The 576,716-nt window shown below is 43.9% G+C and overlaps 3 protein-coding genes, 1 long non-coding RNA gene and 1 pseudogene across 13 annotated transcripts in view; 2 read left to right on the top strand and 3 right to left on the bottom strand.

The window, feature by feature from the left end:
• Positions 1-20,832, bottom strand: part of Braf (B-Raf proto-oncogene, serine/threonine kinase) — a 137,919-nt gene extending 117,087 nt beyond the window's left edge. For 3 of the 9 annotated variants that reach the window (XM_076566489.1, XM_076566488.1, XM_076566490.1), the window contains exon 1: positions 20,471-20,830. In XM_076566489.1, the coding sequence (XP_076422604.1) occupies positions 20,471-20,662 (192 nt within the window). In that variant the 5' untranslated portion in view covers positions 20,663-20,830. Of the gene's footprint in view, positions 1-20,470 lie in introns of all 9 variants that reach the window. The other 6 variants (XM_042273090.2, XM_076566487.1, XM_076566486.1 and 3 more) reach the window with 3 other exon arrangements.
• Positions 20,833-80,449: 59,617 nt separating this feature from the next.
• Positions 80,450-85,970, bottom strand: LOC143272306 (uncharacterized). The gene is made up of 3 exons (XR_013049741.1): positions 82,307-85,970; positions 81,928-82,194; positions 80,450-81,049 (listed from the first exon to the last, which is right to left on the bottom strand). It is a non-coding gene; the product is annotated as an uncharacterized LOC143272306 (long non-coding RNA).
• Positions 85,971-96,125: 10,155 nt separating this feature from the next.
• On the bottom strand, positions 96,126-105,873 carry Mrps33 (mitochondrial ribosomal protein S33). Of its 2 annotated transcripts, none has more exons than XM_006990400.4 (3): positions 105,747-105,873; positions 100,043-100,284; positions 96,126-96,486 (listed from the first exon to the last, which is right to left on the bottom strand). In XM_006990400.4, the coding sequence occupies exons 2-3, from the start codon at positions 100,255-100,257 to the stop codon at positions 96,381-96,383; spliced, it is 321 nt and encodes a 106-aa protein (XP_006990462.1). In that variant the 5' UTR covers positions 100,258-100,284; positions 105,747-105,873; the 3' UTR covers positions 96,126-96,380. The 2 variants fall into 2 exon arrangements, with proteins under 2 accessions (XP_006990462.1, XP_042129036.1); XM_042273102.2 differs by lacking the exon at positions 105,747-105,873 and adding an exon at positions 105,364-105,612.
• A 45,618-nt stretch (positions 105,874-151,491) lies between these two features.
• On the top strand, positions 151,492-545,668 carry Tmem178b (transmembrane protein 178B). The gene is made up of 5 exons (XM_076566448.1): positions 151,492-151,806; positions 152,752-153,547; positions 284,388-284,501; positions 498,174-498,311; positions 535,920-545,668. The coding sequence occupies exons 2-5, from the start codon at positions 153,166-153,168 to the stop codon at positions 536,168-536,170; spliced, it is 885 nt and encodes a 294-aa protein (XP_076422563.1). The 5' UTR covers positions 151,492-151,806; positions 152,752-153,165; the 3' UTR covers positions 536,171-545,668.
• Positions 237,445-237,563, top strand: LOC143272580 (5S ribosomal RNA; annotated as a pseudogene).
• Positions 545,669-576,716: the final 31,048 nt, after the last annotated feature.

Raw genomic sequence — 576,716 nt, 5'->3', positions numbered from 1 at the left:
CTACTTAAATTTTTTTTTTCTAGTAGGTCAGCATACAAAGTAATTGCTTTCATTGAACCAGTGCCTGGCCCTAAATTCCTCAGGTAGCTAAAGATGACTTTGAACTCCTAAGTTTTTTGTTTGTTCTTGTTCTCAGTATCAAGGCCTCACGCATGTTAAGAAAGCACTCTACCACTAAGCATTAGATCCCAGTCTTTTTCACTATGGCATCTTCACACAACTGAGTCCTTATTTTGTTCCAATTCCCTAGCTTTCCTCATTGCTCTTCCCTATGCCCCTGATTCCCAATGGTTGATTCCCTTCCTCCCCACAAGCAGTCCCTGCCTTTGCTTTCATGTCACATGTATTCAATTACTATCTGGGGTTTGCTTCTTTTGTTTCACTCCCCCCCCCCATTTGCTATTCTATTTTAACCTTACGAATTCTTTTTGTATGTTTTTCATGTCAGTCCATTCATCAGGTTATGGTGGAATCTTCCAAAATGCCCCTAATGATCCCAATCCCCTGTACAATTTCCTCCCCTCGAGTGTAGGCTTAGAGTTATTAATCTGTTTCTAACAGAATGTAGCAGAAGTGATAGGATGTCATGTCCAAGATTAAGCCATAAAAAATCAGTGACTTTCATTTTAGGCAATCATTTTCACTCTCTTCTGAGAAAAGTCAGCTATCACGCCATGAAGAGGCACATCTGAGTAAATCTGAGCCATCTCTTCAGCCTCCTACCCTATTAATTTTGTAAAAGGTTTTATTTCAGCTTTGCCTTTTTATTTATTTAATCTGCTAGAAGCTGTTTTTAAGTATAGGAAAGGGGTAAGAAGGTTCTGAGATTGCTTGTTTGTTTATTTTGTGTGGAAGTCAGAAGACAACTCCCCAAAATTGGTCCTCTCCCAAAATGCCCTTACCTGCCGAGCCATCTCCTTAGTAAGCAACTGTCCCAGCAAGTCAGTATCCTTTCCCAACTAATTTACCATGGGGCATTTTCTGCCCACTTACTCCTCCCAAGCATATAAAATTCATCCGCAACCTCTTCCTGCTTACTATCTGCCCTTTTGCATTCACTTTCCCTCTTCCTTTTCTAAACCTCTCTCAGACACTCTACTAGCTACACTTTCAAATCAATGCCCAGAAGACCCTTTAGATCACCCTCCCTCTCTCCCCAAGGTCAGGTGACTCGGAGAAGCTTTCAGCAATAGATTCTCCTCTCCTTTGTAATGAATCCAAATGACACTCTATTAAAGATCGATTTTACACAAAATTACTCTACTTCTGATCTTCCATATGTTAAAAAAAAATTAGCCAAGACTAAAGAAATGTGGTGGTGGTGGACAACCACTCAAGTCCAGGGAACATCAAAAGATAAAAATCAGATAATAAAATTGGAGTGGTTAGTTTGTTGGCAGTCCTGGCACAACCTCTTATTTTAGCAAGAAGTCTATTAAAAACTCTAGGATACTGCTACAAATAGATTTGCTTATGAGAGTCTGGTAGGAGCAATCTCATATTAACCCAGGTAATAACTACAGCCCCAACAATATCTGGCACATAACATTCAAATTTTGTTGATTGAAAAGGTGAATTAAAGAATTCTTTCCATCTTATTTTCTTTAAGAATATTCTGGCTCAGTGTTGGTGGCGCATGCCTTTAAACCCATCACTCGGGAGGCAGAGGCAGGTGGATCTCTGTGAGTTCGAGGCCAGCCTGGTCTAGAGTAAGTTCCAGGACAGGCTCCAAAGCTACACAGAAAAATCCTGTCTAGAATAAAACAAACAAAAAGGAAAAAATAATAATATTCTGGCTGTTCTTGCCTTTTATATTTCCATAAAATCGTTGAACCATGTGTTGGCTAGTTTTATGTCAACCTTACACAAGCTAAAGTTATCTGAAAGGAGGGAACCTCAATTGAGAAAATGTCTCCAGAAGATCCAGTTGTAGAGCATTTTCCTAATTAGTGATTGATGGGGGAGGGCCTAGCCTATGGTGGGTGGTGCCACCCCTGGGCTGGTGGTCCTGGGTTCTACAAGAAATGGTGCTAAGCAAGCCACTGTCCCTGCCCTGTTTGAGTTCCTGTCCTGGTTTCCTTCTATGATGGACTACAATGTGTAAGGGTAAGCCAAATAAATCCTTTCCTCCTTTTGGTCATGGTATTTCATCATAGCAACAGTAACCCTAATTAAGACAAACCAGGTTGTCAACTTCCACAGAAAACTTTAGCTTTGCATTTAGATTTCAATAAGTGTATCAAATCAAAATTTTTAATATTTTTACTCTACTTGAGCTTCTAATTCATCTTAGTAAGTAGTATATCTCATTTTTAATGTCTCTAAACATTATTTAACTACTCTTCCTTATAAAGACCATATAAACACACCTTAAACACTTAATATTCACTTTATATGAGTCTCCCTTAGATTAGTGGTTGTTAGAAGCAGATGCTGGAGGAAGAAGGTGCAGCCCTAAAAGAAAAGCATGAGGAGTTTTTTCATAGTGATGGACAGTTTGTATTTTGATTGTAATCAACCAACCTACACAAGGTATCAATAGGTATCAAACACCATAGCATGTACAGCAAAATGGCTCAGAGGGTAAAGGCATTTGCTGCTAAGCCTGAAAACTTGAGTTTGATTCCTGGGACCTACATGGTGGAAGGAGAGAACCAATTCCCTCAAGTAGTCCTCTGGTTTTCCACACCCCCATAGGTTCTGCGGTACACCATGTGCCCTGCTCCAAACAAATAAATGTTAAAAAAAAAAAAAAAAAAAAGGGTTAGAAACATGCACACAAACACTAATGTGCATGGAAAAAGTGGTGAAAACGGAAAACATCTATAGTCTTATAAGCCGTTACTTTGCCTTTAGGAGGCAGTACCTGGTTGGCAGAAGTGGTCAGTGAGAGTGGATGGCTAAGGTTAAGGCAGCTCTGTACAAGTGCTCTCTGCTTCCTGTTCAATACCATGTGCGCTAGTGGTCACTACACGCTCCCGCCACCAGACTGAGTCACTCTACTATGGCTTCCCTGTTCTAGGATGGGCTGTAACTGTGAAGCTTACTTCCATTCATTTGTTCTGTCAGATCTTCTGTCACAGGGACACAAAAGGGACACAGAAAACAGTGAAACCTGAAGAGGTCTACAGTCTAATTAGCTATACTGTACAACAGTATCAATTCCCTGGGTTTATATTATAAAACACATAGATGTCATTAGTACAGGAGGTAAAGAAAGGGTACATAGGATTCTGTGCACTATTTCTACAGCTTTCTGTATGTCTACAATGATTTAAATAGGCTTTAAAAATGTAATAAATAGATAAGTAAAAGTATGTCTTTTCCTACAAAATCTTTTCTGTCTTCCATCCCCTTACACAACTGTATTATGTATTCATTCTCTAATTCTCCAATATCTGGGGTACACTTTCATCTGAGTATACTTGTTCTTAATTCTTGGTTTATTTATATACTCCTACTGCTAAAATGAGAATAAAAATTATCATTCACTGGTATAATACAGAACCTAGCATACAATCCAGTACAAGGATCTTAATATGTAATTTCTGTACTTTAAAGGAATGAATACATGTAACCAATAATTATATACAGTACAAAAGAAATGTCACTTAGAGAGTACCCACTGTGCTTGAGCACACTATGCTAAGTGCTTAGGTATATGTCATCCATTCTTTTGATACACTACTTTATAACAGTCTAAAAACAGTGTTACATGGTATTCTTGGTATGAGAAATAATGTATTGACAGTCCTTACTAACTATAGGCAGTCACAGTCTCATAATGATCAGTAAGAATACTAACCTCTGAAAAGGCAATCTCAACACCTTACATGCTAAGATGCTCAAATAGAAATTCAACTATGTCCCAAATCACAAACAATTCTTTCTACTCTACCAGCACATCTAAAAGGATTGGGCAAGCTTCATGGACAGAGAAGAACAAACTGCAGAGATAGGAGAAAGAGGAAACTCAAAATCGACTAAATAAATCACAGGAGAGCTCAGTGTGTCCAGAACCCTAAAGCTATTATAGGTTTGTCCCAGAATAAAACACAGGAAGAACAAAGAGAGACAGGACTGTGATTATTAGATCAAGAAGGTTTTGGAAGTGAAGGTGAATGAATTTTATTTAATTTATAACAACAGGGTGTTACTATGCTACTAATTATCTTAAGCGTTAATAGCTTCAGATTGACCAGAAAGTAGGCATAATGAATCAAAAATAGAAGTAAACTAAGGGCAGGACAAAAATAAAGGGGTCTCAGAGAGAAATAATCAGGGCTTACACTAGAGTAATCGAGAGGAATAAAACTGAAACGTCATGGCAGATGGTAAGTCAAAAGGATTTGGGTGCTTACTATATAGGGAAATCATGGAACACAAAACATACTACTATGGAAGGTAGTATCCAGCATAAATTCTAGTAAGTGAAGAGTTCGCCAGGACAAAGGGAGATTCAATTTAAAAGCAAAATTAACTAATTCAGTTTAGGACTGACTTGCCTACTTTGTGCTGTCAGTGAAATCCTCAGATAACAATGCCCAAGAGATAACAGAAAATGCAGGCACTCACTGCACTGCACAGGTAGCCTGATGTTTTGTTAAAAGACCAAAGTGGTTAGAAATGAAGAGACTGTCAGAAAGTAAGGTTTGGGTGAGTGCTTAGTAAGCGCAAGTAGTAAATCATCAGAAACAGAAATAAAAAGCAGCAGCAGAGACCCTGCCTGGCGTGTGGAACATCTTCAGTTCCATTTTCATGGTTTAAAACAAAAAAAACAAAACAAAACAAAGGCAGGAGCAAAGTCAAGCAGAGGTATTTTTAGTTTGGAGTTGGGGTGACCTGGATACATATACATAAAAGCAAACTACAAGTAACCAGTGTCAAAGAATATCTAAAGATGTGTGTGTGTGCCTACTTGTTAAATAATGAGGACAGAAATGTAAGAAGGAAAAAAAAAGATTGTTCTGTAACATTCCAGAAGACTAAATTAGGATATTAGCGCTAGAGACATAAAGGAGAAAGCATATTTGTGTTTCACGTTTGGAGGTATCTTGTATCAATAGTAAGGATACATAATAAAGAAACTGTCTTACTATTAGATATTTCACTTGATACAGATGCTATGGGAAAAAATGAGACTAGCTTCAATACTGATCTTCCACTAGGCAGAAACTCCCAAGTCTTCCTCTCCTCTAGGCTCTTCATCTCCTATAATCTTCTCTTTCCTCCCCCATCTTTTCTGATGCTAGGGCTGAACCCAGGACCTCACCCATGCTAAGTAAGTGCTTTGCCACCTTCCCAATGCTTATCTTTGTTTTTAATGTATCAGTTTTCTTGTCCTACAAAAGGACAAGACCCCCACTGTACAGTGCAACTCTGACTGGATAACCCGGTATCCTCTCCCAAATAAAGGTCTTAGAACACTGCTTTCATTGATCTCCATTAAGAGGTTGCTAGTCCTTTATGTAACTAACATTTATTTCAGTGCATGTTCCTATCTTGCCACTCTCTTTACTCTTTACCTTGCACCTCAGACTTTATCTATCTACTTAATAATTTCTTTTCAAAAGGCTGAAAATTGAATAAACTACATTTTTATTTAAGCCTCTAGAATTTGCCAATTCTAAATTGGCAATTTGTTGTCCATAGTTATTTCTTTTTAAAATTTTTTGACAGGTGGTGGTGGCGCATGCTTTTAATCCCAGTACTGGGAAGGCAGGTGGATCTCTGTGAGTTCGAGGCCAGCCTGGTCCGAGGTCCAGGATAGGCACCAAAACTACACAGAGAAATCCTGTCTTGAAAACAAAACAAAAACAAAAATTAAAGCTTTGGAATTAGAGTGTGGCATGCTTTTTTTTTTTTTTTTTTTTTTTTTTTTTTTTTTTTTTTTAAGATTTACTTATTTATTATGTATACAGTGTTCTGCCTGCATGTATGCCTGCAGGTCAGAAGAGGGTACCAGATCTCAGTACAGATGGTTGTGAGCCACCATGTGGTTGCTGGGAATTGAACTCAGTACCTCTGGAAGAACAGCCAGTGCTTTTAATCGCTGAGCCATCTCTCCATGCCCCCCACCCCACCCCAAAGCATGCTTTTTAAAGTAAAATCCAAAATCTCTGTCTCATGTCAAAGAGCCACCTGATATGGGATAGAAGAAAAACAAAAAATTAGGGACTCTTTTATTGCCACTGATTTCATAATCCTTTGGTTTTACTTTGACTCTTTAAAGCTTTTCTTGAGGTATAAATATCTTAAAATTTATAAGATTATGTGTGTGTGTGTGTGTGTGTGTGTGTGTGTGTGTGTGTGTGTGTATGTATTTTAAACTTTTTGTCATGATATTCATGGTCATATAGAGTACTAATTCTAGAAAAAGACTTCATCTAGCTTCCTGTACATGATTTTGGGTTTGAGTCTCTATCAAGTAACTAGGAATTAAGTGTTTGTACTCTGGATGTACATAACAAATACTGATCCTTTGAGATCTGCTGCATATGACATTTAAAAGGTTTAAGATTTTGGCAATGAGCCGGGCGTTGGTGGCGCACGCCTTTAATCCCAGCACTCGGGAGGCAGAGCCAGGCGGATCTCTGTGAGTTCGAGGCCAGCCTGGGCTACCAAGTGAGCTCTAGGAAAGGCGCAAAGCTACACAGAGAAACCCTGTCTCGAAAAACCAAAAAAAAAAAAAAAAAAAAAAAAAAAAAGATTTTGGCAATGAACCATGACCATACCTAACAGCAACCTTTGAAGTCTCCAAAAGGAGGACAGGGCCCCACAACGATGATTCCACATAGACAATGATAATGCAACCAAGCTGACAAACACCACCCAAAGATTGGCTTGGACAATTTTGAGGTGGATGGCTGAGATGATCCAGCCTCACAGACTATTCTAGCCAGGACTTCAAGATAAGCCCTGCACTTTCCCATTATGCAGAGACTGGACAACAGATGATACAGCTACCTCTCCCAGGACTTGACAATTAACCCAAATTTTTCTTTTCAGGATCCCCTAAAGATGCCATTGCCCCCAGACAACAGGAAGTAATTTTAAGAACACAATGCCCACATTCCCAAGAGGTGAGGTGGGTGGTTTTTGGTCATTCAGCAGGTTATGGCTATTTGTCATTGTTTAGGGTGGTTGGTTACAAGTTGTTATTGGTAATGGTCAGGAAAAAAGCTAAACAAAGGAAATTAGACTCAGAGCGCTTGTTTTGAAAAGAAAAAAGGAGGATATAGAAATGATAAAAGAGTAGATTATTGAATCTACTTTAAAAAGCAACTACTTGTTTTAAATGTTTTACATTGATATGGATCTTTGTATACTGATACAAAGTTGAGATTATTTGTTAGAACATACTGTTCATACATTTCTACTCTTATTCAATGTATTGTACCTATACAACTCATTTAACAATGTAATGCAAATTTCTAGTCCTTGAAAGTTATTATTACCAACTATATAGGATAATAAGGAAATGCCAGGAATTAGTCACCTATTACAATCAAACTTGTAGTCATATTAGGTATGTTTTCAAAGTCAAACAGAGATATATTTTAGATAGACAGGTCGTCTTCAAACACTTCAGAAATCTACAGAATATGGCATTTAAGATGTTTTAATAACATAGGTTCTTTTTCTATGACAATGAGACATGTCTGCTCCTGGCAGCACCAATCTACTTCAGTGAAGATGATAGGCATTAAAGAAATTCCATATGGAATTTATTTTCTTTGTGGCAAAAGTTAGTCACTGGGCAAGAAAATGCCCTTGCCTCAACTGCTGACAGTATTCTGTCCAAATAGGACAAGCAGGACACAAAAGAAAGGACTGCCAAACCTTGCCAAGACAAACTAGGACAGCTCCTTTAGAATAACCTGCTTCACAGATAAATCTGTCAGATATTCTATGCCTGTAGGCCAAAGATGGTTGCCCCAATGTTGCAAAAGAACCCTGAGTGACTGTTCAGGCAGCCAGCTGTTTCTGTCATTTCTCACATTTTTTGGAAGTCGCTTGCTTGCACTTCCTGCTTACTCAGGTAATATTATTTCCTTCTTGGGTCTCTGATGGAGTTTAAGACTTTATAGTTGTAGTTATAGTTTTCCTTGTTACCAGAGCCAGAAAAGAAATTCCCAAAAGAGGTGTAAAGTGTATAAGGTTAAAAGACATAAAAAGATAGTTTTGGGCTGGGCGGTGGTGGCGCAAGCCTTTAATCCCAGCACTCAGGAGGCAGAGCCAGGCAGATCTCTCTGAGTTCAAGGCCAGCCTGGTCTACAGAGTGAGATCCAGGACAGGCACCAAAAACTACACAGAGAACCCATCTCAAAAAAAAAAATAAAAATAAAAAAAAGTTTTGTTAATGCAAGTTAGAAGGAAAATGAATTAGGTACAACCTTTTGGATTCACCAAAAACAGAATACATAATGGAGTCTTTTCTCTGAATTTGTCAAATGTTTATGGACTAGACATTGTTGATGTATTTATTGCCTGTATATATTGTATAGTTATTGTACTTACTGTATATAGTTTTTCTTATATTAGTTATAACCTTTTTATTTTAGACAAAAAGGGGGAAATGTGGTGATAGTTTATTTGTGCTCTCACAAATAAAGCTTACATGGAGATCACAGTGTGGAGCTAGTCACTAGTTAACCATAAAGACTAAGCAGTGGTGGCACATACCTTTAATCCCAGCACTTGGGAGTAGGAAACAGTGATATGGCTGGGCAGAGAGAGGAAGTGATAAGACGGGTGGAGACAGGAACTTGGCCACTTTCAGGATGAGGAGTTGGCCAGGTAAGAAGTGGCTGTGGCTTGTTCCTTTGAATCTCTGATCTTTCAGCATCTACTCTGATATCTGGCTCTAGGGTTTTTATATTAAGACAAATTAGAATTCTTGATATAGGTAACTATTTGGATTAAGCACTGAGATCACTCGGTGGTTAAACATTTGGTATACAAGCCTAGCTAGTATCCTGAGTTAAACCCCTGGGACCCACATAAAGGTATAAGGAATCAACTCCATAAAATTGTCATCGAACCTCATTAGCCACACTGTGGCACACACACACACACACACACACACACACACACACACACACACACAGTTTAAAAGTCTAAACAATAAAACTGAAGTGAAATAAAATGGCCTAGCACAGCACTGACTGAACAGTTATTCATTAAATGAGACAGTTAAATCTGAAAATCTGATTTAGTATCTCAGTGCTTCCAGCCAAACTGAATGAACAATAGCCTACCACCAGGCAACAAAGGACACTTCCAACATTATAAAATATGACTGTGACTGACAAGTGCTAGTCTAGAGGAAGCTGATAACAGCAAGAAAACCCTGCAATATGGTGAGTAAAATAATACAGGATGCTAGCAAAGCACAAAACAAAGGCACCTAATTAGGCCTTAGAAAAAAAGGGATTAAGGATACTTTCTACAATAAATGATAGGTCAGTGAAGCATAGGAGGTTTGAAAAGCAAAGGGTGGTGAGGGGATTTGTATTTTAGGCAATAAGAAAAGTGTAAACAAAAACAAGTAAAATTTGAAATGTTAAAAAGTACCAAGTGGGAACTGTTTCACTGCAAAACGCAAAAGTCAAACTGCAATGAAAAGGATGTCATTCTACATCAATAAAATACAGGTTTGTTGGTTTGTTTGTTTGTTTGTTTTAAAGACACAGTCTATGTAGTCCAACTGTCCTGGAACTCACCATGCAGACCAGGCTGATCTAGAACAAAAGAACACTTGCCTCTGCCTCCTGAGTGCTGGGGTTAAAGGAATTTTCTTAAAAGGAAAAATCAGTCACTTAGGGCTCTCAAAATTTAGCTTAAATTGATGGCAAAAGAGTTACAGATACTTCATGCAGTAATAAATTCATGTTCTAGTTCCCAATAATTATTTGAATCAAAATGAGAGTGACTCATACCAAGTGTTGAAAACTGCCTTGTCAAGTTACATTTAACTGTGCAGATGTAGCACCAAAAGTTAGGAAATCCACAATGCTATCCCAGCTTCTCACACGTTAACACTGTCCATCAGTTTTACTGTTGTCTTCAATCTCTTCTCTCCTGTATGGTGCTGAACACTCACTTCTCTCCTGAAACATCATAATCCCAGTCTGGGAAGAAACTTGACTACACTAGAGAGAAAAAACTGAAAAAACAGATTTCAGCCGGGCGGTGGTGGCGCACACCTTTAATCCTAGCACTCGGGAGGCAGAGCCAGGCGGATCTCTGTGAGTTCAAGTCCATCCTGTGCCACCAAGTGAGTTCCAGGAAAGGCACAAAGCTACACAGAGAAACCCTGTCTTGAAAAACCAAAACAAAAAACAAAAAACAAAAACCAGATCTCAGCTGTCATCTTCACTGCACAGCAGCATTTACTGTCAGGTGCCCTGTGGTATTTTATCAAAAAGCATCATATTAAAAAGCCATCCTTCCTACTCATATACCAAACCTGCTTTCCTTTCGCCTTTCTACAAACACTGCTTCAGCAATTCCTTTCTTTCCTGAAATCATAGATGTTTTGCTCTAATGTTTCCTTTCTAGCATCATATGACCTTATAAGTCTCATCAAATTTTTTGCTTGTTTGTTTTGTTTTTTGAGACAGGGTTTCTTCTGTGCAGTTTTGGTGCCTGTCCTGGGTGTCGCTCTGTAGGAACTCACAGAGATCCGCCTGGCTCTGCCTCCTGAGTTCTGGGATTAAAGGCATGCACTACCACCGCCTGGCTTTTTTTTTTTTTTTTTTTTTTTTTTTTTTTTTTTGGCTTGAGGCTGGTATGGTATGAATCTGAGGTCACTTTGAACTATATAACTTCTCTCAAAAACCTTTGAAATTTAAATTAATTAAAATTAAAAATATAATTTCTCGGGTCTATTTTCCTCACTTGTCATGATCCACTTCTCTGGTCCCCTTTATAAGATTAATTCTTTGCTCTTTTAAGTCATTTTGTGCTGTAACAAAATACTCCAGACTGGGTGATTTATAAGGTAAAAAGGGTTACTGACAATTCTGAATGATGGAGGGTTCAAGTAGCATAGTACCAAAGTATGGTATGGTCCTCTGGTTATGTCACAACTGCTGTAATACCCAAAAGTGCAAGAAGGGCTATTTCTTTGTTTTTGACCAGTAGTAGGTAGTTCAACAGGTTATCAGAGTGTTCTATATTTCTACATTCATTCGGGAATTTAGGCTGATGGACAATCAATCATTTATAACATTGCTTGGAATGAAAGTATCATAGCTATCATTTCAGTTCCAGCCAGCCATAAAAACAAAACAGAATGGAGGATATTTTTATGTGCCAGATCTAGAACTGGTACAAATCATTTGTGTCCATATTCTACTAGCTGGAACTCAACCCTACAAACACACCTGCGTAACTACAAAGAAGAAATGTTACCTTTCTATGTATGAAAAAGAAAATAAAATATGGCTATCATGAACAGTAGTTTGCCCCGGGGCATCATTTCAACCTAAAGAGTCATGAATCCAATTACTTATTCAAAATCTTAGATAGCATTAGTTATCTGCCTCTAACTTAGCATCCCTTACAATGAATTCCTGACCTGGGTCTTCTCCCTTCTCTTTGGTACCTCTTTTTCTTCAGCACTTCACACTCACCTTCTATGACAAAGGCAAGGTTTTAGGATGTGGCTCACTATACAACACTGCTAGACTGTACAAAGCCTTGGGTTTAGTCACCAGCACTGCTGTTGGGGGCAGGGTGAGACACATCAGATTTGATCTACTTTCAAGTCATCCAAAAATCTGACCCCTTTTCTGCTCTCCTGCTACCATTCTGATAACTGCAGTACTTCCCCCAAGGTTTCCCTGCTTCTCCCTTGTCCCTTAGAGTCTATTCTTTACACTGTAACCAAAGTGTTTCCATTAAGATGTGAGAGGGACTGGGGAAATGCCATGCAAGCATGAAAACCTAAGTTCAGATTGCCAACACCCATGTAAAAGGCTGGGCATGATGGTATGCTCCTAGTAATAGAGACATGGACAGGAGGACCCCTGAAGCTTGCTGGCTAGACAGTCTAGACAAATGAGTAAGTTCCAGGTTCACTAAAAGACCTCGTCTCAAATAAATAAGGTGGACAGAAATTAAGGAAGATAGCTGACAGCAACCTCTAGCCTCCACATGCATACATGAGCATATGCACACACATACACATGTGCATACACACATGAACAAGTAACCACACACAAACTGTGTGAGATCAGGTCACTCAGCTCCGGCTACTGAAATCTTGAATAGGGCTTTCCCTTTCCTTTAAAGTCCTTTACAACGGCCTTTGGCCATGCCCCAAGCCCTCTGGAATTTCATCTCCTACCGACTTTCAATTCTTTCGAGTTACTCCAGCAACTCTGGCCTCTTGCTACTTCCTAAATAAGCAAGCTACATTCCTCACAGAAGTTTGTTAGTTCTACAAGGAACACATTTTCATTCTGTATTCTTCTGACCTCTTGAAGCTTTTGTTCAAAAGCCACCTTCTAAAACTGAGGTCTACCTTATTCTCCCTGTTTTAAATTTCAGCCTAACTCCCCCAGGCCTACTCTGCTTTCCTTGAAAATGTCCACAGTACTTACTATCTTCAAACATACTTGATAAGTTCCTGTTTAAAGCCAGGCACGATGGTGTGACAAGCCCCTGCACTCAAGAGGCTGAGGCAGGATGATCTTAAGTTCAAGGCCACCTTGGGTTACAAAGCACTTGTTCTAAGATACCCTTAATTACCTAGCAAGATTCCATCTTAAAAAAAAAAAAATTTAAATAAGGGCCTGGAGAGTTAGCTCATTCATTAAGAGCTTTTTTTGCTCTTGCAAAAACTCAGGTTTGGTTCCCACATGATGGCTCAGAACCATCCCTAATTCTAGTCCCTTCAAATCACTGCTAGAACCAGGCATATACAACTGCACAAATATACATGCAGGCAAAACATTCATACACATAAAATAGATCTAAAAAGTTTTTTAAGAAATAATTTCTTTTTTTTTTTTGCGTGGGGTTTTGTTTTGTTTCATTTTGTTTTTGACATGAGGTCTCATATAGTACCAGCTGGTCTCAAACTGCCTAAAGTTACCAAGGATAGTCTTGTACTCCTGATCTTCTGAACGCTTCCACCTCCTGAGCATCAGGATTGATCACAGGTGTGTGCTTCCATGGCCAACCTACAAATTTCCTTTTTGTCTCTTTATGGTTTATTTGTTCTCACACAACTTCCAACATGTACCTTTCTATCAGAACGTGGACTACAAAAATAGTACAGATTTTTGTTTTGAAATATGTTCCTAAACTCATAAATTACCACCTGACATATTGTAGGCACTCAAGTACTGACTGAATATATGAATACCTATTCTACTATGAACTAACTCAATGCAAAGCCAGCAATGTTTAGGTAGTGTTAGGTGCCAGCAAAGCTACTCGTGACCACAGTTTTAAAAATGCTAAAGCAAAGTCATGTTTATCACCTTCCCCACAAGACCACAAGATAGTCCTTGTACTATCACATAAATCCTCTTTTCCTTGTTTACCAAAAGTCAGCATGTTGCCACTTCATGTTTCTTGGATTCAAAGGTAGTTTCAAAATAACGTTAACAGAACTTAGTCAACATTCAGTTTTAGGTCAATCATAAGGACTGTCAAAATTTCATAACTAGAACCTTTGTTAAGTCTGTCACTGGATTTCTTTTAAAAAAAAGCAAATATACAACAAAAGTTTCTGGGAAAAAAGTCTTAAATATACTTACCTTTTATCTTGCAAATCACCAGAAAAATAATAGTACTAAAATTTTGTGACAGTGTTTATATATTCCTCACCTCATTTTATTCTCCTACCAGTCCTTTAAGCCTTTAACACATTTGGGCTAACAGAAGTTCAGTACACAGCATCAGGAGGCGTGGGGGAAAGATCAAGAGATGCCAGCAAAAAGCTTGCCGTGAATGAATTATGTATTAATATAATAAAATTTATTTGCAATTGCATAATTTCCTGCTAATATGAGAAACCATGAGTAGGAAGAATCTATGTATGGAATATAGGCAATCATGAAAAACTAAGAGAAATGAATACTTCCAAAGCTTTAGAATACCCTTGTACGGACTACTGAATTCCCGGAACTGTAATCTGTTCCTTATCTGGTGGCCTCTGGAAGTATAGTAGTATGATGGAGGAAGGAGGGTGTGGGTACAACTCACAGCTAATTGTGCACTTGACATGCACAAAGCCCCAGGTTCACCTCCTCCTCACCCCCCTCCCACCCTTGTAGAAAGAAACAAAAGCCAAAAACAATTCATTAAGTTATTTGAAAGTAATTAAAATAGTACTTTTGTTTTGTTGAGACACGGTCACTATATAGCCCTGGTGCTCCTGGAACTTACTGTGTAGTCCAGGATGGCCTCAAACTGAGAGATCTGTCTGCCCCTGCCTCATGAGGGTTGAGAGTAAAGGTATGCACCGTCATACACAGCAAAATAGTACTCCCACCCCACCCACCTCCTCGACAAGGTTTCTCTGTATAGCCCTGGCTGTCCAGGAATTCTCTTTGTAGACCAGGCTGGCCTTGAACTCAGAGATCTGCCTGCCTCTGCCTCCTCAGTGCTGGGATCATCATCATCCACAACACCAAAAAAGTTATAAAGACAACTATTTGGCATTCATAGAAAATAGGATTCCTATTTTTAATGGATATTAAAGTTTCTTTATACATCAATAGCTATACTATCAAGAACTCCTTAAAGTAACCCCGGGGCTGGGGACATGGTTCAACAGGTAAAAATCTTGCTGTTAAGCATGAAGGCATTAGTTTGCGTTCCCAGGCTCTGCCAGTGCTGGAAGGCAGAGACAATAGTATCCCAGGGGCTCGCTGTTCAGCCAGTATAGCTCTGGAGTAATTGGAAAACCATCGTCCTATGGTACATCTTCCCCCAAAGTGCTGTCAATAGCTACAGCTGCATAGTAAGAATGAAAATGAGGTTTTATTTGATATTACTGAGCTTCCAGAAGAAATAAAGCTAACTGAGTTTAAAACAATTTTTATATTCTGTATAACAGCATTCTCAGGGCTCAGGAAACAATGTTAAAATTACTGGGCATCAATTTCTTCATACTAGTCAACAGTCTTGATATTAGAACTAAAAATAGTATTATTTTTGGTCTTTGATTTTTTTTTTAAAGATCAAGAGAAAACATAGAAAGCAAGAATAACTGTAGAGGGAAGAAAGAAATGGCTGCTTAAAGTTTGGTGTGGACTCCTTAAAGTTAGATATAGACTCCTGACTATCATGGCTCATTAAGTCTGATAGTAAATTAGGTTAGTGATGTGCCCTCCAGAACACATCAATGCATCCACGAAATATTTAAAGCAGGAACATGTGAACCAATGAGAACGAATGTCTTGTTATACTAACATGAAGTTATCTCTAACACTAAGATAAAGAAAGCACAGCATGACCTCAAAAACCAGAAGAGCTCCCAAACAGGCCCACTCATTTTGAATCCAAAAGTTCTATAATTATTTATTCATAATTGAGGCTTTTCAGAAAAATCAACATAGGTGAACTAGGCAAGGGGAAAGAATAAAGAGCTGCAAACAATTTAACTTCTGAGGAAGACAAAATCTAGTAAGAGCTGCTGACAAAAAGGCTTATCTTAATAGGAACTTGGCAGAGGAATCCAGGAATAGGAGCAAACAAGATTTTTAAAAAGAAAGGGATTGTGACAAGAAGTTCACCAAGTACTCACTTAAATTAACATTAAGTTGTCAATGAAACAAAAATGCACTTCTGCAGCTCTAAAGGAGAAAGCAATGGTATGACTGGAGATAAAGGGGAAAAGAAGCAGCAGCAGCAGCGGCGGTTGCCCCACTGTGTGACTGGGCACCAAAGCACAGGGAGGACAACACTGGCTCTCTTCCTGTCACTCAGAACATGGCCTTCCAGCTGCTGTTAGACCTATTCGTCCTATCAGTAAAACGGGGCAGAGAACACCAAGAAAAGTCTGACTGCTCTCGTCTATTGTACTACTTTTCTTCTGGCCTCAAACACAATTAAATCAAATCTGCAATTATGTTTAAGACATTCCATAATTCACGTACCCAGTCCAACACCCCTTATGGTCAACTGGCAATAGATTGCCAGCATATATAAGCAACTGATACAAGATGTGTGTGTGTGTGTGTGTGTGTGTGTGTGTGTGTGTGTGTGTGTGTGTTGGTTTTTTCGAGACAGGGTTTCTCTGTGTATTTTTGGTGCCTGTCCTGGATCTCGCTCTGTAGATCAGGCTGGCCTCAAACTCACAGATATCCGCCTGGCTCTGCCTCCCAAGTGCTGGGATTAAAGGCGTGTGCCACCGACACCCAGAACAAGATAATTTTTTTAAATAAAAGGGTGAATGGATGCCTTAAGTAAAGTGTTAAGTCAGGAAAAGGGAGAGGGTTCAGAAAGGGAGCAACAGAGAAATACTGAAGACAAACAGCTACTTTATAGCTTCCCCCTTCAAACAAAATCTTTGCATATATCTAAACAAGTATTAATAACAACAGCTAAAACTTTCTGCACATACACCTTTCTACCGTAGTGAGAATATCACTTTTCAGAGGTATGACGCAACCTGCCCTGGCAGGGTTCACAAAGATGTATTTTAATACAGTGGACCTCATTATAAAGTAGATCCCATCCTAGAATATTCCCTAGCCAATACATTATTATAATTACACAGCTTAGCCAAGACTGGCTAAGAGATCCTGAAAACAGAAAATAATAAAATTCTAATTGTATTACCATTTTAAGAAACTCTCTTTCTCCAGAAACACACTATGAAAGGAACAGGTAGTAAATATCACACCCTGGTATCACACATTTAAGTAATAAATGCATTTATTATTAACCATCTGGTAATATTATACCATGTACCATGTTGTACCATATGGTCTCAGGAAGAAAGTATCATCAAGGAACTATAAATGGTCAGAAGTAAATGCTTAATAGCAAAATTATACATACACTTAATAAACATTTAGTAAGTTCTTGTCATTTATCAGAACATTTTATTTTGAGCACCTTTTTGAGTATAAAGTAATACAAATACAAGCCATCAAATCTGTTCATTCTCAAGCATAATTTTGCATACCACTGTCTACATTCTATGTTGAAGATGTATGACAACAGCAAAATAACTTAATGTCCAAAAAAATTATTAGTTAAATCATACTTTACCTAGGGACACATAAAGTTTGGCCAAACTATTATATTTTAAAAGCTACAAATCTATATATAAAATGTGTTACATAAGCATTAAATTAAAAAGACTATTTGTAATACATGCAAATATTTATAGCAATTATGTGGAAAGTTTGTACTTTTTAAAAAAATTTTCAATAATAGACAGGCTTTCCCCCTGTAATTAATTTTTGGTGCAGCTGAAATTTCTGACAAACTTTTATTAAACCCAGGTAAGATAAAAATTTAGAATAAAATATGTCATTACACACATGCACAATTTTTCATCTTTCCATGGTACTTATTAAAGATATTCCTCTAGTTCACATAAAGAAGTTTAATTAAAAGACCACAAGATATTTGTTTCCTCTGGATTAACGTCAACTCTAAAACTATCTCTTGCTGGGTGTAGGGACACATACCCAGTACTTAAGAGGTAGTGGCAGAAGGACCAGGAGTCCCACAGCCTCAGCTTACTGCTGAGTTCCTGAAAAGCCTGGGCTACATGATACTATTTCCTGGAAGAATCTATTTTGTTACATATAATATTTGTATCTGTAGTCAATAGAGGTCCACTTTTTATCTCCCCTGCCAAATATATTTATCATCTTCTACACAAGACAACTATTCAGCGCCAAACAAATCCTAGGAGGCGAGCAATAGGAAACATCTTTTAACTAAATAAATTAAGAATACAATTTCAGGAGATAGGACCATGCTTTCAGTGAGTTATTGGTGATTTAATTTAACTTCATGTAGCCTAGAGTTTCGCAAGCACTGGTACATGGGAAATGCCCAGAAAGTGCCAAACAGAAAGTTCTAGCCCTAACACTCACTATTCAGAAAGAAAGGGGGATGGGGGGGAGTAGATAAGAGGTCCAAGTAATCTAGTTCCCTCAAGAAAATAACAAAGTCTTCCATACAGAAATGTAAACTGTCCGAATAACTCTGAAACAAAGTTCTCAAATTAGTGTCCTATCAGAGAACTATCATTTTATAACTCCTATCCATTAATTTACCCATACTTCTTTCTATCACAGTCTTCAAGCATCTTTACAATTCAAGAAAACCATACACACACTGCAGCGTAAAGTGAAGCCCAGAGGCACCTGTGCCTAGTAAGAAGACAAAGGCATATCCGATTCCTGGAGAAAACAGACAGCAGATGTGACCCCTAGCATTTCTCCATTAAAACAATATATCCTAAAAATAAACTTCCATGTCAACGGAACAAAGTTGTTTATAAATAAGAAGGAATGTGGAGGTGTGGGGAAGACAAGAGGAAGCTTCAGCAAGTTAGTACCCAAAGCCAGGAAACGAGACAGAAGGAGTGGTAACGCGGGGTAAGGGAAACAGATTGAACTGGGAAATGGATGATGGGAAGAGCTTTATCCTTGGAATCTAAGAAGCTATGGGAAATACAGAAATTAAGTGGAAACTGTCCTGAACATAAATTCAAACTGGAAGTTGGAGTTATTTCCAATTAAGGAGCAAGAAAAAGCCAGGTGGTGGTAGTGCACGCCTTTAATCCCAGCTCTTGGGAGGCAGGGGCAGATGGAAATCTACGAGTTCGAGGCCAGCCTGGGCTACAGAGCAAGTTCCAGGACAGCCAGGCCTACCTACACAGAGACACTCTTGTCTCAAAAAGCCAAAAAGAATAAAAATAAAAAAAATGAAGAAAAACTGAGAGACAGAGAGAAAGAAGAAAAAAAATGTGAGAAACAGCCTAGCTCAAATGATGGTGCTGAGCACATTTTGGTCAGAGATAGCATAAAAGGGCGGAAAACAAACGTTGTGAACAGACTGCTAATGATATATCACGAGTAGAGGATGAATTTCCCAAGTAAATATAACGAAGCAGGAAAAAGAATATTGCAGAGATAAGAAAGCAGATAGTATGAGAATTGGGAAACCTAAGTAACAGGTTTATCTTTAAGCAAAACCAACAAAATTAAGTCACACTAATCAAGTGTTTGTAAAATATGGTATTGTTTATGTGATACAATGCTCAAATAGTAAATGTAGTAAGTTTTACATACAGAAAAAAAAAGAGAATAAATTAAGTAATTTGACAATGTAATAAGTTGAATGATGCAAGGACAGGTTAAGAGAAGCAAATACTAAAGACAAGTAAACATAAAAGAGAAAAAAACGGGAAGAAAATGGGAACGACACGGATCAATTAAACCCACTGAAAACAAAAAACACGAAGATGTCAATCAAGAGGTGTGGATCAACCCCAAAAGACTTAACCCAAATGGCCAGCCACGCAAGGGGAGCAAGGGGGCAGGTGAAACCTGATGGAATCTTGACAGCCCTGGGGTGCAGGGAGTGGGTCGCTTCCAAAGTGTCCAGGAGGATTTGTGAAGATAACAATAGATAACGATGCGAGGGAGCGGTGGAATGGGATCGAGGGCCTCAAAGGACCAGGGCAAGAGAAGCGCAAAAATGCTGCTCAGTGGAAGCTAAGGTTAGAAGCAAGCGGTACAACTGGGAAATGAGCGGGGTGGTGGATGAGGATGGGACGGCGGTTACGGGTCAGCATGGGAACACTGACAAACATTATTATTAGAATCTGGGGCTGAAAAAAAAAGTCAAGGCTACACCAAAACCATCCCCTGGGCAAATCCTGTCGAGAGAAATCCCCCAAACAAGTAGAAAAGTGGGAAAGCGACAAGGGCCTGCAAAGGGAAGATAGGAGGAGAGTGGCGAGAGATGCGCTCCGTCATGCCCACGGCCAGGGAGTCATCACACGCGCGGCAGTTTCTAGGGCTGGGGGATTCGGGGGTACTGCCCCGGCCGCCACTATGCTCCATCCTCGACGCCGTCCCTGCCGGCTAGCAAAAAGGGGGGTGGGGGGGGAAACGATCTCAGGGATGCCGGGCTGGAAACCTCAGCCAGGCGTGACCTTCTCCACCAGCCCAGAGTTTCGCCCCCTATGGAAAGGCTCCAGCTCTGCCCCCGCTGCCCAACCCCACCTGGGTGGGGGCCGGGGAACCCCCCTGGGCCACCGTGTGTGTTTACGTAGCTAGGAGCCGCAGGACGGAGGGGGGGACACTCGGTCGATAGCCACATCCCCGCCGGCTGCCCAGCCCAGCCGGAGCTCCCTCCGCCGCCTCGGTCCCTCGCATAAACACTGGCCGGCCGAGCCCCCGGCGCGAGAGCCCAGGGGGATGGCGCCGCCACCGCCACCGCCACCGCCGCCACCACCGCCGCCGCCGCTCACCTCTTCGGGAATGGCCGGGTCCGCAGCCGAAGAGGCCGCGGCGCCAGCGCCGGCCTCGGGCTCCATGTCTCCATTGAAGAGAGCCTGGCCCTGCTCGGCGCCGCCGCCGCCGCCACCGCCGCCGCCGCCGCCACCGCCGCCGCCACCGCCGCCGCCGCTGTTGCTGCCACCGCCGCCACTCAGCGCCGCCATCTTCGAAGCGCAAGCCGGGGCCGAGCGGCAGCCGCGGGGCGGGGAGGGGGAAGGGAGGCGCAGGGCGGGCGGAGGCGGGCGCGGAGGCGCGGGGGGCGTGGGCGGAGCGGCCGGGGCGGAGGCCACCTCAGGAACCCGCCGGCGGCCCCCGGCGCAGCCGAGCCTGAGGGGATTGGGGGTGGGGGTGGGGGGGGTGGAGGTGGGGGGGAAGGGGGAGGGGAAGGGGAGGGGCGGAGACGACGACGAGGAGTCGCCGCGGCAACGGCGTCACCCGCGAGTCACGGCCGTGACGTCACGGGGCGCGTGACGTCATCCGAGGAGCCCCCTCGCGCCGCCGCCGCCGCCGTCAGGGGAGTGTTCCCTCTCCTCCAACCACCCTCGCGCTCACACGTTCCCGTCCCCCCCCACACCCCCCTCCCCCGCTCAGTTTCCATGGCTCCGGTTTCCTACTTTTCCTCCGTCCTCAGCCTGTTCTTGTCGTGTGGGATTTTACTAGAAGAGCAGGGGTGGTGTTCTAAGAGAAGTTAAAATCCTTGAGGGAGGAAGTTGGCCGGGAAGCCTATACTACTTGTTACTTACTGCCATTACAAAGAGGCTCTGGGTGTCGGGGTGTGTGTGTGGGGGCACGGGACACAAACAAACAAACACACACACACACACACAAAAAAAAAACAAACCCTTAAATCCCAAGGTTGAAACATCAGCCAAGACAAATTCCATAAAAATACGTCGTGGAGCAGCTAAGTCCTCAGTATGGGGCTTGGATACTGTCCTTAAAGGACTTGATCAGTTGAAGTGAGTATAAATGAAAACCTAGAACCTGGTGTTCGGTGCATTGGTTGCCTAGTTTCATTCATTTAGTATCAACGGCTCCTTCCATGCACTAGGGCCTGAGAAAAGCACATAGCATTCTAGACATTATAAACATCAAAACTATTTTTCATTTCAAAGAAAACCATTCAAAATATTTTGTAGACTCTGGTTTAAGGTTTCTCCACAAACTATATATATATGAAAGAAAAGAAAATCTGGGAGAAGAGAGTTAAATTATCTTTGAGAAGCCCAAGCTACAGAACGAAATTAAATCCAATTTATTGTTTAAAGTACATTTAACCAAAAGAAGGGAATAATGGAGAGAGGATGTGATAAAGAGAGAAAACAGGAGTGAAAAACAGGTTACCAATAGTGTACAGTTAATTGCCACAGTAACAACATGGAGTCATGGAAACTTGAGTTGATTTGTCTGTGTGTGTGTGTGTGTGTGCGCGCGCGCGCCCGCACTTCTATTAGTGGAAAGGGGGGCAGTCACCACTAACCTTTTTATTGTGTTTAGGACGATTTGAGAGGTAGAAAGCTTCTGAAGCAGGATGTCTGCACTTTTTAATCTGGCCTCCATCAGCCTCGGAGCTGATGCTTCTTTTCAAGGGAAGAGGTGCATGTGTGGCTGCTTGCTGAATCAAAACATTAAGTTCTTGTATATTGAAAAAATAACACTCTGATTGAATAATCATTCTGTGTTTGCCAGTGTCATTGTACATCCTCTTCCAAGTAGGGAAGTTTCCTTGAGAACTACATTTAAATCAGAAGATGGTTTGACATATATGAGTAAAAGAAATTAAAAAAAAAAAAAAAGATTGGCGGTAGTGGCGCGTGCCTTTAGGTAGATCTCTGAGTTCAAGGCCAGCCTGGTCTACAGAGCAAGTTCCAGGACAGTCAGGACTACACAGAGAAACCCCGTCTTGAATAACAGGAGAGAGAGAGAGAAAGAGAGACAGAGAGAGAGACAGAGAGAGAGAGAGAGAGAGAGAGAGAGAGAGAGAGAGAGAGAGAGAGACACAGAGAGACACAGAGAGACACAGAGAGAACGAGAACTATAGGGATGATGTTATCAAAGCTGTGCTAGTTTAAGGCACCATTAAGAAAACCATCAACACATAATGCTAAGAGTACTAAAGCAGGGGCAGCAGCCAGGCAGGGTCCCCTTCCCCCTCGATTTTGTCGGAAACACAACTGTCGGGGTTTGGGTTGTTTGTTTTTAGTCCCTAACTGTCTTAGTTCACTTTTAAAAATTATTCCCAGGGATACATCATTATAACTTCTTTATAACATTAAAACTTCCAAATCATTTTCAACAATATCCTTATCAGCATCAATCTATCTACAGTGACCATGTCTTATATGATGATCTCGTCACAGGATGGCTGGCCTCATCCGTTTACTATAGATTCTTGTTAGTTTCCATTCACTCAACGTGTTGTTGTTGTTGTTGTTGTTGTTGTTGTTGTTGTTAGCCCCGTGTGCTGGTTAGTTTTCATTAACTGTGTGTCTGCTGTATGTGTGTGTTTCCTCACCCTCAATAAAAGCCTTTCTTCAGCTGCTGATTCGGTCTGCTCCTGTTTGCTGTGTTCCAGATTTCTCCACTGCTACCAATCACAGTCAAGCTCAAGATTTTTCCTGCCTTTTAATGCTTTAACTGGCAGAAAAAAAGTGAACCCAATCAAGACTCCTAGATGGTACCGTTTTTTTGAGACCAGGATTTCTTTGGAAGACCACCAACTCATCAAGGTTGTCACTTAGATGCTACTGTCTGGTTGTGACTTCAGCAAATAGAATCTGGATTTCTTTCACCCGGGTTATTGTCCACTTCACTGAACATTGCATCTGGTACAGACGGACAGAGGCATCTTTTGCTGACGCAACATCCCTCACAGCACACGTCAAGAATATACACTATCACCAAATGACTGTTTTATGTACTGGATCATTGCCGTTGGTTAAGTTTTATCGTGACCCCTTAGATTAACCTTTTTCTGAGGCACTCTGACTGTAGCCCCTCACTTCTCACCCCTTTTGTCAGCTCCAGTCAGGTAAGAGCAGTCTGTGCCCCAGGCCCCTAACAGCCCTTAGGGGTGACCTTTCCAGGGATGAGGGGAGGAGTCAGATTCCCTGGTAGGCAAGCAGAGAGGGAGAAGGGCCATGACTAGGTTATAAAGATGTTGAACTTTCAAGATGGCCAGCTTCTTCATCACCCTCCTGACCTGAGACCAAAGCATAGCAGCTTAAAATAAAGGCCTTGTGGGCTTTTCTGCTGCCAGTGGGCCTCAGCTAAGGGACTGGGTCGAGCTCAAGGCCACATCAGGATAGGTTTACACAGCAGCTGTGGGCCGATCAGCCACGAGTCTTTCTTCTGACCCACCAGCCCTAAATTAGAGAAGGAAGGCCTTTCAGAGACTGAACCCCAGGCCTGAAAAAGACACTAGGTTTTTCAACTTCCCGAGTCCCCCGTCAGGTTTGTGTGGGTTCTTTTTTTCCTGTGTGGCTGCTGTATGTCTGTGTCCTTGTCACCAATAAAAGCTGTTCTTCAACTGCGAAAATAAAGAAAACAAGCCGAGCAAGCCACGGGGAGCAAACCACTAAGTAGCACTTCTTCACGGCGGCCTCGGCTTCAGGTTTTACCCCCACGTTTACCCCGCTGGAGTACCTCCTGACTTAGTTTCCCTAGACGATGGACTAGAACCTGGGAACTGAAATAAACCCTTTCCTCCCCGAGTTGCTTTTGGTCATGGTATCTGTCACAACAATGAAAAGCAAAGTAGGACACTTTGCCTTCTAATCTAGATAGACGGGATTTCTTTGGGACATTTAAAAGCCCCACAGTTAAAAAAAAAAAAAAAAACTGGCATGATGACACTTACCTTTAATTCCAGTTCTTTGGAGGCAGAGACAGATGGATCTCTGAGTTTGAGGCTAGCCTAGGGTGAGTTCCAGGACAGCCAGGGCTACACAGAGAAACCCCTGTCTCAGAAAACTAAAAGAGGGGGGGAAAAAACCTACTAAAAGGAAAAAAAAGGGGAGGGGACTGAAAATTCTTTGACGCAACTTTCATCAAAAGGTGAGATCCACATACCCTCTCTTTAAATTTGAACAAGACTCAGTGACTTCCCTGTACCCCTCCCCGCCTCAGCCCCCCCCACACACACACACACCCACTAGAAGTGGTGCTCTGTGACTTTGGGAGCCAGACCACAAACTATGAAACAGCTTTCAGCTTGCTTACTGAAATAGAAGGCATTTGAGTCTTGCCTTGTAAGTCCGACTACCCTGAATTCAGTAGCCGTACTAAGAGAGGCTCCGAGTCCATGAAGAGCATGATTGGGTGTGGATGCTTAGCTGTAGTTCCAGTTTAACTATCAGCCGGGTGAGTAAACATGCCTCTGGAGCATTCCAGTCCTCAGCTGTGAAGACACCCCCAGGCACTGAGTCTTACTCTGCTGAAGGCCCAGACCTGGAGCAAAGAGATAAGCCACCTTTGTTTTGCTTTGTCTGAATTTTGAGGTAATTTCACACTTTGCAAAAGGCAAAAACTGTAATATTTGAGTCTCACAGTGCTATAATATAATGAACAGGCTTAAATCCTTGGTTGTGTTTGTTTGAAAAAGCTTATTTATATTGTTTTATTGTTGTTGTTAGGCCATCTTAGATTGGCATTATTATTATTTATTATTGTTAATTATAATTATTATTATTGGTTTTTTGAGACAGGGTTTCTCTGTGTAGCTTTGGGGCCTGTCCTGGAACTCACTCTGTAGACCAGGCTGGCCTCAAAACTCACAGAGATCTGCCTGGCTCTGCCTCCCGAATGCTAGGTTTAAAGGCATGCACCACCACTGTCTGGCCATTATTATTACTACTGCTACTATTAATTATTATTATTACTATTATTTTATAGATTGAAAAATAAGACAAAGCCAGGTATAATGGTATGTAATCCTGGCACCTCAGGAAGCTGAGGCAGGAGGATGATCAGTTGGAGGCCCTCAACCTGAGTTACAAAGTAAGAACCTATCTAAAAAACAGTAACAACAAAAACAATACAAATAAGCCATATAAAGAAACCCAATAAAGAGGAATTTAAACTTACCCATTATGAGATTATATAGTCAAAATGTTGATATACTGGCACGAAAATCCCGAGCTTTGGACACCAAAGTTTATGCTTTCTCTCTGTTGTTTCTCTTCTGGATACCATGGAACATTTTCGTTTGTTTCTTTTTAGAGGGTCTCACTTTGTGAGCATTGGCTGGCCGGGAACTCACTATGTGGACCAGGCCAGCCTCAAACTCTAGAGATCTGCTGAGATTAAAGGCATGTGCCACCACCCGATGCCTGGTTTAGACTTGTTTTAAGACTGCCATGGCTCTGTCTTAGACAGTGAACTGGCTGCTCTGCAGAACTGACTGTGTTCTCCTTGCCTCACTTAGTCCCGAAAAGATGCCATACAAGCCCCGCTCTCTCTGCCGTGTTGTGGGGAGTTCCCAAGATGTCTCTCCGTAGTCTGGTGAACAGACCCTCACTTTACCTTGACAACTTCTGAGGCCTCAGCACATGCAAAAGCAGGTGCAAGTCCTTTGTCACTGGACACAGCCTGTCTGTCCACCTCCTCCCCCAGCCCAGCGCTGCCACATGTGGGTGGACATGCTGCAAGCTCCTCCCCCAAAACAGTGTGTCCTGGAGTGTATGGTGAGCCAAGCCAGAAGGTGATCTAAGCAGAAACAGATCACCCTCCTTTCGAGCTGTAGTGTGCTGCGTGAACATGAGAACAATCCTATCTGTACATTCTTACAGACACTTTCGTCAACAGTTCGTGTAAGTTTGTCTCAACCCCCCTGGGCCCCTTGAGCACTCACACAGCCACAGGAAACCGGAAGGGAAATGTCGTCGGAAGTGCTAGAGTAGACCCTACCACTGCTTCAGCTAATGGCTGAAATGGGTGAGCTCTGCTGCGGCTCACCCCTTCTCCCTTTTTACATCTAGCCAGTATTTCCATCAGGAAATATCGAGTTCTGCATTCTGATGGACGCTGGATCATCCTACTGGTCAGCCAGATCTGATTCCACGTTAATGTGTTCAACTCTAAAAGAAGAAGAAGTAAGCAGCCTTTAAGCTTCTGGATTTCCAACTGGGTTCATTGATACATAGCTGATCACAGTTTGTTTTCTTTAGGAAATAATGTCATTTTTGTGGATAACACATTCTTTGTCACTTAATGGTCAGCAACTCTTAGAAGCTGAAAAGATGTGAATGGAAATAGTCATAGGACTGGATTCAGACCAACTTTCCTACAGAGGAGTACGTACGTGGAATTCCACTGAGGAATTCCCTCAGTGGAATTCCAGATTCAACCCAAATCCTTTAAGTATGAGGATCTTGATAATACCTTCAACTGGAATCTCCCATTTACCAGACTAACTTTTGCCTATGAAAACCTTGCTTCTAGATTAATGAAATGTATTAGGGTACTGTGTTCTTAACAGTTAATAAAAGATATTCATGCCATATTATTACTTTATCACAACATCTTGCTCACACTACCTTTGGGTATGTTAATGAGATACAGAATGTCTTATCAGTGTTCTATTGCTGTGAAGTGACACCATGACCATGGCAACTGTTGTGAGAAAAAACATTTAATTAGGAGCTTGCCTACATTTTCAGAGGCTTAGTCTGTTATCATCATGGCAGGGAACATGGCAGCAGGCATGGCAGGCATGTGCTGGAGAGATAGTTGAGAACTACACCCTGATCTGCAGTCAGAGAGAGAGCAAGACTGGACCTAACATGGGCTTTCAAAGTCTCAAAGCCCACCCCCAGTGACACACTTCCTCCAACAAGACCACACCTCCTCATCCTCCTAATCCTCTCAAACAGTTCCACTCCTTGGTGACTAAGCATTCAAATGCATGAACCTGTGGGAACAATTCATATTCAAGCCACCACACAGAGTTCTTGAAAATATTCTTTTTTTTTTTTTCCAGTTTTTCGAGACAGGGTTTCTCTGTGTAGCTTTGCACTTTTTCTGGAACTCACTCGGTAGCCCAGGCTGGCCTCGAACTCACAGAGATCAACCTGGCTCTGCCTCCCGAGTGCTGGGATTAAAGGCGTGCGCCACCACCGCCCGGCGAAAATATTCTTTGTGAATTTATTTTTGTGCTCAATTTTTATTTTTATTTATGTGTGTGTATGCCTGCTTGTCTATATGTGCACTGTGTATATGCAGTGTCTGAGGAGGCCAGAAGAGGGCATCAGATGCCCCGGAATAGGAGTTACAGGCAGTTGTGACCCACCTGACGTAGCTGCTGGAAACCAAACCTGGGTCTTTTGCAAGATCAGTACTGAAAGGACCAAGCAGAGGCCATAGCAGGCTGTCAGTCTTCTCTCAGAGGTCAGGTCTCAATTTCAGTTTCCCGAGACTTGAGCAAGCAGCTTCTGGGAGGGCCGTGAACAAAAGACATAGTCCTTGCGGTAGCTCCCTTTCTGCATGTACTCAAAGTGCAGCCATATGTTCACTGTCTGGGACCCCTCACCAACTTAGAGCTATGCACATGAGTCAAGGCCTGCACCACTGAGCCAGCCCCCACAGTCAGTATGTGCTAGGTCAGCCAGCCCCAACGGCAGCTCAAGGACAAAGCCTGGGACTTGTCCCCGGACAGCCCCCAAAATGATAATTGTAACCCCCAACCAGTAAATTCAAAGGTTACATACCCTCACCCAATTAAAAGAGAACAGAGATAAAAATAAACCAATTCAAGTTGCACCCATGCAACCCCCCCCCCCGCCCCCCAACCGCCCTGAAGGCCTTGTGGTTTTTGCCTTTAAATAGCTAGCCTCACAAAGAAAGAGCAACTCCTCCCTGCCTCACTCTATTGGGTGTAGGAATGAGTTCCCTGTCTAGACTTGTATCTATAGAATAAACTTTGCTGTTGCATTCTGGACATCCATGGTCTTCAGTGGTCTCTTTGGGGTTGTGATCTGGGCATAACAAGTAAGTGCTCTTAACTGCTGAGCCATCTGTCTAGTTCCCTGAATGAATTTTTTTGTTTGCTTTTATAGAAGGTGCGATATAATACATTATCTCTTGGCAAAGGAGGAAAGAGAACAACCTACTCTTGACCACCTTCAGAAATTTTGCTTTCTGTGATTTCAGCTACCTGTGGTCACCTGTCGTCTTAAATATTAGATGAAAAATCCAAGAAATAAAGAATTCATAAGGCCTGGGGTTTTGTTTTGCTTCCCCCACCCCTTTTTTGAGGCTCAGAGAGGTTGAGAAAAGGTTTCACTTCCTGTCTCTAGCTGATTTGGAACTCATTATGTCAACCTGGTAGACCAAAACTTGGATCCATCTTCCTGCCTCTGCCTTCTGAGAACTGGGATTACAGTTGTGCACCACTATCCTATAATTCATGCTTTAAATTCCATTCCATTGAATAGGGTTATAGCATTTTGCAGCATCCTACTCTGTCTTACCTGGAATGAGAGTCTCCCTTTGCACAGCTTATCCATGTAATATATGCTACCCATCTGTTAGTCAGTAGCTGTCTCAGTTACTAGATCAACTGTCAAAGTACTACAATTGTAGTGGGTAGCCATTCCAGCTTGGTTCTGGAAGTTCCAACCCCCATTGAGACTCTGGCAACTGTCACGCCTACGAGGCGGGGCGAGGGGAGGCGCCTGGGGACCTGAGAGCTGGATGGGCCAGCGCTCTCTCTGGGCGCTCTCTCGGTGCCGGGACGCTGACCGGTGGAGATTGACTGTGCAGAGCTCCGGAGAACACCGCTGGACTGCGTTACACCTTCCCCAGACCCTGCGACCTACCCATTACTTAATTTGTGAGTTACGCCATTAAATAAATATCCTTTTAACTACGTGGAGTGGCCAAAATAATTTCTCCAATATGCAATGTTTATGTTCAACTCACCCTTATTTTACTTAGTACTAGCCCCCAAATGAGACTGTCAAATTAACAACAATGCATTGTTACAACTGTTCTGTTATTTTAGTTATTGTTTTCCATCTCTTATTTTGCCTAAATGCTTAATGGAATTTTGTCACGGGTGTATATGTATTGTAAACAAAACAAAACAAATACAAAGTGTGGTTCTAGCTTCAGTTTCGGGCTTCTACTAGGAGTCTTGAACCATATTCTTCGCGGATAAGGGGAGACTACTTTGTCGGCAAATGTGTTTGAAAGATAACAACATCTAGAAGGCATGGATGGGTCGGAATGGAATGAAGGACCAGCAGGATGGCTGAGTAGACAAAGGGCTAGCTGTGCAAACCTGATGCCCTAAGTTCAAGACTCAGAACCCTGTAAGCTAGGAGGAAACTGATGCCAAAACAGACCCTCTGCCCTCCGTGTGGACATTGTGGCACTCGTGTGCTGACATTCCTATATCCTACACACATGCGCAGAATAGTAAAAACTAATTTTTAAAGGATAGAGTGAAGAGTATAGGGTGGAAATGAGAGTTCTCTAAGTAAATGAAGACGTGAAATCTTCCTAATCGAACCTAATTGTATACTAAATTGATAACTGTACAGAGGAAATTACTAATCCAAATATCTTTTGAATGTAAGGGTCTTAAATTCAGTGAGCTTTTGAATATAGGGTTTTGCTTCATTATTATTTGTAGTATTGGAGACTGAACTTAGGACCTTGGGCATGATAGACAAGTGCTCTACTACTAAACACGTGCTGTATCCCTAGTCCTTTTGTTACTATTCATTTTGAGGCAGGGTCTTGCTAAGTTGCCCAGGCTAGCCTTGAACTTGCCATCTTCTGAGATCACAGGCCTAACTTGAATATAGTTTTCTGAGTGCAGGTTTTTACTGTGGCAAAGTAAAGTGGCTAAGCAGCAACAGTTTCTCAGAGTTCTTTTCCATTGGGTAAGGCCTACTTAACTGTGTGTGTGTGTGTGTGTGTGTGTGTGTGTGTGTGTGTGTGTGTGTGATGTGAGATCCTTAGCATCACCAACAGGACTAAAGCTCTACATTATGTAAATGCTCATGTGGTCCATCATCTATTATTTGAGCCAAAAGTGGATCAGTGTAAGTGTCAGCGCAGGAAACAAATATAGAACGTGGGGTATTGTGCAGAATAGATAACATACCCCAAAAATCCAACCTCAGGGGGAGAAGTCAAGGGTAGGCAACTCTTGTTAGTTAAAAGACACGCCTTTAATCCCAGCACTCGGGAGGCAGAGGCAGGAGGATCTTTTTGAGTTCGAGGTCAGCCTGGTCTACAGAGTGAGTTCCAGGACAGCCAGGGCAACACAGAGAAACCTTGTCTCAAAAATAAAACCAAACCAAGGGGTGGGGGATTAACATTAGGGAATTTGATGAAGTCTTTATAATGCTGTTCTTTTTACCATTTCTGTACATTTGAAATATCTCAAAAGAAATTTTACAAAAAAATACACACTTACAGAGATAAAATGTGATGAGCTTCTAAGAAATGCTTCTGCCAGGCATGTCTGGTGCATGTGTTACTAATATTACTGCCTTAAATTATCTTCTTCAATTATCCGCCTAAGGTCTACTTCTTATCAATCTGTCTCCATCCCTATTGATTTTTCTGATTTTTTGAATGGACAAGGTTGGAAGTCAAAGTATTTTCTGATACTTTGGTACAGATTGTTTTGCATCATGGTTTATGGGTAATAAGAATCCATGAGAGACAGCAGAGAAAAACAATGAAAGCATGAAATTTGCAGGCAAATGGATGGAACTAGAAAATATCATCCTGAGTGAGGTAACCCAAACCCAGAAAGACAGTTATGGTATGTACTCACTCATTGGTGGATTCTAGATATAAAATGAACAATCAGACCACAACCCATAGAACCATAGAGGCTATATATATATAGCATGGAGGTCCGTAGGACGACTGTGGCATATAATAAATTTCAGTTTTACTCAATTATTGAAAAAAAATAGCCAAATGAATGGAAACACATGAACTATGAACCAAAGACTGAGGGGCTCCCAGCTGGATCAGGCCCTCTGAATAGGTGAGACAGTTGATTGGCTTGATCAGTTTGGGAGGCATTTAGGCAGTGGGACCAAGTCCTGTGCTCATTCCATGAGTTGGCTGTTTGAAACCAGGAACTTATGCAGGGACACTTGGCTCAGTCTGGGAGGAAGGGACTGGACCTCCCTGGACTGAGTCTACCAAGTCGATCACAGTCCTCGGGGGAGGACTTGTCCTGGAGGAGATGGGAATGGAGGGTGGGCTGGGGGTAAGGGGAGGGCGTGGGAGGGGGGAGAATAGGGGAACCCATGGCTGATATGTAGAACTGAATGGTATTGTAAAATAAAAAATATATATCACAAAAAAAAAGAAAAGAAAAGAAAAAAAAAAAAAAAAAAAAAAAAAAAAAGAATCCATGAGAGAAATTCTTTGCTAGGTCTTTCTCAGGTTTTAATAAGGCCCTGTATGTATGTCCATTTATCATATAAGAATTTTCTTGTTTGTTAAATTACCACACACATTTTTATTATACCTATTTGCAGTTAAAAGCTGTCTTACTGTCTCCTCAGAATATTTTGTGATACATCCTATTTCCATTTCTTCATTTCTTAAATCAAAAAATATTGATGGAATGCCTACTTTTTTGCGAAACTATTTGCCAGGTTTTTATGTAATCTGAATGGTAACGAGAGTCTTGGCTTGTGTTAGTTCTAATGCTTAACTGTTGCTGTGGATGAGCCTTATATACAGCTCACTGTTAGAAAGCAAATCTCTAATAGTACTCTGTTTCACGGGCAACAGACCTTCCTTGACTGTCTTTAACTTTTCTTATGCTAATTTTCAAATGTATGTTTTGCTTTTGTCTTTGATGTGAAGTATCGATACATTTCTAGGAGGCTTCACAACATGAATGGCTGCTGGTCGTGGTGGCACATGCCTTTAATCCCAGTCCTTGCACTAGGAGGCAGGAGCAGGTAGATCTTTGCAAGTTCAAGGCAAGATTGGTCTTCAAAGCAAGTTCCTGGACAGCCAGCGCTAGCAGCCTCAGCCCGCTCCTCCAAAACGCATGAATGCCAAGCTTCCAGCCCTCCCAAGTACAAACTATGCCGCTTTGTTCGTTCATGCCTCCTTTCCTAGCTCATGGCATAAAGCATCGCTCTTGGTTTCAGCGTTGTTTTGCATTACCGTCGGCTGTTTCCATCATCTCAAAATCTCTGTTACCTCAGACCTCACAACTGTACACACTCTTAAAGGCCAGTTCTTTCCGGGATTGTTCTTTGGGGTCGGTTTTCACCACTGGCAGTCTAATTTTCCTATAACCCAAAGCTTTCCTTATTTCATTTCTCAAGCACCTGTCTTAGTGTACTTAGGCCCTTTGAGCAAAGTGTCATAGGCTGGCTGATTTATAAACCAAAGAAGCGTGTTTCTCACCAGACGGTAGGCTAGAAATCTAAGGTCAGAGGCCCATGTACTGAAATTCTGATGAAGGTCCTTGTGTAGGTTACAGACTGCCATTTCCTCATCTGTCAGAAAGAAAATGTAGGCATTCTCAGAGTTCCCTTTTGATAAGGCCACGATAGTTCCATATGTGAGGACCCTGTACTTAGAACCCCCCAAAGGTCTCACATCTTAATGTTGCATATTAGGAGTCATGATTTCAGCATATAAACACAAGCAAAATGGCTATCCCTTTATCAATTCCATTGGTTCCATTCAAAATGATTATCTCTAAACCTGTGTCTTGTAGAGGGGCCCCAAAACAGCTTGACCACACAGCTGCCATGACAGGCTTAGAGGCTCAGACACAGCTTCTGTGACAGGCTTACTGGCAGGCAAAACCTAGACCCAGGAAAAGCCATAAACTGACCCCACCTAGGAAGGGCCTAGATCTAAGGGGAAGTACCTGCCATTCCAAACATTCCAACCATTAGATACGGTGGTCAGATGTCCCTGAGTCTAGCACACATCTATTTTTGTTTTACAGATACCCCTAGACAAATGTTAACCAATCAGGGTCCTGAACCCTATAAGTCCCCTCACCCCAACCTTTGCTATGATAAAATCTCTACCCCATCTGAGCTCAGGGCTCTCTGCTCTCTCCGCTGCATTGTCAGACAGACAGACTAAGCTCAGAGCTTGAAAAATACAGGCTCTTTGCTTTTACATATGGGATTCGGTCTCTGTGGTGGTCTTTTGAGGGTCCCCAAGATCTGGGTATAACATATCTCAGTCTAGACTTTGATAACTTCGAAGCCTCTGCACCCAGCCACCTAGGATATGCTTCCACCTGAATATTATAAACTAAGTCCAGTGATTCCCATTCTGTTGCTTGATTCTAACGGCTCCCTCAGGGGAGGGGGTGAGAAGGCATGGTGTCAACAGCATAGACACCAGGAATCAGTTGAAGGCAAACAGCAGACTTGATTATTCAATAACAGGAAAGGCCTTGTATACCCTCCTCCCAGCACCCAGACTGTGTCCCAATCTGGTGGCATTGCATGGTCACCCCTCATTGGCTGGGTATGATCAGGAGCTCTGACAGGGCCTGTTCCTAGGCCCTCAGGCAGACTTCAGGTTGGCTCATAAGGAAGTATGTTATGTACATGCCTTGGCAACTGGTTTGAGCCAGTTTCCTCAACTCTATGAGCCTGTCCTCCTTCACCATTCTACTAACAGCTCCTATGTAGGAATAGATCTTCTAACGAATCTCAATTTGTGGCACCACTTTTAATTTTCTTATGTAAAGATAATATTGATCTCATGTTATCTTTGCTGATATAACAAAAATCCCTGTGGTCTTTTAAGTAATTGAGTTCAGCCGCTTCAGAATTTCTTCAGTAGTGGACTGGCCCATGTCTGTCTCTTCATTGCCAGGGGCTTGCTGAAGGAAAATATGCATTTGTCCCTTTAGATCTTTTTCTTTTCTTTCTTTCTTTCTTTCTTTCTTTCTTTCTTTCTTTCTTTCTTTCTTTCTTTCTTTCTTTCTTTCTTTTTTTTTTTTGAAACAGGGTCTCTATGTGTAGTCTTGGCTGTCCTGGAACTCACTTTGTAGACCAGACTGGAGATCCACCTGCCTCTGCTTCCCGAGTGCTGGGATTAAAGTGCACCACCACTGCCTGGCTTAGATGTTTTTCTTTTACCACACATCATTACTTCTTCACCAGTCTCCTTTATTTCTGCACCTGGAATTCTGGTTTCAACATATGTCATGTTTATTTCTCTTCATTTTTATTAATAACTAGATATTAGATAACTAAGGCAAATGTTAATTTTGTATTTTATGACTATATTTGGTTTAGATTATTTGTATTTCTTCTACTGGCTTATAGGATATTGATACAGACATCAGCTTCAGGATATTACTCCACCTTTAGAAGGATTTGGATATAAAAATCAAAGTTGAAATGTCTAACCCTAAGCAGAAGAATTCTTAGAGAGATCTTCAACTGAAAATAACAAAGTTGCAAAATGCAAACTATAAAGCAATATAAAACCCTTTGTGTGAAGAATTTGAAATAGCCAGGTGAGGCTCATCCCACTCCTTAACCAGCTTATTTTACTAGTGATGACAACACCTGTTCATTGGATTGGTGTGCCTGCTGCACAGTATTGTGATCACTGAGCATTATTCAAACTTCTTTGATGATGTGGAGCTGAAATATTACATCAGAGCCATTATAGTTGTCCTTGAGATGCTTGCAGGATGCTAGATACATAAAGTTATATGAGGCATAAAACTAGTTTTCCTCTCTTTGAGAAGGTGTACTAACTTGTCATCAGAAAGTCATACATCTTTAGATGGAATTTATTCAGTCATCCTCTGTGCTGGCTAGTTTTATGTCAACTTGACACAAGCTAGAGTCATTGGAGAGGAGGGAACCTCAACTGAGAAAAGACTCCATAAGATTGGGCTGTAGGCAAACCTGTACGTAGGGCATTTTCTTAATTAGTGATTGATGGAGGAGGGCAACCCATGGTGGGTGGTGCCATCCCTGGGCTGGTGGTCCTGGGTTCTATAAGAAAGCAGGCTGAGCAAACCATGTGGCAAAAAGCCAGTAAGAACACTCCTCCGTGGCCTCTGCACCAGCTCCTGCCTCCAGTTTCCTGCCCTGTGTGAGTTCCTGTCCTGACTTCTTCAGTGATGAACAGTGTTGTGGGAAAAGTCAAGTAAACCCTGTCCTCCTCAGCTTGCCTTAGTCATGGGTGTTTCATTACAGCGATAGAAACCCTAACTGAGACACTCTCTTTGGGAGAATTGGTCCTAGGAAATTGTTTTCAGAAGATGAAATATACTTCAGCCCTAAAGATTTATAAAAATCAAAAGTTATGAAATTTTGTTCCTGGACATAGGCAAATGCCCATTTCTTTTCCCCCCTCAAAAACTAAAGTTGCTGGTAAAATTACCACAGATATTAAATTATGTAATTTAGACACGTGCTTATTTGTCTTTGTTAAGTAGAAAGATGGGGCACAGCATGTGGAGATGATGTTGTACTAGGTATTGAATCAGTATAGTAAGACCTTCGCAGACTGGACAGTGGAGGAAAAGTATTAAGAGATGCTGGCAGGAGAGGAAGAGTGAACAGGGAGAAGATGCTGACAGGGATGTTAGTGAGAGACTTTGTGAGCAATGGGCCTGAGAACCTGGGAAGCAGAGTGTCATGGATACTGGGACTAACATTTTCTCCACACCACAATGTGCAAACATGTGCTCTCGAGCATCCGGAAGCAGAATCTTTGGTACAAGTAGTGAAGAAGGCTGTGGAGTACCCACAGCATTAGCACCAGTATTTCTCCAGGTAGAGGTAGACAACGGCCAGGGCCAACTGAAATAGAAGAAAGAGAACATAGTGGATCCTAATGTGGGAACTGTTTGGTCTGAATACCTGCAAATCCTGGTGCCACAGTTAACACCATGCAGGGGTCACCTTTCACATTCTACACAGTGTGACTCTCAGCTGTGCTCTGGAACTGACATTCATCCCCAACGGTGTCAGTCCTGCCCCCCGGGATTGGGCAACGTGGCTGCCTGGTCTTGGGAACCATCTGCTTTGGAAACTCCCAGACATAATTACAGGCTGCATTTTATGAGCTGCTGAGGTTGGTTCAGACTATCAAACTGGGAGAAACTCAAGCTATTAGGATTTCTGCTTTTGGGTTACTATGCCCTAATTTATTCCTGTGGTCTGATAACATCTGAGAATCCTGGTTCCTCATTTCCAAGCACTCCTGTTAGGGCTTGCTGTCTTGTCTTAGAGTAGGGGCCCAGGTGGGGTTGAAGCAGTGTTCCAGATTCAAGTGTAATTTCAAACTCAGTTGGTGGGATGTGCTTGCCAACACCACACAGGCTGTGGTCCTGGATAGGTGGGTCAAGGACCACAAACTCGTGTTGAATGAGGTGATTTCCAGGATAGTCTCAGATCTTACCGTCAAACAGGTAGCTCTTTGTTTCTCTTCACCTCTGAGTTTTGAGGAAAACCTACGGGAAGATCACATTTTGTCTTAACTATGGTGCTTATGTCGGCCTCCAGTGGGAAAACTACAAAGTAAAATAGATCATTCTGGAATAACTCCATAACATCTGATAAACAGAATTGTATTCTCTTGAAAGACCCTTCCTGAAATAGTCTAAGTCTTGAGAGATAGAACACTTGTCCATGGATCCAGAAATGCTTGTTAGACTTGCCAAATCGTAAAGGCCATTGGGCCCAGCAGCAGCCATTAAAATATTTTTGAAATATTACATTCCAAATGAAATGATAAGGCCTAAGTCAACTGCAAGGAGAGCTGGGTCAAACTCTAGTTCTGTTGAGAGCTATATTAGTTACCTGTCTCATTGCCACAACAAAACACTTCACAAAAACAACTCAGAGAAGGTTTGTTTTGGCTCATAGTTCAAGAACACAGTCCATCCTGGCAGACAGGTCCCCAGTCATGAACTATACCTAGCATGGTATCTATCATGGTGGCAATCTTGAGGCAGCTGGCCACACTGTACCCACAATCAGGAAGCAGCGAGGGATAAGTATTCACACTCAGCTCACTTTCTCCTTTTTATTCAGTCCCGGACCACAGCTCATAGAAGGGTGGTACCTGTAGTTAAGGTGAGTCTTCCCACTTCATTTAACCTAATCAAGATAATCTCTCAGAGGCATACTCAAAGGTTACCTAAGCTAGATAATCCCTCAAAGGCATGCATAGTGGCTTGTCTCCTAGGCGATTCTAGGTTCTGTCAAACTGATCATATTAGCCATCACAGGGACATTCTTATAAACTAGCTAAAGCAGGAAGGAAAAGCCCAAACTTGGTGTCTAATTCAATAATAACAAGATTTTTCCCTGCACACAATTGTTCAAAGCCACCTTATATATAATGCAACCATAGTCATATTCAGTTTGGACCCTACACACACACACACACACACACACACACACACACACACACACACACACACACACCATACACACACTGGTCTCAAAGCCTATGGGGGTTTTGTTGTTTATTTTTTTAACAAAATAAAATATAATAGATAAGACAAAACTTAACACATCAGAATTGGACAAAACAAACAAATAGAAGGAAAAGAGCCCAAGAGAAGGCAGAAGAAGAAATAGAGATCTATATTTTCACACATTCAGGAATCTCATAAAAACACTAAACTGGAGGCCATAATATATATGTAAAGGGCCTGCTGCAGGTCCTGTGCATGCTGCCTCAGTCTCTGTGAGTTCCTATGAGCTTTGCTCATGTTGATCTAGAGAACCTGGTTTCCTTGGTGTCCTCATCTCCTCTGGCTCTTATACTCTTTCTGTTTCCTCTTCTGTAGGGTTCCCTGAGCCCTAAGGGGGACTTGATGGAGACATCCCACTTAGGTCTAGATGTTCCGAGGTCTCTCATTCTGCATAATGTCTTACTGTGGGTCTCTGTATTTGTTTCCATTAACTGCAAGAGGAAGCTTCTCTGATGAGGGCTGAGCAAGGCACACTGATCTATGAATATAGCAGAATGCCCTTAGGAGTCATTTTATTGTTTTTTTTTCTCAGAACAGTAATATTTTGTTTTACCCTAGGTCCCCGGGCTATCTAGTCTCAGGTTTTTGGTCACCCAAGCAGTGTTGGGTTTGAGTTCCATCTTGTGCAGTGGTCCTTAAGTCAAATTCAGTATTGTTGCTTACTCCCACAAGCTTTGTGCCATCATTGCCATAATATATCTTACAGGCAGGACAGCATTGTAGATCAAAGGGTTTATGCCTATGTTGGTGTTTATGTGCAGAGTACCTTCCTGTATCAAAGATGCTAGCATGTAGAGGTGAAGACCCTATGTAGGCGCCAAGTCAACTTCTTCATGTTCAATGAGGTGTATAGGCTTTGTCTTCAGCAATGGAGTCTTGCTGTCAGTTTGTGGAGAACAACCTATAGTTTTGGCAAGAGCCTGGGTTGTTTGGGGGTTCCTATCAGACCCTCTTGACCAATAGCTCAATTAGAAGTAACCCAATCCTGGTACTAGAAGTTTTTATTTGGTGGTAAGAGATGATCAAAAGGGGCTCTGTATTTTCATTATTTGGCTATTTCATTTATATCATCTTCATATATGTATATATTTTAGGAAGCTTTTATTGTATTAGGTTTTCATTCTACTTAAATGGTCCTTGATTTTAGCTGTCTTTCCCCATATTCTCTCCTTTGTCCTGTTCTCTCTTTCCCCTCCCCACTTAATCTTCCTGTTCCAGCCTTCCCATCAAATCCATAACTATTAATTAAATTTACCTTTCCTAGCAAGATCTGTCCCCCAAGTCCTTTGTACCTAACCTCCATGGTTCTACAGATTGTAGCTTGATTATCATTGACTTAACAGCTAATATCCATATATAAGTGGGTTCATACCATCTTTGTCTCTCTGGGTCTGGAATAACTCATTCAGGATGATATTCTCTCTCTCTCTCTCTCTCTCTCTCTCTCTCTCTCTCTCTCTCTCTCTCTCCCTCTCTCTCTCTCTCTCTCTCTGTGTGTGTGTGTGTGTGTGTGTGTGTGTGTGTGTGTGTGTGTGTTGACCCCCAAAGGGACTGACACTATTAGGAGGACTTGTTGGAGTAGGTATGGTCTTGTTGGAGGAAGTGTGTCACTGTGGAGGTGGGCTTTGAGGTCTAATATATGCTCAAGATACTGCCCAATGTCACAGACCACCTCCTGTTCCCTGCAAGATGTAGGACTCTCAACTACTTCTCCATTATCATGTCTGCCTGTACCTCCCACCATGATGATAATAGACAGAACCTCTGAACAGGATGACCTGTTCATTTGTGAAAGTGGGGTATTGAAGTCTTCCACTATCAGTGTGTGAGGGTCAATACGTGATTTAAGCTGTAGCAGTGTTTCTTATACAAACTTGGGTGCCCTTGTGTCTGGTGCATAGATGTTAAGATCTGCAGTGTTCTCTTGGTGGGTTTTTCCTTTGATGAGTGAGTAGTGTCCTTCCATATCTCTTCTGATTAGTTTGGTTTGAAGTCTGTTTTCATCAGATGTTAAAATGGCTTCATCAGCTTGCTTCTTAGGCCCAGTTGCTTGGAATATATTTTTTCATCCTTTTACTTGGAGGTGATATCTATCTTAAATGTTACAGTGTGTCTTAGATGCAGCAGAAGGATGGATCTTGTTTTTTAATCCATTCTTTGAATCTTTGTCCTTTTTTTTAGAGAATTAAGAACCATTGATGTTGAAAGATATCAATGAGAAATGTTTATTGATTTCTGTTATTTTGTTGTTGTTGTGTTTGTATGTTTCCCCTCTTTTGATTTCCTCATCTGGGATTTTTTAATTCCTTGTGTTTTCTTTGGTGTGTTAACCTCATTAGGTTGAGATTTTCCTTCTAGTGCCCTCTATAGTGCTATATTTGTAGATATTGCTTAAATTTGGCTTTATCGTGAAATGTCTTAATTTCTCCATCTATTGTAGTTGATAGTTTTGCTGGGTATAGTAGTCAGGCTTGGCATCTGTGGGGTTTTTTTAGTCTATAGAACATCTGTTCAGGCCCTCCTGGCTTTTAGAATCTCCATTGAGAAGTCAGATGTTATTCTAGTAAGTCTGCCTTTACATTTTACTTGGTCTTTTCCCTTTGCACCTTTTAATATTCTTTCTTTGTTCTGTATGTTTAGTGTTTTGATTATTGTGTGTTGAGGGGACTTCATTTTTTGGTCCAGTCTACTTGGTGTTCTATATGCTTCTTGTACCTTGATAAGCATGTGTTTCTTTAGGTTAGGGAAATTTTCTTCTATAATTTTGTTAAATTGCAGGCCTTTTCTGTGCCTTTGACCTAGATTTCTTCTCCTTTCTTTATTCCTATTATTCTTAGAATTTTTTCATGGTGTCCTGATTTCCTAGATGTTTTGTGCTAGAGGGTTTTTTTTTTCTTAAGATTTAACATTTTCTTTGACTAGGGTATTGATTTCTTTTATCGTGTCTTCAATGCCACAGATTCTGTCTTCCATCCTGTTGGCAAGGCTTGCCTCTGAGGTTCCTGTTCAAGTTCCTAAATTTTTCATTTCCAGATTTCCCTGAGTTTGGTTTTCTTTATTGATCTATTTACACTTTCAAGTATTGAACAGCTTTTTAAATTTCCTTCAAAAGTTTTTATTTTCATAGATTTCTTTAAGGGATTTGTTAATTTCTTCTTTAAGAACCTCTATTATATTCCAAAAGGGTATTTTAAGTTTTTTTTAATTTTAATTTTTAAAAAATTTTTTTCTTGTGCTTCAGCTATGTTAAAATACTCAGGGCCAGCCGGGTGGTGGTGGTGGGGGTGGCGGCGGCGGCGGCGGCGGCACACGCCTTGAATCCCAGCACTCGGGAGGCTGAGGCAGGCGGATCTCTGCGAGTTCGAGGCCAGCCTGGTCTACAGAGTGAGTTCCAGGAAAGGCGCAAAGCTACACAGAGAAACCCTGTCTCAAAAAACCAAAAAAAAAAAAAAAAAAAAATACTCAGGGCCTACTTATGTAGGGTTGCTGGGCTCTAGTGGAGATATATTGTCCTGGCAGTTAATGATTGTCTTTTCAGGCTGGCGGCTAGGCATCTGACTTTGGGGAGATTGTAATCCTAGGTGCTGATATCTGGTCTTGTCTTTGCTGGCTGAGTGTTTTATCCCTTGGTTTCTGTTTTCTGTCTGGTTCTTAGGAGAGTGTGGTGGCTGTGTGTTACCTGGTAGGAAATTCTTCTGGGGTCCTGATAGGTGTGGCCACTGGGGTTTCCTGTAAAATGTGGTTCCCGGTATTGGGAGCTGCCGCTTAGGAGTGGGGGTGGACGGGGGAGGGGGAGTTGCTGATAGGGCTCACAGGCCTGAGGAGAGCATGTGTTCTTCCAGGATCTGCCTAATTGCCTGGGAATTGGAGCAGAGAGTGAGAAGCAGGTGTTCTGCTACAGAGCTGGAGATGAGACTGGGGGATTGGACTTGGAGGAATGGGCAGAGAGATAAGGATCTGTAGTTAACCTACCTGCTTCACTGGCCAGAGTGGCCTGCAGGTTCCTCGGGAGTGTGTGTGTAAGAGTTGGGGGTCGGGGTAAAGCAATGAGTAGGATGAAGGAAGTTTGGAGGGGAAGATCTGAGTGAGCTGCTGGGGGGGGGGGCAGAAAGGGAGGGAGCCGCAGGTGGTATGATCCAGGCCGGGAATGAGACTTGGGCATTGGTTTAGGGATCTGAAGGAGAGGAGAAGATCTGCAGTTAGCTTCCCTGCTTCCCTGCCTGGAGTGGCTTTCGGCTTCACAGGAAGTGCCTGCTAGAGTTGAACCTGGGTAAAGCAATGAGCGAGGGATGGAAGTCAGGAGGGGAAGGTCTGTGTGATCCACAGACAGGGGTGCAGAGAGGAAGGGGAGGCCAGACTGGGCTAGATAGTAAGTTACAGGACAGCCAGATCCACATAGAGAGGCCTTGTCACAAAAAGCCCAAATAAGAAAGGAAGAAAAGAAGGAAGGAAGGAAGGAAGGAAAGAAGAAAGAAAGAAGGAAGGAAGGAAGGAAATTAAGAAAGAAAGAAGGAAATTAAGGAAGAAAGAAAGGTAGGGAGGGAGGAAGGAAGGAATAAAAAGAGAAAGAAAGAAGGAAGCAGGCAAGCAGCATTTACAATAGCATTGGTTAGATCCAGATGTAGGTGATGCATGACTGTAATCTTATCATTGAAAGGCTGAAGCAGCATGGTGACTTCAAGGCTGCCCGGCCTATAGTGAGTTCCAGGTAAATCTGAGCTACATGGCCAGAACCTGTTTCAAAATCACAACAAAACCTGGCTCAATGCACATATGCTGCATGTTATGACAGTAATAGCATGGAGGAGTGGGGAGGGATGGAAACAAGGTTACTGCTAATCCAGAACAGACTATGATGGATTAAATGATACTGTACTACATTAAGTCTTTCCTGTCTCTTAGCACTTCCCCCTCCTCTGTCTTCAGACTTGGAAAGACCATGCCTAGTTGAGTAGAGAGTAAATGAGAGGACAAAGTGGAGAAAATCAAAGTCAGCACAGGTCATCCAATGTCCCAGTGCAGGGCAAAGGGAATGTTTAATTTAAATATGCTCCATTTCCATTCACCCATTTGCTCTGTTACCATATGTACACGGTTTACATGGTTAAACATTATGGTAAATTTTAAGACTTTATATAAATATTCTACCAAATAAACAGGATTCTGTGAAGTAGAATTGGCACAGCAGTAATTTTCTTTTTTTAAAAAAAAAATTGTTGATTTAATGTGTGGGTATTTTGCCTAAATGTATGTCTTTGTATCATGTGATTGCTTGGTGCTCACAGAGGCCAGAAGAGGGTGTCAGATACCTTGAAACTGGAGTTACAGATGGTTGTGAGACTCCGTGTAGGGTCTGGGAATTGAATCTGGAGCCTCTGGAAAAGCAGCCAGTATTCTTAACCACTGAGCCATCTCTCCAGCCCCACATCAGTAGCTTCTTGTTTACAACAGGATAGGGTCCAGAACTCTTAGCACCAAACTGTGCTGGGCACATTGGAAGGTGGTTTAGAGCGCTGTCTTTGTAGGTCAAGTGCTCAGTTAGCATCCCAGCTCCACTGCTTACCCGCCTGCCACCAGCCTTGGTTTTCTCCTTGGTAAAATAAGAATAATAATGCTGTCTAGCTCGTGGGACTGTTGTGAAGGTGGACTGAAATAATCCTTACAAAGCTCTTGACACAGTGCCACACATGCTCACTATGAAGTAAGTGTGAGATAAACGTTGTTATTTGTTGACTAAAGAATTGCATCTAAGCACTTCCCTCTGGGCATGTTCATGCTTCAAGTACTCTGGGGCTTGAATAAAGTTTAGCATCAAAGGCTTTTATTCTTTTCTCTGATCTATCAAATGCAGAAAGAGACTGGCTTAATGAACTGGAAGGCAGACAGTGGCTTACAGCGCTTACAGCATTGAAGCCGTGGCATCTGATGCCTGTGCCGGCCATTTTTCTGGCCAATATGTCTTTTCCCTGTCTGACAGGCTTTGTGTTTCCTTTTCTTTTGAAGGTAGCCTGTTTCTGTTCTAGTATCTGCCTTGCATTTCTTTCTCGTTCTTTTTTTTTTTAACTGAAATATTTCCAGCACAAAAACTCAGCTGCTAATTTCCAAGGCAAACACCTCTCAACCATTGCCACCTTACCTATTTGCTTCAAATACATTTCTAAAAAGAAAACAAAGGACATGTTTGAAGCGCCCCTGCTGCTTTTCTCCTCCCCAGGTAAATCCCGTGGTTATTATTCCCTATGCACTTTTATGCATACAATTAGTGGATGCAAATACCCGTAAACAGGATAAAGAATGATTTTGCATGATCCAGAAGTGTCTATAAGTGCACAGACCGCTTTAAAGGAATGTAACATTTAATGTTTAGTGAGCGTAATGACGCTTAGCTATTTACCCTTCCACCGGTGGTCATTGTTTTCCTTCTTTCTTGTTTCTTCTTTTACAACAAGTCTTGTAATGAATATGTTTGTCTCCTTGAGTACCGGTATAAAGAATCTTGGGTTCCACAGACTACCACTACTTAATACCAAGGCTTGAGTTTGTGTCTCAAAGCCGAGCCTTTATGCCCATGCTTTACTTACCTTGTTCCCCAAAGATGGTACCAATTTTTGAGTAGCCTTTCTTTGAAAACCCTTGTTTCTCTGCTTGCTTGCTGACACTAGCTGTGAACAGTCCTAATCTGTCCAGCTGATGAGCAGCAAAGAGTATCTCCCTATTTTCTTGTACAGGACTGATTGTTAGTCAGGAACATATAGAGTCATAATAGTCACTGTGGTTTATAGAGACAGGGTTGTGTGATATAGGCCAAGTTGGCCTCAAGTTGGTGATCTCCCTGTCAACCTCTAAAGTGCCAAGATTATAGGCTTGCACTGCCACAATTCAGTTCCAGGAGGTTCCCTTATACCCAGGATTTTGGGACTAGCCTGGGTGTCATAGACTCAGTTTCTCTTTAAAAAGCAAAGTGACCTTATTCAAGTCCCTAGCTGATTTCTATGTATGCCTCAGTGAAGTCTTTGTCACCCAGTTACTCTTAGCATCGAAGAATGAGAAAGAAGATGATTCGCCTGAGGTTGTCTCTGTACCTGGAGCCGTCAGAGAAGCAAAGAGAACTCTTGGAGGCATTTCCTGTAACCTGATTAGAACAAACAACAACAAAAGAAAGAAAACCCTCTAACATTGAGCCTCAGCCAATCACAGTCAGCCAGCTGCTTAGGTAAGATAACTAGAGACAGCCCAACGGGACATTCCTACAGAAGGCAAGGGTCTAGCTGTAACCCATCGAGTGCTTTCTTGGTACTGTAGCAGTCAGCCGAGGAGAGCTTACTGCTCACTCTGACACTCTATCTGAGTCATGCCTGATTATCAATTACTCTTCGCCTATACAAGCTTCAAATTTACTTTGTTGAAAGCTTCGTTTCTAGTACAGATGACGTGTTCTATAGTAAAGCAGCAAGAGACCCTTTCCGAATCACATCCTTTTGGAGGTTTGTGTCTCTTGGTAGGAAGACAACCAAAAGGTCACCACAGATTACATCCAGTTTTACCTCTATGGTATGGGTACGTGCCATCCTCTTCTTCAAGAATAATCTTGGCTTATTGCAGTTCTATATCCCACAATCACAAAGACAATTTACAAGTGGTCAGGACACTTGACATATAATATAATGGTGGGGAAGACCCAGACAACTAAGGCAATATGGCTTGATCAGAGAAAGGGGGGAATGTTTCAGGGGTTACCAAGATTAAAATATCCTTGAGTGCTGCCAACAATCTCTGGTCCTGCTGGGCAGGAAGAGTGAAGAGGGCCCTGGTGAAGAGCTAATTTCCCTGATCAGCCAGTCTGGCAGCCTTGTCTTCTCTCTGCCTTCCCTCTGGGCCCATTTACCCCCCATTGCATTTCTCTACCTGGTGGCACTGTTCTGGGCCTCAGCTTTCCTTGTCATTTTTCTGAGACAGAGTCTCATGTAGTCCGGGCTGACCGGACTCCTGATCTTCCTGCCTCCTCTTCCCAAACGCTGGAATTCCAGGTATTTCATCAGGAGTCACAGACTGTAATCCCGTTTTGTGATTTGCTTTCTTGTTTTGTGGGCTTTAAAAGAAATTCACACTATTCTCTCTACACTTAGTAGATTTTTGGATTATCTACCTCTAATAAAATAATTCTAATATAAGAACCCCAGCCAAGATTCCCCCCCCCAGACTGCCTGAGCATTAGTTTTGGCTCTTAGGCTCCCCTTCCTGTTCTGCAGTCCCCAGTGTTGCCATAGTAAGGCGTCTTTAACAGTAGCCAGGAGACAACCAATCTCATCGTTAACTAGCATCCCTTGTTTAAGGCAAAGAATTCCTGGCATTCTGTGTGCCTAACCAGGTCTGCTGCCTCACATTTCCAGTGGCCTGATCTGAAAGAAGTAGTGGACATCTTCATTATTGAAAGTCTTCCAACCCCAGGACTGCAGGTTCCCTGCACAGAATGCATCTTCAAAAAATACCAATAAAAAAGAATTAACAAAAGTAAAAAAAAAAAATCAAGAAAAATAGGAAAGACACAAACAATAATAAGAATAAAAAAGGGGAATTACATTTATATATAGGACCAATTTTTGTTGTTGTTATTGTTTTGTTTTTTGAAACAGGGTTTCTCAGTGTAGCTCTAGCTGTCCTAGAATTCACTTATGTAGACAGGCTGGCCTTGAACTTGGAGATCCTCCTGCATCTGCCTCTCAAGAACTGGGATTAAAGGCATGTGCCACCACTGCTCTGCTAGGACCAATGTTTAATAATAAAATAATTATATAGCATCTTTGAGTTAACATGCATTGTAGCATGAATCTTAAAGGGTCTTATTAACAAAAACAAACCTGGAGCCAGGTATTGGGGTGAATGCTGGAAGATCAGAGAAGCAGAACAAACCACAGCTACCTCATCTTGCCAATTCCTCAGCTGATCCTGTTTCCTCAGACTGGAAGCCTCTGAGTCCTCATCCAGAATGAATCTCAACTAAAGGGTTGCTCAAAAGCCTAAAAGCTTAACCAGCTCTAGTTCCTGGTCCTCATGCCTTATATACCTTTCTGCTTCCTGCCATCACTTCCTGGGATTAAAGGCATGTATCACCATGCCTGGCTGTTTTCAGTGTGGCTTTGAACTCACAGAAATCCAGATGGATCTCTGCCTCTGGAATGCTAGGATTAAAGGTGTATGCTACCACTGCCTAACCTCTATGTTTAATATATAGGTTAATTATGGCTGTTCTGTTCTCTGGCTCCCAGGTAAGTTTATTGGGGTGCACAATATATCAACCACAATGCATGAATAACTTAAATTTTGAAATGTATTTTTGAGCTAAATACGATAGTACACATCTATAGTCCCAGCACTTAGAAAACTGAGATGGGGGATCATGAGTTTGAGGCCAACTTGGCAGAGAGACCCTGTCTCAAAACAAAAGGACACACACACAAGTACATATTACAATATTCGACGCAAGATAGTATAGAAAATATTTCCTATTACTAGATGTTGAAAGAAAGAAAGTTTTGTAGGATATTAAGGTCAATTGATCCAGGCTTTTAAAACTTCTCTGATAATTAAGAGAGAGAGAGAGGGAGAGAGGAAGAGGAGAGAGAGAGAGAGAGAGAGAGAGAGAGAGAGAGAGAGAGAGAGAGAGAGAGAGAATTTTTTTAAAAGCCTGTACACAAAGAATACACTACCAAATCTGGATTACCTTTATCACTCCAAAGATTTTAGGACTTAACACAAACAATCCTATATGCAGTAGCCACACTGGGGAATTTTTTTTTTTCCGAGACAGGGTTTCTCTGTGTAGTTTTGGTGCCTGTCCTAGATCTTGCTCTGTAGCCAAGGCTGGCCTAGAACTCACAGAGATCCACCTGGCTCTGCCTCCTGAATGCTGGGATTAAAATTAAAGGCGTGCACCACCGCCACCCAGTCTGGGGAAAATGTTTTAAACGGTCATATCACGTAGCTCACCTGTCTCCAGCCTTCAAGTGCTAATCCTAATTCTCAGCACTGCGCCACGGTGCTCATCTTAACACTGAAGTTTTTGAAGATGCCCAGCCTGGGATTAAAGCAGATGGGCCACTGATGACCTTTTATGTGGGTACTGGCAACCGAATTTAGGTCTTCATGCTTCTGAGGCAAGCACTTTACTGGCTGAGTCGTCTTTCCTGTTCCCCAGATCATGTTTTTAAAAACTGGATTTTAAACTGGCCGTGGTGGCGCACACCTTTGATCCCAGCGCTAGGGAGACAAAGGAAGACAGCTCTCTTGAGTTCAAGGCCAGCCTGGTCTACAAAGTGAGTTCCAGGACAACCAGGGCTACACAGAGTAACCCTGTCTCAACCCTCCACCCCAAAATTTGACTTCTTGTGCATTGAACAGTTTGCAAACTGGGAGTCCTCAGATTAAGTGATGAGACGCTCCATCCATGGCTGTTCCAGCAGTTTATAAAGCATAGCACAGTCAGTATTGTGACCTTTTAAGGGCTTTTCTGTTATTCATTAATGTTCTTTTTAAAGCAAGCAGGACTGGTTAAGCTTATTTCTCTATGGCTAATTGATTTAAATTTATTGAATTATACTGATAAGGACATAAAATATATGGTCTGTGTTTATAACTAGAACTAGTGTTTCAAGTCAATCAGGATGCCAAGCTTTGGTGAACGTGGTTGTGGGCTATTGGCCTTGGGTGAATATGAACTGTGGCTCTGCTTTAGTCTTTCTTTCCCAGTGCCCTACCCCATCTGATGGTCTTTCGGCTGAATGGAATGACCGTCATTTAGTGCTGTCCTCTGCCACCGTGTATTTTCTTTTTCGTAGACCTTCATCTGTCACAAACTACAATTTTAGTTGGTTTGTCATTGATTCTCCTTTCTGTGGTTCTTGCTCATTCTTCACAGAGGTCGTTGTCAAGTTGGTAGCTGCCAGCAAGACTTTTGAGAGATTGCATTACATGCGGAAGTTATCCATATGACTAATAAGATAGTCCAAGAGTTTAAAAAAATACCTCCCAAACAGTGTCCCTAACAGCCAAGATTTGATCAATTAAATCGATTGTGTTTTCCTAATCTAGCTGATTGCCTAGACCAGATGTTTCAGATCGCTAAAGTTCGGGTGACAATCCCTGACTTAACATAGGAATGCCATTTTCCCCCCAATACAATCGCTTTCTTAAACATTATATTTTCTAAGGTTCTAGAAATAGCTTAATGTAATAAAATATAGTATACCACCCCAGCCACTCATCTTGGTTATGATAGTATCAACTTCTATGTGAATCTGTTTAAACAAAACCCAAAAACCAACCAAACAAAAAACCCAACTTGTCTTTTCACATGATTACCATCTTGGTAAGTGTGTCATTAAGCACAGCGAGGAGCTTAGATACTGAGATAAAGGAGCTCACACGATAAACACTGTAGCTTGAAGAAAATTCATCTAAAAAACAACGTAACTGTCACTGGTGACATAAGAATGTCGCCACTAGCCAACCCTTAATAGAATAAAAGCTACATTTCAGACTCTTTGCTGTGAAGTGCAAAAACTGCTAGTGTCAACTTGAAGCTGTTCTTCTGGGAAGCCGAAGGGCAGCAAACACTAACACAGGAACATAACCCAGGATAATGCTCAACCACAGTTACTGAAGTGGAGGTAAATTCCAGAGCTTTGGGGTAGGGAGTATTCTCATATTTCATAGGCTGTTTATCTCTAGTTCACTCAAAGTGGGGTCCCACAGAATCGGAGGATGTAATGTAGCTCAGTCAAGGGCAAGATTGTTGTTACCCAGCCCCAAGCACCCCAGGAAGCAAAAGTAGGATGTATAGGTCTGGAGAGAGAGCTTAAGAGGGCTTGCTGTACCTGGACATGGAGGGCAGGATTTCAATCCCAAAGCTTGGGAGGCAGAGACAGCTGGATTTTTGAGTTTGAGGCTAGCCTGGTCTACAGAGCAAGTTCCAGAATGGCCAGGGCCACACAGACACCTTGTCTCCAAACAGTAATAATAGCAGCAGAGCTTGCTGTTCTTGCACAGGACTGGAGTTCAGTTCCCAGCACCCAGGCTGCGTGGCTGACAATTGCTTGCAACTCTAGTCCCAAGGCATCTGATGTCCTCTTTCTGGCCTCAGTGGACATCCATCTACATGTGAGCATGCATACACACATATACATTAAAAAATTAATTCAGTCGGGCAATGGTGGCGCATGCCTTGTTGAATCCTAGCACTCGGGAGGCAGAGACAGGCGATCTCTGTGACTTCAAGGCCAGCCTGGGCTACAAAGTGAGTTCCAGGACAGCCAGGGCTACACAGAGAAACGTTGTCTTGAAAAACAATAAATAAATAAATAAATAAATAAATAAATAAATAAATAAATAAAACAGCATGTATTGGAAAAGACTTAAAGTGGCTGTAAGAATTCCTCTTAATGCAACTGATAAGTGGATTTAGTTAGTTCTATAATAGCTGGAATTATAACTGATGTCATATGACAATAGGACATTGACAGATTTACATATATTATCGACATGTATTGATATGAGTATAACCTTAAAAAGTATTAAGGGGCTATGGAGGTGACTCAATGATTAAGTGTTTGCCATATAAACATGAGGACTTGGGTTTGGGTCCTCAGCACCCGTGTATGTGGGACATGGTGGAACACTAATTGATGAGCTCCAGGTTCAGTGAAGACACCCTCTCTCAAAAAATAAGGTGAATCTTCAAAGGTTTCTAGGTTGGGTTACTCCACCCCATGCTCCCTCCTCTTCCCTGCCCTCCTAAACCCACCTCATTGATCCTTTTCTGTTCCATCATTCCCATTTCCCTGTTCATACCACCCGTGTTCTATCTCATTAACAGGCTTCCACCAGGGCCCCGTAGGAGTTTCCTGATTTCTTGTAGGTACTCCAGTTTAGACACATATCCAAAATTTCAAATCTAGCATCCACATATGAGGAGAAAACATGTGGCATGTATCTTTCTGGGTCTGAGTTACCTCATTCAGTATAATTATTTACAGTTCCATCCATTTAACTGCAAATTTTATACTTTCAGTTTTCCTAACAGCTAACTAATATTCTGTGGTGTAAGCCTAACACAGTTTTGTTATCCATTCATCAGTTGATGGACATCTAGGCTCTTTCCACTTCCTAGCTCTTGTGAACAGAGCAGTGATAAACATGGATGAACATGTATTTCTATGGTAGGATCTGGGTCATTTGGTGTATTGTTACTAAAATTTCTTCCTAGGGGTATTACCTGGAGGTAAACAATATCTGCTCATCTTCCTAAGGTCCCAATGACAAACAGGGGCACAATTTCACCACAGTTCACTCTGGGGAACCATTGAGCTTATTGGGCTTCCTTACCCAGCACAGGTGAGGGGTCCTTACAGGGATGTGGGCACTCCTCTGCCAACTGACTATACCTTACCCAGCAGGGATGAGGGCTTCACAGTAGCTGCATAGAGGGAGCCCCTTTCTAGTCTTTTCCAGCCTTTATATACTTTAGCCCCTCCCCCAGGCCACACTCAGTTGGTTGCTAGGTGGTAGAGAGCAGCTGGAAACTCAGGGGAGAATCTCATGCTCAGAATGACTCCGCCTCTCTTTGTGGGGTTATAAACCATCAACGAGCCCAACTGGGCCAATCTTCTGTAAGGGAGCACCCCCGAATATCCCAAGATGGCAGTCATTCACAATAGGTATCTGTCCAAGAGTAGTACAACTGAAAAATGTGGCAGATCTCTTTCTAGTTTTTATGTTTATTCATTTTTGATAGGATCTCACCATTAACTCTGGCTGGCCTAGAACTTGATATATTGACCTTGAACTCAGAGATCTGCTTGCCTCTACCTACAAACTGCTGGGATTAAAGATGTGTGCTACCATGCCTAGCTCATTTCTAGCTTCTTCTTGTTTGTTTTTCAAGACAGGGTTTCTTTGTATAGCCCTGGCTATCCTGGAACTTGCTCTGTAGACCAGACTGGTCTGAAACTCATAGAGAGCCACCTGCCTTTGCCTCCCAAGTACTGGAATTAATTTAAAGGTGTGCGCCACCACTGCCTGGTCATTTCTTTTCTTTTCTTTTTTTAAAATTTGTATTTATGTTTTGGTGTCTGGAGAGACAGCCGTGGGTCCTGGGGTATTTCTAACTTTTTAAGGAATCTCCACACTGATTTTTAGCTTCATGCTGATCTTAATAACTGTGATAAAAGGGTCCTCTTCATAAAGTTCTTTCCTGTGCCTATAAATTGAAGCATATTCCCTACTTTATCAGATTTAAGGTATCATGTCTTATGTCAAGGTTCTTGATCCATTTAGAGTTGAGTTTTGTACAGGGTGAGAGATGAGGACCAAGTTTCATTCTTCTACATGTAGCTATCCAGTTTGACCACCATATCTATATGGAACTTAAATGGAGTTACCCTATAACGGGGAGAAAAATATCTCTCCCAGACACCATAGACTACCGAGTAAAAAGCCCAAGGCCAGGTATGGTTACTACTTTTCAGGTTTTTGGTCAATGGTTATTACAGGTGATTGACATTACTCTTGGTTACCCTTCAGAATTTGATAGTAAGACTCTTTTGCTGGAGATATTACATACTTGAATGACAGAACATGGAGAAATCAAGCCGGTACTGACCTGAACGCCTCATCTGTAGTGGCTAGCTTTTATAGTGCTGTAAGGTTCTATTTATGATACCAGGGAGAAAAGTATTCAGTAGTCTTACAAATTTGTGAACTCTGTGAGCTACAATAACGCCTGTCCTGTCAAGATGTACCCACTCATGCAGCAGTGGCACAAACATCATGGGGATAACCACTCTTTTCTGATTGAATTTAAGGCATGCTCCACCAGATGGAGTTCATTGCTGGTACTGTTAACTGGCCCCCCTAAGTAGCTAGTCCATACACCATAGACAAGAACCTAATACTACAATTCTGCTAAGTGGACAGAATATAAAACTGCTCCCCAGATTCTTATCTTCAGACCTTTAGATTAGCACAGCCCTCAAAGAGAAGCTTCTTTTTAGGCTGTAGATGGTGATCAATACGGCACCCCACAGCTGGTCACTGTGTGGGGTTTTAAAGATGGTGGGGGTCCACACCGAAGGCTCAGCAATCACTGTGGATGGAAAAGGAAGCAAAAAGATTCTAATAACCAGAAGTGGTGGGTATCTGCAGCAAAACATGGACTCTGTACAAGACCTGCACAAGATCAAACCAACCAAGGCCCAAGAGTGGCCAGGGAAAAGGTTCATGATGTCCCACCCAAACTGAGGTGCTCTTGGCAATTGGTGGGTGCTAGTGGAAGGAGAGTCAGTTTTCTTCAGGGATTCAGCCCCTGAAGAAAGGGAAGGCTACCCATGCTCCAGTGGAAGGTCCCACACCCAAGTCCATATGGGCAGCACTAAGTTGATTTTAGTGGATTTAAAAAAAAAAAAGAGCACATGAAGCTCGGGAAAATGGTGGGGATAGGAGAAGAATTGGAGGTGGATTTGACCAAAACATAATAGATGCGTGCATGACATTCTCAATTCATTCCAATTAAATGAAACTTAAAAAATGAAAAAGATAGGCTGGGCAGTGGTGGTACATGCCTTTAATCCCAGCACTCAGGAGGCAGAGCCAGGCGGATCTCTGTGAGTTCAAGGCCAGCGAGATCCAAGACAGGAACCAAAACTACACAGAGAAACTCTGTCTCAGAAAAAAGAAAAGAAAAGAAAAAGACAGAAATGAAGGTGGAAAGCAATAAAGGAAGACACTTGATGCTGACCTTTGGCCTCTACATGCATGTGCACACATGTGGGTGTATGTATGTATGCACCACACAATAGTGCACACAGCACACACACACACACACACACACACACACACACACACACACACACACACACACACACGCTAGTATTACTTTTACTTGGTATGTCCCCCTTGTATTTTGACATGTCAAACATTATCAACTTAACCCATAGTTCATTCTGTAAGGAGAAAAACAAAGTTTTGGGACTTTTCGGGGGCTCTCTGGAAAAACCCCACTTTGAGATTAAAAGACATTTTAGAATTGGAATTGGGGCAAATTGTCAAAAAGGTCAAAAGGCCAAGACGTTTAGACAGGATGACAGTCAAGTTGTGAAACAGTGAGTTATCTGTTTAATCAAAAGTGACAAAAGATTTCCAAAGCAACTACAGACATTTTCAGAGTTGTAAAAAAATAAGGTAAATAAAAGAGCCCTTTTAACAGAGAAGACAATATTTTAAAGTAACCAAAGATCTAATGAAACACAGAAAATTATTTTGAGAGAACAATTTTTGTTTCCTCTGTTTGTGGTGGTGGGGGCTGAAGGAAAAAAAAAACTTTTCATGATCTCGTGTGAAGAACATACCAGTAGCCCCAAAAAAAAAACTCTGTCATTTTAACAGAAGACAAAATTCTAGTTTCATTTATATCACTGTACTGTCGATAATAAGGCTGATTTTTCAACCCTTATATTAAATTCATTTGATTTAAACCTGCTTTAATAAATAAATAAAGGATGCTTGGTTTCATTGCTGGCTTTCTCTTGCCAGTGTGAGAATGCATATAAGAAGAATTCTAAGACAGAGTCAGAAGATGTACCAGTGTGCTCACGAATAATGCTAGTGTAAAAGTCCACAGCTTTATACTTCCTAGTATCCTCTGTAAAAGAAATGCTGCCAGTGGTTAAAAACCATCATCTCTAGGTGTAAGCAAGAGCAACTACACACAAAATTATTCTAAGAAGATGCTGGAGAGATGCTCAGCAGTTAAGAATCCTTGTTCTTGCAGAGGACCTGGGTTCAGTTACCAGCACCCACACAGTGGCTCCCAGCCATCTGTAACTCCAGTTCCAGGAGATCAGGTGCCTTCTGGAATCTACAAGCACCAAGCATCCATGTGGTCCACATTCATACATGCAGGCAAACACTTACACACAAAAATAAAATCAACCTGGGCAGTGGTGGTACAAGCCTTTAATCCCAGCACTCGGGAAGGAAAAGCCAGGTGGATCTCTGTGAGTTCGAGGCCAACCTGGGCTACAGAGTGAGTTCCAAGAAAGGCACAAAGCTACATAGAGAAACCCTGTCTCAAAAAACCAAAATAAATAAATAAATAAATAAATAAATAAAATAATAAATAAATTTTAAAAATTTAAATATTCAAAGAAAATGAGATGTGGTTTTAATCATTAAAACTACACAATGTATATAAAGTTCTTTTTAAATTTTAAAAGTTTTTAGTATGTGTGTGTATAGGTACATGTGTACCATAGCACACCCATAGATCCCTCACTGACCTGGCCTGGAACTCCATGTAGACCTGGCTGACCTCAAACTCAGAGATCTGCCTACTCTCTGCCTCTGCCTCTTCAGGGATCAGAGATGTTTATGCCACCACACCTGGCTCAGCAGCAACATTTTTATCTAAGTTTACCTAAGTCGTGTGAGCTTGCAAAGCATTTGGATCACTTTCTGTTTTTCAGGAAGTTTTACAAATATGCAATTTATGAAAGCACTTATTTTGTAAGCCCAATTAAGTAAAACTGTTCACAAATTAACTTGAGCAATATGATCCTGAAGGTAGAAAATATCACATATACGTAAGAGAGATGAAGACAAAGATATTATGGATTTTATTATAAAATCTTAGCCATGTACCAGGCACAGCGACACACAACTCATGTTTTTATTAAGGAATGACTGCCTTCAAATTGTTTTTGTCAGTTCAGATTACTTGCTGAGGTAGTAAAAGCTTTTTCTACTAATATTTGTGAAAAAGATTTAAAACTGTTTTTCTTTACTAGTTTATGTCTGCAAAGCTCTTTCCAGCCCTCAGGATGAGTCATCTTCCTGGAGTTTGCATTACAAAGAGATGACATTCTAGTCCTAGAGAAGCCAGGAACAAAAATCTGTCTTTCAGGTAAAGAGAAGGACTTCAAGTTTCCTTCAAAAAGCACTTTTTGTCTGGTCCTCCGCTTCTGTTTCCTCAGTGCCCAGCTAGCAGGTAATCCTAAGGAATCAGAGGGCTAGATTTTACCTGAGGGACCTCAGCGGTGTCCACAGCTGTCTGAATGTTCTCCAAACCCATCCAAGTGGATAAGATATTCAGTCTATTTCCAACTCATCTTTTTTATGTTTTCATATTTCCATTGGAGGGGGGTGTGCCTGAAGTTCAGGAGTCTGAGCTGTGTATGCTCATGCAGATATGCTGTACACACACATGTGAGAGCATTTGTGTGTGTGTGTGTGTGTGTGTGTGTGTGTGTGTATACAGACCAGAGGATAACCTCAAACATTGTCCAGGTGCCATCCACCTATTTGTTTGTTTGTTTTGTTTTGTCTTCCACAGGCCTGCAACTTGCCAAGCAAGGTAGGCTGGCCTTGTACAGCAAGCTCCTGGGATCTGCCTTTTTAACTTCCCTAGAATTGGGGTAACAAACTCACCACCATGCCCAGGTTTTTTTTCTTTTTTCATGGATTCTGGAGATCAGACCCAGTTCCTCCTGCTTGCAAGACTAGCTCTTTGCCAACTGAACCATCTCTCTCCAGCCCCGTATCTGAAGGTTTTTGTCATTGTTGGTAGCTGTGTGTGTGTGTGTGTGTGTGTGTGTGTGTGTGTGTGTGTGTGTGTGTGTGTGTAAGCCAGAGGTCTGGGCTAGTGTCTTTGTTGATCATTTTCCACCTAACTTTTTGAGTCAGGGTCTCTCATTGAACCGCTAGACTGGCCGGCCACACGCTCCAGGGGCTCTCCTGTCCGTCTCCATCCCCCAGTGCTTTGCATATACACATTGCTGCACTGGGCTTTGTGCATGGGTGCTGAGGATCTGAACTCAGGTCCTCTTGCTTGTGTGGCAAACATCTTACCAACTGAGCTATCGCCCCAACCCCCCAAGTCCAAGTTTTTAAATGTCTTGTTTACTTTTGTTGCCAGGATCTTCCATGGCCCAGATGGGCCTAGAACTCACTGTGTAGCTAAGTCAGCCCCGAATTCCTGGTCTTCTTATCTCTACCACCAAAGTGCTTGGAATACTGATGAATTCATAGCACTTGGCTCTTTCCTTTTTCTTTCTTTCTTTTTTCTTTCTTTCTTTCTTTTGTTTTTTCTTTCTTTTCTTCCTTTCTTTCTTTTTAAAGCATCAACCTTATTAAGACAAATTACATATAAAAAATGCACTCTGGGGCTGGAGAGATGGCTCAGTGGTTAAGAGCACTTAGTGCTCTTCCAGAGCACTGAGTTTGGTTCCCCAGCATCCATGTCAGACAGTTTAAAACCTCATGCGATCTGATGTCCTCTTCTGTTTTCCAAGGACAACTGAATATGTGGCATGCTCACACAGACATATACACATAAAAAATAAACCTTAACAACAACAGTAAACCATTTTCCTCACCCCAGTTGATTACCACCACTACCCCGCGGGGGGGGGGGGGCGCCCCCATTCTCCAGAGTCGGAGTCTCAGCCTAAAGCCCAGGATGTTGCACATGATGGTGGGCACTCTATCACTGAGTTACACCCAGATGGCCTGTAAATGTTTGTTAATGCGCTAGAAATGTTTGTTTTGTCTTTTTAAAAGACAGGCTACTTTTCAGTCCTTTTTCTGAGAAAACTGTATGCCAATCAAAGAATGCCTCACATTGGTTTTGAGATGTCCTCTTTCTTTCCACACAGTGACCACTGCAATTCCAAATGATTGCTGCAAAGCTTGCTCATTTTCCCAGAAAGGCACAAGACACTAGCCTGTTAGACCAAGTGAAACTCATCTCTGCCTTTGGTTTTCCTCAGATGCCAAGTCAGCCACAGGGCTTCTAGCTGATGGAGCTGTTTTTCTGGGGCTCAGGGGAATAGAGATTCCCCATCTTTCTTATTGAATAGGAAAGTATGACTAACAAGGAAGCTTCAACGAACAAACACAGAGAAGTATAATAAAGTTGGGGAGCTCAAAATTTGGGAACCAGTGCCTTGATCGGAGAGAGACCCTAGAGTCCACTGTATGGTCTGAGAGACGAGTACATGGGCCCTTGGTGCTGGCAGGGCCCGGACTTGTCAGGAGGTGTCTTTGGATTCTTCCCCCGATTTTTCTTTTTTAGGATAGAGTCTCAATATGTAGCCAAGCTTCCCAGAAACTCCGTATTCTCTTGCCAGTACGTCTTAAATGATAGGATTGTGGACATGCACCGCCACCCCTGGCTAGATCCCATGCTAACACTAAATACTATGAAGAATAAAGTCAGACACAGATAGAAAAAATTTAAAAGTTTTTGTGCATTGGATTGGAGATGTAGTTCAGTGGTAGAGTGCTTGCCTAGCATGGACTAGGTCCTTAGTTCAATCCCCATCACCACAGAAGAGAAGTTTAATATGCACAGAAAAGAAGCTTGCAAAATAGAAACTTCAACGGAAAATGGTGAAAACTCTTTCTCATAAAAGTTACACCACACTTTATTTATTTATTTATTTATTTTGTTTTTTTTTTTTTCAAGACAGGATTTCTCTGTGTAGTTTTGGTGCCTGTCCTGGATCTCGCTCTGTAGACCAGGCTGGCCTTGAACTCAAGAGAGATCCGCCTGGCTCTGCCTCCCGAGTGCTGGGATTAAAGGCGTGCGCCACCACCCCTCTACAGCACATTTTAAAGAGCATAAAAGAAAGGATATTTTTTGCCCTTTTCATGATTGTGTGTGTGTGTGTGTGTGTGTGTGTGTGTGTGTGTGACAGGATTTTCCCCGTGTAGCCCTGGGTGTCCTCCATCTCACTCTGTAGACCAGACTGGCCTCAAACTTGGAGATCCGCCTGCCTCTGCCTCTCAAGTGCTGGGATTAAAGGCGTGTGCCACCACTGCTTGGTGATTTTTTTCATTTTTGAAAGTTTATTTTTATCTTATTTGTATGATTGTTTGCCTTCATGTGTGTATGTGCATCGTATATATGCCAGGTGTCAGAAGAGGCCAAAAGAGGGTGTCAGGTCCCCTGGAACTGGATTACAGATGGTTGTGAGCTGCCGTGTGGATGCTGGGAACCAAACCAGGTCCTCTGCAAAGAGCAGCCAGTACTCTTAACTGCTGAGCTATCTCTCCAGGCTCTTACATTATTTGAAGAAAAGAATTGTTTAAGCTGACTTGGCTGTGGTTGATTAGTTTAATGCGAGTGAGTACTGATGTTGAGTATGTCCTGGGTTTGATTCTCAGTACCACCAAAAAAAAAAAGAGGTGAGTGGTACGTGAGACTTAGAGTTTATCTCCTTTTTTGTTATTGTTGTTAGATTTTTTTCTGTAACCTTGTTTAAAAAAAAAAACAACGTTGTATTTGGGGGCTCTATTGTTAAGAGCACTGACTGCTCTTGCAGAGGACCTGAGTTTTGTTCCCAGCACCCACATGGCAGCTCACAATTGTTCTGAACTCCTGTTGTAGGGGATCCAAGGCCGCCTTTGGCTGTCTAGGTGTCAGGCACACATGTGGTGCACAGACATATGTGCAGAGAAAATAAAAACAAATTATTTAGTGTTATTGTGTGTTTATGTACAAGGGTGGATTTGCCGGCCATGGTGTGTGTGTGTGTGTGTGTGTGTGAGAGAGAGAGAGAGAGAGAGAGAGAGAGAGAGAGAGAGAGAGAGAGAGAGAGAGAGAGAGAGAGGGAGAGGTAGCATGAATCTTAAAGAGTCTTATTAATAAAACCAAACTTGAGAGCCAGATATTGGGGTGAACGCTGAAAGATCAGAGAAGCAGAACAAGCCACAGCTTCCTCACCTCGCAGTTCCTCAGCTGATCCTGTTTTCCTCAGACTGGAAGCCTCTCAGTCCTCATCCAAATAGATCTCAGCTGAACTGCAGCTCAAAAGCCTAAAAGCTTAACCAGCCAAAAGCTTGTAGTTTCTGGTCTTCACCCCTATATACCTTTCTGCTTCCTGCCATCACTTCCTGAGATTAAAGGTGTGTGTCACCATGCCTGGCTGTTTCCAGTGTGGCTTTGAACTCACAGAGATCCAGGCAGATCTCTGCCTCTGGAATGCTAGGATTAAAGGTGTGAGTGCCACCATTTTCTGGCCTTTATGTCTGTCTGGTGGCCGTTCTGTTCTCTGACCCAGATAAATTTACTAGGGTGCATGATATATTGGGAAACACAATATCACCACAGAGAGAGAGAGAGAGCTTTCAGGAGCCAGTTCCCTGTCCATTGTGGTTCTGGGGTTGACTCAAGGCATCCGGGTCTGAGCTGCCAGTGCTTTGCTCACTGAACCCTCTCCCTGGCTTGTGATCAGTTTTTAAAAATGTGTTATTGCTATCTGCTCTGTACTGGGGAGGGCATTATCTCCATAGGATCATTTCTGATATTGTTCAATGTTCTTTATTTTAGAACAATTTTGCCTGATTAATGTAGTCATCTAATGGAAGTTAAATTTTCCTATCAATATTGTTGACAATTAAGATTTTCATTCTTTTAAAAAATTCTTTCAGTTTTTGTGTTTTGAAACTAATTTTTTTTAGTGGAGGCAAAGTGTGTAATCATTGAGTATTATTATTATTATTATTATTATTATTATTATTATTATTATTTTGAGATAAGCTTTATCTGTGAGCCCTGACCATCCTGGAACTCACTCGGTAGATCAGGCTGGCCTCAAACTCAGAGATTCTCCTGCACCTGCCTCCATTTGGCCTCATTGAGTATTCTTACTGAGATTTTTATTATTATGGATTATCTCTTTTTATCTCCATTAAAGCTTTTTTAAAAAATTCCATTATGAATGCCAGTATTAAGAATTTAATATATAGCTTTATGTGTGACGTTAGCCTTTCTTGTTATTTTGTTTAGGTTTTATCTCTTGTAGAAAGTATGTCTGGATTTGGACTTCGACTCCATTGTCAAAATTTCCATCTTTGTGTGTGAATGTGTGTGTGTGTGTGTGTGTGTGTGTGTGTGTGTGTGGTGTCTACATGTTAAAGTCTGTGTCTTCCTCTGTCATACCCTATTTTATCTTTTGAGACAGGGTCTTTCACTGAACGTGGAATTTAGGCTGATGGGCCAGCAGGCCTGAGGGATTCTCTTATTTTGGCCTCCCAGAGGTGGGACTGTAGAGGGCACATCTGCACATCTGGCCTTTTATGTGGTTTCTGGGTCACTTCTTCAATTTGTGTGGCAAGTCCTTTACCAATGAGCCATCGGCCAGCCCCAAATTTCTGTCTTTAGGATGTGCGCCTAGCCTTCAGTGATGTTTAGACTGGTCTTATTTCTCTCAGTTTCTTTGTGTTTTCTATTTAGAACTTTTGTCTTGCCTTCTTTTTAACTGATAACATTTCTATGTACTTCCTTTTTCTTCTGCTGCTTTGGATTCTGTTTTCATCAGTGTAGTGAATTTAAAAGCAGAGCTCGTGGTTGCCTGTCTTGTTCTTCTTAGTTCTGTTTAAACTGTGGTGAAATGCTATAGCATTTCATATTCTAAGTGTATGGTTTAGTTTTGTTGTGTAACCAAACTGTAGAGCTCTTTCCATTGTGTGAAACAAAAGTCTCCCAACCACCTTCTGAGAACCACCACTCTACATATTGATTTCATCTCTGTGAACTTAGCTACTTAAAATACCCTGCAGAAGTGGGACCATCGTGCATTTGTTGCTTGTGAGTGGCTTATTCACTGATTGTCATGTCTTCAAGCATTTTTATTTTTATGTTGCATGTCAATATGTCCTTCCTATATAATGTTGAAAATATTTCATTGCTGGGAGTGTTGTTGCACCTTGGTGGTCCCAGCTACTTGTGAGACTGTAGTGGGTGGGTGATTTGAACCAAGGAGTTTAAGGCTATATTGAGTAATGTATGAAGACCTCATTTCAATATACAAGTAAAACAAAGACTATATCATAAAAAAATACACCGTTGTCTTTGTTTTTCAAATTTTGTTTATCTGTTCATCATCAATAGACATGAGTTGTATCAGCCTTTTGTGGCATTTTCGAATACTGCTGCTATGATTGTGGGTATGCAAATTCCTGTTCAAATCCTTGCTTTTAATTCTTGAGGGAATAGATTCAAAAGTGGAATTGCTGTGTTCTGTGGTACTTTTTGAGCAAGCAGCTTGCTGCTTGTCATATGGGCTACGCCATTTTGTAGTTCCACCAATAGAACACAAAGGAACTAATTTCTCTGTATTCTTCTCATTATTTATATTTCTTTGCCTTTTTTTTTTTTTTTTTTAAATCAGTGGGCCTGGAACTTACTATCTATACCAGGCTGGCCTCAAACTTGCAGTGATTTGCCTGCCTCTGCCTCCTGCATGCTGGAATTAAATACATGGGCTACTATGCCTAGCTCACTATTTGTTTTTTGTTTTTGGTTTTTTTTGAGACAGGATTTCTTTGTGTAGCTTTGGTGCCTGTCCTGGAACTTGCTTTGTAGACCAGACTGGCCTTGAACTCACAGAGATCCACATGGCTCTGCCTCCAGAGTGCTGGGATTAAAGGCGTCCACCACCACCACCACCACCACCACCACCACCACCACCACCACCGCCCAGCACCATTTGTATTTTTGATAGCAGTTGGTTATCCTGATAAATGTGAGTGGTGGCAGATTGTTCTGAGTGGCATTTCCATAATCATCTTGTTATGTGCTCATTTGCAACCTATGAAACATTTATTCCTTCACTGGAGAACTGTCTGTTCATGGTATCTGTCCATTGTTAAATAATGAAGTTTCATTGTTGTTGCCAAGTTGTAGGAATGTTTTATTATCTTCTTTTTCCCATAGAATCTCACTATGATGTCCAGGCTGGTCTTGAGCTCAGGATCTTCCTGCTCAACATCTTGAGGGATCCATTTTTTTTTTTTTTTAGGAGAATATTGATGTCTCTCAGGGATGCGTGACCCTCCACTCCAGGAGGACTGGACTATTTCCTTGAAAGCTGTGTGGTCTCAAGTGTAGTTCCTCTTTTGCACACGCCCACCCGCCTTTCTACTTCCTATGCTGAATAGAAGCAGCATGAGGCCTTTCTGGAGAGAGAGAGTAGACACCAATGCCGTGCTCTTAGAATTCCTCACCTCCAGACCATCAGCCAAATAAGGGTTCAGAAAGAGTGGTTGTCTCCATGGAAGGTGACGTTCAAGAGGCTGGTCCACCAGACTGGACCAAAGTTTTGTTTTGTTTTGTTGTTCTGTTTTCCTTCTTGAGCTCAGTTTTGCTTCTAGACCATTGCATTTGGTGAGAGACATCTGGTGAGGATATAGTGACAAACGTTCTGTCCCCTGTGAATATACCGTCTGGGTTTGTGATCACCCTTCGGCAGGCCCTCTCCTGTCCTGTGGCAGCCAGTTTTTCAGGTTCTGGGAGACACTTAATGATGGACCCTGCCATCAGTATACTTAGTTATTATATGGGCTCAAGTGTGTTCACAGGAGAAAGACAAATCAAATGCTTCATGTTAATTATGTTTTTCACCCCCGGGTATAACCTCTCGTTACCTTAGTCGCTCCATGGCAATAGCAGCTTAGACTCTAAGAACTTAAGGTCCACGGCTTAGAGCTTGTGACTTCTGCTGGGAATGCAAGGCTCAAAGAGAACTTTAAGGTTATCCTCCTAAGATAGCCAGACCTGTGTATCTTACAGTTCTTAAAGGCACAGGACTTTTTAAGGCTTATTGATTATTCTTGAAATAGAACCTTGTCAGGGCTGCTCCCTTTAACCAGTCATTTCTACTTGCTGCCGTTCACAGGTGGAAAATGCTGGGCCTCGTGTGCAGAGCATCCAACACCAATGTCTTTCTTTGGTAGTTGAGTCTCGACCAGCAATGGAACAACAGTAGACACAGCGCAGGAAGCGGTCAGTCTTAACTCTTCTTAGGCACTTTTCTGTGCCTATCATATGTAACTACAGGGCCTCACTGAATTTGTTCACCAGACCAGTGAAGCTCCAGCTATTCTCTGTGCTTCCACACACACCCCCTTTTAGTAAAGCCTCGCTGACAAAAGTTGTGTGTATTTCAGGCGTGCAACTCAATGGAGTTTTTGTTGTATTATTGTGTTGTGTTTGGCTTTTTATTGTTGTTGTTACTTTTTGGTTTCTTGTGTTTCGTATTATGTTTTTTTTTTAATTTGTTTTCATTTGAGATGGGTTTTGCCATTTTACCCAGCATGTGCTCAAATGCCCTTCCTGCCCCAGCGTTCTAAGCAGCTACAGCTTGTTTTGATGCTGCACGTCCGTTGTGAAATAATTGCCACACTCCTCTTACCTCACACAGTTACTATTCTCCTGCGTGTATGCTGAGGACATCTAGAATAGCAAGTTTGCAGGATTTTGTACAGAAGTCGCATTGCTGTACTGTGAGGTTCTGGCCATTGCAAAAGTGTACCTTTGTAGCCCTTGATCAATACCCCCTCTTTTTCTCCTCCCTCCAGCTCCTTGGGATCTAGACTTCTGCTCTTTGCCTCTCTGAGTTTATCTTTTTTTTTTTTTTAAATCCCTTTCCCCACCATGCTTCTGCAGTTCTCTCTGGCTAAGACATTCTTGGGCAGTCGCACATAACCTATCTATTCCTAACCAGATTAGCTCAGTCCTCTTCTTCCTAAGCACGCTGGCTCGGTAGATGCTCTCCCATCAGGTTCTTCTCTATCATCTTGCTCTACTGCGGAGAGCATATATATGGCTTTTACCTGGTTACTTGTTCTCTCACAGAAGATTTGGCTCCTAGTATATTGAGAGTGCTCAAAAATATTCACTGAATGTGTGGAGAAAATATGAAGGTTTCTGACTTACAGGAACTAGAGAAGAGCCCTTTCCAGGTATTGAACAAGCAAATCATAAGGGATAGAATCAGAAAAATGCTTTATTTTTATAGCCCACTTGTCTTTGCGATGGCTATGATCATCACGGGTAGGAAAAAAACAAACTATAACAGCAACTTTCTTCACCTCCGTTCCTCACCCCACTCCTCCAGCTTGCTAACAGAGGTGCCTGGTTCTTTGATGTTGAAGGTGGAGGAGGAAGAGGGGAAGCAGAGCAAGGAAGCAGGCCTTGAAGAGAGTCACTCACTGTAGACACCAAATCTGAAGGGTCTTGAGAGTCAGGATCAACGGCGGAATACTTTGGAGGCCTAAATAAGGATGAACACATGGCAAAGATATAAATAAAGAATCCCGTCACTTCATTTTATTACATCACGCTATCATGCAGTGGCAGTCCAAGGTTCCTCGGGCATGGTGTCCCTTGATGGGTGAGTTCAGGATGTTTTACAATGGTGTGTGAACAGACTGGGTCACACAGGATGTCATCTGTATTTATATTTCTTGAATAGAGAGTCTTTATTATCTCTTCCACTTGGTTTAAAGTATGAGAAGATATTTAAAAAGTTTTAGGCTTATTTTACGAGTTTGAATGTTTTACCTGTGTGCATGTATGCACACCAGATGCCCGCCTGTTGGATCTCCTGGGACTGGGGTTCTGGATAGTTGTGAACCATCATATGGGTGCTGGGAATCGAACCAGGTCCTCTGCAAGAGCACAGGTGCTCTTGACCACTGAGCCCTTTCTCCAGCCCCATGGGAGGCTATTTTGATGTGTGTGCGTACACTGGCACACCTTTTTCCTGGTGGCCTCACCCTCAATGTCACATGACATGATAAACTTTCTAAATTTACTAGTAGTCTTGGAAGTGGGCTTTCTAAGTCTGGGTCTGTCAAGTGTTTACAACAGACATTCCTTCCATGGACTTCTCCTTGGTGTGGTCTCCAGAGGCTTCCCCTTGGGGTTCATCTGGTGTTTCCTGTGCTGTGTGAGACGTGTTTTCTACAGGCTGCCGCTCTAGCCATTCAGAGGGTTGCTTTACGTGATTCTTGCCTTCTGATGTCCCTTCCTTCTTTCACAGGTCCTCCGGGAAATATTTAATGCAACTCCAAGTTGTACACACATGTAACACCAGCAGCATCAAGGCTAACCTTGGCTGCATATTGAAGTCAAAGCTAGCTGATGCTCTAAGAGACCTTGTTTGCTTGGTTTTTGGGCAAAGTCTCATGTAGGCCTGGGTAACCTTGAGCTTCTGATGCCTCCATCTCCCCAGTGCTGGGCTTTCAGTGGGCTACGTTGGCTCTGTTGCTTTGACCCGATGGCAAGACAGAGCATCAAGATGGGACCATTTGGAGAGCTAAATCACTTACCTTATGTCCAGGAGCCAAAGAGAAAGGAGGAAAGAAGAAGGGTCCGCCATGCCTTCTGAGGTCATGACTCCAGGGTCTTGTGGTACTCCTAATCAGCCCACCTCTTCAAAGTTCTACTACTTCCCAATGGAGCCGCCCTGGGGACTGAGCCTATAATGCATGGACTTTTGAGAACAATCACCATCCAGACTTGAAGAAGGATGCAGCTTATCATACTGCACTTTTTTCAGAACATCCTACTGAACATGGCAAAAACTCACAGGGTCCTAAAGCTGACAGCAGTACAGTGTCTCTATCAACTGGAATCATGTGTATGAAAGGCTGGGGTTCGGGGTAGAATGCATGCTCAGCCTATGGAAGTCCCTGGATCTAATACTCAAGAACCCCCCAACTCCAATATATATATGGTTCACATACATATGAGAGACTTAAACGTTGAGGAGCTATTTAAGGGTTCATTGTTACTCATTTTCCCTGGAAACAAATACTCTACATGCAGTGTCAAAGTATAGAGTAGCTACTTCCAAGTAAGCAAATTCACAGATTTAAATCAACAGAATTCAATTCAATGCATTTTTGCAGTGTGGCTGTCTTTGTTCTAGCAGAAGAATATCATGCTGATCTTTTGGGCTATTTTCATGGAAGATTATCAGTCATTCTCCAGCCAACTATCTGTGCTGTCTGTGAGCATGTCTTAGAAAATCTAGCTTATCTAAGAGAATGCAAATCATATGAAGTATTCCTACTTAGGTCTGCTATGAATTGAAGTAGGACAATGCTGCAAAATAAGAATTTATTTATATAGTGTATATATCTGACTGAGCTGACATTCATCCGTCTTGTTAAACTGTAACTTCTTCAGAGAACATTTTGGAATGTCAAGAACCGTGAACAGAATACGTAACTCCTGAGGGCGAGGACCAGGTTTGCCCCTGCGGTGTGCTGAGTGAGTGGAATAGCAAGTGTAGTGCTCTCCTCCTGCCCCCTCTGTCGTCTCCTCTTTAAAAAACACACCAGCGTGGATAGAAACAATTCAGCTAAAGGGTATTGGCTTAACAGAAACGTAGCAGTGGGTGTGAGGTTAGCATCCTCCATACATGTTTTGATAATTGTACACTTGTAATTAGGCTCTGCATGAGAGAACTCGTTCTCACGGTACAGCCTGAGAACTCTCTTTGCAGCTTATTCCAGAGCTCAGGGGGGTCTCTGTGTCCTACCAGTCAGGGGTTGAGTTAGTTGCGAGGTCCTAAGCATTATAATACAGTGGATAGACAGTATCACCCATCTGACTTGTGGCTAAAACATGGTGGAAGTCAGTGAACTGTCTCTAAAGGAAAGAAAAGCACCAAGTCTGTTTATATTTAGATTGTCGAATATCTTCCCATCTAAAGGAGAGCTAATTACGCTGTTTTTCTTCAAGGGGGTAGTTGGTTCTGTGTTTCAGCTATTGTGTTTGCATGTATATGTGTGTGTGTGCCCGTCTCAAAGTAACAATTCCAGTTTAGCCACCCCTAATTGCAGGGATTGCTAAAAAGATTATTATGCATGTTATTGCAGAGAGCTCAGCACTCTATAAACTCATGTAGCAGGAACTAGGGCATGTCTCAATTTCCCATATTAGGATTGCAGTAAACCAACTCCTCTGTAAACAGCAGGCCGAGGACAGGGTGGCCCCACTGGGCTGTGGAGGCTTCCCTTTGCCTTCGGGTAATTCTTACCTTGTTTCTGGCTTTTCTTCTTTCTTTATGCCCTCTTTTATCTCTCTCTCCTTTCTCTTTTTTAACTAGAAAAATAATCCATGCCAGGTGTAAAGTAGATTAAAGTATGAAACTCAGAAATAAACACATTGAATTCTGCTTCCCAGTTATGACCAGCTTTTGGAAACTGCACCCTCTTCCAGATATCTTTCCATGCATGCAGAATGTATTTATGCGCTGCTCTCTGCACTGACCATTGTAAGGTGTTTAAGAATCACCTGTAACTATCATTTTACAAGGATAGTGAATGTTTCATTCAAGGAATTTATCTAGCTAGACCTCTGTTATTAAAGGTTAAGTTAATGTGTAATTTTTCACTAACATAAAATATTCTGCATTAATGCCAAAGTATTTTTAAATAGGTTAGGTCACTTTAGCACAGATATCCGGAAATGGGGGTGACAGGTAAGAAAGCAGACTATTTTGGAGCTTCTCTGAGTACACTGGAAAACTGCTGTTCATAAAGCCTCTGCCAAGCTTCGTTCCCACCACCAGCAGGATGTGAAAGAACACACTTTAGCCTCTGTGCTGGCTGAGAAATCCACATTTTAGTACATCTTTTGCTAATTTGGAAAGTAGGAAAAGTTGAATATATTGGCAGTTTTCATTTTTAGCTATATAATTATTAATAAACTTGTTCATGTTAACCAAATGTTTATTGTTTAATTGTATTCACATTCATATTCTGGTCTGTTGTCTAGTGAAAATTTAGAGTTGTCTATTGCTTGACTCATTTTGATGAGCTTACTTAATGTTTGTTTTTGTAGTTTCTCTCAAATGATTATGTATATTTCAAACTTAAATGTGTCTTTTTAGTGCATAGAAATCTAAATATTTATGCAGTTCAACCTCTTCCTTCCTAGTTCCCTTCCTCCATCCCTTTCTCTGTTCCTTTCCCCCTCTTTTCCTTATTCTCTCTTCCTTTCTCTTCTCTCTCTCTCTCTCTCTCTCTCTCTCTCTCTCTCTCTCTCTCTCCCTCCCTCCCTCCCTCCCTCCCTCCCTTCCTTCCTTCCTTCCTTCCTTCCTGTCTTTTTTCCTTTTCTTTCTTTCTTTTTTGGGTCTAACCCAGAGCCTTGCACACGCGGCTCAAGAACTCTACTATTGAATTGCATCCATAGCCCTTCTGTTCTATAGTCAGTCTCTCCCCCCCCCCGAGACAACAAATCTTCCTTTGAACCCACGATCCTCCTGTTTTACAAGCATATGCTGCCATGCTTGGCTTGATTTATTTATTTTTTTAGTTAACTTTTATTTTTTTTAATGGTGTTGCAGATTGAACTAAGGGTCCTCTGCATGCTAAGCACATGCTCTACCACTGAACTATAACCCCAGTTCCTTTTTATGTCTTATATTTATTTATTCATTATCTATTATTTATTTATTTATTTGTTTGTTATGTGTAGAAATGTTTCACCTGTGTGGTGTTTGTGTGTGCACTTTATATATGCCTGGTGCCCACAGAGGTCAGAAGAAGGCTTTGGATCCCTTGAAACTGGAGTTATAGATGGTTGTGAGCCACCAAGTGGGTCCTGGGAATCAAACCCAGGTCTACCAGAAGAACAGACAGTGTTTTCAAGCTAAGCCAACACTCCAGCTCTGTGTATAGTCTCCCTCCCGCCCCCCCCCCAATGGTTTCTCTGTGTAGCCCTGGCTGTCCTGGAACTCACTCTGTAAACCAGGCTGTCCTGGAACTCAAGAGATCCACCTGCCTCTGTTCCCTGAGTGCTGGGATTAAAGGCGTGCACCACCATGACCAGCTATCTTTTTATATTATTTTATTTATTTATTTTGGTTTTTCAAGACAGGGTTTCTCTGTGTAGTTTTGGTGACTATCCTGGATTTCACTCTGTAGACCAGGCTGGCCTTGAGTGCACAGAGATCCGCCTGGCTCTGCCTCCTGAGTGCTGGGAATAACCCCCCAACACACACCTTCCTGATTTATATTTTTTAAAAAGTTTATGTGTATGAGAGTTTTACCTGCATGTATGTTTATACACTATGTGTGTCTGGTCCCACAGAAGCTAGAAAAGGCTCCCAGGCTTCAGTCACAGATGCTCGTGAGCTGCCATGTATGTGGCCCTCTGCAAGAGCAGTGAGTACTTTTAATTGCTGAGCCATCTCTCCAGCCCCCACTACTCCCTTTTCAAAATTCATTTTCAGCAGGGTGGTGGTGACACCTAGGCAAATGGGTCTGTGAGTTCAAGGCCACCCTGGTCTACAGAGATCGGTCCAGGACAGCGAGGGCTACAGAGAAACCCTGTCTCTAGAAACTAAACAACAACAAACAAACCAAAGCAAACCAAAATTTATTTTTAACTTCAGGTCCAGTTGATAAGTTTAATAAAGCCTTCTATTTTCATTTTTTATGTATATGTAACCTTTGTTTTCTTTAGTTTTTTTGAGACAGGGGTTCTCTGTGTTGTTTTGGTGCCTGTCCTGGATCTTGCTCTGTAGACCAGGCTGGCCTCGAACTCACAGAGATCCTCCTGCCTTTGCCTCCTGAGTGCTGGGATTAAAGGCTTGCGCCACCACCGCCTGGCTGTCACCTTTTTTTTTTTTTTAAATGAAATTTTATAGACAGGGTCTCACACTTGAAGTGTGCAGCCTAGGCTGGACTCCAGTGCTCAGCTGTCTTCCTGCCTTAGTCTCTGGAATGCTGCAGTTACGGACACCTGGCTGTATAAACCGTCTTGAATGCAAAGCACGCAGACCTGCAGACCTGCCCCTTCCTGGGTCTGGAGATTTACCAGTGAAGGAAGGCAAAGGTAACGATGTGAAACTGTGGTCTGTGTGAGGAACCAGTCGGACTGCAAATCCCAACAGGAACACCTGGGCATTTGTCACGGGATGAGCAGCTGACCACAGACCCTGGGGAGAGGTCATTGGAGAAGCCTTCCTCTCGGGAGAAATGAACTTTGACACCCAGGTTCTCCATTCCCTCTCTTTCTTCTTCTGAGTTTGTAGCGGAAACGAATGGCATCCCTGGACTTAAGGAGTGATGATGTAAGGCAGCTTGGGGGTGTAGGATGTTCTGGGGTTCATTTTTTTGCAGATGCACCAACAGACACAAAGTATAAGAGGAGCATGTAAGTCAATGGTAGAGGCTCTGGCTTTGATCCTAACACCTCCACCCGCCCCCCCCTCCAACTCCTCCCCGCATAGAGAGGGAGAGAGGCTGGGCACACACACACACACACACACACACACACACACACACACACACACACACACACCCAGCTTAGGGGTGGGAGGGTGTGAGGACAGGGAACTGAGCTCTAGAGTGTTGCCTGGGAAGGGTTTTCCTGTCAGAAAACAGCTCCTGAAGTGGAAAAACATCAGCCTCAGGGTGCAGGAGGTGAGTCAGGTAGCTGTGAAGGAGACTGTCTTACTTTTATTTTACCACTTTTGGATTATTTAACTATTTGTGTCAGTGATACATTCAGCAAACACATTTGTTTTTCAGTTGCATTTATGCTATGTCTTTATCATCACCCTCTCTTGGAAAAGTCTAAATGACGGGTTCTGCAGCTCCCAGCAAAGCTTTGTTCTAGAACCTAGCTGTATCGCAGGCATGGTGACTAAGAGGAACTACTTGGTTTGTTAAGAACTAGCTTTGTGAGCCTGGCCTTATGAAGTGACCACAGATTTCACAAGTCCACACATGTGCCTGTTTGATCCTGTTTGTCAAGAGTCCCCTATAACTTGGTCTGATTGTGCGTCTTTGAGGGACTGAGGGCAGACCCTTAGCTCCTGCCCTGCCTGGCTCTTCAGCTGCAGTGTGGAGGCTTTAGCTAAGTCTCTAAGCTTTCTCCTGCTTTACAGCTTGGATTTTAGAAATGCTGCCGTTTCAAGGGACCTACCAGGCGGAGCACTTCTTTCTTTCTTCCTCCAGATGAAGATAGCCTCTCCAGACAGCCAAAGCTGCCCTGAAATTCCTAGGTGGTTAGGAGGACTGGAGAGACAGGAGCAATGGGACTTGGAAGTCTCTGATTTCTAATACAATTCCTTAAGAGTTTGACCTCTCACTTTTCGAGCCTGGGCCAAGGAACCGTGGACTTTACCTCCCAGCCAGCAGAATAGTCAGCCCGTCCCCCCCCCCCCCCCCCCCCGCCCCGACTCCCGCCGCCGTGGTGACACTGGCCTAGCGTGGTGGTCTCATTCTTCCAGCTCAAGCCTGCCAAAAGTCAGACTTGTTGTTCTGGGGTGCCCTCCAGTTAAGCTTTGATCTTGGCGTGTAGCTCAAGGGTGTGGTGCTCCTAAGGTACTGACAAAGAGCAGCATGTTGGTGACTGAGCCTTGGACACTGTCGAGAAAGAGCTTCTTTAAAAAAATATATATATACGTACCATATTTAATTAGGTTAAATTTTGCTTACACATTAATACACTTCAAAAAAAGAAAGGCATACATACTATATACAGCCCTGGCAGGTCTGGAACTTGCTTTGTAGATCAGACTGGCCTGGAACTTACAGAGAACTGCCTGCCTCTGCCTCCTGAGTGCTGAGATTAAAGGCATGCACCACCATGCCTGTCTATATTATCTTTTTTCTTTTGGTAGTTTTGGGAACCAAAACTAGGACCTCTGACATGACAGGTGATGTGAACCGCACCCATGCCCTGGAACACCCTTTTGTAAGTGAAAGCTTTGCTGGAGAAATTACTATGGCTAGAGCACTACTGCCACCTGGTGGAACATACCCTAATTACAGGAAAATAGATAAAAAGCTGAGTGAAGTAAAAAAATGACAACAAATGTTAGTTTTAAATAGTCCTTTGAAATTTATATTTAATAAGGAAGTTGCTACATGGGCCAATTAACATCTATTAATTAAAAATAGCTGTCATTAAGGGGGCTAGAGAGATGGCTCAGAGGTTAAGAGCACAGCTTGCTCTTCCAAAGGTTCTGAGTTCAATTCCCAGCAACCACATGGTGGGTCACAACCATCTGTAATGAGATCTGGCGCCCTCTTCTGGCCTGCAGGGATATGTGCAGACAGAATACTGTATACATAATAAATAAATAAATCTTAAAAAAAAAATAGCTGTCATTAAATCTGAAGTCTTGTGACACTGACCAGTTTTTTCACCCGTATCTTTGGGAAAGAAAAAAACCTACACCTTTAAAAACTGCTCCAGGGACTAGGTAGACGGCTCAGCGTTTAAGAGCACCGACTGCTCTTCCCAGCAGAGGACCCAGCTTCAATTCCCAGCACCCACGTGCCAGCTCACAACTGTCTGTAACTGTAACTCCAGTCCCAAGAAACCCGACTCCCTCTTCTGGCCTCTACTGGTACCAGGCACAAACATATACCGACATTAATGCTCATGCACATTAAAACGAGAACACTCATACACATTAAAAAAAAAAGTTTGTGCATCAAACTGAGTAATGGCAGCAAAGAAAACCCTGCAAGTCCGTAGTGATGAGTGAGTGATGGACAGAATAAGCATGGAAAAGGGAAATCGTTCTTAGACATAAAATCCTAAATAGGATGGTAGAAGTTACCACTTCAAAGGAGAAGTAGTAAGTGAACGGTAGGGAAGCCTGGAAAGCATGACCTGATCATCAGCTGGAACGGGACATCACACACTTCTGGGCGGGAAGCTTGGAGAGGAACAAGCTTTATTCCCGTGATTTGGCTGCACCCTAGGTAACTTGTTACCTAGGTAACAAGAGTCTCGAGGAAACACCAGACAAGCCTGAGAGAGAAGCCTGCTGCAGAAGAACGGGACTGCACTGGTCAGAAAGGATATCTTTCTCCTAAAGGATGGCATAGCCAGGCGTGGTGGTGCACGCCTCAGTCTCAGCACTCGGCGAAGGCAGAGGCAGCGCTCACGAAAAACAAGGAAAGCCTGAGGAGTGGGTTCAAAGTTAAGGAGACCAAAGAGATAGGACAACTGAGTTCGGTTCATCATTTGGGCTTTCCTTTCTGTAAAACTCATTATTGGCTGGGCATGGTGATGCAAACCTGTAATCCCAGGAATGGAGGGGGGAGGCGGTCTGAGGCTGGAGGATTGTGAATTGCAAGCTGGTTTGGGCTACATAGCCAGGCTCAGAATTACCAAAACAACAAATCATTATTGGGGCAATTGAAAAAGCTTAGATATGACTTTAAGATTAACTAACAGGATTTAATCAGTATCAATAATTTGATCACCACAGAGAGAGAGAGAGAGAGAGAGAGACAGACAGACAGACAGACAGACAGACAGACAGACAGAGACAGAGAGAAGAGGTAAGTGAGAGCAGGACTTAACTTTTTAACTTTTGGGATATCTAGGTGAAGATTATAAAGACATTTTTGTAGCATTTTTCCAAATAGCGGTGCATATCTAAAAGTTTGTTAAACAACATTTAATAACATCCAAGTAATTGTCCAGTAAAAGGAACGAAAGAGACTTGAGTCTTTTTTAAGCTGGCCTGGTGGTGATCCTGCACTTGGGGAGGAAGCTGGAGCAAGACATCGCTTAGGAACGCAGGACCGACCAATCTAGGCCACAGAATCAGTTGCTGGACCTGGGGCGAGCAGAAAGAGGGGGAGAAACTTGATATTGAGCTGGGTGGTGGAGGCACATGCCTTTACTCCCAGCGCAGAAAAACCCTGTCTCGAAAAACTGAAAAAAAAAAAAGAGATATTGTATGAAAAAAATTAATTAAAAATCTTCACTAACTGCTGTCCTTAGACATATCAGATTGAACATTTTAGTAAGCAGCCTTCTAATTTTTTCTATGCAAATGCAAATATATATATATTTGTATCTAAATATATGTTTATACACAGTCTTTATTTTTTTATTTTATTTTTTTGAGACAAGGTTTCTCTGTGTAACCCTGGCTGTCTTGGAACTAGCTCTATAGATCAGGCTGGCCTTGAACTCAGAGATCTGCCTGCCTCTGCCTCAGAGTGCTGGTATTAAAAGCTTGTCCCTCCATGGCTCGCTCTAGACAGAAATTTTAGTAGTGGATTGATGCTACCCTACAATAGACTATACATGTTACTTTATGTGAAATTTTATTACATCTGTTTTCCTTTTTGTGTCGAGGGACATATACATGCCAGGGTGCACATGTGGAGGTCACATGACAACTTAGTGGAGTTAGCTCTCTCTTCTTGTGGGGTTCAGGGAACCAACTCAGATCATCAGGATGGGGAAGTACTTTATCTGAGTCATCTGACCAGTCCCAGCTACTTGACTTTTTAAGTGTTGTCATAGACTTTTCTTATTTTAAAGAACATCTTGCTATATAGATGACCTCAAATCTGTGACTCCTCTGCCTCAGACTCCAGAATATTATAACTGATATTTTCTCATATGCATGTGTGTGCAGCACACATGCCTCCTTATTTTTTTTTAAAGCTTTCCCCCTTATATCTATGGTCTGATTGTAATACAACTTATTTAATAAGCTTCCTATTCGTTAACATGTAGATTGCTTCCTTTTTCTATTGAAAAAAAAAACACCTTCTTTGACTTTTTTTGTGTTTTTAATTATTTATATAGTTAGTTTAGGTGTGAAATCTCTGAGTCTAAGAGCATCCATCTTTAACTCACTGCTAAATATTTCAAGGGCCATTTTAGATAGCAAGACTCAACTGGAATGGCTTCTCTTAGTGACCGGGGCCATAGCCATCCATTCAGAAGTAGAGTTCATCTGTGCTCCATCTGAGTGCTCCTTATGGCCCAGGACCCGCTCACCGCTGTGCTTTGCTCACAGGCACAGTGATGCTGCCCTTGGGTCTTACCAGAGAACATCTCTGGCTGTGCTCTCTCATGCAAGTTGGTACATGACCACGGTCTCTCCAGAGTTCATTGTTAACCTGAAGGGTTATGGCAGCTCTTGCTAGGTGCTCTTAATTACCTGCATGTTTTCTGGTGTGTTTACTTTAGGAATAGAGCTACTAATTATTACGACTCTTGAATTACTTTTCCTGCTTCTTTTGCCCCTTTTCCTGTCTTTTACTCACTGCTGACTTAGGAACATGACTTGTGTATCTGCAGGAAAGCATTGGAAGTGCCAAGAAAGGCTTAATGGAAGTGAATAAATATCATAATCCTTCCTAAAATACATGCCTATAAGCTGGATTTGTATCTGCAGTGGGTTGTTATGCTGGGAGAAGGGTGTGTGTGCAAGGGGAGGGGCAGAAATAGTTATCCCAATGAAATGGAGGCTCAGAGATTATTGCCAGGCCAATGGAAGTGTTTGAGTCATCACTGAAAACTCGCCTATGGAAAATATAAGAGCAAGTAAGATGATTGTACATAACAACAATGTATTGTGTGCTTTAAAAACAGCTAAGGACTGGCTTTAGCCCAGTGAGTGGGTTCTTCAAAAATGCAGCAATTCAAAAAAAAGAAGAGATCAATCATGGTAGTCAGTGCCACATAGTGAGACCCTGTCTTAAAAAAAGAAAAAGCTAAAAGAATAAAGGATTTTGAAAGGTTTAGTCATATAAAAACGGCCAAAGTTTTGGAGGATAGATACACTTACTTACCCTGAAGCCAAGCTCAAGAGTCCCAGCACTCAGCAGCCTCCCTGGAGCCGGGGAGTTTGAGAGCAGTCTGGGCAAGATAGCAAGCTTCTTTGTCTCCGTCTCTCCAGTACTGATAATGGTAAATAGGTGTGCATATCCTAATCTGATCATTATATAATATATACTGTGTATCAAAACAACACATGGTCTGGAATATGTAAAACTTTTATGAATCAATTAAAGTTATATTAAAAGTATAAGAACAGCTTTAAAGGATAGGTTAAAATGTAAAAGTCTTCATATGGATAAGACTTGCCTCCCATGTTACTCTAAACCGTGGGAGAATGGAGCCAATTTTCTTGTAACATTTGTTGAGTCTCTTCTGAGTTAGTTGCTAGGGATGTAGAAAAATAAGACATGCTTTTGTCCTTGAACAACTAACTTTCGTGAGCACATTCTGTGATAGGAAAACTGTGAAATGTGAAGGATGTCAGGGAGGCTTCAGTGTGATATGGGCATAGTAGGATGAGTAGGAGTTGGCCGAGACATGAACGAAGATGTTTTCAGGAAGGGAGGGTAAGAAGCTTTAGTAGTAAAGTATTTGGACCCCTGGTGCTCTTGTGACCTTGGAGGACACTGGATGTTACTCTAAACCCTAGGGTAGTAGGTCTTCCATGGTATGCAGAGCATCTTAAGGTGTGGATTCTGATTCTGGAGGTCTGGAGGAGGCCTGCATTCCTAAAGAGCTCCCAGGGGCTCTGTGGACCACACTCAGAGTAGAAAGGCTCCAGGCACTGCAGACTGGGATTTCGGCTCCTCCTGTTAGTTGGCACAACTTCAGAGCAAAAGGCAGAGTGCACGTTTGCCTTTTGCTCCAAGCAAATGAATAAAAAGCACCTGGAGACTTTCGTTTGGAAAACATGGCATTGCAGGAAGAGGATCAGCAGCAGCAGCCCTGGTGCGAATAGAGACTGACCCAGCCTGCAGGTCACTTGCCCAGATGACATGGAAGGCAGCGCTCCAGGGAAGGTGAGGGCAAGGTTTAGACCGGCTCAGCCAGTTCCTGTTGATTAAAGTACTGCACAGGCGTGAAATCCTGTCTGAGTCCAGAGGGGCCTGTGGTGGAGGTTGGGAGGAAGGCAGGATCCGTGGAATTGTCTCAGGTTTTTAATTGGTTGGGACTCCTTCAGCATACTAATTAGGAAACACAAACCAGATCAGCGCTTTCAGCTGTTTTGACTCCGCCTTTTCAGATGTTTAGTTTGTAGGGAGGGAACAGCCACACCACTCCGGGATGCTTTGATTTGAATCCATGCCATTATTTTATCTAAAAATACTTGCTCTTTGTAGATCAGTTAAGAAGAAATGACATTTGGGGGTTGTCACAGTTGAATAAATAGTCTGAAATAAATCCTTCCTGTTCTGGTTTCCTAGTCCTCCTCTGGTTTCTCTGTTTCGGGGAAGCCAGGACCAGTGAGGGGTTGGTAATGTGGCAAAACAGAACCTGTGGTCAGAGCCAAGCTGGAGGGCCCGCCTGTGGTGTGACCTCCAGATGAGGTTGCTAAGTGTTCACATCTCCCCTGCTGCTGAGCGCTGGCTTTGAAATGCGGTGGGAAGACTTCTGACGAAGAAGGTAGACCAAGCCGTGATTTTCCAGGAGAACTCTGGCTCTGGCCATGCCTTCCTTAGTCTAATGAAATCTGCAGCTTATTAGATGATCTAGAGCAGACGGCACGGCTGGAATTCAGCATCAGGGATTGGGATGCTCTCATTAGCTTTATCTCCAAACATGTCCCACATCGAGACCCCTGTGCAAATAAGATTGGACTAGAATAAATGCAGTTAATGCTGAGGACTCGCTAGGAAGAAAACCTGACAGACACGTGAGCTTGTGGAAAAAAATGATAAGCTCGGAGGCTGAAGGAGCCTAGGTAGGAGGATACCACCCTGCAAAGTGGATTCCCGGCAGCTTTGATATGTCTCCAGCTCAAGGTCAGAACCCACATCATCTAGCACCTGTGTCTTGTCAACTTTACTTGGTTACAGGATGTCTAGATATTTTGCTAGACATTTCGAGTGTGCCTGTGTTTTTTCAGGATGATATTAACACCAGAATCATTCCCCTCCTCAATGTGGGTGGGCATCATCTAATTTGTTGAAGGCCCGAATAAAATACAAGGCAAGAGAAAGGAAGAATTTGCCCCCTTTCTGCATGACCGTTCAAGTTGGGACATCCTCTCTCATCTGTTCTTAAACTGAGATTTTTCACTAACCGCTTGGTTCCCAGCCAAACTGAATGATACCCCCAGCTTCCCCGGCTACCCTGCTCGCCGATGGCAGATTGAGGGGCAGCTGCTGGGGTGCCTCTGTAATTGCGAACTACTTCCTTCCGGTAAATAGTGAGTTGTGTAGAACACTCACAGGGTTTGCCCATCCTTCTGCAGTCTAGAGGAATCTGGTTTGGAGAACGATGCTTCGGAGGCACTGCCGTCTGGGGCAACTGTGTCTTGCTTGGGCCAGCCTCGGGGTTTTCTGTTTGTGCAGGAACCGTGATCCCTTTCGTGGAAGACTAGTATTTAGGAAGTGGGATTTAGGTCTAGTTGTATTACTAGGCCAGAGCGCATGGATGTTATGAATGGCTCAGTATATGTGTTGACAGGGTCTTCTAAATAAGATTACACTAAAGACCTTGCCATCAGTATTATCCAGCACCAATTTGAATTATCATTCATGTTTCCTCCTATTCCTTTATTTCTTGCATTGCCTTTCATTTGTATTCTTTTTTTTTTTTTTTTTTTTTTTTTTGGTTTTTCGAGACAGGGTTTCTCTGTGTAGCTTTGCGCCTTTCCTGGAGCTCACTTGGTAGCCCAGGCTGGCCTCGAACTCACAGAGATCTGCCTGGCTCTGCCTCCCGAGTGCTGGGATTAAAGGCATGCGCCACCAACGCCAGGCTTTTATTTGTATTCTTACTCCATAGTTTAATCTACTAAAAACCAAAACAAAGAAAACCAACTCACTTTGTTTATTCTTCAAAACAAGTGAGTTTGGACATGTCCATTCATTTAGCAGACTTTTAGTGATGCCAATATGAAGTCAGATTCTAGGCAGTCCAGTCATCTTTTGGTTTCTCTTTGAATGGAATAGCTTTTTCCACAGTTTCACTTTTAATGTATTGGCATCTTTGGATTGGAAATAATTGTACATAGCACATGGATATATTACTGTATATAATATATATGTATTATCGGAGTGTGTACAGGGGTAGGTACCATGGTGTCGAGGTTAGATAATTACTTCCTGGAGTCAGTCCTTTCCTTCCACCTTTATGTCCATTCCAGGTTGTCAGGCTTGCACAAGTGCCCTTATCCACTGAGCCATCTTGCTGGTCCCAGATCATATTCATATACATATATAAAATTCATTCTTCTGGTCTCTGTCTTTACCTAGAAAATTTGATCAGTTTACATCAAAGTAATTACTGATATAGAAGGATTTACTTTTGCCATTTTCTATTTGTTTTCTCTATGTCTTATGGCTAATCTGCTCCTTATTGTCTACATTCCACTATCCTGTGCATCTACTATCATCTTTTGTGTTTAGTGAATTTTTTTGGTAGTGAAATATTTAACTCTTTCTCTTATTTCCTTTTGAGCATATTACACAATTATTTCTTTGTGGTTGCCATGAGGATTACATTTAACATCCTAAAGTTATAACACTCTAAATTTAGAAGACCTGACTTTTTTCTTTTTTATTGCATTTTTTATTTTTTAAAACAATTTTAAAAATTAAATATATCTTGATCATATTCTTCTCCTCCTTCAGGTTCTTCCAGATCCTCTCCTCACCCCTATACACCCAACTTTTAGTTCTTTCTCAAAACAAACAAAAAGACACCCAATAAAGCAGCAAACCCCCCAAAACCAAGAAAACAAAGTAAAATAACACTCAAACACAAAAAAATCCCATCAAATTGTAACCAAATAAAAGAATTTCTTACACACACACACACACACACACACACACACACACACTCACACGCACGCACGCACACAAGCTGTGGACTCCATTGTATATTGCCCAACGACTCCTGAACGTGAGGCCTGGCCTGGAGTGGCTGGTCTACCCAGTGTCACCTCATTGGAGAAAACTGATTTTCCCTCCCAGCAGGTAGATGTGACAGCTCAGTCGTTAGCCTTTACCCTACTTTTCATTCATTCATTAAAAAAATGTCAATATAGAGTACAAGAAGATAAAAGAAACACTATCACATCGGAGTTGGACAAGACAAACCAACAGAGGGAGAAGGGGCTAAGAGCAGGCACAAGACTCAGACCCACTTGTTCGCACACTCGGGAGTCCCTGAAAACATGAAACCGGAAGCCACACTGTCTACACAGGGGACCTGTGCCTGCCGATTCAGTCTCTGAGTTCATGGGAGCTTGGCTCATGTGGATTTAGAGGGCCTTGTTCCCTTGGTGTCCTCCGTTTCTCCTGACTCTTATGCTCTTCCCGCCTCCTCTTCACAGGGTTCCCTGCTCTGAGGGGAGGGATTTGACTGCTCCAAGGTGTCTCACTCTCTTTGTCATGTGTGGCTGCGGGTCTCTGTGTTTGTTCCCATGTGCTGCAGGAGGAGGCTTCTCTGATGACGGCTGAGCAAGGCACGGATCTATGAGTATAGCAGAGTGTCATTAGCAGCTATCCTATCTGTCTGTGTGTCTGTCTAGCTATCTGTGGTTTCCTTTTTTTCAGCAGTATTTGTTTTCCCCCTGGGTCTCTGGGCCATCTAATCTTTGATTCTTGGTCACCCAAGCAGTGTTGGGTAGGAGTTCCACCTTGTGGAGTGGGCCGTAAGTCAAATCAATCATGGGCTGGATTCTCCCACAACCTTTGTATCACCTTGCACTAGCACATCTTGCAGGCAGTACCCCATTGTAGATCAGAGCGTTTGCAGCTGGCTTGGGGTTTACATTTAAAAGCTGACTTAATCACAAGGAAAATTGCTGGTTTTTGTTTTTTTTTTCTTGTTTGTTCTTTGTTTTTTGAGACAGGGTTTTTTTTGTGTTACTCTGGCTGCCCTGGAACTCACTCTGTAGACCAGGCTGGCCTTGAACTCAGAGATCTGCCTGCCTCTGCCTCCGAGTGCTAGGATTAGAGATAGGGTCTCAGTATGTAGCTTTAGCTGGCCTGGAGCTCTTTATGTAGACCATGTTAGCCTTGAATGTAGAGATCCATAGACCTCTGCTTTATAGCCTTGCCTATGTCTTTTTTTTTTTTTTTTTCCCGAGACAGGGTTTCTCTGTGTAGCTTTGCGCCTTTCCTGGAACTCACTTGGTAGCCCAGGCTGGCCTCGAACTCACAAAGATCCGCCTGCCTCTGCCTCCCGAGTACTGGGATTAAAGGTATGTGCCACCACCACCCGGCTGCCCACATCCTTTTTTGATTATTGATATCATAAAATTGTATCTATATATTATACAACCCGAACTATAGGCTAAGGTTCTTTGAAATGCCTAGGTCTCTTTGTACAGTAAATGAAATACTTACAAATTGAAGTTGTATTAATAGTAGCTTTTAGAATAAGTTTTGGTTTCCGTTTAAAGTTAGGTCTTAGTCTGAAGCCCAGCCTGGCCCGTGACTCCCTTGTAGTCCAGGGTGGCGGTTAGCTTGTGGTGGGCGAGCCTCCCTGAGCCACCACATCCTGTTTAATAATTGTTTGTTTTTCCCAAGTGCTGATGCTGTACGGATGGGGGAGGTAGGCCAATGGTGGAACACTTCTTAGCAGGTACAAAGCTCTGAGTTCAATCTCCAGCACTGCAAAAGAAAATAGAATAGAGGGGGGAAAAGTGTTAATTTTCTAAATCACATAGAAAACAAGAAGCAGGCTGGAAACCATTGTTTCGATAATACCAACTTTGGTGTTTACCTTCACTGACATGTTTATGTGGTTTAAGTCACTGTTTCATGTCTTTTCTTTTACTCTGCAGGGCTTCGTGGAGCGTTTTCTATGAGGCAGGTTTAGTGGTGACAAGATCTTTCAGCTTCTGTTGATCTGGAAATGTTTTAACGTCGTTCTCACTTAGAGGGACACTTTTTCCAGATGCAGGGTTCTCAGCCGACAGTTTTTCCTTTTGGCTCTCGGCCCATGCAGGCCGCTCCTTTCTGGCTGTCCTTTGGTGAGAGGCAGTGGATACTCGGGGGCCCTCGCTGTGAACCACGTCTCTCCTGCTGCCCTTAAGCTTAGCTTTTGTCTTATTGGATGACAAGGTTTCTTAGTGTGGGTCTCTGATTTTCTTTCCTTGGAATTTATTGAGTTTCCTGGACATATGTATTTATGACTTTTACCACATTTTAGCCATTATTTCTTCTCATGTCCTCTGTCTGATACCCTGTTCGTTTTCCTTTAGAATTCCTCTGTGTCTGTGCGAGTCTGCTTATGGTGTTCCACGGGTCTGGTAGGCTCTGATAGCTCATTAACCTTTCCTCATTCTCTTCCTCTGTGTGTCTTTGATCTGCTCAGCTCTGTCTTTCTCAGCTTGGCTGCTGGGGTCCCAGAAGACTCAGTGGCCACCAAAGCCCTCTTGAACCAGTGGCTTGCAGGCTTTTGTTTCTTTAATTTGAAAAATGAAATTCGTAGATCACAGAGGGTGAATTTAAGAGAGAAGTTTATTGTAGATTCATAGGTGGGCACTTAAGAGGGAGAGAGAGGCATGCTGTTTGACAGCATTAAGCATGCAGGTGGGCCATATGGTGAGAAGGTTAGCTTCAGAGAAAGCATAAAGAAAAAAGCCCCAATACTGGGAAGAGTATAATTAGGCTCTAGCCAGCATGTGAAAGACAGAGAGAAGAAAAAGAGAAAGGTGTGCCATTCTGGAGGCTTGTATGGACTGCACTAGGAGCAGGAATTCTGGGAAGGAAAAGTACATTATCACATTAAAGGACTAATTATTCCTCCCATCTCTTTAGCCTGGCTTAAGGTGAATCAGCCTTCCTGAGGGGTAGTCCCTTGGCCAGGTGATTGGCAAGTCCAACCAGAAGAGGCAGATTCCATTCTTTTGACAGTTGGTCAGTAATTGTTTTAATTAATGAGCCTTCAATGATACTGTAACACCAGGGTTACAATGGAAACTTTTTGGACTTAAAAAAATTTTTGATGTGGGTACCAGGGATCAAACTCAGGTTCCCATGCTCATGTGGGACTGAGTCATCTCCCTAGTCCCTCTTAGGGCGACTGTGTATTGAATGTTTCGAATGTTTCTATGTTTTAATACTTTTTCTTTCCTTCCTCTTTTTTTTTTTTTTTACTTTGTTCACATCTTCTTGTAGTTCTTTCAGAAATTTGTTTAAAAGTATTTGGTAGATTAATTATGTAGCTCTTTTTTTTTCTGGGTAAATTTCTATGGTTTTTCTTTGAGGCTACAGACTCCATGTCTTAGTTAGGGTTTTTATTGCTTCAAGGAAACACCATCACCAAAAATCAAGATGGGGAGGACAGGGTTTATTTGGCTTACATTTCCACATCACTGTTCATCATCAAAGGAAGTCAGGACAGGAACTCAAACAGGGCAGGAACCTGGAGACAGGAGCTGATGCAGAGGCCATGGAGGAATGCTGCTTACTGGCTTGCTTCCCCTGGCTTGCTCAGCCTACTTTTTTTCTTTTTTAAAATTATTATTATTTGTTCATTTTGTTTTTTGAGACAAGGTTTCTCTCGGTAGCCTTGGTTGTCCTGGATCTCACTCTGTAGACCAGGCTAACCTCCAATTCAGAGATCTACCTGCCTCTACTTCCCAAGTGCTGGGACTAAAGGTGTGTGCTAACACTGCTGACACACCCCTGCCTCAGCCTGCTTTCTTACAGAACCCAGGACCACCAGCCCAGGGTTGGCACCACCCACCATGGGCTGAGTTCTCAGTCATTGATCACTAATTAAGAAAATGTCTTATAGTTAGATCTTATGATTTTTTCAATTGAGACATTTTCTCAATTGAGGCTCCTTCCTCTCTGATGACTCTAGCTTGTGTCAAGTTGCAATAAAAACCAGCCAGGACACTCCAGCAGAAAGGAAAGACTATCCAGTCTCTGCATTTTGTTTTGTTTTCCTGGAGGATTGAACCCAGGGTCTTGCACATGCTAGATCAACACTCCACCACAGCCATCCTCTCTCCTTTTTTTTTTTTTGAATGGGCCAAATGTTTATCTGCATGCCTTGTAATTTTTGTTTTTGTTACTGTTGAAAATGACATTGGAATCTAATAATGTAGCAAGTGGAAAACTTCATTCTCTCTTCCCTCGGACTTTCGGTTTTAGGTCTGTTTGCTTTGTTTTATAATGTTTTCCCTCAGTTTTGTGTTTCTCTATTGTAGGCTATCTCTGTGACACAGATCAATAAATTATATACACTTAAGGCCTTTTTAGGTCTGTCTCTGTGCCCTTCTCTGGGCATGTATGGTCACATTCTTATTTTCCCTGGATATGCTTTGAATGCACCAATCTTTAATGTATAGCTCCCAAAAGATAAAAATCAGAAAAAAATGGAGAGGGAAGAAGGGTACTGGCCCTTTAAATAAATTGGAAATCACATCAGCCAGGACAACATTTGAAGGAAATGCAAAACCAATGTCTGCTTGTCTCTGTCTGCCCCTCCTGTGTTCAGAGCAACAGTTAGTAGTAAGCACAGTTGTTGGAAGACAGGGTTTATTCTTGCCCACTGTGTTTTTTGCAGGGAGTATGCAGGTGTTCCAGGAACATGTACAGCTGCCCACCAGGGGATTGCACTTGAGGAATGGTTAGTTGTTACAGTGCTAAGAGCTGGAATTTACCCAAATTAAGTGCAGTTTATCTCCCAAGCCTTCCATAGGAAGTTGTAAACCTTCGGTACATTCCAGTGTTCTAAAACAATTACACCTGATAGACAGAGCCAGGGCCATTGATGGCCAGGCAGAGACTGGTTTCTGATGCTTCTTCCTCTGCCTCCTTCCCAGAATCCTCTCCCTGGACACCCATTCTGAATCTTGTTGCCTTTTCTTTGGGGCTTCTGTAATGACTTCAACTTAGAGAAGAACCTATATATCCCCATTTAACTGTGGGGGTCCCTGTAGATGCTGAGGCCAGCAGAGGAATGATCTGTGTGAGGCAAGAAAGAAACTCAGTTCAACACAGCTTAGTGATGCTGGTTCAAACTCCTAGAGTCTGATACCAGGCAATTTTTTTTAGACATATTTAAGTACAGTACAATTTTGGAAAAAAGTTTTCTCCTAACAATTATCTCAATCCCATGTACACAATAAAGCTTAAGGTGTGACAACATTGAAACTCTTTTGCAAAGTACATGTGACCTCTACCATAAAGATGGATTCTACGGCTTAAGGGCCCAGGATCTGGTGTAGTCTCTGACTGAGATAGCATAGAGGTCACCTGGCTATGAAAAACATGTGACATCTCCCCTAAGGATGGGTTCTGTTGACTGAGAAACAGTGCTCAAGACAAAGGTGTAGCTAGAGTTTTCCTGCCTTGCCCACAGTCAGGACAAATCTTTGTCACCCGCCAGTCCCACAGCCGCTCAGACCCAACCAAGTAAACACAGAGACTTATTTTTTTTTTTTTTTTTTTTGGTTTTTCGAGACAGGGTTTCTCTGCGTAGCTTTGCGCCTTTCCTGGAGCTCACTTGGTAGCCCAGGCTGGCCTCGAACTCACAGAGATCCACCTGGCTCTGCCTCCCGAGTGCTGGGATTAAAGGCGTGCGCCACCACCGCCCGGCTAACACAGAGACTTATATTGCTTACAAACTGTATGGCCGTGGCAGGCTTCTTGCTAACTGTTCTTATAGCTTAAATTAACCCATTTCCATAAATCTATACCTTGCCACGTGGCTGGTGGCTTACCGGCATCTTCACATGCTGATGGTCATGGCGGCGTCTGGCAGTGTCTCTCTCCCTCAGCCTTCCGCTTCCCAGAATTCTCCTCTCTCCTTGTCCCACCTACTTCCTGCCTGGCCACTGGCCAATCAGTGTTTTATTTATTGACCAATCAGAGCAATTTGACATATAGACCATCCCACAGCACAAAGGCCTTGGGAGGAATACCTCGGATAAACACAATAGTCCTAGGGATTCAAGTGTGGCCAGGCCCTACAGATAGCACAGGTCATTGGGCCATTAACTACACCTGCTCCCAGCCTTCTGGCCAGAAACTAGGTTTACACACTTAACTGTTGAAGAGATAAGCCTTCTTGCTTGACATTTCTGGTTTCCCTAGTGCTTGTCTGTGAGCTCCAAGACCCCATGCCCTCTTCAAATTACTTCATTCTATTTACTTACAGCTTCTATTTTAATAGATTTCTGTTTGTTTGAGACAAAAACAAACTGTATAGCCCTGGCTGTCTGCTTTGTAGACCAGGCTCTCCTTGAACTCACAGAGATCCATCTGCCTCTGCCTCCTGAATGCTGGGATTAAAGGTCTATGTTAACACCATCCAGCCTTTTTTTTTTTTTTTTTGGTTTTTCGAGACAGGGTTTCTCTGTGTAGCTTTGCGCCTTTTCCTGGAACTCACTTGGTAGCCCAGGCTGGCCTCGAACTCACAGAGATCTGCCTGGCTCTGCCTCCCGAGTGCTGGGATTAAAGGCGTGCACCACCACCGCCCGGCACCATCCAGCCTTAATAGTTTTTTTTTTTTTTTAAAGATTTATTTATTTATTATGTATACAGCATGTATGACTGCAGGCCAGAAGAGGGCACCAGATCTCGTTATAGATGGTTGTGAGCCACCATGTGGTTGCTGGGAATTGAACTCAGGACCTCTGGAAGAGCAGTCAGTGCTCTTAACCTCTGAGCCATCTCTCCAGCCCAGGGTTTTTTTTTTTTTTTTTTTTTTTTAATAAATACATGCATTGGTATTTCACCTGCATGTATGTCTGTGTGAGGGTGTTGGATCCACTTGAACTAGAGATATAGACAGTTCTGAGCTGCCATATGGGTGCTAGGAATTGAACCTGGGTTCTCTGAAAGAGCAACCAGTGAGTGAGTACTCTTAACCTCTGAGCCATCTCTCTAGCCCTCCTTAATAGTCTTTTAAGGTTTAAAAATTTATGTGTATGTATAGGGGCATGCACACATGTATATGGGTGCCCTAGGAGACCAGAAGAGGGCATTCGATCTCCAGGAGCTGGAGTTATAGGTGCTGTGAGCACCCCCTCTCCCCCATGCCCCTGCATGAAGCTGGGGACCCAGCTTTGGTCCTCTGCAGAGCAGCAAACCTCTTAATTTCTGAGCTGCCTCTCTAGCCCCATATTTTCAATGTTTGACTATTGATCTCTCCAAAATGTTTTAAATGCATGGTATAAGATGATGACTGAAATAGCTCTTATACTAACAACCTAATTGCCAACAAATTGTCGTCACACATCATCTGTTAATCATTAAAAAAATCACAGTTTGTTTATTTGTGTTTGTGAGGGAGTACATGCCACGTCACCCAGGTAGGCCAGTGGACAACCTGCAGGAGTTAGTGCTCTCTTTCCATCACATGGCTCCTGGAGATAGGACCCGGGTCATCAGACTTGGTGGCAAGCACCCTCACCTGCTGAGCCATTTTGCTGGCTCCTGATAGATTAGTTCTTTTTTTTTTTTTAAATACAATCTATGTATTTTATATTATGTATGTGTCTGTCACATGTGTGCAGGTTCCCAAAGAGGCCAGCATGTGGGGAGGAGATCAGATCCTCTGGAGCTGGCGTTACAGGCAATTGTGATCTGCCTGATGTGGGTGATAAGAACCAAACTTAGGTCTTCTAGAAGAGCAGGAAGCACTCCTCCTCCTCCTCCTTCTTCTTCTTCCTTTTCTTCTTCTTCTCCTCCTCCTCCTCATCCTCTTCCTCCTCCTCTTCCTCCTCCTCCTTTTTCTCCTTCTTCTTTTCTTTTCCTTTTTGCTTTTTTTGAGACAGGGTTTTCTGTGTAGTTTTGGTGCCTGTCTTGGATCTCACTCTGTAGACCAGGCTGGCCTTGAACTCACAGAGATCCGACTGGCTCTGCCTCTCAAGTGCTGGGATTAGAGGTGTGTGCCACCATGGCCTGGCTGCAGGAAGCACTCTTAATCACTGAGCCACCTCTCTAGCCCCTTATACATTAATTCTCATACATTATAGAATATTTCTGAGTTATATATTTTCCCCAGTTATATATTCTTGCATTGATACTGTTTTTTTTTTCCCCCTTGGGTGGGGGTTGAGACAGGGTTTCTCTGCGTAGCCCTGGCTGTCCTGGAACTCAATTTGTAGATCAAGCTGGCCACAAACTCATAAGAGATCCATCAGCCACTGCCTCTCAAGTGCTGGGATTAAAGGTGTGTAACATCACCCACCACCCAGCAATATTTGTATCTTTTAAAAAATATGTTTTTATATATGTATATATGCACATCTATATCTTAATATAGCATTTTAACCTTTGTTCTTTTTTCTTAATCCCAGAATTACTGATCTCTTTTCCTCATTGTCTTAGATCTTAGTTTCTCCAAACCATCCTGAACTGACACACTGGCAAGGTCTGGCCCCTTCTCCTAGAGTTCAGTGTCTGGTGTCATGGGCGTCCTTTAGGAGACGCCGACGCTGACCCCCCCTTCTAGAGTTCAATGTCTGGTGTCACGGGCATCCTTCAGGAGACGCTGACGCTGACCCCCTTCTAGAGTTCAGTGTCTGGTGTCATGGGCGTCCTTTAGGAGACGCCGACTCAGAGCCACTGCTTCTACCCTTCAGTATGTTCCCTCTCACCACAGAAAACAGCTGTGGTGAGCAATCCAGTTCTTGAGGTTTTACATGATTCAAAAATGGCATAAAATTCAAATCGTGTTTCTCATAACTATTAATCTTTTATCACTATCTCACAGAGCAGAAAAACTTTTTTATTTTTATTTTTTTTCTTTTTAGTTTTCTGAGACAGGGTTTCTCTGTGTTGCTCTGGCTGTCCTGGAACTCTCTTTGTAGACCAGGCTGGCCTTGTGTTAATCCCATTAGTCAAGAATAAGACCACTACTACAGTTTAAAGCCAAATTTGTAGCAAGCTTTAATTAAATACTGGCCAGGTGGATGGGCTCTGGCCAGGTTCCTGGGAAATGGCCCCAAATCGTGGTTTGTAGAAGCTTAAGGAAAACCCATAATTTGTTGCATTTTCCATCAGGTCCAATCGGGACAAGCATATATTCTGACGTACCTCCAAGCCTACATCCAGTCAGGAACAAGAGTATATCCTGACGTATTTCCTGCCTGTGAACCTCTCACCCACATGTGATCAAGCACATCCAATGCAGTTGAGTCAAACAAACTTGTTCAGGGGAGTGTAAAACATTATTTATCTCCCATAAATAATAGCCTTCCGCATTTCAGGAACTATCTGTCCTTGGGCAAGAGGCTTGCAGATCAGAGACGTTTTTGTTTCATGGATCTCTTAGGCATGGTAATTAAAACTTAAAATGTTACTTTGGATCTTACACTTGAACTCACAGAGACTGATCCACCTGCCTCTGCCTCCCAAGTGCTGGGATTGTCACCAACACCTGACTTTTTTTTTTTTTTTTTCCTGAGGCAGAATCTTACCACGTAACTCTGGCTGGCCTGGAGCTTGCTAGGGAGATTAGACTGGCCTCAAAGTCAATGTGGTCCTGTATCCTTATTCTATTTGGATACTTATTTATCGTGCAGAGCAGGGATTGAAACTAGTGCCTTGAGTACAGTGGTCCCCACTGAGCATCATCCCAACTGCCATCCCCTGTCTTAAACCTTCTACAGCTCATCTAGCATTCTGGCTGCTAGATAGGATATTTACATTTGTTTCAGGAGTATGGTATTATTCTTTCTAATGTTTACAATACCTTTTATGTGTTGAATCATCATTTTATTCATTCCTTAGAGTCCAAAGCTGTTTAAGCTTTGGCCATGTGGATGTTTTTGGAGGAGGATAAGGACTGGCCTGTCATGGTCCTGATTGGTCCCTTCCTCATAGCAGCAAGCACATGGGTGCACACCCTGCTTCAGGGCCCAGGTGACTATAATGCTTAACCTTCCCCTTTGTGTATAGGGGATGTTTGTTTATCTGTTACAGGGTTCAGTAGTTTCACAAACTTTTTGCGTATCAATGAAAACTTTCTTAAGTGTGTGGAGTTTTGGATTTTCTGTCAGTTTCTAAAGGTTTGCTAAATTCTGATTAGGAAAAGGCCCCAGGGTACCTTGAGTTAGAGAATTCAATAATTTATCAGCTGGGGAAGTTTGGCCAAGTTACTTTAAACCATGGTTTTAAGTTCTAAAAGTAAGGTTCCCAGATGGGCAGCATCAGCAAGCCCTAGGAGCCCATTACATATTCAAATTCCTGGGCTTTATTAGAGACCTGAATAAGGCACACCAGTGGGACCATCCATCCCTCCCTTCCCTCTTCCCTCCCTCCATCCGTATCTAACAAGTTCTCAGTAGGATACTGAGGAATACTTGATCCGAGAAACATTAACTGACTGCAATATTTGTTTGTTTTTAAGACAGGGTCTTTGTAGCCTAGGCTGGCCTCAACAGCCCAGTGTGGTAGCAATCCTCCAGCCTCGGCTTCCTCACTGCTGGGATTTACAAGTCACACACCAAGGTTCAGTGGAATTTCTTAGCCTCTGATGCACAGCAGAGCTGCTTAAGGAGCTATTTAAAGTAACAGTGCAGGGCTCAGTGGACAGTGCTTGTCTGGCATGTGTGAGGTCTTTGATTCAATCCTTGGCTTTTCAAAGAAAAATAAGCACAAAAAACAAGGGACAAGACACAAAGCAAGCCATTTTTCAAACACCAATGCCTCAGCTAATGCCTCGTTCCCGCTTCAACTCTAACACTCTGGAATAGTACCAGAGACAGGATCTTTCAGCTTATCCCATATAGCCAGGGCTCAAAGCCGCAACTCCAAACTCAAGTTCTTGTATAAAACGGGACAATAATAGCCATAGGGCTGTTGTGGAGTTCAGTGACACAGTTCTGGAAAACTGCGGAGTACCTAGCAAATGGTAGAGCTTGGCAAATGATTGCTCTGACCTTCAAAGAGCAGAGTTACATCATCAGGCCATAAAAGAGCACAGGCTACAGATGTAGCTTGGCAGTAGAGCATTGGCCTAGTATCAAGACCCTGGCTACTAGCCCCAGCACTGCTGAATAACCAAATGCACACTGGGGACTTGACATCAGGCATTGAGTCATTGAGGTTGTGATTCTGAGTTTGGCAGACCACGCCCTCTATAGCACTTACTAATGTTTTATGGTTACGTCTAGATCTTGTGCATGCTGTTTATTTTACACTTTTCTTTATGCTTGTGAAAAATGGGTCTGGTGACGAAGGATTTAAAATTATCTAGGTGTTTGTAGATGTCTGATTTTGGGCATAAGATCTAAGCCTCAGGCTCTTCTAAAATGGGGATACTTATCACGGAACGAAGGAAGGAGTTAATGAGATATAGGATCTACAATATACAAGGTCCTGTATGTGATGACTGCTCTAAGAATGTTGGCATCCTTGCATTCATTGTTTTCAATGCTTAGGAACTCATTCCTATGCAAAGCAAAATTCTCTTTGGTCTCTATAACCCTTGATTAAATATTTGTATTACTGCATTTTTAACTAGTTAGGTGCTTAATGCATTGGCCAGTCCTCATGGATACTCAGGAGCCTTTTAGATTACTTTGTATCCTCTCCAAAACTTTCAATCTCTCTTTAGAATTGTTTTTATTCTATTCTATTTATTTTTATGTATTTTCTGAACATGTATGTCTGTGTACCATGTATGTGCCTGGTGCTTATAGAGGCCAGAAGGGGGTGTCAGATCCCCTGGAACTGGAGTTACAGAAGGTTGTGAGTCACTATTTGGGTTCTGGGAATTGAACTCAGGTCTTTGAGAACAGCCTGTGTTCTTAACCTCTAAGCTTTCTCCAGCCCCCTGGTTTTATTCTCAATGGGCCAGTCAGTAGTTTTCTGTTTTATTTTTAAAAAGATTTATTTATTTATTGTTTATTTATTTTAAATAGGGTCTTATGCAGCTGGCCTAGAATTCACTATGTAGACCAGGCTGGCCTCAAACTCACAGACTGTTTCTGCTTCCTGAGTGCTAGGATTAAAGAAAGACCTGTTATACTCACCTCTTAACTTAAACAAAAAAAGGAAGACAGGATTGGAAAGCTCCTTTCCTATTCTTGCTTGCTTGCTTCCTTGCTGGCCTTGAACTCAAGAGTTCTGCTTGCCTCTGCCTTCCAAGGGCTGGGAGTAAAGGCGAGGACCACCACCACCCAGCTAAAACATTTTCTTGTTATCTGTTGTTCCTGAAGTTTGTTCTTAGCTCCATCTCAGACTGAGCTTTAAATTTAGTAACTTCAGGAGCTTTAGTGACAATATGTGAAGAAAGATGAAAAGTGGAAAAAGTGGAATTGTAAGTTTGCTTTTTTTATCTTAGAAGATGCAATATAGCCGGGCGGTGGTGGTGCACGCATTTAATCCCAGCACTTGGGAGGCAGAGCCAGGTGGATCTCTGTGAATTCAAGGCCAGCCTGGACTACCAAGTGAGTTCCAGGAAAGGCGCAAAGCTACGCAGAGAAACCCTGTCTCAAAAACAAACAAACAAACAAACAAACAAACAAACAAACAAAAAAGATGCAATATAAGTAAAAGCATTAAGTACATTTATACAAATATACATATGTACGTGTGTGCGCACACATGCACGCAAGCTGTTTTTGAGACAGGGTCTCTGTATATAGCCTTGGTAGGCCTAGAATTCACTATGTAGACCAGGCTGGCCCAAACTCAGCGATCTGTCTCTGTTTCCCAAGTGCTGAGATTCAAGGCCTGTGCCAGTGCCCCCAGTGCTCTTCACTAGAGAACCTTCTTTCCAGACCCCTAATTTAGTACAATATCACCATGATTTTACAAAGAGGTTCAGTACCTGTACCAAAGGCTACAGTAAGCAAACTACATTATAATCTCTCAATTTTTGAATGCAAAACTCAGCCTTCTTACAATACTACACCCAAATCCATGGTAAAACCCCCTATGCACACTAAGTACCAAACATTAGAAGGAAAACACAATAGTTTAGGTTTTGGCAAGAAGTCTAATGATAGCAATGTAGTTAGTCTAAATGTAAAGTTGTTTTTTTCCCCTGGTTGTATTTATCCTCACTGGACCCTGGTGACTGGTGCCCGGAATCGCATTGCCTTCTAAGTAATTCTTCCTTCCCATTCTACCTCTCCACAGGTCTGCAGCAGTTCATTGTAGGCATCTTGAGTTGCAAGGGGTTTACTCCACCAGTTGGTTTTCGGGCAGTTTATGTGAAATAGATTCCAGCTTGTGTCTGGCTTTCAGCTTGCGGCAGTGGTACACTGATCTACTGTGGGGCTGTCTTAGTCACTGTCCTACTGCTGTGACAGACACCATGACCAAGACAACTCTTAGGAAAGAAAGCATTTAACTGGGGGCTTGCTTACAGTGTCAGGTTTAGTCCATCATCATGGTGGAGTGTACAGTGCTGGAGCAGTAGCTGAGAACTACATCCTGATTTGCAGTCCAAGGGAGAGAGAACTGGACCTAGCACTGGCTTTTGAAACCTCAAAGCAAACCCCCAGTGACACACTTCCTCCAACAAGGCCACACCTCCTAATCCTTGAAATCCTTTGTTTCATTCCTTGGTAACCAAGGATTCAAATATATGAGCCTATCAGGGCCATTATTCAAACCACCTCAGGGGTGACTGCCGCTTCAGTACCAGCCATTGCTAAGGCTCCCTGCAGCCTCCCTGCAGCCTGAGCTCTTGAAGCTCATCCCTCAGTTAGCCAGGAGAGATTCTGCTTTCTGCCTGAGGTCTGAGATCAACATCTACTGTAGTTACCTGCGCACACATCCTCTTAGGTCTTCTTAGTTCCTCGATTCAGGGCTTCTTTAAAATTTCTAAAAATAGCCGGGCGGTGGTGGCGCACGCCTTTAATCCCAGCACGCGGGAGGCAGAGCCAGGCGGATCTCTGTGAGTTCGAGGCCAGCCTGGGCTACCAAGTGAGTTCCAGGAAAAGGCGCAAAGCTACACAGAGAAACCCTGTCTCGAAAAACCAAAAAAAAAAAAAAAAAAAAAAAAAAAATTTCTAAAAATATTTTCTGTGTATGGGTGTTTTGCCTGCATGTATGTATGTGTACCACATGTGTATTTGATGATCCCCGAGGGCATCCAATGCCCCCAAAACTGGAGTTAACACGTGGGTGCCAAGAACCAAACCCAGGTCCTCTACAAACCAAGTACTCTTAACTGTTACACCAGCTCTTCAGCCCTGGGGCTTCTTAAAAAGTTGGAGAGTCATCACAGCTATCCCACGTTCAGGCTTCCCTGTTTTCCACGTCAGTGCCTACCCTGGTGCAGCTGTACGGCCGCCAGCTGCACTTTCTCTAAGCACATTCCCGAGCTCTTGCATTACTTTGTGACAGCAGCAGAACTCACACGATCGTGGAGACCATATCTATTCATTCTATCACCTCACAACTATTATGAGCCAGGCATATGGCAGGTACTCAGTAGAATGCGGTAAATGAATGGATTCTGAACCTTCTGTTTGAGTTCAATTCTATCAGACACAAATCACCCAATTTTAAGTACTCCCCTCCCTCCTCGCCAACAGGCTATATAAGCACTAGCCATCCCATCTGGATTATGCATGTTTAAAAATAACATTTGTCTAAACATATGCACTCCAGTTCTTACTAGTCCAGGACTCACTCCACGTTCAGGGAATGAAAATCCTATCTAAAGTAGCTGCTCTGTCTACTCTTGCCTCGGTACTTTGCTTTTTGACCAAGAGATTAAAAAGGACTTTACCATGACATATACCATCCTCTTTTTCCTATTTTGAGACAGGGTCTTGTTAAATTGTCCAGTCTGGCCTCAAACTTGCTGTCCTACTTAAGCTTCCCAAGTATTACCACATCATAGAACTTGCCTCGTCTGTCTATGTCCTTATGGTTCAACATGAGCCAGTCAGTGGTCTCTTTTCCATGTTTGGAACAAGAATTTCTTCTTCTTCTTCTTCTTCTTCTTTTTTTTTTTTTGTTCGAGACAGGGTTTCTCTGTGTAGACCAGGTTGGCCTTGAACTCAGATATCCACCTGCCTCTGCCTCCTAAGTGCTGGGATGAAAGGTGTGCACCACCACCACCACCACCACCACCGGGCCAAGAATTTCTTCTTACCTTAGGGCTTTTCAATCTTTCTTCACTTCCAACACTTTCCTCATTATTTTTCTCTTATTTATCCTTTGTCTCTAGTTTAAATATAATTTCTTTTTTCTTTAGGAAGGTCTCTACATTTCTTAATGTGGTTTTGCCAATATTTCCAGTTATCTACCCACTCACCATCTCAAAAAGTAGTTTTCTTCATAGCATTTAATACAATTATAGATAATTGTATTAAATATATGTATTTATATTAGACTCTTCTATAAGACTTCAAGTTCCATGAGCTAAAAACTACCACTCTATTTACCAAGGCTCCAGTACTTGTATACACTAGGCATTCAATACCCGCTTTCCCAGAAAGCTTTTAAGCTCCCTGAGGCACCTTCAAAAGAGTAAGCTTGAAGGTGAAGACAAAGGCTGAATGGTCAAAGGTTAGGGCTGGGTGGGGAAGCAATGGAGGAATAAAGAAAGTACAGGATGCTATTTAGGGGGGGTTCCCCCGCTCCAACCGCAATATTCCATTCCCCTCTTGAACAAACCGCTAAACAACAGTTTATTCATTCCATTAGAAAAGGAGGTAAACTTCAGGTTACAAAACCAATGTAAATATAATTTTGAAGAATTAGAATATCTTCAAGAAACCAGTTACAGCTTAACTGAAGTGCATGAAAACATGGGGTTGATGTCTACTGAGGAAGGTCACCTTCCTCTAATGTGTGAAAAGTTAATGAGATACACTTCCGTAGTCACTGAGGAAGGAATTTCCTTTCTTGGTGAGCTGATACTATTTCTTCTTCGTAGCTCTTTTCCCTTCTCCTTTCCTTGGTTTCCCCTTTCCACGGAGCTTCTTTAGACGTCTTTGCTCATCCATAAAATCCTGATGCTCATCTCTGGATGAAGAAGGAGAAAGAAAAAACAAAATCAACCAGCTATGTTTATCACGCAGGAGAAGTGCCAATCTCGAGCTGTCCTCTTAGGCTGTTGAGCGGGGTTTTCAGGGCATGTGCTTAGTTTGGTGAACAGAAAGTATACCCAACATATAGACTGGTTTGTTGCTAGAGTTTTCCGCCTTGCCCAGGACAAATCGTTGTCACCCGCCAGTCCCACAGCCGCTCAGACCCAACCAAGTAAACACAGAGACTTATATTGCTTACAAACTGTATGGCCGTGGCAGGCTTCTTGCTAACTGTTCTTATAGCTTAAATTAGTCCATTTCCATAAATCTATACCTTGCCACGTGGCTGGTGGCCCACCGGCATCTTCACATGCTGCTGGTCATGGCGGCATCTGGCAGTCTGGCCTTCTGCCTTCTTGTCCTTTTATTTCTCCTCTCTGTTAGTCCCGCCTATCCTTCCTGCCTAGCCACAGCCGATCAGGTTTTATTTATTGATCAATCAGAACAACTTGACATACAGACCATCCCCCAGCACAGCCAAGTGCAGACCATCTCAGACACCTGCACTCAGGCCCATGGTCCTAATCATCCTCTATGCGGACCTGCTGGGTAACGCCACAAAGAACCCAAGAAGGGCTCCCACAGGACATACAGAACATCCCACAGCACTGGTTAGGTTGTAAGAATTCAGATGTCAATTTTCCTTCACAGACACAATACCACAAAGAGTAGTAGACTTCCAGGGGAGCCCAGGTAAACCTACGGAACTATGAGATACACCACCCAACATTTCCCTATATTAAGGCTAAACACCTTGGGTTAGATCCCCAGTATTAAAAAAAACTAAAAAGACTAAACATCGAGGAGTAAAACTTGGACAATAGCAGGGAGGAGTAAAACTTGGACGATAGCAGGTGGATCTTTGTGAGTTCAAGGCCAGCCTGGTCTATAGAATGAGTTCCAGGTCAGCCAAGGCTACACAGAGAAACTCTGTCTCAAAAAACAAAACAAAACAAAACAAAACTTGAGTATTATTTTCGGTAGCTGCACAGAGATTCTGATTGCCCTAGGAATTAGTGTCTACTAAAACCGGGCAGTTCTCCAGAACAGTCTGCATGGCAGTGAATGTCCCACACAAGAAGACTGTTGGGAAAGGCTGAAGCAGATGGAAGGCAAATCAAGACAGGCCTTGTAGGAGTCAGAGCAGCCAGGACTAATTATACACGTGGACAGTGCAGAAGGTGGAGACAGCTACAACTGTATTAAAATGTCTAACTACCCAAAGAAAGTGCTTAAACATGGAAGCCACGGGGCCCATGGAAACCTGGCTTTAAAACACAGTCCATGAGACATGAGTGCTGAACTTTCCTCACCTGTAACAGGCGGCAATAATGGCGTATGGATTGAATATACATTATTTAATGGATTTCATAGAATAGACTAAATATATAAAAAAGGGATGCTTTGCTGGGTCTACTTAAGCTATTTTTTTTAAAAGATTGATTTTAAAGAATGTGATATCTCATTCCATGAACATGATGGACTATTATAGCACAGACCTCTTTGAGATTAGCTATGACTGACAAATAGTTTTCAACATAACCATAACAATTCATCTAAAATAGATGTCAGATCATGTTGTTGAAACTCTGTTGCCCAGGGTAAAAGCCCTGTTCTTTAGCACAGCACTCACAGACCCCTGTGTCCTGCCTCCTGTCTCCCAGTTGTTTTCTTGGCCCAGACTATTCCTGGGCTATTGCAGGTACACTCCGGCCCCAGGAAGAGTGGCCTTTGTTCACTCTTGCCTCTGTCCCACAAGCTCTACCCCAGGTCTCACCAGGGTCACTCACAACCTCAATCTCTTCTATGGGGCTGACCCTGACTGCCCTGTTTAAGGCTGTTAGCATGCCCGTCCCCAGCTCACCACAGGCCCTGTCAGCACTCTGGATCCTGCTTAGCTAGTTCTGCCTCCCCCCACCCCCAGCATGTTCGACATTGTCACCAAACATATCATATTATTTGTTACATCATTTTCCCATTCTTCATTCCCTCCCTGTTTCTGTCCATCATCAGACAGAAAACTCTACAAAGGCTGCTAGCACAACACAGCAGCTTGTTAACTGAGTGAATCAACTGTCTTGGTTGATTATATTTCCCTCCCTCTTTTGCAGGCCTTTACATCAGACTTTATTGAAGGGATGTCTACATTTATCCTCTCTGATTCTACAGATGGCCATGCATTGGCGGCATCATTTACCATAACTACTGAAAAAGCACATAAAAATAATTTTGCTTCTCAATGAACAACTAAGTGCTTAGTATTTTTTCCCTTGTCCCCACAGATAGCTAGGTCTTTGTTCTTCAAATAAATGGAAGACAATATCCAGCAGACATATTAAAATTGTTGAATGTAATTTTGTTAGGGGTTATAACCTTCCACGGGATCTGGCTTCTGATATTTTATTCTGGGTCATAATAAAATTAGGTTTTATTTTCTGCCAAGACTAATGGCAAAGGAGATAGTCCCTAGCAATTCCAGACACTCAAAAGTAGGCCATGCATTGTAATCTCTAATAATGTATTCACTTAGAATGTCCATTTGTTTTGTTCACTGCTGTTCCTTTAATGTCCATCTTAAATGCCCGTACATGGAAAGGACTTAGAAAATATGCTGGATGAATGAATGTACCAACCTTTAGCTCTCTGGAATGAGTATCATGCTGTGCTATTTATTTTATATTACAATGAATGGTCCCACGTTAATAGTTAGGTCCAATTAAAACATGTTATATTTTAAAGATGGTATGCAATTCAGTTTTATAAGATCTTATTGTTTTAATTCTTTGTAAGGGGCATTTATTAGCTTGGAAGTTTTCTTAAAATTTTTTTTTTGAAGAAAAATGGCCATCTTGGTATTTTATTTTTTTTTCTACAAGGAAAGCACTCGCTTCTTAGACCTATCAAACATACAAAACACAGTATTAAGAGTTATGTGATTTATAAATTACCATTAAAAGTAACCTACAGCTTATCCAATCAAAATTAATATACCAAAGACACAAAATAAAAATGCCAGAAGTGAGGGGGAGGAGTGAGAATGTCAACAAAACTGCCACCAGCAGAGAATGGAGGCCCCTACACACCCAGTAAGAGGCAGCTCAGGTGTGGGGCAGGCTTCTGTTCATCTGTCCCAAGAACTAGCTGCTCTAGCAATCATGCTGCTTTTGGGGGTTGATTCCTCATCATTCTGGCCCACTCCCTATCCCCATCCTTTTTAGAGCACTCTTAAATTAACGAACAATAGCTCAGTACAATTTGATGCAGGTTATACTTTAGACATAATTCCAACAAGCTATATTTTTGTTTGTTTGCTTGTTTATGAATCAAGGCAATTTTGAAAGAGCACCTATGCCTACACACTATACCTTTTGATGTACCTGGACTCTCTCATAAGAGCCACAAAACTGTAGGGAGAGACCGCTAATTGTTTTCCTTTGCTGATCTGTTAACACCACCTCGCACAAAGCCCTGTCTTTTTCCCCTCCCCTCACCTGTAAAGGCCAAGGAAACGGAGTGTGCCCATGAGCGCAAAATACGTGTTGTGATTTGGATACCAGTCATAAGTCTCTTTCTTTTTGGCCAAGGGCTGTTCACTGAACATATTCACCACTTTCCTGGACTTTGAATCAGTAGGCCTGGCCACTTCACCAAAGATCCGGGCACTCAGACGAGACATACGCAGTGCATATTCTGAAAGTGAAGCCATTTCTTAGGCAGCGAGGAACAAGATTCCCTACAGAAAAGGAGATTAATAGGTGAGCGTGAGAAATTCTGCACTTATCTAGTAAATATTGTAAAAAGTGAAATACAGCAAGCCACCCAAGAATTATTGTGTACCTTTGGCAAGATCTGCCCTGGAGTTGTGACATCTCCACTCTATAGCTACTTCTTTCCTCATACTTGTGGTTTTTATATTTTGTGTTATGGCACTATGTTTCTTTGGTGTATTACCTTTCTTACAATTTGTGATTCAATGGGTTATTTACTTGTCGTCAAGTTTACTTATTTGCAAGCTGGATGAAGGGGTCAGGGAAACAAGTTATTCTGCTATAGCATAGTTATTATACCTTTAGAAACAACCACCCAAGCAATCTGCAAATAAATATGCTGACTGCTTGCCATCTAAAGGTGTAATCATGGCAGAGAAGTAATTATGCTGTTGTCTTTATTATCAGTCCTTTGAACACTGTTCTCCTCAAGGGCACCAGATGGCTCGGAGAACTGCTAATGAGTTATGAGGTCATTTGGCCTCTAGGTTACTGGATTGAATTCTGCCTAGCAACTGAAAGCCATTTGGGAAAAACAGACAGTAGTTCTATAGAAACAAAATTCAACAGCTCAAATAAGGATCATCAGCTCAAATGATCTGTTATCCATGAACAAAAGTCACCTAGGAATTAGGATGCTATTTATCAGCCTTAATGCAAACCAGCTCAAAGTAACTTTTTCTTTAGAGGCACAGAATGTTGAAACAGGCATAATAATAATAACTAGGGTATTAAAAAATTATAGCTAATAGACAGAAAAAAAAACCCCACATAATGGACATGTGAAAATCAAGAATGCTTCTAGGGGCTGGAGAGATAGCTTGCTGCTCTTCCAGAGGATAGTTCAGTTCATAGCACCCACGATGGACTGCTCACAACTGCCTCAAACTCCAGCTCCATGGGAGCTGATGCTTTCATTTGGCCTCTGTGAGCACCACACTTAAATGGCATGGATTCACAGACACAGACATAATAAAAAGTAAAAAATATTTACCACCAACAATAAAAAGAATGCTCCTGGTAGAATAACTATGCCATCTCATTCTAGGTCAGATAAATGGGCTATTGGTGGCAGAATATGCCAATTTATGTGAAATTTTCATGCCAAGATGAAAATCTTTGCTGGCTAAAAGACTATTTGGGGAATAGTTTGGCTAAGAGGGAAAGGAGCTGGCTTTTAAACATAAAAAGGCATAAATCAATCTGAAAAAAAACTAATGGGAGAACTATACCAAAACCTCTCAAGAAGGGTGCTAAAATAAAACAGCTCTTCAGAGTTTTGCACATCACTTATGCAAAGCAAAGTCTGGTTCCAGCAAACTAATAGCTCAAAAATAAAAATGCCAGGAGAATGAGGGAAGAAATAAGAATGCCAATAAAACTGACTGCCACCTGCAAAGAGGTCCCACACACCTGCTAAAAGACAAGACAAGGTGTAGGACACCTGATAAAATTTCAAAACAGTATTCACAAGAAACAAACTCAGTTTTAATGCTATTTCAACATCCAGAAACAGAACAGAGGTTGACCTCAAACCAACTGTAGAATGTCAGCCTCAAACCATTTACCACCTTGAATGCCAACTAGATGATCTTGGGCCAGCAGTGCCCCCCAAAGGCTAGCAAGGGGAGAAGAGTCAGACTGGAAGTCTCATCCAACTGAATCTGGGGCTCACTTAGCTTTCCTTGCTCTTCCTTTTTCACACACTTCTCTGCCATCTCTTGCTGGGCCGTGTGGCTCCAGAGAGGTTTGGGCTGGTGCTATAGGAATGAGGTTTCATTTTGATCAGGGGAAAAATGTCATTACCGGTTTAACATCTACGTAGACAATAATGACCAGTGTCACAACCCTCCCTGGGCCTTGCAGATGTCCAGAAGTCTTCAGAAGCAGCCATGTTTCTATGTGTGCTTTTTTTCTTAAACACAACTTTGTAACAAACAAATTGTTTCTGCCCTCTTTTCATTTTGCTCTCTTAATTACCAGTATAGTATCAGAATAGGTTTCCACTGTACTTGCATAAAATTTCTGGAGATACTTTAAAGCAGGCTGGGAACTATCATTTCACTACAGCATTTAAAAGAAAATACATTCTGAATTCCCAATCACTTTATTTTTAAATAGAGGCTACAGGATGAGACCTGGCCTTGCACCCTGGCTCCGTCATGTAGTCTGTTCTGAACTTTGCCTGTCTAAATCTGGCTTCCCCTTTTCTCTGCAAAGAAAGGTTGGAGGAATGTTGTGAGAAGGAGGGCAGTGATACTCAGTAAATGGTAACTCAAAAAAGAACAGCCCTAAACCTCTTTGAAAGCTTGGCGTTTAGTGCTCACACAGACACACTTGTTGACTTCTTGTCCTCATCTGAGAGAGTGCACATGTCACACAGTTACACTTGATAAAATTTCAGGTGTAACTGTGTGTGTTTGTTACCTGAAAGGACACCTTCATTTACAAAGCCTGATGAGGGTGGTGGGGCAACCAGCACCCTGGTAACCCCACAGACAGGAAAGAGAGGAAGGGACGCTCTAGAAACAGCCAAAGCCATCACAGGATGCTAAGGTAATGCCATACTCACTTTGTATTGTAGCAGACAGGTGGGATATATAACCCGTAATAAGATCACATTCAAATCCATGGCAACACAGACAACAAAACCCAAGTCTTAAAATGACAAAGTCTTTATGACAAAGACCTGAGTCCCTGACTCAGCCGCACTTCCAGCACCATGGCTTTAGTTTCCTTCCACAGCACAGACACACATCATAGTAAATGACAGAGGAACCTGGTTAAAACAACTATTCAACAAAGGATGTGCTTTGTAAAGAAAGCTTTAAAAATTGCACCCATTGACTTTGTGCCGTGGTGTATGTATGCATGCATGTGGGCACGCATGCACTACAAGACACACGCGGAGGTAAGAGGACAATGCATGGGTCTCCGTCACATGGGCGCCTGCTATTTTACTCAGGCCATTAGGCTTGACGGCAGCGTCTTTATCCACCGAGCCATCTCACTTGTACTAGAAATGTACAAGTCCAGACAAACACACTAATGAACCAACACAGGTCAGGGGTGGCCTTGAAACCCAGCACTTGGAAGCACAGGCAGGCGAATCTGTGAGTTCAAGGCCAGCATGTTCTAAGTAGAGTTTTAGGTCAGCCAAGGCTACATGGTGAGACCTTGTATCAAAACAAAAAACACAGGCTAAAAAGGATTATTTTCTGTAACTACTGGTCCTAAGACTGACACATTGCTATTTTTTCCCCCTTTTCTAACTTTAAATAAGAAAGAAAGAAAGATTGGGCCCGTTCACGTGCTGGCCACTAGGCCTGCGCTGAGTTGGATCCCTGGAGCTTACATGGTAGAAAGAGAAAATTGACTCCCCCAAGATGTCTTCTCACCTCAGCATGCCTGTGCACACACAAATAGATGTAAAATAAAATTAAAAAATTAGGATTTCTCAAGATCTTAGCATGCTTTCTTTCTTTCTTCTTCTCCTTCTCCTTCTTCTTTTTTTTTTTTTTTTTTGAGCTAGGGTTTCTCTGTGTAGTTTTGATTTCTGTCCTGGATCTCACTCTGTAGCCCAGGCTGGCCTCGAACTCACAGAGATCCGCCTGCCTCTGCCTCCCGAGTGCTGGGATTAGAGGCGTGCGTCACTGCTGCCGGGCTAGCATGCTTTCTTAAAGGATTTCAATTTTATAACTTTAAAAAAATCACACTAAGTCAAATAATTTACATGTCAATTAATTTTAATTCATATAAAATTATCCTAGGAGTTGCATAATAGTGTAAAAAATTTTAATTTTTAAACATTTATGTGTGGGTGGATCTGTGTAAGTGCCTGAGGAGGCAAGATGGTGTTGGATTCCCTAGAACAGTGGTTCTCATCCTTCCTAATGCTTCTTCATGCTGTGGTGACCCCAAACCATAAAATTTAGCTGCTACTTCGTAACTAATTTTGCTACTGTTATGAATTGTAAGTATCTAATATGTGAACCCCAAGGAATCACAACTCACAGGTTGAGAACTACTGCCCTAGAACCGTGTTATAGGTGGTTGTGGGCCACCTGACATAGGAAAGTGGGTCCTCTGCTAGAGTAATATGCACTATTAACTGCTGAGCCATCTCTCCAGTCCCCCAAATTAGTCCCTTTGAATTGTTATGTTTCTTTAAGTGTGAATGAAATAAAAATACAATGTTATGGAGAAAATAATTGTTGAAAATGAGAAGCAAAACCAAATTACTAAAATATATCAAGCAAAACACATTAACTCCATGTCTTAAAATCCAGAATTCCTTTATCTTTTTCCTTTGGCGTAAAAAGGCAAGTTTCTTATCTTTCTGATGGATTTATATTTTTTCTAGAGTGTTGGCAGGTACATGTGCAGGTCAGTGGCTAACATCAGGTATCCAATTGCTCCCTACCTTATTTCCCCAGTAAATGAGTTTTTTTTTTTTTTTTTTTTTTAAACGTGGGTACTGGGGATCAAACTCAAGTACCCATGCTTGCTCGGTAAACACTTTACCCACAGAACCATTTCCCCAGCTTCTACATTTAATTGAAAAGATCAGTTCTAGTTCAGTAACTGGCTTTGGATTAGGTTTACTTTTATCTTTTTTATAGGTGAAGATGACGGTGGAGTTAATGTCGATTAAAGCTGCTGTCAATCACTTTGTAAATCACTTGTATGAGATGTGCATTGTGTATTTTCCCGGGAGGAAGCTTTCTTCAGTTCCTCAAAACTGAGTGCAGAGTGCACCGCGCTTGATGCAGAAAAGGGAGCTAGAATCCTTTCTATGCTTTCAAAGAAAAGGCCCTGTTGGCGTAGTCTACCTCTTTACTCTGACCAAGTAAGGGACAGTCAGATGGTCTCCCTGAATTGTGAGACTGAGGCAAAACCGCAGGCATGGTGCGTGCCCAGTCACGACCCAAGGAATGCACTCGTGTTGTTACTGGGAAGCAACCTAATCAGAACGAGCATTTACAAATCGGCACCAGTCATTTTACCGGGCCACAGGGCACGACCGCCACTGAACAGATACCAACTTTATTCCGTTCAGCGTGAACAACTCCTGTTCTCCGCTGTCGGATTCGGTCCCTCCTCAGGTGACGGAAGCTGCAGCGGTGTCATATATTTTCCCGACTATCATCTTGATTGCACTTTTAAAGACGAGTGACAACGGCCTGCACCTCCCCCGCGAAACCGAGGAGGGCGGGCCAACGGGGAGAGAGGAAGTGCATGCTTGGCTGGTTCAATTCCCCACCGCACGCAGGCGAAGGCCAAGGGTGTTTGTGGGGTACGCGTGGGACGTCCGGGCGGGGCCCTGACGGACTCGCCTGGATCCCGGCAACCCCACCGGGCGAGCGACCTGCGCGGCCCAGCACCGCCGCCGCCCTCGGCGGCGACCCCCGCCGTCCGCGCGCCTTACCTGCGCCTGACCTTGCTCGCGCGCGTCCCGGAAGGCCCGCCCCCCTGCCGGCTCCCAGCCCCGGAGAGCAGGAGAGAGGCGGAAGCTCGGTGGCTAGAGCGGAGCCGGCGGACATCCCGGAACCACTATTGTTCCCTGGGGGCGGGGCCGCGGGTGACACCTAGCGGTCGGGCTCGCTCGGAGCCGAGGGCCTCGGCCGGAGAGAAGAGCTGAGTGTGCCCGTGTGGTTCTGAGAGCCGGCGAGGCTTGGCTTTCTCAGAAGGTGCTGGAGGCTTCGCAATCTTCCTTGTGTTGAGAATGGCCACCGAGCTGCGTCCCTCATCTCTGAAGCTGCGTGCTCTTTGAATAAGTGCAGTATTTTTTCCTTTCTCCTTGTTTTCTTTTCATCGAGCTTATATGCCCTGTGCGCCCCAAAGATACTAGTTGATCCTGGGTCGGAGTCTTGTTGACCCTCTTAGGAAAATTCCTTTCTGTTAGGCCAGGGGTTATCTTTGGAGCTGTGCTTCTCTCGTCCGGGGGCAGTGATGGAGCTGTTGGGTGGAAGAGAGAACAGCCGCACCGAGAGAATTGTGTCTTGGAAGACAGCCCAAGTTCTGCTTCTCTTTGTACAGCTGGACAAGCTCTTGTAAAACTCTGCTCCCAACCTTTTTTTTTCTTTAAAATATTTTTATTAATTAAATTTATTCATTTATCTTGCATCCTGACCGCATTTTCCCCTCCCTACTCCCCTCCCATCGCCTCCCCCACACCTCCCCTCTGCCCCCACCTCCATCCCCTCCTCCTCTCTTTCTGTTCAGGAAGGGGCAGACCTTCCATGGGTGTCAACAAAGCATGGCATATCCAGTTGAGGTAGGACTAAGCTCCTCTCGTATTAAGGCTTCGTAAAGCAACCTAGTATGAGGAATAAGCTCCCATAAGCCAGCCAAAGCATCAGGGACAGGCCCCGCTCCCATTTTAGGAGTCCCACAAGTAGACCAAGCGATACAACGGTCAGATCTGCTTCCAACATTTATGATAAAGTCTCGATGTAAAAAAAGAAAAAAAAAAAAGCAAGATGTCTTAATTGTGGGGCAAGAAAAATGTCTTAACCAGTGGCTAGTTATGAGATCAGTCATGGAACCTTGGGCAATCTCAAAAGGAAATCAGATATGTGGACCAAGAATACTGCAGTTTTATCTGTGTCTGCTGACAGCCAGAGTGCCCTTTATAACCAACTGTCCTTGGAGCTGCCTATAGGTTTTTCACACCGTATCAAAAACTAAGGCACTGGCGTATTTGCCCATCTGTGTACCAGTGAAGGGTCTGTCTGCATGCTCCAAAGATCCTAACTTCACTGTAGTATCATTTTCATTGTGGCTTTGGCCTCCATTCATAAGCTTTTCTAGAGGATCTTGCAGAAGCCGGGTGGTGGTGGCACATGCCTTTAATCCAGCACTCGGAAGGCAGAGCCGAGTGGATCTCTGTGAGTTCAGGGCCAGCCTGGTCTACAGAGCAAGATTCAGACAGGCTCCAAAGCTACACAGAGAAACCCTGTCTCAACAAACAAACAAACAAAAATTACAATGCAGAACATACTGGACTGTCCCCCTTTTCTTTGGACGGCTCACTCCTTGGAATCTTTGCTTGCTTTGTTAAGTAAACCGCTACACTGTGTGTCTCCACTGAATTTTTCCATGAAAAGACAAGAACTGAGAGACCCCCTCCCATAAAAAAGGCATGTCTCCTCAGTAGTTAGCTAAACCTCTCATTGACAACAGAAACACTGTATTTCACTCCTTGCAAAATCTCCTTTCAATAGAGCCACGTTTTAGAGGGATTACCGTACAGCACTTATTGGAGGCTTGATAGTTCGATTGAGAAATGAGTACTTATTTTCCGAGCATTAATCAAGGCCTTACATAAATACACTAAAATAGATTTTAGAATTAAGGCAAGTCAGCAGTGAGTTCTATATCTAGAGGGTATTCGGTTGACATTGTCTTCATTCCTATAGAATTTGTGTTTGCCAATTTTAATACGTTATCAACCCGTGCTATCGTAAGCAATCTTATAAACATTTATAGCGAGGCTATTAAAATCCTATGCATAACTACAGTCACCTGCCCCACAGTGTCCTGGGCAGTAGCAGTCCTTGGGGAAATTCCACCTTGCGCTTTCTGTTCTTTGTAGGTTTGGGTTGTTTTTAACCAATGCCCTCTTAAGTTTTATGAACGAGAAGATTTCTATTCTAGTTTGCCTCTGTGTTGCTGTGACGAAATAATGACCAAAAACTACTCGAGGAGCAAAGTTTATTTGGCTTGCCACTTACAGTCCATCATCCAGGGAGACCAAAACAGGGACTCAGGGTGGGAACTGAAGCAGAGATTCTGGAGGAACACTGCTCACTGGCTTGCTCCCATGGCTTGCTCAGCCTGCTTTCTTCTACAACCCAGGACCACCTGCCCAGGAATGACACAAGCCTACAGGGGGCTGGGCCCTTTCCCATCAATTATTAATCAAGAAAACGTCCCACAGACATCCCCAGACCAGTCTGCTGGAGGCAATTACTCAATTAAAATGACCTCTTCCTGGGTAACTCTAGTTTATGTCAAGTTGATAAGAACTAACTGGTGCAAACTCCTTTTTGTATTGGCCGTTAGCTTTAAAGCCAAATTTGTAATTGACTCATGGCATGAAATATTCTAAGTGTATCCTCACTATACATAAGGAGTTGGTTCCAGGACATGTCATGGACATCACAATCTATGGGTACTCAACTCATAGATTGATATTTGCATATAATATATGCACAGCTTATAATATACTTTAAATTATTTCTAGATTAGTTATGATATCTCATACAATGTAAGAGATATGTGAATAGTTGTTATACTATATTGGTAAGGGAATATTGACAAGAAAAAAATCTGTCCACATTTACTACAGATACAAGTATTCTCCCCCCTCCTTAAACATTATTGATCTATGATTAAGTGAGTCTATGGATGGAAAACCCATGAACATGGAGGGCCTGCTGTAGTCATATAAAGCTCACTGTTGTTTCTACTTTGTATGTCTTTTTAAAAATCATTTTAACTGATTTGCTAGATTTTAAAAATATTTGTTTTTAATTGTGTGTGTATCTGTGTATGTGTCTGTGTAGCTATGTTCACATGAGGGCAGGTAACAGTGGAGGCCAGCAGAGGATGTCATAAAACCTGAGGCTGAAGTTATAGGTGGTTGTGGGCCACCTGACATGGGAGCTGGGAACTGAATTTGAGTCCTCTCCAAGAGTAGTGTGTTCACAACTGTTGAGCCATCTCTGCTGATTTATGTTGTTTGTATGTTTTGTGAACATTTATAAATCACAACAAATCTTCCTTCCTTCTGTCATTCCTTCTACCCTTTTTTCCTTCCTACATTTATTTATTTATTTATTTATTTATTTATTTTAAAGACCAAGTCTCCCAATGTAGACCTGGCTTACATGGAACTCACTCTGTAGACCAGGGTGGCCTTGGGATCACAGAGACCCACCTGCCTCTGCCTCCTGAGTGCTGGGATTAAAAGGTGAGCTCTATCATATCTGGAAAAAAATCTTTCTTAAGACACAGCAAGGGTTGGGGATTTAGCTCAGTGGTAGAGTGCTTGCCTAGCAAGTGCAAGGCCCTGGGTTCGGTCCTCAGCTCCAGAAAAAAAAAAAAAAAAAAAGAAAAGAAAAGAAAGAAAGACACAGCAAGGCGATTAGTGGTTCTTCCTGCTTTGCCCTGCATCTTTTCTGATATGTAGAAGAACCTCCCCTGCCCCTATCCCATGGAAGAGGATCAGGAGCTGGAGAGGAAAGCCTTAGAAGACTTGCTAAAGGAGGCAAAGCGTGGGAAATCCAGAGCAGGGACAATGGGACCGATGGGCTGAAGGATGAAGTCTCCTCTTGCTGGTGCCAATAACAGATTGCCGGTTAACACAGTTAAGAACACATGGCCCTCCCATAAAGAGCAAGACCATGAACAACAAGAGGACAGCGAGGAAGCTGGCCAAAGCCAAGACCAGAAAGAAACATGCCAAGAAGCACAGAAGCCACTCTTCTAAGTGCAGCCTGCACCCACCAGAGGCTCAGTGGCTGCTCTCCCAAGGCAGTGGGCCTCCCAGACAAGTGTGACCCACGAGCCCACAGGCTATGAGATGGACGGAGCAGCAGGGCCAGGCAGCCCAGCCCAGCACCGCCACCCTGCAGTGAGAGCCGGTATCTGAGAACCTCTTTCCCAGTAGCTCCTTTGCTTTTAAGGTGGCCCTTGTTGCTTTTGGTGTGTCTTTGCAGTTACCAGGCAAACAAAGAAACAAAAAACCTTGGTGGAACAAATCTTACCTACCTTGTCCTGAAGTGTCCTGACAAGAGCAAGCTGTTTTAGCATTGTCATGAACATCTATGATTTCTTAAATTCTTTCTTTATTTATCCTGTCTTGTTTGGAAATTAGTTTCAAAACAAGCAATTCTAGAATTTGAAATTTTCAGGTTGTTGAAAATTAGTCCCATTTTTTTTTGATGTACTGTACTTTTGTGGTCATTTCCCAGGATTTCTCAAAAGGAAAGAAAATACTTAGAAACGTCAAAAACAAACCAACAGAAAACAGTGCAGCAAGGTGTATTGGTTCTTTTTCTGTTAATAACCAATGCCACGGATTTGGTACGTTGGAAAGAGGTTTATTTCGGCTCCTGGTTCTGTTCTGAAGGAGGGGGCTCACATTAGGCAATAACTTTCTTTTCTGGGGTATGTGTATGATGTTGGCGTGCACATTCATGTGTGTGAGTGTGGGCATATGCGTGCATGGCAAAGGTCAGGGAACAACCTCAGGTGTTGGTCCTTGCCTTGCACCTTGTCTGAGACAGGGTCACTTGTTCACCGCTGAGTACAGCACGCTAGCTGGCCTGGGGGCCTCCGGGAGTGCTCCTTCTCTGCTCTCCTAGGGAGCCTGGTAGCCTCTGGGAGTGCTCCCTCTCTGCTCTCCCAGCAGGCCTGGGAGCTTCCCGGAGTGCTCCTTCTCTGCTCTCCCAGCGAGCCTGGGAGTCTCCAGGAGTGCTCCTTCTCTGGTCTTCCAGCAGGTCTGGGAGTGCCCCTTCTCTGCTCTGGTCTCCCAGTGGTGGTACTCTGGTGTTGCAGATATGCGCTACTGCACCCAGCTTTTGTGCAGGTTCTGGAGATTCAGGTGGACGGCTCGCACAGCAAGTGCTTTAATCACTGAGCTGCTCCCCATGCTCCTGGCGATAGTCCTCTGGCTCGGAGAATCTTAAGGTGGTACAGAGCCGCACACAGTATGATACAGGGAACATGTATGTATCTTCCCTGGTCTCTCTCTTAAATGAAACCACCAGCACTCATTCACAAGGGCTCCACCCCATGGCTTATTTAATACTAATTACCTTCTAAAGGGCCCTTCTCTAAATGCCATGTTGGATTAATTTTCTACCCTCTTTATACCTCACAGTGAGGGTTAAGCTTCAACCCATGGACCCTTGGATGATATTCCCAAGCCATATCCAAACCATAGCACAAGATATAGAGGGTTGTAGGTAGACACCATGACTGTCACTAAGTAGAACTCACGTGGCTCATGTTACTTTCTTGAAGCTGAGGTAATAAGATACCACACACAGTGGTTTACCACAATGAGTTTATTCATCACATTTCTGGAAGGCAGAGGTTGAAATTCAGTTTATTGGACTAAAATCAGGATATTGACTGGGCTATGCTCATTCTGGGGAAGCAAATGCTCCTTTTGGGGAGAATCAGTTCCTTGACTCTTCTAATACCCAGTGGTCAGGGCTTGTATGGTTTGTGGCCATATCGTTTCAATCTCCAAGGCCAGCATCTTCAAATATTACTCTGCTCCCTACTCTTCTTGCCTTTTCCTCTGTGTGTGACAGATTTCCCACCATTTTTTTTTTTCTTCAGACCGGGTTTCTCTGTAGCTCTGGCTTTCTTGGGACTCGCTTTGTAGACCAGGCTGACTTGGAACTCAGATATCCACCTGCTTTTGCCTCCCGAGTGCTGGGATTAAAGGCATGCACCACCACCAGCTGGCTCTCACTATCTTAAAAGAGACACATGATTATATTTATGACCCACCTGGCTAGTCCTAGACAATCTTTTTTATCTCAAGACCCTTAATTTAACTACATTTTTGAAGACTCTATTCCAATACAGGGTAGTACAAATAGGGATTGTTTGACTTCCTTTCCTATTTGTAGATATTTTATTATTTTTCTTGCCTTATTTCTCTAGTTAAGACCCAGAACACTGTATTGAGTAAGAGTGATCAGAGTGGACACTCTTGTCCGGTTTCTGATTTTAGAGGGAATGTTTTGAGTTGTTCTTCCGTTTAGAATAATGTTGCCATACATTTGTCATACATAGTCTTTATTATGTTGAGGTATGTTTTTTCTCTTGCTACTTTCTTCAGGGCTTTTATTATGAAAAGATATTGAACTTTGACAAAGGCCTGTTCTGCATGTATTGTGATTGTGTGACTGCTGATCTTGAACTTAAAAGTTATCCTATCTCAATCTCTAGGCTGTTGGAACTACAGACTTAAACCTCCATGCCCCACTATAGCAGTTTTATTTATAGAGCCCAGACTGAGATACAACTCAAAGTCCATCAGTGTGTAAATAGATAAGAGCACTGTGGTACCTCTATACAATGGAATTCTACTAAGGAACAAAAGAGAATAAATTGTGAATACTTATGTGCTGGATAGTTTTATGTCTACTTGACACAAGATAAAGTCATCAGAGGAGGGAGCCTCAATTAAGAAAATGCTTCCATAATATCTGTCTGTAGGCAAATCTGTAGGGCATTTTCTTTTCTTTTATAATTTGATTTAATTTTACATATCAGCCATGGATTCCCCTGTCCTCCCTCCTCCCACTCCCTCCCCTGCCCTCCCCCCAGCACACCCCCCATTCCCATCTCCTCCAAGGCAAGGACTCCCCTGAGGATTCAGCTCAACCTGGAAGATTTAGTCCAGGCAGGTCCAGTGTAGGGCATTTTCTTAATTAGTGATTGATGGGGGAGAGCCCAGCCCATCATGGATGGTGCCATCCCTGGGCACATGGTCCTGGGTTCTATAAGAAAGCAGGCTGAGCAAGTCATGGGAACAAGCCAGTAAGCAGCTACCCTCCATGGCCTCTGTATCAGCTCCTGCATCAAGGTTCCTGCCCTGCTTTAGTTCCTGTCTTGGCTTCCTTCAAGACAGACTACTGCTGTAGAATATTATTTTAAGGTATGTTACTCTTGTTTATGTCGTGTTTGTTTAACTCTGTGAAGCTGTGTTCCTGTGCCTGTTTAAAACACCTGATGGTTTAATAAAAGAGCTGAATGGCCAACAGCAAGGCAGAAGAAAGGATAGGCAGGTCTGTCAGGCAGAGAGAATATATAGAAGGAGAAATCTGGGAAAAAAAGAAGCAGCAGCCAGAGGAGGAGGAGGAGGACTCCATGGGCAGCCACCCAGCTACACAGCAAGCCATGGAGTAAGAATAAGATTTACAGAAATAAGAGAACAGGAAAAGCTCAGAGGCAAAAGGTAAACAGGATAATTTAAAGTTAAAGATAAGCCAAGCTAAGGCTGGGCATTCAGAATTTAGAATAAGCCTCTGTATAATTTATTTGGGAGCTAGGTAGCAGCCCCCCTAAAAGAGTAAAAGACAACAAATAACAGACTACAATATGGAAATATAAGCCAAATAATCCCTTTCCTCCTGTCTTAGGGTTTCTATTGCTGTGAAGAGGCACATGACCATAGCAACTCATCATTTAATTGGGGTTGGCTTACAGTTTCAGAGGTTTAGTCCATTATCATCATGGCAGGACATGGTGGTGTGCAGGCACACATGGTGCTGGAGAGGGAGCTGAGAGTTCTATATCTTGACCTGCAGGCAACAGGAAGTGGACTGAACTAGGCATAGCTTGAGCATAGGAACCCACAAAGCCCACTTCACGGTGACACACTTCCTTCAACAAGGCCATACTTACTAATAGTGCCATTCCCTATGAGCTTATGGGGGCCAATTACATTCAAACTACCACACCTCCCAACTTGTTTTTTGGTCATAGTGTTTCATCGGAGCAATAGAAACCCTGTCTAGGACAACAATGTGTCTCAGAAGCATTGTGCTAAGTAATATGTAAGAATAATAGGCTATATGCCATTAGTCCATTTAGGTGGCATTGTGGAGGTGTTTCACTGGGATTGGAAACTACCATAGAGGAGCGCTAGTGATAAGGAAGAGCGATTGGCCACAGAGGGACGTGAGGGAACCTCTCTGGGAGTAGACGTGCGTTTCCACTATACTAGTGGTTACACAACTGTGCTTGTTTGCTAACACTCATCAAACTGTATATGTAGAAAAGGCTGAATCTTGTGGTATGTAAATGATAACTCAGAAAACCGGCTTTAAAATGAGAGGTGTTCTTTTTATAGCTTGTCAAATGAATGCTTCCTCTACTTCTTCCTCTTTAAAATTTAGATTTTGCTGTGCAGATATGAACACAGAAGAGACGAAGCTCCATTCCTCCTACTTTTCTCTCTCACCCTCCATCTCTCAGGGATGATGATCATCTGAGATTGGTGTGCATTATTTCTCTGTGTGCGTTTGTCCTTTTGGACATCTGTATGCACCACAAATAGGATACAAACAGCCATACCTTTCATTTCCAAAGCACACAGTTGTGAATCTTCTGTATGTATCTTTTGCATCTCGCTTTAATCACTTGAAATTGTGTTTTTGAGAGTCACATATCTTGATATATACATATATAATTAATCTATTTTAATTTATGTAGAGTATTCCACTATATGAATATATTATGGTTATTTAACATTTTGCACCCAGGGAATGCTCGTCTCTATGTTTTTTTTTCCATCATCAGTAACATTCAGTGAACATCCTTCTGCAAGCTGCCTCTTAGCACATATATACACATCTCTTCAGGTGAGGCACCTGAAGTGTCATCTTTGTGTTTACAGACTTTCAAGTAGTCTTCCATAATTGCATTGATTATATCCCACCATCAGTGTATCATTAGATACATATAGCAGACTTGTTAAACATTGGGAAGCAATACCTAGCATGCATATTTTAGATTACAAGTAGTAACATTATAGCTCTTTTCAGTGTGTGTGTGTGTGTGTGTGTGTGTGTGTGTGTGTGTGTGTGTGTGATGTCAACCTCAGGTGTCATTCTTCAGGTTCTGTGCACCTTGCTTGTTGAGACAGGATGTCTCACTGGCCTGGAATTCATCAATGAGGTGAGGCCAGAGAGCCAGCGGGCTCCAGGGATACACATGTATGGTGGTTTGAATAAGAATGGCCCCCCACAGGCTCATATGTATGAATGCTTAGTCATCAGGGAGTTGGACTATTTGAAAAGGACTAGAAGATTACGAGGTGTGGCCTTGTGGGAGGAAGTGTGTTACTGGGGGTGGGCTTTAAGGTTTCAAAGGCCACGCCAGGCCTAGTCTCTCTGTTTCTGTGTGCCTTACAGATCAGGATGTAGGACTCTCAGCCACTTCTCCAGCACCATGTCTGCTTGCACACCACCATGCTCCCTCCCCACCATGAGGATAATGGACTAAACCTCTGAAATTGTCAGCAAACCTTCAGTTTCTTATAAAAGACATTCTTTGTTTTATAAGAGTTGCTTCGGCCATAGTGTCTCTTCACAGCAGCAGAACACTGGCTAAGACCCTGGCTCTCTGCCTCCCCAGCACTGGGAACACAGCGTGCCCCACCACACCGCCTGTTTTACTCACGTTCTGGGGTCAGACTCATATCCTTATGCTTTGACAGTCAGACTGTCTCTCCATCCCCAAGCTGTATCTTTAGTTTTATTATCCCCCAACCCTCCTTACCCATCATTGTTTCTCCTTCCACGTTATTCATTCTGATAAATAACATCACTGTTATCTAGATGTTCACACCAGAAATTCATATATTATCCTCGAACCCCCAACTCTCTTCTCCCATATTTACCCTCCAAGTCCCCTAGCCTTTATTTCTTGTCCACAGCATCACATTGGCCTGCTATCTAGTCTGCCCATCCGTAGACTCTCCTCATTGTCGCAGAGATCCTTTCTGAAGTACAGATCTGTGTCCTTCTCTCAACCTTTGCTAATGGCTTCCCACACTTCAAAGTCTCATCACTCCAGGTCTCTTTACAAGCTGCCTGTATGGTGTATGTGAGCATGTGTGTACACGAGTGTATATATACATGTTTGTGTGTGTGGCCTCATGTTGTGTGTGTACCCGTGAAAGGGAGAGGTTGAAGTTGGTGTCCTCCTTGGTCATCTCCACCTTACCTTTGAGAAAGTCTCTCTCGGCTGGGCAGTGGTAATGCATGCCTTTAATCCCAGCACTCAGGAGGCAGAGCCAGGTGGATCTCTGTGAGTTCGAGGCCAGCCTGGTCTACAGAGTGAGATCCAGGACAGGCACTAAAAATTACATAGAAAAACCCTGTCTTGAAAAACAAAACACAAAAACGAAAACAAAAAAGAGAGAGAAAGTCTTTCACTGAACTGTGTGCTCAGGGATTCAGCTAAACTGTCTGGCCAGTGAGCTTCCAGTGACCCACTGGTCCCTGTCTCTCCAGACCTGGGACTACAGGTTTGTACCATGGTCCCTGGGTTTTATGTGGGTCCTGGGAACTGAAACTCAGGTCCTTATGCTTGCACAACAAGCACTTCGCCTGTTCCCAGGCCCCTCTAGCCACTTCAGGTACTGGAGACTTGCTCCTTATTGCTGGTCTTTGCTCCTTTCTCTTAATTAGGCTCCTAGGATGATTGACATATCATAGATTCTCTCCAGGCACTTGCTTCCTGGTGGTATTTTCACCTTCCCTTTGTTAAGATACCATTACCAATTTAATTACCTCATCTCCTCTCTGTAACTCCTGGCTGTTTCTGCTCACAGGACTTCTAGAAGCTCCCATCTTCGTCTATATATCGACAGCATTGTCATCATCAGTGTTGAAACCCGTAGTCGGTAGCTGTTCCAGCTATGACCTTGAAGCACCGCCCCTAGAGAGGCAGCAGGTAACTGCTACACCTGCCTATGACCTGTACCTGCCCTGGGGTGGGGCTGCTCGGGACCCTTAAGACCTGGGATGCACAGCTCTCTTCAATCCCTCATGGTTTGGATGCTGAACAGACCGGGCAGATCTTGGACCAGGCAGAAGATCAGCGTGGGACATAGCTTGGCTTTCCTAGATCCTATGATAAATCTCCCATGCTGCACTGAGTCTTACCCCTACTCAATTCCTTGGCCCATTAAATAGACTCCATGGATTTCTTGCAATAGAAACCTATTACATGTATTTCTCTGTATTAATCGAAGTGACTGTATAACTAGAAAAAATCCTCTTCTGTATCACACTGATTGTTTTACCATTTAATTTTGGAATAAACTCAACTTGGTTGTGAAATTAAATTATTTTATGTTTTTCTCTGCTTAGCCTGCGAATATTTTGTTTGGGAATTTTGCATGTACACTGAGGGATGTGATTGGTGTATAATTAATTTTGCTTTCTCCAAGTATAGTCACCAGGCTTTAGTGTCAAAGTCACATTAATAGGTGAAAGCTTGGCCCCTGCTTTCTATTTCCTAGAAGAGTTGTGAAATTAGCCTTATTATTTCTAAAAATATTTCATAGAATTTGCTGGTATTTGAATTTATCTGTATTAAGTTTCTTTTTGTATGAAGGCCTTAAATTATAAATTCTTTAAGAGCGTTATTATTTCTTATTATTTTGGTAATTCTCACTGCCCATTTAAGATGTTTTTAGAAATTTCTGTCATTATGTCCATTTTGGCAAGATACATATTTTCTAGAAGGTTGTTGATATCACCAAAAATTTAATCTCTGCTTGCACAATATACTACAGGTTATCAATATTTGAAGAAACAATTTCAGATTGATATTGTAACAGCCCCCCAGACCTTAATAGGCCCCCAGACTTTAGCACAACTGTCTCCATGGTAAAAATACCATTCAGACCATAAAGCTCAGCACATAGACAGCACCACCTGCCAAAACAAAACCAAAGACCTAATCTATGAAAATCCATATCTTTAAAAAAGTCTCTAAATGTACATACAACCTTGCTTTTCCGCTTTTATTGTTCCACTTGTGGATAACTGTTCTTGTTAACTGAGCTGTCTCAACCCAGGATATGATTTGTGTGCTTAAAAGCTCACCCTGAGAGAGGCGTGGGGCTTCACCTGGTCTCCAAACACTCAGTTGTCAACTGGCTGGTAAGGACTTTCTATTGGGTTAAACCTCTACCTGAGTAGTCACAGATGGACACCCTACAACAATATAATATCTCTTTCTCTCTCCTCTCTCTCTCTCTCTCTCTCTCTCTCTCTCTCTCTCTCTCTCTCTCTCTCTCTCTCTCCCTGCTTTGTTTTGTATTTGCATTTATCTTTCTTGTCTTCTTTCAACTCTTATTTAGGCTAAAATTGCTGGATTTTTTTCCAATGTCCTAATGTAGAGACTGGTGTCAGTTGCAAATGGATGTGGAGATTCATCACCTTTATAGTTAAGTGTGTTTGGACTTCCCTGTATAAAATCATGTTAAAAGCATTCCTGCTGCCAGGTTTCCATTTGTAATACCCCTCTTACAACTCTTCCTCTAAGGCGCGAGTGCCACGCTCTGTGACCACTTCCTTAAATGCACACATGGAGAACTTGAAAATCAATGTGTATTTCCTTCTCCTGGTAAATCCTGAACAATGCCTCCTCCTCCTCCTCTTCATTATTAATGTTATTGACGTGCTGAAGATTGAACGCGGGGCCTCACTCATGTGAGGCAGTGTTCTACTGTGGAGCTACACTCCCATCCCAGTGATATTGTTTTGATATACAACCCCCCACCCCAGCCTGTTGGGGACCTTGTAATGTGATGATGGTTCATCTCAATTGAACTTGACTAAATCTAGAATCATCGGGAAGATAGGCCTTTGGGCATGCCTGGCCAGGATTATCTTGATTGAGTTAATTGATGTGGGAAGATCCATCCACTGTGGGCAGCAACCATTTCCTGAGATGGGAGGTTGGAATGGATAAAAAAAGGAGGAAGTGAGCTGAGCACAAGTGTGAATTGTGGTCTCCTTAGCTGTGGGTGCTGATGGGGTGTCTGACACAAACAACCGAAGAAAGGTTTGTTTTGGCTCACTGTTTTAAGGAGGTTCAGTTTCTGGTCACATGGCCCCCATGTGCTCTGGCAGAACATCACAGTATCACTGAGTGTGTGGCAGAAGATATTCTTCATCTCGTACTGGATAGAAAGTTGAGGAGGAAGGATTGGTGGCCAGCTATAACCTTCAAAGTCACACTTCCATTGATCTGCTTCCTCTGGTGGGGCCCCATCTCCTAAAGTTTCCAGAACCTCCTCAGATAATACCATCAGCTGGGGATCCAAAAGTGAGTCTACGTGGAACATTCCATATCTCAAACATAACAGAGGTAATCCTGAGATCAGCACAGCCTAGGGTAGCCAATGGCCATTCGGAAGGACTCTCGTTTCAGCGCTGTGATGCTGTGTGTTAATTACAGGCACAGTTTGGGGGGCAGATTGCTTCCTTTTCAGTCTGCAGCCTTTCAGAGTTTCCATGGTCAGGGTGAGTTCTGTGGCCTTGCAAGAGGTTCTCTCTGTTGCATGAATCCTAATTGGTCTTACAATAAAAACCTGGAGCCAGATACTGGGGTAAATGCTGAAAGATCAGAGAAACAAAAGAACAAGCCACTAGAGAAACTTCTCACCACTCCCGAATGCTCAGGCTGAAAGGGAGGTGAGACCCTGGCTCCACGAATCCTCAGACTGGATGCCTTTGAGTTCTCAGCTGAAAGCGATACCAAACTCTTGTTCCTCCTGCCTTATATTCCTTTTTCTGCCCAGCCATATCACTTCCTGTCTCAACTTTCCTAGTGCTGGGATTATTGGCGTGTGACTCCCAAGTACTAGTGTGAGCCATGACTGTCTGTCTCTGTTTCTCTTTAAGACTGGGTTAATTTCATGTAGTCCAGGGTGACTTTGAACTCCCAAGAGCTAGGAGTAAAGGTGTGTGCCACCACTGCCTGGCCTCTGTGTTTAATCTAGTGGCTGGCTCCTCTGATTTTCAGGAAAATTTTATTTGTTAGAGTACAAACAAAATATCACCACAGCTCTCTTCCTCTGCTTCAGAGGAGCAGCTTAATGGAACAGAATAAAAATGTGTGGAGTCAAAGAAAGGCATTTATTTTCCCTACCCCACACTATTTTTTTAAAAAAGCATTTTACTCATTAATGAAATAGTTTGATCATGGATATCTAAGGAGGCTATCTGGAGTAACAGCATATGAGGACTCTTTGGTCTGTGTTTGCTATCTGTGTTGATGTTCCTTTCAGTTAAAGTTGAACTTGCCCTCCTAGGAGTTACTTGAACCTTCACATCCCTGGACTCTGTCAACAAAAAGTCCATAAATTAAACTGTTTCCAGCATTTATTAATATTAAGTTGCCTGAATTCTAAAATACTCTCCATATATTTTAATGTTTTAAACCAAAAATTCTCTCAAAGTCCCAGTTTCTCCACAGTTTTGCTCTGGGTGGCAAAGAGTTCTTGTCCTTGAGTACACATTGGAATGTTAGAAATTCATATTTCACTGAAGCATTGCGCCTTTGAACTTTCTACCAACAGTATTAGCATTCTGAGACGTTCGCACTGATATTTCTATATTAACCCATTTTGAGTTCTTAATCGAGTCATAATCATTTGAAGAGGACATCTTCCTTTCCAATGGCACTGAGGGGAATCTTAAAGATGAGAGAAAGAGGTCGGAAAAGGAGTTTGGAGACCCCCGAGGAAACGTTAATCTGCTTCACACATTTACCTGCCATTTGCTTTTGCAGTGACTAGACTGCACTTCCTCCTAGCTTTCTAGGATTTCTTTAGCCTCTGTGGCTGTGCGTCACCATCTCTAATAGATTAGAGTGTCCGTGGTCAGTGTCCTCTCAGTGGAGTCTGAATAAATAGACACATGGTTTGTTAATAATAATAGCATCACTGTACTTACCCCACAGGTCAGGGAGTCAGGAGAGTGTCATGCTTAAATACAAGTGCCGGATGGCCAGAACTGAAGCCCAGCTTCACTATTCACCTCCCATGTGACCTTGGGGAATATTTTATATTTTTAAGCTTTATTTTCTTTATACTTGAAATGGCAGCAATAATAGCTTCTACTTCATAGGGCTGTTACATGATTAAATACAATAAGCTGCCGTTTAAGCTGCTCTTTAAAATTGTTTGTGACTTTTATTTACTCTTTGGTAACTTCGTATTTGAATACAACGTATTTAGATCATGTCCACTCCCTGTTCCCCACTGTCTAGCTCCTCCAGGGTCACCCCACCCACCTCCCTCTCAACTTCTCCTCTTCCTCCTCTTCTTGTCCCACTGGGTCTAATTATTGCTGCCAATATGCACACGAGTGTAGGTGCCTTCCCCCAGGGAAATCTATCACTACCAACTCCAGAAGTAACTCTCCCTACCCCAGCGGTCATCGGCTGCCAGTTGCCCTGCAGCTATGGATAGGGCCTTTGAGGCCCCGCCCTTTCCATGTTGTAGTGCTGACTGGCTTGATCCTGTGCATGACTGTGCTGGCAGCCACAGCTACTGTGAGATCATGAGTGCAATGGCCTTGTCATGCCCATGAGATAGCCTTTGGTATCAGGGTCTCCCAACCTACGGCCTTTCCCTCTGACCACTCTTCTGTGGTGTTCCCTGAGCCTTGGTGGGGAGGGGGTGGGATTTAGTGCTGAACACCCCACAGTTGCTTGCACCCCAAACTGCAAGCTTCTTTGACAAGGGCTGAGGTCTGCAGCAAAGGCTGCCGTGCAGTAGGTGTTTACAAACAAGCGATGGGGCTGGCGTCTATTTTCTCTGTCTTTTAACCCGTCCTTATTTGTCATCTTTGCTCTGAAGAGCAAATATATAAGGCAAATGGCATCTGGGTACAGCTGGGTGAGTCTGCAGTCCCCATCTCTTAAGATTCAAGAGTTAGAGATGAGCCTGGGCCACGCAACATAGTCAGATACCACCCATCCCTGCAAAGAAAAGATAAAGGAACAGGTTTGGATTCTGGAAGCAAATTCTCTGCGTTTAAACCCTCAATCTAATAATGTTTGCTAATTTTGTGACCTTCGATAGGTCACTTAATTTTTCTGGGGTTCATTTCCCTCATAAAGGAAGAATAATAGCAGAACCTACCTCCGAGGGTCAGTGCCAGAACTGAGAGTAAAGAATTTAGTTACAACATCAATACCCAGATTATACACACACATATGTGTATATATGTAATAACAGAAGCATATGTCCACATTGTGTAAATGTATATGGTAGATGATTGATATTTTTAGGTTGGGTGAACTATGGATTAATTATGTGGCAATAAAATAGGATTTGGGCTCACTTGGTAGAGTGCTTATTATGTGAGCATGAAGACCTGAGTTTAGACCCCTGGTGCCCATGTAAAAAGCCAGGTATGATGGTGCATACCCACAATTTCAGCACTGAGGATGCAAAGACAGGGGGATCCCTGGGACTTGCTGGCCAGCCAGTCTTGCCAATCAATGATCTCCAGGGTCAGTGAGAGACCTTTTCTCAAAAATTAGGAGGAGAGCAATATGAATGTTGGTCTATGGACTCCATATACCCATAAACACTCCCTATAAAACATACCCCATACAAAGATTTGAAATTTCAGAGTAAGAAGCATGAAAACTGACTATATGTAGTTATATTAATAATGAGCATTCATTCAGTGCCAATTACAGGTTAATTACTGATTTATAACAATTCATATCACTGTGGTTGGAGCCATTTCAACTTGATTTACAGGTCAGAAACGTGAGTCTCAGAGAGTCTAGATAACTTGCTTATGGTCATAGGACATGACTAGTGTTTAAACTGTGGGTCTGATTTCATGGCCCTTGCATGCCCCATGGCCTGTTTTAGATGGGCACAGTGGGGCTCTACAACTCTTAGGCCAGTGGCTCTGAACACTAGTTTAGTCAAGGCCTGCTTGAGGTAGGGATCCCTTTCAAGAGCGGTATTTGCTCCAGCCATCTCCCTAGACCTTTCCTGTTAGTTTTCAGTAAGACCAACCCTTTGCCTATGACTAACTGAGTTCCTGGCGCTCTCAGCAGGAAGAGTTGTAACTACTATTATACTTAACAATCAGACTATGAACCTTTTATTAGCTACAGTAACTTGTGCTTACTGGTCTTTTAAAATTTATTCTTCTTTTACAAATATTTTTATTTATTAAATTTCTTAAAAATATGGTGAGTCTTTGTGATTTTTTGGAGCACTTCCAGAGACCTTCATAAATCTTTAATTACCCATTAACATTATACCATCTAATTTTTTCCTAAGTGGACCTGCGGGTGAACATGTCCATTGAAATATATCAAGGACAAATAAAACTGTGGTGGAATTTGAATGCTGGGAGTCATGTACCAGCTACCTGGGGTAGAGGGTTCTAAAAATTAATGTTTTAGCAAAAATTTTCATTACTAGTGATGGGGACTTTAGGGTCATTAAAGATTGGACTAACTCTTCAATGTAAAACCCCAGGGCCTGGACCAGCTGTGTCTAGGACCATGCTAATTTGTCCATTTGCAATGCATTCCCTTTCCTTGTTATTTCAGGTTTTCCTGTCAAAAGGCTTTGTAGATGATGTCCATGCTCCTGCCTGAATTTAGGGTCCACGAATACTTAGTAGCCACCACAGCAAAATGGAAACACTGGAAACGGGGCTTTTCCTTGTTTTAGATTTAAAAACAAGACTGATCTTTCTCCAAGGTCCATGGTTTATTGACCTTTATAGTTTAGCTTTTTTGGGATACTCATTGATGTAGGAAAGCACGGCCGCTTAGCTGAGTCTCACTTTGCGCTGATACTTGTGAAGATTTATGAAATGTCGATTTGAAAGAATGGTCATTTACATTTAAAATAGTTTCCACTTCAAAGCTTATATGCTTCATCTGAATAGTCACTTTATTAAGTAAACTATGCAGCTGAGTGCATACATTTCACCATTTCCTTAGGAAGCCAAAGAAAGAGGTGAGTTAGACTAGTTTGCTCAGTTCGAGGTTGGCTGGTGAGTGGTAGTTGGTAATAGGTCGGTTATGCTGCTTTTCCTGAGTGTTCCCTTCTCCGCAACATGATGCTGTAACTTGCAGTTGTTTGACTGTATTCTCAAGGTTCTAGAAGACTGGTCCCAGGTGACCATGGAAGAGGTGATGGGTCCATAACAGGGAAGGTAGTGGAAGGTAATTAGGCTACTTGGAGCATCTCTCTCAGAAGGGATTGGCGCCTGTCTGAAAGGGTGAGTTATTTCTTGCCACAGTGAATTGTTATTGAAGGAGCAAGACTGGCTCTTCCCCTTGCTCTGGCTTCCTGTCACGCTGTGTGCTTGCTCTCCCTCACATGTTTTCATACTTTACCTAGCATGTGTGATGTGGCTGAGGGGGCATCATCAGAGGCTGAGTGGACAGGGATTTTTAGTCAAAGCTTCCTTTCTTTTCTTTTCTTTCTTTCTTTCCTTCCTTCCTTCCTTCCTTCCTTCCTTCCTTCCTTCCTTCCTTCCTTCTCTCTCTCTCTCTCTCTCTCTCTCTCTCTCTCTCTCTCTCTCTCTTTCTTTCTTTCTTTTTTTTTCTTTTTTTGGTTTTTCCAAGACAGGGTTTCTCTGTGTAGTTTTGGAGCCTGTCCTGGATCTCACCCTGTAGACCAGGCTGGCCTTGAACTCACAGAGATCTGCCTGGCTCTGCCTCCTGAGTGCTGGATTTAAAGGTATGCGCCACCACCGCCCGGCTAGCTCCGTTTCTTGCAGTATGCCTTGTGGTGCTTCCATATGGGAGGGCATTTTATTCCCAGCCCAGTTTCAGATTTGGAAGTCCTAGAAGCCAAGTCAACTTGAATTCAAGCCTTCTTTCAAATACTCTCGCCATCAATAATCCTGAATCAGGAATTTAATCTGGCTCTTAGTGGGTAGTGCTGGCAAAAGATGATCTACCCAGGCCAGTTTTGTGGTACAGAAGCCAAACTTTGACTTTCTCTAGCTATACAAATGATTCTGTGAACTATTAATACCATTTGATAAGTCTGATAAGTCTGTTTTCTGCCTAAAGTAACTGATGAAGTTTTTTAAAAAATTTTTATTTATTTATTTATTTAGAAAAGACATATACTCTCTCAATGTATACATATTTCCAAAAGCATTTTGGAGGTTTGGGTCTTATTCTCAGCACCAAAAAGAAGAGCAAGAAGAGGAGGAGGAAGAAGAAGAGGAAGAGGAGAAGGGGAGAAAGGAGGAGGAGGAGGAGAAGGAGGAAGATTAAAAAGACATTTTACTGAGTGAGAACTGTCCCCCATTTGAACACTTGGTCCCTAGTTGGTAGCATTGTTTGGAGAGACTATGGTGAAGTCCAGCCTTCTTGGAGGAAGTACGTCACTGGGGGTGTGGGCTTTGAGGGTTTGACCCCGCCCCCATTTCCAGTTTGCTCTCCCTGCTTTGTACTTGCAGTTGACGGGGATGTAGTCTCTCAGCTTCCTGCTCCTGTGGCCGTGGTGGCCATGCTGTAAGTATGTTACGTCCATTTGGTTTATTTGGTCATTTAGCTCCAGCATTTCTCTGTTTAGCTTTTGTCTAGATGATCTGTCTATTGGTGAGAATAGGGTATTGAACTGACCCGTTATTACTGTGTGAGGGTCAATATGTGATTTTAGCTGTAGTAGTGTTTCTGTTTTAAACTTTGGTGCCCTTGTGTTTGGTGCGTAGTTATTTAGAATTGCAATATCTTCTCCGTGGATTTTTCCTTTGATGAGTATATATGTTCTTCCCTATTCTGTTTCTTTTTGGTCTGAAGTCTATTTTGTCAGATATTAAAATGACTACACTGACTTATTACTTGGTTCTATTCGCTTGAAATAATTTTTCTATCCTTTTACCTTGAGATGATCTCTATCCTTGATGTTAAGGTGTGTTTCTTGGGTGCTAGAGAAGGATAGATCATGTTTTTTATATCCAATCTCTTGTCTGTTTCTTTTTATTGGGGAACTGAGATCATTTATGTTGAGAATTATCAGTGGAAGGTGTTTGTTGATTCCTATTATTTTGTTGTTTTGTGGATTCCCCTACTTTGATTTCTGGTCTGAGATTATTTATTGCTTGTGTTTTCTTGGGTGGGATTAGCTTCTTCCAGTTCAAGTTTTCCTTCTAGTGCCTTCTGTAGAGCTGTGTTTGGAGATCGATACTGCTTAAATTTGGATTTATTGTAGAATGTTTTTCTTTTTCCATCTATTGTGATTGAACGTTTTGCTGGGTATAGTAGTCTGGGCTGGCATCCATGGTCTCTTAGAGTTCTTGGAACGTCTGTTCAGGCCCTCCTGGCTTTTAGAGTCCATCGAGAAGTCAGATGTTATTCTAATAGGTCTGCCTTTATATGATACTTGGTCTTTTCCCCTTCCAGCTTTTAATATTCTTCTTTGTCCTATATGTTTAGTGTTTTGATTATTATGTTTTATGGGTAATTTTTTTTCTGGTCCAGTCTACTTGGTGTTCTGTATGCTTGTACTTTTATAGGCATTTCCTTCTGTAGGTTAGGGAAATTTACTTCTATGATTTTGTTGAAAATATTTTCTGTGCCTTTGACTGGCTTTCTGTTCTTTCCTCTATTCTTATTATTCTTAGATTTGGTCTTTTCATAGTGTCCCAGATTTCCTGGATGTTTTGTGCCAGAAACTATTATTATATTATTTAGATTTATTGTTTTCTTTAACTGAGGTGTCCATTTCTTTTATCATGTCTTCAATTCCTGAGATTTTTCTCTTCCATTTTTTTTGTATTCTGTTGGTGAGGTTTGCCTCTGAGGTTGCTGGTTGAGTTCCTAAATTTTTTCATTTCCAGTTTTCCCTGTTTGAGTTTTCTTTATTGGTTTTATTTCCACTTTCATGTCTTGAAAAGTTTTCTTTATTTCTTTCTACTGTTTGTGTTTTATTCATATCCCATTTAGAGTCCTTGATTGTATCCACAATAGCTATTTTGAAATCCTTGTTTGTGCCTCAGCTATATTACATTCCTCAGGGCCTAATGTAGTAGGGTTGCTGGGTTCTGGGGGAGACATGTTGTCTTAGATGTTATTTATTTGTTTATTTTTATTTCTGGCATCTAGGCATCTGGGTTTGAGATGATCGTAATTCCAGGTTTTAATATTTGGTCTTTGTTGGGTGGTTTTTTCATTCCTTGGATTCTATTGCTCTCTCTGGATCTTAGGAGCATGTGTTGTCTGTGGGTTGCCTGGTGAGTCCCTGCCGGGTGTGACCACTGGAGAACTTGGGTAGAACTTGTTTCTAGGTCCTGGGGACTGGCAGGCAGGAATAGGACTGTGCTAGAAGGGCATGGGCTGAGAGGGCCCATAGAAGAGAGAAAAACTGGGTCTGCCATGAGAATCTGATTCTTCATTAGTGGGCTTACTCTTATTCTCTACAGCCTCTGGGATGGTGCTGACCATAATGTTCAGGGTGGATGTTTTCACTTCCATGGTCCTCTTTGGAAACGATTCATAGACATACCCGAGTGTGAGTGTGGGTCACTAATTGCCTAGGTGCTTCTTCATCTCATAAAAAATGAACATCTGTAAAGTTGAAAAAAAAAACTGTAAAGTATTTTTGTAATCATTATAAAAATGCTCATGGTAGTAGTTAAGCAAAATGTATACAAATTAGAATTCTGGCTTTCAGTTTCAGGTTTGACATGTAAGGAGCTTGGGTGATATGATTTTTATCCGCATAAGTAAGAAAGTAAAACAAACTGAAAACCAACCACTCTTCTGAGATCCATCAGTCCTCCAGGATTGGCAAATCATTTGCTTACTAAGTATCATACTAGAGCAGGAGCCCAGGATGAGAAGTCTGCTTCCAGAGCTGACATCTGGGTAGGAGATGTTGAGCGATACTAATGAACATGTGGGTAATGTGTGGGCAAGATGGAAGTCAAGAACCAGGAGTGGAAGCGTTTCGGGGACTCTACTTTTAGAAATGTTGCCTCCAAGAGCTTTGCTAGGTTCTCAGGCATAGTTCAGAGAAAAATATCCTTTAGCTTCAGGCAGATGGAAGAGAAAACCAACCATTCTGAACCATGCACAGAGCATTCTGTTTTCCTCAAGGCTTCCCTGAAATCATCCTTAAGGGGAATTAAGTTCCAGTGCATAAAACACCTAGGACTTTACCAGAGCCTAACTGATGTCAGAGAAGAGAAATGCCCAACTGCATCTGCCTCTAGCCTTTCTGTCTCACTTTGTGGGCAGTGTTGAGAGACACTAGTGAAGGATGCAACTGGAAGGCATAAGCTCACCAAGATACTGAGCCCTAAACATAGGACTATAGGAGATATCTGCTTTTCCTATACTGTAGGCAGACTTTTCTTTCTAGCCTACCAGTTCTCAAATAATCAACATGGAAACTTAATATTAATTATAAATGCTTAGCCAATAGCTCAGGTTTATTACTAGCTAACTCTTACATTTTAAATTAACCCATTTATATTAATCTACATTCTGCCACGTGGTGTTGGCTCTCTTTCATCTTGCACCTCCTATTTCCTCTCCATGTCTGGCTGGTGACTCCTCTGACTCCGCTCTTCTTCCCAGTGTCCTTAATCTGGTTCTCCTGCCTGACTTTATCCTGTCCAGCTATTGGCCAGTCAGCTCCCTTATTAAACCAATCATAGCTGGGCCATAGTGATGCACGGCTTTAATCCCAGCACTTGGGAGGCAGAGGCAGGAGGATCTCTGTGTGTTCGAGGCCAGCACGGACTACAGAGTGAGGTCCAGAAAAGGCGCAAAGCTACACAGAGAAACCCTGTCTCGAAAAACCAAAAAAACCAAACCAAACCAAACCAAAACAACAACAACAGCAAAAAAATCACAGTGACATATATTTACACAGTCTAAAGGAATATTCCACATTTCCCCCTTTTTGTCTAATTAAAAAGGGAAGTTTTAACTTTAACACAGTAAAATTATATACAACAAAACAGTTATCAAGTAAGAATTACAGTTATAATATCTAGTCAATTGGTATTTGGCAAAATTTAGAGAAAATATTTTATTATTTATCTTATCTTTGTGAGTCTAAAGTTTTATACCTAATTTACCTTTTATCATAACTAAAGAAAACTTTAAGTTTAATTATTTAGTCTTTAACTCCAACAGGCACCTCAGAAGGGTGCAATGTTATGTAACAACAGAGACATCTGGCTGCCTGGATAGTCACCCGAAGTTCTTCTGTAATGTTGGGGCATTCATCTTTGCCCTAAAGGTCTAGTTTATCTGACAGACATTTTTGAGAAGCAGGGAATTTTGAAGGACTGTCCTACCTTGTCTTGGCAAAGTTTGGCAGTCGCTTTTTTTTTTTTTGACATTCTGCTGGTTCAGGTTGGACAATATACTGTCAGCAATTGAGGCAAGGGAAGTTTCTTTCCCCAGTGGCTAGCTAGCTTTTGCCACTGAAAGCAAACTCCATATGAAGTTTCTTCAGTGCTCATCATATTCTCTCAAGTAAATTGGTGCTGCCAGGAGCAGATGTGTCTCACTGTCATGAATGGCCATAGGTTATTAAACCTATTCTGTAGGTTTTTGAGGTGTTTGAAGATCACCTGTCTATCTAAAATATATCTCTATATGACCTTGAAAACATAACTAACATGACTATAAGTTTGATAGTTATGGGTGACTATGAATCTGTATTTCTCTATTATACTAAATAGCTTTCAAGGACTAAAATTTCACATTGCATAATTAAATGAGATGTATATATACAAGCTCACAGTATAACAAAAATAACTTTAAATTTGTATCAATATACAAAAATATCTTAAACAAGAGTAGAAGTAAGCTCACAGTATAACAAAAATAACTTTAAATTTGTATCATTATACCAAAATCCATACCAATGTAAAGTATTTTGAGATTAATAGTTGTTTTTTGGATTAAGGTAGATTCAATAATCTACCCCTTTTCCTTATCACTTCTATATCATATCCCCCCATATTCCCTTTAGACAGAGAGCTTTGAATTTAACTCATTTGTTTAGTTTTTTTTTTAATAACAACTTGTAGCCAACCCCCTTTAAATGATAACAAACATCCATAATCCATCTTTTGGGAATGTAGGTGTTGCTTTCTCTAGACTGCTATTTGTTGTCTGGGGACATTGACATCTTTGGGAGAACCTTGAGAAAATCAGGATAATTGTTAAGTCTTGCCTGGAGTATTTTTTGAGGCTAGTTCATCTCATCCAGCAGCCTTGAAGTTGTTCTGGATGTTGGATCACCTGGGCCATCTTCAGGAGAGGACAGCTAATGGAGTAATTGCTCTAAATTTGCCAATTACATATAAACTGGACATTGGAGAATGCATTTCTTACTTGATAATTGTTCTTGTATGTAGTTTCATTTTTGTTAAGGTTATTACCTTTCCTTTCTATTTGGAAAATACTTCATAATTATTCTTATTGTATATTGTTTTACTATGTTAGAGTTAGAACCTTTCCTTTTTAATTATGCAAAAACAGGGAAATGTTATGGGAATTCTATTTATGTTGTGGTCTGTTATCCAGTTGAATAGAACATTTGGTCTGAGAGGTAGAGTTCATATTCAGCTGGCCACAATGGATCAATGAGTCCTTGGCAGACCCAGGACAAGAGAAAGAGTGGCCCTGGGGAGAATAGGTGGGGCCAGAAGATTGCCAGGTCCTTTTGGAGCTGGAAGACAAATGGTGGCGGGTGTGTTTTGGCTGTGGTGACTGTCCCAGTTTCTTATCTTATATTTGTCCCTGAGTTTTATAACTAAAAAATGGTAAAAGAAATCCCTTACTATACCCTACTTGCCTTGCAACAAATGTTAAGAGAAGTTCCCCAGATAGGGAAGGAATGTTGTAGGCCAGAAGCGTGGATCTCCATAAAGGAAGGAAGCACATTTGAGAGGGAACAGTAAAGATGGGAGTCCTCCTCCCTCCTTCTTCCTCTTCATGTGTGGGGTTGTTTTGTCTGCACGTATGTCTGTAAGCCATGTTTGTCCCTGGTGCCCGTGGATGCCCGAAGACAGCATCAGATCCTCTGGAGCTGGAGTCACACATAGTTGTTACTTGCCATGTGGGTGATGGGAATTGAACCCAGGTCTTCTAGAAGAGCACTAATTACTCTTAACCACTAGGCAGTCTCTCCAGGCCACTCTTCTTATTCTTAATTGATCTAACAAAAAGCAGTTTACCTGAAGTAACAAAAGGAGCAATGTATTTGCCCATAGCTGTAGTTAGTGGAAATTATTCTATAGCGCATGGGAGGAAGAATTTGGAATACTGTGTTATAAGACACATCTATTATCAATGAAAAAGTGCAGTTATTTGAAAGTGAACTTGGGTCAGTCATAAATGAATATTGCAAAGTTTAGAGCAAAACTAAAACATAAAAGTTAAAAATAGAAGTGTAATCAATATGTTAAGATAATAGATAAAAAGAATCCTATAAAATGCTCAGTCAAAACCTGAGAAGCTGGAAAAAGCATAAAAGAACAGCAAAACCCCACTTGAACAAATAAAATTAAGGACAATGAATATAAAACAGTACCAGACATATTAGATATTGATATTAATCAAATCATATCAGTAATCACTTCAAATGTTAATGTTCCAAATACACCAGTTTAGGACAAAGACCGCATGAGTGGATTTAAAAAAAAAAAAGACTATATTTTGCCCTCAAGAGACTCATCTTAAATATAGCATATAAGTAGATTAAAGGTAGGAGGATGGAGAAAGATCTAACACTGAACTGAATGGCTTCATCAATCAACTGGACTTAATTGACATTTATAGAGTATTTCAATATTTCATCTTTCAACAGCACAATGCACTTTGTTGTCAAGCTCATACAGAATGTTCATCTAGTCATGCTGAGGGTGGCATGTGTCACATGCTGGGGGTGGCATAGTGTCACATGCTTCTACCACCAGCACTTGTTGGTAGAGGGACAATCAGGAACTCAAGATTATCCTTGGCTGCACAGGTCATCAGCCTGAGGTGTGTGATACTCTGCAAAACAAACAAACAAACAAACAAACAAACAAACAAACAAAACAAAAGCAGCCTCTCCAGCACAAAACAAAACCAGAAAAAAAAAAGACTCCTGAGTCACAAAACAACCCTAAAAACTTTAAAAGAACAGAATCATACAATGTATGGTCTTAGGCCACAAAAGATTAAGTAAAAAATAAAAAACAGAAAGATAGCTAGAATATGCCTAAATACTTGAAGACTGCTTAATAACATGAGCCAAAGAAGAATTAGGAGGGATAAAAACCTAAAGGTAAAACATATATATATATATATATATATATATGCTAAAACATAAATGTGATACCTCAGTAAACCCCCCCCCCCCACTCTATCCCCTACAGACAAAGAGAAGCTTAAACCAGGATTCCTAAGTGTAGATAAGAACTTAGACTCCTTTTCCCCAGGTGGCTGTATCTGCTACAGGGACTTTGGAAAACACAGTCAGGATATTCGACCAAAAGACTAAAAAGGGAGGCAGGTTAAAATAAATTATATGGTCTGTGCCTTTAAGAACTAGCCTCACAAAGAAAGGGGAGTGCTCCTTCCAATCTCCCTGCTGTGAGTGAGAGATTTGGAAGAGCCTCCCTGGAGGCTTGTAAACTTAGAAAACACCTTACTTTTGCCTTCTGTACCTAAAGTCTCCAGTGGCAGCTTTGGGGACGCGATCTAGGCACAATAAGACCCTCACTCTATTGTCTCAAAAAGGGGGCCTTAGACAAAGATATCTCAATATAGATAGACCCAGGCCAGTTTCAAGTCCCCAGAAATGATGGCGCCAGCCCCAGGAACAAAAGAACAGAGTCAGGATGTCTGATGGTAACCAGTTAACCACGAGATGCTCCTCTAGGGAGATAACATGACCAGACCCCAGAGAGGAGTTGTAAAACTCCTGACAGGGCAAACAGATAAGCTAGAATAAGATAAAGTCCAGGCCCAGGAAAAACTGGACCAATCAAGGATGGACCCGTACTAACCCCCTCCCCTCTAAGAAATTTTATGGGTTTTGCCTATAAAAACTAACTTCCCCAAGAAAGAGTAACTCTTCCCTACCTCACTTGAGATGGCTTGAGTTGAGTTCCCTGTCATGACTTGTAACAGATAAATCTTGCTTTTGCATTCTGGTATGCTCCTCCTTGGTCTCTCTGGGGGTTATGATCTGGGCACAACAATAAAGACACAAATATAATTTATTAAAATAGTAGGAGGCAGTAAAAGCCGCTGTTTTAGTTTTTTTCCCCATTGGTGTTGTAAAATATCCCAGCAAAAGACACTCAGGGAAAAGGCGTTTGTTCTGGCTCATGGTTCAAGACTTCTCTATCATAGTGAAGAGGCTCAAAGCATCGGGGAGTTTGGAGCAGCTGTTCACATCACAATCACAATTGGGAATCAGAAATTGATGGATTCATGCTGCTGCTCAGCCCCTCTCCATTTATATAATCTAGGGAATGCTGCTGCCCACACTGGGTGCGATTTCCCCCTCAGTTAAAACTGTTAAGATAACCCTGAAAGGCATGCCTGTCCCCTAGATAATTCTCCATTCTATTTAGTTGACAGTTATCACTAAACATCACAGCCACAATTAGAGGAGAGGTTATAGCACTGAGTGTATATGTTAGGAAATGAAAATCATCTAGTATCATAAGCTTCTATTTTAGGCAATAATAAAAGAACAAATTAAGTCCAAACCACAAGAAAAGAAATGATTAAAAAAAAATTAGTGCAGAAATCTGTGAGATAGAAAACAGGAAATCAGTAGAGAAAAATCAATGTAATCAAATTACTGGTACTTTGTAGAGATTAAAAAAAACCCCAAACCAAACCAAACCAAACCAAACCAAACAAACAAAAACTGAATAAATTTCCCCCAGGCTAACTAAGGAAAAAAATGATGGCAGCCAATTGTTAATTCCATAACCGAAAGAGGGAGCATGTATATTCAAACAATGACCACGGAAGGCTGAGGTGACTCACTCGTAAAGTGCTTGTTATGCAAGCATGAGGCCTGAGTTGGTCTCCAGGCAGGAAGGTGGCCTGTGCCTGTAATCCCGGAGCTGGGCAAGTGGAGGCTCTCTGGGCAAGCCAGTCCAGGTTCAGTGAGAGAATTGAGGAAGACACCTGATGTTAATATCTGGCCTCCCTGTGCTAATGCACATGCATGTATGTGCACCCATGCCCACGTGTGTGAGTACCCACACAGACACACACACACACACAGACACACAAATGAACATGTACACACACACAAAAAAAGGAAGAAAGAAAAGAAAAGAAAAAGAAAAAAGAACGAATGGTAAAGGAATATTGCGAGCATCTCTGTGCTCATCAACTTGATAACCAGGATGATATTGAATAATTTCTTAAAAGATACAAGCTATTAAAACATACAGTAAGAAATAGTTACTTAGAATAGGCATATTTCTATTAAATCTGAGTCAACAGTTAATCTCTCCGCTAGGTCTGGATATGTTCACCAGTAAATTCTACTAGATATTTAAAAAAGAAATAAAACCAATTCCCTACAACTCTATGAGAGAGTAAAAGCAGAGAGAATATTTCCCAATACTCTATGAGGCCACTATTTTCCTCATTCCAAACCAGGCAGCAATTTACAAGAAATCAAAACTAAAAACCAGCAGCCCTCATGAAAAACAGATGCAAAAATCCTCAACAAAATGTTATCAAGTCAAATCCAACAATGTATAAAATAACTGTGCACCACAATCCCCTGGGATTTATTCTCACTATGCACGGACATCTCACATCAACACAATAAAGGAGAAAAAGCATACAGTTATATCAATAGATTCAGAGAAAGCACTGGGTAAAATTGTGCCTTGAGACTGATTTTTATAGATTTATAAGTACCTATTTTTATTTCTATTCAAATCCCATACAGAAATTTTGTGTGATGGATAAGTTCTGTTTTCCTCTTCTTGCTTCTTTTAATTTTCCGAGTTTTCTATACATTTTTCTACATAAAAACACTTATCCATGGTTTTCAAAGCCTGCTTTAGAGTGACAGTGGACAAGAGCACTTACTAAAAGGTGGCGGCTGAGTTGGGTGCAGTGGCATGCACCTGTGGCCACTATACCTGTGGTCTCTGCACCTGTGGTCTCTGCACCTGTGGTCACTGCACCTGTGGTCACTGCACCTGTGGTCTCTGCACCTGTGGCCACTGCACCTGTGGCCACTGCACCTGTGGCCACTGCACCTGTGGTCACTGCACCTGTGGTCTCTGCACCAGTGGCCTCTGCACCTGTGGCCACTGCACCTGTGGTCTCTGCACCTGTGGTCTCTGCACCTGTGGTCTCTGCACCTGTGGCCTCTGCACCTGTGGTCACTGCACCTGTGGTCACTGCACCTGTGGTCTCTACACCTGTGGTCACTGAACTTGTGGTCTCTGCACCTGTGGTCTCTGCACCTGTGGTCTCTGCACCTGTGGTCTCTGCACCTGTGGTCACTGCACCTGTGGCCTCTGCACCTGTGGTCACTGCACCTGTGGTCACTGCACCTGTGGTCTCTATACCTGTGGTCACTGAACTTGTGGTCTCTGCACCTGTGGTCTCTGCACCTGTGGTCTGTGCACCTGTGGTCACTGCACCTGTGGCCACTGCACCTGTGGCCTCTACACCTGTGGCCACTGCACCTGTGGCCACTGCACCTGTGGTCTCTGCACCTGTGGCCACTGCACCTGTGGCCACTGCACCTGTGGTCTCTGCACCAATGACCTCTGCACCTGTGACCACTGCACCTGTGGTCACTGCACCTGTGGCCTCTGCACCTGTGGTCTCTGCACCTGTGGCCATTGCACCTGTGGTCTCTGCACCTGTGGCCACTGCACCTGTGGTCTCTGCACCTGTGCTCACTGCACCTGTGGCCACTGCACCTGTGGCCTCTGCACCTGTGGTCTCTGCACCTGCGGCCTCTGCACCTGCGGTCTCTGCACCTGTGGTCTCTGCACCTGCGGTCTCTGCGCCTGTGGCCTCTGCACCTGTGGCCTCTGCACCTGCGGTCTCTGCACCTGTGGCCATTGGACCTGTGGCCTCTGCACCTGTGGTCTTTGCACCTGTGGGCATTGCACCTGTGGCCTCTGCACCTATGGTCTCTGCACCTGTGGCCTCTGCACCTGTGATCTCTGCACCTGTGGCCATTGTACCAGTGGCCATTGCACCTGTGGCCTCTGCACCTGCAGTCTCTGTTGCTCAGAAGGTTCAGGTAGGAGATTGTTTGAGTCCATGGGTTTGAGGCTAGCCTAGGCAACATGAGACCCTATTCCAAAGTAGAAAATAAGCAAATAAGTAAAATAAGGGGGTCAAATGAGGGGCTGAAGAAAGTGTCCCTTAGTAGGGTGTCCAGGTGACTTGGAATTTTCATGTAGACCCATCTGTCTGCAGGCAAAATACAGAATAAGAAAGCAATAGAGATCTATGTGCCCACATCATTCCCAGTGACTCAAATTTTCTCTAAACTCTGATAATTGCTGTCATCGAGGGAGAGGAGCCTCTCTTGAGATCACTAACATCACATATTAGTTACTTTTCTCCTTGCTGCAACAAAATATACCACAAAAGCAACTTAAGGGGGGCTTATTCTGCCTCACAATTCCAGGGTGCCGTCCATCATGGTGGTAGGAGGTTGAGGTCACTTGGTCATATTCCATCCATGGTTAATAAGCAGAGAGAGAGAGAGAGAGAGAGAGAGAGAGAGAGAGAGAGAGAGAGAGAGAGAGAGAGAGAGAGAGATGCATGCTGGTGCTCAGCTCTCTATTTCCTTTTTATTAAATACCCTTAGCCCATGGGAATGGTTCTGCCTGCAGTTGGGTGGGTCTTCCCAGCTATATTAACCTGATCTAGAAACTTCCTCACAGACATGCCCAGAGGTTTGTCTCCTAGACCATTCTAGATCCTATCAAGTTGATTTTCAATACTAACCATCATACACTAGCCAAAAGTGGAACTCAGGGAAGCCTTGGAAATGGAGGATTAATCATAAGCATAAAAATTTGAATATAAGTACCTTTACTGTCTTATGATGAGCATTGTTTCAGGTAGTTCAATAACACATGTTAATTATAAGAAAGCTAGAAAATGTGGACAATTTGGAGAAAGTAAACCAGAAATATTTGCAGCATTTTGGTGTATTTGTTAATTTTCTTCACGAATTTAAAGTACATTTTGTTTGCAGTTTTATATTGTACTTTAACCAATGTCAGTTGTTACACACACATACACCTGTGTTCATGTCTTAGGGTGTGATACGAAACATTCCCCAGCCAATGTATGGAAAGCCTTGGCCTCTGGCTGCTGGCAGTTATTTGGGAGGTTGTAGGAACTTCAGTAGATGGACCTCTCTGGAAGCCCTAAGTCTTGCCACAGACTCAAAGTAATGGGGCCAGCTGATCAGGGACTGGCCCCCTGATCGTGAGCCTGTATCTGTGAGCCAAATGATAATTACTCCCTTAAGGTGGTTTGCTCAAGTACTAGACAGAAACGATAAAACTGACTATGTCTCCCCATCGCTGCTTGTCTCTTGGCAGGTCTCAAATTTACAACCTTCCTGCATTAGCTCAGGAACTACAGTCACCTCTCTGGCTTTTACTATGTCTTTAAACCAGCTGTTCTCAACTTGTGAGGGTCGCATATCAGATAGCCTGCGCATCAGATACTTACATTACGAGTCATAACAGTAACAAAATTACAGTTATGAAGTAGCGATGGAATAATTTTATGTTTGGGGGTCACCACAACACCAGGGACTGTATTAAAGGGTCGCAGCATTAGGAAGGTGGAGAACCACTGCCTTAAACAGTCCTTCAAAACACTATTTTTAATGCTTCCATTCCACTGACTGGTTATATTATGATTTAAGCAGCTGACCCTTATGGTTGAATATGCGTGAATCTTATTGTACTGTGACTATTTGATCCTCCTTTTTTGAGAATGTGTCTAATTCTGCCCTTAAGATAGATTCACTGTACACTTCTGAGGGGCCCTGAATGTCTCTGGAGCCTTGGCTGCTGTTTCTCCAACACTGTGAAGGTCACAGTCTGTGGGGCTCAATGATGATGGTTTGTGTGAGGATTCTCTATGGCAGGACCGTTTTTATTACCTTCTGGGAGAAGGTCCTTCCAGGGCACATATGAGGTGGTAAAGTGGACAAAGACAGCCTGTTGGCCGCTTATGAATGTGCTGCTTTCTGAGTCTGTTGCAGGTTGAAGTCATGTAAGCACTAACAGTCCTGACAACGCTTGACAAATACTCTCTTCTCCTTCATGGAATGCTTCTTCGGAAGCCCGGCATCTACAGAGAGAGATGGTGGAAAAGAAATCCTTGGTAAGAATGACCTCCTGCCACACCAGAGTCAGCTTGGCTGGGTGAGAACCAGCCACGTGTAGCCAGGGTGTATTTGCAGGTCTGTGCCTGTGTGTGAGAGAGGGTAGGTACACAGTCTTCTGCCACCAAGGTTCTCAGGCCTTCTCCAAGGGTGGTGTGAGCTCTCTCTTTTCCTTGGTGATTGTGTTGGGTCCTGTGTTCAGGTTGCCATAGTAAAATACTATAGGATGAATGCTTAAACAACGTTTATTTTTCATAGTTCTGAAGCCTACAAGGCCCAAAGCAAATACTAGATGGGTCCGCTTTCTAGGGAGGGCTCTTCTTTTGGCTTTTGGACTGACACCTTCTTCCTGTGTCTTCACATGGCCTTTCCTTTGAAATCACATGGAGAGAAGAGCAGGAAGAAAGAGACCACTTCTTCATTTAAGGCCACTAATCTTAGTGGGTTAAGGCATCAATCTTCTTATTTTAAGATTTATGTAAAAATTTTTATTTATGTGTGTATGTATATGCTTTTTTTAAAAAATATTTATACCTTATGTGTGCAGGTGCCCTCAGAGGCTGATAAATGGTGTCAGGTTCCCTGGAGCTGGAGTTGTAGGTGTTGTGAACTGCCTATCATCGGTGCTTGGAACCAAACCCAGGTCCTCTGGAAGATCAGCAAGCATTTTTAACTGCTGAGCCATTTCCTCACACTGCTCAAAGCCTTTTGGAGAGGCTTATCCACTCCTCCTGTTTCTTGTTCTTGTGGAAATGGTCACTAAGAGGTCTAAATTATGTTCTCTATGGTTTTTTTACTGAATGACTAAGCTGGATTTCTTTCTTTCTTCCTTTCTTTTCTTTCTTTCTTTTGTGTTTTTTTTCGAGACTGGGTTTTATTGTGTAGCCCTGGCTATCCTGGAACTCACTCTGTAGACCAGGTTGGCCTTGAACTTGGAGATCCACCTGCCTCTGCCTCCTGAGTACTGGGATTAAAGGCATGCACCACCACTGCCTGACTTCATTCGTGTGTGTGTGTGTGTGTGTGTGTGTGTGTGTGTGTGTGTGTGTGTAAAATATTGTATTTAATGTATAAAATAGTGAGTTTTCTGTGGAGGAAGTGTAGGGTCTTAGAGGTAGGTAACAAACTACTTAAAATATTGTGCCTTTTAGAAATATCTAAATGTCTATAAGAAATGATTTCTTCATATCTTAGCTGTTTTCATGAATATATTTTTTCAGGTGAACTTTTGAATTATTTTCTTATGTTTCAAATAAACATTGAAATTCCACTGGGGACTGTGTAAATCCACAGAGAATTTTGTATTGCACTGCCATTTTTATTTTTATTTACCTGTGTGCACAGGCATGTGGGAGCCAGACAACAGGTTCAGAAATGCCGTGTCTTTTGAGACAGGGTCTCTCATTGGCCTGGAGCTCACCCATTAGGCTAGACTGGCTGGCAGTGAGTCCAAAGGATTTTTCCATCTCTGCCTCCCTAGTTCTGGGATTACAAGCGTGTGCCACAATGCCTGGCAATTTCACATGGATTCGGGGATCTAACTCAGGTCCTCATCCATGCTTGCAAGACGAGCCTTTTACTGACTGAACCATCTCCCCAGCCCAATATTTCCATTTTTATTATACTAAGTAGTTTCATTCAGAAACATGGTTAAGTTTCTACTTTGTCTTTCAAGTCATTTACCTCTCTTAATAAAGTTTTATTGTTTTTTTTCATGCACTTCCCTATCTTTGTAATGATTATATTACAGTTTTTGTTGGCATTGTGAATGAAAGAACTTTCTAGTATATTTTCTACTGGTTGCTATTGGAAAGTATTGGTATTTGCATCTTTTAATACTAAGCCACTTTATTGACTCTTATGCTACTGTTTAGTTCTTTTTGGTCATGTCATCTATATATAACCATAGCTTTCATTCTATAAATCTTATTTCTGCTTCCTGTCATATTCTTCGCTTCCAAGCATTAGAGAGTAGATTTGTCCTGGTCCCAGTTTTGCAGAAGTGTTTCTAGGTTTCTCGGTGAGCCAACCCATCCCGGCCTGCTCGTCCTCAGAACTGCTCCTTGCTTCCCACTCTGCTGTTCTGCAGGGGACTGAATGGACGTACGTCCCAAGGCTCCCAGCTTAGCGGGTTTCTGGAGGAGGCAGCTAATGAGCAATCCTAGCAAGAGCTGGTAAGCAGGAGAGAGGAAGAAGCCAGGGTGTTCCTCCCCTGTTCTCTGTATCAGAGAGCAATCTTAGCATCAGCAGTTGCATGCTGTTCAAGGCTCCAGCCTTGGCCGCACTAGTGTCTCTGTGGTTTCAGCTTCTACTGGGTGAACCTGGTCCCTAGGCTCAGGAATTACTCTTTTGTTTTTGCTTCTCCAGGTAAGCCATCCCAGCAAGAGGGCCTCTGTCTTATGATCCACACTTTAGAGGGCCCCAAATATCACAAATACACTAAATAACTCTTTCACTGGTGTTGGTTTTAATGCAGCGGCGTAATGCTATCCATTAAGTGGTGCTGTTACCGTGTGAGAGAGGCCATGAGGTACAACAAAACCCAGCACCAGATGTGGTGGTATTCTAATTGTACTGAAATGTGATTTTGATTATATGTTAATAAATAAAGTTACCTGGGGGTCAGAGCTATTAGAGCCATAGCAAGAGTGTGGCGGTGGTGGCACACGCCTTTAATCCCATAGATCTCTGTGTGTTCAGGGATACAGCCAGCATTGGAGACATACGCCTTTAAGACCTGGGGGGCTGTACATACAGACAGTGACGAGGCAGTCACGTGTTTGGGTTTACAACCAATGAGAAGGCAGAACAAAATACTATAAAAACACGGACAGACAGGATATAGCTCTCTTTCGGGAAGCTGGGACACCACAGGAGGAAGGGTGAGATTTTAGCTCTGAGCTCTGACCTCTCGGCTTTCTCTTTTACATTGGTTCTGTGTTTCTTATTTAATAAGACTGTTGGTTACATCTACAACCAGAGCTTTATTAGGAGAAGAGAGGGAAAGAAGAGAGTGAAACCAGGCCTGTGGAAGACACGTGTGGAAGACACATGCAGAGAGGAGAAGGAGGAGGGGGGGAGGGAGAGGAGGAGGAGAAGAAGAAGGGGGAGGGGTCTGTATCCTGCTTATTATGGATTCCCCTGCACATGCACATATGGGCTTACAGAGCTAAGCCACGCATGTGTAATTATGCAATCATGCTGCCCACGGATTAAGTAGGATGTAAGGCCCCTTACTTGGCTACTGAACTGCGCATGTGCGGTCATGTAGCTGGAGGAGTGGCCAGGAATTCCAACAACTGGAGAACTAGGTCTTAAAATTCTTCACGCCCTTGGCTAATACAGTACAGGCTCCAGGGAAACACTGTGTAGCACTTCCTGCTCTGTGTCCTCAAAACAAGACTATTGCCTCAAGGTTGTGTTGTGTTCGTGTTCGGGACTGTGTCTGTTTTGGAGTGCCAAGAGGATCTGAGGGCAGAAACACTCCCATACAGGAGAAGACACATGTGTTTGTCAGCCTTGCCTTCTAGACAGTTTGCTGTAGCTTGAGTTTTCCTGCCTTGCCCACAGTCAGGACAAACCTCTGTCACCCGCCAGTCCCACAGCCGCTCAGACCCAACCAAGTAAACACAGACACTTATATTGCTTTCAAACCGTATGGCCGTGGCAGGCTTCTTGCTAACTGTTCCTTTATCTTAAATTAACCATTTCCTTTTATCTTAAATTAACCATTTCCATAAATCTATTCCTTAAAGTAATCCATTTCTACAAATCTATACCTCGCCACGTGGCTGGTGGCTTATCAGCGTCTTCACATGCTGCTGGTCATGGCGGCGGCTGCAGCGTCTCCTTCTGCCTTTCTGTCCTTTTATTTCTCCTCTCTGTTAGTCCCGCCTATCTTTCCTGCCTAGCCACGGCCGATCAGGTTTTATTTATTAACCAATCAGAGCAACTTGACATACAGACCATCCCCCAGCACAGCCAAGTGCAGACCATCTCAAACACCTGCACTCAGGCCCATGGTCCTAATCATCCTCTATACGGACCTGCTGGGTAACGCCACAAAGAACCCAAGAAGGGCTCCCACAGGACATACAGAACATCCCACAGCAGTTTGCACGCAGGAGATTTTGAACAAGAACTATCATTTCCCACAGCCCGTGAACACTCATCTCCCCTTCTTCTGGTGTCCCAGTTCAAGTCTCTGGAGTGAGTGGCTCTGAGCTGAGCAACTGCCATCTTGTGGCATTCAGCTTGGCCTCCTGATGAAAAGATCACCCCAGCTGGGCTTGTTGACATTTACACCCCTGACCCCCAGCACTGAAGGGCCAAGAAGGGTATGAGATTCTCACCTGAGTGCCCAATGGCTCCCTACTGCCTGTTGTTTGCTATTCGGCCTTAATTGTATATGGATGGAGGAGGGTCTAGACTCTAGAGCCTCTGGGGGCGGGGAAGGGGGGCTCCATTTCTAAGCGGAAGCCCTTATCCCTGCTGGGTAAAGGCTTTCCTGTTGTAGGGAGCACCCTAACCCCTCTAAGTAACCCCTCACCTGTGTTCTGGAAGGAAGTCCAATAACTCAGTGGTTCCCCAGGGTGAACCTGCCAGAATCTGACCTGGTTTGCTGCGAGAGGGGGTAGAGGTGGTTTAAGTGCCCCTGGGAAGGAATTTTAGCTTCCGTTCCTATCATGCTCTGTAATAGTTGGATATGGTAACCAAGGTTTTGTAATACTAAGCACTTCATGTTGTTCTTATCTAAAACTGTTTTTAGACTTAGCCTGAATTTTGGCTTTAGGTTAGAAAACACGCTAACAATATGTACGGCACATAGTTTGGATGTGTTATGAAGATGTAACCTCAACTTAAGCCAGTACTCATGATATTCTTCGGAGAAACTAAAAGGTTTTTAATATCTCAAATCTATCCATAGAAGAATTGCATTTAAGTAAAAAAAAAATCATAGTTACTTTGACAGTGACAGAAATACTGATTAAATGCTGCTAAAGCCTTTGATTTTCAGGAGATGATCTTACTTATATTAAACTCTTCCTAGTTAAAGGAGAGCTTTTATATATCAAGCAACTTTTTTTTTGTTTAATTTTTCCCCCAGCTTCCAGTGAGATGATCAAATAGTATTTATTTGGCCTATTGATATGAGATGCCTGTAATTGCAAGAACTTTAAAAAAGCAGAGCAGTTAAATATTTATGGGTGGAGGAATGATGTGAGGCTTTTGGGAACGTGTACAGAGTGTGTGTCTGAAAGTGGAAGTCCCTTAGAAAACAGGCAGGAGCCGTGTGTAGGGTCTACTAGGGTCCTGGGATGGAGCTTTTCGGTACAGGCAGGGTGCAACTGATGCAGAATTTTGAATAAAGGCTAATTTGAGAAGATTAGTGTGGTAGTGTAGTAGAGGGAGAAGAAGAGAGCCAAGGGAGGATTTAGATGCCAGAAATGTGTTTATTTTTTTACTGTAATGACCCCAAGGAAGAAGAAAAGAGAGAAGCTATACAAACCAGGATGCTTCTGTGATGAGCTGATACTTAGAGAAAGTCTTTGGAAGGATGAATACCTGTTCAAGCATGATATTAGCATTCCCCAGGCTTGGGAAATTGCTTTGGAAGATGTAGCAAGTCTTTCTTTGTCCTGCCAGCTAGTTCCCAAATCACAACAGTAGATTTATTATTAATTATGAAAGTTTGGCCTTAGCTTAGGCTTGTTTTTATCTAGCTCTTATAACTTAAATGAACCCATTTTTATTAATATGTGTGTGTCCCTGAGAAAGTAGTATCTACATACTGTCCATTCTACTTTCCTGCTTCTTCTGTGTCTTTTCCTGTCTCTGCCCTTCTTCTTCCCAGCATCCTTTGTGCTTGGAAATCCTGCCTATCTGTTGACTGTTCAGCTTTTTGTTGTTGTTGCTTTTTTTTATTTGTTTTTTTCTTTGTTTTGTTTTTGTTTTTTCCAGACAGAGTTTCTCTGTGTAACATTCCTGGCTGTCCTGGAACTTGATTTGTAGACTAGGCTGGCCTCAAACTCACTGAGATCCACCTGCCTCTGCTTCCCAAGTGCTGGGATTAAAGGCATGCTCCACCCACCTGACTGGCCATTCAGATTTTTATTAAACCAGAATGACACTTCTTCACAGTGTACAAAAAATTATTCCACATGTTTCCCCCTTTTTGTTTAAATAAAAAGGATAGATTTGAACTCTAACACAGTGAAATTATATACAATAAGAATAATTATCAGGTAAGAATTACATTCACAATGTCCAGTCCATTTTATTTGGCAAATTCAGAGAAAATACTCCATTAAGTATCATCTTCTGATGAGTCCAGAGTTTTGTATCTAATTTACTTTCTATCATGACTAAGGGAAATGGTAACTATAACTATCTAGTCTTCAACTCCACAGAGACCCAAGAAGGCTATACTATTACCTGAGTAAACAGGAAGTGCAGAGCAAGTAACTTCCAAAACTATAAAATGACAGAGTCATCTTGCTGCCCGGATAGTCACCCCAGGGTTCCTTTGTAATGTCGGGACATCCATATTTGGCCTATGGACTTAGAATATTTGACAGACTTTTCTGTGAAGCAAGAATTTTTGCAGGACTGTCCTACCCTGTCTTGGCAAACTTTGGCAATCACTTTCTTTTGTGTCCTACTCATCCAGTTTGGACAACATACTGTCAGCAGTTGAGGCCAGTGCAGTTTCTTGCCCAAATAGCTAGCTTTTGTGACAAAGAAAGCAAACTCCAGGAGGTTCTTTGATGTTCATCATCTTTTTATGAAGTAGATTGGTGCTGCCAGGAGCAGGTGTGTCTCACTGTCATGAAAAGCCCTATGTTATTAAAACATCTTAAATGACATATTCTATAAGTTTTTGAAGTGTTTGAAGATTACCTGTCTATCTAAAATATGTCTCTGTATGTCCTTGAAAACATAACTAACATGACTATAAGTTTGTTAGTTATAGCTAACTATTAACCTGTATTTCTTTATTATCCTAAATAGCTTTAAAGAACAAAACTTTACATATAGTTTTAAATGAGCTGCATAGGTACAATATTTTAAACAAGAATAGAAATATATATATAGTATAACAATAATTTTAAATTTGTATCGATATACAAAAATCCATACCAATGTGAAATATTTGAGATTAGTGGTTGTTCAAAAGTAGACTCAAGAATCCACCTTTTTATCCCATCATTTTCATACTTTTTCTTTTCAGAAAGAGATCCCTGAATCTAATCTCCTTTGTTCAGTTTTTTTTCTGACCATGATCAAAACAATTTGTAACCAATCTCCCTAAACAATGACAAACATCCATAACCTAACTGAATGACCAAAAACCACCCACCCCACCTCTTGGGAATGTGGCTGTTTTGTTTTCCAGACTGCTTCCTGTTGTCTGGGGGTACTGGCGTCTTTGGGGGACCCTGAGAAAATTAGGATAATGGTCAAGTCCTAGCTAGAGTAGTCTGTAAGGCTAGATCATCTTCAAGCTGGCAGCCTTGAAGCTGTTCTGGATGCAGAACTCTGAGGAAACTGTAACAGAGGCATTCTGAGAGGTTAAATCACCTGGGCCACCCATTTTCCTTGGTGTCTGGTCCCCTTGCTCTGAAAACACATAAGCTTCCAAAGGTAACATACATATCTGGATTAATACAAGTATGGACTGCATGTTGTACACAAGCCAGCCAAAGATGATTTTTTTTTGTTTTATGTTTGAGCAGGTAAAAATATATCACTTGTCTTCTAGTTTTTCTAGGTTTATTTCTTTATATCTGCAGCCAGGATTTTCAGGGGGGTCTTCCCTGATCAAATCTGATCTCTATCAATCTTGAATGAATCCACAGTCTTTCATTTTCTGTGGAAACAAATGCATAACCTCTTCCCCAACATAACATTTTTTGAGTTCCATTTTGAATGTAAGACATTTTAAAAGTATATAGTTTGGTTTAATTTAGTAGTTTTAGTAGTTTTTATAATCCAATGTCTCTCAGCAGCTATTGTTTGCTCATTAGCAATCAAAAAATTTAAAGTCAATATAACATCATACAGAATCCAGACTCCCTGTGTATTTCCCATCTTTATGTGGCTTATTTTTTTTTATTATTTATAAACAATTTGCTTTTTTTCTAGGACTCTTTATACCCATTTTCTTTTCTTTCTTAAGCCTATGCACATTTTTAAACACACCCTGCAAACAGAGCCTTTTCTCTGTCCCACCCCGTTCCACAGCCACTTCCAAATAATCACTCAGAGGCTTATATATTTAAATTAACCCATTTCTTTTTTTCCTCCTTTCTTTCTTTTTTTTTTTTGGTCTTTTGAGACAGGGTTTCTCTATGTAGTGTTGGTGCCTGGATTTCACTCTGTAGACCAGGCTGGCCTCGAACTCACAGAGAGCCAACTGGCTCTGTCTCCTGAGTGCTGGGATTAAAGGCGTGCACCACTTCTGCCTGGCTAAATTAATCCATTTATATTTATCTATTCATCACCATGTGGCCTGTGGCTTACCAGTCCTTTGGCATCTTGCTCCTTGGATGGCTGGCTTGCATCTGCCTCGATTCTGCCCCTCTTTCTCTGAGTCCTCAGTTTGATTATTCCACCTAACCTTATCCTGTCTTGCCATAGGCCAAAACAACTTTATTATCAACCAATGAGAGAAACACATATTCATATCATACAGAAGGACCATCCCACAGCATACTGTAACCTGTTTAGAGTTTTTTTCCCCATCTGCATCTGAAATGCTTTACTGTGTATCTGTAACCTTTTCTGTCCGCATGAACAAAATTTTAAACCACTGTACAGTTTAGATCACAGGAGATGCATGTTTCTGTACATGCATGAGAGACTGCAAGATTAGGAAGTCGTGTTTGGAACCTTTTTTTTTTTTAAAGCTTTCTTAGGTCTTATGTGTACTGTGCCCCACATTGGGCACAATTAGCAAGGAGTCTTTCTTTGTTTTGCCAGCCTGCTCCCAAAATCATGACAGGAAGAGTTATTATTAATTGTGAAATCTCAGCTGATAGTGTAGGCTTGTTTTTAGCTATTTCTTATAACTTAAATTAACCAATTTCTATTAATCTATGTCCTGCCCTGAGGCTCATTTACCTCATCTACATACATACTGTCCATCCTGATTTCCTGGTTCCTCTATGTCTCTTCTTAACTCCATCCTTTCTCTTCCTAGCATCTTCTGTGCCTGGAAATCCTGCCTAGCTATTGGCAATTCAGCTTCTTATTAAACCAATTGGAGTGACACTTCTTCACAGTGTATAAAAAGATTATTCTACAACAGGAAGGGCCAAAGCTCAAAATCACTTTGGGGTTATGCACAGTGTCCAAATTGTGCAAAGCTAATTATGGAAACAGAACTACATCTTTAACTCCAGTACATGGGGGGCAAAGGCAGGTGTATCTCTAAAAGTTTGAGGCTAATCTGGTTTACATAATGAGTTAGTGAGTTCCAGGACAGCCAGAGCTACATAGTGAGACTACACACACACACACACACACACACACACACACACACACACACACACGCCTTTCCATGGATGAATACTGATATATATTTACCAGCTTTTGTTTTGTTTGGCTTGTAGTTGACAATGTGAAGGAGAGAATTTATAGATTGAGGAGGTGTGTGGGTGGAACAAACATGGCAGCTGAAGATTTGTGGAAGGTGTTGTCTTAGTTAACTTTCTATTGCTGTGATAAAATGCCATGACCAAAAGCAACTTGGGGAGAAAAGGGTTTAGTTTATCTTACAAGTCTCAGGTCACACTCCATTACTGGGAGAAGTTGGGGCAGGAACTCAAGGCAGGAACCTGGAGGCAGGAATTGAAGCAGAGGCCATGGTGGAATGCTTCGTACTGGCTGTTTCACCCTTCTTTCTTCTAGCACCCAGGATCACCTGCCCAGGGCTTGTACCACTCACAATGTACTTTGCTCTCCCACATCAATCAAGAAAATGGTTTATAGACTTTCCTATATTCCAATCCTATAGACATAGTTCCTTGATTACAGTTTCTTCTTCCCAAATGACCCTAACTTCTGTCAAGTTGACATGAAAATTAACCAGAACAGGTGTGAGGCAAGTGTAGAAAAGTATCTCTGCTCTAGGTGTACCGTGTTCCAGGAAATGAAGAGAGCATCTGATGATGTCTCAATCTCTGTTGCTGACTTAGAAAAAGCTGGCAGAGTATGAACAGTGCTTCAATCAAAGCTATGTGTCTAAGTAAAGAGTTCTTAATTAAAAAAAAATGTGGATTCCACAAACTGAAAATCAGTGATCCTATACCTTCCCTGGGCTTCTGAAGGCAAACATAAGAGTCAATGGCTGGAAGTTGGAGGGATATGGAGTCTGACTCAGTATAAAGAACTATTTGACCGGCCAGATTACCCAGTAATGGAGTGGGCTGCTTGCCCAGAGATGGACTTCTTTGCTGTGTCAAATGTGTGAGCAGAAGCTGGCCATTCACTTTCTGGGAAACTTTCCCAAGAATTTCACATCATTTTGTGTTTGACTCTGGAGTTGCTTCTGATTTTGAGGTCTTATGACTTTAGGACAGTGTTGGTATGAGCAGGAAGAAACACAAAGAAGAGATGCTATAGCTAACAGGGTAGAGGAATTCGAAGCTAGGTCATAGAGTTAAAAAGAGGAAATCGTAGTGGGCTGTGGTAGCTAACAGCTGCAATCTCAGCACCTAGAAGGTTGGGCAGGAAGACTGCAAGTTCAAGACCAGCTTGGGTAATTTAGTGACATATTTTCTCAAGAAATAAAATTGAAAAAAAAGTTGTGTGTGTGTGTGTGTGTGTGTGTGTGTGTGTGTGTGTGTTTGTGTGTCTGGTCATTTGAATATTTGAATAAGGATGGTCCCAGAGACTCATATATTTGAATGCTTAATCAACAGGAAATGGCACTACTTGAGAAGGATTAGGAGGTGTGGCCTTGTTAGAGTACATAGAAATATTATTGGGGCTGGGCATTGAGGTTTCAAGTCCAAGCCAGTCCCAGTGGCCTAGACTATACAACAGTTTGGTTCCCAGCAGAACACACACACAAAGACAACAACAACTAAAAGATAATGCTGTCTAAGTCAGGTGGTGGTGGGGCATGCCTTTAATCCGAGTGCTTGGGAGGCAGAGACAGGCGGATCTCTGAGTTTGAGGCCAGCCTGGTCTACAGAATGAGTTTCAGGACAGCCAGGCTACACAGAGAAAAACCTATCTAAAAAACAAAACAAAACAAAACAACAAAAAAAAAATTCCAAACCCCACAAAACCAAAAACAACAATAACAAAAAAGGTATGCTGTTTAGATGAAGACCCCCATCAACCTCTTAGCCCCAGGCATCAGTGTCATCCCCATAATATATGGCTATACAGCAGCTCAAAACAATTACACTGAAAAGGAGGGTACCAATCAACGTCATCTGTAGGATGTTTGTGTTTTCACAAAGAACGACAACTTCAAAATGGAACGTTAGTTCAGGAAAGGGGAGGGCAGTATCCCGCATAGGTCCCCTTTCTAAGCTGGGCCTCAGACACTGAGGACCATGGGATGATGGACAAAGCACATCCTTGAAAACAGACCGAAAGCTAGGGGAGAGGCTAAGAAGTGGAGCAAGACTGAGGGTGGGATGGGGTGGGGTGGGGGAGTGGCTGGAAAGAAGAACCCCTGTGCTTTTGTGCATGCCCACGGCCAAAGATCCTGAGCTGGTGCTGAAGACTGGAGAGGGACCCAAGAGACCTGGGCTACAATGCTAACTGTGCTCTGACTTCCTACTGACCTTGTAGGTTCAGCTCCCTTCTATTGTCACATGCAGGAGCCCTCTTAGTTGAGAAGCACTTCTGCTCTGCCTTCGGGAAGAAAGAGCTTTAGAAATTTCAGGTGTCTGCATGTATGCCAAATGTATCCCTGTTTTCAAGGGCATACGTAGGAGAATGGATGAGAGAGGAAGGTGAGAGGACACCGTGGGCAAAGGTTGCTCAGCCCTCCCAGGGCATCCCAGGTAACTCTGAGGGTGATGGGGACTAGAGCACGTGCCTGCAACTTCTAGACCAGCCAAGCACCCAAGAAACCAAACGGGCATCCTAAGGACTTTCTCTTCATGAAGTAAATCCCTTCACAGAATTCAAGGCTCAAAAAACGAGGCACGCCCCTCCCCCACTAGAGGGCACTGAAACGCCTTGTTCGCGATTTTCAAAATGCAGGCAGGAAAAAAAAAAAGACAAAAAGAATATGGTGGAGGTGCGTTCATTTCGACTCACAGGTCCTGCTGTGCAAGGCTGGGTGCCTAGGGCACTCTCTTTCCCCTAGGGCGGCCCTTTAGCCCGCAATGGGGGACCTCGACTTTGGAGAGAGGGTGAAAACGAAGGGTGAGCTTTAGAATGAAAACCCTAGTGTGTGGAGCTGGGTGGGAGGCTCCCAGCCTTTGCGGCGCTGTCTCCTGTGAGAGAAGCAGGGGGCGGGGTAGGGTGGGGATGGATCCGCTGCCTGGGGCCCACCCCTTCAAGGTCTGGAGTCCGGTTCCACCTCAAAGAGGCCCCGCAGAGGCCAAATCCAGCGGTCTCAGATAGTGATCATGACAAACACTACACCGAGGTTGCTTTAACTCTCCCTCTCCTCCAACGCATCTACAACTGCCCTCTCCACCCCATTGCGATTCTCTTCTGGTCTTGAACGGATCAGTCAGTTGTCTCCTTTTCTTGATGAAGAGTCAGCGCAGGTGTGCGTGTGTGCGTGCGTGCGTGTGTGTGTGTGTGTGTGTGTGTGTGTGTGTGTGTGTTGTTGTTGTTGTTGTTGTGTCAGGCGCTGGCTTAGAGCTGGCCGAGAGCCTTGCGGCTGCTCTCTGCTCAGCTCCAGGTGGAAATGCCAGTAGCTAGCAAGGTAGTGCTTATGGCTTTGGGGGGGGGGGGGGCGACAAAGATCAAACGAACAGAAGACACTAGCGGCTGAAACACGGGGCGCAGGGGTTCACTCAGCGCTGGTTAAAGATGGTTCTCTAAGCTTTCTTTTCTTTAAAGAACTGTGGCGAATTTAAGGGAATTTTCCACGGTCAAAAGAGAAACAGGAGACGTGGGCACCAAGCCTAAATTTATAATACACGTAAACACGCTACATGCCACATGTATGTATATGTGCATAAATATGGATGTGATGGAGTGCATACCTACCTAGACACCATTGACTTGCCTGGCCAAAGAATAAGGCTCAGACATTTCGTGCCTGGGAAATGGTGCGGTTCAACTTTAAGAAGGCTAGAAAAATAAGAGATGAGGCTCACGTTGCACGGATGACATCACTAGCTTTTGGCTGCGCGCTCCGTGTTCTCGACTGTGGGTTTTAGCCAAGGCTGCAGCGCCTAGAGGCCGAGCGAGTGACAGCGGCTTCCTCGGGCGCCCACACCCGGGCAATGCGATTTCTGGAGCCCCTGGGGCGCAGGCTAGGCTCTCGCTCCTCGCGGGCGTCGGCTAAGCCTGAGAGGCCCGGAAGCCTCCGCGGCTGGAGGAGGAGATAGGGAGGGTAAGCCGAGGCACTCAGGCTCCCTACCCCCCACCCTCGCCCCATTCACCACAGTGCGGGGAGCCGGATCGCGGGACGCCGAGGCCGGGACGGGATCCTCCGCACGAGGCCGAGGGACCCCGCGCCTCGTCGCCTGGGTGGGCTGCGAAGAAAATGGTGCAATCTGAGAGCGGCTGACCCCAGCTGGCCAGAGCAAGCGGGTGCTGGACTGCTCGGGCTCAGGTGGCGGAGAAGGGGGCGGGTTGCTTCCAGCAGCCTGGTCCTGGGTTTTCTTGGTGCCCGCAGCATTTGATTAGCACCTGGGCAGCTCCCACGCGGGGCTGCGGGAGGCCAGGTGAAGAGAGGCAGAGGGGATCTTGGAGGAGGCTGGGTGTACACACTCCAGGAAGAAGGCGCTGGAAAGAGCGGAATGACGCCGAGGAGGTTGGCGGCTGGGCCGGCTGTACGCCATCCCTGAGCGACCTGTCCATGGTATTGAAGGAGCTCCGAGAGCCCGGGGTGCGCCCTCCTCTGTGCAGCCCGCCCCTAGCGCTCGTCAGCTGCCGCCCAGTCTCTGCAAACCCCGGGCCGGGAATAGTCGCCTAACGCCGCCTGGGTGTCCCCGCTGCCCAAAAGCTAGGCAGTCTGAATGGCGAGGCCAGAGGCAGGCCACCCGGGAGCTCGCGGGGAAAGGCTGTCAGAGACCGTGCGTCCTCGGGCAGCTCACCTCTGAGAGCACGCGTGGGCCGGCAGGAGCCGAGGACCTACTGGTGATCAGAGGACCGAGGCTTTGAAAAGACCCGGCGGGGAGAGGAAGAACAGTTTTGGGAGCGCATCCCCGGCCTTCGGCTTCAGATCGAAAAGGGGAGAGTCCGGGAGAACGAGATCCAGGGCAGCCGGGTGCGGGCTCGATCCATTCCTTCGGCGGAGTGCCGCGTCCTCACACGCCCTCTCTATCATTCCCAGGAAGCCAGGACAGTCACTCCGGTCAGCACAGAGAACCCCAACATATCCCACCGCGGTCGAGAGCACTTGGTATTTAGTTTGCGGTTGTCGGGCCGCGCGCCGACTGTCCTAACCCTCCTGAGCGGTGGGAAGTAGCGGTGTTGAGTTCGCCACCGCCGGAGGAGGCTGCACCAGCCCGGAGGATGCCCAGGACCTCGCGGGAGCCTCTCCGGATCAGAACTTTTTAGGCTGCCCGCCCCGATCCCCGCAGTCTCCCGGCTCCGTACCCGCAGGTGGGGGCCAAGGGGTCGTCGCGGCGCAGATTCCTTCCAGTCCCCACCCCCAGCTCGGCCGCCCGCCGCTTTGTTCCGGGCGCGCAGAGGGAAGGCGAGGCTGCGGCGGATCATGCCCATGGTGTAGCCGCCAAGCGGAGGCATGGCTGCCGGAAGGTTACTGCTCTACACTGGGCTATCGCTAGCGCTCTGCGCCCTCGGCATGCTGGCTGTGGCCATCTGCTCCGACCACTGGTACGAGACGGACGCCAGGAAGCACAGGGACAGGTGCAAGGCCTTCAACACCCGCCGGGTCGACCCCGGCTTCATTTACAACAACAACAACAACTTGCCTCTGCGCGCGAGCCGCTCGCGCCTGGACCGCTGGGAGGGCAAACTCCTCCGGGCCCGGAATCGCCGGCAGCTGTTCGCCATGAGCCCGGCGGACGAGTGCAGCCGGCAGTACAACTCCACCAACATGGGCCTCTGGAGGAAGTGCCACCGGCAGGGCTTCGACCCGGAGATCGCCGCCCTCATCCGGAAAGGTAAGCTCGAGGCGCGAGGCGTGGCGCTGCGGAGAGCCAGGCGCCTCTAGGTAGGCCCTGCAGCCCCTCGCCCCTCCTGGTGGCCACAGGCGATGGCATCTCCTGGTTCTGAGTGGTTCAGTTCGCCAGGCCCGACTGAGCCTTGGCGTGGGCAGAACTTGCCTTTCCATAGCGGTACTAGATTGTGGTAAAGGCTTCACTCTCTTTTGCTCACCTGCTGTCTTGCTCTGGTCTATCCAGATTCACATGGAATCTCCTGGGCCATTTTTTTTTTTTTTTAAATCCAGACTAATGCTTCATCAGCCCCTGAGAAGGAAGGGAGTCTCCAATGTTGTTTCTGGAGGAAGCCCTTTAAGGGTGATGTGTCAGGGGTAACTGGCTCCGAATTTTAACCTTTGTTTTAGATATTGAACTGATTCCATCAAGGGAAACTCGGGGTGGGGGATGACTCCCGCAGAAGGCCGTATGAACCCCAGAAACATTTACTTAGAAATACACCGTAGAAGTCATGGTGTAGGTATCGGTCATATAGACATCAATCAATAAATTACAGCCCCTGCCTTATAGTAGCCCAAAGCGGCTATCCAGTAGCATTCCTCTACAGTCCTTTATTTCTTCTTCTTCTTCTGGAAAAGTGGTTGACAGAAGTGACCGTTTGCAGTGAATATCACCAGTCTAATAAGCACAAAAAGTGACACCAGAGCGGGTCCATCAGAAGGAAAAAAAAATACTATTTTCAGGTTTATATAAAAACACTCAAGGTTTTTATATATAAAACAGACAATAGGCAAATATTTGCTCTAACACTTGATATTTGAATATGATCACATGTATAGAAAAGCCTGCTTCTCTGATGCAGTTTGTAAGCCCTGAGTGACTTATATGTCGGAAACCATCCTGTCTTATCAGTCCACTAGAAATACTGTTTGATATGATGTGCTCTCATGTCGCTCTGAGGAGGGGACTGTATTCTTTTCTATGATGGCTGCTCCCTGGGAAGCTGTGTAGGTTTTAGACCTTGCTTCTCTCCTCATATGTCACTCTCTTCAACTCGTGAGTAGTTGACAACCGTGCTAATGTTTGCAAATATGCTTTGAAGCCGAGACATAAAGCGATTCTTAATGTCTCACATCACCATGAAGTTCACTGGTGTTTTAAAATAATATCTGAGACAAGAGATGCACTTTGATTTACAAAAGTGTCGAGGCTGTTCAAAAGAAATTGTTAATTTGAGAACACACACGAATGTACACACCCATCCACACGCACCACCACCACCACCACCACCACCACCACCACCACCACCACCACCACCACCACTAACAACAACAACCAACCGTGTAAGAATGACAAGTAGTGGGTATGTTCCAGGAGGCCATTTCACAGTTAGGAGGTGAGCAGGAGAGGTAGGAAAGAGAGAGTTAGTGTCCATCTTGACGTTTGTTGTGTAGCTTCTTGGGAATGACTAGGGATTCCAGTTTTAGGCATGGGCATGTTGGTGTTTACAGGCATCCCACCCACTTCCTGACAAGGCTCTTAGTGTGGCCTGACCTAGGTGGAACTCTGCAACTTTGTAAGGATGCACAAGATGTTATGGGGCTTGGCTGAGAAGCAGGAAAACAAGAGGAAGCATAATTATTTTTCACAAGGGGGACTTTATAACCGTTTTCAGATTAATGGTGTTATTTTATCTATGTTCTGCTTTCTTTAAAATGGAAATGACAGCTGAAGTATTAGGGAGAACTGCTAATAATGACTGGTGAGCGCTGACAAGATTTGTTGAAGGACATTTTTCAATTTCCTTCCTTAAACCTTTTAGAACAAGACTGGTATCCTATGTCTGGTATTGGCTGACCCTATTTAGAGAGAGAGGGGAATGGGATTTGTGGCTTCTGGTGGCTCCATCCAGGTCTCTGATTCCATTTTGCCTGCTTGGCAATCTGACTAGAGAGGTTGACTTGGTCTGTGCATCAGAGGGACTGGTTACCATAGTGACTTGTTCTTCCGGTGAAGCTGGAAACATAGTGGCAGGGCAAGGGATAGGGGAAGAATGAACAACATTTTGACTTTGTATCGACTGATTTTTAATTGCAGCAACAGAAAATGGACACGCACAGCAGGGGGATTGAATATACTGATACCCAGAGTTGGCAGGGCATTGTATTTCACTTGAACTAATGGAAATGCTGTTCCCCATCACCTCAAATACAGCAATCACTGTCAGCTGCAAGCGCTTGCTCACCATGGCTGTTTCTGTCCTGTTGGCACTCTTGTTAGGCATTATTGAGACGGATGGCATGCTGGGCTTACAAATCTTGAGAGACCTAAGGTCACCATCTTCATTTTTTAACCTCATAACATCATCTTTGAAAACCAGCTCTTCCCTTTCCAAGCATCAATAGACATTTCGTAAACAAGTGCATTTTATATTAATAGAATTTATGGGCAATTCTAATAACATAGAGAAAGCAACTTCTAGAATTAACCAGCATTTATTCTAGATGGGTGGATTTTATAAGGAAGCTAAAATTGATACTTCTATATTTAAATTTAAGATATCTTAAGGAAAGAGGTTTATCTCATATTATTCATTAGAAGCCCCAAAGAGAACTTAGATCTTTATCTCTTTTTTTTTTTTTAGAACATATTCTATTACAATTGTGTGAGATATATTTTGGGCAAAGGAAAGGGAAAACTAAAGAAAAGGTTGTTTAAAGTCTATTTAAAATGTTGTGGGAAAATGTGAGTTGTGTCTTTTTTTTTTTTGGCTTTTCGAGACAGGATTTCTTTGTGTAACAGCCATGGCTGTGCTGGAACTTGCTCTGTAGACCAGGGTGGCCTTGAACCCACAGAGATCCATCTGCCTTTTCCTCCCAGGTGCTGGGATTAAAGGTGTGCGCCACCACCACCTGGCAAGAGTTGTATCTTAATGATCCTATTGTCCTAAAGGGTTTGGTGACTTGTTAAGTCAGCCATTGCATTGAAAAGTGCTGCTTGCTCTTTTGAAAGAAAACAAAACCACCAAAAGAATAAGAAAGCAGAATCAAATTCTATCATACACAAAGATGAAGCATCTCGGATTCATGTTCTTTCTGCACACGGCTGTGCACAGCAGAATGTGTCTCTGGCAGTGACAATTGTTTCATTATTGAACTAGAAGTTCCTGGATGGCAGGCAAAACACACATTTGTAACACACATCCACCAGAGCCTTGGTTCCTGGGAAATACCTCATACAAACTGGGCTTATAAATGTATCTATCCAGAGCCAATTCTAGTTATGGGGATACTTGTGTGGGAATACAAATAATAGATTAGTTGGGAAATCATGATGAAAAAAGAAAAAAAAAGAAACTACTGTGACTATGAGTCTAGGTTAATATTGTAACAGATGCTGAATGAGACATCAAAGAAGGATTTCTTGCACAAAAGCTTTGGCAAGGAATAAGGGAAACTCCCAATTCTTTTTGGGTAGCATATGCCACTGAATAGTCACACATCATCCAAAGTCATTATTTTCCATGTTAGATAAGATTTCAATTATTCTTTTCTTGGAGGCTGGATTGAGTATAGGGAGTGGCAAGAACTGATTACTCCAAATACTAATATGACTTTGTCAACGAGGAGTCTTAAATCATGTCCTCTATCTTCTAAACCTCGTTCTGGTCTTTCAGAAAAGTCAACACAGGTACTGGGAGCAGATTAATGGCAAGACCAATTTCTGAAGTTCGAGAGATATCCAGAGAGCTCTAAGTAAGGCTTGTTCCAGGGAACATTTTATTTCTTTGGTTTGTACTGAAGTCCTTCCTTCCTTCCTTCCTTCCTTCCTTCCTTCCTTCCTTCCTTCCTTCCTTCCTTCCTTCCTTCCTTCCTTCCTTCCTTCCTTCCTTCTTTCCTTCCTTCCTTCCTTCCTTCCTTCCTTCCTTCCTTCCTTCCTTCCTTCCTTCCTTTTAAATACAGGGTCTCACTATGTAGCTCCGACTGGCCTCCAGATCACTATGTAGACCAGGCTAGTTTCAAACTCACAGATATCTGCCTGCCTTTCTTCTGAAGTACTGGGAGCAAAGGTGTACGTCATTGTGCTCAGCCTTTAACTGATCAAGAACTTTTTATTGTTTTCAAATTTGCTTTATAATAGACTTTGGTCCCAGTAGTTTTCATGGTCATGAAGTGGTTGTGCTTTAAAAATTATTTTAATGGAACATTGTGCATATTTAAATTTTAATGTTGTAATCAGAAAATACTTAGAATAAACACATGTATTATATGATGCCTTGGCATACAGGACTAGCATGAGAGATGAGTAAGACCTGGCCCTCAAAGTTCATAAAGATGTTAGTGCCACAGGTGACACATTACAACTACATAGTGACAGAGCAGCCACAGACCCAGAGGTTGGGCGGTGGTGGCAGCGTACGCCTTTACTCTCAGCACTTGGGTGGCAGAAGCAGGGGAATCTCTGTGAGTTCAAGACCAGCCTGGTCTACAGAGCGTGTTCCAGGACAGGCTCCAAAATTACACAAAGAAACCCTGTCTCGGGGGTGGGGGTGGGGGAAAGAAGTAGACCCAGAGGAATGTGAAGGAGATGAAGGTAGCTCTTCCCGGTGGGTAAGATGGGGTGGGGGTGGGGGGAGTAGAGAAAATTGTCCCTAGGAAATGAAATCTGAACAAAGGTTACAAAGTGTGGATGAGGAATGCCATTTCAGCAAGGGGGCTGACACTGGCAGAGCCCTGGAGGTGTGAGAAAGCAGTATGGCCTCCTGAGAGCTGGTTTCTGGGGTGAGGGAGGAGCAGCATAGGAGCTGGGATGCAGGCAGGGACCAAATCCAGGAGCTTGATCACCAAACTCCCCAGAGCTACACCCCCGTTTGTGCCTGCTTGCATAGAGAAGAACCACAGGTAAGTAAATCCAACGCTTCATGTCCTTAGCTGCATGGACCACACTGCAGATACTCAGCAGCCACACTTGGCTGCTGGCTATTGTTTTGGACCATGTAGACTATGGTGAAGGTTCCCAAGTTTAGGGAAAGTTCTGTTGGACAGCGCCGCACAGAGCTCAGGGCCTCCAAAAAGAACAAGCTGTGTTTCCGATGAGGACAATCACATGGTCATTTGGGTGGAAAGGCAGGAGTATCACTTTACAGCTTAGGAAACCTTTTGCTTTTTGAATATTTTGGGTTTTAGTTCATGGTCGTTTCTGCTGTTTTGTTAATTTTCTGGCATCAGTTCACAGAATTTTGTAAATGTTTCACTCTTTCCCCAATTTTGTAAAAAAGCCAATCTGTGAAGCAGGCATGGTGGTTCCTTCCTTTAGTCCCAACCCTTGAGAGGCTGAGGCAGAAGAATTGCAGTGAGTTTAAGGCCAGCCTGGGCTACATAGAGAGAGTTTGAAGCAAGCATGGGCTATTGAGTGAGGCTCTATCTAAATTAAAAAAAATAAAATAAAATCAAAGTTCCCACTCAAATAACAGCTAAACTTGACACCAGGTATTCACCTTAAAGCTTTATATATACTTACTAGTTTATTGTTCACAATAACTCTATGTAGTTGATATTCCTATTATTATATATTTTTTTGAGAATTTCATATGTGAGTACCGTATGGACACAATTTCCTCCACTCTTCCTCTCCCCACTCCAACTGCTCCCATGACACCCCACTTGGACTCATGACCTCATCTTTAATTTTTGTTACACACACACACACACACACACTGATGAGTCTCTTTAGTGGTGCTCATATATACATGCATTTAGGACTGACCACTTGTGATTGAATAACCTATCGGGGGCTAGTCCCTGGAGAAACTGATTCTCCCTTTCTCAGTAGCCATTGACTGCCTGTAGCTCTTTATCAGGGGGTGTCACTCTGTACAGTTTCCCCCATCCATGTGGCATATTAACTGCTGGGGCTACTATTTGGGTCTTGTTTATGTAACTGAATTGTTGAGATTTCATGGGTGGATATTACTATTATTGTTTTAAATTCCCATTTTATAGTAGAGGGGCTCAAGGCTCACAAAACTCATATAATTTGTTAAATTTCTTGGGCAGTGAATAAGGGATTCGAATTCTGGCTCCAGATTTGAGAACTCACCCACACGCATTGTCTCCATGGAATCTGTTGGGACAGGTGGAAAAAAGACAATATATTGATTCCCCAAATTAAAAAAAAAAGAAAGAAAGTAATACCTCTAGAGCAGTGGTTCTCAACCTGTGGGTTATGACCCTTTTGGGGGTTGAACTACCTTTTCACAGGGGTCACTTAAGATGATTGGAAAACACAGATATTTCCATTATGATTTATACCAGTAGTAAAATTACACTTATGAAGTAGCAACAAAAATAATGTTATGGTTGGTGGTCACTGTAACATGAGGAACTGTATTAAAGGGTATCAGCATTAGGAAGGTTGAGAACCACTGCTCTAGAATCTCCATTCTACATTAAAGAAATTAAGGTGGCCCACACATTTTACATATTTTGCTGTGTTTTTGGTCTTTGTTTTGCACAATGTTGTAGATACTGAAGTTTTAGAGACACAAAGGACATGACCATACATCAATCTCTTGTGAGAGCCCATAGGCTGGACATCAGGAACAATGTTGGACAAAGTGGAGAATCTTACATTCTGGGTAGAGAAAAAATAAATACATAATAATATATATTAATAAGCAAACAAGTCGTCAATTTAGCAAAAAGTAGTAAGTATCATAAAGATGAAGTCTGTCCCTAGGAAGCAAAAAGAGAAGAATGAGTTGTCCTAAAAGCGAAGTAGTTCTTTGATTTTATTCTATTATTATTATTATTATTATTATTATTATTTGGTTTTTCAAGATGGGTTTTCTCTGTGTAACAGCTCTGGATGTCCTGGAACTCCTTTGTAGACCAGGCTCGCCTCAAACTCACAGATCCATTTGCCTTGGCCTCCTGAGTGCTGGGATTAAAGGTGTGTGCCACCACTGCCTGGCTAGTTCCATTGGTTTTAATCTTACAACATGGGCAGTGCTCTGGAAAAAAAGGGGGGGGGCAACCCTTAGTAGACAGGAGAAGGTCCCACATTCCTGCAGGGCAGAGATTATTTAATTTCTAAGATACATATAGACCTCTGTTTACCAGTTGATTAAAAAATTTAAACTTAAGATAGTCCTGTTTATAGACAAACCCATGGAGGCATGCATGGTCTTTTGTGTCTATGTGCACAGATCATAGGCTAACCATGTCCACCATAGATTCCTTCCTCAGGAGCCATCCATCTTCTCTTTTTAACATTTATTTGCTTGTGGGGAATGCTTGCACATGCCACACTGTAAGTGTGGAGGTAGGAGCACAACTCCATGGAATCAGTTTTCTCAGTCCACCTTGATGTGGGTCCCAGGAATTGAACTCAGGTCATCAGGCTTGAGTAGCAATTGCCTTTACTAGCTGAACCATCTTGCTGGTCTTGCTTTTGAGACAGGACCTCCCTGCGGGACTTGGGGCTCACTAACTAGGTTAGGCTAGCTGGCCAGCAAGCCCCAGGGACCTTCCTGTCCCTGCTTCTCCAGTGCTGGAATTACAAGCACATGTCACTGTGCCTGGCTTTTAATGTGAGTACTAGGGATAGAAGTCAGGTCTTGTTGCTTGGAAAGCACTTGACTGCTTGGTAAGTCTTCCTAGGCCCCGTGTGTTTTTTTTTTTTTTTTTTGGTTTTTTTGAGACAGGGTTTCTCTTGTGTAGCTTTGCGCCTTTCCTGGAACTCACTTGGTAGCCCAGGCTGGCCTCGAACTCACAGAGATCCGCCTGCCTCTGCCTCCCAAGTGCTGGGATTAAAGGCGTGCGCCACCACCGCCCGGCAACCCGTGTGGTTTTTATATGTAGTGTAAATCACTATGCATATGTGTTAAATGTATGTCTACATGCAATAAGTAAACACAGTCTCAGTGAGGCCCTCCCTTCTCACTAGTTCCCAAACATAAGTAACCAGGGAGAGATGAAGATTAGGCAAGGCGCTTTGTGATTTGGGTGCAACATTTGTGGGTTCATGTGCAAGGCAAAGAAATGTATTTGAACTCCACTGTGTTCAGAAAAATTTGCTAGAAGTTTGTAGCAAAAGAGGTAGTTTGGGATGGGATAAAGATACAGTGGTCCTTGTCCCAAGGGAGCTCATCCATTGACTCAGTTTCTCAAGATGATTGTCACATGTCACATGGATTAGGCTCTCCCTTTGGAGCTCACATTAGCATCAACTGGATCAGGACTCAGTTGGTCAGGGAATGCTGGGCTGCGCTCTTTTCATTGAGTCAACAAAGTCAAGAGCCTTATTTCTGTTCTAGAATGTCAGTTTACTTGTTCTTTTACTGGTGGATTGGTAAAGATCAACTAGAAGATTGAGCCTGTATGTCTCATTTGAATTGCCAGTTAAAAATATTTTCTTCATGCTGGGCAGTGATGGTGCACATTTTTAATCTCAGTACTCGGGAGGCAGAGGCAGGTGGATCTCTGCAAGTTCCAGGATGGCCAGGATACACAAAGACCCCCCCCAAAGAAAAACACAAAACAAAACAAAACAAACAAAAAAACTCAAGAAACAAAACCCAACAAACCAACCAACCAAAAGTATTTTCCTGTTTTTTGCTATGAGTAAGCAACCCCAGGCTTGCAGGCAGAATGTTGTATAGTCCAGGTTGCTTTGACCACACACACACACACAACACACACATGCACACACATGCACACACACTCACACACACACACACTCCATCACTCACATCTAAGTATTAGACATTAGAGCCACAAATAGTCTAGATGCAAGTATTTCTGCAATTAATTGCTCCAAATAATGTGCTTAGAGAGGAAGAAGAGCATGGCTTGATGGGCGCTTTCCAGATGAAATGAAAGAAAAAAGTATTCTGCCTTATTTACTGGATTGTGCAGTTTTTAATGGTGCAAATATTCTCTTACTTTCATTCTCTCTGTGTACACACAAGTGTTAATACAAGTGTTAATATGTATGCAGGTATGTGTGTATGTAAGTCAGTGGTCAACTTCAGATGTCATTCTTCAGGAGCTAGGCACTTTTTTTTTTTTTTTTTTTTTTTTGAGGCAGGGTCTAGCTGGGCAGTGGTGACACATACCTTTAATCCCAGTACTAACTAGGGAGACAGAGGCAGGCGGATCTCTGTGAGTTCAAGGCCAGCCTGGTCTACAGAGTGAGTTCCAGGACAGCCAGGGCTGTTACACAGAGAAACCCTGTCTCGACACCTCCCACCCCCAAAAAAGACAAGGAAAGAAAAGAAAAGGAAAAAAAAAAAGGAGACAGGGTCCCTCATTGGGACCTGGAGCTCTCTGATAGGCTAGGCTGTCTGGCCAGTGAGAGTCAAAGATCCTCTTGTCTCTGGCCCTGCCCCCAGTGCTAGGATTATAAACACACCACTACACCCAGCTTTTGAATGGGGGCTGAGGAACTCAAATCCACATGCTTGTACAGCAAGGATTTTAGTAACCGAACCGTCCTCAGCCCTGAGAGTCCTTGCATTCTCAGGAGACCATCTCTCTGTCAGAATTAAAAGAATGGGTTTGGATTCTAGAAACTCCAGCCCCTTCCACACTAATGATAAGAAAGTTAAATTTAGATGGAGAGTAGATGATAGATGCATGACTGAAAGAAAGTATAAAGAGAGGGGTAGGAAAGTGGGGGTGGGGAAGAGAGAGCTAGAAATCAAAGCCCGGAGAGGGGGAGCGAGTGTCTCTGAAGGGGTCCAGTGCAGGTGCTAGCCTGTATTAGGAGGAGGGGGACACCAACCTGCTCTCTCCTTACTGCTGCAAACAAGACTCTTTTGTCTTTTACTCAAATACTATTTTGCAGATTGGGGCTAAAATTTGAGCCCCTCCTCCAAGTAGAGATAGATGGGAATGGATGTATATTCATGTCAGCACTACTGAACTGTACACTTAAAACTGATTAAAACGGTAAATTTTATGTCACATATTTTCTGCTGTGTTAGTTACCTTGCCCATGACAACCAATTTCAAAGAGGAAAGGCTTGTCTTGGCTTGCAGTTTTGGAGATTCTGATGCACAGTTCATTGGCCCTGTTGTGTCGGGATCTGTGGTGAGGACGTGCCTCGAGGTGGTGGAGTGTGGGAAGAGGATGGTGCTCTCCTCACAGCAGCCAGGAAGCAAAGGCAAGGTAAAGGAGGAGACGGTCACATCCTAATATCTCTTTAAGGACATGCTCCCAATTGACCAAACTTTCTTCTAGTAGCTTCCATGTCCTGAAGGTTCTACCTTCTCCCTGTAGTGTCCTAGGCTGCGACCAACCAACCTTCAACACTTGGGCCTTTGAGGGACATTCATCTCTCAACTGAAGCACAGAGAGAAAGAAATGCAAACGTTTAGTAAAGGAGCTATTTAGTACAGAGAATACTAAAGGATTCTCTTTAGTACAGAGAATACTTCCTAGCAAAGACCCCCTCATCCATTCAGCATGTTTATTAAGCACCTACTGTGTGCCAGGCAAGTATGCTTAGCACATATTATAGATGCTAATCAAATGTATAAAATTCATATCCTTATAAAATTTGTTTAACTATTTTTTTAGTATTTAAGTATTTTCTTTTCTAAGTAAAACAGATTTTTGATGGGTTCTTACCTTTCCCGATTCCTTGGGAGATCAATCCCAGGGCCTTATACATGCGAGGCAAGTGTTCTACTACCGAGCTATTCCATCATCTCTCTAAACATCAATATATAAAACGAGTGGAAGTAATGAATAAATTCCTTGGTTCATTTAAAAATTACGGAATGAGGAAAATTTCATTGTACTTGTTGGAAAAGCACTATTGAACAGTGACTATGCTAGGTACATATCTGGGGTGGAGGCTCTTGAGTAAAATCCAATGCTTGCATGTTCTTTTCTTCAAGAAGTGAAAGATGAAAAGGTATAGGAGTGGATTAATGAGCTACATGATTGGATCTGTGAGGGGTTTCGGGTGCTGGGGTCCATTTCAAAGTAGCCAGGCTAGGCTTTATAGAAAAGCAGACATGATATCCTAAGACATTTTTAGAGAGGTGCCTGGGGGCAAAAGGGGGACATTTTAGCTTCACTTAAAAATTATTAATTCTGCCGGGCGGTGGTGGCGCACGCCTTTAATCCCAGCACTCGGGAGGCAGAGGCAGGTGGATCTTTGTGAGTTCGAGGCCAGCCTGGGCTACCAAGTGAGTTCCAGGAAAGGCGCAAAGCTACACAGAGAAACCCTGTCTCGAAAAACCAAAAAAAAAAAAAAAAAAAAAAAAATTATTAATTCTGACTAGACAATACCTGTCCGTCTTCAACTATTCCTTTTGTACCTCAGACTCCCTGCTCTTCTAGGAGGCAGCCATAGTGAGTAGTTTCCATAAATCGTATCAGAGATACCGCGTTCCAATACTTAAAGACAACAGCACTGATACATATAAGCAAGACAGTGGGCAGGTGATTCAAGGACAAAAATGTTTCTCTTTTATGAATTTGTGTGCTTAGAGATGGTGTTTAAGGACCCTCCCAGGAGTCACTGGGAATTGTCTGAAGGTGATGTTGAGTCAGGGTACAAGCTGATGTTGCATTCATAGGAGTTTGACAGGTTGGTTGCTTTTATGGCAAAGTACAGTATCTGAATTATTTCAATTGATTTTTTTCTGGCGTCAAAGTATTTTGCCAAGAAAAGGCAATTTACTTTATATTAGGTCATCCTCTTACATTTCTATCATTTCCTGCTTTTTAGAATGTCCCACTCGTTCATATTCAGGGCCTCACTCTAGGACACTTTATTTGCTTTAGAGCATCTCATTCAGTTTTGCCCCGAGCTCCCTTTCAATTTATAATAGTGATTCTATTTATGCAATTTGAACCCTTTTCCCCAAGGTGTTGGGTATTTCCCAGGCCTGGGTGGAGTAGGGTTGTATCTGCCTGAAAGAGGTTCTGGGCTGAGTGCTGGTGTGGATTAACTGTCTCAACACTGGAGAAGAGGGGACTGTGTTATAAGGCTGAAGACATGCACATGCCTATGTACCTGTGAGTACATGAAACCACCAAGAAAACCCATGATATTTCCTGTTTGTAATAGCAAAATAAAAATAACGTACAAAAATGGAAAAACCTAATTGTCTACTAATAGGGAATGGATAATAAATTATAGTATATTTATACAATGGAAACTAGCACATTATATTTAAAATATACATACCCACTTTTGGGCATATACCCTAAAGACTCTGAGTCAGCATATCACATAAACAGCTGCATATCCATGCTTATTACAGCACTGTTCACAATAGCCAGTTTAAGGACCCAGGCTCAGTGTCTGCCAACAGATAAATGAAGAAAGAAAAAAATGGAATATATGCACAATGGAAATTTATTCAGTCATAAAGAGGAGTGAATTTATGTCATTTGTTGGGAAATGGATACAGCTGGAGTTTATCACATGAAGTGAACTAGGTCAGATGCAGAAAGACAAAACTTCATGTTTTCTTTCCGTTTTGACTCTTAGAATTCTTTGTTGACACATATAACACGAGAGCTGAAAGAGATGATGGGGAAGAGGAGCAGGCCTAAAGAGAGGGGGCATGAGGAGGTAAATATGGTCAAAGCACATAATATACTTGAAAGGAATTGTCTACATGAAACCCAACACCATGTTCAATGAATATCCACCAATAAAAAAATTAAGAAAAATGCCATCCGTATTTCCAAATGGATAAACATTGTAAAACATGGTTTGCAGAGTAGGGTGACATTTACATGATGTTCAAAACCAATGAAAGAGAGCTAGGGACACAGCTCAATGGCAGAGTTCTTGTCTAGCATGTGCAAGGCTCCAAGTTCAAGCACTCCTAGTGCAGAAAATGGCAAACCAATATTAGCTGTTGTTTACAGAAGCACATTGACATTGTCCATGTAAAACTATGCATTGGGGTAATTAACATAGAATGAAGCATAGCCTTAACCTTTTCCGAGAAATGGTGAGAGACAGAGGGAGAGAGAGAAAGGAAAGCAAGAGGGGAGGGAGGGAGAGAGAGAGAGAGAGAGAGAGAGAGAGAGAGAGAGAGAGAGAGAGAGAGAGAGAGAGAAAGGAGAGAGGGAAAAAGAGAGGGAGAAAGAGAGGGAGAAAGAGAGGGAGAAAGAGAGAGGCGAGGGGTACCAGGAACTTCATATGCATCTAGGATGTTTTGAAGCAAACAGGACTTCTTGGAGGATTGTTACTATTCAACCTACAGATTCCAGCTTTTTTTTCAAGTCAACTTCTTGGCAAACTTTGTGTCCGATGCTGTCTGCCAGTGACCTTTTATAAAACAAGTCATTAGTGACAAGAAGTATTTAGAGAAGAGACTCAGGTAACTGGTAACAGTTTGCACTTAACCATGTTTCTGTCGAGAAAGAAACAGTTTAAGTTGTATTCCTTTCTGCTGTGGCTTAAGAAGACTCAGGCTTTCTATGGTTCCTTGCTGAAATAGGCACTAATGTACAAGTCACTAGGCTCTGGTTCAATTTCCAGTTGCTGGGTGGAGAAAAGAATATCAAGGATTCCGAGGTCTAGACTGAAAACTAAAGTAGTCTCTTTAGCTCTCTTGACCAACAGTAGGCTTTAAGTAGACAGGACACTGAGACAGTGTAACTAACTATTGAGTACCAAGACAAACCAGGGACTGAATATAAGTTCCTCAGAGGGTATTTTAACCCCAAGGGAAACACTTCAATGTGAGCCAGTAAAGAAAAAGGTTAAAAGGTTAAGAACTGGGTTTAAAGGGGTCAGAATTGTACTTTTCTTCTTTAGAAGTTTTGTGTCATTTTTGAAACTGGATCAAAAACTATTAGTAGGACTTTAAATAGTTTTATTATTGATGAACAATATATATATATGATTATTTTTAAAATATGAGGGTAGCTTTAGCCAAGAATCTCCACTTTATGGTGACCTGTTCCTGCCCGTTCTATTTATAGAAACTGTAGCGGGAACAGAAAAATCCCATCAGAATTTTAACAAGGATTCCATTTTCACCTGAATGCTATAAAAAGCCAAAACTGAGCCCTACCTTACCAAGGATCATGGCCGTCCCTGGGGATTTTAGGAGTGTGAAGTAGAAGAACTCTGGTGCTTGTATTTTGATAACCGGGAGACTGGAAGCAATGGATGCTTAGAGGCAGGCAGCCGGATCGGCCAGGCTGCTTTGAGCCACCGGGTTCCTGTGGCCTGCAGGGGAAAAGGCACATTGTGCTTCTGGGTGAATGACCTCCACTTTGGAGAGTGTTTACCTGTGTCTTCAGCCAACACCCCTCCCTTTCTCCTCCCTCAGTGCCATTAACATTAACAAACCAGCTGGCTCATTCTGACTTGAGAGGTGATTTCGCTCTTGCCTGGCTCAGGGAGGTTCCCTCTATCCACGTCTGGGACTGCTCTTTCTCTTTAAGAACCTTATTTCCTGCCTTTAATCCCAGGATTTGGGAGACAGAGGCAGGAGGATCTCTGTAGCTCGAGCTTTAAGACAGCCAGGACTGTTACCCTGTCTCAAAAAACCAAACCAAACCAAACCAAACCAAACCAAACCAAACCAAACCAAACCAAACCAAACCAAACCAAACCAAATCAAACGAAAAAACCCAAGAACCTTACTTTCCTTGACTTTCCAAGTACCATTCTCTCCTGCTCCATCTTTATTATTTTTGAATTGTTTTTATTTTCATACATTCATAAACTTATAGAATAGTTGTAGATGAAGTACAAAGAATATGTGAAACACAAGGTTGACTGTAGATAGGACAAGATATCTCACCAGTCTAGAGCATGTCATTGTTTCCTACCCACAATGGACCAGAGTTTTCACATCCTACTTTACATCTTGAATGTAATGAAAGACCACCGTCATCCTTCAGTGGGATCACCCCAATTGACAGAGGGACCGACTCAGAGTCCCATATTCCAGCTCCATTCTCATTCTCTCTCCTTATCCTTTTTCTTTCTCAGTCTCAGTGTGTATTGTATAGGGTTCTACACTTTTCTTTCTCCTTCTCCTCTTAAAAAAAAAATCAGTTTCCCCTCCCTCCATCCTCCCCTTCCAGTCCCTCACCCCAACCCCCCTCCCATCCACTCCTCCTTCTTTCTCTTCAGAAAAGGGCAGGCCTCCCATTCATGTCAGTCAGCCACGGCATACCAAGTTGCAGTAAGACTAGGCACCTCCTCTCCTATTGAGGCTGGACTAGGCAATCCAGTAGGAGGAAAGGGTCCCAAAAGCAGGTAACAGAGTCGGAGACAGCCCCTACTCCCTCTGTTAGGAGTCCCACAAGAAGACCAAGCCACATAACTGTAACATATGTGCCTAGGTCAGTCCCACACAAACTTTCTGGTTGGCAGTTCAATTGCTATGAGCTCCAATAAGCCCAGGTTAGTTGATTCTTTGGTTTTCTTATGGGGTCTTTGGTCTCTTTGGCTCCCACAATCCTTCTCCCTCTTCCACAGGATTTCCCGAGGTCCACCTAAGGTTTGGCTGTGGGTCTCTGCATCTGTTTTTATCTGTTGCTGAGTGAAGCCTCTCTGATAGGTAACCAGATAGGCAACAATCTATGAGTGTAGCAGAATAGCACTAGAATCATTTCATTGACTATTTTATTTTATTTTATTTTTGCCAGTCATGTTTGGTTATATCCTAGGTCTCTGGGCTGTCCGGCCTCTAGGTCCTGGCCCTCCAGGCAGCGTCAGGGGTGGGCTCCCTCTCATGGTGTGGGTCTTAAGCTGGACCAGTCATTAGTTGGCCACTCCCATAATTTCTGTGCCACTTTTACCCCAGCACATCTTGTAGGCAGGGCAAACTGTAGGTCAAAGATGATGTGGCTGGGTTGGGGTCCTGATCCCTCCACTCTAAGTCTTGTCTGGTTATACCTCTTCCTCTTCCTCCTCCTCCTCATCATCAATTTCATTCATGTCTAAGGCCATTTTCATCCCTCCTCTTGTCTAGTTGTTCTGGGCATCTCCAGATCTAAAACTCCCCGTATAAACATCTTGCTGATTGGATTTCTCCACTGGCCTCATCCTTAGGTCTCAAAGTATGTAGTGCATATTTTGATCCCCCCGACCCATTACTTCTTCATTTTTTACAGACTGGGGAATGGCTTCACCACCTTTCTACTTGGCCCATCCAGAAACTAGATGATCATTTCAAAAACTCTCTCCTCTCTTGTCATTGTTGCCCAAACAGTGACTTACCTCAGTCACTCTCACTGCTAATTTCTTGCTCATCTCTTCATCTGGTCCCTTTAAATTTGCTGCTATCTCCTGGACTCCTGCATCATTCTCTGGCTTCCCCATTCTGTAATTCTACCTATTGTCAGTGTTTTCCTTTTAGAACAATCTTTCTTAAATGCATTTTTAAGTTATCTCCATCTTTAAAACCCTCCAGTGGCTTCCCATGGGTATCATAATCAGAATAAAGATCAAGATCCTCGCTGTGGGACATCAAGCTTCCCAGGCCTGAGAATAAGCCTGCTCTCCCCCACCTCATGATCCTTTTCTTTTCATCCCTTTTTCAACAGCAGATACTGTTCCTATCAGGTCAGGCCCACTTATGTTTTTTGGGGGGCATTTCCTCATGAAGGTCCATTTGCCCAGAAACAACTTCTTCTTGGTCCTGCTTGCAAATTAGCCTGGCCAAATGCTTGCCAAGCCCAGAGCAGGCAGCATACATCTCCTCCTGCTGGTCTTACTTGGTGTCCCCTGGTCCCCACCTGCAAGGCAGGATTGCCTTATTTTTCTCTTAGGCTTTTACTACACACTAGCATCCTTCCTCCTCACCAACAGTGCCACTTGCTTGTATTTATTTGCTTACTTGCATGTTTTTCTATTTTTGAGACCATTGAAGTATTTTTAAAGATCTTTTTGTCTGTTTTACATAAGGCAAAGATGTAATTCATTGGACCATCGTAGGAATGTAATAAATATTTGTGGACTGAACAAAGGCCTGCTAGCTCAGTTAATACAGTAGACCTGGAGATCTCATTTTAAAAAGACTTACAACTTCACTGGACTAGAGGGATTCGCTGTTAACAGGCTCCTGCTGTGAGCTGTTTTTGTAATGCATATGATAAAGTTCAAATTGCTTCCTTTTTAAAAGGTTGGTAGTTTCTTTTTTAATTAAAATTTAAAAATAGTTTTGTTTTATTTTATTTGTATGAGTGTTTTGCTTGTGTGTGTGCTGTGGTGTTTTGAACGAGAATGTCCCCCACAGACCCAGATGTTTGAATCGTGGTTTAGGAGGTATGTGTGTCAATGGGGGTGGACTTTGAGGTTTCAAAAGATGTGTACCATTCCGAGTTTGTTCTCTGCCTCCTGCTTGTGGTTAAAATGTAATCTCTGAGCTTCCAGTGCAGCCTCCATGCTTGACTCCGGCCTCCTTTCCCCTCTGGAACCACAGAAGTCAAATCAGCTCTTCCTTTTATAAGTTGCCTTGGTTATAGTGTTTCATCACAGCAATAGAAAAGAATTAATACATATATCTATGTGCCACTTATTTGCCCGGTGGCCACAGAGATCAGAAGAGGGCACTGGGTTCCCTAGAACTGGAGTTATAGGTGGTTGTGAGCTGCCACGTGGGTGCTGGGAATTGAACAAGGTCATCTGCAGGAGCAGCCAGTGTTCTCAACTGTTGAGTCATCTCCTTAGTCTCTGTGGTTGGTAGTGCCTTACTTACATCACCCATTTTGTTAGAGGAGAATTTGAAGTTTGGACTATTCCCATTTTCCTGGATCAAAAACTCTTCATTTGGATCTTGGTCACTTTTTAATTTTCCTTTCCTCCCTAGGCCTGTCCTTCCATCCAGAATATCAGTAGAGGTCCATCTCCATTTCTGTTCCTGCCATGGACCCAAACTTACACGCACGTCTTTTCCTGGTGTATCCAGCCACTGTTCCAGGACCCAGTTACAAATTTTTGAATAGTTATCACCAGACTTGTCTTCACTAAAACCTTCACCTTAAATGTCCACTTAAATCAGCCTTCTTCAGTCTCTTGTATTAGTTACTTTTCTGTAGCTGTGACCAAAACACCCGAGAAAGCACTGTAAAGGGAGAACTTCTTTATTTTTGCTCACACTTTCAGAGATTTCAAACCATAGTCCTTGGCTCATGGTGAGAGGGAACCTCATGGTGGTAGGAGCATGGGGCACCAATACCTCATGATGGAAATAACACAGACAGAAAGGAAGACTAGGCCCAGCAGAACCTTCAAAGGCACACCGCCAGTGATCCACTTCCTCCAACTAGGCCTCACCTCATAAAGTTTCTAGAACCACCCAAAATAGTGCCACTAGCTGGGGGCCAAGTATTTATGGGACACATTTAATATTCAAACCACAATGCCTTTCATAATGATTTTTGAATCACCAACAGCCAGAAAAATAGACAGTGCCTACTGTAATTGCCCCATCTGGCTCATACCTCAGCTCTTCTTTCACGACTTTCCAAAGGGGTGTGTTAGCAGCGGTGGGGAAGCATGGCCAGCGCCCGCTCTTGGTTCTCTCTCTGCTGCACCCCGTGAAGCTCTTGCTGCGGCTCTGCGTCTTGAGCTCCTGGACTCTTGCGGCACTCACGGTTTGACTCCCTGACTTCTAATCTCATCTTTTGTCCGTGCTGTCTAATCAGCATGACTTTTCTTAAATGTAGCTCTAATAATCTTACTTATTCATCATTTGCTTAAAAAAACAAAAACAAAAACCAAAACAAAACAAAACAAAAAACCAACCTGTCAGAGGCTCTCTATCATGTCCTAATCTAAAGCAGGTCTGTGATCCTCACCATGCTACCATTGTGGTTGGTGAACATTACAGAAGCATTCATTCACTGAAAGAGGACTCAGGGAGAAAAAGGTGTCCTGGTATAGCTAACACATCCATGCTCACGAAGACCACAAAGTTCTAGCTCAACCATGCATCTGAAGGCCATTCTTTCCTCAGACTGTTCTAGAGGAGCGGCTTCTCTTTGGAAACGATAGTAACCATTTTCTGTTTTAATAATGGCTATCTCATAGTCAAGGTTTTAAAGACTTCTTTAGATCTGCTAACAGCATAGCTCATTGCCATCTAATTTAGATAAGTAGAGTAATTCTTTGGCTGTCAACAGATAAATATAGACACAGCTGCAGTGCTTGGCTCCTTTGCCTGGGTCGAATAAATGATTCATATCAAGGGAACATTTTCTGTGACCAATATAATTCCTGGATTTATATTAGTTAAGTCTATGATAGGTTAAGCTGGGAAACAATTTCCAGCACTTTCTGCTCATGTTACGTAAAGTGCTATAGACCAAAATTAAGGCTGCACATTAATTGACATACTTCAATTAAACTTGTGCTTTGAAAAGCTGAGGTTAGTGGTAAAAATTAATTATAAAAACTCTTTAAGAGTTATGTAGTAATGTAAATCTTGTAAAATGGTAGGTTACCTTTGCTCTGGAAAGCTCTTTTGTGTATGTTTATTTTAAAGCCTGTAGGAACCCCGCAGCTTTTTACCAAGTGAAGAAGGCATTTTTCCCCCTCTTTAGGTCAGGAGAGTTGTTACATTTCAGAGGACATGTATGCTCTTACACCAACAGCATGCCTGTATGGACTTTTATTACACATATCCATATTGGTATGGTGGCTGCTGGGCACTTGTAGATCAGTAAGCTGCTAAAAAGAGAGATGCACCAGAGACCGTCATGGCTTCTTCACAGAAGAAGATAGCTCATCTCTGAGGTGGTGAAGTGCATTAAGGAATAACAACAATGATGCTCCTGTCTCAGGATCCTTATTATTCATAAGAAAGAGGCAGACTCTCTGTAGATGATGAGACCTGCCATAGAGACTCCAACATGTTAGGCATACATTCTAGGAGGGCTCATGTGCACTGTGATAGCTGAAAACCAAGGCACACCTAATTTGCTTTCATAGAATCATTCCCTGACATAGACAAAATCAGTTTCCTTGACATCAAACATTATTTGATTAGAGTTATTTTCTGTTGTTCTTTTAATCAAAAACTTTCTTGTAATCTGAACACTGATTTTGAAGAGACTTGGAAGAGCTTGCATTAACCATCAGTGAAGAAAATGGAAATGACAATGAAGTCACATAGATAGAGTTGGAGTATGATGGAAATGCACAGGAGGGCATACAACACTCCTTGGTCAAGGTTCTTGGATTGAAGGCTGGGGACACACAGATCTTCCTGTGATGAATATATGTATGTGTAAGTGAGGTCTGAGGTCCATGTGGAATAAAAGTACAGTGGTTTTCTTCAATGGAGCAGGTATTTCTATTCTGTTCCTCCTCTTCATGATGCATGTAAAAATCACAAAGGTTATATAGTAAGTTATTCAGCGTTTGGTGAACACCGTAAACACCAGGATTTGTATTAGGAGTTTAGAGTACAGTCAAGCACCCAATAGTCCAAATGCTGTCTATGTGGAGCCTATATTCCAGTGAGAGACATCAGAAAATAAGAACACACACACACACACACACACACACACACACACACACACACACACACACACACACACACACATACACACACAATGTATAGCACCTTAGAGAGGATTGGTGTTGAGAAAGAGCAAAGTGTGGAGGAGGAATGGGAAATACAAGATAGATTTTTAGATCATATAAATCTTTCAACTTTTACTAAAGATTTTTGTGGGAGAAGTAAAGTTGTGGATAGAGTGGTCCCTCACTGGAAAAATAACCTTTCAATAAAGACCTGAAGGGCACAAGGAACTATATTTGGGAAATATCTGAGGAGAAAATTTAAGGAATGATAAGGATAGTGGCTTCGATATGATGTTATGGCTAGCATATTGGAAAAAAAACCAAAGAGACCAGAATGGGGTGTGTGTGTGTGACAAATGAAGAGGCTTGCAGTCTCCTGATGTTGGAAAAGAGCTACCCTACATAACATCTGAAATACAGAGGAATGAGATGGAATCTCTTATAGGATTTGAAGACAGGAGTGGCATGATTGCATTTTGGCTCAAAAGATTTGCGATATTGGCTCAGTTGGTAATAGATTACAGCAGGGGCAAGTTTAGAAGCAAGAACAGCCAACATAGATGATAGCCAGCATCCAAATGATAGGAGAAGACAGGATTCCAGAAGCAGTTTGAATAGAAAGTTGTCAGGGTTGGTTCATGGGTCAGATGTAGGGGAGGTATGAGAAAGAGAGATCAAAGATGATGCTTTTTAAAGGAGCTTTATTCTAAGTTTAAAGAAGGGTGTGGCAGCTGGGCTGAGGCAGTTAGGTCAAGAGAGACTAAGTGTTTACATTCGAGTGATAAAGGCATCCCTGAAGAAGACGAAGATGACGATTCCTAGGTAGAGATAAAATTGATGATGCAGAAAAGATAGATGGAAAGGAATGGCCAGAACAGCAACTGGAGAGGCTGAAGCAGGAAGGAAGACAGGAAAGGAAGGGTCAGGAACAGAGTCAAACAGGAAGCAATGCTTTAGGCAAGGCAGCAGGTAAGAATCAGAGGCTACCTCGATGAAAGTTACCAGTCATCTTGCTTAGGCTGCAAGGTTATAGCATGGTTTGGGCAGAGAGCTTTACATTTCTATCACTAATTACAGAGGGGCTCCGAATGGCAGCCCTGAAAGTCGAAGGAATGCGGAACGAAGCTTGTTTACTGTTTTCTTGACACACGGTCGGTGGCTTGCTTTCCGCTTTATTACAGAGACTGATGGTCCCTGCGGCCTGGCTCTCCTAAGCACCTGCTGAATGTTTGCACATTCTGAGAGGTTTGGCCCTTAGGTGTTGGCTGGGATGGGACATGTAATGGTCTGAAGTAGGGCACCCAGAAAAGTTTAAAAGAGAGGACAGGGCTGGGGAGATGGCTCAGTAGATAAAGCGTGTAGAAGCAGGGGTGGATGGGGTCGTACTACATGGCATTCATTTGTGAAATTCTCAAAGCATACATGAAAACATTCTAAAAAGAATTTCTGTCGTCCTAGCACTCTCATGGTGGGGACAGGATCTCTGGGGGCAAGCTGCTGGCTAGGTTGTGGAATTCATGGGTTCTGGGTTCAGCGAGAGGCCCTGCCTTAGTAAACAAAGTGACTGAGTGTGAAAAACAGTTTAGAAGATACCCGATGTCAGTCTCTGGCCTCTATATGTACACATAGGCACTAGCATCTGCAGACATGTGTAACCCCCACCCATAAACATGCAAACCACATGCACACACACACACACACACAAGAAAAAAGTAAGAAAAAAATGGAGAGTTAAGATAGTTTGTCTGGAACCCTGAGCCTTTCTTGCCGACTGCTTCTCCGGTAGGAAGCTGTAACCAGCGGCCTCTGCAGCTTCTCATTTAATAGCTTCATTTTAATTAGAATTTTAGGGTGCTTTGGCTCTGATGACATTGGCTCTCCCCTCTTGTTTTTTTTTTTGTGATAAAGCGGCTTTATTTTCAGGCTGAATAGCCACATTCTTGCCTTGTCATCCTTAAAATGCTGCACCGTGTGTGTCTGCAGTTTAGTCTCCGATTGAATGACAGGGACCCACAGTGCGGCAGACATCATCTCCTTTGTCTGTTACACTGTAAATTTCAGGGGGAAACAAAGCCCAAGGATTTCTAGTAACCTCTCGGCAACAAATATATTCCACAATTAGTATAGGAACTAAAGGCACAATACCTTTCCTTCTTGGAAAAAGAGAGTCTGGCGATAGTGCACAAATTATGAGCTACATTTATAGGTAATCACTTTGCAGGCTCTTTGAAAAGGTGTAGATGACATTAGTCTCTTTTATTTCTTCTCTGGGGATTCAAGGACTCAGAATTCCAAGAGAAACTCTGAATGCTAAAGACAAGCAATAGGTGCTGGCAGGACAGAGTTTCATCTTTGCCTACACACTCAGACATGGTAGGGAGTGTCCTGAGTTAGAAACCATTTGAGAAACATCATTCACTGAGCCTGTGATTTCACCGAACTTTTTTTTTTCCTTGTTTTTTTTTTTTTTTTTTTTTTCAAGGCAGGGTTTCTCTGTGTAGTTTTGGTGCCTATCCTGGATCTCACACTGTAGACCAGGCTGGCCTTGAACTCACAGAGATCTGCCTGGCTCTGCCTCCCGAGTGCTGGGATTAAAGGCGTGTGTCACTACCACCTGGCTTCACCTAACTCTTGACTCTCCTCTCTTTATCGTTTTGGTTTGAGTCTGAGACAGCTTGATTCTATCCTATAAGCAAGTAGGTCCTACGGGAATGTCCATAAAATGTCTTTCAGGGTGGATGCCATGAGCAGTTCTTCCCTCTCAAGCTCTTGGGAACATTCGACATATGACTTTCCCCCTTAGGCTGTTGCTGCTTCCTCCTCGGCTGTCTCAGTGCAGAGCTTTATTTAATCTGCTATCAAGTAGGTGTACTTGCCGTCTCTCAGTAGCTGCTTATTTTCTCAACTTTCTGTTGTCTCTCTTTCTCTCTCTCATGGGTGGGCATGCATGTTCAGGGTTTGTACATGCATGTGGAGGCCAGGAGTTGATGTCTGGTGTTCTCTCTCTCTCCTCCTTCCCCCTCCCCCGCTTCACCTTACTTCATGAGACATGATCTTACCTGGGGCTCATCAATTCAGCTAGACTGGCTGGCCAATGAGCTCCAGAGATCTGCCACCCTCTCTTTGCCCCGTGCTGGGTTACAGATCAGCACTGCTGTGCCTGGCTTTTTATGTGGGTGCTGGGGATCTGAACTCAGGTCCTCATACTTGGGCAGCAACTGGCTGAGTCATTTTGCCCTTTCCCAATCATATCCCTTCATCAATACTTTTTTAAACAATCAAGTGATGAATCACTTCAGTAATATGTATGGCATGTGAAGATTTGTGTATTCCCAAGAATTAAGAAGGTTTGACAGTTTTTTTTTTTGGCTCTTGCAGAGTGGAACCACCTCTGGGTTATTGTCTTTTCCAGTGTTCTTCAGCCACCACATTCTAGAATGCTGCCTCATGGTGCTGGGTTACATTGGGAAATACCCGTGTGTCTTCCCTCTTTATATTCATGACTGTTGCTATGCTTTGGATCTTGGATGCCCTCTTAAAGGACATGTATGAAAAATCTTGGTCCCCAGGGCAGCACTATGGGAAGCGGTAGAACCTTCAGGAAGAGGGGCTTGAGGAAGTTTTTAGGTCACTGGGGCATGCTCTCAAATGGGATTATGTACCACAGGCCCCTTCTCTTTGTCTTTGTCTCGATGGCCAGGATCTGAGCAGTTTTCTCTGCCATGCATTTCTGACATTGTCATCCAGCATGCTCACTAGAGACTCGGAGCACCGAGTCTTCCTGATCTTGGACGCGGATCTCCAAAGCCATAAGCCCAAATAAATGTTTTCTTTTCTAAGTTAATATTATTGCATGTATTTTGTTATCCTGATGGAATACAGACTAACACACCTGTTTGTCTGTAATTGTATCCACAGAAGTCTCCACATGACTGAACAGAGACATAGGTGCTGGTGATTGCTTGACACAAGCAATCTGTGTCTCTCCTTGGACATGGATGGCCTGAGGCATGGTGTCTGGAGGGGAAGATGTGGCATGATTAGTGGCTAAGTCAGACAGACATGTTCCCCTTTTCTCCATAATTGGCATTCCCCTAGATGTGAGGGAGAACAAGCTTGACAGGTAATAGTCCTCTGGAAGTATTTTGCTATGCCATACTTTAAATCGGATGTCAAATAGCTGCACACGGGACAGAGAGTGGCTATCTGTTCACCCAAACCCTCTTCTTTTACCTAGGTTCAAAGCCAGACTATTTTAACCAGAAGTACCTGAAGTTAGGCATGGCCATGTGACTGGCCAGTGAGCTCTCTGCCCCATGAAGTCCTTCTGTGTTCTAGTTTCTTCTTCTACCTACTGCTTGGATACTGATGTTCTGGGAGACTTTGGAAGCCATGGATTTAGGATGGCAAACCCTTGGAATGATAAATCCTGAATAATAATAATAATAATAATAATAATAATAATAATAATAATAATAAATCAGTGACTTTCCTGTTTGGGTATCTAACTGGACTTCAGTAAGAAATATACTTGTCAGTTAAACCAGTGAGAGTGTAGAGTGTAAGGTTATAGTAATTAAGATGTTATTTTTACTAAAGCACAGAACAATTTAGTGACCCCAGTTTCAACATGGTGTTGGAGCTACCATTAAGACTATGTGGAAACCCTCCATCCAACAAATGCTTGTTTTTGTTCTTCCTATTACAACATTGTAACAAGCTTCAGCCATTTGTGTATTCATCTGTATGCATTTGTAACAAAATTTGAAGAAAAGATAACTTTAGTCATTTTCCTAAATTTTTAACTGTTGTCAAGGATTGCTTGGCCTAATTTTGGTTATTATTTCAGTGAATGGATCAATCTACCTTGAATCTCTGTGGACAGTGGGATCCCAGGGCTCTCTCCATGGTCCTGAAAAGTGTTATGTTTTGGGAAAAAAATCCAGTAAATTTCTAATTCTCTTCTCCAAACCTTATGCCTTGGGATTCATCGAAGTCCATTCTACAGGCTGTATCTACCAGGTCATTATTTCTTCCTTAAACAAGCATCCTTTCCTTAGGTTTGATTATGCCAAAGTTATCTATTTATGATGTTTTGTAGCTGTTTTTTTTCCCTCTTTATCTTTGGAGGCCACCAACAAGCTCCCAAATAAATACATGACGACTTATTTTTACTAATGAATGCCTGGCCAGCTTTTCTTAACAAATTATCCCATCTACCTTTTGCCGCTGGGCTTTTACCTTTCTCTATTCTATATGCTTCTTTCCTTCTTACTCCATGGCTGGTTGTATGGCTGGGGTAGCTGGCCCCTGGCATCCTCTCCTCATCTTTTCTTGCTCCTCCCTCATCCTCCTCTTCTTATTCTATTTATTCTCTCTGCCTGGCAGCCCCGCCTGTCCTTTCTCCTGCCCTAGCTGTTGGCCATTCAGCTCTTTTTAGACCAGCCAGGTGCTTTAGACAGGTACAGTAACACAGCTTTACAGAGTTAAACAAATGCAACATAAAAGAATACAACACAACTTTGCATCATTAAACAAATATTCCACAACATAAATGAATGTAACACATCTTAAGTTAATATTCCACAACAATGTTCTGTTCTGACTCAGGTTGTTATAAAAAATACAAGCCACGCTTCAACTTCCAAGTTCCTTTATTGACAATGTGAATCCCTATGAGTTTTTCCCAGTTAAAAGGGTCTTCCCTGTTCTCTCTCTCTCTCTCTCTCTCTCTCTCTCTCTCTCTCTCTCTCTCCTCTCTTCTTTACTCACTCACTTGAAGATAGCATCTGTGCTAATTGAAACTTGGCCATTGAAAAAATATCTCAGTATTGTGAGGAAATTTTCCTGTAGTCCTGGTTACTCACATCAGATTATAAACATGGACTTCTTATATGAGGGTTACCAGGTTTTAAAGGGCACAATTAACATTTTTTTTTAGTTCAGTAAAAGATGTCATTGCTATTTTGAGATTGCATTAAATCTTTTTGGATGGTATGGACATTTAAACAATATTAATTCTTCCAATCTATAATCATAAAAGGTCTTTCCATTATTTGTGTCCTCTTTAATTTTTTGTTTTTTAAAAATTATATGTTTATGGGTATTTTGCTTGAACATGCATGCCTGTGGCCTGAGGAGGCCAGAATAGGGTACCAGATTCCCTGGAACTGGAGTTTCAGGTAGTTGTGAGCCACCATGTGGATTCTGGGAACTGAACTCTGGTTCTCGGCAAGAACACCAAGTTCTCTTAATTGCCGAACCATTTCTCCAGCTACTCACTTGAATTTTAAAACTTTTTTTTTTTTTGGTGGCGTAAGGTGGTTGGTCTAGCCTCTCATTTAAAAATATGTTCTGTAGAGCAGTAGTTCTCAACCTTTCTGATGCTGCGACCCTTTAATACAGTCCCTCATGTTGTGGTGACCCCCAACCATAAAAGTTATTTTCATTGCTACTTCATAACTGTAATTTTGCTCTTGTTATGAATCACAATGTAAATATCTGGTATGCAGGACATCTGATATGTAACTTCTGTGAAAGGGTCATTTGACCCCTCAAAGGATTGTGACTCACAGGTTGGGAAACACTCCTATGGAGGGTGAGTAATTACCAATGTAGCTATTGAGTTCCTAGTTTCGCCGGCCACTGTCTTTATGCACTCGAGTGGTTTCTGAGCTTTTAGTGCCTTAGTCTCTTTATCTGTAAAAAGGAAATTGTATTTCCAACCTACTTACAGATTTATTATGATAATTGAATGAATGAGTTGATACAAATAAAAATCTTAGGATAGTTCCTGGCAAATAGTAAGTGCCACAAAAACAGTCTTCATTCTGCACATCCTTCATCACCTCCAGGGCAGGACTGGATCCAGGTACCAAAGCCAGCCTGAGCATCTCTCATCACAGTTCATGGCAGAACTCAATCCAGGGGCAACTGGGAAGTTTGTTTTCAGAGATCCTGACCTCTATCAGAAATTTCCCATCTCCCTTCCTTGATCCCCTCCCCTCCTGTGTGTGTGTGTGTGTGTGTGTGTGTGTGTGTGTGTGTGTGTGTGTGTGTGAGACAGGTCAAACTTAAGTGTCATTCTTCAAGATCTACCCACTTTTTTTTTTTTTAAAGTAGCATCTGCCACTTGTACCTGGGTGTCACTGGTTAGGTTAGGCTGGTTGGCCAGGAAGCTGCAGGCACATCGTGTCTCCCGCTCCAGTGCTGGGAGTCCATGTGTACCACTTGTTTTTTTATGTAGGTGCTTGGGATTGAACTCTGGTCCTTGTGCTTGTGTGTGTGTGGTAACATTCTACTGACTGGGCCATCTCTGCAGCTCCTTATTTCTTGGTGATGAATTAAAGTACTTTTCAGCTTTCCTTCCTTTATAGTCCTTCATGTCACAGGTAATCTGAGAAGACCCTTTATTTCTAGTGGCAAATGACCCATAAGGTTCAATGCCTGGTCCTCCCCAGGAAGATTTGTATAGAGGTGAGGACTAAAATTTAAGGTAAAGAAATACATTTGTGGGATAAATATCTTGCATCTATCTCTACACTTCTTCCCAGCATTGTTATACACAGCTACTCTTTTCACTTTCTTACAGGTCTGCCTCTGATTAAGGGTTTGCATATAAATTTATTCTAAATTGAATTGTCACCTTTCTGGGTGGGACGTCCATGCAGCCAGCAAACTGTTGTTAAAGAACCATAACCAGGATCCCTTGGAGAGGGGTGTTTGTCAGAGCAGCGTGCCATGCTCAGCGATTGTCCTGTCTCTTGGTTGGGCATAGGAGTTTGGTTTGCACTGCTGTAGATCTACAAGTCACAATTTCATATGCAGCAGCCCAATGAACACACTATTGTCCTTAATTGCAGGTTTGATGACATTTAATTGAAAACTGATTGTGCTGGTTTGAGGCAAAGCACTGACTCCTGCTTTCATTTCCCCCTGAAGCTTAGATCTGGGAAGTGAAGATGGTATCTCTCACTCCAGCCTGTGGTCATAGTCACCTGCATCTTAAGAAGATGCGGATTTTAAGACATCAACTTTACATCTTCTCAAACTAGTTTCTAATTCAGTGTGTAAGTCACCTTTCTGTCGTTATAAAAATACCAGACATCACTAACTTACAAAGAGGGGCACTTTATCTCTTCATTGTTTGGGGGGTTTTGGTCCTTGATTGTTTGATTATTGATTGGTCCTTATTGATTTTAGGCCCGTGTGATGAAGGTACCTGCTCATTTCATGGAGGCTAGGAAACAGAGAACAGGAAGGGGACAGGGTTCTAATATCTCATTCAGATTAAAATTACAGTATCAAGTTTGGTTGGTTGGGCCAAATGTTCTGTAACAAGGTGTCTTAGTTACTTTTCTATTGCTGTGACAAAACACCATGGCCAAAGCAACTTCTAAAAGGAAACATTTAACTGTGCTTATGGTGCCAGGGTGTTAGAGTCCCAGATGGTGGAGCCAAGGCACAGTTGAGAGCTTTCATCTTGATCCCCAAGCAGGAGGCAGAGAGGGCACACTGATAATGACATGAGTCTTTTGAAACCTCAAAGTTCCCTCCTGCCAGGTGACACACTTCCTCCAACAAGGCCGCACCTTCTGATCCTTGTTTCATCAACTGGGGACCAAGTATTCAAACATCTGAACCTATGGGAGCCATTCTTGTTCAAACCACCACACAAGGGTTGATTGGGAATTATCAGTTTGATCCATGTTTAAGTTCTGTTAGAGCTTTTGATTAAGTGATCATTTTCTCCCATAAAGCACTAACTCTGTGCTCTATATAAGTGCAAACACTGATGCTTGGAAGGATGGGAGATGCTAACACTTTCTATAACCAGCTTGGAGGAGACAGTAAGGCTGGACTTTGTGGCTAGAGACACAGGACAACTGGTCAGCCTCCGAGATGTTCCTGATCCAATCTGGCACTCTCGTCAGCATGTGGTTTTGTTATTTTAGCTTATATAAATTTATAGAAGTCCCAAAATACTCATATTCTTACATAAACACAAAAGCATGCTCAACCAAACAGAAGTTACTTTTAGCCTCTCTGAAGCATCTCTGTATATTTAAATACGTAGCGTGTATAACATTAGGCTGATTTTGTGTACTTTATAAACCAATTCTAAAATTGTTCCCCAAGAAGAATTCTAAATGCTTTTTGAACAATGGAATAATTATAATATAGGCCTCAGATTTAAAGCATTTAAATGTCCCCAGGGAACACCCCACTGAATCCATGCATCCTAGCATTTGTTTAAAGCAAACAGATGTCTTCATGTACTCTGTCTATTTTATAAGTTGACATTCTTTGACTAAAGAATTCTCAAGGCTCTTACTTTATTCCAGGGACCTCTGGATAGGAGAAAAATTAATTTCTAAAACTCTTATTTGAATTCTGCCTTCTGTTATTACAATAACCCAATGAGACAGAGCCTCTGGAATACTAGGTAGCTCACCAAATTCTAAATCTGTCACCTACAAATGTGGGCAAAAATATTTTGGCTCTTTTGAACCTAATTTGGATTTGGCAAAATTACACTAAATCTGTTGCCTGTTGTCTAACTTTTAATTAATTAGTTAATGAATGACAATAAAATATTTTATTTAGTCTTTGCTTTTCCCTTTAACCTTTAAAAATAAGAATAATAGATTTTTACCTCTTTTGTGTCTCTGTTTCGGTCAGTGTTGATACGGTAACACTAATTTCTTCAGATCCATGCCTCACTGTGGGTTAGAGTCTTAGATGGGAGAGTTGAAGGATCAGCTCTTGTCTTCTCTGGTGCGGGAGAAGATGCCCCTGTAGCTGAGGGGAAGGTCTGGGGTTTGCTAGCTGTTCCTTGGTGTTTCTGGTGGCTTGGAAGGCGCCATCAGTGTCGCAGTCCAGAATCACATCCTATGCTGCCTTAGTGGTCTCTTCTATTGTATTTGATGATGGCAAACAAAATAGAATTGTAGAGCCTGGTAGATAGCAGTTCGTTATGAAGCATATACATACATTCCTTAATATCCGCTCTATTTGAAGGTAGCAAACATTTTCTTTGTGTTGGGACTTGGTTTTACTGACTGTATTATTAAAAATCACATTCCCATTGTATAAAATTAGCTGGAGAGAAGCAGCAGTCTGGCCCAGGTGTCCTCTCTCAGCCTTGCCATCATCTGTCTGTCTGTCTGTCTTCTTCAAGCTGAGGATTAGTATTTTAGTTTGCATGTGTCTGGGTGCACTCTGTGCTTACTTCCGTGGCACAGAGGATTTAAATCTTTTTTAGTAGGTTTGATGGGGATGTTTGAGGTGAGAATCAGCGAAAAAGAGGGAGGGCCATGGCAGAGTAATTGCTACTTGATGGCAGAATGAGGCACTGTAAAGAGGGTAGCAACCCTTTTTTTATTGCCTGCAATGCAGAGATTTTGTAATTAGTAGTTTCATTAGAGAGTGTGGATGACTATTAAATGGTTCAGCCAAACAAAGCATTCATTGTATTGGAAAATTTACTGTAATCAGATAGAAAAAGTATTGGTTTTGCAAATCATTTGTCAGGATGGGGAGAGTTTCCCTATTTGGAACCCTTCTCTTATTCAAAGAGTCCCACTTCGGGCTTTAAATGTCTAGGTCGTGGTAGTCTGGAGGCTCCACTGGCCTCCACCCGGCGAGTATCACCTGCTGCATGGCTTCCCCTGTCTAGTAGCAGGAGGCACGTTCCTTTCCATTGATGGAGATTGGCGTTCTGCAGGTTTTTGGGAGTTGGGACAGTTGTGCTTGGCAGTGGTCCTGCCACTACAGATTTCGTTTCGTAGCTCTCCTACACTGCTGCTATAAGGCCAACAGAAACGTGCTAGCTTCTAAGCATATGCAAGTTTCCTGGCGTAGAGAATGCTTATGGGGCTTTGCCCACACACCAACTGTCTCTGTTTAGGAGTAGCTGTCCCTATTTTTTAACCATATTCACACTTTGTCGATCTAGAGGGGTACAGTGTATTTTAATCGCGCCCCGAGGCGGCTTTGTGGCTCGGTTAATTATAGTCCTCTCTTATATTTGCACAGTGTTTTTCAGGCTTAGCACTTTTTCCACTTACCACAGATCCTTTGATTTCTCAGGCTTCCTTGAGGTAGGCAGGGCATTTCTATTTCACAGAGGGGGAAGGTTGATGCTTATTGGATTAAATCCAGTTGTCCAGTTAAGCAGTTAGGGTAGATGGGACCAGGTTTCAGGAGTGCCTGTCTGGGCATCTCTCCATCACAAGCTACCAGTTCCACTGCTCTCCAAGGCCCATTGTCCTGGTTAGTTCTTTGTCAACTTGACACAAGCTACAGCCATCTGGGAAGAGGAAATTCGATTAGGAAAATGCCTCCATGAGATTGCCTATAAGCAAGTGTGTGTGTGTGTGTGTGGGGGGGGGCATTTTCTTGATTAATGGTTGATGTGGGAGTGCCCAGCATTCCCCGGAGTGGTGCTGCCTGTTAACAGGTCATCCTGAGTGTATAAAAAGGAGTGCTGAGCAAGCCATAGAGAGCAAGCTAGTAAGCAGCATTCCTCTGTAGCCTCTGTTTCAATTCCTGCCTCCCTGTTCCTGCCTTGAGTTTCTTCTCTGACTTCTCTGGAAGATGAAATAAACCCTTTTCTCCCCAAGTTGATTTTGGTCGTGGTGTTTATCACAATAGAAATAGAATATAGCAATAGAAAGCAAAAGTAAGATGCTCATGCCCCAAATGCTTTTCTCAATCCTTCACATGGATCCCAAGGACCAAAGTCAGGTTGTTAGTCTTTGTGACAAGTGCCTTTAGCTGCTGAGCCGTCCTTTCAGCTGTGGGAGGCCATTTTCAGGGTCCTAGTGGCTTTACCCAGCAGGTCTGCATAGAGAGGATGATTGGACCTCGGGCTTGAGTGCAGGTGTCTGAGATGGTCTGCACTTGGCTGTGCTGGGGGGAGATCTTTTGCCCCACCCCTTGGCATTTCTACAAATACCTTAGGGCGGAGACAGTCAGGGCTCGTTCCTGGAATAGGTTCCGGGCCCTCTTGAGGCTATCCTGTATTTCCTATCTGTTTATCTCTACACTGTAACTCCTTTTTTCTAATATTTCCTGCTGCTCGCACTCAAGAAAACTCTGGGGAACTGTGGGGTTGATGGGTAAACGCCCCGCGGTCGGCCCCTTTAGGACGCTCTCTGCTGCTGTTTTCTATCCTCTTTCCATCGCCCAGTTTTCTATCAAGTGTGGGTTGAAAAACATATCGCCTTCCCATGGTGTCAGCCCACCTCTTATATGACCTTCCAGAGGCAGAAGCCGGTCTAGGCCTGCTGAGTCACAGCTGGGGTGTAGACTGTGGGGGCAGGAATGAGAGGTGCAGTTGATCCTGGGCTTGGACAGCCAGACTGAGGCTGTCATGCATCATGGGCAGCTGCTTTGTGGCCTGTGTCTTCTTTGATACAAAGTTAAAATTCAGGTGCTTTCAGCTTCTCAGGTACAAGCTTCACTCACGTCAGTCTCCGTCTCTTCTTACACTTTGCCTCAATTAGAGTATGTGTCATAATGCTTTACAACCTACTGTGATCTGTGTGTGTGCCTGCCCTCTTGGTAAGGAGTTATTTGAAGGAAGGAATCGTATCTCATTTGTCTGTTTGTTCCTTTATCTGTCACCCTGGCTGGAAAGTAGAAGGTGCTCAGTTAATGCTGGTGGACTGAGTTAAACCTTTTATTTATTTATTTATTTTGAAGTCAGTATTTTGGTATGTGTCTTAGTTAGAACTTCTATTGCTATGAAGAGACACCATGACCCCACCAACTCTTATAAAGGAAAAACATTTAGTTGGGGTGGCTTACGTTTTCAGCGGTTTAGTCCATTATGGTCATGGTGCGACACAGTGGTGTTCAGGCAGACATGGTGCTGGAGAAGTAACCAAGTGTCGTACATCATAACTTGCAGGCAACAGGAAGTGGTTTGTCTCACTGGGCGTGGCTTAAACATATTTAAGATCTCAAAGCCCACCTCCACAGTGATGCACTTCCTCCAACAAGGCCACACCTCCTAACAGTGCCACTCCTTTTGGGGGCCATTTTCCTTCAAACCACCACACTCTGTATCCCAGGCTGAACTTATTATATTCCTCTGGTTGGCTTTGAACTCTTGGCAATCCTTTTGCTTCAGCCTCCCCAGTGCTGGGATTAGAGGCATTCTCCGTTACTCTGTGTGACTGAGTGAGTGGAAAGCTCAGAGGGAGGACTAGGACTGTCGTTTATCTCCCAGTCAGCTTTTATGGAGGCCGTCTGAGTTTGTGCAGTAATGAGGTGCCTTGCTTGAAGTCGTACCATGAATGTTTTTCCATCTCTTAAATAAGTGTTGCTGACACATTTTCCTTTTAAGATTTATTTATTGGCAGATTTTACTAAGACTGTATTAGTGCCGGGATTATGGATTTCCCCCAGTAAGCCCTTATCAGTGCAAAGAAGAGAGAGTTGACCGGCTTCTGGATCTTTGCAGGAACCAGCTCCCCTGCACTGTCACTGTTGAGAGATGCATCTCTTGGGGCAGCTGGGTACAGCACAGCAAATTGGAAACAACTTTCTTTCTTTCTTTCTTTCTTTCTTTCTTTCTTTCTTTCTTTCTTTCTTTCTTTCTTTCTTTCTTTCTTTCTTTCTTTCTTTCTTTCTTTCTTTCTTTCTTTCTTCCCCACCTACCTAACACATATAGCCAAGACCAACAAATCGACGGAGCTCACGTTCACTGGTTCTTAATTGAATCGAGGCAGATCGGAGCCTCTACAGGTTGAGTGAGCAAGCAACAGGGTGTGTTTTTTCTGGGCCTGCCGAGAAGCAGGGCTGCAGGCACATGGGGTTTGGCTGAGCTGGGTCCTGCTGCAGGGGTGAAGCACTCTCGGTTTCAGCCATGTAGGCCTTGCAGTGGCGGGCTGATGTGGGCCACCTGGGGAGCTCTGGAAAGCCTACTGTGAGCATGAGGTGTGAGGTCTGTACAGCTGACAGCGATACATTAGCAGGCTGCAAAGGGACAAAGCCAGTGCCCTTTGTGGGTCTGAAGATGCAATCGAACTTTCAGGATTCTTGTCTCCTTTACCTGTTTTGTTTCTTTATCTGGGCACAGTCATCAGCTACCTTCACCCCTCCCAGTACCTCTTCGTTTTAGGGGTAGAAGCACAAGCCCAAGGTATCTGTGGGACTGGATTCATCTGAGGTCTGCCTTCTTGACTTGTTGATGGCTGTCATTGCCCAGCATCTTCAAAGGTCCTCTTTCTATTCCTCTATGTGCCCGGATCTCAGAAGAACAGCAGTTACATTGGCTTAGGCTCCTTTTAATGACCTCATTATCTCTGTAAAAACAGTTTTAAAATGGAGTCCTGTTCTGATGCACTGGGGATTTGGATTTCAAGAAATGAGTCCGGCCATAACATGGGTTGAATGTCTGGACTCTGTGTGGACAGAGTCAGAGGTTTTATTTAAATCCACTATAGGAAAGGATTACTGTTAACCCCAGTGTGGATTTTCACCCCCAATCCATTCCTTACGGAGGAGGAGAAGGAAGGAGAGAAGGGGCTATGAGTTGTAAGAGGATCGGGGAAGGAATGGCCAGCTGGCTAACCTGTGGTTGTCGGAGCTTAACTTCACTGCAAACTTTGTTCTGAAATATGAAACACTTTCTTTCTTTTATCTAGTTAGGAATGGAAATGCACACGAGTGTAATTGTCTTCTTCCTAAATTCTCTCAGTTGTAACGACTTCTTCCCTGTTAGAACTGCCACGGACTTGAAAGGGAAAACACACAATGTAACCTCAACTGCTCTGCCTAACTCCGCAACAAAGTGTCTGGTCTTTAGAGGCCTTTGAAAGTCCAGCCAGAAATAGACCCAGGGTTCACTTAATTCACAGGAACTTTTAAATAAAACCCTTAGAAAATGTCACTCGGGCCAGTCAAGGGAGGATGCTAGTTTGTATCTGTGCCTCAACTCATCGTTGTGCTCTGAATAGTTACTGTTTGGTTTCAAGTTATGCATGGAGTCTCAAAACGAGATCTGTTTTCTTGGTGAGTGATGGCCAGGGCCAACACTGCACTCCTTTTTTGTCTTGTGCATTTTACTGTAAGACTAGGAAATCAAGGAGCTAAGCTGCTAAAGAGTTTAATGTTACTCTTTTATGAAAATACATACATCAGGGAGAGGACTACAAAATGCATATGACTGAAAGTGAGAGCCTGCTTCTTTATGTGTGTGTACATGTTCATGTGTGCATGCGTGTGGGTATGGGGGTAAGCATGCATATGTGTGACTATGGATGGGGAAGCCAGAGAGAGGTTCACAATCAGGTGTCTTCCTCAGTTGCTCTCCGAGTCGTTCACTGAGGGGACAGGCCCTCTCACTGAACCTGGAGCTCACTGTTTTGACTAGATGGACTGGCTAGCAAGCCCCGGGGGTTCTTGTGTTTCTCCCCAGCACTGGGAACCCAGATGCACACCACCATGCTTGGCCTTTCTATGGAAGCTCTGAGGAATCAAATACAGTCCTCAAGCTTGTGTGGAAAACACGTAACCAGCTGAGCCATCCTCCCAGCCCCCAAGCCTGAATTTTAAAGGGAATTTAGGGTGTGATGGGCCATGTACTCTTTTCATTTACCCTAGGAGTACAAGTTCATAGTCATTTACTCTTTAGAGTTTGATGGATTGTAGGAAAATTTAGAAGTACTTAAACTCTCCCAGAAACACCAGGTGTTTGGAGCCTTCTTTCTGCCTCAGGCTACTTTCCAAAGTAGCAAGCAGATAATTTGATGAACACATTTGTGTAAGTGTGCGAACGAATGCTAACCTATTAATGGGAATGCAGTGGTCCTTTCCCTGCATCTCTGCGTTCACTCCTGGATACACTGTGCATATTTTAATTCTGACTTTTAGTTTTGACATTACAGCCTCTCATCAAATATATTTGCTTAACACAGATTCATTGGCTGCTTACAGTATGCCAAGCTGATCTAGGCATCTGAAAAGTGAACAAAATCTGTGCCTGCCGGAGCCTGTATTCTAATGGGGAGATAATAATCAGAATACATGAATAATATACTATGTTGGAAGCTAATGAGCATTTCATAAAAATGGAATGAAGTAAGGGTACGGGGAGTAAAGAGTTCTAGTACTGACTTGGGCAGAGAAGGACCCAGTGTGAAGTGACGGACACTGAAGGAAATAAGAGGGTGAGAAATAGATTTGTGGGAAAGAGAGAGAACAACGAGGAAGAAGTCCATGCAAAGTCCCCGAGCCATTGGTCTGTTTGAAAAACAGCTGGAAGGATGGGTGGGAATGGCAAAGAGGGAGTAGGGCCTAGAGAAGCAGGTGATGTGTTCCTGTGGGAGCTGGGTAAGGCTTTTGTCCTGAGATGGAAAGGAAAGCATGTTGAGCCAACCCGTGATGCAGTCTGCTTTATGTTTTCAAAGGACCATTCTGGTTGCTGTGCTGATAACAGACGTCAGGATAGTTGTCAGGGAGATCAGTTAGGAGGCCGTTTTCGCAGTGGAAGGGGGTTGGTGGGGGCTTTGGCTGGGCTTTGGCAGTGGAAGTGCTGAGAAGAGGTTGGATTCTGGACATGTTTTATTTTTATTGTGCAGGTGGCACTGGGGTTTGAATCTATGCCCTTGTGCATGTTCACCAAGCATTCCACCATTGCGCTATACCCCAGCCCTAAAGATATTTCAAAGGTAGAGTGAACAAAATTCACAAATGCATGGGATGTGAGGGATTCTAGAGAAAAAAAAAACAGCAAAGGATTCACAGTTTTGCTTGAATGGAGTGGCCATGAACCAAGATGAGCCATGATAGTTAAAGTGGGTTTGAGGGTCGGAGCAAGGATTTTGGGTTTAGGGATGCTAATAAGTTGTGGATGCCTGTTGTACATGGCACTTCGATATGTTTTGGAATTAAGCAGAGTGAACTGGACCAGGGATAATAGACTTGGGAATTTTCAGCACAGGTGGCATTCCTAGGTGGCTCTAACTAGAGGACTTCATCAAGGGAATAGATGGGAGGCAATTAAAGGACTAAGGTTTGGGGCACTACAGCATCTTGGAGAAGAAAGGGGATAGCGAAGAAAGCCGGCAAGGAGAGCTTGGCGATGGGCCAGAATTCATGGTGCTCTGGAAGCCCAGAGGAGAGCATGTACAAGGGGAAGAACTGGTCTGTGTTGGATGCTGCCGTTTGAATGAATTAGGACTGAGAATTGATCAGTGGGTGTGGCAGTTTGGATGCCACTGGTGGTGGTGGTAGGGAATACAAGTCTTAACAGAAGCAGGTAAGAAGGAGCCGTGGAAGATACACTGAGGCAGTAATGGAGAGAATGCTGCAAAGGTGAATTGTTATGAGGGTCACAGGGAAATGGAATATTAGTCGGAATGAGAGGGGCCATCCAGGAGAGTGATTTCTAGAGATGGGAGACTTAAGAGCATGTTTAAGTGATAATGGGAATGCTCCATGGAATAGGAAATTAGCCAATGTGAGAGAAAAGGAGACTCCCTAGTGTGATGTCATTGAGTAGACATAAAGAGGTGAGCTCCAGTGCACAAGTTTGCATTGGAAAAGTGCACAGGCAGTCAATTCACAGGAGACACAAGTTTGTGTTAGACATATGCTAGTGGACAGACAGATTCAGTAGTGGGAATGTGTGGGGACTTTATCTATTGCATGAATTCTCAGTATTGTAGGGTAGATCATCACCCTAAAATGAGGAGGGGCAAGACTGGAGTAGGATATTGTTTTAAGGTGTGTTACTTTTGCTTATGTTGCATTTGTTTAACTCTGTGAAGCTGTGCTACTGTGCCTGTGTAACAAACCTGATGGACGCAGAGGTTAAGAGTGCTCCCTGGCCTTCCAGAGGACCCAGCACCCACATCAGGCAGTTCACAATCATCTGATAACTCCTGATCCAGAGGATCTGATGCCCTCTTCTAACCTCCTCAGGCATCTGCATACATGTGAGTTTTACACACACACACACACACACACACACACACACACACACACACACACACTTGCTCAAAAACAAATCTAAAAAAAAAGATTCTTAAGCAAAACCCAAACAGGATTTTTATGATTCAGATTTGTTGATTAAAGGATTAAATCCTATATTGTTTTAAACTGCTGACTTATGGGGAAAGGTGGTTCATAATAGAAAAAATGATAACTAGGTTTTAGGAGCTTATTTCTTTAGTGATTTTATCTAAAATAAATTTTAATAGTTGGCCGTGGTGACATATGCCTTTAATTCCAGCACTTGTGAGGCAGATCTCTGTAAGCTTGAGGTCAGCCTGGTCTACGTAGTGAGTTCCAGGCTAGCTAGTGCTACATAACAAAACTCTGTCTCAAAACTACCTTGAAATTTTGGACTTAAATGGCAAAATATCACCAGGGGTACAACTGTGGCACTTACATCATGGGAGCAACCGACAGCTGTCTAATTGGACTTAAGGTCCACTGAGTACAAGGTAATTCATTCCTAGTTCTGTAAACTTAGCCAAATATGAGTGGCTGATGAGGTCCTGGATCCTAGAAGAGAAACTACTCCTGTAATTTTCCTAAAGCAATGTAATTCCTAACTGCATCCTAGACAATTATTCCTGCACCCCCAGGCAAGTGCAGCTCTTACCTCTCATCAGGAAACCTTCTTTTTGCCCCACTTGGGGACCATCACAGAAATCTACAGCTGGTTAAAATGCACAGAATAACTGACTGTGGGTGCCCAACCACACTTGATAATCTATATCCCGACCTCTACATTGAAGGCCCAGGAAACACAGGGGGTTGGAGGAATTTAAGTGCCAGAGGAACAGGACTCCAGCTGCAAGATTGTGTCTTTTATATGGGGTAGGGAAGCTGCACCCATGAAATTGCAGAAATATGGTCATCTAAACAAGATCTGCACAGTGACAACACCAGCGGACATACCAACAGGGGTGGAGGCCATCTCACAAGCCCCTACCCGTAGATGAAGAGCTATAGGCAATTAATAACAGCTGAGGGAGAAGGAGCAGCCATCTTTTTCAAGGATAAATCCTCATAGGTTATCAAGTCCAAGCAGTCATCCCCAAATACACAAACATGAGAGCAACACTCAGTTTTTTTATACATGGTTATTTTTGATCTTTTATTCATGTGACAGTTTTATGAAGGCCCATTATGTATCAGACCCAGTGTACCTGGGGGTTTCAGAATGAGACAATGCTCCCACACTTAAGGACTTAAGAATTTCAATAGCTGATTCAGAGGAAGAGCTCTTATGATAAACAAGTAAGTGATGAAAATTCAACAATACAATTTAGAATACACAACTACATCCAAACTTGGGAGGAACAAATAAATACTGATTTGAATTATCCTGGTTTCACCTGAAGTGCTGTGCTCCAGGTGAGGAGGTAGCATTTTGAGAGTTTATGAATATGTACTCAAAAGTTTATCCATAAAATATGTGAAAAGAACAGGTAGTTGTTAGAATATGAGTGTTTATCCATGCATGTTCTTTCTCTGAATATGTCTTTTCCTCTTTAGTCTCTGTACTTTCCCCATCAGGGAAATGCTTGGCACACAGTAGGAGCTTGTGAATAAATGATAACTAACTGATTAAATTATGTACTCAAGTTCCTGAGGATGACAATTTCTCCATAGGCACCATCGTGGACCCAGTGTGGGTCACCCTGATGCTCGAATGTTGATGCTCCACCCCCACAGTGCATGTGTTTGGATCAAGGAAGTGATTGAGGTTAAATGAGATTCTGTGGGTGGGGATCTCATCAGATAGAATAAGTGTTCTTATTAGAAGGGGCACCAGACAGCTCACAGCCTCTCACTCTCCAAACAAGCTGAAGAAAGATCAGTTGAGTACTTAGCAAGAAGGCAGAAGAGCCTTCATCAGAAGCCAGATCAGACTGGGTGCTTTTCAGCCTCCAGAGCTGAACATCCATTGCTGAATAGACCCACTACTAATGTAGCCTCCATGAGACCATCACCTGCCATTTTAAGAATATCCAGCTGTTACCTCTGTTTATCTAATATGCTAATTTCCCATTTATAGTATATGAGATTGCTTCAGTAACTGACATCCTTGCTGTCAGTTATTGGCCCAGGGAATGCTCCTTAAATATGGTTTGTTTCTTGCTTCGGCTGTGGAGATGCCAGCTTGCATAGATCAGAGTAGACACATGTTATAAGGGTGGAGGGATTTGCTGATGTTAATTCTAGATTGCAAAAAAAAAAAAAAAAATAGAAAGAAGAAGGGTCAGAACTAAAAAGATTGGCCATCTTGTCCTCAGATACAATGGTGCTGTAGCATGGTACGAGGAGGATGATGGTGGTGGTGGTGGTGGTGATGATGATGATGTAATAATCTTGGAAGAAAAAAGCAGGATGAACCAATGCTGTTAGGAATCATGTTTGTATTTACTTTTCTATTGCCAGAAATGAGTGTTTGCTTATGTCAATATTTTCATTCTGATTATCCCCCCCAATAAACTAAAGTGTGTGTACTAATTTATAGAAGCAGTTGAAGGTAACAGGCTTGGCATTTCTTGACAAAGCCAGAAACATTAGTCCCTGGATTAGAAGTATTAAGGATGCACCATTTACAAAGTCAATAATTGCCTTTCCTGTTATTTGCTTATGTCTGATCTTTAGTTTTTGCACACACATATATTAGTACATAAGAAGAATCAGTTTATAGGGACATTTTCATATGCTTTTTGGGCTAATTCTAATCTGAAAGATTTAAATAACTCGAAGCAGCGTTTTTCATAATCCACCTCACTGACTCCATTGTTTATGGGTGAGGATTTAACTGCCTATTAAGAGTTGCAGGCCAAATGACCAGCCCCTATTCCTCTCCCTGATCTGTCATTCCTGCATGTTGAGCGAGGCATATTGTCATTCTCTATAACCACGCAGCTCTAGGAATCCGGGGGATCAGTGCGGCAGGAACAGTACAGAGCAGTGTTTCCTCTCATTTATCCCAGAAGAGAACTCATTTGGACACTCCCAAAGCCACCAGTTCCCTTCTGCAAATAGCTATTCACCTCCCTTGGCCAAGGTGATAAATGGCTTTTGCTGGGCTAGTAGACAAGAAGTGTGTTTCATTTGTCTTACAGCTCAAGCCCCTCGTGTGGGAAGAGGAGTAAAGGGAGGGACATATATTGTGACTTAGAACTTCCTTTGTATTTTAGCCGGAGGGGGACCATGAGGTGTCAGTAAGTCCTCAGCCAGGTGTCCAGACATTAGGCAGCTTCCCCTAAAGCTGACCAACAGTTCACAGATGGCAGGAAGTCTTGGAGACATTTGAGAATGGCTTCGGGATGAGAGGGAGGAAGCTAGGCTTGGCGAGGCTGCCAGGCTTTGCCAGCCGTTGAGGGGCTGCTTGGGAGCAGGGCTCTTCTCTCATTTCCTGACCAATGCTTTGAAGCATTTTTTACTTACGTTGTTTGTGTGTGTGTTATATGCATGTAGTGTATGAATGCGTGCTCCTGTGCAGATGCATATGGAGACCAGAGAGAGGCAGTGGGTGTCTTTCTCTATCACTCTGCCTTATTTTCTTATTTCTTAAGATAGGGTCTCTGACTGAACCAGAAGCTTGCCGTTTCAGCTGGACTGGCCAGTGAGCCATCTTCACCCCCAATACTGGGGCCAAAGGCAGGTGTAGCCATGCGAAGCTTTTTTTTTTTTTAATGTGGGTCTTGAATTCATTCCTACCCAATGAGCCATCTCTAGCCCTAGTTCTGACTTCTTGAATGTTTGCTTGGCGTTGTTCATTTTGTTCTGACTCAGTTGCTTGAATTGAAGGGGGAGGGGACTGGCCAAATCTTATGCTCCATTTCCTCCATGCCCATCTGTGCCTTGAGATCCTGGAACTGAGCCGGACACAGCTTGAAGCCATTAGACTTGAAAACTACCAGACTAGAAAGGCATGGAAAGCTTGGGACTGCCTGGGACAAGACCACTGTGGGGACCTTTCTTCTTGTTTTCTGTCTCTTTCTGAAGGGATCCTTCCAGACAGCCAGAGCCCACCCCAACATTTGCTCCTCGGCAAGCCACTCCCTGCCTCCCAGCAGAATGGGAGCACCTAGTCTCTATTTCTCCAAGGCACATTTCCATCATCAGGATGAGGAAAAGACTGAGCCCAGGGACACGACATATCATGGTGATCTTGTCTCCACTCCTATGACACATTGCTTATCACTGGGACTTGGCAAATGTTTGTGGAATTTAGTAGAAGCTACTATCTGATTTGGACACCGCTTAATTACCTTTATAGCATTAGCTCTCTGGGTATGGCCACGTGCAACTTCAAGCAGGGGAAGAAGGTTATTTAGATAACATGGTTAGTATATGGAAATGCTATATAAAAATTGAAAGCCATGGCCATATAGCCTTGTCATTTCCACAGGTGAGGGATTTCAGTATGGGATCAAGGACAGTGCATGAGTAGTGTGAAGAGGAAGCCTAGAATCTTTGGGTCTGAAGCTGGATGACCATAGTGGATTACAGTTGTGTACTCGGACATTGAGGAAGTATGGGATGAATCCCATCAGAAAGTCTAGCATTTCTCCTTCAAGAAGTGTTATGCTAGTTGCTGAGGATGCCAGGCATCTCTGTCTGTGTCCTGTCTTACATGCTCTCTGCCTATGTTTTGCTCTTGCTGTTGCTGGGCAGCTAGGGTCTCAAGGATTCAGATGAATAGCATTTACCTTCAGCTAAACCACGCCTTTGTCTTTTTCTGCACTCAAGTTTCTGGGAACCAACCTGGGACTCCCATAGAATGTCATTTATGAGTCACCTACATGAAGATACAGAGAGGAAAATAGCCCATAGGTTGACCCTTGACTCAAGAAGGCTTGGAGCTTGTGGCAAAATGTCCCCTTCTGTTCTTGGCTGGGTGGTTTTGAGACATGTTTTGTTCATTTCTTTTAAGAGTCTCAGAAGGGCTGAGCCACACTGAACAACCCAGTGATGCCATCAGTTGTGAAAATCACAGAGCATCAGACAAGAGCAAGGTCTGTGAGGACCACACAGGAGAGAGCTGCCTTCACCAGGGTTGGGGAAGATGACATGTCTTAGGGTTAGTGTTGAAATGGAAAAGACTTGTGTGGACCCTAGAATAGTCTTAGATTTTTTTTTTTTTTTTTTCGAGACAGGGTTTCTTTGTGTAGCTTTGCGCCTTTCCTGGAACTCACTTGGTAGACCAGGCTGGCCTCCAACTCACCTGCCTCTGCCTCCTGAGTGCTGGGATTAAAGGCGTGCGCCACCACCGCCCAGCCGATCTTTTTTTTTTTTTTTTTTAATTATAATCTTATTTAACTATGTGTAAATTAAAGCTAGGTGTACACTCCTAGCACGTAAAACTCTCATATAATCACAAAACCACCAGAGATTCACGCATTAAAAGCAAATAAAATGACAAAATCCAATAAAATTCAAATTAACAACATTAATTTAATGTGATGGATGGCGGATTTTGCACAAATGAAATTGCTGTTGGCAAACGAGTGTGTCACTGACAGCTTGAGCTGATCCTCTGGGTTCAGGGTGTCATGTGTCCCACAACGACACCCTTCTGCTGCCTCTTTTTCTCTTTGAGTCACCGAGAAACCTTTGTCTGGCTGGGACTGAATATATTATTTACATATTGAAGCTGCCTGCATTCTGTTCTCCCGGGTAGAGACTATGGAAGGGCTGTCAGTCGTGCTGACGGGAGCAGAGCAAAGGTAGATGCTGACATTGCTTCACAGAGCAGACAGAGGTGCTGGGAGGACACTCAGGGATGGTGGGGGGAGGAAGGAAGAAGCTTGGGAGTCTGAATCTTTGCTTACACTTAGCTTAATTCGCAGCATCTTACTTACAGAGGAGGATGCTGGAGTCAAACATTTACTTCTGGGAAGCTAAAGGGAGCTTGCTTGACTATTCAATTCCAATGAAGTGAGGGCTGAGGTAGTTTTCTGGATCTAGGTACCCCCCATTGGCATCCTGGGGTGGAGTGGAATATTGGAGAGCTATTATGTTATGTACTCTCTCTCCTACCCTTTGGTGAAACCATTGTGTTGTGAGAAACTCTTAGGCAAAGGAAGCTTGGTTGCAAAGTTTGGATACAAGCTCCTGACAAATGCTGGGGGGTCTCATTGCTACATTCACACTGGTTCTAGCCCACAAAGGGCGTCTTTTCTGAGGCTGCTTCATAGGCTTAAGGAGGCTTCTGGCACTGACTGGACTCTACTTGGCAGCCTTCCCCATGTCTCTGCTTTCTGAATAAAGGCTAGAGGTGAAAGCCAGTAAGGCTAACTCAGGCAACCTGGGTTTCTATCTTGGACAAGTTACTTAACCTGTGCCTCAGTCTCTGCATGTGTTCACTGGGGAGGATAGTCATGTCTGCTTCTTTGGATGAAACATGTCACTGTATGTGACATGTCCAGAATGCAGGCTCTGAAGGAGAAACAAATGGTCTATCATTCAGAAGACTCAGGTAAAGAGATAACACCAGGATAGAAAATATCTAAATGATCAAGGATCCTACCTCATCATTTTAGAGCTTGTCAATTTGCTTCTTTGGATGAAAAAAATATCGATTCCTTGAGAATTTTATACATCATGTCTATCCCTCATCTCATCTTAGACTCATGCCTATCTTTCTATAGCCATTCAATTTTGTGTGGGTGCTAAAACAAAAATATGGGGAGCAAAGTTGGGTGGTAGGGGGATGGGCCAAGGAGGGTGGAGGAGGGATGAATATGATCAAAACCCATTGTAGGAAATTCTCAAAGGACTAAAAATAAAGGGGCGGGAAGAACACCCCATCAAGCTCACTAGGTGTGGGACCCTTCTCTGGAGTGTGTTAGACTTACCAGGGGGACACCCTTAAAGAAATCTAACTTTTGCTCTCTCAGCAGCCATCAGTTATCAACAGCTCATCAGCTAGGCATGGGACAGTGTCCCATCCCCCCTCACGATGGGATTGTCTTGAGCTTGCTCTGGCCTTGTGCATGCTGTCACAACCACTGGGTTCACAGGTCCTGCTGTGTCCCTTGTACTCAGCCACCACCTTTGGCTCTCATCCCTTTGCTGCAATGATCCCGAGCCCTGGGCACAGGGAGGTCAGAAATTTGCCTTTGTGAAGAAGAAAAAGTAATGGAGAAACGAAGGAGCCAGGCATGGTAGCACACCCCTGTAACCCAGCCCTCCGGAGACAGAGACAGGCACACCTACATAGTGGGATCCTCTTTTAGAACGTGTGCGTGCGTGCGTGCGTGTAAAGGAAACACTGGAAGGAAAAGCAGTGCAAACACATTTGAACGGGCTTTGTCTAAAGCATGTTAGAAAGTCTTACTTTTTTTCTGACATTTATTTTGCATTAAAAACCAGAGGTGCTAATTACGAGGCAGTCCTGTCTGTTTATCATGGCTTGTTCCCATAGACATTATTTGGCACACTTGATTCTCTCAAGGCGTTTCGCTGAGTCAGACAAGCCTTGTAGTAACTCAAGTTCCTCCAGAAGCCCCAAGACAGGAGGGAGGAGGAAGTTGGAGGAGAGGTTGCTGTGTCTTGGGTGCTCTGGGAAGGAATGGTGAGAACTCACTGTTCCAGCAGGCCTGAGAGGGTTTTGGTCATCCTCCCATCCAATGATTCTCCTCAGCCATTTGTTGGGGCCCGCGGCAGGTGGAGATGCAACTGTTTGATGCATCCTGTCGTCTGTCTGCTTTTTCTGGGTGGGCTATGGTGGCCAGAGGGAGTTGTTAGGCCTTGGTTGTCAGGCAATGGGAGCTGGCATAGCTAAATTTGTGTGGTGATATATTGTGTCTCCCAATATATTGTGCATCCTAATAAACTTATCTGGGGACAGAGGACAGAACAGCCACTAGATAGACATAGAGGCTAGAAAATGGTAGCATACACACCTTTAATCCTAGCATTCTGGAGGCAGAGATCCATCTGGATCTCTGTGAGTTCAAAGCCACACTGGAAACAGCCAGGCATGGTGACTCACACCTTTAATCCCAGGAAGTGATAACAGGAAGCAGAAAGGTATTTAAGGCATGAAAACTAGGAACTAGAGCTGGTTAAGCTTTTAGGCTTTTAGTAGCAGTTCAGCTGAGATCTTTCAGGTGAGGACTCAGAGGCTTCCAGTCTGAGGAAACAGGATCAGCTGAGAAGTTGCGAGGTGAGGTGGCTGTGGCTTGTTCTCTCTCTCTGATCTTTCAGCCTTCACCCCAATCCCTGGCTCCAGGTTTGTTTTTTTATTAATAAGACCTTCTAACAATTCATGCCACAAAGATGGGTCTGAAGGGCCTGGGGAGGTCTCGGGGGTATGGGCTGAGCAGACTATGGGAGTGGCACTAATGGAGGCTTTAGGCCTCATCTAGTGTAGAAGGATCTAGTGTGACTTTACCTTGGTATACTCTGTCTGATATCAATTGCTGATTGTATAAATTTTATTAAACCCTCTGCTCTCTGTGACACCTACACCTTTGAGTGATTCTTGGCAGACATTTTTATGAACCTGCTTTGATGCATTTTGAAGATCCATTTGCTGAAAGTCTTCAACGATGAATCTCTGACTTCTTGGTTTGACTCAGCCTTGCAAATGAGTGCATGTGAAGGGAACATGGGGAGATGAAGGAGGGGTAGAGAGGAAAGACAGGGCCATGCAGGTTGAAAGAGGCTGATGAGATACCTGGAATGAGAGGGGCCTCAGGTTAGATCTCATCTCACTGAGATGTAGCAATGGATGAGATGGGATGAGGCCATAGAGGGCCCTGTGGTCTCTCTTTGCCTTCTGGTGTTGGGGTGGATTAGGGTCAGTCATCACCATGCCATTTAAAGGGCTGCTGGGGTACATGGTCTACTTTTACTAGGCTCTCTGGTTGTCATGGTCAAGTGCTCACACTTTAGACATGAGTGGAAGGTAAGGCAAGCAGAGATGGATCCTTTAGGTTTGGGAAGGACCCTGGCGTTGAAGAATCTGGATCAGAACAGAGAGGCAGCCATCAGGGGTGTGCTGGGTTTGCCTGGAGTCAGAAGCCCAGGATGGAGTCTTGCCTCTGCTTTTACATCTGGTGCTTTAGACAAATTCAACTTTTGCTGTGGTTTGAATGTGAACTATCCCCCATAGACTCACATGTTTAAAGATTTGGTCCCCAGCTGGTGATGCTGTTTGGGAGGTTGCAGAATCTTTAGGTGGTAGAGCCTTGATGGAGGATGTGGCTCACTGGGGGCACATCTTGAGGTTTTATAACCTAACCTCTCTTCCTGCTTTTTCTCTGCTTCCTGAGGGGAGAGGGAGATTCGACGTGAGCGGCTGCCTCCTGCCCCTGCCACCACACCTTCCCTATGTGACACATGTCTTCCCTGCCACCATAGATGCTATCTCCCCAGGACCAAAAGAAACCCATTCTTTCTTAAGGTATTTTTGTCAGGGTATTTTATCACAGCAACAGAAAAGCAACTAAGGCAACCATCCTTCCTTCACACGATGGAGGAAGACAGTGGTACTACACCACTTAGAATAGTGTGGAGATAAAATGAGCAAATGTATCTATTTATAAAGCACTTATTTCTGTTAGTTCGTTTAAATGGTGAAATACTTTAAATGTTTACATTCAATGAAATGCTTTTAATAAAATAATATAATGCAATACAGTTATGGTCCTCACAAAGATAATTACAGGTTTTCTAAAATGTTAATTCATAGTATATATTACGGGGACACAGGTTTTTCAATTTAGTTTTGTTTTTATTAATACTTTTTAATCAAAGTAAAATAGTGGTGGTAAAATGCAACTAAAAGTCCCCTGAAGAACAAAGCTGTCCCTTATCTCCAATTCCCAGGCTAGCTCTTTAGGGGCAGCTACTCTGGATTTTTAGTTGTTTTCTCACACATTATATATTTAAAAATAATATAGTCATGCTGCTATTTCTTGGATAGCTTTAGATAATTGATTTAGAGGTTAGTCTTTGTAGTCTAGCCTTTACCCATGTCTTTCTGATTTTTCTTAATGTAATCAGGTCACAGTTTGGGGTCAAAATGCCTGTCAGTATTTATGCAACTCTGACTGTGTAAATAACATTTGCTTCTGAGACAAATTGTGACCTCTGATTGTGCTAGCTTCTTGTACACAGTTTTATTTATTACCCTTATTTATTACCCTGTGGTGTACACATGGAGGTCAGAAAACAACTTATGGGAGTCAGTTCTCTCCTTCCACCGTGGGGGTCCGAGGGCTCACACGAAGGCTTGGTATCAAGCGCTTTTACTTCTGAGTCCCTCCCTGGTCCTTGCTTAACTTTTCATTTATTGATTGGCAACTTTCCCAAAGATTCAGTAGGTCTTCCAAGTAAGTACCTGTCAAGATAGGGTCTCCAACACCCCAACATATCAGATACTTTGTGGGTCCCCTTTTTCTTATAGAACCCTCTTTCTTCCCGCTTGAGTTGGTTTTTCTTTGGTGTTAGTACATACAAGCTCATCATCCTAGACTAGTGTTGATCACCTCCTGGTTAGATCTCCTGTTTCTGTTTCTTTCACGGATGCCATGCCTGATGTCCACCCCACCCCCAATGCTGTCACTCATCCCCGTTGTAGCCTCTTTAAAAAGAGTGTGCATCTTTGCGTTCTCATCTGCATGAAAAAAATGCTATTGTTCTTGTAGTCCTGGCGGATAGTTTGATTGGGAAGAGAATTCTAAATTGGAATTGTGTATTTTGAAAGCATGAATCAGTTGTTTTCTAGATAATGACAGACACAATATCTCTTAACTTCTTTGTATGGGCCCTGCTAATTCCATCTCCTAAACTCAGCGCCGTCAGTTCAGAGCCGCTCTTTTCTGGGTTCTGGGGGGTAGGGCTCTCCCTTCTTTTTGACGCCCTCTTCCTACTTGCTGAAGTTATAGACTCCTTCTCTCTCTTCAGTCAGAAACCCCTCTGCCTTCTCTGCCACAAAAATGTCAAAAATCTGTCCTCTTGATGTCTCCCCTCCTATTCTCTTTGTCTTTACGGGGCACAGACTTTCACATTTGCTTTTCTTTTTTTTTTTTTTTTGGTTTTCCGAGACAGGGTTTCTCTTGTGTAGCTTTGCGCCTTTCCTGGATCTCACTTGGTAGCCCAGGCTGGCCTCGAACTCACAGAGATCCGCCTGCCTCTGCCTCCCGAGTGCTGGGATTAAAGGCGTGCGCCACCACCGCCCGGCCACATTTGCTTTTCTTAAAAAAGGCTTATTTATTATTTGAGTGTATGTGTGTGTGTTTGTGTGTCACCAGGGTGCCTGAGGAGGCACAATAAAGATGTCGGAACCCCTGGAATTACAAGTGGATATAAGCTGTCTAAGGTGGGTTTTTGGAACTGAATCTGGATCTTTTGGAATTGGAATGGTTTTAAATATTGAGTCATCTCTCCATTTTGTCCTTTATTGATTCCTTAATACACTTAGGTCTTTTACTTAATAACCAAATCTCTTGTTGGGTAAAAAAGAGAGACAGAGCAGGGCCAAGTGTAAAAAGAAATGGAAGAATAAAGGAAGAGGATTCAATATGGAAATTATATATCAATGGGGCCCTATTATTTTACTGTTTGTGGTGCCACGTGGTACTATGGATCAAACCCAGAGCTTTCTGTGAACTAGGTAAGCACTCTGCCATTGATTCATACACTGAGTTCCAATGAAGGACATTGTGACAACAAAGGACTTTATCAAGAAGGAAAAAGAAATCACACTGAAGTCCAGGCTGTCTCTGGGTAATGTGATTTGTGTGGACACTGTACTAGGGACTTGGAATTTCATTGTAAATCCATTATTGATGATAGAGATTTGTCAATGAGTCATTATTGTAGCCTGTTTTTAAAGTGCTGCAACATACAAGAATTTTATGCTTCACGGTACCTAGGGTGTCACCTAAGAACACAAGATTGTAAAAGAAAGGACACTGATTATGCAAAACAAGTTCCATCCTGTGCTAGGAGGCATGGCAGGGGCTCACCGACAGTGTCTTAGAGGACGACAGGCAATGCCCAGTGCAGAGCCTGTGAAAGGTGTGAGACTGCGTCTAAACATGACTATGTGGGCATAATATAGCACGACGGAAGAGAGGAAATTATGGATAAAGACTTTTCCCTTTTCATCTTGTCCATTTTTTTTTCTTCCTTGCCACCTTTCTTCTTTGTAAATCCGAAAGCTTTGAATGAAAGGTAATAATAGCTTGTTTGTTTGTGCTCTGAAGACAGCCATCACAGTGGGTTTGCTCTCACAGCCAGGGCTGCTGCCTCTTGCCCCCTTGCAAGTGGGGGTCAGGGCGGCAGATCATAAAAAGGACAGGCTAAGCCATGACATGCCAGCTTTCGTCAGCCAAGAACCTCAGTCCAGACTGTAAGGAAATAGCATTTTCTAGACACAGCAGGGCAGATGAACATATGAACTTACAGAGACGGTCACTGCAGGCACAGGACCTGCATGAGGCTCCAGCCAGACAGAATCCCAGCATGGAGGAGAGGAAGTGAGCACAAAGTCTCACCCCTACCCACGGAACTGTCTGAAAATGATAGCTGCGGGGAGAGGGAAAACCCGGTGTGTCAACCACACAAAATGAATTCCACTTTTTTTAAAGTAGATTTTTCTTTCTTTCTTTGTTTTTTGTTATTCTTTAAGAGAAAGATAAGAGAAAGAACATGAAGTTAGGTGAATGGGGAGGGAGGATCTAGGAGGAATTAGAGGATAAAGGGGGATGGTAAAAAATGATAAAAAACATACTGTCTGAAATCTTCAAAAACAAGCAAGCAAGCAAACAAACAAAAACAAAAAAACAAAATCAACCAACCAACCAACCAACCAACTAACCAACCAACCAACAACTCTGTCCAAACCCACACCAGCTGTGGAGGTTGCTCTGTCCCTAGCACACCAGTGCTGCCCCGGATGCTTTGGCTTTAATTGGCTTTATAGTTACTCTTCCTTTGTTTTAAAGTTCTCTTGAGCGCACTTTATACCTGTACCATCTGTCTCAGTGGGTCTGTTCTCTCTTTTTCTCATGCTTTATCATGGACATGTAGAAATATAGAACATATACCTAAGTATTGGGGAGAGAGACTTCTAGAAGCGTAAGACATCTAGGAAGGCAGAACTGAGCTTGGCCAGGCTGAGTGCCAGGTGGCCTGGCCACTTCCACCCTGCTTGCCTTATGATGCCCGTGGGACATTGCCAGTTACACAGACAATTTCCTGAGGACTATCCTGCTCTTGGTGACCTTCAGTAGTGGATGGAGGAGGCATTAGGCATGAGAGCAGATTTTCCTCTCTGTTTATTTCCTGTCAGCATTGAGCTCCTGGAGTCCATGGGAAGGAAGTGCATGGCACCCTACAGAAGAGTGGGCAGCGGTCTGTCCAGCCTTATTTTCCATATTGATGACTTCATGAGCTCAGACAGACCTTGACTTTGGTGGGTCTCAGCTTTCTTTGCTGCACAATGGGAAAGCTAAAGACTGCCACTGGCCTTTGCAATAGACTGTCCTGAAGTTTAGGGACAGATGTGTGTGCTAAGACTGCATCCTGATTTCTTCTTCAGAATGAAGTTAAACACTCAGCTTCTAAATGAACGTCTGTCTCAGTGGACACAGATGGGTGTAGCTGAGAGCAAGCAGCACACACTAAGGAGCCATGAGCATCCTCCTAGTCCTCTTTCGATACCGAGGGGCATTGTCCACTAGACCCTTGACCTCCTTGAAGGCAGGACTCCTGTTTGTATTGTTCTAGAGAGTTCTTAGAGCTGCTCACAGTTGTTAAAGAGAAAGCTGGTTAAATTTTGTTTGTTTTCTCCCCCTAGCATCTAGCACAGTGCCAAGAAAATAATAAATATTTGTTGAATTGAATGCTGAACATATGGTATTGTAAGTATTGTGAATGTTTGAAATTGCAACATAAGCAAGGTAAGGTTGTAAGTATTGTATTTTTATTTTCCCTAAGGGGGAAAATACTACGTGAAATAAAAACCTTTCAGAGAAGATTGCAAAGCTGTTTTCACTGCTCATCACTTTCTTCATCCTCAGAATTTCAATTCCTGTTCTCAGTGGTCAGAAGAGAAATAGGTTTTACCAGAGCTTCCAGGATTACAGAGACTACCTGCCCCCTCTCTCTTTTTCTATCCTTTCTATATGAGGTCATGTTGGAAGTTAACCAAGGATAAAAGAAATATCTGAAGCCCCCTACTGGGATGCTAATTAGTTATTTCTTGTCCAAGAAATAATTAAAAAAGACTTCTGAGAGAATGTCTGTGTTTGATTTAGAAGATAATCTCTCTCCCGCCTCAACCTCAGTTTTGATAGCTGACATTCTCAGGTGTCTCCAATTAGCTCAAGAGGGGTTAAGACATTTAAAATAATTCTCAAAGAAAAATTAATTTTTATTTGCTCTGACTTAAACAGATACTCCTACAACTCTTCAGAAGGAAGAAGGCTGTTATAGAATCTGGCAAAAAGAAAAGAAAAGAAAAAAACAAAACAAAACCAACTCAGTTTCCTGACTGCTTGGAAGGAATCAACATCCAGTGCCACCTCATCCAACACTTACTAGAAAATTAAGTTGCTGTTTTAATTACAGTTGGCATCTGCAGTTTCCTGGGTGAGGGAAGTCAGCTTGCTAGAACACTTCTGTTGGCACCAGAAGATCAGGAAGGTAGCAAGAACGCACCAAAGGCAAAGTTGTACTTTCCCATGAGAGCCCAGCTTGGCAATTTTTCCCAGACCCTCTTCTAATCTCATTTTTTGTCAGTAGATATTATTGAGGGCGCAGTCACAAGGAGACTACTGCTCTGGGTACTCAGGGCTCCCTTCTCTACAGGGTTTTGGGGGAGGGGAGGTTAGAAGCAGGCAGGAAGCAAGCAAGTCACATATCTTTAGGTGATGAGATTGTGTGGAACACAATATGTGTGGAATGTGTGGAATCACATAGATCACTGACATGCGAATGCTCAGAGAAAGAGGAGGGGGCTGTGGGTCAGGATGGAGAAAGAGGACACCAGGGAGGAGGGCTGCAGTGCGGGACATCTGGCTTGCAGGAACATGTTAAGGGAAAAACACGGGTCAAAGCTGGGCAGGGAGGGGTGGGATGGGGCCGGGTAAAGAGTTGCTAGAGGCTAGGGGTGTGGAGCGGCTAGGGCATTAGTGAGAATTGAGGTAAGCTGAGTGAGAGGGAGTAGGAGTCTTGTGCTTGGGGCTGAGGTCTTGATGCCTTAGATTAGTGCTTTCTCTGTTATTTTTGGAATGTGTCCTCAGAACCTTACACGGGAGGCTATTGCATAAAATGGGTGGAAGAGGAGGCGTACTGTCGGCGCCGACAGCATCTCCCCCCAGCGCCGTTTCCCTCTATTCTGTACCTTGTTCTGGAAGTCAGTGGATAACCACTTTAATCCCTGCACTCAGGAGACAGAGGCAGGCTGGTCTCTGTGACTTGGAGGCCAGCCTGGTCAACAGAGTGAGTTCCAGGACAGTCAAGACTGTACAGAGAAACCCTGACTTAAAAAAAAAAAAAAAAAAAAAAAAAAAAAAAAAAAAAAAAAAAAAAAAAAAGGAGGCAGAATTTAGGATGCTGAGGATTCTGTCAGGTTAACAGAAACCAGGAATGAGCATGAGCAGATTCTCCTTGGGGCCTTAGAAGGTGCCAGAATGCTGACATCTTGCTTTTAGATGCCTTGCCCCAGAATGCTGGGTACCTAATTTGCAATAATTTGCAATGTCAGGCCTGGGAAAATATAAAACCATGGGCACAGATTCCCCTCCCATCTATTACTGAGCTCTGTCAGCCATCCGAGTAGTTTTTTTTTTTTTAATTTAATTTTGTTATGTGCATGGGTGTTTTGTCTGCATGTATGTCTGTGTACCTCCTTTGTTCCTGGTGCCCAGGGAGGCCAGAATCAGATGTCAGAGTCCCTGGAACTTGAGTTATAGACACTTTGGAGCTGGCAAGAGGGTGCTGGAAGTTGAACCTGGATCCTCCAAAGAACAACCCGTACTCTTAATTGCCAAGCTGTCTCTCTAGCCCCTCTTTGGGGGCTTCCATTGTTTCTTTCCTGGAAGGATTTTCATGCCTACAGAGCAAAAGCTTCATGTTTTAAGCTCAATTTCTTTTACACTTTATACCTTCTCAGTGTCTGGGGTTGGCCTGGGGTCTGTACTTAACCAGAGCGGGCCGGGAGTGACTCTCAGGACATAAGCAGATTTAGTCTCTGTTCCTTAAAGGCTCTGTCAATAACTTCTCACCAGCTGTGTTTCCCTACTGAGGAATGGATATATAGCTTACTTTTCAAACTGAGACCACCATGTTCGTGACAGGTGTTTTATAGACATTGTTGCAGGCAACTGGACATCTGGTCACCCTTCTTCCTGGTTGTATCTAGATGTTGAATACTAACCCCATTAGCTTCTTTTCTGTTCTTGCTCATATGAAAGTCATGTCTTAGGAGGAGTGGGCCTTGTAGCAATGTTCAGAATCACGGGTCTTCCTGGACCCCTCCTCTCGCTTGCTTGTTCTCTGCAGTGGGCGACTGTTTCCTTTCAGTCCAGTAGTCATCTTCAGATTTCTTTGGCATAGCACAGATACTTGTCCCCATCCCTGCCACTCAGCATTGTAAATATGCTTCTCTAGAGAGAACAAGAAAATCGGGCTAGTTTGGCTCCAACATCAGTTGACTTGGGAACCTGGGAAAAGGACAAAACCCAAAAGGCATTAAACGAATGATTACTTTATACTGGAAACAGAAGCAAAGAGCGCATGCCATGTTTCGTATAGGGATGCCACATCTGGAGGTGTCTTCAGGGCAGCATCTTAGAGCCCATGATGTGGTGATGAGATTTGTAGGCAGCAAACATCATCTCTTGAGTTCTGCATCACTGCTGCTGCCAGGAGGACAGAGACTCGTCCATTGGATGCTCTTTGCGGGGCAGAGGCTGGCTGTAGTCTCTAAAATTAGCCTCCATTCCTCTGCTGTTGTCATAAACAAGAAGCCTTCCAGAAGGATGTTTGCCTTCACCTCCAGGGACCTAGCAATGTCAATTGCAATTAAACAGCAGGATCTGAGATGTGGTCACCATATTGTTCCTCACGAGGAGAGGATGACCATGCATGATATTTTCATTACTGAATTAGAACTTGAGAATTTCTTGGTGGCTGGCAGTGAACCCATAGTTACATTTAAAGAAGCCCTCAGTGGTCCCAGGGTGGTAAGTTAGGTACAAGGCTGACTGCCCTATCAGGGATTCCCTGAGGGCAGGGATTCTGCTGTGTTTCATGTGTCCTGGACACTTGGCGTGATCTTGGTAGATCAGAGATGTTCAGGATCTATTGCTGTGAAGAGACCATGACCACAGCAACTTTTTTTTTTCTGAGACAGGGTCTCTGTGTAGCTTTGGAGTCTATCCTGGAACTCACTCTGTTGACCAGGCTGGCCTTGAACTCACAGAGATTTACCTGCCTCTGCCTCCTGAGTGCTGGGATTAAAGGCGTGCGCTGCTGCTGCCGCCGCCGCCGCCGCCGCCGCCGCCGCCGCCGCCGCCGCCGCCGCCGCCGCCGCCGCCGCCGCCGCCACCACCACCACCACCTGGCTAGACCACAGCAACTCATAAAAGAAAGCCCTTAACTGGGGCTTGCTTACAGTTTCAGAGGTTTAGTCCATTATTGCCATGGCAGGAAGCATGGTAGCGTGCAGGCAGACATGGTGCTGGAGAGGTAGCTGGAAGTTCTATATTCATATCCAAAGGCAGCAGGAAGAGAGCCTGGAATGAGCTTTTTGAAAACTCAAGTCCTCTGCCAGTGACACTCTTTCTCCAAGGCCACACCTCCTAATCCTTTCAAATAGTGCCACTTCCTAGTGATCAAGTATTCACTCTATAAGCTTATGGGGTCATTCTCATTTAAACCACCACACTGATGAATGAGCTGTTTTTGTCCTGGAGGACCAACATTCCCATTCACTGAAGATAGCAGTGGTGTGGATACCTGAGACACATCACCGTAAGTTTTCATATTCCCAAATGTGCTTCTCTATCTTGCTTAGTTCTACTTACATTAAATATATTTTTTTAAATTGAGGTATAAGATGCATACAATGGAGAGCTCAAGCTGTGGCATACAGATCACTTAATTATTTTATTTCCTGTTGCTCAATGGAGGTCTTATGTGCACTGTGGCCCAAGAAGCTGGTTAGAGGATTTGACAGAGTTTGTATATTATGCATCTTTTATCCATCACAGATTTTTTTTTTTTGTTTTTTGTTTTGTTTTTCGAGACAGGGTTTCTCTGTGTAGCTTTGCGCCTTTCCTGGAACTCGCTTTGGAGACCAGGCTGGCCTCGAACTCACAGAGATCCGCCTGTCTCTGCCTCCCGAGTGCTGGGATTAAAGGCGTGCACCACCACCACCGCTGGGCACACATATTGTTTTTTATCAGCACACATTCTCTATTGTTCAGTGTGGGCTTATGAGCACTGTGGGGGCAAAAAACTCATGAGGTTATCTATAAAACACAATCATGGAGTAAGTGAGAATGGGGCACGTTCTTCCACTCCACAAAGCTCAGTTTTTACCCATTGTACACTGGAATCATTGGTACTTGAATCAAGATGACAAATATTTCTAATGTCCAAGGAAGTCCCCCTGTGCCCCCTTCCCATCAGCAACTTCTGCCAAATGTAACCTCTATCCTGACCTCTATCAGCATAGGCTGGTTTTGTTTGTTCTTGAACCTTATATAAATGAAATTCCATAGTATGTGGTCTGGCTTCTTTCACTCAATATTATGTTTGTAAGAATCATCCAAGTTGCTAATTGCTAGTCAGCAGCAGTTTGTTCTTTTTATTGCAGGGAGGTATCCCATTATATGAACATACCACAATTTATTTATCCATTCTACTGTTTGGATAGTTTCCAGTTTTGGCTATTATGAATGAAATTATTATGAATATTTTTGTTCATGTCTTTAATTGCACATCTATTCTCAAAGTTCATGTTTTTCTTATAAGAAGAAAGAGAGCAGAGAGAAATAATAATGATCATAATAACTGAACCTTATTGAAAACTTACTGTACGTCAGGAATTATAGTACACTATTAGCTGAGTGCTCTACAGCCATAGCTTGAGCACCCTTTTTTAATTGCTCCATCATTCTGCCTTCCAGCTTCTTACCTTAATTAGGAAAAACTTAAAAGCACAATGACCTTTAAGTATAAACTGAGTACATAATCATGCTCTAATTTTACACTTTGGTTATTGGCCCTCTAATTTTCTAAGTTCACATCGTCTGATGTAAACTTTTTGATTATTGGCTCTCTTCCTCTGCTGCCATCCCATCTTTTATAGAATAGGAACCTAATAATGTTGGGGCTGGATTCTCAGCACTCAGTGTCAGATGTGCCTCTGCTAGGCCTTCAGTAGATATTCTTACTTATGATAGAGCAGCCATTACGAAAGGAGACTAAACGGGGGTTTATTTTGACTCTTAGTTTGAGGGTAAAGTCTACCATGACTGAGAAGTCTACGAGGCAGGAGCCTGAGGCATCTGGACGTATTACATCTGTAGTCAGCAGGCTGAGAGTGATGAATGCTGGCACTGGCTTTCTCCTGTTCCTTCACTCTGGGAGCCCAGCCCATGGGATGGTACCACCTGCAGCTAGGGTGGATTTTCCTACCTTGATTAACCTAATCTAAAATGGTCTTAACAGACATGCCCAGGCTTTTGTCTCCCAGGCAATTGCAGATCCTGTGAAGTTGACAACTAGTCTTAATCACCACAGAACTATTTATCTAAAAGATTATTTACCAGCCAATTGCTTGTAAAAACCAGAAGGTATTTGCTTCAGAATTCTCCTGGATCAGGCTATCCAACCTGGCATCCTTGACCCAGAATATCACGGGAAGCCATCCAGACTTCCTTTACTCCCAACTTAGTTCTTGCTGGCATGTTGTAGCTCCTTATTATTCGCCTTTTATTAAGTTGACTTGCTTTTATCCGTTTAGTCTTCATTAGCATGCAATAGAATCCCCAGATTTTAAGTTTCCTGTTTGGTGTGTGTTGACAGTTGGGTGGAACTGTCATCTCAAACACGATGCAGAGCATTTCTGTCACCTGCCTCTTCCTTTTGCACGTCTCCAAATTCCCAAATCCATGTGCTAAGTTCGTGATTCCCTTCAGTAGGGTTAATTTTGCCTATTCTTTTTTTTTTTTTTTTTTTTTTTGGTTTTTCGAGACAGGGTTTCTCTGTGTAGCTTTGCGCCTTTCCTGGAACTCACTTGGTAGCCCAGGCTGGCCTCGAACTCACAGAGATCCGCCTGCCTCTGCCTCCCGAGTGCTGGGATTAAAGGCGTGCGCCACCACCGCCCGGCTAATTTTGCCTATTCTTGGTCTACATGTAAGTGGAAACATTTAGCATTATTTTGTGACTAAATTCTTTTCTTTCTGTGATGCTTGAGATCCTTTACACTTGTGTGTTATTTAATTGCTGAGCCATATTCCATTGTATAAATAGTTTGCAATTTGCTTACTTGAATAAGTATCATTGATAGACATTTGGGTAATTTCTAGTTTTTGACAAATTGAATAATTTGTTATGAATATTGTTATTATTTTTGATATGGGGGTCTCATTGCATTGGCTAGTTTAGTCTTCAATCCCTGGGCTCAAATGATCCTCCTGCCTCAGCCTCCTGAGTTAGTGGGACTACAGGGATGTGCCACTATGCTAGGCCTTGCTGTAAGACATTTTTATGCAAGTCTCTTTTAGACACAGATTCTCACTTCTCCCTAGAAATGCCTAGGGAAGGAATTATTTGATAAGTATGTTTAATAAGAAGTCAGATGTTCTCAAAAGCAGCTGAACTATTTTGCATTCTCACCAACCACCTGTCAAGAGTTTAGCTGCTTCAAACCTTGACCCACATTCGGTTTTGGCGTGTAGCTTTGTTTTAACTACCTCTGATTTCTCCCCAGTTCATTTTCTTTGTTTTCAACACAGATCTGGGGCCTCTCTTCCCACTCAAGGCCTTTGTTTGAGTGGTGGGCAAGGCAGAGAATTTCTTTCCCTTTTCCTACCCTCTGCCTTCACTGCAGGGTCAGTTTTTCTGCTTGAGAAAATTAGGACTTTTAACTTTTCCCAGATGTTGTTATCCTGGATTAGAAGATCAAAAGTTCCTACTGGGTCTCTTAAGGCCATACTGCTATTTTCTACTGGGTTCTTAGCCTTTTAAAAAAGATTTCTTTACTTTTTTGTAGATGAGTGTTTTCATGAATGTCTGTGCACCACATGTGTGTGCCTGGTGCCTGTAGAGACTAGAAGAGGTCACCATGTCTGCTGAAATTGGGGTTACAGATGGCTGAGGGTCACCATGTGGCTTCTGGGAACTGAATCCAGGACTCTGTAAGAGCACCCAGTGCTCCCAAACAGAGCCACCTCTCCAACCTCTAGACTTTTGGCTTTAACCAAACTTAACTAGGAAATAGGTTCTGTGAGAATAGGGACATTGTGGGATTCCAACATTGTTTCCATGTAACTTCAGCTTCCAGAACAGTATTGAAGTGTCGTGGTATTTGTGTAATGAGAATATCTTAAAACTAGCATGTTATTCTCTAGTCAACATTTAGCAGGTTATTTATTAGGAGTCTCTGGTAATGCCACCACTAATATTTTAGATTTTTTTGCTCCTGAAAAACAAAATAGTGTGTGGTTTTGTGAAATGAGGATGGGAATAGCCAAAGCAGTTGGGCTGAAGTTGTTACTGATCGGACGGAACTCCTGCGTTGGCAGGCTGCTCAGCCGTCCACGTGGTGTGATGGAAAGGGCCGTTCATTTCCTCTGCAGAACGTCTCTCCCACCAACTGGAAGAACTCCTAAAATGCATATTAGTAAAGGCTTGTTTCTTGGCATAAGGTATTCTTATTTTTATGAGTTCTCTTTTAAAAAATTGTGATTTTTTGAAAGGAAAAGCCATATGTATCCGTATAGAGAATTAGTTTAACAGATTACATTGCCAGCTCCTTTCTAGAGTCTGAGAAAAGAAGACACAGGAAGTAAGAAGGTGGCCAAGGTAGGTTCAGCTGAGGGAGGGCCTTGCTTTATGAAAAAGCAAAGGTGTGTGTGTGTGTGTGTGTGTGTGGTGTATGATATGTATGTGTGTGTGTGGTGTGTGTATGTGGTGTGTGTGTGTGTATATGTGTGTGTGTGTGTGTGTGTGTGTGTGTGTGTGTGTGTGTGTGTGTGGTGTGGCTGCGGTGTGTGTGTTGGGGAGGACAATGCACCTGTATGGACTGGGAGGTCAATGCAGATGTCTACTGGACTTGAGGCAGAGAGCAGTAGGGAAGGCTCTGACAAAAATGACCTTATTTCAAAATTCAGTCAAGGTGTCTAGGAGGAGACCTAAGAGTGGGTCTCCACCCCTCTGTCTCCCAGATGCCATCTTCCATGGAGCTCTCTGAGCATGTTCTCAGTGCTCTTTAATTCCTTCTTTCCCATTGTATCACTGTCCATTTAGATCTATGGCAGTCTGAGGTTGAGTCTGGCTTTACCCCTCCAGTAAACCTGCTGGTTTCTACCTGGGCTCATACATGTTCATGGAAACTCAATTCTCTCTCCAGCGATTGCATCCACTTGCTCTTATCCAATGGGTGACTCTAAGGTTGTCCATCACTGAACTGCTCAATATCACGGTCCTGATGAGACTGTGCCCTTCAGTGACTTCTCATTGCACTTGAGTGGGATTTTCATCCTATGGTAGCCCTAAGGTTTTCAGTGGTCTGGTTCTTATGTATGCCTTCTGTCTCGTCTCCCTCCGCTTTCTCAGTCAGTCTGACTTCAGCCCTTTTCCCTGCTCAGCCTTATTTTCTTGGGCTCTTTTGCTTGTTCATGGCTCTCCAGGCATATTAACATTCTCTAAGCTCCTCAGATCAACCACCCCTTTTCCTGCTGCAGGGCCTTTGCATACACTATTTCTAAGCTCCCAACGTTCTTCCTCTTCTCCTCATAAGACAGCCTTCAAGTCCGGACTAATAGCTAACTCTTCAGTGAGGCTTTCATAGCCTACTAGATTCAAGTCAGATTCCTCTCCCCATTTACTTACTTACTTTTATTAATAAAATTTTATCTAATAACTGTTATCTAATAACAGTTTTAGAGTTATTGAGAAATCAAGCAGCTATCCAGAGATTGTCTAGGTAAGCCCTGCCTGTGATTTCTTATTAACACCTTGCATGAGCATGCTGCCTGTGTTTCAGTTAATGAACCAACGATACATTAATGTTTTAAAGCCCATAGTTTATTCGGATTTCCTTAAGTTCTCCCCGGAGTCCTTTTGTTTTGTTTGAGGACGGCATCCAGAGCACCGCACTGCCTTAGTTCTTGTATCTCATTGGCCTCCTCTTGGCTGCCACGGTTTCTAAGACTTTCCTTCTCTTCGCTGACCTTGGCAGTTTAGAGAGGCATTGCTCAGAAATATTATTGGATGCTCTGTTGGGACCTGCCCAGTGTTTTTCTCATGATGAGGTCAGATTATGTGTGCTGTCTGGAAGACCACAGAGGTCTGTTTCAACACATCATATTAAAAGTCCAGCCTGTCACCACGATGCATACATTCACTTTGGTCACCTGGCTGTAGTATGTGACTTTTTTTTTTTCATTAACAGTCACCCTCTCCCTACTTTTCAGACTGTATTCTTTAGAGGGAAGTCACTCAGCGTAGCCCACTCTTTGGAGCTATACTTTCCTGGCCTTTAGGATAAAGGTCTAAACACATTCCCCAGAAATTTCCTGCATTCCAGTTTTGTCTCCTCTCCATTTATCAATGCATCAAGAATGCATTCATGTCAGTGTGAACACACACGTTTGTTTATCCTTTGGGCTGTGATCCGATATGAGTTGGTTTTCCTCCTTCTTTTCTTTCACCTTTGGCTGTGGGGGGAGGGAACCCTTTCAGTTCTATTCCATGATGCTTTGGCCTTGCCCCACCCATAATTCTTTTTAAAAGTTTTTTTTTTCCTTTAATTACTTTAAAAAGTGAGCTTTCCCTTTCTGTCACTACACGAGGCTCCAGAATCATCTTGTTCTTTCCTGTCCTGGTCTTAGAATCATCCAAGGGCCCCCTGCTCCTTTAGAGAATGGCATTGAAAACAAAGCCTAGCATTAGGGGCATCATAGAACTGGGTCACTGTCCCTTCGCTTTTATCATCCCTTTTATTGCTCTTTCATTCACAGCTCACAGCTCACAGCTCACAGCTCACAGCGCACAGCTCACAGCTCACAGCTCACAGCGCAGCTCACAGCTCACAGCTCACAGCTCACAGTGCACAACTCACAGCTCACAGCTCACAGCTCACAGTGCAGCTCACAGCTCACAGCTCACAGTGCAGCTCACAGCTCACAGCTCACAGCTCACAGCTCACAGCTCACAGCTCACAGCTCACAGCGCAGCTCACAGCTCACAGCTCACAGCTCACAGTGCAGCTCACAGCTCACAGCTCACAGCTCATAGCTCACAGTGCAGCTCACAGCTCACAGCTCACAGCTCACAGTGCAGCTCACAGCTCACAGCTCACAGCTCATAGCTCACAGTGCAGCTCACAGCTCACAGCTCACAGCTCACAGTGCAGCTCACAGCTCACAGCTCATAGCTCACAGTGCAGCTCACAGCTCACAGCTCACAGCTCACAGTGCAGCTCACAGCTCATAGCTCACAGTGCAGCTCACAGCTCACAGCTCACAGCTCACAGTGCAGCTCACAGCTCACAGCTCACAGCTCACAGTGCAGCTCACAGCTCACAGCTCACAGCTCACAGTGCAGCTCACAGCTCACAGCTCACAGCTCACAGTGCAGCTCACAGCTCACAGCTCACAGTGCAGCTCACAGCTCACAGCTCACAGTGCAGCTCACAGCTCACAGCTCACAGCTCACAGCTCACAGCTCACAGTGCAGCTCACAGCTCACAGCTCACAGCTCACAGCTCACAGCTCACAGCTCACAGCTCACAGCTCACAGCTCACAGCTCAGAGTGCACAGCACGCATGGTGCTGTTTACTTGCTTTCTTACTGTCTGTTTCTCTACCTGACTCCATAGCTCCCTCCATGAGGTCAGATGTAATGTTGCTCCCACGGTGCTTGCCACACAGTGAACTTCCCAGAAGTGTATATTGGAGGAAAGAATGAATGAGAAGCTGGGCTTTTATGAGAGAAATTCCGTGGTTCATTCAATATTTGGTAAATTAAAGATAAAATTTAATATATGAACAGTGGTTCATACTTTAAAAATATTTAGATTTATTTTTATTTTACATGTATGACTTTTGTTTGCAGATATGTATGAGCACCGTGTGTGTTGGTGCATGAAGACGGCATTGGATCCCCTGAAACTGGAGTTATGGATAGTTGTGAGCTACTATGTAGGTGCTGGGAACAGAACCTGGCTCTATAAAAGCAGCAAGTGCTCTTAACCACTGGGCCATCTCTTTAGCCTCTAGTTCATGCTTTAAAAAAATTAGGGCTTTTTAGGTAGGATTGTGCTATGCTGCCCAGGTGAGTCAGAAACTGTAACTCAGGCTGGCCTTCGGCTCACAATCCTTCTGCCCTAATCTCCAGAATGCTGGAATCCCAGTAATGCACTACCACACCCAACACCTCTGCAGATATCTATGTGCAAATATTAGAGGTTATGCTGGGCAAAGGTAGAAAATATGAAATTGAGACACACGTATACCCGGATTGCTTATTAATTGTGCTGGCACTTATACTTTAATTCTAATTCAAATTTGTGGTCAGAAAAGGTATACAGGAAGTCTCGGTGAGTATTGCTTTTTGCATGTGAGATAGCTTAGTGGTGGAGACCCATTTTTGTGTGCTGGTAGGTGTGACGATGCTATCAGTGTTGTTGTTGTTTTTAAACACTAAAGTAAGGGGGCCATGTGCAAAGTACAACAGGAGCAGCAGAATGTGCTGGTTATAGTCTGTCTGTTGAAGGTATTATTTTAGAACAAAGGTAGACAAGGGATATGGAAAGACACCCGTCAGGCTGGCTGGGCTGGGGGCTTTCTGCAGGCTGTCTGAGTGGAGGGCCTAGATTGGAAGTCTCTAGCATCTGGAAGTTAGCGCAAGCAAGAACACCCAAGAAAGCAGCCCATTCCTACTGTAGAGAACCTGCACAGAGTGATGCTGTGGATACAGTCGGGTTGGAAGTCCGGTCTGCCTGCAGAGAGCAAGGCTTCCAACTCAGTCAAGGGGCTCGGGCATAGCCATTTGCTTACAGACAGAGGCAGAAGAAGAGCTGCCATGACTTTGGAGACGTGGGCAAAAGGGAAGTAAGGCTCATTTATCATCAGTGGAGTCCAGGGAAGGAGCCAGGGTGAAGGGCATGATGCCAAGACTAGATTCTACAGAGCAGACTCCAGGCTTCACTGTCCTGTTGTCTGAGATGCTGTAGCGACGTCACTGACTGGACTTAGAAAAGCCTGAGACTTCAAGGACTTTGGGGTCAGGTGGACAAGGTTAGTCACATGACTCTGACCCTTGGTAAGAGGGGAAATGAGCCTGATGCGATGGGGTCATTATTTGTTATTTGACCTTTAACTCCGGCATAATTACTTTTCTGAGGAAATCATTTAAGGTCACTTTAGATAGCTTGCTGAGTCAGTCGGCAAGCCTCATTGCAGGCCTGTGACTCAAAGCTTTGTCCCCATGCAACAGAAATACTGATGTTTCCCCAGCCCCCAGAAGACCCTTGGCCTGCCCCTTAGCTTCACCCCTTCTAGCTTGGGCCATCAGAGCTCTCTTCCCAGCTCCTGAGGGAAGGGTGAATGAGGACTGCTTCCCCCGCCCCCAACTCCTCTGGGCATTCAGGCCTCAGGGTAATTCTCAGATCTACCTTTCCCTCCAGGGCCATGCCAGGCAGAGTTAGCTCTTCCTGCCCGGCTGTGCATTAACTTTCCTGGCTTCTGGAACCTGCATAAAGACAGCCCAGTAGCTTCCCTTGGCTATATTTTTTAATGCCTCATTCTGTATGTGTACTTGTGTGTGGGCGGCTATGCATGTGTGGAAGCAGAAGACAATTTCAGGTATCATCCTCAGGGAGGCCATGGCGTCCCTTGGATGCAGGTTTCTCACTGGCCTGAAGCTTATCATTTACGCCAGGCTGTCTGACCAGTGAGTTCCAAGGGTGCTTCGTGTCTCTGCCTCCCCATGCTTACGAGCGAGCAACACCATGTCAATCACCCTTGTGTGGGTGCTGGGTATTGAACTCAGGTCTTTGTGCCTGCAAGGCAAGAACTTTGTGACTGAGCCACCCCCCAACACCTTAGTTCTATCTTTCCAGGAAGAGAAGGGGGGCACTGTTTACCTTTTGTTGCTTGCAGAAGAATCACTCGGAGTTGGCAGTTGTGCAGGTATGCTCATGCCTCCCCAAGTTGTGCTTCTGGTTGGGAAACATGGAGTAGCTTCTGCTCTTTAAGTCAGTGGTTCTCCAAGGTGTGTGTGTGTGTGTGTGTGTGTGTGTGTGTGTGTGTGTGTGTGTGTGTGTGAATTTAAATAGTGCAGCCAGGGCCTCTGCCTCGAGCAGCCTTTGTCTTTTTATTGTTTTGCAGCATATATTTGACCTTACAGGGCTCAGGAGATGCTGATGAGTGGATACATCCCGGGTGACTCTTCCGTGGTCGTTCTTCTTTTGTTTTCCCTTCTACCCACTCACCTATTTGTTCCTCTTCTCGCCAAGCCCTTGATATATTTTGCTTCCCCTACTTTGGAGGCTTGTGGCTCCAGGCTGTGTCTGTGCAAGGGGATTTGAAGGGGGGTTCTGGGAAGGCGTTTGCAGTTGGAAGAGCATCTGTCTGTAGCTCCTGCACTTGTGTTTCTGGGGGTGGGCATTGCTATAAGGGGACGGATGTTGCCTGGATTTGCATTTTGGAGTGTGATTTTCCTTTTGTTCAGTGTATCTTGAGGAGAAATGAGGGCTGATTTATATGTGTGCAATTGTCTGATCTGGAATGGGTGTTTTCTTATTCCCCTGAATCAAGAGTCAGCCAAATCGGGGTTCCAAAGAGGGGACAGTCAATGAAGGAAAAATTTGATGGAGATAAACAACCTTTCTTCCCTATCTTCCACAAGAAGGTTGCATTTAGGGTAGTGGGAAGCAGGGGTATGGTGCAGAGGAGGTGAGGCTGGAGCGATGGGGGTGGGAGGCAGACGGAGGAAAGCCGTGTAAGCCATGTTTAGCAACTTGACTTTTATCTCAGAGGAGTCTGCGGGCAGGGAGATGTGATGAGCTATTTGCATTTTAGAAAGAAAAGTGTAACACAGAGATGGATTTGAGGGGCTCACTGATAGAGGCCAGAAGACTAGGTAGGAATCCTTAAAAGATCGAGAGGGCTGTGGTGGAAGCTGTGGAGGGGAGAGGGCAAGTTGAAAAGATTAAAGAGCCTAGAGATCTATTGGGTACTGGGGTAACGCAGTATCCAATAGATAGGAGCCCTGCTTGGGAGGGTGTATATGGTGCTGCTTTTAGCTTAGACAAAGAAGATGGCTAAGTACCACACTGGGGTAGACAGGGAAAATCACTGAGCTGAGGATGGATTTGATTTGGGGTACTCATAGGACATCTAGTTATGGATGGCCAATAAGCTGTTGGGTATAAATGTCTGGATTTTGGAGAAGAAACATTCATCCATTTACAGATGGTCTCTAGAGCCATAGATAAAGATGAAGTTATCCAAAGAACATGTTGAAAATGAAGAAAAGAGAGCAATACTAGTTCCCCATGGCTTCCATAACAAATAATTACAAAATTAGTCACATAAAACAGACAATTTTCTTCCAGTACTGAAATGGCTTCTATGGTGGTGGTGAAACCAAATCCCTTCTGGACATGCTGGGTGAGAGCCTATTCCTAGCCTTTTCTAGTGGCTGTCGCACACTCCTGGGCTTGTGGCCTTCACTTTGATCACCATATTCTTTGGTCTGCTCCTGACTTTTATACCTTCCTTTTGTAAGGATCCTTGTGATAAAATTATCTTCCTAATATGAATCTTTCACCATGTAAGATATCATAGTCTCAGGGGCAAAGGATTAATACAGTGGACAACTTTTGAAAGGCATTGTTCTATCTATGATAAGGACTAAAACAGAATTCCAGGACCAGATGACATTAAAGGCAGATAGAGGAACAGGAGTGAGCAAGGGAGGCAGCTGAATTATAGCAGAGGAAACCCGGAGACTGCGGCTTGAGCGTGGAGATATCTTTGGGTAGAAAGACGTAGTCAGGAATTTTAAGTAGCGGGAATGTTTGGGATTATTAAAGTCGGTAGAATCTACAAGATAAAGAGTGAAACTGTCCATTTGATCATCAAGGAACAGTCCTTTCCTTCAGCAAGTCTTCGTATAACACTTACTTTGTGCCAGCCACTGATCTGGGAAAGGGGAGCGCAACAGTGACGCAGGTAAAGTCATTGCTCACATTCTGGTTGGAGAATACAGGCAATATACCGGAAATAAAGAAAAAAATACTTAGAGTGATTGGTAAGGAACTAAGCTAACACGTGTGAAAGTAAAGGTTTGAGAGGATCTCTGAAGGGGTGGCATCTACGCTTAGCTGTCCTTGAGGGACAAGAAGACTGAATGATTAGAATTCTGGGGTTGGCAGTCCAGGGGGTATCTAGGGAAAAGGCTTCCCCTTGGGTAAGCCCATCTTGTTGGGCATAGAGAGGAGCTTGGTGTGGCTGTCCCGAGGGTAAGGAAGGTGGAAGGGGATGCGTTGGGCGAAGCTATGTAGGTCAGGGTTTTGTGATTTGAATTCTGTTTAAGGAGTCTAGAGTCTGTCCTGAGCTCTGTTGTAGAGAGCAAGAATGAAGCAAAGAGTCAAATAAAAGAGTTGGTTGCAAAGACAGCGGATACTGGCTTGGACTAAGATTATCGTATAACAGAATATTGCTAGATTTCATTACGTTGACTTTTTCTTTCTTCAGTTGTGTTTGGAGGCCTGCTTTTTCTAAATAGAAATGGAGGAGATGTGTATGGGGGCAGAGAGGCAGAGGGAAGGTGGGGGTAGGGTCTGGGAGAAGAGGAGGAGGAAAACTGGTTGGGATGTAAAATAAATAATCTAAGTAAAATGAAACAAAGAGATTATAGTAGCTTTAATGGGTTGTATTGTGTTTCCAAAGATATGTTAAAGTCCTAACTAACCCCTGGTGCCTGTAAATGTTCTTATAAGATCTTTACAAATGTATTAAAAAATGAGACTACATTGGATTAGGGCATGCCTTATCCATCGTGACTGGGATGTAGATTCCCCACTCCCCAGGGTGATGACTATTGAGGCAGAGGATAGACTGATGTGGATGCAAGCCAAGGTCACTACCAGAAGCTAGGAGGAGCAAAGACCCCTGTGGGTCACAGTGGGGCCGTGGCTCTACTTACACCTTGATTTTGGACTTGTATTAGATAATACAGTTCTGTCATGCCAAGCCATTTATTTTAAGGAAGGCTTTTTTTTTTTTTTTTTTTTAAGGTCAGTCTTGAAAAACTGGGAAGAAGCTGGGCGGTGGTGGCACACGCCTTTAATCCCAGCACTTGGGAGGCAGAGCCAGGTGAATCTCTGTGAGTTCGAGGCCAGCCTGGGCTACCAAGTGAGTCCCAGGAAAGGCGCAAAGGCACAAAGCTACACAGAGAAACCCTGTCTCAAAAAACAAAAAACAAACAAAAAAAAAAAAAAAAGAAAGAAAAAAAGAAAAACTGGGAAGAGATGGCTTGGAGGTAGAACTGACATGGTTTCTGGATAGATTGAAGGTAGGAGGTGAAGGAGAGAGCGAGCAGCTGAGGACAAACTTGATTGGTTGCTGATGAGTCTCCTTTCTAAGACTGGAAGGCTGTTGATGGGGCAACTTTGGGGACAACTCAAAAGGTGACTCTGTGAGTCAGCAGCTGAGCTGGAGGTAATATGCGAAGGTCATTAGCATATAGATGACACTCAAGTAATGAGAGTAAATGAAGTCACCCAGGAAGAGGAAGTTTCTGACTGGCCTTAAAAAGCCCAGGATGGAAGAAAGAGCTCTTCCAGTTTCAGATACTCTTGACTGGTTCTGGATCCTAGTGGAACGTGTACTCTTCCCCTGCAGCCTCCACGAGCTGAGGTCAGTGTGCATTCCCTTTCCTGCCTAAGTTTAGCCTTCATTTCTGTTATTTGAACATGTTTGAAAACATGTCCAAAGTTTTCTGAAACATCAAGAGGGAGAGAGTCTGGACACTCACAGTGGCATCCACTTTTACTCCCAGCACTCTGGAGGCAGAGACAGGCAGATCTCTGTGAGCTGGAGGCCAGCCTGGCCTATAAAATGAAGTTTTGTTTCAAACAACCAAAGATAGTGAGTTAGGGTCTGCTCTTCCATTGAGCCCCATTCTTCCCCTCTTCCATATTGTATTATCTTGGGACTCACGTTGGCCAATGAGTGTTATTGAAGCGATGCTCAGCTAGTTTCAGAACCTAGTTTCCAGCTAATGATTTTGCCTTCTTCTATGTATGGAAACTTGGGCTCAGGTGCTGGAGTTGGAGAGAGAGCTGGGTGGAGGCCATCTTGGATTAATGCTGTCTAACTGCAATCAAATGAGTGACTGCATGTAGGGCAAGGAGAAGAATGGGCTGGCCCACAGAGTTAGGAAAATGATCAATTGCTGTTCAAAGGTAAGAAGTTTCAGGGTGGCTGGTTATACAAAGGGTACTCTTGGCTTAGAGTTTATGATCTGTGTGGGCCCGATAATGTGGAGTAAGAGATGTGTGCTGCTCAGAACTGTAGGGATGAATAAGAAACCCAGTTGCATGATTAGATGGAAATTCAAAAGGTCACAAGATAATACATCATTCACAAAATGATAAAATACAGAAGGCACATTTCAGAGACAAATCGGCATTCATTAAGTCATTCCTTCAACAAATATTTAAGACCTTGTGCTCTACAGTATGCCTTGCAGGGTGAGGGACACAGAGGAGACTCAGATGAACACTCTGAATATTGTCATGGGCTCATGGTGTTTGCTGTCGGGTGAGCAGCATTCCTGTGGGTAGGATGGCCATGGAGGTTCCTTATGATATTCACTGTCTTTGACTGACCTCTAACTACGTCCCATGCACTCACTATTCATTATCTTATTTAGGTCTTACCACAAATCTGTGTGGTGGGGACTATTCTCCATCCCACAGATGAGGAAGTTGGGCCTTGATAACAGTTAAGTGCCTGGGCCAGGATTGTACAGCTGGAAAGAGGATGAAGTACCAGCTGCTTGGCTGTTAGGCTTAAAGTTTTCTACCACGGTATCTGGTGATGATTAGTCCCGCATCTGACTCCAAGGCAGTTTGTAGGTTCAGACTGGGCATGGTGGATCCTTAGGTTAGATGGAGTCCCTCTACTGGGCTGGTGGCTGGTCCTGGGAGCCTTGGTGCTGAGTGTGATCATCATCATGGAGGTGTCATCTCTACCTTGTGTTCTATACAAGCAGAACGAAGGCCTTAGTAGGAATGAAAAGGCCCAGTGAATCCAGATCACCACAGCTTCCTGTTGAAAACTTGGTTTTGCCAAATAACCTTCTCTATATAGAAATGCCCCCTCTAACACGATTTTCTGACTGTGTTAGGTTCACCACACAGTGGGTGGTAGTATAAGGGATAAGAGTCTGGTAGTGTTCTTTGCCTTTGGGGACTCTTTTTGGACTGCACATTTGGACCTGCTGTGTGCTGTTCCAGCCCTGGAGCAGTATCCAACAACAGGGCATAGGAGTTAAGAAGGCTCGTGTATCACTGTGTCTCTTAGGGAATGAGGTCAGGGAGCCATTGTGGATTGAAGGGATGGCACTGTGCAGGTGGAAGAAGCCAGTGGTAGCTGCTGTCCTGAGAGTGGGAACAAGAAGGAAGAAGAGAGAAGATTCCAGCCAGGGGGACAAGACTCAGCATTCAGGATGGGATGCAGGCACACAAGGACATGTGCCCAGAGGGCCTGGGATGACTCTTAGTCCTGCAATGGCCTAGATGTTCTTCCCAAAGTGGAAAATTTCAGCCTCTACCTAGGCAAACACTCTATCAACTTAGTGACAGCTCCATCCCTCAGCCTCCACCTGATGTGAGATGTTCCCTGCAGGGAGGCCATTCTTACTGGTTTGGGAACAGTGTCAATGTTGGCCACCATTTCTGAGAGGGAGGGACACAGGGTTCTGACAAGTCATGCTGACTTGCCTTCCGGACTTCACAAAGTAGGGGTCACTTCAAAGATAATTCCTGTGTCTCTCTTGCATCCTGGTATACATTTACAGAGACTACATTTCCCTATATCCTAAGACGGAAGGCTGCTGTGTGACTCTAGGTCATTTCTACATCAACAAACCAACCTTTGGCCTGACTGGGATTCCTAGAGGGTCCTGATGTTAACAATTGTTGCTCTTTTATACTTTCCTGAGGTAGCCTTAGTTTTGTTATGGATGTAATAACATTGTAGACTGAAGAGTGAGAACATTAGCAGGGGTGAGTTGGTAGGAAGTGAAGAGCCCCTCCAGTCCAGGGCTCAGGGGGGCTTAGGGAGCTTCCAACAAGAGGGATTCTTTTCCTCCTTGGACACAGCTGACCTTCCAACTGGATAAACATTTAGGTGGCATTTGATAGACCCCTAACAGGGCCCAAAACCAAATCTCAAAAATGTCCTTTTCTCTTTGTAAGTAATAGTTGCTTTTCATTTTCTGATAGTGGTAGCCAGCACTGACTAGGTATCCACACATTCCAGAGACTGTTAAGTGCTTCCCAGGGATTATCTGGTGGTGGAACCAGGGGCTAATCCAAGGCCTGAGCATGCGTGCTGCCTCCAATGGAGACAGAAAAGACAGAAAAACATGCTCTTAGAAGAAAGCTTTTTTTTTTTTGGTTTTTCGAGACAGGGTTTCTCTGTGTAGCTTTGCGCCTTTCCTGGAACTCACTTTGTAGACCAGGCTGGCCTCGAACTTACAGAGATTTGCCTGCCTCTGCCTCCCGAGTGCTGGGATTAAAGGCATGCGCCACCACTGCCCAGCAGAAGAAAGCTTTTGAAACATCGGAAAAGTCAACTTGTATATCCTAAAAACAAAAACAAACAAAAAAAATGCAAGTGGAAAAAAAAAAAGCTAGATAATCAATCTATAGTCTTCTACAGAGAACCATGGTTAGTATTTTTCCAGTTGCATATTTGTGTAAATTTTAAGAAAGTGACTCAAGGCATTAATTTATAGACTGTTTTCCCCCCTTTGCATTATGTTTTGAACATATTTTCTAACACCTTGATATTTAGTGGCTGCAAAGTACTGCATTATATAGGAATCCATAATTTACTTTAAAAAACTCCTCCTGTTATTGGAACGTTAGGTTGCTTATGAATTTTGTTGTTATAAATAACACCATGACTAGCAACTGTGTGCATGCATCTTTGCAGCTCAGAGGCCTGCCCAGGGAATAAATGTTTGGAAGTGCTGTTTCTGCATCAAAAGGCATGCACACTGGAAGGGTTTTGGTGGGACTGCAAAAACACCTCCCAGAAGGTTTGCACTAATTTATTTTCCCACTAGCAGGGGTTGAGAGTCTCCATTTCTTTACAACTTTGTTAACATTGTCCAACCTATTCATTATTTTAAAAACTTTGATATTTCCTCTGGTGAAAGGTATCTTTTTGGATTACTATTGATATTTGGTACTTTATGTTTACTGAGCATTTGTTCTTTTGCCAATTGCTTTTACTTTCGCTAGAATGCTCATCTTTTTCTTATTGACTTGGATTTGCTTTTTATACATTAAACTATGATATGACCTTTTGTCATATATGTTGACATACACCATATATTCTTTTCATCATTTTTTAGCATATCAAAATTTAAAATTTTGATGTAATCAAAAGTTCTACGTTTTTTTTTTCTTTACTGTTTTTCCTTTTAATACTGCACAGGATTGCCTCCACTTGGCCAAACTGGAGAACACTGAAAGTCTGCATTGCTCTGATACTGGGACTCTGGGGTTATGGAATTCTGAGAGACCACTTTGGGTAGACGTGAATCAGGCATTCATTGCACAGGGACAAAGCTCATGGGACCTTGTTGACAGGGACCTGGGTGGAAGCTCTTTTATTCCTGGTAATTCTCTCCCTATCCCCTCTCTTTGAATAGTTCTGTCTGTATGGATGTTGCTGGTTTGTTTGTTTTACAGACAGTATTATGTAGCTCAGGCTGGCCTTGAACTGTGAATTTCTCACATATATCTTCCAAGTTCTGGCATGACGGGTGTGCGCCATACCAAGTTAAGGGGTATCAGGACTTTGTCTCTGCTAGGAAAACACTCTGCTAACTGAGCTATATCCCTAGTCCAGGAAGGTCTTTTTAGCTTGAAGGCTTTCAGTCTCAGGAAGAGAAACAGCCCAAGGTATGCCAATAACTGGCTCTTGGAAGTAGCAATAACTGTAATATCTTTAAATTGTAGCATTTACCAATTTCTGTGGTGTAAATTCTCTCTCTATGCCTGACTCTGCACCATGCCCACAACAATTAACAAGTAGATCATACAGTGAGGCTCTCATTACTCAGGGGCTGGCTTCAGCACACTGTCAGTGACACCTTCCAAGGCTGCCAGCATCTCCATCAAAAGGAAATCTCTGTCTGCTCCGTGGAACCAGGCACAGCTCAAGGCATCAGGAGGAGGACTCTACTTCTTCCCAATCAGGGTCATTTTCTTTGTGTTATTCAGCCACTTTAAAGCTAAGTGCAGGCAAGATTCTGGCACTGGGCATCTTAACAGATATAGAGTGACCCACTTTCAAAGACTCCCTGAAGCAGTAGAGATTATTGCTTGTTTCTAGAATGGTTCTGCTAATCTCTCCCATGGCACTGATTGCTCTGCTCCTAACTAGCTATGTGACCTCCAGCAGACGAACTACCCTCCACAGGCCTCCACATTCTTATCTGTGAAATGACGTGGTTATAACTGATGTTCCCTGAGTTCTACTCTAGCCCAAGCGTCCTGTAATTATATGGACCTTAGGATGACAGTGGTATTTATAGGAATGATATTGCTGAGGCACCGTTCAGCCTGGCTCATCATCTGTGCAAAGCAGAGAACATGTGAAGTCACTGGGGGGAAAGAACTGTTATTTTTAAGTAACACAGAACTTAGTAATAAAACACAAATTCCAAAAGGAGGAAAAAAAATACTGAGCCACATGTCTTCATTACAGGAGTGACACCTTGGAAGATGACGGGGTTAACAGATTGCACTCCGATGCTACCTGGGGTGCCTGGGGGAGCATCTAAAGGTCCACTCGGGAAATCAACAGGAACTCGTTTAGATAGATGACTCTGAACTATGGAGGGATTATCCAGGTCCAATCTTGCCTTCATGCTTTTGATGCCTAATTACTTAGCTGGTCGGCACCTCAGATTTCCTCCATTTTCTTGCAGCCTGCAGGGAATCCCTTTGAGGAGATCAGGTAGTACAGTGAACAGCAGTGGATTGGAAACTAGGAGCTTGATTTCCTCCCGTTATAAGGCTCCAGTAGACTTTTTCTCTGGCCCAGGTCTCAGATGTATCTGCTGGGACAGAAAAGTGATGCACAGTTGGGGCATTACCAATACCGTGGATCCAAATTGGACTTGGCTGCTGGTGCCATTGTGGCAGATCTTCATGTGGCTCATGATATTTGTTTTCTGGGGTCATTGCATGGCCCTCACCACGTTCTCCTAACAATGGCAAAAAGACACATGATGCTTCCAGAGGGGACGGTGGAGTTGCGGCTCTCTCTTACTTCTGTTCATTTTCTATTGACCATGGCAAGTCACTTGGCCAAGCTACACATCCCTGGGCTTGTTTGTTCCCCGCAGATGGCAACATCATAACAAGGACAGGAGGCCTGAAGATCTCAGACTAGCCATGCCATCTATGAGAAGTGAATGGCATACTTCCTCCTGTCTTAGGAGACAAGTATTCTTCACTTAGGCCAAAAATAATGCATAGAACAGGTTTTCTCTACTTTGCCTTGCACATATACCAACCATTTAAGAAGCAAGCAACACCAAAAGATCCCGGAATAGTAACAGCCATAATATCCCAGGGAGGAGCGCTGTGGGCATGTGCAGAAAATGCTGCTGCTTACTTGCTCAGTGGTTGGTGGCCAGGTCCTACAGCTGAGCATGTGTATGTGTATGTTTGCATCTCTCTCTCTCTCTCTCTCTCTCTCTCTCTCTCTCTCTCTCTCTCTCTCTCTCTCTCTCTCTCGCGTGTGCGTGCCGTGCGCAGTGTATGTGGAGGTCAGAAGACTACCACAGGTGTTCCTCAGGTACTGTCTACTTTTGTATGAGGTAGGTTCTCACTGCCCTAGAACTTGCTAATAAGTAGGATAGTGTGGGAGCCCGTTCTGGGGTTCCTCGTGGCTTTACCCAGCAGGTCCGCATAGAGGATGATCAGGACCACGGGCCTGAGTGCAGGTGTCTGAGATGGCCTGCACTTGGCTGTGCTGGGGGAGGAGGTCTTTTGCTCCACCCCTTGGCATCTCTATAAAAACCCTGGACCAGAGACAGTCCGGGCCCGTTGGAATAGGTTCCAGGCCCTCTCGAGGCTATCCTTTATTTTCTATCTGTTTATCTCCGCAAGATTCTCCGCTATAAATCCTTCTATCTAATATTTCCTGCTGATCGCACTCAAGAAAACTCTGGGAAGCTGTGGGGGTGGTGGGTAAACGCCCCACAGGATAGGCTGGCAAACAGTGAGGCTCAGGGATCTGCTTATCTCTATGCCCCACCTGCTAAATTACGAGTGTGTGCCGCTACACCCAGCTTTTTAAAATATGAGTTCTGGGGGTCACACTAAGTCCTCATACTTGTAAGGCAAGTCTTTACCAACTGAGCCATCTCCCTAGACCCTCAGAACTGTTTGTGTACAGGTGAAATAGGGGTAAGAACCCCAGTCTCATCCCCCACAGGTGGCTGTGGCCACTGAGTCAGGTAACAGCCATGAAGCATCAAGCCTGATGCTCAGCACAGAGTCCTTGTGCATCTCTGACCTGTATCTCTAATGGACGGATGCTGTAGCAACAACCTTCTTGCTTCCTTTCCACCCCGTCTTTTGCTGTCTTTCCCAAGCTCCCTGCCTTTTCATATTTCTGGCCTTGAATGAAGGTCTTTCCCCTCCTTGTTGCATTCTCTAGTCCTCCCTCCCCTCAGTTCCCTCCCCCTCCCCTCCCTTCTCTGCCGAAGATGTGTTTTTCCTTGAAGAAAGTCCCAGTCTATTTTGCTAAAAGCCATCAGTCCACACCATCTTCCTTTCTTTACCATTCGGTGTGTAACCTCATGTGCCCTCACATTGTCAGTGTGCCAAAAGCTCTTCAAAGGCACCATCTAGGTGTGATGTTTCTCTGTCCCTGCCATCAGCACTTCCTTAAGAACATGCTAGGTATTTAGTAAGTACTTGCTGGATGACTTTTAAAAAATGAATCCCAGCCTCCTCAAAGTGTTCCTTTATCTATGAAATATGACAGGACAAGAAGACTAGCAGGAAAAACATGACTCTAGGGGACTCTGAGATAAGAGGCCAGGCCCATGGACAAGGTCACTCTCTGTTGGAGCCTGGCCCCAGTGATGTGGTCTCAGGTGACCCTCCAGAGCCTGTGGAGCTGCTGATAAGCTGCTGGACCACTGATTGGCCAGTTCTCAGGCCTCTAGAGATGCATGTGGTCCTACTTCCTGGCAGCCTGCGTGCCAGTGGATCAACTTTTTTGGACTGGTAGAGCCGCCAGTAGAACCAGCATCCCGGCCAGCATCTCTGGTACCTAGTGATGCTTTCCTAGAGCTTGAGCCTGAAGGTGACCTCGCAAGGAGTCAGAGGTCTGAGGCTAAATGGAAATCGTGGCTTATAAAAAATATGAGGGTGGAGGGCACAAGCAAAGGAGGGAAGAGCTTTGGCACATCTGGGTGCCCTTTGTAAACTGTTTCAAGACACCCCTGGCTCTGCTCCATCTCTGTGGTTGACATCACCATGCACCCATGGGCTCAGACCTCAGACAAAAGAATGCCCTTCAGTGCCCCCTTCCAAAACCTCCCTTTACCTCTCCTTTTTTTTGCACCATTGTCCTTCTCCTGATGATCTCCCATGTCCACTCTTCCTCCCATTCTCTCTTTTCAAAGTTTTCAAAATGACCTTCTAACCTCAGCAGTCTCCCTGAAGCCCTCTTTTTTCCTGTGACCCATACTGTGTGTTATCAAAGTCAGAGTGATATTTTAAAAATATAAATAAAATCATGTCACTCTTTCATTCAAAACCCTCAGAGGGCCTCCACTGTTTCCTCACTCTAGAAAGAATCTGATGCTTCCTCAAAAAACTAAATATAAAGCTGTCATATGATGATGAGATTCCACTTCTGAGTACAAAACCCAAAGAATAGAAGGCAGGGTCTTACATACCTCAAAGAAATAGAAGGCAAGGTCTCACACATCCTGAAGAATAGAAGGCAGGGTCTCATACACCCCAAAGAACAGGATACTGGGTCTTATGGATGCACTCCAAAGAATAGAACTGCAGTGTCTTATGCACCCAAAGAATGGAAGGCAGGGTCTTCAAGAGATGCACATATTCATGGGCACAGCTGCATAGCCACATCTTTCAAATGCTGATTGATAGATGAATGGATAAATACACGTGGTGTATATACATGATGGTATAAAAAGGAAGAAAATTCTGACAAGTTACAGCATAGAAGAAGTGTGGATACTGTGTTAAGTATAATTAACCAGTAACAAAAAGTCAAATACTTTAATTTTGAGACAGGGACTCACTCTGTGGCTCAGGTTGGCCTTGGAGTCACTATGTAGCCCAGTCTGGCTTCTAACTCTTGGTCGTCTTTCCTTAGCATCTTAAATGCTGGAATTACAGGAATGTACTACCATGCCTGTCTGCCTACATACTATGGTGTACTAGGAGTCTACTTATGTGAGTTGAACTATTTGTTCTGCTTAGAGAAGACAGATTCACAGAGACAGAAAGTAGAATGGCTGCAGGAGTTGGGGTTGGGGAGTTGTTGGTTTTTCAAAATATAAATAACTTGGGACCCAATTTCGCTACAATGTGAATGAACTTACCACTACCAAATTGTATATTTAAAAATGGTTAAGATGGTAAATGTTAGTTATGTTTTCCTTACCACAATTTACAACCCCCCAACTTTGCATTGCCTACAGTTCTCCTCCGGATCTGGTGATACAGTTCCCCCCTGATTCTTGAAGGCCCCCATGTTCATTTTCATTTGCTGTTTCACTAGCCTACTCATCTCTTTTCCTGGAAGAAAATTTGCAAGGCTGGTACATTTTAGGGGTCAGGTCTTACTTCGTATTGACCCTCCAGTTCCTCTTACTTTTTTATAACTCCTACCTTTGGCTTTTATGACCTCATCAGTCTTGAGGACAGTGATATTGTCTGCATCTCTGACCTGTAACTTGACCGCACTGTGTGGCTGGGAGAGTCCTTGCCATGTGACGGTGTTATGTAGCTGAGTCATGCTATTGTTCTGGGCAGGCTTTTGATTGTGAGAAAAGCATGTGCACCTAACCATTTCCCTCATACAATGTGTCTGAGTTAGGCCAGGCCAGCTTTGATGGACTCGGTTTGATGGAAACTGGCCTGATATGGGACAAATTGGATTAATCTTCATAGGGATTAAATTACTGATTTGGAGTCCAACACATTTTTCCATTGGATTTCTTTCATGCTTAAAGCATCAGAGAAGGGAGAGATTTCACAGTGATCAGACACGTGACTCGTCCTGCAGCTCTCGTGTTCTGACATGATGAAGATGTGAGTGGCCAGGCCATGGGGGACGGGAGAAGTGGAGAGTGGCCTGAGAGGCCTTGTGGAAAGTGTCTGTGTGTTGGCCAGAGAGATCTAGAAAGATAACCTGTTTCACTTTGCTTTCTGTTGCTATGATAAACACCATGACCAAAAAGCAACTTGGAGAGGAAAGGGTCTATTTTAGCTTATAGACTCCAGTCCATCACTGAGGAAGGTTGAGGCAGGAACGGAAGTCAGGAGCCAATGGAGAAACATTGCTCACTGACTCGTTCCCATGGTTCGCTTTTACCTTCTTTCTTCCCCCCCCCCCTTTTTTTGAGACAGGGTCACACTTTGTATCACTGGCTGTCCTGGAACTAACTATGTAGACCAGACTTGCCCCTAACTCACAGAGATCCTCCTGCCTCTGCCTCTCAAGTGCTGGGATTAAAGATGTGTATCACTAGAGGGGATCACTTAGCTGCCTTTCCTAAACATCCCAGGCCCACCTGTCCAGGGATGGCACTGCTCATAGTGGGCTACATCCTCTTACATCAATTAGCAAAAAATGCCCCACAGAAATGCTCACAGTCCCGTCTGAGGGAAGCCACATTTTAAATTCTGCAATCAATATTCATTCTTCTCAGGTATGCTTATATTTGTGTTAAGTTGACAGAAACTAACAGTACAATCCACCCATTGATATGACATACAAACTCATTACTATTAGACCATAATCTTTTCCTTGTTTGACCCCAAGATCACATGTTGATACCATGATATAAAATACAGCATCACTGTAGATTTGGGGGGTTTCTCTTGTATCCGGTTTCTACCTGACCCTGAAAAATTCCCCTTCCCAGTCATCTTTTCTATTTCCTTTTCCCAGGGAGATCTTGGTGTCCCCGCCCATGAACTTCCCTTGTTACTTAGCTTCTCTGGGTCTGTGGATTGTAGCATGGTTATCTTTTACTTGGCGGTTAATATCTACTTATGAGTGAGTACATACCATGTTTATCTTTCTAGATCTGGGTTACCTCACCCAGGATGATTTTTTTTCTAGTTCCATCTATTTACCTTCAGATTTTCTAGATGTCATTGTTTTTAACAGCTGAGTAACACTTCATTGTGCAAAAGTACCACATTTTCTTTATCCATTTGTCGATTGAGGGGCATCTAGGTTGTTTCCAGTTTCTGACCAGTTTGCAAATAAAGCTGCTATCAACATAGTTGAGCAAGTGTCCTTGTGATATGATTGAGCATCCTTTGGGTATATGCCCAAGAGTGGTATCATTGGGTTTTGAGGTAGACTGATCGATTCCCAATTTTCTGAGAACCAGCCATATTGATTTCCAAAGTGGTTGTACAAGTTTGCACTCTCACAAGCCATGGAGGAGTGTTCCCCTCTCTCCACATCCTCTCCAGCATAAGCTGTCATTTGTATTTTTGATCTCAGCCATTCTGACAGGCATAAGATGGAATCTCAGAGTTTTTTGATTTGCATTTCCCTATAGCTAAGGATGACGAACATTTCTTTAAGTGTTTCTCAGCCATTTGAGATTCTTGGAATAGGAGACCATGGTAAACGAAGACCACATGAGAAAAGGAAGAAACAAAGTGCTAAAGAGGCCCACAGAAATCCACAAAGATACCCCCACAAAAGACTGCTGGCAACGGTCGAGAGACAGCCGGGACTGACCTACTCTGGTGATGGGATGGCCAAACACCCTAATAGTTGTGCCAGAAACCCCATGCAAGGACTGAGGAATCTGGATGCAGACATCCATGGCTAGGCCCTGGGTGGAGCGCTGGGAGTCTAATTAGCGAGAAAGGGTGGAGCGCTGGGAGTCTAATTAGTGAGAAAGAGGAGGGTTTATATGAGTGAGAATTGTTGAAACCAAGGTTGGATAAAGCACAGGGACAAATAGCTAAATGAATGGAAACACATGAACTATGAACCAAAGGCTGAGGGGCCCCCAACTGGATCAGGCCCTCTGAATAGGTGAGACAGTTGATTGGCTTGATCTGTTTGGGAGGCATCTAGGCAGTGGTACCAGGTCCTGTGCTCATTGCATGAGTTAGCTGTTTGAAACCTGGGACTTATGCAGGGACGCTTGGCTCAATCTGGGAGGAGGGGACTGGACCTGCCTGGACTGAGTCTACCAGGTCAATCTCAGTCCTCGGGGGAGGCTTTGCCCTGGAGGAGGTGGGAATAGTGGGTGGGCTGGGGGGAATGGGAGGGGGGCAGGAAGGGGGAGAACAAGGGAATCCGTGGCTGTTATGTAGAACTGAATGGTATTGTAAAATAAAAGGAAAAAAAAGAGAATTCTCTATTTAGATCTGTACTGCATCTTTTAGTTGGGTTATTTTTTTGGTGTTTAGTTTCCTGAATTCTTTATATACTTTGGAGATCAGCCCTCTGTCAGATATGGAGTTGGTAAAGATCTTTTTTTCCATTCTGTAGGCTGCTGTTTTGTCTCTCATGAATCTACAAGGATGATTCTAGCTAAGATTCCTAGCAATAGTAGATACGTAGCCTGAACTGGCCATCCCCAGTGATCAGATTTATGACTACCCGAATTGTCATCAGAGAGCCTTCATCCAGTAACTGATGGAAACAGATGCAGAGACACACAGCCAAACATTAGCCCAAGTTCAGGGAATCCTGCTGAAGAGAGGGAGGAAGGATTGTAGGAACCAGAGGGATCAAGAACATCACAAGAAACTCCACAGAAACAACTAACCTGGCTCATAGGAACTCATAGAGACTGAACCAACAATCAGGCACCCTGCATGGGACTGACCTAAGCCCTCTACATATATGTGACAGTTATATAGCTTGGTCTGTATGTGGGACTCCTAACAATGGAAGCAATGACCATTGTCCCCAGTGCTTTGGCTGGCTCCTGGCAACCTACTCCTCAAAACTGGATTGCCTTACTCAGCCTAAATACAAGAGCAGGTGTTTAATCCTACCTCAACTTGATATGCCATGCTTTGTTGATACCTATGGGAAGCCTGCCTCTTTTTGAACAGAAACAGAGGAGGAGTAGATTGGGGAGGGGGCAGAGGGGAGGTGGGGGGGGGACAGAATGGAAGGAGAGGAGGGAGGGGGAAACTTTGGTCATGATGTAAAACAAATGAATAAATTAAAAAAAATACAGCATCACTATAGAAGTTCAACAGTTTTAAAAATTCCATTGCTTTAAAAGTCCAGTGTCTCTTAAAAAATCCAGTCTCTTAACTGTGGGCTCCTGCAAAGTAAAACAAACAAACAAACAAACAAACAAACACAAAACAATACAAAACAAAACCCAAGTTAAATGCTTTCTTATTTTAAAAGGGAAGAACTGATGTATAAAAACACACTTAAGCAAAACTGAGGTCCATCAGTGTAGCTCAAATCCTGTAGCTTGGAATCTGACTTTTAGGACTCATTCATGGTCTTCTGGCTCCAAGAGGCCTAGACAGCTCCAGGTCTGTGGCTCTGCCATCCAGAGCACTCACAGCATGTGTCATAGGCTCAAGCCAGCACGACTCCATACCTGTTGCTGCCACTGGCAGATGTTCTATCCTCCTGACATCTTCAAAATACTGGGGCCTCCACTGCAACTGAAGCTGCACCCTCACCAAAGGCCTCTTCTAGACTCTTCAGGGAGATGCTGAACCCATCCCTCAGTGCCATCTCAGCTGCTCTCCACTGCCCCTTCATGCCATCAAAACTAGTACCACGTGGGAGACTCTTAGTCATTACTTTTCAAGTTCTGCTGTGAGCTGGATGTGCAGCCTTGGCTCCCCTGGACCGTTGCTGCTGCTTCTTCTTCTTCTTCTTCTTCTTCTTCTTCTTCTTCTTCTTCTTCTTCTTCTTCTTCTTCTTCTTCTTCTTCTTCTTCCTCCTCCTCCTCCTCCTCCTCCTCCTCCTCCTCCTCCTCCTCCTTCCTCCTTCCTCCTTCCTTCTCCTCCTTCTTTTCTTCTTGGTTTTTTGAGACAGGATTTCTTAGGGTAGCCTTAGCTGTCCTGGAACTAGCTCTGTAGACCAGTTTGACCTCAAACTCACAGAGACGCACCTGCCTCTGCCTGGATCAAAGTTGTGCACCACCACCATGCCCAGCTAGGACCACAGCTTCTTTGTGCTCACCTGAGGAAATATTTCCCATAAAAATTTGCCCCAAAGATACTGATCTCTTATTAATCACAGCTGATTTTTCAGCTTCAGCTAACCAGCATCCCTTGCCCCAGTAAAGTCAAGGTTTTCCTTCCACAGATTCTTTTTTTTTTTTTTTTTTTTGGTTTTTCGAGACAGGGTTTCTCTGCGTAGCTTTGCACTTTTCCTGGGACTCACTTGGTAGCCCAGGCTGGCCTCGAACTCACAGAGATCCGCCTGGCTCTGCCTCCCGAGTGCTGGGATTAAAGGCGTGCGCCACCACTGCCCGGCTAGATTCTTAATTCAAATATATCACATGACCCTGGTGGAACCTCAAACTTCCCTCTGAAATTTCACAAGCTAGGCCTTCATTGTTTGCATTTCTTTCAGCATTCTTAATCTCCAACCCCCCACTGAACAGCTGATTCAAAGTCTATGGCCATACCACCCTGAACGCGCCCAATCTAGTCTGATCTCGGAAGCTAAGCAGGGTCGGGCCTGGTTAGTACTTGGATGGGAGACCGCCTGGGAATACTGGGTGGTGTAGGCTTAAAATAAAATAAAATAAAATATTTTAAAAAAAATCAAATCAAAACAACCACAACAAAAATCAAACAATTGTCGTGTTTAAAAAACAAAACAAAACAAAACAAAACAAAACAAAACAAAACAAAAACCAGCTGATTCAATTCTGAGCATTCAGTGGCTTTTCCAGTTCAAAGTTTCAAATGCTTCTACAGTCCACCGAAACCTTACAAAGTCAGACCAGTCACACCAAGATCCCACTCTCTGGTACCAATTTCTGTCTTATTTTGCTTTCTGTTTGCTGTGATAAACACCATAACTGAAAGCAACTTGGGGAGGAAAGGATTTATTTTAGCTTCAGGTCATAGTTCATTATCGAGGGAAGCCAGGGCCAGAACTCAAGGCAGGACTTTGGAGCAGAGACCAACAGATGAATGCTGCTTCCTGGCTTGCTTAGCTACCTTTCTTAAACATCCTGGGATTACCTGCCCAAGGATAGCACTGTCCACAGTATCATTGATTAACAATCAAGAAAATGCCTTATATACAGACCTATAGGCCTATTTGACAGAGGCAACTATTCAGTTGACATTCTGTCTTTTGGGGTATGTCTAGTTTATATCAAGTTGACAAGAAGTAACCAGCTGTGCTACACAAAGGCTCTGATGAAGACAGGTGGAAGGTTCTTACAGGTGGAGGAGGTCCAGCTGATAACTCAGAGCTGAGTCAGAGATGTGGATGTTGGGGGGTGGAGCAGGCTATGGTGGATGTGGGATGGTTATTCAGGACCAGTCTGGAGGTCTAAAGCAGGGGACCTAGTGTGTATATTCATGACATGGCACATTTTCTGTCACCCTGCGGGGAGTCAGGGTCTTCTTAGCAGAGGAATGCTGAAATGGAAGCTGAGCTGTATGATTGCGACATGGTGGCCTGGAGATGGGGTTGGAGGCTGACAACAATTAGACCCTGATGATGTCTTTCCATTGGTGGCAGTCTGGGCTTTGGACAGGAACTGACAGCTGTGTGTGAGAGAGTGCTGAGGGCAAGCAAGAGAGGGTGTGTTGTGTGTGAGTTTTGTATTTGATATGAAACAGTGTTTTGTATGCTTGATGTGTAAATGTATGAGAATGTATGAATGTGTATGGAATATTATGAAAATGTGTTTATAAGTATATTATAAGAGTGTATGTGTGCTATGTATGTGATATGTGACACACACATATGAGAATATGTGGCATGTGTATGATGTGTGTGTGAATGTCAGAGTCTATGAGAGAATTTGTGATGGTGAGTATATGATAATAAATGTGTGCGCTCATATGAGTATATTGGAGTATATATCGAGGGGATGGAGAGTTGGCTAAGAGTGTGTACTGCTTTTGCAGAGGACCTAAGCTTAATTAATTCCCAGCACCCATATCAGGTGGCTCACAACTGTCTGTAGCCCCAGCTCCAGAGGGTCTGAAGCATTCTTCTGAATGCGTCGAATACCCACATTCACACGTGCAGCTCCCCCACAAACATATAATTGAAAATAAAATAAATATCATTAAAGAGATTATTGCTGAATATAGAGAGCGTGTGAATATATTTGTGTATATGAGTGTGCTGGTGTCTGCAAGTCTGTATGTTAGAATATATGTTTGTATTTTTAATAGTAATGTGCATCTAATAGAGACCATCTATGAAGGAGTGTGAGCCTGAGAGTGAATATGTCTGTGTTTATGTGGGATGAGTGAGTATTAGTTACTGTCAAGTCATAGTGACTTAAGTACCCAATAGAACAACTTAAGGGAGAGAGGAGATTATTTTAGCTCACAGGTTCAGAAGTTCCAGTCCATCATAGCTGGAAGGGTGTGTAAGGCAAATGAAGCACTTCACACCATATTGAGAGGATGCAGAGAGCAAGGCAGGAAGCAGCCAGGAATAATGTACCTCCAAGGACTGGCCCCCAGTCACCTGTTTCCTCCAGCTAGGGATCACTTTCTGAAGTTTCTACCATCTCCCAGATAGTGGCCCCAGCTAGGGACCAAGCATTCAAAACGTGAGCTTGTGAGAACATTTCATTTTCAGTTCACAGTATTGTATGAGGGTGTGTCAGTCTATATGCATGAGGATGAATGTGTGTGTGTGTGTGTGTGTGTGTGTGTGTGTGTGTGTGTGTGTGTGAGAGAGAGAGAGAGAGAGAGAGAGAGAGAGAGAGAGAGAGAGAGAGAGAGAGAATTTCTGTGTGTGAGAAGATGAGTGTTGAGTGTGAGGGTGTCTGTGTGAAAATGAGTGTTGAATGCTTATGACTTTGAGAGAGCGTATGGATGTGCCTGTGTATAAGAGAATGATTTTGTGTTGTGTTGAATGTGACTAAATGTTGAGTGTGTAAGATGGATGATTTGTGTGTGTGTGTGTGAGTGTCTTTGTGTGTGTGGATTTGTGTGTGTGTGTGTGAGTGTCTTTGTGTGTGTGGATTTGTGTGTGTGGATTTGTGTGTGTGTGTGTGTGTGTGTGTGTGTGTGTGTGTGTGTGTGTGTGTTTATGTTTCTTTGCACGTGCATACAGACAGGCAGGAATCTGTCCTCTACCCAGCATCCAGAAATCCCTTGCCAGGAGCTGACTCACCAGCTGCCCAGCAGTCAGGTGCCAGGATTGCCTTTGTTCACCTGCAGGGCTTGGCCAGCTCTCCAAGGATTCCCCTTTCCCACAGCAACCACAGAGAAGCCTGGAACAGGGGCAGGAAGCTGTGTCCTCTTGGAGCTTGCCACGTGATACTTTGAGTTCTGTAGCCGTGCACACACTGTTGTCCTGCCCTTTCTCTCTAGCCGTGTGTCTCTTACCTTGTTCTGCTCATGTTTAACATCCCTCAGCTGTCCCTGGGCTCTGTGGCCTGACCGTCCTTTTGGCCCCTGCTGGGACTTCTAGTACCTTGGATGCTCCATTGCTGGCATGAGCTACACCCAGGGCTTTTCTGGGTCGGCCTTTGCCTATGCTCACGCCCGGCGCCTGAACATCGTTTGCATAGAGCAATCACTGCTTAATGAGTATTTGTGGAATATTTTAAAAGGAAGCAAAACGAGCCCAACTCATACATTTTCTTCTCACCACCATTGCCTCTGGGGATAAAGGAATATCTAACCCACTGTAGATGTTGACATGCAATTTAGGTTTTTCACCAGTGCACAGTTTGAAAAGGATCTTATCATTCTCATGGTACCAAAATTCACATTTCATTTCATTAATCAAAATGGGCAACATTTTCTTGAAATCAGTCACTTCAGAAGATGGGAACTAGTATAAATGGTTTTCAAATCATGATCTGAAAAAGGGGCTATTGTGTAGGTCACCAGCTTTCAGCTTTCACAGAGTGGAGACTGCAGCTCAAGAGAGTGCGTATAAATGGAGGCAGACTTCCTTTCCGTTGGAGAGCCAAGGATTGATGGTGAGTGGTGCTAAGCCTGCATGCAAATCCATCACTTTACTAGGAAAGCAAGCCTGTTTCCTACAGAACATTTTATACCAAAGGCTGATAGCAAGTTTCACCTCAAACAGATCTCAATCCAAAGTTGAGATTCTAAGGCGGCATATGGCCAGTTTGGGCTGCATAATGACCAACAACAAAATATCAAGGGCATAAATGCTATTTTTTCCCCTCATGTCTTCAGGGTGAATCTCTTCTGGTCCTCGCGATGCTCTGCTAGCTGGGTGGTCCCGTTCCTGCACCTGTGGGCTGACAGGGGCTGCTAGAGTGCCTCTGTTGAGAACATTTTTCATCTTCTTTAATCCCTTTCCCCACAGGACCAGCAAGCCAGCTGCAGCATGTGTGGAGGGAATCCTGGTTAGTCTCGGAGTCCGAGTTTGGGGCTGGTGTTCTATCACTCCTATTATACTGATTACTTTTCTTGTCACTGTGACCAAGTGCCTGACAAAAAGCAGTTTGCAGGAGGAAGGACTTATTTTGGCTCACAGCTCAGAGCAATGTGGCCCATCATAAGGGAGAAGGCATGGTGGCAGGGTCCACAGTGTTGAGACATCCTCATAGATACTCCAAAGGGTGGTCCTCATTAGTACCTTAAACCCAACCAAACTGACAATTGAAATTAACCATATGCTGTTGGCTCAAACCACTCACACAGTTCTGAGTCCAGATTCAATAGATGAGGAAATAGGACCTACTCAGTAGTAAGATGGACTCCAGAGTGACAATGATGTATCAGGCAATGACAGGCTGCAGATATGACAATATTTCCTTAAGATTATACTGGAGCTGCAAAGTCCTATTGCCCAGTGATGTCATTGACCTCATAGTGATGCTGTTGGTGTTGGTGTACACAGACCTACTGCCTTGTAGGTGTTTGCCAGTACAGAACTTGCCATTATGGGGAGCACAAAGAACTTGGTAATGACAAGAGAAAAGACTGTGTTATTGGTTCATGGTTATTATACTTTTACTTGCTATTTTAGACTATGCCTTCTGTTTATGAAAAAAGCTAACTGAAAGGCAGTGTGCTGTGCTATACCAACAGCAGCCTTGCCCATCCTGTGTTTGTCCTTTCTCAGATGAATGTGAAGGTCAATCATATGGCTTCAGGGGGGTGGCTCAGTGGATAAAATTCTTGCTGTGTAAGAGTGAGGGCTGGCGTTTGGGCCCTCTAGCACCCACATGAAAAATGGGTGGGTTTGGCAGCTCACTGTGAGAGCTTGAGAAACTGAGACAGGATCTCTAGGGATAGCTGAATAGCTACACTAGCTGAATCAGAGAGCTCCTGGTTCAGTGAGATACCATGCCTCAGCAAATAAAGTGGAGAGCAATCAAGGAGGATGCTCAGCATCAACCTCTGGCCTTCAAACACATGCACACATGTGTGCACCTACATACACAGGTACCCATACGTATGACACCCATACATACACAGATGCATCACATCACAAATGTATCCCCACCTCACTCCCCCAAAGCCAGGTCTAGATAAGTAACCACCACCCCATTCCAATTTAGTTTTATGTAAAGATACTCCAGGATGCTTGCATGATCGTGAAATGCTCAGTGACATGCATACCTCTCAGAATGGGTGCCTATTGTCAAGTGACATAGAATGTATCCGAACCATTCATGCACTCTGCTATAGATCAGATTTGTATTCTGTGTAATAAGTGGTATACTCCATAGATACTTAGAAGGATTATTTTTGTGTAAGTGGAAAGTGAGCAATAGTTTGATGCTTGTAATGATTAGAAGGAAACTTAGAGGCAACCAAATTCCAGCAAAACCTTTAATTTTATAGAATAAGATATTTAGATAACCAGTGACCATACCTATGGAAATCTTATTTATTTTTTCCTCCAAATGTAATTCTCCTTAACACATTTTCCAATGTGCGTTTTCCATTTAATAAAACTAGGTAGACATAACAATGACATTCTTTTTTTTTTTAGACACGGTAGTCTTCTGTTCATGGAATTTATCATATGACATATACAGAATTAGAGTGTAATTTGTAGATGTGCTGCTGAGTTCAGTAATTAATTAGAATGTAAAATGTGAGAATCCTATCAAGTCCTATCATTAGGGGAGTCTGGCAGTGGGCTGTGACGGGACTGAACCTGTACTTCAGATTCCATCCTGCCTGCGTGTGAGTCAGTACCGCAGTGCTGATGTGTGGGGTTCTCACCTAACAGTGGGGTACACTTGGGGAAGTAGAGCTAGGCCAGGACTGGTGGGTCTGTGGCTCTTTCCTGATTGTGATGGGCCCTGAGGGGTCACTTCATTTCTCTGGTTCTTCCACTCATGCCAAAGATGATGGGCTGGGCTGGGTGGAAAGCCAGTTCCAAGGCTGAGAGTCCAATTTTAAATCAGTGATAGGAATTACATGACATTTGTTTGACTGATAACAACAATTCCTCTGAGTGCCAGGGAGTACGGTAAAGTGCTTGCTGTACAAGTATGAGGACCAGAGTTCGATCTCGGGCACCCTTATAAAGAGAGCTGGATGCAATGGCACACGTTTGTAATCCCAGCACTGAGGAGGCAGAGACACATGGATCCATAGAGCTTGCTGGCTAGGCAGCCCAGCTCAAACCAGTGACCTTCAGGTCTCAGAATACAAGGTGGATGGCTTGAGTAATACCTGAGGTTCCCCATTGCCTTCTACACATATGTGCACACAAGTGTACCCTGCCCAAACAAGCACAGAGAGACATACATAAATATCACACACACACACACACACACACACACACACACACACACACACACACACACACACAGATGGTTATCATCTGGGCTCCAGTGTACAGGATAATCCCAGATTAGTGACTACATAAAATAGAGGTTAATTTTTTTTCTTAGAAGAAGAGGTTGATAAGATGGCTGTGAATATTATCAAAGATCCAGGCTTCCAGCTTTCTCTTTTGCCATTTTCAGAACACGAGTTAAACCCGAGTTAACCTCAGTGTTGAATCATCTATCAAAATGGGTTGCTGGAACATCACAAATCACCATCATTGAATAAGCAGAGAGAGAAAAAAACCTTTTGGAAAAACTTGCTTTGAAATACACAGAGATTTTAGCATAGTGGCAAAAATACTATAGAATTCCCACATAGCCTTCATTTTCATATTACATAACCATGGCACGTTGATCAAAGCAGAAGCATTAGCAATGGTACTGTAGTGTGGCCTAGCTGTGGTCTTTGTTAGAATTTTTGTGCTCATGTCCCTTTTTGGCTTCAGATCTCATCCTGGATCCCACTTTGCATTTTGTATTCACAGTTCTTCAGTCTTCCTTGGCCTATGGCAATTTATTTTTCCTTAGCTTTCATGAGTTTGATAGAGTACTGGGCAGATATTGTGTAGAAAACTCCTCAAAGTGGATCATGTGGTGTTCTCTCCTGATTAGACTGAGTTATGGGCTATGAGCAAGAACTTCACAGTAGGGTTTGTAATGTTATGGCTTGTTCCCTGGAAACCTTTATCACTTGGTTAAGATGGCATCTTAACCATCAGATAACCCTACTTCCCTTCCTAGACTCTTGATTAGTCATTATGTTTGGCTTGCATACAGGGAAGGGGAATGAAGCGCCTCTTGCAGGACCTTCTTTGTAGGGCTCAATCCTGGAAGTTCCACTTCAGCTTTTATGGCTGGGATTTGCTGCCATGTAGTAAGTGATGGAGGGCTTCAACTGACGCAGGCTACCTGAGTTCAGACTCTAGACATGAGCTCTCATCTATGTTAATGGTATGGGTCAGGCAAACTGCTTCACTTGTCTGGGTCTTAGTTTGCCCTATACAGAAGGAATGGCCACGCCTCTTCCAACATTCTTATGAGTGTATACATATAAAATGCTTAGCCCTGTATGTGACACATAGTGAGGACTCACACCTGTTAGTCATTGGCAATGCTATGTGTCCACACTTAGCTACAAATGAGAATGAGAAATTTAGGCTCCCACCTCACCCTGTGGAAGCAACAAATCTAGCTAGCTAAATATTAGGATGTTGTTACTAAGGAAGAAAAGGCAGGCTGGGTATTTAAAGATAGCCAGCAGCATCTGCCATGACTGCTGTGCTCAGGCTCTGGGCTGCTAGATCTGTAGTAGACAGGGCTGTGATGTGGTGATCCTCTTTCCTAATGTAATGTCTCCACAGACAGACTCCATGCTGATTTCTAAGGGGTCATGCTGGACCTCAGGACAATGAGAAACATGGATGGTGGCCAGAAGAGCTAAGAGGTCATCAGGGGAAAAGGGTCTTGCTGGGTGTACTTGATCATCAGGGAGCAATCAGCTTTCCTCCCTGCCTCCAAATCCCAGGGGAAGGACACCACTGGAGGGCTCACACCAGCACACACTGCTGGAAGCAACACGTGCTCATTGGAAAGTGTTTGAGATATTTTCTTTCTTTTAAACACCGAATCTATAAAGAGAAGGCAATGCTTTTGGAGACCGCCGTGAGAGGTGGGTGGGTTAGAGGCTTTGCAAAGATCAGAGCTACCCTGGAATATCTGTCAACAGGAATGGCCGAGAAAGAGCATCCCTGCAGATGTGGAGGTCTGACCTCCAAATGACGTGCAGGAAGGGCCTACAACCTGTCTAGCCTGATCTGTCATGTGCTGCATGTTCCTTCCCAGGACAAAGAGTAGCTCCAGGAGTCAAAGGTTAGATCGCTTCCAGCCTTCAGTTTTGAAAAGCGAACCCAAAGGAAAAGGACTCGGAGGGGCTTGTGTGCCTCCAGGTGGAAACCAAGTCCTGTCACTGTAGCTGCAGCACTGTGCCCAGGTCTCCACACGACTTCACTTCCCGAAGCTTGGCTCCGACAAGTGCCTGCCTCTTAATAAGCACTCACTCCCCTTCCTTGGAACAGACAAATTTTCTTTTAGTCCAGTGCTAACTGTGCCAGATCCATACATATCACATCACGCTATGTTTGGAGAATCCTGGTGTTCAAGGTCATAGCCAGAAGCTTGTCCTGTAGCCAAGAGTTGTCTCAAGCCTCTTTGGGCTCCCGTCTCATCTCATCTGTAAACGAGGGTGTTGACCTCTATGATCTGAAGTCCCAGGCAGCAAAGGCTACTCTAGACTCTGCCTTTCAACGCTGGGTTTGAGGGAGCACATCTTTGCCCACAGTGTCTCTCAGCACCATTATTTCTCTTCAAGCAGTTCCGATGCAAGGCACTCTTCTTCCCATCTCTGCACCCCGCAGCCTCAACAGCCGGCCCACATGAGGAGGTGCTGTGAGTGTGGGGGACTCTCATGGCGTCCCTGGTGGTTCCTTGCTTTTCCCTCTGGTCACGTTCTAATAGGAACAATTCCACAGCAGATTTGGGCCTTTAATCATGTCATCATATACAAGGGACCTCAGTCAGTGTCATTGATTTCCCTCACTCATTTTCATCACTTTGCTGGCAGAAGGAGCCTGACATGTGCTCTCACAATGGACTGCCTTCTGTCCCTCAAACTGTAAGCACTTAAGAAAATGCCTGTGCCTGTGCCGTTCCCAAATGCATTGTTAATGAATACAGTATAGCCCTGTTTCTCATTTGAGGCTGCTCCCCCTTAAAGGCCCTGACAAAGAGCTGCAGTTGTGCCAGGGCTGGCTACACTGAGTCTGGTCGCCTCTGGAGGCCAATTTGTGGCCAATCTGGGAGCTCCTTCCCATCATGTAATAGCTATGTTCTGTTGCTCTGAGCATAGACCAGCACCCACCTCCTGTTTGCCTCTACATTTCGGAGAAAAATCACTTATCATTTGGCTCCCTTTCACCCTCTTATTCAGCCACTTACTCTGAGAACTTGCTGTGGCTAAGCTCTTCTAGAGCACTTTAACATTATCATCTTTTTCTAACATGTTTTATTTCATACCATTCCTATGAGATGGCCAGGACAGAACTCCGAGGCTCAGAAAAGGTGAATGATTTATGTCGGAGATGGATTACTTACCTACCTAGACCAACTCTATCATTCTCTCTCTCTCTCTCTCTCTCTCTCTCTCTCTCTCTCTCTCTCTCTCTCTCTCTCTCTCTCTCTCTGTATGTGTGTGTGTAGGCCGGGGTCCATGCTGGATGTCTTCCTCAATTGCTTTCTACCTTGTTTCTCGAGATAGGGTTTTTCTCTGAACATGGACAAGCCCCTTGGATCCCTCTGTTTCCCTTTCCTCAGCACCACTACTCCGGGCATTTGCATTGATGCTGGGATCTACCACAGGCCCTCATGTGTATATAGCAAGCACTTTATTGACTGAGTTAGCTCTTCAGACTCCATCTTCTCATCTAGAACCTCTGATGCTTCATGTTGTGACTTGGTGTAGTTTGGTTCCTGGTTTCCAGTCATCCTTGTAGTGACCTTCAATTTTTTTTGTGTGTGTATTTATGTGTTCTGGTGTATATGTCTGTGTCTGGGCCCAGAGAAGCCAGGGGTCCATGTTAGATGTCTTCTTCTATTCCCCTCCACCTTATGTTTGAGATAGGGTTTCTCATTGCATATAGAGTGTATAAACTGGCTGGCCATTGAATCACTGGCATCCTCTCATCTCTGCCACCCAGTGCTGTCAGGACAGTGTGCCGCCATGCCCAGCGGTCTATGTGAGCACTGGGGATCTGAAAGTAGTTTCTCATCCTTGCTTAGCAAGCTCTTTATACACAGAGCCACCTTCCCAGTCCTGGAGACCTTGCATTTAATGTAAACTTCATGGTCCCTCCTTGTAGAGATGAGTTCTGATTTGGGGAAGGCCTCCAGACTTCACAGATTGGGAACTAAGGTTGCTCTGTGCTCATGAACTTGGCTTTGGGAACTATAATGTGTAGAATTAGTTGCATTAAAGACACAAAAGAAGAAATTTATTTGAAACTATCTCTTCCTCAGATTTGCTCTGATCTCCTGCTTTGAAAATTGTTCCTCTGAGGTTTTTCCTTAAAATTCTAATTCATCTAATTAATATCTAGACACATGGCCCTTAGGGTGATTCAGGCTCTGTTGGATCTAGTGGCCCCAGGACCAGCAAAGAGCAACCTCTATGGTTGTTTGTTGTATCCCTTAACTATTTATTGGAGTCCTGACACTTGTAGAAAACCCTGAGGATACCGGAATGGACATGGTACCCCCTTGGCTTTCAAGTCTCATGGAGCATATTAGAAACTTGAGAGATCACAGTACCATTTCCTTTGATTTTTTTAAAGATTTTATTTTACTTTTAATTATGTGTAGAGTCATATGCTTATGAATTCAGGTGCCCACAGAGGCCAGAGGCGTTAGATCAGCCTGGAGCTGGAGATCCAGGTAGTTGTGAGCTGCCTGATGGGCATGCTGGGAACTAAACTCAGACTCTGTACAGAAGTATGGTATGAGATCTTAACCGCTACACCATCTCTGGAACCCTCATTTTGGGTTTTTATCTTTGCAAGGCATGCCAATAATGTTTAGCAATATTTGTACAGCTCCGAAATAAAGAAGGAATGTAAAAGTCACCCACAAGCCCTGCCAACTCGAGCTGTTTTCAGTAGCCCGTGTTCCCGTTTACTGTGTGGCCGCATGAATACAGAATTTCTTTTGCATAAATTATGAGTTTTCTCCAACAGTATGCAAATATTTTGTCATATCATCACTCAGCTACAATCGAGTGTGTATTTCTCTGCTTTGGCTTTCCTTTACCATGTTTTCTTTCAACATTTTTGTCATTGTGCATTTTTTTTTTCATATACAACTTTAAAATTCCATTGGGATATCCTTAGTCCAAGGGCCCTTGGCTGCAGCTCCTATGTGAAAGATTTTGTGGTTCTTGATAGGTATGACCACATCATTCCTGAAATATGGCTGTATTACTTAATCGTTGTTAGTTAATTCTCATAACCTGAGTTATCCACAGATGAGTCCCGCCCATCTAGAACAAATAATTCTTGGGGTCCTTACGATAATTCTCAGGGTTGGCTGAACTTTATTTCTCTTACTGTAGAGTTCTTCTCAAGGTGATATGATCAGCGATGAGTTCAGAGATGAGTGACAGCCCAAGTGTGCCTCTTACTGCGGTCTGTCACCGGGTTCACCGCTTGCTTCTGGGTTATTGTAAGGATCCCACAGCAGCATTTGTCTCATGGCTTTGTAGATGATACAAGAGCAGGCAGCCCCTGATGGTGTGAACTGGCTGCTTTTCAAGCTCCCTGATACTCGTTTTGACCCACAGTCCCCAGAAAGTCTGCCGTCCACTTGCTACCAACTGACAGAGACTCTGTGCTGTGTGTCACGCTACAGGGGTGGAGATTATTGGGTGGAGGCAGATGTACATTTTATGGGGGGAGGCCTGGAAGTGGCTGAGCTGAAACTAATTCCAGACCAGCCCTTGGTAAACAGCTGTGGCTCCCGTAGTAGCTATACCTTGATGGGGCCTGTGTTGGCCTCAATATACTAAGTCACAAAGGTGATAACATCATGTGCCTTGCTTTTTTCTAGTCCACTCTCTGAGTGGTTAATCTACAAGTTGTGGATGGGCCACTGGCTATAATAGGTTCAGTTTACACACACACACACACACACACACACACACACACACACACACTATAAAATCCAGTCTTAAATTTTGGTGTCTACTCTTATCTCTGTAAGAGGCCTATTTCTGTTTTAAAATCCTGATGTTTTTGAGCTTTTGCTATGTGATTGACTAGACAGTGTTTTCAGTATTTTGCATGCATTCCCGTATTTTATCACGTGGCAGTACTGTGATGTAGATACGGCTGTGCACTTGCTGTACTGATTGGGAACTAGTCCAGGAGCTCAAGTAAGCTGCTCATAGTTACCTAGAAGGTAAGTGGTGGAGACAGAATTAGGACTCATATCTTTGTTCGGATTTTTTGACTTTCTGGCTTGGCCAGATGCACACTGGCTATGTGAAGCAGGGCTATATGAACACATTAGTCAGGCCCCCTTTTTCCTCATGTTACTACCTCTGAGAGATATTTTCAAATCCATACAAAGTGTGTGGTGTCAGAGATGAGCCAGTTGATGGGGACAGTTGAGTGATGCTGTGTGAATCTTGGCAGCAGGGTGAGAGCAGGGGAGTGTGTGCCTATAGATCTCAGAGTCTTCATGCATTTTTTTAAAAACAAACATTTCTCGAAGCACCTGCTTTGGCCAGGTGCTGGGATGGCAGCCCTTTGCTGTGTGCTCACTGTGTGCCAAGGATCATGGTGGGTGATCTGTGTGTATTTTCTCCATTCTACCAACTAACGCTGTAGGGCAACATTCTGCTCTTTCACACCTGAGGAAACTGAGGCACAGAGAGATCGAACACCTTCCCTAACAGTGCAGAATTGGAAACAGGATTCTGGATAACAGGACAATGAGCATGAAATAGTTGATTTAATTTTATCCATTAATTTACCACTTCTTTCATTTGTCAGTTCATAAATATTATTTGAGAGCCATTAGAGGCCAGTCACTACTGTGTGAAAGAGTGAGATCTGCATGGTGAACAATGTTGACGAGGGTTAATAAATGAGACTCTCAGTGCCCGCACAGCATACCTCTCTGAGTTATTGGTCAGGGAGGCTCATAAGACACAGAAACCAGTGCAGGCTGGTGCGATTGCCCTTCTTTGTCCACCATAAACACGGTAAAAGTCTATTGCTGCAGACAACATATACTTTGGTTTCAGGACATAGAGAAAACCATCCTGAGCTGACCAGGAAATGCTACCTGCTGGCTAGCTTTCGTGATGCTGGAAGGTGCTATGCAATCTGCGGAGGGAGAAAAGACATCAGTGGTCTGATCCAGTAATGGACCCTGCATGCTACAATGTTGATCTGCCAGGAAAGATGCACCCATTGTTACAATAGCGGCATGATGGCTCTGAGAATACCCACCCGATTTCTGGCTGGAATCTGAGGCCTGCCCCATAGGAGGGGTTTCAAACCTGTTACTGCAAACCTGGTCAAAAGCCCCTGTCTGGAGAGGTCATAGGCACTTCTAGATGGAACCCACTTTTGTATTGTTAAATGGTCATATTGTCAAACTGTCTTCTATATATTTATGTTTATACCCATAGATTTATGTTGCTGTCAGTCTTGGTCAAAGAAATTTCTTTATGCAATAGGCAATGGTTAATGCAGAGATCCATGGCTGGTCAAAGTGCTAAGCATAGGTAATGCTGAGTGTTCAACCGTAGAAGGGTTTTTGGTATCAGCATCCTCCTACCCAGGGACCATCATGAAAGATAGAGCAGAAAGAATGGTAGAGCCAGAGGATGGAGAGGGGAGCTGTAAAGTGCTGCCCTCTGGACATGACATGACATTGTCCCCATGCACTTGCAGTGGCTGTGATTACCTGTACAAGACAAGCTGTTCAAAATTTCTTTCTTTTTTTTTTCTATTTTTTAATTGATTCTTTGAGAATTTCACACCATGCACCCCAATCCCACCCATCTCCCAGTCCTTCCACATCTGCCCCTCACCCTTATAGTGTCCCCACAAAGGAAAACTAGCAACAAAATAGTAAAAAATAAAGATAAAAAGAAGAGAATAATAAATACAATAAATTTAAAAATACAAATAAGAATATCAATTTCAATTAAAAAACAAGTAAACAAATCAATGGAAAACAAGCAAACAAGCATAACAAAACAAAAGAAAAAAACAAACAAACAAACGAACATCACTACCCCCAAACCCCAAACACTTCTTTGCCTCTCCATCACCTCTTCAATTATCTTAGTGGTATTGGGAGCTGCTGTGTATCATGCAGTATCCTCTTTTGTCCAAACAGCTTTCCTTGAAAATGTTCATTGTGTAGTATGTTGTTGGTCAGGTTCAAGGCCTCTGGCCTCCAGCACACTATCAGCACTGGGACCCCCACAGAAACTCCCTGGGCATCTCACTGTTACCCCAGTCATGTAGACCATGTAACCATAGCTCTGCAGGACCAGTCCCTTCACACAGTCTGGCAGGTCATAGATGGGGTAGATGTTGGGGTGTGCCAGCTGAAAGCCCTGGATGTATACCTGGGTGACTGCTGAGTTGGTCAGTCCAGGCCACTGGGACCACTCCCTTCAGGTGAGGGGCGGGACCAGCTTTCCTACACCAGTGGTGAGGAAAAAGTGGGGGCCATCTTTCCCAGGTGTGTGGAGGGGCAACTCTCCTATTAAGGGGGGGGCACTTTTGCCATGCCAGGGTCATCTGGGTCCATTTTCCCTGGGCTGGTGAGGGATAGAATGAGCTCTCTGGTGAGGCAGTGGATAGGAGGCTGGCTCCTGAGGCCCCCACCCCAAGCTGAGGAGTTGGTGACGACTATGCCTACTGAGAGAAGGAGAGCCACTTTTCTTTAGGAGTGTGGCTCCCAGTAGGCTGCCCATGCCCTAGTGAATAGCTGAACCTTTATGCTCGTATGGACAACTGTACTGGTTAGTTTATGTCCTGGTAGAATTATTTGGGAAGAGGAATCTCAGTTGAGAAAATGCCCCCATGAGATTGCCTGTAGGAAGTCTATGGGGCATTTTCTCGATTAATGATTTGATGTGGGCAGGCCCAGCTCACAAGGGGGTGGTGGTCCCGGGCAGGTGGTTCTGAGTTGTATAAGCAAGTAGGTTGAGCAGGCCATGTGGAGCCAAACCAGAGAGAAGCATTCCTCCATGGCTTCTACTTCAGTTCCTGTTTCTGGGTTCCTACCTTAACTTCCCTCCATGGACTGTGACCTGGGTATGTAAGCCAAATAAACAGTTTCCTCCACAACAATGGATATGAGGCACAAGAAAGAAACAAGGGTGTGTTTCAGAATGACTTAGATTGCTCAACTAATCTAATTCTCTCTGGCTCGCTCTGTCTCTGTCTCTGTCTCTGTCTCTGTCTCTGTCTCTGTCTCTCTCTCAACTCTTAAAGTCTAGGGAGCAGTGGGATGACTCAGGTAGGAAGAGCTTCTTTCTGCCATGTCTGATGCTTTTGGTCATGGCATTTTATCACAGAAATACAAATCTTAACTAGGGCAACAACAATAATTTGACTCAGTAGGTCATTAATATGAAAAAAGAGCATGAAGTTGGGAGGCAGATGTGTTGGGGGCCCTAGGGGGAGATCTGGAGGGAGGTAGTGGGGATAGATGTGATTAAAATACATTGTATAGACATATGAGATTTTCAAGTAACTTAAAAAACAAAAAAAAGAGTGAAAACTTATTTGCTGCTACTCCTGGGGGTGGGTATGAATAACACCACACAGAAAGTTCCAGACTCCATGTTTCTGCTTATGATAGGAGTGTCAGGGGATGTTTTTTCAGCTTGAACTTGAACTAGAAGTTGTGCTAATAAGACTGTGGCAGACACTGCAAAGAAGCAGAGACCACAGGGCAGAGAAGGGGTCCCAGCATAGGAACAAGAATGAATGTCAGGATTCTTTGTCCTTAAGAAGTAGAGCTTGTTCAGGGCCCATTGGAGGAGAAAAGGCAACTTCTAAGCCTCTTCAGAAGTCACTGGCGAGGCGAGGCGAGGACTCCGTTGTCTCCAGGCTAGAGCACGATCAGAACAAGGCACACCAGGAATACAGGAACTATCACCTGCTGCCTGCATGCGGGGAGTGATGGCTGGGATGCAGAGATGGAGACCGAGTGATGATGCTAGTGTGCTGCACATAATTATGTGTAAGTTCCATCCCAAAGCAAAACTAGTCATTCTCAATTAATTCTTTTGTTCTCCTCATTAAATCCTAGTTAAACTATTCCTTGTGGTATTGTTACAGAAGAGATCTTCGCAGATGTATTGTGGTGTGTGTGTATTAGATTAGATTGAGAGAGACCTAAGAGACGGAAAAAGCAGGCTGCTGAGAGCATGTCGAGGTGTTTCTGGAGATGCTGATTGGCATGTGGACCAGTAACTGATAGGGTAAGACCCATCCTGAATGTCACTGGCACAATTCAACAGCCTGGAGGCTCAGATGGAGCAAAAGCTGAAGCAGGGGGTAGCCTACCAGTGTGAGCTCACTCTCCTTCCCTCCACATTCTGCCAGGTTCCTCTGCCATGATCCCATGCCATGATATTCTGCCTCACCTCAGGCCCAAAGCAGTGGAGCCAAACAAACGGAAATGATGAACCAAAAATAATCCCTTGTTTCTTGAGCATTTTGTTATAGTGATGAAAGGTGGCTAACAGTGGAACTGAGATGTAAGAAATGAGCAGGGCTGTGTTTAAGGGTCAGAGACTTATCCTGGAAATAGCTGTGTGTGATGGAGATGTTGCTAGTGCCCTTCCCACAGTGTGACAAACATGGCCAAGAAGTTCAGCAGAGCACAAGCCTTCAGAATCCTTTCCTGAGCAGAAACTCTGGCAACTCTTATGAATTGACTAACATTGGCACTCAGGAAATTATTCCAGACATAAGTCATTCTTAAGTGACCTCAAATTAGATTCATATTTTGTAAGGGTTTCAAGTTTTTCATGAGAGACAAGCTACCTTTTTTTTGACATTGCCATATCTTCAATCATGACTACAGACTAGTTTTTACAAACTGACCAAATACTACCCCCCTGCCCACTTCAGTGAAGTCTTCCCTAGACACCACATGGGGATGGATGGAGACAGGTAACAACAGAGTGACTGGTTCCATTCCGTCCACACACATTGCATATTTTATTCATCCAACCCAACCAGGAAACGTTCATTATCAATTTTGTGTCAGGCATAGCCTTAGGTGCTGGGAATACAAGTCCAACCAGGACATGGTTGTTGGTTCCCAGAATATTGCAGTCGAGCTGACATCATTGTCTCAGTTTTGAGCTGCTTGAGGGGAAGGATGTGCAGTATCCACCCCTGGATCTACTAGGTCAAGTATAATGTGCAGCAGTCTTTGGGAAACTTAGCTGTCCACTATTCTAGAGCTTCAATGTCATACTGAATCTAGACTTCAGTAGTCTTAATTTTTTTATTCAGTGTGTGTGTGTGTGTGTGTGTGTGTGTGTGTGTGTGTGTGTGTGTGTGTTTAAGAGATAGAGAGGTTGGGAGAAGTGAGGGCACACATGTAGAAGAAGGGAAATAGGACAACTGATAGGAGTCAGTGGGGCTTGGGGATGAAACTCAGCTCCTCATTGGTGGGAGGAAGCTCTGTCCGATGAGCTATTTCGCTGGTTCCTAGACTTTAGTAGTCTTATTAGTGTGGGTATATGTGTTAGATTGGTGGACAATCTAAGTCAGGATAAGTCTCTGACCCTTAAACACAGCCCTGCTCGTTTCTTACATCTCAGTTCCACTGTTAGCCACCTTTCATCACTATAACAAAATGCTCAAGAAACAAGGGATTATTTTTGGCTCATCATTTCCGTTTGTTTGTTTGGCTCCACTGCTTTGGGCCAGAGGAGAGGCAGAACATCATGGCATGGGATCATGGCAGAGGAACCTGGCAGGATGTGGAGGGAAGGAGAGTGAGCTCACACTGGTAGGCTACCCCCTGCTTCAGCTTTTACTCCATCTGAGCCTCTGGGCTGTTGAATTGTGCCAGAGACATTCAGGATCGGTCAGTTGTGGATCCCCATGCCAGTCATCTCTAGAGATACCTCGACATGCTCTCAGCAGCCTGCTTTTCCCATCTCTTAGGTCTCTCTCAGTCAAGAAAACCATCAAGCACACATGCAGAGCAAAGCAGAGTTCTTCTGGTGGAGAGGACCTGCCATGTGTCTGGCACCCACTCATACAAGGGGAAGAGAGCACGCAACGGGATGTAGTGGACTGAGTCTTCATCAGTCACATCTGCCACAAAGCATTTAATCAGACTGAATAGATAGAGCAGGCTCTGAGGAGATCCTAGGAGAGGCTCTCTCTTACCACATGACCGGAAAGGAATTCTCCACTGGAGAAGGCAGGAGCATAGACATTTTATGGTCATCCACATCAATGTAATAATACCTGACCATGTACTCTAGAAGCGTTGAGACAAGAACTGAACTGTGAAGTTTGTTTCCAGGTTACCTAAGCTTTCCGTTGAAACTGACACCAAGTGGAAATGCCTCTAGAAGGAATTGTGGAATCCTCTACTTTATCAAATGGCTTGTTTTTGTCATCACTGAGAGTGGTATTGGCGACATGTTACTACCCTCATAAAGGCAAATGCTGGGTGTTGCTGTAGAGCAGATGTCCTCAGTGTTGAGTTGGTTTCTTCTTCCTGCGCTAACTGGCCCAAGTTGTTCTGGCTCCCAAACTCCTAAGTCTTCACCCTGAGTCCTTTGATGGAAGCTGACAACTTCCAGGCGACTGCCAGTTTGCCAGCTTTTAGTGGTAGTTCTAGGTAATTGAAAGTTTCTGTTTATGACTTCCTGTGAACTCCAAATTAACATAGTTTATATTTGCTTGAGTTTGGCCCAGGAAGGAACAGTGGGCTCTAGCTGCAGGCAGAGGGACAGGGATTTGACAGAGAACACACATTTCCTTGGTGTGGCTGTTACCCTTGCTCCACAGCCTCCTGCCACTAGATTTGGGGTTCTCACCTCGCTTTTGTTTAGTGAAGTTACTAATGAGTGACTTTCAGATAATGGAGGTACAATTGTGCTTCAAGAGATTTACTCATTTCCTGAATGTGCCCTCCTGTTCAAACTGGAAACTACTAGTTCAGAGGCTGCGGATGCTAATATGAAGCTCGAGACATTCTTTCTAAATATGCTTTCCTAGAAATTTGCAAGAAAAGACCCTTTTCCTAATAATTTAAGAATTGATTTTTCTTCAACTAGGCTATATTAATACCAATATCAGAAAATTGCATGAGTTAGTATCTATGCTCAAGGGTCAATAATTCAGGGAATGTATTGGCAGAATATGCCAAATGGAAAAGTTATATTAATACCAATATCAGAAAATTGCATGAGTTAGTATCTATGCTCAAGGGTCAATAATTCAGGGAATGTATTGGCAGAATATGCCAAATGGAAAAGTGGATAAAGTTTGGCAAAAAAAAAAAAAAAAAAAAAAAAAACAACCTTTTTTTTTTAATTAAAATTTTATAAATTTTCTTCCATCTGAGGGACAGAAGGTAAAGACAGACTTTCTGGTAAAAAGCCGTCATCTGAAACGCTGTGTAACCTTAGCCAGCCAGCCAGCCAGCCCTTCGGTGTTCCTACGACACACCATGGCTGTAATACGCTGTGTCACTTGCAGCTAATCCCTTTATTGATTTCCCCCAACCCTGAACTCGCTGACAGCCTGAGATTAGGTCTCAAGAAGCACTTGCAGTCCAGGTTCTGTTTAGCCATATTTAGAACTCAAAATGACCTTACAAAGAGGCGAGGCTGTGGGGAGTAAGACTTAAATGGTTAGGGGCAAGGTGAGGCGGGAAAGGTAAGGCTGAGAGCAATAAGGTTTCCATGCTGGTGTCAGGGCAGGTCATGCAGAACAAGTGTCCTTTGTCCCCTGGGCCATGTAGGAACCAAGGTCAACTGACCCCTGGCCAAGTTGCAGAAGGGTCTGTTGATGAAGTCTAGTTTCGTGCCATTTTGTCCTTTAGGCACCTTCTCTCTCTACCGTAGCCTTCTCCCAATATTCTTTCAGTTTCCTTCGACCCCTCTGGTTTGTCCAAACTACCACTGTCTATCCATCCCATGTTCTGTGCTCTCAGTACCCCTTGCTATTGGCTGACCTCCATCACCCCTCATCTGGGCCCATTTTTAAAGAGGAAAGCAACCTAGTTAAGCTAACTACAGATGTAGACAGCAGGTGGTCCTTAGCTCTTCATGGAGTAAAAGCCTTTGAAACAGAATGGCAAGAGGCAGGTTTCTCCCTTGTGCTTATTAATATGTCAAGGTGGTAGAGTGGGTGATCGTCCTCTAAAGACTAACAAGTATGAGTAAAGTAAAGATACCCACGAAAGCCTAAGATTCACTGTTGTTCCATCCTGTACTTGCATCCTGCCTCTGGGACCTCTTTGTCTTTGCTCCTTTAGTCTTTCCTAGGGAAACATTGGTACTGTGCAGGTAGATTTCCTATGCCAATATGAGCTTATAGGAGGCATGGCTACACATAGGAAGTTATTGTAACTCAGCATATCCAAATCAATATGATGAGTTCTATTCTAAGTACTATCTTTATGTTTTTAATACTTCCGGTATCACCTTGCAAAGGACAATGGTATCGCCATCAGTTCACAGGTTTTATAATTGCCAGTTACTAATGATGTGGCAGTTATTGCCACCTAGTTCCTCTGGTCCTCAGTTTCTTTGTTGTGGAATGAGAAATCAGACCAAAGGCAACTTTGAACTGTAAAATTCTAGGTTCCATGGTGTCCTGTGTTCTGGTACGTCTAAATCCCATTTAAGGACTGTTTTACCTAAGAAAAATTTCACTAACACCAGTCCATTCATTTGGCCACTAATCCACCCAATCCACCCAATCTACTCATCCATCATTTCTTCTATCCATCCATCCATCCATCCATCCATCCATCCCCCATCTATCTACAATTCATCCATTCCATACATACCAAGAATGATATTGGATGTCACAAGGTATGATAATGAGAATTCGAAAGCAATAGAAGGTATTATCTTTTCTCTGAGAAAGTCACATTTCAGTATTGAAGGTAAAAATTAAATAGCTAGACACAAGAAAATAATGCAACTTTATATCACAACATGCCTGTAAATATATCTTTAAATGTATGATAAGAATATATATCTTTTGAGACCCTAAAACACAGTGAGTTTTTTAGTATTTGTTTGTTGAAACTTAAGTAGAAATATGTATTTCAGGGTGGCCTGATAGCCTAGCCAACTAGGGAAGGGTTGGTAATAACTGGCTGGCTTAAGTAGGGGCTCGCTGTAGACTGGTTTTCAACACATTTTTGAGTGGGCTGGGAAGTTGTATCCTGTCCTCCAGTTCTGGAAGGATGCTACTCATTAACACTGCTTTTTTTTTTTTTTTTTGTAAATGAATGTATATCTGTCACTTAAAAATCCATAATTAGTCTTAGCTGTCAGTGCCAAGCTTATGACTGACAGTAGGTTCAGATTCACAGCCAGGATCTGGGACCAGGATGCCAGTTACATGCATCTCTCTTCTGTCCCTGGGCCTTGGACTTGTCTACTAAACTGCCTCCTTATTTCCTAAAACTTCCTGGCGAGTCATCTTTCCTGGGCCCTGCTCCTATCCAGTTTCTCATCTCCTCTAGAATCAGAGCTCCCAACTGCCAATCTAGGAGGTGCTTCTCAGTCTGAAGAGCCCTATGGTTGAAGTCCACCATTTGGCTCCCTAGACTGTGACCTATCTGGTTGACCCTAGGGCAGTGTTTGGACTGCTGGTCATTCTCTCAGGCTTGACCTTGAGTTGGTTGTCTTTCTGTCTAGGCTTGCTTCTGCTACTTGCACATCCTTCCCTCTTAGTTTTAAAAATCAATTGACTTCAAAGCAGGGCTTAGAAGAATTGTGGTCCACATGGAAGAAGCTAGGAGACACAGGCCTGGTCACTGGTCAATGGTCTCAGGACGTTATCACTGAGAAGACCTACTATGCGTCCAGGGAGGTGTTCAGGCTCCTCCTATTTAATTTAAGTCAATTCTAGGACATGTTTCAGCAGAAATCAGGCCAGTAGAGAAAAGAAGAGCATTGGGTCACCTGGCTGAAAAAAGTGAAAAGAGATAGACACTTGTATCCAGGGGCCACTATGTTGAAATGAGGTTCATCAAGGCATTGGTGTAAGTCAGTGAAGTAATAGGATCAGAGGATATCAAATGCCTAAATTTTATCTCTTGGTCAGAACTTTCTACCTGAGAAATACACGCTATTGAATGAAAGAATTTGAATAGTATTCTAAATGGCTAAAACTTCTAATTATAAAGACAGTGTTGACTATGAATCATCATTACATAGAGGCAAAACTCTGTTAAAATTATCCTTCTTCAGATGGAAAGCATTCAGCAGCCTGCGCTGAAACAGACTAAGGGTGGTAGGGGAGCAGCTCTGACCCTTTAGCACCTTCCCAGACCCTCCTGTCATCAGAATATTTGCTCTTAAATTCCAGATCTGTTGTTTGTCTTTAATTCCTAAAAGTGCTGAGAGAATTAACTTGATAAATGATAAAAATTAGTATTCAATTAACTCATACCTTTTCATTCTTCTAAAAGGGACTGTGATTGGGAGTTTCTTTGTTATTTAGGAAAAAAAGTTAAGTACAATAGAAATATACAAAGCCAGTATTATCTTTTTTTTAATTTAATGTAATTTTATTTTACAATACCATTCAGTTCTACATATCCAGTATTATCTTGATACCAAAACCAAAAAAACCAAGTAAAAGAGAAAATTATAGATCTATATATTTAATGAACATGGATACAGAAGTTCTCAATAAAATACTTTCAAACCAAATTCAAGAACACATCAAAAAGATTATCCACCATCATCAAGTTGACTTCATCCCAAAGATACAGCGAGGGTCAACATTTGTAAATCAATAAACATAACCCACCATATAAACAGACTCAAGGACACAAACCACACAATTGTCTAATTAACTGCAGGAAAGTCTTCACAAAATTCAACATTCCCTTACAATGAAAGTCCTGGAGAAACTCAGAACATAGCAGCACACCCCAACAGAATATAGGCAATATACAACAAGCCCACAGCCAGCATCATGCTAAACAGAATAAAACTCAAAATCAGGGACAATATAAAGTTGTCCACTCTTCTACTATATATCATTTTCTGATCTAGATAACTTATAAACAAGATTTTTCCTGTCTACTAATATGTGTGAATCACCAAATAGTTCTTTGTATTTGTTCAAAAATTTTTTCCTTAGACATGATTTTTCTTCTTCATCTTCTTCCTTTCTGTTCCCTATAAGACAAATGGCAATATGCATTGTTTAAAGTTGGGAATATATCACTAGACAATTTCATTTTATGTGAGCATCTTAGGGTGTACTTAATATAAGCTAAGATACAGTCTTTTACTGACCAAAAGTTTTTATGTGGTTGGCAACTATACATTATAAATTATAGAGGCTGAGATTGTCTTTTATTCAGTTTTCTTCTCAGAACCTCATACCGTGCCTAGCAATTAACAACACAAATGAGTAATAACTCTAAATACATATGAAGTTAGAATGTTTGAGTAAACAAGAACATTTTGGGCAGTGGGTCCTGACCTAATGAGTGGGTTTTATGGTAGAGTTAGCCCTCTACACAGAGGAGCCACTTTTAGCCCCAGTATATGAATGTCACCTTCAGACATCATAGAACTAGTCTCATCTGAGGTCAGCCAGTGCCACACGTCTTCCCCAGCATCACTTCCTGGAAACACGTTCCCTCACCTGAAGGGTTTTTCACAAAGGCGAGACATTCTTGTGGGTTTGTTGGTATTCCCCCTCACTGGAGCCGCTGGAGAAGATCAGATCATTAGCTATTACTCATGAGAACAGTGATTAATTTCAAAGTTTGAGGAAATGTTAGGACATTCATTACATCCTAATTCTTCAGGGCATTTCTCCTCAATCATACTGTGAAGTGTTTTACACAGTTGATAGGAGTGTGTTGGCTGAACTTGATCTGACTGGCATGAGTGATGGGCAGATCTGCAGCTGCTCTATTGTCTTGGTTCAAGTTGAAGCATGGACTCTGTGTCCTCATTTTTATTGTCCTTCCTCTCTGCGATTGTTCTTTAGGATGCTTGTGTAGGCTTGAGGAGATACTTTGAACTGTTTCAGAGCTCTCCAAATGCTCTTGGCTGGAGAGGACTCTGCCATCTCTTTCCGGAAAGTGTCAGGGCACTTCTCCCTCTGGCCTCACTATCAGACTCTCCTGCTCTACACTATATCTGCTCTCCTAGCTCTTCCAGACATCGTGGATTCTGGCTGCAGACTGGCCTCCAGGTCCCTCGGTTCTCAGTTCATTAGAGAGGAATCACACCTCTTGCTGTGCTGCTTTGGGTATGTGGCAATGTCTTACAAAGACTTCTGGCAGTTGGCTCTCTATTTTATTCAATCTCTCTTCCCTAGGGCTCTGGCACAATGCCCTAGAGCCACAAGCCTGGATACTCAAAGCAATACATCCCTCTGCATTTGGAACGACCAACTACTCACTCTGACTTATTATCCTTGGCCCGAGCTTGTGCAATGACCTTTTTGTCAGGATGAATATTTTTTCAGGCACTCTTTTTGGTTCCATATAAACTTCTGGAAGGCCTGGAGAGGAACAGAGGCAGGTAAGTCTGGAAGTACACTGAACATACTCTGAATTCTAATCAGCATTTTCCCAGTTCTAAACTGCAGCTATCCTGTTGACTCTCTGGATATGCCAGACAAGTCTAGGGCCCAGGCAGTGCTGGTCTGGGCAGCTGGTGTGTTTACAGGATGCTTTCTCTGTGTTTCCAGGGAGCCACTATTTAGGGCCTGATTCAGATTCCTGTACAGACCAGGACTCTAAAGACCATCCTAATTATGATGTCAATGTGGGCTTTGGTCTGTAATGAGCTTGTTCTAAGAATCCTTTCCCTTAAAAATGTCAATTTCTAAGCCCGGCGGTGGTGGCGCACGCCTTTAATCCCAGCACTCGGGAGGCAGAGCCAAGCGGATCTCTGTGAGTTCGAGGCCAGACTGGGCTACCAAGTGAGTCCCAGGAAAGGCGCAAAGCTACACAGAGAAACCCTGTCTCGAAAAAACCAAAAAAAAAAAAAAAAAGTCAATTTCTGAAAACCTTTTAGGTCCCTAAAATCTTGTTTTCTTTCCTGGCCATGGAGACTTAACAATATAAAAGGAAAGGGAATGGTTTGGGTTGGGGTGTATATGTGGTGGCAGAGAAGGAAAACATCGTCTATATAGGAGGGAGACCAGTTCTTTTTATTTCAAAATTTTTTTCTATTAATTTTTTAAATTTATTTTACATCTCAACCACCACGATCTCCCCTCCCTTCTCTCCAACCATTCCCTCCCCATCACCTCTCCTCTACCCCCCCTACCCCCACCTCCTTTGTTTCTGTTCAGAAAGGCTTAGGTGTCAACAAAGCATGGCATATCAAGTTGGGGCAGGACTAAGCTCCTCCCTTTGTATTAAGGCTGGGGCAGGAAACCCAGCATGGGGAATAGGTTCCCACAAGCTAGCTTGAGCGTTAGGGACAGGCCCGGAATCCACTGCTAGGAGTCCCACAAAGAGACCAAGCTATACAACTGTCACACATATGTAGAGGACCTAGGTGGGTCCCATGCAGGCTCCCTAGCTGCCAAGACCAGTTCATTTTATGACCAAAGAGTGGAAGGCATGAGTAGGGAACGGGGACTCGTTTTATGGTGTGGGGAAGTGCCCGGGACTGAGAGGGTAGTGCCAGTAGCCATAACCTCAGGACTGTAACTCTATCTGCTTGGTGTTGGGGAATCCACAAGATTATGTCTGGTGAGCAGAGCTGATTGGAGGTGGCACCTGACAAGGCTGTGACTGTGAAGCTGAGGTGTGGGGCCACTGGTCCTGCCTTCCCTCGCAGGGTTCCTGCCTCTCTTTCCTCATCAGCCCCTTTGACCTAGAGTGTTCTCCGCCTGTGTTCTTGATTGGTTGGCACATAGTGTACATACCTTGATTAGTTTCTTTGGTATCAGCCAATCTTCGGACACGCTGTCTATGCTGACAGAATGCCCCGTCAGTGCCTTTGGTATCTTGTTCATCCATGTAGCTCAAAATCCTTTGCTAAGTCCCAGCTCATGGCTAAGCGAGGCTTGGTTGCTGAGAAGATGGAGCTGTGGTGAAGGTGGTTGTCTCCATCGCCCTGCACAGTGAGCACCTTTAGCAGGGCTGTGCGTGGTATTGGCCACTCTAACACTGGTCCCTATGGCAACTCTCAGGAGAGGCAGTGGCCAGCACGGCAGAGCATTCCAAATCCATGTGGCAGGCAAGAGCTCTTGTCTCTAGAGAGCTTCCTCTAGGAGAGGTTTATGAAATGACTTTCGGTACACTTATTTATTTTCCCTTTTATTGACAATAGGATTTTCTTTCCTCACAAAATACATCCTGATTACAGTTTCCCCTCCCTCTACTCCTTCCAGTTCCTCCCCACCTCTCCTCCCATCTGGATCTGTGCCTTTCTGTCTCTCATTAGGAAACAAACAGGCTTCTAAGGAATAAAATAAAATAAAATATATTAACCCTTGCAGCTCCTGGATTGTATCAGATGGCTAAAACTGACTTTTTTGGAGACAAATTCTCATATAGCTAATGCTGGCTTCAGATTTTCTGTGTCGCTGATGGTGACCTTGAACTCCTGATCCTCCTGCTTCCATCTCCCCAGTGCTGGGATGTTAGCCTTACACTACCACACTTGGGGGACTGAATGTAGGACTTCATGCATGCCAGGCAGGCACTCTGCCAACTGGACCACATCTCCAGCCTCCTGAACCCTCAGGTACCTGAACATGTGGACTTTTGCAGCTACCCTTCAAAACAGGTATTCATGCTCTCTATCTGCGTATGAGGAAACTGAGTCAGAGAAAAATTGAGAGGCTTGCCGGTGACTTAAATCCATGCCTTCTGACCTTCAGCCCTGGGCCTCTCCTTCCCTTACATCATACATCTGTATGCACAGCATTATTCTTCCCTAGGTGTTATGAGGAGATAAAACAGAAATAAGCTTACATTCTAGTTGGGATACGCTGCAAACAACATCCATTAAGACAGTCATTTGAGAGCTGATTGCTCCGTGCTGGTGATTGTGACCTTGAAGTACTCACATGAGAGGACACAGAAATTACAGGCTGCTTTGCAAAGTCTGGGATGCACTGTGGATTGAAGATAAGCCTGGAGAGAATCAAGGTCACGTACTTGCCCAAATTCTGGAAGCCCTGCAAACAGCCAGAGTTATTTGTTGGTAATACTGAGCTGGAAGAGATCCTTGAGCCCTGCTGCCTGAGGAAGGTCCAGGGCTGCAGTACCTGATGTGGAATTAGCTGATAATGAATAGCCATCCCAAACTGAGGAGGTCACTGTGTCTTTTGAAAAGACAGGAGTGATGAAGACAGCATAGCTCTGAAGGTGTACTCTGAAGGCGCATTTCATCTTCCCAACAGTGGTGATGCGAGCTTGCTGAGGACATCATGAGAGGTTTTCTGAGCCCTTTTAAACATAACCTAGAAGGAACATCAAATGATAAGAGTGAATCTCTCACTACAATGTAGTAGCACATAGCCAGAGGCAGGACTTGAAGAGCTCTTTCTAAGAGCAATGCTCCGATGGGTTGCCTGGGAGAGGCACATGTATGAAGACAGTTCTTCTAAGCAGTGGCCAACAGGGCTCCCAGAAGACAGCCAGTAATGAATGCAAGGAGGATCAGCAAGGCAGAATGGGGCTAGTTCAGCCTATGAAGACATCCCAACAGGGAGACAGTGAATGGCCATAGCCCGAGGGCTCTGGAAGCCAAGAGCTTCCACTGGTTCAGTGGGGCCAGGTATCCAATCACCTTTGATGGCATCTGGGGAGGGGAAAGCCAGGTCCTCAGTTTTGAGGAGAAGGTGACTTACAGGGTCATCACAGTCTGCTTCCAGGCAGGGGACAGTAAGACAGGGCCCAGTTTATCAGGACTGTGCTCAGTCAGCACAGTTAGTGTGAGGATCCTGGTGCTGGCTCCACCTAGGGTGCACTTGACCGTGTATTGTATCTGACTGTCACCTGAGCCAAGCAGCTGCCTTCCTGGGGAATTCACTTGCTCCCCTTTGCAAGAGGATTAACCAAGCTGGGCTTACAGGACCATGGGCAACTTATGGGCACCAACACTACTGAGAAGTAGATTCTCTCTCCTCAACAGTGGATAACCATTTATGTATCTTCTTAGGTATCTTCAGGTAGGAACAGGTTTTGTGTATCCACCTATGTGCCTGCCTCATGATTTGCTACCTCATAAGCCCTCCCCTGCAGTAGGGAATGTTAACAGGCCCAGTCTTGTGAGGAATGTGTGGTAATCAACAGCTGCTTTGGTATCAAGATGACAGTGGCCCTGGAGGACAGAGTTCCAAAACATTCCCAGATCTCTAACCACAAATGACCACTGATGCCAGTGTGTCCTTATGTTTCTGCATAGAGATGCATGCCTATGCATATGCAAACAGACCCCTGCACATTGACTTGTGTATGTATACCTAGCATATCTTGCCCCCTTTAACACCATAAACGTGGCATATTTTACATGCTGTTCTATACCTTGCCCATGTTTCACTTAATCTATCTTGTAAGGCTTTCCAGGTCATTTTATGAAGAGTTCTGTCTCTTTGAAATTGGCCGCACAGCCTTCCCTTGTGTGGATATTCCATAATCTATTTAATCAGTCTTCTATTGATGGAAACTCAGCTTATTCTTTTAAGCAGAGTGGCGATGAATAACCTTCACATATGTCATCTCACACCTGCGAGATCGCATCCCTTAGATAAATTGCTAAAAGTGGAATTTCTGGGTCAAGTTGAGCCTTTGTAATTCTGAGAGATGTTGATGAATTGCTCCCCAGAGAGGTTGAACAAATTTACAAAATTTATACTGCAACAGCGGCAGCCTGTGACAGTCTTGTTTTTCCCACACCGAGACCATTCAGGGTGCTATCAAGGCTTTGGTCCAAATGATACTTTCAAATGACATCTCATTGTAGATTTAATATATGATTCCCTTATACTGAGTGTTTGTGAACATCTCCTCATGCGCTTAAGAGACAGTTCCATTTCCATGAATGATCCATTCATCTCTTTGGCTCATTTTAATATAGGACCAGTTTGTGTTTTTTTTTTTTTCTATAAAATTGCAGGTGCTTCATGTGTGAGGCAAGTTGGTCTTTTTTCTATGACATACACTGCAAATATTTCCCTCTATTTCTATCTTCATTTGCTTATGTCAGCCAATTTTGTATTTTTCTGTAATCAACTTTTAAAACCTTTTCTCTTATAGGTAATGGAGTGTAAGTGACAAAGGCTTTCTTCTCACTGCTGGTTGGTTTTTTGTTGACTCCACACAAACCTATACATACCCAGGAAGAAGGAATGTCAATTGAAGAATTGCCTCCACCAAACTGGCCTGTGGACATGTCTAGGGGGCATTTTCTTAATTGCTAATTGATGATAGAGGGTCAAGCCCACTGAGAGTGGCGCCATCCCTAGGCTGGTGGGCCTGGGCTGTTTAAGAAAAGTAACTGGCCTGGTGGCAGTGTTGCACACCTTTAATCCCAGCACTTGAGAGGCAGAACCAGGCCGATCTCTGAGTTTGAGGCCAGCCTGGTCTATAAAGCAAGTTCTAGGACAGCCTGTGCTACACAGATAAACCCTGTCTTGAAAAACAACAACAAAAGGAAAGAAATAAAGAAAGAAAAGTAACTAAGTCAGTAAGCAGCATTCCTTTGTGGTTTGTGCTCCAGGCCCCTGCCTTGAATTATTGCCTCAGTTATCCTGTAAGCCAAATAAACCCTTTCCTCCCCAAATAGCTTTTGGTTGGTGTTTATCATAGTAGTAGAAAGCCAACCAGAACATTCTCCAAGGCTCATAAAGATTTTTCTCATTGCTTCTTCTAGTACTTTTTGGCTTGATTTTTTTCCCTCTAAGAAATATTTGATGCATTTGAAGTTTATTTTGGTTTGAGTTACATAGTGTGCAATCAGTTTTATTTATTCCCAGAGGGTTGCCCAGTTTTCTGAATACCATTAATTGAAGAATCCATCTTTTCCCCCTATTAAGAATGCTGCTGTTAGTATAAATCCCCACGTGGTGTGGGCTGAGCTGGATTATATGAACTCTGTATTCCCATCTAACTATGTTGCTTACCTCCTGGGCAGGAGGGAGGGTCAGGGTTCTGTTGGAGAGGGGAGAGACAGAGGGATCCAGATGAGCAGGGTGGTGAGTGGAGGACTGTTCTCTTGGAAAGGGGACTTAGATGCTGTTGCTTGGTGCAGAAGAGAGAGAGATAGACACACACACAGAGACAGAGACAGAGAGACACACAGAAAGAGAGACAGACATAGAGACACAGGGAGACAGAAAGAGAGACAGGGAGAGAGACAGATATAGAGAACAGAGGAAGACAAAGAGATATCTCATAGAGCAAAAGGAAACCAAAAATATTCACATATTCTATCTTTTGAGCAGTAAAATATAACCACCCAAACCTTCTTCCATTTCATCACCCCATCCCTGCCACGGTCTCTTTTCCCTTCAATGTGTCCTCTACCTTCCAACCTGCTCTGTTCCTGCTTCCAGCCTCTGCATGGAACCATTTCTGCTCTTGGCTCTGCTTCCTAGGGCCCGAGTCCCTTGAGGAAGCTTCCTTGCCAGGCTGTATGGCACCAGTTCTGTTTATCCCAGTGCCTGGAGTGGCTCCCCGAGGTCTTGCAAAAGGAGATTAGAGACAGCTGTCTACCTTACTGCCCTGTTTCTGTGTGCTGGCTGCTGATCGCAGCGAAGCCCGGAGGAAGCTAAGGAGCCCAAGGAGCCGGGGGAATGGTGCTCCTAGGGAAGTGTCGAGCTGTCTTTTGATGAACAGTTAGTGAGCTACCTAACCATGGTAAACTGGTCCTCTCCACTCACCTAGCCTGGATGTCTGGGGGTATGTTTCATTAGGTTAAGGGTTTGGGGATCCATTAGTAATTGGGGGTTTGGGGACCCAAGTTCAACCACCAAATATTATTATGATAGGTCAAAGCTGAGTTCTACATCTTACTTTTCTAGGTTTGCCAAGCATCAAACTATATTTGATATTGTGTTCTGCCTTTATGTTTAGGAGCATCTCAGGCAGAGGTCAGGAGGTAGGTTCAAGATCACTGGTGTAATTGATATTTAAGGGACTGGAAACTGGGGGCAGTGAGTTTGGTCTTTAGGCCAAGACTAGATTGTAGGATGCAACCAGGATTAGGAAATAAGGAAAGGGGGTAGGACTGGGGGTGAGGAAGGATGCCAGAGACATGGCTGAGAAGAAACTGAGCATCTGCACACCAGGGAAGAAGACAGATTGACAGGAGAGGCTGTGTCGTGGGTTAGTTATCTCTAGTTAAACCAGTCCAGGTAGGTACTTGATGCATGGCATATCTTAGAGGACGTTCTTGCATCTGACTTATTAGCCAAACCTATGTCCTCTGCGGGGTCGTGGGGTAATGGTGGCAGCAATCATCATGAAATGCCTGCCACATGCCAGGCACTACGCACTTTACCGGGATTAATTCATTCATAGCATAGCTCAAGGGGTAGGTGATACTCATGTCCCACTCCCTTCAAGTGAAGACACTGAGGCATAGAGGATTTCATTAATTTCACCCAAATCACACACTCAGAAAGTCTCAAGGCCAGAGTCTCAGCCCAGGCAAGCTGGTCTGTGTATCAGGCTCTTGTCTGTGTACCACTGCTATTGCCATCATAGAGAATGAGTGGATTAATCACTATCCCTATTGATACTTCTGTTTCTTAATACAACTGGGCAACCAGGATAAATGACCACTTTAGGACTTTTAATCTAGCCACTTAAACATGAAAATAGTTAATTTTGTGAGTAGTGACATAAAGAAAAACATCATTTATCTATTCAGTCTTCTCCTATTCTTATCATGGCATTTAGCTTCTATTCAGTTTTAGACCAAGGCATATAGTGAGTGAGAAGGAAAATAATCACCTGGGTTTGGTCTCTCACGTGCAGCCGAGCTCCTCCCAATTCTGTCCCAAACAGACAAGATGCCCCTGCATACATAGGCCTTCCCTCACTGAATTAGTTAGTAGAAAGGTAAATCAGTATCGCATAACTCAACTCCCTTTTCAAACAATAGTGAAAAACTCAGTCATCTGGACTCCCCCACACTCCCATAGTGGAAAGCAAGTATTCATTCAGCTATTTGGAAACACCCAATTTTCATTTGGCTTCCCCTGGCTTTCTTATGGAGGTGTACACCAGAAGGAGGCAGATCCCTGGTGGACAAAGCTGGTCCAAGCTTTTCTCATCAGATCTTGACCTCACATCCGGAGGTGGCAGCTGGAGGGAACAGTGGAGTGGTCCCTCTCCTGGCATCTGTGGTTCTGGTGACTCATGAACAACCATTTCACTTTTGTCTGAAGAAGCCAGGATGACAAATCCCCAGCTCTGTTTATCTTCTCATGTCCCTCCCCTTTAGGATGACCACTTCATGTGGAATTCTTAATGTAAAGGAAATGGATGCTTCCCTCTGGCCCAGGAGCTGGGGATTCTTATCAAAAGTGACATGGAAAAAGTATCAGACTCGCCTCCCCCCTCTTACAGGCCCATCTTTCTTACTGCCACCTGCCTCCATCACTGTCTCTCCGTCTCCCGATCTGTCTCCACTTCCTAGCCCCTGGAGAGAAAGCATGAGCTCATTGTTTTCCATGAAAAACCAGATCTGGTCTCCTTCTTGCCTCGTTTGTCTGTCAGAGCCCTGAGATGGATGATCCTTCCACCAGCCAAAAGTGTTCATGGGGGAGCTGCAGACTCCGAGCTGGGTGTCTGTGTGCTGCTGGGGAGGGCACCATGGTTAGGGCAGTGGCAGCTTGCAGTTCTGAACTTTCTGGAAGGTTATTAGGGGTGTGATGGGAATGCAGAAAGAGATTATTTACTACACCCCAAGTGGCAATTTAAAGCCATACCTCACCTTCTCATTCTTTCCCATGAAGTGTGTCTCAGGCTAGAAAATACACGAACCAAATAGAGAACAGGAGGCCAGAAGCTAGCAGGGTTGAAGGGGCAATCACAGTGGCAGATCATCCTTTATTTCCTTTTGTGAAGAAGTGACTATAAATGACATTAAAAATGTCTCATTTAAAACCCACAAAAGGACTCAGAAGATGGGAAAAAGACACCCAGTGTCAAGGAATGAAGAAATAGTATTAAAAAGGTCACAGTTTGCACTAAAAATGAGGCGACCTTTAGCACAGAAGGTTGCAGAATGTTAGATGCTGTGATCTTTACTCAAGGCAGAGTGTCTTTAGAAAGTAATGAAAAGACCGTGCTGAGCAATGGAGGGAGATGCTGGAGGAATGGAAACCACAGACTGTGGTGGCATCTGCTGCCACGAGAGAGGTAGAATTGGTCACCTTCCTTTTTGTGTACTAGTTGGAATGTTGGTGACTAGATGAAGTGGAGGCACAGTAGAGGTCATGTAATTCAGTGTAGTCATCCCTGTTTAAGGAGTAGCTAGGATGGCTCAAGGGGAGCAATGGAGTCCAAGGTGCTAGGACCCATGCTCAGCTTCAAGACTAACAGATCCCAGGAACTCAGATCAGAAGCCATGGGGGAAGGAGCTCTGGAAAGTCATCCAAAGGGGTTATTAAGCATATGGTGGAGGAGCAACTCAGCCAGGAGCCAAGATGCTGAGATGTCAAACGAGATGTTCCATGTTGCCTTTGTCTCCTTTGGGGGTCTAGCTCTTACATATGTTGATCAGGGTGAGAATTTTATAAGGCAAGGTCTCTCATGATGGTGGCTAAGGTGAGGAAATAGGCTGGGCCTAGGCAAGTCAAGAGGCAGACTCACAGAAGGCTGAACAATCACATGCAGAGAGCTTTCTATAATGGATTGCTTTCTGCTCACATGGGGATTCTGTGTATGCTTGGGCAGAGTTCCCTTCAACTCTACTGTGTGGGGAGATTTTAGCAATGACTTGGATGAGAATGGGGATGGCCTGCTGATAGAGCATGTGGGAGTAATTGCTAATTTGTAGAATGACAAGATCATGATCCAAAAGTTCCTCTAGGGGCTGGAACAAATAGAAGATTCTACACTGAGCTAATAAACAGAAGAAGAAGAAGACGAAAAAAAAAGAACCACCACCAAAAAAACCCAAAGACTTTTGCATGAGCATAGGTGGGATTTGAGTCAGTTTAGCTCATTGTAGAAAACTGCCTGGCATATGCCTTGGGATGATCAGCTCTGAGGTAAGACTATTCCCAAGGCCAAGAAGAAACCAAACCAAACCCTTTCCTCACCCAGTTACGTTTGGTCATGGTCTTTATCAAAAAAATAGAGAGCAACCAGGACACCCTCCAAGGCTCAACAACGACCTTCTCATTGCTTCTTCTTGTGTATTTTGGCTAGATCTTTGGTTTTTCTCAAAGAAATATTTGATCAACTTTGCAGTGAGAGCACCTAGAATGGGGAGCCCATGGCTTACACAAACCTGACTATATGTGGGGATGACTGCCAGTGATCTATGGCACTGGGGGAGATTCTCACCCATAGGCTGGGATTTCACAGTGACCAGTGTGGTGATGGGTTTTACATGTGTTTGGGAGAACTTGGGGTTCTTCAGGTGGAATGAATGGAGATTCAGAGGTGGGGTGGGGCATGAGAGTTGTTTTTAATTATTTATAGGCTGTTGTAAGAGCAGGATGCATGTCTCCAGAGGCATAACTAATAAATGATGAGAGCTTTTATTGAATGCTCACTGTGGGGCAGGTTTTACATAGGCTATCTCATTTATTCCTCATCCATCTTATGAGCAGAGCACCATTAATATCAGCATTCTGCAGATGAAGAAATGAAAGCTCTAAGAGATTGACCAGTTGTCCTAAAGGTTCCTGCTGTCCTGCAAGTGGAGACTGGAATGTGGCTGAGGTTCTGGCATGGAGTTGATGCTTTCAACATCTTGTCTTCTGTAACCATGTTATGGTTTCAGTGCTAGCCTCTCTGCAGCCTGTGAAGGGAACTATGGAAGCAAACATTTCATCTTTCTCTAATACAAGAGCCGTTGAGTCTGTATATGCTGCAAATCTACACAAATGGAAATACCTTGCTTTATATAAAAAGCACCATGGAACCTTGGAAGGTCCCCACTCCCCTTCAGAAGATCTTGATTTCCCCCATTTCTTTTCATGTGTGAGTGCTGTGTGGTGCTCAGTAATGTTCCTGGTAGGTTTGAATTCCACTTTGTGTGTTGAGCAGGGTGTCTCTCTCTAAGGTTTTGATTCTTCATCTATGAAATGGGGGGAATGACAGTTCCTGACTTTTTTTGCTTTATACAGTACCAAACACAGAAAGCATTTAGTAAGCAACCGTTGATAGAAAATAAGTGTAAATATGCCAAACACCATTTTTACCATCAATATCAATAAAAAAGTGGCTGCTCACTGTGGATGGAGGATATACACTCCTCTATCTTAAAGCTTTTACTAGAGCTAGAAACACGTGATTCTTATACAAATAGCTGTTCAATATTGCTTCCTCATAGTCAGGAGTAGACCAGGCTAAGGGAAGGTGTATGCATGGCCTGGAATTTGGCAGCAGGAGGAATGGGACGTGATGATTTTGGAAAATGAAATTCCACATGTGCAATCAGAAGGGATCCTGAACACTACTCATAACCAACACTAATGTAACACAGGATGGAAAGGAATTAAATATTTAGGGTTCAGTCTATATAGTGCACACAAAACAACATTAAAAGGCCATACTGACATCACAAGTTTAAAACTAAAGCATGTAAAAATGGAATGCTTTGATAAGCATCAAAAGTAAAGATGCAGCAAACACTTTTCCTTGATAAGAAGAGATCAGTCAGGCTGGGTTGGCAGCAGCTGGAAGCCATGCAAATCTTTCATTTCAGAACATCTGGGTGGAGCAGAAGGTGCTGAAGAGAAGACATGGGAGAGGTGGCAGGAATGTTTCCTGTGATGAGCTTCTGTGGAGAGTTGCTTCTTAAGTAGAGTTCTTGCCAACATTGCTAGCTGGTTGTCAAAGGTGGGTCCTGCCTACTTCCTCCATCAGCTTCTTTGGGGCTGGGCTGATGGAGGTGTGGGATCTGCCGGCTCAGCCTGTCTTCCTGATTCCTCAGAATTACCCAGCTTTGCTTTCTGCCCTTTCATCATCTCCACTCTCAAATCTCTAACCTCCTGAACCATGCTGCCTTTTGGGCTTCTAAAGGATCCAACAGAATACTCATGTATCTAAGAAATGGCTTTCCTAATCTGTCAGAGAAAATCCCACTACTTCCTCGCCCCAGTAAAATGTAAAGTAATTTTTTCCTTTGAGAAAATACTCTTTAAAGAAGAGCTGAAGGCTGAATCTTAAGTTCTGATTGGTACTCCTTCTCCTACTCCTTCTTCTGCTACTGCTTCTCCTTCCTCCTCCTCCTTCTCTCCTCCTTCTCCTCTTCCTTCTGCTGCTGCTTTTCTTTCTGCTTCTCCTCATCCATCTCCTTTTTTTTTGTTGGTGTTGGCTTTTCATCTTTTCCATATGCTCTTTCTACTTTCTATTTATTCTGTCTTTATTAAGTGCAGGGTACTATCCAGGCCCTGAGCTAAGAAACTGACTAAGAACTGTCAGCCCAGTATGAGAGATGAGAGAGTGTGCTTCATGGGGTTGTCATGGCCAATGACAAGCCTGGCCTCTGGGAAGCCCAGATGTCCTGGGCTCCATGGAAACATGGAAGACAGGCTGCTACCCTTCCCTCCTCTGTCCATTTCCCACTTTCTTCCTTTATCAGTTGATGTAATGAGTCCCTTCCACTTGTAAAATGGTGACTGTCTTAACAACCCTTGTTTGTAGGCAACCTTCTACCAAGCAGGAGTAAGTAGAGCTGTGGTGTCTGGAGACTTGGAATGGGGGCCACCCTTTACATCCTGGCAACCTCCTGGATGCTAGAGGGGTCTTGGGGATGGAAATTCATCTATTTAAGTCCCCACTTTGTTCTTCAGAAAAACAGGGAATGTATAGTCATGTTCCCCTCATGGAGTTACTGTGATGATGTGGGATGTCAACATGGGATAACAGTAGAGTAACTAACCTATGCTAAGTATGGAATACATCCTTTTTTTTGTTACTAACAAAGAAGGACTTTGGGGGGCTGGGGATGTAGCTCAGTTAGTAAATAGCTTTCTTTGCATTGTGTTTGATTTCCAGAATCCATGTAAAATCTGCCAAGGGCAGTGGTGTGCACTTGTAATCATGATTGTTGGGGAGGTGGAGACAGGAGAATCCATGAGCCTTGGTGACCAGTGATATAGCTGGATTGGTGAGCTCCAGGTTGAGACCTGGAGAGACCCTGTCTCAAAAAATAAGATGGAAAGTGATTAAGGCAGACACCCAACATTGACCTCTGGCCTCTACATGCACACATGTGCACCTACACAATGCTTCCCATATGTTACCCTTCATTGGAGGACCCCTTTGATGAACACACAGACTCACTCTCATTATAGCTGAGGTGCCACTCTTTCATCCCTCCCTTTCTGTCCCTGGTTTTCATGTGTTCATTGCCTCTCAGAGCTCCTGCTCTGCCAGCTTCCTAGGTCATAGTGTGACAGTTGATAACATAGATCTCTAAATGCTGTTCTGTGTCTTGGTAGTACCATATCTGACTAGTCTGACCTTGTCTCCTTTCATCAGTCTTTGGGCCACCACTGATAATACTTTCTTCTTTATTGAGTTCTTGCTATGTGCAGGGGTGACACTCAGGACTGGTATGAGTTTTGACATTCATGCCTTAGGTCTTACAGGAAGGATTGGCGGTAGAGAGTGAATAGCACTGCCTTATTCCATTCCCAGTTTCCAGTACTCCCTTTGCCATTGAAGACTTAGAGGTAGACTTAGGGAGGGTGTGGAGGTTCATGCTAATCGGAAGGAGAGGGGTGTGTCTGGAAGAGGCTAGAGCAAGGGATGTGCTTGTGGAAGAGAGGGAAGAGGAAGAGGTGTGAGCTCCCTTTGCTCCTCCCAGTTAGCCTGAACCTTCAGCCTTCACTCCTCCCCAGCTGTTTAAGCCCCCCAGGCTGAACTGCTCCCCCCTCACATCCGGTTGAGTTCCCACACCTGGAGGTGCTGTCAGGAGCCTGCAGGCAGGAGCAGTGGGAGGATGGGTTTTCTTTCGCCTCAGCCTGGCTAGGACTCTTTCTCCACATGGCCACCTTCTGCAGGTTCTGGTTGCAGTGGCCTCCTCTGCCTCTCAAGGCCCAGGTTCTGCTGGCTCTTTCGTTGCCAGTCATGGACCTCTTCTATCCTCCTCCTCTGGTCTCTGAACTGATCTTTGAGTGCAGTACAGTGATTGCTGTTTCTTGCAGACGTGACGTTGTAAGCAGATCTCTAGAGCTTATTCATTTTTACGAAGCTGAAGTTTCACACCTTTTGAGCGATGTTTCGTTCCCCTCTCCATTTGTGTGAGTTTGACTATTTCAGATCCTTCATGTGAGTTGGATCGTGCAGTGTTTGGTTCTTCCGTGTAGCCATACATACTGACATCTCTTTTTAAAGACTGAATAGCATTTTTTAAAAAATGAATATACCACAGTTTTTTCATCATTCATCCATCCATGGGCCTTTAGGTCAATTCCTTCTTTGGCTGTTGTGAATGATGTTGTAGCAATTACAGGAGAACAGATGTCTCTTTGAGATACAGACTTTGATTCTTTTGGATATTGATTAGTTGGTTCTGTGGTAGCTCCATTTTAAAGTTTAAAGGCCCTCCATACTGCGTTCCATAGTGATTGTGCCAATTTATGGTCCTAGTATGCAAGGGTTTCAGTTTCCATTCCTCTCTGAGGCAGGATCTCACTACATAGCCCTGGCTTATTGGGGACTCACAGAGATCCACCTGCCTCTACCTCCTGAGTACTAGAATTAAATGCATGGTCCACCACACCTAGACAACTCTCTCTCTTCCCTAACATTTACTTTTATTTTTTTGGTAGTAGCCATTTTAACAGGTGTAAGGTGATATTTTATTGTGGTTTTGATGTGCATTTCTCCTGATGATTAGTGATATTGAGTCTTTTTCTTGCACCTGTTGATTATTTAAATGACTTCTTAATAAAATGTCACTCAAGTCTTTGCCTATTTTAGAATAAGTTTTCTGTTTTGGTGTATGTGTATTTGAGTTACATTGTCCATTAAAAAATTCTCTTCAGTTTTCTGTTGGAGTATTTTGTGTCTTGTTGGGACTCTGGCCTATAGGTAGGAAGACCATGAGAGAGGTCACAGGGGTGGGGTCGGGGGGGAAGGGGGCTGCACTTTGGGCCTCACTGGCCAGGCCTCCCTCAGTTGCGACTTCCTAAGGGCCTTGGGGAGTCTCCGGGATGGAACTCAAGTGGTGGAAGGCATCTTTGCCCTCTTTTCCGATGAGGCTCTCAGCCACCCTCTTGCCTTGCAGGTCGCCCCTCTGCAGCACTCCCCGCAGGGAAATCTGCCTGTGGCCAGAAGCTCACGCTCGGGGCACGCATATCGGATACCCAGATGGCGCCTGCATTTATGAAAGCCCAGCACACTGACGGGACCTGCAGACACATGGATAAATATTTTGCCTTTCTTCTTAGGCAATATTTGAATCTTTCCGATTTAATTGCTGTCAAAGGCAAGAAGCTTACCATCCCTGAGGCAAAGCCAACAGCAAGGGCTCCTGGGGGGCTTTTCCTGCTCTTCCAGCCTGGCTCTTTGGCTACCACCTGCATGGCCTGGACCTTGATTTCTTGCTCTTGCTGAGTGTCATGAGGCCTTTCCTCCCATTGGCTAAGTGAGCTGCAGGGGAGAGGTCACGGGGGCAACAGCTCATTTCAGCTCTCCTGCAACCTATAGCGATTTGTTGGGTTTGCGTTGAGGCTAAGAGAATCTGACCTCAGCTAAGGAATGAGGCACTTTTCTCAGACATGAGTGACAGGAACCAGTCTGCTCATCTCGAATGGCATCTGGTTTTGTGCTCCCGAGGCTGGGTCCAGAGAACATTTTGTTTGATTTTTAAATTGTTGCATGCAGGGCTGCAGTTAGATCACACAGCATTTTTTTTGTTGTTGTTGTGCAAATTAGATCAGGGGAGCTCCCCAGCCTTGCCCCGTCAGAGTGCAGGGTTTGACAAACAGCAGCAGCTGGCTTTAAGCACCCAGGTACTCCAGGAGGTTCCCTTAGGCAGACCACCACCTACCCCACTGTAACCACTTAACCCATTGCTGGGAATTCTCATTTTAACCTGCTGCTCTTTATATCTGCTTCTGGTCTTTCTTTCCTACATCCTCACCTCAGCAAAAAGAGAGCCCCATTGACCTACATTTGCCAAGTATATCGAGGCATGGATCTGTGATCAGTGTGGTTAGCTTCTGCCTCATGGTGATCAACAAGCCTCTCCTTGAGTGCTGCATAGTCTCTCAGAGTTCTGCAACAATCATGTCCTTTTAACCATCACACTTTAAATTTGCCCCAATTATTTTAATTGCGTGTAATAAATTCAGCTGGACTCTCTGTACATTGTGACCTTCCAAAGGGTTCCTTGTGGTAGTCATGCCTGTCTCCAAAGTGCATGGTATTGGGGTGTGCCCTGCGCTAGAGGCAGGAGAGGTAAAGGCGGATGGATAAGACAGCATCCCTGCCCTTGAAAAACACAAATGGAAGAGTGAGGCGTGGAAACAGACAAGTCACAGCCAGTGGTGTCTTCCCATCCTGAGAAGGTGGAGAGGAGGGGATGCGAGCCCAGCACCTAGTGGCACTGCTCCCCTGACGGTAGGGAAGGCTTTGCCTGGACGTCACCACCTAAGTGTCCAGGACCAGTCAGTGTCATCAGACCCCTCTGATGGAGTACATGATCACATTTTCTTTGTATGATGTGTGTGTGTGGGGGGGGTAGCTGAGGGGAGGGAGATTCCGGTAGACAACCTGGAGTTCTTGTCCTGGCCAAGTCACTTGATTGTCTTATCTCACCACTTCCTCGCCATTTGTGAAATAGGGAGACAACGGTAACAGTAAGACCCACTCGATGAGGTCACACAGTGGATTAAATGAAATACTATCTCTATCAGAGTTGTTGGGATGGGTACAGGCAAAGACTCTAGGTGTGTTTGAAATGCTGGTTCCTCCAGCTTTCAGGGAGCCTGGAGAGGGCGTCTCAGTTGTTTATCCCAGGGTGTTCTGTACACATCTCCAGGTGCGCTGTGACATATACAAGTTTGGAAACCACGCCACTGTGCTGTTAGCTGAGCTAGGTTATTTTCTTTTCTTTTTGTCATATATCATCTAACAATGGGGACACGTTCTGAAAAATCTGTCCATAGGAGGTTTTGTTCACTTTGTGAATTTTATAGAGTGTGTTTACATGAATTAAGATTGCCATGACATCGGACATTAGCAGATGCTGTTATCTTAAGGGACCTCTTTCCTGTTTGTGGCCTGGCTTTGCTTGAAGTGATGTTGCATATGACTTTATTAGGACAACTGCCATGGAGAAAATGGGTATAGAGAAGAAAGGTAAGATCCCAGGGACATTTCTGAAGTAAGGTAGATAGAATTTGAAGACCATTAAAGAAGGGTCTCCCAGGGCAGAGGTGGCTTTAGGGATGATGTTATAGATAGAGGGGAGATGATGCTTTTAATAGACATTATGTAACTTGAGTGCAGGCTTGTGGGGTGGATTTGAGTTGAGACAGTGGAAATTGTCTGGTAGGTATGCTTTCTAGACCAGTCAAGAGAGGAGGGCAGGACAAGGTGTAAGGAGGTGTGTTGGGGAGGTGGTGAGGAATACCAGGGCATGTGAAAAGCCACAGGGGCTTTGTAGGTTGAGCCAGAGGTAGAGGGCCTGAAAACCGAAGATACAGGGGAAGAGTGTATAGCGGTCTCCAGAACTTTGTCTCCAGATAGAGGCTGTCCTGTTAGAGGGATGTCCGACAATAACTGGCAACTGGGCAGTTGTCCAAATATGATTTACAAGAAGGCATCAGTTTCACAAGGCTTTCTGTAAATTATTGTACTCCACCAATTGCCAGGTTCCCTGCTGACAGGGGGCCAGGGGGTCAAACAATTCAATCAGGTGCCACCAGTTATAAATTGAAAATCAGTGGGGTGCAAAATGGATTACCATCAAAATCCATTCAGGTGAAAAACCAAATTTCAAAACCCCTAACCTTGAAAAACCACCCCCTTCCTGATTCTTCACAATGCTCCGACACTAAGTTTTTAATATCCCCCAGATAAGCAAACGTCAATAGAAACCTCAGGAGGTTGGAAGTGAGGAGCAAAGCCATCCTATCCAGCCTCCCTTCGGGAACTTGCAAGTGTGGTGGGTTCTTGAATTAATGCCTTAGAAATTCTGTTAGATTCTAAAAGAGCAGCCCTCACACTTAGACAAGAACCACCTGGAAGGCTTTAGTGTTTAGCCAGATTCTAGCTTGGAGTTTCTGTGTATCCGGGGTTAGGTGTAAGATCCCTTTATAACAAGTTCCTATGGGATGCTCATGCTCCTGGGGCGACCTCTATGGATCTCTGCCCTAAGATGTAGGAACAGTTTGGCAACTTGACTATATAGTAAGCTGATTAATAGTGACTTTAAAATTTTTCTTTTCTTTTTTGAGATTATAATTACATCATTTCCCCCTTGCCTTCCCTTCCTCCCAACTCTTTCATATATCCTTCTTTACTCTCTTTAAAATCATGACCTCTTGTCTCATTAATTGTTGTTACACGCATGCATGTATATACATATGTATTCCTAAATATAACTGCTCAGTCTGTATAATGCTATTTGTGTGCATGTTTAGGGCCAACCATTTGGTATGGGATAGTTAATTCATGTGCTCTTCCATGGGTGAGACTATTTCTCCCATGCTTAGCACACCTTAGTTGTCTATAGTTCTTTGTGTAGGTTGAGACTTTGTGGTCTTTCCCCCATCCATTTTTGTGTATTTGTTGTTGTCCTTGTTTATTCAGCTCATGTTTAGGTAGTCATGTTGGTGAAACTATATGGGTGTAGCTTCTGACATTACTAGGAGACATGGTCTCACAGCATGAGAGTCCTGGTCCTTTGGCTCTGACGATATTTCTTCCTCCTCTTCACCAATATTCCCTGAGCCTTAGATGTGGAGATGTTTTATAGATGTATCTATTTGGACTGGGATCTACAAATCGGCACTTTGATCGATTGTAGTTTTCTATAATGGCCTCTGTTTCAAAGAGAAGTTTACTTGATCGGGGCAAGGACTACACTTATCTGTGGGAATAAGGACAATATTTGGAATGCTATTAGGGAGTATGCTGGACCAGGTAGTGAGGCCAGGGTTGTAATGTTCTTTAGTTCAAGAAACTGAGAAGAGAATGGTCCAAAGAAAACCTGGTTGATTTGAAAACCATGTGTTCAGAAATGAAGTTAGGAGGATGGGAAAAAAAGGGAAGATAGCCTTCCATCCTTATCACATTCTAGAAGACTGGGTGCTGAAAGTATACACAGTATCATTAGGGCTGTAGTAAGCTCTCTGGCCTGTGTGGAAACTTAAATTTATTTGGTTGCAAATTCTTTTTTTTTCTTAATTAAATTTTTAAAATTTATTTTACATCCCGACTGCAGCTTCCTCTCTGCCCTCCTTCCCTCCCCTCTCCCACCACCCTTTTGCCCCCCTCCCCAATATACCCCTCCTCCACCTCGGTTCAGAAAGGGGCAGGCCTCCCACAGGTGCCAACAAAGCATGGCATATCAAGTTGAGGTAGGACTAAGCACCTCCCCTTGTATTAAGACTGGGCAAGGCAAACCAGTATGAGGAATAGGTTCCCAAGAGCCAGCCAAAGCATTAGGGACAGGCCCCCCTCCCACTGCCAGGAGCCTCACTAGTAGACCAAGCCACACAACCATCACACATATGCAGCGGGTCTAGGCTAGGCCCATGCAGGCAGGCTCCCTAGCCATCTGTCCATAGTCTGTGAGCTCCCATGAGCTAACTAGTTGCTTCTATGAGTTCCCTTGTGATGATCCTAACTCTCCTGGCTTGGACAATCCTTCTTCCCTCTCTTCTAAAGGATTCCCCGGGTTTGGCCCAGTGCTTGACTGTAGATCTCGGCATCCACTTCCATCAGTCACTGGATGAAGGCTCTCTGTTGACAATTGGGGTAGTCACCAATCTGATTACAGGAGATGGCTAGTTTGGGCCACTATTGCTAGCTGGGGTCATACTTGTAGATTCGTGGGAGGTCCTTGTTGTGGCATGAAGCTTAAAAAGTCTTATTAATAAAAACAAACCCAGAGCCAGATATTGGGGTGAACACTGGAAGATCAGAGAGACAAAACAGGCCACAGATAACCTCACCTGGCTAACTTCTCAGCTGATCCTGTTTCCTCAAACTGGAAGCCTCTGAGTCTTCATCCAGAATTGATCTCAGCTGAACTGCTGCTCAAAAACCTAAAAGCTTAACCGACCTAGTTCCTGGTCCCCACACCTTATATACCTTTCTGTTTCCTTTCATCACTTCCTGGGATTAAAGGTGTGTGCCACCATGCCTGGCTGTTTCCAGTGTGGCTTTGAACTCAGAGATCTGTCTGGATCTCTGCCTTTGGAATGCTAGGATTAAAGGTGTGTGTGCCACCATTTTATGGCCTCTATATCTAATGGCTGTTCTATTCTCTGACCCCAGATAAATTTATTAGGGTGCACAATATTTTGGGGGACACAATATCACCACACCTTGTATTAGGTTTCTATCTAACCCTGAAATGCCAACCCCCACCTCATATCAAGACATTTCTTTCATTACTCTCTTCCTCCATCCACCCCTCAACCTGATCCCTCATGTTCCCATCCCCACCTGGCCCAAATCTACCCAAGAGATCTCCTCTATTTCCCCTTCCCAGGGAAATCCATGCATCCCCCTTTGGGCCCTCCTTGTTACTTACCCTTTCTGAGATATTCTTTATTTTACAGCTACTATTCACTTATGACTGAGTACATACCATGTTTGTCTTCCTGGGTCTGGGTTACTTCACTCAAGCTGATTTTTTTTCTAGTTCCATCAATTTACCTTCAAATTTCTGGATGTCATTGTTTTCAATAGCTGAGTAATACTCCATTGTGAAAATGTACCACATTTTCTTTACCCATTCTTCAGTTGAGGGGCATCTAGGTTGTTTCCAGGTTCTGGCTATTATGAATAATGCTGCTATGAACATAGTTGAGCAAGTGTCCTTGTGGTATGATTGAGCATCCTTTAGGTATACGCCCAAGAGTGGTATAGCTGGGTCTTGAAATAGATTAATTCCCAATTTTCCGAGAAACCACCATATCAATTTCCAAAAGTGGTGGTACAAGTTTGCACTCCCACCAGCAGTGGAGGAGTGTTCCCCTTGTTCCACATCCTCTCCAGCATAAGCTGTCACTTAGCCATTCTGATGTAAGTTGGACTCTCAGAGTCATTTTGATTTACATTTTCCAGATGGCTTAGAATGATGAACATTTCTTTAAGTGTTTCTCAGCCATTTGAGATTCTTCTGTTAAGAATTTTCTGTTTAGGTTTGTACCCCATTTTTAAATTGGATTATTTGTTTTTTTTTTTTTTTGATATCTAGTTTCTTGACTTCTTTATATATTTTGAAGATCAGCCCTCTGTCAGATGTGGGGTTGGTGAAGACCTTTTTTCCATTCTGTAGGCTGGTGTTTTGTCTTATTGACAGTGTCCCTTACCTTACAGAAGCTTTTCAGTTTCAGAAGGTCCCATTTATTAATTGTTGCTCTCATTGTCTGTGATATTGATGTTCTATTCAGGAAGTTGTTTCCTGTGCCAACACATTCAAGGTTATTTCCCCTTTTTTATTCTATCAGGTCCAGTGTAACTGGATTTATGTTGAGGTCTTTGATCTACTTGGACTTGAGTTTTGTGCATAGTGATAGATATGGATCTATTTGCATTCTTCTACATTGCCAACATTCAGTTATGCCAGCACCATTGTTGAAGATGCTTTTGTTCCCCATTGTATAATTTTGGCTTCTTTGTCAAAAATCAGGTGTTCATAGGTGTGTAGATTTATGTCAGGGTCTTCAATTTGATTCCATTGATCCACCTGTCTGTTTTATGCCAATATGAGGCTGTTTTTTATTACTATAGCTCTGTAGTAGAGCTTGAACTCAGAGATGGTGATACCTCCAGAAGTTCCTTTATTATACAGGATTGTTTTAGCTACCCTGGGTTTTTTGTTTTTCCATATGAAGTTGAATATTGTTCTTTCAAGGCCTGTAAAGAGCAAATTCATCTTTTAACTTGAAGGTGGTATATACATGTGTGTGTGCGCGTGCGTGCGTGCGTGCGTGCGTGCGTGTGTGTGTGTGTGTGTGTGTGTGTGTGTGTGTGTGTGTAGTTGTGTGTTAATGTGCATAGGTAGGCAAGAGGACACCCTCAGTGTTGTTGGTAAATATTGTTCCTCAGGTATAATCAACCTTTTTAAACTTTGAAAGTTGGTTTTCTTAAGATGAGGCAAATGTGGGCACCACTTTTTAAAAAAGCTTCTAGTAGTCCCAATTTTGATTCTTTCACTCTATGCATGACCCTAGAGATGTATTTTCCTATTTAAGGCAGTGCAATCTGACTGTAGTTTTACTTTCTTGTTCTTTTTGAGTCAAGCTTATTGCCCAGTATAAACTGTAGCTATCATCAGGCTCAACATGAAACATGTCTCTTTCTTCAGGATGGATGTGTGGATCCCCAGGATTCAGAAGAGGTGGTTACTGCCTCATTCACACTTGGTTTTCTATTTCTTTCTTCTAGGAGAAATTGAGAGATGCACGTACATCAAGTACCACTACTCCTCAGCAACCATCCCCAGGAACCTCACATTCAACATCACGAAGACCATTCGTCAGGATGAGTGGCATGCCCTACGTAAGTGCAACTGCATCTCTTTGGCTGTGACTGTGCTGTGATGTCACTTGGAGGGCTTTGGGGAGGGGACTGGACAACCTTCTGTGTTCCATGGATGGTCTCAGAACACTGGATCTACTATCTATGATGACCACATCTGTGGGGCAGAATTGCCTAAGTTGGTTCTGATTGCATTGTAGATTCATGGAGTTTGTTTTAGATTTAAAAAAGACCAAACCAACCAAACAAAACTCAAGCCATTATCGGTTAGACAGTGATCTTAATTCATTCTTATGGTAGGCATCTGAAATTTTACCTACCCCATGGGATCTGCTTTTGGGACTTAACTCCAGCGCATCTCCAAGTTGCTTGTAATACTATTGTGGCAACCTGCTAGTCCCCTGTGTTGTTATTTGTAAAGGGTGAGGTTTGCTTATGGATTCAGGCTGTACCTAGGGGATCTGCACCTAGATGCAGGTCATTAAGCAGGAGGGCTGGCTCTGCTTAAAGCTTCTGGGTGCCTTCAAATGATAGCAGCTGGCTTATGTGTGTTCACTCAGCAAAGGGCCAAATATCTATGCCCATTGGTTTGAGTATTTCTAGTCTAGGGATCCTTAGAGACTTGCATTATGATGAGAGAGTGACTTAATGAGCAAGCAGAGATGGTTAGCTATTTTTACACTTCTTCTCCATGGGAATCCACTGCCTGTCTGTGGCAAGAGAGCTCTCACTCACTGCTGGCCCCATTCTTCATGTTGATCTATCCATCCTGTGAAGAAGCATGATGCACGTCTATTGGGTTTGCCAGGTGTTTTTTCTACATCATTTTTTCCACCCAACATCCAAAGGAGTAGGCTCAATTTATAGTTGCATAAACATGAGCATTTCTTTATCTCCCCCTGCCCTGCCCCCGATAGCTAGACTCCCTTACTTGATGGACTCTGAAGAAGACAGTTCTTTAGGCTAGAGCATTCTTCTTCATTGTTATCTTCTTGCCTGGTTATCATTGCATTCATGGAGCCCACAGGGTGTAGTAGACTTTGGGGCTTGATTTTAGGCCTCCACAGCTTGGAGTGGGGAATGCAGAGTAAAATTAAGAAGTAAAATTAAAACATAACATTCACTGGTTTCAGTGGGGGGGGGGGGTGGGGGGGAACACAAAAATGGGTGTCCAGATGATGGCCCCTCAATGCCCCTGGTCTGCAATGACAGAGCAGGTGCCAGGAGATGGCCCTGCAAGCCATAGGGCTGTCACTTTAGAGGCCCTAAGTAGTATGCAGGGACAGAGAGCTAATGTTCAAAGAGTGTTCCCATGTGCTAGCCATCGAGTTAAGTATATCACATACATATTTAATTTCAATGTGAGATTGGCCTTAGAGACTCTAGTAACCAGGGTTATTAATTTCTTTTGGATGGTAGGCATGGAAGACGCCAAATATAGAAATATATGGTGATAATTTCTGATTTCTCACAATACGCCAGTCTAGTATAGTCACTTGAAGGGATGTTCAAGGTGCATAAGTCTTGTTGATTAGCCATACAAGTATAATAGATTCTGGGATTCATAATAAGATTCAGAATCTAAGAGGGAAAAATTACTGACATTTCCAATTCAAATGGACTCCGTCTGTCTGAAGTTCCCGAGTTTCTCTACATACCAGCCATGTACTGGATATCAAGGCCGTGGGGAGCTCTTTTAAGGAGCTAGAGTCTGGGGGTGGGGAAGGGTGGGGTTGGAGAGAGACACTCACAAAGCAAATAATTACAAGGCAATGTGATAATTACAACATAGTAGAATTGCTTTGAGCAATTAAAAGAGTTTGTGGGTTTTTTTTTTTTTCAGCCAGAAGGAGAATGATTTCAGTGTAAATTGCAGATACTTCAAGGGAAGCCTGGTGAACTCTATTGGCTGTGGCCAGGGTAGATGTCTAGAGTTGCAAGAGATTTTCCATCATGCCATCCTTGGAAGTATGCCACATGGCATCATCCAAGAGAGAGAGAGAGAGCTTTGTGGGGGTCCTCTTTGAGCTCTGTGTGTCTCCAGGGTGCTCATTCTCCAACTGTAGTGCTGTTGGGCTCTGAAAAAAAATCTAGCAGGCAGCTTCTGTAGCCAAGCAGTGTGCTGACTTCTATTTTTAACAAATCAAAGCCATTTCAACAATTGATACAAGCAAGGTCTCTAGCCCATGGTAGTGGGTGAAGTTGATGCTCCCCTTTGGTGACGGATTCATTTGCCTCTTTCATGAAGTCGCCTAATGGGCTATTAAGCTGGCAGAGAGCATTTGCCTGGCCTGACATCCATGACAGCTATTTTAAGCCAGAGGGCGAGTGAGCATCTGTCACAATTGAAGTTGGTCCTAAGCATAACCGGCAATGCCAGCATGATGGGAAGGCATGGTCTGTGTCCATGTTAATTTTCAGAGGTCGGATTTCGATGGCATGAGATAGGAAATAGGAACAAAAACCTCTTTTGGAATATAGTGGAAGAAATTAAACATTAGAAAACTCGTGTGATCAGCTCTGTAAAATGTGGGAAGACCCCACCCCCAACTTGATTTCTTGGTCTGGGGATGGAGCTCGGTGATGGAGCACTTACCTAACCAACATATTCAAGCCCCAGAATTTATCCCTATAACTGGAAAAATAAAAGCCACACCAATTTCTTAATACCATTGTGTGCTTTAGTAATCTAAAGGCTACAAAATAAATTAATCTGGTTATCATTTTGTAATTTGATCTTAATATCTGATGTTTCATAATTTTTCTCAGATAATTTTTTTTTTAGAGGAAGAAATAGGATGGGGGGGTTGTAACTTGTTTGTTATGAAATAACTTAAGACAAATATTTGCACTTTGGTTCACTTTGAGTCATACACTTTCCATTGGGAATTTGCATGTGACCTGATCACTGACCCCTGTTATAGGAAAAAAAAAAAAAAAGCTTTCAAGTAGGAAAAGGACAATTTGGCTTAAAGCTACATTACACATTTTGAAAAGTTAGCCCCACCAATGTGAAGCTTAACTTTGGGCTCTAGGCTCTCCCATCTCATGGTCATATGAATGGCAGATGAAAGGATAAAATGACCTGTAGGGTACTATGTTTCCAGATGCCAGTGTGTAAAATGCTTGCCCCATGGGTTAAAGGCTGGGGGGCGGTATTTGTACATATTTGCATGTGCACAAGTGAGGGCAACAGAGGCATGCTCTTTATGTTCCAGTGCTCTGAGCGAGTTGTGACAAGGTTCCGACCCTGGCTTGGATGGCAAGGGTTAGTGAGGTCTCACAGGCATCTTTTTCTCTCCCTTACCATGGGGGATGACAGAACTCCTTTTAGAGCTGCAATTGTGTCCTTGATCCACTCAAGCCTGGCTGTCCCTAAGCGTTGTCAACTTGCTTTAGTCCCAGATCAGGTGGGTGGCAGGGTTGAGGCAGCTGCCTCTGTGGGCTGTAGGTGTTCTGTTCCCCTCAGTCAGATCTCCTGCCATTTCCAGGGCTGGAGCAGGACAGGACAGCGTCAGTGGCCATCAAGGAGTAGACAGAGGCCTCAGGAGATAAACTTAGCCAGTGCCACTATTTGGATGAGTTGTCTGGTTTAATAGTCTACACATGATAGAATCTGATTACCAGTGGCCAGGGGAAGCTGGCTGGCCCTGCTCTGTCATTTCAATGGCTCTTCTCCCTCCTAGAATATACCCCTGTGGGCTTTTCACAACCTGTAATTCAGTCTGAGGGGGCAGCACTTGTTTAGTGAATCTGTGTCGTCAAGCACCCCACCCCCACCCATAACCCTGGTGGCTACCCCTAATGGCTCCACCTTTGTCCTTCCTCTTGTTATATCCTCTGACCTGTCTTGTCTGCATCACCAGGATCCTGCACACTTGCTCAAGGGATAGCAAGGGCAGATGGGTGGGTGGAGGGTGTCTCTGAGGGCCCTGAAACAGGGACCCAGCAACTGTGTTGGACTAGCGGCGACACCATGACAGACGCTGCTGGGGCAGACACTTGCCTGAGAGGTGGGAAGGTTGACCCTTCTGGTTCTGACTCCCTGATCTGCCTGGCAGGGACTCAGTGGGCAGTTGTGGCTGAGGTCCCCTGGTGAGAGCCCCGAGAGAACTCAGTCAGTGTGTTTTGCCATTCTTCTCGGTGTGGACATTTTGGCATGGCAAAAACTCATGGTTTTGCCATTCTGCTCGGTGTGGACATCTAAGGGGCTTCAACTCGGAGTTGGTTGCCTCCAGCAGTGAAGATCAAGGCGCTGGGACTCAGATCTTTTTCATTATCTTTTAAGAGGCTGAGAGCCAAGGAAACTAGGCTTTTTTTTCTTGAAGCCTCCTTCTGTGAGAACTGAGGGTTTAACTAATTAGATTGGATGGCCACATTGCACATTTCCAGCTGGTTGGGAGGGAACTGAAGGTGGGGGAAAGGGGAGGGAAGTAAGGAAGAAGGAATGGGAAGGGGAGGGAAGACATTCTTCTCTTGACTTTCTGGCCTCACCCAACACGGGCTCACACACATTGGCCTTGAAGCTCTGCCCCAGGTACTCAGAACATGACACAAGACCCAGGCAGGCCTGTGTTCACCTCTAGTGTGGGCATCCTGCACCCTTATCCTGTGCTGCAGCCGGCCACCTTATCAGTGTGATTGAGAACATTTGTGCCACAATGATCCATGCTGCAGCTAGCTGGGGGCTGCAGAGAAAGTCCAGCCTGTCTCAGAGAGGGAGAAGAGAGAGGAGAGGAGGGAGGGAAGAGAGGGAGACAGAGATGGGGAACTAGACTCTGTGCAGGAGACAAGGCATTGTAATCAACTGTTGGATAGTTAATTCTTGGGAATTGAAACATCCATCCTGGAAGGAGGAGAGAAACTCATGCAACTTAACAGGCTTAGGGAGTTCAGGAAGTTACAAGATTTACCCAGTATATGTATATGTATATGTATATGTATATGTATATGTATATGTATATGTATATGTATATGTATATGTATATGTATATGTATATGTATATGTATATGTATATGATGTATATGTGTGTGTATATGATGTATATGTATGTGTATGTGTATATGTATGTGTATGTGTATATGATGTATATGTATATGTATGTGTATGTGTGTATGATGTATATGTATATATGTACCTATTTATATAGCAGCACCAATGGCTGTGGAAAGGAACTACTCCCATCATCAGAGATGCCTGCAAGCTGTGTGGGGAGGGAACTGTAGGGATGCAGTTTTGTGAGCTGTCACCTCTGCTGGAGTGGACTTTTCAGTGATGCAGCCACCTTCGAGTTACCTATGTTCCACTCAATAACTCCTTGTCTATGCTGCTTTAAGTAACCCCAGTAATCATATGGGTACCCTAAGCTTGACTCGGGTGGAACGGTTTCTCTGTTGTCGGTGCCCCATTTGGGCTGAATGGGTGTTTGTTCATGTTCCCCCAACAAATAGCCAGACAGCATGGGCCCACTGCAGAGAGGGTCAAGAAATCACAGCTCAGAGCTGTCGTCCTTGCAGCGGACACCAAATGGCTGCTTAGTTCCTCAAAGCCCCGTCTTGGGGGACCAGCCCTGCCCAGGCTCCCGTGAGGGAAGCTGCTGCAACTGTGTAGACCAGACCTGGTCCGCCTCACCTGACCTGGCCTATGCTCTCTTCCTCACTATGTGCTCTTCCTAGAATTAAAGGACCTGTCTGCAACCTTAGCCTTCTTTCAGCTGTCCCCAGTCTTGCACCACAGGGGGTTTGTCACCTCTCTCTGTGACATTGCATTATGGCCTCAGACTTAGTTAGTTCCTTTCCTTTCTATGGCAACTCAAGCCAGTCCGTTCATCCGTAAACGGCTCTTCTCCAGTCTTTCTTCCTACCCGGACTTTGCAGACTTCCATATCTCAGAACAGGCTGGATTTCTGGCCCGTTCTTCCTCAGCCAACCGTGAGTGGTAAGATAGATGCTGTGGATCCGGGGGCTTGGGATAGAACCACCAATTGTGATGAGACACTAACCACCCCTTTGCTCACATGGGCTGTAGTGTTAGGCTGTTTCCTCAGTGGAATCCAGTCTGTTGCTGTAGCTCCTTTGTAGATAATGTAGGCAGGCCAGGGAGTGAGGAGCCACCTGGAGATCCATTTAGACTCAAAGGAGCCTCAGAGTAAAGACTCAGAATCCATGCCTGAACTTTGGCCCTCTAGCAAATTTTTCCCACCATTCCTGTTTTTGTCTTATATTATGTAAAGCAGCCTAATGAGGTAAACATCCCAGACATTAGGATCTTCGGTCCCCCGTGGTGCCTCAGCCATTTTCCTTCTTCTGCTTCCGTTTTCTGTGCCCAGCCAGTGCTAGCCTCTGACTGTGTGCAATCTGTTGTGAGCTGTCTCTTGCTTGCAAGAGTGGCATCCGGAGGGGCCTTTAGGAGCAAGAAACCATCTCTGGATTTGGGAAAGCTCCATAGCACAGAAATCCAACCAACAGAGCCTTGCTATATGTTGCCTGGTAACGAAAGAGCCTTGCTTTTTGCAAACCATTGCATGTCTCTCTGCCCTAGCTCCTGCAGGGAACATTGTAAACCTTTTGGGACATCCAAACAGCCTGCAGCCCAGAGCCTGCCCTGAGTCTGCTCTCCTCGCACCCCTGTGGTGTTACTGCAGCAAGCCAGGCAGAGAGCACAAACCCTTTAATAGGACATTGCACTTAGACCCCTCCTTTCGGCGGAGACTCAAGCAGGGACAGCTCTCCTGCCAGCACAGATGTACCTCTTTATTCCACTCTCAGGATTTTGCCATAACTCAGGCCCCTTAGTTTGATGAACCATTTGACCTTCCCTGGATAGCATTTTCTAAATTTACTTTTTCCGGGGTCTTACTCCACACTAAGGAGATGATTGCAGTAGCATACAGGTACTTTGAAATCATTATCACACATGTAAATGCCGATTCACCTGCTTAGCTAGTTGGTCTGGTAAGAGACAATGCTGAAAATGGGTGGGCGAGAAAGAGAGAGAGAGAGAGAGAGAGAGAGAGAGAGAGAGAGAGAGAGAGAGAGAGAGAGAGTTGGTTTTTGAGGGGAAGAGAAGGACATAGATCTGGAGTAGGAGTGGAGAGAGGTTTGGTACAGTCTTCTGTGTGAAAGACACCCATGCACTGAAACAACACCTGAGATCTATTGTGCTGGCACAGCCATGGCCTTCAAGCCACAATTCATCTGAATGTGCAGGTCCAATTTTGTGCTGGGAATTAGTCAGAAGTCTGGCCTGGAGGCATTCTCGCAGCTTCTACAGATTGGAAGTTGTTTTCTGCTGGCTGAGTAGACTGCTCTGGATGCCACCCGGGGGGGGGGGACGACTGGGCACAGCCCATTGGCCTCCTTTATCCGTTTGTTCGTTTACTCGTACATTATCCGTAGGGTGCTTTTGCTGTGAGAGTCCCCATGTTTGTTTGGTGCTAGAGGGGATATTAAAGGTATTCTGCTTCCCAAATTGGATGATATATTTTGAGGTGCTGGCCAGGCAAGGGACCAAACTGCTTGTTGTTTGGTGTTTATTGACTACAAAGAGTGTACAGGACAGTGTTGCCAATTTATATATATCATGAGTCCCAACTTCCATACTTAAATCAGGAAGAATTCATTGTGGGGAAAATAGAAGCACAATTTAACACCAGACTACCGGATCACAGAGGCAGGGTGTGGTTTTTATAGCAGGAACTGTGTTGGAGCTGCTGGTCTTGTCGCTTTTATGGGAGCTGTCCAAGCTCTAGGTGCTGACAAGGAAGCTCAGTGTTGTAGGTCAATCTGCCCAACAGTTAAGCCAATCAGAGCTCAGCATCTAGCATGGGTTGATACAGTGAAGAGGGGTGCTGTCCTTGGTGCTGGCATGCTGACCTGGCACCAAGGACAGCTCAGAAATGGCATGCTGAAGCAAGGCATGGGTCTAGGCATGCAGACTTCTGGCATCAAGGCCAGGGCAAAGAGTATGAAATCGTAGGTGTGGCTGTGGGATTCTGGACACCATGATACAGGAGGAGGCCTAGCCAAGGGGAATACAATCCTAGTTTTCCAAGAAACCTGAAGTGTTAGAGAAGAAAACTATGCAAGAGAAAACAGAGGCTAAGAGAAATCTGGGGCACATGGAAAAATGCTATGCCCACAATAAGATGTAAGGACACTTTAGTCAGAGCCACAGTTCCAACTCCCACTGGATTTAGTGATGGGATTAGGGAAAGAGGTTCTGAATATGGGTGGGACTGCAGACAGGTGTCTGGGAGTGGAAGATGACGAGGCATAACAGAAAGAGTCTCAATGTTCTAACTGTGGAGTCAGCCAAAGTCTTGCCCAGTCTTTTTTTTTTGGACAGGATTTCTCCGTGTAGCTTTGGAGCCTTTTCTGGAACTCACTCTGTAGCCCAGGCTGGACTCAAACTCACAGAGATCCACCTGCCTCTGCCTCCCGAGTGCTGGGATTAAAGGTGTGTACCATCACCATCCAGCTTCTTACCCAGTCTTATAGTTTTGGATCTAGGCAGTCAGCATCATCTGGAAATAGAAATGCAAATTCCTAGGTCCAAGTCCAGACACTGAATTGGAAGTTCCAGGGATGGGTCCCAGGATCCTGTATGATCCTGTTACCCATTCAATGTGGAGAACTTTTGGACTGGAGGGCATGCTGTGGGGTGTTCTGGCCAGAGATGGTGCAGGGAAGAAGAGAACATGGGTCCTGGGGGCTGGGAGATGGAGCTTACTTTAGCATGTCCTCTCACAGGGGCTGTCTTGGTATGGGGATATAACTTTGGGGATTTAGTTCCCATTCATCCATGTTGTGCTTTGAATAAAGAAGCATGGGTGAGGTGAAGTGAACTCTTCCCTGCTTTTTTTGCCTTATGTGTTTAAATACCTGGCCTCAAATCTCTGTCTTGGATCTACAAAGCACTAAATTACTCAGAAGCAGGCTTCATACTGGGACACTGGGTTGAATTCAGGCTCTGCTGCATCTTCAGATATTTGACCCCAGGCAAACAGTTTCAAGTTTTTGAACCCAGTACATGTCATCTGAAAAACCGAGGTAGTAATTCCTGCCTGGAGACTTATTATAAGGTTTAAACAGAATAAAATGATTCATGAAAGATCTCTTGGTAACTGCATAAAGTCTGATGCCAACCAATATTAGATGCTTTAATGTCGGAACCAAGGCGGTATCCTAGGCACTGAGGTCCCGATGGGACCCAGGGGAAATGCCTCTGCAATGGCATTTTCACTGATGATCAGGCTCTTCCGTTATACTCAGGGAAGCCTGTGTGCATGGGCCTGGCTTGAAAGGGGCTGTGAGTCGTCTGTTGTGGGTTTGCTGTCTACACAGGTGTGTATACTGGGAGCTCACATCAGGTGTGTATAGCGTAGGAGTGGGAAATGGCTAAGAGTGTTATTTTGTGACAGTGGCGTATTGTGAAAAGAGTTTTAGAGCAGAAAATCCCCGAGTGTTTGAGATCCTCAGTGGGATAGCAGCAGCCCTTAATTTATGAGTTGTATCCAATAAGAATGCTGTTTAGACAGTAACATGCTTCTAAGAGAAGATTTATGTACTCAGTGTCTAAAAAGCAACATTTCTGAGCTCTGAAGACAAAACAATGTTAGTGCATTTGTAGTGAAATCATCTAGGCTCTTCAGAAAGCGTCCGTCTTCCTGCTGCAGCTCAGCCCCGCCTTCCAGGAGGATATATGTATTTTTCATAGGTACTAGGAAAGTGTAAAAGTGTGTTGCAGAGGAGGATCCCGTGAGAATGTTGACTGCTTAGAGAGGGCCTGCTGGAAGGATGCAGATGCGTAGGTGGGGCAGCAGTCTGGGGAGGATGCTCTTTATTTGCAGACACTCCCCTAGTGGTCCACAGGGCTAGCCTTGGCTGTGAGTGTGGTTCTGCACGTTTGAATTGCTTAGTAAGAAGGACCAAAACTGCAGGGTTCTGGGTTGCCTTGCAGATTGCCTCTGAGCTACAGATGGTTTTGGGAGCTGCTCCCTTCCTGCCTCAGGTTATTCCCTGTTTTCCCCTCTTCTGTCCCTAGTATTTAATTCTAGTTTGAACTTGGAGGTCATAGTGAGCCAGGAGGCCTGCACGGTTCCTGGTCATTGCGGCTTCCGTGAAGTAGTTGTTCATGCATTCTGGCCTAGAGGTCTTGAGAGAGAAAATACAGACTTAATGACATCTGGCTTGCTTCTCTATCCTTGCACATATGTCTCAGGTTATACTCCACAGAAGTTAGTATATAATGAGACATTCTTCAATCCCTTCAAACTCAGTATTCTAGTTAACACCATCTAAAGGAACTTCCTGTTGTGATAAGTGTTTGCACTGCCCAACATGGTAGCCACAACCACATATGGCTAGTGAGTGCTTGAGACATGACTACTTCACAAAAAGAGATGAGAGAAGGAGGGTCACTCACTGGGAAGAATGGGAAGAGGCCGGGGGATGAGAGAGAGAGGATACTCTGTGTGTGTGTCAGGGGTGGGGGGGAGATAACCAAAATTTATTATGTACTAGTATGAAATTGTCAAAGAATTAACAAAGAAAAGAGATATGTCTAGTTTAACCAAGAAGCTGAGTTTTAAATTTTATTTGATCTGAGTTCATTTAAATTTAAATAGTCACAGATGGCCAGTGGCTATTGTATTAAACACAGCTATTCCAAATGAGCAATCCTTCCATTTCTTATATAGATGTTACTTCCAAGTTCTAACTTGATCATGCACATATTAAAAGCACATCTTTGTAGGTTACCTAGACACTCTGGCCCTTTTCATGGAGGAGGGAAGAGTGCATATTTCTTTAGGTCCATCAGATCTTGTTTCTGCACTGTACCCTTGGGCTCTTAGTACCCACAACTTCAGAACTCTCTGAGACATTGCTGGTCTTTTCTGACTCCATGAAAGAAAGGAGGAGAGGGAAGAAAAGTCTTGGCATCTATCCATGCCTGATCTAGGCCAGGCTGTCACAAGAAGGTTCTCTGGGAAGTAGTTGCAGAGAGGAGGAGAGTCAGCGTTTTGCAATCTAGGCTGGGATGCATGTGTGATAGCATCCCTTGGGGAGCCCTAGCCTAGGAGTGGCCCTGCACAGTCTCTTGATTCAGGCCGAAATGGCTGGGTCTTGATCCTCCCACACTGGTCACTTCTTAAATATGGGCCATTGAGGGGGGATGATCTGGAGCGTGTGGCTCTCTACGTCTGAGTGACCCACAAAGAGGTTACTACTGGAGGCTGATATGACCCTCCCAGAACCTGGGTAATAGGTCCTGGGGTGAACTGGGCCTGCTCTGTGTCCCAGTGTCCACCGAGGAAGCATTCCTCTGAAGCAATCTGCTGAGCTTTCTAGGAAGGTGACTGAAATGGAAGAGGTAAGGAGCTCCCCAAAGCTTTGGAGAGAGAGGTACTTGGACATGGAGTCCAGGATGCTGTGACTGCAGTCCATGCTCCTCTGCCCACCCACCCTTGAGAGCTCCCCACACCTCACCGGGCAGGCCCATTGTCCTTCTCTTCTCCCAGTGGACCACTCCCCTCCATCTTCAGGCCTTCCCCACCATGCCTGTCCCTCTAAGCCGTTGCCGAGTGTAAATGAGGAAGTGGGCAGGCAGGCAGCACCCCTCCATCTGAGAGCTGGAACATTCCAAAGAAATGGAAGAAAGCTATTTATTTTCCACTCCTCTGTTTTTCTTTTTCATTTAATTACTGGTATCACAACAGGATTTTTTCTATTGCCTTTCATTGCAAATGTATAGTATTTCATCTACATTATGAGCTAAAGAGGCTTTTGTGGACTACCCTAAAAACCCAATCATCATTTATAATAGACAGGACTTCTTTGGAAATGAGTTCTGAATTCTAACTAAGTGACTCACAAATGAGGTTTTTAGAATAGAAAGCTAGAGTTTATGCATCTTTCTACTTTCTAGGCAATTTTGCCTCTGAATGAACTTGCCATCCCCACTCTGCCTACACCTGCCATTCTTAGGAATGGCAGGATTCCCCTTCCCCCAAGGCTGACATGCCCAGCCCCCTTGGCAAAGCTGACTCCCCATTCCCTGTTCTCAGCCCACAACTAGCTGCTGATACAAAATTAATGCATGTCCCTTGATGTGCCCTTTGTGGGCTTATATGAATGAAATACAGAAAGCCAACCAAGGAACATCAAGTGTCCTTGGTGCTAGGGATTTTTCAGTCTCCGCCTCCAGTCTTAGTTCACATTGGTAAAATGAAGCTAATTAATATACATTTCCCTGAGGCTCTTTGCTTGGGCACCTGACACCAAATTAGAAATGAGCAGTTAGAGGTGTGTGTGTGTGTAACCTCTGAAGCCGAGAGGCTGCTAAACACGATATGGAGGTGACACATTTGACTGACATCAACATCTCTATTCCATCCATCACCCCATCACACTGCCTCACTCCCAGAACTTTCAGAGCCTGCCTGGTTGCCATGGAAACTAGGAACTGCAATTGTACACAAGTTACCTCCTCCTCAAAGCTCAGGGGTGCACATCCTCTCAGGAGAATGAGTAGAGGGGAAGGGATGGGTCCCTTCGGGCAGTTGTCCAAAAGTGTGAGAGCAGTGTAATGCTGATGCCAAGTTCCATGCCAGCCCCCTACTCCCACCAGTGTAGTTCCTCCCCACCCCCGCCAGCATAGGCTTGTTAGAGTGTCACACGAGAATTACCACCCTCCTAGCCTGTGTTGCTTTTAGTTTCTACCATTAGAAGCTAAAGGAAAGCTTTTCCTTTCTAGGAAGTTAAATTATTCCACATTGGAAAGAGTAGAGATGTCTGGCTTATGGGTAAGGGTTGAAATCCAGCTACTTGTTTAGCAGAGCTGGGAAATGTACAGTTTAATAAAAACCACTAACCCTGCTCTGTTCCCTCTTGAAATGGGGGTAGAGTGTTTACAAGTTCCAATCAGAGCTGTGTAAAAGGAGCTCTCTTTGGTGGTTCTTAGAATGACCTTGCAGGTCTGGCCTTCACTGCCAGTGACAACTGATGGCATGTGGTGTAGACAGCTTTGGAGGTAGGAGTGGGAGTGACCAGTGAGCATAGAGTCCCTGAGAGACTGAAAGAACAGGGACATGAAATGAGGATGGTGAAGGCCAGAGGATGACAAGCAAAATGCCATCATCACACTCAGAGGAGGAAAAGATAACAGGTCATAACAGCGGCATTTAAAATGGACCCAAATGCATCAATCATTTATTTAAATAAGATGTATTGTGTTTCTACCATTCACCAGGAACTCTTCTAGGCTTTGGATGGAAGAGGCCACAATCCCTACACACATGGAGTTTTCCATCTTGTGCAATAATAATGACCAAATACTGAGTGTTTAGCACAGCTGTGCCAGGAACATGCTATCATAGAAACACCAACTACTATGAGGCACATGCTATATCTGTTTGACAGTCTTTATGATACCTTAGTACAGAGGGGATGGAGGAGACACAACCTGGACTCTGTGAGAAGCCACGGATGGTATTCTAAGTCTCAGACAATGTTTCTGACATAGACTTTTAACAGTGAAATGTGAGACTCCTAGGATAAGGGGTTAAGGCCACTTGCTAAGGAAATGGGTGTACTGATGTGTGAGTAATTAATGTGGGGAGAGCTGGACAAGGTCCACACAAGCTCCTGTGGCGGTTTTGTAACCCTCTTGCAGGTGTACAGTTCCTGGTTCTTACATCTGAGAACCATATTTATCAGTAATGCCTATGGGCAAAGGAGCACTGGAAACTTCTAGAATATAAGCAGTTCTTGATGTATAGGAACTAATTAGATATTTTTGCTGAGCTGATACTTCTTTTCTCATATCCAAAACTAATATTACACTCAAAAGTTAATTGAACCTAGGTGTTTGATATGGCTTGTTGGTTCCAAAATTTTATGTTGACATTTGATTGCAGTTATGCTAACGTTGGAAGGGTGGTGCTGCTAAGAGATATTAGATTATGACCTGATGAAGGGATTTGCCTTTCTCATGGGACTGGATTAGTCTGGTGGTTTGAATAGGTATGGCCCCCATAGACTCACGGGTTTTAATGCTTGGCCTGTAGGGAGTGGCACTGGTTAGGAGGTGTAGCCTTGTTAGTGCAGGTGTGACCTTGCTGGAGGTGGTATGTCATGAGGGGCAGGCTTTGAGGTCTCAAATGTGCTCAAGCTATACCCACTGTGGGACAGTTCACTTCCTAATACCTGTGGATCAAGTTGTAGAACTCTCAGCTCCTTCTCCAGCACCATGTCTGCATGCGTGCCACCCACGATGATGCTAATGGACTAAACCTCTGAAACTGTAAGCCAGCCTCAATTAAACACTTTCATTTATATGCGTTACTGTGGTCATGGTGTCTCTTTACAGCAATAGAAACCTAAACTAAGACAATTAGTTACCACGGGGTGGGTTGTTACCTGCATATGGTGATGCACACCTGTAATTACTGTACTTGGGAGGCTGGAGCAGGAGAATCATAAGGTTCAGGTCAGCTTGGGCTACACAGTGAGACCCTACCTCACCCCCCAAAAATAAATAAAAAGTGCAGGTTATTCCAAAGTAAGGGTGACCCCTGACTCTTGCCTCCTTTGCACATTCGCTTTGACTGTGAATTGAAGTAGCATGAGACCCTCACTGGCACCATGATCTTGGACTAGAATCATAGGATAGGCAAATCATTTTTCTTTACAAATTACTCTATCAGGCATTCCATTATAGCAACAGAAAACGGACTAAGACAAGTCTCTAAGAAATTCATGAAGCATGTAATTTTTGGCTTAGGAGTCTCAAGGATGACCCTTAAGAAATGAAGCAAGTCCACTTTTATCATAGCTATTAGCTGATAAAATTAGTTTTCATATGTGTTTTATTTATATAAATGTAGATACACCAAGACCAAGCCCTTGGTGTTTTTTTCCCTTTCTAGTCAACTGAAAAATATTAAAATTATTTGTGAAAAATAAAAGTTAACTGAAACAATTCCTAAATTCACTCGTTGTTTATGAACTCAGATTTAAGAAATCTTTCCTCTCCTGTTTTTAAAGTGTAATTCTCATCTAGGAGTCATGAGTGGGGAAAGTCAATGATGGCTATCACTCTCGGAAGAAGGGTGCTGCTGTCTTCCTGGGTTGGAGCTGTGAATAATTGAACACAGTTCCAGACTCTCTTTTTCTTTCTTGAGGTTGGGCTTTATAAAAATTGCATGGCAAAGGAATCATAAAGGAGTGGTCCATGTCTTCTATATCAGCTAAAGATCCTCCAGTGTTGTCTCTTAACAACCTCCACAGGCCTCAGGGATTCGGAGTCTCCCTCAGCTGGGGATGACCAACGGGTGGGCAAGACAAGCAAGGGAGGAGCATCCAGGTCTCCCCTGGCTGTGTGGTTTCCCTCGGTCCCTGGGCATCCTTCAGGAAGTGCATGGACGGAGCACTGTCTCCACATTCATTACCCATCAACTTAGTCATCATTGTTGGCCTCATCATTAAGTATTTATGGGTTGCTGAGTGAAAGGCAACGGTTGAACAGATGGGGCACCCCTTTCAGAAGCCTCCCAAGACTATCTAATGCACCTCCTTCTCTGGGATGGAGTCTCCCGAGACAGAAGCTCTAAGCATGAGTTAATTGGTTACAATTGGCATTGTTTGTTTTGAGGGGAGGAGAATACCTGATTGCACTTTAAGAATTTGTGAATGTAGTTTGAAAGATGCTATGGTTCTTTCCCCCCTCACGTGTCTGTGTATAAAGTACATATAGTTTCTGGCTAGAATTCAACTTGGGGGACCAAAAAAAAGAGTGTGTGTGGGTGAAGCAAATAAGACTTGAAAGCCTATGGACTAAGGCTGAGTTAATTGAAGAGGTGTCAAGGAGTTTGCAATGTAACAGTAAATCCAATTAATTTTGGGAAGAAGAAGAGCATTTGAGACAGATGTCATCCTTCAGTGCCACTCTGGAAAGCAAGCATTTAGCCATAATCTGACTCCTTCGGATCTCTGGGTTCAATCCTTCCCTTCAAACTTTTACCCCAGTCCACTGAGTAGTGAGAGAACCTTCCTCTCTTCCTCGTTGTCTTCATGTCTCTGTGCCTCTTATATCATCACCTTCTTCCTCCATCATCTTGCTTTTCCTGATTATCAACTAAGACATGATTATTATAGAAAATTATAATAGAAAAATAGAAAAGAAGAGGAAAAGAATCACTCAACTTGTCACCATCAACAAATGAATAACTGTGCATGGAGTAAATCCATTTCTTCTATAGTAAAAATAATATTTCATATTTAATTTTGTGTCCCATATTTTATTTATAAGAAGAATTATATGATTGATAAATATTTCCCTGTGTCACCAAGACTTTTCATAAACATAACTTTAATGGCTTCACAATATTCTACCATATGGATGCATATAACTTGTTTAGCCTTTCCTATAAAGTTAAATATTTACATTAGCTACTTCTGAGTGACTATAATGTTATAGTGAATAATACTTGTGAATGAATGGTTATAATTCTGATAATTTGTTTAGGATAAATGCTGAGAATAAGAACCATTGCATCAAATTATAGAAGTATTTATGTTAGGTTCATTAAAATTTTTTTATATTTATTTTATGCATGTGAGTGTTTTGCCTGCATGCATGTGTGCACCACATGTATGCTTTATGTCCACAGAGGCCAGAAGAGAGCATGGATCCCCTGGAACTGGAGTTATAGATGACTGTCAGCCATCATGTGGGTACTGGGAATGGAACATGGGCCCTCTGCATAAGCAACAAGTGTTCTTAACCACTAAGATCTCTCTCCAGCCTCATTTTTTTGATTTTTGATAGATAATGCCAAATTGCTTTTTAGAGAGGTTGAGTCAGTTTATGGTCTTATCTAGTTTATCTACATTGAAAATCCCTTTTCTACCTTGACCTATGCTTATTCAATTGATGTAGAGTAATTGAGTTTTGAAAGTTTCATTCCTATGATTATGACAAGAGTTGAATTTGAGGCATTACAACCATGTGCAGGTCTCTGCTCTCTTGTCAACATCTCCGAGTAAGCCAGGCACACTCAGTTAAGCACCTTAAGCTTCTTTGCTATTGTCTGGGTCTGTTGACCCAGGACCACATTTCTGAGTTCAAGGAATGAACAACAGGACTGCCAAGGAACTTAGAAATGAATCTACATTTTGCAATTTGTGCAAAAATGTAATTAGATTCATTCTCCAGAGGTAATCCATTAATGTAATCAATGATTGTAGTTACTCAGAATGTAACCCTAAGAAAAATTGTAGATGCCTCGTAAAAATAAACACTTGCTTAGTAAAACAATCCCACACCCAGTGCCAGCCATTTCTGTATTTTCTTTTTATGTTTGATGTGGCGTCTCCTCTGTAACATTATTTTCTAGGGATAGAAGCAAGGTCTGATCCTTGGATGGCAGAAGTTCTCTTTAGATGCCTCCTTACATGATGGGGAGCTGCTAATGGCTGATGGGCCTACAGAGTGTCATGGCCCTTATCCTGCACAGTTCGCCTACAGCTGGCTGGCAAGTGCGTCACATGATTGACTATAGCAATTAGTCAGCATTGCTTTGTTCATACAGCTCAGCTCTTTGTGTGTGTGTGTGTGTGTGTGTGTGTGTGTGTGTGTGTGTGAGAGAGAGAGACAGAGAGAGACAGAGAGACAGAGAGAGACAGAGAGACAGAGAGAGACAGAGAGACAGAGACAGAGAGACACAGAGAGACACAGAGAGAGAGACAGAGATAGAGACAGACAGACAGACAGACAGACAGACAGAAACAGACAGAGACACAGAGAGGCATGTGCGGAGGTCAGGGGATACCCCGTGGGCATTGGTCCTTACCTTTTCATCTTGTTGAGACATTGTATTTTTGCTGCTTTGCACATAGGCCTGTGAGCGTCTGGCCCTTTTCCTGTCTCCACCTCTCATTTCTCTGTAGGAATGTGTCTGGCTTTTACAGGGGATCTGAATTTAGGTTGTCAGGTTTGCACCACAACTGCCTTTACCCACTGAGCCACCTCCCCAGCTCCCACAGCTCGACTTTAAAACAGAAGTGACAGGCTAGGGAGATGTGCCAGTGGGCAAAATGTCTACCACGCAAGTGTAAGGACCTGAGTTTGAATCTCCAGAACCTACTTTGGGCCAGGCATGACAGTCCATGTCTGGAGTCCTAGTGCTCTCAAGGTAATATGGGAGACTCTCTGAAGCTCAAGGGCTAGCCTGAGCTATGCAGTGGTGGACAACAAAGAGATCCTGCTTCAAACTGAAAAGTGAGGATCAACACCCATGTGTGGCAGCACGAACATACCCACATTCACACACACACACACACACACACACACACACACACACACACACACACACACGTCATATACATGCACACATTGTTCACACAGAAAGGGACAAAAGGATCAAGTAGCAGTTTAAGTGTGAATGAAGCACACCTAATAACTGGCTCATTGTAAACTTAGGGGCTCAGCTGCTTTGCTTCTTCCTTCTCTAGCTTGAGTTTTTCTTTTTCCAGAAGGTTTCCTCTCACTGTGTGGTGTTCATGGCTCTTCAGCCATTCTGCCCGTGGCAGCAGGCAGGCCCATGCCTCATTAGGGGCCTGGCTCCCTGCTACAAGGCCTGTTGGGGCCCAGCAGCCCTGAGCAGAGGACTAGTAATGAAGGCGTAATATAGCTCAGCTGAGGAAGCCCGAGGTTACTGACTGGGCCCTGCTGAGAGCTGCCCTCTATAAATAACAGCCAGAGGGCACTAGATGATGTCAGTTCCTTGAGTTGGAAAAGTCTTCTGCGAATTGGAGCAGATGGAGGGAGAACATATTGATTCAGATATGGCCATCCTGGAGGAGCCTACCCATTCTGAGGTGGGATCCCTGTCCCATCTCATTTCCATCCTCCTCTCTCCCAGGTGAGTTATAGACACCACTTGTGTGCATGCAGTAAGCATACTTTCTGTTTACATCGTCATTATGTTTGGCTTTGCTTTCTTACCCTAGGAAAAGGACATGTTTTATTCATCTTTCAAATCCAATGTCTTGCATGATATGGTATCAACACACAATAGGAAGGAGAGACTTGTGAAAATCCCAGATTCTTGATCTGCCAGTCCCAATGACTGGATCAAAATCCATTCATTTGTCTAGTTGTTTTTCATTAATTAGTTTATCCCTGGACACGCTTACACACGTGTGTAATACATTCTGGTTACACTGGCCACCCTTCCCACCCTTATTCCCTTTCTCCCCACCAAGCTGACCTTCTTCCAACAAATCCCCTCCCACTATTACATCTTGCTATGTGTTTTGGTTCTGTTTGCTACCCGCTAAGTTAACCAGTCCTCACGCCTCACCCCTCCACACGAGCAGGGGTGTGAGCTGTTCCCCGGAGCCCAGATGGGTAACTCATTAGTGGTTACATCACTGAAGACAAGGACTCCTCTCCCGAAAGTCAGTCAGGGATGGTGGGATGGCTAAACAGGTGAGGGCACTTGATGTTAAGCTTGACAACCTGAGTTCAATCCCCAGACCCCACATGGTAGAAGAGCCAACTTCTGCAAGTTGTACTCTGACCTCCATTTATATGTCCCAAATACCCACATAAAAATGTTTTTTCAAAAAAGCAACACAAAATCTTTTTTTTAATTATTATTGATTTATGTATATGAGTGCTTTATCTACATGTACAACTTTATGCCAGGAGAGGGCATCAGATCCCACTAGAGATGGTTGTGAGTCACCATGTGGTTGCTAGGAGTTGAACTCAGGACCTCTGGAAGAGCAGGCAGTGCTCTTAACCACTGAGCCATCTCTTCAGCCCCATGCAACACAAAATCTTAACCAGACTTAGTAATTTGTATTTTAACAAGTCTTGAAGATTCTGTGCACTAGCTTAAGTTGTATGGGTCCCAACCTAGGGATGGGATATTGACCTCCTTTGGAGCAATGGTCCTTTACTATTCTCCTAAAGGTGGTTTGGCCAGCTGACACTAAGAGAAGGTGTGTAGTTATATTTTAAGACCGTGATAGGAGTTGTTGGGCATAAAATATGAATAGTGCATAACATCTGTCCTTTTTTGCTTAAAATCCAAAAGTATGTATATTCACATACAAGTCACTTCATAAAGGATATCTCAGGGCAAACCAAAGGCCAAAGATGGGCATAAGGAGAGATCATTTTATTGAGGTTAGGATGATCCAGTGAGCATTTTTTTGGGAGGCAGATTCAGACTGGGTGGGCTTTGAAGAGTGGATGACGTTGACAGGTCTGGGTGGGAAGTAACGACTTCTGAGACGAAACAAGAACTTGAGCAAAGCTCTGAGGGTGATGGCGCTGGAAGTCTGAGCTGGGAGGGAGGCGCCTCGTAAGACTAGAATGGAGGGTGGAGGAGCTTTACCGTGGGAGAAGAGGTCAACACAGGATTGAAATTTAGACACCTCAGGATTTTGTTGGTCAGCACTTGCTAGTAGGATTAGACCTTGTCACATTTTCTGATCCAGAATCGGGCCCAGGAGTTTGACCCTCACATTTTCTTGTACCTGGTTAATAATTCCCATGTGATTCTCAGACCCGAATCTCCCCCAAATAGCTCTGTGCCACTGCAATATTCTGTGTGGCTGCTTTGATGCCAGAGAGGGCTAACCAAGAAAGAAACGGTTTACCCAGTTCTTATTGTCCGTGCAGACATGGAGGGTGAGTATCCACGCCAGTGGGCGACACAAAAGGCATCTATATTTGGCTTCAAAACACATGATGTGATTGCTGGCAGCAGGAGCAGCAGCACATTTAACTTCCTAATTAGGCAAATATTCAAATGAGCTGGCACTCTCTGAACGCATGCCACCCAACCCTAAGGCTGTGTAAAAAGAAACCCAATGATCAGTTTTCATTATTTCTTATTACTGACATTAATACTAGTTAGAACACTCAGGGTTAGCATTAGGAAGTTCCCATTACAGTGGCTTCTGCAGCAAATGAGTTTCTGTCTTCACGTCTTTGTCACTGGCTTTTCACTAAGCCGGTGACAACTGCCAACTGCTACCACATGTCAGAATCATTGAATAAAGACTTTTATTTATTGCAGTCAGGGGAATGTTATTATATTAGTAATGGTTTCCTGGTTGCTGTAGAATATTTGTTCAAAGCATGGCTTCTTTTCTTTTTTTTTAAGATTAAAAAAATTAGACACTATTTTTTTTATTATTTTATTTTATTTATTTTATTTTACAATACCATCCAGTTATACATATCAGCCATGGGTTCCCCTATTCTCCCCCTCCCACCCCCTCCCCTTACCCCCAGCCCACCCCCCATCCCCACCTCCTCCAGGGCAAAGCCTCCCCCGAGGACTGAGATCAACCTGGTAGACTCAGTCCAGGCAGGTCCAGTCCCTTCCTCCCAGACTGAGCCAAGCATCCCTGCATAAGCCCCAGGTTTCAAACAGCCAACTCATGCAATGAACACAGGACCCGGTCCCACTGCCTAGTTGCCTCTCAAACTGATCAAGCCAATCAACTGTCTCACCTATTCAGAGGGCCTGATCCAGCTGGGATCCCCTCAGCCTTTGGTTCATAGTTCATGTGTTTCCATTCATTTGGCTATTTTTTTCAATCATTGAGTAAAACTGAAATTTATTATAAGCCACAGTCGTCCTAGAGACCTCCATGCTATATATATAGCCTCCATGGTTCTATGGGTTGTGGTCTGATTGTTCTTTGTTTTATATCTAGAATCCACTTATGAGTGAGTACATACCATGACTGTCTTTCTGGGTTTGGGTTACCTCACTCAGGATGATTTTTTCTAGTTCCATCCATTTTCCTGCAAATTTCATGCTTCCATTGTTTTTCTCTGCTGAGTAGTACTCCATTGTGTATATGGACCACATTTTTTTCATCCATTCTTCCATTGACAGGCATCTAGGTTGTTTCCAGGTTCTGGCTATTACAAATAGTGCTGCTATGAACATAGCTGAGCATGTATCTTTATGGTATGAATCAGCATTCCTTGGGTATATGCCCAAGAGTGGGATGGCTGGGTCTTGAGGTAGTTCGATTCCTAATTTTCTGAGAAACCGCCATACTGATTTCCACAGTGGTTGTACAAGTTTACATTCCCACCAACAGCGGAGGAGTGTTCCCTTTGCTCCATATCCTCTCCAACATTGACTTAGACACCATATATATATATATATATATATATATATATATATATATATATATATATATATATATATGGTTTTTTGAGACAGGGTTTCTCTGTGTAGCTTTGCGCCTGTCCTGGATCTCACTCTGTAGCCCAGGCTGGCCTCGAACTCACAGAGATCCGCCTGCCTCTGCCTCCCGAGTGCTGGGATTAAAGGCGTGCGCCACCACCGCCCGGCTAGACACTATTTTTTAATGTGTATTTTTGAACATATTCACAACCCTCCCTCCAACTCCTCCCATAATTATCCTCTCCATTCTCACCTTCCTTTTCATCCAACTTGAGATTTCTTCTATTCCCTAATGGAACCCAGTTTGTGTGCAACTAGTCTTGGGAGGCCTTGGCATGTGGTCGGCCTACAAGGGTCACATAGCTACACAAAACTGACTTTGACTCCCAGCAGCTAACAAATGCCAATAGTTTTTAAATTGTGTGTGCGTGTGCGTGTGCGTGTGCGTGTGTGTGTGTGCGTGTGTGTGTGTGTGTGTGTGTGTGTGTGTGTGTGTATGTGTGAAAGTGTGCACATGTGCATGTGGACTGCAGGAGCCCATGGAGGCCAGAGGCATTGGGTCCCTAGAGCTGGAGCTGGAGTTACAGTCAGTTGTGAGTCTCCTGACACGTATGCTTGGAATTGAACTCAGGTTCTCTGCCAGGGCAGTTCACACTCTTCCCACTGGGCCACCTCTCTAGCCCCTCAAAGCATGATTTTGTAGCTGTGTGGTGGTGTATGCAGCAGTCTAGCAAAAGGCACTCCTGGTTTTAATTCCATTTTGAACTTTAGTTTCCAGTAAAGAACAGTCGGATGTAAATTATGGCTTGTACTCTACACCAGAATGCAGGCAGAACAGAATTTATAACCATCAATAAAAGCATTCATCTTTAAGTTATTAATTTAATAATGGAATTTTATGGCTAGAAGTGACATTTGAGATCATCTAATCTAACTTTATCAATTTTTGTCATGAGGCCCAGAGGACATTAAGAAACTTCAAGGGAAAATGCTAAATGTGTTTCTATGGGGCACCAACTAGCTAAGGATAAAAAGAGTACATTTGTTATACAAACGGCAACCCCCCAGAAGCCCCCTGTGGTTAATTAAAAACAGGAGATTATTATATATATTTTAGTCACCATACTTCATAGGCATACATGATGGACTGAGTCCTAGGAAATTTCAAGGTACTCCTTAAGCCTTAGGATGCCGTGACTAAGAGCAGGCATGGCTCTGTCCCCACAGATCTTTTATGTGTTCTCAGCTATCAGCCTGTCTGCTGGTTTGGGGTCAGTCCTAGGTGTGTGATATGCCTTAAATGTGTGCACTTTATGTTTCTTCTCCCAGTGAGAACAAACGCAAGAACGCAAGAGGAAATTTCTTCTATCAAGAGATGTGAGAAAAAAGAACCAGCCCAGAGCTGCTATGTTGTTCCTTGATTCCAGTTTCTAAATATTCTGAGATGTAAACCCAACAAATGGTTCCCAGGAGTTCGATCCCTGTGAATGCTGGGAGATACAGGGTGGAGAAAGTCCAGGGTTCAAGGAGCATTGCTGTTACGAAGGAGGGAACTTGAACGGTTTTCCCAGCATTATTGACCAAACCATTCCCCAGTTCAAGATGTTGCAGAAGTTAGGCGAAGAAAATCAGAGAAAAGGAAAGTTGGGAATGGGAGAGGAGAAGGCAGATCTCTCTCTCTCTCTCTCTCTCTCTCTCTCTCTCTCTCTCTCTCTCCTTTCTTCCCTCCCTCCCTCCCTCCCTCCCTCCCTCCCTGCCTCCCTCCCTCCCTGCCTCCCTCCCTCCCTGCCTCCCTCCCTCTATCCCTCCCTCTCTCCCTCTCCTTGCATGTATGTGTATGTACTATAGGCTCCCAGACCCTCTGAGAAGGTCTCCAGAAGCCTTGAGTAGTTTCTGCCCTCTATTCTTGCTTACAGAACACAAACACATATAACCCACAGGAGTTGTAGACAGGAGAATACCAGGACACCACAGTTTTGGAAGTAGAGGACAGTCAAGCTAAGCCTACTTCCTGTAGCCACCATCCTCTGCAAAATATATGTGGTAGTTTAAGAGGATTGTCTGTGTTCCTTTTTAAAGAGGAATTGATGCACAGGGGATATGGAAGGAGCTTGGATGAAAAGAAAGAAGCTGATTAGAAATTCCTCAAGAATGAGAAGTCAGTGTGAAAACTATTAAACAAAATGAAACAATAGGTGTCTGACTCTGATAGGGGAAAGACTTTCTAAGTTTAAGGGTGGTTATAAAGGACGAGACTGATAAGCCAGTCCATTTACAGATAAAAAGAATCACGCATACCAAAAGTTAATAAAATTTGGGGCTGAAGAGATGACTCAACAGTCAGGAGCACTTGTTGCCCTTGCAGAGGACCCAGGTTTGATTCTCAGCACCCACACGGTAGCTCACAACCATCTGCCACCCCAGTTGCAAGACACCCAACAAGTACGCATGTGATACACATCCATGTATGCAGGCAAAACACTCATACACATAAAGTAAAATAATCCAAACATTTTTAATATTTATTAAAATAAAAGCAAAGAAACTGGAAAATATTTATAACAAACAAGATAGACCAAAGGTTGACTTCCTGGCTATGATAAGAGGGCATGTGTGGTGGTTCATTCTTCTGGCAATTTGACTGGATTTGGAATCACCTAGGAGACACACTGTAGGTGTGGGAGTTTCCAGAGAGTTTTAACTGAGAAGGGAAGACCCATCCCGAGCAGGGGGAGCATCTTCCACGAGTCTGGGACTCAGAGTGACTAAAAAGGAAGAAACCAGCTGAGCAGGCAGCATTCATCTCTCTCCTTCCTGACTGGAGATGCAATGTGACCAGCCACCTCATGCTCCCACCATGCCTTCCTGCCATGGTGGATGGTACCTTCCACCTGCAGACCAAAATAAGCGTTCTGTTCCTTAAGGTATTGTCAGGTGTTCTGCTACAGCATGAGAAAATTAATTAATACAACATACAGGTAGATATAAAGTCTGATGAATCAATGCCTAAGGGACACGAGCAGGTTGTAAGGAGAAGTTGACATTTCCAACAGACATGAAAAATGTTCCTATTTGCCAAGAGATCTGATGTGCAACTGATACATATATTAAGAGCATACTTTTTCCCCCTAATGAAATTTCACTCATTGTGGTATACTGGTATAACTTTATTTGAAATCAATTTGGCTATATCTGTTGAGTCTTAGAATGTTCGTACCCTTTCAGTAAGTAATTTCAGTTAAGGTTCTATCTGCTAAAGAGATAATCTGAAGCACACAGCAAGTTTTATATTTAAATTGTTCACCATAAAAATTGACAGCGATTTTAATGCTGAAAAATTAAGGCAATGGTTTAACAAAGTATGGCTCTTTTGTAAGTATACTGTAACCATTAATATGATAGAGGGTAGACAGGAAGTACCTATATACTGAATATTTGTTGAAAATAATGGAACATATACAGATTATCCATCTAACTATGATATAACTCTGTACACAAAAACATGGAAAGGAGCTGTAGGAGGGTTGGGGAGATGGTTCAGTGTATAAAGCACTTGCCACACAAGCCTAATGCATAAATTTGATTCTGAGAGCCCAACACAATAGAACACGTGTGTTGGAACCCTGGCGTGCCACTCCTGGGAGAAGGGAGTGTGAGACAGGAGAATGACTAGAAACTCACAGGCCAGTTAGCCTGGTTTATAGAGAAGTGAACAAGAGAGACCCTGTCTCAAATAAATTGGAAGATGAAGATTGGTACCCAAGGTTGTCCTCTGACCTCTGCATGTGTGCCTCAGTACATATGTGCCCACACTCACACATGTTCACACACACACACACACACACACACACACACACACACACACACACACACGCCTCACACACGCACATACACAGAAAAAAGAAGAAAGGAAAAGAAAAAGATTGCAAGGAAAGAAATAAAAATGTAAACAGTGGCTATTTCTAGGTGGTGTGATTATGAGTGGGTTTATTATAAAAAATTTTTAATGTACAGGACTTTGGACTACATGTATGCCTGTGTACCAAATACATCTTGGTGCCTTTGGTGGCCAGACGAAATTTCCTGGAACTGGTCACAGACTATTGTGAGCCACCACATAGATACTGGAAATCAAACTTGGGTCATCTGGAAAAGCAGCCTGTAATTTTGGTTGCTGAGCCATCTCTCCAAACCCATGAGTGGCTATAAAAAAGAATTTAAACAGTATTTATCCTTGTGTGTACAATTTGTTAAAGAACAATAACAACACTCTCAGAGACCTTATTTTAAAATCCAGGGCAGGAGGAAGTAAGTAGGGTTGTAGTCAGAACAGAGCTGGGGAGCAGGATGATTTGGGAGAATCTCATTCTGAGAACCGAAGTAACAAGCTGGACGGTGACGACAGAAGGTACCTTATGCCTCAGGCATTCGTTCTGTGTCCTGGTGGCTGATCTCCCTTCATTATAGTCTACAGAGCCAGCTCAGTGGGGGGCAGTGTTGAGATAAAGACTGGGGTCTCAAGGGCCTGGGAGAAGAGGCCACGGGGAGCCTCAGAATACTGTCTAAAGGCTGCACTCAGGGTCTCTATTGTCAATATGTCCTCCAGATGTTCTGGAAAATACCTGTGCTATGGAACTAAAGGGTCAGGGGGAAGTGAAGCAGGCAGGGAAGTGGAAGTCCGGAGAAGAATTAAACATGTGGAAAAAACAGGAGCCCAGAAGAACCATTGCTGAGAGAGAAATCACCCCCTTCCGTGGTGGGAGGGACGAGGGATGGGAGAGCTGAAGTAGGATTAGGATGCCTTTGCTGTTCTAGTTGGCGCCATGAACCTGGGAGAGCGGGGCCTAAATATGAGGCAGACTAAAGTCTCATGCAGTAGACCACTTTATTCAGGTTATCAGGCAATTTATGCTCTGAGGGTGAAGAAGAATCAAAAAAGTAAGGTGTTCCATCACAAGGACAAATCGCATGTGGCAAAAACATGTTTTTCCACTGAGGCACATGAGTAACAGCTGCTGAAGAGAACTCGCTCCTCTCTGCTACACCTGGGAGGAGCATGAAAACACATTCCAAGAACAGGTCTGTGTTTTGAAGAAACAGAGGTCACAAGACTCTTGTTGTTTTCTTGGAGTTTTCTCACAAGCACTCTGAGTTCTCACAGGACTCCATTCTCAGACTGTTCCGAACTGGGAAACAGAAAGGAAGCTGGGCAGCACCCTGTGGAGAGGCCTTTGAGAGTCATCTGACCTGGCCACAGTTTGTGTCAACAACATAAGCCTGCATCTTCTTATACAGCCTCCCTGTGCCCACATTGAGGGTGCTGTTGGGAGTCTGAGTGGTTAGGGGTGAAATCTGTGGTCAAGGAATGGAATGAAACTAATTGGCCCCTGTGGGATAGCCGAAGTTTCCATTTTTGGACGTACTAGTAAAAAACTCTAAATAGGCAAGCCAGCTAGAGCCAGCCAGAGCCAGCCAGAACCAGTACAGGGGTAGTTAGGACTTTTCCCTTCTGCTCATCACTGAAGGGATTGCTAAATATTTCACAATTGTCATCATAGCTAAGAGCCTGCCGCAGCCTCCCCCCGCCCCTCGTGTGTGTGTGTGTGTGTGTGTGTGTGTGTGTGTGTGTGTGTTGTGCATGTGCATACACATACTCATTTGCTCTAACCTGTTTTCCACATTGGTAGCGTTAGATTGACCCAGAAGCAGGTGTGGAATTGAGTTTCACATGCAGAGATTTTTTTTTGGCGTGTCCTGGAGAGGCCGTATTGGGCAGAGGGAACAATGAAGGGCAATGGAGCTTTAGTGAAGACCACAGCCAGACCCACAGCAAGCCCAGGAGCTGGACCTGGCCCCAGAGTTTCCCAGACTGGGGTACCTAGCTGGCCTTTGCCCCGTCGTGGAGTGTAGGCTGCTGTCTAGAATAGTCTAGGCAGCTGCTCTTAGTCAGGGATGATTCCTAGGGCTCCATGATGATTCTCAGCTAAACGACACCAGGACAACTGGGCTCAATGATGTTAGAATCAAAATCTCAAAACCCACGACATACTAAGATATCAGACTACACAGACAGAAGCCAATCTTCTCTGTCTCATGGTTGACAACGCGTTCTATTTTACTAAGTTTAAAATCTTAATGGTTTTCTCTTACAAACGATAAGACTTTTTGAAGTTACAAATTTTGCCTTATTCCTTGTTTGATTTTTCAATACAGTATCTCATTATGTGGCCCTAGTGTCTCTCATCTCTGCCTCCTGGGGATTGGATTGAGGACATTTATGGGCATGGCTACCATATCTGTCACATTTTACTTTTTTTTTGTTTGTTTGTTTTTCAAGACAGGGTTTCTCTGTGTAGCTTTGCACCTTTCCTGGAACTCACTTGGTAGCCCAGGCTGGCCTCGAACTCACAGAGATTCGTCTGCCTCTGCCTCCCGAGTGCTGGGATTAAAGGCGTGCACCACCACCGCCCGGCCACATTTTACTTTTAAGATTATTTAGTGTGTGTGTGTGTGTGTGTGTGTGTGTGTGTGTGTTGGTCTGTGTGTCGCGGCATGGGGATCAGAGGACAACATGCAGGAGTAGGTTCTCTCCTACCATGTGGGTCCTGGGAATTGAACTCAGGTTTTCAGGCTTGGCAGCCGGTGCCTTTACCCAGTGAGCTCCAGCTCCAGGTGTTTGTAAATTCCCTGGCAGGGGTGCTGGGTCCCACTTTCTGCCTCGATGGTTCTTCCCAGTGGGGAAGCCCGTGGAAGGCCCCTCCCTGAGCTGAGAATACTGACTTGTTCTTTGAGAGCCCCTTTGTGCTGAAGAAGGCTCCCGCCTTTCTGTTTCATCTCATCCTGGGAGAAGAAGTGTAGATTAATTACAGTCCATCCAGCTCCTCGACTGCCAAAGCTCTAGCAGGATTTGGGGGTGCACAGTGATAGAGGTTTCCACCAGACCTTTTAAAATAGCTTTGCCTTGTCTCCTCTGGGATAACACTGTCCAATAGAAACCCTTGAGCTACACTTATAATTTAAAATTTCCCTCTAGACATATTTTAAAAAAGAAATAAGCAAATTGAAAAATGTATTTTTACATCCTATATATCCCAAAATATCACTGTTTCCGTGACTAATGCAAAGCATTATTATTTCTGTGTGCATGTATGTACATGTTTGTATTGTGTTTGTGTATGTGTGTGTTACGTGTATGTGTATACTTGTGAAGTCTAGTGTTCTTTCTCCATTGCTCCTTCCTCTTGTCCTTTGAGGTAAGGTCTCTCACTGAACCCGAAGGTCACAGATTTGGCTAGACTGGCTGGCCCCAAGTTGTTGGACCCTCCTGTCTCTGCCTCCTCAGCACTAAGATTACAAGAGCTAATATGCCTAGTTCTTCCCCCTACTCCTGCTCTTTATCATCTTACACCCCAATCACAGTTTCCTCTCCCTCCTCTCCCCCACCTCCTCCTACTCCTCAGCCACTCCTCCTCTGTTTCTATTCAGAAAAGGATCAGACTTCCCATGAATATCAACAAAACATGACATATCAAGTTGCTATAAGACTATGCACCAGCTGGGTGGTGGTGGCGGCGGCGGCGGCGGCGGTGGCGGCGGCGGTAGTAATCCCAGCACTCGGGAGGCAGAGGCAGGTGGATCTCTGTGAGTTCGAGGCTAGCCTGGTCTACAGAACTAGTCCAAAGCTACAGTGAAACCCTGTCTCGAAAAACCAAAAAAAAAAAAAAAAAAAAAAAAAAAAAAAAAAAAAAGACTAAGCACCTTGCCTTGTATTAAGGCTGGGCAAGGCAACCCAGTATGAGGAATAGGGTCCCAAAAGCCAGTAAAAGAGTCAGAGACAGCCGGGCAGTGGTGGCGCACGCCTTTAATCCCAGCACTCGGGAGGCAGAGCCAGGCGGATCTCTGTGATTTCGAGGCCAGCCTGGGCTACCAAGTGAGTCCCAGGAAAGGCACAAAGCTACACAGAGAAACCCTGTCTCGAAAAACCAAAAAAAAAAAAAAAAAAAAAAAAAAAAAGAGTCAGAGACAGCCCCTGTTCCTATTATTAGGAGTGCCACTAAAGGACCAAACTATACAACTGTCACATATATGCAGGGGCCTAGGTCAGTCCCAGGCAGGCTCCCTGGTTGTTGGTTCTCTCTGTGAGCCCCTGTGAACCCAGGTTAGTCATTTCTGTGGATTTTCTTGTGGTGTCCTGACCCCTCTGGCTCCTATAATCCTTCCTCCCTCTCTTCAGGAGGATTCCCTGAGCTCAGCCTAATGTTTGACTGTGGGTCTCTGCATTTGTTTCCACCAGTTGCTGGGTGAAGGCATTATGACTTTGACATACTTTTCCCTACAGTTGTGTTTGGTTCTATCCTAGGTCTCTGTCATTCAGCCTCTGGGTCCTCCTGCTCCAGGCAGTATCAGGAGGGGGCTCACTCGCTCACTCTTGTGGCAGGGGTCTCAGGCTGGACCAGTCACTAGTTGGCCACTCCCACAATCTCTACACCACCTTTATTCCAGCACATCCCATAGGGAGGACAGAGTGTAGGTTGAAGGTTCTGGGGCTGGGTTGGTGTCCCAAACCCTCCTCTGTGCCTAGCTTTTCCTTGAGTGCTTCTGATTGAACTCAGGTTCTCAGACTTGCATGACAAACACTTAACCAGCTGAGTTAGTCCCTAGCCCTGGTGCCCAAAATTATTAATGAGATATTTTTCATTCTCTATTGGTGCTAAGTTTTTACAATCAAGTTACAATATATTTTATACTGGAAATGCCTCCAAATTTGTATACCAAGTTTTAACCCAAAATTCTTCATCCATATTTGGTTTGTAAAACTTAATAATTGAAAATGTGTATTCATATACGGTTGTACTTCTAAACATATTTAAAAGTTTTTAGGTAACTATTTTGAGTGCAGGAAAAGAAGTTTGTTCTGTTTAATATTCCTATCTGTATTATGATGTTGGTTTATTGTTGAAAGAACTGATTTGACATTGAAGCAGAATGAAAAGTGGTCCTGTCCAATGGAGTCATGCTTAGTGGAAAAAGACCTCACACAGCTTTGCTTTTTAAATTTAAATTTAAGTTTGATGAACATTTATAGGTTTACTTACTTTAAAAAAATCACAGTAGCCACAATTCAACTAATGAGTCACCACATGGGGCTTCTTTAGAGTCTTTTAAAGTATTGTTGAATCACAACGATCACAGTATACATGGGACAATAGAGACTTGATCACAGCATCTCTCTATGTGGCTGTCCTGGTGGTGGTGGTGGGGTGTGTATCTTCCTTAACAGCTTTCCCAAGTCTTCATCAGGCTTGATAACATTGTTTAGCTTTTAATTGCTCTGGCTTTTGTTGTTAGCCTTTCTGATGCCGTTTTTTTCCACTTCACTTTTTATTCAGACTTTTGGCTTTTCTTTTCATCTCTGGTTTTTCTAAAGAAGTCACCAAATGTTTGTATGTTTTCTAATTCTTTCTGATATCAGATAGCTTTGAGTTCCCAATAATTAAAATGGGAGAGAGTAAACTTTTCATATGAGGCTGGATTTACCTCTTTTTCTACAAGTTGCTGACTTACAAAGGGAAAGCTTTGCCCTTGCTACTGAGCTCACAGAGGTCCACGGGAACACTGGGCTTTTACTGGGAGGGATGCTGGGTGGACACTTACTTTGTCCTCTGACCCCAGCAATCAGATTCTTGTTCAAGAATAAACAGAAGAACCCAGGTGGCTCCACCCTCCTGTCACTCTGTCCTTTCTGCTTTATATGGTCATAGTTGCTATGGGGAGTAAGAAGGACATATCTTAGACAAGGAGGCGACATGTTTATGAGGCTGTAGGAACGCCACCAGAGGGTGCTGGATGATGTCACTGGATGAGGATGAAGGTGGGGGCAAGTTCCTTAGTTAACGAGGGTCGGAAAAAGTGTGACCTTGGCCAAGCTGCGGGCCTTGCAGGCCTCCGCTTTCCTTTCCACTGTTGAAATCAACTGCACCCGTTTGGTTTCCTCTACTGCGCTGGCCCCATTTCCACTGCCAGGCAGTTACCCAGGTACGACTCTGAGAAGTTAAACCAAGCATTTGTACTACTAACCGTCATCAGGGAAGGGAGGAAATGGCGTATTCTCGTGCTTCATTTACATTGCACAAATAAGATCTACGTGCCCTTCACGTGATCCATCAAGATCCAAATCTGTATTTGCTATTAAACACGTACAGGTGTTCATGTCCTCTGGAGCACGAACGCCAGCTATGAGTCAGTGCTCCGAGCCTTCCACTAAGGTGATAGGAGGGATCAACTCAGGCCCTGTGGCTATTTTAGGGGAGCATACTCTAGTCCTGTGCATTTTAGGGGAGCATACTCTAGTCCTATGCATTTTACTGAGGGCTTGTCATTTTTCCCCAGCCTGAATATTTAGGTTTTTGCTTTCCACAAGGTAATAAAGGTTTTTATAAAGATCAGGTCATTCACTATGTGTGAGGACAGGTATATTCTGAAGACTCCACGTATGTCAGGTCCCTAGAACTTGGGAGTGTGTGTATGTAAAATAGCCTAGGTCTACAGCTTGTCTTCATAAGTCAGAGTTCAAGGCTTTATTACACTCTCAGATAACAGTATGGCAAAGAAGTGATTGTTGTGACATCCAGAAAAGGAAGAAGAGAGAACTAACAGGTTAATGATCTAAGTTTGAAACAGGTAGAGATTGTGAGAGTGACATGTCCAGTTGGATGTTTGTGGGCACAGAAACTGAACTATGGATGGAAACTAAAGTTATAGAATAGAGATGATGGACGATGAAATCATAAAACAGGATCCTAACTGGAAGGTGAGCAGGAGTCCAGGATGGTGTGCAGTACACCAAGGCTGCAGTGATGGTGAAAAAGTGAGCAGGAGGTACAAGGGGATTGTCCAGAGAGGTGGGAGGAAGGAAGGAGCATTGTATGGAGGGCTTAGGGGTAGAAAGTGCTCCCCTCACCTCCAGTGTGGACTGCCACCCCACTGGCTAACGAAGGGAGGAGAATCAGAGCCACACAGAGGCCTGATCGTAGAGAACCTCTGTTGCTTCCAGGGGAGGACTGAGAAAGGACATTTGTGAATAGAGAGGTTTTTGTTTGTTTGTTTTTGTTTTCTTTCTTTCTTGTAGTTTCTTGAGACAAGGTCTCTCTGTGGAATCACTGTGGCTGTCCTAGAACTTGCACTGTAGACTGGGCTGGCCTTGAACTCATGGAGATCTGCCTGCCTCTGCCTCCTGAGAGCTGGGATTAAAGGTGTGCGACACCACCGCCTGGTCTTGTTCTTCATTTTACATCTACATTTGATTTTGCTCACTGTGTTGCACCTAGGCTACCGAGGAAGAGATTTATTTGAAACTGAAAACCACCGCAGTCTCTGAGGATCGGTTGAGTTTATAGCAAGGAAAGCCATTGCTGCGTCAGAACCGCTTCCTTTTTCTTTTGGGGAGCCTCTGCTGTGAACTGTCTCTGCAAACAGTGCTTTATGTGTCCACTTGTCTCCAAGCTCAAGCACAGCCACACTGTACACATGAGACAGCTCCCCCTGAGGAACTCAGCCTGATTTGGGAATGTCTGTATGATGGAAACAGAGACAAGAGAATCAGCATGCCGTAGGTGGGTCTCCTTCCAAATCTTTTGAAGATCCGCATTGCTTTTGCTGTGTAAATGGTCCCAAGAATGTCCTCAAGGTCCCGGATGGAAATGTTACCATGTGGGGTCCGACTCTACTTCTGTGCGGCAGAACCATTGCCAGACAGGGTGGTGGTGGGAACAGTAGAGTTTGAGAGAGAGTGTTTTTTTGTTGACATTTGTTTCTAGATTCCAATCAAACCTGTGACATGGTGATTTCTAGGGATGCAGGAAATGCTGAGGTCCAGCACAACTTAGAGTTTGTTCAGGATTGGTCTCTGAGGTGATGATCCGGATAAGAGTCAGATCTCTTTCAGATCCTGGACCACAACCAGAAATGGCAATGCTCTGAGTTGTCAATAGCTCATTCTGATAGAGCTGTTCTTATCCATTCAGACCAAATCACGTTATCAAATATTTACAATTCCTGAGTAAAATGGAATTGGAAAATTCTTTCAGGGTAATGACCTATTTCCCCACATTGAGCAAGTGGCATTTTTTTTCTTCACTATTTCAGGAATTTGTTAGGCCCAGTACAATTTGAAGTGTTTGTTTGAGACTAGAAAAGGGTATTTTGAGTAGCATGCATCCGCAAGGAAGGGCTAATCTATGTAGAAAGATGAAATTTATCCACTAAAAGCACTTTATAATTAACTAAGCTAAACGCGTAGGGCACTGCCCATCTTCTCTGCTTTGGGCTGGCTAGAGGGTTCAGTGGGGAGAGTATCACGCAGGCCTGATGACTCCCGTTCTATCCCTAGAGCCCACGTGAAGGGAGACGAAGACAACTGGCTCCACCAAGCTGTGCTCTGCCTTCCACGTGAGCTCTGTCATCTGTGTGCAACACACACACACACACACACACACACACACACACACACACACACACACACACCCTAATAAATAAAGATACTTTAAAAACAAAAGAGAATTTCCCCCAGAGTTCTATAGGCTAGAACTCCAATAGCATTGTGCTAGAGTCTAGTCAGAGCTACTGTGTTGTGTTGTTCTGTGGGGAGAAGGCAGAAGAAAAAAAGTAAGGGGGGGAGAAGAAAAGGGAGAGGAAGAGGGGGAAGAGTGGGAAGAGGGGGTAACAACATAAATGCATACACACACACACACACACACACACACACACACACACACACGCACGCACACACGTGGAGGGACACAACTTTGAAGGATGAGCCCCTCCCCAGGAGAATGGCATTCATCTATTCTCTCTGCTTTCATGACCTAATTACCCTTTAAAGGCTTCACCTCTTCCCTCTGTTGCCTTGGAGACTACATTTCTGACATATGAATGCTTCAGAAAAAATTCTCACTGCAGCACACTCCCTGGAGCCCGTCTCTAGACCTCTCAGAAATTACACAAGCTCAAATTCTGCCCAAGATGTTTGACTTTAGCTTCCTCTCTATCACATGGGAAAGAAATTTTCTCTAGGCTTTTCATGATGGTGATGAGGATGAGGATGATGGTGATGATGGTGGTGGTAATGATGATAGTGGTGATGATGATGGTGGTAATGATGATAGTGGTGATGATGATGGTGGTGGTGATGATAATGATGATGCCAATGGGGAAAGGGAACAATGATGGTGACATATTTTATTCATCTTGGACCCTCCGGTGGGGAATGTGGTGGAAAGTGAATGGGGGGAGACTTCTAGCAGCTTCTACAAGAGGTAGGAACAGTTAAGACCAGGATGCAACAGAAGTATACCTGCCAGGCTAGGTAGGATGTGGTGTGAAATCTGAATTTTAGATGACCACTGAATACTTTCTTTTTAGTATAAAGATGTCTCTCCTCAATACTTGGAACATACTGTGATAAAGACTTGCTTATATAAAATTTAAAGTTAATAGTTATCCCTCCCTGTCTACGATTTTTCAGTTTTATGTATATGGGTGTTTACCTGCATGGATGGGTGTGTAGCATGTGTGTGCCTAGTGCTCACTTAGCCTGGCAGAAGGCGCTGGATCATTTGGAACTGGAGGTGCAGGTGGAGATGCAGAGTGGCCACGTGGGTAGTGGGAACTGAACCTGAATCCTCTGGAAGAAAGAAGAGCCAGTGCTCTTAACTGCTGGGCCATCTCTCCCTCTCTCTGTCCCCCACTCTAAATCTGACAACCTTAGTCAGGGGCTTTCCAGACCCTTCCACAAGACTGTGTCTGGCCCCCTAAGCCACGAGCACTGATCAGTCCTTTGTTAATGTATATGTGCCGTTCTTCTGCGTTCCTTTTCCTTTGTGTCTGTTTCGTGGCCTCTGTGTCCTCTTTCTAAATTCACAAATTCTTCATTGTGTACACAGAGCTGGGATCTCTTATCTGTCTGTCTGTCTGTCTATCTATCTATCTATCTATCTGTCTGTCTGTCTGTCTGTCTGTCCGTCCGTCCGTCCGTCCGTCCGTCCGTCCATCCATCCATCCATCCATCCATCCATCCATTCATTTGAGTGTTGGAGATTCTGCTGAGACTCTCGAGCCACAAGTTACATGGTTACTGGATGTCACTGGCTCCACAGGAAAGAGTGGAGAGCAAGCCTAGCTAGACAAGACAAGGGTGGCTGAGGGTAGATGGGTAGGACAAAGCCCAATTCAGAGTGGGTTTAAGCTGGAGGCTGGCAACAAACCGTTCCATGGGTGACCACTCAGAAGTATGAGTCTCATGGTGATATCCCAGCCATTTGGAAAGTGGCAGGAGTCACCTCCCTGTTCTAAACGGGAAGTCATCCATCATCCAACAGTTGTTGACATGATTTTTTATCCTCTTCCTGGTGATGGATTTCAGAAACAGAATTTTGCAAAGAAATTGTATGCAGCTGTATTACATTTGAAACTTAACTTCCATCTAAGCTCATTATGATGATTTAGAGGCTAGCTCTAATGCAGGTTAACTCAACACAAGTAGTCCACTTTTGAAGGAAACAAACTTTAAACTTGCAGAAGCCGCCCAGTTCTTTTTCTGTTACTATAACAGAGTACCCCAAACCGGGTAATTTATAAAGAAACTAGGTTTATTTTGCCTCATGGTTCTGGAGGCTAGAGAGTGCAAAACCATGGGTCAGCACCTTCTCAGCTCTTTTGTCTCACACTCTATCTGTTCATTCTACAAGGGGAGGGGGCAAAAAGACGTGAGGAAAGGCAGAACATGAGGGGCAGGGCGCAGGAGCAACCGTCCCTCACAGCAACCTGCTCTTGTTTGAACTGTGAGAACAAGCCCTCACTCACAGGGCATCAGCCCACTCTAGAGGGCCCAGCCCCACGCATGCAGACATGCACACACGCACGCACGCATGCACGCACACGCACATGCACACGCACTAGATACCTTCTGTGAGGCTTCACCTCCCAACACCACCACATTTAGCATGTGTCTTGATGGGGACAAACCATAGCAAGAACTAATATGTGGAGGTTTTGTTCTTTTCTTGTCCTTTACCTCTCCTCCCCCCCCAGGACTCCCCTTCCCCTCCACTCTTCCTCCACACCCTGTACTGCTCCGACTCTTCATCCTCCACCCCGTCTCCTTTTTGTGGTTCTGGGGCTTGAACCTAGACTACATGCTAGGCAAGTGATCTACCACTAGCGATAGCCTCCCTCAGCCCAAGATTCCTTTTAAATAAATGAAAATTCCCAAATGAAAGTATTTACATATGAAAGGATTCTCCAGTTGTTGGTGGTAGTAGTAGTAATAATACTAATACTAATAATGATAATAAACAATGGCTCATATTTGTTGAACAATTATGCTTGATATTGTATATTGATTGTATTCAGTCCTCTTAATCACCTGCACAGGTGGCTATGTTGAACTACCCAGTTTGTACAGCTGTTGCAGATGTGGAAACTGAGTTTTTCAGTCTCATGGACAGTGAGCATCTAGGTCGATGCCACAACACTTGCATACTTGTCCTTGGTTTTTCATGTTACTATCATCATTGATAGTAAAAGTACAGAGAGGTTAAATAGTTGTTCAAAGTTGCATGGCTAGTGAATGGCAGAGCAGAGGTTCTAACTGAACACTGCAGTTCTGGAACCAGTGTCCTCTAGGACAGCATACCCTATCTATGTAACGGAGACAGGACTAGAAAAGAAATGAGTTGTTAAGGAGAGGAAGCATGATGGAACACAGAATCACCTTGTTCTCAGAGCTCAAAGGGAAACGTGCAGGGCAGGGTGTCTGATGCATTCCTGGGTAAGCAGGAGGTCCTCCCAGGTCTTCTTTAATCCCCTCCAGGCATCTTGACATTCACCACAATCAACTTATCTCAGCAAGAGGCTCCTGCTGAGCACCTGGCACCCAGGGCTCTTCCCTCATCCCCTCCCTAAGATGCACAGAACCATGTTCCCCTTTCCTGTTACTTTATACACTTCCCCCTGCCCCAACCCCATGTGGGGCCTGACCAACCAGTCCCATCCTTCCCTCTAGACCCTCTCACACCCTTCTGAATTTGATGTGTCTAATTTCACTGTGTCCTTTTTTTTCTGGAAGCATAGAACGTCAAAGCATTGCCAGCTTCTTCCCAGTTTGTACCAGAAGGCTGTTCTCTCAGAAAGCCTGGATGGGGGCCCAGGAGGCTTCGTCCCTGGTCCATCACTTATGTTTAGCCTTGTTTTTCATGTTTTGATAAGGGCCCCCTTTGTAGTGCTGGCTGGCCTGGAACTCACTATGCATCTTGGGATGGTGTTGAATTTGCAGGCATTGTCCTGCTTCAAGTACTATATCCAGCTTCGTATTTTTTTCCCCTGAAGACTCAGGCTGGAATACTCAGGACAAATTCACAAACTTTCCTGAGGCATCTTCTGTGGGTATGTTGCTGGGCTCTAAAGACACAGTGATGGATGAGCAATGTCTCCATCTCCAGAGACACAGCCTAACTTGTATGAGTCCCTCAATCCCTAAGGAAGATGTAGTCTCTGCCAGAAACTTCTATGACCATATGGTCTAGAGACCATAGCACCGCTCCACCCACCCCTAGGAGTCTGGTGCATTAGAAAGTGACAGGTTGAAAGGCCAGGGCAATACATGATAAGTCTACCTGGAAATTGGCCAGAGCTAACACAAGATGCTACCATGGAGGGATTAGGAGCATGAGGAGGCGTAGAAAAGGGCGGGGTCTACTCTCATGGCCCCTGTGACTTTGCAGCTGGAAATATTGCAATTAACATTTATTACCAGGACCTACTAGGTGTATGATATAGAATTCCCAGGTAACCACTTTAGCCAGTTACTGCCTAGGTATACATTATTAACACATCGAGCCACAATTATTAAGTAAAACATTGCATAATAACTCCATAGGAAACTTATAAAACAAAATTAGGATTTTTATTACCCCACTCATCTACCCTGTACTGCACTTAACTGTTTGTGACAGTGTGTTCCAGACAAGAGGCCTCCGTCCAAGGTTAGCAAGCTCTAGTTCACCAGTATCTTTGGCTTTAAAACTACATTTCTGAAGGGCTGGTGATGTAGCTCTTTGGTAGAGCACTTGCCTAGCATATGCAGGGCCCTGGATTCAATCCTCGGCACCAAGAACGAAGCAAAAACTACATTCTCTTAGACTGGATCCCTGCCCTCCCCTAATCCCCATCCTAAAGACCTTAGCTGGATCCTCGAAGATGAACTCCGTTCACTGTTCCTGGGCTCAAGGGACGTCTTGTCTCCAGCATTTGGTTCATCATCATGGTTTTTTGTTTTTGTTTTTTTATTTTTTAATATGGGCTGCTCATACTTGTTTCTACCTTGCTTAGCAATAACAGGAGGAAGATTTTCTAAAGCTGCAGGGATGAATGAAGTCATAGAAATATCGAGACAAGGAAGTGGTGGAAGGCCTTGCATTAGCGGTCCCAGAGAATAACCCTCCAGACCAGAGGCTCCTGGGCCCACTAGCTAGCAGGGGTCAGGTCAGTTGAGAAATAATGCAATGGAGTCTTGTGATAGAAAAGGTTGTCTGCAGCCCCTTTCCACCACACTGGTGTTTACACACTCTCCCATGTACAAAGCCTCTGAGGTTTGGGGGCCCAAGATGCCTCCTCTTCTAACAGCCAGGTTTGCTGCTCTGCAAGGAACAAGGCAACCAAATGAAACTATGAACTCTACAACAGCCTAGAGGGAAACCAGGTGGGATATGTGAGGCACTTTAGTGATAAAGTTGTTGAGATGTAAGGGACGAGAACTCCTTGGGCAGTGTATCAATGCCTATGGACTGGACATCTACCTGGATTTAGGAGTTAATAAAACGGCTGTTTCCCAGATCGAAGGGCTCTGAGTTAAAGCCTGATGGTAACTATAGTAGTTAACTTGTTCCTACTGGTTCTACATCTCTTAGATACAGATAATTCTCAGGTCTACATGACTCCTGGGGTAAGCTGTCATAGTGTGTTAAAACTGAGACACTGTCACAGAGACTCTGTAGTGTACTCTTTTCTAGAAGTATGTCTCGGATTTTCCCAAGTTGCGCAGGCTGTGGTGGCACAGCTAGATCCAGGCACCCTACTGTCCTGACCCTCGATCCCAAGTTATTTGCAGGTTCTGCTGAATTTGTATTAGGCTTAGCTCTTGGAGGCAGACCTTCGAGGACGGCTTGTCTGGGCTGCCTTGCTCCCTGTCTTATACTTGGGTTTGATCATTGACAGGCATCACCAGAAAGCCCTAAAAGTCATGATGGGCCAGGTGGCAATCTTACCTGTGCCAGCTCCACCCTCTCCTTCCTCTGCAGCTGCAGCCCTGTGCAAGGTGGCTCTTCTCTCACAGCCCTGGCTGTTGCCAGGCTCCACACTTATGATTCCTTCCTCTTGTGCCTTGGGCCCACAAGCAATAACAGATCCGCTTTGTTGCCAATCTCTGGGGCCTTCACCTGCTTTTCTAGGCTTCTTTAACTCTGCATGAGTCTTCTGTATACCATCTTTCACTGAACCACCTTGGGGGTGTCTTGTGCACCCTGAGGGTTCTGCCTGACCAGGCAATTGCCCTCTCCCTTCCCCATCCCTTCCCCCTCCTCCTCATCTTCTCTTCTCCTCACAGGGTCTCACTTGTGTAGCCCTGGCTGTCCTGACCTTACTATGTAGACCGGGCTGACCTCAAATTCACAGATAGTCACCTGCCTCTGCCTCCTGAGTGCTAGGATTAAAGTCGGGCACTGCCGCACCCAGCCTGCTTTGTTTCTTAAGAGGATTAAAACTCATTCTTTCTTGCTTGGTATCTGAGGATGGCATATAGAGAGTGTATGTGAGAAATGGTCTCTTAGAGATAAGTCCTGGATGGTATGTCACTGGGGCTTCCAGGGTCCTGGGCAGCTCGTTCACTGAGATGACTACCATTGCCCACGGATGCTGCCCAGAAGTCCCCAGGAGAGACAGCTCAATTCTCATCAGCTTCATTTTTAAGCGACTTTTATTTTATTTTATGTATGAGTGTTTTGCCTGTATGTTTGTCTGTGGACTACTTGCATGCCTGGTTCCTGTGGAGGTCAGAAGAGGGTGTGGGATCCCCTGGAACTGAAGGGTGGACAGTTGGGAACCATGTGGGTGTTGGGAATCAAATCTGGGTCCTTTGCAAAAACAAGTGCCTTTCAGCACAGAGCCGTCTCTCCGGTACTCTCCTCAGCTCCTTTTGAGATTGTTTACTGCAAAAGGAGTGATGTTTGAGTCAGGAAGTGATCTTCAGAATGCATATTCCTTAGATATCAGAACCCAAGTAAAGGTGACCCACTTTTAACAGCAGCAATAAATCATAAGATAGAGGATTCTGGAAGGGGTGCTCTTTCTCCATATAAAATGATTTTCACTTTATAATATGAAAAGTTTCTTATCTCTCTCAAGTATTTCAAATCACTGGTTCTCAAAAGAGGTGATAAAATGTAAAGTTCACATGTCATTGTCTTTCTGAAAGGCACCCACAAAAGGAGAGCAGTAACTGTAGGGGCAGCGGGAAGATATGGCGTAATACACAGGAGCGTATTTTATGTACAGTTTTCAGGAGCGTAATGTCAGGCTCTGCCTGATTCTCTTCCCTCCACTCTTTTCAAGGTGCCTACCAGTATGAGCACAATTTCAAAATAAAGCACACTTTAAAATGTTTGCCTCATGAGAAAGTTAACAGTCTCCTCTTATTTTTCCAATTTCGTCCCCTGGGGGGATTGAAAACTTCGTGTGCTAGGATGAGTGTACAGATTGATATCTGGAGCCTTTAACTAGAACAAAAGGTCAAGAAAAATCAGGTATGAAGTGAGCTGGAGTCTCTGCTGAGACTACTTACATTTCTCCTGCCTGGAATGAGATGGACCATTCATCTGTCCATTCATGAATTCATTCAGTCAATATTTAATAAGTGCCAACATGTGGTAGAGAGCCTCCTGAATGCTGGGATTTTAACTGGGAACACAGTAGACATTCATAGTTATTGTAAATTCCAGTGGAGATAAAATAACATAAATAATAAAATGGTTAAATTAAAGGGGTGATAGAGACCCAGAAAAAATAACCCAGGAGAATTTATTTAAAACAGAGAAGAAATGAGTTACTGAGGAACCTGAATGAATGTGGGGAAAACCCAAATGGGCAGTTGAGGAAAGAGCATTCCAGGTAGAATACAGAGCAAGTGCAGGGGGTACATGGGGTGCAGGGGAATGGTGTGGCTATGGCTGGAGTACAGGGGATTAAGGAGAGAGGGGTAATACACATGTTTGGTGGGATAGCCAAGGTCAAGTTCGTGTAACCTTATATACAGGCCAGTGTCTGGATGTTTTTCAAGTGTGCCAGGAAAGCAATGGAGAGTTTTACATATGTAGCTGACATCACAGGACCTGTGCTTAAAAGGCCCATGCTAGACACCGGGAGAATTGATTAAAGAGAGAAGGAAGGGAGCAGTGACCAGTTGGGAGGGTGTTATGCTTAACCAGATGAGGGATGATGACGGCATGGACCAGGCACTGCTGGAGGTGCTAAGAAGCAATTGGATCAGGGGCATATTTCCAGGGTGGTGCTGGCAGAATTGGATATGGGTTTTGGAGTGGGAGTTACTTTCTGGATGTGCAGAATGAAGACATACCTATCTGAAGTCCAAATCTGAATGACGGTATGTATGAGTTGAGTGACAAGAATAGTCACCAGTGAGGAGTGATTTTTTTACCCTCCCGGTGATGGTTGAGATGATCTAGGAAAAGAGGATGCAGAGGCCATCCAAGAATGGAGATGATGGGTCCTCCAACTTAGAGTTCTAGAAATTTCAGGAATTTGAGAGAGAAGACTAAGAAGAATCCAGTGATGTAGGAAGATAGCTAGGGCATTAATAACACAGAAGCCAGGTGAAAGAGATTTTTTTTTTCAAGAAAGATTGGGTACTCCATGCTTCAGATGGAGTAAGAGTTCAAGCCAGATAAAAATCAAGACCAGGAAAATCAGCCTGTTGTTAATGTTCTCTTTATGACAGAAAAAATAAATCCCATAATTTATAATTTCTCTGGTTCCCCTTCAAGTTCATCCCATGCTATACTCCATATGGTAATAACAGCACAAAGGGTGAGGGAAATCAAATATTATGATTATTTAATAAGTCTTATAGTTTTTAAGTCCACAAGATAAAGAAAAGGGGAAATACTGACTGTACTTACATTTATCACATGTTTACCTTTCTATGTTCTTTTTTTTAAAAATGTGGATTCAAGTTATAATCAATATCACTTCCATTATCCCAATCTTCCTTTCAGCCCAAAGGGCTTTTATTATTTCTTGTAAGGCAGGCCTGATGTAATGAAATCTCTCATTCTTTAATTACCTGGGAATATTTTTATTTTGATTTCACTATTGAAAAATAGTTGGCTGGAATATGTAATTCTTCATTAAGCTTTTCTCTCAGCACTTTGAATAGATAGTCTTCCCCCTGCCTGTGGCTTCCACTGATTTTGATAAGAAGCCCAGTAGGGAGAGGGTTTTTGTTCCCCTATATGTGATGAGTCATCTTTTCCTCTTGCTTTCAAGATTTTCTCTTTATCTTTGGCTTTCAGCACTTGTGATTACGAGCCTGAGCGGGCATGCTTGTGTCTTTCCTGCTTGGAATCCACTGACCTTCTTGAATATGTTTTTAGTGTTTTTCATCAAATTTGGGAAGCCTTAGTTTGGGGGTGTACAGTTATTTATTCTCTTTATTTCTCTTTTTGTCTTCTGGGACTCCCATTACAGGTGTGTTTGATGGTATAAGTAAGAATGGCCCCTAGGCTTATATATTTGAGTGCTTGGCCCCTAGTTAGTGGAACTGTTTGGGAAGGATTAGGAGGTGTGGCCTTGTTGTAGGAGATGTGCTATGGTGGTTGGGTTTTGAGGTTTCAAAACTCCATGCCATGCCGTTCCCAGTTAGTTTTCTCTGCCTCCCACTTGGCAGATAAGGTATAAACTCTCACTAGCACCATTCATGCCTACTTTCATGCTGCCATGCTCCCTGCCATGATGGTTATGGATTTACTCTCTGAAACTGTAAGCCCCAAAGTCTTTCTTCTAGAAATTGCCTTAGTTATGGTGTCTTCATAGTAACAGAAAAGTAACTAAGACAATGTCCCACTGGTTTCTGGGGCTTTACTAATTTATCTTTCTTTGTTCTAGACTTTAGATAATTTTCATTATCCTAATCTTTAAGTGTTCATGAGTCTCACTATGTAGCCCAGGTTGGTTTGGATTTATGACCCTCTTGCCTTGGCTTTCTTAGGGCTGGGATTATAGGCTACCATACCTGGCTTTCAAATATATTTTTAAGCCCTTCTGGTGAAAATTTAAATAATGTTATCTTCTATCTCTAGAAACATAATTTTAAAATATGTTATACTGCTGTCTGATGAATAATTGTCATACTTAGAAAAGTCCTTAGCCATGGTTTCCTTTGTAATAGTTACTTGGAAGTCTCTGTGCTAATTCTTGACTCTAGGACATCCCAGAGACACTTATATTGATGATTTTCCCCCAAGTCTGTGCCACATTTTCCAATTTTATTTTCACATGTCTCACACTTTTTAGTGAAATACATTGTAGCAACTCTGGGCCCTAACATTTCACTGAAGATTATTGTTGCTCTTGTTCACCTAATAACTTGTTTAGGCTCAGAAGAGACTCACTCCCTCAGAATATGGAACTGCTGGTATTTCCATTCTCTCTCTCTTTTTTAAACTTTGCTTTACATATTAATGGTTGAGTCTGGCTTCTAGGGTTGTCTCTGGGTGACATGGCTTAGTGGCTAGTCAGGGTGTGGCCAGGGGTTGTGTCTAACACTTGATGTGGCAAGTCTTCTGCCCTCTGTAGAGATCAGATAAACTGGAGTGCATATTCAAGTTCAGTCAGTTTACCAGTCTCTTCAGCATGGTTTCCTTTCCCTCAGACCAGTGCTTCTCAGCCTTCTTAACGCTGCAACCCTTTAATACAGTTGTGGTGACCCCAACCATAAGATTATTTCATTGCTACTTCGTAACTGTAATTTTGCTACTGTTAGGAATTGCAATGTAAATATCTCTGTTTTTCAGTGGTCTTAGGTGACCCCTGTGAAAGGGTCATTCAACTCCAATGAACCTCTGCCTTAGGCTCTCTGTGTCTCCTTTGTGCAGGCACAAGGCCTGTCACTCACCCAGAAGTGTGCAGATAGCTATAGTTAAGACCTGTATCTTTTGAGTGTGTGTCTACCTTGTAGTGCATGCAGTCTTGCAGACCCCTGAGGTTACATGGAGCATGCTTAGTTACATTGTAGATGCTTTATTTTTTGGATCTCTGTTGCTTATCTTCCATTTGGTTGTTTGCTTCAGTCAAGATAGCATTCTTGGTATACTTTAGATCTATAATTTCTTTATATATTTGCTACCAAGACTGCATGTAGGTGTGTACATGCATGCATTTTCACTGTTCTCACAATCAAGTCAGCTGCTCCCATCAGCAGGGCTGAGGACTTGGCGCATCCTCTTTTAATAGAGCGAGTGCATCTTTGGATCATGAGGTGTAGAAGGGAACAGTTCCAGACTAACTCTTGGATTTCTGCTGCTAACCTTGGATAAATGTTTCTTGATGTGCTGCATGTCTTCACTTGATGCCTGACATTCTCAGGTTGCTGTTTTTGACAGTTTTCCTCTCAAATCATTGTTGAGAGGATTTGCTGAAGTGAGTCCTCCTCCCCATGCTTGCATCCTTTTCACTATGATACAGCTGCATAAGCCCATATCCCTCCTTTAGCCATGAGAAGCAGGCAGGAAACTTAGGCTCCATCCAGGGCATGGCAAAAATAAATGTAATGTAATCCTCTAGAAATAACCATTGTCTTAAAGAGTTGGACCAAAGACTTAGGTAGGCAGTAAATAATCTTAACAAGGATTATTTTCAAATTAAATAGTTAAATAATAGAACATGAAATTCATAAAATGCTTAATTTTAAAAGAAAGATAAAACCATAATTCTTCCGAAAATTTTACACCTAAATGGAGCCACATTGTGGTAACCCTACAGATATAGCTTCATTCTCAGGAGAGACTTTTCATTGAAAAATTACAGAAATCTTGTAGATATTAAGCTTAAAACAGTTAATAAAAGATCACATAGGCTTTATGGTAAGAAAGCTTTTGGATTTATTAAACTTAAAAAGAGGGCCATTTTGCAATAATATAAATGCTAACCCCAGTTCAGCCTTAGTCATTGAAAAGAATTATGAATTCTCAACTCTAGTATATTCTTGAATTTAAAAAGAAATCCATATTTAATGATCAGATTGCTTGGAGTGATGAGTAGATAGATTGAGACCTAATTTTTTCATAATTATTTTGCTTATGGAATGGAGTTTTATTTTGTTTGTCAGGGCTAGAGACCAAGCCTAGGGCTTTGCATGTGCTAGGCTAGGCAAGTGTTCTACCGTTGACCTACAGCTCCCGCCCCAGTGGCGCACAGGTTTAAAATGTTTAATCTTTGTGCTTTGTTTCAGAGGGGAAGTTACTTCTCTTGCCGCTTTATTAATTATTGATTACTTCTCTCATTGCTCTGAAAAAATATCTGACAAAGCGATGGAAGGGAGGACTTATTTGGGCTCGTAGTTGAAGAAGTGACGTGACCCATCACGGCAGGGAGGGCATGGCAGCAGGAATGAGGCAGCTGGACACACTGGTCAGCAGACACAGTCAAGAAGCAGGGAGAAGATCCTGGCTCAGCTCACTTTCTCCCCACTCAGTTAGCCCAGTCTTCAAATGTCTTCACAAACATGCCTGGAATTGTCCCCTCCTAGGCGGTTCTAGATCCTGTCAAGTGACAGTCAGAATTGACACTTATGGGAGGGGAGGGAAGGTTATGTTGGGTCCGGAGGTCACAGTCCTGCTTTTTGCCGTTGCTGTAAACTGGACAACCTCACAGGTTTGGGCTCTTATTTGTATCCTATGACTCTGTTGGAATTCTAGGTGAGTGTTAGGACAAGACAGATAGAAGTCAGAGGGTTGTTGGCAGGGAAAGCAGCTGTTGGAACACAGGTGGTGGCAAACAGGGCAGCCTGGGCAAAGATTTATGGATGCCGACGAGAATCCCAAGTGCAGTGATGACCAACCATACGGGGCTCTCCAGCTAACACATTAGGATGGGGGACGGGTCTCAGACTCAAAGTGTTTGGGAGCTTTGAGTGAACGTGATTGTCGTGTGTCACAATGTTCACGGTGAGGTGGGCTCCTGCTTTGCCCCAGGCTCTCTGCCAGGTACTCCAGGTCCTACCATACCCTCTATGACTGGGTTTAGATCCTTCTCTCCCTGTCATCTTACCACAGGGCCTGTTTGGAGGCACAGCCTTCACAGACTCTTAGCTCTCAAACCGGGAGGAAACCTTACTATGGTTTTAGGTCCAGCCTCTGATTCCAACTTGAGGTGTTGTTATCTTCAGTCCCGCAGGCTGCAGAAGCCTGAGAAGAGCCCTAGGGACTCAGGCTGTTAGAACCACAAGGGAGCTCAGAGTGCATCCATTTCCCTTTTCTGCTGTTACAGACAAAGGAACCATTCCCAGCACAAGGGTCATCCAAGGAGAGAGGATGGCAATGCTCAAACTAGAACCAATTTGCAAGCCAAAGGTCTTTTGCACGTACACCAGAGCTCCCAGCCACCTTAAAACACACACACACACACACACACACACACACACACACACACCAAACAGTCTCACCTAGCGAATCCATTTGATTTGCGTACTTCTCTTGGAGCTCGGCAAATGCTCACATGCTCAGGCTCTGGTTTTAAGTGGAATCTGTAGAAAAATCAGTATTTGGTGCTCTGCTCTCTTTCTCCCTCTGCTGGCTCTTACTGCTGATTCTCTGAAACTGACACAGACATTTGGGCAAAGAAATGACTTCAGATAAAATGGAGGCATACATGTGGTTGCTTTAGAAATGGGGGGGGGGCATCTATAGCTTTTTCATCAAGAGGAAAATCAATCCAAGGGAAGCTTGGGAAAAAAAAGTATCCCTCCCTGTCTCTCTTGGTTTCTCTTGACTACACACAATGGTAAAGCGAAAAATGGAAAACTTGAAAAAAAAAGTTGACAGCATTTCTATGATTCAGCTAGCAATTTGCTGCGGTATCCAGGGAGACAGCTTCTCACATACATTAGCATAATGTGAAATGGCAGCTAGAACTGGAATTTACTGTCTAAGCAACTCAGCCTGAACAGCCGTGGACGACAATGCAATTCAAAGGAAATCCAAATATTAGGCTTAAGTGACTGATGCAGCCCTGAAACTTCTTCATTTTCAACATATGTGGTCCAGTGTGTTCCCTCCATCTGATTTGGCATTCTTGGGGCAGTTGTTTGGAATGCAGGGTTAACAAAGAAAGATGTGTGGCTAGTTCAGATTTAATTCAGCAACCCAGCTCTGCTCATTCCCATCCAAATACGTTTTCTTCTTGCTAATTTTTTGATTTTCTATTTCCATTGGTACCCAAAATGCTGACATTTCTTCTTCCTGTCCCCAGTTCCCCAAGTCTTGACTTAAGAATGTACCTGTCTTTTTGGAGCCCACTATCTATGATGGGACACCTTGCACAGCCTTGAGGCAAGGGGAGGGTCTTGGACCTGCCTCTACAAGGGAATGGAGGGTGGGTTGGAGGAGGAGGCTGGAGGGACAGGAGGAGGGAAGAAGGGGATCTTTGATTGGTATGTAAAATGAATAAAAATTTTTCTTAATAAAAATAGTAAAAAAGAATGTACCTCTTTGCTCTCCAGTTACTTGTATGTGCAACCACTGCAAATAGTAGTGCATTATGGGAAGGGTTGAAAAGAACTTTCTTTTTTATTCTTTTTCTCAGAGGGGGCTAATGATCCTGGGAAAGAATGACCTCAAAGGAACATATTTCCTAAAGTACCTGGGCACTACTGTGGCCCTCTTATTGACCTTTGGCCTTCGGATCCCCCTTTCCCTTCTCCTGTCTGCATAATGCTATTCCTAGCGTTGAGGCTCAGGCTGAACAGAATAGAGCTATAACATTTTCAGGCAGGTGAGACCCATGGACATAGTAGCAGTTTCCCAGAAACAGTTTCCCACATGATTCACCTTTCTTCTCTGTCACCCTAAGATGATGCCAGGCTTGGGAAGCCTGAGGGACATGGAGGCGGGGCCTCTCCTGTGTTGTGCTTAGAGGTGGGAGGATATTGAAAGGCTAGGGTGAGGGAAGATCCATCTGAATACACCCATCCAGGAGTGCAAGCTCTTGAGATCCCCACAAAGACTCACAGGTGGATGTGGGGAATGGTTAGGCTTTGGGGTTCACCTGTGGTGGTAGGAAATGTTCCAAGGATGTGGTAGTTCAGGTTTCTGGCCACTTTGTCAGTACACGGGGAAGGTGCATGCCTATCTGCAGTGTTTCCCAGTGGCTTCTGCAATGGGAGAGGAGCAGACCCAAGACTGCCTTCCTTTCTTACAGCAGCAAGTTCAAGCCTCCCCAAGAATCACTATTATTTTCCATAATTCACTTGAAAGGTTCACAGCATGACTTAAATCCAATATACTCACGGTTATAGTTTATTACAGTTAAAGAATATAGAAAAAAATTTCCCTAGGGTGAGTTGCATAGGGCAGAGCTCAGGAAATTCCAAATGCAGAGCCTCTGTTTTTTTCCCTTTTGGAGGAATGGAAAACCATACTTTCTCAGCATTGGTTTACCATGACAATATGTAGAGAATACTGCCAACCAGAGAGGCCCACATGTTCTCTCTCTCTCTCTCTCTCTCTCTCTCTCTCTCTCTCTCTCTCTCTCTCTCTCTCTATTTTGTGTCAGGAGGAAGGTTCTGTCTTGTAGGCAAGATTTATTCTAGTATCCAGCCCCTTCGGAGGTTGAGCTGATGTGGTGGTGGTTTGAATAGGAATGGCCCCCACAGACTCAGGTTTTTTGAATACTTGGTCCATAGGGAGTGGCACTATTAGAAGGTGTGGCCTTATTGGAGTGGGCGTGGCCTTGTTGGAGGAAGTGTGTCACTGTGGGGGTGGGCTTTGAGGTCTCCTATGCTCAAGCTAGGTCCAGTGTGGCACTCTCTTCTTCTGCTGCCTGTGGATCAAGATGTAGAACTCTCAGCTCCTTCTCCAGCACTGCCTGCCTGCATGCTGCCATGTTTTCCATCAGGACAATAATGGACTAAATGTCTGAAACTATAGGCCAGCCCCAATTAAATGTTTTCCTTTATAAGAGTTGCTGTGGTCATGGTGTCTCTTCACAGCGATAGAAACTCTAAGAAAGCTGACATGATAAGATCTAAATATAAATCACATTGATACACTATGTTGTATGACCCAAGGTCCTCAGGTAATAGAGGCATTCCCATGAGGGATTTCCTTGTTGGGCTTATAGGTGTCTTCTGAGAAGCCCAGGCAAGCTCGGTTCTTCACCACACAGCATCTCTCTCATAGTCTATGTCTCCCTTGGAACTTCTTTGCCAACTGCAGGCATCTTCAGTTAAGGCGAGGTGTTCTGGAGCTGTGTGAAACAGTTGGTTATGGTGGAGGTGAGACAACCACCGTGAGGGAGGCGGGGAGAGGTGAGGGAAAAGCTGTAGTTGGCAAAGGAAGGCGGCCTTCTGTGAGGAAGTAACTGGGAGATTGTGTATGAATGGAGCAGGAGACAGGAAACCCAAGGGATTTATGGGGAAATGAAATACTATTTTAGGTTGTAATTTATTCTTTCATTTTTGTCTGTCAGATGGGTATTAAACCAGGGATAAATATCTCTTAACCTTCGAGATTGAGAGCTGGTTTTGCCAAAAAGGCAGGATGTATTAGATTAGAAATAACTTTCTTTGGAGCCAATAAAGTTCTTTTTTTTTTTCTTTGCATATATACATTCAGGCAGTAGAGTTATCAAAGGACATGGGTTGAAGTGGATTATGTTTTTTGAACACGTCAATAGTAATGGTTATTATAATCTTAAATAATAATGACTACCATCTGTAGAGACCTTCCCTGTGCCAGACCGTCTTGAATTATTCACCACCATTATCACATTTAATTATATGAATATCACTAATGGGGTTGGTACTATTAGCTGAGTTCTATAAATTGAAAAATTGAGCCTGGGATCAGTCCATTGAAAACCTCAAAGGATTGCAGGTGGTAAAACCAGGATTCGCACCCAGGCCTCCTTGACTTCGGTATCTGTGTGTAACCTGCTTCAAGTCACCATGATGGACACGGTGGTGAACCTAAACTCCAGATGTGTTGTTTGGATGTTTTCTTTGTCGTTTAAAAGGTGACTTCAAAAACTTGTCCTTGGCTTCAGCCAGCATCTTCCAAGGCACAGGCCTCGAAGTGGGCAACCTGTAAATGTACTGACCTGGAGCATCCTGCTACGAGCCAAGCTCCCATGCAGAGCTGCTTGGAGCGGTTACAGAGCCTGTAGCTGGGCCTTCTGTGCTCCGGGTTTGGCTGGCACTTCCACTACAGCCTGGCTTTGGCATTTGGGAAATCCTCATATTTAATTCATGGTGTGTTCTTGACTGGATCAAGCTTCCCTGTCGGTGCTCTTCAAGGTCTTTATTGGTCTGATTCCTTATTCCCCACAATGTAATCTGGAGTAAAAGGTGCCAGGCTGACTCCCATCCCCTCCTCAGACCTAGCTGTCCCCCGAAATTAGCGAGTAATCAGCAAGGATTTTCCACATTCACCCTGAAAGCCAATGCTGCCCCTTATAAGGATGTATGATGTGTTTACCCCATTTCCACCCAGACTCCCAAGCCTCTCTGTTTATACAGAGCTTCAGAATTAAATGGCTCATCTTTCTCATTTGTCAACAATATGAAACACAGCAACTGGCTAGACATTTATGGCATTCCTAGACAGATTCCTCTAGCTACTGATGGCTTTATGCCTTTTGCCTAGAGTGTGCTGGTGCTTGAAATACTGTAAGAGTCACATGGTCTTCGAATTTACGGGAGTAAAGACATTCAGGAAGCCTTTGGTTCAGCCTCTGCTGTGTTAGGGACTATAGCTTGGGTAGCACCTGCTTCCAGCCCAGACACTCTTGTAGCAGGAATCTTAAAAGGTCTCATTAACAAAAACAAACCCAGGAGCCAGATATTGGGGTGAATGCTGGAAGATCAGAGAGACAGAACACAAGCCACAGCTAACCTCACCTCTCCAATCTTCTCAGCCATTCCTGTTTGCTCAAACCGGGAGTCTCTGTGTCCTCATCTAGAATGAATCTCAGCTGAACTGCTGCTCAAAAGCCTGAAAGCTTAACCAGGCTCTAGTTCCTGGTCCTCATGCCTTATATACCTTTCTGCTTCCTGCCATCACTTCCTGGGATTAAAGGCGTGAGTCACCATGCTTGGCTCTTTCCAATGTGGCTTTGAACTCACAGAGATCCAGAAGGATCTCTGCCTTTGGAATGCTAGGATTAAAGGGGTGTGTGTGTGTGTGTGTGTGCCACCATTTTCTGGCCTCTATATCTAGTGGCTATTCTGTTCTCTGACCCCAGATAAGTTTATTAAAGTGTACAATATATTGGGGGATAAATATCACCACACGCTCCTTGTGTCTAGAGATCCAGGACTTGATTCAAACCCCCATGCTCAGGCGGTCAGGCTAAGGGTTTAGAGAGCTGATCAGGACATTTCATTGGGTAGATTCTCCTTGGAGCCTAAAGACTCATGCAGTGTGGCAACAGTACCACTCAGTCATCTTTTAACACCGTTTTTGTTTGTCGAGTGTCCTCAGGAATTGCTCTACTATTTCGAACAATTTTTTTTTCTTGCTGAGATTGTTGCCAAACTCAATTGAAGTTTCATTTCTAGTTAAAATATGGAATTTTTCAAAAACACTGCACGATTCAAGTTGAAGCTTAATCAAGTGGTGCAAATGAGTAGAACTCATCTTGACAAGCCTTCTAGAAAGCACAGCCAGCGCTCATGTCGCCTCTGCCGCTGAGTGCCCCCAGGACCTCAGTGAGAATGTTGCTGTGTCTGTGTCAGAAGAGAAGGTGCTGGAGCTGGAGAGATGGCTCAGCAGCTTGAGCACCAACTTCTTTTTTAGGGGACCTGTGTTCAAGTCACTGCATCCACAAAGTAGTTCGTACCATCTAGAACTCCAATTCCAGGGGAGCAGTATTGCAATCTTCCGGCCTCTCCAAGTGCTCACAGCATTCAGGTCATGCACAGATATGCAGGCATAACACCCATGCACATAATTTTTTTTTTTTTTTTTTTTTTTAGAGAAAGACAGGATGGTGCCACCTCATTTTGGCTGTTTGGAGACCTTGCTAACCACGTGACCTGAGCTCCCATAGATTGCCACTGTAGTCTACAGCCCCACGCCTTCTGAGCTTTCTGGTTCTTTCTGTGCGTTTTTTACCACACTGTCTTCAGGATTATGGATGACCACTGTAGGCATGAGCAGCTGCACTGTAGGGTTCTTTGTTCCCTAAGACTCTGGTGTGGACTGAACATGAAATACCCCACAAACTCAACTTTTGAATGTTTAGGACTCAGTCAGTGGTGCTGTTTTAGGACACTTTTAGAGGACCTAGTGGGATAAAGTAGGTCATTGCGGGGAGAGAGTCCTCATGAGTGTATTATCCCTGGCAGTTTGCTGTCTCCATCTCAGCTTCCTGACCTGCCATGATGTAAACTGCCCTATTCCACCATCATGGACTGAACCATCTGAAACTGTGAACGAAAAAATATTTTTAGTTCCTTAAGTTGCTTCTATTATGTATTTTGGACACAGAAGCAGCTAATACTGTTTCTAAGCCAGACATATTAGTTATAAACCCTGGAAGTTTCTCCTGTGAGGGGATAGTAGATTGTGTCCTCTGTCCATCTATTGTGCCTCAGAACCCTTCCCATAATGCTCTTGGAGAAAAGTGGGTGCTTCCCTGACTTCTGTTGCTGTCTCCCCAGGTCTTTGCTAAGAGGGTGGGGCAATTACGGAGCACTCTGCCTAGACATTTCTCTATCTTCTCGCCTCCCAGCAACTTCTCAGTCTTATTTTTCCTTGAACAGTAGTGGTTCCTAGACCAGTGGAATGAAGTAGAGTGGGAAGGGGGTCCTAGGGCACCTTCCCTCAGTATTAACCTGGGTTGGCTCCCTTCTGACTTTGCTTTGATGACACGTACTGTGGCTTGGGGTCTGGAGAAGGGTGAGTAGAATCTTCATGCAGCCTTCACCATGAAGTGAGGCCCAGTGCTTGGGATAAGTCTCCCAGTGTCAGTTGTGACCTCTCTCCCCATCTCTCTTGTACATCCATTTTCATGATAGACACAATGGTTCTTTATGGCCCATTTCCTCTCCAGGCCAGAAGTTCACTGTAAAACAAGACCCTCTGTTGTTGACCACGTCTCTGGCATGAGCTCACCCTCAAGGGCTATGCTGGCTCTTCATAGCCTTGCAAAGGGAACAATAGTTAATGTCTACTAAGGTTTATGGGTAGTTCCAAGCATGGTGCTAGGTACCCTCCTAGCACCATCTCTTTTGATCATCGCAGCAGTATTGTGAGTGAGGCTCCTCTAGCACCCAAATTTTGCAGTGACAAAATGGAGAGAGGTCAAGTATTTTGACCAAGGTTGGACAGTTTGTAAGGATGAGCATGTGAGTCTGTTTTCCCACCGTGCAAACCGTCCCACACTTTCATGTCCTTGCACACGTTGTCTCCTTGCTTGAGGCTCCTCTCGGCTTTGATTGTTTAACTCAAATTCTCCCTTTCTGTGGACACCTTAGACAGAAGAGGGTGTAGCAGGCTTTCTTTTGGGCCACCAACCAGCTCCCCAATCATGACATGGAGACTTATTAATAACTATGAATGGTCGGCCTTAGCTTATGCTTGTCCCATTAGCTCTTATAACTTATTTTAACCTGTTTCTCTTCATCTACATTTTGCCTCGGGACTTTTTACCTTTCTTTAATTCTGTATGTCCTACTCTATGTCTGTCTGTTTGGCCCCAGGGTCTCCTTCTCTTTCTCTCTTGTTCTCTCCTCTCTTGTTCTCTCTCAAGCTTAGATTCCTCCTTCTCCTCCTCATTCTCTCTGCCCACTAGCCCTGCCTATCCTTCTACTGCCTAGCTATTGGCCATTGAGCTTTTTATTAGCCCAATCAGGTACTTTGGGCAGGTTAAAGCAACATATCTTTACATTGTTAAACAAATACAGCATAAATCAATGTAACCCTTCTTTGCCTAGTTAAAGTAATAGTCCACAACAAGAGGGCTCTTCTATTCTTAGCTTGTATAGCTCAGTGTACTTGTTTTTTACCACCTTGTGCTCTAGTTGATTTTCACATCTCTGTTTCGTAGTCAGATGGCATATTTGCACAGTACAATTCTTGATAGATTTTGAGTCTTCTTCAGTGATTAGCATACATTCCCACTTAGTATATGTTCATTGAATCCTGGCTGTTGATTATGCAAACATTGATACTGTTGTTGATATTATGAAGGCAGGGATGCATCTCTCTAAACTGTTGATGTGCAAAGCAATGTGAGGGTTGCACTAACATAATTCGCTTTTCCAATCCCATCTTACTCAATAAGTAACTTAGTTATAAAATAAAGAAGGAATGAGATGTGATTATTTCCATGACTGATACATTGGAAAGAAGAAAAATGGATTGAATCTGTCAAGTCAAAATTATGAATAACACTCATTTCCAGTTCTACTATTTCACTGGGGGAAAAATAGGCCCCCTTCTGAAATGTAACCTTTGGTTGCTTCATCAGAAGCCACAAGGGTCCCCAGTCTTTTTTCGGCTCGAAAGCCAGCAATTCCGAGAGCACACCTCCATCTCTGGCCAATGGTTCCTCTAGCCATCTTCCCTGAGCCACACAGGCACCTTTCCTCCTTTCTGACTTAAAACAATCATTTTTAGATAATAGCAGCTATATTTCAGCCAATATGGAAAGCAGCAGAAAGCCTCCTCAAAAAGCTAAAAAACCAGAACCATCATGTGACTCTGCAATCCTCCTCCTAGGAATAGATCCAAAAGGAATGAGATCTGTGTCTCAAGATTGAGATCCGTGTCTCAAGAGTTATCCACATTCCCGTGTTCATCACAGCCAAAATATGCAAGCAGAGTGTGCAATAAAAGTGCATATTAAAAAAAAAGAATGTAAAAAGAAGGATATAGAAAGAGAAAGTGTGGAACATTATTGGGCTATAAAAAGAAAACCCTGCCATTTACAACAATGTTGGGTTAACTGGGAGAGCATGCTGCAAAATGAGATTGTGTGGACAAAGAAAGGTAAATTCTATATTGCTTGGTTTGGAGGTGTCAAAGATCCACGTTTCAATGTCTCAGTTACCAGCCTGTGACACTACTGGGGAATGGTGAGACATTTAGAAGGTGGAGCTTAGGGCAAGGGCGTCAAGTCATTGAAGTATGCCTTTGAAGGTGATTCTGGGACCCTGATCCTTTCTTTGCTTCCTGAACTCCATTAGACAAACAGGCTTCCTTTGTCATGCACTGCTGGCTATGATTTATCTTGTCACCAGAGGTCCAAGCACAACAGGATCAATTGTCAGGAGACTGAAGTCTCTGAAACTTGGAGCCCAGATAACACATTCCTCTTTTTTAAAGCTTGATGAGCGCAGGTGTTTTGTTGCAAGACTGGAAAAATGACTTAAACATGTAAAATCTAATCTATTTGTGAAACTGAAAAGAAAAAGACTCCTCAAAGTGGAGAGTAGACTCATGGTTGCCAGAGACTATGGGTTGGGACAAATGTAGCGCTGTGGATACAAGGCTACAGACTCTTAGTATATAAGATGGACAGTTGCAGGGGAGCACGGGTGGTGATGGATATTTTAATTAGTTTACAGTGATCATCATTATACAATATATGTATTTACCAAACCTTCACATTACACACCTTGAATGGACTCAATATTTGTCAATTAAATATAAAAATACTATACAAACAACAGTTTTTTTCAAACCCTTGGGTTCTTGGGCTATAACAAGTAAGATATTGTAGTATTTTTTTCCTTTTATTTTATAATACCATTCAGTTCTACATAACAGCCACGGATTCCCTTGTTCTCCCCCTTCCTGCCCCTCTCTCCTTCCCCCCAGCCCACCCTCCATTCCCACCTCCTCCAGGGCAAAGCCTCCCCCGAGGACTGAGATCGACCTGGTAGACTCAGTCCAGACAGGTCTAGTCCCCTCCTCCCAGATTGAGCCAAGCATCCCTGCATAAGTCCCAGGTTTCAAACAGCTAACTCATGCAATGAGCACAGGACCTGGATCAGGCCCTCTGAATAGGTGAGATAGTTGATTGGCTTCATCTGTTTGGGAGGCATCTAGATATTGGAGTATTTTAAAAGATACATTAAGACAAAAATAAGAGACTGACCTAATATATCGTTAAAAAACCCAAACAGAGCATTCTATAAACAATAGGACAGTGATTATTAGCCATCTAAACAGACACCATGTCTGTAAATTGAGCAGTAATTATGACCACAGAGAGTGTGTGTTTGTTTTCACTTTCTCATCAGTTCTAAATTATAAGTATGCTAACAATATTGCCAAAATTATCCTTGTCCAGTGTTACCCTAGGGACCCTGAAGCATTCCCAAAATGCCCTGTCCCCAGCAAAGGGAACTTGAAATCAATATTTAAAGAAGTCAAGACAGGGCTGAAGTTTTTACTAATATGAGGCAACTGCGTTACTTTGCTGTAGAATGCTGAAAATTTGGGTACCTTGCCATGGAGCATCTCCAGAGATCTGCAGGAGATTCAGACAAGGGGTGCTGTCTACCTTCTCTTATGAAAAAGTACCTGTGATCATCTTTTGAGCCTGTAGAGGAAGGGTGGATACCACCTTCAGCTTCCACAAAGGGATGCTCATGGTTGGCTTTGCCGAACAGTGGAGATGAGACCTAGCTTTGAGTGACTCAATGTGATTTCTTCCAACTTTGTGATTGTGTGGAGTCATACCCACACAGCCATTCTGTTTTCCATGTGTAGCACAATATTCAATAAATTACATGAACTAGTCAACACTTGGTTATAAAATCATCCCTGTGTTAGATGATTGTGTCAGTTGTAGGCTAACAGACATGGTCTGAGCACATTTAAAGTGGTCTAGGTTAAGCTGTGATGTTTAGTGGCCAAGTATCTTAAATGCATTTTTAATTTAGAATGCTTTCAACATACAATGAGATTTTTGGAACTGACCCATTGTGAACTGAGGGACATCTGCAGTTGCAAGTCTCTCTGTTGAGTTTAATTCTCCTTGCCTGTGACATAAGTAACTCTGTCAAGGTCCCTTCTAGATACAAGACTAGAGGGTGTGGTTTCTTCAGTATAAGCTTCTCGGGAAAACTGATATACAGAGTCCAGAGAGAGCACTTCTCAGATAGTTCTTCGTTGTCTAGAGTTCATTGTCACTCAATCAATGGCAAAGCACTCCTGAACATTATTGTCTCATGTGTGCAGAGAGCATTGCTGCAAAACAGTTATTTTTGATGGTCAGAGGCTTCTCCTGCTAAAATGGACAGTTGAACATTGACCAATCAAACCATATTTCAAAGATACTAAGAGGATACTTAATAGACAGACATATATTCCCTGACAAGTCCTTTTGTGAAGGAATCCTATTTTAAAGCAACTATTCTTACTCTGTTTGGTTACATGGATATTCTCTGAGGTGCTCTGGTATTACCCTGTGTATGGAGTGTGCTTATAGTGCCGAGGAAACATGGTGTCGTGTAGTGGTCAGGCTCATGGAAGCAGTCCAGTTTGAGGAGGCAGAGATGACATGAGGGGAGGCTATATAGAGAGGTCAGGGGTTGCCTTGTGGACATCCAATAAACTTTATGGCAACAAGCAAGAGTCAGAGCTTCAGTTTATGGGCAGAAAAGACAGTGGGTGCAAGATTTCAGGTGCTAGCCCTGGGGATATCGATATGAGTGTTCAGCGGCTGTGCATCCTGAATAAAGGAATATTAGGATAAAAATGGAGCTTAATGAACCAATACGTGCTTCTTCAATATGCATGGAAAGTTACCCTGCTAAGCATTTACATTGATTTTTAATGCAGGAATCTGTACTATGTCACACAAAAGACCTTATAATCTAGTTGTAAAGACAAGGCAGGAAGATGGGATGGACCAGAGAGAGAAAACATAGACTTTGTAGACTAATAACATGTAATATGATAGGAGTAAAACATCAAAGAACTGTTCTTGGATTTAAGGGACCAATGAACAGAGAGAGAGTTGAGGGCATTTAAAAACTTCCTTTGACTTTGAGCAGGGAAGTTGACTGTGTAAAATGACATCCCCCAAATAAAACAAACACAACAATTTCAAGCTTTAGGATAAAGGCTGGGTGCCTAGGGCAGGAGGTCAAAGGTGCCTTGGCACCTGGTCCTTAGCACATAATTCTGGGTGTGACACTCTAGAAGGTGCTTTAAAAGATCTCAACACCTCTCAAGAGGCATAGCCAGTGGCTTAGTTAGGATTTCTGTTGATATGAAGAGACACCATGACCACGGCAATTCTTATAAAGGAAAACATTTAATTGGCTTATAGTTTCAGAGATTTAGTTTTAGTTTATTATCATGACAGGACATAGCAGCATGCAGGCAGACATGGTGCCGAAGAAGGAGCTGAGAGTTCTACATCTTGATCCATAGGCAGCAGAAGGAGTCTGTGTGTCTACACTGGATATAGCTTGAGCATAGGAGACCTCAAAGCCCACCCCGACAGTGACACACTTCCTTCAACAAGGTCACACCTACTCCAACAAGCCACACCTCCTAGTAGTGCCACTCCCTATGGAGGCCATTTTCTTTCAAACCATCACAGCCAGAGAAGTGCAGAATCTGGAAAGTATGTGGAACAAAGAACAGTTCATTCATTCATTAGCAAACATTTATTGAGATCTCTCAGGTTACAGGTACCGTGAAGTGTGTTAGGGTTTCAAACGATTGATGTCCTTGTAGAAACCTAATGAGATTGGAGAAGGGGATAGGGGTGGGATAGGGGATGAAATTTAGAAACAATCACACAGCAGGAAAGGGCTGAATGGTGGATGCTAACAAGAGGCTGATGTGGGATGGACCTTATCTACGTTTCATTTCTGTTGCTGTGATAAAATACCCTGACAAAAAGCAACTTAGGAGAGAAAAGGTTTGGTTTATAGTTCCAGGTTGCAGTCCATCATACAAGCAAAGTCACAATAGCTGGAGCTTGAAGCAGCTCGTCATATCCACCGTCAATAACAGGGAGAAAGGGATGCACACAAGCTTCCTTGCTTGCTTGTGCTTAGCTCTGAAGAAGGAAAACTTTAGACCAAGAGTGGTCCAGAACTTTAGCTTCCTCATCCACAGAACAGACTGCGGTGACGGTGACGTTGAAATCAATTCAAATGCAGGTAAAGCATGTACGGGCATGTCGTGGCCTTTCAAAGCTTGTACTGGGGGAAGGCTGTGATGCGCTCACAGCGAGGCCAGGCAGCCAGGCTGGCCCCTGCCTCATCATGGGCAGGCCACAGAATATCCAAGGTGTGGGTATCTCAGAACCATTCCATGACAAGTTTCCTATGCTCACTGCTCTCCTAGGAATTGTGGAGCATCCCAAGAGCATCCTCATCTAAGTACAAGACAATTTTCCATTGTGAGGCATGTTGAATATGCCTTGTAAAGAACTTTCCCCTGGTCCAAACAAAACAGATGAAAACAAAATAAGAGGAGAGGAGGAGACAGTACAATAGAACACTATTCTGTGATTACATCTTTCAGGTGGCTTTCATTGTTTGTTTGTTTTGTTTTTGTTTTTTTTCTTTATGAGAATGCTCTAGGATGTGATGGTGCCAATGGGTTGTATAGTATTTTTTCAAATGATGTTACTTGGGGGAAGAATCATTAGGTGTCTTTTATCAGAATTTGTAGGCCTGTTATAAACTTAAAACTTGGGAGACGATGTGAGATTGTCTTAGGCTGCTGTAGACTGTAGACAAGAGCCAGAGGAGTGGGAGGAGGAGAATGCTATGGAGGGTCATAGAAGAGAGCTGGCCACTGTCTTCCCGGACAAAAGGAAGTGCCTTGACAAAGGCAGTGTCTGCTGGGCTTGCCTCAGAGCTGTACCAGGGAAGGCAGGCGGGGATGCACTGGGCCTCCCTTTAGTGCTCATCGCGAGTGTAACCGCAACCAGCAACCTGCTGAAAATACCTGGGCTGCCTCAGGAGAAGCCAAATGAATAAGTAGTGTGGGGCCTCTTCTTGAACATCCTTTTCTGCAGTCATTGGGGCTCCATATTTAGCCTATCTGGCTCTGCTCTCACCTCATTCCTTTTTGGGATGCTCAAAGCCAAAACCTTCCGATAGGTTCCTTGCTCACTTGGGACAGGGCCTATTTAATGCCCAGGGTGGATGTGGCAGAGAGTCAACTCGGGTGAACTCAGTTTTCACACGTTCATTTCAGGAGTGAGGGTGGGGACCTGCTCACCACCTTTCCATAGTCCTCCCATCCCAGGGCCTGGCTCTGATCAGGTCCCCTCCTTTCTCCTCTGTCTCTGCTTCCATTCAGAGGGGACAATGCTGGCTGGCCTTTTGTAGTTGTGGTGTCTGTTTGGGAGGTACATGAGGAGAAAGTTTCCCCAAGCCACACGGAGGGGTCAACGCCCTTCTAAGAACTAGGAAGGGACCAAATGATGGATGCCAGTGTTCCATGTTGGGCAAGTTCTCTGTCTGGGCTGCACCAGTACTGTGGACTCCCTACTGGCTCAGGCCAGTAATTAAAGCACGACTTTGTTTCATTAATGAGTCGAAAGAAACGAGGCTGGCTCTTGCTGACACAAGCAGGTCAGGGGCGGCCTGTGCCTCTGGGCACCATAGTGCTCCATTTCCTGGGCAGTTTTCCCGAGCCTGGAGTCACTTTCCCACAAGCATGCTCTTAAAGGGCACTTTCTTCTTTCAGGCTCTGTGGGTCTAGATGGGACCTGGAACTTGCCTTTGCTCACAGTCCCCTCGGGCCTCAGGTGACTGTCATGCACTGTCAGCTGGCTGCTTTGGGGGAAAGCGTGTCTTGCTGGGTGGTTGCTGCTCCTCTGCCCAGCATTCCCATCCTTCCCTCCAGACTGCACATTTTGAAAGGGAACAGTTAAATGTACAAAGTGAACTATTTCAGGGCACGGACGACTGAATGCTTTTGCTTAGGGAGGCACAATCCTTTGATGATGGAGACCCTGTTTTGTTCGCTCTCCACCCTCTCCCGGGAAAGGGATACTGGGGTTTGTCAAAACTCTGTGTATGGCTTTTTCCCCACCTCCCTCCCTGAGATTCAAGGCGCACTGTTACTGCGGGAGCCTGTGATAACTCCAGCTATTAGTATTACTTTATTTTAAGTCTCAGGTTTAAAATAGCTGCAGGGCTGCACCTGGAATAAAAATGAATTAAAAAGAAAATCACGGAGTGGAATTTAAATAGTGCCTTGGGGACAGGCTTGTTCTTCTGATGCCATCAGTTAGACCCACAGGTTCTCTCTCAGCCTGAAAGCCTAGCAGAGTGGCACTCACGTGAGCAGACACGTGATTGTGTCATCTTTTCTTCTCCGGGGCTTAAAAATATCTTGGGGAAGGAATACTTGTCGATCTTCTCTAGTCATTTATCAAGTCTGTGGTTGAATATGGAGTGGCTAACAAGCACCAGTTGCCTTCATGAAACCCAGAACTGCAGGGCTCGACACTGGACTACAGGGTCCAGTAGGATGTCATCCTTGGGGCTCTATGGCCAAGAGCGCAAATGTGCCATGATGATGTGATGGCTCCTGTGACTGCTGTGTGCTTGGGAATGGCTATGGAGTTGAGGTTCCGAGAATGGGTCTGAATTCTTCAGCGGGTGATTCTTCAGTGGGTCTGAATTCTTCAGTGGGTGATTCTTCAGTGGGTGATTCTTCAATGGGTCTGAATTCTTCAGTGGGTGATTCTTCAGTGGGTGATTCTTCAGTGGGTGATTCTTCAATGGGTCTGAATTCTTCAGTGGGTAATTCTTCAGTGGGTGATTCTTCAGTGGATGCTTCTTCAGTGGGTGATTCTTCAGTGGGTCTGAATTCTTCAGTGGGTGATTCTTCAGTGGGTGATTCTTCAGGGATAGTGGTGCTCATGGCAGAGGAAACGACACGTGTGCAAAGAGTAGGCAAGCTGAATGAGAAGAGAGTGTGGGAAAGCTGTAGGAAGTGGAGTAGGGAAGCCTGATGGGGTCAAATCAAGAGAAGGCCTGCGTGTACATCAAATTGTTTCCATGTTCTTCAGTGGGTGAAAATGTACACGGTGCTGGGGGCAGTGGGGCTGGATCTGCTTTTTCAAATGACCATTTTGCTGGTTGAAGAACTGCCTTGGAAGCGGCTTGGAGTTGATAAGGAAACCTGTTTGATAATGATGATGGCAGTCTGGGTGAGCACCGGCAAAGGTCTGAATAAGGATGGAGTGCTGGGTATGAAGAGTGAATAGAAGAGTTCTTTAAGTTGGATTTGGTGGCATACATCAGCTACTCCAACACTCTGGAGGCAGAAGCAGCTGGCTTGTGAATTCAAGACCAATCTGGGCTACAAAAGAGATACTTAGAAGGTACAAGAAAACATGAGCCCTGGTGATAGACTTGAGTGGAGTAGCCAGAGAAACAGCAGGAGAAAATTTAAAGGAAATGGTTGGAAATCTTAAAAAGTAGCCCCAGATGTGGCAATTATGAGACCACCATAGCCCCACCCTTCAGTTTGAGTAGTTTGAAAAGTTCTGCTATGAATGGGAGAAATGGATGGCTTTGGTGGACACAGCCAGGAAGGAGCTGAGGCCTTATTCAACCTGAAGAACAAATTATAGAATTAAACAACTTGCCTATAATCCTCAGGGCTCTCCTTTTTTATCCGCTTTGCCCATTACTCTTATCCTCCACTCCTGAAGGTGAAAGACAACTCCGAAGATGCAATGGCTGATAAATGTGGAATAGAGGAGAATAATTAGGGAATTTGTTAATTATCACTCCATTAGCAATTCTGTTACGCAGTCCAAATGGTAGTTTACAACACCAATTTAGGCCTTATCGGATAAGAGGTATTGACTTAGCATGAGTCCCTGGAGAGCCATGCTAGGGAAATTCAAACTTACTTGTAAACGGAAACCCAAAGGCATATAGGATCGTAATCAAGGCGTAGCCTAGTAAGTCAGTGACCATCGGCAATGCAGGAACAGTAGACAGCAGATCATCTCAACAGCTCAGTGTCTGTTCTTCCTCCCGACCTGCGCCAAGGTGAAGAAGTAAAGGAAATAAAAAACGCACCACAATTATATGTGTGGCTATTGCACACTTGGATGCACCTGACCCTGTGGTAAGTATATTCCAAGAATGAGCTCATCTACTGCTCACAGTTTACAAGGGAGGGTCTGTCAGCATGCCCATTTTGATACTGAGGAGCTTGGAGGCTAACTGGTCAGGAAACTGGTTCAAGGGTATCCTAACAACTGGGCATGGGCAGACTTGGCATGATGCAAGAGCCAGGCTTGGATTTAGTTCATCCCTAAGTGCCTTGTCCCTTAGGTATTAAGCAGCAAAAGGGAGCTAATACCTAAGCATGTCTCCCAGGTGCTCTTCAGATATAAAATCCAATCAATTGATTCCTCTTGCTGCTTGCTTCTTTTGCCCTTATCCCCAGAAGTCCAGGCAGTGTGCTCCAGCCAGGGTGAGAGCTGGCTGCTTGGGCCTTCGAGATGCACCAGAAAGCTACAAAAATCTCAGCCTAGATTTCCCTCTCCTTAAAGTTTCCCACCCGGCCTCTTGTAATGAGAAGTGCCCTTTCTCTTGGACGGACTCTACATTGCTATTTGTTTTTCTTCTGTTTGGAAATAATTTTTTCTTATTTACTTTTTTTAACCTTCACTTTTGATATGTCATATAGTAAAGATAATTGTCTTACATGTTTCTATTCTTTCCAAAACATTTTCTGTGTTACCCTAATGGTCTTAACATTGGAATATATCTAGAGCCAGGGGCTGGAGAGATGTCTCAGCAGTTAAGAGCACTGGCTGCTCTCTCAGAAGACCTGGGTTCAATTCCCAACACCCACATGGCAGCTCACAAACCATCTGTAACTCCAGTTCCAGGATATCCAACATCCTCTCTGGCTTCTGCAGGAATGCATATGATGTACATACATGCAGGCAAAACATGCAAACACATAAAATAAAAATAAATAAATTTAAAAAAAGAAAATACAGAGCAGATCCTTTTTCTAAGCATGGAAGAGCTTAGAACATCCCAAGTGTTGAACCAAGAAGGGCCTGATGGCAAGATCTGGTTATTGAAAAATGGCAATTATCAGCTTATTGAAGACAAAACAGTGTGCAGAAGAACTGCTATGGTGAGCTAGCTCCAAATTCATTCAACTAAACTACACAATGATTTCCACTGGCTCTTACTGCTGCGGTTTAATGAGGCTGTGTGGATTAGGTACTGAATTAGGGACCTTTGCCTCGATGGTCTCCACAAAGAGGAGCCAGTTATAGGCTTAGGTAAGGAAGCAATGCCTCCCAGGCCCTACAGGTAGTTGCTCTCACTGTTGGTAGCCAGCACGTGAAATGACTTGGGAGTTTGATTGTCTCTAGGGCTGGAGACACTAAGTTTCCCTGTGGTCTGCTGACACTGAGCATTCCATGACTGTATTTGAAACCCCTTCAAACTTACATTTTTAAGATGGGTGTGATGATGCATGTCTGTAGTCCCCACACCCTGGAGCCTGGGCTACAAAGATCCAGACCAACCTAGGCTATGTGAGGAGATCCTGTCTCAAAAACCAAAACCACAATCCAAAAACAAACCTTCCAAATCAGCTTTTTTAGTTTTATTATTTCTCAAATTACCATTTTATTGTCATTATTATTGTTAGATATTCCTTTACAATTGGCTTAAATTTACATGTTTTAAGAGTCAGGAGAGAACATCTTATTTGGGAATTCTGAAGTTTGGTTGAATCTTCTGTTTTCTTTCCATGACTTCCTGAAGCTGTAAGATTGTCTCCTCCTAACATTGTTATTTGTCTTGCAGACTCCTAATTTCATTAAGTCATCTCTCAGAAGGAGCCCTTTCCCTCTTGTGATGATTTTAGCTGCCCTTCTTGAGACCTTTCTGATCCCATTATCTTTACCAAGAACCGAGCCCAAAGGGGCATTAATCATAGAATCCCACGGTCTTATTCCAACATTTCTTAGGGTAGAATGAGACAGGCCTAGTATGGGGTCAGTGTGCCTCGTTAGATAGGAGAATGTCTTCTATTCAGGGCTGGGATGAAGGATGACTCAGAAGGACCATTGACTAGAAGAAGCATCAAGATGGCCCAGAATTCTATCAAGGGGGTCAAGAGTGATTTGGGCTATGTGATTAGCTATATATAGAGAACAAGTTGGGAGCAAAGTGGATGGGAATAGTTTAGAGGGCTGCCTAAGGTCAATGAGAAAGGATGGATCACATTAGAGGTGAGGTTTCTTACCAGCTAGCTACATAAATATGTGCGTCTTTGGAGTCTTATTTTTTGGGTGCTCAATTTTCCTAGATTGACCTTGGACTTTGTTCTCTGAATGAGTCCCATCCCATGTTCTTTCTGATTAACCCCCTGCGTATAGTTATGTTCCCCTTTAATTGTGCAGTGAGACTGCCAGACTGAATAGTGCATATGAGACCTCATTCCCCCAAATTCTGAAAAACCATACACTTTTCAGGGATCAACATTTTTACACTGATTTCTTTTTTCCATACTAAGATTTAACGCACAATATCCATAATGCTCTTAGAATCACCTCATTTTGATGATTAGTCTGTACATTTTAATCCATTTCTTCCTGAGGACTTTTGTACAAATTGGATTTCTATAATGCAGATGGTTTATGTAATAAAATTTAGATAACCAATATTATCTATGTGACATTTTATAATTATAGAATACATTGAAACACATTTTTTCATCTCATATGCCTGAACATCAATGTTAGCACAGAAAGGCTGCCTAACAGTCATCTAAGTATATAACCCCTTTGTTTTATGGAGGATGGCTTCCAAAGGTGAAGTGGCTTGGATAAATTCATATCATGTAGGTGTATAGCCAGGACTCTACTTTTCTTTGCAATGGAATCTTTTCCTAGTATACTGTGCCATTTCCAACTGGAATAGTGTGAAGCCTCCTTCCTTGGTGGTGGCCCAGTAACTTACAAGAGCTACTGCTGGAGACTCTTTGGTGTGATAAGAGTGAGTTGCCCTCATTAGCACTGTCAGACAGGGAGGATAGCTTCCCATAATCCTTCCCAACGTGACCCACTGGCTGCCTAACACGACACCACCCAACCTCAGGGAGAAAACGGTGGTCTTTAATCCCCAGGGGGGACCTCCAGTTTTCTCAAAGCTGTGTTCTGGGTAGACCAGTACAGAGGATGTGCAACCCCAAGCTGCCATTCAGCAAGGAGGCAGAAAAGTCCTCTGTGGTGTATGGGATCACTACTTGGTTTGGCCCACAGTTGGTCTGAATTACATATTGGTGGAAATAATCAGGCCAACTCTGGAGACTGAGAGTACTTCGACAGTAACAGGATTTTAAATGAAACTTGCTTAAATCTAAATTACAAATAATCACAGGCAGAGAGGTAGAGGGCTCTGTGGAGGTTATATGTCACATCTGACTTCAAGAGAGTCCTTGAAATGTTTATTACAGTTATCGTTGTCTTTTTTCTGAGGGTTCTCTGAAGTTTCTTTTGGGTCTAACCTCAGGAAGAATTATACGTCTTTGTTTCTTTCTATCTTTCTGTCTTTCCTCTCCCTCTCTCTGCTCTGCCTCCTGGCCTCCCGAATCTCTCTCTCCTTTTTAAAGTTTCATGGATACTATAAAAGGAATACTCAATCAGGTTTCTCTGTTGTTGTTGCCTGAACACTTATGCTAAACTAGTTCACCATTAACCAGTGAGTGGAATCCACACACACAAGTGAATAGAAAGTCTATGCTGCATATCTTTTTTTTTTTTTCTTTTTCGGTTTTTTGAGACAGGGTTTCTCTGTGTAGTTTTGGTGCCTGCCCTGGTCCCTCTCTGTAGTTCAGGCTGGCCTTGAACTCACAGAGATCCACCTGGCTCTGCCTCCTGAGTGATGGGATTAAAGGTGTGGGCCACCACCGCCTGGCTTATGCTACACAAATTAGTGTTTGGTCTTTTTTGCTCCCTTTTATGCTTCTCCACTGCATGCATGAGTACACACACACACACACACACACACACACACACACACACACACACGCTTTCTCAACTATTTGTAGTTTGCAGTGTCTTGGTGATTTTTATTTTTGGGTATTCTTTTAATCAACCTTCAGTCCTTTTTGGAATGCGACAGGATGCAAATGAACACCTAGCAGTCTACTTCTCTCTGTCCTAAAATACAGAAATGAGGTGATGGAACACAATCCGTACGTCTCGGTAATCAACACATTCTCTTCTAAATGCTCACGAGCCGCTGGTTTGGTAATCTACTGCGCAGTGAAGAGCAGCTTGGAGCTCTGGAGGATGTGTCCTCCTTCTCCACCTGGCTTGAACAGCAGCCACTCCTCCGCAATGCACTGAAACCCTTTGAGAATGCCTCTCCCCCAACACACCTGTGACTCACTTCCCTGGGCCGCAGCTGCCCTTCGTGGGAGCCTGAAGAGTTGGATCATCTCAGGAAGCCAACTGTTCTGTTACTGTCTTTCCACTCTCTTGTGCTTCACTTACTCCTTCATGGTGTTTGCCTTGCAGCCTCTTAAGATCATTTTCCTAGGGAAAGGCAAACAGCGTTGGAACCTTGCCTCCTCATGGCCATCTGTGAGTGGTAAATTGTCTTCCCCGAGCAGCAGCGGATTCTTCTCTTCTTGTTTGTTTCTCCCTCAGACCTATCTACAAGTCCTTTTACACATTGGCCAACGTTGAGCCAGCCGCTGGCCCTTCTGACAGATCACCCAGCCTGCTTGGGGGGCTCTCCCCAGATGTGCACCTGCCTCTTCCATGCTCTTGTTCTGAGACAGCTCTTGGGGTGTCTGTGCGGCCTCCCCTTTCCCTTTTCTAGGATTACATCTGGTTAGTCTGCTGAAATGGTACTTTCCATGGTCTTTCTTACACACATATTTACTTTTAGACAGGACACTTTGTTTCTGTTCCTCACCAGTAACGGTTTCTGCTTGTTTTTCTAAGCCTAGGCGCCTAACCGGGATACAACACCCCCTTTTATTCTTTGTGTGTGCTTGCTGTCTCCTTACCCACTGCTTACACAGATAGGTGGTTTCTCTGTCCAAAAAGAAAAGAAAAAGAGATGTAAAATTAAGGAAGAAAGATCTAAAAAGAATCCCACTGTCTTGTCTCCCCCTCCCCCATCACACTTGTCTTCAGCCTTTCACATCTACACACACACACACACACACACACACACACACACCCTTGCTGGTCGTCTGTGGCCTTTGGAGATGGAGTTCTAGTCTGATGTCTTTGGAGCTGGGAGTTCCAGTCCGATTCTTCCAAAGAGCTGCTCCATCAGACTCCATATAAAGGGACATCTCTCTCTGTGCTGTCTGGTGCTGCTCTTTCCTTCCCTTGTTCAAGTGCCTGATCTCCCCTGGGTACTGATGCAGATGTTCACTCAGTGTCTTGACCCCACCCCCACCCTGCCCCTCCATCAGATTGACAGGTTCTTGTACCTCCTGGCCAAAGGCTTGGCTCCCCTCCCAGTTCAGTTTCTGCTTCTTTCCCAGTTAAACTTAGTGTGTCTGTAGATGACCTCCCTGTGGGTCCATGGCATTGGGAGAATAGCCATGGCTTTGATGGCAATAGGTGCTGAGTCAGGGGGCCTGGGTCTCAGACATGGCCCTGCCGTTGTGCTGGAGATTATGCAGGTTATCTAATTATTTGGCTTGTAGTTTGAAGGGATTCAGTCCACCATGGTGGCAAAAGCATGAAGTGGTTGGTTCTGCTGCTTCTGCAGGAGGGAAGCAGAGAACAGACAGGAAGTGGTGGAGAGTGCTCATGGCTATAAACGTCAAAGCCTACCCTCAGTGACCCCCTCTACCTCCTAGAAGTTCCACAACCTTCCAAGACAGTCAGACTACCTGGGAACGAAGTATTCAAACGCCTGAACCTGTAGGGGGCAGTTAACATCCAACCACACTACCAGGTGACTTGTATTAAAAGGAGAATACACTTAGCACTTGACCCAATTAGGCATTTTCTGTCGACGGCTGCCTACGACAAAGAGAAACTTCTCTGACGTCATTGAGAGTAGACTGAGCCAATGCATATAAACATAAACATTTAGAAGGCAATTTGACAGCATGAGCTTTTAACAAAATAACACTAACATGGTCTGCCCTAGGCACGTGACCTCCCTAGCCACTAATCCTAGGATTACAGTCCCTGGCATACAATTCCCTCCCATGGAACAGGCCCCAGATTTAATCAGAAAACAGTCACTCCATAACGGTCAAGTGGTACCAGTGGGGTACCTATATCAACTCCGTTCTCAACAAAGCTCAGGGAATACCATGGAAGAGGAGACAGCAACATACAAGAGAGGACAGGGATGAATGTTGTGAAATGCTTCCTTCTGGACATGAGATAGCTGTCACGGTCATGAACTTACAGCTGCTCCAGCTAACTGCACAAGATCAAGAGTAAGCCAGTCAAAATCCTATCACCGATGAGGTGGGTAACCTCTAGGCCCCATCCCTTATGGAGGAACCATTGGCAGTTCAGAGTTGCTGGGGGAGGGAGAATCCCCGGGTAGGATTGTCATGCTCCCACAGAAGACTTCATACCCATTCACATATGGACATCTCTAACCGGATTCTGTGGGTTATTAAACAAAGGATACATGAAATTAGGGGGGCTATGTTAGAAAATGAGGGGAGTTAAGAGGGAGAGCAGGGATGTAGATGTGATTTTGTTTCTTTGTTTATCTCTGTGAAATTCTTAAGAGTAAATAAAAATACATTTTTTTTTTTTTTTAGATAGGGAGGATACATCATGGTTCAGGGCTGCCATAAGAGTTCAGTGCAAGGAGAGAAGCCTGCCCTGCAAAGGGTGGGGGTCAGGATGGAAGAATGCAGTGAACTGTTCGGTCCCTTCATTTCCAAAGGCTCATTTCTACTCATTTCCTTGTTCCTTCCACACTGCAGGTGTCTTTTGCTTCCTTCTGTTTTTCAGAGCAGATGGTCTCCCAGAGCTCTTGATTTTCTCTACCCATCAAGCAGCTGACCAGCCTAGAATCCAGGTTTCAGATTTCTGGTAGAAAGCGAAGCTGTGTGGTTCAGCTTGTGCCGTGTGTGCACGTCAGTTTGAACAGCTGTGCCAGGGTCAGATGTAATGGCTGGTAGAACCAATGTGGTTGTCGGGGCTCTGAGAAGACAGGTGAGTCTAACTAAACACTGGCAAAACTCTCTTCAGTGTCGTCGTCGTCGTCGTCGTCGTGGTGTTTACTTTTTTCTCATAAGGGCTTCCCACTGGGTCAAACAACTGCCCTCCGTGTAGACTTTTACATCTTGATTCTCAAACCACTTCCTTGAATATCCACCATCCCATTCACACACACACACACACACACACACACACACACACACACACACACACACACACACGCACGCGCGCACACACACACACACACTCTCCATCCAGGCAACTCTGGTCAGATTTTTGTAGTTTCCCTCCTACTTCATCTAACCCACGGGATATACTCTTCCTCCAATACTAACCCCTCTGCCTTCCCTTTGTCACTGCTAAGGTGGCCTTGGACATTACTTACCAGCTGGGGAGCCTGTCAGCCCTTGGAAGGCAGGAGAAGTCACTGGGGTCACTTCATAGCTGATGGATGTGAATAATGACCATTCCCACCTGTATACACTGTTCATTCCCAAGCTGTTGTACTTTGGTCCAAGACAAAATGGTCACTTACTCAAGAGATTCCTAACACTTACATGTTGCCAGCTGGCTCTTCCTTGATGTCAGAATTGTGTCAAGAATAGCAGTTTCCCTAATTGCTTTCTCTATCTTCTGAGAGATAAAATTGTCAGCAGGACAGGTAAGGATCTGTTTGATGTTCTCCATGTAATAGAGTTGGGCTTCCAGGAGATAGCAGGAGCCTTCATATCACTGCTATAGCTGGATTCTGAGAACTTTTTACCGTCTATATAGGGAAAGTGTTATTTATCTCCTACAGTGGGAGGAGTGTTCTGGACTTGATTGACTTAGGCAAAATGAGTGGTTGCTTCTCCTATTTTAGGAGACCCTCTGGGAAATCTTTGTATGATCCTGAGGCCTCTGACATCACCATATAGCAGACTTCCTTTCTTATGAGAAGCCATTGGAATTAACAGACAGTGTCTATTGTCTGTTGTTCTTAAGCATGTTAAACCAAGACTCATGTTCCTGTTGGTGGAAGGAAAAGTGGGCAGAACCGCCCTGAGTGAGAACACATAATCACCACAAGGCTCCTTTGAAACTCCCTGTTGAGTAGTTATGCTGACTTCCTTTCTTTGTTGAGGGGAATGTACCACTCACTATCTAGAATGAGTAGAAAACTGAAAACTAGGGCTCATGATTCCTGCCCCAAGATGAGATTATAACAGAGGCAAGAATACCTTATTTATTCTTCCATCCTTCTTCTGGGTATTGAGGACAAGAACCTTGTGCTAAGAAATGTAGAGATCATGCAAGAATTCCACCTTCAGTTGGTGGGAAGTTTAGGTTCAGCAAATCCTCTGTTAGGTGGAGGATGCTGAAGTTTCCATCTAGTTATGAGGAGAAAAATGCAGTTTTGTTCAGTCTGATATAGGTAGCCAGTATTTTGACAACTCACCAGTTACCTGCCTCCTTTTGTCTTTACTTTTTTTGGTTTTTTGAGACAGGGTTTCACTGTGTATCTTCGGAGCCTGTCCTGGAACTCACTCTGTAGCCCAGGCTGGCCTGGAACTCACAGAGATCTACCTGCTTCTGCCTCCCGAGTGCTGGGATTAAAGGTGTATGCCATCACCTCCCGGCTGTCTTTACTTAAATGTGGACTCCCCTTGAGGTTCCATAGCCCCATTTGTTTATCTTGAAGACATGATTTTCAAATATCAAAGCCCTTCCTATTATTTTTATTTCCAGTTTTAGCACTGATATTTCATCTCAGATACACATTTGAAAAGGATACCACTTTCTTAGGTTACAAACAGCCACACTGTTCCTCCCCTAGCAGGTATACAAGCACCATGTCGATCTTGTCCCCTTTGGGTTGCCAATGAGCTTCCTTTACTGTACAAGGGTTTATCTAAATATTATATGGAACATGGAACTCTGCTATTATTGAACTGATCTAGAATTATGCATATTGAACAGAGCTGCAAAGATACCAAATTTCTCCCCCTTCTCTTGACCTACATCTTCTACAACATTTATTCTTTCTTATCATTGGTTTATTTTAATTTCTTGGAAAGATCTTTCTCCTGTCATCTTGCCTAATAAACCAAACTATAAAGAATCACCCCTCAAGCATTTTTCATCTGTGGGAACAGAGGAAAGAGTGAGATCTGGCAAGTTCATATCCTCAGGCAGAAAAACAGGAGGGCAGCCAGTGCACACCCTGAGAGTCAATGATGAGTGTCCATATGCTCACACCAGTAGTGAACCAATATTCTTCCTGGCTTGCCTATATTTCACCTTTAAATACTCCCAGGCCACTTTGTTTTCAGATCTTGCTGAGGTCTACCTGCTACTACTTTGGGTAAGGTTGGGGCCATGACATTAGCATTGGTGAGGCCATGCAAAAGGGTCCAGTGAAATAAAAATATTGTACAGACCTGCAAGTCTGCCTTTGTCTCAGAGATTGCTGGGGTATTTTTGGAGGCAAGACTTGGGAAGCTCCAAATTATTATTAACTGAGAAGGCAGACTCACTTGGGATTGAGGGGGTAAACAAACTTGAAATGGTTTCAATTATGTTAAACTGAAGGCCTATGGCTTCAAAAGACTTTATTTTTATCTGTCACCTAGTGGACTGCTATAAAAACTCCTGCCTAAGCATTCTTATAGTCTGTCCCAGTCATGACCAGACCTTGTGTTCTGTGTTTCCATCTCATATTCCCTCCCCAGGGTGCATAGACCACTGGGAGTCTGGTCTGGCAACCCTTTCATTTAGAAAAATATGTTTTGCTATTAAGACCCCTGACTGTGCCTTGTTGACTGTGATGATTGCTTTCTTTTTCTTTCCTGGGTTGAAAAAAAAATGCCCTTCACAAAGGGAAGTATAAGGAGCCTGGATGCAGTAGCTGTACCTGCAGCCCCCAGCCACAGTAGCAGGGTAAAGCAAGATGGTGGCAAAGAGAGGGATACAGGCAGTGAAGCTAGGAAGGAAGGAGGGCAGTTTGAAACCAAGGAGAGAGACAAACATGTCTGCTTTGCTGGATCACCACTCAGAGGAGTATCTGTCTGGAACTTTTTGCTATGGTATGTACAATGAACAATATGCACAATGTAGCTTTTCTTTCCTTCTCTCTGATTTGCTATTGAGAGGGCAGAGGAAGAAGTCTTATTCAACAGCAGGAAGGTCTTTTGTGCAGCTCTGGTCAAGGTTTTATGCTTGTATCTGGCAGTGTGTCTGGCATGCAGAATGCCAAAGGAAAGTCTTCATGAATCTGTAATAAGAGTTCCATCTTGTTGCCTGTCAGAGGTTTTGGTTTTAGGAAATTCAAGAGGGTGGGAAGTTGATTTGGCAGGTAGCAAAAGTTCTTAGCTTTAATTAATTTTTTCAAGTTAGCTTATAGAGATTTGCTTCATTATATCATCTTCACACATATGTTGTAATTGCATTGTGTTCTTTATCTCCTTCCCCACTCTCCCCACTCCCGTCCTCCTCCGTCTGCTCTCCTTTCTCCATCCAATAAGCAGCTCTCCTCCACGCTTCCACGACACATGTATTCCATTACCCTTTCTTACCCTTTCCTTCCTTCTAGCTTGATCTTTCTACCCCTGAAGGTCAGGGATCAGCAGACAGAGGCTTCATGCTAGGGACAGCTCCAGAGGACTTAGAGCAGCAAACCGGGCAGGCACCTTGCCTTGCCTTCCCAGCCATCTAGAGACCATAAGCAAGTTTGCTTCTCTCTCCGACCTGTGAGAGGGGTGATCCTGCCTTCCCTGGGGCGCTGGAAAGATAAGTCGCTATAGCTAGGAGGAATGAAGGAATTTCAAAAGTGGACTCCAAATCCAAGTGGCAGTGGGCACCAACACTAAAGGTACAGTTTAGGGTCCTTGAGATGACTTTCCCTCTCTTGCTGATCACAACGAATCCAGAGAACACAACTCTTTCTAAGGAACTCATGCCTTTTACTTTGAGGTCCAGGGTCTCAGACCCAAAGTAAGAAGCAACAGGGGACGCCTGGAGCTCACAGGCCTTGCTGGTCTACAGAGCGGTGGGTTAGGATGTTTAACAGAAAGAAGCAGAGATGATGGAAGGAGACACTTGGAGTTCAGGAAGAACCTCGCCACCCCACGTTACAGCTTTTGAAAGTAGGCCAATGAACCAAGACTCCTAATTAAGTTCTTCATAAGTAAGGACAGCAAGCTGAGCCAGGGTGTTCCTTGAGAGAGCCTGGGCTCCCTGCTTGACCTCACAGAAACCATCCGGGGACAACCACTTGAATACTCTGCCCGCCGAGATCACACTCCTCAAGGGTACCAAGAAAAGCATGGAAGAAAATCCTCCCTGAGTGTTTTTATTTGATTCCCACTTCTCATACAATGAGAATTATTGTCAATCTGCGTATTAGCCCCCCCCCTTTCACTCTCATTTGTTCTAAGGCATGGTGGGTGTGCCCTCACCAGGTGTAGAACATTTGCCAAGCCAACACAGGCTCCTTGTAATCCAACTCACAGTAGAACTCTTCTTGCTTGTATAGCCTTGCAGCTAAAAAAGTATTGGGTGCATGCATAGTATGTCTCTGGGGGAGGGCATGTGTGCCACCGTGCGTGTGTGGAGGCCAGAGGACAGCTATGGAGTTGCTTCTCTACTTCCACCTTGAACAGGAGTTTTGGGAATCGGGCTCAGGTTGCCAAGCTTATACTGCAAGTGCCTTTAACCTCCCCCTCCCCCCAACCCCCGCCCTCATACGGTCCCAGACATCTTATTGGCCTGGAATTTTGCAGTTTTACTATCACTAGACGGGGGAACTATTTGGGTCCTCCTTCCTTCAGGGATAATGTGATGAGAAATGTCTTTCCCTTTTGTGGAATCTCATGATCCGAAAGTATTGCCCGCCTGGGAGCCAGCGTGGAGGGTGATAGATGCCATACTTGTGCATGGCTCTGTGGTTTGCTGTCAGGCTGTGCACAGAAACAGTGAAAGCATCCAGATCCTGCCTTTGTGGGGGCAAGTCTTGGTTCCTTGAGTATAGTAAGGGCAATTCAAGTTAATATTTGGCTTAGGAGGATGCGCAAAGACAAAGAAAGAAAACTCCCAGGCAGGCTCAGAGGTTCAGAGGACACTTAGCCTGGAGCGCCCCCCCCCCCAACCCAGTGCCTTTCTTGATTTGTTTCTCTTGGCTTCTGCAGGTGTTAACTGTTTCTTAGCTTCTGTGCTCCTCTCCCTCCCAAGAGAACACGTGGCATCCTTCTTCCTGAGCATATTTAGCTCAGGGGCTGGTGGGTCCCAGATGCTTAAGGGTTATTATGAAACACTAAGAAGAGGCCAAAGCGGCAGCTACCTGCCGAGCTGTGGTTGGAGAACAGGGGAGTGTTTCCTTAGCAAACAGACTTGGCCTTGCCTTTGGTTTCTGCAGGGGGCCAATTCCTCTGCTCATTCACTTTATCTTGTGTCAAGAGAGACAATTCACAAAGCGCCCAGCCAAGAGCCTGGAATGAAATTAGAGTGGGTATTTTGGCTGCCAAACCAGAGGCAGGCAGGCAGGCGGAAGAGCAGAGAGGGAACAGGAGCTCAGGGAAGAGGCTGACCTTTGCTCCACATTTCCAGCAATCTGAAGACGGTCCAGCCGCAGCCTGTTACCATTAACCTCCAAATGCTAATGGTGCCTGGTTTGCCTTCCCGTTAACCTTTCCTGGCTTGGTGTCTGCCGCTGACAGAGGCACAGACGTGCTTCTTCTGGTTGATTTTTTTTTTTTAAATTAAATGCAGTGAACCCCCTAACATTTGCACTGCAGCCAAAGGTGAATGAATACTTTTGACTAGTCTTTAGGGGTGAGGGGTTTGGGAGAGAGGATTAATTCTTTTATGGGTTAATTTATCATTTCTCATGCATCTGCGGTAACCAAGCTCAGTGCCAGGCTGGCAATGCAGAGGTGGAAAGCTGGTCCTTGCTCTTGGGAAGGCTGTGGCAGAGAGTTAGGGTAGGGAAGCCAGCTACCTGAGGGCACACAGATTTATTTTAGTCTTAGCAGACTCTTAAAAATAATCTTACATTGTGGGTCGTTCCCACCCACCCCGCTTCACAGGTAGTACCAGAAAAAAACACAGAGAGATCCCTGTGTTCTCACTCAGTTTCCCATTTGTTTCCAGTGCTGACTGCACATCTGGCGGCTCCTGGGTGCGTTATCTCTGCGCTGTTTCCCATCATGTTTCCTTCTCTCCTTTGAAGTGAATCTTCATTACCACCACAGCCGTTCCATGCTGCAGGGTTTCTGCAGGCAGGAAAAGTCAGTGAAGGAGGCAACAGATTTTTATTACCTTGGTGTCTTGCACGATTGGAGCTGGATGGAGGCTGCGGACTCGGGTAGTCCTCAGTCCTATCTACGTCGTTACCTTGCCCACCCGGGCACATCCCCAGGGGATGGAGAGTTACCATCTGAGGAGGAATAATAATAATAACAACGGGTAGTGTGATAGTAGCAGTAATGTGACTGGGCCTTTGCTATGGGCAGGACCTTGTCCTTGGGTTCCCTATGGATTTCCAATGATAAGTATCTTTATGATGCGGATAGTCCGATGCCCATCTCCAAGGGGGCTGAGCGGTTGAGTGGCATACCCGCTGATGGCAGAGCCAAGATTGCCTAACTCGATAGCCTCTGCCCTTGACCCCCATATTGACAACTGAAGAAATTGACGATGTGGACTCTCGGGAACCCTGGCTGTATTGTGGGGGTAGTGTTCAGTATAGGACAGGGACTCTCAGGTGTCCCTCAAAGAATTCCACAGTCATATTTCCTCTTCTCCACCACCTTTAACCCAAATTTGGGTCTCTCTCTCTCTCTCTCTCTCTCTCTCTCTCTCTCTCTCTCTCTCTCTCTCTCTCTCTATTGGAAGCTAGAGGTGTCTTCTATCACTCACCTCTTTATTTGTTTGACAAGGTCGCATGGAACCTGACACTCACCAACTGGATCGACCGATTGGCCGGTGAGCATCAGGGATCCTCCTGTCTTCATCTCCTAGCAGGGAGACTAGAGGCACATGCAGACACGCCCAGCTTTTTATATGGGTGCTGAGGCTCCAAACTCAGACCCTCATGCTTGTGCAGCATACTTTTTATTCATTGAGGAATCTCCCCGGGCCCCTGGTTATCCCTTCAAGACCATTTTAATAGGAACTCTGAAAGGTCCCCGAGCAGTGGGAGAGAGCTAGGATCATAATATGTGCGTATTAATATTGGGGAGGCTTCACTGGGAGTTTATTCGTAAGCTTCTTGAATTTATATGAGTAAGACCCCCAGTAGTTCTTATCTCACAAATCTGGTGTTATGGTGACCAGAATCAGGGCTGGGATGATATGAGCTTTTCTAGAACTTATTAGAGGGGAAGGGCCAGCTCTTCGTAGGCACGTGGCCTCCTTCGCTTTCAGATGTACAATCCACACCCTGATTTCAGGTTTTATTTGCTTATTTATCCTAAGAAAGTCATTAGAGACTGAGTGAAGCTGAAAAGACATTGGAGGGATGACCTCACCCGTCAACAAGATACTGACCTGCCCCAGATCTCCTCCCAGCTCACTTGGCTCACACGCACACTTACATTAGCAGGAGCAGGTGGGCTTTCATCTGTAGGAGGTGGGAACAGGAGGTTGCTTCTAGGAGGAGTAGGTGAGAGGACCGTCACGGGGTGCGGGGGAGGATGTTGGGAGAAGCATCACTGCTCTTGGGTTGGTGGAGGAGCTGGGACGGTGCTTCAGAGCCCTCTCTCTGCACTGCCTCTTCTAGGTTCAAGAGCAAGCCAGTTCCTTCTGTTTGGAGTGTGGCCGTTGCTGTCCAATGTTATTAGCGGGTTCCCAGAGTGCGGCTGCTTGTTCCCCAGACCTCTTTGGTGGTGGGATGAAACACCATCTTCCAGACTCAGTTCTTTGGGGCATCTTTAGCATCATTTCCAGGGTTCCTTTGCCATGCCTGGCTCCTATCTTCTTTACTTCTTAGGTTCTTTGTCCTCAAGGTTTCCTCCTTCTTCACTCTAAACAGGAGAGGAACCCCTTTGGTTCTCTGCAGAATTTCCACCAAAGGCAGTGCGTGCGTGCGTGCGTGCGTGCGTGCATGCATGCATGCGTGTAAACCTTGAACTCTGGGACTAGTTCTATGAAGTGCACACAGTGGTTTCTTTGATTTGTTTTACATTCAGCATCAACGTTGGACAAGTTTCACATAAAATCCACCATCTCTGATTCTTGGTGGAGCAATGAGGAGGTGGTAAGAAGCAAGGCCATGCTTGCTCACTGGGATGCGTCTGCTCTTCTCAGCCAGAGCTCCATGACCTGTGCTCCTGATGCTGACACTTGCTGCACCTGCCAAGCATCTAAACCAAAGGAAAGGCCGGTGGTCCAGCTGGGTTCTACCCAGCTACCCTTGGAGCACAGCCTCATTCTTGGTCAAACACTGATGGCCCTCGAGTAGAAAGATAATTTTTATTTGATGGGTTCTTAGTGTTGGCTAGATGAGAGGAAACAGTGAGGGAAAAGAGAGCATACACTTGGTTCACCAGAACAACAACTGGCATGTCTCAGTTGACTGCACTCTGGTGAAATAGTGGATAAACATGAGAACCCTTGTTCTTCCTCTCCATGGGCTTGGATGCTTATGTATGCATCTTCTTCCACTGCATCCCTGATGCTCAGTGGCATCCTGGAGATGGAGATGGGGAGCTGTGATCTCTATTGTGGACCAAAGTTGCTACCTTGTATGGCCCAGCACAGAGGCCCAACCTGCTCCAAACTACCTCACATACTCACTGTCTCTACTTCTTCCCAGACCCACTCTTCTCATTTCCCTTTCTCTGTCCATCTCAGTATACTCTTATTTCCAAACCACATATGTCGTCTTTATTACATTTCCTTTTTCTAGAAGATTCCTTGGCCAGCCCAATTCACTTCTTCATACCCTCTATTTTTCATTGGCTTCCATTTTACTTTCCTAGCCTGGGTGGGGTATGTTCATACTGGGAGGGAACACATACTATGATCATGAACACTCTACTCTGTGCATGAAGTGCTTTAACCTGACTCTTCTGAATTCTGCAGCACCAACTCTGAAATCTGGGCACATTTGAGAGAGTGTTCTACAGCCCAGGAGGCGAGCTGGTACCTGAAAGATCTGGCAATATTTGGAGGAAATTGGGATTTAATTAGCATTTCCTTTCATGCCACTGTCAATATACTTCTGTTACATTTATGGGGTTGTGTGGGTATCCTCTGGTGACTAATTACATGAAATTTCTCTTCTTTGTAAAGCTCTGATAAATACACACAGTAGATAAAGTTGAAACTAACTGTGCCTCCAAAAGTGGGATTCTTAATTTGAACAGGGACATTTTTATTTTCTTTTTAAGAAAATAATGATTTTGTATGTTTGAGGTTTGATATTGGGTGGGTGATATTTGTCAAAAATGTATTTTTTTTTCTTTTCTAAGATATGGGTACTGAAAACACATTTATTTTGAGAGGAAGGGTTGGGTCCAGTAAGGTTGAATTGAAAAAACAAAACAAAACAAACAACAACAACAACAGTGAAATCAAAATGGTAAAATGAGAAGTTATGCTCAGATTGTTCCCGTTGTGCCCAGTATTTCAACCTTTAGCTAAGTATGTCTACTTAGCTCAAGATCATTGTTTTGTAGGTGTGTGTAAAGGTCAGGCGCTCCTCCACTCCGCCATACATGGGAAGTATTGGCCTCCTTCCCTGTGGTGTGAAGGACCTGTATGCTGCATTATTGGATGTTTTCCAAATCTGTCATCAAGGCAGCTTGGGAGCACCAACCTAGAAAAAAGAATTCAGAAGAACACTTTGGAACCTGTTCCACTGAGAAATGAACCCACGCTGAGTGAAAAATGCCCTGGCTGGCACTCAACAGTAAACGTTTTGACAGAGACCCGAGGGAAAGCACAGTAAGTTCATGTTTAATGGGCAGAGAGCTTCAGCTTGGGAAGAGTAAAGATCTGGAAGGATGATGGTGATGGTTGTATGGCAAAGAGAGAACATGATACCCCTGACTTGTGTGCTTCAAAATGACTAAAGGTTACAGATAGCCAAGCCCAATGAAGATGGTTTCATTGCATCTAGTCATTAGCTTAAAGGGGCAAAACCTTAAATGGCTGTCTGTTGTGCCTGTGATGAAGTTTTCCCCCACAGGCGATTTGAATGCTCGGTCCCCAGCTCTTGATTTTGGAAATGTTAAGGGGGTGGAAGGAGTAGATTGTAGCAGATTTGTCTCTTTCATATCTTGCATTTGGTTCTTGACTGCTTTCTGTTCTTTGTCTATCTAGAGGTGAATAGAGAGGCCTCACATGTCTCCATTGCTGGGGGTTCTGCCCAACTGTGAGGGACCCAGCTAGCACAGGCAAACCCTCTGAAACCATAACAAATCTTCTCGAGTCGTTTATGCTGAGCATTTTGGCCACACTGCGCAAAAATAACTGATACAGCATGTGTATGAAGAATATCATCCAGCCTTAAATAGAAGGAAGTTATGCTACATTTCCCAATATGAGTGAACTTTGATGATGCAACTCTAAGTGAAATAAACCAGCCATAAAAGGGAAAATATTGCATGACTCCTCTTCAATGACATTCCTAGAGGAGGCAAATTCGTGGAGCCAGAAAAGAGAATGGTGCTTGGGGAAGGGAGGGTGGAGAGTTCTTCTCTAACCCGGACAGTTTTATCTATCATGAGAATTTGCTTAATGCCACTGAATTGTATGCTTAAAAATGGTTAAAATGGTAAATTCCACATAACATATACTTTACCACAATAGAGAACAAAACCCTGGCAGTCTACAAGGTACCAACAAAGCCTATCCCAGCCTGGTGCTCTTCTGATTAGTGTTAACTACTCCCTGGGAATGTGGCGTACATAAGAACTAGGAAAGACTCTGTCCTGACAGATGCCCACCATTACGGCATGCCAGAGAGCAAAAGGCAGTCTGATAGAGACTTGACCTCTGGGCACAGAAGACGCAAACACAAATGCCAGCTTGGAAAAGGGATTAATGATTTAAATGGTCTGAGGGAAAGAAAATGCTATTAGTGCTAGCTTGGCTTACTGAGAAGGGTCCATTAATTCACATATAGGAGTTCCAGGGGGAGAGATGCTGTCCTAATTATGTCTTGGGTAATTTGGTCATTTAAATGGCTAGCCAATTTGCAACCAGGCTCTTCCTCGAGGTATTACATCTTTATGCAGTGCCGTTCCCTCCTGCCAGGAGCCAGGCTGCTCTTTGGATGTGCACATCATTGTGGGGACTTTAGCTTGTCTTTGCCAATTGCTGTATCTCCTGCTCTTCAATCATGTGACCTTGTAGCTTTTCTGTGGGATTGGAAATGTGTCTAGCTGGAGTAATTACCTGTGTTAGGAGGATTGTGTAGCCTCTAGAAGGTACAAGGCTAAGCACCATGTTTGAAGTGTCTTCCATGAATAGTTGTGATGAGTAAAGATTAGACATTTATTCTTCAATATAGGAGACAAAACTTTCCAGATCCCGTCCTTGTGGAGTACTGCTCTGGGAACTTGGTTCACACAGTGTCTTGCTATCTAGGTAGGACCTGTCCCCTGACCCCAGAGAGTGTTCTCCATATCCCAGTAGCTCTGAACTGATCACACTTTACTGTGGAGGGAGGGGAACTCATGGACTCAGAGATAAGGTCTAAGCTGCCCTTGCCATTATTTACTTCAGTCATAGGACCTGTGCCGTGAGCCTTTGGTGGACAGAGATCTTTCAGTCCATGGCTCCTACCCTCACCTCTTTCCAGTTCTCATTGCCTGATGGGAGCAAAGGCCCCAGGAAAGTCTTGGGATTAGGAAAATGTGATATATTCCCTAAAGCAAGGAGAAAAAGGAACAATGAATTGTGATAGCCAGGGTCTCCCTCAGCACTAATAATAGACTAAAGCTACAGTTTAGTATGTTGTAGGCACTATGCTAAACCCACAGAACATATTCCTTCACTTAATCTTTGTGGTAACCCCATGAATGCAGGATTTACATTTTACAAATGAGAAAAATGAGAAGTTTGTTGATGTCTTTCAGGTTACACAGTCAGGAAATCATGGATGAAGATCCCAGTAAGGCCTTTGTATGTGAATTTCCATACTTTCCACCAGTGCACAGCCCCTCAGGGCCTGCAGCTTATTAGAAATGCTAAATACCTACGGCTGAAGACTGTTAGTCCAAAGTAGCAGAAAGCCAGATTGTGTTGTTCTTATAAATAGCTGCAAATTTTCTTCTTCAGCTACCCATCTAGGTGATCTTCTACAGTGTAATGTATTGGCGATTAAAAATGGCAGCATAAAGGAATGGAAAGAATAGATGATTGGCAGGGAGAGGTGAGCAAGTCACTCCAGGAAGGCAGGGCTCTTTTCTGCGGAACCTGGTCTAGGCCCTCTAGAAACAAGGGCCGTGGATTCATCCACTGACTCCACATACTTCCTAGACCTCCATCCTACTTCTTCCTGCAGGCATAGGACACGCTCCTGGGGTTGAGTACTGCTTTGTGGATTTTATTTTATTTTATTTTTTTTTGATATATATTTTTTATTTTACAATACCATTCAGTTCTACATATCAGCCATGGGTTCCCCTATTCTCCCCCCTCCCACGCCCTCCCCTTACCCCCAGCCCACCCTCCATTCCCACCTCCTCCAGGACAAGTCCTCCCCCGAGGACTGTGATCGACTTGGTAGACTCAGTCCAGGGAGGTCCAGTCCCTTCCTCCCAGACTGAGCCAAGTGTCCCTGCATAAGTTCCTGGTTTCAAACAGCCAACTCATGGAATGAGCACAGGACTTGGTCCCACTGCCTAGATGCCTCCCAAACTGATCAAGCCAATCAACTGTCTCACCTATTCAGAGGGCCTGATCCAGCTGGGAGCCCCTCAGTCTTTGGTTCATAGTTCATGTGTTTCCATTCATTTGGCTATTTTTTTTCAATAATTGAGTAAAACTGAAATTTATTATATGCCACAGTCGTCCTAGGGACCTCCATGCTATATATATAGCCTCTATGGTTCTATGGGTTGTGGTCTGATTGTTCATTTTATATCTAGAATCCACCAATGAGTGAGTACATACCATAACTGTCTTTCTGGGTTTGGGTTACCTCACTCAGGATGATTTTTTCTAGTTCCATCCATTTGCCTGCAAATTTCATGCTTTCATTGTTTTTCTCTGCTGAGTAGTACTCCATTGTGTATATGTACCACATTTTTTTCATCCATTCTTCCGTTGATGGGCATCTAGGTTGTTTCCAGGTTCTGGCTATTACAAATAGTGCTGCTATGAACATAGCTGAGCATGTATCTTTATGGTATGTATCAGCATTCTTTGGGTATATGCCCAAGAGTGGGATGGCTGGGTCTTGAGGTAGTTTGATTCCTAATTTTCTGAGAAACCGCCATACTGATTTCCATAGTGGTTGTACAAGTTTACATTCCCACCAACAGTGGAGGAGTGTTCCCTTTGCTCCACATCCTCTCCAACATTGGTTGTCATTGGTGTTTTTGATCTTAGCCATTCTAACAGGTGTAAGGTGGTATCTCAGAGTCGTTTTGATTTGCATTTCTCTGATGATTAAGGATGTTGAGCATTTCTTTAAATGTCTTTCAGCCATTTGTAGTTCTTGTTTTGTGAATTCTCTGTTTAGCTCTTTAGCCCATTTGCTTTGTGGATTTTAGATGCATGAAGTCAACCCTCACAAGCACTGAGTCGGTAGGCACTGTTGTTTTATCAATGCATTTCCTGCTGGCGCTGGCCATACCCTGTGCTTCCTTCTTGTGGGTCTTTTCTCATGGGCTTGCTCCCATCCAGACTGTTCTGACACTGTCTCTTTCCGTGTCTAAATCTTACTGTTAGAGTTTTCATAGACCCTGTTTGCCTGCTGTCTTCTGTGATGCCCCCCCCCCTTAGGTGGACATCTCCCTCATTGTCTCTTCATGTTCTGTCAGATGTAAGCATGTATGCCCTTGGGCTATTTGGACTAGTTTTTAAGAATCTCAAGGGCATTGTATTAATTACTTTTTGCCACTGTGATAAGATGCCACAACCAAAAGCAACTTACAGAAGAAAGAGTTTATTTTGGTTTACAGTTCCAGGGGGTAACAGTCTATCATGGTGGGGGCAGCATGGAGCTCAGAGAGCACACCTCAACCAACAGAAAATAAAATAGAGCCAACTGGTGGTGGGGTGAGACTGTGAACACTCAAGGTCCATTCCTGGTGATGTTCTTCCTCCAGCAAGGCTGTGCCTTCTCGAGGTTCCACAACTTCCCCCAAACAGCATTCCCGATTGTGGACCATGAGTTCAAATAGCCGAACCTTTGGGACTATTTCTCATCTTAATCACTATGTCCTTTGGATCTGTAACTCTGGCAGCATCACAAAAGTAATTTAAAATATTGGGTGCTAACTATGTTTGGTCAATTAAATGGAGGTTAATAGGACTGAATTCATATTCCAGGATCTTTGGCTGTGCTGGATATCATTCATGTTGCGTGGTGCCTTCTAGCTGTAAGTCTGGATAAACCAAATCAAATCGGGGAAAAAATGAAGATCCCAAGCTGTGACAGACACAAAACCCTTTTTAACTTGCTCATCAGTATTCAGCAATTATCTGTGCTCTTTAAAGGATGTACATGGGAGGGGCCTTGGTGGAGGATGCCCTTTGTCTGAATGAAGGAGAGGATGGATGTGTTTTTGTGGCTGGGTTAATAATGCACAGGGGACTTGAAGGGGCAAATCCACGCTATGAGCAGTAGGAAGGAAATTCTGAATCTCAAAAAGGAGCCCTCCACGCAAGTGTGTCTTGCTTGGGTCATGTTTAGTTTTGAGGAATCGGGTATTATTAGCAGAAGTCATTGTTGCAAGCCAACAATGGTGCAGCGTCCCTTCCAACTAAGTAGAAGAAGGAAATTAGAGACAACAGTGTATGGTGCCTGGGACTCCCAGAGCCTCCCCTCCCTTTTGGTTTTGTTTTTCTGATCTCTCTGATCCCCTTAAGTCAGCCTGATCTAGTTCCCTCCATTTTTGTTGTACTCCGCTGCCTCTGTGTAATCTCTCTTTTAAAACGGCCACGGTGACTCCAAGTTCCGGTTCCCTCATGTCTGTGCCATACGGATCGGCTCCAAACCATACACCAGACTCTGAGATCCGTGGTGACAGAGTCCTTCCTTGACTTCAGCCCACTCTGGGTCACTTCCTCTTTCCCAGACTTCTGCCCCAAATGTGGTCTGGACTGTTCAACTCACCCTCCCATTGTCTTTTCCTGTTATTATTGATTGCATGTTGGGAATTGATCTTGTTTCCCAGAGGGGTTGGGATTTTCACAGGGCAGTGGCATTTGTTGCTTTTTCCACTCTGGCTCAGAGTCCTTTGGACCATGTTGAACAAATACAACAGACTTTTTCTTCCTTTTAGATACTGATTGATTGATTAATAGTAGAGTTTCTATTTTTATAACTTTGTTCTGAACAATAATGTTTGGACTGCAGCCAGCTTTGTCCTGATTGCTAAAGTCATCTTCTGCATTTTTAAGAGAGTGATATTTTTGTTTTTTGAAAGGAATGTTAAAGAAGAAACCTAAAAATGAATTAATTTAGCAAGCACATCACTTGAATAACAAGGAGTTCCTATAAGGTCATCTTGTGGAAGATGTCAGTGGCCCGGGTACCTCAGGTTTTCACTGGATCACACAGGTCATTTCTTCAGCAGTTTCCCTTTACAGCTCCAGCCCCTGCCCAACAAGAGACTCTCAATGCGCCTACCCTCTCATAGCTTTTGTGACCAAATCAAGCGTTTCCAAGGCAATGCTGGGTCATACACAGCATCTTAAACTAATGTGTGTGCTTGGCCAAGGTGTCGGGTGTCTTAGTGTTCTTCATTGATGTTCCTCAGAAGTCCCAGATTTGCTTCTGCCAAACAGGACAAATGGGAAATAAGGGAGCACCACACATACTTCTTCATGATCTTTAAAGCCGCCTGTGGTGGTTAAACCCAACTGTCACTTGATGGGATTTAGTATCTCCATGGAAACAAATCTCTGGGCCTGACTAGAAGGAGTCTGTAGATTAGGTCTATCTTAGCGGGCAGACTCACCCTGCATGTGGGCGGCACTATAATATGGGCTGGGATCCTGGAACGAATACAAAGATGACAGGGGTCTATGCAGTGATTTCTCAGCTTCTGCTTCCTGACTGAAGACTCACTGTGACTAGCTGGCTCATGCTCCTGTCACTGGTTCCATTGCCATGATGGACCACACCCTAAAGCTGTGGGTCAACCTAAGTGCTTCCTTAAGTTTCCTTTGTCAGGGCATCTTACACAGGAACAGTAGAAGTAACTATTCCATCACCCCATTTTCAGGACCTGGTAGAATTGGGGAAGATAACTTCCTATATTTTAGGCAGTGGCCTGAGGACTGTCTGTGGATTATTCACTCAATCCACATATTGAACGTTAGTGAATAGGTCTTAAAGTTTGGTCATATTGATGGAAGTAGGAGACCTACCTCTGACAGATGATCAGTAAATATTTGTTGACACAAATAAATTCCGTTTTGGAGGTATTGGTTCCTGTGGCTAGTGTAACTGTGTCCGCAGATTTTTATATAAAGATCCTGGTTTTTATGGTTTCTTATTCTTGGTGATATTCTATGATAGAGATCCAATTTGTATCCCCATTTGAAGATGAAGAATCTGGGGTTATAGGCCTTCATGATTTTCCCCAAATTATGCATAAGATAAATGTTAGGGGCAAAACTAAGACTTGCAATCAGATTCTCCAATTTTAAAATTATTCTCCATCCACCTTCCTCTTATGAATAGAACTCCAGTTAAAAGCAGGAATTCTGAAACCTCAGGCTTGCAGACTGTCAGATGTGACAAATCCAGTTTCCCGGGCAGGCCAAGAGGAGGTCGAGCAATGCTGGAAATGTGTTGAATTTCCATCCAGACTTTCCAGACTTGCTTTTTTTTAAGTGATCAGGGCCCATTCTTAACAACTTTATCTCTTACATGGAGTCCCAATATAAAGCTGATGAACAGGAAGTGGCTTTGGTTGAGGATGGGCCTTGAGCCTTGAACTTGAGCCATCCCACTCACCCTCCCCATCATTCATAGCTGCTCCCTTCCAAGTAACCCCTGGACCATACCTCCAGTTCATCATCCCTATTTTAAAGATGACAACAATTAGTTCCAATGAGGCTCTCTGACCTGTCCCAAGCTAGATGGAGAGCTTGTGGGAGAGGGGTGAGGACCCAGTCTGCCAGGCTCCTTTAAAACCGACCAATTTTGTTCTATCTGTGCCCTGCAACAGAACATTCTAGACCAAATAAAAAGTGAAAGTAAAACACACATGGTGTAGAAAATGGGTCAGGTGACTATTCTGGAGGAAAAGTAGCCAAAGCTTCAGCTTGTGTGTGTGTGTGTGTGTGTGTGTGTGTGTGTGTGTGTGTGTGTGTGTGTGTGTTTCCTGGTGACACTCACACATGTCATGTTTTTTTTCTTTTTCTTTTTTTGGTTTTTCGAGACAGGGTTTCTCTGTGTAGCTTTGCACTTTTCCTGGAACTCACTTTGGAGACCAGGCTGGCCTTGAACTCACAGAGATCTGCCTGCCTCTGCCTCCCAAGTGCTGAGATTAAAGGCGTGCACCGCTGCTGCTGCCGCTGCCGCTGCTGCCGCCGCCGCCGCCATCACCACCACCACCACCCGGCCACATGTCATGTTTTAATGATATGACTATACTATATTACATCACATATTAAACAACCCCCAAAACATAAGAAAAAAATTTAAAAAAGATGAGAAAAAATTGTCTAGATCCTTCCAAACAATATATACCCTCTCAGTGCCTGGAGTGTGCATATCTTTCCATTATTTTTCCTGTTCATAGTGCAAACATACCTAAGTGAACTTAGCTCGTTTTATGTGTTTTCTCATTTTATGTATTTTGCTCCATACTATGTGCATTTTCTATACTCACTGTAGAAAATGTACCACATCCCCCTTACTACAAAAAGCAGTGTGTATTCATTGGAGAATATTGTGGTGGGGCTTGCCCCCACCTTTCCCAGGGTACTCTTGAGGAGAGAGGGATGAGAAACTTGTAGCTAGAATGATAGGCCTAGCCAACGAGAGGAAAGACAGAAACACAGGATAGCTTTGGGAGGGCCTGGGTCAATACCCAATGGCCTAGAATTTTAGTCAAAAGGTTTTTTTATAACAATGCCAAGGGGAGAAGCAAAGCCCCCTCTCCCGCCGTAGATACAGCCAAGTGGAACACCTGGTATAAGGTCCAATCTTCCTCTTATACAATCCTGCTGGGTAAAGCAAGCTCAGATCTCACTAGGAAACCTCTGTGGGCTCCCACAGAATATAGTTTCAAAATAGAGACTAGTACTAAGAAGAATACAAAAATTACTGACTCAGAAATAACTACTGTGGTATTTTGGTGAACATTCCTTATGTCTTTTGTTTTATTATATGTATTCATGTATTTATATTCTTAATGTAATTATATTTTATATACTTCAGTATTGTCCAGTGTGATAGGTTAGGGATGTATACTAATTTTATCTTCTTTATTCCTCAGGGATTTGTTAAAATACTTTACCATCTATTTATTATTCTGTGAATTTCTTGTCTCCATCTGATCATTTCCTACAGGTTTCTTGTTAACTTGTGTGTTCATTATATACTAAACTTGTATATCTCCCCTCTTCTCTTGTCTACTTGAAAATATCAAATACCTAATTTGAGATTGTATAATCATTCTACTGTAGTGTCTTTAAGTTACCCACAAGTTTATACTGTTATGAAGGATGATATTCATAACATATTTGCGCATTGATTTTTGTCTGCATCACTTCTTTGGAATCAATTCATAGAAATGGGATTTATTGAGTTACTTTGTGCCAGGAGCTGATACAAGTAGATATTTCTCTAAATTACTGGCATAACAGTGTTACCTTTAAAATAGTCTAATTGAATAGGTAAAATAATCTTCTCTTATTTTTTCATATGGACTCTGTATGTGTTCATTTGTGCATGCACATGGAAGCCAGATGTCAGCATTCAGTATCTTCCTCAATTGCCTTCCACCTGAGCTTTTTTTTTTTTTTGACAGGATCCCTAACTAAACCTGGAGCTCATCAGTTACATCAGATTGGCTAGCCAAAGAACTCCAGGAATCCACCTGTCTCCATTTCCTTAGTACCGGGGTTACAGCCAGGCTGAGAGAGTGAAACACACGTGTTTCCATGTTTGGCTTTCACATGGGTGCTGGGGATCTGAACTCCTTATGCTTGCATAGCAGACATTTGATCAGCTGAGCCACACCTCTGGCCTCTTAATTTTCAGTTATTCTGATAACTAGAAAGATGGACTTTTCTCATATTCTAAGTTGTGTTTTTGTATCTGAGTGCTTTGCCCATTGACTGTTATTGTTCATTTGTGCAGTTCTCAATTGTTTGGTGGCTGGCATTCTCATTAGTTTATTAAAATCTTAAAAATATAAAGTCAGGATGTTAACAATGTAATATTTGTTATGAATTATTTCTGACCTTATACCATGAATATTACCTTTACATTTAATTTAGTTTTATTTGCTATTTTAGACTGTGTGATTAAATATACATATTTGTGATTTGTATGCATTGTGAAGTATTTTCTCCTTTTTTATTACATTTATTTATGTATGAGTGTAGATGTGTGTGCATGTCACAGTGCCCATGTAGGTCAGTAGACAACTAGTGGGACTCAGTTGGTTCTTTACCCTGTGTGGGTCCTGGGGATTGAACTTGGGTCAGGTTTGGCCACTGAACCTTTACCAGCCGAGCCCACCAGCCCTAGTATTTTCTCTTAATTATTTTTTTTCTGGCTTGATTTTGTTGGTTTAAGTTCCATTGGTATTTTCTTGTGTCATCTGATTGAGGAAAGACTGTCTGAAATCAGGTTAGAACTGTTTTCAGAAGGAATCTTGAACTGACAGATGCTGAGTAGAGGTTAGCAAGGGAGAAGAACGAAGCTAGGGTGAGTGTTTGGTTCCCACATGGACAGAAGGGAGAGGCTTGAGATACCTGGACGTTCGGGGTCAAGTGAGGAACACTGAAAGGTGCCAGTTTGCACAGATAAAACACAATTGGAAACTAGTGGAGGGGAGAGGGCGAGAGAGAAAGAGAAAGAGGCAGAGAGAGACACACAGAGAGAGACAGAGAGAGGAGGGAGGGAGAGAGAACATGCTCTGTTCTGCTATTTCCACCTCTAAGTTGGGCCCTACACCCTCTTAGGCTTACCTGCAAATGCTCTTCTCCCTGTGAAGCATTTATTTTTCCATACCTCAGTAGTGAGGACTCCTTCCATGATGCACATTTTAAACCTGAATCTTTCCTCTGGGATTGAAGGTGATGGGTATTCTTCCTGACTGTTGGATATCTCACCCCATATTCTGCATGATCTAAATTAGACACCACATCTTCCTCACACCCCTAAGTTGAGCTATCTGCTTTTCCAGGGCTCCTTAGCTTAGTGAATTTGCTGACAAACTACAAATAAACTCACATACAGAAGGGCAAGGTCAGGAGGAATGGACCTATACCTCAGAGAGAATCTTTAACATGAAGGTGCTCCGTGGCTGAGAAAGAGGAAGTGCTAGGGGAACTTCCCAGGAATCCTGAGGATGAGGAACTGCGTTTATTGAGCTGGGAAATAAAGTCTCAGATATTTTAATGACCCAGAGAGGTCATTTGGGAGAAAAGTTCCTGAGAATCCCGCAAAAAGTCTGGAAATACTCCCAGCCCCCTAAGTCCTTAGCTGGCAACTCAGTCTCCAAAGGTCACAGCTTCCAAAACAGGGTCTAAATTTGCTTCTAAGATTTGCATTTTTAAGGAGATGCACCTGCAGATCATGTAGGGCAACAAACGAAGAGTAGAATTTTAATCCTCTCTCGGTGGTCTACAGAGGTACCCCATCCCACTTCTCATGCAGGTGGATGTCTCTTGCAGGCAGTTTCTAATGCAGGTGGATGCTCTTAAAGAGAAACTTCTCAGACACCCCAATTGAATGGAATTGGCTTTTAATTGCATTTTTTTTTTATTAACAAAAGACACAACTGGTTGATCAGAATGGGGCCGTTCCTTTTTAGATAAGCACCATAAAGCTTCAAGTTAGTTTTAACTAGGTGGGGCTAGTTAAGCATTTGAAGAAGAAGGCAAATAAAGGAAGCAAGGCTTTCTCCCATGTGGCGGGATTGGAGTCATTAAAAAAAACTATCTATCTATCTATCTATCTATCTATCTATCTATCTATCTATCTATCTATCTATCTATCTATGTATCTATCTATCTCTGTATCTGTATCTATATACATATCTATCTATCTCATCTATCTATCATCTATCTATCTATCTATCTATCTATCTATCTATCTATCTATCTATCTATCTACCTATCTATTTCAGGAGCACCACAGCACCTCTCTCTAGCTGGTCCTGATGCGAGTGGCTGCTGAAGGGCCCAGCACAAGGCTTAGTGCTCTCTTCTTGCCCATCCTTTCCATGCTCTCTTTGGCAACCTCCAAGTCATCAGAGAAGCTGCCCCTTGACTTCCAGGTCCCCTTGGACATCAGGCTTGCTTTTGCTCATGTGCTCAGAATTATCCCCTTGAATTCTGTCAATGATGCTTTTCTCTCAGCTTCTAATCTAAGTGTTTTCCTTTAGTCCCCTTATACTTCTTGCTAACTTGTGGAAATGACAGGGAAACATTTTCTTTCTTTCTTTTTTTTGAAACATTTTATTTCAAAGGAACTTTATGGACTTTTGGACTCAAGAACATCAATTCTTTTTTTTAAAAAAATGATTATTTATTTTAATTTATTGCTTTTAGTTGTTTTGCCTACTATGTGTATACAGTGCTAGCACGGGCCAGAAGAGGGTTGGGATCCCTTGGAACTGGAGTTGTAGATGTTTGTGAGGCAACCTGAGGGTGCTTGGACTTGAACCTAGGCTTTCTGGAAGAACAGCCAGTGCTTTTAACCACTGAGTCATTTCTCCAGCCCCAAGAGCAACAACTTTTATATACACACTAGAGAAAGTTTTGCCCAAGAGGAGTTTGACTCCGTGTGTGAATAGCCTTGGCTACAATGCTTTGCTACCTTCTGCTGTTCTCTACAGGTAACGTTGCTGTTACCAAATTCATTCTACAAGTTGACAGGCACACATACATGCACAATGCAACTGTGTTTCATGGGACAGAGGCAGCCATTCTAGCAGATTTTTATGCTTTGGAAAAAAGATCTGCATTTGTATTTCTATGTTACCAATGTGTGACTTTGGGGAGGGGAAGTCTTATTTCAGATAGACATAAAGATACACTTGGCTAGACCCTAGGTCCTAGACCCCCAGGATGAGAGAAAGGCATTGCTAAGTGCAAAAACCACCGACTCAAATCCAGTTCCTGATAGGGAGCAGACAGGAGCCAGATAGAGCTTCCCTGAAACGATGCCAGTGAGATCTGCAGGCAATGAGCTGAAAACAAACAAAGCCAAAAGCCTTCTGGCCGCCTGTGGAGCAGCCACTTCAGCCTCAGCTTCCACTGAGCATCGCAGCCACCTGACCTCCTTTTCATTTAGCTGCGACAGCCTTCGTTTCTCTGCCTGGAAACCCTGGAGATTTCCTTTTCTCATCTCTCCCCGTCTCAGAACCTTTTGATTCCAACCTGCCAGTTGGAATCAGCATTGGATGGGGCTTGGGGAACAAGGCATATGGTTCAGCTCTCAGAATGACAGATTTTAGGCCCTACACATAGTTGGTTCGGAAGGATATTTATTTATTTATTTATTTATTTGGTTTGTTTGTTTGTTTAATAAATTGATTGTTCATTCATTTGCAAAATCTAAGATTGGCTTCGCAGGGAAGAGTGGAGTCAAGCTTTGTGTGTAGAGTGTTGAAACTCCACTGGGGATAGGGAAGTGTTTATTCTGAAGGGGCAGGAGTAAGATCCTTGTATTCATTGCGCTGTCAGTGGCCATATAAGCACAACTATGTCTGCTCATGCTCCTGGTCTCCTATTGCACAGCTCATTCTCATGCCCCATCTCTCCTGTCTTTAGTGGCATCCTGGGATGAAACACTCTGAGGACCCCAATGGCTCAGGATCCTTTTATTGAGTATCTTTGTTCGTCTTATCGCTCAGCAATGTTTGATGCTTCCTTTGTTTTTGTTTTTAGAGACAGGGTTTCTCTGTGTAGCTTTGCTGCCTTTCCTGGAACTCACTCAGTAGCCCAGGCTGGCCTCGAACTCACAGAGATTCACCTGCCTCTGCCTCCTGAGTGCTGGGATTAGAGGCGTGCGCCACCACTGCCCAGCTGCTTGATGCTTCCTTAATGGCCATCATGTCATCACCTGATCATGCTTTCCTCCACTCTGTCTCCACTCTTGGCTCTCAAGTCTCTCCTCCTTTATTATATCCTTATGCTGCCCTTCAGTTCTGTGTTCCTTCTGAGATGTCCATCACCCAAATGGCCATGCTGTCAGCTCTCTTCAGGTATTCTCAGCCCGTGTTCTAGGATCATGAAGGTCCAGCAGACTATGGAATTATTTCTTTATGGTCACATCTATCCAGGTCCACTAGAGCTATCTCAGATCCAGTCTGCCTAACACTGACAATCAGTTTCCATCCACAGTCTAGTCTCCTTCTAGATGGTCAGCCTTGAGTACTAAGGCTCCTTTTCCTCTTGGCTGTGTTTTGGACATGTATCTTATCAGTGGTCCAGGCTTGATTTTTTTTTCTAAATGTCTCTCCCCATCGGTCCCCATGTCCCTTACCTGTCTCAATCTGTTCACACCTGAGGTTTTGTTGTAGCCTGTGAGCTGATCTTGCCACCAGGTTTGAATCAGCTCCTCAGTTCTGTGCACCTCTACCAGATTAATCTTCTGGAAACACCTCTTTCCTTCGCCAGATGTTGTGCAAATACTTCCTGCTGCCAGCAGCCTGAAGTCTACAAGTTCCAGCCTGTCTTTAAAGAATTCCCAATCCAGGCCAACGTGAATCTATACCACCAGTCAAGGTGGCACACGTATATGAATGCACATGAGCGTGAACCTGTGTTGGCTTCTCTATCTGAAGACCTTCTCATTCTCTTCTCTTCATGTCCAGAACTCAGCCTCTTCCTCAAAGTCCACATCAGGTTCTACTTTCTTCTTGAACATTTCTATAAATACTCAAGTTGTAGGAATCCAGCATTGCCATCTGTGTACTGATAGTCTACCTTCCCATTCAATTACATACTTCTGAAATTGATGTCTCTTACAGTGTTTTCTCTGATTGATATTTCAATATTTACCCTGGATTCAGAAGATTTTTTTTCATTTGCATAGGTCATAACCATGTGCTTCTTGAAGGTCAAAAATGCTTATGTTCTTCTTGGGTCCTCCATTGTCTAGCACAAGGCTCAGTGTGTACGAGCCACCCAGCAACAGCATGCAGAATGATATTTAAGGTTACCTGGGACTTGGAGTTTAATCAAGGAATCCTATTTTTAAAATGCCCATTTTTTTCTCTACAAATTATTTATTAACCTATTCAACCCTCCCAACTTACCATATGCATGTAAAAGTAAAATTTTACTCATCAAAAAGTGTTCTGTTTATTATTTGTGAGCTTGATTGTAGATGATTGACAGCTGAGACATACTAATATGATCCTTGTTTTTAAGGGTACATTTTCTGCTCTTGTTCTCTAATGAGCCTGGAGAGTGGTGCCCAGAGTTGACTATTCTTGAGGTCACATGTTTGAAACCCAGAGAAGGAAAGGATAACAGTCCTGTAGACTGCAGACAGGAAACCTAATTTAAGCACAGATCGGACCTGCTGACTCCTATGTGAGAGGATAATAGAGAGAATGGCTGGCGGCTGAGCCTGGGCCTGGTTCTCAGCTTGGCAAATCCAGAAACTTGATTTCATGATTCACCTTCTTCTGAGGGAGAGATTGGTATTGGTATTAACCAAATCTCAAACCTGTAAAGAAAGCATTCTATTGTAACAATTCATCAATACTGTATACATTTTGAGAGTAGGTAGGGTCACATCTACTCCAGACAGCCTAATTATCATTCAGAATTGATTGATGATCCAAAGAAAATCAGCCCAGAAGGTCTGGGGAGGTGTGGTAGTTTTAATGTTAAATGCCACCCTTGCTCCCCCCCCCCGACCCCAGGCTCATTTGTATGAATGCTTGCTCACCAGTTGGTAGCGCTGTTCTAGAAGGTAAAGAAGCCTTTAGGAGATAGAATCCAACCAGGAGAAATGGATCACTGGGGGGTGGACCTTGAGGCTGAAGAGCCTGACACCACTTCCTGTCTGCCCTCTGCTTCCTGACTATGGACATGGTATGTTACCCCTTATTGCTATCCTTTCCCTGACATGATGAACCATATCACTTCTTACTCTGTCTCAAAGATAATCTTTCTCACTCATGTTACTTCCCCCAGGCATTTGGTCACAGCCAGGAGAAAAGCAACAGATACAGGGAGTCTGTTTGTCTGTTTGTTTGTTTTTTAAATTCAGGGAGTGTCTGGAAAATGGGTTCTGACACGGATGCTATGTGAACACATTGGATGTGCATATCAGCACAACATACGTTTTCTCACACCTGCCTATTTATGCATATGTATGTTTGTACATACATACACACACACATACATACACACACATACATACACACACATACATACATACATACATACATACATACTGTGATTTACAAACATTTATTGAGTATCTGTTAGTTCGGAGGGCACAGGCACTGTTCCCACTCATGAATTCACAGACAGGTGTTTGTCTTTTGGAGAGTATTGAATAAATCCCAATAAACTGATGCACCAGCTCTCTTTTCCCCCAGCTCTTTGCAGATGGTCACTTCCTTTGTGTCTCAAAAATCATTAAAGTTAATCTGTTTATGAAACCAGCTGATGACATCAACTCTGTACCATCTTGTTTTTGAAAGTCCCATTTCTAATTGTCAGTGACATCAGTTTTGTGCCCTCTTGTTTTGGAGGTGACATTCCAGTTCTGGACAGCACTCTTCCTGTACACAAGTAACAGCAACAGCATGGGGAAGGCTGTGACCAGGGGTGTTGGCCACTGTTCCTCTATTTTGGTTTTGATACGGTTATTCTTATTCATTGTAGGTGTGTGAAGGAAGGTCTACAAGACTGTCAAATCCAAATATTTCCATTTCCCCTCTTTTAGCTTAAGTGCTACAGATAATAAGACTGGAGCCTCCCTGTTCTGTGTACGACGGTGGAAGAAGAAGACACAGAGACAGAAACAGGTTCTTAGCAGCTCTTGCTTAAGCTATCTGTGGCCAAGGCAGAAGCTTTCATCTCCTTGATTCTTGTCAGCACTGAGATGTGCCACTGTGTTTGAAAGTTTCACAGCCATCCCTGAACATGCTGGAGGGAGGGACTCTTTTGTTTATCTTCTGGGGATATTAGGAGCATGGCTTCTTAGGAGGAGGTAGTAAGACGAGATGGCTGGGTTTCAGGCTGGAGCACAGAAAGGTCCTAGGTGGGGATAATCCTACTGTTTCTGCTTTGCCCACCTAGGAGCAGGGGTGTCAGTGAGACGTGCAAAGAGACAGGCCTTTTCTCACTGACGTGGAAACAAGGACATAAACTTGGGCTGGTTCCTTGATTAGTGTAAGCAACTTAACCCAGGAGGCAAGGTCACCAGAACTGGAAGAAGACTACTGGTGTCTGGCAATCACAGCGAGGACTTTGACTGCCAAGATGACCCTAATTCCTAGAGCTGAGCTCCTAGAATGTCTGTCCAGGAATGATCAATGCCAAGATGAAGAGTTGGACAGGAGTAGGAAATTGTCCCACACTAAGACAGGCACAAAACTGATTGGAAACACGATCCAGTCCTCATAGTTCTTTCCTCTCAAAGACATGATTCCAGTAAAACAGAGCATTTCACTAGAGTCTGGATAAGACAACAAGGGATCTGGATCTGCCAACAATGTAGGATTAGTGAGTAACGTATCAGATTACATTTGCTGCAGTTAGAGCAACTGAAAATCAGTAACTGTGATGGCTAAGTAGGGTTGCCAAAGCTGAATTCTTGCAAGCATCTCTAAGACAAATGTCAGCAGTATTTATCTACACCTTATGGTTATTTATTTTTTATCCTATTAGATTTTTAACTTTAAGGAAGAGAGTGGGTTCAGATGAGGGAGCTACAGACTTATTTTAATGATCTCTTATTGAACAAGCTTTCTTTTCAGATGCTGCAAGGTGCTCACAGTCAGGGGTGATATGTGATGATCCATCCATGTATCCATCATTCATCCACCCACTTACCTAGTTCATCAGGTCATCCATACATAACAATTCCTTGAACCTACAACATGGCCGTTCCCATGCCACAAGTTTTCTAAACACTGAGTCTAGGAACACATTGTGATAATGGCTGGTGTCCATCTTACAGCTCATTCCAAGGGTGTGAATGGGGACAGAAAATAATCTTGTGTCTATACTAAACAGCTTGGGTGTGTGCACGTCTTCCAGTTAGCTTGAGTTCATTTATAATGGGAAAAGTCTAAGTATGTAGACTCAGAAAACCAAGTTTTTCCTTAGTTATTATTTCTTTAGATGTAGTTTAATGTTAAATTTTTTTAATTTTAATTTTTCACTCATGCTTAGGGCAGACAAGACTTGTTGCTTAATGAGAAATCCATATGTGTAGGGCATGAAAACTTTTCTTCAAACTTGTACTAAGTTGCCTGTTTGTTTGATGGCTAACCCTGCCCCTCACTTCAGGAGCCCGGACAGGGACCCAGAGCTTTTCCAGCCTGTCTGATCTTTCACTGTGTTGCCTTCTGGAGAGCAACACAACAGCTGCACTACATCTGCCAAGAATAAAACACTGTCAGGTACTGCTTAACAGCTACAAATCAACTTTTGGAGAAGGGATAAAAGGTGTGTTTTCCATGCTTTCTTAGTTCAGCTAAACACATTTTTAAAAACCGTGTCAGAAATACTTACCATGGATCCAAGCTTGAATCTGAGACACTTCATTGCCCCAAATGAACAATGTTACCAAGTTTTAAGCAATTAAGGGAAAAAAAAGTATCTGGGATGATTAGAAAGAATCTTCAAATTCTGCAAACTGTGATTGACTGGAGTTGATTTTCCTAAAAACAGAAGGCTTAGGAATGACACAAAATTAAGAGGGTTGGTGATCGTAGTGGACCACTGCATTTAGAACAAGAAAACAGGGGAATGACTCTAGAGATATCAGCCTTTGGCAATACGTCCCAAAGAGCAATGGTTACATTAGATTTTCTCAAGACTCTGCCCAGACAGTCCAGTTCTCACTCTGGAAGCTGTCAGCTTGTAGCATGAACTTGGATGAGGGGCAGAGTACTCAAATGTTCTTGTAGCCTCCAGAGGCTGGAGGAACTAGTCAGTTGTAATGTGTTCAGCCATTTGATAAGACTTCAGTTACCCAGCTGAATTTGAACTCATTTGCCCAATCTTCGAAGGCATGTTAGGCATTTTTTGATGTTGAGATTATCTAATACAGAGGCTCACTTCAGAAAGATAGAAGCAAAGCATTGTGGTTTTGGTTATGTTGGAGCGTTTGTCTTTTTGCCATCTGGGTGATGACCAATGGGCTCAGGAGCAAGATGACTCAGTTTGGAATCTCCACCTGGGTGTCCTTAGGGTATGTTCCTCACTGTCCACTGCCTCTGATTTTGCTCATCTGTAACTCAAGGGTTTAATATTTCTAATTGCTAGGGTTTGATAAGATGTATCAAGGGGCTTAGTGTTCAATATGCATTTATCACATATTGGCCATTATGTTTATCAAGGGAACATTACCCAGCATGTATTGCTCAGCTGGAAAAGTTGAGTGAGGAACATGACTCAGAGTCTCCCAGCCTCAGTGGCTGGCTTGTCTTACTGTGGTCTGTTTTATTTCCATCTCCTGCAGCCCAGTAAGTGCCACATACTTGGAAGCTCAGCCTCATTCTATATCCGAAGATAACTGAGAGGTGCCTGACTTATTAATTCACTAATTCACTCATTCATTCGGTGCAGTGCTACCATAACATTTGTGAAATAATTGGAGTGCTATTCTGTATTTAATCTCCAAAAGACCTGAGGATAGAACTGATGATAATTGCCTTCCATTCTTTTTCACAAAGAGGGAAACTGAGGCATGGAGAGCTTAAACAGTGTGCTGTTGTTACACAGCTAATCAGCAGTCTGGAAGTCAGACATTGGCTCTTAGTCATGGCTGCTCTCAACCTCTAAGCCTTAGCACCTTCATTGAAAGTCAGCTGGACCTTGACTTGCTAACCCCATGAGAGAGCCTACCAGAGATGAGGATACTTTTCAACTTGCTTCCTGTCCTAACCCATCTGGGGCTGCTCTGATTGAGACAACACCCTATTCAAGGCTGTTGGTGGGGCTTTGTCCCTTATACTTGCTTCTCTGGTTTCGCATCCAAGCATCTAGAGGTGGTTAAGGCTGAATACACAGCCCTGGTGAACTCCCAACTATCGGAGATGCTCCAGTGGCCATCACCATTGCCATCACTATCCTTTAGTGGTTTAACATCCTGTGAAATTACGCATGTGTTCCCAAGATGCTGATAGCCTTTCAAAGCAACCTGACTTTTATGGTGTGGACATCTCTTCTTTATGTATCAGCACTGCACACACAGTGAAATGACAAGGGACTGTTGGTGGATAAGTTCATGCCCCCATACAGTGCTAGTCACTGAGTCCAGGTGAAAGAGACCAGACTCCGGAAGAGACTTTGTCAATGAAGAGAGTACAGGCAGTCTCACCACTGCTCCTGTCCTGCTACAACTTGAGTGTGGTTTCTAGGACTCCACCCTGTTCTTATTGCCTGTTTGTCTTGCAGACAGTACAAGGACCTCACAGAGCCCAATGAAAGAAGGCAGTTGCTCATACCAGCTTCTTGATAAAATGGCCTTGAGTCCGAGCAGTGATTTTCAGCCCAAGCTCAAACCCCTATTAAAATCAACTCTTACAAAACCACCAGTTCCACGCTCTAACCTTGGGTTTTTGGTCTATTCGCCTAGCAGTTTAAAAATGACAGTGCTTTCTGGGTGACTCTCATGTGCAGCCAGGGATGGAGATACCCTGGGAATGGTCTCATCCCTTGGGAACTGCAGGATCCAGGGGTCACAGATGAGAACAGAGGCAGAAGTGCTTCCCCTGACCACAGGGACCTGGTGCTCATCCTCCTCATGGCCAGCATGTTTTCCGGAGCTCCTCATTTGTACACAGTGCTCTGTTTTGTGTTGAGAAACAGCTGGTGGAAATCAATTTAGAAGCTTACAGACTGGCTGGGCATCTGAAATGATCCAGGTTGCAGGGCCAGACTATTCACTTTGTATGTTTCCCTACCTGCCCTGTCACTGAAGCTCAATAAATGTCACCTGTTATTTATGTTGTTATTAACAATGATGAGAATAACAAACGGCCATGCTGAGGATCGTATTTTCAGCATCAATTGGAGCAGCTATGAGAGCACAGTTTGGGAATCCGGGGTCAAAAGCTTTGCTGAGGGCTGGGGAGGTGGCTCAGTGGGTAAAAAATACTTGTACAAGCACGAGAATCTGAATTTGAATTCACGACATTCATGTGAAAAGCCAGGAATGACTGACAGCACATGTGTGGGGAGGTGTGGGGGAGACACAGGGGTAGTGAAGCCAGCCTAGCTGAACAACGGTGAGCTCCAGGTTTCCTGATTCCAGGAAATAAGATGGAAAGCTATAGAGGAGGATACCTGATACCTTCCTCTGGCCTCCACATGTACACATGGTATGCACATACATAAACATACATGTACAACACAACACACACACAGAGCATTTTGTGGAGGAAGAGCAAGTCTAGTCAAATAGGAACATTTAAAGCAGAGACAGGATGAGAATAAGACTTAGAATGACAATATGGAGGGGTATTCAGGAAGCAGTTACTTCAGTTTGCCTGGGCCAGGGCCTGCAACTAAGGTTGAGTAGCCTGGTGAGAGAGAGAGACTGAGGACTTGGGGTGTAGCTCGGTGGTGAAACACTTGCACACGACATTGTGAGACATTGTTCTCAGTGTGCAAAAGTCAACTAACCAACCAACCAACTATCTAACCAACCAACTAACCAACCCATCAATCGATCAGTCAATCAATCATCTGTTGCTAGATTTTTCTGCCTTGCCCACAGTCAGGACAAATCTCTGTCACCCGCCAGTCCCACAGTCGCTCAGACCCAACCAAGTAAACACAGAGACTTATTTTGCTTACAAACTGCATGGCCGTGGCAGGCTTCCTGCTAACTGTCCTTATCTTGCTAACTGTGCTTTTATCTTAAATTGATCCATTTCCATACATCTATACCTTGCCATGTGGCTGGTGGCTTACTGGCGTCTTCACATGCTGCTGGTCATGGCGGCGGCTGCAGCGTCTCCTTCTGCCTTTCTGTCCTTTTATTTCTCCTGTTAGTCCCGCCTATCTTTCCTGCCTAGCCACGGCCGATCAGGTTTTATTTATTAACCAATCAGAGCAACTTGACATACAGACCATCCCCCAGCACAGCCAAGTGCAGACCATCTCAAACACCTGCACTCAGGCCCATGGTCCTAATCATCCTCTATACGGACCTGCTGGGTAACGCCACAAGGAACCCAAGAAGGGCTCCCACAGGACATACAGAACATCCCACAGCAATCATCAGTCAGTCACTCAATTCTGAAGAGGGGAGCCAGTGTGTGTCACATGGTGAGAAGAGAAGGCTGTTTTATGTGAAGACATCCTTTCTCCTATCTTTAGTAGAACATTGCCCTCACAGTACTGTGTGGTCTGGGCTAAGAAAATTTGAATTAGCAGATTAGCCTTCTGGCTCTTTCTTTTCCTGGTCCTGAATTTAAAAATTCTTCCCTGTACTTTGCCATCTCTCTCTGCACCCGCCCCTTGTTGTTAAGGGAGGAGGCGAGTCTTCATTTGGAATTCTGAAGAACAAGCTGCCAAATCGCTTCTGGAAGGCTGACCTGCGATGGTTTGAATGTTGCCTTCTATGTGGTGTTAAGTTTAGTCAGGCACTCTGCAGGTAGCTAACCACCGGTAAATGTTAAAGAGAACGCTCTCGAAGAAAATCCAGTGCAGAATGAATAAAGGAAGCTAACATCTTTGAAAATCCTCCTACTAAGATCGAATGATCCATCTTATTCCTTTCTTTTTCCCATCTCTATCCCCACAACAGCTGACCATTCACACACTATGCATAGCAACAGGAAGTTCTGTAGGAAACATATGAGATGAATTCATAGAACCCTGCAACATTTCATACTGAGGTAATATTATGCAGACTCTTTTTTCAACCTTCTTATTTGATTATGTTGATCCTTTCATAAAACCAATTAAATTCTACATATTTTAAGTCAGTAGTGTTCAACCTTCCTAATATTGTGACCTTTAATACAGTTCCTCATGTTGTGATGACTCCCCAACCATAAAATTATTTTTGTTGCTACTTTATAACTGTAATTTTGCTACTGTTATGAATCATAATGTAAATATCTGTGTTTTCTGATGTTCTTAGGTAACTCCAGTGAAGGGATCATGATCGACAAGTTGAGAACCACTGTTTTAAGGGCTGCATAGTGTTTCTATTTATTTATTTATTTATTTATTTGTTTGTTTGTTTGACCTGTGTGTGAAGGCCAGTGTACAGCCTTATGTTAGCATCAGAAATGTTTTTGAGACAGGAACTTACAATTGACCTGGAGTTCACTAATTAGATTGGCCTGGTTTGCCAGCAAGACCCAGGGATCCTCCCATCTCTGCCCCCCTGTTCTAGGATGACAGGTGCATGCCACACTGGGCATTTCTACATGGGTTTGAAGAGTCAAAATGAGTCTTCATACTTGTGAGGCAGGCTCTTTACTGACTGACTGGGCCATCTCCCTCCTCCACACAGTGCATTTTTTTAGTGGTGGCATCATTCTTTATCCAAGTAATTTCTGGTTCATGGACCTTTAAGTAGTTTACATTTTTCCAAATGATTTTTGATATTTCCAGGTAATTAACAACTGGAGTACTGGATAGTATACTCTCAGTGTTCATATATTCAATGAATGTTCACTGAATGCTGAACACTGGGCTAGATGTGATAGCAGTTACTAATTCAGGAATAAGTGATGAAAATCACAAATCCAAATTCTGTTATGACATAGAAAATCAACAAGATAACTAAATAAATAAAAGACAGAGCATGCTGAGTTTTGATAAATGTGTTAAATAGGAAAAAAGGCAAGGCAAAAAGAAGTATGGGGCTAGATGAAAATTAATATTTGTAAGGAGGAGTGTCAGGATAGTCCTCAGCAGAGAGGGCAGGAGGGAGTCATCCAGGGAATGTCAGAACCAGAAGAACCAGCAAGGGCAAAGACCCTGAGGTGTGAGTGTGTGTGTATGTATATGTGCATGTGTGGTGTGTGTGTGTGTGTGTGTGTGTGTGTGTGTGTGTGTGTGTGTCTGAGAGAGAGACAGAGACAGAGACACAGAGAGAGAGAAAGAGAGAGAAATGTCAGAAGTTAACTGAAGTAGACTGGCAGAGGGAGATTATGGGGGATGATGGGAAGAGTGAGATGACTGGGTGCTTGATTCCTGGGGTGTGTGTGGGGAAAGGTATGGAAGATTTTTGTCCAGAAGAATGCTATGTTTTAATGAAGTCCTGGTCTGAAGGCAAACTGGGACAGAAGGACAGGAGACTTCATTTTTACTTAAAGTTTTTCTTTTTTTTTAATTATTTATGTGCATGAATGTTTTGCTAGCTTGTTATATCTTTGCACAACATGCATGCCTGGAGCCCACGGAGAGCACAGAATCCTCCAGAATTCAAATTATGGATGATTGTGAACCACCATGCTGGAGCTGAGAATCAAACCTGGGGCCTGTGGAAGAGCAGCCAATACCTTTAGCCACTAAGCTATCTCTCCAGCCCCTTAAAGTTCTTCTTAATACATTGTATTTTGATCATATTCTTTTCCCTCCCCCAACTCCTCCCAGCTCCTCCCAACTTTCTAACCACCCAACATTTGTCCACTTGTTCTCTCTCTAACAAATAAACAAAAGGCCAACCCCTTCAAAAAATTTAAACAAATACTCAATAAGGCAAAAAATATCAAAACAGAACAAAAAGTGCACATTATAAAAACACGGAGTCCATTTCATGTTGACCAACTGTTCTAGGGCCTGCCTAGAGTGTAGTTGATAGACCCAGTGACATTCAATTGGAGAAAACAGATTTTCTTCTTCCCAGCAGGTATCAATGATGAATTTCTGGTTTGGGCTGGGACTTTGTGTTTGCTTCCCCCTCTCAGCACTGGGATTGTGTCTGGTATGAATCCGTTCAGGTCTTGTGTGTGCTATCACAGTCTCTGTGAGTTTATACATGTATCAGTGAACAGAGACTATCTATGTAAATATTCTAGATAGCAGGAGGTCATGGCTTGGGTCAGAAGATGTCAGAGAGAAGGTAAGAAGTGTAGGACTTGCTGTACTTAGAACCAGCTGGAGTTATTAAAAGAGTGAACGGGGAGTGGGAGTCTGAGGGAGGACACACAGTTCTCAGGGAGAACAACAGAGATCGCTGCTGTGAGAGACAGGCATAATTCCTCTCACGGTGAGCATAGTGGGTTGGGGGGTATGATGCATTCATTCGTGTCCTGCTGATGACAACACAATACCACAGAGCTGGTGATTTATAAAGAAAAAGGGCTTATTTTGTCACAGTTCTGTTTGGAGTTGAGTGGCTGCATCTGCTGATGACCATGTTGCTGGCAGTGTCCTGGGGTGGTGCTGGACACCACATGGTGAGAGACAGGGGAATGTGTGTGCACACTTGTGTGTGAGTATGGTCTCTACTTTCTATCTCTCTGTATCAACAGATCTGCCTTGGTAATGACTTCATATAGTTATAATTACTTTCTGAAGGCCTCATTGCTGAACACCGTAATCATATGACTTTTCTGTTGGTCATCTGAATCCTTTCCAGTGGGAATTGAACACGAACATGAGATGTGGGTAGACAAGCCATGTTAAAGGTGTGCCTGCAGAAGCTGGGTTTCAGATCTAAAGATGAGACACAGCATGTCTTCAAAAGATTGCTCTCGACAGCTATGCTCCGTTTAAGGCACAGATTGGCTCCCAGTTTTGAGATATGCAACTGTTTGATTTTAGGGGAGTTCCTCATCATAGTTTTAAATCAGAATATATATCATCTCTTTCAAGAATCATTTGCTACTTTTTTGGTGTGTGCACATATCTTGTTTTAGCCATAAATCTGTTTACCATAGATTACATTTTTGGTTGGCTGTCTCAGAAGATTCTTCATAGCTACGTACTCCAGATGAAAACAGGGCCTTTTGTTTCTGAAATGACAGTTACCTTTTAGCCGCACTCTCCCATTGAAGTAATAATCTGCTCTTTGTGACAGCATAGTGGTTGCTCTGGGAAATGATTAGGATGTCACAATTAGGATTAGGATGCCAGGTGGAGAACAAGTGTGAGAGACAGATGGTCATTCTCTCAGAAGCAAGGAAAAAAGAATCCTTGCCTCCTCTCTATGCTCACAGAGATAAGAGAAGGAGGCCAGGCATGTTAGGATCTATAAATAGAACTGTTTCTGAGGAGGCCGCTTTCCTCAAGATTTCATTAGGCATCAGAAAGCCCTTTGCACTTAGCAATTAAAAGCACTGATTTGCCTATGCTGTATTATGAGCTTGAGGAGAGAAAGCCAAACTCGCATTCTTATTGAACAGATGCAGGTAGAATGCCTGAGAAAACTCTAAATGGGCTCTATAAATCTCAAGTGGTTCCACCCCCTCCAGACTAGAAAAGCATCTTGAGGATGAAATATCCCCAGCACTTCTGTGTTAACTCCTTCTTGTAATGATAGTGCTGCCATTTTTTGTCTGTCATCTGGGCATTGCCTGTCTACAGGAGGGGCATCCCTAGGACCGCAGAGAAGGCTTTGCTCATCTTCCCACCATCCATGGGGATCAGAGGCCAGGGTCTGCTGTTTAGTCCTTGGGCAAGCTAACAATGGCATCTCTGTTTGCTGGTCCCTGTAGAGACTGGGCTCTGGTCTGGCTTTGTTAGTGTCACATCCAAGCCTGCTGAACCTACAGAACCCAAAGAACGTGAAACCAGGGATCTGACTTCTACAAACCACATCAGAAGTGCCTTCCTCCATCTTTCCCCTGGGAACCATGGTCAAACCGAGCTGCTTTTCCACCTGGGGTGGTTTGGATGCAGGTACATGCCTTTGATTAGTCATGGAAGACTGCCCAGGAAAATAATGTTGACCTCTCTGGGAACTCAGTTGTAAATAAACCTAATGTCTTGTAGTTCAGTCCTAAGGATGGCCAACAAATTCTTCATTTTATGTTCCAGACACCTTTGCTTGCCCACAGAAACTGTAGGCAGAAGTTCACATACCCCTGGCATTGCCAGCACAGTCAGAAAATTTACACCATGCTTGAAGCCCATCCATGAACGCTCCTATTTTTTGTAATACCCAGTTTGGAGGTTTTGTTGTTGTTTTTCTTTTTCATTTGCTGAATTTGTCTTGAATACATTCATCACTGCTCTGGGTACTAAGTCTATAGCAGTAAACAAAGGAACTATATATTTATATTTACATATCAATACAATGGATAAAAATCTCCTAAGTAGCAACTCAGATAATTTGCTTTCTTTTTCATTTTCAATCTTGCTTTCTCATGTTCCTAAATCAAACATGCATTACTTGTACTAGAGAAGCATAAGAAAAGAGACAAAATCCATGGTTCATTTCTTGAGAGTAATAAACAGTGACAAATGCTCCTTGTCCTGCAATATGGTTTGAAAATGAATTTGTATTTTAGCAGTCATGGTATTATTCCACAGGTATTTGGATGGATGTGCTGGGTGTGTTACCTACTCCAGCTTTGACTGTTTGTCAAAGTGCCCATGAGCAGATAGATGCTTTGAGATAATTCAGACCTCCTGGGACTCGGTTGTCCTTAGTTGAAGAATACTGTCTCTAAACCAGAGCTCCGTAACCGTGGCTCGCAAACCACATGTTGTTTGTGTGAACAGTTGTGTCAGGACACAACCATGTTCATTTCCATATAGCCCATGGTGGTTTGCACACAATAGCAGAGTCCACTGGGAATAATATGAATGGTTTGGACCTCAAAGCTTAAAGAAGTTACTGCCCAACCCTTCACAAACAGACTGAGCCTTGGGTGCCATTTCCGAAGAAGCTCCATCCAGTAGCACTTTGTGGAACAATGGGAAGTTCCCTGTGCTGATGGCCAGTGAGTAACAGGCGCTTTCAGCTCTTTCCTTAGAGACAAATTTGGATCACCACACTTTGCAGCAAGCAGTTCACCTATTCAGTCATCTCCTCAGGCCACAAACCTTGTTTTGTTTTGTTTTTTTAGAGGTATTGGGTTCACAACAACACTGTGCGGAGGGTTTCTGTATCTCCACTGTGCTGACACATCCACAGCCTCCCCCACTACTGGCATCCCTCACACCAGAAGTACATTTGTTAAAACAAATGGACGTCATTGGCATCTAGTTAGCGCTCAACATTCATAGTTCACTATGTGATGCTGGACAGGCTATAGATAAGACAAATCCACGTTACATTCTAATCTCTTTTCGAGAGGTGAAAAGATAAGATGTATGCTACAGTTTGGATGTGTTCCCCCAAAGTTTCTGCATTGGAATCGTGATTCCCCAATGAGGAAATGTTGCGATGTGGACCTTTCAGAGCTGTCTAGGTCATGAGAGTTTTGTCATCATGAACGTGTTAATGTTATTTTCTCAGGAGCTAGTCCTTATAGGAGGCCACATTCAATCCCCTCCTCTCTCCCTCGCCTCCTGTTTGCCCTTTTCCCATGGGTGATGCAAGCAGGAAGCCTTACACATGCTAGCCCCTTGACTTTGGACTTCACATGTCAATGTATTTCTGGCTTTGTTTATTTTTATTTACTTAGTTTTACAAATTACCCAGTCAGTAGTGTTTTGTTATATTGGGACAGAAGAGACATAGACAATGTGTAATCCAGCCATTAGCCTTTGATTTCTAGATAAAGCTCACTGTGACACGTGAGGTTCCAAATGAAGGTAGAGTTTAGAGGCTAGAGGTGGATAGACAGGTTGCAGGCTGGGGGTGACGGTGGAGGGAAGTGGGAGGGGAAGGGAGAGTGCAGAGATACATTTACTTGCTGAACAATTTTGTGACCCTCTTTTTCCTCTTCTGAAAGCTGGAGATGGGCAGGTGAGCATATGCGGAGGAGAGCTCCATCCTCACTGGCTGTCTTCTACCTACCTCTGGCGGCTGGGCTTGTAAAAGATGAGATATGGGTGTCTCCTGCATATCTCAGGCGCTTTCAATAACTACCAGAGAACAGTGTTGGCGATGCCAACAGCCAGCCTGCTTTTCCTAGGAAGGCATGCCACCCCAGAGATGATTCCTGCTCCATTGGGAGCTCACCGACCTCTGTTTCCAAACCAAATGTGTGTTCAATACTGTTCACCCTAAACATTATAATATAATATAAGTGCCATAATCTCTGTGGCATTTGTCCTTCGGGTTTATCCTCTCACAGGTAGTCCTTGCATAGCCCTGGATTGAGTTAGGGTTTGCAGTTTACCATAAGATCACCATTTTGGGAGACCTGCTGTAATACATTTTATCTTTAAAAGGAAGTCATGTTTACTTTATTCAGAGCTTCAGATGTGGGTGATGACCTAGTGCCCTGTTCCCCCACCCACGCCTTCCCTTCTGATGTCTGGTTATTAGTGCATTGTGCTAGGACATTGTAAGAGTCTCAGTATCCTTCAGGAATGTCTCAGTGTCTTTCAGGAATGATACTAGGCTTTATTTTTGTTACTACCAGAGATTCTGGGGCTTTGTTTCTCATGTCTCTAAAGCATTTCCAAGAAATGAGGTGGGGGCAAAATAAGACTTCCATAGGAGGTATGAGACGTGGTCTGTAAACCCTGGTAGCTCAACTTACACCAAGCCATTTTTTTCTAATGAAGCCTATTCATCTGAAACTATGAAAATGAGTGATCCTTAATGTTGCTAAGTCAAAGTAGCTCTAGTTGAGGCAATTCCTGAACCAGCACTACATCTATATGCTATAAAGCATGAGTAATTTAACCAAAACTCTGAGTGAGTGGTGCTAATGCTTTGGAGAGGCATAAAGTTGAGCCATCCCATCCTTGGCTTCCTCATGAGTTCTGGGGCGCAGACCTGAAGGACTTTCTACTTCAGACCTGCAATCAGCTTTCCTCGAATACTAAACCCTTCAAGGATGCAGAGGTACAAACGAAAAGACAGCTTTGTATCCCCACTGGACCGCACATCGTTCAAAAGTGTGTTCTAAGACCTTAAACTGTTTACCCATTTCCATTTCCCAGATGGAGAAGGAAAGATTGAGGTCACTTTTGTGTTAGAAGACACAATATTGATCTTTTCTCTGGGAACCATATTTCCTGCAGAGGTACAAGCACCATGACTATTTTGATGGGGAGGAATTCCTGCTATGTTTTTTTTTGTTTTGTTGTTGTTGTTCTTCTTCTAAACTTCACTCTAGTGTATCTTGTGTCTGCCATTCTATTTTTTGGGTGGAAGTCCCTATTAGAAGGGACTGTGAGACACAGCCTAGAAGTGAGAAGAAAAACAAATGGGTTTCTTTCTCTTCCTGCTGGGGAGGCTGGAAGCTCAGGGGATAGGGAGTTTTAAATCTATAGATGCTGATAGAGTGACAGAAAAAGCTCTGGCCTGAGACAAGACACCTGGACCCTTAAAAGTGTGATTAGGCCCTTTGGTTTCTCTGGCTCTAAAGCAGGAACCAAAAGGGAATTGTGCCTGAGTTTGTGTGAGTCCTCCCACTCTTGTTGGTAGACTGCCCTGGCTTCACCTCTGCCGAATCCTGCTGCAGCTCAAGGCTTGTAGTCTACTCAGGAGAAGAGGTTGAATGTTGTCATGTTTCTTCTCTGACATGGGCCCAAGAGCCTTGTCCCTTGTCACTGACCATCTCCAGGTTAAGCGATCCAGGGCAAAGATGCTTTCATTTTCTTTTTCTATAAGAAGTCTAAGCTCATTGGCCTGCAGAGGTCTTTGGAGGCCAGAATATGATCAGTTACACTTCCATATTCTCTGCACACACAGTATTCAGAGAGGTCCTGTGCCTAGTGACTAGGGAATTGATTAAGAGAATCATAACGTAGGGCTTGCACGGCACTCTGATATCCATGTTCCTTCACAGATTGGTCCTCTGTATTTAACGTGTTACCCCCAAATCTCTGTCTTTGAGTTTCTATGCCTTGTTCCCTTGGAATGAGAAGGCAGAATGAGCGTTTGAGGCATTGGCACTGAATATATAATTCCTCAAGATGGAAGCCATATACCACTCCCCTTCAGCCAGTTCAGCTTCATATATGCCAAGAGGTCTCATGAAGTTTTACTCAAATGCACCATGAGCAAATGAGTGAAGTGGCAGCACCCCCACACCCAGGATGCTGGTAGACAGCAGTGTCTCTCTGGACAGAGCCTCAGGCACCCTCCCATGGAAGACAAGGGCAAGAGCCTAGACCCTGGTTACCTGGTTGACACTCTGGGTGCCGTCATTGTTACCAATTCCTCCTCTTACCACTCAGAAAGCTCTAGAAGCCACCAGACATGCTATTGAGCCACCATATCAAACCATCCCCCTTGTCAAGTCAGCAGCACTGCCCTTTAGTCTATTTCAGGGGATGAGCCTTTTCTGACGTCACAGCATATTCAAGTAAAGTCATTTCCCCCTCCTTGGTGCCTTTGCTCAAAGGGATTGAAAAGCCAGTTGGATTAAATATATCAACCATCAACCATTTCCATCCTATTTTGTAATAGCCACTGTAGATGTGCTGGTGGAAGAAAATCCACTCCTGGCCCAGAAACCCTTGGCAAGTATCCTTTCTACAAGGTGCTCAGTCTGTTCTGCCCCATTAATCTGACAAGCATCGAGTGAACTGCCTTAATCAGGGAGCTGATAAAGGTACAGAGGAGAAAAGAGGGGATGCAATCCCAGCTCATAAGAGCTTAAAACACTGTTTGGGGAGAGCAAATTCACCCAAACAGGGAAACTCATCAGAAAGCATTATCATACAGACTAATAGAGCACACATAGAACCAGTATTTGCGAAGGCGCTCATGAGCCCTGCTGCTAGTGAGGTGCATGTGGCCTTCACTGCACAGGGCGGGGAGGTGGGCTGAGCTCACCAAGAAAGCCAAGGAGCTTAGACCCTACAGGCAGGCTTTAGATTTGATGGAAACATGATCGTATTTTTTAGAAAGATCACATTGGACGATGGATGGAGATTGACCTGGGAGTGTGTGTAGGGGAGTAGTCTTAACACAGAGTGAGAAAGGAAAGATTGGAGTAAAGTACGTGTAGAAAGAAAGGAATGGTGTTGAGGGAACGTCTCCAATGGGAAACCATAAGAGGCTTTGAAAGAAAGAACGATAACTTATGGTCTCACAGGATCGCCCAAGGCCCCAGTTTTGGTTACATACCAGAGGCAGAAGGAGGAGCTAGTGCATTAATCTAGGGAGCGGATGGCGGCCTTGACTAGGGAAGCAGTTGGTGGAGGTTTCCGAGAGGTGATGAAATTCTGATTTTAGTTTGAAGATTCAGCCAATAGGATTTGCTCACACACTGGATGGGAGGAGTGAATGGAAAGCCAAGGCTGACTCCAAGGCCACAGGCACTGAGATGACGACAGTGGAGCAGACTGGATTTATAGCGGAAGGGTTGGACGTGCTAAGTCTGGGATGTCTGTTAGGTAGCCCCGTGGAGACGTTAAGTAGGCAAAAGGATTGCAAGTGTGGTGTTCAATGTGAAGCGGAGACTAGAGGTATAACTCTGGGAGTCTCTGACATACAGCCAGTTTTTAAGACCACAGACTAGATGCTCTCACCAAGGGAGCAAACGTATGTAGAAAAGCCGAGAACCGCACTGAGTTTTGGGGCACGTCAGTGCTAGGAGGTCAAGGGATTGAGGAAACAAGAGCAAAGCAGAGGAAAACCCAGCAGTGTGGTGCTTGGAAGCCGTGTGAGTAAAGCAGTTTAACGTGCAGAAATGGACTGTGATGAGCGATGTTGATGGGGTGGGAGGGGAAGAGAGACAGCTGAGGTTCTGTGGGCTTAGTGACTTGAATGCAGTGTCAGTTTGGTAAGAACAGCTCTGGAGAAGTAGAGGACACAAAGACATGAGTGTGCTGGTTTCAGGAGGAAGCTGATGAGACACTGGATGTCATGACAACCATGAAAAACTGTCATAAGCAGAGGAGAGGAACAGGTAGGGATATTTGGAAGCAGGAAGGGGTCAAGGAAATCATTGACATTTGATGGACACAGTTTCAGTCCATTTCTCTGGCTTAACCCATGTGTGTTGTCATTGAGGACCTCCTCATTTCCTCTTCTCCCTGAGGCTGTGTCCTCTGGATCAGCTTTCCCCTGTGTTCTCAGGATGCTTAACTGTGCCCTTCCAGGGAGCAGGGGCATGGCCACCTTGCTATGACTTCCCACGTATACAGCTCTGGCCTTCAGACATGTCATTCCAAAGTGTGGCCTGACTTGTGATCCTGAGTGATGAGTATTGAATACCAAGACCTAAAACCTTGCAAATCTCCATGGGGCTTTGTTCATTAATACAGGGTTTAGGTGTTGATTGCTCATCTTCTCTTCCAAATATTTTCAAGTTCATGCTTCTAATTACCAAACTATACATTATATTATTAAGGCTGAGAGGGGGTTAGGGAAATGGCTCAGTTGTTAGAGTGTCTGCTATACAAGCTCCTCTCAAAGAAGCATCATCAATTTAGAGACGTGGTGATGTTGCATAAATATCCACAAAGGTTTTCAAGCATTTCTTCTCAACACTGTTTTCAAATGGTAGAAAACACCAGCCTGTGTGCAGGAGTGTTAACAGTTGCATTTGCCCAGAGACTAGCAGTGTGAAATGCAGATCAGCTTGTCAGCTGCCTCCAGCTCCACCCTTCTTCACAAAGCCACACCCATTGCCCATCTCACCTGCAGTATATACAGTGTCAGGGTTCCTCAGTGTGTCCCTCTGGACCTTGTGCTGTGTGCTGATTCAGTCCCATGTTGACTAGCCCATTCGGCATTTTGGAGCTAAATGTGTCTTGTCACTCTCTTTCTGCCTCTCCCAGCATGCATGCTTCTTCTGCACATCAAGAATGCTTGGCTGAAGAGTAGTCCCCAGCCAGTTTGAATCCAGCAGTTTTGGAAAGTGTGCAAGCTTCTTTACTTTCATAGCCTCCCTACTCGCTTTCTTTTCTGCTTCTGATAGGTCAGCATCTGCTAGAGGAGGCTCAGAGCAACACGTTGTCCTCCAGCCCATAGCCCAGTGGCTTTCCAGTTAAATATCCAGCTTTGTGATTGTACGCTGTTGCAAACAGCATTAGACATGAACATGCCTAGGGCTCAATTGACTATTAGCTGGTGGGCCTTGGCCAGTCTGGGATTACTCGGGATTCATGTAGGTGTTGAGGTTTCCTTTTTCCGCCTTCACTACTTCCCCAGCTCAGCCTTTTGTCATAGCCAAGCACAGCTACTTTAGGCTCATAATTCTCTTCCTGGTTTTAGCAATCTCTTACTTGGCTTTTCTACAGATGAAACCAAATGTGCCCACACAATCATTAGCAAGTGTGGGGATTGTGAGGAGCTGAATATTTATTGTACACCCACAAATTTTTAGATGCTATGCAGAGCACGATTGCCAGGGGATTGCTTTTGTCTAAGATGCCAAAGGAAGTTAATTAGCAGTCGAGAGAAATATTGTTACACTGTGACCTCCCGATCATGCTGGACAGAGCAGAAAGGGTGAATGGTGCTGGAGAGGAGGCTGTGGAGATGCCTCATACTGATCAGAATGGGCTGCAGTGAGATATGGAAATAGACATTCATCATTGCACTGGACAGAAGTCTTCTCAGGGTCCCAGAAAGACAGTACTCAAGAAAGAGCCAAGTTCATGTGGAAGAGGCCTGAGGAGACTGAAACCATCCTACATTCTCAGCCACACCCCACACGGCCATGAGATAGGCACTAGGGATTGATTTCTATAGATCCCTGGGAGTGGATAGGATTTCTTCCGAATGAGCTTGGGGTACAGAACAAACCTTCACTCAAGCTGAATATGTGTGCAAGACCAGTACTAATTAGTAATTGTGACAGAATGTCCAGCAGAGGCCACTAGGGGAAGAAGGAGCTGTTTTAGCTCATGGTTTCAAGGCAGCAAAGGCTTGGCAGCCAGGACTCCATCCATGGTGGCAGGAGGATGACCTATTACATATTGGTCAATAAGCAAGAAGAAACATTGGGATGGGACCAGGCAGGATACAACCATCTGGCCCCATCCCTGCAGTTCTATGTCTGCCAATTAGACCTCAGTCGGAAATGTTCCACAGCCTCCCCACCCAGGCCCATCGGGGAATGAATATTCAGACACATGGGCCTGGGGGGTATGTGACCTTGGGAAGAATCACCTAACATCTCAGAACCTTGATTTTCTCATCTGAAAAATAGGTGTATTATCATGCCCACGCAGCTTAGAAGCGGAGTATATTGAAAGGCTGGGACTCTATTTGACACACAGGAGGTGTGGCTCTTGCTGATCCTGTCTCTTTGTGTGTTGACTGCTCAGGTGTACATCTTCAGGATGTAAAGAGGATGGATCTTAGGGGTCATCCACTATAGACAAAGTCCAAAGTCATGGGGAATAGATGGTAGAAAAAAATAATATGCCTGGTATTTAGATATGTGAAGATCTAAAGGGGAATAGAAGAAAATTATAAGGTGTGTGTGTGGGGGGGGAGTTTTCACAGGAAAGAAAGCCATTAGGACATGCCTCCCTCTTCCCCCATTGCCTGGAGGTCACCATCACATGGAGCCTTCTTTTCTTTCCAAGTCAGTGGCAAAGCCCTAAGAAATGCATGTACTTGGCATTCAGAGGCACGTGCACGCCAGGTCCTATAGGAGAGCACTCAAAGCAGGTAATTAGAAGTGTCAGCTCCTTATCCAGGAGAGGGTCCTATTAAATTATGTACAGTAAATATTTTTGCAAGTTGGAACTCTGAAGAAGACTTATTGATCTATGGCAAGCTGCCAGACAGCTGGTAAAGATTTGGAAACTGGTTCTCAGTCCAGGGCAGGTCCTAGGAGGGGTGGGAAACAAAACCATCTGAAAGATCTTTTGTTCCATCTGACTCGGCCTCCTCCGACATGCCTGCCGTTTCTCCCAGGGCTGCTGAATCAGTAGCAAACGGTGACAAAAAAAAAAAAAAAAGACTTGGTTTGCACTGTCTAGGTGATACTGATCCAAGCCATCTGAACACAGTTGATATTGTGGGTGGCCCAGATGGAGTTCCACACAAAGGAGGGGGAATTGATGTCAGGAGACTAAGTAGGTCCAGCCATCCTGGAAGGGACAGATGCCTCTGTTAAGGGGCAGGTAGAAAGGATGATACTGTCCTAACTTCAAGCTCTGTTCCTGCTTCAAAAGCTCACAGCCTGTATACTGAGGTCACTATATTACCTCCATCAGCCTCACCCCAGTGGCCAGGACACATGGCTGCCCATCTTTTCTTGTGCTTTTGATTGTGTCCTACTTGACAGGTCTCTACAAGGGAGCCATGAAGAATAGCCGAGAGGCTCCACCAAAGCCTCGTCCCTGAAGTCCTAGCTGAAGTTGCTTGTTCATGGTCTAGATCCCTCCATGGCCATGTTCCTAGTGTCAAGAACACATCCTGGAACAAGATGGGGCTCAACAAATATTCGTGGAATTAACAACACTCCTTCCTTCTGTGCCTTGATTAGTTCTTCTAAGAGTCCCAGGGCTAAAGCAGAGGGGACAATGGAAAAAAAAGACCATCTTGGTCCTGGGAACTTCCAGAACCTTCTGTACTGAGGCATGCAGGGCATTGCCTCAGGACCTGGCATCCAGGGGACTCTTGTCATTTTGAAACTCCTGACAGCTGGGCTATGAGACAGAAGGAGCCCCAAACAGGCACAGATGGTCCTAAAGGAGCCTGAAGTCTCAAAAATCAATGCCTGCAGCTGACCCTTCTCCTCTTTCCTTCCTGGTCTCCTGTCCCATGTGCCTGGAAGCTCCCACCCCTTCTATCTCCTCCTCTCTTCTCCCCTGGGGTCTTAGCCTGACCATGGGGAGCTGGCATGGACTGAGGCAGGTCCTCGGTCTCCTCTCACTCTCTTTCTTCCTGCTCCGTGACACTTTGCAGATTGGTGGCTTATTTGCACCTTCAGTGGTTATGAAAGAGCAAAAGAAAGGAACCCACATTTTGCTGCTTGTCAATATCTCTGTCTGGCAAGAGAAGCTCCTGAATGCAGTGTTAACACAACACATGGCTAGGAGTTGCTGGTTTTCCCCCTCTAAACTTCCCATGGTCTCACCTCTCCCCATCAGCACCGGAGGACGACGTCTTGTCTGCATTCTTGAAGCGTGTGTGGTAGATAGATTCATGGCTGTGTCAAGCCGTCTTGGCATTTTAAGTGAGCATCCTAGGTGAATTAGAGAGAGAGAAGTACAACCTTTGTGTGTGTGTGTGTGTGTGTGTGTGTGTGTGTGTGTGTGTGTGTGTGGCATGACATGTGTATGTGGGGTTTGTGTATGTACATGTGTGCAGTGTGTGTTTATGTGGTATATACTTCTTTCTCTGTGGTGTGTGTGCTTGTGTGCTCGCTCTCTCTCTTTCTCTCTCTTTGTGTATGGTGTGTGCATTGTATGTATATGTAGAATATGCATATATGTGGTATGTGTCTTCTCCCTCTCTGTGCCTGTGTACATGGTATATGTATCTATGTATATGTGCATGCATGTGTATGGTATGTGTATCTCCCTTCTCTGTGTCTGTGTATGTGAGGAGTGTGTAAATGGTACACATCTCCCCTCTCTGCGTGTCTATGTGTGTGTGGACTTGTTCCAACACCAAATCCTCTCTCCCTTTCTCCCTCTTCGTGCTGGGGGAAACTTGCTGCTTTCCTCCCACTGTCTCTGGGAGAAGGGAGGCTGCTCTGTGCTCGAGGTTTAGCTCTCTGCAGGGAGCCGTTCCCTGGCTGTTTAAAGAAGGCTTTATGCTTTGCAGCTTTACATCATTTCACATGATGAAACATCGTCTCACTGCTGACAATTGTAATTTAAAATGTTTGACGGTCTCTTCAACTGAAAAAGAGTAATCATCTCCTGCCATTGGCAGACTTGGAGAACTGCTGTTACCGAGGAGAGCTGACTGGGTCCGGCTGGCCTTGCTCTGGGTCTTCTTCTTGGTCCATGTGCACCATTGGTGGTTCCTCCTTTCACTTATTCCCACTCTCCTCAGATTGTGTCCCTCACATCACGGGCACCATCTTTGTTTCTCAGCCTTTGGCCTGGCCCTGTATTCGACAGGAGAAAGAGAATACAACTTTGGTTAGAATGCTGTTAAACCTTCACCAACAAGTCTATTTTGTTTAAAATTGCTTATATCAGGAAGAACCTTAATAGACATTAGCCAATTATATAATCAAATTTTCAACATTTTCTTTTATTCATGCTCAACTTTGTTTTCTTCCCTGGGAATCAAAGAAACACATAAAAATAATCTTTGAGAAGCCAGGCAGTGGTGGCGCACGCCTTTAATCCTAGTACTTGGGAGGCAGAGCCAGGTGGATCTCTGTGAGTTCGAGGCCAGCCTGATCTACAGAGCGAGATCCAGAACAGGCACCAAAAATACACAGTGAGACCTTGTCTTGAAAAAAACAAAAAGAAAAAAAAATAAACTTCAGGTTCAGATTGTAAGCACACTTATTCTGGCCAGAAGCATCTCATTAAGATGGTTAGTGATGAAAACACCCAGGACCCCAGAGTGCCTCTCTTCTGCTTGACATTGGATAGGAAGGAAGGAGAAAGGGAGACAGGGTAATGTCTCTTTTTTTACCTTGTTTAGAACAAAAGAAAGGAAAGTCCCGGCTGAGTGGTTCCAGGCATCAGTCCCACACTGCCTGTCAGGTCTGGACTGCTTGGCTCACTTGAAAAAGTGAGTTCATGATGTTTGACGTACTGTGAAGTTGCAGGGGAAACAGTGGTCCAAGTATCCGAGTGGCCAATGACTGGGCTACATGGTTGTATGGAAGATGGGGTGCTGGGGGTGATGAGAGGTGACCCCATCATCCCACCTCTCATGGCTGTCAGAACCACTGCCGGCTGGTCGGTGAGGACACGGCTCTGTAAAAAGTCAGATTATTTCCAATGTCAGAACTTAGGATATGGGCCAAGTGTTGCCTCTGAGTGTCATTCTCCTCCCATTTCCAAACCGCAGTAAGGAGCTACCTCTGACCCCGAAACAGGAGCAACCATTTAAAAATGCAAATTCTCTATTTCAGAAATGGGATGATTCCCATGGGAGGTGTTGGGAGGTGTGTGTGTGTGTGTGTGTGTGTGTGTGTGTGTGACCAAAAATCGACTTGGGAAGGAAAGGATTTATTTCAGTTTATAGTTGTACTGCACAGTCCATCATGGAGGGTAGTCAGGGCAGGAACCTGGAGACAGGAACTAATACAGAAGCCATGGAGAAGTGCTGCTTACTGGCTTGCTCCTCGTGAATTGCTCAGTCTGCCTTCTCATAGCACCCAGGACCCCATCCCTGGGGTGGCACCGCCCACAGTGAGCCGAGCCCTCTCCCATCAGTCATCAGTCAAGAGAATGCTCTAGAAACTTGCCTACAGTCTGTCCAATGAAATCACTTTCCTGATTAAGATTCTTTCTTCCCAGGTGACCCTTGCTTGTATCAAGTTGACATAAAACTATCCAGTACAGTGTGTGTGTGTGTGTGTCTAAAGCCAGGACCGGAACATTTAAATAGTAGTTAGCTCACACAGACAGGATGGGAAAGGTAGCAGGAACAACTACCCAGCTGCTGGAATAAGTTCAGATTTCAGAAGTCTGGCTATGCAGAAGTCCAGAAAAACCAAGACTATGCTTGAGCAAGATCTAGTAAAGGGGATTACAATGTGCAAAGGAGATTAAAAACACAGGGAACTCAAAATGTTGCAGGTTCAGGTGTCAAAACAAATGGAAAAGCAAGGTGTTCTTGTGCTTGAGGAGAGAAATGCTAGAGTAACTTCTTACCCTAGCTCCAAAGCTTTACCGTCTTTGTGCACCCACCTGGGATCATGGCAGACCTAGACAGAGAGAGACTAGCAAGGGGAAACTGCCCAGCTGCGGGCTGCCGTCTGAGCGGACCGACTCATGCTGGGCAACAATCGCAAAACCTTTGCTGTCACCCTGGCCGGAAGCCAGAGAACGGCACAGTTACTGACTGTCAGCAGGATTCAGGGCAAGTTGGAAAAGATTATGTTCTACTGGATTAAGACCAGGATCAAATTAAAACATAAGTAGCATTAGGTATGATTTGATGAAAGGGGTTAAGGGGTCTTGTGGTAAAAAAGAATAATAGCCCCCTCTTTGTTTCTATATCTCAATGCCTGGAACCTGTGAGCATGAACCTAACAGCTAAAGGCCTTTGCAGATGTGATTAAGAGCGATTTCAAGATGCTACCCTAGACTTTGAGGATGGAAGAAGGGGCATGAACCAGGGAATGTAGACAGCTTCTTGGAGTGGTAGCAAGGCAGAGGAACAGAGACAGACTCCTAAGGGGACCCAGCCTGGCCACCACTTTGACACTTTATCATCTGCCCAGTGAAACCCTGTTGGGACAATTGATACCTATGAAATTGTGTGATAATAAGTTGTGTTGTTTCAGACTAAGATTTGTGAGTTTTCAATCATAGCAACAATAGAAAACTAACACATATACTCATTTCTCTGAAATATATTTATTTCTTTTATCAGCTTGCTCTAGAAATTTTGTCTATAAATCCTGTTATTTATAATTTGGTTTGTATAATGTATTCATAGCATGGAACGTACATAAAGATTAATGTCTGAGAAGGGAGAAAAGGCATTGTCTTAGTCTCAACCCAGACCCACCTGTGTCCACATGGAGCCCAACTGTGGCCATACTACTACCTGTTGATGACACAGTCTTGAACTTGGGGGAAAAGCTGGTAAGGAGGTCAGTAGCCACACTGGGAGACAACAGTCAGGCAACACGTTTTTACTCACAGCAAACCGAAAGCAAACAGCATGTCTTGACATGGAATTGTACCTGATGGATTGGGGTTATTGATGGCTTGGTAAATATTCTAAGAAAGTGATACCTTTTCAGAAAACAGTCTCTGCCCCTCTTGGGGATCCCTAGAGTAGTGTGGGATGTTAGTTCTGCAACATCATTTGATGTTCTTATGTTTTCAATATTTTGTTCATTATGTGCCTGTATCTCCGCAGCCAGGTCCCTAAACATAGAACTTACTGCTCCCTTCTCCCAGATCAGAAACAAAGGCATGCTCCAAAATGTGACACTTAGAGCCAAAAATATCATACGAGACAAAAACCTGGAGATCTGAGCACCTTCATGACAGCCCCATCGAAGTACAGAGGAGAAGGCAGGGGTCTCCCTCAACCCAGAGCTGTTTCCGACTCCATTTGGAGTTATCTGCACAAGAGGAAGGGGAGGATGCAAAGCACTTGCTGGGTTTTGTTGCTATGGAAACTGGCAGAGACAAAAGGCCACAAAAATGAAGGAATAAGATGACATCTAAGGATTTAAAAACAAAACAAAACAAGATGGGGGTTTCTTCCTTCCTTCCTCTGCATTGTGTCGCTGCAGCTTAGTAAGCACGTGGTTTGCTAGGTCACTACACAGTGAAGCGGGGTGCCCGAGGGAGGAAAAGGGTAGGGGTGTTTGCTATCTCTTGTCACCCTTTCTAACCGCTTAATCCAATTAAGAATTTCCTCTTTAATTTCTTCTCACCACTCCTCTTAGGAAAACAGTGTCTACTCACAAGCCAGAAGGTAGCGTACCAATCTTTATTTCTCTCTAAGGGGGAACATGCAACCACCGAGATCACTGTGAGGACCAGCTCTAGCCCGGTAGACTGCTGGCCTTTTTGTTTGAATTTCTGAGACGAGAGTCTCTCTGTAGATGTAGGCAGGCTTGGAACTCATTATGTAGCCCAGGATGGCCTTGAACTCACAGTAACCCTCCTTTCCCAATCTCCTAAATGACAGCAGCCCCCATGTCTGGCCTCTGACTGGCGTGATTCTCTTCTGTCTCCCAAGGATGAAGAAGGAGCTGCGCAGGGGACCGTTAATGGTAAACTCTCATGTCTAGTGACCTGGTGGTCCAGATCTTTCAGTTACCCGATTTAGGTGAAATGGGCCTGGATTTCAAATAGCCCTCTTTTAAACTAAAAACAACCCCCCCCCAGCAAGCCCTGTGTTTTGAACAGCCCAGAAGGCCCCCACTACCCTTTCACTGGTCACATCCACCGTGACCCTAGATTACTCCCGACTCTTGGGAGTCCAATGATTTTTTTTTTATATCCTTCACAAATTTGTCTTGACTTCTTTAATATCTTGTGGTGGGAACTTACAAATGATAGCAAAACACAACTTAAAAACAAGTAAGTGTTGAATAGAAGCAGAGATCTTTCCCTTGCATGGGTTCCGACCTCCTGTTGTGGGACAAGTGAATCATTAAGCAGTTCTCAACAGGACCACTTAAGCTGGGAAAGTTGGAATCCCTTGTTAAATATGCATATTTAAGATTTTCTAGTGATATAGCCCCCCCCCCCCCCCGACCTTCTGAGTGGGAACTGTCATGGATAGGCCTTACAAATCCTCACCTTACACTTAGAATCAAGCCCACTTCTGCCTGTTGACCTTCTAGGAGGGCAGACACTCAGGATGGTGTCTGAGACTCCCTCACTTCAGCTGGTTGCTTGTCCATTGGTTGACAGAGAATCTATTTGGGTAAGTTTAAGCAAGTGTTCCTCTCCCAGACAGTGGGAAGAGCAAGCCCATGCCCACTTTAAACAAACTCTTCTCACAAATGTATACTCATGTGTGGGCATATACATACATGTGAATACACACACACACACACACACACACACACACACACATACACACACACAGAGGCATGTGAGCATACATGCACTTATACTCACACACATACACACACATTCACACATGCATGCACACACACGCGCGCACACACACACAGAAGCACAATTCAGTCAATCCTGTTCTTTTTTTTCCCCACTTGAATTTCTGCAGCCAGTGAGGTGTGAAACTCTCTGACCTATCTCATGGTGTGTCAGCCTTCAGTTTCTCTCAGCTTGATTGACTACTCTGCCCACTGCTGGTTGGCTTTTCATGCTGTGTTTTCCTGATATCTGTTCTGACGGAATGCCAACTTCCTGTCATCATTTTGTTTTTCATTGGTCCTGTCTAGCTGCTCCTCTTAAGCACATCTTAAACTTCCAAGTTGCCAACTTAAGCTGTATCAGTCTGACCTGAGGGGCTTTCGAAAGCACAGATGGTGGGGTCTATTCCCGGGGTTGTGATTCATCGATCTGGGCTGAGACCCAAGAATATGCTTTTATAACAAGCTCCTGGGTGATGCTCATGCTGCTGGTCCAGGGACAACACTTTGAGAGGTGATGCCCTGGACTTTAGCCACATCACTGGAGCTTGTGGATCTGATTCATCCATGTACCCCTACCCCTGGTGATGCATCTGACAAAGCTCTCTGTGTCCCTAGACTTGTCCTGAGATTCTGACCAGCAGTTTCTCCAAACCAGATAGTGCTCCCAAGAGGGGATATGGTTTGGTATACTCCATATTCATGGCCTACACATAGACTCATTTGCAACATTAGAATAGGAGGCTAGATTGGTGTCCAGGATTTTTACCTTCCAACAGCAGCTCAGATCAGAATCAAGCTCATCATGGACCATAGATGGGATGGGGGGGGGACTTCTTTGAGCTCCTGTGCTCCTTCTGGCTTGCACATTAGAGATGACGCTGAGGTTTGTTGCTCTGGCATCATCTTATAATATATAGGGTCTATGATTTTTGGCTTCTGAGTCTCAATCCTCCTTGAGCATGAATTAAAACAAACTGTTTATGTTACAAAGGTAAGAGCAGCTTGGATTTGGTAAATTTAAAAATATGGAATAGGTTGGCTCTTGTGCAGATGAAAACATGGAGGGCAAGAGAGTGATGACATCATTTGCTGTTGGTCACAGAGGTAGAGACATTGGTCTCAGGTCTCTGACTGCAAGGCCCGATTCAGAATCTCTGATCCTGTAGACCATCAGGCACCAAACTTCTTCAGACAGCATTTCAAAGATCTGACTTCAGATTCCATTGTCTAATGAAGAATTAATGATAAACATCCAGAATATTTTAGGCACCTCTCTCTCTTTGAAATCATTTTTTAAAGTGAGATTTTAAAATAAGATGTTTTCAAGTCATGGATTTTATCCATTTATTTTAGTGAAAAGACACCTTACAAGGACAGGTAAAATATAAAACAATAGGGTGAACTCAGGAGGTCAGTGCCTACTGTCTCAGAACCCTAGAGATGCAAAGAGCAGTTTGGAAGTCCCTGGAGAGAGTCTTTGATTTCATGACCTGAATGTTGTGACTCTGGCATCATCTGGCTGTTGACCTGGGGACAAGTCAGGACACCTCCCTTCCCCTACACCCTGTAAGCATCACTACCCTCAGTTGTAAAGTTAAAGACGAACAAGGCCCCTTCTCCTACATCTCTGGTGATGAACCATTACTTGACTCATGAACTTGAACTAATGACTAACAAAATATAGTAAAGGGAAAAAAAACCTCTGCTTTTATGACAAGATTAAAGCTCAGATGACACCTGCAATTTGGGATGTTGTCAGGAGTAGAAGGTAAGGAGTTGAAGGAATCCCGTGTGTGTGTGTGTGTGTGTGTGTGTGTGTGTGTGTGTGTGTGTGTGTGTGTGTGTGTTGTGTGTGTGTGTGTGTAAGTGTGTGTGTGTAAGTGTGTGTGTGTGTGTGTGTGTGTGTGTGGTGTGTGTGTGTGTGGTGTGTGTGGTGTGTGTGTGTGTGTGTGTAAGTGTGTGTGTGTGTGTGTTTCAGGTACCATCCTCGTTTTTTGAGACAGGGTCTCTCACTAACCTGGAGTTTGCCAATGCAGCTAGACTGTCTGGCCAGCAAGTTCCAGGGGTCTTCCCCATGTCTTTCTAGGAACTCTGACATCACAGGCATGTACCACTATGCTCTGTTTTTTTTTTTTTTTTAAATGTGGGTTCTAGGAATGAAACAAAGTCTTCCTGCTTAAACTTCCCTGACTGATCATCTCCCCTGTCCTTATTCATTTGTTTACTTTAATAATAAAATCTCCTTAACAACATAGATGAGAAAAGACTAAATCCTGTTTAGAAAGTCTGGGTGGGGGGCTGGAACGAGGGGTTGGGTGGGGAGTAAAGACTTAGGAACAATTTGAGACCATTGACAATAATTCTTTGAAGTTATTCATTGACCCAGTATTAGCACCAAACTCCCTTCTCTGCTCATTTATGTACAGGAGTGGGGGTGGGGGTGGGAGTGTCTCTGTTGAAGCTCCAGGCCAGTCTCGGGTCTGTCTTCCTGTTAGTCTCCATCCTTCCTTCTATTGCTTTCTCTCTGTCTCCCCACCCTCCACTTCCTGTCCTCTGCTGCTTATTTACCTCTTCCTACTTCCTCCCTGCTTCCTCCTCTACCACTCTTGCCAATGGTCGGAACTCATCGACATGGATATAAAGAATGTGTCTGTAAAGAATGTGACCCCATGCAAACTATGGTTTTAAAATTTAATTTCCAAAGGTCAGAGTCTGTAAGGACAAAACCTTTAAAAACAGTATTCACTAGAGGGTTAGGAAGAATGCAAACACATGCCCTGTTTGGCAATAATATTAAGAATGCTGTTGCTTCCTCGTGAAGACTTCCCCAGCCAGATCATTTTCATCTTGTTATGGTCATACCTAAAATCTTGGTTTTTTGCCATAGCAGGTTGTTTTTGCTTACTGATTTTTGTTTATTTCTAAGTTGTGCAGCTGTTAGGTTCTTTTAAAAACAAGAACCTGGAACCAAAGAGTCAGGATCTCTTCTGTAACTAAAGTGCCAATTGTTCGGCCCTTTATTCTAAACCCCTGGCTGAAGAACATCACTCGATGGATGACATTGCCCACGCAGTTCTGGTGGGCAGTGGGCACGTGCTCACTAAGCCATATGGCTGCTCTGAGGATGCTGGTATCCTGACTGGGGAGTCAAATGCTAACAGAGAGGAGATAGCTGGAAGAAAGAGACCATTTTGGCAAATTGCAAACGCAGGGGGAGAACAGTCTGAAATTAGTTAATCTAATTTAGACAGAGGAAAATGCAGCCATTTCCAAAAGAGTGTGGATAATTTCAGGCAGAAAGTGCTTTTCAACTGACAAGAATATCTTCAGCCTAGTTAAGCTAATGAAACCTTAACTAGGTTACAAAGAAATCAGAGTATAAGCTTCAAATGGACCTGTAAAGAAAAGGAGCAATTTCAGTTAATGTACATCACCCAGAGAGGAAGGCTGATTTTGTCTGAAAAAGAATATCTTTAGCCTAGTTAAGCTAATGAAACCTTAACTAGGTTACAAAGAAATCAGAGCATTAGTGAGCCTCACCACTGCTCAGAAAGCTGTCAGCGTCCTGTGGAGAGTGAAAGGCAAGCGTTCCTGAGCACCTCCTGGTGGCAGGGTATGGCTGATTGACGGGACCAGGAAACATGCCCACAGTGACTGACACACAGCAAAGGGAAAGGTTGACAAATAGTCATTTGAATATATTTTGCAAGTTTTCTTCAGCATTCCATCTTGGAGCTAATCATTATTGTTATTGGTTCATAAAGAAGCAATTTAATGTTAATTTATAAATCAGAATTGCTCTCTATTTTTATCCTATTTTGTATTTTGCTCTCTATTTTTAAAGCATCCTGTTTCTGGTTTGTGTTTTCTCCCTGTATGGCATTCACTTGTCTTTTTAGATTGCCAAGACATACAAGTGCTTTGAAATGTTGGTTACTCATGGGGGTGAGTTTCAGGCTCTGGGGACAAGTGACTGATGGATCGATCATCCCAAAAGCAGGTGTCTGGTGGGAGACCATAGACAGGAATGGAAGTCAGCCTTCATATCAGGTTCAGAAGCCAAGATGAGCTAAGTCACTTCCAGGTATTCCACAACTGTGGACTCTTTCTATGGACTGTATAAGGTGCTTGGGTTACAACCGTGAGCAACACATAGGAACCCTTGTCCCGCAGCAGCTTCTGTTCTGTTGAGAGAGCCAAGCAAGCCATCAGCCAAACAAGGTGGTTAATTATCTGACATGGCAGAAGGCAAACAAGACTATGGAACAGAGGAAATATTTAGAGGGATGAAGGGGTGAGGGTAGAGCAGAATGTGACATTGGACAGCCTCCCTGTGATGGCAGGCCTCACACTGTTGATTGGGTTCTTACTATTTGCAGACCGTTGAAGATCCATCCATCCATCCATCCATCCATCCATCCATCCATCCATCCATCCATCCATCCATCCATCCACCCACCCATCCAGGATGCTTGGCCCTGTACTGGTTGCAGAGATGAAGTACATATACACTCATAAAAGACAATAGCAAGTGTTGACAGTGTAAACTGAAGTTCTGAAGAAACTGAATCTAGGCTAAAGGTCCTGCAGATCCAGATGGAATGCAGGTGGAAGAAAAGGTGACAAAGACCCTGGCATGTAATCCTTGAATTTGGGAAGCAGGAAGATCAGGAGTTCAAGGTTGTCCTCAGCTGCATAGTGAGTTCATGGCCAGCCTGAACTATATGAGATACTATCTAAAAAAACAAAAGACAAAAAATTCAAAGTTGAGAATAGGCTTCCCCCTCCCTCCCTTCCTTCCCTCTCTTTCCCCCACCCTGTTCCCTTCCTCCTTCCTTCCTTGAAGATCCTGCTTCCTTCCCCTTCCCCATCCATTGTAAGATTTCTATAGGTCTGAGAACAGGAGACAGGCACTTTATTATAAAGCATATATTTTAAATGTATTTTTAATAACAACCAAGTTTTTGAAAATGTATTTAATTTTGTACTTTTTAACCAATGGTTTATTTTCTAGTTATTTACTCAAATAAATGGACCTGCTTACACACACACACACACACACACACACACGCACGCACGCACGCACGCACGCACGCACGCACACACACGCACGCATGCACACGCACACACACATGCACACACATATAAATAAAACAAGGATGAAGTTGTGGTCCCACTCTTCAAGATTAACAAGGAGGAAGGATACATAGACAGGAAACCCATGATGATGCCACAGTACTCTGCCCCAGTGTTCCCTCACTCAAGATGAGCTCAAATAGCCCTTCTTTGACCTTCCCAAGTAGAACAGCCCTCTTGACATCTTTCTAACCTTTGACTAGGCTTTATTTTTTCTTCATGGCATGTATCACTCTGGTCATTTTGGTGTTTTTATTCTCCTCCACAATGTAAATTCTGAGAGAGGGACATTGTTCATTGCTATATCTTTACTGTCTTTAATAATACCTTGTTTATAGAAGAGAAAATAAAATTTATTGGAGGAATGTATAAATAAATGAAGTGCTACAAAAGAAGAATATATTAATATATTAAATATGGTGCTGCTGACCTTGTGTCTCCTAGCATCACAGTGAACAGAAAAACCAATATTAACATAGTATGCCCTGGAGACAGTATAATAGAGGAGAGTAATGCTATTATGGTAAGAAAATGTAATATATTTTTACCAGGTTAAAAATTTTAATTTTAAATTATAAAATATGTTAGACAACCGGAATAGTATGTAAGATATGTATATGTACCTTTAACATTCTTTCTTTCTTTCTCTCTCCTCCATATCCCCTTGCTCTTCCTCTGCTATATCCCCAAGTCCCCACGCCACCTGTGAGCAGGCCTACCTTTTGGTAACAAGGAGGAAGGATATGCAGCAGGCAATAGTGTGAGCCCTGCCACAGCCAACTTGCCATCTTTGAACTCATCTTCCGCATCCTTTGTCTTCAAAGTAGGGACCAGGGACTTCAGATATGGCTCAGTGGCAGAACATATGTTTAACACATGAGGCATGGATTCAATCCTCAGTTGAAAAAAATAGAAATTGTCTCACATGTTCCTTTTTTTTTTTTTTTTTTTTTTGGTTTTTTAAGACAGGGTTCCTATGTGTAACAGCCCTGGCTGTCCTTGAACTCTATCCAAGTTAATTTGGAACTCAGAGATCCACCTGCCTCTGCCTCCTGAGTGCTGGGGTTAAAGGCGTGTGTTACCACGCCCAGCTATATGTTCCTTTTCTTTCTTTCTTTTCTTTTTTTGGTTTTTCGAGACAGGGTTTCTCTGTGTAGCTTTGCACCTTTCCTGGAACTCACTCTGTAGCCCAGGCTAGCCTTGAACTCACAAAGATCTGCCTGCCTCTGCCTCCCGAGTGCTGGGATTAAAGGCGTGTGCCACCACTGCCCGGCTACATGTTCCTTTTCTAATGACAGTTTGCAATTACCTTTTCCCACTAATAACCCCAAGCTTTATTAGGTTAAAGAAACAATTACCTATTCAGCTCACAAATTTCTGAATTGACATTGTGGGCTGGGCTCAGATGGGCAGTTTCTGTTTTTTGCAAGTTCACTGTGCACCTGAGTCAGATGGGGTTGGCTTGGGGTCAGCTGGTTCAGATTGGCCTCTGCTGGAATAGCTGTCCTCTGCTCCAGCTGGTTCTCGTTGGCCAGCCCAGGCTTATTTCTATGTTGGCCTAGCACAATTCTGAGAAGAGCTGCAGCATGCAAGGCATGAGTGTGCAAGGACAAGGCCACTTTTACTGCATTCCATGGCTCAAATAAAGTCATGTTAGTCTAGACCAAAAAGGTGAGGAAATAGAACTCTACCCCCATAGGAAGAGCTTCAAGGTCACCTTTCAAGGAATGTGGCTGAAGGGCAAAACAGAGCATATTTGATAAGAATTGCCTAAAGATTGACATCATCCTACCATTTCACCTCTATCTATGAATCTACTTTGCTTTTCCTTTTCATATCATTAACATTTTCCATTCTCATAGTATACATTACTACACTGCATAGGGGTATTTGTGTGCAAGCATGTATTAAGCACTGAGCTCCATGCCCCAGGCTTTCCCATTCTCTCTTTCACAGCCTCACCCTTGTCCTGTTAGTCCCCTTTATTCCATAGACAGTTTTGTGTCTACTTTCATGTCACATGTACATACATCATATCCTTTTCTTAGACCTGAAAAATTCCGTAATTTCATAAGCTTTCTGAGTACCTCCTAGTTTCAGACCCCAGAGCCAGGTATTCTCAGGGATAAGAAGCAACCAAGTGATGTATTTCATCATCAGTGTGCTTCTATGGATGGAAGCCAGAAAGGATCTTCAGGACCACAGAGGCTTCCTGAGCACCTCAAGTGTGTTAGGATTAAGAAAAGCAAGTGTGGAAAAAAGCATCATGCAACCTCTGTTCTTGGGCATTCCCACCTTCCAAATTATTCAGCATCCTTTCAGGGAGGCTTTTCCCTCCCTTTATGCCGTATTCAAACATGAAGCCCTGTGGCTTTTGCTTTTAAATGCTTCCTTAGATGTATCCTTTCCACCACCCCCTCAGTTTAGTCCTCTTTATCTGTTGCCATGACTACAGTGCAACCTTCTTGCTGGTTCCCCCACCCCAGTGTCTCTTCTGTTAAGCTAATAGCTAAGTCCTGTTGCTACCAGAATGTCCTGGAACACACAGCCTTGGTCCTAACAGCACCCACCAGCACATTCCTCTGTAGATTCCCGCAGCCTATGAGCTCACAGTAAATGATCTCTCCACACTATGCAAGGTCTTATTGAGCTGACATGCTCTTATCTCACCTCTCTTCAGGTTCAGTTCACATTTTTTTTTCCTTGAGGGAAATGGAACCACAGATAGCTTCTTGAAAAGCCAATGTTTCTGAAATATTTTACCTTCTACAAGTCGTTCCCTGTGACACGAACCATTCCTCTCCCACTTGTCTTCCTAAGACTGTGACTTATTTTTAGGGCTCATTATTCTCAAAAGATATTTACATTATTTAGAAGCATGCACAAAATTCAAAACAGCTATTACCGCTGTCTCTGGTGGCTCCAGACTCTGTTCCTTTGCTAAGTGTAAGCCCCATGGCTCCTTTCCCGTTACAATTGCTCTGTCTTTCCATTTGCTGTCATTTGTTCATTTTCTGTATCCTTCTGTGAGTGTGACCCTGTCTTTTTCGACCTTTCTCCAGCAACTAGCACTTAATAAATATTAATTAAGTGGATGAAATCAAACCAGAAAGAAGAGGAAGACATCAGGTTCATTTTAGTTACACCGATGGACAAAATATCGTGTAATGATCATTGGACTTGATGCCAGAAGATGCTGCTTCGACCCTTAATAGCCATTTGACCTTGAGGAAGTCTCATTACCTCTTCTAGTCTCAATTTCCTCATTAGCTAAACAAGAATAAGCCTACCCGTTCTACCTCATAGAGGATAAAATGAGGGAGTGAAATGTGAGCGCTGAGGTTTTTGTAAGCAAGACTTGAGAACTAATGTGATTCCTCATGGCCGACTCACAGAGATGGATGGTCCCCCTCCCACCCCCACACTCCCTTGTTCCACACTCTGCAGTCTGTGTGTATAAAATCACCAGGAGGCAGCGGCAATATATAAAATTTGCGCACTAACAAATGTTTTTCCTGGAGTTTAATATAATCTAAATACTGTAGGATTATTGTTTGTTTTGCTTTCCCTAAGATTAAGCTATCCTCAAAGAATGCTAAAGACTTTATACTGCCGGGGAAATACTGCACTCGGTAGAGATGTTCCTGGTGATTTGCTAGCCTTGGGGTGCACAGAGCTCCCTTAACTCTCACCACAACTCCAGAGTTTGGTATGAAGTACCCTCAGGCTTGTTTGCTTGTTCGTTTTTTTTACAAGGTCTTCTTGCAGCATTTGAGCTGACCTGGAACTCAAAAATCCTCCTACCATAGTCTCCTAACTACTGGGGTTACAGGTATGTACTAGACTTTATCAGGAGCTTTGACAAAATAGTAAAGTGTCCCCCACAACCTAGCACAGTGAAACAAAATGACCTCAGGGGTCTGTGTGCACAAGTGTGGGCGCCAACATGAAGTTACCTTCATTTGGAGGGCAGCTTTTTATTCCTCTCTTCTTCTATCTCCACATCTATCCCCCATTTTCAGCCTCCAAAGTCAATTCCCTTCCAGCCCTAGAAGCTTCCTGCCACAGTGCATCTTTATGCTCCATCACCCCACCTTGCCTCTCTGTGGTGGTTTCTGTGGCTCTTGCTGGTGTAGACCGTCCAATTCTATTTCTGTTACGTTATTCCCATGCCACTCACTGTACCACTTCTTCCCAAGATGTTGCTTTGTTCTCTCTCACTTCTTTCACTGCTGTGGACTCCAGGCCTTCTGTCTTGTCCATGCTTTCTGTTTTGAACATCCTTACAGTTTAAGAGATTCTAATAGTTCTCTATTTAGAATTTAAAACATCCCTTTGAGTTTCTACTTTCTCTTTTTGTTTTGCTTAGAAGAAATAAAGTCATTCATGTTAATGAAAGAATGTAGTAACGGCAGCCACATGGAAGCAAACAGCCTTTTCAAGCAGGCTCTGTGCTGCTGGGATGAAAGAGGTCGAAAGGAGATGAAGGACTGTTCCTCAGGTAGGGAAGGCAGAGGGACAGCCACGGTGAATGTTGATCATTTTCCAGGGCCGTCTCCCACTTTATTGAAAGGAATCAAATGTTCTTGCTAATATTGTCAGGGCTTTGGCTGCTGTTCAGACTCAGTGACTAACTCGGGAAATAGAAGGAGTTCAGAGGATGGGAAATATGAGGAGGAAAATAGGACCATGGCCAGCCAGGCTTCCCTCCATGCCTGGAGCTTCAGGGAAGCATGGAGACCCCCAAGGACTCCTGACAACCCTTTCATCAGTCATGTGTCTGACATAAATCAAGGGAGATCCAGAGTAGATGGAGGTCACTGATTTTTTAGAGGGGAAGATTCTGTAAGAGTATCACCAAGAACTGTTAATGTTTGAGTGATATGGGTTGTCCGGATAATGGATAGGAAGAAGTGAGAGTCAGGTAGACCTAGAGAGATAGTCAACACTGGTTTAAATACTTAGAACAAAGGCCACACAAAGATTCAGCCTGTGCCTGAGCTGGCCAAGGTACTTTTTTGTTTGTGACGTCATATCCTCTCTCTGCCATACTTATCCTGGATCTGTGCCAGGACTTGGATTCATTCATTCATTCATTCATTCATTTGGACTGGCTTCAGAACTTGTGTAGCCTAGGCTAGCTTTCAACTTCTTCTGATCCAGCCTCCTGACTACTGCGATTATAGACTTGTCCCTGACTAGAACTCAGAATCTTGAATCTTGCTACTTTGGGTCATAAGACCTCATACCTTCTTTCCATTCAACTGACTTAGAATGAACCTGAATCTTAAAGAAGGAACATATTGAAATACTGCTTCAGATCCATGGTGTCCAGCACTGTTTTCCACTACAAGTGACACTTAAGATTCCATTGCATTCTCTATTGTTGACCTTAAAGGTTGTCTTGGGAGCCTTTTATAGATAAAATGGACAAATTTGTCTAAACCCACTTGGGGTCTTTTCCTATTTCAAGTCAATACCACCTTTGGAGATAATGAGGTATATATCTTTATGAATCTTATGGTAAAAATTACTCTTTTTTTAAATCTTGAACTCACTTTACTGATAATTTTTATGTTCTTTCCCCCACCTTCCTTTGTGTTTATGGACATGTGACATATGTTTATAGTAAATACATAGTTTATCACATAGTAACCTTCAATTAAAGTCTTTCCTCAACCCCTGCAGTTATGGAAGGAGTGAAATTCTGGGGTTCCCAAGTCCCCAATGGCTTGTGGGAAAAATGCAAACATTTTATAAATTTGGTTGGGAAAAATTGTATCTTTATTCTTATTAACAGCTAATTGCATTTTAGTATTTTATTTCATTACAAATGCCACCATGGACATCACAGATATTTTTATTTTACAACATTGTCTGATATATCGAAATATCATTTATTATCATCACAGCTCTGAAGATACAGAATTTTTCTTCTAGTCATGAACCTTTGTTGCTTATTATATTAAAAAAGGAGAAAACAATCTCCATTTTTTGTGGTTTGTTCTAAAGCATTTTGATAATGAGATAGTGTCGTGTTTATACTTTCCTTAGTGGTGTGCTGTATTCTGTCTTATATATTGTAAACATTATTCTGAGAAGGCATCCATAGCATCATAGACTGTAAGTGGTACCCTGAACCAAAACAGATGAAGAGTTTGCCTTTGAGACTCAGCTGTTTGGAGTTATATCTTCCTAAACAGCTCATATATCCTAGAAACATCATTTTTCTAGTCTTACCTGGAAATACAGTTCTATAATAGCATTTTAAACACTGAAACGTCACAGCTTATGTAAGGGAAAAGGCAAGGCTTTCTGCCTCATTTCTGGCCAGCCTTCTTCTGGGCTTGTTCTTAGCATCACAGTGTGGAGGGATCCTCAGAAACCCATTCCCCCATGCTACTACCTGATAGTATCTAATCCCACATGGGAAGTTTGGATCATTTATATTGACATGCGTTATCTTGTGTATATAGATTTCAAAGAGTCCCAAATCCATTTTCAATAGCTTGGCCCTTCTTTCTCCACATCAATTTGTTATCATCTGTAAGATAGCTTTATGTTTTTTCTGCTCATCATCAGTTTTAAAGATGTTAAATATCACTCTCGCAGTGATCCTCTGTAAGAGGCCACCTCCTCCCTTTCTTCTTCCCTGCACAGAAAGAAACTTGGGAGAGTGAGAGAAAGTTGTTAATGTATTTGTTCCCTAAGCCAGTCATTGTTCGTCCTCCTCTGTATCCCCTCCCTCCTCTCTCTTCTGCTCTTCCTTCTTCCTTTCTCTCCTTCTTCCCTTTCCCCCCTCTCCCCACATCTCTTCCATCCCTCCAACCCAGGGCCTTGTACATTCATTTTAGACAAACCACTCTACCACTGCCGTACTCAGACTAAATCAGCTCTTTTATAAGAACACCAGTATCCTCAACCCTATGACAACTTAATAATTCAGTTAAAGTCAATAAAACAGGAAACTTTTATTTATGACTAAGATATTATGGTCCTTTTATCTATATTAATACTTTCTATTAAAACAATTCTATATATTGAGATGCGAGGGTTCTCTTGTTTGAACTATGTGGCTTTCCCATTAGTAGGAGAAAGTTTCAATTTATAGGTGTCCATCAAAATTGTTGGTTTTATGAATATTAGATCTTAAGAAGTTACAGTTTAGACTAATCACTAATACATGTTGACCCGAATTTTTAAGACCCTTAGCAATAAATCTCAGTTGTCCAGTCTTTCACATACATGCATATACATGCTTTTGCATGTATTCATGGGCAGGCCATTCAAGGTTACAGTGCCTGACTTAGTAGCTAGCAATAAGCAGGTACATTGTTGTTTGAATGGGAAATGGCTACAAAATGTTAGGAGCCTCTTCCATACAAAATCTGGGGACTTTGCATTAGTATGTAAAATCAAAGGCTTTGCAGCACTTCGTCAAGGCCAGGTTTCACTTGCACTCTGCTCTCTCCCTGCCTCAGCAGAGCATCTCTGGCCTTAGTGCAGTACTCTCATCACTTCTACCCTGCGTCTAGCCTACCAGCCCTCCTCATAGCTGTGTCCTGCATAATTAATGCACCTGACACTGTATATGGAATTTCTCCTCATCATGTTCTTGTAGTAACTGCTGTGCTACCATCCAGCCTCCTGTATTTACACTATGCTAACCTGAACTCCAGTCTCTTCTAATTGACCCATTATCACCAATTCAATTGTTAGCTTACTCTAACCACAATGACTGTAAAAATCACAATAATAAACTGCTTTTAGAAAGGCTGCTAGTAGGTTTTGGCTCACAGCGGCCTATATCCACTTATTCTAGGCTCTAGCAGCCATTTCCCCAGGTTCACTCTGAAGGTCCTTTGAAGCATTTTCAATAAACCAGTCTTCAGCATTAGTGGCTATTTATAGAAGTCCCTTCAGAATTATTGCATATATGTCACTGCACTTTGATAATCAACGTTATTTTATTTTAAATTTAATTTTGTGTCATGTTCTGCCTCTTTAGTGGTAATCATATGACCATCACTTTCTTTTGACGGGATAGATTGGGGAAAGTAGAGATGCTAGATCCTTTGGAAGCCTTGGAAACTGTTAGGATTGATGTGAGCCAGCCATGCTAATCCCACAGGTATCTGGCAGTTTTTCCCTTTTCCAGCTTCCCACACATCTTGGGGGCATCCATGGACCTGTCATGGAAAATAAGAGGAAAGGAGACACCTTCTGGAGGCTTTAGGAAACAATTTTGATTCTGAATAAAAGGCCAGATCTCCAGGAAGGGAAAGCCTTTTCTTGTCCCTTCCTTCTAGCTCAGCATGCGAGTGTAGACTACTGTGCAGCTGCTGTGTTATACCTGCCATATGAATGTGATTGGACAGTGCAGAGCAACGTAGAATGCTGACCCAGCATCCTGACACTCTTGTGCTAACTCTGTAATAATCCCCTTTCAGACTTAGTGTTGCGTAGCATGAACCAACTCCTTGTGGGTCAGATTTCTGATACTTGTAGTCAAACACATTTTTGATTGACTTGGGCTTAAAATACATGTTTTGACCACATTTATTTTTCATCTGGGATTTAGGTTAGAATCAAGTTCTGGTCTTTAGATGTAGTTATAAGTGAGAATCAAGCAGTTAAGAGGGTATTTGGGGAGCAAAATATCATCTAATCCTCCTTGATAGGAAAAAAAGGAGCCTGCAAAGGCATCCAGCAGAGAGAATATCAACCACCAAAGGCTGTTCAACCAGATAGACCTCAAAGAAGAGGAATGGATAAAGAGGTCAAAAGGCATTAACCTGGGAAAGGCATGGGGCATCTCACAAGCATTCTCTAGGACTGGATGCTAGCATAAGGTACTATTTCAAGGGAAGTAACCTGGTATGTGGTCTTGAACCCTGTTCCTGAGTCTGGGATGACTGTGCCACTCATGGGCTGGTCTACCAAAGCTATGTCTCTTGTTGCTTGTGTACCTGTGTGTTCCATGTGGCTGTTTATCTCCACCATCCTCCTAACATTTAGGATGAGGGAGTAGATGTGATAAATAACCCAACTGGAGTGTCACATAACTTGGAGAATATTTTGGAAAACTGGTACTCAGAAAAAACATTGAAGTGGGAGCATCTTGAGCCCCTATGCCCATGGTACATCCTGGGGAGATTGGGAGAGTGGTCAGCCTGAGCTGAGACTAAGGTCCCTCCACAGCTCCTGACTCACAAAGATGTGTAGCTTTCAGTGCAAAGACATCATATGTTTTAAAAGATGGCGTATCAACATCTCAAAACCAGGAGATTTTGCATAAATCCTCATATGTCTGGCTTCTCTTGCAAAGTCAGCCATCTCGGCAATGGTAGGTTTGTGTTTCTGCATGGCATTTCTGGAGCACAGGGACCGTTGTTGCATGACTTGTCCTGTGGTCTCTGGCTTGCACTTGTCACCTGCTCCTTATTACCTCCATGACACCAAGGCTAAGAGTTGATTCCTCATCACTCTCGCAGTGTTGTTCTCTCATAATAGAGCCTGTCTCTCTAAAGAGTGGGAAATGAAAGACTAGATTGAGTAGGCTGTGTGTTTCTTCCACCAGGCTCACTTCATCATTAAAATTAGCTGCCTACCTGCACCTGTAGGCCTTAGAATTTGCAAACCTGACTCTAACTGGTACAGACCACAGATGGAAATTTGTCTTCATGCCACCTTCAGACTCATTCTTCTTAGAGGAGAGGAGGTGAGAAGGTTGATTATCCTTACAAGCAGAGCATCTTCAGTGCATGGGAATGGCTGCATTAATTCTGCTTTCCAGACCCTTTGCTGCGAGACAGCTAGTCTGACAAATGTCATTGCTAATTAGCGCACCGAGTTAGGGGAGGGACTCGCTATCTGCTGATCGTAATTACTGCTTTTCATTAGGACCCACAGATTAAGACATGACGGGTGATCTCTGCCCTGCACAGAGGCAGTCCTGAGTGACAGGAGGAAGACCTTCACTTTCAACCGACCGCTAAGCCTCTGTCTGGGCCATTTGCTAGGACAAAAGACATTCAGTTCCATCACAAGGGTGTAAACATATGGGTATAAACGTGACAAAAGGGATCTGTTTTGGTTTTAAAATGTACACACACGTTGCTTCCAGCCTGATCATCTCTCATACTGCAGAGTAAAATGCTGTCCCCAGGATACCTATAAAACTGCTGCTGCCTTCTTCAATTCTCTCCTAAGTGTGAAAGCTTAACACGTGAGCAATTTTTTAAAAGACCTGTTAATTAGCCAGACTGTTAATTTGTCCACTAAAATAAAAGAGCTCCGTGGAACAAGAAAGCCTAGATAATTTTACAGCCAATCAAATCTAAGAATGGATCATGGCTTTTGGACACGAGCAGTTGACTGTAGGGGGCGGGGTCCACTGTGTGGGGCTGGGCAGAGATGCACAACTTGAAAGGTTAGAGGGAAGGCTCTAACCTTTCACTAAAGGTTAGTGGCAAGGCTGATGTTCAGAGGTCTGCTCCTGTCATCCGTACCCAGCAATCCTGTCGCTTAGAAAGAGCCGGGTGAGTTGGACATGGTTAGAACCGTGGAAGACAAAGAGGCAAATTGTTTGGGTAAACAATAGCAGGCCCTGGGGAAGCAGGTGTGAGTCTGTTCTGTACGGACAGCACAGGCCAAACACTCCCCTGAACTCTCCAGTGGAACTGGAGAACTGTCAGGGCAGAAAATTTAGAGGGACAAAAATCATCAGTCGGGTCCCAAGGGCCTAAATCAGAGTAGCTCATTAGCGCTTGGGAAAGAGTGAGCAAACCTTAGCCCGAGTCACAATATTATGACTCATGAATGGGACTGACCTGGAACCTTGGAGATTTGCCTTTGCTGGTTGGTAAACAGCTAGGAATTCCTTTAGGATCTTGCATCAGGAACCAAACTATCTGGAGCAGACTTCATTCTGTGTCACTTTCTTCCCTGGGATAAATGCATGTTCTTTTGACTGGTGATATTCCTGGAGATATAACTTCCAGTTGCAGAGAACCCTCTTAGTAACACAGGACTTAGTGACAAAGGAGTATTGAATTTTCAAGTGGGGGAAACTGAAGATAGGTGAGGTGGGTGACTGGCCAAAGTTGGATGAGAAACATGGGAGGCTTCATGGTGTGCCCAGTCCTCTGACACTATTTGCAATGCTTTTCTCAGAGCAGCCTCACGTATCCCCAAGAATCATTGCCTGTCGTCTCCTTCATGCACAGGACTAGGAGAAGGAGATGTGTATGGAAGTTAGGGTCCCTTTCTGTTGAACAAAGTGCCCTTTTAAATAAAGCATGGGGCTTGGGAAGATTTGGTTGTTGACAAGGTGAAGGGTAACAAGGCCCCACGAATACCCAGACTCCTTCCTGATAGCTATTTATGCATGCATCACCCATGAATGGATGGTATATGGATCTAGGTACAGTGTGGTTTATCCTATAAATAGTTGATTTACACACACACACACACACACACACACACACACACACACACACACACCTATAAAAAGTGACTTCTTTTGATTTGTCTTGCATATCCTTGAGGTCCTACTTCACAAGGTGAAAAATTTTCATTTCTTGTCCCTAAAATAATATCCTAGTAATTATACTGTCTTAGTATAGAGAGTCATTTGTGTTGAACATCCTGGCTGGCCACCCTTTTAAAGAAAGTAACTCTCCCAAATATTTCTTCCTATATATTAGGGACACAAGGAAAAGTTGGACCAGTGCCCACATACCAAAGCATACACCCTAGCTGGTTGTGGTTACCATGCCTTAATCCTAGCCCTAGAGAAGCCAAGACTAGAATTGGGAGCTAGCCTGGGTTAGATGGCAAGACCCTATCTTGGAAAACAAAAACCTATCAACAAAAATGTCTACTGGATATGCCAGGCAGGTAACACAGAAGAAGATGGCAGGAGATGCCTCTAAGCCATGGCCTTGGTGGCTTCTTCGTTACCCTCCCTGTAACTTTCAAACTGCTGATCTTTTGGGCTAAGATGCTTTGATTCACATGCTAGCTTATATGAATTGGAGCATATTTCCTTAACCTATATGAGCCTCGGCTTCCCTACGGTGATGATGCCCAGGGGACTCATGTAAAATACTAGGGAAACTTGGGCAAAAGAAATGCAGCCTTTCTATTATAGCATAAAATGCAGCCGTCACTCAAGCCCTGTCTTTGATGATGGGAAATGATAGAGTCTGAGGATAACACGCTACAAATACGGTTATGTTTCAGCTTCAGCTCACAATGGTTTGTGAGATTGCAGGCTTAATTTTAAGCAAGTCTTCAGCTTTTTTCAATGAAATTTGAAAACCAAATCGTGAAGGTAATATCTCTTGACTTTTTGATTTTGTAAGTCATTTAAAAATCTAACCACATCGGAAACCAAACAGCATGCATCTGTGGCTCAGTGACGGTGCCAAGGACTGACATGGGGAGCCCCTGCACAGGCCCTTCTCAGGAGCCCTGTCTCTCCTGCCTTCTTTGAAAGGGAGGTGGTGCTTTCTTGGCTTTATATAATACTAGGTAATCATAACTTTGAAAACTTCCCTGTCAACCAGATCGCTGATGCAAACCCTTCCTAGAGACATTCTGGGTTCCAATTGGCCCTCATGATGTGAGTTGAATACTAACTTGTGGTGTAACCTTGGCCACGGTCTAAGATATTTTCCTTACCTGTGCAAGGAGGCCTCCACTGGTTGCTGATTATCTTGCGGTGGTAGTCATGGGCTAAGACCCATTGATTTTGTTCTGGCTCCTCATACAAATCAGAACATATTTCTTTAGCCTCTCTGAGCCTCAGATTCCTCCTGTATCATGTGGAGATGGTAGTGACTCCCAGTGGACTTTGTAAGGACTTTTAAAGACATAGATGCAATGTATATAAAGACACTGTGCTAAGTAAAGCCATCTCTAAGTTCCTATTTTACAACAAATTTGTATTAATATCAAATCTTTTCTTTATGTTAGTAGAGGTCACCAGGTGATCACATCTCTCACAGAGACATGGAATTCATGGGGGAACATTGCCAAGCAAATGGGGAGATTTTTTTATTTTTATCAAGGAGACTGTATTGCCCCGTGACAAGGCTATGGTGACCCATGGCCTGGGAGAAGAGATGGGACTGTGAAGGTGGACTGGATCAGCTCAGGCAGAGTAGCCTGGACAGAGTGGCATCTGGGTTGTAGGTATTGGGTACCAGCAGAGCATTAGGAAACCTCTGGGTGTTAAGTGTGGCAACCCGGATTTCAGCCACATCCCCTCCCCCCAAGCTACTGTATCTGTGACTCTCATAGGGCTGGTGAACAAAGCCCCACAGTTTGTATGGCTTAAAATACCAGATTGATTCGCTCATAGCTTTGGAGGCTAGAAGTCCAAAATTGAGGCAGAGTCAAGGCCCTTTGCCTAGCTGCTGCCAGTTGCTGGGTAATCCGTGATACTCACTGCTTGCAACTGTATATTTCAATCTCTGTCTCTCTGCTCCCCTGACCTTCTCCTTTATGCCTGCCAGTCTCTGGTTTTTTCCCCTTGTAACACTGGTGATATTGGGCTGAAAGTCAGCCTGACCCCGATGTGACTTCACTTCACCTTTACATCTTAATTACACCTTCAAAGACCTTGTTTCCAAATCACATCACACCGTAGGGTTCAGGGATTAGGACTTCAACGTGTCCCTGTAGGTGACATGCTTTAACCCATTCCAGTGACCTCAGGCAAGCCAGTTAACCCTCAGAATGTCACTTCTGTCCTTTGTCTGCCTTTCCATCTCCTGGAGCTGTTCAGTAGATCAAATGCAATAATGCTGGGCAACCCTCTGCGAAGCACAGACCACTTCATAACCGCGATAGTTTGTTCTCACCCTGGAGGGGATAGGATAAGGTCAGACATGTTTGTTGAATGTGCGTCTTCCTCTGGAGCTATCATAAAAATAAAAGCTTGTAGTATTTATTATTAATAACCTGCTTGCTGGGTCCCTGGAGGCCACAGGGCCTGCTGATGGATCCTTGGACAGTCCTCTCCTTTTCTCTTTTGCTGAGTGCTTCCCCCCTCCCCCGTATAGAAAGGATGCCCATGAACGCTGGCATGAGAAGAAAATGTGCTGTTTTCCCTCTCAATGAAAAGAAATGTTCCACAAGGGCTACAGCGGATTAGTGCCAAGGTATCTTGCTTTCAAATACATGCTTATACCCAGAGGGGTATATTTCCTTGTTTAAGACCTGCATATTTCTGAGGGTTTGAAAATCTTCACTCAGAGATCCTTTGTCTTGGGGAAGGGAAGAGGCTGCAGAGTTCCCGGCTCCTCAGCCTTGGTGCCCTGCGCTTACCTTCCCAGCTCCCAACTACTACATATTTCCCTTTAGTCCGCCTTTTCTTTTTAAATTAAAAAAAAAAATTTTTTTTGTCTTATATGTGTGGGTATCTTGTTTGCATGTATGTATGTACACCATGGGCATGTATTGTCGTGGGGGTCAGCAGGGGGCACAGGATCCCCTTGAACTGGAGCTACAGACAGTTGTGAGCCACTGTGTGGGTGCTGGGAATTGACCCCGGGTCCTCTGGAAGAGGCACTAGTGCTCTTAACCCCGGAGCCATCTCTCCAGCCCCGCTTTATTCTCTGTACGGCACCATTTTGTTTGTGTTTGCATTGCTTCTTCTTAAGCCTCTTTCCTCTCTGCATTCCCCCATCGTCCCCTTCTTTCCTGTTTCACTTCTGCTTTCTTTAGATTTCAGACCCCCCCCCCTTTCCCCACTCATATCCTCTTACTAATGGGGCCCGGACGATGTTGTGGGCTCACCTCGGCTTTCCCTCACAGTCCAGCCCCCGGTATAGCCTGCCAGTCTTCTGTGACAGTTTATAATCTGTTTTATGGACCTTAAAACTATTCACTCCCTTTGCCCCCTGAAGGAAGATTGCGGATACTAAATGGAATCTGAAGGGCTTGGGTGGCGGCACAGCTCCGTTCTGTGTGGCTGCTGAGTTATGTCCCTTTATCGTGTGCTGGTTGATTTGTGTTGCTGAGATTTGGGGCCTTGCTCCCGGGCAAGAGACCACATGACAATGGAGGGCAGGGAGAAGGCTTCCCTCATGGCCCCATTGAGACCACCTGACCCCAGCACCACCCACTTGCGCTGGGAGGAGGAAGGAGGAGCCATTTCCTATTCTTCTGTGAAGCTGTGAGTTTCTTTTACAAAGTGATTATTTGACATCAGGGTTGGAAGAGTCGGCCATCACTTTTTGAGAGCCTGTTGGGGACCAGGCATCACATTAGGTACAGATGCACAATGCTAGTCCAAACTTTCTGCTTAAATCGCAAGATCTGACTTGCCAATGTCCTGATAATTACAGAGTCCATCTCCAGCTACAGGCTGTGGTGAGCATCCAGCCTCAACTCATGGGCTACAGGGGCAGACTGACAGTGACTGGGCTGAGTGCTGAGGAAAGGGGTCAGCTGAGGGGAAGACAGAGGGGACAGGGTTACAGGTAGAGGGACCAGAATGAAGATAGATGACTTGAGGCCCGGTGGAGCGTGGGGTGGGGCATGTGAGGGTCTAAAGCCCAGTGTGATCTGAATGGAAAAAGAAGAGACTAAGGCCATGTTCCCTCTGGGAAAGCATAGAAAGCATGGCAATGTTGAAAAACATTAAAAAGTGAAAACTGCCTGAAACACTATTAAGCCACTCTTCAGAATTGCTATCATACCATATTTACACATTTTAAGCTTTTCTGAAATATACATATAGTAAAGTACCTGAAGTGTATTTATCTGAAGTGTCTATCTTCTTGGATTCTTTTTTACGTGAATAGGCTCCATGCTTATAAGGACTGCGATTCCCTTTTAACATAACATCGCATCAAAACAATCACGCACTTTAAGTACTTTAGATTGTGATATTTACCAACCAAATGCTGCTCTGGCAGAGACACCTCTTGGAGTCTCTACTCTTCAGTTTGTGCATTTCCTTTGTTTTCATTTCCCCCTCTTGTGCTGTGCATGGAACGTTATTGTGTACGAATATTGGCGTGGGCCTTGTTATGGTCCTCAAAGTCCTAGACGTAGAACAGGTTTGAGTGCAGCGAGGCTCCAGATACGTCTTACAGATTGTCAAAATGGGGAGTTTTCCTCCCTGACATGGGAGCAGTTCCTGAGTCCCGGTCTGATATCTCCTCCATCCAAGTCTCTTGTGGGAGGAGCAGCCACTGCTGTTAAACAAGGGATCATCAAGGAGTGTTAGCTGTGGAGGGGGAGGCGGCCTGGGGTTCCAGGGCCTCTCCTGTAGGTGGGCTGACACCAGGGACAGGGTCTGAGCCTTTGCTCACCATTTCCCCATTTGTCGTTTCAAGAGGTTTTCTTTAAATGACACATTCCTGAGGCTGGAGAGATGGCTCCCTGCTTAAGAACAGTTGTTGATCTTGCTGAGGATCTGAATTTGGTTACCAGAATATGCATAAGGCAGCTTATAACCTCCTGTGACTCCGGCTGCAGGGGACCTGACACCCTCTTTTGGCCCACACAGGTAACTGTACACATGTGCATGGGTACACACACACACACACACACACACACACACACACACACACACACACCATCATAAACATAAGTAAAAGTAAAATAGTAAAATTAAAATAGGTCTTTTTTTTAAAGACCTAAAAATTCTTTCAGACTGAGCCTTCTTCCTGCCTGCTATTGCCTTCCCCAACAAACCTTCCCATAACCTGTAAGGAATGGGTATTCAGAATGTGTTTGTTGAATTAATGAAGATATAATTTCATAATCGATACTAAGAATTTCCTCTAAATTTTTTTGCACTCTGTCTGTCTCTGTCTCTTTTTCCTCTGCATGTGTCTGTTTGTCTGTCTGTCTCTCTATCTCTCTCTGTCCCCTGTGTGTGTGTATGTGTATGTGTGTCTGTCTATCTGTCTGTTTGTATGTGTGCATGCACATACATAAAAGAAAAAGCAAATGAAAAAGGGTCACCACGGAGAAAGTAAGCTTCTGCCAATCTCTCAGTCTCTGTCTTTGCCTCAAAACTGCAGCTCCTTGCAGGGTTCTGGGCTCCTCCGGCTGTTTAAAATGGCTGGTCTTCTGTTTACTTCCTTGTTTGGATGTCTGAGCAAAATGGAAAATTCAAAGGAAGGTGTTTTGCTTTTTCCCTGAGCAAGAATGCTGTGCAGGGACGAGCTTCTACCAGGCGTTACTAATGGAGCTTTGCTCTCTGCAGACTGGCTGTGAGCCCAGGTTGACAGAAAGTCGCTTCAGACAAATCCATTCTGCCACTTTCTCTCTTGGGGACAGACATGGCACACTCCCAGTGGGTCATTCCATCTGTCCCCTGGAGCCAGGATTACTTCCTACATCATCTTTACAGTGACTATTTTTTAACATGACTTTTAAATAAACCATAAAATGGAGTTTTGTCTGGCAAGGGGAGAAATCTTCTATTGGTCGAAAAGGCTAATGGAATCTTACAGCTTGGAAAAAACAAAAAACCCACAAAGAAGCTGCACGTGAGCGGACGGACACAAGGGACGCACCTCTGCTTCCTTTGCTCTTCTTTCTCCTGGCAGAAGGCCAGCCTCAGTTACCCCACCTGTGAGTGGTTCACACACAAGCCCAAGGGAAGGATTGGATGCCCTCGGCATGGGGGTCCTGGGTCTGGTGGAGCTGTGAGGAGCCCCCAGGGGTGGCATCGAACTCCAGGAGAAAAGGAGCCACGGCAAAGAAGCGACATGGAGGAGAGGGGGGTTTCTAACTAATGCGTCATTGGAAGACACAGTCTTAGAGTAGCAAGGACGCTGGTCAAGAGACCTAACATGTAGGCTTCTCCATGGCCAGAAAGTCAGGCCTGTGAGGAGAGACGTGACAACTGGGAAGGCCTTGATCAGTGGCTGTGGCTGGGCCAGGCTGGTGTTCTGAAGGACCAATCAGAAGACATTTTTGAGCCAGTCATGCCCTCTTCCTTAAGCAAGCTTCCCCTACTGTTGGGGAGAATGATGCACAGCGGGTGGTTGGGTAACTCACTGGGAAGTGTTGCAGTGTGGACAGCAGACAGGAGCCTCACTGTTGCTCTGCAGAAGGAGAAGCCAGATTAGACCGGAGTCGATGAAGATTACCTGGAGAAAAAGAGTTCTGAGGCAGGTCTTGCTTGGAGAAAGAGAAATCTGGGCAGGAAGGACCAAGGCATTTCAGATTCTGCTTCCATGATGTTGCCAGTGTCCAGCAGGGTGTTTTTTTTTTTGTTTTTGCCAGGACCATCCCCTTAGAAATTGGATAACTGTTCCTAAAGTTTAAGGAAACGGGCCCTCCTCTTCACACATGGCAAACACAGAGGATGTGCACATCGGTCTCCACCTGCTGCTACCTGACCCCATGACACGACTCTCAATTCTGTGGCTCAGAAGCCTGGTGTTTTCTGGGAGTAGAGCCACCTTTTCTGAGATGGTGCCCAGCTGCTGGGATTGGGACAGAAAAACTAGAGCTGACCCTCGCAATTGCCATGGCAGACAGATGAACAGAGATGAATTATAGTGAACAGGAGCCATTACACAAATGTGGAATAAGTGGAACTAGAAGGAAGTGGGGGTGGAGGGGAGGTACGGCTGAAGCAGACTGACTTTTTTTTTTTTTTTTTTTTTTTTTGGCTATTTTTGGTCTCTTTCATGAGACCAGAGTGCATTTCACCAAAATATTAAAATTCTAAAGTGTATAGCCTCCAATGTACATTAAAGTTACACTTACCAACAGAGCCAGAGCACCAGATGTCTACTAGCTGAGGCCACTCATTCCACCAGCCCTCTGGATAGCCTGTCCTTTCTCTGCTTCGTTATGCCCACGAATGCCACTTCCCCTGACTTCTCCAGATACTGCTCTATGCCTCTTGCTTTCTTTCCTCTTTTCCCTCCATTGAACATCCCCATGCCCTCTCTTCTTCCTCGCCTTAGGAAGGTCTCCCCTTGAGCTTATCTCCCAGCCAGCTAATTAATCATGCTTTCTCCTTTCAGCAAAGCTCCACAAGATGAGTGAGCTCTCCTTGCTGTCTCCAATTTCTCTTCCTGTTCTTCCTAACTCACCTCGGTCCAGCTCACACCAGCTTCCCATGCCCAGCTCATACAATGCACCCCTGGCCAAATCACCAGCGGCTCCTCTATTGCCAGTGCAGTAGTCAAGCCTCAGCCCTGCCCTCGGCTGGCCCCTTAGCATCCTTGGGTAGTACAGATCAATTGCATCTATGAGCCCTTGGTTACCTCTCTCATCACCCACTGCTCTCCTCTCACTCGCTCTACTCAGGGACGCATACACTGGGCTCACTGCTGTTCTTCATGGAGGCTGGTCATACCCTTGGCAAAGGAGCTCTTTGTAGGTGTCCGTTTCCATCTGAGAGCCCTGGACCATTTCCTTATCTTCTGTGTTTACTCAAATGTCACTCTCTCAGTCACTACCCACACAGCAGTTACATTAAAAGGTATACTTGCCCAGGCACACTGTTGTTTCCCTCGGCCCCCGTCCTTACCCTAATCAGAATCCATCTTTCCCATAATCTCAGAGGATAGGCATGCAGAGCCCATCTGCTGCCTCTTCATCTGTGTGCGCCAGAGATGGGGACTCTTGGGAAATGGCTAGAGGTGTCTGTGTTCACATGCAGAATTTTAAGTTTTAATTACTTCGGAATTATGAAGAGAATCTAAGTGAACTTCTTAGAAAATTCAAATAACTGCTTTGAAAATGACGCCTAGTGTGTCCCTGAAGGAGAATACTGAGTAAACGCAAGCGCTCGGAGATTGGGCCTGATATGACAGCCAGACTTTGTACAGATGAGTACATGGCACCTAGACACAGCAGTGGTCCAGGACTGTGAGAGGACCAGACCCAGCAGGAATGAGGGTGGGGGTGGAGAGGATAAAAAGTAAAAGGCTGTTAGAGAAACATGGATAAAGTAGAACTCGAGAGCACTGATTTTAGAGTCAAGAGTGCCTGGAGTCCGACATAAGCTCGACCCAAAAAACTGTGCAACTTTGGGCAAGTTGTTTGACTTCTCTGAACCTTGGCCACTTTGTACAAAAAGAAGAAACAAACAGATAACACCCAGGACACAGGCAAGCAGCATTCCAGAGCTGGTGCACCTCTCCCTTGAAGTGCCAGTGATTAAACACGACCATGCACACAGTGTTTGCTGCAGCTCCCAGCATGCTGGGAGTGCCCTGTACATGTGAACGTGTGTGTTCTTGGCCATCTTCCAGGCTCTGAGAACAGCAGAGGCCAGGGCAGATGGGGAAAGGTTATGGGTATGGCCATGCTGGTGCTCCTCAGGCTCAAATAAACAACACCACAGCCGATCCTAGTAGATGGGACGGAACCACAGTTGGCCGTGGGACTTGCTATAGGTCAAGCTTTTTCTTGTTTTCTTTCTTTTTTTGGAAGTGGACTGAGATTGTGTGAGATTTACATATGGAGGCCTTCTGGGAGCATTTCCTAAGAGTGAGGGAAGTGAGGGGATGAGGTCAGGTCATAGGGAGGTTGAAGTGCCTTGCAGTTTCTGCCAAAGCTTTTAGCATCCTCCGAGGTGCTCCATAGCTTTGGGGGGCTGTCTTCAGAGTGACTCCAGAAATGAGCTTTCTACCTTGCTCATTCATATCAGCCACTGGCCATACAGCCTGCTCCGGGGAGGATTCTCGCAGCTTACTTCTGATTGGGCAGCTCCTGGGAAAGACCCAACCCTTCACTGTGGGGCCTGCAGGAGCCAGTACATCTACAACTGATGGATAGAGGGATTGGTCCAGAAAGGCTAGCCTGGCAGCATACTAGCTGTATGTAGTATTACAGTATTCACTACAGGGCTCTTTCCCATTTTTCCACCTAAGTCCAGAGGCGGGTGTTTGAAGGTCTTCGAATATCTGCTCAGCAGTCAGAACATGAACCTAAAATCTGTGCAAAGGGACTCCAGCTGTGGCACTAAATTCCTCACAGAGAATACACATTTGGTTAGGCATTAAATTCATCTCCGTGGGACAGACTCTAGCAGACATGGAAGAAAATGACCATGATTTTAAAAAACAAATTGGACTGTGGCGATGACCCAGTAGGGAGGAGCACTTACTGAGCAAGCATGGGGACATGAGTCTGGACTCGCAGCTCCCATGTCAAAAGCCTGGCATGGTCACATGCACTTGCATTCTAGTGCTAGGGGTGTGGAGACAGCGGGTTTCTAGGCCTCGCTGGCCAACAGCCCCCCCAACAATGGTGAGCCCCAGGTTCAGTGAGAGACCCCGTATCAAGAGAATAAGGTGGAGAGAGGCACAGAAGACACCACCCTCCTGTGGCCTCCTCACTGGCACACAGGTGTACAATACACAGGTGTATAATACAGGTGTACCTCACTGGTACACAGTGTACACATACACACAAATTTGCCACATAGTAGTATATATATTTATAGGGGACGGCATTACTTTGTTGCTTGTAATATATAATGATCAAGTCACAGTAATTAGCATATTCATCACCTCAAACATTTATCGTTTCTTTGGAAACATTAGAAATCTTTCCTTCCAGCTGTTTTTGAAATATTCGGGAAAATGTTCAGTTTTCAGTGATAGCTACTTTCATTGTGCTATGCTATAAAACGTTAGAACTTATTCAGAACTTATTAGAACTCATCTGTATTTTGTACCCAGTAACCAATCTTTTACCATCCTTTACGATTCCATCCTTGCTCCTCTTCTGGCTTCTAGTAACCATTATTCCACTCTCCGCTTCTAAGAGGCCAGCTTATTTGGCTTACATGAAGAAGAACATACAATCCTTATCTTTGTGTGCCTGGCTTGTTTCATTGAACATCCTGCTTTCCAGATTGAAATGGGCAAGTTTCATTCTTTTTGTGATGAAAAAAATAATGAAACGACCGTGATTTTTTTTTTAGAAAATTTTTTATTAAATTTATTCATTTATTTTACATACTGACGGCAGTTTCCCTCCCTCCTCTCCTTCCCTCCCCTCCCCTCACTTCCCTCCTGCTCCCTACCCCCATCCACTCCTCCTCTGTCTCCATTCAGAAAGGGGCAGGCTGACCATGATTTTTAAAGGACTCTTTCTTCCTATGATAGTATGCCTTACAGAGTGGTTTTGGAGAGAACGTTCAGGTGTGCTTTGTAGCTGATGGGAGGAGAAGCCTTGAGTTGGGTCACCATAGTGTGCATCAATTCTTTCTAGTGTTTTGAATGTGAAGCCCAGCACTGTAAACACCTAGGGTCAGGACTTCCTCCTCATAGCCTCATGAAGCTGGTGATGCCTACTGCATGCTATTGACTAGGAAACAGCATATGAATGGGACTTTACCAGAAATCTGTGGCTCTGAGTATGGCATCTTTTAGACGATTTTTTTTTTTTTTTGATACTTAAGCCAGCCACTGGCTAAATACTAGTTAAAAGTCTGACCAGTGTAGGAACATGCACACCAAGAGGCAGTGTGGACTACACTTACAGAAGGTCTTCTGCAGACAAGCCCTCACTCCTGTTTGTTATGTGCATCCCAGTGGAGAGATAAGCACACATAGCACGTGGGAGGGGGCAATTGCTGACGTCAGGGAATGGCCTAATAGGAGGATGGGGAATGAGAAAGTGGTACAGGTGAGTGCAAGAGTCCCGACCATTTGTGTACTGCCTCTTTCCAAGACCTCCTTCATGTGTCAGCCCATGTGACAATTACTTCGGCATCTGTGGGACTTCCTTTGCCAAACCACTGAGTTGTGGCTTAAGTTTTCTCTGGTGTTTACTTTTGCAGGCAATTTTCTGTGTGTGCCTCTAGATTCATCTGTGGTATTGGAACTAAATTTGTAAACATTTAATCTGGTAGATGAGAACATTACCAGAGACCTTCAACTGGGAGGTTCCTCCTAGGCCAAACATAATGAGGCAGCGTACCAGCTGCAGCTACAGAACCCCAGGGTCTGCATCTTGTTCAGTGTGCACTTTCTGTTTGTCTTAAGATAGATGTCCCCACATCCCATGGCTGGGATTTGAGAGTCTGTCTTCCTGTTTCCAAGCTGTTTCCTGCTCATAATTTGATGCATCCTTAGATACTGACAGGTACTTTTCGTGCAAGATTTTGCAGACTTGATTGACACATCACCTTTCACTCTGTGTATTGGATGATGAGATAACTATTTGCTTTCCTTTATTCCTTTAAACCACTTAACTGTTGTTCCAGCTCCCTGTGATTTTAATAGCTAACAAGGATAAACTAGGCCATCAGTTGTATAAGGGACTCAGTCACAATGAAGAGGTGTAGCTGACGTCTGTGTTGGAAACTGCTTGTCGTCTGCAAATCCTGACCCATTGTTTCAGGGTCATTGGAATATGCCATGTGAATTGCAAGAAGCACCCTCCCCAATTACATCAATCTTGATTGCACCTGCACAGAGGTTGTCAAAGCCAGACCTTTACTGTTAAATGCTGTTAAATGAAAAAAGACAAGGAGTTACAAATATAGTAGAAACCTTTGATGATGCTGATTTTAACAGACAGGACCAACATCTGTGCTAGAGGTAGACTGAATTACATTCTACTTCTTACTCCAGTAGGTAATTGTCATGTTCCAGGGGAAACAGTTTGACTCCAGAGCTTCTCCTAGTAGTTTGTTTTAAGAAGCCATGAGCAAATGAGCCCCTGTGACTCCATACATTCTTGAAGTTATTCTCCCAATAACCATTGGGAGCCATGGTTATTGTTGTATATTTAAGAGCCTGGGGTTCTGGGAGTATATTTAGAAATTGTCATATTGTGGATTTGTGTTCATTGAGATATGGGAGGGGGCTCATTTAAAAAATGATGGTGATTATCCTTGGGGAAGAGGCCAGAAGAGAGGACATGTCCTAAGCAGCGGCAGGAGGAGCCCTTAGCCTTAAGAGTTCAGATGGGAGCAGACCAGAGTAGCTGCCCAGGGTCGGGTGACTCTGGTGCTGGGGACCTAACTTCATCTTCTCAAGCAAACATTTCTATTTGCAGTGCCCTCGACATTCATCTCCCTCTTTGTTCTCCCATTTTACTTAGTAAAATTTCATAATGCTTCAGCCATTCCTCATGTCCTTTTGGTAAGTATCCTTGTTAGCTTTAACCGTGAACTTGACACAGCCTAGAATCATCAGAAGGAAAGCCTTGCTTGAGGAATTTTCTAGATCAGATTGGCCTGGGGAATGTCTGTGGGAGATATTTCCATTATTAACTGATTCAGGAAGGTCCAGTCCACTGTGGGCAGCACCATCCTTAGCAGGCAGGTGGTCCTGAGGTATATAAGAAAGCTGGCTAAGCATGGGCAAGGGAGGAAGCCAGTAGGCAGTATCCTCCGTGGTTTCTGCTTGAGTTCTGCCCTTACTGATGTACTTTCCACAGTGATGAACTATGTCCTGGCGGTGTAAGCCAAATAAACTCTTTCCTCCCCTAAGTTGATTCTGGTTAGTGGTATTTGTCATAGCAGCAGAAGGGCAGCTAAAACATCAAGGAACTATATTTCAGGGAAACTAAACAGCCTCAGTTAACTAGGGAACGTTCTACTTTACAGAAGAAATCTATCTAAAACTAAAAATTATTTAAACATATTTTCTTTACCAGTGAAATTCAGGCAAGTATTACTGTTCTGAAAAATCACTGTATATGTAGCTACCAGAGAAAATGACATTTTTTTAATGCTATCAAGCTTGTACTTTTTTTTAATCTCTAGAGGAAAACCTAGCTAGGTATATAAGATAAGGAAGAGCTTACTTACCAGCATCCTAATTTGGCAGCCAACCACAACATCACCAGTGATGTGACAACCTGATGCTGTGTGAATATGATGTTATTGAATACAATTATACCATATCACTTATGGCATTTTCTAGACAAAATTGCTTATTGTTAATCCATTAGGCTTTAAGTAGATCTGTCAGTTTCTAGGAAGTACAGGAACAAGCTAAGTGCCATTTCCAGGAAGTGATCCCACAGATTTGGAAGCGGAGACATGTCTACAAGATGACTGGCCTGGTATCTTTATGATTGAGGCTCAAAAGGCAGAGCCTGATAGACTGAAAAAAGATGTAAAGGTCATGACAACTAGATGCTACATAGCATCTCAGGTTAGATAATGCTTGAAAATTCACTGAGAAGGATTTGAATATGGTAAAAACCTTAAATGATGTAAAAATTTATGGAAATGGAAAAGAAACCATTGACAGGGGAAAAAAGGCGGGGCTGCTGGCTGGCTGGACTGTAAATTTCACATTGATAAATATACAAATCCACACACAGTAGAAGCTGAGCCAGAGGAGAAAATACCCTGAGAAAGTAACAGTTGATTCTCATGTGATAGAATTTTTATTTTGATTTTTTTTGTTTTGACTTGTTTATGTTTTCTAAGCTTCAACAATGCATGCAAATGCTTCTGTTCTTTGATTTTTTTTTAAGAGTTGTTTTGCCTGCATGTACCACATGCATGCCTGGTCTATATGTACCACATACATGCCTGGTACCCACAGAGCCCGGAAGAAGGCATAGGGTACCCTGGAACTAGAGTTACAAAGAGTTATGAGCCACCATGTGGGTGTTGGGATTTGAACCTAGGTCCTCTGGAAAAGAAGCCAATACTCCTACTAAACTCTGAATCAACTCTGAGCCATCTCTTCAACCCCTGTTTCTGTACACACACACACACACACACACACACACACACACACACACACACACACACACGCCCTCACCAGCAGAAAAATGTCGAAATGAATTAACATTTAACTTTTTATTTTGATACCTTGGTTCTTTTGGAACGCTTGTACTCCTCTCAGGGTCTGCTACCTTTGTAAAAACTCAAAATTTAACACCAGCATACTATTATTACCTAAATTCCCAAGTTCATAAAATTTTATCATTTTCATTTTCACACTAATTTCCCTTTCCTGATTGAGTATGCCACCTTGCATTTGGTCATCAAACCTTCTAATCTTCTTTGGCCAGTGCCAGTTTCCATGTCTTTCCTTATTTTTTTATGAGCTTGACGGTGCTTAAGAACACTGCTCATTTTTAACTTGTTTGATGTCTTTACCATTAGGGAACTGGACTTGTAGATTTGTGGAGGAATTCTGTGGATGGCAAGTGTGTGTGTGTGTGTGTGTGTGTGTGTGTGTGTGTGTGTGTGTGTGTGTGTGTGTTTGCATATATGCCAAGGTACATGTGTGGAAGAGTCAGAGGGAATTGATTTTTCCTTCCATCATGTGGGTCCCAGGAATGGGACTCTGGTGGTCAGGGTTGGTAACTTCCTTTACTGGATGAGACACCTCACTGGCCCTCTAACACCCTTTTTATCTCACTGTATCAAAAGTATATGACATCAGTGATGTATCACTGGTGAAGTTAACCTTGGCTCACTTGGTTGAAGTAGTGTCTGCCACATCCCTCTGTTATTTTCTAGTGATAATTTTTTTAAAAGCTACTATTTTCTCCCTCCTATACTTTAAAAGTGAGTCACTGAGTCCAGTCCATATGGTTCTTTCTAAACCTCAAAAGAAACAAGAGCACCAGTTAATTTTAACTAAACCAAGGAAAGTTAATTTTGTCCACATTTGAAAGAGACTTGTTTGTAGTCAGACTTTCTTTTCCACTACCCGCTCCAAATAATGACACAGAGATTTCCTATTAATTATGAAAGCTTGGCATTAGCTTACACTTGTCCTACTAGCTCTTATAACTTAAATTAACTCATTTATATTAATCTACGTTCTGCCATGTGGTGTTACCTTTCCTCCATCCGGCACCTCCTGTTTTCTTTCTGTGTCTCGCTGTCTCTGTGTCTCCTTGGTGAATTCTGCCTTTCTTCCTCCCAGAGTCCCCTCTGTCCTCAGAAGTCCCACCTAACCTCTTCCTACCTAGCTATTGGCCATTCAGCTCTTTGCTAAACCAATCAGAAGGCACCTTGGCAAAGACATATCTTCACAGTGTAAACAAATATTCCACAACACTTGTTTGATAACACACAGTAGGGTTTGATCACTACACACAGTAGGGCTACAACATTGGTAGAAGTAACAGTGAAATGAGAGGTGCCGCAGAGAAACAGGACTTGAGAAGAGAAAGCCTGGGTTCTTGGTTTGGCTTCTGCCTTTCCACACTGACCTGTAACAACTCAAAGATTTCCCCTTCCTATACTCAGTTTGAAAAGTCTGTAGTTCCTGGGGGCTAAAGAGATGGCTCAGCAGTTCTGAAGGCTTGCTGCTCTACAAGAGGGCCAGAATGGGGTTCCCAGTACCCAACGTCTGGTGGCTTACACCTGCCTTTAACTCTAGCTCCAGGGAATCCAATGCTTTCTTTTGGCTTCAGTGGGCACATGCACACACATGGCATATATCCACACATATCCACACACACAAATGTGAATAATAAAAAAGAAATCATTAAAAAAGAGAAAAATTTGTGGGTTTTGTTATTAAAGCAAAGGTCCACCCTTACAGAAGTGCTTCCTGACATCCACAGAACTTTCCCTTTTAGAAGACTGGAAGGAAAGAACGAAGAAAGGAAGGAAGGAAGGAAAGGAGGAAGGAAGGGAGGGAGGGAGGGAGGGAGGGAGGAAGGAAGGAAGGAAGGAAGGAAGGAAGGAAGGAAGGAAGGAAGGAAGGAATGGAAGCCAGGGAAAGAAAACTGCCAGCCAAGTTCCCCTCTCTTGCAAGCACCCTTTCAACTGGAGAAGTGGGCTATGCTGCCATTAGTCAAGTGTCATTTCAGACCTGCCAACTGGGGCTTCATGGATGTCCAAGTCCTGAGAGCTAACTGCAGTCTATTATGTAGTGAACAAGAAGGGTGCCGCAGACAGGGCTGCCTATAACTCAGAGATGGCTTCTGCTGGGAGACGCACAAGCCAAGAGGAACAGCACCAAAGTCCGAGAGCCATGGTAATGCATCTTGTCTCCTCTGGTTCTCTGGTCAGACTGTAGGCGTGCTAGCTGACAAGCTCTGGTAGACTGCCAGCTTGCAGGCATTCCTGGGCCTTCTAACCAGACATTCACATTGTTTCTAAGGCTGTGTGGGCTTATTAATGTTTAATGTTAATTTTTTCCTTTTAATTTTTTAAAATTAAAACACAATTACATAATTCTTCCCTTCCCTTTCCTCCCTCCAACCCCTTCGATATGCCCCCCACTTCCTCTCACATTCATCCCTCTTTTTCTTTAATTGTTAGTGTTAAATATATGTGGATAAATGTATAAATACAATGTGCTCAGGCCATTTAGTGTTACTTGGATGCATATGATTTTAGAGCTGACAACTTGGTATTAGATAACCAAGTAGAGGACTCATCTCACCCCAGGGAGGACTGTTTCTCTTGCTCTCAGCATTCCTTATTTTTCTGTAAATCTTTGCCTAGGGATGGAACTCTGTGAGACTTCCCCATTACAGGATAGCATGTCAACTGTCACTGTACATGTCTTGTTCAAGCAGCCATATTGTTGAAGTTTCATGGATGTAACTTCCCTGTCATCTAGGAGACGCAATCTTGCAGCAGCATTCCTGAACTCCAGGCTCTTAATCTCTCCCCAACTTCTTTAATGTTCCCGGGAGTCTTAGGAACTGGAATTGTGTTATAGATGTATCAGTTGGGGCTGTGTACCCATAGTCAGTTGTTCTCTGAGTTTTGACCACCATCTTTTAATGCTATGCCCTTCTGGTCTCCCACAACCTCCTTACACTTAGAACTGTGCCTTTTTTTAGTTGGCTGCAATATGAGGATCCTTTTGTTACCCAGATGAAGTCTTCTCCACAAACATGGAGACTCAAGTCCATGTCTGCCCTCCCTCTTCTGTTTCAGCCATTCCCTTTCTCACCTTCTTTCCTCCCCATCACCAGTATCATAGTGTGAGAAGTGAAGGCTTCCAGTTCTGAAGAACACAAAAAAGCTCTCGGTAAATTGGAGGACTGTTGATGTACATTCAATTTCTACTAAAGATTTCTTTCTCCTTCTGAGAATTTGGAAGTGGGTATAAAGTTTATAAAATTTCACACTGAGTAGCTTTTTCTGCCTATCTCTTCTTACTTCTCTAGGTAGACTCTAAGAAATTACATAGCACTTCTCCCTTACCTATAAACATAAACATGAAAACAACTTTAGTTAAATTTTAAGAACACACATTTCATTGACAAAAATCTTTAGGGCTAGATGTGGGACTGGGGGACTAGTGATCAACCCCCCTAGATATCTGCACTGATCACTTCAGTAGCCCAGCACGGGTTGTATTTTGCAGGGGCTGGTGGACAGCCTAAGTATGTATATTGATATACATTGACTGTGTTCAAAATCTATGTGAGATATCAGAATGTTTTAGATTGCCAGCAATGTATTTGAAACACCTGAATCTTTGGATCATGTCCTTTTGTTAAAAACATTCTAAGGCAGTTGCCTAGGAAACACTATCTTGCTTATGTTCCATGGCAGGGACCTTTCTGCACTTTAAGAAAATGATATCCCACAGTCCTCCTTTGTAATATCTAAACTTGATGGAATTCATAACAACTTTTTAAAAGTTATTATTATTTTTCCTTTCCTCTTTGAAACATGTGTTTTTCCCAGTGTCTCACTGAAACAGAATGATGCATTTTGTGTGCTGCAGAGATTATTCTCGGTTTTGATGAAACCTTAAAAGAGGAAGAAAAACAATATGTTCCCTTCCCTTTAAGCAGTGAAAAGCTTGCCTGCTTATTGTTGCTGCATATGTGTGTGCACGCTTGTTTGTCAGTTCCGTGTCTTTCTATATGCAAGTATTAACTGAATTCATTTGTCACCTTGACCCTCAAGACAATTGTTCACAGAAGTCATGACCACCCCCTTAGTGCTGTTAGGCTCCTGCAGCTGATCAGACATGATAGGGAAGTGGCCTCCACATGTTTATTTTACTGTATTTTAGAGTCAGGTGTCACCTGTGAGCAGAAGTACTTACCTCCCAAGATGTCAGGAAATCTCAGATTCAAATATCTAGAAGAAAAGCAAGCCCAGACCTGGCTAATGTGGCTGCTGAAAGCACGGATCCATCATCGTCCTGTGCTGCCCCTCCCCCAACCACAACGCAGCCCACATCTTTCATGCATACCCAGCTCAGTCCTCCAGCATGATTGCCGCACTATCCCTTATCATTTCAGGGAGTAAGGTAAGGTGGAAAGAAGCCTTCCCATGCCCAGAGGTCACAGTAAGTGCAGCACTGATGTGGCTGTGGCCCTTACCTGTAATTAGTGATCTGACCTTAGCACACCATTACAGTTTGATAGCTAATTGAGCAGTAGTTTCTCCTGACTTTCCTCTTGTGGCTTTGATGACTACCACTGCTACATCTCCTTTTCTTCTTCTTCTTCTTCTTCTTCTTCTTCTTCTTCTTCTTCTTCTTCTTCTTCTTCTTCTTCTTCTTCTTCTTCTTCTTCCTCGTGGTGGTGGTGGTGGTGGTGGTGTGTGTGTGTCTGTGTGTGAGCACATGCACATATGTACACTCAGGTGCATGTGCTCACACATGTGAATGTGGAGGCCAGAAGTCAGTCTATGATTGTTCACCTTATTTTCTGAGGCAAGGTCTCTCCCTGAACCCAGGGCTCAGTGTATTGGCTAGGCTGGCTGCCAGCGAGCCCTCAGGTTCTGCTTGTCCCTGTGGCACTAATGCTGGGGTCACAGACATGCACCCCTATGCCTGATTCTCCACGTGGGTTCTGGGGATACAAACTCAGGTCCTTGTGCTCCCACAGCAGGCCTTATACCCACTGAGCCATCTTTCCAGCTCTCACTCTTCCTAATTTCTTCCTAGATCCGTACAGCCAAGAACTGGGTGGTGCAGCTCCTCCTGAGTTAAGATGTTGGTTCTTGCCCTAGCTGTCGACAGAAGGTCCTTTTGATTATTCTGTTCCAGAGCTGGTTTGTCTCAGAGCTAACAGTTGTATGAGGTCTTCCTTCCCTTAAAAGAATCTTTAACTTTTTATGTTTTTTTTTCTTTCTCAGGTTCAGATACTCCACTTTTAAACTCATTATTTAGAAGTTTATTCTGTTTGCCTTACCTCTTTCCAGATCTCCCTTTGACCTTGTCTGATTAAGATATAATGAGTCTTAAGTATATTTAAATGAATCAAGCAAATAAAGGTCTCAGTAGCCAACATTCCTACATTAAAAAAAATAATGACTTCTTTGAGGTCTTGTGTAATTAGGGTTGATAAGTGTAGGAGGGACTTTCAAATCTGAAGACAGTGACAATTCAGAGTCCCTCAGTTTTGCCTACAGGGAAAATACATTTTTTTTTAATTGCAGGGAACTCAGTGGTTCCAATTTTTTTTTATTTTGTCTTTTCTGAGACTTTTTCTGTTTGTAATGCAGATTAAGTCTTAGATATCTATGTCAAATTTGAAGCACTGTGGGCCCCCCTAAGTTCCAGGTTCAGATATTTCTGCTGTCTGATGGGTTTATGAGGGGCTTCCCCACATGGTGCTTAGCACTTGCTCAAAGTCAGCATGCCTCCGAAACCCATATTCTTGTCCAGCAAACCAGTTTCTTCCTTACACTTGATAATTACAGCAAGTAGACCCACCTATCCCATCGTCTGAGTTATGCTTGAGCCCCCTCTTTTTAATCGCAGCCAGCCATCAGTGAGTCTTCTGTCTCTAGTCTCCAATTTATCTTTAACCGACAAGCAACCCCAAATCCAGGCCACTACAATTCCTCCCTCATGTGGTGTAGTTCAGGAGCCGTTTCCATACAGACATCTGGTCGACCTGTTTGAATTTGCCTTACTCTTCTTCCGAAGCTTCTGTCATCTGCTTTCTTATGGGGGGGGGTAGAATTTTACAACAGAACTCCTAGGGATGGATGTATGGCTTAGTGCATAAGAGCATTTGCTATGGAAGCGTGAGGACCTGAGTTCAGATCCCCAACACCCACACAAAAGTCTGTGTGTGGCTGTGTGCTAGCCCCGATGCTGCAGGGGCATGTGATGGGCAAATTCTGTGTCTGAGCACTAGGCACAATGCTTATTTGCTGTGAACTCCTTGCCATCCTGTGCAAGCATCACTGTAAGCACAGGGTTCTCTGAGATACCAGACAGTCTGCCCTCCTAGAGTTGAATCTTGTGGTATTCCTAAACAACAAATCTCAAGACCCTTGAGAGATGGCTAACTTGTGACTATCACTGCAGTATTAAAAATTCCTTATAATGCAATTGGGATACCCATAAGTTATATGTTTTAAACTACCTAGTCCCTATAAATGGACTTGTTTACTTCACATATCTGATCTGTTGCCAAATTCAATAGGCCGCTTTTAATTTTATATAAAGCATTCACAACCTTTTTAAGACTTACTTTCTATTACTAGTACCAGAAAGTGGCTTTCTTCAGTGGATTTTTTTCCACAGGAAAGGCAACTTCCAAAAGTGTCTCTGAACACTCACCAGAGAAGCTTCTTTTTGCAGGAAATGGTGATTAACACAGAGACCCACAGCTGATCGAGGTGCAGAGAATAGCTGACAGCAGAATGCTCAGCCCTTAATAGGATGTATATATCACACTCCTTCATCCCAAGACTCAGTGATCATTTCAGCATAGACGGTTGGAAAGAGGGCAAGAGCAAGATGTGATAGATGACCACAAGGAAACTGTCTTCTGGATGCAGTGGGGGAACTACATATGAGTTCACACAGGCTGTAACAGCATTCACAAGGCCTGTACAAGCTCAAGCCAGATAAAGTCCCCATAAGAATAGGGAAGGTGGGATTCAAATCCCACCCCTAGTTGAGAAGCTGTTGGAAATTGATGGCTGCTGGGCCAGTTATATTATTAAGTGTGTTACCTCTTGTGAGTTGACCACACTCCAGCAGAAGGCCACACGTTCAGGGCAGCACAAATGAGACTTAGTGGGTGTACAGAACAACCAAAGAACAGGACACAAAGTTGGTGGAATAGGAAAAGGGGTGTGAATCTGGGAGGAGTTGGGGAATGTGATAACTATGCTCACAGCACATCATGCAAAATTCTCAAAGAACTAATAAAATGTTTTAAAAAGTAAAACAAACACTTTTTGAACGTTAGTAGACTCATAAAATAATGAGAAAGCACTAATCTGTTGAGCTGGGCCTGTGGCAGCCATCCTCAGTAACCAAGTGACTCAGGCTGTGCCTCAGAACAGTGCTGAGTTCCTGTACCCATAGTATCTTGTGAGTAATGCAGATGTCACAGCAGCACTTATCAACATGAACCCACAGAAGACCCGTCCCCTTCTGTTCAGGTTTCTTTAAAAGCAACACCCCATCCCTTTTTCCCCTCCCCCTTGGGAACTTAGAGCTTAGCAAGCAAACTTGTTGCTATGCCAACACCAAGACCTCGAGGCAGGAGGCTGCAGCTCCACCTCTACTTCCTTGTAACTGCTGATGTCCTCTCCTACTCGGGTCCACACTGGCATCAAATCATTGCTTTAGAATTACTTCTAGTCTACTTTTTTTCTTGCCATCCCCAAGATTGAACCAAGAGCCTCATGCATGGTAGGCAAGAGCTCTGCCATGAAACTGTATCCCCAGTCCTAGAATCACTTCTGCTATAACTTGTGTGAGAAACTCTCCAGCAGCACAGCTTCTTGTTTTCCTGCATGTTTTGAAACATGTTCTTAGGAATTCACTTTCTGTGGGTCAAATTCTACTTGAGATTTCATTGACCAATGGATAGTGTAGAAATCCATTACACACAGTCTATCTGCTCATCTTCTCTTATGGGACACGCTTCTGTCTCCTGGTTGCCATTTTTCACATCTTTATTACTAGATAAACTTGGCCTTCTTTTTCATTCAGGCTTTCTGAAAAGACACTCTCTCCCCTAGTTTCTGTATTTTGAAGAAAAATCTCACAAGCCATTCCTATGTTCCAGGACCCTTAATTATGTCATGACTCGGCAAATGCAACGTGTCTGTCATTGAAATAAAATCACGTGCTACTCTTAAAATCACCGACTAGCTCTAGGTACACATTATGACTGGGCCATGAAATAGTCTTTTCTAGGACATTCTGGAAGATAGACTGACTTTTTTTTTTTGAGCCCAGTTAAAAATTGTGAAGATACTTTACAAAGCCCAGCCATTTGAAACTTCTTAAAAAATCAGAAACTTTCACACATAATTTTGAAGCCCATTTATAAGTGCCTGATACCTTAGAGCAAATGAAGAGAACAAATGTTCAGGCTTCAAAAGTGTACTGTTAATGCTCACGTACTTCTGAGCAAGAGTCTCCAATAATCTCCTCTGTTAGGGCCTCAGTGATGCTTTTCATCAAGCTCCCCTCCCTTTGGCTCGTTCCCAGCCATGCTGCGAGACAAACATTCTGTTCACCCAGTTAGAAAGTTTCTTATTAGCTTGGTTGATTTTAATCAGCCCTGGCCTCATGTGTCTAGGGGCAGCTGCCAGGAGACCCTCAGCCCCACTCCCACTGCTGGAGAAAAGCATCTCTACTGGTCCTTGTCAACTGCAGCTTCAATCCCCGTTGAAGCTAAAGGGCCAGGAGTTTGAGGCTGGCTAGGGTGACATGGTGAATTTCAGACAAACCTGAGCTCCTCATGGTGAGTGGGTCAGGCTCATTCCCCAAGAGTTCTGCACATGGTTCCAGGGGGGTTCCCAGGTGTCTTGCTCTGGAAGAAAAGAATATTAACTCTGGTAGAATTCCATCCAGTCTGAAAACTTTGCATTGGGTAATAACATCAGTTAATATGTATATTGCATTGTTACTTACAGTATGTTCATAGAGAAATCCTTTCTCAAAAATAAAACATCAGAAAATGAGCGACTCTGCTGAGATTGAAACCCCTTCCTGAGTACCACCCCACTTTAAACAATAATTATTATTTCTTTGTTTGGCCTTACTCAGGCTTGCTTGTGTAACAGAGAGAGATAGGACTCTCTCTTTTGGGGTGCTTTTAAAATCCATCATATTATATAACAATGATAAAGCTTTATGTATATTTTCCTAAACTTTCTCCCATTCAGACTGTCTCAACATCTGTATATCAAAGATATGAGGACTAGGAACCTTGGGCTGGAACAGGTGGCCTATAAAAACAAGTAGGGACTTTGAGGGGCTGAGGTACTTTTAAAACTTTGCCCTCATCTTCTGGGCTCTGGATTGCCATGGATTTAATTAGCATTCCCTGTTTCCACCTCAGCTCTTTCCCTCCTGGGTAATGACTCAATTAAACTCTTATCTTTTTGTTGGTGGCATTCTAGTACAAAGGGTCGTTTGGGGACTTGGCAGGATCTTCAGCACCATTCCCTAGACTCCAAATTATGGGAGAAGTCAGAAGCATTAAGATTCGCTCCAAGAACTTTGCTCTCTAGTGGATCAAATGAAATGGTACTTTGGTTCTCAAAGAGCTCCCTCTCCTCAACCCCACTACAAGAAGCTCTTGAATTCTTGGGTTTAACCCTTCTGGAAGGGCAGTGCTGGTGATCTTGATGCTATCAGAAAAGTAGTAGGTATTCTTTCCAAATAACGTGGTGGTGCACACGCACAAATCATGGGCCTGTACTTGATGTACCAGCAAGTGAGATCAGCTCTGACTAGTGTAAACAAGCAAGAGGATGCCCACTGGACTCCAGTAAGGGACAAGCAGCTCAGGTAAGGGCAAAGGAAGAACCAGGTTGCTCTGGGAGTCCAGCAAGTGGCACGTGGGGGTTTCACTTAGACTTATCTTCAATCTCAGCTCCAATGATGTCAGTGGCCCATTGTCAAAATCCCAGGAGAAATACATTCCTTGTCCTAGCTTGAGTCAGAATCTGTCCACTTTTCCAGGAAGGTGGATTCTCACCAAGACTCAGTTTTATAGTGTGAGGCTATTCCAGTCATGAGGAAGTCATGATGGGTGGGGCAGGCGCATTTCCTACAGACGTCATATGCAGTTTTGGGGTACCCCTTCTGCTCTGGAGGAAAATAATATTACTTTTAGTAGACTCCAAAGACTGAGATTATCAACATTGGATAATCATGATTAGTTAATATGTGTATTTCATTGTTACTTACAGTGTGTCAGACATTTGGCCAAATACTTTTGTATATACTCTGTTCTTGCCTTTATAACAACCCCATAAGATAGGCGTGTATTATTATTATTATTATTCTATAGATAAGGAAACACACCCACCATATAATAAGATAGCTTGAAGTCCTCTAAGCTCCTTATAGCCAGCACTCATAACTGATTACAGTCAGCTCTGCCCCTGCTTCTGAGTTCATGGAAATCGAGATTTCTTATTACATTTATCCCAATAGGTCAGAGGTAAATTACAGAATGACACTTTGCTCCCATAGACAGTAAATTCAGGGTAGACAAATCTCTCCAGAGCCCACCCTTTCTTGTAGCATAGTCAAGGACTTGGAAGAGGTTTTCATGTGGAGCAGCTATCTTTAGCAGACTCCTTTTGATGAAGGGGAAAGCATTTAGCCCTCCCCTATCTGCATGCCCCCGTTTTTCTGTCGCTCGGTGGGTGGCTTCCCTCTACCCACCCGCCCACCTCCTGCTGAGGCTCCCTGTGGCCCGACACTTCTCTTCCATCAGCACATGGCTCACCCACAACTGTTCCCTTTTTGGGTTCTGGGCCTCTCAGCCACCCACTCTTGCTCTGTTCTTCCATCAAATAACCCAAAACTCAGGCGGATCCCCCTCCCCCGTGGTCATCTTGCTGGCCACACCTGCTTTCTACAGGAAACCCACCCTCTCACCGGCTGTCCACCTGCCTTGGACACCTGCCTTTTTCTCCTTATGGTGTCACTTGCTCCAGCAGCCAAGTCAAAAATCTTTGTAGCTTTTCATCAGCTGATAGTGGGATGTGACTTCTTGGATGTAAGGTTGTGTCCATGTGAACAATAGGTTACATCCAGATGACCACACAGGATCTTCCTGCCCGGATGCAGCTTTCTTTACCAAATATAATGTTTTGCAGCTTGAATGTGCTTTCAGGGGACTCTAAAGTCTCGAAGGTCAATAGGAAGCAGTCTAGGTGTGTCTTAGGTTCCCCAGATGTGAGATGGTGCCAGGCCAGAGTGCGAACTTGGTGAGACCGTCCCCTGAACTCCTCTGGCCATGTTGCCTAGACAGTCACACTTTGCGTGGAGACACTTGCCTAAAGTCAATGATAAGCATGCTTTTCTAGTTGAAAAGTCCATGTGACTACCTATGTCCATGTGAGTAGAACTATGAACTCACTAGCAGCTTTTCCCAAGCTGAGAAGCATTCTTACTATTTTAATTGATTCAAATGATTCTTCTAAATGCAGAGAAGGCCACCTAGTTTTTTGTTTTTTTCTTTTTCCTGGGATTATTTTTTTAAAACCCAATACTCCTCTTGACCATATTGAACTATTCAAAACCCATTTCTCAAAATGGTTGAAGAGCTCATTAGAAAAGACTAGAGTACTACTTCAGGTTGGCACAAAATTTTCCTAGCAAGCATTTGAGCATAGGTGCTAAGCTATGTGCTGAGCTCCACGGCCATTCTGAAGTTTCACAGGGCTGGACATTTTACGAACATTTTGAGGCTAATACAAGTAGGGGTCAGAGTGTCTTGCTCTTATTTTCAGTTATCTTCCCAAATAAGCAAAGATATAAAAAGAAAAAAGCAAATGCCAAGGCCTTCCAGAAATTCCTGTAAAGAATTACAGAGGTTTAAGATAATGTCACGTCTGAACTGGACATGGTGTTGCATGCCTGTAATTCCAGGATTTATGAGGCTGAAGATCCCAAGTTTGAGGCCAACCTTGCAAGACATGCACGCATGCATGCACTTACTTCTGTAAACATATCCTCATCATGTCCTAGGATCATTCAAAGACTGACCTATATATCTTACTGACTTCCTGGCAGCAGTGAGATTCCCATGGATCTTCCCAGGTTCCAAAGTCTAGCTGAATCTAGCATTGTATCACCACCTCTGAATCACCAGAACCAAACAACTCGGTGTACCTGGGTTCCTTAGGCTGGAAGATAGAAGCTGCCATCTTGGATCCCGTGAGCAGGATCATACCATCAAGTTAATCAGTTTTTAAAGAATGTTCTGATACCATACTACATCAGATTCAGAAGCTATAATTAGAAGATTCACAGTGGAATAAAAAGTAGCTATTCTGGGCACTCTTCTGCCAATAAACATGGGTAACATGTAAGAATGAATAGCTTTCTCTGTTATCGGGTTGCCACAAGCAAGCCATATCTGTTCTCCTAATAGCCCCTTCTGGACTGTAAAGTGGTCCCTCTAGCAAATTGGTTTTGAAGCTGGGTTATATCTAGACATGGACTTCCATTTATATAGCCTAATGGGAAAAGAGGCTACATTTGTACGACTTATATAAAATAGCAAAAGATGTAGTAGTGATAGCTGTTATGTATTTACCACTTAGAGCTCCAGAAGATTGATGGGTGTAGGAGGCCCTGATGTTCCTCTGATCTTAAAAATCTCTGATTAGCCAATAATAACACACTAGCACACCAATTATACCAGCTGTCACCAGGCAGCACCATGCTGTCAAAGTCATCAATAGGAGACAATCCCCTCTACTTTCAAAATTGTCCTTGATCAGTGTCAAAAGCATTCATCATCAGAAGATGTCTAAATGAATTTAGATGAGGAGCACGTGGGGTCTACAGTTTCCAAGGAAGCTGTGGGTCTATGTTCAAAGACTTTGAAGAGGGAGAAGATATTTCCAGAGATCTCAGTCTTTCAGAGGGGAGATGGGAATGAGCACTGTAAATATCTGCCAGGGGTGTGGAGGAAATAAGGAGCAAATCTCCCATTCTTTTTTGAAAATCACAACTGCTTTGGGAAGTGAGCAGTTTGTGACAGAAGATAGCCTTTGGGGACCAAGCTCATGCTGAAAACATCTTGTTCTAACCCAAGCAATTACTATTAAGGGACAATTTACCATCTCACCTAGCAATACATCAAGCACTAAAATCCATTTCCTTTCAGGTTAAAATTCCCTTCAAGGAGGGGAGGTGCTTGAGAAACATTTAAACTTAAAGGAGAGCTGGAGAGAGGGCAAGGCCAAATTGAGTTGCAGGGTGTATGTCACTCCTCTAGCCACAGCTTGCTTCCCCACCCCCCCAGGCCATCATTGAAGTTGGGGACAGTGATTATGTGTTATTCAGAGCTCTGGGTCCACAGCTTGCACCTGCGTTAGTGGTTTTGTTCCCAAGCAACACGCTTTTGTTTATTTATATTTTCATGTACTGTATCTTCTTGTACAAAAATGCAGTACTGAAGCTTAGAGAGATCTCCTCCCACTCTTGATCTCAGGAGATTTTCTTGTTGGTGAGATTCCCTTTCCAAGGGGGTGGGCCTCATCCCTAGTCTTATAGATCTGGCCGGTGTCTCAGTGGGGTTTTGAAGATGTACACTACACTCTATAATATGGCTTACCTTGCCTTTGTGTTTTCAAAACTAGAAATTCTCAAACTCCCTAGCCTGTTCTGAGATGACATTTGGTTAGAAATTTTATATATGGCTTGGGATTGAAGGTGGGGATCATAATTTCCCAGTTCTGACCTTTAGCTCTCAATCCCATGTGACGAATAACCTTTCTAATGTGCACATCAGAAAATTTATGCCACTCTACCTCGGAAAAGAATCTCAGGTGATCTATAGATACACAGTGTACTCGGCCTTGGCCAATATCTGAACATTGATTTTTGTTTTGTTTTTTAACAGCAAATGAGCATTTATGAGGATGCAAACAAAATGCAGTAGGCATTAAAGAAGAAAACAGTCAGGTGTAGTTGGGATGATTGTGTACAGGAGGAGGTTAAAAAGGTTAAAGAGATTAGATGGCAGGGCCAGAGAGAGGAGAAGAGTTTGGGAGGAGCTTGTTAGAGAGGTGAGAAGGCCTTGAAGAACAGGTGGGGTGGTTTTGTTCTTTCCTTCCTTCCTTTTCTTCTTCTTCTTCTTCTTCTTCTTCTTCTTCTTCTTCTTCTTCTTCTTCTTCTTCTTCTTCTTCTTCTTCTTCTTCTTCTTTTCTCTCTCTCTCTCTCTCTCTCTCTCTCTCTCTCTCTCTCTCTCTTTCTCTCTCTCCTCTTTACTATGAATTTTCTTTTATTGTAAAATATACAGAACATAATATTTACCATTTTAATTATTTTTCACTGTGTGATTGAGTAGCAGTCAGTATGATAACAATGCCAACTATCAGCACCATCCATCTCCAGAAACTTTATTTTTATTTCACTTTTATTCATTTACTTTTGGCTATGAATGTATTTATGTATTGTACATATGTGTAGATGTGTATGTATATGCGTGCATATATACCTGTGTACAGGTACTTGTGGAAGTCAGAAGTTGGCATTGATGTCTTCCTGGATCACTTCTCCATCTTCATTTTGACACAGGTCGCTTATCGAAGGTGAAGTTCAGGGATCAGTTAGAACGGCTGGCCAGGGAACCTCAGGAGTCCTCCTGGCTCTGCCTCCCTAGTGCTGAGGTCACCGGTGTGTGCCACAGCACCCAGCTCCCTGTATGGTATCCTGAGACTCTGAAGTCAGGCCGCTCTGCTTAGGAAGCAAGCACTTTATTAACTGAGCCGTCTTCCCAGCCCCCTCTAACACTCTTTGATCTTACAAAACTGACTCCTCATTAAATGGAAATCCACTTATGCACTCCCTTCACTTGGAAACCACTCTCCTTCTCCTATTTTTGTGGATTTGACTGTTCTGGATACTTCATATAAGTAGACCCATGTCTTATCTGTCCTTTTGTTGCCCTGTTTCACTTGGCAGCATGTCTTCAAGGTTGCAGCATATGGCAGAAATTCCATCCTTGGAAAGCTAATTAATATTCCATCGTGTAGATCAGATAATATGCAATAGTGTATTCCGTAGTATGTTATAATTGCATCTCATTATGTAGCTGTATGGTGTGCATAGATGCACATGCACAGCACTGTTTCCCTGTTCTGCTAGTGCACACTTAGGCTGTTTCCTTCCTTTGGTTCTTGTGTGGATAACACTGCTGTGAATGAGGGATTGATGGCCTTTTCTTCTTTACACTATATACTTGAAAGTGTGATTCTATTTTTAACTTTTTGAGAAGTTGCCATATTGTTTTTATTATGAAACTTAGACATTCACATTATTTTTTTATAAAAAGCACAATAAACACTCAGATGCAAACAAAGACACTCAGAAGTTTATAGGCCTAGAATGCTATCTGACTAGATATGAGACATAGAGTTTGGGATTGAGGTATGAGGTTCATAATTTTCAAGTTCTGGCCTCAAGTGCTCACCCCGCTATCATGCACAAAACTCTGATACTTATTTATTTGAAAGAAAACCCAGAACTCAAATCTAAGAATTGCTAACCATTTGCTAGTATTTACTTAAACCATATCTCTTCATCCATATCAGAAATGTTTGATTATTTTTGTGAATCATGTGACTGTTAACTGCAAAGGTCATGACCCTTTTTCTCTAAATACATATACACACCTACATATCCACCATGTACCATCACATGCATCAGCATTAGCAATACCTTCCTAGTACCACTTACACTTTTGCTTGTATTCTGATGTCCAAAATTGCCCCTGTGTGTCATTATGGATTTCTTTTTCCAAGCCTGAGTCTAATAACCAAGCATCACACAGGACAGGGCTTTGAGTCTGTCCAGCAGATAAGAGGGAGTCACTAGAGGTCCTGATTGGCAAGAGATAAGGTCATTGTGGACTGAAGTATTTTTCTAGGTCTTTGAAGGCCCATCTAACTCCTAGGAGTGGACTTCAGGGACTGAAGGCTGAGTTCCCTATGCTGAGACAAACCAGATCCAGACTGGGTCATGACGTTGCCCTGGCCAACACTTTGGCCAAAGCATCAACGCGTCTTCACTACAGTGAGTCATTGCCAAGCACCCAGACATTGTGCACTTCCCATCTGCAAGTCTTGTTATCTCAGTAACTAATGTGCCTGCTACAGACTCAACTGTGCATTTGTGGCACATTAGATGCTGGGAATTCACCATGTGTATGATAACTCATTTTCTCCTGCAGGGTTCTTCTTCCTCTCTCTGGCTCCCTGGAAAGATGGCACCCCAGGATGGTTGTATGGGGGGTGTTTTTCTCCCCTGGGGCAATGCAGTCTTTATCTTCCATACCACAAAACTAAGCATCCTTACATCCCTAATCTGCCACCACGCCGGCAGTATATTTACTGAGTGATAGCTATTTACTCAGCACCGAGAGGGAGTCAAAGGAAAACTTAAGCCCTCAGAACCAAGAAGAAAATAAAACTATTAGAAACATCATTACAGAATGGATGCTCCCAACTAAGTGCGCTCAGGGTGGCAGCTGCGTAAAGAAGGACGAGGTAAAAGAGCAACCGTATATGTATAACAACAATTAAAGAAACAGAGACTTGGAATTTGGGAGAAAGCAAACGAGGACTACAGAGGAAGGCTTGGAAGGAGGACGTGGAAGGGGGAAAATGATGTAATCATATTTTAATTTCAGAAAATGAGAAAACATGTTACACAAGAGCAGTAAAGGAAACTGCAGACGCCCGGGGCTGGGGTCTTGAAGGGTGTGCTGGTTGTGTGTGGCTAGGAAGTCAGGAGAAAGGGAAGAACATTGTGGGGTCAGCTTAGTTCCTTCCCTGTTTCTATGGAAACCATCCATTAATGGCCAGGCACCAGTTCCCTGAACAGGATGGTGCCTAGAATAAACGTGTCAAAAAATCTGAAAAGATGTTCTCTTGGTCTTAAGAAAGCCTTCATTTCGTAACTCGTTGATGCTGATAGAATACTTGAGGTCATCATACTTGTGTTCTCTCAGGGAGCTGTGTTTGGGGTGTGGAGGATGTTGGGTAAGTCAAGCAACAGGTGTGTTTCAGACATGCAGTACCCATAATGGGAGATCTGTGCAAAGACATGTGTTTTCCCTGTAAGGTTGAAAGAATGCAGTAGCCCGGTATTTTCCTTTTCTTCTCGGACTTAAAAGACAGCTTACCTTTGAAGTTCACCTTCCACTGCTCTGATTTATGATCTCTGCACTCTCAGAAGGCTGGGCCATGAGAAGGTAGTTCTGCATTTTTTTGTTTGTCTCAGTAAGTCATTGGCAAGCTCTGTCACGCGGCCTCTTCTTGACTTACAGTTGTATTTCCAATGGAATTGGCTTTAAGATGTCCAGCACACAGTTTGTGAAAGAGTTTTTCTTCCCAGTGATAGGAGCGCCCCATGTCGCTCTGGAAAGACCAGGAAAAGGCATGAGTGTGGGGAGGGTGGCCACGCCTGTTTCTTGCTCATCTTGATACAATCCTCCGGTGCTCCCAAATGAATACAAAGATGTATTTACATCAGCAGATGTGTGTCTTTTTCTGTACCCCTGCTTCCTTATGAATAGGATCTGTATCACAGTAATTCAAGAGTTGTGGGGGAGCTTATAGATGATGCTTTAAAATTGCTCACCCTCTAATATATATGATAACACAAACCAAATCATGGCCTCGGTGTAGACTAATAAACTGAGAGGGGTCAGTCATAAGGATGCAGGCCCTGCCCTGGATATTCCTTTCCCACGCATGCCATTGTTAATGTAGATCTCATTATAATGTAGCTGTGCTCAACAAGGTCTGTTATTTTCCATGTTGCGTCTATGCCTCGGTTAGTTTAGTTTGCATATTCTCAGATTCTAAGCTATAGATGAGAAGAAGGACATAAGCAATTCTTTTTATAGCCACATGGTTTTATTTCTTGGCCACGTCTCACCGCAACCCCCCCCTCCCCGCCCCCCATGCATCTCTACTCTGATTTCTTCTAGGACATGGCTCAGCTTTAAATCATTGCCCTGTGTTTGAAGGGTAAGTTCCCAGCCTGTGACGTCATCCATCTTCTGTTCTCTCCCACTCTTTGCTGACTCCCAGGCCTCTGCTGCCTTCGCTCAACCAGCCCTGCCTCCTGTCCCTGTGACCTGAGTCTAAGCAGCCCTCGCCCTCACCAGCTTATTTGCATCTAATTAGGATTCTAGTTCGTGAATGCACAGAAATCCTTGGAACCCACACACTGCAGGGGAAGCCACAGAAGGAATCCATAGGCCTGTAGGACAGTTATGAAGGGTTGAAACTCATGGGTAGACAGAAGTTTCCTGGTGTTCTGATCTTGAGCTGCAGAATTAGCTCTGAGCAGCAGTGAGCTTGGCCTTTTCTCCTCTCCTTAAGACATGGAAGCCGAGTCTCAACGTCTAAGGCCTCTCTGCTGGACTGTGGGGGTATCAGACCAGAGTGCACATTTGTAGCTCAGTGCACATTCTACCATGCTCGGTTCACCTGGACAACCAGAACTATGTATTTAGTTTGCTTATTTATACATACAAAGCTTTCTATCCTGGGGGAATGGGAGAGAGGATAAGGCTGGGAGTTGGGAGTCGCTTGGAACTAGAGAGCTATAATTAATCCTTTCTCCCACACAAACCACTGAAATACCACATATAATAAACACCCTCACCCACAAAATGCCATGATTACACAGCATTGCTTCATATTCAGGAGGAGAGGGGAGGGGTGGCACTAATTAACAGGGGGAGATAGAGTATTTACAACGTACGATTACTGGTAATAGAATTATCTTCACCCTTCTAATCATAGCGGAGATGTAGGGATCGTCCCAGCTGTGAGGCTGGCCGAGCCCTGTGAGAAAGGAGGCCAGGAGGTATGTGGGGACCTCTTCAGCTCCTGGATGAGGAGCCAATGAGGCAATGCCTCTAGTGCAGGAGAGCAACGTCATCACTCTGGGAAAGACTGACCAGCACTCCCAATCTGTTTGTCTTCCTAAGCTTTTCTGACCTTCATGGGTGCTTCCTCTCCCAGGGGATTGCTGGCCACACTCCAAAGACAGTGGAAAAGGGATCTTCTTAAAGGTCCAAATAGGCAAATGTCCCACCACCCGTCCCCATCTGCCCCCATCCAGCCTCATTCCTCAAGGCATTCCTTACTGGTCAGCTATTCTCTCTAGAGTCTCTCCTCAGCTGCTACAGAGCCTCAATGGTGTGTAGTGGATCAGTAAACTCTGGGGATCAACTGGTTCAAGGCACTCCGGAAATGGGAAGAAAACAGAGCCTCAGAAAGATAATGAGGGGATGCAGCGAGACTAGAAAAAGTTTTAACTGACAGCTTCCCACTGCTCCTCTGTCTCTTCATGAGAGCCATGTCTATTCACAGACAAGAGACTACTCCCGTGTGACTTTAAAGAAGAGAAATGTGGAGAAGGTTCAGGAACAAAGTGTGTTTTTCTAAGATAGAGAGATGGCATAGTGACCACTTAGCAGTCTATTGGAAGTCCACATGACACCCAGAGAAAGATAGTAAAGAAGGTCGTTATTACAGAGTGAAAAACGAGAGATGGAGTAAGGATGGAGCCAGGGAAAGCCCACTTGCTTCAATAGTCACTGCAATTTGGGTCTTGTTGAGATCTCTCCATCAATTTTGCAGGGGACAATAACTCTCAGATATATGTGATTGTTGTCATTCAGAGGAGAAAAAGAGAGAGTCAAGAGGACAAAATACCAAGTTGGATTTATTTTTCTGTCCCCTAACATATTGACCAGGGGACAAGCAAAGTGAGAATAGTGTCATCATTGCTGCTACCGTCACCCTGGAAATACCAGGTGTCCTCTTCCTTTCCTTTAGGTTGGGGCTTGTACAGGTGATGAACTTCACTTGGTGCATGAGGTAATAAGCTTGTGGGGTTTTCTCTCCAAAATCATAGTTCCTACATGTTGTGTTCAGCTTCTCTCATCTAGAAATGGTACAGGGAGAAAACTAGTCTAACCAAGCATGGCCTTGGAAGATGAGAGAAGAGTCTTCTCCCAGGTAATCCATGTACTTCTTAATCCCAGGGCACATGTGTTCTGACTGCTCCTCTGTTGGCATATCACTTTAAGCATCATGTCACTTCCATGACCCTGACCCCTCCAGCAAGTCCTAGAAAACACAGACTGTGTAAAGAACTGCTGGTCTTCAGCATAAAATGAGCCATGCTTGCATTTTCACAGTGGTGTGGAGATTTAGAACTCAGAACACAGTCTCTGATAGGAGCCATGCTACAAATAGCAAGCAGGTCCCCAAGGCAGTGAGTCAAAGCACGTTTATTCAACCTGTAACTGAGCTGGGAGTTGGAATCCCGGCTGTGGATTCAGCTCTGTCATTAGCTGCCTACGTGACTGTGGGGAAGTCATTTAGTTGCTGCCTTTGATTTTCTCACCTGAAAACTTACTTCTCTATATTAGATAAAATAGAATTTAATCACACTGTGAGTATTTCCATGGGAAGTCTCTGAGGAAAGATGCGGGGGAGTGCCTCTCTTTCCTCCTAGCAGGGGCAGAAGTGAACATTCTGTCCACATTGCCTTCCAGAAGTGCAGGACCTGGCCACAGTAGCTTTCAGCAGGCAGAGACTCAGAGAAGCACAGCAGAGGAGTCGGGAAGGATCCTTGCCGGGTTATTAAAGCATCATAGCCAGGGGCACTACCAGGGTTAGGGAACCAGGGGCAGAGGCTGTAGGTGAGAGCTCATTAAGGAAAGTTAGGGGCTGGTATCTTAGTTAGGGTTTCTATTGCTGTGAAGAGACACCATGACCATGGCAACTCTTACAAAGGAAAACATTTAATAGGGGCTAGCTTATGGCTTCAGAGGCTTAGTCCATTATCATCATGGTGGGACGTGGTAGTGTGCAGGCAGACATGGTGCTGGAGAAGGAGCCAAGAGTCCTACATCTCACACAGGCAACAGGAAGTGGACTGAGACACTGGGTGGTAGCTTGAGCATAGGAGACCTCACAGCTTGCCTCCCAGTGACACACTTCCTCAAAAAGACCACACCTCCTCCAACAAGGCCACGGCCCTAATTGTGCCACTCCCTTTGGGGGTCATTCTCTTTCAAACCACCACAGCTGGCATTCTGAGACACATAGCAGGATCTTCTGACATCACTTGGTAAGGAAGCAGTACCAAAGAAAAGCCTTTGGCTTTGGGAAGCAGTGTTTGCTTGGGTTTTACTGTAAACTCTGGACCTCTCTAGAAACTTCTTGGATTTCAGAAGAGGAGTTATTTGCATTTTGGACACCAGTTTTGAAAAGGAAGAGGCCTCTTGACCATCCAGAACTTGAGACAAACCTTTGTCTTGAGGGTATTTGGAGGATGAAAGGATACGTAGTTCTAGGGCAACAGGGACCTAGATGCTGGCCCTGGGCAGCCTGTTCTGCAGCTCTGCAGTGGGCAACTGCCCCCACCATCTCCACTCCTGCCTCTGTCTCCCTCCAGCCTGGTTTCCACCACATGGGGTTTCTCTTGTCCCCAAGATCTGGAATCTCAGCAATGGCGTGTTTTTCCCCTCACTGGGCCATCTGCAAGAGCACCCAGGAGGCAAATTAGTCTATTAGGCACGAAACAGAAACTAAGATTTGTTGGAATGGTTTTCTGGAGAGTTCTGACTTTCTGGAAGCTGCAGGGGTGCTCCAGAGGCTCTGCTGAGCCACACTCTACCAGCCTCTGGTGGCCGCTTCCAGCACCAGCTGCTGAGCCTGGTGGTTGCTGGCCAGCCCACTCAACCTACCCACGAGGAGGCTGAGACCCGGGAAGGTGAGCTGACCTCTTGCGATGGCAAAGCCAGGGGGTCACAGGGACAGGGCAGAAGGCCCGACACTTGTCACTGCTGAAGATCCGTGTACAGTTCCTGGGAAGTGGGTGGTGAGGTGCATTGACACAGAGGGCACCCTCATCAGCGGGGAGGCACCCTGACTCCCCGTTGTCGTGAATTAGAAAGCATCAAGCTGCAATCAGCGTGCTCTGGGAATGCAGACAGCACAAAGTCAGCACCTGGGCCCCAGCCTTGCTGTTCTGTTGGAATTTTGGGAAGATTCCGCACCAAGGCAAATTCCAACCAGATTTCTCTCTTTGGTCTTGGCTTCCCTTGGTTTTCTCACTTCTCACCTTTAAAGGACCACCTCACATCTACACTCTAAACTTGATTCCATCACAGAGTCAGGGCAGGCTCTTCTTACCTCTGCTTTGCCTTCAGTCACTTAGCAGGATCCCAGAACCTTGATCTGTCCTTGACTTAGGCAATGCTGCACCCCATGACCTGAATGAGCCCTTTGGGGGAAGATTGTGGGAAATGTGGGATCTAGTGGAATCGCATTTGGACATGCAAGCTGTAATTAAGGCAGAATTACAACTAGAATTCTGCTGCTTAACTCCAGGTGTGCACCCCTCTCACCTTTCCACAGCATTTTAGCCCAAGTGAAGAACTGTAACCAAGTCTTTGGAGTTTATAGTAAGGATAAGTTCCCTATAACCACAGATGTCCTCGTTTGGAGACTTGTCCTTCAGTGTAATTACTATACACCTCTGTATGTCTGCCCAGGGACGAGATTCATCTTGTTTTTTAGGGGTGTGTCTTGCCTTGTCCTGGAAGATGGTTATAGATGTTATTGAGTTGGCCTTCTTTGCTTACACATTGAACTACATACAATATTTAATCATGTGTCTTCTGTACTTCTAAGTCCTCTAGGGCATGTATATGTCTCTGTAGGTCCCCTTCTTATTTCCATGGCCCTGGGCTATTTCTGATTTTCCTTCTTTTGAACTTTAAATATTTATTTTTATTATTTTTAATCATGTGGAGGTGTATCTGCATGTATGGATGTATATATTCACAGGTTCCCACTGAGGCCTGAGGCGTCCAATTCCCTGGAGCTGGAATAGCCATCAATTAATTGTGAGCTGCCTGATGTGGGTTCTGGGAATCCAACTCAGGTCCCCTGGAAGAGCAGCAAGTACTCATAATCACCAAGCCATCTCTCCAGCCCCTCTTTTTGAGCTTTTCATCTTACTTCAGGTCTTGGGATTTTCATTGCTCATTTCCTCTTGTTAATAGTCGTTTCTTTCCATTTGCAAAGAAAACAGCAAGAAACAGAACCACACGCTTAGAGCTTTAAAAGCCTGAGGTCTCTTATTTGTCAACCTCTTTGTTCAGTAGCAGGAGCATGGCAATGGACATAAGCCAGTGTCAGATCCCAAGGAGTCCATGGTCCGGTGGGCATAGTAAGCACAGATGCACACAATCCTAGCAGGCTACAGATATTGTGGGTCACTGGATACCCACCACAGGCATTCTCCTAGGAGCAGGTGACAGGCCACACTGAACAGCTGAGAGTTCTAGTGTTTTAGACCAAGCTTGGCAGAGCTATTTCACTCTTTTATTTTAAAAAAAAAAAAAAAAAAACCTTTCCTGTATCTATTTGCCAGATGGCAAGAACCAAGATATATCTAAATAAGCTAAGAATTTCAGAAGTAAAGAGCAGTTTCTGCACCTTCTCTGCCCTCTATTCAGTTCATCCCTCCTGGCTTTGTTCCCTGGATTGTCCCCTCACACACACTTACCTTTTGATGCTTTCTTCCATTCTTTTCCTTGGGGTGGACACGAACTTCTAGCTTGGACCAGTTTTGCCCTTGTTTCTCTGTACTCTTTCATCCTTCCTAGATGCTTTCATCGCCTCTGTTCCATTCAAGGCTGGGGATACACCCATCTACTCAAAAACGGTCTTTCCCCTGTACTCATTTAGGCAGCTGGCTGCCCGACTTTGAGTTAAGTCTTTGATGATTGTGAGAAAAGATGCTGAAGTTCTGTTGTAGACCAAGGGCCTTCCCAATACGAAGAAAGCAGCCTGATCTCCTGAGACAGTAGAGGCTGAAGAAGACTTCAGGAGAAAGTAGGCTTTGTGATAGGTCTGGAGGTCTGAGCGGCAAGCTTTTGCCTTCTGGTCAACCCCCTTTTACCCTTAGCTCAGTGTTACCAGTTGTTTTGATTTTCTGTTTTCTTTTCTTTTACCCTATAAAAACTTGTCTAAAGTTCTGAGAACCCCCTTTTACAAGACCATCCTGGAAGCAATCTTAGGAAGAATCAAAGTGTGAGTCATTGTCAAGAACCCAGTCTCGAAAGGGCCATTAATTCTCTAGGGTCATGATAAACAGGTAGTCTCCCTCATCTAATTCTACCCAGGGTCAAAGAATAATTTTTCAAAAGCTCAAAGCATGATTCTCGTAAGTACATTGGATTAGTATGTTTCAAGATTAATTCATCTCATTAGTCAATGAGGGAGGTAGTAAGATGGTAGAGTCAGACAGGAATTTATAGATCCCTCAAGGGAAGGCATTTAAAACATATTAGAATAAGATGGCTAGGTGAGCTATGATATACCACAGGGAAGTATGCAATGGAGCACTGTTTACTTTTTAATACAAGAGACAGACATCATGTGACTCTACAGGATTGCATTCATTTGCGTAACTATTGGACAAAACCATTTTCTTTCCTACCTCTTTTCTAAAAGTTAACACCCCTATTGTGTTACTTTTCTTGTTACCATGACAGCAGCCACTTAAGGAAGGGAGGGCTTCTTTTGGCTTGTGGTTTAAGAGGATGCAGTCCATTATGGAGGGGAAGTGATGGCTTTGGGTACATGAAGCAGCTGGTGACATTGTGGCTGCATTTGGAAACAGAGAGCTGAATGCTTATGTTCAGCCAGATTCCTCCTTTTTCCTTTTTAATCATGTTGGAACCTCAGCCCGTGGAATGGTCTTATCTACATTTTGTGAGTTTTTTCCCATCAGTTAAATTTCTCTGAAGATGTGCTCACAGACACATCCAGAAGTGTGTCTCCTAGGCAATTCCAAATCCAGTGAAGTTGACAGTAAAAAATAGACCATCACAACACTGTAAATTGTAAATATCTTACTAGTAAACAACAAACCTAACTCATCTATCCCTAAAGAATCTGCTAATGCCAATCAGGCACCACTTAGGACCTCAGAAAAGAACCCCTGGTAACTCCTGTTCTCTATTTCCAAATCTTGGGTGATCTGTTGGACAGTGGAAGAGGTGGGATTAGGAAATTTTTCTTCATTAATAATAATTGCAGACACAGGACTGGATAGATGGCTCAGTGATTAAGAGTACTGGTTGCTCTTCCAGAGGATCCAGATTTGGTTACCAACACCCACATGGTACCGACAACTCTGGTTCCACAGAATCTGATGTAATTTTCTGGCCTTCATGGGCAGTGCATGCACATGCACACACACATACAGGCAGGCAAAATACCCATAATAAACTAAAAATAAATATAATCTCAAAAGAATTGCTATTTATAGCAGCCATTTATTGAGCATCTCAACATGGGAGGTCTTCCTGTATGCTGTGGAGTCACAATGCTACCTTCCAGGAGCTGGCCGTGACACTGAGCAAACACTACAAGAAAGAGTTACATGGAGGAGAGACCACAAACAATGGATATGACTCAGGTTTGTGGGGAGAGAAATCCATTCTGGCACAGAAGAGTACAAAGCCTTCTTGAGGAAGCTCCTTAATGCCTGTGGGTTTAGCTAACCTCATCTTCCCCTTGTCTGGGGCGTAGGTGTCTGCTTGTCTGCCTGTAGAAGTGGAGGATCCCTTTGCACATTCTGCAGAGAAGGGAGTCGAATTCCCTCTATGATCCCTTCCTCCCACCCCCCTCCACCAATGCCTGTCATTCTATCGACTCTTCACCTGTCATCTTAGGAGATGCTCCTCGGCATTGATCAAATACTGTGCTCAGTGGGGGGCACACAAGGTGTCACTTGGAGTGCCACGCTGCCAGCCTCCTAGCATCAAGCATGTTGGTACTCTGTGCAAAGACAGAAGTGAGGGGGAGGAGAGGAGAAGTGGGGTTAGGGCGGGGCTCGATATCTTAGCAGTTGCTTGGAGACAGGTGGCTAGAGGTAGACTGATGGGCTCCAGGAGACAAATGTCACAACCCTGGCTAGTTGGCTGTGTAATTATTCAAGCTCCAACCAGCCTGTTATTACAGGCACTTAGCCATGCCAAGGTGAACCTGAGGCAGCACAGCACACTTGAGTGTTGCCAGCAACCTCAAAACCACAGAGGGTTCTGTGTGAGAAGCAGGAGGGGTATGCCAGAGACATCCTTTAGCTTTATTTTTCATTTAGTCTCCATAAAGAGGGGCCCACCACCCTTGGCAGAATGATCAGAATGCTCTTTTCTGTAATCATAGGCTTCAAGCCAGAAATGGGAACATTGCCATTCTTTCCTGTGTGCTTGGTAAAAATTTCATTTGTGGCACTTGGGAGACAGCTCAGTGGATAAAACACTTTCTGTGCAAATGTAAGGACCTGAGTTCAAATCCCCCACCCTCACATAAAAGCTGAGTGGGTGTGGTGGCCCACCTCTAATCCCAGCATTTGGGTGGCAGGGACAGAGAATCCATGGAGCAAGCTCCCTAGCTGGACTAGCCTATTGATCTCAGGGGTCAGTGAGAGATCCCACTTCAATAAATGAGAGTGCTCAATGAAAATCTTAACTTCTGCCCACCCCCTACACATGCTTGCTCATCCACACATGTACACACGTGTACATGCACATCCACACACACACATTGGTACACATACATGTGAACATGCTCACATATAAAACACACACTCTGATTGATTGATTGATTGACTGGTTTCATTTACTCTAGGTTTGAGGCCATTTGAAAGAAATCACTGTCTTGATCTTACATGATCTTTTCTATGTCTCTGAGTCTTAAATTTCATGTTTCTTTTACCTACCTTTATGGAAAAAGTTTTTGAACTCTGGGACCCACCTTAAACCCAGGATGGTTTCCTCTTGAGATTCTCTACACTTGCGCCTAACTGTACCTACACAGATCCAGTTTCCATATAATGCCACGTTTGTGGACACTGGAACTTAGAACTTGTGTGTATCTTTTATAGGCACAATTCAACCCACTACACAAATATCAGGGGCCCAAAGAGGTTTCCTGTTTTTTCTAAGGTTGGAGGTGATATGTGGCAAACTTGCTATTATCTTGTCCTGTGCTGGGCCCATGGCTTTGAACACGCCTATGGTTAGCGTCCAATTTGGTCAGCCCAAGACTGAAGGCTCAGTTTTCCTGGTGCCCTCCCTTGTGGCAGGTATACTCACAGTTCTTCTGCTTTGGATGTTTCCAGTTTCTTCCAACCCTCATCAGCAGACTTGTTGGTGAGCCTTTCTGCAGAATGCTGGTGTCTCCAAATTCCTCACATTAGAAACTGACCTGTGTCTATGACCTTTACAGTATTAGGGCCCTCAAGCCTCAGCCAGAACTTCAAGTTTTGAGTCTTAACCTATTGGAGGGGTGCTGGATATAGGAATTGCTGGTCCTCTGGCTAACTGGTGCTGATTGGGCTACTGGGTATTCACGTGCTTGATAGATGATGACCTGGTGTCCATGTGAAAGGCTGAGACTGGGTAGGGAAGCACCATCATCATCTGAGTCAGAGAGATGTCACCATTTTGGAAGTCTTCCCTGAAGTCCAGAAACAAGGCTCTGATCTGTCTATACAACTCACCTTGATCTTGACCTTGCCTGACTTTGAATGAGAATGTAAAACATACTTCCCACTTACCTCCCAGTCTGTGAGGCTCAGAATCTCTAGAAGTGCTGGGTGGGGTAGGGAGATGGCTCAATATATAAAGAGCTTGCAGTGTAAACATGAAGACCTGAGTTTGATCCCTAGCGCCCATGGAAAAGCGGAGTGCCATGGCAAGAGCTTATAACCCCAGAGTTGAGAGGGTAGAGGCAGGAGGATCCTTGGGTCAGCCAGTCTAGCCCCATCAACAAGCTCCAAGTTCAATGAGAGACTCGGTCTCAAAATATAAGGAAGAATGACTGAGGAAGACATTTGGTATTGACTTCTGGCCTCCATACACACCTGTACACAGGTGCTCATGACCACCCCCCACAAACATGTTTTCTTTCTCCCTGTCTCTCTGTCTCTCTCGGAGTCGGGCTGTAATAAAAATGTGACAATTGTTATAACCCTCATAGTGCCTCTTTCCACTGAACTTGACCACATATCTCGGATGTCTTTACTGACCTACACCCCCAGTGACGGCATCATCTCCCCACCATTCAGAAGGGACAGAAATGAGCCCGACAGAGGAGGAGGCAGGAGCCATCACAGTGGCTATGAGGATCCCTCTCATCCTGCCATGGAAACCTCTCAGTCTGTGGGGTGAGGACGGGGCTTCTTGGTGTGGAAGAGCCACTGTGACAGACTCTCCAGGTAGATTTCCATTTGAAGGCATATGTCAGGGTGTCAAAATGTCTATGTTGTGTTCAATCCTCATTAAAATGGAAGCCCATTGCCACCGGCAAAGAGGAGGTATGCTGCATTATTTATTATTATTTTTATCTGTTTTCCTAAAACTGGGCTGTTCAGGTTCAAATGGCCGATAAAATTGCCACCCACCTCTCTCCACCCTGTCATTTTACAGCTCATATCTGTGCTCTGCACATTGTATGTTAAATGCTATATTACCAGGGTGTCGCCAGCCCTGAGCAGTACCTCCCAAAGCTGATTTCTCTGGCTTCCTAGCAGCATACAGGGACTATTTCTGCTTTTCTCCCAGGAAAGTCTCTGGCCCTTGTTTCTAGGTCATGCATTCCGGCCTCTTCTCTATGTAAAGCCCATGAAGCCACTATTCTAGGCATCCCCACTGCTCCTTCTGCCCTGGAAGGAGTTCATGATCTTCTGCCTAGCCCCTGCTCCTGCCCCAGCCCTCTGTCCCTCCTCCCAGATTGTAGTAGAGTTGGGTGAGAAAGGATGCATTCCTCTGGGGAGATGGCTCAGCAGCTAAAGGTGCCTGTTGCACATGCCCAGTGACTGGAGTTAGAACCTTAGAGCCGCTTCGGAAGGAAAGAATCAATTCTCAGTTGTCCTCTGACCTCCACATGTGTGCTGTGGCATGTTCATGTTCGTGCCCACACAAAACCATGCACAATCTTAAAAAAGAAAGAAAGAAAGTGTAAACCATTTGCTATTCAGGAATTTTAAAGAATTCTCCCGGAGCAAAGGAACCACCCATTCAACCCCACATCCCTCAGCAAGAGGTATCTGGTTGGTTATTTGTCATGATCCAAGTGTCCTTACACATTTCCTGTACATGCTAGGTTAAAGGGACCATGTTTCCACATGTTAAAACACTCATAGGAAGATGAGGATTCATGAAAATGCATGTAGTATGCCTAATTTCTCAGAGAATAAAATGCCCTGTCTTCTGTCTCTGATGAGAGGAGTCGTCTGTGTGGGCAGATAGTGTAGTTTCATACTACTACACCTTCAAACGACATTTAATGAATACCACATTGCTCAGGTGCTGAGTTAAAGCAGGAATTTATTACAATTCATGTATTTCCAGCACTTACAAGATATACATTCTAAAGATAGAGTTATTAGCCGCTTTCTTTATAATTAGTTAACAAAACGATGATGGTGGTGGTGGTGGCGATAAAGTGTTTTGAATATGGCTAGGGGAAAAGGGACTGTCATTTTATCACCTCTAGCTCCTCAGTGTTCTCTAAGGCAGAGGCCAACAAATGGTGATCTCACTGGTGTACCTATGGCTTTCCAAGTTACATACTGTGCTTTTATTGCCATATGCCGTGTAAGGAGCAAAGACTGTAAAACCAGCAAAGCCTAAAGTTTTCACCCCTTGGTCCTTTACAGAGGATGGATGGAGACACCTGCTCTAGCTCGCAGATACCTCTGGGCTGCTTAACATCCATGGATAAACGTCTTGGTATTCATAAAAGCTTGAAACCCTGCCCTCTTTAGTGAGTGAACTAACCAAGACAAGCCAAACCAAACCAAAGAAACAGTAGCTCTTAGTCTATATCTAAAACATGATACATAATCAAGTGTCAGTCACCTAGTCAGAAGACAGAATTCACTAAAAGTAGTCTTTGTAGATGGATTACCACCAGATGATCTCTTACTTTGTGTTCCTCACCTCAGAACTGAAAATAGTTCCACTAACAATATAGCAACAGTTCATTGGTGTCTTGGTCCTTAACATTTACTAAGTGCTTGCGGTATGTTTTAAGAATCTTACACATATTCAGGGCTGGAAAGATAATTTAGCCATTAAAGCTAGGCTCACAACCAAAATGTCAAGAATCATACCCATATTCAAAGAGTGCTGAGAAGTGAGTGGTATTGGTGACCTATCCTATAAATGAGAACAGTACAGAGAGGGCACATCAGAGCTGCCTGGAACTCCATCTTAGGTCTGAACCTGAGTGGTGATCTGTCACTGTCTATGAAAGTACATCTTTTTATAGCATTTATTGAAATGGGAATTCATCTGGATATCATAGAATTCAGAGCTGAAACATTTTGATTTGTTTAGCCTGGCTAGTATTTCACTTTGTTAGTAGCAACCAGCAGGTAAGGAAAGAGAGCTTAGAAGACGAAGACACGCACTCACATGCATTGCTTCACCTGCCGAGTCCATGACCTTGGTGGTCGTTAGTCAGCTTCCTGTTGCTATGATAAATACCTGAGACAGTCAACTTATAGAGAAAGAAAGTTTAAATACCTGAGACAGTCAAGTTATAGAGAAAGAAAGTTTATTTGGGGTCACTGTTTTGGGAGTTTGAGTCTGATTCATTGGCCCTCTTGCTTTGGGGCTTGTGATAGTGCTTGTTGATGGATGCATGGCAGAACTAAATGGTTCACCACATAGCCAGAGAGCAGAAATGACAGAGAAAAGGGCTAGATTCTCACAACCCCTTCAAACGCATGCCCATATGGCCCGAAGACACCCCTCTAGGCCACTTCTTGAAGGTGTCATCACTTCCCAATGCCAAGCTGAGAATCAGGCCTTCAACACACAGGCCTCTGGAGAACTTTCCAGATTCAGAATCCATCAGTAGGTTACCTTTTTAGAAGAGAAGTGAATGATAATGGTAGACTCACACAGCACCCAGTAAGAACCAGGCCTGGGCCTCTTACCTAAGACTCTGACTCAGAGGTTCAATATATTTCTAAAAGCCCTAAAGATTCACTGGCTTAAGTTGTTTCGAAGTCATCCAGCCAGGTGTCAGCAACACCAGGGCTAAAGCTGAGTTGGAAATAAGATAAACTAGGACTCCCTGGATAAGATGGAATTAGTCCAGGAAAGACTGGTTCTCCCCCTGGGAAGGTGGGGCACTATGAGGTATCCAGAGGCTCCAGGCAGCCAGTTTCAAGAGTGTTCATTCATCCCACACTTGCAGAATGAGCCATGCCAAGCACTGTGTTAGAGTGGTGATTCTTCAACTGAAGAGTCCGCTAAAATAGATCCTTCCCCCATAATTTGCAGGTCAGTAGGTCTGGGGCAAGTTCTTTTGGTGGCTTTGCTGATGTCTGGGACTACTGTATATGAGGCTAGAAATATTTGGTGAGCTAATCATGGGTGGTTGTGAGTCCCGCTCTCAGCAGAACTTGTATATAGGAATTAGTGGATAGATGATGAATGGATGGATAGATGGATGGAAGGGTGGGTGGGTGGATGGATAAGTTTCAGGAATGAGTAAATAGAAAGACCATTATAATATACTATAGAATAGCTATAATGGAGATAGGTGTGCATCTCAGTGTGTTTTTGCTGCTGTAACAGAATATGGTAGGGTGATAATTTATAACAAGTAGAAACTTCTTGGTTCATAATTATAGAGGCTTGGAAGTCCAAGGTCAAGTGTACATCTGACAAGGGCTCTCTTGATGTATCATAATGTGCCACATGGGTGAGAGAGGCCATGAGGTGCCTGAACACACTTTTATGTAGCCCAATCCTTCCATAACCACCCTAATGCACTCTGCTTCCATGACCTGATCACCTCTTAAAGGTGCTTTCAGGTACTGTGGTACTAGGAAGGTTTTCAACATATGGCCTTGTGGGACACATTGAAACCACAGCAGAGTAGGCAACAGAGAAATAAATCAGGAGTCTGGCCAGGTATAGAAAGAAGACCCTGCAGTAGAGAGCCCTGGATGAATTCTGAAGGTTCAAGCAGAAAGTAGAGATGTTCTTATGCTCAAGGAACAGCCAGCACAAAGCTCCTGGTGTAGGAGAGCATGTGCTCAGAAATCCCAGAGTGATCTGCCAATTGCCCGTGGATGGATGGATAGGGCTGGCATGATAGGCACAGTCTGGAGAAAAAGAAGACTAGAAAGCCAGAGAACAGCCGTAGTTCCAAAGTCCAGAGTGGCACAGTGGAGATCTGGAGTTTATCCAGAAGGCAGTGAGGGGCCACTGAAGGATCTTAAGTAGTAGAGTGGCAAGATGAGATGTGCATTGGGGAAGGACATCTGCTCTCTACAGACACTCCACTCTGGAATGTCTTCCTATTTTGCTGAAACAAAATACCAGACAAAAGCAACTTAGGGGCGGAAGGATTTGTTTAGGCTTACTGTTGAAGGGTACAGTCCATCATGTTGGGCAAGGCGCGGCAGCAGGAGTGGGAAATGGCCAGTCACATCGCAGGAAGTGACGAGAGAGATAAGGGCACTCAACCACCAGGCTTTTCCTTCAGTCCTGGGCCCCCAGCCTACGGGATGATGACGCCCACAGTTGGAGTGGATATTTCTTCCTCAATTAATCTTCCTTAAGAATTTATTCTAGCCGGGTGGTGGTGGCGCACGCCTTTAATCCCAGCACTTGGGAGGCAGAGGCAGGCAGATCTTTGTGAGTTCGAGGCCAGCCTGGGCTACCAAGTGAGTTCCAGGAAAGGCGCAAAGCTACACAGAGAAACCCTGTCTCGAAAAACAAAAAAACAAAAAAACAATTTATTCAAGGACAACCCAGAAGTTTATCTCTTAGCTCCAAATCCCATCAAGTTGACATTCAAGAGCAACTATCACACTACCACACATCATTGTTAAGAAAGATGACACAGTGTCTGCAGGAGAAATGGGTGAAGCATTCCCAGCAGGGAAAAAAAAAAAAGGTAAGGGAAACTTTCCTGTGATTTATTTGGAACCTTTACTTAATCTTATTTTAGACTATTATTAAAAAAATAATAAGATAGCTATGGAGTGCTTCAGTGTGGAAGATGAGATGTTTATGTAGATTCCTTTGCTCTGTGTCCTTGGGAAAATTACTTCAACTCTCTGTGCTCTGTGTTTCTCCATCTGTGAAATGAGCACTGTAATGGGTAATTGTGAGGATTGCATGGGACAGTGTAAGTAAAACACTGCCGAGCACATTTTAAGTGCGCCACACTCTGCTTCCCCAGGAGAGCTGATATGGTTGACTATTTCTGTCTCCTCTCTGGTCTTTGTAATTAGCCCGTTTTTTCCAAGAAAGAGAACAGCAAGGGTCCTCCCGTCCACAAACACAAGTGCTTGTCGTATTTGACTGTCTTTGTCTTTTTGCTGAGAAGTAATTTCATGGCTCATGCACTTGAGATTCCATCAGGAAAGCTGGGCCCTCTATCAAGCAGATGATCGGCCCTGCTGGGCATTCATTGGCAAATCACAGCTCTGTTAATTAACTCAATGTGGGATTCCAGCTCTCAGCTCCTTCCAAAGCTCCCTCTCTCACTTGGGGTTTGAGTTGTGGCCTCTCTTCTCTTTGGAGCCCTGGGGACAAGTGTGCCCCAGGCTGCCCCCTTTGTCCTTGTCCGCCCTAAGCTCTACAGTCTGGAGACCCAAGCCTTGTCTGCTGTCTTCTTCTCCTACATTCCCTTCGCCTACTTCCTGGGAACTTCCCTACTTTCTTCCCATTGTGAAGGGGGACGTGTTTTTCTATTCTGAGCACTTTGCTTTGCCTTGGCTTGTCTTCCTGGGTTCAGACAGGGATCTGCAAGAGTGCCTCTCTGCACACCAGTGCCCAGCCCAAGGCAGCCCTATTTAGCTAATGCAGATCCAACAGACTCCTTGACCAACCCCAGGGGAGCGTTAACAACCAGAGCGGCAGGCTCCTCTTTCCTGTCACTCCACTGCTTCTCTTGATGTTGTGTCCTTGGATAAAGACTTCTTCCTTCCCTCCCTTCTCCCCGCTTTCTCTGTTCTTCATGTGTGCCCATGTATAAATGTGCTCATGTGTGTGCAGGTGCACAGGTGTGTGCATATTTGTGAAGGCAAGATGACTCCTCAGACATCAACCTCAGAAAGCAGACTACCTCATTTGAGACAGGTCTTTCCTTGGCCTGGAAACCGTTGACTAGACTAATTAGGACAGCCAGAGACTCCCAGGCACTTGCTTGTCTCCAGCTCCCCAATGTCATACACACACATGCACACACACACATGCACACAGAGAGAGAGACACACACATACAGATACATACACATACACACACACATGCACACACAGACACAGACACACACACACACACACACACACACACACACACACACACACACACACACTAGCTTGGCACCTAGTCACCAAGACCTAACAAATAGTAGGCTCATACAGGTGAGGTGACTTGGAAAATCCTCACCAGAAGCATGTTCTAACCTTGACCATGAACTCAGTTTTGGTGATCGATGCCTGGCCATCTATGGTTGTTCCTACAACAGTTCTGACTCTCATACTAAAAGGGAGCCGCAATACGCACTGAATTGTATACATAAAAATCAAGATGGTGAATTCTCTATGTGATTTACCTCAGTTTTAAAAAAGAAATGATATTCTAACATGTGCCACAACACAGAGGAACCTTGAAAACACTAAGTAAAATCATCTAGACCCCAGATCCCTCATGCAGTATGCTTCTACTCATCCTAGTATCTGAGTTCTCAAACATGTAGAGACAGACAGTGAAGTGGTCACTGCCAGGGACTGGGAAATGTGGAGAATGAGGGTTTAAAACAGCCGTGTCCTGAGATGGGTAGTGTGATGGTGACAGGATTAAACCACTAATGGCAAGAACTCCATGTCTAAAAGCGGTTTCCTTCTAAATTTTATATTTTGTACAAGCACAAGTCTCAAAGGATGATGAGGAATCATCATGAAAAAAATTTAAGCAGAAATAAATAAATAAATAAAAATAACTGGAGGGAAAATGTAAGACCTATAATTTCAGGACTCGGGAGAGTGAGGCGGGAAGAATGTCATGAGTTTGAGGCCGGCCTACACAATATAGCAAGTTGGAGGCAAGCCAGGGCTATCTCAAAAGACCCTGTTTCAAAACACCAATAAAATAAAAACAACTATTTAAATGGTCTGTTTACTGATTCAGCCATTCTCTTAGCCTTGGGGTATAAACGTGGCTTATGTACAACTTTGGCCATTCATGAAATCATCATGTTTAATACATTGCATTTAAAAGTGTAACTCAGAAAGCTCACCTGTTAATTCAGCATGTTTATGGGGCTGTTTGGGAGGCAGAGTACTTGGCACTTCACAGAGCAATCAGTGCAAATGCACTGATTGCATTGGATTTTGAAAGGTCCACACAGTCCCTCTCAGGAGAGCCAAGCCTGTGAACCCAGGGAAGTTCTCTGTTCTCATGGGTTTGGAAGATGTGTCACTTAGGTAGCAAAGAGAAGATAGGGCCACCGTATTTTAATGGAGTTTTCTAATGCAAATATGGGTGGAAGGCCAAGCATGGGGAAGGAAGCCCTGTCCTTAGCAAGATTCTTCCTTGAGTTGCAGGTTTTCCAAGGCTGTCTCACTATTCCTTGGATTTCAAGATGAGCTTGTCTAGTCTGCCCTTTTTGTACACTTGTCCCATTCCTGTATCCCCAGTGACCATCTGATGGAATCAACTTGTCCTTTATCAGTAAGAAATGACACCTCCGAGCTGTCTCTGAAGCACACTGTTGTCACAACGATTAAATGATGGGAATGTGAAGTCCTTCTGACCCCAGCACATGGTCAGGGCTGCCTAAATGATGTCATGTCTTTGCAGCGGGGCACAGTGTCATGCTCTGAGGATGAGAGTGGAGAAATGCAAATCTGACTGAAGCCATGCTTCCTACAGAAGTCCTTTGCAGAGATAAATTGCCCATCAGTCTGCTCCACTGTGCCCTGGAATCAAGACAAGTGTCCCAGCAGTGTGACAGTGCTTTAGAGTTCCGCCTGAGAATGGTGTGTCCAGGACATCTACGGCAGCCGGAATTGGTGGACCATACAACCCATGCTGTTTATTGACACACACATCGTTCTGCAAAATGTTGGGTTTTATGTGTTCTGAGCCATTTACTAAAGAGTATGTGGATAGATTCAGAGGGCTGAATGGAAAAAAGATGCTTCTTTGTTTGGTTTCCCCCTGTGATGTGGGGTGATCAGTGGGCCTCCAATAGAATCAAGCTCATCCTAGGCTCAGTTGCCTGAATGCTTCTCCTTTGTAGGGTATCTGCCTTGTGCCATGTGGGATCCATTCTTTGGTGTGTGTGTGTGTGTTGTTGTATCAAAATCCTTTGTTGTTGTTTAAGAAGAGGTTTACTTAGTTCCCATTTGTGTAGATTCCAGAGTGTGGTACCAGCATCTGCCCTGCTCTGGTGAAGATCTCAGAACTGGAGGTGTCACCGTGGCAGGAACATGCAGAGAAAATCTCTATCAGGAGAGAGGAAGCAGGAGATGCTTGCTTTATACCAACCAGCCTTGGTCAGAACTCACCCAATCTGGGAGCCAGCTTTTTCCCTTCTGAGAACAATGTTCCCATGACCTACCCATCTTCTCCTAACCCCTGCCTCTTTAAGCTTCCCACCTTCACACTGCTGCGCTGGTAGTCCAGTACCTAAATGATGATACCCTTCAATTTTTACACTCTGAGGGGGACATTGCTATCAGTGCCATTTTATAGACAGGAAAACAGAGGCTTGGGAATGGCCAGAGTTATATGACAGACAAGAGCCAATGTTTAAGCTCAGGAATTGTGTCTCAAAATTCTCAGTGTTTAGTTGAAATTATTCAGCTGTAATTCCTGAAGTCTTTATCTTTTCTTTAGCCCTTTGGAAGAATTCTCAGCATGGATACTGTCACAGAGAAAAAGTTTGATTATTGGCAATCTTTCACGTCATAAAACAGTGTCAGCCAACAAAATATATGACTTGGGCACCTTTGGATGTCATTCATGGTGTCACAGCCAGAATAACGTTAGGGTGGCTCCATCTCTGGGTGTCACAGTTCTTGCATTGTTCAGAGCCTATGTAGCACTGTTTCTGCCTTTCTACAGAACACTGACTCCATCACACAGCCTTTGTTCCCCTCGCTCCGTCTCCACACTGTCGCTTCTTTCAGAGTGTCCCTTGTTTATTCTGATTCTTGAAGGAGACTGACGCAAAAATTGCCCAGGGTACCTACGACATCACTAAAGTTCTGAAAAACTAACCGAGTAAAAGACTTTTATCAGCATGCCATATCAACCATGAGCAGAGATGTTGTAGAAGATGCTCTGTTCTTCTGTGAGTACTTGAATCTGTTTCCATGGCATCCTGGGGTCATCTTACCCATGCACAGTCATTGTGTTGCATCTTCACAGCTGTTCTAGTTCACAGTGGCTGCTGATGAGAGCACTTGCTTTGTGGGAACCAAATGTCTCCAGGAGAGACAACTTCTAGCTAGCTGATGCTGAAAAGAGCCTTTGAACATCCTCCGTCACTGTATCCCCTTACTGAAGTCCAAGGATATTTGTTTGTGTGTGCATGTTGTTGTTGTTTTTTAAAGAATAATTTTCCTCTTTGCTGTAGGTGCAAACTATATTCATTGCTTGATTTTAGAAGCCACCAGAAATTATAAAGAATTATGTGAAAATCATCCATAATCCTCTCCTTCACCAGTAACCCTTTGATATATTTTCTTTTGATCTTTTTTTTTGCTTATTATTATTATCATCAATGTTTATGATCATTATAATTCTATATCCGGGAGCAGATAGAATATGCAACTTTGCATCTGTTTTTTTCCAACATCATTTAATTTTTCCAAAAACATCAGCTTTATGGCTGCATAATAGCCCATAATGTGAACATACCATCATTTGTTTAACTGTATCCCAATTGTTAGAATAGTTTAGATTGTTTTCATAAATATGGTTCTAATGTCTGCAATATGCTTCTCTCATAAAAGGACATGGTTGGTCAGCTCGTAACATTTGTATATTAATACTTCACCAGAGAATATCTGTGAAAGTCTTTTATTTCTCAAACTAATTTCAGATAAAGATGGAGATTTTCTTACAGAAGGCAGTATCTAGCTCTTATCTAATTCTATTTGTCTTCTATATTTAATCTCTCTATACCCACATATACAGAAATAAGCTGAAAATTATGTATTTAGGTTTCTTCTTAACATAAACATTATGTAACTTTAACAATTAAACAATCCTGTGGAGTGTCATAAATTAGATGTTATATGTGTGTTTTTACTTAACCTATAACCTATTTCTATCACAACCAATTTAAACTGATGGTTCCTTGTCATGGGCAAGGGAGTGAATCTTTGGGAAGTGTTAAGATCTTGTCCAGGTGAACGGGAACAGGAGTGGGAGGATCCTGGGACATAGGTGTGTCTTTGACACAAGCAGGCAGGGACATGAGGACAAAGGGTGTCTTGTAGAGAGGTGAGCTGCTCATCTGCAGAGCACGTGGAGGAAGAAAAGTGATGGTAGTCATAAAGAGGGTCAGAAATGAAGACCTTAGCACAAAGGCTCTGAGGTTACAATTAACCTGGCAAACCACAACATGACCAGAGCAGGAAAACCTTGGGAAGAGGACTCTGGGGAGAGTCCACAAGGGGCATGGAGTTGAAGTTCCTCCCAAAAGATATTGCACAAGTAAGCATGTTCACAGATGTTAACCCTAAAATTAAAGTCAGCCTTCTTGACTTCTCTGACTTACCCAGGAGTGAGAGAAGGAGGGCCAGGGCCAGAGCAGAAGCAATGTCCCCAGGGGTGAAGAGGAGAGATCTATACATTAATTACCATGGTAATCAAATATGATGAATTTGGCTGCTGATCAGAAAGAAAATGAAAATGAGCAGAACTCAAACTATTGCTGACATCTGGGAGTCCAGAGAATGGTTATATCTTGATCATCACTGGGGCTTTGAAGCTCAGAATCCTAGTTCTGAAGCTCATCAAGAGGGCCTTGAGCATTGTGGGCTAGGCTCAAAAGGAAGTTCTGCATGGCCAGTGCGGATTTAATAGGCATCAAATTAGTGCTAATCTTTTTCTGATCAATGCAGGTTAAGAGTATATTTGGGGGCTAGAGAGGTGGCTTAGTGGTTAATAGCACTGGCTACTCCTCCAGAGGACCTGGGTTCAATTCCAAGAACCCACATGGCAGCTCACAACTGTCTGTAACTCCAGTTCCAGGGGATCTGATACCTTCACACAGACATACACGCAAACAAAGCACAGTGCACATAAAATAATAGACATAAATCATGAGAGAAAGAATAAAGAAAGTATATTTAAATGTAATTAAATTGTAATTTAACTATAAATTCAGATAAATTTATAATCTTAACTTTTTGATAAAGAGAATACAGTATCCTTAAAAACATGTGTATGATATCAGGTGTGTCCTTGAGGTGTAGCCTCAAGTCAGGGAAATCCCCCCACTACCTGTGTGTCCAAGTGCTAAAAGCACCAAAGGCTTTGACCTTTTTTTCCCCATCTCTACTGACAAGAATAGTGTCTCCAGAAGGCAGAAATAAACCTTGAACTTGAGAATTGCCCTGCACTGCCAGGTGTGAAGACACGTGGATTGTGGTGATCTGATGCATTACTTACAGACGAATGGCACACCTATTGTTGCCTTAGAAACCATCTGGGTAGCAACGGCATCAATATATAAACATCTCACCTTGTATATTTGTCTGTCATCTTTTCTTTTTAAATTCATGATCCCATTTAGTGTTTTTTTTTTCCTAGCTTGATAAATTTAATACTCAAATTCCTTTGTGATAACTGGGGGGGGGGGGGAAGTTTTACCCAACTGTTTCTCATTTTGTTTGGGGTTTTCACATATCTTCCAATGACCTTGTCCTCGTTAGTGAGTGGCTTCTTCAGTCCGGCTTTGATAGCTACCACTGAACACAGACAATGGAGAGGGTTAAAGGAGAGATTGGCTTACATGGGACCGAAGGGATGGAGATGCTTGTTTCTTGTGCAACAAGACGTGAAGGACATGAAAATATTTACTTAACAAAAGACCCAAATGCAGGACACCAGCAAAATTCAAAAGTGACTGACTACATGTGAAGCATGAAAAACATTTCTGGCTATCGGAGATACTTTGAGCATAGAAATCAAACCTCAAAAAGTGGCAAACATTCGAAAATACAAGCAAGAAGCCATTAGGCATCACTGTTCAGTCCAACAAACTGCAACAGCATCTCCTTGGCTGGCTCGGAGTGAGCTGTGTGTGCTGCGTACTGACAGTGATGCCTGGCACCTAACCAGTGCCAAGGAGATGTCAGCGCCTTTCCTCCCGTGCTAAGTGACTATCTGGGAGAGACACTGTGGGCTCCTACTCACTTGTGTTCCCGTTATTCTGTGGAGAACCAGCTCATCTGTTCTGCACTGGATGCTTTGAGCGGCATGAAGGGGAAAGGCATAGCCCTACCCTTCAAGTGACTGAATGGTGCCTGAAGACGTGGGAGGACAGGAGGAGAGCAGGACAAGGGGATCCTAAGGCTTTTCAACCAGCAACCTCAAGGAAAGAGCTGATGTCCTCCTCATCTGTGGTGGCTGATCTTGGTTGTCAACTTTGACTACGTCTGGAATTAACTAAAACCTAAAAGGCTGGGTACACCTGTGAGGGATTTTTTTCTTAATTAAAATATTTGAAATGGGAAGACCTATTTTTTACTCTAAATCTTTTGAGGTAAGAAGATATACCTTTAATCCAGATCATTTAAGGTGAGGAGATCCACCTTCGATCTGGGTCATACCTTCCCGCTGGAAGCCTGTATAAAGGACATGGAAGAAGGAAGCTTGTCATTTCTCTTTGCCTGCTTGATCTCACTCTCACTAACAAGTCCATGCCTTCACTGGCATCAGAGCCTCCTTCTTTAGGATTCCGGTTTATATTGAAGACCAGCTGAGACATCCGGCCTCATGGACTGAACAGCTACTGGATTCTTAGACCTTCTGTTGGTAAACAGCCATTGTGAACTAGTTGGACTACAGCCTGTCAGCTATTCTAACAAATTCCTAATGTGTGTGTGTATTAATTCTATCAATTCTGTTCTTCTAGAGAACCCTGGCTAATATATCATCTTTGTATTTTAGTGCCTAGAATAACTGGCTGAAGGATAGAGTTTAGTAAATGAACCAATGATTTAGTCAATCAATGAATGAGTGAATGCTCAGTTTTCAGAGATCTAGCCCACCACTATGAACTTTTCTTCCAGAATGAGAGAGATTATGGGCATATGCCTATAAGAGAAGTTGCAAAAGTGAAAGGGTGAGCTGAGCCTAAGCCCCAATGACAAGAAAAATTGCATCTCCTAATGCTAAACTTACTTTCTGAAAACTTCCCTCCCATTTCCAAAGCTTTGGTCTCTCTCTTCTTCCTGCAGCCAACTCCCTCTATAGAATATGCATATGTGGATGAATTTTCACATCACACATCTGTTTCTTAGCTTAATTTCTGAGTGCACACACAGCACTTGCTTTGTATTAGTTCATAATTGAGATACTGATAGCATAACAATCTTGTAACGTGGGCGTTATTATGATCCCTATTCATCTGTGAGGGAACTGAGTGTCAGAGATCTTAAGGTCTCATGGTGAGGAAGAGGTACTTCTGGAACTCAAGCCCAGAGAGACTGACCATGAACTCAGGGTTCTTCACCACCAAGCTCTGCTGTGCAGGTTTTGAAGTGGAACAAAGCCATCCTTCCCGAGTCTGTGTGATCTGCTCTGATGATTTGGATAAGGGCTAGAGCCTGTGAACAGCTAAACCCATGGTATCTTCAGTTCATTCTCTCTGCTAATGCATTTTCTTCTGCATAGAAAGGAACTCAAGCTTTGCATGCATTAAACTCATCTGCACCTCCCTCATCCTCTTCCATCTACCTCCTCCCTGTTCTCTCCAGCCAGGCTACTTGAAAGCATAGTATTTAGGAACAACTTTCTGCTTCCCATCTCCCATTCATTCCTAGTTACCCAATGGAAATGGCTTCCACTAAAAGAGCCCTTGCCAAGTTCACATGGGATCTCTCCTAATTGTGAGTCTAGTTAAGCTCCATGTGACAAGGATATGTTCCTCCATAGACTGTTTCTCCTGTGGCTTTCATGATGCTAGACCCACAGTGGGTGCTCAGAAAATCCTTGATGTGAATTTTATGCTGTTATGTCTTAATTTATTATCAATTGGCAAAACCTTCTCTTTTTCCCTACCATGGTTCCCTCATGTTGTCCTGTCCTTTTTTGACCATCCATTCTCATTCTCCTTTTCTTCTTCTTATCGTAAATGTTGGTGTTGTGGATTCAATATGAAGTGCCCCCCAAGCATGTGTTTGCAGTGATTGGTCCAGCCGGTGGTTCTATTTTTGGAGGTTCTGCAAACTGGGAAGTGAAGCCTTAGATGGAAAATGTAGCTCAGTGGGGGCAGGTCATTGGAAGTGCATAATCCCTGGCCATTTCCCTGGGATTTCAGTTGGACGTGAACTGGTCTGCTCCACTGTGCTCTTCCTGCCATGGACAACTGAATCCTCTGAGACTGGGAGCCAAAAGCCATTTCCTCCCTTAAGTTGTTTCCACCAAGAATTGTGGTCACAGTGATGAGGAAAGTAACTAATATGGTTTGTGTTCAAATTTCCCCCTTGGCCTTCCTTCTTTATGCCTGTGTCCGTCCTTAGGAAGCAGGCATACAATAGACTATTTCAGCTGCCTGAGTCTCAAATCAGAATCAAGCAAGCACTAATTGCTTCTCTATACATGTGACCCTGACAGTCAGCGTGACAATGGGCAGGTGTCTCTAATTATCTATCTGTGTACTAGGTACTTAATTAACTGAATAATCTTATATTTTTCTCACAATATTTGTCCTTTCACCTTTATTCCAAAACATCTCCCAAATAAGGAAAGATTAAAAACATTCTGTATCTCTTCTTCTGTATATTAGCTGAAGGTGTCCACCTTTTTTCTATCACATGATACAGAAGATATCCTGAACAGTGGTAATCTCGCCCCCCTTATTTTTTATATTGTCATCAAGTGTTGTCAGTTCATCTGCTTTCTATGTATCAGACCAAATTCAGAAACTGCAAAGGTAGGGTCTTAGGAGCTGTAGTTTGGGAGGTGTGGACTCAGGTATCTCTACAGCAGTGTTCTGAAGAACTGATAGAATCCCTTTCTAGAGACCCGTTACTGAAATGGAGGAAGAGCAGAGCTGTGTGGCAGAGATTTTGGGTTTGACATGGTCAACAGGAGAGCGCATACCTAGAAGTAAGGTCTATGAAATAAGAGCAGGAACGAGCATCCTCTCTGCAGAGCACATCTGTTCTAGATGGCTACACTGATTCGAACACAAAGTCTATATCCCCAGGCAGCATCTGGAGTCATGCCTGAGTCCTTCTCTCTTGGTGGCCTTCCACCTCCATCTTGACAAGCTCCTTCAGTGGTTCCCGTTGGAATCCCTTTGTCTCCTCCTTTCATCCGTGTCCTCTGCTGTAATGCAGCTTCTCATGGTCACTAAACAATCATCTTGTCTCCTTCCTTCATGGTTGGCCTCCCTCTTTGCAGCCATAATTATCTCTACAGACGGAATATAATCCTGCCCTCCCCCCCTCCATTCCGGGTGAAGTCTAAACTGTAAGAATGACACTGGTGGCCAGTGTTGACCAAATGAGTTCCTCACAAATGCAGTTAAGTCGAGTAAAAGTCTCCCTGTTCTCTCTGCAAGTCACTGCAGTGGAAATCTGGAGGGGATGTTTATTTCCCGGGGGAGCGCGGATCCAGTCATAGCAAATAGTTTCTCGTTTGTAACAGAACACAAACCGGATTATGCCGCTCACAGTCAACGTGTGTACTGACCATTAGGTGAAAATGTTACACAGTGTGTGGAGAACATGCAGATTCCTGCTCATTCCCTTTGCACGTGTGATTGCCTCTGCATGGGATGTACCCACATGCTTCCCTCCCTTGGGTGTCTATTCAAATGTCACAGTTAAGAGAAAGAGTTCTGAGCCCATCACCCCTTCCATCTCACTGTACCTCGTTCCACTGACCTGCTTCATTTTCATCCATCGAATTTGTCCCTTCCTGACATACATGCATATGTGTGTATGTGGGTGTGTGTTTACTTTGCCTCTCTACCTGAAAGGTGAATTTCATGGAGCCAGGGACTTATTTTGTCCACAGATTTATTTCTTACATGTAGCTGTTACTTGATCACTGTACATGGAGTGGATTAATACACTAATGTCTTCTGTAAAGCATACAATATGGGGAAGAGACAGCCTAATAAATGGGAGAAAATCTTTGCCAACCTCACATATGAAAGAGGATTAATATCTAGAATATTTAAAACACTCAAAAACTAAATACCAAAAAATAAATCAGTCCAGTCAATAAATGAGCTAATGAAATGAACCAGCAGTTCTCACAAGATGGTATCCCTTCAGTAGCCATCAGAGAAATTAAAATTTCATTGAGAATCTATCTTACCCCAGTAGCAATGACAATCATTTAAAAAAAAAAAGTAAACACTGGCCTGGATGCAGACAAAAGGGAACCCTCATATGTTTCTGGTAGAAATATAAATTCTGCCAATTACATGTTTTATTTTTCTCCTTAGCACTTAACGGTGCATGCATGTAATTAAAAATAATAAGCTTATATATATACACAATAGCTTTTATCAATCTATAAAGAATGAAATTATGTCATTTGCAAGAAAATGGACACAAAGCGAGATTAGCATATTGACAGAATTAAGTGAAACTCAAGCAGCTGTCTCATGTTCCTTCATTTGAGGGGCCTAGATCTTATATAAATACACAAAACCATAAATGACATAAAAGTAGAAGCCAACGATTGAGAAGAACAAGGGGGGGGAGGGAGGGGTGAGGATGGAGGGGGCAGTGTAATAGGAACATGGTTAGAGTACATGAGGTACTTACATGAAAATGTCCTTATGAAATCCTTTACTAAAAATAAAATGTCAAATGGTCTCACAAAAAGTCAGTAGAACTACAGAGAAGGCATGGGGGAAGAGATGTCTCCCAAGTCTCTCACTCATTACTGGTTACTAGCAGACAGGGGTCCATAGGGAGCAGGAGGAACTGTGGCTGGGGAAGAAGAAGGACAGCCTCTGCTCTCATGTACACAGCCTCTCCCAGCTGTGTGGGATGTGTGCAAGCCTTGTTATCATCTATTAGATTTATGATATCTTAGCATTCTTAAAAATTGGCTCCATGATGTCTTATTAGTACTTTAATAACAGGCTCTTAATTTTCAATTTTTTCCGCTGCCTCTTGGGATAAAGACAGGCTGGCATACTGCAAAGTGGCATTGAGAATTACAACCATAGGAACAGAGTCATCTAGTCTACGCCAGGACTGCCAGGCAGGAGGCTAACTTCATAAAGCAGACACACAAGCGCAAAGCTTAAGTGACTTCTCTAAGGTGCTCTAACTAGCCAAAAGAAGCAGAAGCCATCACTGGTCCCCAGGGTGGCAACTGCCCGCACCATATCCCATGGTCCTTTCTGCTCTAAAAGTGCCACAGTGCCTGCTCCTATCACCCATACACATGAACTTCAGGAAATATCTTTGCTTATATGAGGATAGGCGTAAGTGTATGTTCTTTGAGGCCCCTTCACTAGCATACTTGGAAATTAGAAAACCAAATTTATTGGCGTGACATAACCTAAAAGCTTTTTCAGAACAGAAACAAAAAAGCACTAGTTTTGCATTTCCCATGTTGTTTGGGAAGACTAGTACACCCCGGGGCTGTTAAATACACTTTGGATGACACAGATGGAAGCTGCAGGCTCCATTATATTTGTGTTCTGTCTTGGAGCCTGCAGTGAACAGAAGTGACGATGGACATTTGTGGTAGCACTTTACAGTTTACAAAGGGCTTTCGAAGATCTCACTTGATCCATGACTCTCACAGGCTGTAGAACCCATTGATTAGAAGCAAGAGCCTTAGAGTCAGGGCAGAATGCTCTACTCAGCTACTACTTTCAAGCAGCTGACTGGACCCCAAGTTCCTTATTATCTCATCAGTAAAAGGGGAGAAGGGATTCTGTATGATAAAGTATATATGAAGTGCTTAGGATAAGCTTAGCATATGAAATGCTAATTGTATCATTGCCCATGTTCATTCTGATTTCAGGTTTGGCTTGAACAAGGTTATCTGTAGCTCATTTATGAAAGACTGCACAGTTTTGTTTTTCTTACTATAACCTTTTAAGTCTGTTCTATGTCATCTTCTATCTCCATTCCTAGATAACACATATGGAAGATCTCAATGAGTGTTGGATAGCTTATTATCTTTTGTTTTATTTGTAGTTAACAAAATCTGAGAACTATTATAATAGCTTGAACCCTGAGTGTCTCTCTCTCTCTCTCTCTCTCTCTCTCTCTCTCTCTCCTATCTATCTATCTATCTATCTATCTATCTATCTATCTATCTATCTATCAAAACTATTATAATAGCTTGAACCCTGAGTCAGTCGGTCAGTCTGTCTATCTATCTATCTATCTATCTATCTATCTATCTATCTATCTATCTATCTATCTATCTATCTATCTTGTGTGTGTGTGTGTGTGTGTGTGTGTGTGTGTGTATTATGAGACAGGGTCTTTCTGTGTAGACTTGGCTGTCCTGGAACTTGCTCTGTAGACCAAGCTGGCCTCAAACTCACAGAGATCTGCCTGCCTCTGCCTCCCAAGTGCTGAGATTAAAGAGGTGCACCACCACTGCCCAGCTGAACCCTGAGTCTTAAATTGTCTTCTCTCTTTCCAGCTAAACCTTGGCATGCATGAGAAACCTGCCTGTAGAAAGAGAGACGGATTCAGTTTCTTTCTTTTTAAATTCTACCTGCTACCTGTTTTGGTTCCTTCAGGGCTGGACTTGGAGAAAGGAAGGCAGGTGATATGCCAAGGAGGTCTAATGTGCTCAGTGCTCTCATGCTCAATGTTGGTGCTTTTCATGTGGCAGGTTTCAAGTACTGACTCTATCTCTCACAGAACGAATTTGTAATTTCCCTGGGAATGCTTTGTAGGGATTGACAATGCACCATTATCTCCTGAGATGAACAGGCCATTGTCTAGGTGATCTGGTTCCACTTCCTCCCCAACTCCCAATTTTGGTACTATACTCTATTAAGACTCTCTGGTGGAGCCATGTCGTCAAAACAGGCAAGGTACCATGGCAGAATCTTTTCAGGGTTGTTTGATTTCACTCCCTTACGCTTGACCTGTGGAGAAAGCAGAGATTTTTTTCCCTTCAAAATTCCACATGTATAGCTCGATCTAACTTTGTTGCGCCAGGAAGCTCCAGACAGCCATTTACTTAGTTTTTGAGGCTACCAGTAAATACCACCTCATGTCCTATAAACTCTGGATCACCCCAGTGATGCTCTCTCGAGGTTCTTGATCTCCGTAGGTAAGAGTGGAGATGCCCCCACGGGAGGAAATGGAAATGCACAGTTCCCTATGACTCTCTTCTAAAAAGCCTTCATCCCCCAGCCTCCACTCACAGTTTCCTATTCTCTTGTTATTTGTGAACTGAAGATGGGGTGTGCTACAGGACTCAGAGCTAGGTTGGAGTACCTTGCATAGCAAGATCTACACAAACTCTTATACCTCTCCCCAAAACACTGTAGTCCTATAGGAGCATAGCATAGTCAACATACACAAATTTAGATGTTCTATTATATCAAAGACATAAATAGAAACAGGTATAATCAATGCTTATAATACGGCTTAATCCAATCTGTCCAAAATGTCATATCAACATGCAATCAATATAAACAACAATTGTTAAGGAATGTTTTTTACAGAAATTCCTGATGAGTCTGTAACATCTAACTATGATACACATCTCACCCTTAGGCATGTTTCAACTCAAGTACTCAATAAAAATGTCAAAGGCTCAGCTTCACATATGGCTTGTGGATGCCATTGTAGCAAGCTTTCTTGTTGGACTATCTTTGGATCGCTAGCCTGCATATAATGACAAGGAGACTTATTAATTATGAAAGTTTGGCCTTTAGCTTAGGCTTATCCCCAACTAGCTCTTATAACTCAAATTAACCTGTTTCTATTAATCTATGTTCTGCCACATGGCTCGGTTACCTTTATTTTGTACTGTGTGTCTAGCTTCCTTAGAGTCTCACTGGTATCTCCCCACCTCTCTTCTTCCCAGAGTCCTCTCTGTCCCCAGAAGTCCCGTCCAACTTCTTCCTGCCTAGCTATTGGCCATTCAACTCTTTAGTAAATCAAACACAGCAATATATCTTCACACAGTGTACAAATATCCCACAACATGCTGTCTTGGACATTGCAGTTTCTGGATGCAGAGCGAGTTTTCCTCTATCACCCTCTCCTCCGACACCTCAGAACTAAGACAGTAGGGTTTTGATCTGCACAGTGAATTCTAACCAATATGTGTGGAACCAGGATGTAGATTCTAAGTATTATTAAGAAGGAATTGAAGGCTAATAACCACTATCTTTTACCACTGTGCCCATCCTACCAGGTTAACTCATTATTTGTGCTTAGAACTATGTAAAGTCAATAAAACTCTTATCTCTTAAGGAACTCAAAATCTGATTCTTAAAGTATTGCACTCCTATTGTAGAAAAGGCAACCCTCCAACACACACTCACAGTCCACAAAGGCTCCTTATTAACCTTTGGTTGTATGTGCAGGTGCATACACACACACACACACACATATATATATATATATATACATGCATGCAATATGGAAATACATAGGCTTGTGCACTGCTCTTTGTTTGTTTTTCATGTCAGACATTTTTCACAGAATGGTTTTGATAAGTGAATATATTCCATTATCTTTTACTGAACGTTAAGTTCAATTCTGGGCTTGAAATAGCCTAGGGTATGAGAAGCCCTGGAGAATGACAAAAGAATGGCCAGAGTGGGACCCTTTCCCAGAGATGACTCTCGCTGGCTGTGTAACCTTGGTCAGCTACAGTCCCCATGCTCCACTTTCTAAAGTGGAGAAACATCGCATCTACCTTACAGGACAATGGAATTGTCCCATCCTATGCATGTCCCCGACACCCACCTGGACAGAGCAAACAGCCAATGTTGTTTCCTATTTAATACTCCCTTTCCCTGTGTTATGTGAAGCTCACAGCTAGTTCCCAGGCACTGGCTCACTTCTGAGGTGTCCATGTGTTTTCATACTCTCATCTTCTAATTGCTTTGTGGCATCTCTCTGGGGTCATGTTCTTCTCAAGCAGCACATTGCCGTACCTTCCACTCCTGGCAGCTGTCAGTGACTTGTGGCACAGGAAAGGAGGAATGGGCTCTTCTCTTGGGTGGAAGAGCAGGTTGCCAGCTCCACCCGGGTGTATCAGGATGGCTGAGCTACAGTCTCCTCCAGTCATTCCCTCCTTGCTTTTCTGCTGCTGGCTGATAGCCATGGCGGCGGCAGCGGCAGCAGCAGCAAGGGACCATTACTGCGGCCCGAACGTTTTTGGTTTGGGGGGTTGGGATAATTCTCCTTAGTTCTGAATTCTCTTCCCTCGCACTTCCCCCTGTACTTGCTTTGGCTGCTGACCTAGCTTTCATCAGGCAAGTATGAATTTCTTAATTTGCCTTCCATTGTTTTGACAATGGATGTGATTTGTATCTGGCAGCGTGGCTTAATATCCCTGTTTGTGGCAGCTCCCTAATCTGGAGGTAGGATTGAGGAGTAGAAAGCTTCAAGCCTTGTCTTCTGACCCAGAAACTGCCTCCTGTTTCTACAGCAACTGCTTTCTCCCACAGCTCGTCCTGACTCATGGGGATGGGCAATACAGAGGGGTCTGCTTCATTCATAATCTGAGGGGGAGCCCTTGTCCTGTGCCCCCCATTCTTCAGGCCATCTGAAACCCAAAGGCATGTTGATGTTTCTTTTGCATGCAGTGAGCAATGATGTTGAGTTGTTTAAGTAACAGTTGATACTGGCTTAAAAAAACAAAACAAAACAGACAAATCAACAGCTACAAAAACCTAAAATTAGGGAAGAGAAAAGCTGAGTTCAAGTCACAATGGCATTTCAGTCACTGAAGCAGATTAGATTGTGAAGATATTTTCTCCTCACCCCCCCCCCCCCGTGTTATTACACACACACAGACACACACACACACACACACACACACACACACACACACACACACGGCACATGGCTTTGATAATTATTACAGGGTTGGATGGTGATCACAGTTAGTAAATATTTGTTGAACACCTGCTTATGTCAGGCTAGAGACTAGGAAGACAGAATAAATCAAACACCAATGCAACCCTGAACCAGCTTGAATTTACTGAAGGGAGAGAGGTGTAAACAAATAACTGCAGTAAGATAGGGCAGTGAGATCAGCCAAGTGCAGTTCTGGGTACTGCTTGTGAGGTCTACTAGCGCCATAGTAGAAGCTAACACACACACACACACACACACACACACACACACACACACACACACACACACATTCTCGGGAGGCCTTCGAAGAGGATGCGAGCTTGACAGAGCATCCAGGAAGCTGGAATGCTAGCGGACCTTCTGCTGTTCGGAAGGAAGGGAGAGAAAAGAACTGCAGTTTGGACGATTGGAGTATGGAGGGCTTGGAGAAGGATGGGGCAGAGGACGAGGCTGAGGGCCGTCTGAGCAGATTTTAGAGATCAAAACCCCATATCTGCTACTCCTTGTGGAAACGTAGGGGCTCGTTTGTTTTCACTAAAATAATTCCTTAAATCTAACTACACTGTGATACTGAACCAACTTGCATTGTGTGAGTCAGAGGCAAAAGCTGTTCCTGTTTTTCTTACCTAAATCACCAAATCCCTCCCAACACATCGTCATACTCTGCCCCATATCTCTTCCTCCTACATGGCTGAAGTGCTCACTGCGAGAGCCCGGGGTTGAAAGAGCCCCGAATGCTGCCGGCACCTCTGCTATTAGCTGCGGTAGCCTCCAGCTGTTTGGGTCCTTGGGGGACAGAGAGCAGCAACACTCCGGGTGTGTGCATCTCCATATTAATAAATAATTCCTTGGCCTTAGCCTCTCCAGCACCTGAAAAGCAAAGGAACAGATTCCAGGTGCTCTCTCTGAGTCACAAATCTTTAATGAGAAGCACACACCGGCATACGGCGGCGCCATTCCTTCTGTGGGCCAGGGTGGCGGGTGCAGGGATGCAGTGCGTGGAGAACAGTTGCTTCAACCCGGGTGACTTTCACTTCCTAGTATACTCCTGTGTCCCTAACGGAGTTTGCACCTGTAGCTCAGGGAGACTTCCCAATAACTCTTGGACGTCAATGCTAGCCTAACCTCCGCTCATCATATGCATGAATGGAGATCCAGAGAGACTGGCCAATTTGTCCATGTTTCCAGGGCCAGAGGGTAGAAGAGTGAGGCATTGAAGAGAAGCGCCCCAGTTCCCAGAATCTGTTCATGTGTCCCCACATCTCCACTCCAACATCACTTCCTTTGAGGATAACGACTGGTCTCTGGAATGCTCCCTGTCCCCTGAATCAGCCTGTCCTGAGTTGATCCCATGGGTAGGAAGTCCATTGTCAATTCCATCTCATTGGTATTCTCTCTCCCTCTTCCCTCTCTTCTCCTCCCATACTGACTGACCCCTCAGGACAGAGACACTGGGCCTCTGTCCTCCGCACTTTGTTCAGCCTGCAATGCCCATGACCTGGTTCATTTGTGAGTGATTATTCTGCTCCCAGGGTGGCACCTTTGCCACCAGGGCTGCCTGCTTCTGCCATACAGAAGGGGGAGCTTCCGGAGGCAAGGCAGTCCTCCTGACTCTTTCCTTTACAATTGCAGCCATTAGTACAGTGTGCTCCCTTTCCCAAATGCATCCAGCCTTTACCTAGGTAACAAGGTCTAATCTGAGTTTACCCTTACCATTTTTAGTTGTTTTTTTTTTTTTAAGAGGAAAAAAAAAGAAATGTTCCAATCATGATCATTTTTCTGTGCAAGATCTTCATAGCAGAAACAGGACACAAAGACCCCGATAGTGACACTCCCCCCAATTTGGTGTTGACTTAATGCAGGTAGCCTAGTTTCCTGTGCAGAGTTGTGAGTAATTCCTTTCAATTTAAATGTTAATTGGAGTGTAAACTTTAAGATAAAATGAAAATAAGTAGAGAAGAACTGTTTTTTTTTCCCTAGCTTTGTTTCTTTATTTTATTTTATAATTTAATTTAATTTTACATATCAGCCACGGAGTCCCATGTCCTCCCTCCTCCTGCTCCCCCCTCCTCCCAACCCCCCCCCCCATTCCCATCTCCTCCAGGGCAAGGACTCCCCTGGGGATTCATTTCAGCCTGGTAGATTCAGTCAAGGCAGATCCAGTCCCTTCCTCCCTTCACCCAGGCAAAGTGTCCCTGCATAAGCCCCAGGTTCCAAACAGCCAGCTCATGCACCAAGGACAGGTCCCTGTCCTTCTGCCTGGGGGGCCTCCCAAACAGTTCAAGCTAATCAACTGTCTCACTTATCCAGAGAGCCTGATCCAGTTGGGAGTTCCTCAGCTATTTTTTTTTTTTCTAGCTGTATTTAATGGTTCTCCTTGTCTTTCTTCCTTCACCCTCCCTCATGGTCAGCCGCCCCCTCCTACTCCCTCCCCACCTTGCTGGACGACATTCAGTTTAGAATGCACCTTTATTTCAAATATTAGAACACTAACTGTGAGGGTCATGGAACACAGATGACATCCTCAAACCCAACACAGTTCCTGAGAGTTTTGATCTCCATGTTTGCCTACAGAATCAAACTTACCATCCAAGGCTCTTTTCTATGTGACGATTCTTAGACCAACCAAAAACAATATTTTTCTAAGGCTTCTGAGAAAGATGAGTTAGAGTTTGTGTTTTTTTTCTCCTCTTTTCATTTTCTTCTTTTTCTTATATAAATCAGTAAGTGATGGAGAACGAAATATAAACTGTAAATTCTTGATTACAAGATAGTACTGTGAGTTCGAGGAAAACCATAGCTAGTCCTTCATTCTTTTTTAAAATACATTTATGATTTATTTATTTTTTAAATACATTTATGGTTTTTTAAAGTACATTTATGATTTATTTTTTATTTTTTAACAGAAGGATTTTTTTTTTCACTTTTACATCATTCTATTGTTTAGGACATATATCATCATTTACAGAGATATGGTGGCAGGTAGGTCAGAGAAGAGCTGTGACATCATCTACATGACCCCAGAGTGACAGTGGCACTAACTTAAATGCAAACAGAAAGCATGATAAATTGTTGAACAGCCAACAATACCCTCTCAGGCCCTCTACGTTGACATGGGAATGTGATAGCCTTCCCCAGGGCTCCATGGACCAGATTCTGTGTATGAATTAAAGCTAGGCATTGTCACATTTCCTTCTTGCCCATCCATCCATCGATCTGGTGATTTGTTTGCTGTTTATTTCTCTGCTTTTTCTTTTTCTCTCTCCCACCACCTTGCTCTCTCACCCCTCACAGCTGGGACCTCAGGGTGGGCAGTGCTCCACCGCTGCCTGGGGCCCCAGCCCTTTTTATAGTCTCTGCTTTGAGACAAGGCAGCACTCAGCTGTCTGGCCAGCCTCGAACTTGCTCTATAGTCCAACCTGGCCTCAAACTTCAGCTCCTCCTGCCTCGGCCTCCCAAGAAGCAGCCAGGCTCATGCCATTTCATGCTCTCAGAGTATGGGTATTTTTCCTTAAATCTTTTGGAGCACAATAAGATAATACTGAAGTTGGAATATTTGTAAATTTCCCTGATTTTTTTCATTCTGTCATTCTATTTCATGCTTGGCTCTCCAGCCAGTGTTTTTGTTTGTCTGTTTTGTCTTTAAAGTATTCAGTTTTTACTTTATGGAAGCGATGTCTTTCAGCTCTTGTCTCTCTGAGAATATTAATACTCATTCATTGTTTTTCTTCCCCTTATACACTTTACTTCCCCAGCTCGCCCACCCCACCCAGCTGTAGGATTCTCTCAGTTGGTTGTCTGCTCATTTAGTTGTTGTTTAATGTTTATTTAGTGTGTATATGTGTCTGAGGTGAGTGCATGCGTGTAGGCACTCACGTGCTAAGTCATGTGTGGCAGGAATCAGAGGACAACGTGTGGGAGTTGGTTCTCTCTTTCCACCATGTAGGTCCCAGGGATCACACCCAGGTTCAGACTTGAGAGCAATCGCCTTTACCCACTCGAGTTTCAGAGTGGAATGCTAAAGAGTTGTGAGAACCACTGAGTCAGTGAGGGAACCCGAAGTCAACTTGGGACTTGGAACCTACCATACACCTAGTCTCGCGGGCAGCACCTTTTCTTTCGGAATCCCACAGTGCAATGGGCTGTTCATGGCCCGGGAGGCACCTCACTCACCCAGCCTAGGCTGGGGGTGGCTCTCACAACCATCTTCTGGAAACCAAACAGAAGAGGGCTCAGTACGTGTGTCAATGGCAAGATTTCACATCCAATAGTCACCTAGCAGGGGGTGGTCGTGAACTTCAGTGTGGAGGAACCCTGCCCTCACCTGCGCTAGCCAATCCTTGGTGGAGGTTGTACCTTGCCCCTAAGTGCTTTCTTTATTCAATGTCCTGGAAACTGGGAGAAATGGATGCCCCTCAGTGGTGTGGAGTAGTCAGAGGATCTGAGACTCTAATTCCTTTTCAAATAACTCCCTCAAAATACCTGTTTTACCCCTTCTCTATGTGGATGAGTTCGGGAGCCTGTGGGGAATTCTGCAGATGGGTTTCCCTGATCCTGCCTTTGGATTCGGCCTAACCGTTTCTGCCGCCCACCAGTTTGGCCACTACCACTCTTCCGGTCGCCTCTTTCCTTTGTTCCCCGTCTCTTAGCTATAGTACTGGCTTGATTTTGGAAGGAAAAAAATGCCAAGTGCATTTGTTCACATCAATTTTAATTCTTTTATTTATCTACCCCATTCTTTCACACAACTCAATAATGCAGTTGTTAACTCTATTTGCACTCCACTAGCTTTGAGACTGTCGATAACTTATTATTTGTCTTCGGAGCTTGCCTTTTTCTCATCTGTAAAATTGGAATATTTGTTGTCCTGCCTGCCTTCTGACCTAGTATAGTAGCTTGCCTGAGCTACTACATAGATAAGTCAGTTAGCTTTCCAAGGAGAAAAGAACCAGTTGTTCGTGCAGAGGTTGGACAAAGTCAGACTCAAGGATGATGTGAAAATCTTCCCTGGGTCAATGAAAATGCAGTCAGGATCTCTGTTTTCCATCTCATTTCTGCATCAACAACTTAGAACAACCCTTTACCTCAGTCAACAATACCCTGTGGGAGACACAGAAGTTTACCCAAGCTGAGAGAGAAGATGATTGCCCCTCCCTCACCTGAGACCTAGATGACCAGGGTCTGCTCAGAACATTATTTCCTCCATTTCCCTGCTTTTCTGCTCCCTTCTATTTTCTTCTAAGTAAAACACTTTGTTCTCATCCGTCAATAAATGTCACCTCCTATTTTTTATGGTTGGCATTCTCTTTAGATTTCCTACCTCACAAACCCACGGGTCCATCTCTGGCCAGTGTGGGCTCACTTGATATGAACCACTATCTACTCAGTCCCTTAGGCAATATCTTTGCTCCCAAGAGTCTATAGAGCCTGGGGACAATGTAGGACTTCTAGGCATTAAAGTCAAGTGATAATTTGGCCTCCAGAAGGGAGGCCAAGTAAGCTTACTGGGGTCACAGGGGACAAGACCTAGAAGCCTTCATGGGATGAAGAGGGGAAGAGGCCAGGAAAGGTACTGACTTTAAGTACCTTCTGTTTAAGGTACTAAACTTCCCAGTGTGAGAGCTGGACTCTTTCCCTTCCCATTTGCCTTTCAAGAAAGCAGAGGGTAAAGTATTAATCACAGATTATCCTGTTCCTAGGAATCAATCCACGTGGCCTCCCATGTCCACTTGGGAACTCTCTCTGCTGACAAGGCAGCTGGCCCTTGTGAGGAAAGAAGGGACCCCAGTCAGGGCTGGGTGGCAGTGAGTGTGACTGTGCTGGGGGAAATGGAAGGACCGACCCATAGGAACTGGACTGGCCCATGGGCAGGGCTATTCCTTCCTTTCCGGCTAAGGCTGACTATACAGGAGGCTTGGCTCGTGTGTGAATATTGTCAGCGCAGGACTCTTTCAACAAAGCTTCGCCTGACTCATTTGGCAGTCTGAGCAATCTGCACAGTGCTATGTGATAATGAGGCTTCCTTGGCAACTCACAGAAGTGAATACAGAGTGTTATTTCCACCTGGCTGGGGCAGGCCTGCTAGGTGCTCAGGACAGCAAAGGAGAAAGAACCAGAGAGGGCATGTGTCTGCTCTGCTGCCCCTTGCAGGATCCTCTGCCTCTGGGACCGGGGAACTGGGCAGCGGCGGCTGCAGGATCCTCTGCCCCTGGGACCCGGGAACTGTGCAGCGGCTGCAGGATCCTCTGCCCTTGGGACCCGGGAACTGTGCAGCGGCTGCAGGATCCTCTGCCCTTGGGACCCGGGAACTGGACAGCGGCTGCAGGATCCTCTGCCCCTGGGACCCGGGAACTGGGCAGCGGCTGCAGGATCCTCCTCCCCAGATGCGAGGCCAGCCATTGTTTTCCCTCTGTGTTTGTGCCTCCCACTCTTTAACCAGGCTCTGTTGGCTGGGGCTGACAAAGTCTGACTTTCCTTGTCAGAACAAAGAGACCATATCCCTCAACTGAGGGATCTTGACTCAAATTGTGCTCCGTTAGAGGCAGAGGTCCCTTTTTTGTGTGGGGGCATGACTCTGGGAAGGTAGAAGTGGATAGAATGTAAGAGAGGGAGAGGATGGATGGGTAGCCTCTTGATGCAGATCCCCAGGCCCACAGAAACCCTGTTGCTTTTGTTCCTCTGGTACTAGAAGAGATAGTTGGGGCAGTGGTGCATGTGAGGTACCTTGATTCTAGGCAGGTACCTTCTCTAGAAGAAATAGTTGGGGTAAGTCGGCAGTGGTGGGGCACACCTTTAATCCCAGCAGAGGCAGGCAGATCTCTGTGAGTTTGAGGCCAGCCTGGGCTACAGAGTGAGTTCCAGGAAAGGCACAAAGCTACACAGAGAAACCCTATCTTGGAAAAACCAAAAAAAAAAAAAAGAAAAGAAAAGAAAGAAAGAGAGAGAGAGAGAGAGAGAGAGAGAGAGAGAGAGAAAGAAAGAAAGAAAGAAAGAAAGAAAGAAAGAAAGAAAGAAAGAAAGAAAGAAAGAAAGAAAGAAAGAAAGAAAGAAAAAGAAGTTGGGATAGCAGTGCATGTGAGGTACCTTGATTCCAGGCAGGCACCCTCTCTATCACCCTGACATTTTGCCCTTCCTTTGAGAGAGCAAAATATCTCTGAGGTCCTCTAGGATGCTCTGTGATGCTGCAGAGGGGTCAGAACTTGGGGCAGAGGCCAAACAAAATGGTGTTGCTCTTGCTTAATGCCCTGTTAGCTGGTTGAAGCTGGTGTCACTGGCTTAAATGCAGGGAGGCATGAGAGAGGGCAGGCAGACTCACGAAGGAATGACCAATATAATGGGGTGAGGTGCTCCCCAGGAGGAAGTGAAAAGCCAACTTTAAAAAAAGAGAGTAAGAGAAGGAAAACATTTGGGGAACAAGTCCAGGTTGGAGCCATCAAGTAAAGGGACCATGCAACAGTAGTTCTGGGCACATCTGGCCACAGGAGGGAAGGAGCCAGCAAAAAAGCTGAGCTGGGCAAGATGCTAAGTAGCCAGCAGAGACATGGACCAGCTCTGCCCTCTCCCTTCTGCTGTAGACAGCATTTTTCCAGCAGTCTCCTTCCTCACCAAGTCATGCCTAGTTTTGTCTGATAGGTCGTAGAGGTGTCGAGTAGGCATGGTCCTCACCCTGAAGCTGGGGCTGACCCAAGCAAGAGACTGGAAGGATGAAGGCTAGTGCAAAGAAGGGGTCTGCTCCAGGGCCTCAGACTCAGGGACGAAGACGACATGGCTCTTCCTCTGTTTCCAAGGATGCAGGCAAAACTAAGCCCTAAGAGCCAGTTTGGGATGGAGCTGAGGACCAACCCCGCCCCGCCAACCCCAACCAGATTTTCACATGTGACTCCTCCCACAGTTCAGCAGACCCTGGGTTAAAGGAGGGAGGGCCTAGTAGAGGCAGCCTGCCTGCAGAGCCCCTGTCCTGCTCTGGCAGCCCACCTCCCTGCTCTCCCTGCTCTAAAAGGCTGACGAATGCAGTGGTTAGTCACAACTATCTGGATCTGCATTCTTTCTTCCACTTACGGTGTTCCTGTTAGCAAGCAGCTCCGTTCTCCACCCAGGACTAAAGACAGCACCTGTGAATTAAGGATGAGCTAGATTCCCAGGAAGGGCAGCACTTGCCTAGCACAGATGAAGTGAGCCACAGGGGATCATGTGCTTGCCCTGTGCTTGGGAATCCAGCTGTCACAGCATGTCGCATAGAAGACAGTCACCATTGGTGGCTCTCCTGTGTAGGAGTCTGAGTGGGTAGTCTGCCTGTGCTTGAAGTGCCCCCACCCTCTTCTCCTTGCCCCAGGGCTAAGGTATACCTGACCTTATCCTCTCACAGGTTCTAATGTTAACTGCTTCCCTCCTGCTTCCTCACAGACCTGCGCAGAATGACAGCTGGCTTCATGGGTATGGCGGTGGCCATCATCCTCTTCGGCTGGATCATCGGTGTGCTGGGCTGCTGCTGGGACCGAGGCCTTATGCAGTATGTGGCAGGGCTTCTCTTCCTCATGGGAGGTAAGGCTGAAAGCTGCTGATGGGGAGGGGGAGACTGGGAACGTCCTGCTAACTGTGGAGACATGGTAAGAGGATAGGGCGGAGGGGTGTGGCCAACACAGTTCTGTCTGCTCTCCCATCTGCTGGTTCATCAACAGTCTGTTCCTGTCACCTATTGACCGCCATACTAGCTGTTAGTGATGCACAGGGAAATGAGACACAGTCCTCAGTGTCGAGAGCCTTGGGGACCTCAGTGCTTAGATGGAAGGGAGACACTGTGGCTGTGAACTCACATGACAGCAGTGGGAGACCTCAGACTTGGAGGCATGAAACCAGGATATCCTGGGCACTTCCCACTCCCTTGCCCTGTATTTCAGTGGTAGACCCAGGAAGGAGGCGTTTCTTCTCCAAAGGCCCATGCTCATCCTTGATTTATGGTTTAGCAAAGGCAGTGGCGGCACAAGACTAGATCCTCCCATTTCTGTCCCCTTTTCTTACTGCTTTCATAGCCACTGAGTCAGCCCAGGAGCTGTTAGCAGACTCTGGACCTAGAACTGCGTAGTTAGGAGGGAACAGGTTCTGGTCCAAGCCAAATAAAAGTTTTCTCGCCATCTACTTGGGAATCTTCCTTCCCTTTGGAGTCTCCTGGTTTGGGGCTCAGCCCCGAGTTCAAGCTTTGGACTGCCTGGAGCAGGTGGATGGGTGAGTTGTGTGTTGTCTGGAGGAAGAGAATGAGTGTGGACAGACAGAATTAGAAATGCTTGTGGGAGGAAGAGAAAACTAGTCCCACACGCGGAAGCAGATGTCTGTCCGGCTTTGGGCATCATGAAGGTGCTTGACCGGTCTCTTTTGTGCCAGTTTATGAGCCGAGGAGAGAGAGATGGAGTGGGCTGTGTGACTCTTTACCCACAGGCCAAGCCGAGGAATGGGGAAGCTTGTCCCTCCCTGTGCACAGAGAGACATCCGGGGCACGAAAAGCTCTGGTTTAGGGGAGGAAGAGGAGGAGGAGGGCTTTGCAGGATGGGCTTTGGCCCTCAAATTTTGCTCTGTTCCTTGAAGCATAGCTACTCTGTGTCACACACGAAGGCAGGCTTCCCATGGAGCTGATACTTAGGGAACTCACATGTCATCAGAGTCAGGATGTCCCCATTGCCAGAACTGCCACCCCTGGGGCCCACCCCTGTGGTTAAGGCAGAGGCTCGGAGAGTGAGGTTGGGGGGCATGGTGGCTCTGTGATAGAGATTCTATATAGATGTCACCATCCCCCCACACAGACTTACGTTCTGTGGGCTCCCCCTTTCTTCATCAAAACAGGGCCTCAGGTTTGTTGATGGTTCTCACACTCTATCTTACCAGTAGAGTCCGTTTGTGTCCCCTTTGTAATCCACCTTTCATGTGGCCCTTCAAAATATAAAAAAAAAGATAAAAAGCAAAGCATCTGGATCCTCTTTGTAGTGAGGCTGTAGCCTGTTTGTAGGGCAGCTGTATCCTGTTAGTGGAGCTGCATTCTGTTAGTTGTGAGGCTGTGTCCTATTTTAGTGAGGCTGTGTTCTATTTTAGTGAGGCTGTATCCTATTTTAGTGAGGCTGTATCCTGTTTTAGTGAGGCTGTATCCTGTTTTAGTGAGGCTGTATCCTGTTTTAGTGAGGCTGTGTCCTATTTTAGTGAGGCTGTATCCTATTTTAGTGAGGCTGTATCCTATTTTAGTGAGGCTGTGTCCTGTTTTAGTGAGGCTGTATCCTGTTTTAGTGAGGCTGTATCCTGTTTTAGTGAGACTGTATCTTGTTTTAGTGAGACTGTATCTTGTTTTAGTGAGGCTGTATCCTATTTTAGTGAGGCTGTGTCCTATTTTAGTGAGGCTGTGTCCTGTTTTAGTGAGGCTGTATCCTGTTTGTAGTGAGGCTGTATCCTGTTTGCTCTTTGGAGACACAGAACAGGCTCTGATGAGGCACTTCCCTGAGACTGAAGAGAGGTCTCCTGGGTGTAGCTGGAGAATTTTCTCCCCAGATCCCGCCAAGCCCCGGCAGTCTGACAGCCCACTTATAAAATAAACACAGAGACGCTTATAGTTTAAACTGTTTGGCCTAATGGCTCAGGCTTCTAGCTATCTAGTTCTTACATCTTAAATTAATCCATTTCTATAAATCTATACCTTGCCACGTGGCTTGTGGCTTACCGGCATCTTCACATGCTGCTTGTCATGGCAGCGGCTGGCAGCGTCTCCCCGCCTCAGCCTTCCACTTCCCAGAATTCTCTTCTCTGCTTGTCCCGCCTATATTTCCTGCCTGGCCACTGGCCAATCAGCATTTTATTTATACAGTGATATCCACAGCACCTGGGTATCACAGAGAAGCTGAGCAAACAGGTTTGAGACTGAGCTCCCAGGTGGGGGGGCTTGCTGTCTTCCATCTCTATTCCTTGCCTAGCATTTGCTGTGCTTGGGTGCCTTCTTCACTGGCCCTTCACTTCAGGCAGGAACAAGGCTCAGAACCTGGGACCTTGAAACTCTGAGAGCTTTTCAAAGGACTTCAGTTAACTTGCAGACTAACAGCCAGAATGCCATTGACTCGGTTATCATTTTTAGCCAGGCCACGGGACTAGGTCAAACAACAACAGGCCAGAGTTGAATGGTGATGGCTAAGCTGAAAGCTGGGACTACAGTGAGGTCACTGGAGGCCTTATGACAAAAGGCAAGAGGACAGAAGCTGTGGGCAGGAGGGGGCCTGGAGCCCTGCCTTCCTACTTCTGGGGCACCTACTAGATGTCTGGAGCTCCAGGATAGATTAGGAGCTGCAAACTCCATTCTGAAGACTGAACGAATGGGAGCCTCTTTACCCCAGGTAGTCCTCACCCGTTTCAAGTCAGAGCTTCCCGGAAAGCTTTGATGAAGCACTGATGCAGGCCAATCAGGACCAACCCCGCAGAGCTTTTGGTGTACACTCCATGTGCAAATAGAGCCGAGAATCAGCGAGCCAGATAAACTCTGGAGTCCTTCCAGCTCCCACTTTGTACGGTACCAGGGAACACTCATGCACGTGCACACACACACACACCTCCACCTTTGTGACTGCTTCCCTAAGTTATGCAACAAGAGATGAGACAGAGCCAGCAGGCCTCAGTAGTGGAAGGCCTGCCCAAGCCCTGACTACTGGGAGGTGCATACACATCTGCCCTTCTTGGATACGGGATACATATTTTTAAAATGGCAAAGCCATACTTTTGATAAAGCGCTAATGTGACAATCGGCTCTACAGAAGCTGTTCTTCTCACGGACACTTCTTGCTGATCAGAGCATAGTCCAGGCTAGGCAGAGTCTAATTCATTCTCAGGTCACAAAGCCTTCTCTTCCGCAGGAGTTGTTTTGTTCTTTTTATTTTTTTTAATTGGAAGTAAAACAATATACTCATGAATGAAGTTGGGAAGGGAAGTGGTATCCATACACTTCTGGGCACTATCAGGCCCCAAAATAACAAGGGCATTAAGAAAGCCATTGACTTCTCATCCCTTGAATGGTAGGGTTTTCTTTTTTTTTGAAGCTCTGCCATACCCCTCCTTCTCAAGTTAGCATCCTTTGCAACTGGGAGAGACACGGCTCTGGGAGTTCAGCAGCCCAGGGCAACTGCATGCTCTGACTTAGGAAAATAAGTCATGGTCGATTGGTCTTGTTAAAAATATATGTGTTGGGGAAGAATACGGTTCAAGATCAGAGGCTGAATTTCTGGCCCTGCTCAGTTGTGATAGTTAAACTGAGGGGCCAGACATGAACCCAGAAGAAATGTCTGGACCTGGAGAACCAGAGACATCCTAGCGTGAACCTGTCCCAGAACCTGAAAGGTCTGTTCTCCCCGGGTCAGTTTCCTCTGGATGACCTTACAGAGTAAGCCCCCTGTTCTAGCCATCTCCAAGACACAACACCACCTTTAGCCACTGAAACTGCATGGATAGTCTCCAAATGTGACCTTGTAGCCTTCGCTTGGGTACAGCTCCCTCAGGTGTCTATTACTGAGCAAAGCCAGGTCCCCAATGGTTATATTGGTCTGGAAGCTAAGCCGGCAGAGACCAAGAGCAGCTGTATCTGGAGCTGGCCAGACGTGAGTAGGTAAACAGGTAAAAGGGAAAGATTTGGCAAGAAAGAAAGGGGCGCATTTGGGATGGGGAGATGACTCGGTCAGTAAAGTGTGTGGAGGCCAGAGTTCAGTCCTCAGAGCCTATCTAGAAAGGATAGGTGTGATGGTGGGTGCTTGTTATACCAGCAGTGGGAGGCAGAGACAGGTGAATCCCTGGAGTTCACCTGCCAGTTAGCCTAGTCCGATCAGCAAGTTCCAGGCCAAGGAGAGACATGTCTCAAAAATAATGTAGACAGCTCCTGACAAATGACACGAAAGGTTATCCTCTGGCCTCCATATGTACACATATGCATATGCACCTACACACTCACACATACATGCACACACACAACACACATATACTCACATATGTACACACACCTGTGTATACCTACACACACAATCCTATAACACACACACACACACATACAATTCTTTTAAGTGGAGAAGCATATTTGGAATCAAGATTCCAACTATTGAGTTACAACTCTAAATGAAGTAATTCATCAAACATACGAGGCATCATCTACATTTTAATTAATTTAAATTTCTGTGCTATTCCACTTCTTGCCTAGATATGTGTTTTTTTCAAGTTATAAATATATATATAAATATATATTTATAATTGTCTTCACACCCTCTTTTCTGTTCCAATAGGAAGATGGCCTTCACTGGACATTCCTCTGGTCTGTGTCTGACCATTTCAGAGTTAAAGAGAGGGTGCCTCACACACTGTGCAATACCTACCAACATACTGTTAAATGGATATTCAAGCCAGAGGAAACTATTAATTAAGCAGGGCAGCATATTTGGCCAGGAGGCGGGGGGTGGTGGGTGGGATCCAGCTTCTCTTTTGGCAGCACCTCTGCAGAAGATCTAGCCCAGACTGGTACAGCCCCATGTGGGTGCGAGCAACCATCATAATGAATCATCAGCGACATTCAGAGGCCTGGGAACAGGATAACACAGGGACCAACCATGCGGCGCAGGAGCACATGACTGCTCTGCTCACACGTGACTCCCTCCCTGGAAGCTTCTTAGGCACAAAGCTTTAAAAGATGAGTTGGAATAGCTAGCTAGTCCATGCTCATAGCATCCAGAACCTTCCTACAGTCCTCCCATAATTGCTGGAAGTCTTCCTTCCTCTTTACTCCCAGCCAGGGCTAAGGCTCCATCTTTTGTCTAGACTAGCACTGAAGTCCCTCCTGGCCACCCTGACTCCATTATGGCCATGCCATGATTCATCCTGAACAGAGCAGGTAATATGAATCTTTTATTTGAGACTAGAGGCTAGCCCTGGGGAGTGGGTTCTCTCCACCACGTGGATCCCAGGGATCAGACTCAGGTTGTCAGGCTTGGTGGCAAGCACCTTTACCCACTGCGTCATCTTGCCATCCCAGCATAAATGGTTTAAACTAGGAACCAGATGTGTCACTCACCTCCTCTAGTCTAATGACTTGCAGTGGAACTTAAAATAAAACCCAAATTCCTTCCTTTCTTTAAGAGTTTCCACATCCCAGTTGACCTTGCCTCTCTCAGCTGCCTTTCTGTTTTCCAGTGCATACACTGTTCCCTCACACCTCTCCACCCATGCTGGCTGCCTTTCTGTCCCAACATATACAAAAGTTGCTTCAGGCCCCGGAGCTGCCTGATATCTTTAATCAAGGAACAACACATGGATGTCTCCTTCCTTAGGTTCAGATCCCTATTCCAAGGTTCCCCCTCCTTGACTGGCAATTCAGTGGACATGCCCGGCATGCTTTACAGTTTAATTAACTTAAATTTCATTAGTGTGCCTCTTTATGCCTAACTATATGTTATTTTGGGTTTTGTTGCTATTCTTTTAAGCAGCTTTAAACATTTATTATCTCATAGTTTCCCTGAATAAGAATTCCAGGTGTAGCTCAACAGGGGTCTCAGCCGAGCATCTTACTAAACTGTGCTCACATTTGTGGTTGGGTTCTCCTCTGAGGCTTAAGATCCTTGCCAGTGTCGGGAGTGTTGATGATGAAATTCCTCTCCTTGCAGGGGTTAGAGCCCATGGAAGCTACCTTCTTCAAAGCCACCAAGAGGGGCTCTGCTCTTTAGTAAACACTTAATTTTTCAGAACACTTTCAGATGTAAGGGAAATGAGAGCTAGTGGGATGGCTTAACAGGTAAAGATGTTTGCAGCCAAGTCTGGTGACCTGAGTCCAGTCCCTGGGACCTATAGGGTAGAAGCTGAGAGCTAAATCCCACAGACTATCCTCTGACTTCCACAGATGTGATGTGGCATGCAAGTGTGCACACACACACACAAGCATAATCAATTAATTTTTAAAATTGAGCAAGCATTAAAAAGAGTTAGGGTATCACACTCAGTCCATGCACCCAGTTTCTCCTTTTATTACTATGTTTGCATTATTGCGGCGCATCTGTTACAGTGGATGAATGAATATTGGTGCATTATTATTAGCTAAAGCTCCTGGCTCATTCAGATCCTCATAGGTTTATCTGGTGTCCTTTTCTATTCCAGGATCCCATCCCTGGCACCAAGATGCAGTCAATGCTACTGTTTCTCTAGGTTTCTCTTGGCTGCGGCACCTCCCTAAGTCTTATTTGTTTCAGATGACCCTGGCAGTTTTGGAATATTGGCCAGGCCTATTATATGATGCTCTTCTGTTGGGGCTTAACATGATTTTTTTCCCATTATTAGAATGAATTATGGTTTGGGGGGAGGGAGATCACAAAGGCAAAGGACCATTGATATCACATCATTTCAACATGACTCATACTCATGACTGTCGAGGTTGCCTTGATCGTTTGGAATAGGTAGTGTTTCTCCACTGTCAATTCTTTTTTTTTTTTTAAGATTTATTTTTTTATTATGTATACAGTGTTCTGTGTTTGCCTGCAGGCCAGAAGAGGGCACCAGATCTCATTACGGATGGTTGTGAGCAGCTATGTGGTTGCTGGGAATTGAACTCAGGACCTCTGGAAGAGGAGCCAGTGCTCTTAACTGCTGAGCCATCTCTCCAGCCCCCCACTGTCAATTCTTTTCCTCCCCCATGTCTGTACTGTATCCCCCTGAAGACAGCCATTGTGTGTGTAGTCACCCAGGAAGAATGGGGTGCAACGATGGAGTCCAGGGGTAGAAACCCTCCTGTAGGGTAGAGCAGTCATGGAAATAATTTGGAGTTATTCTAGATGGAGTATTTGTCTCTTGCTCTCCACATTTAATTCACTTGGTCACTGGTTTATATTGGTGTGGACTCAAGGGCATTGATTTTGTCGTTTGAATTATAGTCCAGTGCTGCTTCTCTTGGTCCTTCCAGCTCTACCAGGCTTGGCATTTGAGAAGTCTTCTAATTGGTTCTTGTGCCCTTTGACATACCCCGATATGTGGGGTTTTGTTTTCTGCTGTTTTATGTTCAGTTGGTTCCTTGTTTGTACACTCACTTTTGAACACCACCACGAGGCACTCCAGGCCATCTTGTGTGTTTTCTGCTCCCACCCTGTACCATCTTTCCACCGAGATCTGTTTCTTTTTATTAGATAATGGCATTAGAAACCAAGTCTGGGGACGAGGTGTCTGGAATGGAATCAAATAACACTCTGTATTTGCTCATCATTTCTCTCCCTGCACTGATACCCATGCTCCACAAACATCAGGCCTGCCTGCCTTAGTTACAGAATGCCTCCACTAAGGTGTCTCCTGGGTCAAGAGCATGTCTGCAGCTTGATAAATAGCTGCTGAGTGACTATGTTGGAAAAGTAAATTATATGGAAGGGATAGAAAGTATTTTGGTTTTGTGCAGCATTCTTCTCCTAAAGCACGCTGCCTTATCTATAGTTCCTACTGTAACAATATTCCTTTTCATGGACCTCCTCCTCTTTTCACATTTACTGAGCAGTACTAGAACCTATCTTCTCCTGTTACAAAACATCTTCAGTTCCTTTAGGAAGCAGAATATGAGTGGGACCTGAATTCATGGGGTTTCTGACCTTAACCTGGACTCCTTGAGCCTTAGAAATAGAAAGGATTTTAGACACTACCCAGCCGGACCCTCTGTGGTTTAGATAAGGGCAGTTGTGCCCTGTCTTCCAGATCACCCAGCAAGTAGCTGGCAGAAATGAATCTTAAGCCTGGCCCAAGACACTGGCCTGTATTCCCGCAGCCTAGACTATTGCCTCTGGCCTGGGTACCCATGCTGAACATTTCTGTGTCTCACTAAACTCCACTTCTGTGCTTTTCTGCAAGTGCCAGTATTTCCACAATTTCTCTTCATGCCTTCTGCACTGCCCTGTAGCTGAAGTTTTCCTGTGTCCACCTGGCTCCTGAAGCTGCTCAGACCCAAGTAAATGCACAGAGACTTATATTACTTTTAAACTGTATGGCCGTGGCAGCCTTCTTGCTATCTAGTTCTTATATCTTAAATTAACCCATTTCTATTCATCTATAAGTTGCCATGTGGCTTGTGGCTTACTAGTACTTTTACATCGTGCTTCCTATGTATCTGGTTGGTGACTCCTGACTCAGCCTTCCTGTTCCCAGAATTCTCCTCTCTCTTTGTCCTGCCTATACTTCCTGCCTGGCTACTGCCCAGTCAGCACTTTATTTATTAACCAATCAGAGCAACACATTCACAGCATACAGAGCGATATCCACAGCACTGCCCCCCCCCACGGTGCTTTATATTTCCTTTCCCCCCTTCTCAAAGCACATAGGAGGCATGTGAAGGAGATGGGGGCCAGGACTGGGTGCATGGATGGTAATCGGGAAAAGGAAACAGTGAAAGGTTCTTTTCATACCACCCATGATTGATGTGACCTCTTCTACCTTGCCATTCCATCAGGAGGAATGAAGAGAATTCTCTGAAGAAGCTCTAGCTATCAGTTTTGAATGATTGTTGTGATATATAAATCAATGATGCCATGTGTTTGGCATAGGTAGACAACTGTGTGTTAAGCCCCCAGACTCTCAGCATGATGCCCCTCTTCTGGCAGATGAAGATCTTGCTTAAGGGCAGAAATTTTGAAAACTCGAGTTTGGCATGATGGTCAGTGGCATTAGGTAGGTGTCTTAAGCACTGTTTCATTTAGGTACCAAAGTGATTTTTAAGGAGTCCTATAAGCGTTCAACTTTCCCATCGTCTTTTTCTCCCAGCCTCCCCCCATTGCCAGTCCCTAGCTCTGGCCTACTTGGAAACAGGAATTTCTATAAGGTCAAGAGATACTAAATCTTAAACTTCATGCCTCCAGGTCATGACTTCAAAACTCATTGGTCAGAGAGGGGAGATACTAAGCAGAGGGCCAGGTAAATTAGATATTCCAGGAAGAAAGAATAAATCCAATAAGCCAGTGACTTGGCAATATGCAAGGCTAGTAATAAATGGCAGCTCTTACTATGATGTATATGACCTAAGTAAAGTCCATTCTAATAAGCAGAGACATGCTCAGGGTCTGTCACAGCCAATCAGAAATGACTCTGGCATAAAAAACATACATTTACCCTGATGATCTGCTTTTGTAGTTTGATGTGAATCTTCACCAGGACACATAACTCTGACCCAGACATTTTGCCTTACAGTCTTTCAAAATCTTAAGCAGATATTTACAGTCTAGTTCACACCCAGAATGTTTCTTGCCCCTTGCAAGGTACATACCTGAATATTTATTAGCATTTTATAATTACATTCAAAACATGTCCTTGAAGGGTATATTGTGACAGTAAATGTCGTTTAGGGGAGGAGACATGTTGTCGGGAAGACTGGGAAATAGCATCTAGGTTTACTTTATATAGATTGTGTGGCCAGGGTAGATCACTCTAGCAATCCAAGCAGCAGGAAGATTTCAGACCCCCAAGGGTTGTAAAATTTCCACCAATTCTGCCTCTCCTGTTATAAATATCGGCCTTAGAACGGAACAGTAAGCATCTCTGGCCAAGCCAACTGTGGTGCATGAGTGTCACATCAGGAGGCTCTAAAACCTGCTCAGAAAATATTTAAGAATGCTACACTTCCATGCCCAACTAAGATAGGGGGATGCTTTCTTCTTGAATTCCAAGATAAAATGCTGAAATACAGAACAGGGCAGGGGGTGGGAATGGAGGTGTTTGGTGAAGGCATTAAGAAAGTTGGTATAGAAATTCATCCCTCACCTCTTAGATGTTCCCAGGCACACTTGCTCATCGGAGCCCCCTTCCATATCCTGCTTCCTATCTGGGGGCCCAGAGTCCTTGTTCAGGAAGCAGAGTCACCCAATGAAAAGAGATAATTATGGGTTTTTCATGAAGATACAGTCCAGGACCAAAGGAACATTGGACTAGCCATGTGACATTGGGACATTCCTTATCTGCCTTTCATGCCTTGCTTCAATTTTCTCATCTATTAAAAAGAGCTAATAATAGTTCTCAATTCAAGCATAGCTGTGAGAATTACAGAGTTAACTCATCTGAAGGACTTGTAACAATGCCAGACAGTGTTCTCATAAAATTTTTGATATTATTATTTTGGCACTGAGATATTTCCTTTCTTAATTTTTTTCATTTTTGTTATTATTTTTATGTGTATGGGTGTTTTTGCCTGCATAGATGTTTGTATACAACATGTGTACAGTGCCCACAGAGGCAAGAGAGGGTGTCAGATCCTCTAGAATTGAAGTTATAGATGGCTGTAAGCCACTATGGTTAGTTCTGGGAACTGAACCCCCTAGGGCCTCTGGGAGAAAGAGCAGTCAGTGTTCTTAACTTCTGAGTCATCTCCCCAACCCTTGATATACCTCCTTTTTGAAATAACTACCTTCAGTAACACTCCTCTCCTGCCTCAGTGGCTTTATGTCATTGCTCCCAATACCACCAAGACACTTGTGGTGTGTGTTGTGGAGATAGGAAAACGAATCCTCATACAGATAATTCTTCTTGGTTTAATCACTACCCTAGTTCCTCATTCCTTCATTCAGTAAATGCCGAGTTCTTCCTGTGTACCACATACCACTTACCTGGGATACAGTGGAGAAGCAGAGAAAGTCCATGAAGCTCACATTCTAGTGGGAAAGACAGAAAACTAAGCAAGCACCATGATTATAGAAAATGTTAGGTGACAAGCAGTGTGGAGGAAAATAGGAACAGGAAGGAGAAAATGAGGGGACATTGCAGATGGGGTAGAACATGCAAGGCTTCTAGCAGTGGCGGGGGCAGGAGGATCCTGCATGCAGGGTAGTAATAGGCTACAAGAAGACATTCCTTACAAAAAAAAAGACCTGAAGATGAACACAGCACTTGGAATGTTAATGAGACTATTAAGTCTAAAGAAATTGAGCATGAGGATGAGTGTGACAGGTACAGAGTGGGATAGAAATGGAGGTGATACCAAACAGGTAGACAGATCATGAAGGGCCTTTAAGGTCATGGTCAAAGGCTTGATTTATTGAAGGGACATCAGTTTCCATTCTACCATGTCATCTATCAATTGCACAAACCACTCTGGGGTTCTTCAGTGGGTGACATTCAAAATTATATGAGTTTATCTGCTTCCCTGGCTACCTTCTAGGGTGTGTACTGTTGGAGACTCTATAGCCTGGTACTCATAGTTTCAGTAGGGGTAGGGAGTACTGTGTCCATGCCTGGGGTGGCCATATTAGGCTTAGGGTACTAACAGGGTGCTCCCAGTAGTTAGTGAGGTGGTATACATCCAAGAGCGCTCTGCCCCACTAGGGGCCCAGTACAAAATTGAAACCATGACCCCCTTGTGCAAACACTGAGAATTCAATAGAGCATGTCCACAAAGCCATCTGGTTCTCCAGCACTGTCCAGAGCATTCAAATATCCTGTAGCTGGAACAGAATTCTTTTGTTGCAAAGCCTTTGGGAGATCTTCTAAGAACATACCTGCTCTCTATCCTGTTTGCAGCTCCCTTTCTCCATAACACAGGCCAAGTCTGCTGTTGTGATGACTGAATAAGCATCATGTGAGTTCCTTTTCTTATGTCCCAGGATGGCCCCAAATGTTGAAAAGGCAACCCATCAGGAAGAGAAGGCTGGCTCGATTGCTTGTGTGGTAAAGGAGAATAGCACCTCACACACTTGGGTTGAGCCTCAGAAGGGAACTCAAATGTATTATAACTAGAACCCTGTATTAAGGCATCTTTTCAATGTGGTATTTGACTAAAGCGGTGTAAGAGTAATGGCACCAAGATTGAGTAAGAATAAGGACATGTTAGAATTGAAGGATACAGCAAGGTGAAAGATTCAAAGAATTTTAGAGTGTACCCCATCTGTGGATGCTTTTAATGGAACACTTGATGGGTCTTTGGGGGAAGTTCCTTTAATGAATAATTAAATCATCTTTTGGGCAGGACAGCCCCAAGAGTGGGATAGCAAAATCACATTAATAAATATAGTGAGGCCTAGAATTGGTTCTCAGTATCCAGAATGAGGATAGGATAGATGATTTTGTTTTTCTTCTCACAGAGAATGGGTAATTTTTCCATAGTCCAGAGCCTCCCCAGTTGGCTTTTCTGTACTAGCACAGAAATATCTGAGTTGGTGAATCAATATGGTCCAGACCAGGACCAAGATACCCTAAGATACCATCTCTCAGAACCAAGCAAGACATTGCCTTTCCAGACATAGAAAGGATGCCGCCACTGTATTGAATCTTGGTCCACTCGATACAATGGACTTCCCATAGACAGAAGTACAGAATTAAGGACAGACATGAGAAGAGAGAGAGAGGCAGGGCAGTAGGAAAACTCTCTCCTCTGATGGGTGTTTGTTGAGAAAGAACAGGTTGCTCTACCCACTCTTAGCAGAAGAGAAAGCCCTGAGAATGCAGTGGAGATGCCACAGTGACCAGTTACCATGGAAACTTAGGAAATCTCTAAAGCAGCTTCAAAAGACTTCCTTCCTATTGCTCTTCTGGCTTCTTCCTACAGAGATGGACAAATTTCAAGGAAAGCGAACTTGTCACCCAAGCACTGGTCCTTAAAACAAATCATAAGTCAAAGAAAAATGATGGTTTCTGCAGTAAATGGAGACCTTTTGGGCTTAAAAGCTGCCCCAAGGAAACGATAAGGGAGGAATAGGCGTGAAGTGAGGAGGTGTGTCCTCTCTCCTGTCCGCTGGGGATGCAAGTGTTGGAAGGAGGCGCAGATATGACAGTGAAGAAATTAAAGACAGTGAGAAGTGGCCCCAAATAGCCAGGCTGGGTCATCTGTCCTCTTGTGGCTCCTTATCATCCCCAGTACTTGAGTGGCTGAGATGCACTGTGACTCCCAAAGTCTGCAGGATGAGACTGAAGCCAGTGTATCAGACATCAGTCCAACCAGACCAGATCACATTAAGCAAGCCCCTGTGGTACATAAAGTACATCCCCAATGGGCAGGTGGAGTATTCAGACAGGATTTAGGGCCTCCTGCTCCCCTGTACTACTGGAAATTTAGAGAACTGGCTAAAACTAGAGAACTTGAGAGCAAGACCTGAAGGCGGCCTATGCATTGGATAACAAAGTCTACTTTGGACCCAGAACTGCATCTGTACCTCACTGTGGAAAAAGTAGATGAATCATAGCAAGCCCAGTCTATTTAGTCATCCATACTATGCCAGGATCTTGGGAGCCTAGAGGACAGTGACCTTGGAGAGATTTTGGCCCTGGAGGTCCAAGTGGATTCTCCTCTGGTGGACAAACATTTTCATCTTGACAGAACTTGGATTGCTGGGATGGATAGGTTAGTGCTTTTATTTTATTATCAGGCTGAAAGTAGTTAGAAAATGAGTGTGGGGAGAACTGCCCTACATCCAAGACACTTTCCTAGCATTAGAGTTTGCTTATACCTTCTATCCTGATTTTGGGCTTGGAAACACATATACAAACACTATCAAAAAGTCAAGGGTATCCAAAATGTGGGTATGCAAAAGCAAGCATCCATACTTCAGTGAACCATTTGAACCACCCAATGCTTGTTAATCATGCAATAGACAACCAGCTATTAAGTACCTACTAAGTTCTGCATACTGTAGAAGATGAAATGTTTTTCTAGCCTTGGAGTTGCTTCCGGTCTTAGAGAAGAATTGACACCTAGATGACTTAGTATGACAAACTAGCTGTTCTCCTTCTCCTCGCCGATACCTTTAAATACAAAATTTGAAGAAAAAGAGAAGGGTGATGGTGATGCTAAGTAATTCTCATCTCCTGAAGAGGTGCTGATCATCTGAAAGGGTGGAGAGGGGGCATATATGACCTGCTGTCTTAGTCAGGGTCACTGTTGCTGTGATGAAACACCACAACCAAAGCAACTTTGGGAGGAAAGGGTTAACTTGGCTTACACTTCCACATTGCTGTTCATTATTAAAGGAAGTCAGGACAGGGACTCACGCAGGGCAGGAACCTGGAGGCAGGAGCTGATGCAGAGGTCATGGAGGAGTGCTGCTTACTGGCTTGCTCAGCCCGCTTTCTTATAGAACCCAGGACCACCAGCCCAGGGATGGCTCCACCCACCATGGGCTGAGCCCTCCTCTAAGAAAATGCCCTACATGCTTGCCTGCAGCCTGATGCTATGGAGGCATTTCCTCAGCCGAGGCTCCCCCCTCTAGCTAGCCAGGTCACCCATTACAGTTTGTAGGACTTTAAAGACAAGGTAAGGTCCCATTTGAACTTCAGCCTCATTCGGGAGGCACCTGGGGGAGAAGGGAAGTGGACCAACTTCACTGGGTCAAAGGTAGACACCACTCAGAGTTCAGACATGCTTTCCTCCCTTCTTCCCAGGTCAGCATTACCACCCTCACTTTGTAGATTCACCCAGGGAGCCCTCAAACCAGCTTAGAATTGTGCGGTCAAGTAAATGGCGGGGCCTTATAATGTCTTCATACTATTTGCTCTTCTTCCTCCTGTGTTCCTAGCTGTGACGGGAGAAAAGCAACGGTCCTGGGGGAGGGCACTCGGGATGAGGAAATAGGCCTAAAGGCTTAACCAGCAGGCCGGTCCCTAAAGAATCCCGGACATCCATCCACCTGAGGGGTGCCCCTCCACTCTCACCAGCCAGAAGCAGGATGTCTGCTTCCTGTGGGACAGTAGAAAGAGAGTCCCTTCTACCTCCAGAGTGGCACCAGTAACATCAAGTCCAGATGCAGTGAAGGCCACCTGGGGTGAGAATCTGAATTCAAATTCTGTAACCTTAGTCAGTCTTCTCCTTCCCACAGCTGTATCCTCACCTGGTAAAATGTTGTGTGCCTCGTAGGGTTGTTGTGAGAATGCAATGCTTTGCTGTGTGAAATGCTTAGACCCTGCCTGGCACCTAGTGAGCCCTTCAGACATGGGTGTGGAAGTACTCTCTTGGTCACCAACCAAGCCTTCTTTGCAGTTCCCAGCACTTGCTGAGTTTAAGGGTGTTGCCCAAGGACACTCAGTTCCTGGAGCTATGGGTCAAACTCAAACTTACCTCACTCCGAAGCCTGGGGTTTTCATTATCACACAGTACTGTCCTGCAAATAGTAATTAGCTTATTTATGATCCTCAAATAATTGATGACATGGTAGAGTAAGAGATGTCACCCACCCCCCCCCGATATATCACCCGATACGTGCCAAGGCTGGTGTTCTTGGGGTGGCAGAAGAGGAAGCGATGAGCGTGTTCACAAACAGTGCCGTGGTGAGACAGGAAGATAGGGCTAGCTCGGGGCTCTGTCCTTCCATATGTGCTGAGACAAAAGGCAATGCCTGGGGCTCGGGAAGAAGTCCAGCCCCCCGCTTATAACTTCTGCGATCCTGCTCTCCACCCGGTGCCTCTCTCAAGTCCCGCCTCCAGTCCCGCCTCCAGTCCCGCCTCCAGTCCCGCCTCCAGTCCCGCCTCCAGTCCCGCCTCCAGTCCCGCCTCCAGTCCCACAAGGTCAGAGGTACTGCTTTCCCAGAGATGTGCTCATCCAGTCTGCTCCACCTGCCACGTGCCCTTGAGACACCCCTTCCTGACTTCTCTACTGTCTCCAACTTCCCTGAGACTTTGGTCTTCCATGACAGCATACTAAGGTTTCCCCATTTCTCTGAGTCTGTTTTATTGTCTCGGCCCTTTGCTCAAATTTTAAATGTGGGCTTTTGACTTTTTTTCCCCTCTACAAACATATTTCCTTAGCAACAACAACAAAATCCCCAACGAGCACGCACACACACAATACACAAACACAAACTACACACAATACACAAACACAAACTACACACAATATACAAACACAAACTACACACAATACATAAACACACACACACATACACACACACACACACATGCAGTAAGTGTAGTCCGTGTGTATGGAACAGTTTGAACACAGGCCTCACGTATCCTATCGCACATGTTTCTGTCCTCCTGGAATCCCCGCATGCCTTCACTTAGACTTGTCTTTTCTCTGCACACATTACACACGTGCTTTATGATTTTCACACACATGAAAACACTTGGCTTACTATAGGCACCCAGTACTTATTATCCTCCCTTCTTTCCCTTCCCTCCTCCTTTTTGACATCTGAAGTCACAGGCTGTCCCTCCTGTCACTTTTCACGGATCCATCTTCACCTCCACCTCTCCATCCATTGTCAACATCTGCCAACATGCTCCTCACAGCGTTCTTTGTGGCCCCTTCATTTGCCTCCGCTCCTCGAGCTCCATCTGGGCTGTTATTGAAGCTGCAGTATTTTGGGAGTCATTTAGCTCTGGGTAGAAATCTCTCCCCACCCCACCCCACTTGGATGCCAATCTCTGAGCCTGCGTTTCTTGCTGGTGAAATTGAGGTAGCGCTGCCAGCCCTGTTGGGATTGTTGTGAAGATGAAATGAGATAATATATCGCAAAAAGCATCTCGCCCCCAAACAAGAATTTCGTAAGTGCTCATTTCCCTACTTTGCACTGAATTCATCCTTTAAAACATACTACTTTCCTAAAATATGCTAATTACACAGCATTCCTTGATGAAAAATTTTCTGTGGCTCCCTCATGTTTACAGAATAAAATTCAGTGTCCCCAGCCTGGAGTTCTTGTCAGGAACGATCTTGTGTCGTGTCCCCTCAGCCACAGTCCTGTGGCACCCTCAAACAGACGGTTCACATTAGCTGACCTGGGTGGCCTTGCTGTGCACGCTGAAGTCCTGTGCTTTCCTGAAGGCTCGGGTCTGGTCAGCATCTCCCAGAAACTGCACCCGAGTGCAGAAGTTTGGATGGCGCCGGCCTCATTGTGAGTCTACAGAAACACAGCTTTCTAGTCGTTTCTGACCACATTGGGGTGAGAACCTCTGAAGTGGCGGGGCGCCCCTTCTTGGCTGGCTGCTCGAAGTTGTCACGTTTGTCATCTTTATTTTAAGCATCCCTGCCATTTCAGGTGGATTTGATTTGGGTTCTTTCTGCTAAAAATGACACAAATCAACGCTGGCCGTTTCTTTAGCAGTTTTTTTTTTTTTCCAAGTGTTTGAACACTGTTGTGTCTGTAAGTTCTCTGATTTTACAACTGAATCCAACCCAATTACTATTAATTGGGGGTCTACTTGTACGTTAGGCATTGTGTGCCACGGTCACCCAGACACAACTGCAAACCTGCCTGGCCGCTGTCCTTAAAGGACACCCGGGAAAACCGTGGAGGCAGACAGGTTCTCGGACGAAGAGCATGTCAGGTGGCCGAGGCCGGAACAGAGAGCGTTGTGAAGACATTAGGGGCAGGCTCACGGGGAGCTAGTGTTGAGGCTGAAGGTGGAACCTGGGAAACGTTCCCCTCTTCTTCCCCAGCCATCTAGGAAATGAAGCTGCTCTCAGGCCTGGACTGGCATCCTTCCAGAAGTGGTAACCTGGGTCTCTTTTCAGCCCTATGTGGGATGTCATGTGTTATTAATACATTTCTGTTTTGATATATCACTGTGTACCTGAACTCTGTGGTGAATGAAGCAAAAATTCCCCTTTGCCTAAAAAAATGGCGCTTAAGGAGCTTTGTATAAAGCTAAATTGTGAGTCTGTATGGCATTTGACCCCACACTCCCCCATGTGGATCTTGGAAGGGAAGGCATGCCAAGGCTGTGCCCTTCTACCGCCACCCTGACAAAATCCAGCTGCTTCTCTTCAAAAAATGCTACCACATTCTCTGTTCTAATTTACTTAAAAATAACAAGTAATTAATTAAAATGCTCGCTGTGGCTCAGCTTTTAACATTAGCAGTTAAGCTCCGTGAAAATCACATTTCCCAGAAGCCTCTGGAATACAGCTTCTTAGGGCTCCCGACTTAGCATGGCTGAGAGCATTGTTGGGGTGTCACCTTCCTCTCAGCCTTCTCATTTAAGGCACCTGAATTGGAAATGTCTCTGCTCACCTCAGGAGGATGCTGGGGGTAGGAGGCTCTCCTTCCCTTGGGAGAAGAGGTGACTACCTTCCCTAAGTGGCGGCGAGCTGGTGAGGAGGCCGAGGTGGGGGGCCCAGACACGTCTGCTCCCCTACTCTGCTCCTCAGTGGCAGAGACTACTGTGGAGGTTTGCTTTCTTTTTCTTTTTCTTTTTTTCTGGCCTGCTGGTACCTGCATGATACATGTTCTGGAGATCCAAATGTTCCCTCAGACAAACCATTCTAAAATGGAAGAATGGGGAATGGCTATTAGTGAGCCTGGCTGCAGCTTGGTCAGCCACAGTTGCCCACCAGCCTTTTCAATACTTAAGCTAGTACAGTCGGGCAGTGGTGGCACACGCCTTTAATCCCAGCACTCAGGAAGAGGCAGGCAGATCTCTGGCCTCGAAGCCAGCGTTATCTACAGAGTGAGGCCAGGACGGCCAGGGCTACACAGAGAAACCTGGTCTCGAGAAGCCAATAAATAAATAAAACACAAATAATAAAAACAAAGCTAGTACAGTGCTCCTAGAGCCCAGCCCACCTCTCCTCTGTGCTGTCCTGTCTTGTTACAGTTTAGTTAGAATAGGGGTAATGGAGGGGCTGGGGATAAATATCTTCGCTTGGAGCCTGGAGAGGAGAGCAGAGCAAGAAGGCTTGCTGGGTAGAGGCCCGTTTCCAGCTAGCATGGCTGGGGGAACAGACCCTTCTGGGTGCTGATGCTGGGTAGAGGCCCGTTTCCAGCTAGCATGGCTGGGGGAGCGGACCCTTCTGGGTGCTGATGCTGGGTAGAGGCCCGTTTCCAGCTAGCATGGCTGGGGGAGCAGACCCTTCTGGGTGCTGATGCTGGGTAGAGGCCCGTTTCCAGCTAGCATGCCTGGGGGAACAGACCCTTCTGGGTGCTGAGGCATTCTGGGCTTTGGTGGGTTCTCTCCTGTCCACCCATTTCTTCTGATCACTGGATTTAGTTCCTGTTGAGAAGCCACAATGAAAATGTTACTGTTTTGCCTTTAATTCGTTTTCTTTCTTAACCTCTACCTTCTTCTTTCTGGAAATCCTGCTTCCTCCCAATGAGAGTCATCTTCTGGTGGTAATGAGAAAACTTAGGGGCGGTTGTGATGGGTTCCTCGGTTCTATGAAGAAGTCAGAAGAAGATATTTTATTAATTAGCCCCTATGTCTAAAGGGCACCCTGAACCTCATTGGATCACCCATGATAAAGATAGGACATCTTTTCATGCTCTCACCAGCTAACTGACAAATTTTATTTAAATATCACTGGGGATGTGGACTAGGAAGGAAAAATAGTTTCTCTACTAACATTGATTTCACTGCATCTGAACAGGCAGGACAGACACATGAACATGGAGTAGCTGTGGTGAGAGATGGCATAAATGGTTTTGGATACCTTCAGTTATGTAACTTCAGGCAATTTATGGAACTGCTCTCTGCCTCAGTTTCCCTATCTAAAACTCATAAAGTTTCTTGGAGGATTTAAAAGGCTAATATTTCTGAGACACATGAAATAATGCTTATCATATATATAATGTATGTGTGTATATGTGTTTATATAAATACACATATGTAAACATTTTACCCATAAGCAGCTACATTTATATTCAGTAACTAACAGCGAAGATGTGAAAAAGATCACTTGGGTATAGATTTCCTCCCAAAAGTCCAAGGCCAAGTTGTGTGTAATAGGCAGATGGAAACATAAAGCAAAGCAGGTGGCTGGCTTGGCTCATCTCCTGGCTACCACAACAGCTTCTTCCTGTACTCATTAACATGGCGTTGGCTTGGATCAGATAGGACAAAAGCCAGAGAGATTTCTTTCAGAAGCCAATTTCTTCCAGACACTCTAACAGCTGGGCTCTATCTCTCCATGTTTCAAATCAAGGCAATTTGGAGCCGAGCCTCAAGTGCTCATTGATGTCAGATAGTAGTGACATCTACTCATCTTATCTGCCACCCCTTCTGGGCATGTCAGGGGTGAGAAGAAGGGTCATCTCTCCAGGGAGTTCATGTTGGACAGAATTAGTGACAGCCAGTCCTAGAGCAAGTCAGAGACTAGGGCCCCTCCTTAGCCCAATGCTAAGAGTTGTAAGGTGACTGGTGTAGAAAGGCCCTTAAGGTCTGGTCCTGCCCCTGTTGTTGATGCTATCATAACCCAGAGAGGTGAAGTGACCTGCTCATTTGATGGGAAGGGATGAAACCAGTACCCAGTGTGGTGGTTTGAATGGGCGTGGCCCCCATAGACTCATGAGTTTGAATGCTTGGTCATAGGCCTGGCACTCTTAGGAGGTGTGGCCTTGTTGGAGTAGGTATAGTCTTGGGAGGAAGTAGGTCACTGGGGGTCAGTTTGAGGTCTCAAAAGCTAAAGTCTTGCCAGTGTGTCTCAGTTTCCTTCTGTTGCCTGGTGATCCAGGATAGAACTCCAAGCTCCTTCTCCAGCACCATGTCTGCCTGCATGCTGCCATGCTTCTTGCCATAATGATAATGGACTGAACCTCTGGACTGTAATCCATCCCCTGTTAAATGTTTTCCTTGATAAGAGTTGCCCTGGTCATGGTGTCTCTTCACGACAATAAAACCCTAAGGTACCCAGGTTTTCTGATTCTTAGTGGAGGACTCATTCCACCACACCACACTCCAACATGCTGCGTCTGCCCTAGCTGGAAGCTGGTGTGGGTTGACCCTGCATACTTCTGGACCAGGAGAGTCATGTGATGGCCAAACATGACTCTACATATAGTGCAATGGCTGTATGTACTTGGCTTCATGCCAGACCCCTGGGGGACAATATGGCTTTCTCTGCAAAAGTTTTGAGGAGACTTAAGATGAAGGACCAGAAAAAGCAAGAGGTTTCAGTAACATAAAAGGTCTGCAGGAAGCTGTCATTTCAAGCACTGTTCCCCTTAAGAAACCCAGACAGGATTGCCTTCTGCCCCAAGATTCCCAGTTAGCTTCATGGACCACTGTCATCAGAAAGAGGAGAAGAGAGAAGCAGGCAGGAAGATGGCACGCTCTAAGCGGCTCGTGGAAGCTCACGGATCACAGTTTGAGAATGTTCCTTTCTGCACAGCTGTAGCTGCCACTCTGTTCCATGGAGAAGCCAATTGGATCCCACGAATTCTCAGCTCCAAACCGAGGCCCAGATGGATAAGAAGCTGCAAAGATTCGCATGGAGAGAAATACGTGGCGCTGCACTCTTAATTCGTTTCCTTTCCAGAACGCTTCTCCCCACTCTGTGTGATTGCTCATACCAGATCTTCCTTCCCAATTCGTGAAACGGGCAAGGTCAGGTGGGCAAAGCAGACTGCACCACCGGCTGCCTCTCCTGCAGGACTTGTGTTTTCAAATGAGCATGGCGGAAGACAATGAATCGGATGATTCTCAGCTCTTTCTGCAGTGAAATAGTTGGAGGCTGAATGCCAAAGTCAAACATTTGTCATATGCTTGAGACTTTCAGATTAAATAATTTAATTCAACATAGGATTGCCTCATGAATGTAAAAGTAATTCACTGTATATATTAATATATGAATCATGGATTTATTATGTATATATTAATATATTCATTGCATATACTTGTACATATACATATAAATACGCATTTGTGTATAAAATCTGGCATCAATCCCAAGAAATACAGAAGTCATAGTAACTGAGGCTGGACTTCAATGGCTATTCCTGAATTCACCACAGAGACAGACCATAGAATGGCTTCCTCATGAGAAAGGGCAGTGGTTGGTGGTGTTGTAGCCAAAAGAAAAGAGACGGAGAATGTGCTATATGGATTAAAAGTTATGAACTTCAGCCACTGTTGTCATTTAGTAAATAAGTACAGGCAACCATTAAGGCTACATCAGTATTCCAGAACTCCAGGGTGAGATGCTCTGTGGCAGCCGCTCTTCAAGCCCCACCTTGGATGTTCATTTCAAGACTCTTTGTAATCCCCAAAACCTCGAAGCAGCACAAATCCTCATGCGATGAAGCAGGCTAACTTTTGGTAGTACGGTGTAAGCCACTTTCTAGTTAAGATTTTATGGGTCTTGGATACCTGACCCAGTCTATAAAATGCCTGCTGCCTACCAAGCTTGAGGACTGAGTTTGGATCTCCACCAATCATATAAATACCCAGCAGCATACATCTATGGCCATCCGTAGTCCTGGGGAAGAAGAGCCGGGTGGATCTCTGGAGCTCATTGGCTAACCAACCTACAAAGCTCTAGGTTCAGGGAACCTCTGGCTCAAAAGCCAAAATGGAATGTGATTGAGGAAGATACCTACATCAGCCTCTGGCCTCCACATGCTTGTGCCCCCCCCCCCACACACACACACTGATTTAGATATGAATACTGAATGCTGACAAAATCCCATTCAGTGGCTGAAGGTGCAGTTAAGGTAATTTGCAGGGGAAATGCCTGTGTATATGTTAGAATATCTGCAACCTCTGGCGGAGGATAGAGTGGCTAGGAGGAATAGGAACATCAGGCAGGGAGGGACTTGAGACATCTATTCAAGCAGTATATATATCCCTAAATTCATTTTAGCTTTTCCCTCAGTCACTTTATAATTAAGAAAAAAATGAGCTAAAAGTAAGATTTTGAGAAAAAAAATCCCCAAATCAAACTGTGCAGTGTTTCTCGATGCTTCTCTTCAGGCTGGTTCCTTTTGTTTTCCTGATGGAGCCCACTGGTGAGGCAAATGTCTTCATAAAACCCAGTGTTGTCACGTGACCCCACAAGAGCTGGTGACCTCTGGGAGTTCAAAGACAAATTCATTTCCAAGCCTGTGGAATTTGGGACCTCTGGTCGGGAAGTCTGCACGGAACAGAGCATCCTGGGTCTCTTTCCCTGCTTTCTGTTGAGAGCAGAGGCTCTCGGCTGGCATTTACCCCGGGCCGAGGCCACGGGAGAATGAAGCTGCTGACGGAGATGAAAAGCAGCGGCTACAGTTCCTGCCTGTCCTTAAGAACCATTTTTCTTCCGCCTCACTTAAAGCTTTCCATTTCTAATATTATACCTTACATATAGAAAGCAATTTTAACTTCTCTAAGCTTTTTCACATGTATTATTATCGCTCTTCAAAATAATCCTGCAGAGAAGGTATTATTCTGATGCCGAATTTCTGAAAAAAAATAAAAATGCTTTCTGAAACTCAAGGTACCAATTGAATCACAAGTAGGTACAGTTCAGGCATGGGTGTGTGAATGCCTACACACACACACACACACACACACACACACACACGCGCGCGCGCGCGCGCGCGCGCGCGCATGAAAAAGACAGAGAGACACAGAAAGACACAAAGAGACAGAGATGGAGAGAAACAGAGTGACAGACAAACTGAGATTCACAAACAGCTGTGCAACAATATCATAATTTAAGTGGCATACCAGAGTCTGGGTAGACCAGGTACGCCTATACTTTATTTTCCTCCAAGTTTCGAGGTCTATATTTCGTGTAATCGTCCACAGACCGAAATCCCCGGTTCATAACCCAGAAGGACTCACCTCTACCACCTGGTCCTTGAGAATCCAGCTGGACACAAACTAAAGACAGGAGGCAGTTTCTGGAACTGGTTGTTGAGTTCCGTTTGAGATGTGGAGGCCTCAGGGGTTCAGAAGAGCTGTGGGTTAGCTTGTGTAGGGTACACTGGAGGGACAGCCCCTGGGGATAGTCAGTATGTGGGCAGGACCTTACAGGATAACTTCAAAGACTCTGTTAACTGGGTGGCATATAAAATGTCTGAATCGGGACAATGACACTTTGACCTTGGTTGTTTCTCATTATAAGGAAATGTGTAGACCATCCCTCTACCTTTGCTCGGCCCGTTAGATGTTTTTAAAGTTTCCAGAGGCTCTGACTTTAGCATGGATGCTACTAAGGCCAGGGACTTTATAACACCATCTGTGCATGTTCAGCAGGCAGGAACACAGACAACACAGATGAGAGACACATAAGGGACAAGGACCCTCAGCACCCCAAGCTGCTATTACTTCATATGGACCCATGTGGATGTCTGTTTTAGCTCTGAGATGGCCTTGAAGTCTGGAAACAGACATTCGTGGTGTGTGTGTGTGTGTGTGTGTGTGTGTGTGTGTGTGTGTGTGTGTGTGTGTGTGTGTGTAGGTACACATGCATGCATGCATGTGTGTGGACACCTGAGGAGAATCTCAGATGTCATTCTCCAGAATGCATTCTACCTCCTTTGAGACCTCTCATTGATGAGTCCCAGAGATCATCCATTTAGCTAAACTGGCAGACCATAGAGCCCCAGGGATCCTCCTGTTTCCACTTCCCCAGTGCCTGAACCACAAGCTTGTGCCACCGTGCCCCATATGTTAATGTGAGTTCTGGGTGTTGAACTCAAATCCTCATAATCACAAGGCAAGAGTTTTACCAGCTGAGTCACTGGCCCGGCCCAGACAGTCTTGTTTTACTACATTGTTTTACAAATGAAAATGTAATTCTGTTAAACCAATTATTGTCTATGTACCTGCTGCATCAGTTTGCTAGCACTGATGTATGCGGGTGAAGTGGCTTTACCAATAGAAATTTATTTTCATTGTTCTAGAGGCTGAAAGTTCAAGACCAAGGAGTCAGTGCTGTGAACTGCTGTTGCACTGTGTCATTTGGTGAATAACCACAAGGGGAAAGTCAACACGTGTTCACTACAAACAGGATCCCCCCCCCCACACACACACACACACACCTTAAAGAAATAGAGAATTTCATACAATGAGTTTTGACCATATTCATTCCATCCTCCAACTTCTCCTAAATTCAACCCCCTTTCCTTACCCATCCAACTTTATGTCTTCTTTTTCTCACCCATCAAGTCCAAATTTTATGTTGCCCATGTATTCACGGATGTGTGGCTTTCCACAGGAGTACGGTTGGTAGATCTACCATTTGGTCTGGCTTGGATTTGTCTGGTTCTTGTGCATGCTGTCATAACCTCTGTGAATTCCTGTGTGCAGCTTCCCTGTTGTATCCAAAGGACACTGTTTCTTATATTCATTCACAACCTCTGGCTCTTTATAGTATCCATGCCCTCTGGCTTCACAGTGATCCCTGAGCCTTGAGAAGAGAGGATCAGTACAGATGTTCTACTTAAGGCTGAGCATTCTGCATTCTCTTATTCTCTGCCCCTTGGATACTTGTGGGTCTTTGAGGTAATCACCATCTAGTGTAAATGGAAGCTCCTGTGGAGAGGATTGTGATATGCACTAATCTATGGGTATAACAATGAGTCATTAGGAGCCAGTTTACAACTTTGTCCACTTAGCAGAATAACAGTAGATTCTCCCTTAAAACCTATGACCTCTCTAGCTATACATCTTGACCCAACAATAGTATCAGATATGGGTTTCATTGTAGAGCAAGACTTAAATCCAATCAGAAACTGGTTGGTTACTCCTATGATGTTTGAGCCACTATTGTCTTGGCAGGCCAGTCATACAAAGTATTTTTTCAAACATTTTGGCCCATGGTTGGTGATACCCACAGGTGTCCAACTTATGGCTTTTGAAAGGCCACCCAGGGTCTGGGGCAATAGCTTAGTTCAAAGTGCTTACTGCCTCTGCAGGTTACCCAGGTTTGGTTCTCAGTACCCATGTGGCAGCTCACAAGCACCTATAACTCCAGTTCTAGAGGATCTTATTCCCAATTTGGGCTCTGCCAGTACCAGGCACATGGTGTACACGTATATACATGCAGGAAAAATAACATTTATATACATAAAATAAAAATTTAAAAACTAAATGGCCAACTCCATTCTCTCTAGCATTGATGCCAATCTATAAATGGCCCAGTCATTAGAGCTTCTTGACTTGGAATGGTGCATTACTGTAGCATATATACACTGGGGTACAGGATAGCCTTGTAATATAAAGATATAGCCTCAGGAATAAAAAAAAAATTCCCTTCTACCCTGGGGTTTCTGGGTTCTACTCCTGGCAGTGTCTCAACCTGGAAGATTTTCACAGCTTGCAGAAAAAGGCAATGCAGAGCCCCATCCCTTACAATCTGCTCACTTCCCAAACACATCCAACATCTTGCCTCATCCCAGCAAATCCCAAAGGCACCTTTGATGTAGAACCCTGTGACCTGCCTGTTGATGGCTGATGATGCAATGGTGTATAATTCAATGGGTAATTTATATTCTGTGCAGGTCTGAACATAGCTATAAAATGTTCTCGAGAGCTGAATGCTGCTGGGGCATTTAATCTAAGTGAAGGAAGGATTTAGTGTACATCAGCTCTCTGGGATGAATGCTGGAGGAGGGATCCCCCGCTCCCCGTCTGCTGATTTGCACCTCTAAGATTTTAATGATCGGATGGGGACTGAAGGATGATCTTAGGGAAGAGGGTGCTCCTCAGACACCCCAGTATCATGCCTACAAGGACATTTCCACAGCAACCTGAGGACTTCTGGTCAGAACAGAGGCCCTCTTACCACGTAGCAACAAAGGAACCGGCCAGGGCTGGGGACACAAAGACGTCATCCCTCATTCCTGGGAGCAGGAAATGTCACACAGATGGATCTCTAGCTCTAGAAAGCTGGAGAAATTGTGTGCCAGTGAGGTTTTTGGGCACATCTTAGCCACACAAGAAATAGATATTTGGGGAAATGCCCATGCACACAATATGTAACTGATCTGGATTCTTGTGAGAACCCTCACACAGGCCTTGGTTTCCTAGGAGATGGCTTCTTGAATTAGTAAGAGCATTCCCGCTCCCTCGCGCCTCGCCTAAGGCCTACAGTTTGATGTTATTTCTCTACAGGGTCCACTGCTGTGGCATGACCGCCATGGCTTCTCTGAGCATCACTAAGGGGTGTGGAAACACTCCTGCTACCCTCTCCTTCCTTCATAGGCTAGCACAGCAGAGACAGAACAGGTGACATCATTGTGTTGGTCTTTTGCACCCGCAGTGAGTGCTCAGAGGGGGCCGAGGGAGGAGTTAACTCTGTGGCTGTGAATACCAGCTTGAAAACAGTCCCTGGTGCTCACTACATTACAGCAATACCTGGATGGCATGGAAGTAGTCCCTGGGCTGCTGATCTAGTGCTCCTGGTGACAAAAGAATTAGCTGCCCCTAAACAATGCTGGCCTGGCCTGGCATTTCTTAACATTGGTAACACATCCCACAGATCTCTATTTCTATGTTGTCCTGACCGAGGCATGATACTCAGTCTGACTTAGATGCAACACTCCCATGATGCTGTCACTGTGGTCTTTCTTGACCCCAGAGTAGACAGTAAGCCCTACCTTGGGAAGTTCTGTAGGAAGGGCAGTCGGGCTTCTTAGGGCTTCCCAGTGTGCTGACTGAACATCTCACATTCCAGACACTCCCTCCCGTAACCTAGGTGACCTGGGATGCTTCGCTACCCTCTACTACGTGAAGTAAGGCCTTGAAGGAGCAAAAGAAGCCAGAGGCTTAAGGGGATATTGATTGGGTTATGGGCGTCTTAGTCCATTTTTTGTTGTTGTTTGTTTTAAAAGAATAAAGTCCTGGCAATGGTAGTTAATCATTGTTGTTGGTTGTTTTTATATTCTTTACTCTTTGGGGGGCCTGATACCCAGCTCCCAAATAAATCCATACACAGAATCTTATTCTTTCTTATGAATGCCTGGCCTTAGCTTGGCTTGTTTCTAGCCAGCTTTTCCTAACTAAAATTATCCCATCTATCTTTCGTCTCTGGGCTTTTACCTTTCTCTTACTTCTGTATATCTTTTCTTTCCTTCTTATTCCCTGTCTGGCTGTGGGGCTAGGTGGCTGGCCCCTTCTTTTCTTGCTCCTTGATATTTTGATCCTCCTCTTCTCCTATTTATTCTCTCTGCCTGCCAGCCCCCACCTATCCTTTCTCCTGCCTTGCTATTGACCATTCAGCTCTTTATGAGACCATCAGGTGTTTTAGGCAGGCACAGTAACACAGCTTCACAGAGCTAAACAAATGCAACATAAAAGAATGCAACACATCTTTGTATCATTAAAACAAATGTTCCCCCAGCACAAACAAATGTAACACATCTTAAATTAATATTCCACAACAACCATGATTGTTGTCAGCTTGATGGAATTTACAGGTATCATGTAACAAACCTCCGGGAATGCCTATGAGGAACTTTCCAGATTGAGTTGTGGTGGGAAGACACACTTTTAGTGTCGGCAGCATTGGTCTATGAACTGGGATCCTTGACTGGATAAAATAAAAGCAAGTTGAGCGCCAGCATACCTCTCCCTCTCCCCTCCCCCTCCCCCTCCCCCACTTCTTGACTAAGGGCACAGTGTGACTAACTGCCTCCCGCTCCTCCCACCACGCCCACCCTGCGCCCACCCTGCCGTGATGGACAGAAGCCCAAATAAACCCTTCCTTCCTTCAGTTATCTTTGCCAGCTAGTCTGTTGCGTCAGTGAGGAAAGGTAACTAAAACAGCTTCGTATTGACTTTGTAGTCAGCAATAGGCCAGATCCATGACGGTGGTGCTAAACGATCACCATGACACTGAGAAATACCTCGCCTATCCCCATGTGGTATTCTTGCAGTTACTGTTGCATAATGGTGAATTTCTCGGGGTTTATGTACACCATAAAGTGACATACAACTGCCTCAGACTGGGTGTTTGTTTGGCTCATAGTTCTAGAGGCTGCCGAGTCCAAAACCATGACACCAGTCTCTGGTGAGGGCTTTTTTTTTTTCTTCATCACGGGGCAGGAGGGCATCATGTGGCCAGAGCAAGGGTGTTTGCTCAAGTCACTTTTCTCTTCTTTGTTAAAAATCGTTTTTTGAACATTTTGTTTTTATGTGTATGGGTGTTTTGCTTGCATGTATGCCTGTGCACCAAGTACATGCAATACCCACAGAGGCCAGAAGAGGGCACCAGATTATTTGGGACTAGAGTTACAGAAGGTTCTGAGCTGCCACGTGGATGCTGGGAACTGAAGACCACTCACTCCTCTGGAAGAGTAACCAGGTGCTCTTAACTGCTGAGCCGACTCTCCAGCTTCTTCCTGTCACGAGCACACCACTCATTTCATGCTAATTACTCTGCCACCTTTCTACACCACCCACTTACATAGGAATTTAGGGATTCGGTTTGCAACAGACGAGTTATTGGTGAAAACATGCACAGGATAGCATAAAGGTAGCACTGAACTCTTTGCCCAGAGAACACCCGTGATATGCCATTTGCCTGGGACGGGACAGTTAAGAAGGAAACTTACTTTCCCTGGTCATATATGGGGCAGTTCCTGGCCAGAGAGGAGCAGTCACTGGCCGAGTGCTCAAGAGGAAAAGCAGGAACCTGCAGCTCCAAAACAACGAATGGAGGCTGAGAATGACCTGGAAGGCTGGAGGAGCTAGCCAGGAAAGTACAAGGCAGCCTGGCTTCAGGGCAGCCTGGAACCCCAGAGATATCCAAACAGAGGAGGCTGTCAGACAGCCAAGAAATTACAACTGGCAAGAGAAAAAACTAGACTCTGGTATTTGGCAACCAGAGAAACATTAATTAGAGATGGCAGTGACGTGGAGGAGGTGGAGGGGGAAGCTGTGTTTGGAGTTGGAAGTCTGGTCAGTTTCCTCTCCTTTGCCCTGGTTGGACTGAAGGGCACCGGTTGGTTAGAGCAACCATCTCAGAACCCTGAGATAGCGCCATTCTTGCCACCAGGTGTTGACGGGGCTCAGAGACAGGAGCATGCGGAACAGGGTGGAAAGTTGCTAAGTGACATTAGATGTGTGATTTCTGGAAGGGCCTGAGTAGATAGCCCCAGGAGGAGGTGCGAGCTGTGGGAGAGCCACCCAAGGAGGCTCACACACACAGCCAGCTGCTGTTGGGAGCTGCGGCTTCCTGCTTGTGGATGGAGTTTACAAATAGGGACATTAGACAGTATGGGTCTGCAGCACGGCACTGCCTGTGAGCCAGCACGTCTTGTTAGTGCAAGTTCTCTCCGCCTGTAGCTTCTTGGAATGGCACCATATCTGCTTCTAACTGGACTCCTGAACTCTGAGCCCAGGCCAGCAAGACTCCTGGCACTAAGAGGCCAATTAGTTTTTATTTCTCATTCCTACCAGCTGGGACTGGCTGGCTGTGGCTGGCTGCCTGGAGACTGTGTTGAGAAGTCGGAGGCTTCTTGCAGGGCCAGCAGGCAGGAGGGTTGGGACTCTGAGCCATTTCTGCCAAAGGTATGGGCTTGTCGTTAGCAGAGAAGCCACTGGATTTTGCTTTCCAGAGGATGATCCGTGCAGTGGCACACCTCAAGCATGTCTGTGGTCTCCGAATGGTGTAAGTCACAGGGACGCTTTCTCCCAGTGAAATTCCTCCTGGAAACAGATCAAAGCAGAGCTGTTTTACCCAAAAAGGGGAGAGAGAGCTGGGAGTCTCTCGTGCTTCTCCCCTCTTTCCTAGTGGCAGATCTAGAAACATCTCCACATGAAACTATTTTCAAACCACTGCGGAGGGTGCTGCTTTACAAGAAGCCAAGGAAGATCTCTCTGAGGATGGCATTTGAATTGAGAACCGGGAGCTCAAGGCCGTTTTGGACAAGAGAAGGGGTGCAAAGGCCGGGTTGTGGAGCCTGCTTCTCTAGTTTAATATCACAGAGGAGCCAGAGTGTCGGGCTGTGTGGTCAAGCTAAGACATTCGCTCTGATAGGTGGACAGCATCCACTTAGGATTCTCCTTGCGGAGAAGGTGAGAAGTTTAGATTGCTACAAGCGATTGGGGGTTCCACAGCAGGATAGAACAATCATTTGGCTGGAGTTTAACATTTTCACGGGCTCTTCTATGGAGCAAAAGTAGAAGTCAAAACACCAGGGTCTATTAGGGTAGTCGATGTAACATGGAAACTAGGCGTGGGTTGTAGCAGTGAACGCCTTGCTACTGAGAGATGGGACAGGTGTCTAGCATGCTGCTCCATACCAGGCATGGAGCCCCGGGAACAGGGGCCCTGGCCAGGCTTGTCCCCTGCTTCTCATTGAAGCTCTCCTCATCCAGCACTACTGTCTATAATGAAGCTGCTCCGACCACCCCCCCTACCTCCCCCCCTGCATGTTTACTAGTCACTAGGGACTGCTACACCAGGGGGGACTTAGAGTCTCCGCTTTAGCTCCCTGATTTCTCAGATGAAGGAAGCAAAGGCTCAGAGCTGATGATAATAAACCCATGTTTATTTTCCTAATCCCCCGTCCGATGTTATCTTTGCCTTTTTCTCCACTTTTCATTTATGCATGGCTTATATTCCCTACTACATCCTAAGCTGCTTTTTTCCTGCTTTTTATTTTAGTTTTAATTAAAGATTCTTTAGAGCAGGGGTCCTATCTTATCCCCCCCACTTCTCTCACCAACATCTAGCACAATGATTAGTTCGACCAAAAGTTGAACAAATGTTTGTGGATTGGTTGTTCTGGTTCTACCAACCCCACTGCCAAGGAACTACCGCCACTTCACCCATCATGGCAGATCGACTGCTTCCCCTAGACCCGGTGCTGCTTACACCGCTTCTCCCCACCTCTCCCTCCCTACGCTGTCACTGCTGTGCTCCTCAGGTTACGCTCGCTCGCTCGCTCGCAGGCGCTAGGTGTTAGCAATGGAGAGCAGGCTCCCCACCAAAGGGAGGATGGCTTGAGGGTAGGGGTCTTGTCCTTCAACTGTTTTACTCCAACCCCGGCTACTGCTAGGTCACTGCTGAAATCCCAGTCACCTTTCTTGCCTCCCCACTTGCCTCTCAGTAAGTGCTCACGGGGAGCAGCATGACTAGTCCGCAGGCATGGCTTCAGAGGTTGAGCAGAGGCTGAGGCCGGCTACTCCATTTTCCCTGTAGAGCGAGCTGAGTACGGACTCATTTCTGAGGCCTCGCTGTGGGTCCCAGCAGTTTCCTCCCCGTCCCCGTGTGGATCTTCTCTCCCAGCCAAAGTCCCTGCATTTGTTTAGTGGAGGGGGTGATGAAGCTGTTGAGATGAGATAGCTGTGTTTCCTAGAGTTTATATAAAGTCCTATGTGACCCCTGACACTGCCAGAGCGTCTGTTCATAAGATGCTGACTCGGTCCACATCCCCATCTCAGAATTTACCAATCCTGGTCTAGAGCCATGATGCTCAGTGCCCAGAACAACCCAAAGGCAGCTCAGATTTGAACTTACCCCACTGTCGGATGATACTATGTAAGAACTTGAACATGTGTGTGCATACATATGTGCATGCGCTCAATCTATTCTGTCTTAGTTACCTCCCTATTGCTTGATCGACTAGGCGACTTACAGGAGGGAGGATTTATTTGGGCTTAGGTGTTCAGAGGGATAAGTGTCCATCACCATCCTGTGGAGGAGCGTGGCAGCTGGCGTGACAGCTGGAGCAGCCAGCTGAGAGCCCAAATCTAGAGAGAGAGAGAGAGAGAGAGAGAGAGAGAGAGAGAGCTGAGAGTGTCATGTGGCTTTTAAACCTTAGAGCCCACCTCCAGTGACATTTTCCCTCCAGCAAGATCACATCTCCTAAACCTCCCCAAATAGCGCCACCAGCTGCCAACCAAGTGTACAAGCACCTGAGCCTATGGGGGACATTCCCATTCAAAACAGCACATGTCCTAAGTCTACATTTTAGAAAATTCTACAAATTGCACACTGACAGATGGGCTTCTAGGTCAGCAACCGAAAGACTCTCCACACAGGCAGGTTTGATTTGTTAGAATTTAGAGTGTGTAACACTTATGTCAAGACACAGCTATCTTTCCTCTGCTTCTGAACAAGAGGTTCTGATCTGGAAAGTCTATATATTGAGACTTCATCTTAAGAGCCATCAGAGAGTCTCCTCTGAGCCCTAGGACCCAGGACCAGTGAGCCAGGGTGCTTCTTCCTGACTCCTGTAAGTCTGGGGCTACTATTCTCATTAGTGAGGCTTATATGTACTGTTGCTATTGCCATGGACATGAATGCATGAACTCATAGCCTGGCATACACATACACATGTGAACTGCAAATACATGTATATTGATGTGAGCATTCATAAGCACATACATACACTTGTACATATATTCACAGTGTGGTCCATACACATGTATTTAGTCATATGGCACTTGTGCCCAAGGTGTCCTGATGCCTTTCCATTGTCTCTACAAACAATCATTTCTTCTCTTTTACCGAAGAAAATGTTTTCATACAATATATTCTGATCACAGTTTCCCCCTAACTCCTCCCAGATCCTCCCCACCTTCCCACTCACCCAACTCCATACTTTTTCTTTCTCTCTCCTTAGAAAACAAACAGGATAAAAAGAAAAATCATAAGAAACACACAGACACATAAAAATAAAACCCATAAAAACACAAGATCAGATCATTCTTGAAGCAGTCATGGACTGATCTATTAGTTGGACTTCCTAGCTCTGCTCCCACCTCCCAGACAACCCATACCTTCTGTAATGATCACAGCTTTCTCCTGGCTGCCTCCTTATGCTCAGGAGCCCTCTGAACTTCTCAGTGGTCCTTGGAAACACAGATTGGAGTCAATAGGGGGCCTCATCGAAAGAGCAAGCTTCTCAGCTCAGGAGCTGCATTCACAACGTATTAGAGCTCCTGTGGAACCCCTTCTCTAGCCACTTTTTTGTTTTTTTGTTTTTGTTTTTGTTTTTTGAGACAGGGTTTCTTTGTGTAGCTTTGTGCCTTTCCTGGATCTCACTCTGTAGACCAGGCTGGCCTCGAACTCACAAAGATCCACCTGCCTCTGCCTCCCGAGTGCTGGGATTAAAGGCGTGTGTCACCACCGCCCAGCCCTAGCCACTTTTTTTTTTTTTTAATCACAGAAACTTCAGACCTTGGTCTTCATTCCCAAGTGAGAAGTCAATAGATCCAAAGTATGAATATTTTTAACAACCCTTCTCTGGAAAGCAATACCAGCCTACATTTTTCCACAGAGCTATTAGATGGCCCATATTTCAGTGCCTTTATTAGTTTTGGAGAGGATCAAAACCAACCAGCCAACAAAAACAAAACAAAACAAACAAAAAACCAAAAACACAAGACAGAGGGTGAGGAGATAGCTTGGCCAGTAAAACGCTTACTACATAAGCATGAAGACCTGCATTCCACCCCAGGACCCAGGTAAGAAAGCCAGGCCCAGTGCTCACACTGTGGTGGCAGCACTGGGGAGGTGGACACAGGCAGACACCTGTGGCCAGATAACCTTGCGTATGTAGCACACACCAGGTCGGTGAAAGATCCCACCTGAAAGAAAGGCCAATGGCACCTGAGGACGGACACCCAAGGTTGACCTCTGGCCTCCAAATGCTCATACACAGATACCTGAAAACACATGTTCAACACATGCACACACATGGGGAGGGAGGGAGGGAGGGAGGGAGGGAGGGAGGGAGGGAGGGAGAGAGAGAGAGAGAGAGAGAGAGAGAGAGAGAGAGAGAGAGAGAGAGAACCCAAAAATCCAGAACAAAAATTGTTGGGGGATAGATGCACCTGAGTGCTGTACCCTAGGAGGCTGGAGACCAGAGCGCTAGGATCCCCTGAAACTGAAATTACAGGCAGTTGTGAGCTGCCTTGTGGGTGCTGGAAATCAAACCTGGGTCCTCTGGAAGAGCAGCAAGTGCTCTTAACTGCTGAGCCATCTCTCCAGCCCCTATGCTTTGAATTTTTAATTCTTGGATTATGAATAACATTGAGCACATTTTGTCTTCACTGCCTATTCATATTTCTTTCTTCCTCTATGATCTGAACTTTGACTGGCTGCACTTATTTCTCCTTCAGTATAATCCTTTGTCCTAACAAGCATGGACAGATCATCTGTTCTATCGGTATCATGGTAGAACACAGAAAGCACCTGGAATTTTGGTGGACAATTGGCCATGGATAGGAAGGAGCCAGCTGCCTGGTGCCAGTCTTCAGTAGTACAATGGAGCTGGAGACAGTGGTATACACATGTAATCCTACCTCCTCAGGAGGCTGAGGCAGGAGGATCACAGAATGAAGACCTGACTGAGCTACAAAATGAGTTCAGGTCCAGCCTGGGAAACTTAGCAAGTCTAAAAACAAATAAATAATAAACATAATAGAAGAGCTTGGATATAGCTTAGTGGTAGAGTACTTCCCTTGTATGCATGAAGCCCTAAGTTAGTATCCAGTAATCAATCCCCCTCCCAAAAAAAAAAGTAAAAGCATGATGGGTAAGACTATAAGCTGAAATCTAGCCACCTGAGATTGCAGCCTGGCTTCCCACCTACCTGCTGTGTGAGTGATGTTAGGCACATGACGTAACCTCTTGGGGCCTCAATACCCTTGTCGGTGAGATAGAGATGAAAATATGATCTGTGTAATAGAGCTGTGCGAAGAATTAAAGGCCAAGCATGTGGTATAGCTTCCGGCCCACAACACTTGCAAGCACACAATACTTTTAGGAATTCTTTGACAATTGCATACAATGTATTTTGATTATTCTCACTCCCAGTTTTCCTCCTAACTCCCCCCAGAACCACCCCCTCACCTCCTTACCCACCCCAACTTTATACACACTTGCTTGTGCTCTCTTCCTACTTGCTCTCTCTCTCTCTCACTCAAGAACACCAATTCCCTTTTGCACTTCCGTAAGCTCATGGGTGTGAGCTATGGGCTGGAGCGTGGTTGACCTACCAGGGGCCACACCCTTAAAGAAAACAGACTCTCTCTTCACCAGAAGCCGTCAGCTGTCAATAGCTTCTCAGTTAGGGGTGGAGGGGGCTGTGAGCCCCCCCACTTGCTGGAATGTTGCCTGGCTTGGTCTTGTGCAGGTGACCATAGCTGCTGTGAGTTCATGAGTCCTGGCATGTCCAGGACCCCCCCCCCCCCCCCCCCCCGTGAATGCTCCAGTCCTCTCTGAATTCCGGCTCTTCGACTCTTTCCACCCATCTTCCCACACAACACAAGGTGATGGTGTACATGTCCCATTTGTGGCCGAGAATGCCGCTGACACTGACTCTCCGCACTTCGATTAGTCACACAACACTTCTTCATTACTGAGTATGACTGCAGCTACTGTGGCCATTTAAATGGTCATAAACTTATGAACTTCCTTGTCCTATCCTGCATTTCTTCCCTTGTTCTCCAGGAACCTTCTGGAAGACATAAGATGTGATAGTAAAGAAACCCAGCAGTTAGCAAAATTTTTTCATGATGGCTAGAAAACATAGCACACTGCTTCTCCTGTCCTTCCCTGGGAAGAAGTTTATCTCACCTGCTTCTCCCCATTGACCCAGATGAACCTGCTTCGTTGGGTCACATAAAGCATACATGAGGGAGAATCCTGGAAAAGCTCTTGAATTCACTCTAGCTGTACCAAATATTGGTATTGGTTAAGGGAGTTTATGATTCCAAAACATTTTCTCTCATCCCACCTCTTCTAATGATCTTCTAGTTGATGTTGATTTGAGGGATATATATCAGGTTGTATGTGTATTTGCATGTATATGGTGAGGAATATATTTTAGAGAGAACCCTAATATCAAGTAGGTTTGTTAAATTTCTCATTGAAGCGTGTTGGCTATGTTAAGTGATGCCTGTGTGGATAGGGAGGCTGAGAAGGCGTATGTGTGGGTCCCAAGGTTTTGACTTAACCACCACCCATAATGTAAAGGAATATCTTAGAGGGCCAGCTAGTTTTCCATGGAACGTTTTCCAGAAGTGTTGCCTTACAGAAAATGGAAAAGTTTTTCAAGAGTCAGGTAACTGAGTCAGGCTTTTTTTCTTTTTAATGGCCAGAGTTTTGGGTGACTAGATTAAAGAAAGAATATTTAAATTTGTATAAGATATTATATATATATGAAAGAAAATAGATGTTTTTAATTGCTCTACCAAATGGGATGGTTTGTGTTTCTAATGAAAGAAGCATATTTTAAATACTTTATAAAAAATTAAATATCCCACCCTATATAAATCTCTAATGAGATACTCATTTGGGGGATTTTATCAAAGAGGAGACTTCCTGAGTTTGTCCAAGATAGGTAAGAATTGGAGAACCCAGAAGCAGTGGGTCTTTAATGGTGCCCTCCTCCTATGAACTTCTTTTGATGGTAACCTTGGTGACAGCCGGCTCTTCTCTAAATCATCTCATCTCTCCCACTTAAAAGAAGAGTGAATGAATGTAACAATCCTAACTTCTCTTCTCTCTTCCTCCCTTCTTCCTTCTCCTTCTCCATCTCCCTGCCCCGTGTTTCCTCCCCTGTTCTCCAGGAACCTTCTGCATCATCTCACTGTGCACCTGTGTGGCTGGGATCAACTTTGAGTTATCACGTTACCCACGCTACCTATATGGACTTCCAGATGACATCAGCCACGGCTATGGATGGTCCATGTTCTGTGCATGGGGGGGCCTGGGCCTCACGCTAATCTCGGGATTCTTCTGTACCTTGGCCCCCTCTGTCCAACCTGTCCCGAGGACCAACTGCCCTAAATCCAGACCAGAAAATGGGACAGTGTGCTAAAAAAAACAAACAAACCCATACATATATATATATATAAATATATATATAATATACATATATAAAATGAAACTCAATCAAGATGATGCCAGTGCCAAGGTAGAGTTGAGTTGGCTCAGGCACCTGCATCTCATCAGACTTTGTGTTGCCTCATCTCCAAGATGGGAAAAGTGTTCCCATCCTGTGGCTCTCTCATCAGTTCTTGACTTTGGCTTCATGATTTCTTCAAGACAGAGTGAAAGCCACCACCACCTGCGGTAGCATCTTGACCCCTGTCACTCATAAGGATGTGGTGGTGAACTGGAAGGGACAGAGGCAGTGGTCTGAAGCAACACAGATACACAGAAGGAAGAGCTACACTCTAGGCCATCAGGAAAGGCCACCACCACCCCAGCCATCATACCATGGGGAGACTCAGTCCCTTGAGTTCATAGAATGTAACCACATCTTCGAGGCCATTTTCAGAACCACTTCTCTGCTCCTCCTGTTCTGAGCTCCTTCCCAGCCCACCAGCGACACACCAAGAGTGGAAGAGAAAACAGACTGAGAAGGAAGTTTTCTCTGTGTGGCCAAACCGTTGGACAATGTCTTAGAGGTGGGAAGGGGAGAGAACATGCTGAGAGGCAAGATCAGCATCAACAAAAGGACATTTCAGTGGATGCTCGGAAAACCCAGTCTTACCTTCCAGCTGCCTTACACCCAGTTAAACAAGAGGCCACCCTGTCCTCCCCTGCCTGCGCTCTCTGGGCAGATCGAGCCTTCGAGCAATGCTGTGATATGTGTGTGTGAGCGTGTGTGCGTGTGTGCATGTGTGCATAGGTTTTGGGTGGTTGCCTTTTTCTTTTCCACTCTTTGAATGGAAATATCATCTTATTCCTCTCTCTCTCTCTCTCTCTCTCTCTCTCTCTCTCTCTCTCTCTCTCTCATTATTATTGTTTTTGACCCATTATGGAGGCCTCGAGATCTGGGAATTATATTGAAGGGCAGGCCTTCATGGGTACCAATGCAGCAGCTGCAGATCCCTGGAGAGAGACAAAAGTGTGTGTGTGTGTGTGTGTGTGTGTGTGTGTGTGTGTGTGTGTGTGCCTGCCCATGCACTTGTGTATATGTATGCACATGTGGTGGATATTTCCTGAGTGTGGGGTTTTATTGTTTGTGTTGCACTTTTTTTTTTAATTTCTGGTACAGCTGAAATTCCCAGAGGGCAAAACCAAGAACAAAACCACTGGGCCAGAGAACCCTGTGGTACTTCACAGCATGGTTCTGGAACTCCGCAAGATTTAGTCCACTAATTTTGGAAGTTCAAGACACAGCTGGGCACAAAAGTCCTAAGAGAAGAGGGGGAACATACAGTTCAGGAGAGAGAAGGAATATGGCCTCTGGTTGCTGATGTACAAGTACATATACCAAACAAGACCTTCACTCCCCATTGTGGGGGCTGTCCTTTGTCACCGGACATCTGCTCCTTTTCTAGGGGTGAGCCCTGTACAGATGAAAGGAAATGGGTCACATGCAGAGAGAGCACCTCCATGTCCCATGGGCTCAAGTTTGTATGATATTATGTAAATTAATGGAGAACTCTTGACTCTTTCCTTTCTCATCCCTTTCCTCTTGATCTTCAAGACCATGAATCCCAAAAATAGCGATCTCTCTTAGTGGCTAGCACCCAGACTGAGGTGGGACAAGGCCATCCAGGTGTCTCAGGCTCGCTTGAGCAGATTGGCACTGGGTGCCGGCAAGGGCAGAAGTCAGCCAGAGCTGTGAATGCCACACGGCAGGAGCAGCTCATGGTTACCTTGGGGACCCTGCTGGTGCCAACTGTCCCTGGGGAGGCAAGGAGAGAATCCTGAGCAGGCGCAGCCATGGTCAGCCATGCAGAAGGGGAGCTCAGCTGCTGCAGAACAGGTCTGCTTTGGGAACTCGGCCAACCACTCAGCAGCCTTCCCTCCCCCAAATGCTCCGCCGTAGCTCCTGTTCTCAGCCTCTTTTCCTACCGGACTGCTCACCTGCTAACAGTTTCCCTGTCCTCCCTCCATCCTACAGGCTGCAGGGCCTGATCGTCTCATTGGCCTTTGACTCTCCTCTCTCTCTCTCTCTCTCTCTCTCTCTCTCTCTCTCTCTCTCTCTCTCTCTCTCTCTCTCTCTCTCTCTCTCTGTGTGTGTGTGTGTATCTATCAGGGTGTGATATCCAATGGGCTTCAATGTGGGTAATTCTTTGCCTGTGTCTCTCTGGTGCAGTGTGTGTGTGTGTGTGTGTGTGTGTGTGTGTGTGTGTGTGTGTGTACCTATATAGAAGTATGGATGCATTTCTCAAGACTCCCTCACCAGGGCCCTGGTCAGATCCTACAGTAGGTCTTACATGTGAGGACCCTGGGTGCCGGAGTGCCAGGTGAACGGGGGAAGCTGAGGGTCAGGGAATGCTACTGGCTTCCAGCTGAGATTCTAAACGTTGTTCTTAAGATAAGCAGTGTATTCTAGGATAGGGAAATAATTTTCAGAAAAAAAAAAAAACACCAGTTTTTTTAATTGAGAATTTCCTTTTTCTTTTCCTTTGCAAAGCTAGATTTTTTCTCTTAAGGTGAAGGACATACTTGGGATTGGAAAATGAAAGTACCTCAGATTGAGAGGATTTTTGTCTTCCTCCAGGGTATCTTGACCTGAGCAGGGACAAGTCGGTGGCCACGAACATCTACTTGGGGGCACAGAACTTGTCTGTGATGGAATATTAATCCCAGTTGTTTTCCAGTTGCAAAGAGATGGAGGAAGCTAAGCTATTGACAATTTGCTATTGACTAAAGTTTTCTTAAGTAAACTTGTTTGAACATACGAGTTCACAGACCTCCCATTTATGCCCTGTTTTTTTTTAAATTCATATTCATCATAAACAGATCATCTGCTCTATCCAATTGCCCAACTCTATGACAAACTTTTAATAAGACTTACTGGCTTCCTTTGAAACATGAGCATTCCTGAAATATTAGACGGACTCCCAGGAAGAAGATAGATTCTCTGGCTCAGTTGATTCAACCCACCATCAGCAGAGCAGGACTTTAGAGTAACCTTCTCGCTCTATCATCCAGACAGGTGCAGACACACACAGGCTGGGGTCTGTACTACTTAGCAACAGAAACAAGCTCCGGCACCTGATCAGGATGGAAGTCTCCACAATGATAGCGGATAGATAGCAATCTCTGTCCAGGTGACCTGATCCTCCCATCACAGGGGATGGACCACTGGTTAAAATGAGCCCCTCTCAGGCAGTTTCTGGAGCTTTCTGGCTGTGAGGTGGCTAGGGAGTGAGTACAAGAGAGAGCATAGAAGGAGAAACACTCTAGTTCAGACTCCACTAACTCTAAATCATAGACTCCAACCTTCTGAGGGGACTGAGAGCCAGTGGCCTCTGCAAGGCCCCCAGTTCCTACCCAGGTCAAGTTCAGATTCTTTTAGCTATGTGTCTACAAGGAACATGACTGCACATGCTGTAGGCTCTGTGCAAATGAACAGTGTGAGAGCAGCTTTGACATTCCCTTGATCTCTCCTAGACTGAAGGTTTGGGAACGTTGAGGGTCTAGCTGTGAGTAAGTACAATTTCTTTTCCTCGTTTGGAAGTTATGGCTCTTTTTCTGCTTTCCTCTGCCTATGGCTTTCCTTATGATCAGTTTGTGACAGTTGCCTTCTGAAGGAGGAGAGGGACTTCAAGCACTCCTCTGCTTCTTCACCATGGCCCAAGGTCTCACAAAGATGTGTGTGGATCACTGACATCAAAATATAAGAAAGAAAATGTCTGTTTCAGCTTCAGTCACCTGGCAGCCTTTCAGCAGCCCTCTTTCTCACCTCTAGAAATCATGAAAGCATAATTAGACAGCTCCACCACATCAAGATCAGCCCTCTTTGGCCTCAGGTCCCTGAGTGGAGCCCTAGGCCCTGGCACCGTCCTGGTATATTTTCCCTCTGTCCAGGGTTCTATCCAGGTATGTCACTTTTCCGCCATAGGAGAGGGTACCCTGAGACTTTACATCTCCTTGGTCATCCATATACATAGTAAGAGACCTAACAGGAAAAGGCTGCATGTGTCTTCCTGACTTCAGGAAGATGTGCTATTTAGGTCCCCAATGCTGCCCACCTAATAAAATTCGGAATAATGAAGTTAAACTCGTGGCTCAGAACATTTGGCTTCAACTGTCTTAGGCTGGGAACATCCGCCCACTGACTTTCAGTCATGGAGTGGAAGAAGTGGGGATAGACCCAGACACCCTCTGTCTTTGTTCAGGTGGCCTATCTGTTGCTTCTCCTAGTTCAAGGGAATCTTCTTTTCTGAACATGTCTCTGCTGCGCCTGGGCTGGGTTGCCCCAGCGAGCACATCTATCCCTCCCCAGGGAAAAAGGATAAGTCAGAAGAACTGGCAGCACAGATAGTAACAGGGAAGCACATCTCAGCTGGACCGGCCTGGGTACTGCCTTCCGGCTCATGGAGACAGAGGAAAGGGACGGGTTTTTCTTCCATGCAAGTCCAGCAGAGCAGATGCTTACAGATGATGCCTCTCAGAGTGTTGACTTCTAGGATTATGTTTACCATCTTTCCATTGATGTTTCTATGCCACAAAACATTTCTTTGACATTGTTCCTAGTCCTTAGACGGGGTTATTAATAGCTATTGAGCTCCCCCCCCCCCCAGGGAATACATGCTCATTATAGAAAACTAGAAAAAAAAGCATGCAAAAGACTGAGAGACCAATCATAATCGCATCATTCTGAGGCCTCTACAGTGGGCCCAGTCATAATGGTCAGCACCTCAGAAGCTCTTCAGTGAGTGGTTGTCATTGGGGGGATAAATGGGGCCAGGAGGACATGGCATGGCCACAGAATTGGCATCAGGAATTCTGTGTTCTTGGTAGCAACAACACAAGGCCCAAGGACAGCAAGGAGGTCTTTGAAAACTCATGCCAGAGCTAAAGGTTACTATTTAGGGTCTCTCTCTCTCTCTCTCTCTCTCTCTCTCTCTCTCTCTCTCTCTCTCTCTCCTACTATTCTTTTTCTTCAGGTGCCATCTCAATCTAATCATGGGTATAAATTCACTAATTAAGCTACACTTGTATAACACAGCCATGACTGTACATTTCATTCCACTCTGTACTGATATGATTTGTGACTCTGGGCACTGTGTCTTCTCCATACTTGAACTTCCTTTCCTCATCTGCAAAATGAGGATGGTGATAACGTTTTACCTCATGGTATATTAAGGGTGACAAAGAAACTGCAAAGCGATTTGCAAACATGAAGTGTCTATGAATTATGCACTGTTCAAATTACCCGTTATCAGCAGCGTAGCCACTAAAATGGAATGGTTCCATCAAGGCTCTGCCAAGTGCAATAATGTGGAGAGAGAGGGGGGCGATCTTGGTTGCTGAACTAGAGTGTAGCTGTCCAACTGGAGCACATGGGGTTCACTCCCCGCTTTGAACCCTCTAGAGGAATTGCCTCCTTCGTATTCTTCACCCATTGCCAGACTCACTTTCTTTTCTCCAAGGCCAGTTTAGCAAAGTGCACGCTCATTCCTGTTGCTTATTACCAGAAGTGATGGAGTGAAGAGACCATGTGGAGGCTAAGAGCATACATAGATGGCTGTAGCAGTTCACCTCTAAAGCAGGTGTGGAGTTAATGCTGTTTGTTTGTTTGTTTGTTTGAACAGTTCTAGTATCATTCCTAGCTGTACATGCTCATGTTGGGGAAAAGTCCAATTCTTAAAGCTTTTAAAGTTCCCTCATGTTTAGAGTGAGGATAAGTATGATAGAGTGAGAGCCCGCTTCCTCTTGTCAGGCTGCAAAGCTAGTGACTTCTGAGTTCTGATAGGAGGTCCTCTGAATGGTTTATCCAGTTGAACATTGCCCAGTATGATCTTGCTTGGGTCATAGATTCTAAAGGGGAAAAGAACAGATTCCTCAAAAGAATCCCCACTCTTTTCTTCTTCCCTGCGTGCACCGAGACTTTCTACCAGAGAATAACAAGTCCTTGCTCTCTGTATGACTAGAGCCCAGCCCAAAGTAAGGGCAATGGTACCCCTGCAAGGGTGGCTTGTTCAGGGACAAGAAACAGAAGCCAAGTCCCAGTCTAGGCATCACCCAGCTGCAGCTCAGCCTGGGATCTCCCTGACACATGCCAGCCTACCACTCTTCATGCCTAGGGCCTGTTGTGACTCCCCAGGGAAACAACCCTGTGTCCCCCATTTCTCTCCCCTGGACCCCGAGCTTTTTCTATCCTCTCTGGGTGGCCCATAGGCCCATTCTCATTTGTATGTAGTGGTGTGTGTGCGTCGTGAGTGTGCCGATGCCTTCACACAGAGATTTCACCGAACCCCTCTTGTGCCCCTTCCCTGCCCCACCCCCACTGCCCACGGTGTGACTGTTTCGCTATTCAAGACTATCTGTAAAAATGTACAAATAAAAGTGGAAGCTGGAAATAAAGGGGAGGGGCATTGCACCTACTCAAATGCTGAACAGAGCCCTCAGTTTTCTGAGGACTTGTGAGGACTGCCCTAGAATCCTGACTCTGGTGGCACGTGAAGGGAGGGATACCTGTCACAGGAGAGTTTTCTGGTTGTTTCCCTGGTGGTTGCTCATGCTTGCTTAGTACTCTCTGTTCTGAAGACGTTTGCCTTTAAAGTTAAGTCACTCTCCCCCAAAATAAGAGCATATCATCAAAGTTAAAAGAGTGAAGGTCATGGCCGACATCAACCCAAAGACCTGACCTGACCTGACATTAGGGACTTTGTTAATAGATCACCTGGAACCTTGGGTGCATCTTGTGACCTCACCATGTATCCATGTCCTCTCAACTTCACAGGGAGCAGGGTGACTTTGGGGACTCGTGGGACACCAGGTCTCCCCCGTCCATTCTGCTGCTGTTTGTACCCTTGCTGGCTGTTGCAGGCTGACTGAGCTGAGGCAAATCAGGAGATGCTTTCTCCCTGTTGCTCTTGGCCCAAGCTGATATCCCTCGGAAAGTAACCTCAAGCCAGCAGCCAGTTTATGTGCAGAGTCCAAAGCCTTTTATCTACCTGTTCAGTCCCAGATGCCTTGTCCAACCCACTTTGATGATCTCGTCTTGCTCTCTCTGCTAATAGAGCGTTGCCTCGTAGAACTGGGGCAGGAGAAAGCATCAAAGGAGATGGTGCGAGTGAATTGCTTTACCAACTGTGGCTTGCTCTACAAATGTGGCTTACTGTGAGAAGACGCAGACGCTGGCCAGGGGACATTATGAAATGGGAAGGAAAAAAATAAAGGTGTTTCTGGGGCTGGGGTGGAGGCTGTGGGTAGAAGATGTGGTGAGATCGACTTAGAGGTTAATGAAAACTTTGGGATGAAGAAATGTCTGTGCTTCCAAAATCCCCTTAGTAGAGTGACAGAGAAATATCCCCAAGGCAGTAATCCTGGAGTAGGAGGGATTAGGATAGCACAGGGTATGGATAATCAATCCTGGAGCAGCTGCCAGAGAAGGATAGTTTTCTCAGAGAGATGCACAGCTTTGGCCTGTGCCAGCACCCCCTCCACTCATGACTATAGGCACCTTCAGTCTACAACTTCCCTGTCCCTGATGGACCTTGGTAACCTTCCTTGAGACTTGCACAAGGAAGGTGATTTAGACCACTGCTGCCCAATAAAATTTGATACGAGATATGTATGCAATTTGAAATACCCCACTGGCTGCATTTTAAAGTGCCAAGCAAACAGGTGAAATTAATTTCCATACTATATTTTAACCCAGCATATGAAAAATATTAGCACTTCAACATGGGATCAATATAAAAGTTACTGGCATGTTTTATGTTCTGGTTATTTCAAATGAAATCTAAATCTAAGGTGAATTTTACCCCGAGAAAACATCTCCACCTGGCTCAACCACATTTTCAGTGCTCAAAAGCTGCATCAGGCTTCTGGTACCCGTCTAGGAGAAGCCAGCATTAGGTCTGTTCAGAGACTGAGCAGGATGCCCTTGCCAATGAGTCACTCACTGCTGCAGATTTTCAGTATGGGGAACAAAGGCAAAGGCAGCGTTTGCTGAGTAGGAAACAGAGCTAGCTCCACCATGCTGTCTCACCTCTGGAAGTTCTACTTTCCCTGCTTAGTAAGGGGAGAGAGCTGCTGTGAACCAGCTACATGTTATATCTGCCACAAGAGGCATTAGTGCTATCCCTCGACATGGCCCTGATGACCTGTCAAAACCCTAAGGGGAAAGCAGGCCATGTGCCCTTCGGCTGTAGGAGCATCAGCCACCATCCATTCTACCCATACAGATGTCTTTTATCTCATAATAAGGGACAGACAGGCCTCCCCATTGTTAAGAATACACATCTCTCCCACTTCTTAACATCTGGTGGAGTCTCCTGCTAAGAACATCTCACTGATATTTGGAGCTGTTTAATCCATCCTCCAATTTCTTTGATTTTCTTTTTTTATCTTGAATGCTGAATGGAGATATGGGAGAAGAACAGCAGGCAGACTGTATCTCCTAGGAGGTGGCAGAGACAAGTTCTGTCCTTACACTAGGACTCAGGCCACCATTTCCTACCTCTCCTTTCTGCTTAGAGATCTTCCTTAGGTCTAAATAAGCCTCATTTGTGTGGGAAATAGACAGGTAGTGAGATCTTAGGGCATAGAACAGAGTAAATATAAGCAAGCCTCTGGGCATTTTCTAGTCATTTCAAAGAGCCGGTATGATAAGGCCTGATTCACTTAAAATCTATCATTCTGGGCCCCATGCTGCCGAGCAGGGGAAAGGGAGCTGATTTGGTGAGTATGTTTTATATGTGGTCATTAGACAGGGACCATCGCCGGCAAAACTCGCAAACACCTGGAGTGTTTATGGTCCAACAGATTATTGCTCAGTCAATATAAATTTATTTACCTTCACTCTAATTTGCATAGTGCTTTCTGATTGGTTAGACACAGTGTGGTGTATACTGCAGGATTCTAACAACGACTCTCCCCTTGGAGGTAGCAATTCCTGTGGTTATTGGTGCTAAAAATAAGATTAAATATTATGTTAATTTGTTCTGATATGATGTGAATAAATGTATTGTTTAATCTTAACAAGAATGCTACATCTTATCAGATCTATTGTACTGTCTGTTTCTTCTCATAATTAATTAATTACAGGAAAGGTGATCCAAACCAGATCTCAAAACTCTTGTGATCTTCTAAGAGGAACGTAACAGGGAAGTGGGAGGGGGGAATGAAAAGGAAAATTACCAGGTTCCTGTGACTTTGAAAGGACTGAGGAAGCAGAGAGCGTTTGGGGACTTCACTGAAACTGACTGCATCTTGCAATTTTCTTTTTCAAATTGGCAGAAATATTGTTATTTCCATCGATTGAAGAAAAAAAAGTGTCTGGTAATTAATTAAATGACTTGTTCATGGAAAAAATAAAAATAAATAATCTGTCAGTTGTGGAATGTAAACTGATTAAACAATTAAATAAAGAAGACCATGTTGTGTGTTTTAAGAAGCCGTGTCTGCTCTCTGTTTGGGGGATGGGTGGGAGGGGGGAGGGTACAGGCTGCAGTATTTCCTGGAAAACGGTGTTCCCTGGGGTTGTGTAGAGAAATAAATTGTACGATTCTTACACAGCTAGCTGAAAACGCTAATCCAGAAGGAAACTGACAATAGACATTTCAATAATGTGCTGGCCAAAGGTCTATGCTTTGTGGATTGGGGCAGAGACAAAAATGTGCAGATGGAGTGAAAGAGAAACAAGAGGAAATTTGTTTTTGTTTTTTCTGCCGTCACAGACATTAAGAACAAGAAATTCATAGGCTTCATGAGATATTGCGGTTGCTAGTTACATTCCAGCCCCTTGACCAATTTCCTAGCTACCAGCAAAGAGGAAAACTTCTTAGTCTTCCCTAGCTTGGTCCCTAACTTAAAGTCACATTTCCTCTCTACCCACCTCCCCCTCCAAAGCTTCTGGCATGTGTATGACAAGGAATGCTGGAAGAAAGAAAGGTTAATTGGAGGTGAGTGCTTTAAAAACGAGTCTCATTTCTCCATCAGTATCTCTAGGTTTAAAGGAGGAAACTGGCTTTGTGTGATATAAGTGGAGCATGAATTTCCTGAAAAGACATGGCTAGGTAGAAGCCTGGGTAGTCAGACTCCCATCCTGGTGTCATCTGGACCACTGGAATACGGTTGTTGGACTCTGGCCTTCACAGATTGCCCTGCTGTTCTTCCTGCTTCTCCTGTCCTGGGGATGCATGGCTACCCGTCCCCACCTCCTCTAGAGTCCCCATGTCGCTGCTTTGTGAAGGCAGTAGCTTTTGATTTATAATCCTAGGTGGGTGCACTGTGGAAGGAAGGTAGGAAAAGTATACATCCTCTTCAGCTTCTCTCTTAGGTGGGTAGCTCACGCTATCACTCAAGTTATTGAAGTAGACTATTCCTCGGACAGAGATGCTAAGAGGCCAAAGAGGGAAAGAGGAAGAGGGAGGATTCCTGAGTGAGCGGTACCTCACTGTGTCTCTGTAGCACACACGGAGTCTCCAAGTGGCTGTCATACAAATCATGGCCTTTGTGATAGCAGCCTAGATAGATAGCCTTCTAGACAGAAGCTGGAAGCTTCCATGGGGAGGTATATTCAATGCTGGACACTGTGAAAGACTCAAGGCTGCTCATTACATAGCTGCACGCATCTAGTCTGATTTAAAAAAGAAAAAGCTGTGGATTGTTTTTTAAAGAAGGCATCTTGAGGGTAATAAAAATAAACAGAAAAAAAAAACATTTCAAAAATAAGTGCCCGTCAGAGGAGGGTGACATGTCATAGATGTGGGGAAGATATCCCGAGTGCAGAAACAACGGAAGAAACCATAGACCAGATTTCCCAAGTGGCATTCCCCCTAACTCATCATAGATGAGATGTCCCTTAAATGAAAAGATTATTGATCTCAAGTGAACATCTCTGAGGGAGGCAGGTGATTAAGGCCTCCTCCTCACTGGGCACAGGTGATGAGGACAGGAAACCTGCATTTACCAGGTCCTATGACTTCAGCATGGCAGCCAGCATTCTGACCTGAGAGGTGGGTGGTTTCACCAGCAGCTACCTGAGGCAGAATACCCCATGCGGTGCCTAGTAGACTGCCCAGGGGAAGCCTCAAAGAGCATGACACTCTGTTCTCCTTCTTTTTCCGATAAAACACAACTTTGATTTCTGTGTCTGTGATGAATTATGCAGCCCACTGGGTTCAAGAGAGAACTGGGTTTGTAGAAGATGTACCTAATCCCGCCCCCATCTCCTGGGTCCCAGTGCCTCCAGGCACACATAGCCATATGACGAGAGCTGTTAAGTCATCGCGGCAAGGCAGCTCCCACATCTATAACCAAGTCACAGAATACTCAGGGTGGTCCCCAGAGAGGCCCTCTGGGTAAACTTCCTTCCCTGAATGCTCCTAGCTAAGCCCCTTCCCCAGCCTCATAGCATCATGCTGTGTCTTGTGGTAGTTAGCAAGGATGGAGGGAAGGACCCTCCTAGGGAGCAGGAATGTGGGCTTTTCTTCACACTCTGGTGAATACTTACAGACCTGAAAACCACAAGTCTTCCCTCACCCACTCACCCAAGCTGTTCTTCAGTGGTAGTGTTAAACCTTTTTAGCATTTCTTGGAGAATCCCCCCAACCACCCTCTGGTTCAGTGATTTGTTTGGAGGATACAGATTCAAATTAGCAAGGATCAAAGACACGCAGGACAGAATTCAGGAGAGACCAGGTGCATGCTTCAGCTTTTTCCTGTGGTAGATTTGCACAGACAGCATTTCATTCTCACAACAGTGTTTCGTGACGACGTCCAGAAAGCGCTGGCAACCACGCTTTAGCTAAGCTCCCAGGGAGTTGAGTGTTCACTTGGGTAAATGTTTACTGCCCGTGAATCTCACCTGACTTGATTATTTATGTTTCTTACTGCTGTGACCAGATACCCAACAAAAGTAACTTAAGGAAGGAAGAGTTGATTTTGGATCACAGTTTCAGAGCACAGCCCATTGGTGAAGGGAATATACGGAGGCAGGACTATGAGGGAGCTGGTCCCATTTCGTCCACAGTCACCGCGCCGAGAAACCAATGCCAGTGCTCAGCTCATTTTCTCTGTTTTATTCACTGTGCTGTCCAGGACTCCAGCCCATTGCAGGGTGCCTCCCACATTCAGAGTGGGTCCTCCTTGCTCTGTCAAGCCTTTCTGGAAACAACTTCGTAGACACGCCCAGAGATATGTTTCTGTGGTGATTCTGATCATGGGTATTAATCATCAATATCACTTAGTCTCTAGCCCTGTGTGGTAGTTACTTTTCTGTTACTATAATAGAACACCATGACCAGAGTCCACTTATGAAAGAAGGGGTTTATTTTGGCTTACAGTTGCAGAGGAACAAGTCCATCATGGTGGGGAGGCATGACAGCAAGCACCAGGCACGGTGGCAGGAGCTGGCTGTTGAGAGGTCACATCTTCAGTAGCAAACACAAGAGAGAGAGAACTGGAAGCAGGATGAGGCTATAAACTCCCAAAGCCTGCCTCCAATGAGATACTTCCTGCAGCAAGGCTGCAACTTTCTAGAAACACTGGTTTAAAAAGACACCTTAAAAAGGGATGCTGAAAGTTCAGCAGTGTTACTAGATATGGGGGCGGGGGCAAGAGGAAGTTGGATTTGATCAGCACGTGCTATATGGAGGCCACACAGAACATGTATAGTTAATGCATGTTAACCAAAAGTAAAAAATAAAAAAAGATACTTGGTTTATGTGGTGGCTTGAATGAGAATACCCACCACCATCCAGCCCATGCTTAATCCCCACTTGGTGAACTGTTTGGGAAGAATTAGGAGGTGTGGCCTTGTTGGAGTAGGTGTGGCCTTGTTGGAATAGGTGTGGCTTTGTTGGAGTAGGTATGACCTTGTTGAAGGAGCCGTTTAAGCCTATGGGGAACATTCTCATTCAAACTACCCTGCCCAGCCAGAGGTAAAACTGGTAACTCACAGTCAAGGTCTCTACCTACCACCACAATATTGCATAAATGATCTCTTGTGACTCAAGATAAGCCAGGTAAAGGAAGTCATTGTCATCAGACAGGATATTCTAAGGGCTTAGAGGTTGTTTCCCAGGAGCCAGCCAAAGGCCAGACCTTTTATTGGAATGTGCAGTGTTTGGTCAACTCCAGCCTGCTACCTCAACCTTTTACTGCACATTAAGCTATGAGATAAGTTAGAACAAACAAAACATATTTCCTGTCCATGTTAAAGCTCATCCTCAGGTATTCAAATTCCCTCTTCTTTGCTTTCTACAGACCAACCTAGCCTTGGCCTTCTTCATCTGCCGCAGACCAACCTAGCCTTGGCCTTCTTTATCTGCTGCAGACCAACCTAGCCTTGGCCTTTTATCTGCTGCAGACCAACCTAGCCTTGGCCTTTCATCTGCCACAGACCAACCTAGCCTTGGCCTTCTTCGTGGACCAATAGCTTGAAGTTCTTTAAGTGTCTCCTTTCTATCGGCTTCTTCTCAGGTGGTTCCCCTGGTCACAGGATGCTGGAGTAGGAGAACAGATATGCACAGAGCACAGATGCATGAGTGTTAGGCAGATTTGATTTTGAATTCCTCTCCATACAAACTGGGTCATGCAGCCTCCTTAACCCGTGTCCCTATAAAATGGGTACAGCAACATCTACCTCCCAGAATACTGTAGAAAACGGAAGAGTCAATAAACACAAGATAGAGATGAGAGAGTATCTGGTCCAGAATTGTTTCTCAGCACCTTCCAGCCTCCCGTCACCTCCTCTGTGCTATGTGTCCTTTTTCTTTACTGTGGATATACCTAAGAAGACTTTCTGAACTGAAGTTTTCTCACTGTTCAGCATCCTACAGGTATCCTTTTCTCACTACTTCAGAACCTGATTAACAGGGGCTGGAGAAATGGCTCAGCAATTAAGAGCACTTATGTTCTGGCTCTTGCAGAGGACTCAGGCTTAGTTTCCAGAACCCACACCAGGCAGCTCATAACCATCTGCAATTCCAATCCCAGAGAATGTAACACCTTTTTCTGGCCTCTATGGGTACTTGCACACATATGGTACACATAAACTCATGCAGACACACACACACAAATAATAATAATAATATTTTTTAAAAAACTGATGTGCAGTGGATACATGGCTAATTTAAATGTACACGTTGCATTGAAGTCTTTGCAACTGTCCTATACAGACACACAACGATGTATAATAAATATGTTCTGAATTGTTTTTAATCCAGGAGACAAAAAGGTTGATATTGGAAATTGTCTTCCCTCTGTGGAGGTCTTCCTTTTCTGGGAGTGATAGAAGTGCTCTAGGACCTTGTTCTTCTAAGAATGGTTCTCGGCTAGCTCATTAGCTATGAGGGAACTCACTAGCAATGTGGATCTCAGGCCCAACCTCAGATCTCTAGAACCAGAACTTGCATTTTACTGTGGCACTGGGTGTTTGGCGGCTGGTATACATTGGCCTGGGACACTCATCTGCTACATGTGTAGTTTAAAAGTTTAAGGCTCTGTCCTTTCTATGGCATCAAGACCATAGTAGGTTTTCAAAGAATATTGAAAACTAGACAAACAGTCTGAGGTTTCAAAGTCATGTCAGACTGTTTTAATCACTGTTCTTTTACTGTGAAGAGACACCATAACCAAGGAAACTCTTATAAAGGAAAACATTTAACTGGAGGCTTGCTTACAGTTTTAGAGGGTTAGCTTGTGATCATCATGACTGCAGCAGGCAGATATGGTGCTAAGCAGTAGCTGAGAGCTTTACATCCCGATCCACAGACAGAAGGCAGAGAGAAAACCTCTGGGCCTGGTGTGGGATTTTGAAACCTCAAAGTCCACCCCGAGTGACAGGCATCCTTCAACAAGGACACACCTCCTAATCCTTCCCAAACAGTTTGCCAGTTGGAGACTAAGCCTGCAATTATGTGAGCCTATGGGGGCCACTCCCATTCAAGCCATCCCCAAGTATTTTTTTATTTTGATTAATATGCATTGATTATACATATTGATGGAGTTTTATGTGTGCCTCCATATAGCATGTGCTGATCAAATCCAACTTCCCTTTACCCTGCCCCTGTGTCTTGTGACCACCATTGGGTTTACAGCACACTTTCTAAGGTACATTTGTAAACTAGTGTCTCTGGAGAGCATCTTTCTCTTGGGTTTATGTCCAAGAGTTAGGGAAAAGGACCAAGAGGCCAAGGCTAAGAAATTAGGTACTATTTCTCCCAGTGAACAGATGTTCAGGAGACATTAACTCTATAGCTGCTGCTTCAGACCAGGTGTATGTAGAATCTACAGTTGCCAGCCACAATGGGAGCTCCGGATTAGACTGTCCTGGGAGAGGGGTTTGCTTTTTGTCTCTTCCTAAGAAACACTGGGCCGTGTGGCCAACTGGACCTGAAAGGTTAGAAACCTCTCACCCTAGCATCGGTTCTTCTGCATTATAAACCACGGGCCAAGTTTAAACTAATGGCCACATAATCTCCCAGGTGTGAACAGTCAGGCTGCTTGAGTGCAGAATTAATACCACGCACTAGCACTGGTTTAACCTTGAGCGAAGCAGTTAGGCTTACTCTCTTCCTCTGTAAATGGGGATAACAATAATGCTTACCTGAGAGCAGTGGTTCTCAACCAGTGGGTCACGAACCCTTTGGGGGGTGGAGGGGTCAAGCGATCCTTTCACCGATTGCCTAAGACCATCTGCATATCAGAAACTTACATTATGGTTCATAACAGTAGCAAAATTACAGTTGTGAAGTAGCAATGAAAATAATTTTATGGTTGGGGGTCACCGCAACATAAGGAACTGTAGTAAAGGGTCGCAGCGTCAGGAAGGTTGAGAACCGCTGCCCTAGAGGGTGTTGTGGGAATCAAAAGGGCCTTATTTTGACTAATTGTTTTTATTTTTATTCTATATGTGTGAGTGCTTCCCCGGAATGGTGTGTGTGTACCACATGCATGCTGTGTGCAGGGAAGGCAACCAGAGGGCATCCGATCCCCTAGAACTAGAGTTATAGGTGGTTTTGTGAGACCCCACGTGGTGCTGGGAACTGAACCCAGGTCCTCTGGAAGTGCAACACGTGCTGTTAACCACTGAGCCACCTCTCCAGTCCGTGAACGCTTTCTTTTTTTTTTTTTTTTTTTTTTGGTTTTTTCGAGACAGGGTTTCTCGGCGTAGCTTTGCGCCTTTCCTGGGACTCACTTGGTAGCCCAGGCTGGCCTCGAACTCACAGAGATCTGCCTGCCTCTGCCTCCCGAGTGCTGGGATTAAAGGCGTGCGCCACCACCGCCCGGCCCGTGAACGCTTTCTTAAAGGAGTTGTCGACATATAACAGGCATTGCAGGTAAGTGTTTATTATTAAATAATTAAAATTGCACATGGCCGATTGAAAGTCTCACAGGCTAATGAAACCCAGCCTGATGGGGTGGCACTGAGACCGAATCCTGGCAGTCTTCTTGAAGGACAGCGGTGGAAAGGATGTTTAAAGAGTGCTATTGGAAAGCCACGGGGGCTTCCAGTGGCATCACTGGGTGGGGCTTGGCCCTTTTGGGTTGGGGCTGTGGACGCTGTTAGAACACTGTCCATGGTTCTGCCTGTCTATGGGTCGGAACTACAGTTGATAGTTTCTCTGTGCATCAGTCTCTCAGTTGTTGAGGGTAGAGCTAAGAGCTCTGTCTAGGACCTCACTCACTCCCAATGAGGCAGGGAGGAGTGTGAGCAGAACTTACCAGATGTGAGGCCTTCTTGTGTTGTCATTGGTGTTTACCACAAGAGCTCTACCAGAGGAAAGGATGGGCAATCTCATTAGCTCTTTCTCCTTATTTCTCTCTGTTCTTTACATTTTGGCAGTGTGCTACATAAGACTAAAGAAACCATCTCCCCCACCCCAATCTATTGGAAATGAAACAGTGCAATCCCCCTAAACACACAATGCTACTTATGGGTGGAATTGGGTTTTTTGTTTGTTTGTTTGTGTGTTTGAGCACATGTTTTGTGTCAGACATAGTCCTGGTTCCTATGGCTGGAACAGTGAACACACAAACAGAAATCTGTACCATCAAGGAGCTGACAGCAGAGTGCAGGAGGGGGAGACAGCTTAGGAAAAGCAGTAGTCAGTATGGAGACATGTTATCAAGAGAAAAGGAAACCAGAACTGGATTGGAAGTACTGGGGGTGTGGCCTTGAATGGTGAGAAGATGATATCCCCTCGTAACACGAAAGACGGAAGGGAGTGAACAATCTGCATTCCCGGGACACAGATGTGGATATGTGGGTCAGGATTCTGAACACTCAGTAGTGGAAGAATGGTAGAGGGAGCGACTGACTGAGTCCATTCGCTTTGATGCAATTTTATTTCACCTCGTTGTTGTTGCAAACTATGGCAGTCAAAACAAGGATTTTACCACACTGTGGGATTGACAAGCCATTGTTTTCACTTTCTCCCCCAAATCACCTTTTAGTCAGAGTTGGAATTACCAGATAAAATTGAGATTCCTCCGGCTCCCCTTAGACCTCACAATAAACCAGTGAGATTGCCATTCAAGCATACTTTTGAAAGGCGCTAACATTAATCGCTCTGCCATAATGACCTCTGGGCCAACAGGAGTCTTCAGCCATCTGAGTAAGAACAAAAGGTTTTGGTGTATGGCAATAAAATTTCATTGCTGGGTACTTCAGAGACCACACATAGTTTTCATGGCTGAAGAACCTTTGAGGACAACAAAACCTGTCAATTTTTAAACTTGGTCATCACGTGCCATCTGAGGATCTTATACAGAAGAACCCTGTGTGTGCTGGGAAGTCTTGCATGGCTATTTCCTCCCCATTGAACCATACCCACTGGAGAGAGAAGGGAGGCTCATCAGACTCAGGGAGCCCAGGGAACCGACAGGACTCCTATGCCTACCTATAAGATTTTGCAAGTAGCAAACAATTTCCAAGGGAGAGGGAAATCTGGACAGCCTGAAAGTTGGGCGGGGAGCTCCAGGGCTGCAGCTTCCAGGAGTATCACACATGCTGGTGTAGGACCTTTTGATGATAGTAGCTGTTTTTGTGTCTGCCCATGCTCCTATAAGTAACCATAATAAACTCATTGGCTCACCAAGCTGGGCTTGAGCAGGATGATTTCTGTGGCAGATATTTGTGCATGTCTTTCTAGTGAAAACCACTTAAGAAAAAAAAAATGCACCATTTCAAGAGGTAAAAATATTTGTATGGTCAACATGATTTTTTTTCTTATTTTATAGGTCCCTTACCCCATGGTGGCATCTGAAGTTAGTTTGGTAAAGTCCCCCACCAGTCTCCAGATGCTGTGGGTGTTTACCAGAGTAATACTGGTTTTGTTTCTTAATTGATTTTTGCCATAGGATCAAATCTAGGCCTTGTACGTCATAGGCAAACACTGAACCACTGAGCCATAACCCCAATTTGACTGATGGTTTTAATTTAATCTGATAAATGCCCAAAAATTGTGGGTCCTAAAAGTTAATTATCTCTGAGGTCTGAGGTTCATAGGCTAAAACAGTAAAGAGTTAGGAACAAAAAAAAATTGACTTTGATAATCTATATCTGCAAGGTGAGTTGGGGAGAATCCTCACAAGGTACAGTTTTAGATGGTAAAGTGATATCTATGCAAAGTAGTTCTCATTAATTCTGAACTGATTGGTCATAAAACCAAATGGCCTTCAGAAAGTGCTCTATCTATCTGAGCTTGAGAATTTGGATTCTAGTCCCCAGAGGCCTAAGTCCTACCTTTTAATATAACTTCCAAATGCTGAAGGATTGAGCTTCATCTACACTAAAATTAGGACTAAGCAAAAATAAAAATCTATCCTTAGCTATTTTGAAGGCCAAGTGTAGATTCATCGTATTGAATATTGCATGTCCTGGAATATGCATTTTCTTCCAGAATAACCCAGTTCTTCTTATACTAAAGGCTTTTTTTTTTTTTTTGAAATTAAAATATGGAATGGCTTTTAAGCCTTTTCAGAGGGAAGGAAAGAAAGCTTTTGCAAATGAGCTCCTACCTCACACAGGAAGTTAGAACACAAAGACACACGTAGGGAAAATGCCTTAGGAATGGGAAGGCAGAGGTCAGGGTGACAATTCTATGAGCTGGGGAGCGCCAAGGACAATGACAAACTCCAAACACTGCAGAGAAGCCTAGGCTGGATTCTCCTGTGCAGTCTCAGCAGGAACCGTCCAATCAGGATCTTGAACCCAAACTTCCAGCCTCGGAAATGGGAGGTAAAAAAATCTGTTGTGTAAGCCACCCAATGTGTGTGTTAATTCTGTGACAAACCTCAAATTCTTAGTACCTGGAAACCCAGTGACCATGGACTCTCACTTTCTATTGTCAATCTTCCTTGCCTTTTTTGGAGCCAGACATTCTAAGGCTTGACTCAGCAGCCACCTTTGTTCACTTTTCCAGCAGCTTCTGGCTGAGCACTTGGGTTTATTGGAGCCTAGACTCCAAGTAAGCCCTTTAGTGTGTCTTCTCAGCCACTTCCTACCATGATCCTGTATAGGGAGTGTGACTTTTATACATCTTTGCTGATGAGAAAATGACTCACAGAACTAGGTATCACTCCTGAGGTCCACACAGCTGGTTTGTAGAAAACAGGAGTCTAAACCCACATCTCTGAGGCTCCAAAATGCAATGGTTTGGGGAAACCATAGTATGTTTTTCCTTGCAACTTATAGCTTATAACTTTAAAAATGCTTAAACATCTTTAAATTTATTCTCTAATGGCTACTTTTAGATTCCTTCCACAAGTCCAAATCTTCCCATTTTGTTCCAGATTCATGCTTCCTATTGAGGAGAGGGAAATCACATCCAGTCAGAACCCCATGAAAGCAGAAGTCAGAGACTACAATTTGAAGTTTTCTGAAACTGACAACACACCCTTCCATTTTCTGAGCCCATGGCTGTACACTGGCATCAAACTTAGCATGTCAGGTGATCATCTGTGCCAACCTCAGTGTTTAGACATGAGTGGAGGTGACTTGTTAAAATCCCATGGGGAGCAGAAAATTATCATCAGCCCAAAGAGCCTGTCTCCTTGTTTCACTGTATGTTATGTTTTCCCCACTAAAGGGAATGTGCACACAAACATGAAAGGACTTGGAGTCCAGGCCTTGTGGGAAAGTCATTATGTCTTCTTCACCTGGTCCCTATCATTTCTCATCTGGACCAAATAATGCACCAAGAAATCCACACCCTCCCATACTGGTACCTCCCATCTGATCTATCCCTGGCAACCATATTGAAATTATAAATCCCATCTCATCAAGCTTAGAAACCTCTCAGTGGTTTTCCACTGGGCTAAAAATGAACCCACACATCTCTGAACCACCAAGCCCCTCCTTCACCTGACTTCTCTGTTGACCCTCATTCTCATAACTTTCCGTACAACTTATCTGAAGCCACTTGGGTCCAATTCCGTCTCTTCAAACAGTGCTCAGCTTCCCTGCCTCACCACCCTCCCCCACTCCACACAAGCATCCCTCTCCTGGGGGCTTCACTGACACCCCTCAGAAGACTTTCTCTGACCTCCAAACAAAAGTGAGCGGGGCCTTGCTTTGCAGCATGCATAGATCCTAATGTGAAACTCTTGGGTTTGCTCACTTAATTTTTTTTAAATTATACTATAATTGGCCGGGCGGTGGTGGCGCACGCCTTTAATCCCAGCACTCGGGAGGCAGAGGCAGGCGGATCTCTGTGAGTTCGAGGCCAGCCTGGGCTACCAAGTGAGTCCCAGGAAAGGCGCAAAGCTACACAGAGAAACCCTGTCTCGAAAAACCAAAAAAAAAATAAAATAAAATAAATAAATAAATAAATAAATAAATAAATAAATAAATAAATTATACTATAATTACATCATTTCCCCCTTTTCTCTCTTTCCCCTAATCCCTCCTATGTACCCCTTCCCCTTGATCTCTTTCAAATTCATGACCTTGCATATATTTTCCTTAATTTTTGTTACACACACACACACACACACACACACACACACACACACACGTCTAAATATATATATATATATATATATATATATATATATATATATATATATATATATGTATATATAATCTGCTCAGTCTATATAATGTTATTTGTATGTATATGATTTCAGGATTGACCAACAGACAGAGACCATTACAGAAAACCACAACCAATCAAAATACAGAGAATAAGTGATGCTGTGGGCTCCTGCCCCAACTGATCCATCTACAACACAACTCCTGCACCCAAGGCTCAGGGAATGTTGCAGAAGAGGGTCAGGAAGATTGTAAGAGCCAGAGGAACAGGAAATGTGCTGCGAGATTGCATCTCCTAGAAATGTCTGGGAAGCTATGCCTGCGAAGCCACAATAACATGGCTGCCTAAACAAGACCTGAACAAACATGACCCCACAGACAAGTTAACATGGAAGGTGGAAATGTCAACTGGCCCCAGCCTTAGATAAAGAACTAGGAATGCTGAGAGTGGGAGAAAATAGCCATCCCCAGGGAAGAGCCCTCACAATTAGTTATCCAGTACCAAGTGGTCAGCCCTCTTTGCTCAGTTTTTAAAATTTATTTATCTATCATTTATCTATCTATCTATCTATCTATCTATCTATCTATCTATCTATTTTTTTTATCTTATTAGCATTGGTGTTTTGACTGCATGTATGTCTGGGTGAGGGTGTCAGGTCCCCTGGAACTGGAGTTAACAGACAGCTGTGAGCCGCCATGTGGATGTTGGGAATTGAACCCAAGTCCTCTGGGAGAGCAGTCGGTACTCTTAACCACTGAACCATCTCTCTAGTCCCCCTTGCTCACTTTTGAAAAATGAATGTAACCTGCTAAAAGGTTACATTCAGTGGGGCAAGAACTCTGTGTTGGCCTTGAAGCCCCAAGGCCTAGCACAGTGCCTGAGAAATAGCAGGCATGCAATAGTGTGTGTCATCAGTAAATAAATGAGAGGAGGTTGGTGCCTGCCAGAGCCCTGTGGACAGACAGCCGGAGGTGAGTTTGCACAAGAAAGCCCCTCCCTGGCAAGGGAGGGAAAGGACAGAGACAGAAATGGCAGCCAGCTTTGCTCACTCCTCTCTGAATAAAGGCATTGTGTTACGTGGCATGGTCCAAATTATCCCTGTTTTGCTCCATTCCTAGCTTACCATCTCTCTTGTCACCAACGGGAAGTGATCAACACCAACAACCTCTCACCCATGTTTGGAGGAAAAAAACGGTTTCTCCATCCCCATGTAGTGATCTCTGTTTTTCTCATCTCCGCCTTGTTTCTCTCTGTGCAGAGTCTTGCGATCCCAGAAGCTTATTATATAGGGAAGAATGTAGATTTACGTGTTGCAGCTGGCCAAACGTCACACACAGAGAGAAGAGAGGAGCCTGTGGATATTGCCAAGTAACAGCTTTGCCTGTTATCTGGTTGCCAAGGTAATCATGAATCTTCAGTTGCTTACTCTGGACCAGTCACAGCCAGCCAAAGGCCCCTAGTCACGAGGCTGTCTACAGGTCCACGCACGTTCTCTCAAGGCCATCTATATAAAGACCCTCCTACACACACACCTGCTTCCTCTGCATCTTTCCCCTCCCCATGGCCCCTTGGGAAGCAGCAGGTGTTTTTGCTTGTGACCTTTGAACAGGTCTTGGATGTTGCATTCATGTCTAGATGTGTAGGCAAATGGGTTCAGATGAAGGCCAGAGACTAGAATGCGGCATAGTATTAGGAGAGCAAAATTCCAGTCTCTTCAAACCCTGGCTAGTGTTGACTTCAAATGAAAGAGAAAGTGCCTGCCTCTCTCCCTTCCCCAAGTCTTTCTCTACTGTCAGCTGTCACTTCTAGGGACAGATGAGCAGCTGCAGGTGTAGAGGTGCTCTCCACCATCCTCATCACATCATGAGGAGACATGCAGGTGCCCCTCCTCTCCACTCCCCCCACTCCTCCCCACTCCCCCCACTCCCCCTACTTTCCCCCCACTCCTCCCCACTCCCCCCACTCCCCCCAATCCCCCTACTCCCCTCCCACTCCTCTCCACCCACCCCCCACTCCTCCCCACTCATCCCCAGTGCCTCTCTTCCCCCTACTGGCCCCATCATGCCCCACCCCCAACTCACCAAACAGGCATCAAAGAAAGATTTTGATGATGGTCTTTCGGTCTTCTGTCAATCTTCTGAGAGTTTTCAGTAGTATTTGCATTGTCCTGTCTGTCTGTCTTTATTTAGCTTGCTATACTTTGAATGTGTTCCATATACTTCATGTATTAGAAACTTTCTCCCTAAATGGACTTGTCAATGGTTTGAAAGGTAGGACCTGTGAATGAGGATTGGGTCATAAGGACAGAACCTTCACAAATGGATTAATCCATTCATAGTTAAAGGATCCATGGGCATCAATGGTATATGTTTGTTATAAAGGTAAACTCTCTGGTACATGTGCTCTGTCTCATCACATCCTTTCTTATACCATGTCACAGTGTGGCAGGAAGGCCACAATTAGAGAAGGGGCCAAAGCATGCTCTTGGGCTTCTTGGCCTCCAGAATCATGAGCCAAATAAACTCATTCTTTGTAAATTACCAACCTATAAAATCACCTAATTATTTTGTTGCAGAAACAGAAAGCAAAGTGACATAGCTATTTTCTCCCGTTTTCCCCCCTCTATCTTCTAAATTTCAACACAAGGTCTCTTCTTTCTTTCTAAGAGCAAACTGCTGCTAATAGAAATTGAGTGAAAAATATGGGTCTAGTTTAGAACCATCTGGATTTTCAGCACTTCATAGTTGGTATATGTCTCTTTTCTCACGGGACACTAGGGCTACCAGTGGCATTGCTTGGAATCTGGAGTCATGAGCAAATCCTTCCTCTCCTTTCTTCCCCACTCCCAGGCTCCCAGCTTACAGGTTATTCTAAGGGAGTACTGTAGATGGAATTTCTAAATGGTCTTATTAAATAAAACACATGGAGCCAAATATAGGAGTGAAAGCCTTCGATCAGGGGAATAGGGAAAGCCACCAGCCAACCTTACCTTACCAACTCTGCAGCTTCCAAATATGAATTACTTCCTGTCTACCCATGCCTTTATTGCCTTGCTGTTCTGCCCCCTCATTGGCTATCTTAGCCCAGCTACCTCACTACCTCTTCCTACACAGCTCTGTCACTTTCTGTCTGCCTGTACAGACCTCCAGGCCTCTATGGTTGGTACTGGGATTAAAGGCATATGTCACCTCAGTTGGCGCTGTTCTCTAGTGTGGCCTTGAACACACAGAGATCCTGCCTGCTAAGAGATTAAGGGCATGTGCTGCCTGACTTCTTTGTTTACTTAAAATGGCTGGCCCTTTCCCCCTGATCTCCAGGCAAATAATTTATTTATTTATATACAAATAAATATACATTTTTTATTAATATACAAATAAAATATCACCACATTTCCCATTTTTGTCTAATAAAATAAAAAATAAAAAAGTTGTAATATAAGAAAAGCTATATACAACAAGTACAATAACTATATATAATATATACAAGCAATAAATACATCAACAATGTCTAGTCCATTTGCATTGACAAATTCAGAGAAAATATTCCACTATCTATCCTATTTTGGTGAGTCCAAAATGTACCTAATTCACTTTCTATCCTATCTTGTATTACCAACAGAAAACTATCTTATGATGTCTTTCAAACTTATACACTTAACACATCTTAGTGAGTTGCTTTTCTGAATTTCTTAGCAAGGAAAATTGTTACAACAACTATCTAATCTTCAACTCTCTCAGAGACCCAAGAAGGGAATAATATTACCTAGTAAAACAGGAAGTGCAAACAAGCAACTTCTAAAAATGTTAATGGACTAGACATTGTTAATCTAATTCTTGACTGTATATATAGTATATACTTATTGTATATACTTTTTCTTATATTAGTTATAACTTTTTTATTTTAAACAAAAAAGGGGAAATGTGGTGATATTATGTTCCCTAATATGTTGTGCACCTTAATAAACTTATCTGGGGTTAGAGAACAGAACATCAACTAGATAGAAATAGAGGCCAGAAAATGGTGACAAACACTTTAATCCCAGCACTTGAGAACTTATGTCTTGCTTGGGAAAGACACATGCCTTTAATCCCAGGAAGTGATGGCAGGAAGCAGGATAAGGCGTGAGGAACAGGAACTAAAGTCTTTTTAAGCTTTTAGGCTTTGGAGCAGCAGTTCAGCTGAAATCCATTCGGGTGAGGACTCAGAGGCTTCCAGTTTGAGGAAACGAGATCAGCTGAGAAGTTGGCAAGGCGGTGAGGTTGGATATGGCTTGTTCTGCTTCTCTGACCTTTCAGTGTTCAGCCCAATACCTGGCTGCTGTGTTTTTTATTAATAAGACCTTTTAAGATTCGTGTTACAGAGTACCTGTAACTTTAAAAAAATAATACTATATTAAGTGTATGTGCCCTGAAGCCAGCAGTATAGTACAATGTCAGAGTGCTTGCCTAGTATGCACACAATAGTCAGGGACCAGGGCTTTATCCTCAGCATGGCAAGAAAGAAATTATGGGTCTTAAATTCAAAGAAGCCCCTATATCTACTTCATTTTGAAAAGCACTTATCTGCTGAGAACAGACAATAATGATCTTCTGACCCTAACTTGTCTCTTTCACGGGGATGAGAGGAGACAGAGTTTTGTAACCTTTATTGAATTCGGTGGACAATTATTGATCTGGTCAGTAATATATAGAAGTTATATAAAAGTTGACACTGGTTTCTGTTATTGCAACAGGGCTTTTGCTGTTCTTCTCATCAGCAGCAGCATCTCAAAGTATTTAGATGAATTGGCTTTAGAAAGCTCTAAAATTCTAACAAGCAGAGGCAGAGGGAAGACAGTGAATTAACTAAAGTCACCCAAGGAGAAAGGTGTGACAGCTGGGACGTGAATGCAATTCTTCTGACCCTGAATATTGTTTTTTCTGTTATTTAAAAACCTGGTTAAAAGTTGTGTGAGGTGATTAGAAATTTGAGCACTCACTGGATTGAGTATTCTAAAATTAGTTAAGTATACTAATGGCAATGTGAATATGTTATTTTTTTAAAGAACATATGTTTTAAAAATAGACACTTATAATATGTTTGAGACATTAAGTTATGGGTGAAATTATAAGAGTGTCGGATTTGCCTCAATACAATTTAGGAGGTGGGTGATTAGTAGGGTATAAATGAACAATACAGGTCATGAGTTAGGAATAATGGAAGATGGATAAATAAGGCATGGGATCATCTCATACTATTTCTCTATCCTTTATATGCTTGAAATTTCTGTGTAATAAAAATTCAAACATTAACAATAAAATGAAAACCATGTTTTAGCCCATATACTTTCCCACGTACCATAACATATGACTCTAGCTTGGTGATTTACATCCCATAGTTTTCTAGGAAACCATGAGAGCTGCAAGACCACCCAAATAGTCAGCAACTAATGGGTCATTTCTGAGTGAAGCCAACAGTCCCCTACAAATGCTGCAACATGTCAATGAGTGGTCAAAAATAAGCCCAGATTCTGACAGATGTTCCCTCTGAGAAAAGCACAACTGTTCTGTTCTTTTCCCTAGAGTACCCAAGGACCCCCAGAATAGCAGCAACAAGGCTTCATGGGTCATGGGCGTATGAAAGACAAAGAGCATTTCTAGTTCCTCCTTGTGACTTGACTGGCATCCTTTCTCCTTTCTTAGGGTCTTGTCTCAAAGAAGCCCTCTGGCACCAGCAGTGTGTATGTAAATTGGTGGAGGCTCTTTAAGGAACAATTTGACAGTATCAAACATTTAAAGACATTGGCAGAAATTTTCTTTCTGGGAATTTTTCTATAGCTATATTCATGTACAGATAATTATACAAGGGTATTCATTATAACATTGTTTGTTTGTTTGTTGTTTTGTAGCAAAAAAATCACAAACAACCTGGACGTAAGCCTTAGAGATGACAAAAATATGGCCCTATAGAGCAATATCAAAGTTCTGACTCTTAAAGCAATGGAAGGAAGGGGTACAATTCCCATGCCTTAGGCATTCGTGGGGTTTTAAAGACTGAATAAGAAAATCTTTCACATATATGTAAAAAAAATGGCCTTCTCCAATCCTGTGCTTGGAGACCAACAGGTTGGGAACATTTCAGAAGCCAGGTGCAAGCTAAAGACTGTAGAGGTTAGCATGTGGTGAGCCGCAACTGCTCTTGAAGCCCTGATAAATGGCGCATGGACAAGATAAGCTATGTTCAAAGAACTCCTTGTAAGTAGAGCAGCCATCCTTAATGGAGCCTCCAAGTCTCCACAGAAAGGAGCCCCAGGCCAAGGTCTTCCCCATGACCTGAAGGTAAGTGACCTGAAGGTAGGTGAGAAGACTGCATTTTAAAATCCTGTGCTGAGAGGCTAGCAGGTTGGCACATTCCTGGCCGAGTCCCCTGCCCTTTACCCCACTTCCATTCTGTCTGTTCAAGCAACCAGACAGTGGGTGAACATGTGAAAATGATTGCCGTCAGCAGCCCAAATTCCTCACCTTTTGCTCTAAGTTGTTATTTCCCATTGCTTTGTTTCTTCCTTCTGGGAGCTCTCTTTTCAAACTGTGACAAACGGAGCATAATATTTAATGGCGATCTGACGAATATAGATTGAAGCCTAATGCTCTCTTCCTGAGCTTTGTATGTCATCCTTCTATAAATACATTCCGCTATCATTCGGGCTTTTTAGCACTGATGCTTCACAGCTGCGTTCCCTCCACCTGTGGTCAACTGTGACCTCTCTACTCTCTCTGTGTTACACCTGCGCTGCACTGTGCTGCCTCCACACTGTTGTTCTATGACTAACGTCTATGTCTAAATTTATCGCCTTATCCATTCCCACTCTTAGAGGGTGTGCATGATATTAGCAGAAACCAGAATTATTCAAACTCTGTTTTATTTCACTATTGTCTGGAAAGGAAAAAAAATAAGTTAGAAAAGACAGAAATAAAGGCTGACAGAGAAAATACAACTTGTTGGTAAAAGAAGCAATAGCTTGTTACAGTGAGCCAGGGATGCAAATCCCTGGGCTCAAAGGATATCTCTATTTGTTACTGACTGGATAACCTTGTACCAGTGCACAGAATCTTTCTGGGTTCAGTTTCCTTGCTCTAAAAGGAAGCATTGTTGACCTCTTCATCAACAAGCTACTTCTTAGAGTCCCAAACTTTGTTAAGCTTTTCTGAAGTGAGTTTGTAACTGGCCCCTTTCTAGAACAACTTTTGGAATCCCAGAGTTAGACAGAAAGGACAAAGCCTGACATGGTTCTCTAAAACGTAAGATGTTTGATGGAACTCATCATGTAGGACACATCAATGAAACAAGAACATGAATGTCTTCCACCAAGTCCAACTCTGGCATTGGGAACAGGGATGAAAGGAAGCAGAGAAAGATCCCTTCTGCCTTAAGGATAGTTCCTAGTTCATTACAGTTTGCCACTTCTACTCTGGGGAAAAACTTAAGAAATTATCATGGAAGGAAAGAGTCTGCCTGTGACCATCCCTGAGCCTGGATTATTTGACATGGATGGTCCTTAGCATCCTGGGACCATAACATTGGCTTCTTGGCACTATGGATTCAGGGCCCCCATGTATTCAGAAGCAGAAGCTGCAAAGAATCTTCAGGAAGACTCTACAAGTTCCCTAGAGAAAGGGAGGAAGCTTCATGAGACAAGAAAAAGCAGCTTCTCCCTCAGGTAGCCATTTTATAAATGAAGATGTTCAGGGTGACAAAATAATGTTTCATTTTCTCCTCCTGCATATCAGGCAATAATCAGAACAATAATAGTCTGACTGACAACTCAAACTACTTACACAACTCATACCAAAGGAACTCAAAATGACTCTACCATGTTTAGAGGCCTGCCATGTAAGGCCAACCTCAGAAAGCTTATGGTCAAGTTTTGAGTCACCTTACCTATGGTACTGAGAGCTTCCACTGTGATGTCAAAGGAATCATGAAAGCGGTAAATAAGATTGGAGACAGTCATCCAAGGACATCCCCATCATGGAATGTCAGCTCAGTGTTCATGCCAGGTTATAGCTTATCTTAGATTTTCAGCCAATGCAATTAATAGTCTTTATAAATGATGAACCTCATATATGACAGTAGTCACAAGAATTTTTAAGGAGCTGAAAATCACTATTGCTGAACTTTTTCTGTATGTTTTATTTAGCTATATAAATATCTACTTTTTTGCCATAGTAGCCACAGTACAGTATTTATTAGTTCAGTCCAGGTCTGTAGCCTACAAACAACAGACAACACGGTCCAGCCTAGGTATGTCATGGGCTACCCCTTGCAGCCTTATGTAAAGTGCAATCTGCTATTTGCACAGCTATGAAGTCACCTATGAGAAAGCTTATTAGAAAATAGCTCCCTTTTAAAGTGCTCCGGAGGTAAGGGGGGAATTGAGAATTTGAAGAGAAGGCCACTGGCAACAAAGCCAATGTGTGCACACATAAGTTTGTAGTATTGTCACATTTTAGGGGAAAAATGAAAATGTCATCTATAGTAACTCGATGGATATGATGGTGAAATAAATGGTATTGGTAGTGCTTTGGTGTGTGTTTGCAGTTTACGACTGGTACTCATATTTTATGAGTGAATCTGGGCCACTCTGGAAAGAGGTGGTTACTGCTGAAGCTTCATTCTGGACCCAATCTCTTCAGCATCATTTTCAAAGATGAAAACGGAAAATATATTCATATACATTTTCTCCATGACCCCAAACCTAAAAGGATTGCTACTGTGATCACAGTCAATGTCAAATTCAAAGCAACTTTGCTTGAGCTTCAAAAAAAATGAAATACAAAGTCCTACACTGTGAATGAGATCAGTCTCACAGGTCCAGAAAGGAAGGGGTGCTGTTTGGTAAAAAGACATATAAAACCACCTTAGTATTTCAGCTGACTTCTACCTTACTAGGATGTGGCTTTAAACAAAGCTGTTGTATTCTTGATATTCTCAAAGTTGAAGTGCCCAGACAGACACAAAGCATTTTTCTCCCTAAGTTGTGAGCTGGTCAAAGTCATGAAGAACTCTTAACTTTCTATCCTTTATAGTTTTAATAGAGTTGCTGGATTAGGCTGTGTATAGAGACAAGCATCTGAGGTGGGAAAAGATAATTACCATAATGAAGCCATCCCTTCAGAACTGCAGATTCTGCACCCACAGAATTCAGTTCAACCAGCCACAGACATAACAAGGGCTTGGGCATCCACAGACACTGGTATGCTGAAAATATGTGGGGTTTCTTTGTATTGTTATTTTCTAACCAAAATTTACCGACCATGCACAATTGCCCTTGAAAATTCAGTAATAGACAAGATGAGGTCCTTTTATCTCTAAATCATATAAAACAGCAGAAAAGTCTTTTCAAAGACCCTCTGCTATGAAAGGTGTGTGTGTGTGTGTGTGTGTGTGTGTGTGTGTGTGTGTGTGTGTGCTATCATTCTCCCATATGCTCTTCTTTTTGCATTTTTGTTTGTCTGTTTTGGGTGATAGGATCTTGATCTATATCCCAGGCTGACCCAGAATTCATTATGTAGCCCAGGTTGCCCTCCTCTCTTAGTGATCCCCACATTCCCCTTGTGAATGCTGGAATTATAGCTGTGAGCCACCCTGACCAGCTTAACCCTCTATTTCCTAGCTGATGACCATTAGTTCCTGCTCTTCAAGGTCACTTTGCAGTCCTCAAGTTAGAATTCTATAGCCATGTGATTCCTACTGAATTTTCTCCAATTCTTTTTCCTGTGGGCCAATTTTTCGCCAATTGCTAACCCTTATTTTGCATGATTTTCTGCTAGAATTCAGCTGGCCCGCCAAATTTAGTATTGCCTGACAATTTGACAGGCATATACTCAGTTCCTTTGTCCAGATCACAAAGGCCATGACTAGAATAGATCCACCCTCAACCCAGAGCGGGTGGCTTACCACTAGGTATGGCTCAGGCTACTCTCCAAGGATTCTTGCCAAGGACAGGATGGAAAGACCTTGGGCTTTTCTGAGTGAAGGGAAGATACTTAACTAGAATTTTTATTACACTGAGAAAAGGTAGCCTTAGAAAGAAGTAAATAATTGGATTGATCTTGGTGAAATAAATGTATATGTCTTTGACCAGAGTTAAAATAGAGGAAGGGGAAATTATAAACGTTCACATTTTTTAAAATCTTCAGAGCATCTGCATTCCGATGGCCAATGGGCAGGAGAGTATCCATCCAGCTATTCAGTTGACCAGAGCTTCAAGCTCTGAATCTGAAAGGTTTACTTGCATAGGCTTTATCCATCTATGCTCAAATAACAGTTCTTCCTGAAGCTAGGGTGGGCTCCTATGCCATGCTTCTTCCATGCTGCTTCACCAGTTCAGGATCCATTAGAAACCCTGTGGATAGAGAGCACCTACTGAGATTCAGAACCTCCTAGAATCCAGAGAGTTCTCTCGACACTCCATAGCCCTGTCCTTATCTACATAATCTCCTGTGTTTTCTATTGATTATATAAGGTTATCTTATAAATACTCTTGTGATTCGTAATTTTATGTATCAATTTGGCTAGGCCAAGATAACAAAATACTTAGGGAAAACACTGGACTTAATATTGCTATTTTTTTAGATGAGATTAAGCAGAGTACCCTTGATAATGTGGGTGGAAATTATCCAATCAGTTGAGATCCCTAATTAAGAAAAGAGTGAGGTCCCTAGAAAGAAGAGGGACTTCTGTCCCAGACCCATGACCCATGACCACCAACCCTTCCCTGGGTCTCCAGCCTGTCAGACTGCCCTACAGAGGTCTTGTCAGTCCACCCTGGGTGAGCTGAGTCTTTACAAATTCATTCTCTCTCTCATATAGATATAAATATAAATATGGATGTAGATACAGACAAATGTAGATATGGATATAGAGAGTTGATAGAAAGAGATAGATACAGATATATCATATTGATTTTGTCTCTCTAGAGAGAACTGACTAATATACTCTTTCCCCTGAGAAACAATGGGTCACGTTTATTGTGTCACTTTTTCCTTTGACCTCAGAAGTAACTTCACCCACAACTTGACCAAGAACAATTAGGCTCCAGACATAGACTCCTTCAGCTTTCCACTCCTACACTCAGTCAGTCACCTGGGTTCCCATGTGCCTTTGCTGCCTACTTCCAAAATGAAGAAGAGTTAACTACCCACATTAGTTTGGGTTTGCCTCTTTAACTAGGCTCTTCATTTGAAAACCTCTTTCCGTTCTACAAACTTAGACCATGGTCCTTCTCTCCCTAGTACTCACAGCCAGGTACCCATCGTCCTGATCTAAAAGCTCATTAAGATGTGCCTGGTGTTTTACAAAAGGAAACAGCCATCCCCTGCAATCTGTTATCTCTGTTCTTTCCTTCACAGTCAAGCTCCTCAGTGTTTCTCTTCTAGTATCACCTCCTATTTTTTATTCAACCTGCTATAGCCTCTCTGTCCTCTCACCATGTGATTAAATCCACCTTACCAAAGATACGAATTGCCTTTGATCACCAAATCTAGGGAGTACTTTTTGGTTCTGACTTGACCTGACATCTCTGTAACCTCTGACCCTGACCATTCTATCTGAAGACATCTTTATTTTAGATGTCAGACTCCATCTTCTCTCATGTCCCCAGTGGAAGGGACTCATAGTCCTGATGGCAGATGGGATAATTTTAGGTGGTACAAGATCTCAATCAGAAACCCCATAATGCATAATATGGTTCCTGTAGCTCTGAGTCCTGCCTCAGCACTACATAAAATATGAGTTATACAGTAAGGAAGCCCCATTCTCTTACAATGATCTTTCAATTCTTCTGACTTAAACAGAAAAACTCTCAGGTTTGCATTGGAGTTACTTTAACACCTGTCTAATGTGTTTGCAAATCAACTTTCTCTGAGGCAGAGAATAAGGAAAGAGGCTTCTTTTTCATAGTAGGCAGAATGCTAACCTGAGTTGTTAAGTTTTCTCATTGGTGGTTGGTTTCTGGATTGCTTTATATTTGTGGCAAATAATTCTACTTCTCCCTTAATATCACAATAACACATTTCTTCTCAAATAAACTAAGAAAAGTCAAGCAAAGTGAACTGGACTAAAGAAAAATTATAGAGAAATGCCTGTGGTTTGGGAAACTAACTTTCCAACATGTCTCAGAACGCTGTCCATAGCTCCATGTCCACTCACACTACACATATTTTATGCATTTATCATTATTCACAGATGACATGATAGTATACTAAGTGACCCCAAAAATTTTACCAGGGAACTCCTACAGCTGAAAAACACCTTCAGTAATGTGGCAGGATATGAGATTAACTCAAAAAAATCAGTAGCCTTCCTATCCTCCTATATACAAATGATAAATGAGATGATAAAGAAATCAACACCCTTTATAATAGCTACAAATAACATCAAATATCTTGGAGTAGCTCTAACCAAACAAGTGAAAGACCTGCATGACAAGAACTTTACGTGTTTGAAGAAAGAAATTGAAGATGAGATCAGAAAGTAGAAAGATCTCCCATGCTCATGGATAGGTAAGATTAACACAGTAAAAATGGCCATCCTACAAAAGCAATCTACAGATTCAATGCAATCCCCATCAAAATCCCAACATAATTCATCACAGACCTTGAAAGAAAAATACTCAATTTCATATGGAAAAACAAAAAATGCAGGATAGCCAAAACAATCCTGTACAACAAAGGAACTTCTGGAGGTATCACCATGCCTCACTTGACGCTCCACTATAGAGCTACAGTAATAAAAACAGCTTGGTATTAGCATAAAACAGACACATAGAACAATGGAATCAAATAGAAGACCCTGACATAAATCCACACACCTATGAACACCTGATATTTGACAAAGAAGCCAAAATTACACAATGGAAAAAAGATAGCATCTTCAACAAATGGTGCTGGCATAACTGGATGTCAACATGTAGAAGAATGCAAACAGATCCATATCTATTGCCATGCACAAAACTCAAGTCCAAGTAGATCAAAGACCTCAACATAAATCCGTTCACTGACCATGATAGAAGAGAAAGTGGGAAGTGGCCTTGAACACATTGGCACAGGAGGCCACTTCCTGAATATAATACCAGTAGCATAGACATTGAGAGCAACAATTAATAAATGGGACCTTCTGGAACTGAAAAGCTTCTGTAATGTAATGGACACTGTCAATAAGACAAAACAATAGCCTACAGAATGGAAAAAGATTTTCACCAACCCCACATCTGACAGAGGGCTAATCTCCAAAATGTATAAAGAACTCAAGAAACTAGGCATCAAAATACCAAGTAATCCAATTAAAAAGTGGTGTACAGATCTAAACAGAGAATTCTTAACAGAAGAATCTCAAATGGCCTAAAGACCCTTAAAGAATTGTTCAACATCCTTAGCCATCAGGGGAATGCAAATCAAAATGACTCTGAGATACCATCTTACACCTGATAGAATGGCTAAGATCAAAAACAATGATGATAGCTTATGTTGGAGAAGATGTGGAGTAAGGAGAACATTCCTCCACTGATGATGGGAGTGCAAACTTGTACAGCCACTTTAGAAATCAATTTGGCAGTTTCTCAGAAAATTGTGAAAGAAAGGAGGGAAGGAAGAAAAAGGGAAGAAAGAAAGTCTGTCTACTTATCTCAGTGTATGGTAGCAGTCTATCATCTAAATTGGGAAACTAGGTGTCTTAGTGAGGGTTTCCATTGCTGCAATGACACATCATGGCCAAAAAGCCAGTTGGGGAGGAAAGGGTTTATTTGGCTTACACTTCAGCATTGCTGTTCATCATTGAAGAAGTCAGGACAGGAACTCAAACAGCGCAGCATCCTGGACACAGGAGCTGATACAGAGGCCATGGAGGGGAGCTGCTTACTGGCTTGCTTCCCCAGGCTTGCTCATCTGCTTTCTTATGGAACCTAGGACCAGCAGCCCAGGGATGGCACCACCCACTATGGGCTGGGCCCTCCCACATTGATCACTAAATGAGAAAATACATTACAGCTGGGTCTCATGGAGGCATTTCCTCAACTGAGGCTCCTTCCTCTCTGGTGACTCTAGCTTATGTCAAGTTGATGCACAAAACCTGCCAGGACACTAGGATAACTAGGAACCATCCTTGCCACCAGCTGTCACCACCAGCCAACACATACGATTAAGTCCTCTTTTATAAACCTAGATGAAATCCCTCTTTTCTCTATCAGCTATTGTCTCAAGTCAGGCTCATTGTCTCTGGAAGGATCTAACTGGCCTCCCTGGTGCCAATATCACACTTGTCAAACGCAGTCTGCACAAGGCTCTTAAATTCAGTTAGATGGAGCCATTTCTTGCTACTGCCTCAGGATTCTATTAACATAAAACCAAATATATGGAAAGAACATTTCAACCTGCAATCCACAGATGGGCCACAGGGGGGCCTTGAACCCACTGAAATTAACTGCAAACAAGGCATGTATGTTTCTGGGGTAAAAGTCACAATTGTCAAATCCCCAGAGGACTCTTTGAAGTGAAGTGGAGTCTCCCTTCTCTGCAAACACCAAGAGGACCAGTAGGTAGATTGAAGCCAGTAGGTTAGATTGATGTCTAGGGAATCTTTACCCTAGCCTTAATTAGGGTTTTCCTGGGAAGCCTCCCTCTCATCAATACCCCTTACCCTTCAAACATCTATCTTCTGAAGCCCTCGGGTTCTTTGGAGGTAGGTAACCTTCACTGTTTGTCATACAACCTTTGTATACATGCAAGAGAAATACAGTGAATATGTTCTTCCAAGAAGGTTCCAAAAAAATATAGTTAGAATATCTCAGGTGATCATTTCAAAATCCACTTCTCAGAATCCACTGATCCAGAAAGGATTCCCAGCTTTAGAGGAGAAAGTACATGTATATCCACTTTAGTGTCACAGAGAAGAAAATTGAGTTTGTGTGTGCACATGTACATGTGTAACAAAAGTAACCACCTTTTATTGTTACCATGTACTGTGCAAAAACACTGTCATCCAAGTGTGAGGTTATCAACTCACTTACTAAAACACAGGTACTGTGAAGGTTATTCTACACTGCCAACTGACGTGGTGATTTGGGAGTTACCTAGGAGACACATCTGACCGTGTCTTTGCGGACTTTCAAGGGAGCCTTGACTGAGGAAGAAAGACTCAACCTGAATGTGTGTGATCTGTTTGGCTAGGGTCTTGGGCTGAATTAAACAGGGAAAGAAGGGCAGATTAGTACCAGCATTACTCTTTCTCTGCATCCTGATCCACCGAGATCTGAGGAATCCCAAACACCTGCTTCTGTCACCATGAAACATGGTTTCCCTACCATCAGGAACATTACCCTCTCAAACCATGAGCCAAAATAAACCCTGTAAGTTGTTGTTTGTAGCAGGCTTTAGGGGGCCAGCAGCCCCCAAATCATGACACGGAGACTTATTCTTAATCATGAATGCTCAACCTTAGCTTAGGCTTATTTCTAGCTAGCTTTTTTAAACTTCAAATAACCCCTTTCTGTTTATCTATATGCTGCCCCAAGGCTCATTTCCCTCATCTATGTACTGTCCATCCTGCTTTCCGGCTTCCTTCATGTCTGGCTATCTGGCCCCTGGCTAGCTTGTCTTCCAACTGGCTGGCTCCCCTTTTCTCTCTGGCCACCAGTCCTGCCTATCACTTCTCTGCCTAGCTATTGTCCATTCAGCTTTTTATTAGACCAATCAGGTGCCTTGGGCAGGCAAGGTAAAACAGCAACACACCTTTAAATAGTTAAACAATTGCAGCACAAGCAAATGCAGCACATCTTTACATGGTTAAACAAATGCAGCATAAGCAAATGCAGCACATCTTTACATAGTTAAGCAAACATTCTAATCCGTAGCAGTTTTTGTCTGGTATGTTGTCCCAGCAATGGGAAAAGCAACTAATACTGATACCAAACATGGTGGATATATAACTTGCCTGTAGTCACAAGGCTAGTAAGACTTGGAACTGGGCTGCAAGTCCAGATCTCCACGATCCTATCTTGATAACAGAAGCATGGTCGATTTTTCCTAGTTTATTATATCCACTACATAAACTGCAAAAACAAAACTCTCCTTCAGCTGGCCTCCTTGATGCCAATATCACACTTATCTAGTGCATTCTGCACAAGGCTGTCAAATTCAGTTAGCTGGAGAATGGCAAATATTCTATCAAGATAGGAAATAAAATGGGGAATTGCAAGTATTTTATCAACATAGGAAATAAAAATCTGTAGTACCACATTCAGAAGCTCTGTACCCATTTTCCTCTCAAACACTTTAATCAGACTTTGTTTATGGGTTTGGGGACTAGAAGGGTAGGGGCTTCGTTCTGTTGCTTGCAAACACTCAGTAGATGATTACACCGAGACAAGCTTTTATGGCATAGGCTTTCCTGCAAAAGTTTCTGTGAAGGATCCATTAGCCTTAATGAAGAAACATGCAGAACATCCTGGGGTAGAAGTTTGCTGTGCAGAGCCTTCTAGGATTCCAGAGAACAGCAGACACACATACAGCCTCTTCTTGTCTTGTTCCCTCTCACATCCTGTTAGAGTTATGATGACCTCTAAAGTTCAGAGAAGATGCTGGCTTTGGCACCCCAGAAAACCTGGAAGTCTCCCATAGTGACAGAGCAAACCTCAATCAATATAAATCCAGGGACGGACAGATGGGTATTTAGGACCCCTAAAAAGCAAAAGATGAAGACATCTGAGACATACCCGCCTGGGAAGACACACAGCAGCATCCAGCACCAGTGCCACAAAGGCCACAGACATCACTGTCATTTCTGATCTCTGACTATAAGCCAGATACCGCATCAGAGAATTAATGTCTTATGTCACAACAGCTGCAGAAGTTAGCAAACTGATTTTTGCATGGACTCCATTTTCCAACCTTACTTTCACAGAGAAACATCATGTGAGTGGGTTCTAGGTAGTTTTAAAAAATTCATCAGACACACGCACAAGAAGAATGTAATTACTTCTTTTGCACCCTCTAACTCTTCTCCCAGGAGACTTTTCTATGCCTAGCAGCTGGCACGATCATAAAATGGAAGGAACACAAGACTCCAAAATTTCACATGATAATAGCCCATCCAACACCCACTTGGCAAACCACTTAAACTCAAGACGTATCTCTTACATTAGCTACAGTTCCCTACATTTCCCCCAAGCCTTCAAGTGATGCTGTTACCATCATCATTTTCAAATGTGGACCTTCTAAGTGTATACATAGCTTTCCCAAGACTACACCTAGTAAATCCTGGAGTCAAGATTCCAATCTAAGCCATTTAGTCTCAAAGTTCATGCCAGGAGCCATAAGTTCTCCCCTAGAAGGAGTGGCACAGATGAAAAGGATAGTGTATACTCAATGATGGGTGTGTGCCCATTGCTAAAAAAAAAAAAGTCAGCTTGATATCACTGTTCATGATGTCTGTGAGCATTTTGTGGCCCTCCATGGTCTCTTCATCCAGTCCCATCTTGCTATCTTTCTGTTGTTCCCTCACCCACAACGCTGATCCTAACCCATACCTACTCCAGGTCTCCATCTACAGGAAATGCACCTGCAACCCATCTGCCCTCTCTTTCTGTGCATTTACAGCATATGCCGGTGTTCTGGGTGCAAGTGGCCGGTGTCTGTACCGTCTGTAGAATGGGTTTTATTTTTTGTCGTAAAGTTATGGCTTGTCTCAGTCCTGGTTTTTATCACCAGCTTGAACCTCTCCATGAGTCTGTGAACCAAACTACAGCTGAATCAAAGTTGGAAGGGGTGATGATGGCTGATCAGATAAAAGAGAAAAATCAAGGCTCCAAATGTTCACAACAGGCTGGAATGATGGGCTAAAGCCAAGAAGAAATTTAACCAAAAAAACAAAAACAAAAACAAAACAAAACAAAACAAAAAAACAAACAACAGACTTTTGAAAGAATAGGACCTTAAAGGTCTTAGCCTGGAGCCTGTGATTTAAACCCTTAAACTAGAAGGGGTTCCGCCCTCCTGACTTTAACTATTCTGGTCACATCTGTTTCTGATTATCTCTGAGTGTGTGAAGAAATTACCTTATCTGCTTTAAAAAATCTTCCTAAATTCCAATTAAATGGAATAGGATGGCTTAGATTTTTAAAGCCCAGGCTTTCACAGCTGCTGCGTGGGAAGCCGGCTTGTGTCTAATCCCCTGTGTGATCTTTGCTTTGGAGAGCGGTTAGTGAATAAACCTCCCCGTTTTATTGATCGATGTGATGCTTCTGGTGGGGAAACCAGTGTGAACCGACAGGTTAGCCGGTCCTTTGCTCCTGTCACCTGAGGAAAAGGAGACACTCAGTAGACAAGTACGTACGGATTCGTCTAATAAGCCAGAGACAGATAATTAGAACTAATGCACCTGCCTCCTGCATGAGAGAAATGCTGGGAGGTTAACAGCTGGTGAAGTTCCTTGTCGGCATGGGGGAAATGGGGTTAGAGTGAACAGTGCTTAAGCTGCAAGGTCTGGTGGTGGTGGGGCGGGTGTCATAGAACCACTTGCCAGAACCAGTTCTTTCTTTCCACCATGTTAGCGGTTCTCTACCTGTGGGTTTTGACCCCTTTGGGGGCGGAACGACCCTTTCACATGTCCACCTAAGATCATCTTCGTAGCAGATATTTACACAATGATTCATAACAGTAGCAAAGTTACAGTTATGAAGTAGCAATGAAATACTTTTATGGTTGGAGGTCCCACAACGTGAGGAAGTGTGTTAAAGGGTCACAACGTTAGGGAGGTTGAGAACCACTGCACCATGTGTGTCCTGGGGATTGAACTCAGGCTTAGCAACAAGTGCTGTTACCCACCGAGCCACCTCACTGGCCTTCTAAGACAGATCGCAGGCACCAGTGAACATTTGGAGTAAACGGGAGAACCCAGGTATAGTACCTGCTTTTAGAAATAGAGGACTCACAATTTAAAGTCATAATTTATGTTTGGCTAGTACAGATTCACACCTGTATTTATGTAGTAGTTCATGCCTATATTTACATGCTAGTTCATACCTGTGTTTGTCAGGGTTCTCTAGAGGAACAGAACTGATAGGTTTATACATCAAAAGAGGCCTTATTGGAGTTGCTTCAATGATATGATCCTTGTGCTCTAATAATGGCTGTTTCACACTGGAGAAGCTGAGAACCCCGCAGCTTCTCAGCCTGTAAGGCTGGATACCCCACTCAGTAGCTTGCCTCTGGTGCCAAAGGCCTGGAGGATTATTAGAAACCCACTGGTCTCCAGTCCACCTCAGAAGGCCAAAGTAGTTGAGTTCTGATGTCAGCAAGGACGGCAAGAGCAACAGCAGAGGCCGTGATGGTGGTAGTGTGGTGGCGGCATCAGGGTAGGTGACTCACCATTGGAGTCGAGGAGAAGCAGGCAAAAAGCAAACAGCTTTTCTCTGGGACTTCCTTA

Source organism: Peromyscus maniculatus, chromosome 3 (genome assembly GCF_049852395.1).
Source record: "Peromyscus maniculatus bairdii isolate BWxNUB_F1_BW_parent chromosome 3, HU_Pman_BW_mat_3.1, whole genome shotgun sequence".
NCBI lineage: Eukaryota > Metazoa > Chordata > Mammalia > Rodentia > Cricetidae > Peromyscus > Peromyscus maniculatus.
This window is presented reverse-complemented; position numbering and strand designations above follow the sequence as displayed.

Excerpts from the sequence above, each read along its gene's own strand:
- Mrps33 (XM_006990400.4), bottom strand. The coding sequence starts at position 100,257 with ATGGCTTCACTTTCAGAATATGCACTGCGTATGTCTCGTCTGAGTGCC. Across the intron at positions 96,487-100,042 it reads CGTTTCCTTGGCCTTTACAG|AGATGAGCATCAGGATTTTA; the intron begins GTGAGGGGAGGG and ends TTCTTCATCCAG.
- Tmem178b (XM_076566448.1), top strand. The coding sequence starts at position 153,166 with ATGGCTGCCGGAAGGTTACTGCTCTACACTGGGCTATCGCTAGCGCTC. Across the intron at positions 153,548-284,387 it reads CGCCGCCCTCATCCGGAAAG|GAGAAATTGAGAGATGCACG; the intron begins GTAAGCTCGAGG and ends TCTTTCTTCTAG. Across the intron at positions 284,502-498,173 it reads GGATGAGTGGCATGCCCTAC|ACCTGCGCAGAATGACAGCT; the intron begins GTAAGTGCAACT and ends GCTTCCTCACAG.